At 62.9% G+C, this 559424-nt stretch overlaps 11 protein-coding genes and 1 non-coding gene across 39 annotated transcripts; 5 read left to right on the top strand and 7 right to left on the bottom strand.

Moving 5' to 3' along the window:
• Positions 1–80436: 80436 nt before the first annotated feature.
• Positions 80437–81828, bottom strand: ASCL2 (achaete-scute family bHLH transcription factor 2). The gene is made up of 2 exons (XM_070063645.2): positions 81058–81828; positions 80437–80680 (listed from the first exon to the last, which is right to left on the bottom strand). The coding sequence occupies exon 1, from the start codon at positions 81584–81586 to the stop codon at positions 81077–81079; it is 510 nt and encodes a 169-aa protein (XP_069919746.1). The 5' UTR covers positions 81587–81828; the 3' UTR covers positions 80437–80680; positions 81058–81076.
• A 15002-nt stretch (positions 81829–96830) lies between these two features.
• TSPAN32 (tetraspanin 32) lies at positions 96831–108071 on the top strand. 10 transcript variants are annotated; one of them, XM_070063591.2, is made up of 8 exons: positions 96831–97008; positions 98961–99075; positions 99543–99640; positions 102110–102184; positions 105052–105153; positions 105509–105687; positions 106492–106587; positions 107242–107490. In XM_070063591.2, exons 1-8 carry the CDS (start codon positions 96943–96945, stop codon positions 107345–107347), a joined length of 837 nt encoding a protein of 278 aa, XP_069919692.1. In that variant the 5' UTR covers positions 96831–96942; the 3' UTR covers positions 107348–107490. The 10 variants fall into 10 exon arrangements, with proteins under 10 accessions (XP_069919692.1, XP_069919703.1, XP_069919713.1 ...); XM_070063602.2 differs by having other exon boundaries at positions 96842–97008; positions 106504–106587; XM_070063612.2 differs by having other exon boundaries at positions 96854–97008; positions 106783–108071.
• A 37029-nt stretch (positions 108072–145100) lies between these two features.
• CD81 (CD81 molecule) lies at positions 145101–158062 on the top strand. 2 transcript variants are annotated; one of them, XM_070063573.2, is made up of 8 exons: positions 145101–145397; positions 152974–153088; positions 155012–155109; positions 155622–155696; positions 156442–156546; positions 156651–156752; positions 157564–157650; positions 157727–158062. In XM_070063573.2, exons 1-8 carry the CDS (start codon positions 145332–145334, stop codon positions 157787–157789), a joined length of 711 nt encoding a protein of 236 aa, XP_069919674.1. In that variant the 5' UTR covers positions 145101–145331; the 3' UTR covers positions 157790–158062. The 2 variants fall into 2 exon arrangements, with proteins under 2 accessions (XP_069919674.1, XP_069919667.1); XM_070063566.2 differs by lacking the exon at positions 145101–145397 and adding an exon at positions 146604–146863.
• Positions 158063–158207: 145 nt separating this feature from the next.
• TSSC4 (tumor suppressing subtransferable candidate 4) lies at positions 158208–160985 on the top strand. 3 transcript variants are annotated; one of them, XM_070063546.2, is made up of 3 exons: positions 158208–159414; positions 159911–159990; positions 160082–160985. In XM_070063546.2, the coding sequence occupies exon 3, from the start codon at positions 160100–160102 to the stop codon at positions 160916–160918; it is 819 nt and encodes a 272-aa protein (XP_069919647.2). In that variant the 5' UTR covers positions 158208–159414; positions 159911–159990; positions 160082–160099; the 3' UTR covers positions 160919–160985. The 3 variants fall into 3 exon arrangements, with proteins under 3 accessions (XP_069919647.2, XP_069919651.2, XP_089163081.1); XM_070063550.2 differs by lacking the exon at positions 159911–159990; XM_089306955.1 differs by lacking the exon at positions 158208–159414 and having other exon boundaries at positions 159421–159990.
• A 108-nt stretch (positions 160986–161093) lies between these two features.
• TRPM5 (transient receptor potential cation channel subfamily M member 5) lies at positions 161094–178669 on the bottom strand. The gene is made up of 26 exons (XM_089323655.1): positions 178654–178669; positions 175896–176000; positions 175223–175368; positions 174829–175009; positions 174562–174734; positions 173897–174080; positions 171146–171210; positions 170845–171036; positions 170576–170678; positions 170295–170413; positions 169719–170069; positions 169039–169179; positions 168793–168916; positions 167382–167527; positions 166936–167048; positions 166708–166791; positions 166360–166618; positions 165778–165896; positions 165573–165705; positions 165308–165482; positions 163224–163377; positions 162912–163093; positions 162674–162806; positions 162421–162493; positions 162253–162319; positions 161094–162099 (listed from the first exon to the last, which is right to left on the bottom strand). Exons 1-26 carry the CDS (start codon positions 178667–178669, stop codon positions 162005–162007), a joined length of 3633 nt encoding a protein of 1210 aa, XP_089179781.1. The 3' UTR covers positions 161094–162004.
• A 9001-nt stretch (positions 178670–187670) lies between these two features.
• Positions 187671–463635, top strand: KCNQ1 (potassium voltage-gated channel subfamily Q member 1). 3 transcript variants are annotated; one of them, XM_070058232.2, is made up of 16 exons: positions 187671–188160; positions 232647–232737; positions 262217–262343; positions 262743–262821; positions 263341–263437; positions 263899–264039; positions 270369–270479; positions 271862–271957; positions 273445–273567; positions 274599–274740; positions 327600–327720; positions 408472–408547; positions 412038–412132; positions 412989–413035; positions 413888–413949; positions 462767–463635. In XM_070058232.2, the coding sequence occupies exons 1-16, from the start codon at positions 187778–187780 to the stop codon at positions 462959–462961; spliced, it is 1986 nt and encodes a 661-aa protein (XP_069914333.2). In that variant the 5' UTR covers positions 187671–187777; the 3' UTR covers positions 462962–463635. The 3 variants fall into 3 exon arrangements, with proteins under 3 accessions (XP_069914333.2, XP_069914406.2, XP_089163062.1); XM_089306936.1 differs by lacking the exon at positions 187671–188160 and adding an exon at positions 188347–188840; XM_070058305.2 differs by lacking the exon at positions 232647–232737 and having other exon boundaries at positions 188036–188160.
• Positions 328055–390147, bottom strand: LOC149128232 (uncharacterized). Its single transcript, XM_089323304.1, has 6 exons — positions 390051–390147; positions 386288–386386; positions 377685–377792; positions 359343–359377; positions 357493–358467; positions 328055–334819 (listed from the first exon to the last, which is right to left on the bottom strand). Exons 1-6 carry the CDS (start codon positions 390145–390147, stop codon positions 334781–334783), a joined length of 1353 nt encoding a protein of 450 aa, XP_089179430.1. The 3' UTR covers positions 328055–334780.
• Positions 463636–486807: 23172 nt separating the features above from the next.
• On the bottom strand, positions 486808–489340 carry CDKN1C (cyclin dependent kinase inhibitor 1C). The gene is made up of 4 exons (XM_070058087.2): positions 489184–489340; positions 488133–489025; positions 487568–487706; positions 486808–487492 (listed from the first exon to the last, which is right to left on the bottom strand). Exons 2-3 carry the CDS (start codon positions 489013–489015, stop codon positions 487573–487575), a joined length of 1017 nt encoding a protein of 338 aa, XP_069914188.2. The 5' UTR covers positions 489016–489025; positions 489184–489340; the 3' UTR covers positions 486808–487492; positions 487568–487572.
• A 7079-nt stretch (positions 489341–496419) lies between these two features.
• SLC67A1 (solute carrier family 67 member 1) lies at positions 496420–512325 on the top strand. 6 transcript variants are annotated; one of them, XM_089306919.1, is made up of 12 exons: positions 496420–496674; positions 496792–496910; positions 498099–498314; positions 501830–501927; positions 502162–502322; positions 502617–502749; positions 507348–507466; positions 508190–508297; positions 508503–508603; positions 510499–510600; positions 510834–510954; positions 512095–512325. In XM_089306919.1, exons 3-12 carry the CDS (start codon positions 498207–498209, stop codon positions 512274–512276), a joined length of 1233 nt encoding a protein of 410 aa, XP_089163045.1. In that variant the 5' UTR covers positions 496420–496674; positions 496792–496910; positions 498099–498206; the 3' UTR covers positions 512277–512325. The 6 variants fall into 6 exon arrangements, with proteins under 6 accessions (XP_089163045.1, XP_069913977.2, XP_069914062.2 ...); XM_070057876.2 differs by lacking the exon at positions 496420–496674 and having other exon boundaries at positions 498112–498314; XM_070057961.2 differs by lacking the exon at positions 496420–496674 and having other exon boundaries at positions 496889–496910; positions 498148–498314.
• A 1162-nt stretch (positions 512326–513487) lies between these two features.
• PHLDA2 (pleckstrin homology like domain family A member 2) lies at positions 513488–514551 on the bottom strand. The gene is made up of 2 exons (XM_051841538.3): positions 513857–514551; positions 513488–513750 (listed from the first exon to the last, which is right to left on the bottom strand). The coding sequence occupies exon 1, from the start codon at positions 514257–514259 to the stop codon at positions 513864–513866; it is 396 nt and encodes a 131-aa protein (XP_051697498.1). The 5' UTR covers positions 514260–514551; the 3' UTR covers positions 513488–513750; positions 513857–513863.
• A 7079-nt stretch (positions 514552–521630) lies between these two features.
• On the bottom strand, positions 521631–558685 carry NAP1L4 (nucleosome assembly protein 1 like 4). 9 transcript variants are annotated; one of them, XM_051841533.3, is made up of 16 exons: positions 558546–558685; positions 549435–549465; positions 548898–548956; positions 547705–547804; positions 542502–542643; positions 542277–542363; positions 539885–540016; positions 537024–537095; positions 533439–533578; positions 532112–532257; positions 528031–528053; positions 527478–527597; positions 525768–525797; positions 525413–525469; positions 524285–524322; positions 521631–522418 (listed from the first exon to the last, which is right to left on the bottom strand). In XM_051841533.3, the coding sequence occupies exons 2-15, from the start codon at positions 549446–549448 to the stop codon at positions 524317–524319; spliced, it is 1128 nt and encodes a 375-aa protein (XP_051697493.1). In that variant the 5' UTR covers positions 549449–549465; positions 558546–558685; the 3' UTR covers positions 521631–522418; positions 524285–524316. The 9 variants fall into 9 exon arrangements, with proteins under 9 accessions (XP_051697493.1, XP_089163011.1, XP_069913807.1 ...); XM_089306885.1 differs by having other exon boundaries at positions 547705–547840; positions 558546–558642; XM_070057706.2 differs by having other exon boundaries at positions 558521–558635.
• LOC127489767 (small nucleolar RNA SNORA54) lies at positions 536473–536598 on the bottom strand. Its single transcript, XR_007917642.1, has one exon. It is a non-coding gene; the product is annotated as a small nucleolar RNA SNORA54 (small nucleolar RNA).
• Positions 558686–559424: the final 739 nt, after the last annotated feature.

Raw genomic sequence — 559424 nt, 5'->3', positions numbered from 1 at the left:
GGCCAATTCCCAAACTCCTACCACTTCACAAACACACACACACACACACACACACAGAGGTTGATTCCCGACCTCCTAATACATCACACACACACACACGCAGGCACATATATACAGCACATACAGTACGATTCCCAACCTCCTAACATATCACACACACCCACACACAAGGGGGGTTCCTGACCTCCTTAAATATCACATACACACACAGGGTGATTTATAACATCCTACACATCAGACACACACACACACACAGAAACACAAGCCAATTCCGGAACTCCTAACACTTCACACACACAACACGCAGGCCCATTTCCGACCTCCCAATTGGACACAGAAACACACATACACAGGACAATTCCCAACCTCCTAACATATCACACACACACACACACACACATACACACAGAGGTTGATTCCCGACCTCCTAATACATCACACACACACACACACACACAGGCCAAATCCGACCTCCTAACAAATCACACACACATACACAAAACAAGCCGAATCCAACCTCCTAACACATCACACACACATACAGACACACACAAGCCGATTCCTGACCTCCTAACATATCACACACACCCACAAACACAGGCCGATTCCCGGCCACCTTAAACTTCACACACACACACACATACAGTAGGGCTGATTCACAACATCCTACACATATCACACACACACACACAGGCCAATTGGAGACCTCCTAACCTATCACACACACATACACACACTGGCTGAATCCGACCTCCTAACACAGCACACACACAGACACACACACACACAGGCCAATTCCCGACCTCTACTACAGCACACACAGCACACACACACAGGCCAATTGGAGACCTCCTAACATATCACACACACACACACATACAGGCCAATTCTTGACCGCCTCACACATCACACACAGCAAACACGCATACAGGCCAATTCCCAACCTAGTAACACATCACACACAAGGGCCAATACCTGACCTCCAACATGACACAGCACACACACACACAGAGGGCTATTCCCGACCTCCGAACATATCACACACACACACACATATACAGTACATACAGGCCGATTCTTCACCTCCTAACACATCACACACTCACACACACACAGGCAGATTCCGACCTCCTATTACAGCACACACAGCACACGTTCACACCCAAACACAGGCAGTTTCCTGACCTCCTAACACATCACACACAGACATATACAGGCCAATTCCAATGTCCTAAAATAGTACACAGAGACACAGGAACATTCCCGACCTCCTAACACATCACACACACACAAACACAGAGGCCAATTCTCGACCTCCAGGCACATGACACACACACATACACACAGGCCGATTACCGGCCCCCCAACACAACACACACACACACACACTCATACATAGGCCGATTCCCGACCTCCTAACACATCAAACACACACACACACACAGGTCGATTCCTGACCTCCTAACAAATCACACACACAAACACACACACAGGCTGAATCCGACCTCCTAACACATCACACACACATATACAGCACATGCAGACCAATTACCAACCTCCTAACATCACACACACAAACACAAATACACACAGAGGCCAATTCCCGACCTACTAACATATCACTCACTCACACACACACACGGTCCGATTCCCAACCTCCTAACACATCAAACACACACACACACAGGAATATTTCTGACCTCCTATTACTTCACACACATCACACACACACAGACACACACACAACAGTCCGATTCCCGACCTCCTATTACAGCACACACACACACACGGGCCGATCCCAACCTCCTATTTCAGCACACACAGTACCTAGACACACACACACACACACAGGCCAATTCCAACCTCCTACTATATCACACACAGCAAACACATGCAGGCCGACTCCGACCTCCTAACACATCACACACACACACATACATGCCAATTCCCGACTGCCTAACACATCACAAACAGACAAAAACATACACACAGGACCATTCCCGACCTCCTAACACGGCACACACACAGCACACACCGGCAGATTCCCAACATACTCACACAACAACACACAAACACAGGCCAATTCCCGACCTCCTATTACAGCACACACAGCACGCACACACACAAACACAGGCCAATTCCCTACCTCATAAGACAATACACACTCACACACATATACAGCACATTCAGGCCGATTCCTAACCTCCTAACACATCACACACACACACAAACACAGGCTAATACCCGACCTCCTAACACATCACACACACACAAAAGCCAATTCATAACATCCTACATATCAGACACACACACACACAAACACAGGCCAATTCCCGAACTCCTGACACTTCACACACACAACACACAGGCCCATTTCTGACCTCCCAATAGAACACACAAACACACACACACAGGACGATTCCTGACCTCCTACACATCACACACACATACACAAAACAGCCCAAATCCAACCTCCTAACACATCACACACACATACAGTAACACACAAGCCGATTCCTGACCTCCTAATATATCACACTCACCCACATACACAGGCCGATTCCCGACCACCTTAAACATCACACACAAGGGCTGATTCCTGACCTCCTACTACAGCACACACACATATACAGCACAACAGACCGATTCCCGACGTCCTAACACATCACACACACACACACACACACACACAGAGGCCAATTACCGACCTCCTAACACATCACTCAGTCACACACACACACACAGTCCGATTCCCCAAGTTGTAACACATCACACACACACACACACAGGGAGATTTCTGACCTCCTATTACATCACACACAGCACACACATACACACACACAGAAACACAGGCCGATTCCCTAATCCTAACACTTCACACACACACAGGCCGATTCCCGACCTCCTATTACAGCACACACACACACACACACACACACACGGGCCGATCCCGACCTCCTATTTCAGCACACACAGTACATACACACACACACACACACACAGGCCTATTCCCACCTCCTACTACATCACACACAACAAACACACGCAGGCCGAATCCGACCTCCTAACACATCACACACACACATACAGGCCAATTCCCGACTGCCTAACACATCACAAACACACATAAACATACACACAGGACCATTCCCGACCTCCTAACATGGCACACACACAGCACACACAGGCTGATTCCCGATGTACTAACACATCAACACACAAACACAGGCCAATTCCCGACCTCCTATTACAGCACACACAGCACGCACACACACAAACACAGGCCAATTCCCGACCTCCTAATACATCACACACACACACATATACAGCACATACAGGCCGATTCCTGACCTCCTAACACATCACACACACACACACACAAACACAGGCTGATTCCTGACCTCCTAACACATCACACACACACACACACAGGCCAATTCATAACATCCTACACATCAGACACACACACACACAAAAACAGGCCAATTCCCGAACTCCTAACACTTCACACACACAACACACAGGCCCATTTCCAACCTCCCAATAGAACACACAAACACACACACACAGGACGATTCCTGACCTCCTAACACATGACACACACACACACACACAGAGGTTGATTCCCGACCTACTAACACATCACACAAAAGAGACGATCCCTGACCTCCTAACTTCACACAACACACACACACACACAGGGCTATTCCCGACCTCCTAACATATCACACACACAAACACATATACAGCACATACAGGACGATTCCTGACCTCCTAACACATCACACACTCACACACACACAGGCAGATTCCGACCTCCTATTACAGCACACAGAGCACACATTCACACCCAAACACAGGCTGATTCCTGACCTCCTAACACATCACACACACACACACACACATATACAGCACATATAGGCCGATTTCCGACCTCCTATTACAGCACACACAGCACAGACACACACAGAAACACACACATGGTGATTCCTGACCTCCATACACATCACACACACACACACACACACACACAGGCTGATTCCCGAACTCCCGACCTCCTAATACATCACACACAGACACAAACACATGCAGGCTGATTCCCGACCTCCCAACACAGCACACACCAACACAAACACAGATAGGCTGATTCCCGACCTCCTAACACATCACACACACACAGGCCAAATCTGACCTCCTAACACATGACAGACGCATACACACAGGCCGATTACCGACCTCCGTACACATCACACACACACACACACACACACACACAGAGGCAGATTCCCCACTTCCTAACACTTAATAGACACACAAAAGCAGGCCAATTCCTGACCTCCTAACATATCACACACACACACACACACACAAGCCGATTCCCCACTTCCTAACACATCATAGACACACACACACAGGCCGATTCCCCAACTCCTAACACAGCACACACTCACACGACAGGCCAATTCCCAACCTCCTACAAATCACAAACACACACACACACAGGCAGATTTCCGACCTCGTATTGCGCAACCAAAGCACACACACACACACACACACAGGCCGATTCCTTACATCCTATTACAGCACACACAGCACCCACACACACACACACACACACAGGCTGATTCCCAACCTCCTAACACATCAAACACACATGCTGCACACACACAGGGTGATTGTCGACCTCCTAACACATCACACACACACACACACAGGCCGATTCCTGACCTCCTAATACATCACATACAGACACAAATACATACAGACGATTCCCGACCTCCTAACATAACACACAAGGGCCGATCCCTGACCTCCTAACATCACACAGCCCACACACACACACAGGGCTATTCCCAACCCCCTAACATATCACACACACACACATATACAGCACATACAGGCCGATTCCTGACCTCCTAACACATCACACACTCAAACACACACAGGCAGATTCCGACCTCCTATTACAGCACACAAAGCACACATTCACACCCAAACACAGGCTGATTCCTGACCTCCTAACACAACACACACACACACACACACACATATACAGCACACATAGGCCGATTCCCGACCTAACACATCACACACACTAACACAGGCCAATTCCCGAACTCCAAACAATTCACACACACACACATAGGCCGATTCCCAACCTCCTATTACAGCACACACAGCACACAGATACACACACACACACAGAGACCGATTCCCGACCTCTTAACACTTCACACAAACAAATACACACAGGCCGATTCCCGACTACCTAACACTTCACACACAAACCCAGCCCAATTCACGACTTCTTAACTCAGCACACACACACACACACATACACACAAGCCGATTCCAGACTCCTTACACATCACACACACACACACTCACAGGCAGATTTCTGACCTCCTAATACATCACACACAGCACACACACACACTCACACAGGCTGATTCCCGACCTCCTAACATATCACAAACACCCACATACACAAGCCGATTCCCGACCTCCTTACACATCACACACACACACACACACACACACCAATTCCCAAATCCTAACACATCACACACACAAAAACACACACACAGGCCGATTACCGACCTCACAAACACTTCACACAGAAACACAGGCCAATTCCAGACCTCCTAACACAGCACACACACACACACACAAACAGGACAGGCAGATTCCCAATATCTAACAGCACACACACACACAAACACAGACAGGGAGATTCCCGACCTCCAAACACATCACACACACACACACACACACACACAGGTGGAATCCGAATCTGACCTCTTAACACATCACACACACACACACACACACACACACAGGCCGATTACCGACCTCCTAACATATCACACACACCCACATACATAGGCCGATTCCCGACCTCCATACACATCACAACACATGCAAAGGCCGATTCCCGACTTCCTAGCACATCACACAGAAACACAAACAGGTGAATTCCCAACCTTCTAACACATCACACATACACACACAGGCCAAATCCAACCTGCTGACACATCACACACATACACACACAGGCCGAATCCAACTTCCTAACACATCACACACACACACACACACACACTCACACAGGCCGATTCCCAACCTCCTAACAAATCACAAACACCCACATACACAGGACGATTCCCAACCTCCTTACACATCACAAACACACACACACACTCTGGTTCCCAACATACTAACACATCACACACACACACAGGCCGATTACCGACCTCACAAACACTTCACACAGAAACACAGGCCAATTCCAGACCTCCTAACACAGCACACACACACACACACACACACAAACAGGACAGGCCGATTCCCAACATCCTAACACATCACACACAGACACACACACATACAGGCTGATTCCTGACAACCTAACACATCACACACACCAACACAGGCCAATTACCAACCTCCTATTACAGCACACACAGCACGCACACAAACTCACAGTCCAATTCCCAACCTCCTAAGACAATACACACTCACACACATATACAGCACATACAAGCCGATTCCCGACCTCCTAACACATCACACACACACACAGGCAAATTCCTGACCTTGTAATACATCACACACTAACTCAGGCCAATTCCTGACCTCCAAACCTATCACACACACACACACACACACACAGGCCGATTCCCAACCTCCTAACATATCAAACACACACTCACACAGGAAGATTCCCACCTCCTAACACATCAAACACATACACACACACAGGTCGATTCCTGACCTACTAACACATCATACATACAGGCTGATTCCTGACCTTCTAACATCACACAGCACACACACACACACACAGGCCAATTCCCGAACTCCTACCACTTCACAAACACACACACACACAGGCAAATTCCTGACCTTGTAATACATCACACACTAACTCAGGCCAATTCCTGACCTCCAAACCTATCACACACACACACACACACACACACAGGCCGATTCCCAACCTCCTAACATATCACACACACACTCACACAGGAAGATTCCCACCTCCTAACACATCAAACACATACACACACACAGGTCGATTCCTGACCTACTAACACATCATACATACAGGCTGATTCCTGACCTTCTAACATCACACAGCACACACACACACACACAGGCCAATTCCCGAACTCCTACCACTTCACAAACACACACACACACAGGCTGACTCACGACCTCTTAACACATCACACACACACACATATACAGCACATACAGGGCGATTCCCAACCTCCTAACATATAACACACCCCCACACACAAGGGGGATTCCTGACCTCCTTAAATATCACACACACACACACAGGCTGATTTATAACATCCTACACATCAGACACACACACACACACAGAAACACAAGCCAATTCCAGAACTTCTAACACTTCACACACACAACACACAGGCCCATTTCCGACCTCCCAATAGAACACACAAACACACATACACAGGACAATTCCCGACCTCCTAACACATCACACACACACACACACACACACACACAGGTTGATTCCCGACCTCCTAACACATCACACACACACACACACACACAGGCCAAATACGACCTCCTAACAAATCACACACACATACAGACACACACAAGCCAATTCCTGACCTCCTAACATATAACACTAACCCACAAACACAGGCCAATTCCCGACCACCTTACACATCAAACACACACACACACAAGAGTTGATTCATAACATCCTACACATCACACACACACACACAAGGGCTGATTCCTGACCTCCTACTACAGCACACACACATACACACACACAGAGGCCAATTCCCGACCTCCTAACACATCACTCACTCACACACACACACAGTCCAATTCCCTAAGTCGTAACACATCACACACACACACACAGACACACAAGGGCTGATTCATAACATCCTACACATCACACACACACACACACAGAGGCTGATTTCAGACCTCCTAACACATCACACACATATACAGGCGAACCCCGACCTCCTAACACATCACTCACACACACACAGAGTCCATTTACCAACCTCCTAACACATCTCACACACACACACACACACACATACATAGGTTGATTCCCGACCTCCTAACTCTTCACACACACACACACACACACACACAGGCTGACTACAGACCTCCAAACACATCACACACACACACACAGGCAGATTTCCGACCTCCTATTACAGCACACACAGCAAACACACACACAGAAACTCAGGCGGATTCCTGCCATCCTATTACAGCACACACAGCACACACAAACACACACACACAGGCCGATTCCCAAGCTCATAACACATCAACACACACAGACAGAGGCTGATTCCCGACCTCCTAACACAGCACACAAACACAGAAAGGCTGATTCCCAACCTCCTAACACAGCACACACATACAGGCCAAATCCGACCTCCTAACACATCACACACACATACACAGTCCAATTCCCGACCTCCTTACACATCACAGACACACACACAGGCCGATTCCCAACATCCTAACACATCACACACACACACACACAGGCCGATTCCCAACACCCTAACATTTCATACACAAACACACACACACAGGCCAATTCCCGACCTCCTAATACATCAAACACACACACTTGTCGATTCACAACCTCCTAACACATCACACACAGATGCACACACAAAGGCCGATTCCCGACCTCCTAACATACCACACACACACAAACACACACACACACAGGCCAATTCCCAACGTCCTAAAATATCACACACTCACACACAGAAGCCGATTCCCGACTCCTAACACAGAAAACACACACATACACACACTGAGGCCGATTCCCGACCTCCTAACACAACACACAAACACACACAGGCCAATTCCCGACATATTAATACATCACACACACACACACAGAGCCGATTCCCGACCTCCTTGCACATGACACACACACATACACACAGGCCGATTACCGACCTCCCAACACAACACACACACACACTCATACACAGGCTGATTCCCGACATCCTAATACATCAAACACACACACAAACAGGTTGATTTCTGACCTCCTAACACATCACACACACACACACACACACACTGGATGAATCCGACCTCCTAACACATCACACACACATATACAGCACATACAGGCCGATTCCCGACCTCCTAACACATCACACACACATACACACACACACACAGGTCGTTTCCCGGCCTCCTAACACATCACACACACAGGCAGATTCCTGACCTCCTTACACATGACACACACACATACACACAGACCGATTCCCAACCTCGCAACACAACACACACACACATTCATACACAGGCCGATTCCCGAACTCCTAACCCTTCACACACACACAAAGTCCGATTCCCGACCTTCTTACACATCACACACACAGAGACACAAACACACACACAGCCTGAATCCAACTTCCTAACACCTCACACACATATATACAGCACATACAGGCTGATTACCGACCTCCTAAAACATCACACACACACACACACACACACACACACACACAGACAGGCTGATTCCAGACCTCCTAACACATCACAGACACACACACACACAGGCCAATTCCTGACCTCGTAACCCTTCACACACAAATCCAGGCCAATTCCAGACCTCCTAACACAGTACACACACATACAGGCCGATTCCCGACCTGCTAACACATCACAAACACACACACACACACACACACACAGGCTGATTACAGACCTCCTAACATATCACAAACACAAACACACACAGGCCAATTCCCGACCTCCTAACACATCACTCCCACACACACACAGTCTGATTCCAAACCTCTGACGAATCACACACACTAACACAGGTGAACCCTGACCTCTTAACGCATCACTCACACACACACAGAGTCCAATTACCAACCTCCTAACACTTCACACACACACACACACACACACACATAGGCCGATTCCCGACCTCCTAACACATCACACACACACACAGGCTGATTACAGACCTCCAAACATCACACACAAACACACACAGGCAGGTTTCTGACCTCCTCTTACAGCACACACAGCACAGACACACACAGAAACACAGGCAGATTCCTCACATCCTATTACAGCACAATAGCACACACACACACAGGCCGATTCACACCTCGTAACACATCAAACACACACACACACACAGGGCAATTCCTGACCTCCTAACACATCACACACACACATACAGGCCGATTCCCGACCTCCTATACATCACACACACACACAAACGCAGATAGGCTGATTCCCGACATCCTAACACATCACCCACACACACAGGCCAAATCTGACCTCCTAACACATGACACACACATACACATAGGCCGATTACCAATCTCTAAACACAACACACAAACACACTCATACACAGGCTGATTCCCACCTCCTAACACATCAAACACAAACACACACACACACAGGTTGATTCCTGACCTCCTAACACATATCACACACACACACACACACACAGGCCGATTCCCGACCTCCTAACACATCACACACACACACACACACACAGGCTGATTACAGACCTCCAAACATCACACACAAACACACACAGCAGGTTTCCGACCTCCTCTTACAGCACACACAGCACAGACACACACAGAAACACAGGCAGATTCCTCACATCCTATTACAGCAAAATAGCACACACACACACAGGCTGATTCATACCTTGTAACACATCAAACACACACACACACACGGGCCGATTCCTGACCTAATACATCACACACAGAAACAAGCACATACAGGCCGATTCCCAACCTCCCAACACAGCACACACACACACTAACGCAGACAGGCTGATGCCCGACATCCTAACACATCACACACACACACAGGCCAAACCTGACCTCCTAACACATGACACACACATACACACAGGCCGATTACCAATCTCTAAACACAACACACAAACACACTCATACACAGGCTGATTCCCACCTCCTAACACATCAAACACACACACACACACACAGGCCGATTACAGACCTCCTAACACATCACAAACACACACACACACACAGGCTGATTTCAGACCTCCTAACACATCACACACACACACACACACACACACACACACACAGACGAACCCCGACCTCCTAACATCACACACACACACAGAGAGGACAATTCCTGATCTCCTAACACATCACTCCCACACACACACCGTCTGATTCCAAACCTCTGACGAATCACACACACTAACACAGGTGAACCCTGACCTCCTAACGCATCACTCACACACACACAGAGTCCAATTACCAACCTCCTAACACTGATTACAGACCTCCAAACACATCACACACACACACACACACACACACAGGCAGATTTCCGACCTCCTATTACAGCACACACAGCAAACACACACACAGAAACTCAGGCGGATTCCTGCCATCCTATTACAGCACACACAGCACACACAAACACACACACACAGGCCGATTCCCAAGCTCATAACACATCAAACACACACAGACAGAGGCTGATTCCCGACCTCCTAACACACACACAACCCAGACAGGCTGATTCCCAACCTCCTAACACAGCACACACACACATACACACAGACCGATTACCAACCTCCCAACACAACACACACACACATTCATACACAGGCCAATTCCCAAACTCCTAACCCTTCACACACACACAAAGGCCGATTCCCGACCTTCTTACACATCATACACACACAGACACAAACACCCACACAGCCTGAATCCGACCTCCTAACACCTCACACACATATATACAGCACATACAGGCAGATTACCGACCTCCTAAAACATCACACACACACACACACACACACACAGGCTGATTCCAGACCTCCTAACACATCACAGACACACACACACACACACACACAGGCCAATTCCCGACCTCCTAACCCTTACAAACACACACACACACAAGGCTGATTCCAGACCTCCTAACACATCACACACACACACACACACACACAGGCCAATTCCCGACCTCCTAACCCTTCACACACAAATCCAGGCCAATTCCAGACCTCCTAACACAGTACACACACATACAGGCCGATTCCCGACCTCCTTACACATCACAAACACACACACACACAGGCAAGTTTCAGACCTCCTCTTAGAGCACACACAGCACAGACACACACAGAAACACAGGCAGATTCCTCACATCCTATTACAGCACGATAGCACACACACACACAGGCCGATTCACACCTTATAACACATCAAACACACACACACACAGGGCAATTCCTGACCTCCTAACACATCACACACACACACACACACACAGGCCGATTCCTGACCTCCTAACACATCACCCACACACACAGGCCAAATCTGACCTCCTAACACATGACACACACATACACACAGGCTGATTACCAATCTCCAAACACAAAACACAAACACACTCATACACAGGCCGATTCCCACCTCCTAACACATCAAACACACACACACACAGGTTGATTCCTGACCTCCTAACACATATCACACACACACACACACACACACAGGCTGAATCTGACCTCCTAACACATCACACACACACACAGGCCGATTTCAGACCTCCTAACACATCACACACACAGCACACACACAGGTCGATTCCCAACCTGCTAACTCATCACACACAACACACACACAGTGGGCGATTCCCAACTTCCTAACACATCACACATCACATACACAAACACACAGGCCAATTCCCGACCTCAAACACATAACACAAACATACACAGGCCCATTCCTGACCACCTAACACATCACACACACACACACACTACACACAGGCCCATTCTTGACCTCCTAACACAGCACACAAACAACACCCCCACAAACAGTCCCATTCCTGACCTCCTAACGCAGCACACACACAGACACATACAGGCTGATTCCTGACCACCTAACACATCACACACACACACACACACACACACACACGTCAATTCCCAACCTCCTAACTCTCAAACACAAACAACACACACACAGTGGGTGATTCCCAACTTCCTAACATCACACATCACACATCACACACACACACACAGGAAGATTAATGACCACCTAACACATCACACACACACACAGGCCGATTCCTGACATCCTAACACATCACACAAACACACACACAGGCCCATTCCCGACCTGCTAACACAGCACACACACAGACACATAGAGACCTATTCCCGACCTCCTAACACATCAGACACATCCCCCCCACACACAGGCCTATTCCTGACATCCTAACACATCACACACACACACACAGTCCTATTAACGACCTCCTAACACATCACACACACACACATACATACAGAGAATCCTATTCCCGACCTCCTAACACATCACACACAAACACACAGGCCGATTCCTGACCTCCTAACCCATCACACAAACACACACACACACAGAGGCCGATTCCCAACCTCCTAACACAGCACACACACACACACACACACACACACACTAAGACCCATTCCTGACCTTCTAACACATCAAACACACACACACACACACAAACCAATTCCGACCTTCTAACACAGCACACACACAGACACACACCGGCCGATTCCCGACATCCTAACTCTTCAAACACACACACACACAGTATGATACCCAACCTCCTACCAAGAACGCACACAAACACAGACACAGAGGCCTATTCCCGACTGCCTAACACAGCACACACACACACACACACACAGGCGGATTCCCAAACTCCTAACATGACACACGCATACACCACACACACACGTGGATTAACGACCTCTGAACACAGAACACACACACACACACACACACACAGAGGCCAATTCCCGACCTCCTAACACATCACACACAAACACACAGGCCAATTCCAGACCTCCTAACACATCACACACACACACACACTCACACACACACACACAGAGGCTGATTCCCGACCTCCTAATGCATCACACACACACACACACACACACACACAGGTAAATTCCGGAACTCCTAACATATCATATATCACACAGACACACAAACACAGGCCAATTCTCAGCCTCCTAACACATCACACACACACACACATAAGCAAGCCATTTTCCAACCTCTTAACACATCACACACACATGCATGCAGGCCGATTAGCACCTCCTAACACATCACACACACATACACATACACACATACAGGCCAATTCCTGACCTCCTAACACATCACACACACACACACACACACAGGCAGATTCCGACCTCCTATTATAGCACACACAGCACACATTCACACCCAAACACAGGCTAATTCTGAACCCTAACACATCACACAAACATACACACACACATATAGTGCACATATAGGCCAATTCCCGACCTCCAAACACATCACACACACACACACACAGACAGGCCGATTCCACACTTCCTAACAAATCACACACACACACAGGCAGATTCCCAACCTCCTAACACATCACACACACATGCACACAGGCATATTCCCAACTACTAACACATCACACACACACACAGAGGCTAATTACGACCTCCAGGCATATAACACACACATACACACAGGCCGATTACCGACCCCCCAACACAACATTAACACACACTCATACGTAGGCCGATTCCCGACCTCCTAACACATCAAACACACACACACACACACACACACAGATAAATTCCTGACCTCCTAACAAATCACGCACACACACAAACACACAGGCTGATTCGACCTCCTAACACATCACACACACATATTCAGCACATAGAGACTGATTCCCGACCACCTAAAACATCACACACACACACACACACACACACACACAGGTCAATTCCCGACCTCCTAACACATCACTCACACACACACACAGTCTGATTCCCAACCTCCTAACATATCACACACACAAACACACACAGGTAGATTTCTGACCTCCTATTACATCACACACAGCACACACACACACACAGAAACACAGGCAGGCCAATACCGGAAGTCCTAACACATCACACACACACAGACACACACACACACAGGCCGCTTCCCGACCTCCTAACATCACACAGCACACACACACACATAGGCCGATTCCCGACCTCCTACCACATCACACACACGCACATATACAGCACATACAGGCCAATTCCCGACCTACTAACACATCACACATTCACATACACACACAGGCAGATTCTGACCTCCTATTACAGCAGACACAGCACACACAAACACACACAAAAACAGGCTGATTCCTGACCTCCTAACAGATCACACATGGGCCAATTTCCCGACCTCCTAACACAAAACACACACAAACACACAGGCCAATTCCTGACCTCCTAATACATCACACATTAACACAGGCCAATTCCCGACCTCCAAACACATCACACACGCACACACACACACACAGGCCGATTCCACACTTCCTAACACATCACACACACATGCACACAGGCCAATTCCCACCTCCTACCACATCAAACACACACACACACACACACACTTGTAGATTCCCAAACTCCTAACACATCACACACAAATACACACACACACAGGTCGATTCCTGACCTCCTAACAGATCACACACAAACACACACACACACAGGCCGATTCCCAACATCCTAAAACATCACACAGACACAGGAAGATTCCCGAAATCCTAACACATCACTCACACACACACTGAGGCCAATTCCCACCTCCTAAAAATCACAAATACACACACAGGCAGATTTCCGTCCTCCTATTGCAGCACCCACAGCACACACACACACAGAAACACAGGCAGATTCCTGACATCCTAACACATCACACACACACACAGGCCGATTTCCAACTTCCTATTACAGCACACACAGCACAAACACACACAGTAACACAGGCCGATTCCTGACATCCTATTACAGCACGCACAGCACACACACACACACACACTGGCACAGCACACACACACACACACACACACACACACCGGCCGATTCCCTACAACCTAACTTATCAAACACACACACACATTCCGATTCCCAACCTCCAACCACAGAACACACACAAACACACACACACAGGCCGATTCCCGACCTCCTAACACAGCACACGTACACACACACAGAGGCCGATTCCCGACCTCCAAACACATCACACATATACACGAACACAGGCCAATTCCCGACCTCCTAACACATCACTCACTAACAAACACACACACAGGCCGATTTATGCCTTCATAAAACATCACACAAACACAACATACAGGCCAATTCCAACCTCCTAACACATCACAAACACCAAGAAACACACACAGGCCGTGTCCCCAGTTCCAAACACACACAGGCAAATTCCCGACCACCAAAACATCATACACACGCACACACAGGCTGATTCCCAACCTCCTAACACAATGCACACACACACAGGCCTATTAACGACCTCCTAACACATCACACACACACACATACATACAGAGAATCTGATTCCCGTCCTCCTAACACAGCACACACACACACACACACAGGCCGATTCCCGACCTCCTAACCCATCATACAAACACACACACACAGAGGCCGATTCCCAACCTGCCAACACAGCACATACACACACACACACACACACTCAGACCTGTCGCTCCCCCTCTTCGTGGAGGAACGACACAGGACCCTGCGCTGTTCTTTCGTCTGCTCGGCCTTCCCCAGGTTTGCTGCTGGTTCTTCCCGGGTTGGCTACTATCCCTTCCACCTCCGTGGAAGGGCAGTTCCCCTTGGCCACATTCCCCACTTCCGCAGGGGAGCGGCACACCGCCGGCCGGCTTTCTCGGGGGCTGCACGGGTTCCCTTAGATGTTCCCCATAGATGTTCCTTGTGCATGCCGTCTCTCTCCTCCTTTATAGTCCTCCTCCGCCAATCCTAACTCGGCTGCCCACACGCCGAGTACGCTGCTCTCCTCCAATCAGGAGCAAGTCCTACAGTTTATTGGTTGAACTGGAGGCAGCTGTGCGGAAGCTGTTTACTTCTCTCCCAGCGCCATATTGTGGGAGAGCAGATGCATAGAATAAGTCTTAATTCCAGTAACTCAGTCTAGTCCGGTTGCTCCCCACAGATCCCCCTTTCTTTTTATTTTTTGGCGTTGATACGCACCTGTCTTCGGTGTCCCGCGGCACACACTCTGCTCTACTTGCTAGAGTTGCCACAGGCTCTTACAAGTCCTATCAATCAGGCAAACCGAATCCGGGTCCTCTCTTCGCCATGTTGTGAGGAGGTTTTTAGGCGCTGATGCGTGCCTGTGTTCGGTGCCCTGCAGCGCATGCTCTGGTCGAGCCTGCAGGGGCTTACAAGCCCTATCAGGCAAACCGAATCCAAGCCTTCTCATTGCCTTTTTGTGGGGAGGCCTTACTGATGTTAATTCGTGTCTGTCTTCGGTGACCTGCGGCGCATAAGCTGCTAGCCGCCGCAGGTGCTCATCGTGCTCATCGCCTCACTTAATCAGGCAGACCGAATCCAAGCTCTCACATTGCAGTGTTGTAGGGAGGCCTTTCTATTTCTCTATTTCTCTATCTCCGGGCATTCCTATTTCTCCCATTTTACTTCTATCTTCCAGCATTCCTATTTCTCTCACTTTGCTTCTAAACTTCTATTTCTCTTATCCCTGCAGCTTCCCGGTGCCCGCCCTGAGGCTACTTCTCGGCGGCTTCCCGGCTGAGCCGCTTCAGCCCGCGCCTCTTTCATCTGCGCAGCTTCCCGGCTTTGCGCGGCTTGGCTTCGCGCGCTCCGCGGTCTCCACGCCCTTCGCGTCTGAACCACGGCCTCGCGCCAGCCCCGTTCCCTATCTATTCACGCCCCGTGCTCTCTCTGCACGCGGCGGCTTCCGCGAGTAACACAGCGTAGCTTACGTGTCCGCCACTAGCATTCAATCTAAGTTCCCCGGGCTAGCCTGGCGAATTCAACCCAGCATACGTCTCCGCCCCACGGTTTGGCTTCCCGTCCTTTGCTCCCCGGGCTAATCAGACGGATCCCAATCTGGCTTACTTTTCAGCTTCTGGTTTCAACTTTTCGCCCCCTATTCCCGGGCTAACTTGAGAATCCCAAAGTGGCTTTCGTGTCCGCCTTGGCCTGCCCCCCACGGCTTCAATTTCCCTAACATTTTTCTCTACCCGGTATGTTTCCCCAAACTTTCCTCCAACGATATTCCTCCCTCATTTCTCCTGGCCTCACCCCACAGTCCGCATCCGAGTCTGTTTGTTCTAGCTTTCACTTTTGCCTTCGACCTTAGAGATTTCTCCCAGCCTCCCCCCGTAGTCCGTAGTCCGTATCTGAGTCTATGCCTAGGCTTTCAATAGCTTCTTCCGGCACCCTTTTCGTCCGGCTTTTCCCTAGGCTGTTTGCTAGTCTCTCTCTCTGGTATTTTCCCAGTTCTTCCCATTTCTTCCCTCTTAAGTTTGCTATCCGACCTAGGTTTCCTAATCCGAGTCATTTCTTCCCTCCTAAGTTTCCTATCCGCCCTAGGTTTCCTATCCGAGTCACGGCACCATTATGTCGCTCCCCCTCTTCGTGGAGGAACGACACAGGACCCTGCGCTGTTCTTTCGTCTGCTCGGCCCTCCCCGGGTTTGCTGCTGGTTCTTCCCGGGTTGGCTACTATCCCTTCCACCTCCGTGGAAGGGCAGTTCCCCTTGGCCACATTCCCCACTTCCGCAGGGGAGCGGCACACCGCCGGCCGGCTTTCTCGGGGGCTGCACGGGTTCCCTTAGATGTTCCCCATAGATGTTCCTTGTGCATGCCGTCTCTCTCCTCCTTTATAGTCCTCCTCCGCCAATCCTAACTCGGCTGCCCACACGCCGAGTACGCTGCTCTCCTCCAATCAGGAGCAAGTCCTACAGTTTATTGGTTGAACTGGAGGCAGCTGTGCGGAAGCTGTTTACTTCTCTCCTAGCGCCATATTGTGGGAGAGCAGATGCATAGAATAAGTCTTAATTCCAGTAACTCAGTCTAGTCCGGTTGCTCCCCACAAGACCCATTCCCGACCTTCTAAAACATCAAACAAACACACACCACACAGGCCTATTCCCAACCTCCTAACATCACACAACACACACACACACACACACTGAGGCTGATTCCCGAACTCCGAACACATCACACACACACACACAGGCCATTTCCTGCCCTCCTAATACATCACACACACACAGGCCGATTCGCCACTTCCTAACACATCAGAAACACCCACACACAGGCCAATTCCAACCTCCTAACACATCACACACACACACGGACACAGGCCAATTCCTGACCTCCTAACACATCACAAACAGCAAAGACACACACACAGGCCGTGTCCCAGTTCCTAACACACACACACACACACACAGGCAAATTCCTGACCACCAAAACACACACACGCACACACAGGCTGATTCCCAACCCCCTAACACAACGCACACACACACACACACACACACAGGCCTATTAACGACCTCCTAACACATCACACACACACACACACATACATACAGAGAATCTGATTCCCAACCTTCTAACACAGCACACACAAACACACAGGCTGATTCCTGACCTCCTAACCCATCACACACACACACAAACACACACACAAGCCTATTCCCAACCTCCTAACACAGCACACACACACACACACACTAAGACCCATTCCTGACCTTCTAACACATCAAACACACACACACACACAGGCCAATTCGCGACCTTCTAACAGCACACACACAGACACACACCGGCCGATTCCCGACATCCTAACTCATCAAACACACACACACACAGTCCGATTCCCGACCTCCTACCAAGAACGCACACAAACACACACACAGAGGCCTATTCCCAACCGCCTAACACAGCACACACACACACACACACACACACAGGTGGATTCCCAAACTCCTAACATGACACACGCATACACACACACACACACGTGGATTTTTTTTTACTTTTATTTAATGAATATAAATTTCCAAAGTACAGCTTATGGATTACAATGGCTTCCCCCCCATAACGTCCCTCCCACCCGCAACCCTCCCCTTTCCCACTCCCTCTCCCCTTCCATTCACATCAAGATTCACTTTTGATTCTCTTTATATACAGAAGATCAGTTTAGCATACATTAAGTAAAGATTTCAACAGTTTGCTCCCACACAGAACCATAAAGTGAAAAATACTGTTTGAGTACTAGTTATAGCATTAAATCTCAATGTACAGCACACTAAGGACAAAGATCCTACATGAGGAGTAAGTGCACAATGACTCCTGTTGTTGACTTAACAAATTGACACTCTTGCTTATGGCATCAGTAATCACCCTAGGCTCTTGTCATGAGCTGCCAAGGCTATGGAAGCCCCCTGAGTTCACCAACTCTGATCATATTTAGATAAGGCCATGGTCAAAGTGGAAGTTCTCTCCTCCCTTCAGAGAAAGGTACCTCCTTCTTTGATGACCCGTTCTTTCCACTGGGATCTCACTCGCGGAGATCTTTCATTTAGGTTTTTTTTCCTCCAGAGTGTCTTGGATTTCCATGCCTGAAATACTCTCATGGGCTTTTCAGCGGATCCGCATGCCTTAAGGGCTGATTCTGAGGCCAGAGTGCTGTTTAGGACATCTGCCATTCTATGGGTCTGTTGTGTATCTCACTTCCCATGTTGGATCGTTCTTTCCCTTTTTTATTCTATCAGCTAGTATTTGCAGAGAAGAATTGTGTATTGATTACAGTATTCAACCAAAAGTATTAAGCAGAACAAAGAAACAAAAATACTAACAGGGATAACATAAACATGTGGATTACCAACATCCGAACACAGAACACACAAACACAGAGGCCGAATCCCGACCTCCTAACACATCACACACACAAACACACCGGCCAATTCCAGACCTCCTAACACTTCACACACACACACACACAGAGGCAGATTCCCAACCTCATAATGCATCACACACACACACACACACACACAGGTGAATTCTGGAACTCCTAAATGTCATACACACACACAGACACACAAACACAGGCCAATTCTCAACCTCCTAACACATCACACACACACAGACACACACACACACAGAGGTTGATTCCCAACCTCCTAACACATCACACATAAACACACATGTCACACAGGCCGATTCCTGACCTCCTAACACATCACACACACACACACACACACAGGCCGATTCCTGACCTCCTAACACATCACACAGCACACACACATGCCGATATCCACCCTCCTAAAACATCATACACACACGCATACACACATGCCGATACCCAACCTCCTAACATATCAAACACACACACAGGCTGATCCCAACTTCCTATTACATCACACACAGACACACATGCCACACAGTCCGATTCCCGACCTAATAACACATAACACACACACAGGATGGTTCTCAACCTTCTAACACATCACACACAGACACACAACACACAGGCCGATTTCCGCCTTCATAAAACATCGCACATACACAACATACAGGCTGATTCCAGACACATAAAGGAAGATTCCTGACCTCCTAACACTACACATACACACACACACACGCATGTCAATTCCCGAAATCCTAACTCATCAAACACACACAACACACACACACAGTGGACGATTCCCAACTTCCTAACACATCACACATACACACACACACAGGAAGATTAACAACCTCCTAACACATCAAAAACACACACACACACAGGACGATTCCCAACTTCCTAACACATCACACAAACACACACAAAGTCCCATTCCCAACCTCCTAACACAGCACACAAACAGATACATAGAGACCTATTCCTGACCTCCTAACCCATCACACACACACACACACACACACACACACATGCCCATTCCCAACCTCCTAACACAGCACACAGACAGACACATACAGGCCAATTCCTGACCTCCTAACCCATCACACACACACACACACACACACACACACGCCCATTCCCAACCTCCTAACACAGCACACAGACAGACACATACAGGCCAATTTCCGACCTACTAACACATCAAACACACACACCACACAGGCAGATCACGACCTCCTAACATCACACAACGCACACACACACACCGAGGCTGATTCCCGACCACTGAACACATCGCACACACACACAAGCCAATTCCCGCCCTGCTAACACATCACACACACACACACACACACAGGCCGATTCGCCACTTCTTAACACATCAGAAACACACACACACAGGCCAATTCCAACCTCCTAACACATCACACACACACACACACACAAACACAGGCCGATTCCTGACCTCCTAACACATCACAAACAGCACAGACATACACACAGGCCATGTCCCAGTTCCTAAAACACACACACACACAGGCAAATTCCCAACCACCAAAACATCACACACACGCACACAAAGGCCGATTCCCAACCTCCTAACACAATGCACACACACACACTGGCCTATTAATGACCTCCTAACACATCACACGCACACACATACATACATACAGAGAATCCGATTCCCAACCTCCTAACATGGCACACACACACACACTCAGACCCATTCCTGACCTTCTAACACATCAAACACACACACACACACACACACACAGGCCAATTCGTGACCTTCTAACACAGTACACACACAGACACACACCAGCCGATTCCCGACATCCTAACTCATCAAACACACACACACAGTCCGATACCCGACCTCCTACCACAGAAAGCACACAAACACACAAACAGAGGCCTATTCCCGACCGCCTAACACAGCACACACACACACAGGCAAATTCCCAAACTCCTAACATGACACACGCATACACACACACACACACGTGGATTACCGACCTCCTAACACGTCACACACACACAGAGGCCGATTCCCAACCTCCTAACACATCATACAAACACACAGACACACACACAGGCCGATTTCCAACCTCCTAACACATCACACATATACACAAACACAGGCTGATTCCTGACCTCCTAACTCATCACAGCACATACACACAGGCCAATTCCCAACATCTTAACACATCACACACACAAACACACACACACGTCGATTCCCAACTTCCTAACTCATCAAACACACACAACACACACGCAGAGGCCCATTCCCAACTTCCTAACACATCACACATCACACACACAGGCCGATTCCCGACCTCCTAACACATCACACAAACAAACACAAACACTGGCCGATTCCTGACCTCCTAAAACATCACACAAACAAACACACAGGACCATTCCCCACCTCCTAACACAGCACACACAGACACATAGAGACCTATTCCAGACCTCCTAACATATCACAAATAACCCCCACACACACACACAGGCCCATTCCCGACCTCCTAACACAACACACACACAAACATGTACAGGCAGATTCCTGACCCCCTAACACATCACACACACACACACACAGACCGATACCCGAACACCTAACATATCACATACACACACACAGTCTGATTCCCGACCTCCTAACACATCACACACACACACACAGTCGAATTCCACACCTCCTAACACATCACACACATACACACACACACAGAGGCCCATTCCCAACCTCCTAACACATCACACAAACACACACACAGGCTGATTCCTGACCTCCTAACACATCACACACACACACACACACACTCACAGTCGAATACAGCACCTCCTAATACCTCCTAACACATCACACACATACACACACACACACACACACAGGCTAATTTACGACCTACTAACACATCACAGAAACACACATACAGGCCGATTCCCAACCTCCTAACACATCACACAGCACACACACATGCCGATATCTGCCCTCCTAAAACATCATACACACACGCATACACACATGTTGATACCCAACCTCCAAACACATCACACACACACACAGGCCGATTCCCGACCTCCTAACACATAACACACACACAGGATGGTTCTCGACCTCCTAACACATCACACACACACACACACACACACAGGTGAAATCCGGAACTCCTTACATATCATACATCACACACAGACACACACACAGGCCGATTCCCGACCCCATAAGACATCACACACACACACACACAGGCCGATTCCCAAACTCCTAAATGACACCCGCATAATCACACACACATGTGGATTCCCGACCTCCTAACACATCACACACACACACACACACACACATACAGGCCAATTCCAGACCTCCTAACACTTAACACACACACACACACACAGGCCAATTCCCGACCTCCAAACAAATCACACACACACACACACACAGGCTGATTCCCGACCTCCTAATGCATCACACATACACACAGCGAATTCCAGAACTCCTAACATATCATACATCACACACAGACACACACACAGCCCGATTTTCAACCTCCTAACACATCACACACACACAGACACACACACGCATACAGGTCGATTCCCGACCTCCTAACACATCACACACACACACACAGGCCGATTCCTGACCTCCTAACACATCACACAGCACACACACACGCCGATATCCACCCTCCTAAAACATCATACACACACGCATACACACATGCCGATACCCAACCTCCTAACACATCAAACAAACACACACAAAGGCTGATCCTGACTTCCTATCACATCACACACAGACACACAGGCCACACAGGCCGATTCCTGACCTAATAACACATAACACACACACAGGATGGTTCTCGACCTCCTAACACATCACACACAGAACACACACAGCCTGATTCTCAACCTCCTAACACTTCACACACACGCGCGCACACACACAGTCCGATTTCTGACCTCCTAACACAGCACACACACACACACACACACAGGCCTATCCCCGACCTACTAACGCATCACACACAGACACACAGGCCGATTCGCGACCTCTTAACATCACACAGCGCACAAACAAACACAGAGTCTGATTCCCGACCTCCTCACACATCACACACACACACACACACACAGGCCGATTCCCGAACTCCTAACAGAGTACTCACAACACACAAACACACATAGCATATTCCGAACTCCTAAATTCACACAGTGCAAACACACACACACACAGGACAATTCCCGACCTCCTAACAGAGTACAGACACACACACACACACACATGCCGATTCGCCACTTCCTAACACATCACACACACACACACACACGACCAATCCCGACCTCCAAACACATCACACACACACACACACTGGCCAATTTCCAACTTCCTAACACATCACAAAAACAGGAACAGAGGCCAATTCCCGATGCCCTAACATCACACAGTGCACACACACACACAGTCTGATTCCCGTCCTCCTAACACATCACACACATATGCACAGAGTCCAATTCCCCACCTCCTAACATATCACACACATAGAAACACACACACAAACAGGCCGATTCCCGACCTACTAACACATCACACACACAGACACACACAGGCCAATTCGCGACCACTTAACATCACACAGCGCACAAACAGAGGCCGATTCCCGATCTCCTCACAGATTGCACACACACACAGGCCGATTCCTGACCTCCTAACAGAGTACACACAACACATACACACACATAGGCCGATTCCCGAACTCCTAAATTCACACAGCGCAAACACACACACACACAGGACAATTCCCGACCTCCTAACAGAGTACAGACACACACACAGGCTAATTCCCAACCTCCTAACATATGACACAGACACACACACAGGCCGATACCCGACCTCCTAATACATCACACACAAACACACACACAAATGCCAATTCGCCACTTCCTAACACATCACACACACCCACACACATGACCAATCCCGACCTCCGAACACATTGCACACATACACATTGGCCGATTCAAAACATCCTAACAAATCACACACACACACACACACAGGCTGATTTGTCACTTCCTAACACATCACACACACACACACACACAAACAGGCCAATTCCTACCTCCTAACACATCACACACACAGGCCAATTCCTGACCTCATAACAGAGTACACAAACACACAAACACATACAAAGGCCGATTCCTGACCTCGTAACACATCACAAGCAGCAAAGACATAACACAGGCCGTGTCCCCAGTTCCTAACACACACACACACACACACACACAGGCAAATTCCCAACCACCAAAACATCACACACACGCACACACAGGCCGATTCCCAACCTCCTAACATAATGCACACACACACAGGCCAATTCCCGACCTCCTAACACATCACAGGCACACACACACACACAGAATCCGATTCCCGACCTCCTAACACAACATACAGCACACACACATAGACCCATTCCCAACCTCCTAACACATCACACGCACCCAAATAAACAGGCCAATACAGGCCTCTAACACAGCACAGAACACACACACACTCAGACCCATTCCCGACCTTCTAACACATCAAACACACACACACACACACACAGGCCAATTCGCGACGTCCTAACGCAGCACACACACATACACACAGGCTGATTCCCGACCTCCTAACTCATCAAATACACACACACACACACACAGTCTGATTCCCAACCTCCTAACCCAGAACACACACAAACACACACAGAGGCCGATTCCAGACCTCCTAACACAGTACACACACACACACACACACAGAGGCTGAATCCTGACCTCCTAACACATCAAACACACACACACAGAATTCTTGACCTCCTAACATATAATACATCACACACAGACACACACACAGGCTGATTCCCAACCCCCCTAACACATCACACACAGAAACACACACACCCAGTGCGATTTCTGCCTTCATAAAACATCACACATACACAACACACAGGCCGATTCCAGACCTCCTAACACATCACAAACAGCACACACACACAAAAGCCGTGTCCCCAGTTCCTAACACAACACACACAGGCAAATTCCCGACCACCAAAACATCACACACACGCACACACAGACCGATTCCCAACCTCCTAACACAATGCGCACATACACACAGCCCTATTAATGACCTCCTCACACATCACAGGCACACACAAAAACACAGAATCTGATTCCCAACCTCCTTACACATCACACACAAGACACACACAGAGGCCAATTCCCAACCTCCTAACACATCACACACAAACAGGAACAGAGGCCAATACCTGACGTCCTAACATCACACAGCGCACACACACACACAGGCTGATTCCCGACCTCCTAACACATCACACACACAGAAACAAACACACAGAGGCTGATTCCCGACCTCCTAACACACCACACACACATACACATACACACACATATGTCGATCACTGACCTCCTAACACACCACACACACACACACACACACGTCGATCACTGACCTCCTAACACAGAACACACACATGCAAACACACAAATTCCCCACCTGCTAACACATCACACACACACTCACACAGTCAAATTCCCCACCTCCTAACACATCACACACATGCACACACACACACACGCACACACACAGGCTGATTCCCGGCCTACTAACACATCACACACACACAGACACACAGGCCGATTAGAGACCTCTTAATATCACACAGTGCACACACAAACACAGAGGCCAATTCCCGACTTCCTCACACATCACACAAACACACATGCCGATTCCCGACCACCTACCACATCACACACACACCCACACACACAGGCCGACTCCCGACCTCCAAACATAGTGCACACAATACACACACAGAGGCCAATTCCTGACCTCCTAAATCCACACAGCAAACACACACACACACACACACAGGCCAATACCCGACCTCCTAACAGACTACAGACACACACACACACACACACAGGCTAATTCCCAACCTCCTAACAAATCACACACACACACACACACACAGAGGCCGATTCCTGACCTCCAAACAGAGTACACACAACACACACACACACACACACAGGCCTATTCCCGACCTCCTAAATTCACACAGCACGCACACACACACAGGACAATTCCCGACCTCCTAACAGAGTACAGACACACACACACACAGTCTGATTCCTGATCTCCTAACACAGCACAAACACAAACACACACAGACTACTTCCAAACTCCAAACATATCACACACACACACACACGCACACACAGAGGCTGATTCCTGACGCCCAGAGTAAACACAACCACACAGGCCGATTCCCGACCTCCTAAATTCACCCACAGCACACAAACACACAGACACACAGCAAATTCCCGACCTCCTAACAGAGTACAGACACACACATACACACAGGCTGTTTCCTGATCTCCTAACACAGCACAAACACACACACACAGGCTAATTCCCAACCTCCTAACATATCAACACACACACACACAAACACATAGGCCGATTTCCCACTGTAACACATCACACACACACACACACACACAGGCCAATTCCCTACCTAAAACAGCACACACACAAACACATAGAGACTGATTCCCGACCTCCTAACACATCACACAAATGTACAGCCTGATTCTGACCTCCTAACACATCACACAAACACACACAAACACAGGCCAATTACCGACTTCCTAACCATCACACACACAGGCCGATTCAGGAACTCCTAACTGATCAAACACACACACACACACACAGACCGATCCCCCTTCCTAACACATCACACATCACACACACACACAGGCCAACTCCCCACTTCCTTAGACATTACAAACACACACACACACACACACACACAGGCCAATTCCTGACCTCCTAACACATCACATCACACACACAAACACACACACAGGATGATTCGACCTCCTAACACATCACACATACAACACACACACAGACTGATTCCTGACCTCTGAACATCACACAGCACAAACACAGGACAATTCCCGACCTCCTAACACATCACACACACACACACACACACACACGTATATTACCGACCTTCTAACAGAGCACAACACACACAGGCCAATTCCTGACCTCCTAATACAACACACACACACACACACACACACACACAAAGGTCGATTTCCGACCTATTAACACATCAAACACACACACACACAGGCCGTTACCCACTTAATAACACATCACAAACACACAAACCTACAGAGGCCGATTCCCAACCTCCTAACACATCACACACACACACACACACACAGGCCGATGGTCGATCTCCTAACACATCACACACACACTCACAGGCCAATTTCTGTCCTCCTAACACATCACACACACACACAAAAACACACAGGCAGATTCAAACAACTAACACATCACAAACACACACACACACAGGCCGATTCCAACCTTAAACCACATCACACACAAACACAAACACACACACACAGGCTGATTCTTGACCTACTAACATATCATACACACACACACACACACAAACACACAGGCCAAATGCCAACCTCCAAACACAACACACACACACAGGCCAATTCCCAAACCCCTAACACATCACACACACACACACACAAGTCCAATTCCCGACCTCCTAACACATTACACACACACTCACAAAGGCCGATTCCCGACCTCCTAACACAGCACACACAGACACATAGAGACCTATTCCCGACCTCCTAACACATCACACATACCCGCCCCCACAGGCCCATTCCCGACCTGCTAACACAGCACACAGACAGACACATACAGGCAGTAACATATCACACACACATACACACACAGAGACCTGTTCCCGATGTCCTAACACATCACATACACTCACACACACACACAGGCCAATACCCGACTTCCTAACACATCACAAACACATACACAAACACATACACATTTCGATCACCGACCTCCTAACACAGCATACACACACACGCACACACACAGTCCGATTCCCATCTCCTAACACATCACACACACACTCACACAGTCGAATTCCCCACCTCCTAACACATCACACACACACACACACACACACAGGCCAATTCCCGACCTACTAACACATCACACACAGAGAAACACAGGCCGATTTGCAACCTCTTAACATCACAAAGCGCACACACAAACATACAGGCCGATTCCTGACCTCCTCACACATCGCACATACACACACTGGCCGATTCCCGAACTTCTAACACTGCACACACACACACAAAGACACACACAGGCCGATTCCCGACCTACTAACACATCACAGAGCACACACACACACACAGGCCAATTCCCCCATGGTAACACATCAAACAAACACAAATATGCAGGCCAAATCCCAGCCTCCTAACACATCACATACACACACACACACACAGGCCGATACCCGACCTCCTAACACATCACACACATACACACACACACACACGTCGATCACCGACCTCCTAACACAGCACACACACACTCACACAGTCAAATTCCCCACCTCCTAGCACATCACATACATACATACACACACACACAGGCCGATTCCTGACTTACTAACACATCACACACACAGACACACAAGGCCGATTTGCGACCTCTTAACATCACATAGCGCACACACAAACACACAGGCCAATTCCTGACCTCCTCACACATCGCACACACACACACAGGCCGATTCCTGACCTCCTAACACATAACACACAGACACACACACAGGACGATTTCCGACCTCCTAACAGAGTAAAAACTCACACACACACACAGTCCGATTCCTCATAACCTAACACAGCACAAACACACACACACACAGGCTAATTCCCAACCTCCTAACACATCACACAGCACACACACAGGCCGATTCCCCCATCTTAACACATCACACAAACACACACACGTTCACACAGGCCGATTTCCGACCTCCTAACACATCACACACACATACACACACACAGGCCGATTCCTGACCTCATAACACATCACACACACACACACAGGCCGATTCCTGACCTCATAACACATCACACAGCACATACACACACACACATGTCGATTCCCCCATCATAACACATCACACACACACACACACACACACACACAGAGGCCGATTCCCGACTTCCTAACATTCACACACACAGGCCGATTCAGGAACTCCTAACTGATCAAACACACACACAAACATACAGGCCGATCCCCCCTTCCTAACACATCACACACACACACAGGCCAATTCCTGACCTCCTAACCCATCAAACACAGATACACACACACACACACAGGTCGATTTCTGACCTTTTAACACATCAAACATAAACACACGCATACACGCTGATTTTCGACCTCCTAACACAGCACATACACACGATCACCGGCACATTCCCGAACTCCTAACATCACACAGCGCACACGCACACACACAGTCCAATTCTTGACCTCCTAACAGCACACACACATACTCAGGCCAATTCCCAACTTCCTAACACATCACACACACATAAACACACACACACACGTCGATTACTGACCTTCAAACACAGCACAACACATGCACACACATACAGGCCCATTCCCAACCTCCTAACACATCACACACACACACACACACACACACACACAGAGGCCAATTCCTACCTCATAACACATCACATCAAAAACATGCAGATTCCCGACCTCCTAACACATCACACACACCAGACACCAGACACACACACAGGCCGATTCCCAACCTCCTAACACATTACACACACACAGGAACAGAGGCCAATTCCCGATGTCCTAAGATCACACAACACACACACACACAGGCCGATTCCCGACCTACTAACACATGACACACACAAACACACACACAGTCTGATTCCCGTCCTACTAACACATCACTCACACACACACAGGCCAATTCCAAACTCCTAACACATCACACACACATACACACACACAGGCCGATTCCCGACCTACTAACACATCAAACAAACACACACACACACACAGGCCGATTCCCGACCTACTAACACATGACACACACAAACACACACACAGTCTGATTTCCGTCCTACTAACACATCACTCACACACACACAGGCCAATTCCAAACTCCTAACACATCACACACACATACACACACACAGGCCGATTCAGACCTACTAACACATCAAACAAACACACACACACACAGGCCGATTCGCAACCTCCTAACATCACACAGCACACAAACACACACAACGCCGATTCCCAACTTCCTAACACATCACACAAACACATACACAGGCCCATTCCCGACCTCCTAACACAGCACACACACACAGGCCGATTCGCCACTTCCTAACACATCACACAAACACACACATGACGAATCCTGACCTCCTAACACATCGCACACACACACACTGGCCATTTCCCGACCTCCTAACATCTCACACACACAAACACACACACAGGCCGATTCGCCACTTCCTAACACATCACAAACAAACTCATGCCGATTCCCAACCTCCTAACACATCACACACACCAGACACACACACAGGCCGAATCCAGACCTCCTAACATATCAAACACACACAGGAACACAGGCGATTCCTGATGTCCTAACATCATGCAGCACACACAGACACACAGGCCGATTTCTGAACTCCTAACACATCACACACACAGACACAAAAACACACACAGGCTGATACCCGACCTCCTAACACATCACACACACATACACACACACACACACATGTCGATCACCAACCTCCTAACACAGCACACACACACGCACACACACAGTCTGATTCCCATCCTCCTAACACATCACACACACTCTCTCACAGTCAAATTCCCCACCTCCTAACACATCACACATATACACACACACAGGCTGATTCTTGACCTACTAACACATCACACACACACACACACACAGAGGCCGATTTGCGACCTGCTAACATCACACAGCGCACACACAAACACAGAGGGTGATTCCCGACCTCCTCACACATTGCACACACACACACACAGGCCGATTCCCGACCTCCCAACACATCAAAAACACACACACATACACAGGCCGATTCACCACTTCCTAACACATAACACACAAACAGGCCAATTCCAACTTCCTAACACATCACACACAAACTCATTCTGATTCCCGACAACCTAACACATCACACACACACACCCACAAATACAGGTCAATTCCCGGCCTCCTAACACAGTACAGACACACACACACACACAGTCCGATTCCTGATAACCTAACACTGCCGAAACACACACACACACAAGCCAATTCGAAACCTCCTAACACAGAACAAACACAAACACAGGCCAATTCCCAACCTCCTAACACATCACATACACACACAGGAGAATTCCCGACCTCTAAAAAATAAACATCACACATACACACACACAGGACGATTCCCCACTTCCTAACACATCACACACACACACTAGGCCAAGTCCCAACCTCCTAACACATCACAAACACACACACACAGGCCGATTTCCAACCTCTTAACACATCACACACACACACAGTCCGATTTCTGACCTCCTAACACATCACACACACACAGACACACACGGGCCAATTCCCGACCTCCTAACACATCACACACACACACAGCTGATTTCTCACCTCCTAACAGCACCCACAGCACACACACGCACACAGGCCAATTCCCGACCTCCTAACACATCACACACACACACACACACAGAGGCTGATTCCTGACCTCCTAACACATCACAAGCAGCACACACACACACACACAGTCCGTTTCCCCAGTTCCTAAAATATTACACACACACACACACACACACACACACACACAAAGGCGGATTCCTGACCGCCTACCACATCACAAACACACAAACACACACAGGCCGATTGCCGACCTCCAAACACATCACACACACACACAGGCCAATTCTAAACCTCCTAACACATCACACACACACACACACACACACACACAGGATTGTCACTCCCCGTCTTCGTGGAGGAACAACACAGGACCCTGCGCTGTTCTTTCGTCTGCTCGGCCCTCCCCGGGTTTGCTGCTGGTTCTTCCCGGGTTGGCTACTGACCCTTCCACCTCCGTGGAAGGGCGGTTCCCCCTGCCACATTCCCCACTTCCGCGGGGGAGCGGCACACCGCCGGCCGGCTCTCTTGGGGGCTGCACAGGTGTTCCCCTTAGATGTTCCTCTTAGATGTTCCTGGTGCATGTTGTCTCTCTCCTCCTTTATAGTCCTCTTCCGCCAATCCCAACTCGGCTGCCCACACGCCGAGTACGCTGCTCTCCTCCAATCAGGAGCAGGTCCTGCAGCTTGTTAAGTTGGTGAGAGGCAGCTGGGCAGAAGCTGTTGCCTCCTCTCCCAGCGCCATATTGTGGGAGAGCAGATGCATAGAATAAGTCTTAATTCCAGTAACTCAGTCCAGTCCGGGTTGCTCCCCACACAGGATGATTCCCGACCTGCTAACACATCAGAAACACACACACACACACACATACGCCAATTGCCAACCTCCTAACACATCTCACACACACACACATTCAAGCACACAGTCCGATTCCCGACCTCCTAACACATCACACACACACACAGGCCAATTCCCTACCTCCTAAAACATCTCACACACACACCCACACACAGGCCGATTCCAAACCTACTTGTGCATCACAAAGCACACACACACACACACACACACAGGCCGAATCCCCCTTCGTAACATATTACACAAACAAACACACACAGGCCGATTCCCGAACTCCTAACACAGCACATACACACACACACAGAGGCCAATTCCCAACCTCCTAACAAAACACACACACACACAGACAAACACAGAGGCCGATTCCCGACCTCTTAACACATCACACAAACACACAGGCTGATTCCCGACCTCCCAACATATCAAACACAAACACACACATGCCAATTACCGACTTCCTAACACATCACACAGACACAGGCTGATTCTGGACCTCCTAACACATGACACACACACACACACACACACACACAGCTGATTTCCAACCTCCTAATATAGCACACACAGCACACACATACACAGGCCATTTCCAGTTCTCCTAACACAGCACAAACACACACACTCAAACACACAGGCTGATTCCCAACCTCCTAACACATCACAAACAGCAAAGATACACACAAGGCCATTTCCCCAGTTCCTAACACCTCACACACACACACACACACACAGAGATCAATTCGCAACCTCCTAACACATCACAAAGCACACACACACAGGCCGATTCCCCACTTCATAACACATGACCCACAAACACACACACACACAGAGAAGACGATTCCCAACCTCCTAACAGAGCACACACACACACACACACATAAACACAGGCCGATTCCAGACTTCCTAACAACACACACACAAACACAAACACACATATAGGCCGATCCCCAGTTCCTAATACATCACAAACACACACACACAGCCACAGGTTGATTCGCGACCTCCTCAAACATCACACAGCACACACACACACAGCCCGATTCCTCAATCCTAACACATGACCAACACACAGACAGGCACACACATGCCGATTCCCGACCTCCTAACACATCACACACACACACGCACAGGCCGATCCCAACCTCCTAACACATCACACACAGACACACAAGCCACGCAGGCTGATTCCCGACCTCCTAACACAAAATACACACACACACACACACACACGAGGGTTCTCGACCTCCTAACACATCACACACAGACACACACACACAAAGGCCGATTTCCACCTTCATAAAACATCACACATACACAACACACAGGCCGATTCCCTACCTCCTAACACATCACACAAATATACGAACACAGACCAATTCCCGACCTCCTAACACATCAAACACACACACACACACACAGAGGCCGATTCCAACTTCCTAACACCTCACACATCACACACACAGGCCGATTCCCAACCTCCTAACACATCACACAAACACACACACAGGCCCATTCCGACCTCCTAACACAACACACACACACACACAAGCCATTTCCCCTGTTCTTAACATATCACACACAGACACACATATCACACAGGCTGATTCCCAACCTCTTAACTCATCATACACACACACACACACAGACCGATTCCCAACCTTTTAACACATCACACACACACACACACACACACACACTCAAACACACAGGCCAATTGCTGACCTCCTAACACATCACCAACAGCACAGAAACACACACAGTCCATTTCCCCAGTTCCAGCACATCACACACACACACACAACACACACACACATAGAGCCTATTTCCTGACCTGCTAACACATCAAAAACACAACACACACACACAGCTGTTTCCCGACATCCTAACAAAGCACACACGGCACACACACACACAGGCCAATTGCTGACCTCCTAACACATCACACACACACACACATTCACACACACAGGCTGATTCCCAAACTCCTAACACAGACAACACACACACACAGGACGAATCCTGACCTCCTAACACATCACACACTCACAAAATAAAGAGGCTGATTCCCGACCTCCTAACACAGTACAGACACACACACACACACAGGTGAATTCGTGAGCTCCTAACATATCACACATCACACACAGACACACACACAGGCCGATTCCCCACTTCCTAACACATCACACAGACACACACAGGCCAATTCCCGACCTCCTAACACATCACACACACAAACACATACAGGCCAATTCCTGATTTCCTAAAACAACACACACACACAGGCTGATTCCCAACCTCCTAACACATCACACACACACACACACACACACACAGAGGACAATTCCCGACCTCCGAACGCATCACTCACACACAGGCTGATTACAGACCACCTAACACATCACACTCACACTCAGATACAGGCCGATTCCTGACGTCCTAACACAACCCACACACACAGGCCGATTACCGACATCCTAACACATCACACAAACACACACAGGACATTTACCCACTTACTAACACATCACATACACACACAGACACAGTTGATTCTCGACCTCCTAACACATCACACACAGACACAAACACACACAGGCCAATTTCCACTCTCCTAACAAAGCACTCACAAACACAGGCCGATTCCCGAACTCCTACCACAGCACACAGCACACAAACACACACCACAATTCCCAACCTCCTAACATATCACACACACACACACACACACACAGGCCAATTTCTGACCTCCTAACACATCACACACACACAAAGACCAATTCCCGATCACCCAACACAACACACACACACAGGCTGATACCTGACCTCCTAACCCATCACATACACACACACAGAGTGATTCCTGACCTCCTAACACATCACACACACACACACACACACACAAGCCGATTCCCGACCTCCTAACACAACACACACACACAGGCCATTTCCCCTGTTCTTAACATATCACACACAGACACACATATCACACAGGCCGATTCCCGACCTCCTAACTCATCATGCACACACTCACACACACACACAGGCTGATTCTGGACCTCCTAACACATCACACACAGACACACATATTACACAGCCCGATTCCCGACCTCCTAACACATCACACACACACACACACACACACACTTTTGGACGATTCCCAACCTCTTAACAGATCACAAACACACACACACACACACAGGATTTTTCCTGAACTCCTAACAAAGCACACACACACACACACAGGCCATTTCCCCTGTTCTTAACACATCACACACAGACACACATATCACACAGGCCGATTCCCGGCCTCCTAACTCACCATACACACACACACACACACACAGGCCATTTCCCCTGTTCTTAACACATCACACACAGAAACACATATTACACAGCCCAATTCCCGACCTCCTAACACATCACACACACACACACACACACACACACACTTTTGGACGATTCCCAACATCTTAACAGATCACAAACACACACACACAAACACACACACACAGAGGATTATTCACGAACTCCTAACAAAGCATACACACACACACACACACAGGCCAATTCCCGACCTACAAACACATCACACACACACGCACACACAGGCCGATATTCGACCTCCTAACACATAACACACACACACACACAGGCTGATTCCTGACCTAATGACACATCACAAACACACACACACAGGCCGATTCCCAACATCCTAACACATCACACACACAGGCCAATTCCTGACCTCCTAACACATCACACACACACAAGCCGATTCCCAACCTCCTAACACATCACACACACACACACACACACAGGCCAATTCCTGACCTCCTAACGCATCACTCACACACAGGCCGATTCCAGACCACCTAACACATCACACTCACACTACAAACAAGCCGATTCCTGACCTCCTAACACATCAACCCACACACACAGACCGATTCCCGACATCCTAACACATCACACACACACACAGGACATTTACCCACTTACTAACACATCACACACACACAGAAAGACACAGCTGATTCACGAACTCTTAACACATCACACACACACAGGCCGATTCTCGACCTCCTATCACATCACACACAGACACAAACACACACAGGCCAATTTCCACCCTCCTAACAAAGCACTCACAAACACAGGTCGATTCCCGAACTCCTATCACAGCACACAGCACACACACACAAACGCCAATTCCCAATCTCCTAACATATCACACACACACACATAGGCCGATTACGACCTCCTAACACATCACACACACACTCACACACAGGCCGATTCCAGACCTCCTAACAAACCACACACACACACACACACAGGCCGTTTCCCCTGTTCTTAACATATCACACACAGAAACACATATCACACAGGACGATTCCCGAACTCCTAACTCATCATACACACACACACACACAGGCCGATTCTGGACCTCCTAAACACATCACACATAGACACAAATATCACACAGGCTGATAATCGACCTCCTAACACATCACACACACACTCACACACAGGCCAATTCCCGACCTCCTACCACATCACAAACAGCAGAAACACATACACAGGCCATTTCCCCTGTTCTTAAAATATCACACACAAACACATATCACACAGGCCGATTCCCAACCTCCTAACTCATCATACACACAGATACACAGGCCGATTCTCGACTTTCTGTGGGGAGCAACTGGGAGCAACTCGGACTAGACTAAGTTACTGGAATTAAGACTTATTCTATGCATCTGCTCTCCTACAATATGGCGCTGGGAGAGGAGGAAACAGCTTCTACACAGCTGCCTCTTGCCAACTTGAGTGATGACCTCCAGGAGCTGATCCTGCTCCTGATTGGAGGAGAGCAGCGTACTCGGCGTGTGGGCAGCCGAGTTGGGATTGGCGGAGGAGGACTATATAGGAGGAGAGAGACAACATGCACCAGGAACATCTAAGAGGAACATCTAAGAGGAACATCTGAGCAGCCCCCAAGAGAGCCGGCCGGCGGTGTGCCGCTCCCCCGCGGAAGTGGGGAAAGTGGCAGGGGGAACCGCCCTTCCACGGAGGTGGAAGGGACGGTAGCCAACCCGGGAAGAACCAGCAGCAAACCCGGGGAGGGCCGAGCAGACAAAAGAACAGCGCAGGGTCCTGTGTCACTCCTCCACGAAGAGGGGGAACGACATAATGGTGCCGTGACTCGGATATGAAGCCTAGGCAGGGTCCTGTGTCGTTCCTCCACGAAGACGGGGAGCGACATAATGGTGCCGTGACTCAGATAGGAAACCTAGGAGGGAAGAAACGGGAAGAAGTGGAGAAATACCGAGAGAGAGACTAGCAAAGAGCCTAGGGAAAAGCCAGACGGAAAAGGTGCCGGAAGAAGCTATTGAAAGCCTAGGCATAGACTCGGATATGGACTGTGGGAAAGAAGTTAGGATTGAAAGCGAAAGTGAAAGCTTTCATAGACTCGGATGCGGACTATGGCGGGGAAGCTAGGAGATTGAAAGCGAAAGTGAAACCTGGAGGAGGCTTGGACTCGGATGCGGACTGTGGGGAGAAACCGGGAGAAATGAGAGGGGAATATTGTTGTTGGAAGAAAAGTCAGGGAAACATACCGGGTAGAGAAAAATGTTAGGGAAATTGAAGCCACGGGGGCAGGCCGAGGCGAAGACGTAAGCCAGCTTGGAATTCTTCAAGTCAGCCCGGGGAGCAAAAGGCGAAAATCTGGAACCAGAGGCAGAGACGTGGGCCGCCAGGTTGGAATTCGCCAGGTTAGTCCGGGGAACTTAGATTGAATACCGGTGGTGGCGGAAACGTAAGCTACGCTGTGTGACTCGCAGAAGCCGCCGCATGCAGAGAGCGCGTGGGGCGTGAATAGATAGGGAACGCGGGGCTGGCGCGAAGGTCGTGGTGCGGACGCGAAGGGCGTGGAGACTGCGGAGTGCGCGAAGCCGAGCCGCGCAGAGCCGGGAGCCCGCCGCAGGGCGGGCGCCGGGAAGCCGCGCAGATGAGAGAAGCGCGGGCTGAAGTGGCGTAGAGCCGTGAAGCAGCCTCGGGGCGGGCGCCGGGAAGCCGCAGGGATAAGAGAAACAGAAGTTTAGAAGTAAAATGAGAGAAATAGGAATGCTGGCAGATAGAAGTAAAATAGGAGAGATAGGAATGCCCGGAGATAGAGAAATAGAGAAAAATAAGGCCTCCCCTCAACATGGCAATGAGAGAGCTTGGATTCGGTCTGCCTGATTAGGGAGGTGGTGAGCACCTGCGGGCGGCTAGCAGCTTATGCGCCGCAGGTCACCAAAGACACGCACGTTATCAACACCAATAAGTCTCCCCACAAGACGGCAATGAGAAGGCTTGGATTCGGTTTGCCTGATTGGTAGGACTTGTAAGCACCTGCAGGCAGTTCTAGCAGAGCAGAGCATGCGCTGCAGGGCACCAAACACAGGCACGCATCAGCGCCTAAAAACCTCCTCACAACATGGTGAAGAGAGGACCCGGATTCGGTTTGCCTGATTGGTAGGCTTGTAAGCACCTGTGGGCAACTCTAGCGAGCAGAGCAGAGTGTGTGCCGCGGGGCACCGAAGACAGGCGTGTATCAACGCCAAAAAATAAAAAGAAAGGGGGATCTGTGGGGAGCAACTGGGAGCAACTCGGACTAGACTAAGTTACTGGAATTAAGACTTATTCTATGCATCTGCTCTCCCACAATATGGCGCTGGGAGAGGAGGAAACAGCTTCTATGCAGCTGCCTCTTGCCAACTTGAGTGATGACCTCCAGGAGTTGATCCTGCTCCTGATTGGAGGAGAGCAGCGTACTTGGCGTGTGGGCAGCCGAGTTGGGATTGGTGGAGGAGGACTATATAGGAGGAGAGAGACAACATGCACCAGGAACATCCAAGAGGAACATCTGAGCAGCCCCCGAGAGAGCCGGCTGGCGGTGTGCTGCTCCCCCGCGGAAGTGGGGAATGTGGCAGGGGGAACCGCCCTTCCACGGAGGTGGAAGGGACGGTAGCCAACCCGGGAAGAACCAGCAGCAAACCCGGGGAGGGCCGAGCAGACGAAAGAACAACGCAGGGTCCTGTGTCGCTCCTCCACGAAGAGGGGGAACGACACCTTCTAACACATCACACACAGATACACACACAGGTCAATTTCTGACCTCCTAACACATCAAACATACATAGAAACACAGGCTGATTCCCGACCTCCTAACACAGCACACACACATACAGGCCGATTCTCGACCTCCTAACACATAACATACACACACACACACACACACACAGAGGCTGATTCCCTACCTCCTAACACATCACACACAAACACACACACACAGGCCGATACCCAACCTCCTAACATATCACACACAGAATCACACACACTCTCACACACAGGCATATTCCCGACCTCCTAACACAGCAAACACACACGCATACAGGCCGATTCCAGACCACCTAACACATCACACACACACACAGAGGATGGTTCTCGACTCCTAACACATCCCACACACACACACACACACACACAAAGGCCAATTCCTGACCTACTAACACATCACACACACATACACACACAGAGGCTGATTCCCGACCTGCTAACACAGCACAAACACACACACACATCACACACAGAGGCCGATAACCGACCTACTAATATAGAACACACACACACACACACAGGACGATTCCCGACATCCTAACACATCACACACACATAGGCCGATTACAAACCACCTAACACATCACACAAACACACACACAGGCCGATTTCTGACCTCTTAACACATCACATACACACACAGGCTGATTTCCGCCTTCCTAACACATCATACACACACACACACACACAATCCAATACCCAACCTCCTAACACAACACACACACACAGGTCCATTCCCGACCTCCTAACAGCATACACACACACACACAGACCGATTCCCAACCTCCTAACACATCAAACAAACAAACACACAGGCCATTTCTCCACTTCCTAACACATCACACACACACACACATGCACACACACAGGCTGATTCTGGACCTCCTAACACATGACACACACACACACACACAGCTGATTTCTGACCTCCTACACAGCACCCACAGCACAAACACAAACACAGGTTGATTCCCGACCTTTTAACATATCACACACACACACACACACATACACTCAAACACACAGGCCAATTGCTGACCTCCTAACACATCACAAACAGCACAGACACACACACAGTCCGTTTCCCCATTTCCTAACACATCACACACACACACACACACACACACATAGAGGCTGATACCCGACCTGCTAACATATCAGAAACACACACACACACACACACACACACAGCTGTTTCCCAACATCCTAACAAAACACACGGCACACAAACACACAGGCCAATTGCCGACCTCCTAACACATCACACACACACACACACAGGCGAATTCCTGAGCTCCTAACATATCACACATCACACACAAACACACACACAGGCAGATTCCCCACTTCCTAACACATCACACAGACACACACAGGCCAATTCCCGACCTCCTAACACATCCACACAAACACACACAGGCCAATACCTGACCTCCTAAAACAACACACACAGGCTGATTCCCAACCTCCTAACACATCACACACACACACACACACACACACAGAGGACAATTCCCGACCTCCTAACGCATCACTCACACACAGGCCGATTCCAAACCACCTAACACATCACACTCACATACAGGCCGATTCCTGACCTCCTAACACGTCACACAAACACACACAGGACATTTACCCACTTCCTAACAATCACACACACACACAAAGACACAGCTGATTCACCAACTCTTAACACATCACACACAAACACACAGGCCAATTCTCAACCTCCTAACTCATCACACACACATACACACACACACACAGAGGCCAACGACCGAGCTCCGAACACAGCACACACACAAAAACACACGGGTCAATTCCCGACCTCCTAACACATCACACACACACACACACACACACACAGGTTGATTCCCGACCTCCTAACACAACACACACACACAGGCCGTTTTCCCTGTTCTTAACATATCACACACACACACACACACACACACACATATCACACAGAACATACACACACAGGCCGATTCCCAACCTCCTAACACATCACACACACACACACACACACACAGGCCAATTCCTGACTTCCTAACACATCAAAAACACACACACTCAAACACACAGAGTCCTGACCTCTTAACACATGACACACACACTCACACACAGGCCTATTCCCGACCTCCTAACACATCACACACACACACACAGGCTGATTCCTGACCTCCTAACACATCACACTCACACACACACACAGGCCGTTTCCCCACTTCCTTACACATAGCACACACACACACATATCACACAGAACATACACACACAGGCCTATTCCCGACCTCCTAACACATCACACACAAACACACTGCTGATTCCTGACCTCCTGACACATCACACACACACACACACACACACAGCCAGGCCGATTCCGGACCTCCTAACAGATCACACACACACACACACACACACAGGCCAATTCCTGACCTCCTAGCACAACACATACACACACACACACACAGCACAAACTGGCCGATTGTCAAACACGTAACACATCACACACACACACACACTCACAGGCCGATTCCTGACCTCCTAACACATCACAAACACACACACACAGAGGACGATTCCCGACCTCCTAACACATAAAACACACACACACAAGCCCATTCCCGACCTCCTAACACAGAACACCATACACATACAGGCCAATTCCCGACTTCCTAACACATCAAACACACACACAGGCCCATTCCCAACCTCCTAACACATCACACACACACACACACACACACACACACAGAGGCCAATTCCTGACCTCCTAACACATCACACACACAGCACACCCAGGCCCATTCCTGAGATCCTAACACAGCACACACACACACACACACATAGAAGCCCAATCCCGACCTCCTAACACATCAAACACACACACACACACACACACACACACGCCATTTCCCCACTTACTAAGACATCAACAAAGCACACATACACACACAGGCTGATTCCCAACCTCCTAATACGTCACACACACACACACACACAGGCCGATTCCCGACCTACTAACACAACACACACACACATGCACAGGCCGATTCCCGACCTCCTAACACATCACACACACACAAATACACACACATTCCAACACACAGGCTGATTCCCAACCTCCTAATACATCATACACACACACACACACTCACACACAGGCCGTTCCCCACTTCCTAACATATCACAAAAACACACAAACAGAAACTGCTTCCCGACATCCTAACTCATCAAACACACACACAGGATAATTTCTGCCCTCCTAACACAACTCACACACACACACACACACCTGCACAGGCTGATTCCCGATCTCCTAACACATCACACAGACACGGGCTGATTCCCGACCTCCTAACAAAACACACACAAACACATACACACAGGCCAATTCCCAACCTCCTAACACATCACAAACACACACACACACACACACACGCACACAGAGGCAGATTCCCGAACTCCTAACACAACACACAAACACACACACACACATAGGTGAATTCCCGACCCCCTGACACACCACACAGACATAAACAGGCCGATTCCCGACCTCCTAACACATCACACACACACTCACACACAGGCCGTTTCCTCACTTACTAAATCTCACACACACACACACACACAGAGGCCGATTCCCGACCTCCTAACATATCACACACACACACACACACACAGGCCCATTCCCGGCCTCCTAACACATCACACACACACACACTCACAGGCCGATTCCTGACCTCCCAATTCAAAACGCACAAACACACACACAGGCCGATTCCAGACTCCTAACACATCATGCACACAAACACACACACGCCGATTGCTAACTCCTAACACATCACACAAATACACACTCCCACACACAGCCGATTCCCAAGATCCTAAAACATCACACACACACACACACACACACACGCCAATTTCCAACCTCCTAACCCATAACACGCAAACCCCAAACACACAGGCACATTCCCGACCTCCTAACACATCACACACACACACACACACACACACTGCAGATTCCCCACCTCATAACACATCACACACACACACACACAGCCGATTCCCACCCTCCTAACACATCACACAACACACACATACACACACAGGCTGATTTCCGAACTGCTAACACATCACAAACACACACACACACAGCTAATTCCCAATCTCCTATTGTAGCACATACAGCACACACACACACAGGACAATTGCCGACCTTCTAACACTTCACACACACACACACACACAGGCTGATACCCGACCTCCTAACACATCACACAAACACACACACACACACACAGGCCATTTCCCCACTTACTAACACGTCAAACACACACAAAGAGGCCGATTCCTGACCTTCTAACACAACACACACACACACACACACACATAGGTGAATTCCCGACCTCCTAACACATCACACACACACACACACACACACAAAGGACGATTACCGACCTCCTAACGGAACACACAAACACACAGGTGAATTCCCAACCACTTGACACATCACACAGTCACACACACACAGTCCGATTCCCAACCACCTAACACATCACACACACACACACACACACACAGGCCGTTTTTCCAGTTACTAACACATCACTCACACACACACACATACACACACACGCTGATTCCCGACCTCCCAATTCAACACAAACACACACACACAGAGGACGATTCCCGAATCCTAACACATCACAAACACACACACACAGGCAGATTCCCGACCTACTAACACATCATGCACACAAACACAGACACAGGCCGGTTGCTAACCTCCTAACATATCACACAAATAAAAACAAACACACACAGCCAATTCACGAACTCCTAACACAGCACACACACACAGGTCGATTCCCAACCTACAAACATCACACACACACACACATAGAGCTAGTTCCACACCTCCAACCACGTAACACACAGACACAGAGAGGCTGATCCCCGACCTCCTATCACATCACACACACACACACAGAGGCCGATTTCCGACCTCTTAACACATCACACACACACACACACACACACACACAAAGGCTGATTCCCGACTCCTAACACATCACACACACATACACACAGGCAGATTTCCGACCTCCTAACACAACAAACACACAACACTCACACAGGCCAATTCCCGACCTCATAACACATCTCACACACAAACACACACACACAGGCTGATTCTCGACCTCCTAATGCATCACACACACACACCGGCCAATTCCCGACTTCCTAACACACACACACACACACACACAGGCCGTTCCCCAAATCCTAACATATCACAAAAACACACAAACAGAAACTGCTTCCTGACATCCTAACACATAAAACACACACAGGCCAGTTTCTGCACTCCTAACACAACACACACACACACACATGCACAAGCTGATTCCTGATCTCCTAAAACATCACACAGACACACATGGGCCGATTCCGAACCTCCTAACACAACACACACAAACACATGCACACAGGCCAATTCCCAACCTCCTAACACAACACACACAAACACATGCACACAGGCCAATTCCCGACCTCCTAACACATCACACACACACACAAACACACCGAGGCAGATTCCCGAAATCCTAACACAACACACACGCACACACAGAGGCTGATTCCGGGTCTCCTAACACATCACACACACACACATGGGCCGATTCCCGACCTCCTAACACAACACACACAAACACATACACACAGGCCAATTCCCAACCTCCTAACACATCACACACACAAACACACACAGAGGCAGATTCCCAAACTCCTAAAACAACACACACACACATAGCTGAATTCCCGTCCCCCTGACACATCACACAGACACACACAGGCCCATTCCCGACCTCCTAACATGTCACACACACACACACACAAACACACACACAGGCCGTTTCCCCACTTACTAACACATCACACACACACACAGAGAGGCCGATTCCCGACTCCTAACACATCACACACACACACACACACAGGTCGATTCCCGTCCTCCTAACACATCACACACACACACACACACACACAGAGGTCGATTCCCGACCTCCTAACACATCACACACACACACACACACACACACACACACAGAGGTCGATTCCCGACCTCCTAACACATCACACACACACACACACACAGAGGTCGATTCCCGACCCCCCAATTCAAAACGCACAAACACACACACAGGCCGATTCCAGACTCCTAACACATCACAGACACACAGAAACAGGCCAATTCCCAACCTCCTAACACATCATGCACACAAACACACACACACGCCGATTACTAACTCCTAACACATCACACACACACACACACACACATACACACACAGGGGCCGATTTCCGACCTCCTAACACATAACACACAAACACCCAAACACACAAGCAGATTCCCGACCTCCTAACACATCACACACACAAACACACAGGCCGATTCCCCACCTCCTAACACAAAACAAACACACACACACACACAGCCGATTCCCAACCTCCTAACACATCACATCACACACACACACACACACACGCTGATTTCCGAACTGTTAACACATCACAAACACACACACAAACACACACACACAGCTAATTCCTGACCTACTATGCAGCACATACAGCACACACACAGGCCGATTCCCGACCTCCTAACACATCACCCACACACACACACACAGGCTGATTCCCAACCTCCTAATATCACGCATCAAACACACACACACACACACACACAGGCCAGTTCCCCACCTACTAACACATCACACACACACACACATACACACACACACACAGAGGCCGATTCCTGACCTCCCAACTCAACACAAACACACACACACACACACAGGCCGATTCCTGACCTCCTAAAACATCACGCACACACACAGGCCGTATCCCCACTTACTAACATATCACACACACACACACAGAGGCCCATTCCCGACCTCCTAACATTTCACACGCACACACATGGGCCGATTCCCGACCTCCTAACACAACACACACAAACACAAACACACAGGCCGATTCCCGACCTCCTAACATGTCACACACACACACACAGGCAGATTCCCGACCTCCTAACACATCAAACACACTAACACACAGAGGCCGATTCCCGACTCCTAACATGTCACACACACACACACACACACAGGCCAATTCCCGACCCCCCAATTCAAAATGCACAAACACACACACAGGCCGATTACAGACTCCTAACACATCACAGACACACAGACACAGGCCAATTCCCGACCTCCTAACACATCATGCACACAAACACACACACGCCGATTGCTAACCTCCTAACACATCACACAAATACACACTCCCACACACAGCTGATTCCCAAGCTCCTAACACATCACACACACACACACACACACACACACTGGACGATTTCCGACCTACTAACACATAACACGCAAACACCCAAACACACAGGCAGATTCCCGACCTCCTAACACATCACACAAACACACACACACACATAGCCGATTCCCAACCTCCTAAAACATCACACACACACACACACACACAACACACAGGCCAATTCTCGATATCCTAACACATCATACACACACACGGGCCAATTCCCGACTTCCTTACACACACACACACACACACACAGGCCGTTCCCCACTTCCTAACACATCATAAAAACACACAAACAGAAACTGATTCCCAACATCCTAACACATCACACACACACACACAGGCCGATTCCCTACCTCCTAACACATCACACACACACACACACACATAGGTTAATTCCCGACCCTTTGACACATCACACAGACACACACATACACACACACAGGCTGATTCCCGACTCCTAACACATGACACACACACACACACACAGGCCGATTTCCACCCTCCTAACACAACACACACAAACCATACACAGGACGATTCCCAACCTCCTAACACATCACACACACACACACACACACACACAGAGGCTGATTACCGACCTCCTAACAGAACACACACACACACAGAGGTGAATTCCTGACCACCGGACACATCACAGAGTCACAAACACACAGGCCGATTCCCGACTCCTAACACATCACATACACACACACACACACACACACACACAAACACACAGGCCGTTTCCACACTTACTAACACATCACACACACACACACAGGCCGATTCCCAACCTCCTAATACTCACACACACACACACACACAGGCCGATTCCCGACCTCCCAATTCAACACAAACACACACACACACACACAGGCCAATTCCCATCCTCCTAACACATCATGCACACAAACACACACACAGGCCAGTTGCTAACCTCCTAACATATCACACAAATACACACTCACACACACAGCCGATTCCCGAACTCCTAACACATCACACACACACACACACACACACACAGGGGCCGATTCCCGACCTCATAACACATCACACGCACACACCCAAACACAAAGGCAGATTACTGACCTCCTAATACAGCACATACATCACACACACACAGGCCGATTCCTGACCCCCTAACACAACACACACACACACACACACACACACGGGCCAATTCCCGACCTCCGAACTCAACACCAACACACACACACACAGGCCAATTTCTGACCTCCCAACTCAACACAAACACACACACACACACACACACACAGGCCTATTCCCGATTCCAACACATCACAGACACACACACACAGGCCGATTCCTGACCTCCTAACACATCACACACACACAGGCAGATTCCTGACCTCCCAACACATCACGCACACACACAGGCCGTTTCCCTACTTACTAACATATCACACACACACACACACAGAGGCCCATCCTGACCTCGTAACACATCACGCACACACAAATGGGCCAATTCCCGACCTCCTAACACATCACACACACACACACACACAGGCTGATTCCCCACTTCCTAGCTGACAAACCCAAAAGCCACCGCAGACCTATAATGGGACCTGGTGACGGACGTGTGGTAGAAGCTGCCCAGCCCTTGACACAGCGCCAAAGGCTGAGGCGGAGTGGGGGGTGGGGGGTCCAGCAGCCTGTTGTGGCGCGGGCATCCCACACAGGAGTCCCTGTTCGAGTCCCGGCTGCTCCACTTCCGATCCAGCATCCTGCACACACATCCTAGGAAAGCAGTGGAGACGGCCCGAGTGCCGGGCCCTGCGCCCTGTGGGAGACTCCTGGCTGTGGCCTGGCCCAGCCCCGGCTGTTGAGGGCATGTGGGGACTGAACCAGCGGATGGAACAGCTCTCGCTCTCTCTCTCTCTCTCTCTCTCTGCCTTTCAAATAAATAATAAATATTTTAAAAAAATATTTATGGCCAGGCTGAAGCCAGGAGCCAGGAGCTTCCTCCAGGTCTCCCACATGGGTGCAGGGGTCCAAGCACTGGGGCCATCCTCCACTGCTTTCCCAGGCCAGAGCAGAGAGCTGGATGGGAAGTGGAGCAGCCGGGACTCGAACCGGCGGCCCTGTGGGATGCCGGCGTCACAGGCAGCTGCTTTGCCAGCTGCCGGCTCCCACAGGAAGTGAGTCCCGACGCCGGCTGCAAGGTGGACGTGCCCTGGGACGTTGTGCTCACTGGGGTGAACCGGTCTCCAAAGGACAGACCCTGGCGATCCCGTCAGGTGGGGTCCCCAGAGGAGCCCCGAAGCAGAGCAAGGGCGCAGGGGCTGGGGTGGAGCTCGGAGCGGGGCCGTGGCGGGGCCGTGGCGCACCCTGTGACTCAGCTGTGCTCTGACAGACAGCCAACATGGCTGTCCTGGCTTGCGAGTTTTTGCCCACAAAAATACTGGAAAATGGAATACAATTTTTTTTGAAGAAGAGGATTTTTTAAAGACTCCAGAAGGAAAGTTTTTCAGAACGAGGGGCTGCCTCCCGTCCCGTCTTCCTCGGCGGGGCTGCATTTGGGGCGTGGCCAGGGCCCAGGACCCGCGGGCCCACTGCAGGGCTGGGTGGCCGGGGCAGCCCACCCTCCTCTGCGGCCACGGAGACCAGGGGCCCGGAGACAGCGAGACAGCCCCTCCTGCCTGAAGGCCTGCAGGGGCCCAGGCATGGCTCGGACCCCCCTTGTTCCGCCCCTGAGCGGATGGGGGCCCCTTCGTGTCCACGGCGGCCTGGGGACCCGGCACAGGCGGCCCATCACGGCGCCCTGGATGGTGCAAAGTGCGCCGAAGTGGAGGAAGCCGAGGCCAGGGCCGCGAGTGCCGTGGTGCTGCTCCTGCCGACCACCGCCTGCGGCCCCACACCCCGGCCAGTGGTCTGCCAGCACCCCACAGGTCCTTCCCTCGCCCCGTCTGCTCTCAGAACGCAGAGCACTGAGGTGCGCGGGCCACGTGCAGGCAGAGCCAGCTGCCTCCCCGCAGGCACCAGGCGGCTAATTGCAGGCAACAGGAGAGCCAGAGCCCGCGTGGCGGCCCCAGCGCAGAGCAGGTGCACGTGGGGGAGGGGAGCCAGGTGAGCCCTCGAGGAGGGGCAGGCAGGCCCACCGCCCCGCCCTGTGGGCGGGCCCAGCTGGGTCCCTGCCGGCCTCTGCAGGGTGGGGGTGTTTGGGGCGTCCTGTTTGCTTCTGCCGCAGCTTTCTAACTGCACCTGCAGGAGGGACGCCCAGACGCTCCTGAGACAGGGAATGCGACCTCTGCCTCAGGGCAGCCCGGCCCACTCCTGAAAAGGGCGGGAGGGGCCGGAGCTGCGGTGCGGGGGTGAACCTCCGCCTGTGCGCCCGCATCCCACGTGGGCGCCGGTTCCAGTCCCGGCTGCTCCTCTTCCCATCCAGCTCCCTGCTGTGGCCTGGGAAGCAGTAGAAGATGGCCCGAGTTGCCCGGCCCCTGCCAGTCACGTGGGAGACCTGGACAAAGCTCCTGGCTCCTGGCTTCAGCCTCGCTGAGCCCTGGCCGTTGCGCCCATCCGGTCAGTGAACCAGCAGATGGAAGACCCCCGCCTAACTCTGACTTTCCAATAAATAAGCATTTTTAAGAGAGGAGAGGCCGGCGCCGCGGCTCACTAGGCTAATCCTCCTAGCGGCCCCGGCACACCGGGTTCTAGTCCCGGTCGGGGCGCCGGATTCTGTCCCGGTTGCCCCTCTTCCAGGCCAGCTCTCTGCTGTGGCCAGGGAGTGCAGTGGAGGATGGCCCAAGTGCTTGGGCCCTGCACCCCATGGGAGACCATGAGAAGCACCTGGCTCCTGCAATTGGATCAGCACAGTGCGCTGGCCGCAGCGCGCCGGCCATGGCGGCCACTGGAGGGTGAACTAACGGCAAAAAGAAGACCTTTCTCTCTTTCTCTCTCTCTCTCTTACTGTCCACTCTGCCTGTCAAGAAAGAAAGAAAGAGAGAGAGAGAGAAAGAAAGGAAGGAAGGAAGGAAGGAAGGAAGGAAGGAAGGAAGGAAGGAAGGAAGGAAGGAAGGAAGGAAGGAAGGAAGGAAGAAGAGAGGAGAAAAGCGTGGAAGAGGCGGCCATTCAGACAGGAGACGGCACAGACGCAGCCTCGTGCCCTCCCGGGAGCCTGGCTGACCAGGGTCCCCGCCTGGACGGCCCCATCGCAGGGGCCCCAGACCCCAGGCGAGGCTGTGGCTGTGTCTGGGTTGGTGCTGGGGGCCCAGGTGAAGCCTCCACTCTGTGTGTGGGCTCCGCAGTGAGGGGCTGGGCGAAATGCGGGGACTGCCCCCGGCCCTGGTGTGGCTGCTCCAGGGTCGCCCAGGCCCCCAAGGCTGGGACCAATGCCTGCTGATTCCCACGTCCCAAAGCAGCAGCCCCAGGCCCACCCCGGAGTGGCCACGCCCCTGCCTCCTGCCGGTGTGTGTGTGTAGGGGGGACCGGGGACCCCTCGAGGGACACCATGAGGCCCCTTGTGGGGGTCGAGGAGTCCCTGGCTGGGGGCTGTGCTCCGGGGTCAGGCAGGGTCAGCCTCAGAGCCCTCAGCAGGTGGGGGAGGGGCAGGCACTGGGGCTCTGAGGCTGAGGACCCCAGAGGACACTGGCCGGTGGACAGAGGAGGCTCCTGCTTGGCCACTCCCCAGGGGGCTCCGTGTCCTCCCGCTCCTGTGAGAGTCCCACCAGGGCCCCTGCGGGCTGTGGCCGCCCTGGCAGCAGGGGGCGGGTCTCACGGGGCCTGTCTGTGTCACTCAGCAAAGATGGAGGCAGGGCCAGAGGGGGCCAGGCACCTAGGCCAGCTGGCGCTGGGCAGACAGGGACAGGGTCCTCTTTGCCACACGCCTGAGCCTCGCAGGAGGCAGTGGCCTGGGAGGGTCGGGGGCGTGCTGTGCTGCCCGCCGGCAGGCCGAGCCCTGACCTCCAGCCCTGCACCTGCCTGCTGCCCAAGCCTCAAGGCCCTGGTGCACTCGCGCCCCCGCGTGGCCACACGCGGTATAACCTCGCTCCCAGCCCAGAAAGAGACTGGGGGCTCCCCCAGGCCCCCGCGGGTCCCGGAGGGTTCCAGAGGGAGGGGCGGTGCAGGTGGCCTTGCAGGGCTGTCCCCATGGGAGCGGTTCCTGAGCTCCTGGGCTGTCTGGCCTCGGCTGATTTCCCGGAACCCCGAGCTGTGAGGAGGCTGCTGTCCCCGGGGGGTCCCCGGTGCCCCGAGGTTGTGGCTCAGTGCTGAGGCCGGGGCTCACGCCTGCCCCCACCCCGGGTCTGCCCCAGCCTCCCCCAGCAGAGCAGCTGGGCGGCGTCCAGGTTCCAGGCTCAGACTCAGCCCTGGGCAAGGCTGCTGCCTGGAGCGGTCAGGGGTCCAGCAGGCACGGGCACCAGCATTCTTCCACCAGCACCTGGCAGCCGTGGGCCTGGACAGGACTGGGCAGACCTGAGCTCCCTCTCCCTCCCCCCACTCCCCTTCCCCTTCCCCTCCCTCTCAGTCTCCATCTCTCGCCCATCATTCACAGGAAAGCCAACCCTGCAATGTGGGCATGTGACCACACGGTGGCGTCCTCTCCCCATTTTTTGGGAGCCAGAGCTTTGGGGCGCCGAGGCCTGGGTTCTCCAGGTTGGGGGTCAGGGGTCTGCATTTGGCTGTGCTCCAGGCTGGCCCACAGGATCCCGAGGGAGCAGAGCTGCACTGACTCACCGGCATGGGGTGGGGAGGAAGTGGGGCAGGGCTCTACGCTGGCCCCAGGGGGCTGACACTGGCAGGCAGGCTGGGGTCACTCTGGGATTCCCATAGGGGTACAGGGGTCCCCAGAGCACCTCAGACCCCCTTAGCCTGGCTCTGGCCCTGGGGCTAGGGTGATGCAGAGTCCCATGAGGGCAAGGCTGAGGACCTGGACTCCCAGACACGCACATGCATGCGCGCTCACATGCCCCACACGTGCACCCCATGCACACACACGTATCCTCCAGGATACACGTAGAGGAGCACACACAGGCCGGTGGGAGCCGGTGCCCCCACCACAGCCACAAGCAAACGCGTGCCCCTGGCCCCCACATGCCCACGAGTGAGTAGATGGAAGGCACATCCTCGCACTCAGGACACACACGCCAGGAGGGGGGACCCGGGGTCCTGTGCTCCCCGCTGTGCACAGCAGGAGTCAGGGAACATGGTGCAGGGCCGGCTGAGTGGGGCTTCGCAGCTCAGCACTCTGCCAGCCCGGCCCCGGCTGGACAGCAGGACGAGGCCACCCCAGCCGGCAGCAGGGCCAGCAGCATCCAGCGCCCAACTGGTGGGGGTGGAGGCGTGGAGAGGTGCAAGAACGGACGCATCCACCATCGGGTACGTGGAGAGATCAGGGGATGGGCAGGCACGGAGAGATGAAGAAAGGGACGGGTGGGCAGTGGGCGGTGGGCAGGTGAGGGGATGGATGGATGGATGAGCGGGGGGGCAGGTGAGCTGGTGGATGGATGAGTGGGGGGTGGGTGGAGAGCTGGGTGGAGAAGTGGATGAGTGGGGGGGCGGAAAGTGGTGAGTTGGGTCCTTGCCGCGTCCAGACGCCCCTTGAACACCGCTCTCAAGGCCGGCTCTGGCTCCTGTCTCCGCCGTGCCGGCCTCGTCCTCCGATCAAAGCCCTCACAGGCTCCGATTCTGGGGAGCCCCCACCCTTACCCCTCTCTGACCTGGCTGACGGTGAGCCAGGCCCCAGGGCCCAGGCTCCTCGCCCGGCGCTCACCGGGGCTTCCTACACTGGCTGGACAGCGGCGGGCGGGTGGACCTACGGCAGCTGTGGGTGGAGCTTGTCCGGGTCCCTTTTGAAGAGACACGGACTCCAGAACTGGAGGGGAGCCCCCTGCCTCCTGCCCACCCCCACTGCCAGACCTGTCCTGGGCACCCACCAGGCTCTGCCCTGAGCAACACCAGGGTGGGAGAAGTGATGCCTGGGCCGTGGGGGGGGGGGGGGGAGGGGAGGGGGCGGGGCCGGACCGCACCCCCACTCAGCCCCAGCATCCACGGGCAGCTCCCTGCTCTAGACCCAGCCCCTGGCCCAGGCTCAGGCAGAGCAGGGCAGAGTAGCCCTGGGCAGGGGGCCCCCCTCTCCTGGCCCCTGCCACACACACACACACACACACACACACACACGGGCAGAGGTGGGTGGGATGAGGGCTCCAGGGGGTCCAGCTCCTGGGAACCAGAGCACGGGGTGGGGGGCGGGGGGGGCTGGCGGGGCCCGGGAGCCCTTAGCTCAGAGCTCAGCCCTGCCCCCTCCCCTCCTGCCTCCTCAACTCAGAACCCGTCCATCCTGTTCCCAAGGGCAGGGCGGCCGGGCCCTGGGTGCGGAGGCTCAGGCGCTGGTTAGAGAGGAGGTGATGCGTGCACCAGGGGCGTGCAGGTGGGGCCCGGGAGCTGGCGCACATGCACGCACACGCGTGTGGAGGGCTGCGACGCCATGCACAGTCGCCGCGCACATGCGTGTGCCAGCGCCCTGCTCACGGGAGAGGACGACGGGGTCTGGTGTGAGGGCGGCCGCCCGAGGCCCCTGAGGCTCCAGGAACGGGGGAGGGGTCTTTGCAAGGACCAGAGGCCCAGCGCCAGCCAGGGGCCCCCACGGCGGGCGGGGTGCTCCGGGGGAGCCCTGGTGGCCGCTGTGTGGGCAGAGGGGGCCCCCAGGCGCCCCGCAGGGAACTCCTCAGGACAGCAAAGGGGCCGCCGGCTGCGCCGCGCCGGGTTTACAGCGTCCGTGAGCGATAAGGCGGCCAAGGCGCTGGGATCCGGACTCCGCTTTTATTAGCCTGCATTTTATTCCCTCCTCTCGTTCGGGGGAACAAACGGGTTTATGGCCGGGTTCCCCACCTCCGTCAGCCATAAGCCGGGGCGGGGTGTGCGGGTGTGTGTGGCGGCTGCTTTGATAAGGCCCGGACGTGGCTGCCCCTCCTGGGCCTGGGGTCACCAGGACACGTGGGGAGTCAGCACCCCCTGGTGGGCACGGGCGCAATGCCCCCTGGGGCTGCGGTGCCTCAGTTTCCTGACCTAAACTTAGGTGGGGCCACAGCCAGCTCCCCCAGGGGCGGCCGCCGCTCTGATGCCACAGGCAGCCCCCCTCACCCCTCACAGCAGTGAGCCCACCACCCACCCAGAAAGGAGAGGGCCTTTCCCACTGGCCCTGAGGCCCCGAGGAGGGCTGGCCCCTGGCCCCAGGCAGAGACGGTGGCCTGCGTGGCAGCCCCACCCGCCGTGCGTGGGCCGCAGGGCAGTGCCTGGCTTCAAAGGCCCCCGAGGGAGACGCCAGCCGCACCCGCCTGCCAGTCGGACATCAAAGGGCCCCACCCAGGGTGGCAGGCTTGGGGCCAGTAGGAGATGCCCCGGCCCCGGCCCCAGCCCCGAGGGAGCGGCCGCGGTGGCCTCACCCCGGAAGCCAGCAGAGGATCCACAGCCACCCGGCTCCTGCAGCCTCTCCCGTGGGGCCCCCTGGACACGTGGCTGGTGGGCGTGTGCCCCTCAGGTGAGGGCCTGGCTCCCAGGGGCGGCACCTGCAGCAGCGGCAGGACACTCAGCTGTGACGGCTCCAGGTGCTGCCGGGGGCCCCAAGACATCACCGCTGGCCAACCTGGGCCCCTCCTGGCCTCTTCCCAGGGTCCCTGGACAGCAGCCCCGCCCGCGAGGGCCCCGCCAGCCCCGGACCACCTGCCTCCCCCCACCCCGTGGACAGGAACGCCTCGGCTCTGGCCTGTCCCCAGGGTCTGACCCGTTAGCTTGGCCACGCCCCAGTGCCCTGGGCACAGGGCTGCTCCTTGGGGTTGGAAGGTGGCCTTGTGCACAGGTGACAGGGAGAGAGGCCCAGGGTGCACCCGCGTGGGGGCCGTGGGAAGCGGGCCCGGGAGACCTGCGAGTCCTGGGCCCCCGTTCCGGAGCGGCTGATGGAATTCTGGGCGGAGCCGGGCCCTGCAGCTCCAGGTTCTGGAGCATTCCATGGCCGGAGAGGTGTGAAAGCAGCGGCTTCCTGAGCCCCGGCAGGAGGGAGGGCGCCAAGGGGGGGCACGAAGGAGGGGGGCGGGGTTCCCTCTGGTGCTGGTTTTCTGGGGCCAGCGGGGAGGGGGAGGGACAGACTGCCCACTGGCGCCTGGCCAGGGCTGCACCTGACCTCAGCTGTCCAGGGTCCCGGGTTCCATGCGCAGCCCACACCCTCCCCACCCCTCCCCTCCTCCTCCCCCCCTCCCCTTTTCTCTGCCGCCCACCTCTCCCCACAGCTGGCACTTGGCCTCAGCACCCCTCCCCAGCCCACGGGACCCTCCCTTGCCCTGGGGCAGCCAGGACTGTGGATCCCCGGGCCACGTCACAGAAAGAGGGAGAGGAAGGGTCTCAGAGACCGTGGCCCCCGCCCCTTTCCCAGCTGAGCAGGCTGAGCTGGGAGCCGGCCAGCTCGGAGGAAGCCTGAGACTGAGGGCCCCTCCAAGGCCAGGTGGGGCTTCCATGCGTGCGGGGGGCAGGGCCCTGATGAACACTGGCTTTCAAATGAACGCTGGCCTCGGCCGGTTCATGACACAGTGGCCACAGCTCTCCACTCTGTGTGGGCTTAGGGTTAGGGTTGGAGTTAGGATTGGAGTTGGAGCTAAGGTTGGGTTTAGGGTTAGGGTTGGGGTTGGGTTAGGTTAGGGCTGGGGTTGGGTTGGGGTTAAGGGTTGGGGTAAGGGTTGGAGTTGGGATTGGGTTTGGAGTTAGAGTTGGGGTTAGGGTTAGGGCTGGGGTTGGGTTGTGGTTGTGGTTAAGGTCGTGGTTAAGGTCGTGGTTGTGGTTGGGGTTAGGGTTAGGGTTGGGGTTGGGTTGGAGTTGGGGTTGGGGTTGGGGTTTTGGTTAGGGTTGGTACAAGAGTTAGAGCTGGGATTGGGGATAAGGTTAGGGTTAAGGTTGTGGTTATGGGTTAGGGTTAGGGTTAGGGTTGTGGTTATGGGTTAGGGTTAGGGTTAGGGTTGTGGTTATGGGTTAGGGTTAGGGTTAAGGTTGTGGTTATGGGTTAGGGTTAGGGTTAGGGTTGTGGTTATGGGTTAGGGTTAGGGTTAAGGTTGTGGTTATGGGTTAGGGTTAGGGTTAGGGTTGTGGTTATGGGTTAGGGTTAAGGTTGTGGTTGGGGTTAGGGTTGGGGTTGGGTTAGGTTAGGGTTGGGGTTGGGTTGGGGTTAAGGGTTGGGGTAAGGGTTGGAGTTGGGATTGGGTTTGGAGTTAGGGTTGGGGTTAGGGTTAGGGCTGGGGTTGGGTTGTGGTTGTGGTTAAGGTCGTGGTTAAGGTCGTGGTTGTGGTTGGGGTTAGGGTTGGGGTTGGGGTTGGGGCTGGGTTGGTCTTGGAATCACACGGGACCCCTCCCAGGAGCAGGGGGAGGAGGCCCCCCGTTGTGCAGGCGGCCGAGCCACGCTGCTGTCGCCGAGGGAGCCATCTGCCCTGGGGCCGGAGCATCACGGAGCACAGGCCCTGCGACGCCCCCTGGGGTGCTCAGCCGGCCTCAGCAGGGGGCTGCCTCCACTACACCCAAGGAGCAGAGCCAGGGCCCGTCTGCGGGCACGGAGTCAAGGCCTGCTGCCCACATGTGGGCAGAGGCCCATCCCCCACATGTGGGCAGCAGGCCCGTCTGCACCAGTGCAGGGTCGGACCTCAGCAAGGGGCGTCCACTGCTGGCCCTGGGGCACCCTGCTGGACAGCAGGCGTGGAGGCAGGGAGGGCAAGCACCAGGTATCTCAGGGGCAATGGTGCAAAGGCCCTGAGGCAGGGAGTGGGGTGCAGTCAGAGGTCAGCAGCCACACTGGGGGGGGGGGCATGGGGACCACCCTTGCCTGGCTTAGCTCTTGGTTCATCCTTGCCAGGGCTCCAGGACCCTGACAATCGGCTCTGGGGGTGCACACCAAGCCCATCAATTGCAGACCAGGGCCACTGTGGTCTGGCCTGAGGCACAGTTCATTCCAAGAGCCCTGGGGGCTGGGTGGAGGCCTGCCTGGAGGAGGTGGGCTGGATGGCGAGCTGGGCACCCATCAGAAAATAGGGTCTCTCTGAGGCTGCAAGCAGTTCTGGGAAGAAGCTGCCACTGCCTGTACCCCACATTCCAGACAGAACACACACGCGGGCTGCCCCACTCCACACAGCCTGCAGGTGGGAGAGCTCAGGACAGGGAGACCACAGGGGACCGGGACACAGGGAGGGGCCGTGGGGACCAGGCGGGGCGGGACACAGGGAGGGGCTGCCTGGGCAGAGTAGGCCTGGGCGGGGCCTGGAGGTGGGGGTGGAGCTTCAGTGGCCGGTGGCCCCAAACTGAGCTTGGGAGAGAGTAAGGATTTGGTATCAGTGCCTGGGGCAAAGGGGCTGGTCCGTCCCAGTCCCTGGGGGCAGCAGGGCCCATCATCCTGGGACCCGGGGCTGGAGCTCAGGGCTGCGCAGTGGGGAGGCTGGGCCTGACAGAGCCCGGACTGCAGGGGCAGGGCTGCCCCACCCACGGAGAGTAGGGGAGGGGCTGTGGAGCCCCCACGTTCCCCAGGCACCGCCACCCCTCCCCTCCTGCCAGGCGGAGGCCCCCGGGTCGCCCAGTGCCCCAGTGCCTGGCACTGCCTGGGATCCCAGGAGGCCTCCACGCCCTTGCCCGCCACAGGCCCGGACCTGCCTCCCACCTGGGCCCTCCTCTTCTGCAGGGGTCAAATCCCAGTCACGCCTGCCCTCCCTCCTGGTGGGTGGGCGCCCGGCCCAGGTGCCTGAGGACAGGAGGCCCTGTGGACAGAGCCCTGGGCACGGCCCTCCGCCCCCGCCTTCCCCGCCAGCTCGGGAGGGCCGAGCATTGCACAGGCAGCTTCCAGCACCTGGTGGGGAGTTAGGGACCCGGGCAGGATACAGGGCCTTAGGGGCAGGTGAGCAGGCGCCTGGGCCTGGGCCCGAAGCCAGTGCCCTGCAGGCCAGAGGCCAGGTCCTCAGCTGCGGGCCAGCAGGAGCCACTGTCCAAGCCGAGGTGACTTCTGCGGGTGGCAGGAAGCTACGCCCTCAACTTGGCCACCGCGCCGCTTCCCGGCCGCCAGCCCTGGCCCTCCCTCGGCGCTTGGCGCAACCCTGGGAAGGGGGACGAAGTCTGAGCTGTGTCCATCTCGCCGGCCCAGCCCTCCGGGGTCAGCCGCTGGCCCACACGCGGTCCTGCAGGGGGGCTCGGCCTTCCCAGCCTACGGTGGTCAAGATCTGAGGACTCCCGGAGCCACCTCTTGGGCCACTCTCTGTGCAGGTGGGCAGGACACTAGCTCACTTCTGACCAATCAGAATGTGGCAGCTGCAGGTAGGCGGAACACTGGCTCACTTCTGACCAATCGGAATGTGGCAGCTGCAGGTGGGTGGGACGTTCGCCCTCGATGGCATTGCTTCCATGCTTGTCTTGCAGGCTGGCCCTGAGCCCACCCCTGCCCACAAGGACTCCACCTGCCTGTAGAGACCCCTTCCTGCTGGTCTTTGCCCTAGCCCCTGGGGACAGCACGGCTGGGGTCCAGCCAGCACAGGCCCACTTCCTGCAGGGGGGTTCTGTGATTCTGTCCAAACAGAGGGGCCATGTCCAGCCAGGGCTCCCAGTGGTAGGGCTGGGCCAGCCGTGATGCCCCCTGCCCTGCTGCCTGCTCACAGCACTGGGCCCTCACTGGGCTTGGATCCACACGTCTGCTCCTCCCCTGCCCTGTGCACAGCCCAGCAGCCCAGGTCCCAGGACCTGACAGAACCTGGGGTGCAGGGATGAGGCCACGTACAGCCGGTGCCAGGGGCCAGGACGGACGCCAGGTCGCCATGGGAGGAGCTCCCTCCAGCACGGGGGTGCAGGGTGCAGAGCTGGCCGGCGAGGGTCCCTCCCCCAGAGGGCTCCTGCTCCGTGAGGGGACCTGCCCAGGACCCTGGACACAAGCTGTCCTCACCAGCCAGCCTCGGGCCTGCCCGTGGCGGGGCAGGCAGGACCCACTTAGGGGTGCCCAGCACTGGAACCTGCCGGGCCCGGGTGGTGCCCAGGCGAGCGGGCTGCTGGCAGGCGAGGCTTGGCCTGCACAGGCTGCTTTATGGTCACCTTGCTGAGCCCCCTGCACCCCAGCAGCTGGCCTGGCCCCTGCACCTGTCTCTTTGTTTGCACAAATCCCATCCCTAATGGACTTAATCACGGAGCTTTGATGACTGTGCCAGGGCCCTGCACAGCCGTGGAACAAATGTGCCATTGTGTGCGGCTCCCTGCGGCCGGCCTGTTAATGGTTAAACCCAGGGCAGAAGGATGGCCCCTGCCTGAGGCCGGGGTGGGGGCACAGCCTGGGCACTGCGCCCCACACCCCCTCCCCAGCAGGGCGTGGCCCGCGCTGCCCCTGAGCCCCCACTGGGCAGAGAGCACGTGGCTTTCTTCCTATTCTGGGACCAGTCTCCCAGCAGCCCTGGAGCCTGGGGACAGAGCAGGGGGACAATGATGAACCAGCAGCACAGTGTCCCGCCCTGGACCAGGCCTGTGAGCTGGGCTGGGCCACTCGCTGTGCACCCACAGCCCAAGGAACCTGAGTGGACAGGAGTTCCCAGCCAGCGAGCACTCCTCGGACCAGGCTGGCGCACGAAGAACTGAGCACCTGCCAGGAAGAACACGCTGGAAGCCCCCGCCCCAACAAGGGGCACAGGGCCCGAGACAGAGGTGTGCACCCCCCCTCACCGTCTCCACAGCACCCAGGGATCTGCCAGTCCAGGGCCAAGGGCCAGCCCACCGTGGACCCTGCCTCTGCCATCACCGCGGGCGGACACGGCGACGCTCAGCGAGGGGAGCCACACGCAAAGAACAAACACGGAGTGTTGCATTTTTACAAACTAATGTATTGGTTGGGCGGAGAGGGGAGAGAGAGAGAGACGGGGGGGGGGGAGAGAGAGCGAGAGAGAGAGAGCGCTTCCATCTGCTGGTTCACTCCCAAGTGTCTACAGTGACTAGGGCTGGGCGGGCCAGGCCGACTCTCACTGTCGGGGGGAGCCGGAGCCGGAGCCGGAGCTGGGTGTGCAGCCCCAGCACCTTGAGGCCAGACAGACGCCCACCCCCGTGGGGTTCCATGGAAGCCAAATACCCACAGATCCCCAAGACAGAGAGCAGGGTGCTGGGGCCGGGGGAGAGGAGCTGGGGACAGACATCAGCTGAGGACAGACGCCGGCCGGGACAGACCGCCGGCCGGGACAGACCGCCGGCCAGGGACAGACGCCGGCTGGGACAGACACCGTCCGGTCTGACTCTGGCTCCACACTGTCCGGAAGCCTTCCCCGGCCACCTCACCTCCTCGCCCTGAGTTCTGGAACTGTCTGTCCCCCACGCTCTGCCAGGGGCTCCTCTGGGAATTGGGTCCAGGGTTGGTCTGAGTCCTGGTGCCCACAGCCAGTGCCCAGGGATGGTGCAGCTGGCAAGGGGCCTCCCTGCACAGTGCTCGGGGAGGGTACCGAGGGCTTGAGGCAGCGGCACCACCACCCCATGCCCACGACCAGGGCAAGTGGGGGCCAGGCTGGCAGGCAGAGGCCCCGCCCCTGTGGTGGTCACGCCCCTGGGAGGTTCCAGGGCTGAGGGGAGAGTGGGGGGAGGCAGTCTGCGCTGGCCAGGGGGCCCCTGGGCCTGGAAGGGGGTCTGGAGCAGCCCCTCGCTGTCTACCGCCACTGGCCCCCACCCCTACTAAGCAGGGACACAGGGACAGATGCGTGTTTAGCCCCATCCAGAGGGACCACAGGGAGACAGACCCCACCCTGCCCTCCTCCAGCCGGCCTCCCTGCAGCCACTCTCCTGGGGGTGCCAGGCACACAGGCAGACACGTGGGGCCACACACGGCCACACACACACACGCAGACACGTGGGGCCACACACGGCCACACATAGCACACAGTCACACAGCCACACGCGCCACGCACAGGCATCCTAGGTACAAGGGTCGGCTAGAAGCCCCTTGGGAAGTGGAATTGGAAGCTGATTGATTGCAATGCAAAACCTTTGAAATCCATGCAGTTTGCTGGCACTGCTCACTCCCACGGACCTTCTGAGGCCCCTCGTGTGCCGTCCCTCGGCCCACATCTACACCCAGGACACACACACACGTGTGCACACGCACAAACGTGCACACATGAAGGCACACGTGCCTGCCCGCCCACAGCAGCAGCGAGGCCCAGCCACTCCCGCTGGCAGCGCCGCCCCACAGCTGCCCGGGCACGAGTCCTCGGCCGCGTCCCCCGGGGCTGGCAGGCTGGCAGCCTCTCCCCACAAGGAGTGCACCCACCTGCCATGCACCTGCCCGGGCCGTGCCTGCCAGCCCAGCCCACACGGGAGCGGCTGCCGGGCTCCAGGCCCAGGCTCCACAAGGCAGGGGCCGGGGCAGCGCCCCCAGGGCCTGCAGCTCGCCCGCGGACCCCCGGGCCGCGTCACAGCCCCTCCCACAAGGGCACGTGGTGCTGGGAGGTGCCCACCCTGGGGGATGCTGTCAGCTCCACCCCTGCCCCCACCCCTGCACCCCCTGCACATCCATCCCCAGCCCCCGGTGTCGCTGCTGCCTGCTCACAGCTGCCTGTCCGTGACTTGTTCCCTGGGCAGCCTTGTGTCCACCTGCCCTGGTGCACTGTGCTGTCCTCTCAACCCCCCTCCTCCCGACGGGGCCCCCACCCCGGCCTGGCGCTGGGACCTGAGCCCTGGTGTGCGACCCCTCACCCACGGCCGCAGCCAAGAGGGTCTCCCCCCGGCCCCCCGCGGTGGGCTGGGCCAGGTGGGGGCAGGGGGCAGCCTGTCCTGCGCCGAGCTGGGACTGCCCCACGTGGCACTGAGCCCTGCACTCCAGCCCCAAGGCTCCTGCTGCGGGCGAGAGTTCCCGGGGAGTCACGCCTTCGAGTGGAGTGCCAGAGCCACAGCAGGCCACGGGCGGGCCCAGGGCCGAGAGAAGCCGAGCTCTGCCAGGGCCGGCGTGGGCCCCTTGCCCGCGGGAACGCGGAGCCCCCAGCTCTCTCTCCAGCCCCCTGGGCCTGCACCAAAGTCGCGGCACCACCGGAAGAGAGCAGCATCGTGCCCGGGCCGCCACAATCCCACCTCGAAGTGCCCGGCTTCGAGTCCCACTTCCTGCTGAGATGCACCCGGCTGGCAGCGGGTGACGGCGCAAGTGCGTGGGCTCCTGCCACCCACGTGGGAGAATGGACGGGGCTCAGGACTCCTGCCTTCTGCCCGGCCAGCCCTGCCTGTTGCCGGCATTTGAAGAGTAAACCCGCAGGCAGCTCCGTCTCTGATGAGTGAAGCATGAAAACACACGGGATAAACTGTCTCAGAGAGGCCGCGCGGCTGCCAGTGAGGCCACGCCGGCTCCTGCGAGGGGCCCCTCCCCAGCTGGAGGCACTGGCCGTGTCCTTGGTGCAGCTGCAGGGCTGCCGGGGCCCGGGACAGGGTCAGAGGCAGGGCTCAGGACAGCAGGGAGCGGGGCTGGGCAGGGAAGCTGCTGTGCCGGGCGCGGCTCTGGTGCCTGGGCCAGGACCGGGGCTGCTCCGTGTGTGCCGGGGCGATGACTCCGGCAGCAGAGAGGGGCAGCCGCGCGCACAAGGAAAGCCAGACTGGCCCAAGGTGAGCCCAGGAAGCCCTGCGGGGGCTGAGGCAGCGAGGCCAGGGGGATGGGCTGGGGGGTGGCTGCCGGTGGGGGTGGGGGCAGGGCGGTGCCCGGGCAGCTCTGGAGGAGGGTCCTGGGGATGCCGGGGTCCGGGCGGCTGCAACTGCCTGGGGCAGGCAGGGCTCCCTCGCTGTCGCGGCTGTGCTGTGACCACGTCCCTGGAGCCCACATCAGTGCCGTGGCACGGGCGCTCACATGTGGCTGGACGTGCACCTGGGGCCGTGCAAAGCAAGGCCCTAGGGACGAGCTGCTTCCTCACCAGGACAGGAGCCGAGGACGACACGCAGAGGGACGGCCACGCAGGGACACAAGATGCCCTTGGCCTGGCCGTGGGAGCAGCAACCTAGAAATGGCACAGGGATCCAGGGAGAGGTGCATGGTGGCGGGGGCTCCCCGGGGGAGAGGTGCACGGTGGTGGGCGCTCTCCGGGGGGAGAGGTGCATGGTGGCGGGGGCTCCCCGGGGGAGAGGTGCACGGTGGTGGGCGCTCTCCGGGGGGAGAGGTGCACGGTGGTGGGCGCTCCCCGGGGGAGAGGTGCACAGTGGCGGGGGCTCCCCGGGGGAGAGGTGCACGGTGGTGGGCGCTCTCCGGGGGGAGAGGTGCATGGTGGTGGGGGCTCCCCGGGGGGAGAGGTGCACGGTGGCGGGGGCTCCCCGGGGGGAGAGGTGCATGGTGGCGGGGGCTCCCCAGGGGAGAGTGCCGGGGCAGCCAGAGGGGACCCCTCAGGACACAGACACAAGAGGCCAAGACCGGGGGTCTCAGGCTGAGGTCGCCTCCTAAACATGGTCGTGACCCCCACTCATTTCCTGACGTGAGCGCTTTCTCAAACAGAACAAGGAGCAGCATCCCCAAGAGGGGCACCCAGGACGCAGCGTCAGGTGGGTGCAGGGGCCCAAGCACCTGGGCCGTCTTCTGCTGCCCTCCCAGGCCATAGCAGGGAGCTGCATGGGAAGTGGAGCAGCCGGGACTCAAGCTGGCGTCCATCTGGGATCCCAGCGCCACAGGTGGAGGCTTTACCGGCTGTGCCACAGCGCCGGCCCCCCAACACGGAGGATTTTGAATGTTCCCGACACAAAGAAATGATGACTATTTGAGGGGAGGATTCAGCCCATCACCCGCCTCTGATCGTTCCTGAACCATCACACCGCACCCCAGAAGTATGTGCAAGTATCGAGCGCCACTCAAAAAAATCCTCACGGCCACGCCCTGCGGGAGACGCCCTGGAGCTCTGGGGGCGCACAGAACCGAGGACAGGGCTCCTCCATGCTCTTGTCCGACACAGCTGCCCGGAAGTCAGGCTGCAACAGGGAGCGAGCAAGACCTTTGGTAACGACGGAAGGACCCATGTGCCCGGGGAGGGGGGGGCGTCACGAGCGTGTGCGCACCCCCGGCCAGCAGGGCGGACAGCACAGCTCCCAGGGGTCACAGGCACCTGCGGAGAGGTCAGCCTGATGGAAAACCAGAGTGGGAACACACACCTCGCCCAGCCACGCGGTGGAGCACACGGACCGCACACACACGGCCTCTCCGATAGCAGCCGTGTGCCAGGCTGCAGAGCGAAGAGTGTCAGGATTACCCCCGGCAGCCTTTCCAACCGCGATTCGAGAAACCGGAAATCCCAGCAGGGGACGCCGCCGCCTGCCACACCTGGCTTTGCGGCTTCCCGGCCCAGCTGCTCCGCTTCCGATCCAGCTTCCTGCTAATGGCCTGCAGACAATGGCCCACTCCCCAGCTGCCCACAGCAACCGCTGATGCCGGGGGAGGGGGCCAGAAACTCCCTCCAGGTGTCCCCATCCACCGCTTGAGCCAGGACCTGCGGCCTCCCAGGGGCGCGTCGGCAGGAAGCCGGAACGGGAGGCAAAGCTGAGACTGAAACCAGGCACTGCAACCTGGGGCGGGTGCCCCGGGCAGAGTCTTCACCGCTGTGCCAGCCCCGGCCCCAAGGATCACACTTCTGTCTGTCACATTACAAAGGAGAGACCCTCTCCAGTGGCGGCGGGTGGAGGTGGGGTGGCCGGTTCAGCAGCCACTTGGGCCACCGGCCTTCCGTATCCGGGTGCCCTTCAAGTCCCAGCTCCCTGCTGATGGGTATCCTGACGCTGCGGTGGCGGCTCAAGCGCTCGGGCCCCTGCCTCCCGCGTGGGAGACCCAGACGGAGCTCCCGGCTCCCGGCTTCAGCCTGGTCCAGCCCTGGCTGTTGTGGCCATTTGGGGAGTGAACCAGAGGACGGAAATAAACCCCCTTTTTAAGAGAGTTATTTATTTATTTATTTGAAAGGCAGAGACAGGGAGGGAGAGGTCTTCCATCCACCGGCAGGGAGTGGGAGACGCGGCGCCGGCAGGGGGCGCCCGGGAAAGGGGCTGATGCTGCTGCTCTCGGTCCAAAGTGAAGAGGACCTCAGGGTGGACCCCAGCCCAGCCGCTGGCCCCCCATACTGGAGACACTTCGAGGACGGGGCTGGTGGGCGCAGCAGGGGGCAAGGACTGGGGCATCCCCGTGAAGCCCTGCTATGAAGTCGCTGCCCACGGCACAGGGGCCAACCACGGAGCCCGGGAAGCCCCACGGAAGAGACGTGGCCCAGACTCACGGGGCCACACCCGGTGCGTCGTGAGGCAGGCGAGCCCAGCTGTCGTCCCTCAGGTTGGGACAGGCAGGGGGCACAGGAACACCAGGGAAGCAGGGCTCCAACGCCATCCCAGGGTGAGCTCCCAGGGCGGTGCCCTGGGCCCGCGAGAGAGGGCGAGGATGGGCCCCGGGCTGGATCCATTGGTCAGTCAGCTGGGCCCCCGGGAGCCGAGGTGGGGCCTCTCTCACCCCACGGCCCCTCAGACAGCGACAGGAAGCCCTAGTGGGCAGAGCTGTGAGCACCACACCTGGCCGTCCACTGCCGGTGCAGAGACGAGTGGACCCAGCCTGCGCCCTTCACAGCTGGTCTAGGCCCTGAGGGCAGCACCGTCCCAGTGTCCCCTGGCCACCGGGGGCTCCTCGCGCCAGCAACGAGACAGGGAGAGAAGCGGCCGCAACCCCGGGATGCAGTGTCCGCAGGAATTCCATCCCGCTGTCTCCAGGGCGCCCCCGGGACCTGCTGGGGGCATGGGGAGGTGACCAGGGCAGGGAGCGCTTGGCAGGGTGGGGTCCCCGTGGCTGTGAGCGCAGCGGGTGGGAGGTGGGGCTGGCACTTGCTCAGTCGCCCACATGGCCCGTGCCCTGAGCTGTGCCTTCTTGGGCTCCAGAGCCCTGAGCTGGGTCTTTTCTCGGGAAATGGCCGGGCTGTGGGATTCGGCCTGAGCGACAGACTGGGCGGAGCTGGGACCCGCGTGACCCTGGCCACGTGTCTCCCCCGGCCCCAGCCCCCCATCTGGAGAGGGAGCTGAGCGTTCCCCCACCCTGCAGAGCTCCTCAAGGCCAGGGCTGCGAGGGGCAGGACGTAGCTGAGGTTGGGCAGGTGCCCAGCGGAGGCGCCTGGGGAGGCGCGTGGGTGAGTCAAGGCTGTAGCTCCAGGAGGCTCCTCCGGGGCTGCCCCCCATGCCCCTGCCCACCACGTGCTCCTGAGGACCCCAGAAGAGGAGGCTAAGAGCCTGGGCTGCCCCTGCTCGGGCTCCAGGGTGTGCCCCATCACCTGCGTACACCTGAGCCCCAGGACAGCTGGACCCCGATGAGAGCCTGAGCAAGCCCTGCACAGACACAGGTGAGGATTCAGGCCTGGCACATGCTGGGTGCAGGCCGGGGAGCCTCGGGGACACGGGCGGCCTGTGTGCACCTCCTTGCACGCTCATGGGACAGCCGGGCAGCTCCACACACACGCCCCACCCCAGCCCGGGGAGCAGAAGCCTCAAATCACCATCAAACTGAGGCACCGGCGAAAGCCAGCAATGCTGGGGAATCACAAACCCCTGTGCCCGGCTGGGCAAGGGCATAGGGAGCTAAGCCGCCGACATCCCACATGGGCACGGGTTCGAGTCCCGGCTGCTCCACTTCCGATCCAGCTCTCTGCTATGGTCTGGGAAAGCAGTGGAAGATGGCCCAAGTCCTTGGGCCTCTGCACCCACGTGGGCTCCTGGCTTCAGCCTGGCTCAGCTCCAGCCATCACAGACATCTGAGGAGTGAACCAGTGGATGAGAGACCTCTCTTCACGTCCACTCCCCCGGCCCTGCTCAGCACACTCAGGCCTTGCGTCCACTCCCCCAGCCCTGCTCAGCCCGCCCTGGCCCCGCGTCCACTCCCCCGGCCCTGCTCAGCCCGCCCTGGCCCCGCGTCCACTCCCCTGGCCCTGCTCAGCCCGCCCTGGCCCCGTGTCTACTCCCCCAGCCCTGATCAGCCACCCTGGCCCCGTGTCCACTCCCCCAGCCCTGATCAGTGCGCCCTGGAGGCAGCAGGCGGTGTTCAGGCCCTCGGCCCTGTCACCCACGGGGGAGACCTGCACGGACAGAGGGCCAGGCTCCTTGTCCAGGCCTGGCCCAGCACGGCCTCTGTGGGCATCTGGGGGTGAACAGTGATGGAGGGGTCTCTCTCTAGCTCTCTCTCTTTTGAATAAAATGAGAAATGAAAAGTTTGGTGAATTCTTGGGGAATAAAGTAAGGGTACCTTTATCATGTGGAAACGATTCTGAAATCTGAGAGGCCTTCGCACACGGAACATGCGTGTTGCACAGAGCGACCCGCAGAATTCTAAATGTGGGCGCCAAAGTCAGCTTCTCCTTAAATTCCAGTTTCCACGATTGCTTACATCCCCTCCGAAGAGCTCACGTGTGTGCGCAGGTGGAAACGGCAAGGAAAAAGAAATTGGAACACGCAAAGCACAAACGCAGGACACATGGATGCTCAAACCAGACACAGGACACACGGGCACTCACACCTCAGACACGGGACACACAGGACACATGGGCACTCACACCACAGACACGGGACACATGGGCACTCACACCTCAGACACGGGACACACAGGACACATGGGCACTCACACCACAGACACGGGACACATGGGCACTCACACCTCAGACACGGGACACACAGGACACATGGGCACTCATACCTCAGACACAGGACACACGGGACACACGGGCGCTCACACCTCAGACACGGGACACACGGGCACTCACACCTCAGACACGGGACACACGGGACACACGGGCACTCACACCTCAGACATGGGACACACGGGCACTCACACCTCAGATACGGGACACATGGGGCACACGGGCGCTCACACCTCAGACACGGGACACACAGGACACATGGCACTCACGCCTCAGACATGGGACACACAGGACACATGGGACACACGGGTGCTCACACCTCAGACATGGGACACACAGGACACACGGGCACTCACACCTCAGACACGGGACACACGGGACACACGGGCACTCACACCTCAGACACGGGACACACGGGCACTCATACCTCAGACACGGGACACACAGGACACACGGGACACACGGGTGCTCACACCTCAGACATGGGACACACAGGACACATGGGCACTCACACCTCAGACACGGGACACACGGGGCACACGGGCGCTCATACCTCAGACACAGGACACACGGGACACACGGGCGCTCACACCTCAGACACGGGACACATGGGGCACACGGGCACTCACACCTCAGACACGGGACACATGGGGCACACGGGCACTCACACCTCAGACACGGGACACACAGGACACATGGGCACTCACACCTCAGACACGGGACACACAGGACACATGGGCACTCACACCTCAGACACAGGATACACGGAACACGGGCACTCACACCTCAGACACGGGACACACGGTGAAATTCCTGGAAGCTGGGATGCGAGGAGGGGCCCAGAGCAGCCCAGAGCGCGGAAGAGCTTGCGGCATCCTGGGAGTTTGGACGCAGAGCTGCAGAGGACGGTGCCGAGAACCTGAGGACGTGAGGAGGAGGTTCTACAGAACCACTGAGAAGGAAACGGAGCTCCGAGCGCGTGGGGCAGGAGGACCCTGAGGGCAAGGCCCGCCGGCGTCTGCAGCGTGTGGCAGAGTCCCAGCCCGACTGCCAGAAGATGCGAACGCGCTCCACCCAGCACAGAGGCTCTCAGACAAGGAGACCGAGACTCCGCCCCCGGAAGACCTCCAGGCTCGGACTGGAAGAGGCTGGCGCTGGGCGGGTGGGCTCAGCCTCCACCTGCAGCGCTGGCATCCCACGTGGGCGCTGGTTCCAATCCCGGCTGCTCTACTTCTGATCCAGCTCCCTGCTGTGGCCTGGGAAAGCAGTAGAAGATGGCCCAAGTGCTTGGGCCCCTGCACACGCGTGGGAGACCTGGAAGAAGCTCCCGGCTCCTGGCTTCGGATCGGCGCAGCTCTGGCTGTTGTGGCCATCAGGGGAGTGAACCAGCGGATGGAAGACCTCTCTCTCTCTCTGTAACTCTGCCTCTCAAATAAATAAAGAAATATTTGTTTAAAACAAAGGGCATGGCAGCACACACAGTGAGGCAGGGTGCAGTGGGGGACCCAGACGCTTGAGCCGCCACCTGCCGACCCCAGGCGGTTCTGGGAGCTGGACTGGAAGCAGCGCTCGCCTCGCTAACGCCGGCGCGGCTGAACTCCCGCTGCGCCCCGTGGCCAGCCCCATACACGGTAGGAAAGTAGGCAATAGAACGCTCTCTGTCCACGACGACGTGGACACCGTGTAGGAAATCCCAGAGCTGCCAAAAGCTCCTGAGACCAATGCGCGAGCTCGGGGAATCCCGGGGTAACTCCGCGCACGGAAAACCTGCTCTGGCTGCCGGCAGCCGGCGCCGCCACCCCGCACGACGGCAGCTCCACTTCGAGAACAGAGCACTGGCGTCCGTGTGGCAAAGCGTGTGGCTTCCGTGTGCTGAAGGCAACAGGAGAAGTCGAAGAATATCCAAACCGGTGGGAAGAGGCACCGTGCTGGTGGGTGAGCTGCTTCTGTGTGGCTCAGACGCCAGCTGTCCCCAGGTGGACCTCGGCACCCACACCACCCCTCCCCTCGTGGTTTACCAAATATTTACGACAAAGCTACAGGAACCAAGACAGCATGGGGGCCGGCGCCGTGGCGGGGGTTGGGGGAAGCCGCTGCCTGTGACACCAGCATCCCACGTGGACACCGGCTCGCGTCCTGGCTGCTGCACTTCCAATTCAGCTCCTGCTGATGGCCTGGGAAGGAAGCGGAGAACGGCCCAGCACCGCCGCCACTGCCGCCACCATCCACGCGGGAGCCCCAGGTGAAGCTCCTGGCTTCAGATCGGTGCAGCTCCAGCCATTGCAGCTAATTAGGGAATGAACCAGGGGATGGAAGACCTCTCTCTCTCTCTCTCTGTAACTCTGACTTTCAAATAAATAAGTCAATCTTAAAAAAAAAAAAAAAAAAGGCTTCCCAGCAAACTTCCAGAAGGAAGCACAGTCACCATCCGCCAGCCGAGGGCAGCGCGGCGGTGGCTTCGGAGCAGCGCCCACCTCCGTGCTCCGAGGACCCACCGCCCCCACCGGCGACAGCCCCGGGACAGGTGTGTGTGCCTCTGGGGCCCAGCAGCCCTGAGCCAGCACCCATGGGCTAGGCAAAGAGCTCCCACCACGGCGCGGCCCACCGGGGGGAAGAAGCCGACACGTGGCACTTCGTGAAATACGAGAGGCGTCTTCGGGGAAAGGCGGCAGGAGAAGAGCGGCCGTAGGGGCCGGGGGGTCGGTCACACGTCAGAGGCCGACCCGATCCCAGCGTAGACAGAGACCTCTCCAAACTGGACGGCAAGAAAGCAAAGAGCCCGGATTGCAAGACTCGGCAAAGGACTCAACTATGTAACCGAGAGACGCTCCCTTTGGACAGGGCCTGGGGGCAGGGAGCTGAGGCCGGCCTCCCGCTGCCGGACCTGCAGGGCCCCAGCCTGCGAGCCAGAGCTGCCTGGGGCGTGGCGGGGGAGGGGGCTGCCTCCGTGTTCACCCGGGACTGTGTCCACGTATGCCCCCCATGCCTCCAAAAAGCGTGCAGGACATGCATGTTTTGAAAAAAACCAATGCCTGGGTTCTCAAGTTTTTTTATTTTGCACCCCAATAAGCATCCTTAATTGTGTTTTCCACCAGCTTTCTGAAGTCTGAATCTGTCTCCGGGTGTCGGTGTGTGTGTCTCCACGTGTCCCCGTCCGCATGTCTGTCTCGGCGTGCCTGCGCGCACGTGTGCCTGCACGTGTATGGGAGTCGGGGCCACACCCGGGCTGGGGCGGGCAGCAGGCGGCTGAGCTGGGTGGGGGCCGGGGAGAAGTGGGGCAGGGGCAGAAGCTGGAATCCACCCCCAGCGGCAGCGGGTGCGGCCCAGAACAGGTTGGACCTGAACCAGCACTGCCCTGGGCCGGCGGGGAGGAGCCAGGGGCTTCGGGGGTGGGGCCAGGCGCTGCTGAGCTGCCTACCCTCACGCCCAGCTCCCCCCACCCCAGCTACTACAGCCCTGCCCTGGCCCTGCGCTCCCCACCCTCTCTGGGGCACAGCACAGCCAGTGTCACCCCAGGAAGCCCCCAGCCCCACATCAGGACCCCTCCTGGCTCCCACGGAGGCTTGGGGAGCCCCAGGGATCCCAGAGGACGGGGTCCAGGCCTGGGGGCCGAGGCGGGAGGAGGGAAGCATTTGTGACAGTCAGGGTTGGGTCCTCACCTCCCGCTGCGTCCCTGCCTAGGCCCAGGTGAGCACACACAGGGGCTCCAAGCACGGCCGGCCAAGCGTCCCACCTGTGTGAACTCAGGCTTCTTCCTCTTGTTTAAAAATGGACCATGGCTAACTGTAACCACCGTCTGCCCAGCCCAGGAGATGGAGAAGGGAGGTGAGCAGATGGGACTGTCCTGAGCCCCGGACTCCGCTCTGTGCCGGGGCCCTCAAGCTGCCCCCCAGCACCTGCACCTGCTGACCGCAGCCCCTGCACCTGCTGACTGCACCTGCTGACTTCACAGCTGTGGCTGAGGCCGATGTCTCTCACTCAGCGCAGGGCCTTGGCGCACACATGGGTGATGGTGGGGCAGTGGGCCCTGGCCTGTCTCCCCCTGCGCAGATACAAGGCAGAGCAGGGAGCTCGAGTCCACCCAGACTCAGCCACAAGCACAAGCGGCCCCCCGAGCACTGTTGGCAACCCCAGGCCCATCCCCGGAGCAGGAGAGGAAAAGGCTAGGGCCGCCTACTGACCGCCAAGAGCAGTGGGCGTGGCCTCCAGCGCCCCGGATGCGAAGGGCTTGCACTGTGTGTTGAGGACAAACCTGGCCAGGACAGAGTGGAGGGCCCGGGAAAGGGGGCCCGCGTGGGGTCGGGTCTCCGGGGGTGCCTTGGGCAGGCGGTGCCAGGGTGCACCTGCTCTCTTGCTCTTCCGGTATTTTGAGTCCAAGTAAAAGACTACGGAGCTGTCATTGGGTGCTCCCAAGACCCACAAACCCTCCCAGGGGACCTGGAAGCCGGGGACACCGGGCTGGGCACAGGTGGTCTCCAGGCCCAGGCAGCTACCCGACCGAGCACACCCCATGCACATGGCCTCTTGGTGCACAGGCCGGGAGCCCAGGGTTCCCACGGTTTGGTCCTTAAGTTCAACCCCCAGCGCCAGGCTGCACAACCCCCTCCCCGTCTTCAGGAAAGCAGCCCAGGGCCTGGCACCACCAGCAGGGACAGTCAGGGCGATGAGGGCGGCCACGAGGGTCAGATGGGGGGAGGGGGCTCTCCATCCCTCAGACGGGGGCCCAGATGCGCCCCATGGACGGGGTGCTCCGCCCAGCAGTGTGGGAGCCGTCTTTGCAGACGACGGGCCCCCATGCCCTCCAGGGTGGCAAGGCTGTCATCTGCAGGGACATCCGTGCCCTCTGGGAGCAGGAGCCGTGCAGGGGCCACAGAGGAGGCTCACGGGCACCAACCGCACCCCGCACGCCCACACCGCCCTGCCCCCGCCACGCCCCGGGGACCCACCCGACCCCAACACCTCCCGCTTCCACCCTCAGTCTCCTCATCCGAGAATTGGGTCCCAAGCTTCCAGCTCTGTGCACCCTGCAGGGGCAGGGACAGCTGGCAAGGCTGGGCTTGGGGTGGGGAAGGGCAGACGTGGCACAGCCCAGAGCCCCCAAAAGCTGGCCGGCTTGAGGGCCGTGGTGGGAGGGAGGGAGGGAGGGGACACCCCCTGTTCCAGGCCGCACCTGCCAGCTCAGAGAAGGCATTCAAATGAGAAGCAAATGTCGAGCCCCCCCCCCCAGCCCAGCCCCTCCCTGTCCTCCCGACCCCGCCCCGGCCCCCGGCCCTACCTGGATTTCCTTGGAGATTTGCATGCTGCTCAGGGCGGCCTGGGCAGAGCCCCAGGGCTCCCAGGTGAGGATGATGTCAGGGTGGCAGGGTCTGGACCATGTGGGCCCAGGAAACCAAGCCACTCCCTGGGCGCCACACAGACACAGGTGGGACAGGCGAGAAGTGGCTCCTCCCTCTGGCCTATGACCTCAGCCCCCAGGACCCCTGCCGCCCCTCCTCCACCTATCAGAGCTGTCCCGGGGGTCCTGGTCCACGATGTCACAGGTAGGTGGTGATCCCAGCGAGTCCAGCCATGCAGCCCCACTGTGTCCCCCGGCCTGTGCCCCCCTCTGCCACCGGGCAGCTGGGACATGGTGGGCAGACACCAGGAAGCCTCTGTGGCCCCTGGGAGTCCTGGTCTTGTCCGAGGCCACATGGGCACCCGCAGGTGACCTTCACAGGCTGCCCCCCTGCAGCAGGGCCCACGGGGGGACAGGGACGGGGCCCTGGGGCTGGAGCCTGTAGGAGGCCCCTCTGTCCCTGTCCGTCACCGGCTGAATCACGGCCCTGAACCCCAGCACTTCAGGATGTGACTGCCTGGGGCCTGGCCCTTTAAGGGGGTGACGCAGTTCAGTGAGGGTCTCGGGGGGCCTGATGCAGGCCGTGTCCTCACAAGGAGAGGAGCCGAGGACACAGGCCACACAGAGCCCCACCACGGGAGGACACGGGGCGAAGACGCCAGCAGAAAGTCCAGGAAAGCGGTGGGGCAGTGGGCGCGGGGCGGCCCCCAAGCACCCGCACCTGGGACTCAGCCTCCCGCGGGTGACCGTGCGCTGCTGAGGCCGCCCCAGCTCGGGGGCCGCGGCAGGGGAGCCCCCGCTGACTGCACAGGGGCCGCCCCTCCAGTCAGAACGCCTGGCTTTGTCACACGTCCTCTTTGGGCGCCAGTCAACTCCAGTGTTTGTCCTTTCTGGTCCATCACCTCCTACAGAGAGAGGGGTCCCGAGTTGCCTGCAGGCCGAGCCCCCCACGGTCCTCTGTGTCTGGTCCTCCGGAGGTCTGGGCCCCGGGGGTGCAGCTCAGCCCCTGCGCAGCCAGGCAGGCGCCTGCTCCTCCCACCACGGCCCAGCGTCCTCGGGGGCTGCTGTGGGGAGGGGGCAGGTGCTCTGGGCGGGGTCTGCCCCTCCGAGGGGGGCACCTGGGCAGCTGGTGGCTCAGGGCTCTGGTGACAATGGCCCATTGCAGTGTTCGAGGGGGCCAGGGTCCCAGCCTCAGCGGGGGGCACCGCGGGAGGCAAGGCTGGCGGGGGGAGGTGCGGGAGTCTGTGCCATTCAGGGCCCCTGGATGACTGATGGCCCCATTAATCATGGCCAGAGGCTGGGGGCAGCCCGGGAGGGCTCAAGACCGTGGTCTGGGTCAGGCCTGCACCTGCTCCCAGGGACCCTCTCCCTCCTGTCTGCCAGCCCCCACCAAGGGGAGGCCTGGGCATGGGCAGAGTGCGAGGGGCCCTGGTCTGGCCCCTGCCCCCCAGTCCAGCTCTCAGGAAGCCCCTCTGAGCCCTGCCCACTGCCTCAGAGGCCAGAGCCCCCTGGGCTGACTTGCTGACGAGGCCCTGCCCGTCTCAGCAGGGAGAGAGCAGTGTCCACGCACCTCCCTTGAGAGGGGCTTGGATTGAAGCTGGCTGGGGTCACTGGCCGTCTGGGCCAGCAGGTGGGGCCAGTGCCCGCAGGGAGGGCCACTCCCCAGTGGGCAGCCCCCACCCCCGCCCACGCCTGTGGCCCCTTCACAGCCTCTGTGGGCTCCTGGTGGACGTGGGCAGGCCAGCATCCCACAGGAGTCAAGAGCACAGTGAGCTCTGTCTTCCGGGGGTGGGCTGCCGGCCCCACCTGGCCCACGTGGCATTTTCAGAGGCAAAGGGCTAGGGGTGTGGCCCTGCCCGTCTGTCCAGGGTCCCCCAGGGTCCCCCAGAGGAGCCATCCTCCCCTTGGGCACAGAGTCCACGGAGCCAGGCTTGCCCTCCACCCCCGCCTGGAGCTGCCTCTCCCCTCCACAGCCTCTCAGGCCAATTCCTCCCAGATGCAGCTGTGCTGCTGAGACCCCAGTAAGGGACCCCCGCCCCCACCCAACAGGGGCCCCCAGAGGCTGCCCCAGGACAGGAAGAGCCACTGGCAGCGCACACGGCCTGGGCTGGCTCGGGGGAGGGCAGCGGCCACAGCCTGGGGAGGCTGCAAAGCCTGCACGGGGGCCCGGACCCCGAGACGCCCCCCACTGCCCAGACCAGGGTGCAGACACAGCCTGTGGGTTACGACCCCAGACTCCCCGAGCGCAGGGTCTCTGTGTGGCACAGACACCCCCCCCCCCAGGTTCCCAATGCAGCAAAGGAGGAGCAGGCAGGGGACCTGGGCAGGCCTGGATGCCCCACCCTCGGCACTGCCTCTGGGCCTCCATGGGGGAAGGGGGGCGTCGCACCAATGAAGCCCCCTCACCGCGAGGAGGACCCAGGCCCACACGACACCGAGCACAGGTCCTTGGGTGGCCACTGTGATGGGTGTGTGAGACCCTCTGGATCCCTGATGGCCACGTGCCGCTGGATGGAGCTCTGGTCTTTGCTGTGGGCCCCTGCACCCCCAGGGGAGCGTCACCGGCAAAGGCGCCCCTGGTCACCTGCCTTCCACCAAGGCTATAAGCACCGTCCCTTCCCCGCCCACCCCATTCTCCAGCCCTGGTCCCAGTCACCTTTCACCTGGAATCAGCTGCTACAATCCGGGCAGCCCCAGGCAGAGCCCAGATGGCTGGGCCCCTGGGCCGGGCGGGGCCGTGTCCACGTGGCCTCCCCGGGGAGCCGCTGGGCCACCCTTCCCGGAAGGCCCAGGAGTATCCCCAGGGCTTAGGAATGAAGCAGTTCCCATCATGCTCCCTATGACTTCAGCATTGGTGCCGGAGCCTGGGGCCACCCTACCTCAAGGGTAGGCAGGTGAGAGGCCAGGGGGGACCCCTGCTGTCCCCTTTGGATAAAAAGCCAGGTGGTCACCAGTCGGCAGCTGGAGCCCATCCTGGACCTGGGCCCCTCCCCGCCTCGGCCACACCATCCTAGCACCCAGACAGCCAAGGGCCCCGTCTCCCCCCCCCCCAGCCCTGAGTGCTTGCTGGACCCCTGCAGCCAACTCCCCAGGTGGCCTGGGGGACCCTCCTTGGAGACGCTAGGGACATTGGGGACGACGTTGCCACTGGCCAGGTGTCAGCCATAAGAACAGGTTCATCTGGGGGTGGTGCGGACTCTGAGGTCAGTGCAGAGGTGGGCCCGGAAGTCCGGGGTTCGCTGCAGGTGGGGGTGGGCACAGGCACCAGCTCTCCTGGGGTTCAGTGGGCCCGAGTCCCCAGAGGGGACTCCGAGTGCCCAGGGGACGTGCGTGTGGCACAGACCTCCGGGCGGATTCCGGAAGCTCCTCTAACTCCCCCAATAAACTTATCTTTCCCACAGCCTTGCCGCGGTGCTATGTGCGTGTGGAATTGCCCGTAACCAAACTTGCGAGAACCGGGCCAACCAGGACAGTGACGGGGCTGCGTCTGCCGGGCCACAGGTCCCGGGCACAGGAAGGCCACGCCTTCCTCCCCTCCTGCATCCTGGGGGCCTTGACCCCAGGCAGGGACTCCTGAGACAAGCTGAGGCGCCCTTCCTGTCCCCTGCGGTCTACAACCCCAGCTGTGACCTTGACCCCTGAGGACCCCAGGCCAGGCTGGGGAAAAGGGGCCCTGGGACCACCTCTGCTTCTCCAGGGTCGGGGGACCTCCCACCCCGCTCCCCAAGACCCTGCCCCCCATTACCATAGCAACGGGGGGCCACCTGCTGCCACTCCCACCCACCATGGCTTTGCCCCAACCACTCTGGAAGGAGGCAGTGCCGGCTGCACCCTAAAGCAACTCGGGGACCCCCTCGGCCCCTCACACACCCTGACAATAAAAGGGAGCTGTGGGGACTTGAAAGCCGCCGCCACCCGGGGTCAAAGGTGGAGCCTGCGACAGCCGGGCCCCCGCGCTCTGAGGAGGCTCTTCCTTGTTCCTCTCCAGGGCGGCTCCGGCCGGTCCCGCGGAGCCCTACACACAGACCACAGGACAGGGCCCACACAGGTCCTCCCACAGCCAGGAAGCTGGGCCCAGCCCAGGGTCCCCCAGCTGGCGGCACACAGGCGACCCACAGCGGAGCCCACTCCTGCAGCCCAGGTCCACGGGGAGGGCAGACCGCCGGCACCTGTCCAGCCCCGGGGCTGGTCAGCGGCCTCGACCTGCATTTTCCAAAAGTGCCCTGCCCGGACCACCCAGCAGCGTGCTGCCACCTGCGGAAGAACCCCTGACCTGACCCGGGGCCTGGCTGGACCCCGCCCACGGCCAGTCTCACACCTCTGGGCCCCCACGACAGAGGCGGCCGCGGTGTCCAGGGAAGAGACCCTCAGAGGGGTGGGTACAGGACCGCAGGAAGGGGCCACCGCTGGGGACATGGCACAGGCCAGGCCGGGTCGCGGAGGGGAGGCAGCTGGCCAGGGCCCCTGCCCCCGGGGCTGCTCCTATCCGCATCTGCGCGAGGCTGGAGAGCTCCAGGTGACTGACGGCCGGGAGGAGGGCACGCGGATCGCGTTTATTGTGCTAAGGACGTTTTGTACAAAAATAGGTCTCTTTGTAGCCAGCAGCGTCCGCCGGCTTCAAGTCACTGCGTTCAGAAAAGATTCTGTCTCTTTAAACCCGGCTCCCGACAGGAAGGGTCCGAGCGCGCCGGGGCCGGAGCAGTCGGGAGCGGGCTCAGGGCGGCTGGAGGCGCGCGTCGGCGACGTCCCCGCTGGCTGCGGTCGGCTCTCCGGCGACGGGCTGCGGGCAAGAAGGCGCGTTACCGCGGGCCGGCCCAGCTCCCACCTCCCTCGGCCAAGGCGGCGGCGTCGTTGCGGGCGCGCAGCGAGGCGCGGGGCCCCAGGCTCCGCGCCGGCCCCGAGCGCGATCTGCAAGGTGAAGCGCCTCCAGCCGCCTCCAGCACCCTCGCCGGCCCGGGGACCCGCGGCCGCTCCCCTCCCCGCACCCCCGCTCCCCGCCCCCGCCGGCGGCCCGGCCCGGGGAGGAAGTTTTGCAACCGCGGACAAACAAGCGCCGGTCTTGCACGGGCTTGAAGGGTGGCAGCGGGAACGGAGGGCGAGCGAGGGCGAAGCCGCCGCCCCGCCCCGCCCCGGCCCGCCCGCGCACCCCGCCGTTACCTCGGGGGTGCCAGGGCGCTCAGCAGCCCCCCAGCCAGCTGGAGAAGTCGAGCAGCTCGCGATCCGCGGGGCTCAGCGCGCGCTCGCAGCCGCTGTCGTCCGACGAGCACGCGGAGCGCGGGGACGACGAAGCGCAGGAGGGCGGCGCGGGCGGCCCCCGGGGCGCCGGGGCGCGCGCGGTCCGCAGGGCGTCGTGCTCGGCCAGCAGGCGCTGCAGCGCGCGGATGTACTCCACGGCCGAGCGCAGCGTCTCCACCTTGCTCAGCTTCTTGCTGGCGCCGCCGAGCGGCACGTGCTGCCGCAGCGCCTGGAAGCCCAGGTTCACCAGCTTCACGCGGTTGCGTTCGCGCTCGTTGCGCCGCGCCACGGCCGCCACGCCGCCGCCCGGGGCCTCCACAGCTCCAGGCCGCCGCCGCTGCCGGCTGCAGCGCAGCAGCTCCGGGGACGCGGGCCTCCGCCGCGCGGCGCCGGGGCCCAGGACGCCCGGCGACGGGGCCGCCGCGAGCCGGGGCAGGGCACTGCTGTCCATCCCGCCCGCACCCACGCGTCCGGCCCCTGCTGTCAGCCCCCGGCGCGTCGCGGGGAAAAGGCGGGCGGAGGAGCGGGGCGGGGGACGGGAGTTCCCCGAGGGGGTCTCCGGCCCCGCGCCGCCCAGCGACTCCTTGGGACGCGCGGCGCACGTCTTCTGGGGGCGGGGGTCGGTCGTGCGCGTCGGGGAGCGTGGGGCGCTCGTGTCCCGCACCGGATCGCCCCCTGCGCGGCGTAGACGGCTCGTTTTTAAATGTATAGACTACGCCGCCGCCTCCTTCCTCACGCCCTCCTCCCTCCTCCTCGCCCGCCCCCTCGGGCACACGCCCCGCCAACCGCGCGCGCGCCCCGCCTGATCCCCAGGCACAGCCCGGGAGTGTCGGCAGGTGCCCCGCGGAGCTCCCCCGCCACAACACACCAGGCGCAATGCGCGACTCGGCACTCCCACCCCGCCGCGCGCGCGCGCGCGCGCGGCCCGCAAGGCCTCCAAACCCGCGGCGCGCGCCACAGGGGGAGGGAGTGGCCGCGGCCGCCGTCCTGGAGGCGCGCGAGACCCCCGGGGGCAGCACGCGCCGCGCCGCCCGCACCTGTGCCCCGCCCTCCCGGGGCGGAGGAGGCGGGGGCCGGGGTCCCAGCCAATCCTAGGGCGCACGTTTGGCCAATCGCGCCGGGCGCGGCCCCAAGCCCCACCCCGCGGAGGAAGCGCGTACGCCCGGCGCGTGGCTCCCGGTAGCGGCGCTGACACAGCTGCGCGGCCGTCCGGCCCCGCCCTGCTCTTCCTCCCCGCCCCCAGCGACGGGGGGTGTCCGCGGTGCTCCACGCCCACCGCACACCTGTGCTGCGGCCGGGCTGCCACCTGTGCGCTCGCCCGCGGAACCTGGGGGCTACGCCGCCCAGCGCCCTGGGCGCGGAGTTGAGGGTGGGCTGAAGGTCGGGTTCCCTGGCTTCTGTGCGCCTCCGGCCCTGGGCTCTGGGTGGAGCCTTCAGCCGGGTCCCACCTCCTGCCGTGCAGCGGCCAAGCCCACCCCCACCCACTGCCGCGTCTCCCCTCTTCCTGCGCCCCACCTGCTCCCCACGGCTCAACGGCCCTCATGCGTCGTCCGGCGGCCCGGACTGTTTTCCCTAGGTGATGGCCCCGTGTTCCGGGCCTCCCGCTCGCGCCTTCCCTGGGGACATCGAAGTTGGGCCAGCGGGGAGAGGTCGCTGGGGCAGCAGCTTTGAGCCAGCGTGGCAGGTGATGTCCCTCTGCGGGGTCACCAGCCAGGGGCTGTGTCCAGAGGGGCCACAGTCGGGCTGGGTTTTTCCTGAAGGCGACCAGGTGCTTCTGGGAACGGGGTGGTCAGTCGGGTGGACCCAGCTGCCTGGAGCCACCTTCCCATTTCTGCCTGGGTGGGGTGGGGGAGGGGATCAGGGCCCAGGGCCCCTCCTCCGGGGAGCCTGCACAGCACCTGGGGAGTGTGCTGCCAGCCTCGGGGTGCTCCCTGCACTGGGGCCCTGCAGGGCCCTCCTGGGTTGGGCTGCTCACCCTGCTGCTTTGGGAAATGACCCAGAGGACAGCACCTGCCCAGGGGGGCTGGTGGGTGGGTCCCCATGGCTGCCAAAGGTCCTGGGGTGTGTGCACATCCCTTTTCCGCTCTGTGAGTGATCCAAGCAGTTGGACCCAGGCTCCCGCACCAGGCTCTCCCCATGCAGCTGCCCTGAAGGCCCCATGCCCACACCAGGCAGAAATGGAGAAGCCTGCCCCCTCCCACCCCCGCGTCCAGGCTCGGACAGGCCCCAGGGCCTGGGAAACCTCGCCCGGGCGGCTGTGTGCGCCCCCTCTGGCATTTAGGAGGCTGTTCCTTTCTCAGGACCCCTGGTGGTGGTGGGTGGCGCCTCTGCCGTCTGGGCTGGGTGCGGGCTCCACCCTGACACCTGGACCCCAAAGCCTCCTGCCTGGAGGGCCGTCACGGAGCTGGAGGGAGGACCTGCAGGAGAGGCTGATTCGGCGCCAACATTTTTGGGTGTCGTCCCACGGTTCTCCCAGACAGGCGTTCTCCACAGGGGTGTCCAGAGCCCTCACGGATGGACTGGGGGCTCCAAAATCTTTTGCCCCAAAATAAATGTCTCTTCGTTCCATTTCCCACTAACTTTTTCAAGTGTGCTTCAGAAAGAGAAGCATGGGGAAAACGAGGCCAGCGGATGAGCGGGAGGGGGCGGGGGCAGAACTGGCAGCTCCCGCCGCTGGGTTTCCTGGGACGGCAGATGAGCGGGAGTGGGAGGGCAGAACTGGCAGCTCCCACCGCTGGGTTTCCTCTGTCGGTGTATGAGCGGGAGTGGGGGGCCCAGCCGACAGCTCTGGGCGCAGGGTTTCCTGGGACGGTGGATGAGCGGGAGGCAGGGGCAGCAGATGAGCGGAGGCCGGGACCAGCCGACAGCTCCAGGCGCTGGGTTTCCTCGGAGACCAAGGGGACTTGCGCTGAGCTGAGGGCCTCGTGGTTTGGAAAAGCGTGCCAGTGTCTGATCACAAGCCTTCTGCCTCTTCCAGGCCCTGCCCAGGGCCCACGCCTCACCCCCAGCACTCCGGGGGGGGGGGGGGTCCTGCAAACCCAACGGTAAATACTGCAGCCGGAAGTCCTTGTGGAAACTGTGGCACGGCCTGCAACACCCACATCCCATGTGGGTGCCAGTTCGAGTCCCAGCTGCTCCACCTCCCATCCAGCTCCCTGCTGATGCACCTGGGAAAGCAGTGGACTATGGCCTGAGTGCTCGGGCCCCTGCACCCACGTGGGAGACCAGAAGAAGCTCCTGGCTGCTGGCTTCGGCCAACTGGGGAGTGAACCAGCAGATGGAAGAACCCTCCACCTCCCCCTGTCTCTGTAAGTTGATGCCTTTATTGAGTTGAAAGGCAGAGTTACAGAGAGAGAGAGACACAGAGAGGTCTTCCATCCGCTGGTTCACTCCCCAGATGGCTGCAACAGCCGGAGCTGTGCTGATCCAAAGTGAGGAGCCAGGAGCTTCTTCCGGATCTCCCACGCGGGTGCAGGGGTCCAAGGACTTGGGCCATCGTCCACTGCTTTCCCACACCATAGCAGAGAGCTGGATTGGAAGAGGAACAGCCGGGACTCGAACGGACGATGCCAGCGCTTCAGGCCAGGGCTTTAACCCACTGCGCCACAGATCTGGCCCCCTAAATAAGTCTTTTTAAAAATGGGTTTTTAAAGCTTTTGTGTCGAATCAAGTCAAGTTTACCTTCTAATGCTGTTTCCCCACGATCCTTCTGCCGCGCCCTCCTGTGAAAATCGTCACCTGTGAGATAGGGTCTACACCAAGCCTGCAGAACCAGTGTTTCCCACGCCCTGTCTCCGTTTGGGTGTCCCATTTTGCACGGTTCAGGGGCCACTGTGGCTACTGGCCACCAAGCTGGACCACACTGGCGGGGCTGATGGCACATCCAGCCCATGTGGGTACCCCGTCTCCTCCCCAAGCTGGACCACACTGGCGGGGCTGACGGCATGTCCAGCCCATGTGGGTACCCCGTCTCCTCCCCAAGCTGGACCACACTGGCGGGGCTGACGGCATGTCCAGCCCATGTGGGTACCCCGTCTCCTCCCCAAGCTGGACCACACTGGCGGGGCTGACGGCATGTCCAGCCCATGTGGGTACCCCGTCTCCTCCCCACGCTGGACCACACTGGCAGGGCTGACGGCACATCCAGTCCAGGCGGGGATCTGTCTCCTCCCCTCTGGATCTTTAGGCCTTGGGGACCCCAGAGAGCTCCCCGCACCACCACCCACCCCCGCCTCCTGCTCCGCCTGCCAATCAGGAGCTAATTCCTAGATGTGGGAGGGGGCTCGCCTTCTACCTGCAAATCAACCCCCATCCCCCCACCACCCTCACCCCGCAGGAATCAGACAACCAGGACAGCCCCGGCCCTAGAGCCTCTGAGACTGGATTGCTCAGCCCTCTACCCTGCCCCGCTCTGACTGCAGAATCCTCAGCAAAGATTCCGGCCCAGCCCCCCTCCCCAGGCTGCCCCAGGCCTTCAGGCGTGACCCTTCCATCCAGGGCACAGCCAGGCCCCCACCCTCTCTGGAAACTTCAGGAATAACAGTTGGGCCGGCACTGCAGGGGGTGAAGCTGCTGCCTGTGACACCAGCATCCTGCGTGAGCTCCGGTCGAGTCCCGGCCACTCCTCTTCCGATCCAGCTCCCTGCTGATGCGCCTGGGAAAGTAGCAGAAGACGGCCCAAGTGCCTGGGCCCTGCGCCCACGTGGGAGACCCAGATGGAGTTAAGGCTCCCGGCTCCAGCCCAGCCCAGCCCCAGCTGTTGTGGTCATTTGGGGAGTGAACCAGTGGATGAAAGATTCTCTCTCCCTCCCTCCCCCCCCATCTTCCTCCCTCCCTCGCTCTCTCCCTTTCTCTCTCTCTCTAACTCTGCCTTCCAAGTAAACAGATAAAGCTTTAAAAAAAAAAAAAAAATAAGGCCGGCGCCGCGGCTCACTAGGCTAATCCTCCGCCTTGCGGCACCGGCACACTGGGTTCTAGTCCCGGTCGGGGCGCCAGATTCTGTCCCGGTTGCCCCTCTTCCAGGCCAGCTCTCTGCTGTGGCCTGGGAGTGCAATGGAGGATGGCCCAGGTGCTTGGGCCCTGCACCCCATGGGAGACCAGGAAAAGCACCTGGCTCCTGGCTCCTGCCATCGGATCAGCGCGGTGCGCAGGCCGCAGCGCGCCGGCCGCAGCGGCCATTGGAGGGTGAACCAACGGCAAAAAGGAAGACCTTTCTCTCTGTCTGTCTCTCTCACTGTCCACTCTGCCTGTCAAAAAAATAAAATACAAGAAAAAATAAGAACTATCTTTCCAATGGAAACTGACTCTTGGTCCCTCGGCTGCCGCATCTGGATAGTAAGGAAGCTGAACTGTAAAGCAGCCATGGCCTCAGGTGATGGCCGGGACTGAGGCCCAAGGGCTCCTCACCCCTCTGGCCCCTGGGCACCTGTGCCCCCAGGCTGGGCAAGCCCACGGCAGCCTCCGCCCCTGCGCTGGAGCAGTGTCCGTTCTGGCACCGTCCATGCCAACCCTCTGTGCCGGATGGATGCTGGGGAGACCACGTCCTGAGCGCCGCCGGACCCGGCAAAGGCCGCAGGGAGAGCGCCCTCCCTCCCGCCCCCGACTCGCTCAGAATGTGGGAGAGCTTCCGGGGCCAGGGAAGGGCGGTGCAGCCTCCTGGGGAGTTCGCGGAGAGGGGCTGAGCTGCAGGGAGCCAGACTGGAGCCGGGGTTCGCGTGTGCGCCCCCCCTCCATGCGCAGCCGGCCTGGTCCCCAGTGCGGTGGTGCTGAGAGGAGGTGGGGCCTGGAGGAAGGAGGCGGGGCCAGGACCTGTCCGTCTGGGAGTGGGTGAGTTCTCACAGGAAGGGGTGACTTGGGTTGGGCTGTCGGGGAGGGGTGGGGGCGTCCTCCCTGCGTCCTGTCCAGCCACGCAAGCTCGCGGACACGGCGGGACGCGGGAGCGAAACGAGGAGGGCTCGTCCGCGGCGCTCAGGCGCGGAGCTGATCGGGGAGGGAGTCCGCGGTCAGAACAAGAGGCCAACAGCCGCAGAGGCGCGGGGGCTGGAGCACCGGAGGCGGGAAGGAGGCGGAGCAACAGAGCCCGGGCCACGCCCCCTGCCCCGCCCAGCACACGGGGCACCGAGGCCCAGGGGACCTCGGAGAGCCACGGATTTCAAACGCCAGCTCGGGACGGAACTGTGCCTGCCCCTCCCGCCCACGGTGGGGCTCAGGAGGAGCGGGGCAGGCGGAGCAGGGACGCAAGCAGCTGCAGCTCTCGGACGGGGGGTGGGGGGGCTGGAGAGGAGACAGCGCTGTGGAACCCCAGCCATCTGCGGAGACCCCCAGGGACTCAGAGGAAGCTGGGCTCTCTCGCGGGAGTGCAGCCGCGCACGCCCTCGCCGACAGAGGCAGGGTGCACCGTGGGCTCCGGCCTTGGGAGTGGGGGGCAGTTGGCCCTGAATGGACCCCTCTCCTGTCCTGCCTGGCTAGCAAGCACCAAGATGCCGCTGAGCCATTTGGCTGTTGCAAGACTCCAAAAGCAGCAACACTGGAATCTCCAGCAAAGAGACAGGTGCAGGGGCTGACATCTTGCCGGGAAAAACCGCACGTGCCGAGAGGTGGCACAGCACGCCTAATAAGGAGGAGATGGAGGGCTGAACACCCGGGCCGGCGGTGCTGTTCACCAGGGCTTTCATTCATTCCCCTCTGCGCCGTGGGCACAGAGACACAGAGGGAAGGAATGAAAGCCCCCCCACCCCCGGACTGAGATGGCAGAAAGCTGGATGAACTTGAAGACTCAGCAACGGATGCCACGGTCGAACCCTCGGCAGGGAAAGAGGAGAGGACTGCTGGAACGTGAAGCCACGGACAACCTCGTGTGGCGTGACGCACGCGTGGGGGGAGCCTCGGGACGTGCTGCACATGTGGGGGGAGCCTCGGGACGTGACGCACGCGTGGTGGAAGCCTCGGGATGTGATGCACGCGTGGCGGGGGCCTCAGGACATGGTGCACGTGTGGTGGGAGTCTGAATGCAGAGAGAGGACAGGGGATTCACCTGGAGAAGTGGCTGCGGCTTTTCCAAAGTTGATGAAATTATAAACCCGCAGATCCATGAAACCCAATGACCCCCAAGAAGGAGGAGCAGACAACACCAAGGTCACCTTCATGGAGCTGCCTGAAACAGGGCAATGGAAGAATCGTAAAGACGACACTGGCAGACTTGCAAAAGGACAGCTGCGGCACGGGTCGGCACCATGTGTGTCCACCCAGGGCTGGGAGCCGGACGGCTGGACGAGGTCCCCGTGGGCTGAAGAAGGGAGTGGACACAGGCTGCGGCGTGGATAAACCTGGAGGCCGTCGTCCCGCGTGAAGCCAGCAGTCAGCCAGGGCTCGGGAATCGGCCTGTGTGTGTGTGTGTGTGTGTGTGATGTGTTAGGAGGTCGGGAATCGGCCTGTGTGTGTGTGTGATGTGTTAGGAGGTCGGGAATCGGCCTGTGTGTGTGTGTGTGTGTGCGCGCGCGGGGCCGCGGGGCTGAGGAAGATGAAGGCCAGCAGCAGCTCACCGGGGAGCAGCCCAGGATTCACCCCACACGGTCCTGCCCAGACCCCGAGAACCGGCCGGGGCCCAGCCTCGTCCCCAAGGACAGCTCCCCGGGAGAGTCCTGTGCTCAGCCCCACGGGGCACCCAGCCCGACACCCCACAGCCCCCGCCCCGGGCAGGCCCCGGGGGGCCGCTCCTCTGCCCGCGCCAGGTGGGCTCCCAGCCTGGCGGCACTGAGCGGTGAGACCTGGGGAGGAATTCGCCCGATTCACGCCCGGGCACCCTGCGTCCTGGGGGGGGGGGGGGGGGACACACGGGAGAACTGACCCTGTGCCCCTACAAGCCCGGGTCTGAGCTCGGGCTGTGTGCCCAGCTCTCGGCGCTCTGCCGAGCCGCCCGCCGGCCTGCCACGTGTGTGCTGTCCATGGAATCACGTGGCCTCGCTGTCCTGGGCTGAGGGACCGGGGCCCTCACTCAGATTCTGTCTGGAGAGACGTCCAGCCGTTCTGATGGCCGCCCCGCCCCAGGAAGCCTGCCGCCTCGCTGCCCACTGCTGTCTCACGTCTGAGTTCTCTCCTGCGTCAGGTCCAGAACCCCCTCCCTGCACGTCCCCGCTAACAAAGCCAAACCCACAGAGCACAAGGAGCCTGGTCCACAGAGGCAGGGTGTGTGTGTGTGGGGGGGGGGGTAATGGGACAGAGTTTATCTGGGAGCTGAGAAGGTTCTGGAGGTGGTGAGGATCGCACACAGCAGGAGGAAGCTCAAGGCCTGAGCCCTGCCCTGGGAGTGACCAGCACCTGGGAGACCTCCAGCCCCCTTTCTCCTTGTCTCTGTGTCTCTCTCCCTCCTCTCTCTCTCTCTCTCTCTCTCTCTCTCTCTCTCTGTAACTCTGCCTTTCAAATAAATAAAATAAATCTTTAAAAAAATTATTCGGCGCCGGCACCCCGGGTTCTAGTCCCGGTTGGGGTGTTGGATTCTGCCCCGGCTGCTCCTCTTCCAGTCCAGCTCTCTGCTGTGGCCTGGGAGTGCAGTGGAGGATGGCCCAGGTGCTTGGGCCCTGCACCCGCATGGGAGACCTGGATGGAGCTCCTGGCTTCAGCCTGGCCCAGCCCTGGCTGTTGTGGCTATTTAGGGAGTGAACCAGTGATGGAAGATCTGTTTCTGTCTTTCTCTCTCTCTCTTTGCCTCTCCCTCTCCCTCTCTCTGTGATTTCAAATGAGTAAAAACAAATATTTATTTATTTATTTATTTGAGAGGTAGAGTTACAGAGAGAAAGGTCTTTTATCCGCTGGTTTCACTCCTCAAATGGTCTCAACAGCCGGAGCTGGGCCAGGCTGAAGCCGGGAGCCAGGAGCTTCTTCCAGGTCTCCCACACGGGTGCAGGGGCCCAGGCACTTGGGCCATCTTCTACTGCTTTCCCAGGCCACAGCAGAGAGCTGGATGGGAAAAGGAGCAGCCAGGACTCAGACAGTGCAGGTGGAGGATTAACCTACTGAGCCACACCGCCAGCCGCACAAATCCTTTCTTGTGGAGGCAGCTTCTAAGTAGGCCCTGGGAGGCCTGGTCTTCATGTCCAAGGCCAGGTGAGGCCCTTGACACGGGCATAAAGCTTAAGGAAACACCAGGAACTGCTTAATCAGCATTTAAAGAAATGCAAATTAACCCCAAGGTCCCAAGAAGGCCACAATACCCGAGTCTCCACTGCAGCCAGGGGGCCACCGCGACCCTGCCACACTCAGCCACGACCCTGCCACACTCAGCTGCGACCCTGCCACACTCAGCTGCGACCCTGCCACACTCAGCCGCCTACAGCCGGAGGCAGGAGGGAAGCTGGCCTGTGTGAGGAGGGTCCCGCCCACGGCTATGTGGTTTAAAGACTCGAGTTTGGGGCAGTTCGTTCCGCAGCAGTGGCAGCACAGAGCTTGGAAGATTCCGTGAGAGCTGCTCGTGCTAGCTCCCAAGTCTATTTCAGGATAAATCCCGTGGCCGGAGTCGAGGGCTACTTGTTGGGGCGGGCATTTGGGGCAGTGGTTCTGGCCTGCCTGGGGCAGTGGTTCCGGCCTTCCCGGGGCAGCCACAGCGCCTAACAGCGTGCCCGGCTATGAGTCCCGGCTGCGAGTCCCGGCTCTGCTGATCGCCCTGGGAGGCAGCCGTGACGGCTCCAGGGTTCGGGTCCCTCCGCCCACGAGGGAGACCCCAGCGGACTTCCCAGCTCCCAGCTTCAGCCTGGCCCAGTGCTGGCTGCTGTGGGCCTTGGGGGAGCGAACCAGCAGATGGAAGCTCTCTGTCTCTCTCTGTCTCTCTCTCTCTCTGTGTCTCTCTCTGTGTCTCTGTCTCCCTCTGTCTCTCTCTGCCTCTCTCTGTCTCTGTCTCTCTCTGTCTCTCTGTCTCTCTCTCTCTGCCTTTCAAATAACATGAAAAGAACAACAAGGTCACGCATGACAGTAAGGGGACTTAGGGGTCCTGAGTGTCACGGCACAGAGCTGACAGGCCTGCGGTAGAGACCGGCGGACGACAACCGTGGCAGGAGCTCCAGCAGCCTCTCTGGCGCTTGACTGCGTGAACAGACAGAAGTCGACAGGAAAACGTAAACGCTACTGGGAACCAACTTCATGCCATTGACACCGGTCAGAAATTCTACCCAACAACCGGGAAACACACATTTCTGAAAATTGTACATCAAATATTTACCAGGAAGGACCATACTATGGGCCATAAAACAAATCTTGAAAGATATAAAAGTATGCATACTGGGGCCGGCGCTGTGGCATAGTGGGTTAAGCCCTGGCCTGCAGTGCTGGCATCCCATGGGACGCCGGTTCGAGACCCAACTGCTCCACTTCCAATCCAGCTCTCTGCTATGGCCTGGGAAGGCAGTGGAAGGTGGCCCAAGTGCTTGGGTCCCTGCTCCCATGTGGGAGACCCGGAAGAAGCTCCTGGCTCCTGGCTTCGGATCAGCGCAGCTCCAGCTGTTGCGGCCAACTGGGGAGTGAACCAGCGGATGGAAGACCCCTCTCTCTCTCCCTCTGCCTCTCAAATAAATAAATAAATAAATAATTTTTTTAAAAAAGTATTCATGCCATACAAAGCGCATTCTCTGACCCATAATAAAACCAAGATTACTAATGTAGAAATACTTGGAAAACTCCCCGAGTATTTGGATCCCGAATCTAACAAACCCGTGGTTCAACAAAGAACCGGAGGGATTAGAAACCATTCTGAACCAAACAGAAATGAAAACATAAACTTTCAGACGAGTGAAATGCAGGACTCCGGGGCACCGTAGCAGTCCCACAGCGACCACAGAATCCAGTTCCCAAACCAGTGGCCGCCGCCGCCCATGGAAACGAGAAAAACAAGCAAACGCAACCCCGAGGAAGGAGAATGCAACAGCCTCGGAGGAGGACCACGAGACCAGGGAAACCAACAGCTGGAGCTTGGAACCAGCGCCGTGCAGGTGCAGGCTGCTCCGGACACCGGAAAGTCCCAGACTTCCAGCGCCAGGCCGGCGCGGTGGCGTGGCGGGTAAAACCGCCGCCTGCAGTGCCGGCGTCCCCTATGGATGTCAGTTGAGTCCCGGCTGCTCCACTTCCGATCCAGCTCTCTGCTGCAGCCCGGGAAAGCAGTGGAGGATGCCCAGGTCCTCGGGCCCCTGCACACGCGTGGGAGACCTGGAGGAAGCTCCTGGCTCCTGGCTTTGGATCGGCGCAGCTCCGGCCATTGCTGCCATTTGCGCTCCAGACAAGCCCGCCACAGCCTGCATGGGGGTCTGCGCCAGCTTCTAGAAGCTTCCGGCCCGGTGGCTCAGGCTGGTGGTTGCTGGGGTGGTGAGCGTCCCGTCCCCTCCCCCACTTCACGGCTCTCTGCACCTCTGTCAGTCAGCAGGGCGGCCCTCAAGGCGGCCAAGGTTCCGGGCACCCAGAGAACAGCCAAGCCCTACAGAATCCCATGTCCAAAGCCATGGTCTGGGGCTGTGGCTGTGGCACTGTGGGTTGAGCCAGGGCTTATGACACCGGCATCTCCCGTCAGAGCACCGGTTCGAGTCCCAGCTGCTCTGCTTCTGACCCAGCTCCCTGCTAACACCCATGGGAGGCAGCAGTTTATGGTGCAAGTGGTTGGGCCCCTGCACCCACGTGGGAGACCCAGACACTCAATGGGGGACACTCGCGGGGGCACTCGGAGTGGGGGACTGGTCACTGCCCGTCATCCAAAGCCTCGCCGGTGTGGGTCTGGGAGGGAGCCCAGTGGAGGCCCGACTCCGACCTCAGCGCCGTCTGGTCGTCAGCAGGGCGGGCTCGGAGGACTCTGCTGGCTGCCCTGCGTCCCCGTAAAGACAGAAACTTGCTGTAGGCCAGTGCCGGGGCGAGACCCAGCCGTCAGCAGCCACACACACACGGGGAGGAATCACCCTGCCCCCATGTCCCTGAGTCACGAGGGCACCCTGACCTCTGCAGCCCCCACCCCAGGAGGCAGGGGTGCTAGGAACCAGCATTCTCCCGGGTGGCGGCCGCTCTGGTCACAGCCCTCACCCCACTGGGCAGGGCCCCCTCAACGTGGAGACCCTGCCAGCCACTGTGCATGTCTGCCCAGCTCCTGCACCTGCAGGTGGGGGCTTGACCACAGCCCAGGCTCGGGCCCCACCGGCCCCACTGAGGCAGACCAGGGCTGAAGCGCCGGGGGCACCCAGCCACCCTCTGCTTGGCAGACCCAGGGGTGTCTGTGGTCCACGGACATTGGTGTCAGCTCAGAACCTGATGAGGTCCCCTGGGAGAGGCTGCGGTCCCCTTGGGGAGGTGAGCAGGACCCAGTTTTGGTGCCAGGGTCCTCCCTCAGGGACCCCCACCCTCTGTACCCACAGGGTCCTCCCTCAGGGACCCCCACCCTCTGTACCCACAGGGTCCTCCTCAGGGGTCCCCGTTCCCTGCACCCACAGGGTCCTCCCTCAGGGACCCCCACCCTCTGTACCCACACGGTCCTCCCTCAGGGACCCCCACCCTCTGTACCCACACGGTCCTCCCTCAGGATTTTCCACACTCTGTACCCACACGGTCCTCCCTCAGGATTTTTCACCCTCTGTACCCACACGGTCCTCCCTCAGGGACCCCCGTTCCCTGCACCCGCAGGCCTGGGTCTGTGCTGTGGCCCTGGCCTGGACGGAGGGGCCCGGCCTCTGTTTAGGGGCTCAGGCCAGGCTCACGTGCACCCTCCACAGACCGCCCATGGCTTCAGCTCCAGGGCCCCCACGCTGCTGAGCACACGTCTCCCAGGGCCAGGCCACCCTGCCCACGCCCATCACGAGCCCGTCTCAGCTGGCCGGCCCCAGCCCTCCCTGAATGAGCCCGACTCCCGATGGGTGCCCGCCCCAGCCTGCTGTCTGCGTGCTGGTGTTTGAATCAGCACAGAGCCTGAGGGTGCCCCACCCTGGGCTCTGGTCCCCGGGAGAGCCAAGGCCGTGTGGTCCCCGGGAGAGCCTGAGCTGTGGTCCCTGGGAGAGCCTGGGCTGTGGTCCCCGGGAGAGCCAAGGCCGTGTGGTCCCCAGGAGAGCCAAGGCCGTGTGATCCCCGGGAGAGCCGGGGCTGTGGTCCCTGGGAGAGCCTGGGCTGTGGTCCCCGGGAGAGCCTGGGCTGTGGTCCCCAGGAGAGCCAAGGCCGTGTGATCCCCGGGAGAGCCGGGGCTGTGGTCCCTGGGAGAGCCTGGGCTGTGGTCCCCGGGAGAGCCTGGGCTGTGGTCCCCGGGAGAACCAAGGCCGTGTGATCCCCGGGAGAGCCGGGGCTGTGGTCCCTGGGAGAGCCTGGGCTGTGGTCCCCGGGAGAGCCTGGGCTGTGGTCCCCAGGAGAGCCAAGGCCGTGTGATCCCCGGGAGAGCCTGGGCTGTGGTCCCCGGGAGAGCCGAGGCCGTGTGGTCCCCGGGAGAGCCAAGGCCATGTGATCCCCGGGAGAGCCGGGGCTGTGGTCCCTGGGAGAGCCTGGGCTGTGGTCCCCGGGAGAGCCAAGGCCGTGTGGTCCCCAGGAGAGCCAAGGCCGTGTGGTCCCCAGGAGAGCCAAGGCCGTGTGATCCCCGGGAGAGCCGGGGCTGTGGTCCCCAGGAGAACAGGGGCTGTGGTCCCCGGGAGAGCTGGGGCTGCGTGGTTCCCACTGGGACAGAGCCTGCCGAGCCCACCCTGGCCTCTCTCCCGGCCTCGGGTCTGGGGGCTTCCACACACAGTTGCCGTGGGGCATTCCCACACTGCCCCTGCTCTGCCCGCCCAGGAGCCTGGAAGGCCCAGCCGCACCTCGCTCGCTCTGAAGCTGCCGAGGGGCCCCAGGCCCAGTGCCCTCAGCACACAGAAGTCCCCGGGGACCACGGCAGACACCAAGGATCTCAGGAGCAGAATGCCACGCTTGGGCGCCCCCTGGTGGGGACGGTCACTCAGCCACGGCTGGTCCGGGTGGCCTGCACGGCTGGTGGGGAGGCAGCCCCTGCCGGGCTCTGCCCGGTGTCCTTCTCCCGGTGAGGCTGGGCCGTGGGTGTGTGGGGAGAGCCGCAGGGTGCAAGGGCACTTGCCACACCCACCGGGACCCGCATAGCCACGGCTCGTCCAGGGATGCCGACCCAGCGGCCTGCGGCGTGTCGGCCAGGGCCCCGCTGTGGAGCCTTCATCCCCTTTCCACACGGAGCTCCCGGCAGGGCGGGGGGCACCCCAGCTCCCCAGCGGGGAGCACCCACGGGCACCCTGGGAGCCTCCTGCCTGGGTACCCGCCCCTTCTCCCAGCGCTCCAGGGAGGATTTGTGGGTCGTGACTCAAATGACATTCTTTCCTTTCTTTCTTTTTTTTTTCTTTAAAGACTTATTTATTTATTTATTTTGAAAGTCAGATTTAAGAGACAAGAGGGAGAGACACACACACACACACACAGAGGGAGGGAGAGGGAGGGAGGGAGGGAAGGAGAGAGGTCTTCCATTCGCGGATTCACTCCCCAAATTCCGCAGCAGCCGGAATGGGCCAGGCCAAAGCCAGCAGCCAGGAGCTTCTTCCAGGTCTCCCACGCGGGTGCAGGGACCTGAGGACTTGTCCCACCTTCCACTGCCTTCCCAGGCCACAGCAGGGAGCTGGATCAGAAGTAGAACTGCCAGGACTCGAACCGGCGCCCTTCGGTGTTCCCTGCTCGCCACAATGCCAGGCCCCTAAATTCTTTATTTTCTTGCTCTTTTCTGTCTGTGACCACTGGGGCTGCTCAGTTGGCTCGGTGATGAAACTGTTTTACCCCATCCGTCAGTTATCAGATGAAGGAGGGAAGGGGCTCCCGGCAGACAGCACATCACACGCACACACACACACACACACGTGCCGGCTACACACACACACACACACACACACGTGCCGGCTACACACACACACACACACACGTGCCAGCTACACACACATGCACACACACGTGCCAGCTATACACGCACGCACACAAGCACACGTGCCAGCTACACACACACGTACCAGCTACACACGCGTGCACACACACGTGCCGGCTACACACACACCTGCCAGCTACACATGCGTGCACACACACGTGCCGGCTACACACACACGCACACACACATGCATACACACACAAGCCCAACATCTTCCCCCGCTGGCCTGCAGTGGGTCTGAGCTCAGGACCTGAGAGGGTGTTGGGGGAGGGGGTGAGAGGCGGTGTCCCCCAGCCCAGCCCCTGGCGGCGGATCCTGCAGGCTTGGGGCCCCCGTGGCTCCCGAGGGTAGGTGCTGCCCTCCAGGCTGTCCAGAGAGGGGACAGAGCTGGATGTGCGCGGGCAGGGGCCCAGCGAGGGGGTCTCGGGGAATGTGAGAAGCACGGGGCTCCCCGTCCCTGCTGGGGGCACAAGGACCCGGGGCTGTGGTCAGACCCTGGCTCTGGAGGGCCGGCCCGAGTTTCCTGCCTCTTTGGGAAGACCCCCAGGCCTGGCCCACCCAGAATTCATGCTGGACGGACAGCTGTCAGTCACAGAACGTTTCAAACCGAGCCTCCCAGACTGACAGTGACAACGTGGGGACAGAATCCTGACCCCCAGGTTCCTCTGGGACCCTCGGGGTGCATCCCCCCGCACCCCCTCCTTCTCGCCCCGCCCCTCCCAGCGTGTCCCACGTGGCCACACTGGGAGCAGAGCCCACCCTCCCGGGGAGGTCTCCTGCATCAGCTTGGTGGCCGGGCCAGGGTGGGGCAGTGGGGCCGGCTCCACCCCTTCCTGCCTGCCTCTCTGGGGCACCCAGGCCGGCTGACAGGAACTGCAGTGGGGCGGAGGAGGGAGGCCACCATGAGCCCTGGCCGCAGAGTCAGAGTCGCCAAGTGCCAGATGCTGGCCACCTGCTTCCTTGTCGTGGTAACAGGCGGACGGGGGGAGCCCGGGAGGCCCCGGAGCCTGCGCCCAGGGCTCCAGCCCCCAACCTGGTTTTACCTCGAGCCCACCCTGCCCACGTGGGCCGGGGGCCCAGCAGGCGGTGGTCCCAGGACAGGATCCCCCGTGGGAGCACCTGTCCTCCCGTGGGGCAGCCCAGGGCCTTGGGTGCCTGCAGTGTGGGTGCTGGGTGAGGGTGCTGCCTGCTGGGCTCCAGGGCCCAGAGGCCTCCGCCTGCTGGGGGGACTCTCAGGGGTATGGAGGGGACGGGGCTGGCTGGGGTGGGGGCCTCCCCGCCCTGCAGAGGGGGGACGGGGCTGGGCTGGGGTGGGGGCCTCCCCGCCCTGCAGAGGGGGGATGGGGCTGGGCTGGGGTGGGGGCCTCCCCGCCCTGCAGAGGGGGGATGGGGCTGGGCTGGGGTGGGGGCCTCCCCACCCTGCAGAGGGGGGACGGGGCTGGACCTGGGGTGGGGGCCTCCCCGCCCTGCAGAGGGGGGACGCGGCTGGGCCTGGGGTGGGGGCCTCCCCGCCCTGCAGAGGGGGGACGCGGCTGGGCCTGGGGTGGGGGCCTCCCCGCCCTGCAGGGGGGGACACGGCTGGGCCTGGGGTGGGGGCCTCCCTGCCCTGCAGAGGGAGGACGCAGCTGGGCCTGGGGTGGGGGCCTCCCCGCCCTGCAGAGGGGTGCTCCAAGGCCCCAGGTCCTCAGGGAAGCTGAGCAATGGGCGTGCACCCCTAGGGGCCTTGTGCGTGTGCATGTGTGTGTGCGCTAGTGTAGTACATGTGTGTGTATTAGTGTAGTGTGTGTGTGCATTAGTGTAGTGCATGTGTGTGTATTAGTGTAGTGTGTGTATTGGTGTAGTGTGTGTGTGCATTAGTGTAGTGTGTGTGGATTAGTGTAGTGTGTGTGCGCATTGGTGTAGTGTGTGCATTGGTGTAGTGTGTGTGCATTAGTGTAGTGTGTGTGCATTAGTGTAGTGTGTGTGTATTAGTGTAGTGCGTGTGTGTATTAGTGTAGTGTTGTGTATTGGTGTAGTGTGTGTGTATTAGTGTAGTGCGTGTGTTGTGTATTAGTGTAGTGTGTGTGTGTGCATTAGTGTAGTGTGTGTGCATTAGTGTAGTGCGTGTGTGTGCATTAGTGTAGTGTGTGTATTAGTGTAGCGTATGTGTGCATTAGTGTAGTACATGTGTGTGTATTAGTGTAGTGTGTGTGCATTAGTGTAGTGTGTGTGCATTAGTGTAGTGCGTGTGTGTGCATTAGTGTGTGTATTAGTGTAGCGTATGTGTGCATTAGTGTAGTGCCTGTGTGTGCATTAGTGTAGTGTGTGCATTGGTGTAGTGTGTGTGTGTGTGTGTGCGCATTGGGGTAGTGTGCGCATTGGTGTAGTGTGTGCATTGGTGTAGTGCGTGTGTGTGTATTAGTGTAGTGTGTGTGTGCATTAGTGTAGTGTGTATTAGTGTGTGTGTGCATTAGTGTAGTGTGTATTAGTGTAGTGTGTGTGCATTAATGTAGTGCGTGTGTGTGTGCATTAGTGTAGCGTATGTGTGCATTAGTGTAGTGCGTGTGTGTGCATTGGTGTAGTGTGTGTGCATTAATGTAGTGCGTGTGTGTGTGCATTAGTGTAGCGTATGTGTGCATTAGTGTAGTGCGTGTGTGTGCATTGGTGTAGTGTGTGCATTGGTGTAGTGTGTGTGTGTGTGTGCGCATTGGTGTAGTGTGTGCATTGGTGTAGTGCGTGTGTGTGTATGTGTGCATTGGTGTAGTGCATGCGTGTCCGGGTGTATGGTGCCTCCCTGAGACACCCCCACGGAAGCACAGGACCCCTGAGCAGCTGAGCCTGCCCCGCGTGAGGGAGGGGGTTTGGCTGCGACCCCCGGGAGTCTAGCCCCTGCCACCTGGGGCCTCGGCCCCCCTCCCACACTCTGCATCTGCCCCCCCAGCTGCTGGCCCTGTGTGTGGCCACCTTCGTGACTGTCACCTACTTTGGGGCCCACATGGCCGTCATCCACCAGGTGTCCCCGGGGAGGAACCCCTACGAGGAATCGCACCGCTGGGGTGAGTGAGGCAGGGGCCACGTCCGGAGCAGAGGGGCCCGCACCCGGCGGCGTGTGGCCCTGGGCTCCCAGCCCCGGTAGCCGCGGCAGAGCCGGCTCTGGACAGGATGCGGCGAGGGTGTGGGGGCCGGGTGGGAGCGTCGGTGCCGTCGGGACCCGAGGGGGCAGGGCCGTCCGTGTCCAGCCTGGACTCAGAGGCGGACGCGGCAGAGGCTCTGCGGTGAGGCACCGGGGCCTGGAGCGCAGAGATCGTGGTGGTGGGGTGCTGGCGGGGCCTGGAAGGAGTCGATAAGGCCTCAGCCACGTCGCCAGGGCTGGGGCGCCCCTCCCCTCCCCGCCCCCTCCCCCAGAGGCAGGAGTTTGCTGTGGGGAGGGTGGGGGTGGGAGGCAAGGTGGATTCCAGACCCAGGCTCTGTGTCTCAGGCCCCTGTCCTGGGTGACTCCAACCCTCTCCCTCCTCCCCCCCAGCCTTCTACCTGGGGACCGGCCTGGCGGGAATCCTGGCCACGGGGGCCGTGCTGAGCGCCGCAGCCACAGTGAGGGAGGCCCAGGGCCTCATGGCCACGGTGAGTGCCCCGTGCCCCAGACACTTCGGCCCCAAGAAAGGGAGCCAGAGAGACAGCCCTGAGAAGCGAAGGTTGACAGCCAGGACCGCCCACCAGGGACAGCCAGGACCGCCCACCAGGGATACCCAGGACCGTCCATCGGGGACGGCCAGGCCCCTGCCCAGGCCCCACTTGCCACCGTCACCCACACACTCAACAGAGTCAGTCTTGCAGGCAGTCTCTGCAGGCAGAGTCAGTCTTCCCAGCCCTGGGAGCCGTCGCGAGGCCCCTGGGAGCGTCCGAGTCTGGTAGCCATGAGGCCTTGGGCCTGGGCTGGGTGAACGCCACTGGGGGTTAGCTGGAGACCAAGGAGGGCCAGGGAGGTGCTGAGCCCCCAGCCTGGCCTCTGCCTCTGCCCTGAGCTGTGCACCCCCCCAGCTGCTGGAGGGGTCTTCCAGCTCCAAGGCCCCCCAGGGCACACCTGTGCTGGGGGCTTTGCTTCCTGGGTGGCCTGAAGGGCGGGGCCACACTGGGGTTCCCTGGGCAGGGGGAGGCTCAGGGGTTCCACAGGCTGCAGGACCCTCAGCCCAGCCTCTGCGTCCACAGCCCCAAGTTGGGGACAGAGCCACCTCCCAGGGCTGCTGCGGGGCCGGGGCGAGGTCTGACCTTTGGGCTGCGTGGGAGGCCCAGTGGGGAGACCACAGGGCAGGTGGGAGGCCCCCAGAGGGCCCGGGGGCCCAGAGCCAGCTGTACGGGTCCCGTGCGGGGGCTGCGGTGTCGGCCACCAGGGGTCGCTGTGGAGCTGAGCTGGAGTTGGGAGAGGGTGGGCAGGGCTGAGTGGGGGTGGGGGGCTCGGGTACCTGGGTCTCCCAGCAGGACCCTGAGCTGCCCAGCCCAAGCCAGGCCTTCCGAGCTCCCCCTGCCGCTCACGCCCAGCGAGGCTACCTGCTCTGTGGGCAAACGGGTCAGCCCAGCCCGAGTCAAGGCCAGAGTGACCATTATGTAGGTTGGGCTTGCAGGAACAGCCTGGACACCCCTCCCCCAAGCTGGAGGCCTGTGCAGGGCTGAGACCAAGAGGCCACTCCAGTCCCAGCTGGGAGCGCTCCAGCACACCCTCTGAGCCCCAGCCTGGATGGCACCCAGTGTGGGCGCACAGGGGACCCACCTGAGACACCTGCTCTGTTGAGCCGTGTGCCAATGTCTGCACATGCGTGTATGGATGTGTGTGTGCCCATGTGCACGTGTCTGCAATGCACGGGAGTGTGTGCATCTGTGCGTGAGCTCATGTGTGTGCTCACGTGTGCACCTCTGGGTGTGGCCGTCCACGTGTATCTGGCGTGTCTTTCTCGAGTGTCTGCATGTATGAGCACACGTGAAGGGCGTAGGGAGTTGGGAGCAGGAAGTGGAAAATTGTTCTCCGACGTGAGGGCACCGACTGCCCCCTTCCTGCCCCTGCCCGCCCGGCCTCTCGCACAGGAAATGAGGCAGGCGCTGGGCTGAGACCACAGCAGCTGCACAGCCCAAGGAAGCCATCTGACTTGTTTGTTTCCATCGGGAACGAGGAGCAAGACAATGGCCAGGGCTGGCCCGAGACTCTGCACCACGGAGGCTCTGGGGAGGCCTGGGTGGGCTCCTCTGCAGCCCAGGACCCTCCCTCTCTGCGGGGAGGGGGAGGGGGAGGGGCGGCTGTTGCTCTTTTCCTTGAGCAATGAGATGGTTTCTGGAAAATGCTGTCTCCTGGGCTGGCGCGGGGCCTGGAGCCTGGGAGGCAGCCTAGAGCGATGGATTCCAGATGAGGAAGGCAGCCCACAGCCAAGGGCGGGGAGGAGGAGGAGAGGGGGGAGGGGGGAGGGAGAGGGAGAGGAGGGGGGAGGAATGGGGGAGAGGAGGGGGGGGAGGGAGAGGAGGGGGGAGAGGGAGAAGAGAGGGGAGGAGGGAGGAATGGGGAGAGGGAGAGGAAAGGGGAGGAGGGAGAAGAGGAGGGAGAGGAGGGGGGAATGGGGAGGGGAGGAGGAGGGGGAGGGAGAGGAGGGGGGAGAGGGAGGGGAGAGGGAGAGGAGAGGGGAGGAGGGAGGAATGGGGAGAGGGAGAGGAAAGGGGAGGAGGGAGGAATGGGGAGAGGGAGAGGAAAGGGGAGGAGGGAGGAATGGGGGAGGGGAGGAGGGGGAGGACCCCATGGGTGGCAGCACGGGCGCTGCCAGAGGCCCCCGGCCCCACAAACCTGCCCTTGGCACACACCTGCCATGGCCCCTGCCTGGGTGAGTCCAGCCACAGCCTGCCCCCAGGCAGGCTGGAAGTGTCTGCTCCCAGGCCTCCAGGCCACGCGTGAGGGTGGGGGGCTCTGCCTGGGGCCAAGCCCCCTTCCCACCAGCCCCTCAGGAGCCTGAGCGGGAGACTTGGGGAGGCACCTGAGGAGGGGAGGCGGGAACGGGACCCCCACCAGGCAGACCCCACCCCGTGGCCCGCGGTCACCCTGCCTCTCCCCTCCAGGGATTCCTGTGCTTTGCCCTGGCCTTCTGCGCCCTGGTGCAGGTGGTCCTCTGGAGGCTCCACCACCCAACCCAGGTGAGTGACAGCGCGCCCACCCAGCAGGGGAGGGTCCGAGAGGCCACAGGGCCTGGTGGTAGGGAGGGGAGACCGGAACTGTGCCCAGCACTGCTCCCCAAGATGCGCGCGGGGACTTGGGGTGGGCAGCCAGGGGGAGGGGCTGACTCTCCACCCAGCTGACCCCCAGGCAGCGTCCAGGGCTCTCTCCTCTGGGCGGCCAGCAGCTTAGAGGGGCCGGAGGGCAGGTGAGCCCCAGGGCGGAACTCAGGCCCCGTCCCCCCACAGCCCTCCCCTAGGCAGCCTGAGAGGCCACAGGGAGGGCGGGGAGCCTGCACGTGCCAGGAGCTCCCTCAGACACCGCGTCTGGCTGCCAGGCCCCTCTGACAGGGGGACGGCCATGCCAGACGGAGGGCAGGGGTCGGCGGCCAGGCCTGGCTCCGACACCGGCTCGCTGTGGTGGCTTCCAAGCACCAGAGGCGCTATGGGGTCCCCCAGTGGTGCCAGGCCCGGAGGGGGCTCCAGGCCCTGCCCGGAGTCACTGTCTATGTCCCTTTCCTGTGCAAGGGTGCCCTACCTGAGTCAGGATGGGAAATCCCCAGGGGGCGGGGGAGGGGCCAGGCCGGCCTTGCAGCCTCCCGTTCCTGTCCTCCAGCGGGTGGTCTGGCCCCTGAAGGCCGGGTCACAGCGTGGGTGGTCACAGGCAGGACGGCTGCCAGCGCCCCAGGCTCGCCCGGCCCCCACCCCGCCTCTGGGAGCTGTGTTCCGCCATGGCGGGGGGGGGGGGCGGTGAGGGCCCTGCAAGACAGAACCCAGCTGGGGTGCAGCACAGGAAGGGGAGGGGAGAGTGCGGGCCCTGTCCCGCCCCTGCACTCCCTCCCCACCAGAGGGGCTGCAGCTCCGGAGCACAGAGCCAGGGCACGTGCAGGGGCGCTCTGACCTCGCCATGGCCCCCGGCTCTCCGTGCCCCTCACCCAGGCCGCTCCTTCGTCGTGGTGGGGCAGAGCTGGGCGCCAGGGTGCAGCCTTAAGCAGGAGGGGCGAGCCCCCTGCCCATGCCACATCTGCCCGTGCCCCCCCGCCCCAGGCCGGCCGATCCTGGCCAGTGTCCCGCCGCCCAGGCTGTTTGCCACACTCCCAGGCTGGGGCTGGGGTCCTTAGGAAGGAGAGAGACCCCGGCCGCTCCCCACCCCAGACACAGCCTGTGAGAGTGGGGTGCCCCCGCCCCCAGGGGGGCCCAGCCTCCACTTCCGGGGATGCGGGCCCCTCGCGGGAGGTGTCCAGGGCAGCATGGCGGTAGATTCCCCTGTCCTGCAGCCTGGAGGAGCCGCAGCCACACACGGCCGGCCCGGGAGGCTGGACTGCGGCTCCCTGAATAATTCATGCCCTGATTAAGTGCGGCCTTGCGGTGAGCCGCAGCTGAGGGAGCGAACCTCCCTGGAGGCCACTGTGCGGGCACAGACCACAGCCTGTGGCACCAGCCCGCCTGGGCCTCGGCCGCAGGCTTAGCGGGCCGGGGTGCGGCGGGCGGCAGAGTAGTGACCCAGCCCCAGTGCGCACCTGGCGGGGCCTGCTCTCTCGGGGGCATGGGAACCCCACAAGCGCCCGTTGCCGCAAACCCTGCCCCTGCCCCTGGCGGGGAGTCAGCTGTGGGTTTCTCAGGAGGCAGAACCGGGGCACCACGCAAGGAGGGTCCAGCCTGGCCGCTAGGGCGCCTGAGGCCAGGCGGTGGGCTCGGGCTGAGGCCTGTGCTGCTCCTACACAACCGCGGCCGGCCCCGGGCCCCGGCGTCTCTCCAGCTCTTCCTGAGCCGCGGCGTGGGCAGCGCCGGCAGGGGCAGCTGGCCACCGGCCCGCCCAGCCCAGGCCGGCTCCGTCCAGGAGGCGCCGCCCGTGCCAGGGCCTCCTCCTGCGGGGACGCAGTGACCTGGCCGGACTTCACCCACTGCACAGCCAAGGCAGCTGAGGCTGGGAGAGGAGCTGGGCCCAGGCCCCTCAGCGGCTGGCCCACCGCCCGGCAGGGCTAGCACCCGGGCTCCGCGGAGAGGGACTCTGGTTTCAGGCCTCGGGCAGAGCTGGCGGGGTCTGTCGTGGGCTGGGGGCCCCAGTGCAGCCAGGGCCGTGAGGCGGCCGCCCCTCCTTTCTGCAGAGCAGGGCTGAGTGGCCAGAGCAGGCATGGACCCCGTTGAACCTCAGCTGCCCTCTGGGGCAGCCTCTGTGTGGGGGTGGGAAGGCGGGCAGGAAGGTGTTCCAAGAGGGCTGGTGACTTGGAGCAGCCAGGGAGGCCTTCCTGGAGGAGGAGAGTCCAGCTGGCCTCTGAAGGAATGACTTGGCAAGGGGCCGGCCTGGGGGGAGGGTACTCAGGAGGGCAGTGGCAGGAGCGGTGGCGTTGGGCGTGCAGTGAGGAGGGCAGGGCCCAGCAAGGTCCCCGTCACCACCCTCTTCCGGCCTCTGCCCCAGGTGGTCTTGTGCAACAAGTGCCCGTGGCTCCCCGGTCAAAGGCCTGACGTGCAGCCCAGCTGCCCAGGCGTCAGGAACACGGCCAGGGGCTTCCAGGGAAGATCCCGGAGCCGCTGCGGGGCAGCTGAGGTCCCTGGCCTGAGGCTCTTCACTGGTTCCCAGATCAGTAGTGGCAGGGCTGACCCCTGCCCAGCCGGCCCCTGCACGCCCGAGGCCACAGCTGGTGGCCACAGCACCCTGGCCGGGCTCGATCCAGGGAGCAGCAGGGCCACAGTGACGGCCAGCCCTGGAGAGAGAGAGGCCCCCGTGGCCGGCTTCCCAGGAGACGTGGGCTCTGCCCGTGCGGGGTTCCGGGGACATCACTGCCTCCAGGGGGCGCTCTGTGGACGGAATGGGCTTGCATGGGGCTCGCATGGGGCTCTCGGCACAGGTGGAGGAGGCCGCGCTGGACACCTTCGACCTGGTGTACGACCGGGCGCTGAGGACCACGTCTGGCGCCTGGCAGCGGGAGCTGGCGGCCATCCAGGACGCGGTGAGTCCAGGCGCGGGGTGGGGTCGGCCTCACCGTGCGCACAGGCGCAGGGCGGACGCCTGGGCTGGGCCAGCTACCAAACGTCCCATCCAGTGCAGCGTCAAAGGCAGGGCTCCAGGTTCAAGACCTGGAAGACTTCCAAGATGGCGACCAAGGCCTGGGCGCGGGCCAGGAAGCAGCGAGGGCTGAGCGGCTGGGGCAGGGGGCAGGCGGGCAGCACCACGGCCTCACTTCCCAGGGAGGACCCCTGGGGTCAGAGAGGGAGCACGGACTGCCCGTGTGCTGGCCAGGGCCAGGCTGCCCCACGGCTGGTGCCCCCGCCCTCCCAGCTGCAACACCCTGAGCCCCACCCTAGGCCACCGGTGCCTGTGGTGCCTCAGTTTCCCTATCCGTCCTGCCCGCCTGGGGGCTTGGAGAGCAACCGCATCCCCCTGGGCCCGTTCCCAGTTCCTGTGCTGTGGGAAGAGGTCGCCTTTCAGCTTCCTGGAACGCACAGGTGCCAACCATTGTCACGGAGCCGGGGCACCGAGAGAGGTGAGCAGGCGCCGGCACCCTGGGGCCCCCACCCCACCCTGGAGCCCCACTCCCAGCTCAGGGGCTTCTGAGCCCCCCCGCCCTGGGGGTTCTGCCTCCCGGAGCCCATGCGGCAGGGCAGGGTGGGGTCAGCTCTGACCAGGGACCAGGCCGGTGTCCAGGGGCCGGGCGGGCGGTCCACGGAAGAGGAGTGGGGCTGCAGGCCCAGCCCAGGCCAGGGTGTGGCCGCCAGCCTCAGCGACGCCCGTCCTGGGGACCTAGTCAGGGACAGCCCCTGCAGCTCCAGGAAGCGGGCAGGAGAGGGCGAGGGTGGGGGGGCGCTTGGGGGGGGGGCGTTTCCGCCGAGGACCCGGAGGCAGGGGTGCTCTGGGGAAACAGCTGGTGCCAGGAGGGAGCCCTGCGAGCAGGAGGGCGGGGCTGAGCAGCAGGGGCCTCTGGGAAGGTGGCGGCCCTGGCCGGCTGCGTCTGCTCCACACACCCCCAAAGCCAAGGCCTGCATGGTTCAGAGAGGGCCACCCCTTTCCTGTGGGTGTCACGCGAAGCCCGGGATGGGAGCAGGAGCCCCAGAGCCTCCAGGAAACAGAGCAGGCCTCCTGGGCCCTCTCCCACTAGCCAGCACCCGGGAGGGCGGATGTGGCCAGCCCGGTGCTCAGGGCGCCGCACGGCCCCTTGGTGGTGGCCCCTCGGCTCTGGCCTCCTTGGCTGTGCCTGCCCCCAAGGCCTCTCCCCAGGGCCCTGGGGTGGTGCCCTCTGCCTCGCCCCTCCCGGCCCCCGGCCCGGCCTGGGTCAGCGCCACACCTGCAGCCCTCTGCCCAGGACTGCCTGGAGGGCATCCGGAGCTTCCTGTGGACACAGCAGAAGGTGGACCTCGCCCTGCTCAGCACCGCCCTGGCCCTCACGGTACCGAGCCCCTGCCCGCAGGCTTGGGCAGGCTTGGGCAGGCCTGGGCAGGCCTGGGCAGCCTGCAGCTGGCAGCCCCGGGGAGGTGGCGGGATGGGGCTGCGGAGCCGTCCCGACCCTGCAGGATCCAGAAGCTTGCTGGGGGGGGGGGGCTAGTGCATCTGCCAACGCCGCAGCCCCCGTCCCCCCTCCCAGGTGCACGCCCTGCTGCTCTCCTCCTTCCTCTGGTTCGCCATCCGCACGTGCCGCGGCCTGCACCGCAGAGGCAAATACGCCCTGACGCCACGGCAGCCCCCGCCAGAGTCGGTGCTACCCCTCCAGAGCCGCCGCTAGGCCAAGGGCCCTGCGGGAGCACTTAGGGTGACCGGCGGGTCAGTCCCGCCACGACCCCTCCCTGCCTGCCCCTAGCCCTGCCAAGGCCTGGTCTCAAAAACACCACCCCACCGACACCGGCATGGAGAGCCGGATGCCACCCCACCGACGCCGACGTGGAGAGCCGGATGCCCCCGGGGCCCCAGGCCCCATCTTGGAGGCCCAGGAGACGAGGGCAGGAGGGACCCAGGCCCAGCAGCCAGGAAGCCGCTTCTGCTTCCACGGCCATCGGGGCCACCTTCTGACCCCAGGCATCCCGCCTGGCCCCTCTGCATTCCACAGCTGTCTCCCAGTGCCTTCTAGAACATTCCAGAATGGAGTCAGTCCTCTCAGCAACATTCCACAGCAGCCTCATAATGTCCTCTACAACACACCACGTCCACAGTAGCCTCTCAGTCCCCTCTGGCCATTCTACAGTCGCCTCCGTGTCCTCCAGACATCCACCACAGCCCCGCAGTCCTCCAGAACACTCCGCAGCAGCCTCCCAGTCCCTTCTGGAACATTCTGCAGGAGCCTCACGGTGCCTCCTAGAACATTCAAGATAGCTCCCACCCCTCGAGAACATTCTGGAACAGCCTCACCGACCCCTCTGCCCCTGAGAGCCCGTGCCCAGCCGCTCCTGACGTGCCCAGGGTGGACGTCTGTGCTGTGCCGGCCACCGGCGCCCACAGGGACGCTCAGATGGCCCTCAGCGGCTCTGGGATGATGCTCCCTCTCCTGCAGCCGCCGCCCGGTCACCTGGGGGCTCACGGAGGCAAAGGCAGCCTGGCCGCCGGCCCTCGTGTCCCCTAAGCCGGGGAGAGGGACGGTAGCCAGGTGGACAGGCCCCCCACTCACGGAGAAGGCAGGCGCGGGTGCAGCAGCTACGGCGCCACGATGGAACGCCTCATCCTACTTCCTGCCAGTGCTCACCCGGGGGTAGCGGGTGACGGCTCACGTCCTTGGGTCCCTGCCACCCACGTGGGAGACCCAGTGGAGTTCCTGTCTCTCCAGCCTTGGCCTCTTCAGGCATCTGGGGAGTGAACTGGTGGATCAGAACGTGCTCTCGCTCTCTCTCTCTCTCTCTCTCTCTCTCCATACTCTGCCTTTCAAATAAAATGAAAATACATAAAGATTGTCAAGACCCACACGTGGAAGGAGGGGATACTCCGTCCACTGCTGGGAGCAGGCAGGAGAGGCAGCGCCAGGGACGGAGGCTGCAGGGAGCGGCTTGGGCAGACGGGTCCAGAGGGGGAGCCCAGCCATCTTGGGGATGCCGGGCGCCGGCTGTCCTCCACGCTGGTGACCCAGAGCACGGTCCTCGCGGGCCCAGGCCCACTTCTCACCTCAGAGGTCAGAGGCACGGGCTGCCTGCTCCTGGCTCTGGGGACAGTGGGCCGAGGGTCCTTCAGGCTGTGGGAAGCGTCCAGTTTCCAGGAGCAAGGGACCCAGGGCCCTGTCTCCTTGCTGGCTGTCGGTGGAGCCACTTTTTGCACCCAGAGGTCGCCCACTTCCCGCTCTGGGACCTGCGCCCTCGCCCCAGGGATGGCGGGCGTGTGGACCCTGCCGTGCTCCTAACGTCTCCGACGCCGTCTGCTACCTGCTGGGAAGGTTCCCTGCTAGGGAGGGCAGCAGAGACTTGGATCGCCCCCTGGGACCCCTCAACCTGCAGAAGACAACTTCCTGTTCCTTCAGAAACACGCATAAAACACGTTAGCGTCTGAACGTGTTCTGGGGCGCTGTTCAGCGGCTAAGAACTGTCACAGCCCGCGCACCAGCTCCCCGTGCACCCCAGGCCTTGGCAGCCCTGGTCTACTTCCTGCCTCGGGGAGCTGCCGGCAGCACGGTCACCCAGTGCTTGTCGCTTGGTGCCTGGGGTGTCTCACTGACTGCCACACAGGGCCCATCCACACTGCAGCAGGTGTCAGCGCTTCTGCACGAGAAATCCGGGTGTTTCCACAGCCAGCTCGTGCTCACCCAGCACCGAGATCCAGGTGGGATTTCGGCCTGCCACAGGCACCGTCTCTCCCTGGGCACCCGCACCACCATCACGGCCAACTGTCTCCACGTGGCCCGACGGTCGGTGCAATGTGCTCAGGATCCCTATCCCGGGGGCCACCTGGGCCCGGCCTAGGCAGAGGCCCCGCCGCAGTGCAGAAGCCACCCAGGCCCTGTCCCATTCCGGATAGGCCCTCACCGCCAAGCCCAACAACAGGACAACCCTAAATGTCCAGGGATGACCCTGTGACAGCAGCCAGGAGAGGCGGAGCCCACAACTGCCCACCTGGTCCTTCCAGTGATAGGAGCACACTTCCTGCCACACGCACACTTCCTCCTACACACACTTCCTCCTACACACTTCCTCCTCACACACCTCCTCTTACACACACTTCCTCCTACACACTTCCTCCTCACTCACCTCCACCTACACACACTTCCTCCTACACACTTCCTCCTCACACACATCTCCTAAACATACACCTCCTCCTACACACATCCTGCTACACACACTTCCTCCTACACACTTCCTCCTCCTCACACATCTCCACCTACACACACTTCCTCCTCACACACACTTCCTCCTACACACGTCCTCCTCACACAATTCCTCCTACATACTTCCTCCTCACACAATTCCTCTTCACACACCTCCACCTATACACACTTCCTCCTCACACACTTCTTCCTCACACACTTCCTCCTACACACTTCCTCCTCAAACACACCTCCTCTTACGTACTTCCTCCTCACATACCTCCACCTACACATACCTCCTCCTCACACACTTCTTCCTCAAACACACCTCCTCACACACTTCCTCCTACATACTTCCTCCTCCACACACACCTCCTCACACACTTCCTCCTCCACACACCTCCACCTATACACACTTCCTCCTCACACAATTCCTCCTCACACACATTTCCTCCTACATACTTCCTCCTCACACACCTCCTCCTGTACACACTTCCTCCTCACACAATTCCTCCTACACACTTCCTCCTCACACACCTCCTCCTCACACTTCCTCCTCACACACATCTCCTATAACACACACCTCCTCCTACACACATCCTCTTCACACACTTCCTCCTACATACTTCCTCCTCCACACACACCTCCTCACACACTTCCTCCTCACACACCTCCTCACACACTTCCTCCTACACACTTCCTCCTCACACAATTCCTCCTCACACACTTCCTCCTCCACACCTCCTCCTCACACACTTCTTCCTCACACACTTCCTCCTCCACACACACCTCCTCACACACTTCCTCCTCCACACACCTCCACCTATACACACTTCCTCCTCACACAATTCCTCCTCACACACATTTCCTCCTACATACTTCCTCCTCACACACCTCCTCCTGTACACACTTCCTCCTCACACAATTCCTCCTACACACTTCCTCCTCACACACCTCCTCCTCACACTTCCTCCTCACACACATCTCCTATAACACACACCTCCTCCTACACACATCCTCCTCACACACTTCCTCCTACATACTTCCTCCTCCACACACACCTCCTCACTTCCTCCTCACACACCTCCTACACACACACCTCCTCACACAATTCATCCTACACACTTCCTCCTCACACACCTCCTCCTCACACTTCCTCCTCACACACATCTCCTATAACACACACCTCCTCCTCACACACTTCCTCCTCACACACTTCCTCCTCACACACTTCCTCCTACACACTTCCTCCTCACACACACCTCCTCCTACACACCTACACCTACACACACTTCCTCCTCCTACACACACCTCCTCCTCACACATACTTCCTCCTCACATACCTCCACCTATACACACTTCCTCCTAACACACCTGCACCTACACACATTTAGTCCTACACACTTCCTCCTCACACACACCTCCTACACACACTTCCTCCTCACATACCTCCTCCTAAACACACCTCCTCACACACTTCCTCCTCACACACCTCCTTCTCCTTACACACTTCCTTCTCACACACCTCCACCTATACATACTTCCTGCTCACACACCTCCTCCTACAACTTCCTCCTCACACACTTCCTCTTCACACACACTTCCTCCTACACACATTTCCTCCTCCTGTACACACTTCCTCCTATACACACTTCCTCCTCACACACACTTCCTCCTACACACACACTTCCTCTCCACACACACATTTTCAACCACAAGAACACCCACCTCTCAGGAAGACCCTCACGTCTCACGGCTAGATGGCTCCAGATCCCTTGGCCTTCACATCAGGGTGCCGGGCGGGGTCCCTGGCGGTGGGCGCGCCTCCCTGGTTCTTTCTGCACACTGTTCACTAACCCGAGAACCCAGGACATCAAGGCCAGAGAAGGCACCTGCAGCTCAGCCGCGCTCAGCCGCCAGGGAAGAGGGAAGTGGGTTGAATTTGCACCCGTTCCCCCAGCGCTGCCCGGAGCAGTCTCAGCAGGTGCCACGGGCGGCCGGCCTCCGCCGCTGGCCGGGCAGCCTCGCGCTCGGGCCGCCTCCTCCCCGCGGGCCTGCCCTGTGCTTCCCGTCTCTTGGTGGCCCAGAAAGCCGAGTTCTTGCCGACTCTCACTGTCGCTCGGTCCACTGCTGCCACCAGGTGCACCAGGGCAATAAAGGACCTTGTGACGCTGGTCCCTCGTCAGGGTCACCCTGGCCATCCTCACAGGGGCCCCGTGCGCCCTCATGACCCCGAATGGCCAGGTGGCACCTGCAGCTTCCACCTCAACAATGCCGTTCTTTTGCTCTCTGCTCAAAGCACTTCTTTGTTGCGCACGAGAGCCTCCGAACCAGGAGAGCAAGCTGAACAGGGCCCAGCCTGTGAGTTCTGGAGGGGGCGGCACCGTGCCACAGCATGTCCTAGACAGTGCCCGGGACGCCAGTCCCTGCCCCACAGGGGTGGCCACTTGAGGGACAGGACGCCTGGCAGCGCCAGCGAGCCCCAGGGCGCCGCTCCCCACCTCATTTCTCCTGCAGACACAGCACAAGCCGGGAGACAAATCCACAGCAAGAAGGGGGAAGGGGTCTGGGTCAGCTGACCCGCAGCCGGGGATCAGGGCCCTCGCTGACCCCGGGAAGCCCGGGACCGCGGCACGCAGTCTGCTGGGGCCCTGGGGACCTCTGCCCGTGACAGCGCTAGACGGCTGCGGACAGACACGGCCCGTGTGCCATGGGCCTCCCAGACCCTGCAAGAGTCCAGCTGCCCAGCCCCGCCTGGCCGCACTGGCCCAGTGCCTGCTAGGGGACAGGAAGGCCTCCTTGAACCCAGAGTCACGCGGACTCGCAGCTCAGCTTTGCTCTGTCTTCACAGAGAATCTTCCCACCGGGAGCTTCCTGCCCAGCCCTGCCAGACCCGCCACTGCGGGCTCCGTAGGCCCCGCCCCCGGCCCCCAGCCCCTCCCTCTGCACTAAGACTGGGGAGCTCTTCTCTGGGCTCCCAGCCCCCAGGGCTGTGGTTTCTCTTCCTTCTGTGCTTTCCCTGCCCTGGTGCTACCACATTCCAGCCAATGGCCTGCAGGCGGGAGTGACCCACACCGCGTCCAGGCCGGGCCACCCCTAGCCCTCCTTCCCCTGGCACCGAAACCCCAGAGGCCACTGACCTGCTGGCTTGGGCCCAGGTGGAAGACCCTGGCCAGCACCCGGCCCAGCAGGTGTGACGTCACGTTGTCCAGCTGTCGAGCCGCAGGGCACCCTGGGTGCCTGTGGGGTGCTCCTGGGTGAGACTGGGGTGTGGCCCTGTGGGGTCTCGGCCGCCGCCCCTCCCCTGCCCCCATGTGGGCCGAGTCCTCGGAGGGGGCGGCAGCCCTGCTCCTGCCTCCCCGAGAGCCGGCACAGCCCCGTCTCCCGACTTCAGCCTGGGTACGCAGACCCCGCGGTCCTGGTCCCCGCCCTCGGCCGCAGCCGCTTTCCTAACGGCAGATTGCGTGCAAGGTCTCGCCCCTGCAGGTGCACGAGCCACTTCCTACTGCTGTGCACACGCGTGCAGGCACACACACGCAACGCACATGCGCACACATGCATGCACACATGCACACGAACACACACGAGTACATGCACATACACACGCACATGCCCGTACGTGCATTCACACACACGTCACATTCACACACGTTAACACGTATGCGCAAGCATATGTACACACATGAACATACACAATGCATGTACACACGTGCACACAATGCCCTGAAAGCACACACATGCACAGGCATAAGTACACACAGGCACATAAAACACACAGGCATACACTCACATGCACAAGGCACACACGTACACAGGCACACACGTGCACACACAACATGTGTGCACACACATGCATGCACACACACACTTGGGGGCCTCAAAAAGTTCACCGAAAATGAACATTGGAAGAAAACTATGCACGAGTTTCCAAAAAACTTTTGCACCAAAACAAACTCATCTTCAAATTTTTTCCACGATTTTTTTTTTTTTGACAGGCAGAGTGGACAGTAAGAGAGAGAGAGACAGAGAGAAAGGTCTTCCTTTGCCGTTGGTTCACCCTCCAATGGCTGCCGCAGCCAGCGCGCTGCGGCCGGCGCACCGCGCTGATCCAATGGCAGGAGCCAGGTGTTTCTCCTGGTCTCCCATGGGGTGCAGGGCCCAAGCACCTGGGCCATCCTCCACTGCACTCCCTGGCCACAGCAGAGAGCTGGCCTGGAAGAGGGGCAACCAGGACAGAATCCGGCGCCCCGACCGGGACTAGAACCCGGTGTGCTGGCGCCGCAAGGCGGAGGATTAGCCTAGTGAGCCGCGGCGCCGGCCTTTTCCACGATTTTTTAAAAATTGTATTTATTTAAAAGGCACAGAGTCCAAAACAAGAGAACACAGAGAGAGAGCTCTTAGCCACTGCTTCATTCTCCAAATACCTGCAACAGCCAGGGCCGGGCCAGGCCAAGCCAGGAGCCGGTGACTCCACCAGGACGGGGTCCCGGCTGTCTGTGTGAAATACAAGCACCACAAGTGGCCTCTTTTTTAATTTAATTTTTTTGTTTGTTTTTGACAGGCAGAGTTAGACAGTGAGAGACAGAGAGAAAGGTCTTCCTTCTGCTGGTTCACCCCCCAAATGGCCGCTACGGCCGGTGCTCTGTGCCAATCCGAAGCCAGGAGCCAGGTGCTTCTCCTGGTCTCCCATGGGGTGCAGGGCCCAAGCACCTGGGCCATCCTCCACTGCCCTCCTGGGCCACAGCAGAGAGCTGGCCTGGAAGAGGGGCAACCGGGACAGAATCTGGCGCCCCGACCGGGACTAGAACCCGGGATGCCCACGCCACAGGCGGAGGATTAGCCTAGTGAGCCGCGGTGCCGGCCCACAAGCAGCCTCTTACCCAAGCAGCTGCACACAAGTTTCCAAAGGGGCCCGCATGGACCCCCTCAGCCCTGCTTCTCCCCGGAGCCACAGCTGCCAGGGACTCCGGTGTCCAGGGTGACGCTCTGGATCTCAGGATGCGAACGGCCCCGGTGTGGACGGAGCTGGCAGCAGTGACAGCGGTGACAGAGCTGCCTGCGCCCCATCGGCACTCGAAAGCAAGCAGCTGAGGAACTCCACGTGGGACGCCTTGGGGGGGGGCAGCTTCCTAACGTGCAGGGGACCGCTCACGTGCTTGGGCCCCTGCACCCACATGGGAGGGATGGGGTCCCAGGTGCCAGCTTCAGCCCGCCTCGGCTCTGGCCATTGCAGGCATTTGGGGCGTAATCTGTGAGTGGATGAGACCTCTCTCTCTCTCTCTCTCTCTCCTCTTTTCAAATAAAGCTGACAGTCAGTATTTTTTTAAAAACTGTTTCTTAAAAACTTTGTCTTAGGGGCCGGCGCTGTGGCTCACTAGGCTAATCCTCCACCTGCGGTGCTGGCATCCCGGGTTCTAGTCCTGGTTGGGGCGCCGGGTTCTGTCCCGGTTGCTCCTCTTCCAGTCCAGCTCTCTGCTGTGGCCCGGGAGGGCAGTGGAGGATGGCCCAGGTGCTTGGGTCCCTGTACCCACATGGGAGACCAGGAGGAAGCACCTGGCTCCTGGCTTCGGATCAGCGCAGCGCCAACCGTGGTGGCCATTTGGGGAGTGAACCAACAGAAGGAAGACCTTTCTCTCTGTCTCTCTCTAACTCTGCCTGTCAAATAAAAATAAATAAATAAAAAACTTTGTCTTAATTCACAAAAGCAGAGGAGAACCACAGTGGCCCGCAGTGAGACTCCAGGCCACTCCCAGACCCACCAGGCCACGGACGCATGGACCCGAGAAGGGAGGGAGGCTGGGACTCCAGGAAGGACCCCAATAAAAAAAAAAAAAACTTTTGCACCGTAATCTTTCTCCCAGCCCCCCCCACCGGGACCCACGCCTGGAACCAGGGTCACGGTGCTGGAGGAAAGGGGATTTCAGACTGTGAGGTGCTGGACACCACGGAGCTGGCCCTGGGGACATCAGTGCTGGACACCGCAACTGACCCTGGCCCTAGGAGACCAGTGCTGGACACCACAGAGCTGGCCCTGGCCTGGGAGACCCGTGCTGGATACCATGGAGCTGGCCCCGGCCTGGGAGACCTGTGCTGGACACCATGGAGCTGACCTGGGCCCTGGGAGACCCATGCTGGACACCACGGAACTGACCTGGGCCCTGGAAGACCTGTGCTGGACACCACAGAGCTGACCTGGGCCCTGGGAGACCTGTGCTGGACACCACGGAGCTGACCTGGGCCCTGGGAGACCTGTGCTGGACACCACGGAGCTGACCTGGGCCCTGGGAGACCTGTGCTGGACACTGCGGAGCTGACCACGGAGCTGGGACACCAGTGCTGGACAGTGCCTTGTGGTCCTGGCCCAGAGGGCAGGTGCTCCCACCAGGAGACTCAACAGCCTCCCACGAAAGCGGACATGAAGACGCCACACGCACACACACACACACAGACACACACACACACAGAGACACAGACACATACACACAGACACAAACACAAACCCCACACACAGACACACACACACAGACACAGAGACACACACACAGACACCCCCCCACAGACATACACACACAGAGACACAGACACACACACACACACACACACATAGACACACAGACACACACACACACCCCACACACAGACACACACACAGAGACACCCACCCCACACACACACACCTGGCCCCAGCACACACACACAGACACACACACACAGAGACACACACACAGACACCCCCCCACAGACATACACACACAGACACACACACAGAGACACACACACAGAGACACAGACACACACACAGAGACACACACAGACACACACACACACACCCCACACACAGACACCCCCCTGTCGCTCCCCCTCTTCGTGGAGGAACGACACAGGACCCTGCGCTGTTCTTTCGTCTGCTCGGCCCTCCCCGGGTTTGCTGCTGGTTCTTCCCGGGTTGGCTACTGACCCTTCCACCTCCGTGGCGGTTCCCCCTGCCACATTCCCCACTTCCGCGGGGGAGCGGCACACCGCCGGCCGGCTCTCTCGGGGGCTGCACAGGTGTTCCTTCAGATAGATGTTCCTGGTGCATGTTGTCTCTCTCCTCCTTTATAGTCCTCTTCCGCCAATCCCAACTCGGCTGCCCACACGCCGAGTACGCTGCTCTCCTCCAATCAGGAGCAGGTCCTACTGTTTATTGGTTGAACTGGAGGCAGCTGTGTAGAAGCTGTTTCCTCCTCTCCCAGTGCCATATTGTGGGAGAGCAGATGCATAGAATAAGTCTTAATTCCAGTAACTTAGTCTAGTCCGAGTTGCTCCCAGTTGCTCCCCACACCCCCACACACACACACCTGGCCCCAGCACACACACACAGACACACACACACATGGCCCCAGCACACACACACAGACACACACACCCCACACACAGACACACACACACCCACATACACTCACACACACAGCACACACACCCACACACATACCTGGCCCCGGCTCCTGGTGCCTCTGAGTCAGCCGGCCACGAAGGGAGCTTCGCCTGGGGTGGGTGACCCACCCGGACCCCCTGGGGGGACCTGCTCCCTTACTCCGGGGAAAAGGTGGCTCTGTGGTCAGGCTCTGTGTTCGGGCTCCGTGGTCAGGCTCCGTGGTCGGGCTCCGGGGTCAGGCTCCGTGGTTGGGCTCCGTGGTCGGGCTCCGGGGTCAGGCTCCGTGGTCGGGCTCCATGGTCGGGCTCCAGGGTCAGGCTCCGTGGTCGGGCTCCGTGGTCGGGCTCTGGGGTCAGGCTCTGTGGTCGGGCTCCGTGGTCAGGCTTCATGGTTGGGCTCCAGGGTCAGGCTCCGTGGTCGGGCTCCGTGGTCAGGCTTCGTGGTCAGGCTCCATGGTCGGGCTCCGTGGTCAGGCTCCATGGTCGGGCTCCGGGGTCAGGCTCCGTGGTTGGGCTCCGTGGTCGGGCTCCGTGGTCGGGCTCCATGGTCGGGCTCTGGGGTCAGGCTCCGTGGTCGGGCTCCGTGGTCGGGCTCTGGGGTCAGGCTCTGTGGTCGGGCTCCGTGGTCGATGGTGAGGAAGAGTTCGCACAGCCCTGGGCACCGCCCAGCTGAAGCCTGAGGTGACCGGGAATGCACCAAGCACTGCCTCCTCTGGTCGCTGGGAACAGGTGGTGTGTGTGACAGGGAGGGGACGGGCGGTGTATGTGACAGGGACGGGAATGGGCGGTGGTGTGTGTGATGGGGACGGGGTCAGGAGGTGTGTGTGAGGGGAGGGGACGGGCAGTGTGTGTGAGGGGAGGGGACGGGGACGGGCAGTGTGTGTGATGAGGATGGGAACAGGTGGTGTGTGTGACGGGGAGGGGATGGGTGGTGTGTGTGACAGGGAAGGGGACGGGCGGTGTGTGTGACAGGGAGGGGACAGGCGGTGTGTGTGACAGGGAGGGGACAGGCGGTATGTGTGACAGGGAGGGGACAGGCGGTGTGTGTGTGTGACGGGGAGGGGACGGGTGGTGTGTGTGACAGGGAGGGGACAGGCGGTGTGTGTGTGTGACGGGGACGGGCAGTGTGTGTGACGGGGAGGGGACAGGCGGTGTGTGTGACGGGGGGGAGAGGTGGTGTGTGTGATGGGGACGGGATGGGCGGTGGTGTGTGTGATGGGGATGGGGATGGGTGGTGTGTGTGACAGGGAAGGGACAGGTGGTATGTGTGACAGGGAGGGGACGGGCGGTGTGTGTGTGTGACGGGGATGGGCGGTGTGTGTGACGGGCGGGACAGGTGGTGTATGTGATGGGGACGGGATGGGCAGTGGTGTGTGTGACAGGGAGGGGACAGGCGGTGTGTGTGACGGGGAGGGGACGGCGGTGTGTGTGTGTGACAGGGAGGGGACAGGCGGTGTGTGTGTGTGACGGGGATGGGCGGTGTGTGTGACGGGGGGGACAGGTGGTGTATGTGATGGGGATGGGACAGACGGTGGTGTGTGTGACAGGGAAGGGACAGGTGGTATGTGTGACAGGGAGGGGATGGGCGGTGTGTGTGTGTGACGGGGAGCGGACAGTGGTGTGTGTGACAGGGAGTCGGCAGATATGGGGACACGACACAGATCGGTCCTCTCCTCTCTTATTGGCTGATTTTGTGTCGTGCGCTGAAACACAAGTGATGACACCCACAGACGTTCAGCCGCGGGGCTTAGGACGAGAGCGAAGCCGGTTCAGAACGCTGCCTCGGGGCCAGCCGCCGTTGGCCGTGCCGGCATTCCACAGGACGCGGGTTCCAGTCCCGGCTGCCCCACTTCCAATCCAGCTCTCTGCTGTGGCCCAGGAAAGCAGTGGAAGATGGCCCGAGTCCTTTAAGAGATAAACAAGTAAAATAAGTGTGCTCCGGCAGCGCTGGAGGCAGAGGACCGGCGTGCTGGGGCTTGGCGTGTGCCCGGGGCCAGCCGCGTTCCCCAGCCCCGTCCTGACCTCCCAGGAGCTCCACGTCCCGAGGCTGCTGCCGGGGTTTGTCAGTATGAGTCTCCAGGCACCTGCCAGTCAAACCGACGCCTCGTGCCCACGCCCTGGAGTTCAAGTCCTTCTCGTACGCCAACCACATCCACCGCCCACAGCGCGGCCAAGGCTTCCCAGGGCCCGGCGCACTCTGAGATCTGAGCCCAAAGCCTCACCCCCATCAGGCCTGGTGGACACGGGGCACTGCGCGGCGGCGGTGCCAGCGCCAGCCCTGGGCCCTGGCACGGCCTCCGCTTTCTCTTCTGAATACACTTTTTATTTTTATTGTTTATAAGCCCAGGTTGAGAATTTTCCAAACTTAAGGTTCTGTTTCCCTATTATTTATTTATTTAGGATTTCTTTATTTGAAAGTCAAGAGTTACAGGAAGAGAGGGAGAGAGCCAGAGGTCTTCCATCCGCTGTTCACTCCCCAGATGGCCGCAATGGCCAGAGCTGGGCCAGGCTGAAGCCAGGAGCCTGGAGCTTCTTCCCGGTCTCCCACGCGGGTGCAGGGCCCAAGCAGCCGGGCCATCTTCTACTGCTTTCCCAGGCCACAGCAGAGAGCCAAGTCGGAAGTGGAACAGCCGGGTCCTGAACCGGCGCCCATATGGGATGCCGGCACTGCAGGTGGCAGCTTTACCCACTATGCCACAGCACCGGGCCCTCAGTTTCCCTTTTAACTACACATTCCATCTTTCTTTTGCCTTTTATGATAAGCAGTGGAGAGCAGCCGATTCGCTCAGCGACTCCTTCCACCAAACATCCGTCCCTGTCGCTGCTCGTAAACCCGGCCCTGGGACATGGACTCAGGCAGGCTCCGCCCACCCTGCCACCAAGGGCGCCCCCTGGCTGCCCCGACCCTTGACCGTCCTGGGCCTCACACGCTGTCCACACAGACCTGGGCCCTTTCCAGGATGCCCTGCAGGATGGTTCCAGCCCAGCCCAGCCAAGCTCCAAAGCCGTGGCACAGCCCCAGGCCTTTGCTAAGCCACGCCCCTCTGCGGGTACCCATGTCCCCCTCCCTTTGTCTGGGCTCCTGCATTTTCTAACAAATGCTGCCAGACTCCCGCCAGAGTCTCCACGGCACCCAGCCTGACCTCTGACCTCCCCGGCCACGCCTGCCGCTGAGCAGCGTGGCCGGCCTCATTCCAGAGCTGAAGACCCTGGCTAGCGTCGGAGACCCCCCCAACCCCACCGGCTCTGCTCCCCAGGTCTCTGTCCTCCAGCCAAGCACAAGTCACATGGCTCCACCCACGGTGGGCGGGACTTCCAAGCTGCACCAGGGAAACCCGACCGAGGAGAGGCAGGGGCAGCGGAGTCCAGGGTCCCCGGGGGCTCACGGAGACCCGCGGGGCTGTGGCGAGGCAGGGCTGAGCTCCCAGTGCGGGAACCCAGAGGGCTGGGGGCCAGCACCCCGCTCTCCCCCTCCTACGCAAACTGGAAGACGGGATTTCCCTGCTGCTCTGCGGTGCCCTGCTCACCCAGGGGTCAACCGACTGAGCCGCGCCCCGCAGGAGCGGGCGGAGCGATGGAAGCTGCTTTCTCCAGGCCTCCCCTTCCAAGGCGACCCTGCAGGCCACAGGTTCCCAAAGCCAGCAGCAGGTGAAGCCGCTGGGCGCTGGCGTCCCACGGCGGGCGCCGGTTAGACCCCGGCCGTTGCACTTCTGATCCGGCTCCTGGAGGACGGCCCAAGGGCTTGGGTCCCTGCCACCCACGTGGAGACCCCCACGGAGCTCCTGGCTCCTGGCTTCAGCCTGGCCCAGTCGGGCTGTTGAGACCATTTGGGGAGTGAGGCAGTGGATGGAAGATTCCCCACCCCACCCCCTCTCTGTCTGCCTTTTTTTTTTAATATTTTATTTATTTATTTGAGAGGTAGAGAGAGAGAGAGAGACAGAGAGAGGTCGTCCATCCGCTGGTTCACTCCCCAAATGGCCGCAATGACTGGAGCTGCGCCGATCCGAAGCCAGGAGCCAGGAGCTTCTCCCAGGTCTCCCACGTGGGTGCAGGGGCCCAAGCACTTGGGCCATCTTCCGCTGCTTTCCCAGGCCATAGCAAGGAGCTGGACTGGAAGAGGAGCAGCCGGGACTAGAACCAGCGCCCATGTGGGACGCCGGCACTGCAGGCGGAGGATTAACCTACAGCGCTGCGGTGCCGGCCCCCATCTGCCTTTCCAATAAATAAACCTTAACACACACACACACACATGCACACTCACGCGTGCACACACCTGCACACGCACACACACTCACACGCACACGCATGCACACACACACAGAAACTGGAGCATGGGAGCAGGCGCTCGGCACGGAAGTCGAGACAGCACTTGGGACGCCCCTCCCGTGTAGCAGTGCCTGGGCTCACGTCCTGGCTCTGCTCCAGTTCCAGCCTCCGCGGCTGCACAGGCGACAGCTGCGGTCCTGGGCCCTGCACCCACGTGGGGGAGCTGCAAGAAGCTCCTGGCTTGGGCGGGCCCTGACCACTGCGGCCTTTTGGGGAGAGAGCCAGCGGATGGAAGACCTCTCTCCCTTTCCCTCCCTCCCTCCCTCCCTCCCTCCCTCTCTCTCTCTCTCAAATAAATAAGCCTTTAAAAATAAAAATAAAAAGCCACAGCCACCAACTGCTTTGTCACCGCTGGAGCCTCACTCACCCCCTACACCTGTCAGTCACGTCGTCACGGGGAGAAGGGCGGGGACACCCTAGCAAGATTGGGGGAGGGATACGTTGGCACAGCTGTCCCATTTTATCCTGGTCACTGCTGCTCACGTCTTCCTGGCCTGGTTTATAAATCACACCTTGCACATGGGGGTGGGTCAGGATCGGACTTGCCTGCTACGTTCCGGGGGCGGGAAGCTTTGCTCCCAAGGGAACGGTGCTAACGGGGCGAGCGGGGTGCACCCAGGGGCGGAGGCCCCCACGCCGGGCTGAGGCTGTGCCCGTCCAGCAGGGGTGCACTGGGTGTCCCGGGATGGACGAGTGACCCCCGAGCAGCGGCTCACTCCCGTGCCCGTTCCTGCCACCAGGCGCCACCCGTCTGCCACATCAGGACGTGGCTCCAGGCCCTCCCAGCATTTTCTCGCAGCCACGGGACGTGGACCACGAGCCACACACGGGAATCGTTTCATCCATGAGGTGGGGCAGCTTCAGCGTCCAGGGGACACAGAGGCTGCCCCGCGGCCCCCAGGGCTGGGAGGCCAGCGCCCACCTGCACGGGGCCGGCTGCTCCCGAGGCCTCCCTGCCGCTGCGCCCGCATCCTCAGCACCTACGTTGTGACAACTCCATCGCCTGCTGGCAGAGCCCACCCTCGCGTGCACCTTGCTGACAACAGGCGCCACATCTCTGCACACCCGCGTCACCCACCAGGGCTTCCGAGAAACAGGTTCAGGGTATGCAGCGGAGCCCACAACAGGAAGGGGTGACATAGGAAGGGGTGACAGCAGGGAGAGGTGACAGCAGGGAGAGGTGACAGCAGGGAGAGGTGACAGAGGAAGGGGTGACACCGCCGGCGGGGTGTTGGCTCCCAGGTGGGTCAGGGTGGTCTGTGTCCCTGTGTTGAAACACCCAGGGTGGGACCTTCATACAGAGGCTCACCCGGGCATGCGGTGCTGGCACGGGGTCTCAGGGCTGCTTCTGGTGCTGGCTCCTTGCTGGCAGAGCCCTGAGACAGCACAGGGCACCACGTGGCGATAGCTGTCTCTCCACGAGGCCACCAGAGTCACTCACAGGGCCCCGAGACCCCCCCAGGTGGGACTGCGCTCCCATCCTCCTACAGCCTCATCTTGGGGGTCAGACCTCAGGAGGCGGGGCCTCGGGGACACCCAGGCCGCAGCTCCCGGGCTACAGTTACCACCGGCTCAGTGGCTTTCCACGTGGAAGCGTGTCCTGCAGACCTGGGCCGACCCTCCTCCCCTGCCCCCACCTCCCCAGCTTTGCCATGGGGCCCCGGGGCCCAGGCTCCCTCTTCCACCTCCAGGCCAGCAGCAGCCTCTCTGGGGTCGCCTCCTGCTGCAAACCCCCCCTCGGCCTCCGGAGCGGCCCTGCGGCTAATCCAGGCTAATCTCCCACTTCAAATCTGGACTTAATCATGGCGCACAGTCCCTTTGGCCACAGAGGGCCACGTCCACGGGCTCCAGGGATTCGGATCCAGGTATATTTGGGGCCCATTTCTCGGCCTCCCACAGCCCGAACTGCACCAGTTGGCTGAGTCCCGCAAGAGGCCGATGGGCGCTGATTTGCCAGAGCGAGCAGGCACCTGTGGGTGACAGGTGCCCCAGGAAGGTGAGAGGAGGCCACCACTCCGATGATGGCTTGAAGTTAAAATGGGGACCCCAGGGTGGGCCCTGGCCAACCTGACGAGGACACAGACACACAAGGACGGCCACATGAGGGCACGGGAGAAGGCAGCCTCTGCCGGCCTGGGAGAGCGGCCTCCACGCCTGGTCTCCGACTTCAGCTCCCAGGCGCACCTGCTAGTTAAGCCCCCACCTCTGCCAGGTGAGTCCTAGCAGACTTATGAAAAGGCCTGGCCTGTGCCCAGTCTCTGGGACCGGGTTTGTGGCCCAAGCACCACTCCTGAAGGCGGGCCGGGTCCCGGGGGAAGGGGCCAGGTGCCCTCCCACCTCCTGGGGACACATTCTACAGCCACATGCTGGGCTAGGGCTGCTGACGCCGCCAGCCAGAGGCGGAAGTGCCTCGCAGCCCCACGGCAGGATGGCACGTGGGGGCCGGGTGTAGGGTCCTGGTTGAGTCCCCTGGGGGCTCCAGACCCTGAGCAGAGTCTCAAACAACATGAGCCCTCCGTTCCGTAGGGGGAAGCCTGCGGAACTGCCCCCAGCCAAGGCAGCAAAGCGGAAGTGGGGTCACCTGTCGGGGCCGGCTGCAAACATGCCGGGAACTGGACCGGGCCCCGGGGCACCCTCGGGTGAGCACCACTCAGCCTGCATCAGCCATCAGCTTCCGGGTCAGCGGTCAGGGTGAACGTGCGTGGGCTGCGTCCAGTCCACTGCGGGCCTGAACAGGATCTGCTGTCGGTGCCCGGCGGTCTTCGGGCTGGGACCCTGGACCGCACCCGGCTTCAGCTCAGGTTGCACACGGCAGAGGGCGGGACCTTCCGGCCTGCTTAATGACCTGAGCCAATTCCTGGCGCCAACAAACCTCCTAGGCGATACAGACACGGACGCAGGTTCAGGCGTGGTAAAACACGGCCACGCGGGCGAGCAGAGGGGCGTGGCTCTGGGCGCGGGATTCCAGAGGAGCTTGGACATCGCTGGGGGCCGTCCTTACTTCACTCACTGCTGCCGGGAGGACCTGCGCGGGTGACCCCACGGGAGTGGCCACGGGAGGCAAAGACGGGCAACACGTGATTGTCCTCTGGAGAGCATGCACGGCTATGGCCGCTGTCCTGGGGCGCCCTAATGCCGCTGCCCACTGGGCACTGGACAGAAGCTGGTGAGGCTGGCTGTACGTGGGGCCAGTAGTACAGCCGCCCACCGTAGAGGCTCCCGTAGCCCCTGCCACTGCCAGACGTGCAGCCGGTCTGTGCCAGAGGCCGTGTGGGGCAGCCCAGGCCGAGACCCCTGCAGAAGGTGTGCGAGGTTCCTTGTCACTCACGGAGGCGCTGTGTCCCTGCTCGTGGGTGTCCTCCTCCGGCCACGCAGCGTCAGCCAACCCCACTCTCTGAGGGTTGACAAAGCGTCTGATCTGGGCAGTGATGGCCCTGCCCAGGGAGCCACGGTGCACCCCAGGCGGGAGGCCCAGCAGCGGGCCCGTGGCCAGAGGCCCGTGGCCATCAGAGGCCAGGCCGCTGAGCAGTAGGCAGCTCCGTGGAGCGCTGGAGTGGACTTCCAGAGGCGCAGCTGCCCCTGTGTGAGGACGGGGCCTGTCCGGGGCCGCAGCAGTCGCCCAGGACAAGCTGTCCTCGTAGGGTGCCCGGGGCAGGAGCAGGGTGGGCCTCGCTGGCCGTCACCCCAGGGACCCACTGGGGTGGGCTTGCTGTCCCCACGCCAGGCTGCCGGTGCTGCTGTGGTCTGAACGAGATTCGGCTCCCGAACGCAGACAGCACTTGAACCCCGAGAGGCAGCCAGGTGGGAACTTAAACCGATTACGGGGATTCGCAGGAGGCCTGGTGGGAGTTCCTCGGGTCACCGGGGCGCGCCCTGGACGGTGGTTCTCTCGGGAGGGTTTGGTTGCAAAAGCCCAGCCCCTGGCTGCTTCCTGCTCCCATGCGGTCCCCCAGCGCCGCTCTGACGCTGCCGCCTCCAGGCTCACAAGAACTGCCGTGCCGCCCGGACTTGAACCTGATTCTCCAGCCCTCCGGGCCTAGCGGACCCTCTCTCTTTATTGAGTTAGCAGCCCGGGCCTTTGGCTGTGGTGAGAAGCTGACTAACGTGTAGGGTCGGAGGCCCTGCACCTGGAAGAGGGTCTCTGTGCCAGCGCTCAGCGGAGACAACAGAGCCCCAGGCGACAGCTGTGGCCTTGTCACCTCGGGTGCTTTTGTCCCCAGAGACCAGCAGAGGATGGGGGAACGGACTCTGGGGGCTGCTGTCACTTTACAGGAAAGAAGGGCACATGTGGTGCGGGGGTGGCCCCTGGCCAGGGTCGGGGTGGCGCTGGGTGGCGCCCATTTCATTGGTGAGGGGACAAGGGCAGCAGCTGTGGCTGGGGAGGGAATGGAGACCGCGGTCTCAGACCCCCGCGGGTGAGGCTCTGGGTTGACCCCGCAGGAGGACAGGTGGACCAGCAGAGGCGGGGCCAGGCACGAGGCAGGGACAGGCTGTGGCCCTGACAGTCGTGGGGGTGACCAGGGACAGCAGGGGCTATGGTTTGCTGTCCCCAGGAAGGCGTAAAGCCCTGCATTAGTGAGGCTTTAGGGAAGACAGAGCCAACAAGATGTAAGGGTGGGAGGGTGGGAGGGAGGAGGAGAGCGAGCGCTGGCTGTGCGGGGGGCGGGGGGCGGGGGCGGGCCGCAGGGGCCTGAGGGAAACAGGGCGCCGTGGGAGAAGGGGAAGCGCCAGACGGCAGCGGCCTCAGGAGCTCACCTGGAAGCAGCCGGGTTTCACCCACACGGTCCTGCCCGTGGCTCTGCACATGCGCGCGCGTGGGTGTGCACAGTGTGTGTGTGTGTGTGTGTGTGCTGTGTTAGGAGGTCGGAGATCGGCCTGTGTGTGTATGTGTGATGTGTTAGCAGGTCGGGAATCGGCCTGTGTGTGTATGTGTGTGATGTGTTAGCAGGTCGGGAATCGGCCTCGGTGTGTGTGTGTGTTGTGTTAGGAGGTCGGGATCGGCCTGTGTGTGTGTATGTGTGTGTGTGATGTGTTAGGAGGTCGGGGAATCAGCCTGTGTGTGTGTGTGTGTGTGCGCGCGGGGCCGCGGGGCTGAGGAAGATGAAGGCCAGCAGCAGCTCACCTGGGAGCAGCCCAGGATCCACCCCACACGGTCCTGCCCAGACCCCGAGAACCTGCCGGGGCCCAGCCTCGTCCCCCAGGACAGCTCCCCGGGAGAGTCCTGTGCTCAGCCCCACGGGGCACCCAGCCCGACACCCCACAGCCCCCGCCCCCGGGCAGGCCCCAAGGGGCCGCTCCTCTGCCTGCGCCAGGTGGGCGCCCAGCCTGGCGGCACTGAGCCGTGAGACCTGGGGAGGAATTCGCCCGATTCACGCCCGGGCACCCTGCGTCCTGGGGGGAGGAGGGGGGAGACACACGGGAGAACTGACCCTGTGCCCCTACGAGCCTGGGTCTGAGCTCGGGCTGTGTGCCCAGCTCTGCCGAGCCGCCCGCTCGCCTGCCACGTGTGTGCTGTCCACGGAACCACGTGGCCTCGCTGTCCCGGGCTGAGGGACCGGGGCCCTCGCTCAGATTCTGTCTGGAGAGGCGTCCAGCCGTTCTGATGGCCGCCCCGCCCCAGGAAGCCTGCCGCCTCGCTGCCCACTGCTGTCTCACGTCTGAGTTGTCTCCTGCGTCAGGTCCAGAGCCCCCTCCCTGCACGTCCCCGCTAACACATGGATAGAAGACAGACAGGTGGGGGTGTGACCGGAAACACGGAGGGATGACAGATGGAGATGACAGAGACAGATGAAGGGGGAGATGACACAGATCGAGCTACAGCTGGCAGACAGATGACGGTGATGAGAGGGATAGACAGGTGATTGATAGGTGGCAGGTGGATGACAGATGTGCATAGATGATAGACAGATGATGGAGGGATAGAATTGATAGGTGATGGATAGACGAGAGACAGAGACAGACGAGACAGATGGTGACGGGAGACGGATGACAGACAGGCGAGAAGGGACGGGGCAGGGACCCCGGAGCTTCAGAAGCGTCGCGCTCTGCCGCCCGGAACCCGGAGCCCCCACAGAGCTGACACGCGCTTCCGTGGAGTCCAGCTCGTGAGGAGCGAGGGATGCTGACTCGGGCCTGAGGACCGCGTGGGGCTGAAGCTGGACACCCGGGGGCAGGGCAAGACAGGGCTCCCAGCTCCAGCAACAAGGAAGTCTGGGTCCTCAGTGGCCGGCTGTGGCCCGTCCATCCCGGGGGAGGCCGACCGCTCTCACTCGGCCCCACGGGGGGCCCCCCAGGCAGGGGGTTAGAGTTCCCGCCACCCTTGCATTGTCACCCCACCCCGCCACCTGTCAATCGCAAACACCCACTTTCCCATGATGCACCAGGGTCTCACCCCCCCCCCCCAGAGAGCCTCACCCCCGGGGAGGGGCCTCCTGTGGCTCCTGACCCCGCTCAGGTCCTCCCCGGGCCCCGCCCCCTCCCAGCCGGGGCGCTCGGTGCGGCCGCCGTGTTCACCCTTTCTCTCCCTGAAACGAACCCTGCTCCCGCTCACGCACTGCCCTGAGGCCTCGGCTCCGAACTCCCGGCTCCGGGCGCGAGAGCCCGGATGAGGGAAGAACATACAGGCCCGCACAGGCCCAGGAGACGACGCCCAGGCTCCCCCGGGGGCCCGGGCACAGACACCCCCGGAAACCAGGCTCCTGCCAGCCCCGATGGCTAATGTTAGCGTCCACGTGGCTGGGCGCACGGCTGCCTGGGCTGCCGGCCGAGGATCACTTCCGGGTGTGTCTGGGCCGACGGCCCCACAAGAGAGGACTTTGGGTGGAGGGCAGGGCTGGCGCCCTGGTGCCTCTGTGTCACACAAAGCCTGCATCTCAGGGTTCTGGAGGTGTCTTGGGGGGGCCTGGGGCCTGGCGAGGGCCTAGGTCTCTGCTCCCACCAGGTGCCTGTGGCTGCAGCCTGTCGGGGGGCGGGACGCCGTGTCCTCTCACTGTGGGCTGCACAGAGGCAAGCGAGCTCCGACGGCCCGCCCTTCGCGGAGATGGAGCTCCCAGGACACTGTCGCCCACTGTCTGCACCCCCACAGCGGGCCTCGGTTTCAACAGGGATTTTGGAGGGGCGCCAACATTCAAGTCGGCGCAAATTCACGTCCAAACACACCCAGTGCATCCCGGGGACCCCAGAGGTCTCCGCTCGCCCCAGCGTCCACTGCTCACGTGAGCGTGGCGGGCGCGGGTGACGCTCGGGGTTCGAGGCTTCCTGAGGCAAACCTGCCGCCAGCTACGAGCCCCGGAGGCCCTGCCAGTGCTGTGCATGCTAAAGACAGACGTCCCCCCAAAGACAGACGTCCCCTAAGACAGACATCCCCCTAAGACAGACGTTCCCCCAAAGACAGACGTCCCCCTAAGACAGACGTTCCCCTAAGACAGACGTCCCCCTAAGACAGACGTCCCCCAAAGACAGACGTCCCCCAAAGACAGACGTCCCCTAAGACAGACATCCCCCTAAGACAGACGTTCCCCTAAGACAGACGTCCCCCTAAGACAGACGTCCCCCTAAGACAGACGTTCCCCGCCCCTAAAGACAGGAGTGACAGGTCCCAGGGACGTCGGAAACCCACCTGGGCAGGTGGCAGGAGCTCTCCGCTGCGCGTCCAGTCCTGCAGGTGCACTGTGGGGGGGCTGGCCCTCGGCTGCTGCTTGCCCCCCACAAGGCTGTCCTGGGCGCAGAGCCCACACCACAGCTCCCGTGTCTACACACAGCTCCCGTGTCTACACCACAGCTCCTGTGTCTACACACAGCTCCCACGTCCACACCGCAGCTCCGTGTCCACACCACAGCTCCCATGTCCACACCACAGCTCCTGTGTCTACACACAGCTCCCACGTCCACACCGCAGCTCCGTGTCTACACCACAGCTCCCGTGTCCACACCACAGCTCCCGTGTCTACACCACAGGTCCCACATCCACACCACAGCTCCCACGCCCACACCACAGCTCTGTGTCTACACCACAGCTCCCATGTCCACACCCCAGCTCCATGTCCACACCACAGCTCCTGTGTCTACACCACAGCTCCCACGTACACACCACAGCTCCTGTGTCTACACCACAGCTCCCACGTACACACCACAGCTCCTGTGTCTACACCACAGCTCCCACGCCCACACCACAGCTCTGTGTCTACACCACAGCTCCCATGTCCACACCCCAGCTCCATGTCCACACCACAGCTCCCGTGTCCACACCACAGCTCCCGTGTCCACACCACAGCTCCCGTGTCTACACCACAGCTCCCGTGTCTACACCACAGGTCCCACATCCACACCACAGCTCCCACGCCCACACCACAGCTCCGTGTCTACACCACAGCTCCCATGTCCACACCCCAGCTCCATGTCCACACCACAGCTCCTGTGTCTACACCACAGCTCCCACGTACACACCACAGCTCCTGTGTCTACACCACAGCTCCCACGTACACACCACAGCTCCTGTGTCTACACCACAGCTCCCACGTACACACCACAGCTCCTGTGTCTACACCACAGCTCCCACGCCCACACCACAGCTCTGTGTCTACACCACAGCTCCCATGTCCACACCCCAGCTCCATGTCCACACCACAGCTCCTGTGTCTACACCACAGGTCCCACATCCACACCACAGCTCCCATGTCCACACCGCAGCTCTGTGTCCACACCACAGCTCCCGTGTCTACACCACAGCTCCCATGTCCACACCCCAGCTCCATGTCCACACCACAGCTCTGTGTCTACACCACAGCTCCCACGTACACACCACAGCTCCTGTGTCTACACCACAGCTCCCGTGTCTACACCACAGCTCCCATGTCCACACCGCAGCTCCATGTCCACACCACAGCTCTGTGTCTACACCACAGCTCCCACATCCACACCGCAGCTCCGTGTCCACACCCCAGCTCCATGTCTACACACAGCTCCCGTGTCTACACCACAGATCCCATGTCCACACCACAGCTCCTGTGTCTACACCACAGCTCCCATGTCCACACCACAGCTCCTGTGTCTACACCACAGGTCCCATGTCCACACCCCAGCTCCATGTCCACACCACAGCTCCGTGTCCACACCCCAGCTCCATGTCTACACACAGCTCCCGTGTCTACACCACAGCTCCCATGTCCACACCACAGCTCTGTGTCTACACCACAGCTCCCATGTCCACACCACAGCTCTGTGTCTACACCACAGCTCCCATGTCTATACCACAGCTCCCGTGTCTACACACAGCTCCCGTGTCTACACACAGCTCCCGTGTCTACACCACAGCTCCTGTGTCTACACCACAGCTCCCACGTCCACACCACAGCTCTGTGTCCACACCACAGCTCCCACATCCACACAACAGCTCCTGTGTCTACACCACAGCTCCTCTGCCCACAGCCCAGCTCCGTGTCCACACCGCAGCTCTGTGTCCACACCACAGCTCCATGTCCACACCACAGCTCCGTGTCTACACCACAGCTCCCGTGTCTACACCACAATTCCTGTGTCTACACCACAGCTCCCACATCCATACCACAGCTCTGTGTCCACACCACAGCTCCCATGTCCACACTGCAGCTCTGTGTCCATACCATAGCTCCCACATCCACACCACAGCTCCTGTGTCTACACCACAGCTCCCGTGTCTACACCATAGCTCCCACATCCACACCACAGCTCCTGTGTCTACACCACAGCTCCCATGTCCACACTGCAGCTCTGTGTCTACACCACAGCTCTGTGCCCACACCACAGCTCCTGTGTCTACACCACAGCTCTGTGCCCACACCACAGCTCCCACGTCCACACCACAGCTCTGTGTCCACACCACAGCTCTGTGTCCCTGCTGCAGCTCCCATGCCCATGCCACAGCTCCCAGGTACTGCCGTCTGGCGTGTGCAGCGTCCCCAGCTGGGGTAGCACGTCAGTGGCCCTGTTGGGCCGGGGTCTCAGGGCAGTGGAGCCCTGTCCCATGTCCAGCCAGGCTCGGTCCTGCTAGGCATTCTCTGCAGCAGCCGAGCTCCCAGCGCCCAGCAAGCACGGCTCCAGGGGGCTCCGGGGGGGTTCTGTGGGGCTCCGGGGGGCTCCGTGGGGCTCCGGGGGCTCTGAGGGGCTCCATGGGGGCTGCGGGGGCTCCATGGGGGTTCTGTGGGGCTCCGGGGGGCTCCATGGGAGTTCTGGGGGGCTCTGGGGGCTCCATGGGGGTTCTGTGGGGCTCCATGGGGCTCTGAGGGCTCCGGGGGGCTCCACAGGGGCTCTATGGGGGCTCCGTGGGGCTCCATAGGGCTCTGGGGGGCTCCATGGGCTCCGTGGGGCAACCCTGCCCTGAGGAGGACCTGCTGTCTGCCAGGGGCCCTGCAGCATCCGGGGAAACGTGGGTGGCTCGTGGCTCTGTGCACCTGCTGAGTAAGACCACACGCAGCTCTGAGCAGCTCCTGGCCCACTGGAGCCACGGTGGGGTGGCCACGGAGCACTGGACCAAAAGGCTGGCAGCCTCCAGGGCCCTGCCTCTCCCTCCCATCCTTCTGCCCTGCAGGCCCCGTGGGCGTGGCGGCCTGGGTGCCGTCCAAGGCATTGTGCTGTGAGCAGTGTGGCTTCCTCGGGCGGTCTCATCAGGGCATCACCGGGCACGCCCGGGCGCCCTCCTAACAGCCTTTCTGCTGCCCCCGCCGGCCGAGCCGCTCCATGTCCGGGGCCTCTGACTCTCCCTTGGTCGTGAGCTTCATCCTCAGCTCCGTTTCTTCTTTCTAGGTGCCAGCGGGAAGTCACGTGGCCCCCTCAGTACGTGGCCCCCTCAGCACGTGGCTCAGCGACGTCTTCCACCAAACGTCCCAGGTCGCTGCTCTTGAATCCGGCCTCCCCACGAAGCCCTGGGACACGGACTCAGCCAGGCTCTTCCCACCCTGCACCCAGGGTGCCCCCGGCCGCCCCGACCCTCATCAGATCGACCATCGCTGTCCGCTCGCCCTCGGCGCTGGGGCCACAGCCCTTGGAGAGCCTCGGGGAGAGGGGGTGCCCCCTGCAGCTCTCCCCAGTCCTCCCCCAGCCCTCCGGGGAGCGTCCTGGATGCCACGCCCTGTGCACACAGACCCGACCCTTTCCAGGGTGCCCTGCGGGACGGTTCAGCCCCAGCCCCCGCCCAGCTCCAAAGCCTGCACAGCCCCAGGCCTTTGCTAAGCGACGCCCCCTCCTCAGGTGCCCACGTCCACCCCGGCCTGTCTGGGCGGCTCTGACGCAATCCAGGACCGGGCAGCGCCGAAGCAGTGGAGCGCTCGTTCCCGGGGCCGCAGGCTGGCACGGGCAGGTGTCGGCGTTTGGGGGCTGAAGGCGGGCACCGCTGCTGCCGTGATCCCAGGGGACGAGCAGCCAGGTCCCCCACGGCGCAGCGAGGAAGAGACCCTGGGACAGACTCTGTCTGAAGCCCTGCTCACGAGGACCTGGCCTGCGTGGCACAGCCGCTTCCCGAGAGCACCGTGGGGACTGCGGAGACCACACGGGGAAGGCAGCACGGGCCCATCGGCCAAGGGCCCTGATGGAACAGGGCGGTGAACCCGCTCTGTCTCTCCTGCTGCTGGGACGCCCCACCCTGCCCCTGGACCTCAGGGCTCCGGGGCCCAGCAGGCCTGCCACGTGGACTGAACCACAGCGTGGAGCCCACGTCCCGGGCACATCCCTTCCACCCGTGTCAGCACCACGCAGCTTGCGGAGCCTGAGGGACAGCTCCCTGCATGGGGCCGGGGACCCCAGTGCCGCGCAGAGGGCTTGGAGACTCTGGATGCCAAAGGCCTGGGAGCTGCCGGGCTGACCCCGATGCCAGGGACACGGATGCCCCGGGGACTCGAGTGCCGGCCGCAGCGCCACACACAGGACCCGAGGGCTCCCGGGCAGGGGTGTCCTCAGGGACACACACCCCCAGCCTCGAGGGTGTCTGTCTGCGTGAGGGGGTGGGTGCTGGGCAGGGAAGAATGGGGTCCCAGCGGCTGGGACGGGGACCCAGATGCTGACACGGCTTCTTTTCCAGCCAAGGGGCCTCCCCACCCCAGGGGTACTGGCTCCCCGGCCCTCGCCCTGTCTAGGAGGCCCACAGGTGCTACAGGGGCGGGTGCTACAGGGCACTGTCGCCCTTCCCCGGCTGCCACTCACTTCGCCTCTAGACCCACAGCCAGGCCCCTAGGTGTGGCCGAGTGCACGGCCCACACAAGCTCCAGAGGCCTCCGTGGGAGCCACACGCGTCTTCTTGCTGGCGTGGGGCCACACGTGGCGGGAGAGGGGTCACGCTGGACGGAGTGTGGACCTGGGTCAGGCCGAGGGCCCACAAGGCACAGACCTTGCGCTCAGCGTTGCAGCGGGGGCTGGAACGATGTCCAGAGGCCGGCACTGGGGTACAGCAGGCTGAGCCGCCAGCAGCCCACGTCACAGTGCTGGGTCGGGTCCCGGCTGCTCCACTTCCCATCCAGCTCTGCTACGGCCTGGGAAAGCAGTAGAGGATGGACCAAGTGCTTGGGCCCCTGCACCCGCGTGGGAGACCTGGATGAAGCTTCAGGCTCCTGGCTTTGGCCTGGCCCAGCCCTGCCTGTTGTGGCCATTTGGGGAGTGGACCAGCGGATGGAAGATGGGAGATGTACGCCACCCCCCCATCTCTGTCTGTCACTCTGCTTTTCAAATAAACAAAATAAATCGTAGGGAAGAAAAACGGTATCTGAGTCAGGGATCGAAGGACGGGCACTGCAGGGGGCTGGAGCTCCCTCGGTGTCGCCAGAGGAGGGGCCCAACACTCAGGAGGCTGCCATGCTGGGGGTCCTGCCCCTCCCATGGGCCCCCGTGCCCACCGACGGATCCACAGAGGGGCCCGAAGCCAGCTCTTTCCGCTCAACCCAAGGCATCCCTGGGCACCTGAGCTCCGCCATCGCCCTGGCGTGGCACAGGGCTCAGTCCTACGCCTCCGCTGTCCTCTCTCTGGCGTGGTCCCCAAGGGTTCTGCCCCGGGGCAGTTACACCATGGATTCCACAGGCTGAGCCCAGGGCCCGCTCTGCTGAGCCTGTCACAGCCCTGCCCGACCTCGGCACAAGCGGCTTCCCACAAAGCTGTGGAAAATGGGTTCCAGTAGGAGTTTCTTCACTATTTATCTACTTGAAAGGTAGAGTTACAGAGAGAGAGGGAGACACAGAGAAGGAAGATCTTCCATCCTGGTTCACTCCCCAGATGGTTGCAATGGTCCGGGCTGGGCCAGGCAGAAGCCAGGAGCCAGGAGCTCCATCCAGGCTCCCATGTGGGCCCAAGCACTTGGGCCATCCTCTACTGCTTTCCCGGGCGCATTAGCAGGGAGCTGGATGGGAAGTGGAGCAGCTGAGACTCGACCAGTGCCCATATGGGATGCCGGCACCATAGGTGGCAGCTTAACTTTATGAGCCACAGTGCCAGCACCTGTTTATTTATATTGCAATTTGGCATTTTCCCCCCTAAGAACCTGTTTGAATTTTATTTAGTTACTTATTTTAGTTATTTTAAAGGTAGAGTGGGGGGGGGCTCTCATCCACTGGTTCACTCCCCAAATGCCCACGAACGGCTGAGGCTGGGCCAGGCCAAAGCCAGGAGCCAGGAGCTCCATGGGGTCACTTACGTGGGCGGCAGGGACCAAGCACTTGAGCCGTCACCCGCTGTGTTAGCAGAGAGCTGGAGCCGGGAACCAGGGCTGGGACAGACTCGAGCTCTCCCCTGGGGCTGCCAGCGTCCCAGGCACACGCCCGCCTGGCAAGTGCACCTGTCACAGCCGTGCGTCTCCCAAGGACGGCCTGAAGACCCCATATTTCTCTTCCCGAGGGGCTGACGGCCAGCGGGGTGCGGGGCTCGCCCACACTGGTCACTCAGATAGGAACCCGCTTCCACACGACCCCCGCCTTGCCCTCTTGTGGGGTCCCAGCGGAGCAGAGACCACGCTCAGGACTGTGGCCAGGCCATCATATGGATTCCTCGGAGCCACGAGGTGGCACGCTCCGCTTCACCGCCACCTGGCCTCGCCGCTGTGGCCGTCGGCGTCCCTTTGGTACGGACAGCGCCAGTGCGGCGGACTGGGGCCCACCCCAACCCCAACCGCCTGCCCTTTGTGCCTTACACCTGCCACAGCCCTGGGCCCAGACAAGGTCGCACTAGGAGGCACCGGTTAGGAGGGCAACAGGACTTTTGGGGGACACCATTAACAGCGCCCTCCTATTGCTGAGTCGGGTGTTTGCAGAGGGGGTGCGGGCAGAATCCTCCGGGGCTGCATCTGCACGGCCCAGGCGGAGGCCCTGAGAGCCCTGGTCAGAGTTCCGCCCACAGCCCCTGGGAGGGTGAGGGGCCCCCCGTCCTCCCGAGAGACACCCCAACCTTGGACTCCGGGCTACCGCAGACTCAGGGTCCTGGCCAGCAGCCGTGACGCAGCCAAGGGTGACAGTGACGAGGATCTGCCTGCCCCGGCTGCTCCGTGTTAGGAGTACGAGGCCACCGAGGCCCGACGGAACCCGCCGGAGCACCGCCCCCCCAGGCCGGAGGAAACCAGGCACGGGTGGAGGAAGGCGGGCGGGACGCTTGCTGCTGAGGACATTCCACGCTGCTAAGACGGGGACGCACAGGGACGCCACCAGGAGTCTTCCCGCACCCCTAGTGCCACTCAAGAAGGAACTCCGGGGGCCGGCGCTGTGGCGTAGCGGGTAAAGCTGCCACCTGCAGCGCCAGCATCCCGCGCGGGTGCCGGGTCCAGTCCCGGCTGCTCCGCTTCCAGTCCAGCTCCCTGCTGACGGCCCGGGAAAGCAGCGGAAGACGGCCCAAGGGCTCGAGCCCCTGCACCCACGTGGGAGACTCGAAGAAGGTCCTGGCTTCAGCCTGGGCCAGCGCCGGCCGGTACGGCCATCTGGGGAGTGGACCAGCGGATAGAGAATCTCCCTCTCTCCGTAAAAAATGAGGCCCTGCCCGCACCCCTGCCCTCTGTCCGGGCTCAGCCCCTACCCTCTCCACCCCGGGATTCTGTCCCCACTGACATAAATCCTTCCTACTGAAACCAGCTGCGTCCTCGCCGGCTCCAAACCCCCAAATCCTAAAACCTAACTCTGTCACCCAGATTTTGAGCTGAAGTGGGGACGAGCAGCGCAACAGCGGGGAATGCGGGGCAGGGCCTGGCTGGGGGGGGCCTCACCACATCCGGAGCTCCTGTGGGGGAAGGTTTCTCTCCGCACCCCCGCCAGGTGCAGGGGGGCCCTGCTAGGAAAGGGGGTGACAGGAAAGCTTGCCGTCCACGGGGCGGGGCGGGGCGGGGGCCCTCGGGAAGCAGAGGCCGAGGCTGACACAGAGCGGCCGTCGGGGCAGCCAGGCCTGCCGGGGAGAAAGCGGGAGAGCCCATCCCGCTCAGGGGCCCACCTGCCACATGGTTGGGGGGTGGCGGGTCCTGGCCCCAGCACTCTCTAAGCTGACGCCCCGCTGTGTGGGAGAAACCTCCCAGGAACGCCCTCCCCAAGGCAGGAAGCCGGGGCGGCTCCACCCTGAGCCAGAGCCCATGCAGGGGCGGGGCACAGGAGCTCGGGGCTGAGTCTCCGGTGCAGGGCAGCCAGCCCTGGAGGGGTCCGGAGGGTCCGGAGGGGCCGCGGGCCAGGCTGGCAGAGCCTGCGGCGGTACTTAGAGGTTGCTGTGCACGGGGCTCCCCTCAGGGGCCCCGGGCTTCATGGGCGGGACTCCGAGGCAGCCAGACCTACGGAGGGACACCCCGGGGACCTGCAGCTCGGTGCCCAACCCGCCCACACACCTGTGCATAGCACAGACATGGATCTGGAGCAAACACTGGAGTCCATGGTGGGGACAGAGAGGCAACCCTCGGGCCACAGGGTGGCCCGCCCCCAGCTCCCAGCACCCAGAGCTTGCCAGTGGTTCCCAGGATGCAGCAGGGCCTGGAAGGCTCAGGCCCGGGCCCCGCGGCCTGCAGTGCTGCTCACCCTCCAGGCTTGGGGGACAGATCCCTTCCCACTTACCCAGCCCAACCCTGGGTCAGCCAGGCTCCCAGCCCCGCCTCCCCAGGGCACAAGCTGCCTGATGCAACCCTGGCCCAAGTGGGGTCCCCATGCCAAGGGCCCTGAGTTCCCTGGGACCCCAATGTGCAGAGAGAGACTGAGGTCAGGCAGGGAGGGAGGGACAGTGAGAGAGCGAGACACAGAAGTGCAGAGGGGCCCAGAGGGCCAGACGGAGGAGGGGCTGGGGAGCCGAGGGCTGCACAGACAGACAGACAGACGGGCAGGAAGTACTGCCAGGCCGGTCACAGCCATGGGCCCCATGCCAGGGCTCGGCTCCCCAGGGTCATAGCCGCTCCCTGGTGCCCCTGCAGCCAGTGGCCGAGGGCTGCTGCCCTTCAGAAGAGTTAGGGCCAAGGGCAAACCCGGGGGGGCTGGCACTCACTGTGCCTCCCAGGCCACCCCCAGCCCGCAGGAGCCCAGAGTGGGGCAGACCTGACCAGGATCCATCCTGGGTTCCAGGTGGGGGTGCACAGCCGCCCCCTCAACCCGTCCTCTGGTCTCCTTTTGGGAATTTTCTCTCCCAAAGACGTAGTACTGATCTGAAACCACAGCTGAGTTCTTTTGCGATTACTGATTGCAGGCAGTACCCACTCCGTTTATTTCCCGCCCCTGCAGGGCTGCCCCCACTTCCACAGAGGAGCTGCCCCCGGCCCCAGGCAAGCCGCTTCGTCTGTCCTTCCTTCCTTCCTCCCTGGAGTCTCCCGGGAGCCACCAGCTCTCCTGCGGGAAGCAGCACCAGCGAGCCCCCCTCCAGCAGCACCAGTGCCGTGTCTCCTGGGGCTCCCCACCCCAACACCCGCTCCACGCCACCTCCCCCGCCTCCCCTCCCCAGGGCAGCCCCTTGGGTGGGACCTTGGGGTCCCCCTGCAGGCACCGAGGCCTCCTCTGGGCGGCCCCGCGGTGGATCCTGTGGAAATAAACAAGGCGTGTGGTCAGCAGCTGCTCCCAGCTTGTTCAACAAACGAATGACCGCCCCCACCAAAAGGAGCCTCTGGCAGGGGCCTGGCGTGTGAGGGTCCGAGCCAGGGGGACAGCCTGGACTGGAGTGAGGGCCCCAGGCGGTGGCGAACGCCCTCCCGGGAGCCCCAGCCCTGCGGAGCCAGGCCCGCCCCGTGCTGAGACGCTGTCCCCCCCAGCCCCTCCAAACCTCGTGGCAGCAGTGAGGGTGAGGGGCACCCCAAACCCCGCCCGGCCAGCTCTGGTCACCCGCAGATCTCCACCCCCCCACCAGCCCCACCCGCTCTCTCTCTCTAGGAATGGGGTCCCCAGAAGACGCCTCCCCCAGCCACCACCGGGAACTCAAGGGTTTCACAAGACCAGAGACCGCTCCAGGCGCAAGCCCCGCCCCCAGGCCACCGGACGGACAGACATCAGCACCACCTCCCCGGGGGACAGGCAGGGCCTTCTGCTGGCTCAGTCCAGATTTCCGGCTTCTGCTGCCCGCTAGGGGTCCTGGGACACGGAGGAGTGTCAGGGCTCCTGGGAATGACCCCGTGCGCTTGGACGGGATCGCCCAGGGACGCCGGGTTGGCACGCAGGGGCAGCTCTGCCCATGGCTCTGGGTCAGCCAGGCTCCCTTCCAGGCCTGCAGCGTCCCCCCTGCCCCACGGCGGGGGCTCCTGCAGGCTTCCTGTCCCTGCCTCCCGCCAGAGCAAGACTGAGGGAAGGCCCCACCCCCCCAGAGTACCCGAGCAGTGAACAGATCCGGACCCTGACCTGGTGGAACCCCGGCCCTGAGTGCAGGAACCCCAAACCTCCCGCGCCTGCCCTGAGGCCCCTCCCCTTCTCGTCCCCACGCCCTGCGATGCAGCAGGCCTCACACCCCAGGCGGAGGCCTCCCGGGCTGTGCCCTCTCTGTCTCTGTCCCAGGCTGGCCTGGACATTGCCCCTCTCCGACACCCTGAGGGGCCAGTGAGCTCGGCCTTGACCGCCGGGCCCCAAGGGACTGCCCCAACCCCGACTGTGCTGTGGGCAGCCCATCACTGTGGCTCTCAGCCCCCTTTATACACCCGCAGTGGAGCAACACCACACTGCTAGGGCGTGCTCGGACGTCCGGGGAGACCTGGAATCAGAGCTGAGCGGGCTTCTGCAGGCCGGGCGCGCCTGTCCCGTACCCTGCACCTTCATCGGCTTCTCCAAGACCCCTGCGGGCAAGGGTTTCAAAAACAAACCTTCTGCCCCAGAATAACTGATCTTTTCATTCATTTTTCACAATGATAGGCAAGGGGTCCTGACCCCCCCACTTCAGGAAGCCCAGGAAGCCAGTGGCACCCCCCCCCCAGCCACCGGCCGGGCCAGGCCAGGGAGGCCACTGCAGCTTCCCCGTCCTCACCCAGCTCGGGCCCCACCACGGACAGCCCAGGACGCTGCCCACAGCACGCTCGCTTCCCGGGCCCACGGCCTCTCGGCCTCCAGGAGGCCCGCCGCGCTGCCCTGCTGTCTCCGGAACTTTGTGCACCGTGTTGAGATGCAACCCGTGGACCATAAAGCAAACCCATCCGACTGTTTCCCAGAGCAGCCCCGGGGCTGGGCCAGCCACACCACAGGGCTGCGGGCGGCCACTCCCACCCTCCACCACGGCCCCTGCGGGTCCACTTCCTGTCTCCCCACGTGAGTGGGGTTCCCCAGTGACTGGCTTCCGTCAGCACCACGCTGCCTGTCGAGGTCCCCCCAGGTGTCACGTAACGGCCAGCCGGATCTCGCCCGCCCACTGGCCGATGACGGATGTGTGAGTGGCTTCCACTTCCTGGCTGCATCCTGTGCAGGACGCAGGCCCGTGGGGACTCTGGATTCTCTCTCCCTCCCTCCCTCTCTCTATGGGATCCGTGCGCGTCTGCACGCATGTGTGTACCTCCAGTTACGCACTTGGGGTCATCTGGAAGCCTGACCCTGGTCACGTTCACAGCCTCTCAGAGACCGAGCGGTTCCGACGCGAAGCTTCTCCACGCGGCGCTGACAGCTGCCCACGGAAAAGCGTTTGCCGAAGTGGCCAGTCATCACCCGTCTCCAAAATGCATCTTTTCTCCCAAAATCTGGCCCTTCCCTGAAAACACGGGTTCGTTCGACTTCTGTGCCACAGCCCGTGGAAGCCGCGGAGAGAACAGCTCTGGTGCCGCTGGGCCACCCCGGGTCAGCCCAGCAGCTCCGACGTGTGGCGGGCGGCCCCAGGTTTGAACTGCTCAGCTTGGCACACCGGGCGGCCCGGCACTGCCAGCACGCCCGCTCCTCCCCAGTGCTGGCCTCGCCCCCGCCGAACGCCCGTGTCGTGAAGGCTTTGTCCTGCATACAGCAGAGCAGCCGGATTCCAGCCTTGCGGACGTCCAAGCCTGCAGGTATCCAGGGGCGAAGTCCTTGTCCGAATGCCTCCAAGCAAGAAACCCTTCGGCTGGTCCTGTGGACCGCGAGAACCCTGAGGGCCGCCCCACTGGAGCGAGGGCTGCGTCTGCACCCCGCGAGTGCCCGCGAGAGCCTGCATCCAGGGGACAAGCGGTGGCCTGGCCCTGCTGCTGACCGGCGTTTCCCCAGGACAAGTGACGCTGGGCACCTGCTCCTGGGCTTAGCGGCCACCTGCACTCTGGAGCAGGGCCCGAGCCGGCCCTTCGCCCTCGCGTAGCCGGGCTGCCCTGTCCTGGACGGGATTCGACGTCGCTGGGTCACGAAGACTCTCAGAGTTCTGTCTGTGTTCTGCACATCAGTCCCTCCACAGCGCACGATTCACTCCCATTAGTAAATGGGGCGGGGGCGGGGGCGGGCGCTGTGGTGCCAGCATCCCCTCTGGGCGCCGGCTCCAGTCCTGGCTGCCCCATTTCCGGCCTGGGAAAGCAGGGGAAGATGGCCCAGGTCTGATACCCCCTCCCCCAGCACACACAAAGTTGGAAAACCCAAACGCCCTGACTCAAGCCCCTGTGAGGCTGCAGTGACCAGAAGGGGGCGTCCTGGGGTGAGGACAGACGGACAGACCAACGGAGTGCAGACTGCAAGAACAAACCCTCCTGTCTGCTCGTGGGTTTTCTTTTTTTAAAAAATTTATTTATTTATTTGAAAGACAGAGTTACAGAGAGAGAGCGAGAAAGAGAGAGCGAGAGAGAGAGAGAGAGAGAGAGAGAGAGAGAGAGAGGTCGTCCATCCGCTGGTTCACTCCCCAGATGGCTGCAATGGCCGGAGCTGCGCCAAATTGAGCCAGGAGCCAGGAGCTTCTTCCGGGTCTCCCACGTGGGTGCAGGGGCCCAAGGACTGGGGCCACCTTCTGCTGCTTTCCCAGGTGCATTAGGAGGGAGCTGGACTGGACGGGGGGCAGCCGAGGCTCAAACCGGCGCCCATGTGCGATGCCGGCACTGCAGGCGGCAGCTCTCGTGGCTCCACGGGTTATGCCACCACGGCAGCCCCCGGCTGGACTTCTGACCGTGTTTAAAGCTGTAGATCCACACGGGAACACTGTCATCTTAACCAGACTAAGTCTTCCGACCCCACACACGGAGCTCGCGGCCTCCAACGTCTTTCACCGACGCTTTGTCCTTTTTAGTGAACGCGCCTGGTGCGTCTCTGCTCACCGTGTCCTGGGGTGTTTCCGGTGTTTTTATTTATGTATTTATTTATTGCTGCTATTCTAAATGGGATTGCCATCTTTATTTTGTTTGCAATCCTTGCTGGGGTATAGGAGTAAAACTGAGTTTTGATCTTAATGGTCTTAACACAATAATAAGTAATAATACTTATTAGCATTAATGTTAATAGTTTTTGGTGGATTTCTCAGGATTCTCCACACACAGTACCAGGTGGTCAGCACAAGGGGGGTCATGTTTGGCTTGGCCCATGTGGGCCAACCTAACAGAACAGGAGCAGGACAGGTGTGCAAACATCAGGAACCCACTTCCCACAGTCCCAAGGCTGAGGCAGCGGCCGTGCTGAGCCCGCCAAGGGCTGTGAGAGCAGGCGGCCTCTTGGGGGAGAGCTGGACCCCCTTCCACGTCCACACTGCAGTTTTTATGGAAATGGGCTACGGCCCAACATTCCTCTCCCCCCAAGCCCCCTCCTGGGAATCACTGGGTGGGGGGCTGAATTCTCCCCGGAGCCCCCGTGGTGCAGGGCTGGGGTGGCTGGAACTCACCCACCAGGGCCAGGCTCCACGTGCACCTGCTGCCCCTCCTCCCTGGCTCGGCCGCACCAGAGCTCCCTCTCCTTATACACACATGGGCCGAGGTCCACCTGGCTACCTAATGTTCCCCTCTCAAGAGGCGACCGCACAGGGTGGCATGGGTGAGGCGGTCTCCCGCGTTTTCTTGGAGCTGGCGTCCAGGCGTGGGGCTGGCACGGGCACTGTGCCACTGCCGCTGTCCTCTGGTGTGTGGCCGTGGCCCTGGGGATGCCTGCCTGTGCGGCCAAGGCCGAGGCGCGCTGACCCACACGGTGGGCCGGAAGTCCGGGACTTCTTTTCCCCAGGCCCCGGCCCTCTGACGCCCCCCTAAAGGGCTCGCCTCTAACACCTCCTGGGGAGGGGCGCGCTCTCATTCCACTTCCTGCCCCCTACTGGGTGCCTTGTGCATCTCTGTGGTGCCTCCCAGCGCGAGCCGGGCAGGGGAGAAGCGTGGGCGCGCACCGGGCCTGCTCCGGAGGGCATCCTGAGGCTCCACGGAGCCCCGCATCCCAGCTGGACGAGCCCCCTCTTCTCGGCCGCCAGTGAGCGTTTTCTCCGCGGGAGAGGGCTGGGGGCTCTGGGGGCCGCCCCCACTGCGTGTGTCGAGATGAGCCACCCGGATGTGGTCCTTTGGGCTGTGAACACCGCGTATGGCCTGAGCCGTTAGCAGCTCTCCGTGGAGCCTCTGCCCTGCACACAGCCGGCCCCGTGTTCCAGGCCCCACTGGTCCTCCTCCGGCCGCCGTCATGTATGGCCCAGGAAGTCAGGGCAGGCAGGGGGGAGTGCGTGGTCCTGGGGGCACGGGGGTCTCCCAGCCACAGACAGCTCACAGGAGCCAGCGGCAGCCTGAGGAAACTGAGGCAGCCTCCCCAGAGCAGGGAGGTGGCCAAGCAAAGCAGCCAGGCTGCGGTGACCAGTCCTGCCCCCTACCTGGTGCCCCGCCCCCTGCCGATGCTCCGCCTCCGTGCCTGGTTCCCAGCCCCTGTCTGATGCCCTGCTCACTGCCTAGTGCCCCGCCCCTGCCTGGCGCCCCGCCCTCAGCACACGCAGCCCCACCTTCCCTGGACAGGGTACCCCCGGGGGCTGCGGGAACAGGGGTTCCCAGCCCAGCCACGGCCCCTGGGCGAGCCCCTCCCCTCTTCTCACACAGCCCACCTGGGGGTTTGTCCACGGGGTCCTGGAACCGGAAGGAAGTTCTCTCAGGCCTGGCCAACTTCCGGTGGCGCCCACCTGTCCCAGAATCACAGTGACACGTGCCCTGTCCTCACTGCCCTGGGCCCCCAGCACACATGAGGTCAAGGGCATGGGACACCCACCAGGCCCCTGAGGTGTCCCCCACCAGCCTACGGAGCCGGGGTTCCACTGTCGGCAGCCACCGGGCCCAGCTACACCCCCAGGCCACCCCACCCCACCGTGACCAAAACGGAGCACCAGCCCATCTGGGCGTCAGGCTCTCATCCCTGCTCGGCTCCGTCGGCCACTGCAGCCTCACCCATCTACCTGCAAGGCTCCTCTCCCCTGTCAGCCCCTCCCCCCATCAAGCATCCGGGCCTGGGCTCCTGGGTGGGGCAGCACCTGTCTCAGGCCCTCCAGGGGAGGGGGTCCTGGCTGCCCCCCCAGCCAGCACCTGGCCCAGCTCCTGCCACACAACAGGGGCCAGGAAATGTGAGACACGTGACCAAGCCAAGGACAGGACAGGACAGGCCGGCCGGGTGACCGGCCTCGGACCGAGGGCTCCGCTTGGCAGGAAGCGTTCCTGGCACCGGGGACAGCGGGGAGCTCACCAGACGCCGGCTCTTCTGGCCCCTCCCACCCACAAAGGCCTCTCGGAGACCAGACGTCCAGCGGGACCTTGTGCCTGCAGCTCACACGTTGCCACGGGACACAACCACGAGCACCCACCGGCCAGCAGGAAAACCATGGGAGGAGTCAGCCCGGGGAGGACACACCCACGCAGACAGCCCCCAGCCACCATCTGCACGGGGCAGGGGCAGGACTCAGACCGGCCCCACCTGGGTCCGGGCGAGCGCCTGCCCAGGACGCAGCCTCGGGTGCACGTGGGCCTGCATGGCCTGCTTGGGGCCGATGAGGGGGGCCTCAGAGGGGCCAGCGCTGGCTGGGGCCTGGGGCCTGGGAGAAAGCACCCCTCGCTGTCCCATCAGTCCCCACTGCCTCACCAGACCCCAGCTGCGAGGGCAGGGCCGGGGAGTGGCAGGGCGGGTGGGTGCGAGCTGCCACGGTGGCTCCCGCGCTGGTCACGCTGGTCTGGGGCCCAGCTGGTGACCTTTGCCGAGGCTGCTGGGGGCGGCAGCAACGGCTTTCCCTAGCACAGGAACTGGCTGCCGAGAATTCGGGTCCAGACCTTCAGGCCCACCCCTGGTCTGCCCTGGACAGCAAGAGGAGCAGAGCTCCGGTGCGTGCAGAACCATCCGCCACTGCATCACCTCCACCGGGAGCCCTCGGGGATTACGACAGGCGCCTGAGGAGGGGGAAGGGGAGGTCTTGCTCCCAGACACGTGCTGCATGCCCACGCTCGGGGGACACTCGCCCGGCCAGCGGCTGGGGACGCGACGGTCTCGGGTGTCCGGACCCAGGAAGCCGCAGCGCCCTCCTCCCACCCTCACCCCGCCCCCTCTCCCACCCGGCTCTGTCCCGCGGCCGGGGCTCCGGGCGCCGGGGGCGGGGCCGGGCCGGGGGCGGGGCCGCGCTGTCCTATAAGCGGCGCGGAGGGGGCGCGCGCCCGGCCAGAGAGCGAGCGCGCACAGCGGCGGCGGCGGCGGCGGCGGCGACCCCTCCGTGCTACCGGCCAGGCCTCCCGCGCCCCGCGCCCCGCGCGTCCCGCTCGCCGCGCTCCGAGCCCGGGGCTCGCCGGCCCCCGCCGCCCTCCAGGCCCCGCGCCCGGCCCGGCCCCGCGCCCCGGCCCGCCCGCCGCCCAGGCCCGGCCCGCGCCCGCAGGCCGCCCGCCGCCCGCGCCGCCATGGGGGTGGAAGGCTGCACCAAGTGCATCAAGTACCTGCTGTTCGTCTTCAATTTCGTCTTCTGGGTGAGCAGCGGGGCCGGGGGCGGGGCGCGGCCCGCCGAGGGCAGGCGCGCAGGCCGCGCGCTAGGCCCCGCGGAGGGGGCGCGGGCGGCCGCCGAGTTGCGGAGCCACCTGTGGGCTCCGGGCGCGGGTGGGGGGCGTCCAGGGCCGCCGAAGCCCCTGGCGGCGGGCCCGGCGGCGGGGACCTCTGCGTGTCGGGGCCCAGCCCCGCGGCCCGGCGGAGCGTCTGGGTAGGGGGCGCGGGGCTCTGTCCGCTCTGTGCCCGGGACAGGTCGGCGCGCGTGGCCCGGAGCCGCGTCCCCAGCCGCAGTGCCCGGGACCACCCGGCGTGGCGCGGGCGGAGGGGCTTGCCCCGCCCCCATGAGCTCATCGGGGCCACCGCCCCGGAATGGGCCGCGAGGGGAGGGGGCGCACGCTCTGGGCCGGCGCCTGGGGCCCTTCTTCCGCGCCGCGCCCTGAGGGCAAGTCGCCCTCTGGTCCCTGGGGGCAGCGCACCGGGGTTCCTGGGGGCCCAGCGCCCCTCTTCGCTGGCGCTGCGCGTCCGGTCCCGCCTGGCCCCGGGGGGCTGTGGACGCTCGGGGCGGGGAGGGCCCGCGTTGGGGCGGAGGGCGGCACGGGTGCGGGCTGGGGCTCCCCGCTCTGCAGGGAGGGGTCGGCGCGGGCTGGTCCTGGGGGAACTTTCTTGGCTGCCGGGGAGGCGGCCCGTGATGTTTTCGCCTTTTGTTTCCATTTCCTGTCGGCCCTGGAATTGGGGGTGGGGGGTGGAGAGGCCGAGCGCGGTGGGGGGGGGCCAGACGGCCGGCCCCTGCCCCCGCCCCCGGGTCTGGCCCTTCCTGCAGGGCACTGGGCGCCGTCCTGGCAGGCTCCGCACTCCCCAAGTTGAGGCAGGAGGGTCAACTTTTAGCGCGGGCCCCGGGACATCTGCTTCGCATCTGGACAGCTGCCGGGCCAGCGAGGACCTCGGGCAGGGAGAACAGAGACAGGGCTGCCGGCTCCGGGGACACTGCGCTCCCGCGTGGGGTGGCGGTGAGGCCATCTGGCCGGCCCAGCCTGGCCCTGGGGCCTTGGCCAAAGAGGAGGTGGCATCTGTGTGGGTCAGTGTTTGCCTGCCAGGGCCCAGACGCGTAGGAGGTGACGGGCACAGGGGGCGTCCCTCTGCTGGCCCGGGGAGGGGGGTGACGGGATGGGGGCGGGGCCTCCTCCTGGAGATGTTTGTGCCTTGGGCTGTGCAGCAGTGCCAGCAGCTGGGAGATCTCCGGGGGCGCGCCCCCCAGGGAGCTGGGCCGCTTCCCGGTTGGTGGAGGCTGGAGCACACCCCCCGGGGCGCTGGTTCCGAGGCCCCTCCCGCCCGGCCTGTCCCGGGGGCCCCCACCGGCCTGTCCCCGGGGCCCCCACCCGGCTCCCTGCACTGCAGAGCCCCCTCTGAGCGGGGTCTTCGTGGACTTCCTGGTGGCTGGCAGGCTGCTCGTGTGAGTGAGGGGCTTGGCGCAGGGACGGCTCCGGAAAAGGAGGCTGGGCATGGCAGCCGCCGTGAAGCTCGGCCAAGGAGAGCCGGGCCGGGCCTGGCCCAGGAGGAAATGCCTGGGCGCGGGGGTGCCCGCCCCACGGGGCCTGTTGTGGATGGAGGGCCCTGGGGGCTTGCGGGGGTGTGGCGGGACAGGTGGGCACTGCACGTCTGGATGGGCGCTTTGTAAGATGTTTATTGGGAAGTCAAAGAGGCAGAGAGAGACGCCCGTCCTCTGATTCGCTCCTCAGGTGCCTGCAGGGGCCGCGCCAGGCTGAAGCTGGGGAAGCCCAGTCCAGGGCCCAGCACCTGCTGCCCTCCCAGGGTGCAGCTCGGCAGGCAGCTGGAGCCGGCTCTCAACCCAGGGCTCCCACATGGGCTGCGGGCGCCCCGGGCGGCATTGTCAGCCTTGTGCCAGGTGCCGGCCCCTGCGTGGGGCACTTTTTAAAAGTCCCATTTCAGGAGCCGCCTCGAGGGGGGAGGCAGCCGTGGGAGCCTGGCAGCCCCGGGGAGGAAGGTGTCCCACAGGTGCTCGTCTTCCTCCCATCGCTGGCCATGTGCAGTGAGGCGTCCTGGCCAGCGAGGTCGTGGGCTCCCCGGCGGCCCGAGCAGAGAGCACCGTGCGGATGCCCTTGGGCTGGGTCCCGGAGCTCCTGGGATGGGGCAGGGGTGCGTAGAGCTGGCCTGCACGGCAGGTGTGACGGTGGCCAGGTGTCCTGAGAGGTACAGCCGGTGGCTGCCTTCCAGTGGCAGATGAAGCCCTGGGAACAGGCGCTCGATTTACTTCTGCCAGATGGCACGTGACCGTCCGTCACCCCGCCAGCGCATCTGCTCCCTGCCTCGGACGGCGACCCCAGCAGGCTGTGTCGGGGGGACTCGGCACGGGGGCGACTGGACTCCCCCAGTGCCCCCACACCGACCCCACGCCGGGGAGACAGCCATTCGGCCCGGCCTGCAGAGGAGAGAGTGCATGGTTGCGCCTGCGTTGGGTCCTCAGCCGGGGAGGGCGGCAGGGCCCTGGGTACCACGGCAGGTGGCCCAGAGCCCTGCCCTCATGCTTTGCTGAGCCTGCTGGGCCTTCTCCTGGCTTTGCCACCGTGTGCGGGTCGCTGGGCAGACCCCAGCCCCGTTTCTGCTCCGAAACGCCATCCCAGGGGAGAGCTTTGGTGGTGAAATCAATAAGGCATAGAGTCCAGGCACCGTGGGAGGGGCGCCCTCGCCCAAGCGGCTGATTCGGGGAGGACCCTGGGTGGGGGCAGGCAGGTGGCCCTTGCTCCGGCCCTGACCCCTGTGCCCCGGCCAGTGAGCGGTGAGGACCGGGTGATCTTCAGCCCCGGACACCCACCTCTTCTGCCCCCAGAACTGGGCTCGCCCGGAACGCACCCTCCGAGGCCCACACCTGTCCAGTGGGATGTGGTGTGACCCAGGGTGCCTTCCAAAAATCTGTGTGGTTTCCCGGGCACCCCCAGCACCGTGCACATCCTCGGTACTGCCCGGCCCAGTCAGAACTCTCCCCCTGGGGCATCCAGTGGGCAGTGGGACGTCCGGCCCGGGCCTCGGGCGGCCTCCACTGGCTGCCAGTGTTGTGGCCATGGGGGTGGCTGGGACGGCTGTGGGGCTGGGGGCACTCAGAGTTGGCGCCCGGGAGCCCCTGTGTCTGGGCGCTGTAGCTGAGCTGTGGGGTGCCCAGCACGTGGCGGGGTGGGGGTGCCTGGCTGCAGTGCTGGGTCCCGGGCCCTGGACTTGCGAGGGGCAGTGGTTCGAGCAGCACGGGCTGCACCCCCACCGCACGCCTGGCGTGACCTCAGCAGCACGCAACAGGCCTCCCTCTGTGCCCGGGAGATGTTGGCGGCTCACGGCTGCCCGCCTCGTGCCAGGCGGCCGGCCCCTCAGCCTCCAGCTGCCCACGAGGGGGCAGGGCTGGGACCAGAGCCCCTTCCTCACCCGCCCTACTGCCACGGCCTGCAGGCGCCCCGGGACTCTGGCAGCCCCCGTCCTCTGCCTGGGGTCTCCAGGGCCAGCTGGGGTGGGGAGGCTCTGCTGGGGCAGGTGGGAACAACTCTGGGGGCTCTCCTGGCTGGTGACACCCCACCTGCCCTGGGACCCCTCCCACCGCCCTCCGAGGGCCCAACCTCCCATTCTCACCCGTGGGACCCTGCCCATCCTGCCCGAAACACAACTGTCAGGGTCCTGGCTACCCGCGACCCCCCCTTCCCTGCAGGGGGAGCTGGACGCTGGCCTGGGCCAGCAGCAGCTGTCCTGCGGGGAACGGGCCGCCTGCCCTCGGGGTCTGGGGTCCACGGCCTCGCCCTGGACCTATTTTTAGATGCTGGGACAGGCGGCTTCCTGAGGCCCAGGGCCCCAAGCGGCGCCTCCGCTTCCTGGCCAAGGTGAGGACCGAGCGCCCCTTCCCTCCGTGCCCCCTCCCCGCCCCGCAGGACCCTGCCTGACCCTGTCCCCGCTTCCATGCCCAGGACCCAGGCTGCAAGCACAGGCTGGCCTCCCTCCGGGGAGCCTCACGGCCCCCACCCCGGGTCTCGCTGGCCCCCCGGCCCCGCCCCGTCACCCAGCCGGCCTGCATTTCTGTGTCCCAGCACATGTGGCCCCCCAGCCCGTGGCCTCTCCCCAAGACCAGTGCACGGGGCAGGGCTCCAGCTACCCAGGGGGGCTGGTGCTGCCCAGCAGGCTGTGTCGGCAGCACTTGGGGTGACCTGGGAGCCAGAGGGCACAGCCCCGCCGCCGGCCAGGGTCTGGCAGAGGGCGGGAAGCCCGCCTGGGCAGCGCCCGCGCCCCATACTGCCTTTCGGCTGCTTCTGGGAACTGGCGCACTTGGCAGCCCCGTGTCGTTGGCTCTGTTAGTTATTAGTTCTCGGGGCGGAGGGAGGCAGGAGGAGGAAGAAACAGAAACCAAAGTTGCTGCAGACCGCGGGCTGCTCCCCGCCCACCTCCGCCCGAGCCCTGCGCCGCCCCCTCCGGGCAGTACCCCGGGGTGCGGGAGCCTCTCGGTGGGTGCTGCCCCGTGGCAGAGGAGTGGACGGAGCCCGTGGTGCACAGACCCCCGGCACGGGGGCGTTGAAGGCCGTGGCGGAGGGGGCCCGGGCCTCCCTCCCCCGCGGTCTCTGTCCAGTGCCCTCTCATCGTGGTGTCCAGCATGGGGCGTTCTCGAGCCAGCATCCCACATGTTGACCCATGGCCTGGCCTTGAGCGTCCCTGGGTGTGGGCTGCTGGCCACCGGAGGCGGGGGGAGCCGGGAATTTGGGTGTGGGGGTTTTTAAAACCTCCTGTTGAGGATGCGGGCATCGAAAGTGCTCGGCTTGGTGAGTTGTGGCACAGTAGCCGCCACCAGGAGAGCACGGCGCCCTCCCAGCGCGTCCAGGCCCCTGGCCGCCCGCCCCGTCCGGGACGGTGAGTCTCTGCCCGTCACGGGGCTGGCAGGTCTGCATCGCACTGCCCTGTGAGTGTCCAGCCTGGCCCGCCCACCCTCCCCTCGGTGTCTCCGTCCCGAGGCTGGCCCGCACCGGTCCATGTGGGTGTCCGCTGTGGGACGGCCCCCAGGGTCCCCCAGGCTCCACCCCGAGTTGCCAGGTGCATTTCACATTTGCGTTCCTGGCCCCGGGCAGCTGGGCCCAGTGGCCAGCGCGGGTCTCCCCAGCCAGGGAACACCGGCTCTCGTCCAGAGCTGCCTCTGCTCCCTGCTGCTCCAGCTGAGTGCTCCGTCCTGTGCCTCGGAGCTGCCCCCCGGGTGGGGCGTCCGGGAGGTCAGCCGTCCGCCCCGTGGCATCTGCCTGGCCCCTGTGAGGCCTGTCCGTCCTGGTGCTGTGTCTGACTCTGAGTGCCAGAGCCCTCCTCGCTGGCCTGCCCTCTGCCCTCCCCACGGTGGGCACAGGGCCCGGGGCTCCTGCCCGGAGGCCACCTCCCCTCCCCGCCCTGCCTGCGACCTGGGGCAGGGAGACCAGCGACCCCTGCCTGGGCGCCCGTTGAGTGGCACTTGCTCCCCGTTTCTGTTGGGACAGGGGCTGGGGGCCTCTTTTCTGCTAAGGGCCCTTTGGATATTTAATTACCCATTTTTAAAAAAATATTTATTTGAAAGAGTTACAGAGAGCGAGCGAGAGACAGCGAGATCTCCCACCCGCTGGTTTCCTCCCCAGACGGCCACAATGGCCAGGGCTGGGCCAGGCTGAAGCCAGGAGCCAGGAGCTTCTTCCAGGTCTCCCACGTGGGTGCAGGGCCATCCCACGGTGCTTTCCCAGGCCTGTTAGCAGCGAGCTGGATCGGAAGTGGGGCAGCCAGGACCTGAACCGGCGCCCATCTGGGATGCTGGCGTCTCCGGTGGTGGTGCCACGCGCTGTGCAGCTGTCGAATTCCGAGTCCCACCTGCAGTTGGATTTCACGGCCCACCCCGGCCCACCCTAGCCGGCGCATCCACCTTGGGCAGGACCAGCTCCCCAGCCTGTGCCAGGTCGCAGACTAGTGAGGGTCCCTGGGCTGGGTGGCACAGAGCCAGGCTCTGCCCACGGCCTGGCTCTCCCGGTGAGGACCCTGGGACAACCTGCCAGGACCTCACAGCACAAGCCGCTGAGGCAGGCTCTGGCCACAGAGGGAGAGGACGGGGCGGGGGCTCGCCCCATGTCCTGGGACGGCTCTCAGAGTGACCTCGGGGTCAGGAGTTCAAAACGGAAACCGCGCAGCTGAGGAGACCTGAGTGACACTTCCCCGCCGAGCGCCAGGCCGGGGCCCCACGCTCCCCGCTGCCTCCCCCACACCCTCCACCTGTCTGCTTCAGGATTCTGGAAGCTCAGGGCCCTGGCTCCCTGGGCCTTGCCGTGGGCAGGTCGGCCAGCAGGAGCCCTGCGGGTCCTTGGGGGCCCTGACGGCGCCCCGGCTGCTGGCTGGGGACCCGGCTCCATCGAGGGCCCCGGGGGGAGGTAGGCTCCTGTCCCACCCCCGCTGCCGGGCTGAGGGGCTCCGGGGCACGCGCCGTTCGTGGTCCTTGTGGCAGTGAGACCCCCTCCCGCAGCCCCCGACGCCCACCCCCCATCGGGGGCACAGAGCCAGAGCTGGGCCGGCCAGGTGGTGGTCTCGGCTTCTAGTTTCCTTTCTGCCATCAGCAGCCGCCGAGGCGTGGGTGTGGGGCCTCCCTGGGGCACCTGTGACGGCCGGCCACAGAGAGCCCGTCCCTCCTGGGGGGGAGACTCCCCTCCCTGCACAGTCCCTGCCTTCTCTTGCGGGAAGCCCTCAGGGCTTTGGCAAGGCCTGTGGGCGCTGGCAGTGGGCTCCCTGTGCCAGAGCCTGACCTCCTGCTGTGGGCGGGGCCCTGGACTGACAGTCTCTTCCAGGCTTGCCGTGGCCTGTGCAGCGGTGGGGGGGGGGGGGGACGCAGAGGGGATCTGGAGGGGCCTGGCTGTGTGGGAAAGCAGTGGCGAGGGTGCAGGCCGTGGGACTCGGGGTCCCGGGTATTTCCGGGGAGCGTGTGGTGGAGGCAGGCCTGCCCAGGGAGGGCGACCTGCAGCTGGCCACCTGTCCTGGGAGGGGCCCTGGGCCACCGCGCGGCCGCCACCTGGCTCCGAGCGCCTTTCTGCCCACCAAGCGCCTCTCGCCGCGGCCCACAGCACCACTTCCTTCCTTCCTCCCTGGCAGCTGCCGGGATTTGCCCCACAAACCGCATGCCGGGCCCTCTCCTGCAACAGAGACTCGGGGTCCGCATCTCAGGGGTTCCCAGCTGCGCAGGGGCTCAAGACAGCAGTGGGTGAGGCCCCCCTCGGGAGGGGGCCTGGGGCAAACGAGCAGGCAGACGCCCAGCCAACCCCGAGTAGGAGGACGTCCCCGCTTAGGCTCAGAGTCCTTTGTCTCAAACGCACACACCTGTGCTGGCGACCTTGGAGTCGCAGGGGTGCTGGTGGGAGGTCCCAGGGGCACCAAGGCGGCTCTTCCAGGGAGGGGCGGCTCTGCCCTCCCCTCCCACCCCACCCCAGGACCGACCGCCAAGTGAGGGAGGGTCTGTCCCCAGAAGAGATGCCGGCCCGGGAAGCCCCATGGGGCCCTAGCTGCACCTGACACTGCCTCTTCTGTCCCCAGCTGGCTGGAGGTGTGATCCTGGGCGTGGCCCTGTGGCTCCGCCACGACCCCCAGACCACCAACCTCCTCTACCTGGAGCTAGGAGACAGGCCTGCACCCAACACCTTCTACGTGGGTGAGTGCTCTGGGCTGAGGTGGCCACGGGCAGGTGGTCAGGGAGGGCTTCCTGGGGCAGGCGGGGCCTGGCACTGGGCAGAGGCAGCCAGCCAGGACTAAGATGGGCCTGTGGCTTGCGGGGACCCACAGGCCACCCTGGGGGCCGAGCTGCCGCCGCCGGCCGAGCCTGGATCAGCTGTGCCAAGCCCTCGCTCATTTTATCATGGGAATTCTACGGGACGCTTCGTGGAGGGTGGGGCTGGATGCCTGGGCCGGAGCAGCTGAGGCCGGGATGGAGCCGGGGCAGGCCGCTGCACCTTGCTGCCCTAATAAGGCAGGCTGTGGGGGCCTGGCCGCCCCAGCAGGGGGGGTGAGGGAGGGGGCGGGGTCTGGCACAGCCCCGGGCGCTGGAGCCTGGTTGAGATGCTTCTCCTTTAAAGGATGGCCCTGGGCCTGCCCCTCTGCTGCCCCCAAATACGCGGGTGCTGAGGGGGGCTCCAGGGGTTCAGGGCTCCCGGTCTGGGCCTCCCTCCTGTGCCGTGCCAGGAAGGGGTGTGGGCCCAGGGAGGCTGAGAGCGCTGGTCACGGGGTGGGGTGCCCGTTTCTGGCCCCCTCCACACCCTGCCCACAGCCTCGGCCTGGGCCTCGGCCTTCCTGTGTGTGGGTTGGACAGCGAGCTGGGCCCAGCCATTCCTGGGGAGGGTCCCGTTCTAGCCCTCGCCCAGGGCGCTGAGTCAGGAGAAAGGGGTGGGGTGGGGCATGGCTGCTGGACTCAGGCTGGGTGCGAGGGCCGGGCCCCCTCGGAAGTAGACCAGTCAGCTCTGTCCGTGGGCCGGGCAGTGTCCGCTCTCCTGTGAGGCCCCTCCCCAGACATCAGGGGTCTCTGGGGCTCAGGGAGGCCCCAGGGCCACCCCTGTCCAAGCTGGTTACCCCCAGGTGTGCCCTGGGCCAGGCACAGCCCTGCCTCTTTCCATGGCCCTGGAGTGAGTGGGCGACAGGACCTGCTAGGCAGTGGTACTTCGGAGAGGGCTCGTGGGGCAGGGTCAGGCTGGCCTTGGAAGCTGGGGGCTGTCCCTGGGCTGCATCAGGCCCTAGCCCGGGCCACCCGCCTGCCTCCCCTGGGCTTTGGCTTCCTGGGTGCTGGGGTACCAGCCCTGGGTGCTGGACCGCCTGTCTGTGGGGACGCTCACAGGCAGGAGGCTCCAGCCATGGCCACCTCAGGCCTGGGGTTTGGGCCTTGGAGGGGCAGTGGGCGGCCCTGGGCCTGCAGCTCCCATTCCCCACACTGGGTCCTCTCGCCGAGAGACGCTTCCCACCCCAAGTCACCTCCCTGGACCTAACCCAGCGTGGGCCCTGCCCCATCTCAAGGGTGGGGGTGGCAAGGCCCAAGGACTCCGTGCACCCTGGTAAGAGGTCCCCATGGCCAGTGCCTGCCAGGGGTGTCCTGTGGCCGAGCGGGGGGGGACAGCCAGCAGCTCTGGGCTGTCTCAGCCTGGCGTGGGGCCTGGCTCTGCAAGGAGGCTGGGGCTGCCCAGCTGCGTTGCCGTGGTGACCGGGGATGGCTGGGTGCTGGGCCTTTCCCAAGGGCCCGGGGCCAGGATGGCGCCTGCTGGCCCCGCCCTTCAGCCCCAACTGCCTGGCGCTGTCTGCGGGCCTGCCCATCCCGTCCAGCGGGCTCCCACCCTCGGGCCCGGGGCCTCGGGGGCCAGTTCCACCCCTGCCCCGCCCAGTGCAGCCCCTGCTCCTGTGCCCACCCCAGAGCCAGGACGGCTGCCCTGCGGTGTTATGTGGGGGGGGCGGACATCGGCGGCGGCACCTCTGCCTCACCGCCCCCTCCCCACACAGGTGCTGGGGTCTGTGAGCACCCGCGGGTGGTGCTGGGCCCACGGAGGCCCCCTGCCCCCACCCCCGTGTGCTCACCCAGCGCCCTGTGCCCCCACAGGCATCTACATCCTCATCGCCGTGGGCGCCGTGATGATGTTCGTCGGCTTCCTGGGCTGCTACGGGGCCATCCAGGAGTCGCAGTGCCTGCTGGGGACGGTGAGGCTGGGAGCGGGGGCGCTGAGCCAGGCCCTCGGGTGGCGCCGGCCCTCGGCACCGCCCCCAGGCGTGTCTGGTTCCACGCTGGTCCCGCTGTGGCCGACCCCGTCAACGCCTGGATCCTGACTTCCAAAGGGCGTTTTTCGTCCTTCCCAGAGGTGTCACCAGCCTAACGGGGCCCCGCCTGGGGATCCCCAGCTGGTGGGAGGCTGGGGCCTGGCCAGCGCGCGGGCAGGGGTGGGAAACCCAGGCACACCATGAGGGACCCCCTCCTCCCGCCGCAGCCCCTGGGGAGCTGGGGGAGGGGGAGTTGAGTCAGCGTCGGGGGGTGGAGTGGGGGCAGGCACCCAGGCCTGGGGATCCTAGCACCTCCTTCAGGGGCCGCCATCGGTGGACCCCGCCAGCTCCCCCCACACACAGGCCTGCTGGTCACTGGGCAAGTGTCCTGTGGGGGTGCCCATGCTGGCCTGAGTCCTACCCAGCCTGACCCCCCACCCCTTCTCTGCTCCCAGTTCTTCACCTGCCTCGTCATCCTGTTTGCCTGTGAGGTGGCCGCCGGCATCTGGGGCTTTGTCAACAAGGACCAGGTGGGCCTGGTGCTGCTGGGGCCCACGGGGCTGGGGAGGGGGCTTCGGGAGCAGTGGGCACCTCAGCGTGCAGCACCGCTGCCCCCTGGGGTCCTCACAGCCCCCAGCGGCCCCTGCCTGAGTGCTACTGGGGCCCGCGGGGCTAGGGAGGGGGCTTCGGGAGCAGTGGGCACCTGGGGTCCTCAGGGCTGGGGAGGGGGCTTTGGGAGCAGTGGGCACCTGGGGTCCTCAGGGCTGGGGAGGGGGCTTTGGGAGCAGTGGGCACCTGGGGTCCTCAGGGCTGGGGAGGGGGCTTTGGGAGCAGTGGGCACCTGGGGTCCTCAGGGCTGGGGAGGGGGCTTTGGGAGCAGCGGGCGCCGGGGGTCCTCAGGCCTGGCGGCCCCTCCCTGAGTGCTGCTGGGGCCCGCGGGGCTGGGGAGGGGGCTTCGGGGGCAGTGGGCACCTGGGGTCCTCAGGGCTGGGGAGGGGGCTTTGGGAGCAGTGGGCACCTGGGGTCCTCAGGGCTGGGGAGGGGGCTTCGGGAGCAGCGGGCGCCGGGGGTCCTCAGGCCTGGTGGCCCCTCCATGGGTGCTGCTGGGGCCCGCGGGGCTGGTGAGGGGGCTTCGGGGGCAGTGGGCACCTGGGGTCCTCACAGCTGCCAGCAACCCCTGCCTGGGTGCTCCGGGGGCCCGCGGGGCTGGGGAGGGGGCTTCGGGAGCAGCGGACACCAGGGGTCCTCACGGCACGCGGCCCCACCCCTCCCCAGATCGCCAAGGACGTGAAGCAGTTCTACGACCAGGCGCTGCAGCAGGCCGTGATGGACGACGACGCCAACAATGCCAAGGCCGTGGTGAAGACCTTCCACGAGACGGTGCGGCCCAGCAGGGCGCGGGGACCCGGGGGCGGGGTGGGAGCCTGGGGAGCCCCCACCCGGCCGCCCAGGCCTGACCGCGGCCCCGCCCTCCTTCTCCACAGCTCAACTGCTGCGGCTCCAACTCGCTGACGGCGCTCACCACCTCGGTGCTCAAGAACAACCTGTGTCCCTCGGGCAGCAACTTCATCAGCAACTTCTTCAAGGTGCCCGCGGCGGGGGGGGGGGGGGGGGGGCCTCCTGGGCCTGGAGGGGCGGGGCAGGATGTCGGCCCCAGCTGAGGTCGCCTCCCCCGCGTGCGCAGCGGCCGCCTAGCTGGGCCCTGGGGTGGGAGCTGAGGTCGCCCTCCCCTGCGTGGGCAGAGGCCGCCTAACTGGGCCCTGGGGTGGGAGCTGAGGTCACCTCCCCCGCGTGGGCAGAGGCCGCCTAACTGGGCCCTGGGGTGGGAGCTGAGGTCGCCCTCCCCCACGTGGGCAGAGGCCCCCTAGCTGAGCCCTCGGGTCGGAGCTGAGGTCGCTCTCCCCCGCGTGGGCAGAGGCCCCCTAGCTAGGCCCTCAGGTGGGAGCTGAGGTCACCCCTCCCCCACGTGGGCAGAGGCCCCCTAGCTGGACCCTCCCCCGCGTGGGCAGAGGCCGCCTAGCTGGGCCCTCGGGGGCGCCGCCAGGGCAGGTGGGAGCTGAGGTCGCCCTCCCCCGCGTGGGCAGAGGCCCCCTAGCTGGGCCCTCGGGGGCGCCGCAAAGGGCAGGTGGGAGCTGAGGTCGCCCCCCCCCCTGCGTGGGCAGAGGCCGCCTAGCTGGGCCCTCGGGGGCGCCACCAGGGCAGGTGGGAGCTGAGGTCGCCCTCCCCCGCGTGGGCAGAGGCCACCTAGCTGGGCCCTCCCCTGCGTGGGCAGAGGCCGCCTAGCTGGGCCCTCGGGTGGGAGCTGAGGTCGCCTCCCCCGCGTGGGCAGAGGCCGCCTAGCTGGGCCCTCCGGGGTGCCGCCAGGGCAGGTGGGAGCTGAGGTTGCCCTCCCCGCAGGAGGACTGCCACCAGAAGATTGACGAGCTGTTCTCGGGGAAGCTGTACCTCATCGGCATCGCGGCCATCGTGGTGGCCGTGATCATGGTGAGCGGGCAGGCGGGCGGGGGGGGGGGGGCCGCCCCGCCCCGCCGGCCCCCGCTGACCGCCCCCCTCCCGCCAGATCTTCGAGATGATTCTGAGCATGGTGCTGTGCTGCGGCATCAGGAACAGCTCCGTGTACTGAGGCCGCGCTGCCCCCGCCGCCCCCGCCGCCTGTACAGAGCCACCCCGCTCGCTCCGCACGCAGCTGCCGGCTCTCCGGGCTCTGCGTCTCCCCCGGAGCCCCTGTGGCTGACGCCGCGTGCCAGGGGCACCTGCCGAGGGGGGCCGGGCCTTCTTAATCCTGTTGCTTTCCTGCCTGTTCCGGGAGCACCTGTCCTTTCTAACGTCACCTTCAACTGTAACGCCCGCAGCTGGACACAGTCTGTAATAAAAGAGGAGACATCGGGCATGCTAACGCGCTGGCCGCCGGTCCTGGCCGGTGGGGTCTCAGTGGGTGGGGCGCTGGGGACAGAGGGGTCTGGACTGTGCCGAGCCCGCGCGGAGCGGACGGGACCAGGACCCAGGGAGCGTTCCGCGGGTGACCGCCCCTGGGGCACACCGGGCTGCGGGAGAGGGCGGCCGGGCTCCGGGCTCCCTGCGGGCAGCAGGCCCCAGGTCTGCTGAGACGTGGGTGGCCCCCCGGGCCTCAGCAGCATCTCGGAGCAGCCAGAGCAAAGGCCCCGCCTCGGCCTGGACAGCAGCCAGGGAGGACTGAGGCTGGCCCTGCGGAGGGCGGGGGCTCCTGCTGCTCCCAGCCCCTGGGGGACAGGGTTGCCTGGGAGAACTAGGTGCAGGGAGGAGTCCCCTCCGCTCCCCCCTCGGCCGTGCTGGCCCAGGCTGGCCTCTGGACGTGCAGGGCCTGGGGCCCCGGGGCTGCCAGGACAGGGTGGGTGTCCCAGAGGTGCCTGGGCCGTGCATGACCCGCCTGCTGTCCGCGGCTGGCCCCCCCGGGGTCCTTAGACGCCGGTCTCCCCGTGAGTGCCAGGACAGCAGGCCCCCGCAGGAGAGGGACTCAGGAGCTGGGGTCTGGCGGGCACCGAGCAGCCCCAGCAGAAACGGGGGCAAAAGGCGCTGCCCACTTGGGGCCTGGTGGCCAGCGAGAGGCCTGTCTGGGAGAGCCCGGGGCCGGACCTGCCCAGGATGGCCACGCCCAGCCCCGGCTGCCTGGGCCGCTGGGCAGCGCTCCGCGCGCCTGTCCCTGAGGGCCGGGGAACCGGAGAAACATCGTCAGAGGCTCCCGACGTCCAGCGCAGCCCACAAGCTCAGTGGCTGCCAGGCCCGCCCCGGGCATTGACGGATGGACCCGGGAAGGGGCAGCGACTTCCGCTTTCGGAAGGCCGGAAGTGCGGGCAAGGGCTTCTGCTCCACCGTGCGCGATGACGCACTTCCTGTCTACGTCGGCTGCTGTCTCCGCACCTCCCGGTAGGTGGCACTAAAACTCCGAGAGGCCTGCGCCTCGCCGTTAGTCGAGCATTCTGGGAGTGGCGGTTGGCTCCGCCCCTTCCTCCGTGTCAACGCTAGGCCTTTTCCGTTTCCGGAACCCGCTCCTGGCGCAGGGCTTGGAGGTGTAAGGAGAAGGGCGTGGGCGCATGCGCACTGGGGCACACGTCCCGTCAGGGCTCGGGAGCTGAGGCCCGGTGGCTTATGGGAGATGTAGTTCTTCGGTCGCGGAGGCCACAGTGCGCGGCTAGCGGGGGACTCGGTTTCCCAAAAGGCTGAGCGCGGCCGGCGGGGAACCCGAATGAAGGCGGCCGGCACGAGGAGCCGGTAAGTCCGGGAGGGCCCTCTGCGCGGCCGCCCTGACACGGCGAAGGTGTGCTCTGCTCCGCGGCAGAGGCGGCCGGAGGCAGCTAGAGCCGCTGCCCCTCGGCCCGGTCGCGGGAGCCCGGCCTCCCCAGCCCAGGGCGCGCTCGCCGCGGTCCCTGCTGGGCCCAGCGCTCCTCCTGCGGCTGCTCCGCGGGAGGAGGTGCTGCGCCGCGCCTGGGTCGGCCCGAGGCGGGGAGCGCCGTGTGGAGGGTGCGCCCGGGCTGTCCTGCAGCCAGCCCCTCGGGAGCGCGGGTGGGGGTCGTGTCCGGGGCCGCGGGGGCGGCCTCTGCCCAGCAAGGCCGCTCGAGCTGACCCTTGAGCGCGCTCGCGAGCCCGACCCCGCCGGGGTGGCCGGGGCCCGGGCCCTGGGGCCCAGCCCTGGGCTCCGCCTCGTCCCAGGCAGCTTGCGGCCGGCCCCGCGCTCTGACGCGGGCTCTGTCCCCCGCCCCTCACCCAGCCCCGTCTGAGCAGCGGAGCCGAGGCCACCGAGGAGCCCACGCCGGGGCCACCGAGGACCTCCGTGGGCGGACGGGGGAGGTGAGAGCCGGGCCGGGGAGGGGCCCGCTGCTGCGGCCGCGTGGGCCGGCGACCCTGAGCTGCCCCCTCCCCGCGGGCTGCTTCCCCGCAGGTGCCGTGGGACGGGGCCATGGCCCAGGCGGGGGCCGAGGGGGACGCCGCGCCCCCCGACGACGCCGACTTCCCCAGCGACTCGGGCTCGGACTCGGACTCGGACTCGGACCTCAGCTCTGGCGGTGCCGAGGCGGCCGCGCCGTGTGTAGACCTGCCCGCGGACTCAGAGGACTCCGAGCCCCCCTCGCCGCCCCCGGCGCCCCCCGCCCCTGCGGCCCAGCCGTTCTGCCTCCGGGGCACGAGCTCCGCCTTCTCCCGGCGCAGCCACAGCGTCTTTGACGGCCTGGAGGGGGCGGCCGGCGCCCCCAGGGGCCCGCGTGTCCCCGACTACGTGGCGCACCCGGAGCGCTGGACCAGGTACAGCCTCGAGGACGTGGCCGAGGCCAGCGAGCAGAGCAACCGGGCGGCGGCGCTGGCCTTCCTGGGCGCGCGGGGCCCGGCCGCCCCCGCCGCCTGCGCGCCCGCCTTCAACCAGGACTCCTCCAGCTGCGGGGAGGGCAGGGTGGTCTTCACCAGACCGGCCCGAGCCCGCGAGCCCAGGCCCGAGAGGAAGAGGGGCCTGGGGCAGGGCGCGCAGCCGGGCAGGGGCCTCCCGGGGACCGAGGCGGTGGAGCTGCCCCACCTGGCCGGGCCCGGGAGCCCAGAGGCCGAGGAGAGGGGCGGCACCCCCGGCGGCCTGCAGGAGGAAGACGCGCCCCCCGCGGCTGCCCACAGAGGGGCCTCGCCAGGGCCCCCCGGCCTGGACGCCGTCGGCTTCCACGGCGCCAGGAAGCGGAGCCGGGAGCACTTCCGGAACAGGGGCAGCGGCTGCGAGGGCCCAGCGGCTGAGGGGTGAGCGGGCCGGGCCGCGGCCGGGGGCCCGGGGCTCCATGGGTGACAATAAAGGTGTTGGGTGTCCTCGGGTCCTGTCTGTCGTCTCACTCCCCCTGGGCCCCCAGCCCCGCTCGGACCCTGCAGAGTGACGGCCCCAGTGTTCCGCTTCTCTGGGTTTTTGTTTGCTTTTAATTTTGAAAGATAGAGAGGTCTTGCGTGCACTGGTCCACTCCCCAGAGAGCCGCAGTGGCACAGGGGCCGTCTGCTGCTCTCCCAGCTGCAGCGGCAGGGAGTTGGGTCAGAGTGGAGCAGCCGGGACTGGAACCACACATACAGGAGGCGGCTTTACCTGCTGCGCACAGTGCCGGCCTGGAGGGGCTGAGGGGTCCCCCTGGGCTGGGGTCAGGCCACAGGAGTCCAGCATGGTGCCGGACAGGCCTGAGTGGTCCTGTAGCCGTGCCCACGCTCGCCTCTGGCTGTGCCCCACCCAGACTGTCAGGACGGGGTGCAGAGCCGGCATCTGGGGTCTTGTGCCAGGACTCCAGCCCAGCATGGGCCATGGGGGACAAAGGGTGGGTTCCCCAGGTCTGCTGGGGGAGGCCCACGGAGCGAGCATGTCTGTCCCCCACTCCCTTGACCCTTGAGGGCTCGGCCTGGTTGTGACTCAGCTCAGTGGGTGGTGTGGGTAGCCCAGGAGCCAAGGCCTGCCCCCGTGTGGACACTGTGGTTTGACCTGGGTTGGAGGGGATGTGGGCTCCAGGGAGCACCGGAAATAGAGCCACTTTGGGTTCAGGGGTGGGGACACTGCCGGAGCCGGCACAGGGGCGGCCGCCCTGCCCCCGGGACTGGGCAGCTGACTGGCTGTCTCAGGACCGTCTGCGTCTCAAAGGACAGAACTGGCCACCACCAGACTTTAGTCAGGCAGCACGGCGGGGGGCGGGGTCCCTGGGCACCCTGCCCGATGCTGTCCAAGGTGGGACACAGGTGCACGCTGCCATGGGAGGAACGCCGGCAGGGTCTGGCTGGGGCTCCTGTTCATGAGGTCGGATGTCGGAGCAGGGGTGGCCTGTGTCCCCTGGCCAGCACAGGCCAGGAGATGCCAAGCTGCTCAGGTGTCTGAGGGGGGCTGGGTGGCCTGTGGGTGCTCCCTGCCGCCAGCGCGCCCTCCACGATCAGCAGGGTCCTGCCTGCAGTTCTGAAAGCCTGCCGGGGATGGGGGACATGTGAGCCCCACGTAGGCACCCCCAGGGCAGCCGGGCAGCTGGGGCTCCGTCAGAGGGCAGCACCCAAGCGACAGAACTCCCGGTGGGATGGGGGGAGGCGGAGCCAGCGCTGGCCCAGCTCCCACATACTCACTCCAGGGGGCGCCGCCCTGGGCCAGCGCGTCGGCCACGGAGGACAGGACCACGGTGCAGTAGTTCATCTGTGGGAGGGGACAGGAGGCTGGGCCCCTGGCCCGGACCCCGACTCGGGTGTGGGTGTGAGGGTGTGCAGGGCCGGCCCTGGGGAGGGCCTGGTACTTGCCTGCGACTCCAGACACTTGATACGCCTCTCCTGCTCCCTCAGCGCCCCCAGGGACTGGGCCATGAGCTCCACTCTGTGGAGGAGCGGGAGCAGCCCGTGGGCCTCGGGGCACGTCGTGTGTCCCCTGCCCTGGCCCCAGGCCTGTGTTCCCCGGCAGGGCCGACCCCTGCCCTGGTGGCCTGGCCATGGCCCGGCCCTCCCAGCTCAGCGGCGGGTCGGGACCCAGGAGGCCGGGCTGGCGCCGCCGCCACACCTGTGGGCGGTCTTGCGCAGCACTTCCCCCTCGCTGTCCCGCCGCTGCTTCTCCTCTCTGCCCAGGAAGTTCTCCTTCTGCACCGTCTCCCACGTGACGATCTTCTGGTCCAGGGGCTCCGGCAGGTCCCTCTCTGGGGGCAGGAGTGAGTTCTGCTGGAGCCACAGCGGGCAGACGGCGGCTCGGCCTGGGCTGGCCCAGTGGGCCCCGGGCCCCCTTCCCCTGCCCCCGGACGCACCCAGGCGCTCCCGCGCGTGCCCGGCTCGCTTGCAGAGGAGCCGCTGGAGCGCCAGGCTCAGGTGGCTGAGCAGGATGAAGGGCGGGGCCAGGGCCGGCCGCCCGTGGTACTCCACGATGAGGTTGTAGCGCTGGAACTTCCAGAACATGTCCGCGTTGCCCTGCACCACCTGGAACGTGTAGCTGCGGGCACACAGCCGGCCCCTCACCGTCTGCAGCCGTCCTGGGGGGTGGACACCACCCGGCGGTGGTCCTCCCGGCCTGGGGAGCCCTGGCCCCAGAGCGGCCGCTCCGGGTGGGGGGGGAGGGGCACCTGAACATGGCGATGAGCAGGTTCATGAGCAGCACGTTGGTGACCAGCAGGAAGGTGACCAGCAGCAGGATGACCAGCCAGTTGGCGTAGAGGTTGGGGCAGGAGGGCGAGTCCTCCAGCAGCAGCGGGTGCACGGAGCAGTTCACACGGGCCTCTGGGCGGCGGGCAGGCGCATGGGCACAGGGCACGGGGCCTGGCTCACGACTCCAGGCTGGGGAAAGCAGCCGAGGCCAGCCCAGCGGGGCCTGTCCCCTGCCCCTGCTCACCGCCACCCGGGGGGCCACCCCGGCCAGGCCCTAGAGGCACAGCCATTTGGGGGATGGGCAGGAGCGGGCAGACTCCTGGGGACGCGGTTTTGCTGGGTGTCGCGTGGGTAACACCTCCACCCCCCCACCCAGGCTCTGGCTGCAGAGCCGGCCTGGCAGAGCGCGTGGCGCCGATGCCCATCCGGGAGCAGGTCCACAGCTGTGCACAGCCTGCGGGGCCACGAGGCAGTCTCCCCTCAGCCCACAGGACAGGAGCGGGTGGGAGTGCGCTGGCTGTGGCGGCCCCACCCCCGGGCCTGGCTCCCCTGCCCCGCCTCCTTGAGCGCAGGAGGCAGGCGTGCGCGCCCCCACCCCCACTGTGCTTTTGTGTGTGCACCCCCAGGTCTCCGTGCTGTGCCCGCCCCGCGCCCCTCCAGGGTCATTCCCGCTTCCTTTCTGGGGAGTGAGTTATTGAGTGTTCGGGGGAGGGGAGTGCCAGGCCCCTCCGGCCCCCCTCGGCCGCCCGCGGTCTGCTGCAGGCTGATTCATGGCCCTGCCCCTCCTCCTGGCGCCCGCAGAGGCTGCCTCGAAGCCGTAAATCTGCCGGTGAAAGCCGCTCCGGGCCCGAGACCCTGCATCTCCCCGTGCCTGGAGAAGGCGCCACCAGGCCGGGCTGCAAATTAAGTTGTCTGGGGCCCTGGAGCCCGGAGAGGGAGCTCCCAGCTGGCGCCTGCACAGAGGTGGGGGCGGGGTGGGGCCGCGGGAGCTGCTGGAGCCTCAGGTTCTTCCTGGGCCCTGTGGCAGTGACCCAGGGACCAGACCACCTGGGGGCTACACCCAGAGACTGGGGGCCTACTACGCCAAGCCCCAGGGCGAGAGTAAGATGTGGACAGAGCCCCGGCCACAGACCGCCACGCAGGACTCGGCCAGCGGGGTCCACAGCTGCCCTGCACACCTCTCAGGCAGCCTGGGGCCTGGGGGCTCTCGGGGAGCTGCAGCCCCCACCTTCCCCGTGTGGTCCCGGGCCCAGGGAGAAGGGGGCTGTGGCCAGGCCTGACCCAGAGCAGCTGGGGCCATCGGGGCCGGAGGCTGTTGCGTGGGTAACACTGGCTCCCCACCCCTGCCCTGGCTGCAGGTGACTGCCTCTCTGGTCTCCCTGCCCTCCCGCGGGGCCTGGGGGCTACGTGGGTGGAGAGCGTGACCAGGGTGTGGGGCAGGCGGCTCTGGCTGAGCTAACGGCCTGGGGAATGGGGGCCTGTGGATGAGCACACAGCGCGGGTCACGGTGGGGCTGGGAGCCGTGCGCGACACCCCGGTTAGGCCCCTCCCACCACCACCACCCTGTGATCACACACTGGGGGCCTCGGAACCCAGCCGAGCAGCCTGCTGCCTGCCAGCCCCTCTCTGAGCCCCAGGCCTTCCCTGGCCCCCTCACCCTGGTGAGAAACTTCCCAGCCGGGTACAGGGGCTGGGCGGAGGGACACCCACAGTCACGGATGGGCCGTGCGCCCGGGCCGACAGCAGGCAGCACAGACACGGGATGGGGCCGTCAGGAACGTCCTCAGACGGGCGGTGGGTGACAGGGAGACCCTTCAGGGCAGAGGCCCGGGGTGTGTGGGGCCAGCTGCAGGGGACTGTGGCCTGGACATGCCTGCCCTAGGCCCACGGTGCCCACTCGTCCCTCTGCCCCCAAAGCTAGGCTTGCCCTCGGCCACCCCGCGCAGGCCAGCCCCTGACCACCTTGGGGCCTGCTTGTGACCCACGTCCCAGCCCAAGGCCCCTGAGTCTGCCAGCTCCTGGCCAGGGTCTCCCACGCCCCTCCTCCCTGCCGCGTGCTCACCGTCGATCTCGTCCAGCGGGATCTGCCCGAAGATCTGCAGGTAGGGCCGGTAGAGCACACGGCGGAAGATCCACTCGAGGCGGCCGTCGTGGGGGTGCAGCAGCGCCTGCGTGGTCACGCCGTAGGCCACGAGCCACACGCTCAGGAAGAAGAGGAAGAAGAAGACGTCCTTCATCTCACGGGGGCGGGGCAGGGAGATGGCGTCAGCGGCAGGAGAGCTCCGGGTCCCCGGGGACCAGGCGGGGGTCCCACGTAGGGGGCTCACCATCCGCTCCACAATGATGATCTTGGGGCCCAGCTGCTTGTGGATGGCGAAGATGTGGATGAGCCGGAGCGTGAACACCATGAAGTCCACGGCCAGCACGGTGCGGCCGGCCTCGAACAGCGCGGGCAGCACCCTGAGGAGGACGAGGGCTGGACACGCCTTTCCCGGGACACGCAGCGGGGCGCGGCCCGGGGCTGCCGCCCACCTGCAGGTGACGCCCGCGACGAACAGGAAGATGGCCACCATGTCGCACTTGTTCCAGTTGTCCTCCACGTACAGCGAGAACTTCTTCACCAGGTGCATGTCCCCGGCCGCGAAGAAGCCCTGCATGGGACACAGCCCACTGCGCCGATGCCCGGCGCCTGGGCTCCCCTCGCCTTCGGTGTCTGCACGGGGCTAAGGCGGCCGCATCCCGCTCGGGACTCAGTCCCTGCTCCCTCCCAGTGCCAGCTTCCCGTGACGCGGTCCCCGAATGCCAGGGTCCCTGACACGCGTGTGGGACACCCAGACGGGGTTGCACACGCTGGGTGTCAGCCTGGCCACGGAGGGCCTCTGGGGAGCTCTCTGTCTCTGCCTCTCCTTTTCAAATACAAACTAGACAAGTGGGTGTATTTAGTGTTCGGACTGATCCTGCATCGTCGCTCAGGGTTCAAACCCTGACTGGAGAGCCCAGAACCGGAGCAGGGCCCAGGCGGGGCCGGGACCGGGGCTGGGGAGCCGGGGGCTGAGGACAAGCTGCCCAGGCGGGGCTGGCCCTGGGGGCCCGGGCGCCTGTTCTGCCACCCACCTGCCGGATCTCCTCCAGCACCAGCGTGAACACCCAGAAGTACAGGGCGACCTCAGCCCCCGACGGCCCCCGCGGGGGCGGCCAGAAGTCCAGGAGCAGGACGTAGGTGAACAGGAAGAGGAACGCGAAGTACATGACCACGTTGCCCAGGAACACGGTCACGGGCGCACCCCAGAACTTCCGCCAGCGCGTGAGCAGGAAGGCGGCCCGCGGGCCCCGCTCACCCCCGGCACCGGGCACCTTCAGCGGCTCCTCCTCCCTGGGTGGACGGGGCGCCGCGGGTGAGCAGGCACAGCCGGGCCGGAGCCTCGCCTCCCAGCCGCCACGCCCAGCCCTCCGGCCCCTCACCGGCTGCCCAGTAGGCTCCTCTCCGAGTCCAGGCCGTCCAGTTCCTGCACGGCCTCAGGGCCCGGCCGCAGTGGGGCCTCCTTGCTGTCGCACAGGGGACACTCAGGGCCCTGGGAAGGGCACCCAGAGGCGCCCACTGCGGCCCCCAGCACCCCGCCGGCAGTGAGCCCGCCGAGATGGATGAAGGCCGGGGCACCCGGGGGCAGAGGTGTGCCAGCCGTCACCCACCTGAAGGTGATGAGGCTGGTGTAGACCAGGGCCGGACAGCTGAAGGTGGCCAGCAGCCGCAGCACGGGAGTGCCCGCCGCCATGTCCCCCCACCAGATCCGGGTCAGGAAGGCCTGCGAGAGAGGCCACCTGCTGCCTTGCCCCGCCTACCTGGGCCCCGCCCCTTCCCCTGGCACCAGGACCCGCCCACCTGTGCCCGCCCCTTCCTCTGGTGCTGGGTGGGGTCGGCAGAGGCCCCGCCCAGCCCTATCTCCTTGCCGAAAGGAGTGGCTCCCAGGCATGGGGCTCGCTGACTCCCGGGGGCCCAGCAGAGGAGGCCCCTCCCCCGAGACCTGAGGTGGGAGGAGTTGCCTGGTGGAGGGGGCGGTCCCGAGAAAGAACCACGCCCCCTCCCTCTGCACAGTTGGGACCAGTCATGGCTGTGAGGTGCACCGGGTGCCGCCCACCTGCACACCATCGTGGGCGAAGAAGGCCTTGGTGTCGGCCTCGGCGGCCAGGTGCAGGCAGGTGGTCCTGCTCCAGCTGCGGTTCCGGCGCACCAGCAGGGCAAAGGCCCGCTCCTCGCTGTTGCTGTAACACTCGGAGAAGAGGTCTGCCCGGCCGGGCCAGTCGGCCGCCACGCCACACCACGCCACGCCACGCCACGCCACACTCCACCCTGCCCCGGTCCACCCTGCCACACCACACCACGCCACGCCATGCCACACTCCACCCCGCCCCACTCCACCCTGCCACACCACACCACGCCATGCCACGCATGCCACACTCCACCCTGCCCCGCTCCACCCTGCCATGCTCCACCCCGCCCCACTCCACCCTGCCACACCACACCACGCCATGCCACGCATGCCACACTCCACCCCGCCCCACTCCACCCTGCCACGCTCCACCCTGCCCCACTCCACCCTGCCACACCACACCACGCCACGCCATGCCACACTCCACCCTGCCCCACTCCACCCCGCCCCACTCCACCCTGCCCCGCTCCACCCTGCCACGCCACGCCACACCACACATGCCCCACTCCACCCCGCCCCACTCCACCCTGCCCCCCTCCACCCTGCCACGCCACGACAAGCCACACTCCACCCCGCCCCACTCCACCCTGCCCCCTCCACCCTGCCACGCCACGACAAGCCACACTCCACCCCGCCCCACTCCACCCTGCCACGCCACACCACGCCACACCATGCCACACTCCACCCTGCCCCACTCCACCCCGCCCCACTCCACCACACCACGCCACACCCTGCCATGCCACGACAAGCCACACCATTCTCCACCCCATCCCACCACGCCATGCCACATCCTGCCATCACACAGCCCCCCACACCACACCACACCCCCATGCTCCACCATACCATGCCACGCTGCACCCCACCCCACTACGCTCCACCCTGCCACACCCCACCCACCCTGCCATGCCATGCCACGTCCTGCCATCACACAGCCCCCCATGCCCCACCCCACCCCACCACTCTCCACCCTGCCACGCCACAGCCACGCCCAGCCCGCCCTCCTGCCCAGAGCCGGGTCTGCAGGACAGGTGCTGTGCCCATCTCTGGAGAATGGCCAGGCTGGGCACAGGGGCGTCTGCCTGGGCTGCCCGGCCCATCTCCAGCCTTTCCCCATCCCTGGCGGTACCTTGGGGCCTCCAGCACTAGAACTCCCCCCGCCACGAGGCAGGGCCCAGTGTGGGTCCAGGGGCCAGTCCCAGGAGGGCTCCAGGGCCCACCTGCACCCTCGTCCAGTCCTGTGCTGCAGGGGGCTGTGCAGGCGCAGGAGCCGCCCCGCGGGGAATCCAGGCCCCTCCGTCTGGGCCTTCCACGTCTGCCCGCCTGCCTGGCAGTCACTCACCCAGGGCCAGCTGCTCGTACTTGGCCTCCCGAGTGCCACGGGCCACCTTGGCATCCGTCTCCAGATGGGACATCTCTTTGAGGATTTTGCAGGCCACCAGGGCAGCGGCCACTCCCTCCTGGCCCTGGCAAGAGAGGTCTCAGGGCTCCGGCCGCCTGCCTCGCCCCACCTCCCTGGGGGCCCTGCAGCCCTGCCCACCGCCCTTCCAGGGAGCCGAGGTTCCACTGGGCACCGGGTGTGGCTCACCATGGCCCAGAAGTAGGTGGCCATCTCGTGGCGGTTCTGCAGCACGGCCCACAGGAACAAGTCCCTCCAGGGATCCTGGCTCTTCTGGCTGAGGTCCAGCGGCCACCTGTGGCCCGTGGGCCGCCTGGCTGGTCCCCTCTCCTGGGGGACAGGGGTGTCGGCGCCTGGCCCCCCCCCCGCCGCGCCCCGCCCCACCGCGCTCACCGCCCTCCTGTGGCCCCACCCCGGCCCGCCCACCGCGCTCACCGCCCTCCTGTGGCCCCGCCCCGGCCCGCCCACCGCGCTCACCGCCCTCCTGTGGCCCCGCCCCGGCCCGCCCACCGCGCTCACCGCCCTCCTGTGGCCCTGCCCCCGCCCCCCACCGCCCTCCTGTGGCCCCGCCCCGGCCCGCCCACCGCGCTCACCGCCCTCCTGTGGCCCCGCCCCGCCCCGCCCACCGCGCTCACCGCCCTCCTGTGGCCCCGCCCCGCCCCGCCCCCCGCGCTCACCGCCCTCCTGTGGCCCCACCCCGGCCCCGCCCCCGCCCCCGCCCCCCACCGCCCTCCTTTGGCCCCGCCCCTGCCCCGCCAGGACCCGCCCCCCGCGCTCACCGCCCTCCTGTGGCCCCGCCCCTGCCCCGCCAGGGCCCGCCCCCCCACCGCCCTCCTGTGGCCCCGCCCCCGTCCGCCCCCCGCGCTCACCGCCCTCCTGTGGCTGGCCGCCCTGCCGTCCTGGTAGAGGCCGCGGCAGGCGTCGTGCAGGAAGTCCTTGAGCACCCGGGACACCTCGTGCAGCGAGAAGGCGGGCGGCCCGGCGGGGGGTCCCCGGGGCTGCTGCGCGCCCAGGCCGGCCAGCGTGAGCCGGCCCTCCGCGTGCTTGCGCTGGAGCAGCTCGAAGAGCAGGCTCTTGGGGGGCACGGAGCGGTACAGCTGCTGCAGCCGCCCGTAGGTCAGGAAGTCGGCCACGTCCGCCCCGCTGTCCACGAACAGGCGCACGAACTCGGGCTTGTCGCCCACCAGGGCGTCCATCAGCACCTCCTCCAGGTGGCAGGACTGGCAGCCGGGGGGCGGCACGTGAGCGCGACCTGCCCCGGGCCCGCCACGCCCCTCCCTGGGTGCCCCAGCCTGTGCCCCTGCCCCAGCTGGACGTGGGGGCGGAGCGCGCGGGCTGCAGGCACCCGGCCAGGCCCCCTGAGCGGCCCTGAGCCAGATCGGGCGGGCCCCCGCACACCGGCCGCCCCCAGACCCTCAGCACGGACCCTGCCCGGCGGGAGGCACCTTCCACTCCACGTCCCCGTTGAAGATCTCGCTCCTGGCGATGTCCACGCGGTTCCAGGCCACGGCCAGCTTGAGCTCGTCCAGGTAGTCCTGGGCGTCCTGGCTGTGGCTCTTGCAGGCTGGGGCAGGCGGGGGCCGGTGAGGGTGACAGAGCCGGGGCGCAGGGCTCCCCAGGGACAGCGGGGGTGGGGCGGGCCACGCGGGCCCGGGCTCCCGGCCCACACACGTGTCCGCGTGAGGCACGGACGCTGCCGGGACCCGCCAGCCGCGGGCAGCCTCACCTTTCAGCAGCGCCTTCAGGAGCACCGTGTCCACCTCCGCGGAGCCGTCCTGCTCGAAGTCGTGCACGGTGAGCAGGTGGGCGTGGCCCACGATGTTCTGCAGCTGCAAGCCAGAGCCAGGCCCTGAGGGGCGCCCGCGGCCCGCCCGGCCCAGCCCAGGCGCCTGCACCCCGCAGGGGCCTGACGGGAGGCTGCAGGTGGGGCGCGTGGCAGCTGGGGGGGGCGGGCACCCCAGGAGCAGGGGCCGGGAGGCCGGGAGGGCCTCCTACCAGCTTGGTCCAGTGCACAATGGCCTCCCAGGAGAAACACTGGCCGGGGAACTTCTCCTTGAACTGCTGCTCCACCACCTGTGGCACCAGGAGGTGCGGCTGGCTCACCAGGGCGGCCAGCACGTCGGCCACGCCCCCCGAGCCCGCCAGGATCAGCCACGGGGTCTCCTGCTCCACTGCCCTGGATATCCTCTGAGGCGGGTGGGACAGGAGAGAGCCGTCAGTCAGCCCAGGGCGCCCCGCCTCTGTGCACCTGCGGGCGCAGGGCCCGCCCCCAGCCCCGCCTCCCTCCCCACCCTACCTCCAGGATGCCAGGGCCACCGCTGACCAGCAGGCAGAGGACCGGGATCTGGATGCTGCCGGTGCCTGCGAACAGAGCGGCCGTGGGCACCTCCCGTGCTCAGAGCAGGCAGGGGTGGCAGGGGCGGGGGTGGGCAGAGACCCTGCTGGGGGCAGAGACCACCCCCACGCTGCCCCTCTGGCTGGCACCAGGGGTGCGTGTCCCCGGGGCTGGGGTCCCGAGGGCTCCGATCTTCATGTGTACCGGCGCCAGCTGGGGTGCACAGTGGCCGGCACAGAGTCCCAGGAGTGCCCCGGGCCCGCGTGGGTGTGGCTGGGCAGGGCCTGCACCTGCTGTGGAGCGGGAGCCCCACGGAGCCAACCAAAGGGCCATGCCCAGGCTGCTTCCCTGCAGCCACCAGCTCCCGTCTCCTGTGGGCCTGCCTGGGTCTCCCGTGGGCCTGCCCTGGTCCCCCATGGGCCTGCCCTGGTCCCCTGTGGGCCTGCCCTGGTCCCCCGTGGACCTGCCGTGATCTCCCATGGGCCTGCCCTTTACTCCCATGGGGCCTGCCCTGGTCTCCCATGGGCCTGCCCTGGTCTCCCGTGGGCCTTCCCTGGTCTCTCGTGGGCCTGCCCTGGTCCCCCATGGCCTTCCCTGGTCTCCTGTGGGCCTGCCCTGGTCCCCCCATGGGCCTGCCAGGGTCTCCTGTTGGGCCTGCCCTGCTCCCCCCATGGACCTGCCCAGGTCTCCTGTGGGCCTGCCCGGGTCTCCCGTGGGGCCTGCCCGGGTCTCCCGTGGGCCTGCCCTGGTCCCCCGTGGGCCTGCCTGGGTCTCCCGTGGGCCTGCCCTGGTCCCCCGTGGGCCTGCCCTGGTCCCCCGTGGGCCTTCCCGGGTCTCCCTTGGGCCTGCCCTGGTCCCCCATGGGCCTGCCCGGGTCTCCTGTGGGGCCTGCCCTCTGCTCCCGTGGGCCTGCCCTCTGCTCCCGTGGGCCTGCCCTGGTCCCCCGTGGGCCTGCCCTGGTCTCCCGTGGGCCTGCCCTGGTCCCCCATGGGTCTGCACAGGTCTCCCATGGGCCTGCCCTGGTCTAATGTGGGCCTGCCCGGGTTTCCCGTGGGCCTGCCCTGGTCCTCCGTGGGCCTGCCCGGGTCTCCCGCGGGGCCTGCCCTGGTCTAATGTGGGCCTGCCCGGGTTTCCCGTGGGCCTGCCCTGGTCCTCCGTGGGCCTGCCCAGGTCCCCCGTGGGCCTGCCCTGTTCTCCCACGGGCCTGCCCTGGTCCCCTGTGGGCCTGCCCGGGTCTCCCGCGGGGCCTGCACTGGTCCCCTGTGGGCCTGTCCGGGTCCCATGGGCCTGCCTTGGTCCCCTGTGGGCCTGCCCTGGTTCCCTGTGGGCCTGCCCTGGTCCCCTGTGGGCCTGCCCGGGTCTCCCGTGGGGCCTGCCCTGGTCTAATGTGGGCCTGCCCTGGTCCTCCGTGGGCCTGCCCGGGTCTCCCTTGGGCCTGCCCTGGTCCCCTGTGGGGCCTGCCTGGGTCCTGTGGGCCTGCCCTGGTCCCCCATGGGCCTGCCCTGGTCCCCCGTGGGCCTGCCTGGGTCTCCCGTGAGCCTGCCCTGGTCTCCCGTGGGGCCTGCCCTGGTCCCCCGTGGGCCTGCCCAGGTCCCCCGTGGGCCTGCCCTGTTCTCCCACGGGCCTGCCCTGGTCCCCTGTGGGCTTGCCCGGGTCTCCCGCGGGGCCTGCACTGGTCCCCTGTGGGCCTGTCTGGGTCCCATGGGCCTGCCTTGGTCCCCTGTGGGCCTGCCCTGGTTCCCTGTGGGCCTGCCCGGGTCTCCCGCGGGGCCTGCACTGGTCCCCTGTGGGCCTGTCCGGGTCCCATGGGCCTGCCTTGGTCCCCTGTGGGCCTGCCCTGGTTCCCTGTGGGCCTGCCCTGGTCCCCCGTGGGCCTGTCCTGGTCTCCCGTGGGGCCTGCCCTGTTCTCCCGCGGGCCTACCCTGGTCTCCCGTGGGCCTGCCCGGGTCCCCCATTGGCCTGCCCTGTTCTTCCGCGGGCCTGCCCTGGTCTCCCGTGGGGCCTGCCTTGGTCTCCCATGGGCCTGCCCTGGTCCCCCATGGGCCTGCCGTGTTCTTCCGCGGGCCTGCCCTGGTCTCCCGCGGGGCCTGCCCTGGTCCCCTGTGGGGCCTGCCTGGGTCCCGCGGGCCTGCCCTGGTCCCCCGTGGGCCTGCCCGGGTCTCCCGTGAGCCTGCCCTGGTCTCCCGTGGGCCTGCCCTGGTCTCCCGCGGGCCTGCCCTGGTCCCCTGTGGGCCTGTCCGGGTCTCCCGTGGGGCCTGCCCTGGTCCCCTGTGGGCCTGTCCGGGTCCCATGGGCCTGCCTTGGTCCCCTGTGGGCCTGCCCTGGTCCCCTGTGGGCCTGCCCGGGTCTTCCGCGGGGCCTGCTGGTCTTGCCCAGCGCTGTTTCACTCGTGTTCTCACCTCTGGCAGTTTCGTGCTTTGTTCACAGACATCACCTAAGGGAGCTTTCCTGGTGAATCTGGCTCCCACACCCGCCCTGGCCACCACGGCGCCCATTCCCCAGGCAACACCACCCCCTGGTGGCCGCGTTCTGCAGGCCCAGTGGCGGGAAAGCCCTCTGCTTCCTGGCGCAGCCAGGGCCTGTGGCCAGGGGAGCCGAGACAGCGCAGCTGTGACCCCGTGCTGCCCAGTGCTGCTGCTCCGCCCTGCCGGGTGCTTCGGCCCGCGAGACCCTTCCGCGGCCCCTGCGCGCACCCAGTCCCCAGAGCCTCACCCCCGTAGCCCGTCCTCTGCTCAGAGATGTGCTTTTCCAGCCCCAGCCACAGCGCCGTCAGCTCGTCCGCCTGCCCCGGGGGGCCCGGCTCCACCAGCAGGAAGTGGGACAGGTTGCTGTCCAGCGGGCAGAGGGGACCCTGGTCGCCGCCGTCGTCCTCGGGGAAGTGGACAGGGATGTCCTCCTGTGCCAGGCAGGGCTCTCAGGGGACAGCTGCACACCCCTGGGTGAGGCCCCGGGCTCGCCCTCTGCCCAGGCCTCAGTATCCCCGCCCCTCCGATGAGGAGGGCTGGGCTGCTGGGGCTGGGGTCCTCGGGATGGTCAGAGCCACCTGGGCACTCAGCGCCACCTCCTGGAGCCCCGGGCTGGAGCCTGGACCTCTATCCAGGCCACATCTCATACAGAGCCCTAGGGGGTGTGACGAGCCCAGCGGTGCACAGAGCCACACCTGGGCCCAGCTGGACACCGGCCGGGTTGTGAAGGCCCAAGGCCAGGGCCAGGGCTCTGGCCGAGGCTGCCACCTGCTGGGCTCGCCCCCACCCCCGCTCCGAGTCCATCATCCCTCAGCCCCCATCCTGAGTGCCCATCCCTGCCTCTGCGACAGCCGCCGGCGGCCCGTCCACTGCCCCTTCTGGCCTCGCTGGCCACCCAGCCCCGAGCCGCGCACTGACCGGGGCGTTGTCCAGGTGCTGCCGGTGCAGGATGCGGCCCAGCGAGGCGATGCCGATGGCGACCACGCGGACCTGGGTGGACGTGCTGGCCAGCGAGTGGTCACGCACAGCCTGCCCGACGTGCCAGGTCAGGCCCACACGGAGGGCGCTGGTCAGGATCCAGGCCCCTGTGGGAGTGGCGGGGGCAGCCAACGAGCTGGAGCCGGAGCCGCAGCCGGAGCCGGAGCGGGGCACGGCGCGCAGTGGGTGGGCGGGCCTCACCTGTGCTCTGCGCCGCCTTGACCAGGCCCCTGCGCAGCACGTCCCGCAGCCAGGGCTTCACGGCCAGGGGCCGCTCCTCGGCCACCAGCGACACCACCAGGGTGGGGGCCGGCAGCTGCCACTCGGTGAGCAGCAGATCGAAGAGCACGGAGGGGCCCACGCCGCGCGGCACCTTCACGAGCTGTGGGGCCGAGGGCCACGGGCTTGGCTGGGGGCGCGGCGGGCGGGGGGCGGGGGCGCTGGGCAGCAGGGCGTGGGGAGCGGGCCAGGCGGGGCCTGCTTGCACCTGCTGTGTGGCCCCTGGGCCTCCGGGGTCTCCCAGCACCCGCAGGTGAGCCTCGGGAGCAGCTCGGGGCACGGCGGACCCCCCACGCGGGCCAGGGGCTGCCCCTACCTTGCCTCGCTTCTTCCCAGAGCCCCCGAAGATGACCTGGCGCCGGCACAGGCCTGGCCCCTGCGCGTCGCCCATGGCCTGGGGGCTGCCAGCGCGGGAGCCTGGCTCGTCCACCATGGCTGCTTCTCTGCGGGGGCACGGCGACCCTGAGGACGGGAGAGGCCCGCGTGACCTGCCCTCCGGCCGCCCCCAATCCCCCCAACCCCTGCAAGGCGAGCAGCTCCACCCCACCCCCGCCCGGACACGTCCACGTCCACGCGCCTCCGTGGGCCTTGCCTTGTGGCGTCCTGAAACCACAGAGAGTCAGCAGGGGCTGTAGCCTGCAGGCGGCAGGTGGGAAGGGGAGGCCTGGGGGAGGGGGCGAGGAGCTGGACAAGGACAGGCTAGGGCCACCCTGCCCCTCCCGCCCCGGCTGGCGCCATCCTCCTGGTGAGGAGGGGCTCTCAGCAGCACGGACACAGGGTCGTCCAGGCCCCGCAGCCCTTCCCTGGCCCCAGCCACTGGCCCCCGCCTCTGCTCACCACAGCCTGCCCGGAGCCCACCTCCCTCCAGTCTTCTCTGAGGATGCGGGAAGGGACCCTGCCGGCTCCTGCCCGAGCCCTGCCTCTCCCTGGCTACACTGGGCAGGGTCTGGCCACGGCTGGGCGCTTCTTTGTGTCCGAGGGGGACCTACCTGTGTACACGGCAGGGGGCGTAGGAGGGCAGGGCTTGCCGGGGGCTGTGGAGCCGGCACAGGGGTCCTGTCCCCAGCCCCGGCCCGAGGTGAGCTTCAGAGCACCTGCAGGAGGGACAGGGCCGTCAGCCAGGCGCCCCCGGGGCGGGCAGAGGTGGGAGCCACGCGGCAGGGCCTCGCTGGAGCCTCAGGAGGCAGCGTGGCCCCCGCCGTCCCAGGAGGACACTGGCTGGCGGCGGCTCCTTCCCACAGCCCCCTGAGGTGTGAGCGTGTGGGGCCCCCGCCCCGGCCTCGGCGCCCTTGGGATCCGCAGGCCACAGCCCCACCCTGGGAGATGCAAATTCCCCACTGCCTGCCCGGCGGCCTCAGAGGGCCCAGGCTGGCAGAGGAGCTGGGGGGATTTCCTCGGAAGCCGGCGTCTGCGGCCCAGGGGGAGGGGGAGACGCGGCGGGGGGCCCTGTCCCATGGCCGAGACCAGTTGGGGTGACACTGGCCGCAGGGAAGGGGCAGGGCCGAGGAGGGTCCTTCCAGCCGCTTCCGGCTGCTAGGTGCCCTTGTAGGTGCCCTTGGCTGTGGTCCCTCTAGGCTCTGCCCCCGCTGTCCCGGCCTCCCCCGTGCCAGTCTCTGTGTTTCTCCTCTCCTTAGAAGGGCCACCCCCACCCACTGGCCTCACTCCCACCAAGGCCCCTCATGCCGCAGCTGGACAGGGGCCCCCAGCCGTGGCCGGGCTGGTCGGGGCTGACCACCACTGAGGGCCCCTCGCTCTGTCCCCGCAGTTCCTGGCGTGAAGGCTGTGGGACCTCCCGGGAGCCCTCCCTCTCTGCAAAACCCCCACCCCGGGAGGAGCCCCCACCCTCAATCTCCTGTCAGATGGTGAGGGGTGAGCCCCACCCCAGAAGCCGGGTCGGGGAGCGACGCCACGGCAGGGGCCTCTGGGCAGGCGCTAGGCGCCAGGCAAATGCGGCCAGCAGGAGGGCGGGTATGCAAAGGGCCGGGATTTGCATGGCAGGTGTCTGAGGCTTCATAGGGCCTGGGGGGCTGCAGGGGGCCAGGGCAGCTGGGGGGGGGGCCTGTGTGACCCTGGCCGGGCGCCGGTCCCAGAGCCCCAGGTGGTCGCCCTGGGTGGGGGAGGCCGCTGACCGCCGGCAGGGACAGCCACAGAAGTGGCCGGAAGCAGTGTGGCTCCTTGTCCTCGGAGGGACCAGTGAGGGCAGAGCCCAGCTCAGGGCCTCTCTCACCCGGGATAGCACCGGCCGAGGCACAAAGTTGCCAGCAGGGTCCCTGCAGAGGAGGCAGGTGCCCAGCAGCACGGACGCCCTCTCCCCGGGACAGGGGACCCCGGGCTGCCTCCCACCTTGTCCCTTCCAGGCTGCCAGGCCGAGCCATGGGGTCACCCCCGCCTCTGCCCCTACACAGGCCTTTCCCAGGCAGCAGGCGGCCCCAGGGCGCGAGAGGCAGGGAGGTGGCTGGAGCCACCTGGTCCTGGGCCCCGTGCCCTTCCCACCCCACAGGGGACATGGGCACTTCTGGCAGGGCTGGCGGAGGAGTGGGACCCCCGCCTGGCGCCTGGGTGTGCCCACAGGCCTGGCTCCCTGCTGCTGCTCCTCCCCGCCCACGCCGAGACCCCAGGGAGCAGACACAGGGACACCAACCCCCGAGGGCCCACAGCCCCAGGGGGTGTCCCATCTGGCTGGGGGCAGTGCCCGTCACGGAGCAGACCCTGCGTGGGCGGCTGTGGCTGAGGATGGCTGGGGCCAAGCCAGCCAGCGTCACCTGGACACGTAGCTGGACAGGGCTCTAAGCCTCTTGTTTCTCCCACACGTGGGAACAGGCACATCAGGGCTCAGGCCAGGGCGCATGGGCGGTGGTCCAGGGGAGGACAGGGAGGGACAGCCGCCCACTCCCCTGAGTATTGGCTGTGGGCTGCCTGTGGGTCAAGGCCACTCGCCAGACACAGAGCCAGCACCACAGGGGCTGCGTGAGGAGCACGAGGGGTCCCGGAGGGCTGCTGGAGGGGCAGGGGGCAGGTCCCGCCCCCACCCCACCCCTCACCAGTGCTTCTGCTCGGCTTTTCAACCTGGGGCTGGTTTTCCCCTCTGTGAAATGGGGATCCCAGCGGCCCAGTGTCAAGGAGGCCGTGGGTAGCACACCAGGAAGCAGAGCCCAGGCCCCCTCCCCAGGGCTCCCAGGCCAGGCCCCCTCCTGCCCTAAGCTCTGGGAAGGGCAGGGACATGTCCAGGACCAGAGCTCCCCGCAGCCTGGCCAGTGTGGCCTTCTGCCACCAGAGGGCGCCCCAGGACCACAGGCAGAGGCAGCCAGGGAGGCCCCAGTGTGGCCGGAGCCCTCGCAGAAGGCAGGGGCAGCCCGAGGCCCCCCAGCCTGAGGCCCCCCAGCAGATACGGGTGGGCTGGCGGTCAGAGACGCAGAACTCAGATGCAGCTGGGACCCCCAGGCCTGCACCCATGCGGGCTGAGTTCCAAGCACGAGCAGTCCATCCTCAGGCCCCAGGGTGGAAGGGCCAGACCTGAGTCTGGGGTCCGCTGGGCCTGGGAGGTCCAGCCTGAGCTCACACCACCCCGCCAGCCCAGGGCCTGGTCCCTGTGTGTCCAGCCGGTGCCCGGAGGTCATGGAAGGGGGGGGTCTCCTTGGAGCCTGGGGGTGGGGCCCAGCTTGCTCTCTGTCCCCATCCTGCCTCTGCACGGTCCTCCTGGATGCTGGGGACCACAGCGATGCCTCCTGGCCACCCCCAGCCCAGTACCTCCGCCCCGGGCCATGCCCCCTCAGACCTGACCACAACCCTCCCTGGCTCCCGCTGACCCCTGCCCCTGCCAGGAGCGCCCTTGCCCAGAGACCCCGGCTCCTCAGCCTGCCTCCCACCCGAGGCCCCTCTGCTCCCCCTGGCTCATCTCTGGCCCCAGGAGCAGCCACAGGCCCCGCCTCCAGGCCTCCTGCCCTGGGCAACGGGGCTTCCAGCCGGACCTGTGCCCCGCATGTGTCTGTCTCTGGGACACCCGGCTGCCGGCCTGCAGAGACGCACCTGTCCCCGCCACGGGAGGCTGGAGCCTTGGGCTCCAAGCTGACTCCAGCGTCCCGAGGGCCAGAGCCCTCCAGCAGCCTGAGCCATTTCTGACCGAGACCCTCAGGCCTGGCACAGGAGGAGGGGCTGAGAGCTGGCCCCTCCTTGCTACGGTCACTGGAGTTATCTCCGCAAAGATTTATGGGGCCTGTGCGGTGGCGTGGTGGGCTGAGCCTCCGCCTGCAGTGCCGGCATCCCATGTGAATGTCGGTTCGAGTCCCGGCAGCTCCTCTTCCGATCCAGCTCCCTGCTGTGGCCTGGGAAGGCAGCAGAAGATGGCCAAGTGCTTGGGCCCCTGCACCCACGTGGGAGACCTGGAAGAAGCTCCTGGCTCCTGGCTTTGGACCAGCTCAGCTCCAGCCACTGCAACCACTTGGGGAGTGAACCAGCAGATGGAAGATCTCTCTCTCTCTCTCTCTCTCTCTGCCTCTCAAATAAACAAAATCTTTTTAAAAAATTTATTTTGTTTATTTGAGTTAGAGAGAGAGAGGGAGAGAGATCTTCCATCTGCTCCTTCACTTCCCAGGTGGCCGCAGTGGCTGGGGCTGGACCAGGCTGAAGCCAGGAGCCAGGAGCTTCCTCCTGGTCTCCCACGCAGGTACAGGGGCCAAGGCACTTGGCCATCTTCTGCTGCCTTCCCAGGCCACAGCAGGGAGCTGGGTCAGACAAGGAGCAGCTGGGACATGAACTGGTACCCACATGGGATGCTGGCACTGTGGCCGGTGGTGTAACCGGCTACACCAGCGCACCAGCCCCACATGGCATTGGATTTGAAGAGTCACTGCCCTCAGACCCGAGAACATGGTGGCCCCCGAGTCCTGGCCAGCATGGGATGCAGATCCCGGCAGATCTGTGCCCCTCTGCTGGGAACCACTGGGACAGCCCCCGTGGTCGCCCTGGCCAGGGCTGGCACGTGTGCTGTGCAGGGCCATCCCAGGTAGGGGTCCCCACACAGAGGCAGCCCCCTGAAAGCCACCCCACCCTGCGGGAGCACAGGGCCACATCACCCCGGACTTCTGGTGGCCACACCCACGGGCCGGCATCACTTCCTGGGCACTCAGGGGACACGGCAGCCCCACCCTCCATGGCAGTGCCCTTGGCTGAGAGTCCCTCCTGGGGGCCGTGGCCAGCGTCTTCGCCCTGAGGTGGCCATCAGGGTCCTGCACTGTGGCCTGAGTCCAGGGGGTGGGGACGGGGAAGGGGAGGGACAGAGGGCAGAGGCAGAGTGCCAGTGGCCCCTCTATGCCTGCACCGCCCATCAGCCTCAGAGGCACAACCCCATAGCACCACCGGGCTGCTGGCCAGGACCAAGGCCCCCTCCCGAGACCCCGGCCATCCGTCCTGAGGGGCTGGCTCCGGGGCGGGGGAAGGCGGAGCTCCCGCCCCCTCTCCCTGGAGGGCCTGGTGACAAATGGCAGAGCTGCAGGCAAGGGAGCCCCAGGGACAGCTCCCAGGGTGGCTGTCAGCGGGGCCTGTGGCAGGGGCACCACACCCACGTCTCCACGAAGACATCCCCAAGGCCCCTGCAGGCCTCGCCTGGGAAAGCCGATGGCTGAGGCCAACTGAGGGCCCTGTGATGACAGAGTGGACGCCAGGTCCTGGCAGGACACCGGAGGGCGGAGGGCCCAGGGCCCAGGAGGATCATGGGTAAGTGTGAGAACAAGGGCCACTATGGACGGTGTGGACGGAGTGTGTGTCAGCGTATGTCACCATACGTGTGTGTCTGTGTGCCCTGTCATCACACATCATGCATGTCAGCATGTGTGTCCATGTGCCCTGTGTCATGTGTCAGTGTGTGTCCATGTGCCGTGTCATCACATGTGTCAGCATGTGTCCATGTGCCCTGTCATCACGCATGTCAGTGTTATGTCTGTGTGCCCTGTGTCATCATGTATCAGCATGTGTCCATGTGCCCTGTGTCATCACATGTGTCAGCATGTGTCCATGTGCTCTGTCATCACATGTGTGTCCATGTGCCCTGTGTCATGTGTCAGCGCGTGTCCGTGTGCCCTGTCATCACGTGTGTGTGCCCTGTCATCACATGTGTCTCCGTGTGCCGTGTCATCACGTGTCAGCATGTGCCCTGTCATCATGTGTCAGCATGTGTCTGTGTGCTCTGTCATCACGCGTGTCAGTGTATGTGTCCATGTGCCCTGTGTCATCACATGTGTCAGCGTGTGTCCGTGTGTCCTGTCATCACGTGTGTGTCCATGTGCCCTGTGTCATCACGTGTCAGCGTGTGTCTGCACACCTGTGTGTGTCTGAGGGACTCGGGGTCTCAGAGGCAGCCACGCAGCAGGTGTCTGTTCCCGAGCTGCAGAATGAGGCCCGCTGTAGGCAGAGCCCGGAGCCAAACTTCTTCCCCTGACCCCGCAGCCACCGGTGCCCCAGGCCAGGGCCCTGAGCTCACCCAGCCGGGCGTGCGGCTGTACTGAGTGGCTTGTGTGGGGGTGGGGTCAGGGAAAACAGGGAAATAAACCATGTACACGGCCCTGGAGGGATGCCGAGGCTGGGGGCTTCACTTCTAAGCCAGCCCGGGAGACTGCTGTGGGAGGCAATCTCTGTGCACACAGCTGAGGGCAGGGGTCTTCCTGCCAGCCCCCTGCCTGTCCATCCAGGGATGTACTGGGCCCTTGCTCTTGCCCGTCTCCGTGGGCACCCACCCCAGCTGGCCCTTCTGTCCGCCCATCGCCATCCACCTGCCCGGACACCCCACTCCCACCTGGGTTTGTGTCTGCTCCCCACCGGGCTCCCCCTCTCCCTGTAGGAGCTCCTCTGAGAAGGGGCGGGCCGATGGCCATGTTGTACGCAGGAAGGCAGGGAATTCAGTAGGCGCCCCATAAATGCAGGCAGGCTGCCTGGGTCACCTGCGTCCTTTTCCTCAGGCCACCGCTGGGCCCTGCCCTGCCGGCAGCCCTGGGTGGCTGGGCGCTCGCGTCAAGGCCACGGTGTGGATGGGAACTTCCCACCGTGGCCTTGAAGAACATAGGGACACTGGGTCTCCAGCTGTCCACTGTCTGAGACGCCAGGGCGCCCACACCTCCCAGCCTAGATGGCCGTCCGAAGGCACGCTGCCTAGGTGGACAGGGTCTGGAAGCCATGGGTGGGAGTGGGGGGCTGCCCTCTCGGGCTCGGGGAGGCTCAGTGGCCCACGGTGCCAGGGCAGTGGGCTTTTGGGAACCCTCCCCTGCTTGTGCCTGGCTGCCATGAAGCCCCAGGGCAGTGGCCTGCAGGGGCAGCTGTGAGCTCTCCAGGAACAGGGAGCCCAGGCAGCTTCCGGGCTGGCGGTGCCAGCAAAGGGCTGAGCCCCTCTCAAGTGGCGCCACCCGGCCCTGGGGGCCGGCTGGGAGGCGAGCGTGGGTGTGTGACTCTGCAGGGAGGCCCAGCCACAAGCGGCCTGGGCTGTAGCCAGACCCCGGGGACTGCTCCGCCTCCCCCCTCCACTGTGGGTCCCCTCCAGAGCGCACCATTCCCACCGGCCGCATCCACCGCTCTGAGCCGGCTTTTCCCTGCCTGGGATTGGGAAGGATCCCAGGCTTCCGTGGGCACAGCAGGGTTCCTGTGCACACACATACCGTGTGCACACCTGTGCACCTGCTCACCGTGTGCACACCTGTGCACCTGCTCACCGTGTACACACCTGTGCACACCTGTGCACCTGCTCACCACACACACCTGTGCACACCTGTGTATATGCACACCACACACACCTGTGCACCTGCTCACCATGTACACACCTGTGCACACCTGTGTACCTGCTCATCACACACACACCTGTGCACACCTGTGTGCCTGCTCATCACACACACCTGTGCACACCTGTGTACATGCACACACACACACACCTGTGCACACCTGTGTACATGCACACCATTCACACACCTGTGCACACCTGTGTACATGCACACCATTCACACACCTGTGCACACACCTGCATACATGTGCACACAGACACCACACATCACACCTGTGCTCATGCATATCATGTACATACCTGCACACACCTGTGCACACACACACCATGCACACACCTACACACCTGTGCACAGGTACATTGTGTACACTCCTGCACACACCTGTGTACATGCTCACCATCACAACTGCGCACACCTGCACACCTGTGCACACACACACACAGTCTTCCGTGGGCTGGTTCCCTGCTCGGCAACCTGGAAAGAGAGAGTAGGGGCCATTGCCGGGGGAGGCCGGGCTCCTGCTGCCCGCCCACTACACTCCCCGTGTGCCCACGGCCCAGGCCTCCTCCTCCTGACCTGGGAGATGGCGAATCTGTCCACTGCACTGCCCTGGGGCCCTGCCTGCCCCAGGTGAGCATGAGCACCTGCTCTCGGGGTCCCTGCCCTGGGTCTGCCTGTCCCGCTCTGCTCCCAGCGCACTTGGTGGCCTGACCGTGGCCACAGCTGTGACAGGGAAGACAGAGCCCGGCCGACGAATGGGGCCCCTCTCGGATGCACGCATCTGCGTCGTTCTGGGAACCTGCCCAGAGTCCCGGGACCTGAGCTGGCAGCACTGACGCGTGCAGGCTCAGAGGCAGTGGGGCTGCGCTGGGGACAAACTGCAGGCTGGGGTGTTATAGGGGCAGAAGGCCCTGGGCCTGCTGTTTGTCACACCCAGAGGGGACGCTCGCCAGCCAGAGGGCCCTCGTTGGACTCAGCGTGAGGAGCGCGAGGCGGTGACACCTGTCCTGCCACAGCCCACTCCAGCGTTCAAGCTGTGTTGAGCACCAGGGACCCCTGGTGCTACCCCTTCCTTCCTGTAGCTCCCCCACCCCACCTGCTTTGCCGCCAGCTCCGTGGTCAGTGCAGGGACGGGGCTTGGCGTCCTGCTGGTGCTCGGGGATCTGGGCAGTGATGGGACGAATACAACAGGAAGCTGAGCCGGTGGCTGGCGGACGCTGGCCTGGCAGTAGCTGCACCCCCCTGCCGCCAGCCTCAGTTTCTCCTTCCCTGTGTTCCTATGGCCCAGGAGGTCCTCCTCTGGGGGCGGTGGAGCAGGGAGCTGAGGGCTGCTGGCAGAGCGGTCTGCGGCCCTGAGACCAGGGAGAGGGCGCCGTGTCCATCTGTGCCCAGGACCAGGCGAGCATCTGGAGACTCTGGGGAGCTGTGGGGGGTGCGGCCTGGGGAGCGGCCAGCAACTGGCCCACACCCACACCCTGCACTCCAGACCTCCAAGCCCCTCTCTCCCTCTGGAGGGTTCTCCTGACCCCAGAGAGCGGCTGTGGGCTGGCTCAGCCCTGCCACCCACTGAGAGGCCGCACCCATATTTCCTGCTCTGCCCCCACGCCCTCACCCTCAGCCTGCCCTGTGTACCTGGCCTCCCAGCCCACCCTTTCCTCAGTGCCCCGGCACCCCGGGTCCCTCAGGCCAGCCCAGAGCCCCCCCACAGCCCTCATGGGCTGATACCTGCTGACCCCGGGGGCCCTGTGACCTCCTAAAGGCTTCCCAGGTGCTTGGGCTGCGAGGACTGGAATGTCTGGGATATAGACACACAGAGACGTCAGTCACACACAGTGGACGCATTCAGCAGCGGCCTCAACAATGCTGGGCTCAGAGGTGGCTCTGTTTGATCTCTGCTGGCCACTGCACAGCCACACCCCCATGTCACACAGAGGTGTCTGGAGGCGCCTCGGGCCCCCCAGCAGGTACGGCCTCCATCCTGAGCTCAGCTCCACCCCTCCCCTGCAGCTGCTGCGTGGTCAGCCATGCACCCCACGAAGGCCGGTGGGGACTGCCCGGTGCCATCACCCATGAATAGGGTTTTAACTTACTTCATATGTATTTTTTAAAAGATTTATTTGAAAGGCAGGGTAACAGAGAGGTCTTCCATTGACTGGTTCCCTCCCCAAATGGCCACAACAGCCAAAGCTTGGCCAGGCAGAGCCAGGAGCTTCATCCAGGTCTCCACATGGGTGCAGGGACCCAAGGACCTGGGCCATCCTCCACTGCTCTCCCAGGAGCATCAGCAGGGAGCTGGGTGGGAAACTGATCAGCCGGGACTGAACCGGTGCCCGTGTGGGATGCTGGCACCCGCGACACCACTGCACCAGGCCCACAATACCCATATTTTTACAAACAACAAGATTTTTTGAGTTCAGGAGCCAGGGTTGAGACTCCATGGGTTAAGCTGTTCCTTACCTGGGAGAGCAGTAGAAGATGGCCCAAGTGCTTGGGCCCCTGCCACCCACGTGGGAGACCCGGAGGAAGCTCCTGGCTCCCGGCTTTGGCCTGGCCCAGCCCCGGCCATTGCAGCCATCTGGGGAGTGAACCAGCGGATGGAAGATTCTTCTCTGCTTCTCCCTGTCTCTGTTCGTCACTCTGCCCTTCAGATAAATAATTAAGAAAAGGTTGTCTGAGTTTGGTTTGTCTTTGGCCGTTACACGTGATAACATCGATCTTGACATTCCATCCCGAGGCTGTGGTGCAGCTCAGCCCACCCCGCTGACGCCGTGGCGTGGGCACCATTTCCCCGTTCCCTTTTAACGTGCCCTTGGGTTCGCTCCTCCATGCGTCAGCTGCCGCGTGCTTGGCTGAAGTGACCAGAAGCAGCGGGGAGCGGCACCTGCCCGCGGCGTCTCCCCTGGAGAGCACCTCGGGTGGCTGGGAGCGTGCCCATCAGATAGGTGAGGACGGCACCAGGGTGTACTTTTAACATGGGGCCGAGCAGCTTTTTATAAGGACAAAGGTCACGGGCCCCCTCTGCTGGGAACCATGCGTCTCCCATCCACTTCCTTCTTCTTCTGTGCTTCAGGTGTTCTTTTAAGATTTATTTACAGGCCGGCGCCTCGGCTCACTAGGCTAATCCTCCGCCCAGCGATGCCAGCACACCAGGTTCTAGTCCCGGTTGGGGCGCCGGATTCTGTCCTGGTTGCCCCTCTTCCAGGCCAGCTCTCTGCTGTGGCCCGGGGGTGCAGTGGAGGATGGCCCAGGTGCTTGGGCCCTGCACCCCATGGGAGACCAGGAGAAGCACCTGGCTCCTGCCTTCGAATCAGCGCGGTGCACTGGCAGCAGTGCGCCGGCTGCGGTGGCTATTGGAGGGTGAACCAACGGCAAAGGAAGACCTTTCTGTCTGTCCCTCTCTCACTGTCCACTCTGCCTGTAAAAATAAAAAAAGATTTATTTACTTACTTGAAAGAGAGCGAGAGAGGTCTTCTATCCACTGGTTGACTCCCCAAATGGCTGCAACGACCGGAGCTGGGCCAATCCAAAGCCAGGAGCTTCTTCCGAGTCTCCCATGGGCACAGGCGCATCCTCTCTGCTTTCCCAAGCACACGAGCAGGGAGCGGGATCGGAAGAGGAGCAGCCGGGACTCGAACCTGCGCCCACATGGGACGCCAGGGTTGCAGACAGCAGCTTTCCCTGCCGCACCACAGCGGGCCAGCCACACTTGGGCATTCTTCAGGGCGCGGGGTCTGCTCGCGCCCTCCTTCCCGATCTGTGGGACCTACAGCGCCCAGACTTCACGGCAGGGCTGCAGGGGTCGGCCTCACGCCCACGCCCGGGAGACTTGCTTCTGCTCTTCCCCCTTCCGCACTTCGGCTTCCGCCCCACAGCCGTGGACCCAGGCCTGGCTTCCATGCGGGCGTCCGGCCCCCCGCCCTCATCCTCCTCCCTGCTGACCTCGGCAGTCCTGCTGCACCTGCTGAGCCCCTGGGCTGTGTCGGCCAGAGGCAGGCGCCCCTTCCTCTGGCCTCTGCTGTTAGCTGCATGGGGCAAACAGGGCGCTGGGGTCTGGATCCTCCCCGCACCCGCCCCACTGCTGACACACGCACCCCCCGGACAGTCGAGGGGACTTTCTGGTGCTCAGGAAAGAGGGGGCCATCTTCCATGGCGCAGGCCCTGGCCCGGGAATCACCTCCACACGGAGCCCCACGTCCGGTCCCTGCCACAGGAGGGGGCAGTGTCCTGGGAAAGGTGGGGGCGTTCTAGTTACTGCCCCCACCTGCCCCAAGACTGAGACCCACACCAGGCAGACCTTCCCAGAGGTCACCACCCCCACTCGGCGTCAGCCCATGGCAGGAAGACAAGGAGGACAAGGCCTCTTTCTCCCTCCCCAGGGCAGCCTCACCCCTCCCCAGCCTGCCCAGGCAACCCTGCCCCACTGGACGGGCAGACCCAGTCCCGGAGCCCGGCAGACTTCCACTGGGCGCTCCCTGGCTGCCGGGGTTCCTCTCACGCTCCCTAGTGCGCACGCAGTGCCCCCGCGCACTCCCCAGCAGCGCAGGAGCCCGGCCAGTGGCCAGTGCCAAGGCGCCTCTCCCTAACCCTAACCCTAACCCTAACCCTAACCCTAACCCTAACCCTAACCCTAACCCTAACCCTAACCCTAACTTCTGTCCCCGCTCCTGAGCAAGTCAGAGGATCGGACGATGGGCGCCCGCTGCCTGCCGCGTCCCCGCGTCGGAGCTGTGGGCACCGAGCCAGCTGGAGAGGTTCACCCATGCGGGGGCTGGCGGGGCAGAGCAGGTGGGAGCGGGAGTGGGCGGAGCCAAGCAGGTGGGCGCGCGCGGAAGGAGCAGGGCAGGGTGGGCGCACGCGGGGCCAGCGGGCGGCCGCGCGTGGGGCAAGCGAGACAGGTGCATGTGGACTGGGGCGCTCGCTGGGCGTCCGGGGGCGGGGCGTACGGTCCGGGGCGGGGCGCGTTGTCCCAGGGGACAGGCCCGCGGCCACCGCCCCCTCCCGGGCCCGCCCCCCTCACCCGGGCGGGGCGGGCAGCCGAGGCTGCAGGCACTGCGCCCTGGCACCCGCCTTCGCCGGAGCTCCGGTGCCCCGGCCCGACCCCCCAACTCGCTATGGCCGCGGCCTCCACCCCGCCCAGGGCAGAGAGGAAGCGCTGGGGCTGGGGCCGCCTGCCGGGCGCCCGGCGGGGGAGCGCGGGCCTGGCCAAGAAGTGCCCCTTCTCCCTGGAGCTGGCCGAGGGTGGCCCGCCGGGCAGCGCGCTCTACGCGCCGGTCTCGCCGCCCGGCGCCCCGGGGCCGGCGCCGCCCGCGTCCCCCGCGTCCCCCGCGCCGCCCGCCGCCGACCAGGGACCTCGGCCCCCAGTGAGCCTCGACCCGCGTGTCTCCATCTACAGCGTGCGCCGCCCGCTGCTCGCGCGCACCCACATCCAGGGCCGTGTCTACAACTTCCTGGAGCGCCCCACTGGATGGAAGTGCTTCGCCTACCACTTCACCGTGTGAGTGCGGCCGTGGCCGGGAAGGGAGACAGGGGCGACCGGGGATGCCTGGGCGCTGGGGGCGGGGTGGGGGACGGCACTGCCTGGGGGCTGTGAGGGGTGCGCAGGTGTTACTCCGGCTGCGGCTGCGGGCTCGGCTCGCCCTTGGGAGCTGTGGCGGGAGACTCAGGAGTCCCTTGGGGGTGGGGGCCAGTGCTCCTGATGGACCTGCGGGGGCTAGCCAGGTGTGTGGGATGGGCCAGGCAGGACAGCAGGTGCGGTGGGGTTTCCTGCGGGGTCGGGTCAGCATGGAGTCCGTGTTACCCGCGCCCCCATCCCCGCTTAACTGGGCCAGGTGCAGCAGGGCCTGGGTCACGCGGAGGAGCCCCGAGGAGCCGGTCTTCAGCCGTCCATCTGCGGCAGCTGTGGCCACCACAGGCAATCAGGGCAGGTGGCAGAGGCTCCTGGGCGCCCCCCCTCCCCCAGGTGCTTCCATTCCCGGTGCAGCCGGCGTGCCTGAGCCGGGCAGGGCACTGGGCTCTCAAGGACAAGGCACAGGAAGTTACCTCCGAGGAGAGCCTGTGTCTGCAGCCCTTCCCAGCCCCGGGCCACGGCCCCGCTTCCTGGCGGCCCGGCCAGCGGCTTCTTGGTATCCTGCCAACCTTTGGGCTGTGGGCCCCTGCGTTGTCGCCCCTTCACTGGTGTGTGTCCTGCCATGCCCCTTGCTGAGCTGGGCTGGGGAGCATTGGCTGGAGGGCGGCCCTGGGCCTGTGGCCCCCACCTGGACGCCCAGGGGTGCAGCAGGTGCCAGCCAAGGCCAGCTCGGGGTGCCGGTTCAGCTCAGTGGGTGAGGTTGTGGTGCCAGGGCTGCTGCCTGAGGCAGTGGCTTCCACAGCCACAGAATGCCCACCCCAGCCCCCTGCTCCCGTGGCCACTGTGGCCTGGGGGAGAGCAAGAGCCGCCTCTGGCTGCAGCGGCTGGGGCTTGTGTGTGGAGGGGGGATGTTCCGGCACAGTGACCCCCCCATCCCGGTGCAGCGCCGACGTGCGAGCCTCTGGCAAGCTCCAGGCTGCAGATGCCGCCGTGTGCGTGGGCAGCCTGCCTGCTGGAGCTGAGGTCCCCGAGATGCGCCGGGGTGGGCCGACCCCGCAGCCTCGCTGGCCCTCCGGATCCCGCCGGCCGCAGGCTGGGGTGGAGGAAGAGGGCTCGCCCGCCGCAGAGGAAGTCTCTGCTTCCACCGTGCTTTCTTCCTGGCCAATTGTTCAGCCCTGGGAAGTTGGCTCCGCGCGGGCTGCCGTGGCCCAGCCCCCCGAGCCCGTGGCCGGAGCAGCCTCTGGGGAGGGGCTGCCGGCTTCTCCTGCCGGGGCGGGAGTGGGAAGGGATGCTCGCGAGGTGGCTGGGACCTCGGGCTGCTGGCCCTCCCCCAGGTCCCCCACGTGCGGAGGGGCTGGACGTGGACCCCGGCTGGGCCTGGGAGGGGCTCCTCACCCTCCGAATTGGTCCCTCTCTTGAGGGCAGGCCCAGCCGAGGGCTGGGAGGCGGAGGGGCAGGGGTGCGCTGTGGGGCCGGTGGCTGTGGCTGGCGAGGTGCAGCCCGTGTTTTCCTAAGCGGTGGCGGCCGCAGAGCGTGCCCTGACCTTGGCAGGCGGATTTTGAACCGGGGGAGGGAGGGGATTGTGGTTTCCGGCCGACAGGGACAGGGATGAGCCTGGCCTTGAGGGGCTGGGGCCCGCATGTGTGGTGGGAGCTGGGGTCCCACTGGCCCTGCAGGCGAGGGCAGCCCCCCCCAAGTGCGGCTGGGGCGCAGTCCGGACATCCTGCCCCCGCCTCGGGGAACCCCTGCTCCAGCCAAGGAGAACGACTCTTCCTGTGCTGGCCAGCGTCAGGGAGCAGGACCCAGCACCTGGGCACCGCTCTTGCCCACTGGGGCTTCCTGTCCCTGCCCCCAGGCCCCTGCTCCGTGGGACGGCTCCCATGCCCACTGAGCCGCCTGGTGGACAGGGATCCCAGCCACCTTGCTTGGGGCGGCCAGCGTCCACTGTGTTTGTGGCTGAGGGACTTGAGGGATGGGCCCACGTCCTGCTGGGTGTCAGCACAGGGAGGCTGGCTGGAGAGAAGCTACAAAGAAGCGTCTGGAAGCTTGCGTGTGCTGCCGTGGGGGTGGGTGGAGGGATGGGGCGCTCAGGTGCTGGGTGGGCACCACACTGCAGGCTGCGCCACTGGTGCTGTCCTAGGTGCCATTGTGGGGCCTCGGCTGACCCGGACCAGAGGCCACCGCCTCCAGGGAGCCTTCCCATGTTGCTCCCTTCTGTGTCTGCTCCTCACCCCGTGCTCAGCCACTGTGGGTGTCCTGGGGGCCTTGGTGCGTGCTGGTCTCTGCACCCCTGGGTGTCCAGGGTCTGTGTGGGCAGGTGGGCTGTGTGCAGCTGTCTTGTTCCTGCATAGGGGGGCCCCTTGCGTCCAGCCCCCAGAGCCCCTGCACCGCTGGGCCTGGGCCGTGGTGGTCGAGAGGTGACACCTGCCCCTGGTGTCTCAGTGGCATTCCTACACCGAGAGGGCGGGGCCTTCCCAGAGTGCCCGTCCAGGAGGCGGGGCGGCCACGGGAGCCCAGCGCCTGCCTGCTTTGCTGTGGCCTCCTGGGGGAGTTCTGAGGCTGGGCTGAGTGTGTGGGGGCTGAGGGGACCCGGCTGGAGCAGTTCTTCTAGAAACACCGGGCAAAGGACAGGTACCCCGAGGAGGGGGCTGAGCCCCCCGCAGAGGCGCAGCTGCGGGTGGCGGTGAGGGCGGCCTGGGAGGGTCCCCGCACCCTCCCACAGGCCCTCCTTACCCCTTGGGTGAAGGTGTGGGGCTGGGGCAGCTGACCCCACTGCATGCCCCAGAATTAGCCGGGGACTCGGCCCACTCCTATGATCGGCTCATAGATGGAGAAACTGAGGCTGGCCGCCATGCTCTGTGCACCGGAAGGCCCTAGCGACACTGTGGTTGAGCCAGTGACATGGCCCCTCGCTACCTCCCGGCGTGGAACGGGCTGCCACGGACCAGCACCAGGGTGGTGTGTGTGTGTGTGTGTGTGTGTGTGTGCGTGTATGTGTGTTTTAAAGATTGATTTGAGGCCGGCACCGCGGCTCACTAGGCTAATCCTCTGCCTGTGGCGCTGGCACACTGGGTTCTATTCCCGGTTGGGGAGCTGGATTCTGTCCCGGTTGCCCCTCTTCCAGCCCACCTCTCTGCTGTGGCCCGGGAGTGCAGTGGGCCCTGCACCCGCATGGGAGACCAGGAGAAGCACCTGGCTCCTGCCTTCTGATCAGCACGGTGCACCGGCCGCGGCGGCCATTGGAGGGTGAACCAATGGCAAAGGAAGACCTTTCTCTCTCTCTCACTGTCCACTCTGCCTGTCAAAAAAAAAAAAAAAAAAAAAAAAAAAAAAAAAAAAGGATTGATTGATTTGAAAGGCAGAGTGGCAGAGAGAGAGGTCTTCCATCTGCTGGTCCACTCCCCAAATGGCCACAACAGCTGGGGCTGGGCCAGGCCAAAACCAGGAGCCAGGAGCTTCTTCTGGTCTCCCACGTGGGCGCAGGGGCCCAGGCACTTGGGCCATCCTCCACTGCTTTCCCAGGCCATAGCAGAGAGCTGGATGGGAAGTGGAGCAGCCGTGGGCGATGCCGGTGTCACAGGCCGTGGCTTAACCCACTGTGCCATGACGCCAGTCCCACCGGCTTATTTTTCAAACGCAAAAAGCACAGCAGGTGGAAGGGAGCGGCCGCCCCTCCCTGAGCCGGGCCGGTACAGACTTGTGTGCACGGATGTCAGCACGGCCAGACGGCGAACAGAAGCCGGAGCTTTGGAAGAGCGAGTCTGGAGGCAGCGTGTGGACGGCAGGGTAGGCCACTGCTTGGGACGCTGGTGTCCCCACATCGGCGCCGGTTCAAGTCCCGGCTGCCCCACTTCCAGTCCAGCTCCTTGCTGATGCACCTGGGAAAGCAGTGGAAGATGGGCCAGGTGCGTGGGCCCTGCATCCGCGTGGGAGACCTGGAGGAAGCTCCCGGCCTCAGGCTGGCCTGGCCCCGGCCGTTTCGGCCATCTGGGGAGTGAACCAGCAGATGGAAGACCTCTCTCTTCCCCCCCTCTTTGTTACTCTGCCTTTCCACACATAAATAAATCTCTAAAAACAGTTTCTCTGGGGATGAGGGACAGGACACAGGGCACCTGATGCCTCTGAATGGTCCTTGTGTAGGTTTGCTTTGGCCCCGGGGGAGTAGGTTGCATGCTTCTAAATAAAAGCAAGCGACAGCTCATCCCTACGTAATCATAGCTGGAAAAAGCAATCCTTGAAAAGCAACACGGAACGATCCTGTGCGTGAGTGGGTGATGGACAGGCCTGTGCCCACGGGTTTTCTGCGGAGGACAGATGGCGTGGCTGCAAGTGACCGTGGCCCCTCGGGGACACATGGCACTGTCATAGGTGACCATGGCATGGCCAGGGCCATGTGCCCTGTCCTGAGGCAGCGTCAAGGGCAGAGGTTCTGGGCCTGGGTGGAGAAGGCGACATGGGCAAGGGGACAGGAGCGGGAGCCGGGTCAGCCGGGGTCTGGGTGCAGGTGCAGCGCGTGTCCCTGAGCAGGCGGCTTCTCGGCCTGCAGACAAGGACCACGTGGTGTCTTGTGCCCCCCCCAGCCCCCACATGTGGCCTCTAAAGGCCCTTTCACCCCGCGAGAGACCAGGGCTCCGGGAGAAGCGGCAGGCGCTGACGGTCACTCCGGCTGCCGGGGCATGGGCCCGCTGGAGGGGAGCGGGGCACAGCACGGCTCATGGTCCTGGGCCCCCGGGAACAGAGGGCGAGCCCAGCCCGCATCAGCCTTGCACCCATAGACCATAGAACAGGGGCCGCGCCCATCCTCAGGACTCCCCGGTGCCCAGCTGGGGATTCGCGGGGTCAGTGCCGAGTGGGCGGCGGCTGCCCATTTCAGCCTGAGCTGGACGCAGCCGCCCGAGGGCAGGGCTGGCGCTTCCTAGCTGGCGTGGTGGAGGGGAGAAGCTGATGGAGCCTCTAGCGGCCATGCGAGCTTGTAGTGGGCTCCTCGCCAGGTGACGTGGGGGGCACGCCATCTGCAGCCTCCCTCTGGGCCTCGGTATATGACAGACGGCCGGAGCTCCTGTGGGCTGTGTGCCACAGACGGCCCAGGCTCCCGTGGGCTGTGTGCCACAGACGGCCCAGGCTCCCATGGGCTGTGTGCCACAGATGGCCTGTGCTCCCATGGGCTCTGTACCACAGACGGCCCGGGCTCCTGTGGGCTCTGTGCCACAGACAGCCCGGGCTCCCGTGGGCTCCGTACCACAGACAGCCTGGGCTCCCGTGGGCTCTGTGCCACAGACAGCCCGGGCTCCCGTGGGCTCTGTGCCACAGACAGCCCGGGCTCCCGTGGGCTCTGTGCCACAGACAGCCCGGGCTCCCGTGGGCTCTGTGCCACAGACGGCCTGAGCTCTTGCATAAACCACCAGGAAACAGGAGGAGGAGGGAAGAGGGGATGGAGACGGCGTCTGGGAGTGACGGCACTTGCGGCGGCACCCAGACCCTCGTTCAGGTGCAGAGGGGACGAGCCACAGGAACGCCATCCGAGCCCCTGGCCCTCAGCCTCCTTCCTGATCCAGCGTCGCTGACCCCTCCTGGCCTGCCTCCTGCTTCCTGCTTCCCGCCCTCGGCTGCCTTGGGGTGGGGTCTCAAGGATCCTGGAGCAGACAGATCGCGGCTCGCACCCAGTCCCCTCACCTCAGCACATGTGGGCGCCGGGCGTCCGTCATGGGGACTCTGAGCCCTCTCGGTTACTGGGTGGCAGTGGGGACAGAAGATGCACCTGGCCGTGCCCGGGGAAGCAGTGGGGGTCCGAGGAGGGGACACACACACCCCCCACTGCCCTGTGGGGTCAGACAAGGAACAGGCAGGGGACAGGGAGGACAGAGACATGGGTGAGGGTGGAGTGGCAGATGGGCCGAGGGCTCAGATGGCGCCGGCCCGGCCACATGTGAGACCCACGGGTGCTGTGGCCGTGCTGGTGTCCTGGAGACGGCCCTGCCTTGAGCTGGCCCAGACCTGTTGTGCATCTTGCCCGCTTCTCAGAAGGCCCCGGGTGGCACACGCAATCCCTCGGGCCCCGCTGACCCACGATCCCGTTACCCTGTGTGTGGCCTCCGTGGTCTGCACAGGGCACTTGGGGTGGGGGTCCTCGGCCACAGGGGTCACAGGTTGCTGAATGGACGCATGGTCCTCAGGCTGGGTGGACCTTGTTCCGCCTCCCGCCCCCTTCCTCCTGGGACTTGCGCCCCAAGGCTCGGAGGGAGCAGGTGTGGCCCTCGCCAGAGCTGCTGGAGCTTTGGGAGGGCTGTGGGGGCGCTCTCTCCCCGGGGCCGGCCACAGCGCCCACTGTGGCTGGCGGCCCTGACTTCTCCAAGCTGCCCGCTGGCCATGCACGGTGGCCCTGGGTCTGGGTGTGCGGTGCAGCCGTGTCCTTGACTCAGGCCGCCCTGGGGCCACCTCAACCCCAGCTGCCCCCCGGGAGCTCCTGCCACGTGGACGCAAGGCCCAGCTTCTCGCCCTCGGCCTCACCACAGACAGTTCGGGGTCAGCAAAGTCAGAGCGGGGGCTCCCCCCTCCCTCCCCCTCCTCTCCCTTCTCTCCCTCCCTCCCCTCCTCCAGGGTGGCCGGAGCCTGCCCTGGGTCAGAGGACTGGTTTAGCGAGAATCCGTGCATTTCCCCTCACACGTGGCTCATACGTGGAACCCGCAGGACAGGAAAGGCAAGTGGCTGGTTGAAAGCCCTGGCGTGATTGACAGCTGTCTCCCTTGAGCCCACAAGCCCCAGCCCAGAGTGCCTATGGAGACAGAGGCCCTCTGGACCCTGGGCTGGCCCCTGCCCCCCTGCCGCAGGACACGGCTGAGCCCCACCCTCCTGGGGCCCACACACGGCAGAGGCCATGGGAGCAGCCACAGGGCCCATGTGTCCCCAGCCGACGGCAGAGCTGGGAGCAGGCCTTGGGGGCAGGCTGAGGGCCCCGAGTGGCCTCAGTCCTGGGCAGGCAGGCTGGCAGCGTGGGCAAGCCTCTCGTTCAACCCGCCCACGTCCCAGGAGGGAATGGGTTCTGAGTGGACGCGTCCGCTCCTAGCCCATCTCCAGGCTGCTCTGATTGTTCTGAAAATAGCCCGGGACACGCTGCCCGGCCGTGCGTCCCCGGTGCCGGTGAGATAAGGCTGTGCTGAGCAGAGCGCGCGCCCCACCCCCTCCAGCCGTGTCCCCCGGCTGTGTGGCACAGCCCCGTGTGCCTGTGTGACTACAGCACAGATGGGCCCGGGCAGGGGCTGTGGTTGCAGCGTGACCCCTGCCCTGTGTGAGAGCTCCCGGGGCTCAGACCCTGAGGACCCCGGCTGCTGTGGCCCCGTGGCGGGCCCCGTGGAGCAGCTGCCTGGAGGGCATGGTGGGGTGGGGGAGGGAGAGATGGGGGGAGGCGTGTTGCGCCGGCCACCTGCTGTCTGGGGAGAGGCGTCCTCCGGGGTCTGTGGGTGGGCGGGCATGGCCTTTGCCGGCCTGCTGGCCTGGTCCACTGGGTGCACTGGCGCTCTGTGGGCCTCCTGACGTCTGTGCCTCCCGGGCCAACTTAGCAGGGCCTGAGACTCAAGATGGCAGAGGCCCCTCGGCCTGGGAAGGAACCCTAGCTTCGGTCTGCTCCTGGGATTCCCAGGAGTGTCTATGGGCGCGTCCTACCTGGCTGTGGGGCCTGCTGTGGCTTGGCTTCTGGGTCGCTAAGGGTTGGGGTCCTGGTCAGTGGGTGTTGGCTTCCAGGTCGGTGGGTGCTGGGTTCTGGGTTGGTGGGTGCTGGGTGTTGGCTTCCAGGTCTGTGGGTGCTGGGTTCTGGGTTGGTGGGTGCTGGGTTCTGGGTCTGTGGGTGTTGGGTTCCAGGTCTGTGGCTGTTGGGTTCTGGGTTGGTGGGTACTGGGTGTTGGCTTCCAGGTCTGTGGGTGCTGGGTTCCGGGTCTGTGGGATTTGGGTTCCGGGTCGGTGGGTGCTGGGTTCTGGGTCTGTGGTGCTGGGTTCTGGGTCTGGGTGCTGGGTTCCGGTTGGTGGGTGCTGGGTTCTGGGTCTGTGGGTGTTGCATTCTGGATGAGTATATGTTGGATTTCTGGTAAGTGGGTTTGAGTTCCAGGTTGATGGGTGTTGGGTTCTGGATGAATGGGTGTTGAGATCTGAATCAATGGATATTGAGTTCCAGACAATGGGTTTGGGTTGTCAGTCAGTAGGTGCTGAATTCTGGGTTGGTGGGTGTTGAACTCTGGGTCAGTGGGTATCAGGTTCTGGATGAATGAATGTTGGGTTCCAGGTCAGTGGGTATTGGGTTCTGGGTTGGTGGGTGCTGGGTTCCAGGTTGGTGGGTATTGGGTTCTATGTCAGTGGGTGCTGGGTTCTGGGTCAGTGGGTGTTGGGTTCCATGTCGGTGGGTGCTGGGTTCCAGGTTGGTGGGTTCTGGGTTCTGGACTGATGGGTATTGGGTTCCATGTCAGTGGGTGCTGGGTTCCATGTCGGTGGGTGCTGGGTTCCAGGTCGGTGGGTTCTGGGTTCTGGACTGATGGGTATTGGGTTCCATGTCAGTGGGTGCTGGGTTCCATGTCGGTGGGTGCTGGGTTCCAGGTCGGTGGGTGCTGGTTTCTGGGTCTGTGGATGTTGGGTTCCTGGTCAGTGGGTGCTGGGTTCTGGGTCAGTGCGTGTTGGGTTCTGGACTGATGGGTGTTGGGTTCCATGTCAGTGGGTGCTGGGTTCCATGTCAGTGGGTGCTGGGTTCTGGGTTGGTGGGTGCTGGGTTCTGGGTCAGTGGGTGTTAGGTTCCATGTCGGTGAGTGCTGGGTTCCATGTCAGTGGGTGCTGGGTTCTAGGTCGGTGGGTGTTGGGTTCCATGTTGGTGGGTGCTGGGTTCCATGTTGGTGGGTTCTGGGTTCTGGACTGATGGGTGTTGGGTTCCATGTCAGTGGGTGCTGGGTTCTGGGTCAGTGGGTATTAGGTTCCATGTCAGTGAGTGCTGGGTTCCATGTCGGTGAGTGCTGGGTTCCATGTCAGTGGGTGTTGGGTTCTGAGTCAGTGGGTGCTGGGTTCTGGGTCAGTGAGTGCTGGGTTCCATGTCAGTGGGTGCTGGGTTCCATGTCGGTGAGTGCTGGGTTCCATGTCAGTGGGTGTTAGGGTTCCATGTCAGTGGGTGCTGGGTTCTGGGTCAGTGGGTGCTGGGTTCTGGGTCAGTGAGTGCTGGGTTCCATGTCGGTGGGTGCTGGGTTCTGGGTCAGTGAGTGTTAGGTTCCATGTTGGTGGGTGCTGGTTTCTGGGTCTGTGGATGTTGGGTTCTGGGTCAGTGGGTGCTGGGTTCTGGTTCGGTGGTGTTGGGTTCCTGGTTAGTGGGTGCTGGGTTCTGGGTCGGTGGGTGCTGGGTTCTGGACTGATGGGTGTTGGTTGTATGGAGATCAGTGCAGGGTGGATGGGCTGGACTGGGCGTGGTATCTGGAGCTGATGTTTCTCTGCTAGATCCTCCCGCTGACTGGGTTCTGCCTGGCCAGGGGGCTCTGGGCGAGGGCCCTGGCTTCTGCAATGAGCGTCTTTTCTGGCGAGGTGGGGGTTGTGAGCTTCACGCTGGCCCAGGTGCCAGCTGTCCCTGCCCATGAGGCCCTGTGCCTGGCCTCGTGTGTGCCCTGGGCTCCCTGGTGGTGGGGTGGGGGCGGAGACGGCCCCCTCGGGGGGTGCTGGCTGTGGCGAGGAGCAGAGAGGACACCCATGCCGGCTGCAAATCAGAGGCCGTGGGGAGTGAGGGGACGGTGGTGTCCATGTGGCTGGGCCTGAGTTCAGGTTTCTTCCTAGTGGGTCAAGCTGCCTGCGGGGTCTTGGCAGGTGAGGGCCATGGCCAGCTTCCGTCCTGAGCTGTGGGCGGGGCCGGTGGCTGCAGGCAGTGTGGCTGGGGAAGGGGCCCCCCAGGGACCTCCTGGACATGTCCCCGCTCCTGAGAGAAGGCCGGTGGGCAGCTGTGGGGTCAGAGGCCCATCCCTGCAGGCACGTGATCCCCAGTAACTCACCGACCTCCCCGTGTCCCTGCCTCAGTCATGGGGAGGTGTCGGGGGCCAGGGAGGCCGAGGCCTGCCCAGTGGAATCTGTCTCTGCCCAGGGAGGGTCTGCCCCTCCCCCGGCCCCGGCCCCCAGATCGGGGCAACTCAAGGTCCCTAGCGTGTTCAACAGAGGCTTGGCACCTCCTGGCTAAGCATGGAACGTTCTGGCTGTCCTTGGCACAGGGGCATGGGCCTGGCTGGCCTGGTCCCAGGGCCAGCCCCGCCCCCGGCTCTTATCAAGGTCTCCTCTGGCGCTGCCGCCACCTCAAAGTCACGCCGCCCGGGCGTCCTCACCCCTCGTCCCCTTCCGGGGTGGGGGCGGCGGCTCCGAGTGTGGGGTGTGGCTCGGGGGGCTCGGGCCCAGGGCGAGGGGTGAACCCAGGCTTGGACTCGGCGACAGCCCCAGCTCCTTGCGTTCTGTGGGGGACACGGGCCCCTGAGGCTACCTGGGCCGTGGCTGCCCACGTGTACCCCCGCGTGGGGCCGTCTGCCCGGGCACTGCTTGGCAGAGGGGTTGGGGGCGTGGTCCGGGGGCCCCATCTCTGGGAGCAGTACGTGGAACTCAGACATGGGTGTGGTCAGCTCAAGGAGGGGCCACTTTGGGGCAACTGAGGTACAAACGGGGAGTGATGATACTGCATGGTGCCGGGAGCAGGTGGCGGTGAGCACCCTGGCCGGGCCAGACGGACGGACGCTGTGGGGAAGGTTCCAGAAAGCTCATGCCACGGGATCCTGGAAGTCGCTGTGGGGGTGGGGGTTGGGCTCGAGTGTTTATTTCTGCTCTTCTGTGTTTTCCAATTCAGAAATATGGATTTTTTTTTCCAAGCTGACAGATTGTTTTAATGAGAACAAACAGCAAAGGGCCATGAGGGGCTCTGGGGTCCTCCAAGTGTTTTCTCAGGGAGCTTTGGGCTGAGAACTCGGAGGCTACCAAGGGCGGTTTGGGGCCACGGGTGGCTGGGGGCTTGCCCTGCACTGCGCCCTGTGGGCTCTGAGTCTCTGGGTGCCTTCTCCGTACTGGACACAGGACCAGGCCCTGGCGTGGTGGCTCCAGCTGACTACGTGGGGCTGGGATTGCACCGTGTCCGGAGCTCCAAGGGCCCAAGGTGACTGCAGGCCTCACTCAGGTCCGGCCCCAAAGTTCAGAAGCCCTGGGGTGCTGGCGGGAAGCCCCGTCCAGGCAGGGTGGAGAGTGGGCTCAGCTGAGCCCTCACAGGTGGGCAGGTCCTGTTGGGGAGGGGGGTTCATAGGGGGTCCTGTGTGCTGCCTGTGCTGCCCGCTGCTTTCAAAGGCCTCGTGCCCTGGGAGGGGCTGCACACTGGGCAGGCTGCTCTCTGTAGCCAGAGGGCCTTTGGCCTCTAGGGTCTGAGCTGGGGGGAACCATGGCTTCCCCAAGGCCAGTTCGTTGCCTCTGTGGCCTGTCCAGGTAGGGTCGAGGCCCTGAGAGGGGGGCAGACGCTCCCCCAGGGCTCCACAGCCAGCGAGTGGCAGAGCCCCTGCCTTGTTCCGGGCAGCGCCCCTCACTGTGTCCCTGCACCTGCTGTGTGCTGAGGCTGCCGTCCTGTGTGAGCCCAGCCGTCTGGGCCTGCGCCTGGGCGGACGCTGGGGTGGAGTCGGGGCGGAGAGGTGGGTGGCATTGCCCCCAGGAGCCTCAGGAGAGTTCTCAGGCTCTGCGTGGCCTCCAGGGTGCCTCCCGGGCAGAGGCCGTGTGCCCTCGGCAGGGAGGGCCACCCCCCTAGGGCCTGCAGAGTCAGCCCTGGCCTGGCAGCCGGCGGGCAGGGGCCGAGCTCTCCCAGGTGGAGCACCTGCCGGCTTTGTAACCTGACCCACCCGTCCTCACCGCCTGAGCCACCCGCCCACCCGGATGTGTGCACGGGGCCGGCCCGAGGGCACGGCCCCTCCTGTCTGTCTGGGACCTGCCTGTCCACAGCTTGCCCTGGTCACTGGAGGGGAAGCTGTGGCGGGGAGTGAGGTTGTAGGATGGGACGCAGGCTGTGGCCCCATGGCCCTGTTTTCTTGCTAGGGAAACAGGCCCAGAGCAGAGAAGGAGCCTCCAGAGGCCAAGTGAGGTCCTGGCCATGCGCCCGCCTGCGGGGTACCTGTGGGGAGGCCTCCGAGGTGCGTCCCTCACCAGCTGGCTGGAGGGGCATGGGGGCTCCCAGAAGTGAGAGGGGATTCGGGGCCTGGGGCTGGATGGGGCAGCTTCCCACCCCCTTGGCTTGTCTTGGGGCAGGGGCAGGGGTTTTGTGGAACTCTACCTGGCCTCAGGGCCTGTGGCTTGGGGCCCAGGGCTGCGGGAATGGGGGCGGGGACTCCAGGCCTCCTGCCAGGCCAGCGAGGGGGTGGGGATGCCCGGCCTCCTGATCAGGGTGCACTCTGTGCCTCAGCTCCCCCAGGAAGCCCGGCCTGGGGGTCCCTCCCTCCCCCACCTCGCTGATCTCATCAGGACACAGGGCTCGCAGTAGGGTCCAGCGGGGTTCTCCACGCTGCACCGGTGACTCTGGGGCCGGGCTGTCCTCCGGGACTGCCTTACAGGGTGCTGTGTAGCTTCCCTGGCCTCCTGGAAGCTGAGCCCCTCGCCGATTCTGGCAACGAGCCGCTGGGTCGGGAGCCCCTGCTTGTACAGTAATCGCCAAGAATTTGAAGGGCGGCTGCCCGTGGGCACCAGGGCAGGGGCAGGATGCTGGGTCACAGAGGCTGTCCTTGTGCCCGGCTTGGCTGGGTGCAGAGGCTGGGCAGTGGGGCCAGGGTTGGTTGAAGGCTGCGGTCTGAGCCCAGGGTCAGTCCTGCCAGTCAGCTGCTCCCTGGAGCTGCACTGTTCCACGTGGGCCCCGCGCCAGCCTCCCTCTGGCCTCGGCCCTCCCTGCTGTGCCACCCCGGGCCCAGCCCCTCTGGTGGCTGGAGATCAGGGCCTCCTGCTGTGCGTGACGTGGGTGCTGTTCATCCGAGGCCCCGCCGTGCTGCCTGCGGCTCCCGCCGGCTGTGCCCCCGTCAGGGCTACACCCACGGAACATTCCGGACGCCACAGCCCACCTGCCGCATCGTGGACTGAGATGGGTCCGAGGGTCCCTGCCCGGCCTGCAAAGGTTGGAGGGGGCGGGGCCCCTGCCGATCGCCCGCCTCTCACTCCTGGCACGCGCTGGCCCAGGTCGCAGTAGTGAGCGTGGGCCTGGGAGCACCCAGGGGCCCTGGAGGCAGCTGGGAGAATCAGGGAGCTGGACGAGAAGGGGGCACACTGGGCAGGGGCTGGGGGACCCAGAGGTGAGGGGCCGCAGCGGGGCTGGAGACCGGATGGGGCTGCCCAGCAGGGCCTGGGTGAGGGCAAGGGGTCTTGGGGGCTATGGTGGGGACTGGACTTAGCCCTGGCTTCCCAGGGTGGGCCCTTCGGTGGAGGAGGTGGCCTGTTAGCCCTGGGGTGCCATGGGTCTTTGCAAGGGACACGATGTGGCTGGGAGCATCGGGCAGTGGGGGCAGTGTCAGGAAGTGACTCCACATCTCTGCCGAGAACCCTGCTGTGCAGGGCTGGGGTGCGGAGGGGCCATGGCAGGGGGAGCCCAGGGTGTTCCCTTCGGTCCGCCGGGCCTGGCCTGGGTGAGTGAGGTGGGGATGCCCACTCTGGTATCTGCTGGGCACATGGGCAGCAGCTGGCGTCTGGCCACGGGGCCACACGGATCCCCCCTTCCCCCGCCCTGTCCCTGGCAGACTCTGGTGGGTTTGAGGAGGGGCCCGAGCGTTGCTGGGGCTGGACCCCTGCCTGCATGGAGGCTACGGTGTGCCGCTGCTGGGGGAGGGAGGCGCCCTGGGTGCTTGCTTTCCCGCCTGCATGACAGATATGACGCCGGCAGCCCCAGGAGGCGGTCAGCGGCTGCTTAGATGTGTGCCTGGGGGGAGGGAGCCCCACGACCGGAACCTGAGGCCTCTGCTCAGAGGAACCCCCCCAGGCAGCGTCGCGGGGCATAAGTGACATGTGAGCAACCACACAGCTCGGCGTGGGCCCGGGGACGCCACTGCCGGGGAGGATGGGATTGAGCGTCTGGGGGTTCGTGGCGACGTCGGAGCCGACGGTGGATCTTCGGAAAGCTGCTCAAAGGTGGGGTGTGAAAATCTGCCCTGGGTTTCCAGTTTTTTAATTCCATTTTCCATGGACTTTTAAAGATTTATTTATTTTGAAAGAGAAGGAGGTAGGAGTGGGGGAGGGAGGGAGGGAGAGGGGGGTCTTCAGTTCACTGGTGCACGTTCCAGATTCCCACAGAGGTCAGAGCTGGACCAGGCCAAAGCCAGGAGCCAGCAGCTCCTTCTGGGTCTCCCACGTGGGTGCAGGGGCCCAAGCACTTGGGCCATCTTCCTTTGTTTTCCAGGTGCATTAGCAGGGAGCCGGATTGGAAGTGGAGCAGCTGGGTCTCAAACCAGCGCCCGTACGGGATGCCGGCACCGTGTACGGCAGCTTTGCTGTGCGACAGCACCTGCTCCTATGGACCTTTTGAAGTCTCCTTGTACATCCATGATCCCAAAAGTGCCCCCACCCCCACAGCCAGGCGACCGCTGATCAGCAGTCAGCTGCGTGGACTCGTGTTTTGGGGTTTCCTGTAGGGGGCGCCACACGGCAGGTGCTGCCCTGACCACCCCTCTCCGGCTGAGAGCGGTGGTTCTGTCCTGGTGTCAGCACTTCACTCCCTGCCGAGGCCAAGCGCTGCCCTCCTTGGCACAGCCCGTTGGGTGCTCCGTCCTCCCGTTGGTGGGCATTTGGGCTGTTTCTGAGCCAGCTGTCCCGGTGAAGCCGCTGGGAGCGTTCACGGGCGAGTGTTGGTGCAGACACAGGTGCTGCTTTTGCTCGTGGGGCCCTGGGCCCGGGGCGGTCTTGCTGCCCGGTCCTCACACTCGGTGTGGTCGGCGTGGGGCTCCTCTGAGCCCAGCTCGTGGCACCTGTCGTTGGGCGTATCCTGGGTTTGGTGGCTGTCCTGGGTGACACGTCTGTCCTTACCTTTTTCCCGTTAGGGAGACGTGGCCATGGGTTCTGTGTCTCCTGTGGTGTCCCAGTGAGGCACCTGCCACGTGTGGCCCCACCCTGGGCTCCTGCTCCCAGGCCCTGCAGTGCCGTCCATGGAGTGGACGCGTTGAGGCTGGTGGAGTCTGTCTCGCCCTGTGTTACTTCGTTGTGGGTTGCATCTGGGGCGTGCTACCTAAGAAATCTTAGCTGGAACCGATTTCCTGCTTTCTTCCAGGAGTTCTGTGGGCTGGGCTTTTATGTGGAGGCCCCAGAGGTGCTGTGAGTCTGTAGAGCCACGAGACGCTCTCCGTGGCCCCACTCACGTGGGCAGGTGCTGGGCAGCCCCAGCCCCCTCCCAGCCTCAGAGGCCCCCTCCCTCCATCACCCTTGATTGCATCCTGTTGTCTTGATCTCCCGTGGACGTGGGACAGCAGAGTGACCCAGCCTGTGGTCCTCACAGCCAGGCCCCTGTGCTGCTTGGCGGTGGGGGCTGGGGCAGGCTGGGCCCCCCATGTCACTGTTTCCCCTGCGAGAACAGAACCTGCTCTCTGCCTCCCACCCCCACCCAGCTGTCCTCGGCCCTGGCGGGGTCCTGGCGGGGTCCTGGCGGGGGTCCTGGCGGGGGTCCTGGCGGGGGGTCCTGGCGGGGTCCTGGCGGGGTCCTGGCGGGGGGTTCTGGCGGGGGGTTCTGGCAGGGGTCCTGGCGGGGGGTTCTGGCAGGGGGTCCTGGCGGAGTTCTGGTGGGGGTCCTGGTGGGGGTCCTGGTGGGGGCCCTGCTGGGGTCCTGGTGGGGGTCCTGGTGGGGGTCCTGGTGGGGGCCCTGGCGGGGTCCTGGTGGGGGTCCTAGCTGGGTCCTGGCATTGGTGTTGACAGACCTGTCCACCACTGGAGGCCAAAGGCAAGAGGCTGACGTGTCCACGAACCCCCCACCCCACCTGCCTCTGAGGGCCTGAGCCCAGGGCAGCATAGTGGCCCTGTGCGCATGTGCTCTACTACACACGTGTGTGAGAACACGTGTGTGTCTGGGTGCCTCGCTCACAGCCTGATGACCCTCTGTATGCAGAAGGAAGGTGTGGCCCGCCCACAGCTGGGCTGAGGAGGGAGCTGCGTGGGACTCTCTGGGTCACCTGCACAGGGCTGGCCAGTGACGGCGTCCTGCCTGCCTTGGGGTCTTGACCAAACCCTCTCCCTGGCCAGGGGACCCTGCCACTGCTGCTTGTTGAGGGGTGAATGTGACGGTGCCGTGGACGGGTGGACTGGCCAGGGTGATTCTGCTGTCAACCGGTGGGCACGAGCAGAGAGGCTCTGGTGGTGGCGCTGGCCCGGGGCTTCTGTGTGGTGAGAGGGTCCTGTGCCTCCCCGGGCCGCCATGTCCCTAAGCAGCTCCCGCCCAAGGGCTGGACTCGCCGTGTGTCCGGAACCCCAGAAGCGGCAGAGAGGCCGACATAGGGCGCGGCGCCCCCGGGGGTCGTGGCGGAGCTGGCCCTGGGAAACCTGCTCTGGGGGCCGCGTTGCTCTGCGTACACCGGGGTGGGAGGGGCCAGGCTCTGGGCGCTCAGGTGGGCACAGGCGGGAGAGGGGGGCCAGGGGACAGCCCAGGGCAGGTGCCGGGCCAGGCAAGAAAGCCTTGTGCGGGTCGCTTTGCTGGGTAGGCCCAGTCCTGTGTATCGCGCGGACAGGGTTTTGCTGGGACGCTCAGCTCTTGGGTCCGTGCACCCCACAGTGAGCTCACCAGGGTCTCTGGACGCCGGCTGGAGCTGGCCCGAGACCACCACCTTCGGCACCAAAGGAAGCAGCTGCTTGCCAGGTGGGCTCCCAGGGCTGCCAGCTGGTCACGGTCCCAGGGGCGGGCAGGGAGCAGCGGTGCCCTGCTGAACCACTTAGGATCTGCCGGCACCAGCAGGAGGCTCGGTCACCCCAGACGAAGGACCCTGGTGTCGGAATGCTCCACGGCAAGTGTGAGCTGCGGTCACCTCCACGTATCCCACACCTGTTGGGTGGCTTGCTGCAGCTGGCAGGGTGGGGTCAGGCGCGAGGGACAGGTGGATTATGGTCGGTCACGGCGGCGTGGTGTCCTGTCTGTGGAGCGGGCCCGGGTCCAAGCCTCTGTGAGGACTTGCTCACGGCAGCCTCACCACGGCCCTACGTGCGCCTCACGTGCAGATGGGGAAACCACGTCCCAGGCTGTGTGGCTACAGGGGGCAGAGCAGGTGGGAGGCCAGGTGTTTGCCTTGTGTGTGCAGGCGTGTGTGAGCACACACATGTGTGCATGCGTGTATGCAAGCATGTGAGTGTGTATGCATGTGTGCAGGCGAGTGTGCACGTGTGTGTGTACGGGCACTGGCATGGGTGTGTGCTCAAACAATGCATTTTTGTACTGTGAAGCACGGGACAGGAAGGTGACCCCTTTCCCTGGGTTGAAGGGCACTGCTGGGCGGTGCTGGCAGAGTCGCCTGTGCTGTGTGGCCGTCACCTCTGTCTGCGTTCTCAGTGCTCCCACCAGCCCCGAAGGACAGCCCGGCGCCTGCCCCTGGGGTCCACGGGTCTCCTGTCCGTTGCTGTGGCTGTGTTGGTTCCCTACATCTCACACTCGTGGGAGTGGCTGTCACGAGTGGCCGTTGGTGGCCGGCTTCCAGGACCAAGCACGCCGCCCTGAGGTCCGGCGTGTGCAGCTCGCATCCAAGTTTCACTTGGACGGAAGCTGGGTGATGGGTGGTCCGTGTGGACGCCCCGTCCTGTCTGCGTGGACGCCCCGTCCTGTCTGCGTGTCCAGCATCTGGGGCTGTTCCCCAGTGCGGCCGTGTGAGCCTTGTGTGACAAGGGTTTGTTTCTCAGCTCTTGCAGCTGGCAGTGCAATGACCGCTGGTCACAGCTGGCTGGTGCCTCCCCACCCTCACCTCCCGCTGACCCTCACCTCCCGCTGACCCTCACCCCCGGCCTGACCCTCACCTCCCACTGACCCTCACCCCTGGCCTGACCCTCACCCCCCGCCTGACCCTCACCTCCAGCTGACCCTCACCCCCGGCCTGACCCTCACCTCCCACTGACCCTCACCCCCAGCCTGACCCTCACCCCCGGCCTGACCCTCACCTCCCGCTGACCCTCACCCCTGGCCTGACCCTCACCCCCTGCCTGACCCTCACCTCCTGCTGACCCTCACTTCCCGCTGACCCTCACCTCCGGCCTGACCCTCACCCCCGGCCTGACCCTCACCTCCTGCTGACCCTCACCTCCGGCCTGACCCTCACCTCCCGCTGACCCTCACCTCCCACTGACCCTCACCTTTGGCCTGACCCTCACCCCCGGCCTGACCCTCACCTCCCGCTGACCCTCACCCCCGGCCTGACCCTCACCTCCCGCTGACCCTCACCTCCTGTTTCCTGCTGAATTTCTCTGGGTCGCTGTGCACACTCACTTCTGCCCTAAGTAGCAACAACATGGAAGCCAGTCCACCCCCAGCTGCCTTCCCCCTCCCCCCCTGGGTGCCCAGGCTTCTGGAAAGGTCTGTCGTCTGCCTTCTACCTCCTGAGGCTAACACCAATCTCCCGGCACTGACCGGTCTTCAGTAGGGAGCCCAGACGTGGGCTGCTCATGAGATCCCGGGAGGAACTGTGAGTGTCTTCCAGCTCACAAACCAAGACGCAGCCGAGGACGTCCAGGACTCGGCGGAGAGGGTGTCGCCGATGGTTGTGGGGTAGTCGGCTGCAGGCGGTGGCTTTGTCGACGACGAGATAAACTGTTTAAGACGCAAAGGGAAGCAGGCTTTAATCAGCTCCTTCAGTCTTTGAGTTTGAGTTGACAGGTTGATAGATGCATACACCCGGACCCGTGAGTAAAAGACGTGCCTTTTATGCATCCCTGCAATGCTCACAAAACCTGGACTGCAAAGGCTCGGTCTGTTCTAGAAGTAAACCTGTGCTGGATACCCCCGACTTCAACCCAGGTTTAAAGCTTGCATGGTCAGCGACGCATTCAGTCACTGGAACTCAAAGAAGGAACCTCTCCGCGGAGAAAGGACAGCGCTCTGTCCTTGCTGTGCGGTCGTTCTAGAGAGGAAGAGGCGGTACATCTCTGTGCTCTGGCAAATTGGTAGCTCTGTGTACCTTCGGGAAAGGAGAAGAGGCAGGCAAGCATGTAAGTTGAAAGATTCCCAGTGGGGCCGGTGCTGTGGTGTAGTAGGCTAAGCCGCCGCCTGCAGTGCCCGCATCTCATATGGGCGCCGGTTCTACTCCTGGCTGCTCCACTTCCGATCCAGCTCTCTGCTGTGGCCTGGGAAAGCAGTGGAGGATGGCTCAAGTCCCTGGGCCCCTGCACCCACGTGGGAGACCCGGAAGAAGCTCCTGGCTCCTGGCTTCAGATCGGCCCAGCTCTGGCTGTTGTGGCCATTTGGGGAGTGAACCAGCAGATGGAAGACCTCTCTCTCTCTCTCTCTCTCTCTCTCTCTCTCTCTGCCTCTCTGCCTCTCTGCCTCTCTGTAACTCTGCCACTCAAATAAATAAAATCTTTGGAAGGTTCCCAGTCAGGGAGGCAGAGGAAACAGAAAAGCAGAACTGGCCTTTGTTTCCCAGAGCTGGGTCTCGGGTGTCTGAAGACGTGAGGTTCACAGCTCCCACTAAGGAGAGAAAACCCGGCTGAAAACCGGCGTGGAGCGCCTGAGCACAGGCTGAGAGGCTGGGCACCTGGCAGGAACGGGCAACGTTGTAGCACAACCAGCGCTCTGGAGGGGTTGGTTGTTCCGGGAGAGATACTGAGTCAGGAGGAGGCGCGGGGAACCTGGGTGAGGTGTGCAGAGGGCAGGGCGCCCAGCTGCGCGCCAGCACAGAGGCTGGGTGCTGCCACGTCCTGCGTCAGCACAGAGAAAATGTTCTCCGCAGCCACCAAAAGTCTTCTGGGAGAAACCCCAGACACTCTCCACGGCCGGAGGGCCCGCCTGTGAGTGCAGAGCTGATCGGGGGGCTCCCCGGGAAAGAGGCGGAGCGGTCATGTGCACCGGTGGAGGCGGGAAATCCTCCGTGGAGTGACAGGTGAGCCCGGACATGGCAGGGACGTCCTGCACACGGTGGCTGATCCCGGCTCAGCATCCACGTTTGCCAGGCGTCCAGGAAAACCCACGGGACGGAGGGGATGCTACTCCCACCGCTGAGCGCCGCTTGAGGTGGCGGAAGTGCTGGCACTGGGAGATCTGGAGGGACGTGCGGCTCGGTGGGCTGACACCCAGGTCAGGTGTCCACACAGCCCAGGGTGCCCCCACAATTCCTCCCTGGTTGGGAGGGGAAGGAGTTGTTCCCAGGGTGGGAGGTGGCTCGGCCAGCTCCATGGAGGTATCTGAGTTAGCCTTGTGGGCAGTGGGACGCACACCCCAGCGTCATGCCCCCTAGAGGCTGTCCTCATCAGCTGTGCTCCTGCCAGTGTCCTGGACCAGGCTGACTCGTAGGGACCCATCGGGAGACCCCCAGCACACACCCGCACATGGGAGCTGGCCCAAGCGCTTACAAGTGTCAAAGCACGACTAAGCCTTGCTCAGGAGAGAGCAGAGGGCGGGGTCACTGAGTAGCACCTGTGACCTGGAGTCCAGGCCGGAAAAACACAGCTTTAGGGGCAGTCTGTGGAGCAGTTGTTTTTTTTTTTTAAGATTTATTTATTAATTTGAGGGGTGGAGTTATAGAGGCAGAGAGAGAGGTCTTCCATCTTCTGGTTCACTCCCTAGGTGGCTGCAACGTCTGGGGCTGTGCCGATCTGAAGCCAGGAGCAGGAGCTTCTTCCAGGTCCCCCACGGGTGCAGGGGCCCGAGGACCTGGGCATCTTCCGCTGCTGTCCCAGGCCACAGCAGAGAGCTGGATCGGAAGAGGAGCCGCTGGGACTGGAACCGGCACCCATGTGGGATGCCGGCGCTGCAGGTGTTGGGTTAACACAACGTTGGCCCCCTGTGGGCAGTCTGGGTGGTCAGAATTAGAACTGTGTCCATGCTGGGTTCCCTGTGATTGACAGCTGTCTCCTTGGAAGGGAGCATCCTTGTTTTTTTTTTTTTTTTTTTTTTTACAGGCAGAGTGGACAGAGAGAGAGACAGAGAGAAAGGTCTTCCTTTGCCGTTGGTTCACCCTCCAATGGCCGCCGCGCTGCAGCCAGCGCACCACGCTGATCCGATGGCAGGAGCCAGGTGCTTCTCCTGGTCTCTCATGGGGTGCAGGGCCCAAGCACTTGGGCCATCCTCCACTGCACTCCCGGGCCACAGCAGAGAGCTGGCCTGGAAGAGGGACAACTGGGACAGACTCCGGCGCCCCGACCGGGACTAGAACCCGGTGTGCCGGCGCCGCAAGGCGGAGGATTAGCCTAGTGAGCCGCGGCGCCTGCGGAAGGGAGCATCCTTGTTCCTGAGAAGTGCGCACGGGAGTCAGGGGCAGCAAATGGGCGGGCGCCTCCCCCTCCTCTCAGGTGGTTCTGGGGTGGGCGGGGCGGCGATGCCTGGGCCACAGCCAGAGACGCCCAAGGCTCTCCTTGCAGACTTCTTCCCTGGGAGAGTTGGTGTGCGTCTCCAGTGGTCACTGCACATGTGTGTGCATGTGAACACATGTGTGCGTGTGTAGGGTGAGCATGCATACACACAGTGCCGTCGCCGCTGACCTGGGATCTTCCAGTCATTTGCTGTGCCTCAGTTTCTTCACCCAAGCAATGGGAGCTGTGGGCGTGTTTGGGCTGCACGGGCACAGAGTGAGCGAACTGTGGGCGCCCTCGGTGGTGGTGAGGGTGCTGGCTCAGCAGGCGCTCGGCAGCCACCGCCGGTGTCACATGAGTGTCTGCAAATATTGTGCAAACATTGGCAAAATTTGGGTGCTGCCAGAGGGCTCCTCTGCCTTGTTTGAGCAGCTGTGGGCAGGCCCTGCGTCAGCCGTCCTCCCTCGCAGGGACGGCTGAGGGGCCGCCCGGGCCTCCTTTGTGTTACGGCACAGAGCTTCAGCGCGCTCTGTTTTGACAACCAGGCCGCTTCCTGGTTTGCCCTTATGCATAACAGGATGAGGCAAATCCTCGGAACCCCACATTGCTTCCTGGCGTGACCTCAGGCGTCGCTCGCTTCTGGGGCTCTCACAGCCAGGAAGGGTCCCCCGTGTGTCTGCCTTCCTTCCGCGAAGCTGGCGTCTCCGATGGCCCCCACCCCCGGAAGCGGCCGTCGCCTCGGGCTCGCCGTGGACTCGCCATGGACACACCCCACCGCCCGCCGGGGCAGACGCAGGCTCTCCTGGACCACGTCGGTTTCCACCGGTCTCCTGCCCCCGCTGCCCGTGCGCCTTGCCGTGGGGGACCTGAGCCGATGGGAGGGGAGAGCAGCCCTCCTGGGGAGACGTGGACAGACGTGCCCCAAGGCCTGACACGCGTGTGGCAGGGTAGGGTGGGAGGGAGAGCAGCACCCCACTGGCGGTGGCCGGGGCACAACTCTCGGCACCGGCGTGGAGGAGCCGAGGAGTGAGGAGCGCCTGCTCCCGCAGGAAGTGTGTCCACTCGAGGGCCCCGCGGTGGGGACACACTTGGCGCATCTGTGGGGAGGGGTGGAATTAGGGTGCGAAGGTGGCCAGGCCAGGTCACAAAGGCTGGGATTTGGGGCCCACAGGGGACACCAAGCAGCTTAGTAGCAAGTTCTGTCCTCTGGCACCTTCTGTACATGGAAAAACAAACAAACAAACCCTTTTTACTTTGAGATAACACGGCCGAAGGAAAGTTCTAGAACTCAATGGAGAGTTCCTGCGGTCTCCTCGCTCAGGGTTAACGTCTCACACGTGGCCAGGGCTGGCGATGGAGGCCAGGAGGTGGGTGTGGGTGTGACCGGGAGCCAGCTGGCTCGGCCCCCTTTGTGCTCCTGTCTGTGTCTCTCCTGGCCCCAGGTGGGAGCTGGGCCGAGCTCTGGAGGCTGGCCCCACGTGGGTTTGCTCACCCTCAGTGTACGCGGGTGGTCAGACGCGGGTGGCGCGTCTGGGGCCAGAGGTTGTCACGGGCTCAGGCCCGGCCGCGGTGAAGGCCCCCGGCCGCGGGTTGATGGACACGTAAGTCAGCAGGTCTTGGGGGCGACCCTCGCCGACGTGGTGGAGTCCGCTCAGCTGACTCCGCCCGCTGGGTGGCGGACAGGGCCTGCAGCAGCTGTCACTGGGGTCTTTGCCAAGTAGGGATTTTCTTTTCTTTTCCTTTTTTTAAAAAGATTTTTTTCTTATTTATCTGAAAGGCAACGTGACAGAGCAATCTCCATCCGTGGTTCACTCCCCAGCTGCCTGCAGCAGCCAGGGCTGGGCTGCTGAACCCAGGCGCCTGGGACCCCGTCCCGGCCTCCCACGGGGGCGGCAGGAACCCGGGCGCCTGAGCCGTCAGCGCTGCCTCCCGGGATGCACCGGCTGGAGCCGGGCGGGAGGCAGGGCGGGCATTCCCACCGGCGGCTTCACCAGCTGCGCCACGGTGCCCGCCCCACAAGTACTTTCCCTGTCTAATGGGGTGGAGCCCAGAGCCGTCAGTGCTTCCTCTCGTTGCTCGATGGCGCCGGCTGTGGCGCCCGAGGTCCTCCTGCTGCCTGCTGAGCCCCGGGTGCCCCCGTCCTCCAGGCAGCCCTGTGGCCTTCTGGGTGATCTGGCCTGGGGTGCTCCCTGTGGCTCCCGGGCCCCCGGCCGACAGAGTTGGTGGTGCACGGGTGTCCAGTGGCCCTCATACATGCTGTATTTCAGTGCTTGTCTGCACGTATGAGGGGTCTTTTTTTTTATTTTTTAAAGGTTTATTTTATTTATTTGAAAGGCAGACTGACAGAGAGGTAGATCAAGAGAGAGAAAAGTCTTCCATTCTGGTTCACTCCCCAGATGACTACAACAGCCAGAGCTGAGCTCCAAAGCCAGGAGCTTCTTCCGGGTCTCCCATGTCGGTACAGGGCCCCAAGCACTTGGGCATCCTCCACTGCTTTCCCAGGCCACAGCAGAGAGCTGGATCAGAAGAGGAGCAGCTGGGACTAGAACCGGTGCCCACATGGGATGCTGGCACTGCAGGCTGGGGCTTTAAGCCGCTGCGCCACAGCGGTGGCCCCATCTGAGGGGTCTTAAAAAGCTCATGGAGGGCCTGTGTTGTGGCAAGCAGGTTAAGCCACCACTGCTGACATCCGCATCTCGTATCAGCCCCACTTCCAATCCAGCTCCCTGCTAACGCGCCTGGGGAAGCAGTGGTTGGGCCCCTGCACCCGCGAGAGAGGCCCGGAAGAAGCTCCTGGCTTCGGATTGGCTCAGCTCCAGCCGTTGGGGAGTGAACCAGCGGATGGAGGATCTCTCTCTCTCTCTCTTTCTCTCTCTCTCTCTCTGCCTTTCAAATAAATAAATAAACCACATGTGACTGTGTAAACGTGTCTAAAAGCAGGTGTCCCGGCTTCTGCTGATTCCACTTGCAGCGGCACAGTGGCACAGCGGCAGGAGAGTTGTGTCGGCAGACACCATGAGTTTCCCCCTTTCCCCGCAGCCCCGTGACCGCGGCCGTAGCTCTGCAGTGCCCCGCGCTGGGCTGGGGCTGAGCAGATGCGGGGGTTCCAGGCGCTTTGCATGTGGGCTGTTCTCGGCGTGTGATGGGGTTGTGGGGACGGGACCCCACGCAGGTCATGGAGTGCCCGTATGGAGGTTCGGCTGAGGTTTCTGGTCCCCTCCCTCAGGCTGGTTCTCTGCGTTCTGACATCTTAAATGGCGAGAAACCTGACTCCCTGGGCCGTTGCACTCCTCCATGCGTGGGCACCCGTGGCTCTGTGGTTTAGCTGTCGTGGACGCTGCCCTCAGGACCACGAGTGTGCAAACATCGCTCACTTCTGTGCTGTTCGCTGTGGACCCAGGGTTGCACAATTCCGCTTCGTGTTCGGAGGGCCAGCCCTGCGGCTGGCACAGTGGCTGCACTGTTTGACGTCTCCACTGCCGTGCACACACGCTCCGGGGTCTGCACGCCCTGGTCGGCCGTGCTGAGCGGCGGGGGCGGGGGAGTCCCGTGGTGGTCTCCTGCTCACCTCTGGGCGATGCCCTTGCTGGCCATTGACTGTCTCTGGCGGGAGCATCTGCCCCAGGCTTTTGCCCATCTTTACACAAAGCGGGTGGGTTGGGGGCTGCTGAACTTTGGGCGTGCTGCGTGCGCTCCGGCTGCTCGCCCCTTGTCAGACGTGCGATGTGTGGACTCCTCCCTCCCTCTGTGGAAGCCGGGTCTTGACACACAGCATCTGAGCGCTGTCTGCCGCCCACCCGCCTTGTTCTTCTGTTGCCCGCCCAAGGAAATCCTTCCCAAACCAGATGTCGCGAGGTCTTTCTCGTGTTTTCTCAGAGCCATTTTACCGTTTTGGTCTCTGGCCCGGTTTGAGTTGGCTTCTGTGTGTGAAGGCAAGGTCCCCGCTTTGTTCTCTCGCCCCTGGGTGTCCGGTTCCCCCGGCCACGTTTGCAGACGTGCCGTCCCTTGCACACACAGGGCTCGCGCAGAGGCGTCTCGGCTCGCACGCCAGGGCTTCCGCTGGCTCCCTCCTGTCCCACTGGCCACCACGCCGTCTTCACTGCTGGAGCTTTGCTGTACGTTTTGAAATCAAAGGGTGAGGCCTTCGGCTTTGTTCTTCTCATTCTCGGTTCCGTATCCAGGGATTGCGTATCCTTGAGACTCCGTAAGGACTTTAAGACACGTTTTTCTATTTCTACAAAGAAATCACTGGGACTTTGACTAGGGATCACCTTGAGTCTGGCTCCTGATGGGTGGTTCTGATGTACAGTCTTTTTTTTTTTTTTTTTTTTTTTTTTTTTTTTTTTGACAGGCAGAGTTAGAGAGAGAGAGAGAGAGAAAGGTCTTCCTTCCGTTGGTTCACCCCCCAAATGGCCGCTACGGCCAGCACGCTGCACCGATCCGAAGCCAGGAGCCAGGTGCTTCCTCCTGGTCTCCCATGGGGTGCAGGGCCCAAGGACCTGGGCCATCCTCCACTGCACTGCTGGGCCACAGCAGAGAGCTGGACAGGAAGAGGAGCAACCGGGACAGAATCCGGCGCCCCAACCGGGACTAGAACCCGGGATACCCGCGCCACAGGTGGAGGGTTAGCCTAGTGAGCCACGGCGCCAGCCGATATACAGTCTTTTTAAAAATTTACTTGAGAGGCAGAGTTACAGATGGGGGAGGAGAGAGAGACAGAGAGAGAGAGAGTTTTCCACCTGCTGGTTCACTCCCCAAATGGCTACAACAGCTGGAGCTGGGCCAGGCTGGAGCCAGGAGCTCCATGGGGGTCGCCACGCGGGTGCAGGGCCCCAGGCACTCAGTCCATCCTCCACTGCTCTCCCAGGCCATCTGCAAGGAACTGGATCGGAAGTGGAGCAGCCGGCGCTGTGGGCAGAGGCACTGCTTCGCCACAGTGCCGCCCTATGAAGTCCTTCAGTCATGCGTGTGGGGCGCGTTTCCGCTTGTTTGCGTCTCTGCGTTTCTCTCCGTAAGGTTTGAGATTTGCCTCGTACAAATGCTTTCCTGCCCAGGTTCAGTGTCTGAGTCTCTCGTTCTTCCCGGTGCTGTCCCCCGTGGAAAGGCCTTCTTGCGATAGCCCCACTGTCGCCTCTGCTGCGAGTGTTGGCGTCGGCTCTGTCTCCTGACTTCCTTGTTTGCATTGTTCAGTTCTGTGTACAGAAGCGCAGATGATGTGGGCTTATTCACTTCTCTGCCCTGATGAGGTTTTGGTGGAATCCTTCGGGCTGTCACGTGATCGTATTTCACACGCATCATTTTAGTTCCTCCTTCCGTTCTGGGAGCCCCATCTAACTAACTGCTCTGGCTGGACCGTCCAGGGCTGCGGTGAGTAGCAGGGGTGTCCGTGGGCCTGCTGAGGCTTTAGAGAAACAATGTTGTCTCACGGTTACGAGTGCTGTTTGCCATGGGGTTTCATATGTGGCTTGTTTTTTATTTTATGTATTTATTCATTTACCTGAAAGAGTTGTAGAGAGGCAGAGAGAGAGAGAGAGAGAGAGAGAGAGAGAGAGAGAGAGAACCGCCACTCCCCAAATGGCTGGGTTGGCTGGAGCTGTGCCGATCTGAAGCCAGGAGGCAGGAGCTTCTTCCAGGTCTCCCATGCAGGTGCAGGGGCCCAAGCACTTGGGCCATCTTCCACTGCTTTCCCAGGCCACAGCAGGGAGCTGGATTGGAAGTAGAGCAGCTGGGACTCGAACCGGCACCCTTATGGGATGCCGGCACTGCAGGCGGTGGTTTTACCCACTCGGCCACAGCACCGGCCCTGTGGCGTCTGTAATGCTGAGATAATTTCCTTCTGTTCCTGGCCTGGTGGGAGCTTTATCCCGGGTGTTATAGGTCGCCAAACGCAGATGGGCTCCCAGCTTCGTCGCCAGTCATTCCAGACTCCACTTCTGTACGAGCTTTCCAGTAGCCCCCACGCCGCTGCCGCCGGTGAGGTTTCCACACGCTGCTGACGTGCGGCCGAGGACTCGTGGCTCAGTGCTCGTCAGGGACTCCGGCCTGCGGTGTCTCTGTTGAGCTCTGGCCGCACGGAGCAGGCACGCAAGGGCTGGCCCTGGCTGTGCTCTGCGCTGTGTCGGAAGCTTGGCCCTGGTGTGGAACTCTGAGATCCGGTCAGGAGGGCATCGTCTTGAGAAGGGACTCATGTGGTTCTCAGGGAACCTGGTTGGTGCCCACGGGGACAGCAGTCAGGAGCCTGGCCATCCTCTAATCAGCTGTCTCGGGGTGGCCTCTCCCTGCTCTGGGTGTGCCCGCCACAGTGCTGCTGGCCGCGTCCGTCCTGGTGCCGGCCATGGCTTGCCTCCGTGCAGTCTACTCTCCAGCACTGGGAGTGACATGAGCTTCTCGGCCCCAGCTGTTTTGTTAGCATGACAGAAGGCATCCTCGGGCCGTGCTGTGGTGGAGCTGGTAAAGCCGCTGCCTGCGATGTGGGCATCTATTTGGGCACCAGTTCATGTCCTGGCTGCTCCACTTCCCATCCAGCTCCCCGCTAATGGCCTGAGAAAGCAGCAGAAGATGGCCCAAGTGCTTGGGCCCCTGCACCTGTGTGGGAGACCTGGAGGAAGCTCCTGGCTTAGGCCAGGCCCGGCCTTGGCCATTGCCACCATCAGGGGATGGCCCAGCTGATGGAAGCTCGCTCTCTCCCTCTCCCTCTCTATAACTCTGCCTTTCAAATACCTGAATCTTTGGGAGAAAAACAGACGACACACTCATAGAGGAGGGAGCTTTCCCGTCTCTTCAGTTTTTGAGGAAAGTTTTTTTTAAAAAGATTTATTTTATTTATTTGAAAGACAGAGTTACAGAGAGAGGTAGAGTCAGAGAGAGAGAGAGAGGTCTTCCATCTTCTGGTTCACTCCCAAGATGGCCACAATGGCTGGAGCTGCGCCGATCCAGAGCCAGGAGCCAGGAGCTTCCCCCGGTCTCCCACGTGGGTACGGGGGACCAAGGACCTGGGCCGTCTCCCACTGCTTTCCCAGGCCATGCAGAGAGCTGCATTGGGAGAGGAGCAGCTAGGACTGGAACCGGTGCCCATATGGGATGCCGGCGCTTCAGGCCAGGGCGTTAACCCACTGCGCCGCAGCGCCGGCCCCTTGAGGAAAGTAAGGAGGACCAGATCTGATTTAAAGTCAGCAACAGGGTGATCATTAAGACTTTCTCCGTTTTTATTCACTTATCTACTGGAGAGGGAGGGAAGCCGGGAACTTCCAGGTCTCCCGGTGTGTTGCCGGGGCCCAGCTGCTCAAGCCTTGGCGGCTGCTGCCCAGGGTGGGTGTTAGCAGGAAGCGGGGCCAGAGCTGGCCACGGGAGGCGGCCGTCCTAACCGCTGGGCGCGACACCAAGCGCTGGCGCTCCGTGGGCTGTTTGCTGGGAGACCTGTGGGCTATGGAATCGCCAGTGAGGCTGTCAGGTGAGTGAGAGATGAGGCTCGCTTCTCGCGACAGGCGCGCCGGGGTTCCTTCTCCCCGACCTGCGGTGTGTGTCCGCGACTCTGTCCGTTCCGTGCAGGCCGACTGTGGCTGTTCCCGAGTCTCCTCTCACTTCCGCAGAATCCTCGCGTCCCCACCTGCCTTTCTGGCGCTGGTCACTCCAGTCTCTGCTTTTTCTCTGTCCAGCGAATCGGCGGTCTGTTTTGCTGGCGATCTGTTTTGCTGGCATTGTTGGCTCTGGCTGTCCGGCTCGGTGCTGCCTGGCGTTTCAGCCTGCTTGTGTTGCATCCCCTGGTGTCCTGACGTTGATTGCGCCACGTCCCCTGGCATCCTGGCATTGGACGTGCCGTGTCCCCTGGTGTCCTGGCACTGCTTGCACTCCGTCCCTTGGTGTCCTGGTGTGTCTGGCCACGTGGTTCCTGGTTTCCTGTCTGATGTCGTCCTTGGCCTGGCTGTGAAAAGCCTGATGTTGCCCAGCGCAGATCTGGCGCTGATGTGTGTCCCCGCCCCTTTGCGGCTGCAGCAGGGGGTCTCGTGACACTTCATTGGTGGCCTGACCCCTGGTGTGTCCTGAAGGCGTCCCTGTGCCCTGGGAGAGGGGGAACAAGTGTGCGCTGTGGAGCCCGATGGGGGGGATGGTGTCTGCTCCTCTCTCGTGGGCGGTTCTGTTCCTGGTTACTGCAGATACCTGTGTAGCTTCTGCCTGTGTGTCCCGACGGCCTGTCGTCAGGGGCACACGGGTCTGCTTTGTTCCCCCTTCTTGCTGTCTGGAAGCGCTGAGCTCCACGTCCGGCGTCCTTTGTCTCCTGTGAGCAGTTTTGAGTCGGGGTCTGTTGTGTGGTGTGGCCTCTGCTGTGCGCGGAGTGCACGCAGCATTGTCCCTCCTGCTCGTGCTGTGTGTCGGGCCGTGCGCCCAGCCTGCAGTGCCGTTTGGCTTTTGATGCACAGTGTTTTTTTTTTTTTTTTAAAGATTTATTTATTTTATTTGAAAGTCAGAGTTACACAGAGGGAGAGGGAGAGGGAGAGGGAGAGGTCTTCTATCCGCTGGTTCACTCCCTAGATGGCTGCAAAGGCCGGAGCTGCGCCAATCTGAAGCCTGGAGCCAGGAGCTTCTTCCAGGTCTCCCACGTGGGTGTGGGGGCCCAAGGACTTGGGCCATCTTCTACTGCTTTCCATAGCAGAGAGCTGGATCAGAAGAGGAGCAGCCAGGACTCAAAAGGGCGCCCATATGGGATGCCGGCACAGCAGGCGACGGCTTTACTCACTACGCCACAGCACCGGACCCAACACAACGTGTGTTAATTGTCACAAAGCCAATTGTGTTTGAGAAATGATGGCCAAATCTGATGTGAGGTTTTGACCTGTGTTTTCTTGTAAGTGTTCTGTGAGTTTTTAAAAAAGGATTTTTTTTATTTTGAAAGAGCTGGGGGTGGGGAGAGACTGAGAGAGAATCCTTCCTCTGCTGGTTTGCTCCCCAGATAGCCACAGTGGGCAGTGTTGGGCCAGGAGCTTCTTCCGGGTTGCCCATGTGGGTGCAGGGGCCCAAGCACTTGGGCCATCTTCTGCTGCTTTCCCAGGCCACAGCAGAGAGCTGGATTGGAAGTGGAGCAGCCAGGACTTGAACCGGCCTCCCTATGGGATGCAGGCGTCGCAGGCCCTGGGTTTTCTGATTTTTTTTTTTTTTATTTGACAAGTAGAATTACAGACAGTGAGAGGGAGAGAGAGAGAAAGGTCTTCCTTCCACTGGTTCACTCCCCAAATGGCCGCCATGGCCGGCAGGTCTGAAGCCAGGAGCCAGGTGCTTCTCCTGGTCTCCCATGGGTTGCAAATGGCTGCAAAGGCCGGAGCTGCGCCAATCTGAAGCCTGGAGCCAGGAGCTTCTTCCAGGTCTCCCACGTGGGTGTGGGGGCCCAAGCACCTGGGCCATCCTCCACTGCCCTCCCAGGCCACAGCAGAGAGCTGACCTGGAAGAGGAGCAGCGGGGACTAGAACCCGGCGCCCATGTGGGGTGCCGGCACCGCAGGCAGAGGATTAACCAGGTGAGCCACGGCGCCGGCCCGTTTTGTGATTTTTATGCCTCACCCTTGGCCTGTCCCTGGGGGGAGCTGATTTCCGTGCCGGTAGCTTGGGCCCAGCTCCACTGTGGCGCGTGTGCACGTGTTCTTTGTTTGCTTTCCTTACTGACGAGTACTTCCTGCAGCTCAGGGCCTGGGTCCCGAGGTCTCGCACGTGCCTTTGCCGGGTGCCGTGGTGCGCGGCTGCTACAGAGAGTGGCACGGGAGGAGTTCCCTCGGGTCCGGGCACCGCAGGCCGCCTGCAGGATCAGTAGAGGTGGTCGGCGTCCTGGGCCCAGAGAGTCACTTCCGGAGCCTGGGCATCTGGTGTGGGGTCCCCAGTGTTTATGGGCCCATCAGCAAACGTGGTGACACTGCGGGGCCCAGGACCACCCATGAGGAACCTGAGACCCCGCTTGCCGGGAACTCAAGGGGGGGATGGTGGCACAGAGCTGAGATGAGGACACCTGTGGGGAACAGAGATGCGGACGGGTGCCCGGACGTGCGGTGCTCATGGGGGCTGGGATGGGGAGCTGGGACACGCTGGTGCTTGGGGGGGGACTGGGATGGGGAGCTGGGACACGCCGGTGCTTGTGGGGGGCTGGGACGGGGAGCTGGGACAAGCCTGTGCTCATGGGGGCTGGGATGGGGAGCTGGGAGACGCCGGTGCTTGTGGGGGGCTGGGATGGGGAGCTGGGACATGCTGGTACCCATGGGGGGCTGGGACAGGGAGCTGGGACATGCTGGTACCCATGGGGGGCTGGGATGGGGGACACACTGGTGCTCATGGGGGGCTGGGACAGGGTGCCCGGACACGCTGGTGCTTGTGGGGGGCTGGGACGGGGTGCCCAGGCATGCAGTGCTCATGGGGGGCTGGGACAGGGAGCTGGGACACGCTGGTGCTCGTGGGGGGGCTGGGACTGGGTACCTGGACGCGCGGTGCTCGTGGGGGGGCTGGGATGGGGGACACGCTGGTGCTCGTGGGGGGCTGGGATGGGGAGCTGGGACACGCTGGTACCCATGGGGGGCTGGGACGGGGTGCCCGGACACGCCAGTGCTCATGGGGGGCTGGGACGGAGAGCTGGGACACGCTGGTACCCATGGGGGCTGGGATGGGGAGCTGGGACACGCCGGTGCTTGTGGGGGGCTGGAACGGGGAGCTGGGACAAGCCTGTGCTCGTGGGGGCCTGGGACGGGGGCCACAGTGAACGGGGGCAAGGACGTGAAGGTCTCCTTCACTTATCTGAGAGGCAGAGCTACACAGAGGGAGCTGCTCCGCTCCCCAAGTGGCCGCACTGGCCGGGCGCTCCACCCGGGTCTCCCCGAGGGCGGGGGTGGCGGGGCGTGGTCCCCGCTTTCCCAGGCCGGCGCAGGCAGCCGGAATGGGAGTGGGGCAGCCGGGACTCGAACCCGCGCCCCTCTGGGACGCGCGCCCGGGCTGTGGCCCCAGTGCCCGTCTCTTGTGCACGTTCCCCTGCAGGGACGTTGGCCCCTGGCCGCCATGTCCGCGACGTCCGGTTACGAGGGGACTGCGGGGGTCTGCGCCCGGCCGTCGGCGCCGCCCGCGTTCCCCTCAGAGCCCGCGGCTGCACCACCGGGGAGGCCGCGCTCGGCTGCCATCTTCCCGTCCTTGGCATTTCGCGGGGGCTGCGAAGCCGGGGTTGCGGGAGTCAGGGCTGGGTGGGGCCGCGTCCATCCCGCGCGGGGCGAGGCGCCGCGGGACCCTCGGGGGAGCTCGGAGGAGGGCCCGGGCGGGGTCCTCATGGACAGCTGAGGTTCCGGGCGCGGGCCGGGGTCTCCGGGGGAGCAGACGGGGGACAGAGGGCAGCTTGGTGCCTCGCACTGCAGGCCCGGGAGCGGGCGAGGGGCCGCCATGGCGGGGCCTCTGGGCCTCTGCCCGCGCGACCTGTCGGGGTCGCTGCCCTGGGGCCCGCAGTGGCCACCTCCGGCCTCCCAGCTGCATGGTGAGGCTTGTGCATGCACGCTGCACGTGCACCACAGCACGCATGCGCACACTGCACACACCCACAACACGCATGCGCACACTGCACACCCCCACAACACGCACGCGCACGCCGGTCTCCTGGGCACAAGGCCTGCTGTGGTCACTGAGCTCCCTCAGGACGGTGACTGGGCAGCCTCGCCCGGCGCCCAGGGCCTCGCAGCCGGCAGGGCTTCTCCGCGTGCCGAGGCGGTGAGTGGCCCGGGTGCAGGGCGAGGGCCGCGGGGCCGACGTCTTGCGAAAGGCACGGAGCCCTTGGGCCTCGCACGTGGCCTGACCGCGCGGGCGGAGTCGCCGCCTTCTCGCTGGTGCGGGGTTCCTCAGACCCGTCTTGGTGGGTGCGGGGCCAGGGCCCTCGGAGGCAATGTCTCGGGGACCCGGGAGGGCGCGGGCACGGGCGGGCTGCCGCCGAGGGGCGCCCTTCTGGCGTGGGGGCGTCCTAGGGGAGCAGGCCTGGGATGGGTGGCGGCACCCTAGGGTGGCGGGGCCCGTGCCTGTGCTGCCGAGGGGGTGCCGCTCTCTGAAGGTGAGGGCCGCCGGCCGGCCTTTCCCGGCGCCGCCGCCCCCGCCCGTCCGCTCTGGCCGGGCCTGGCTCCCGGGAGCCGCCGCGGGTCTGCGGCGATGGCTGTTCTGAGCCGCAGGCAGGAAGCCCGGGGCACGGGGGCCGCAGGGGTGCCGGCCTGTGCCGTCGTCTCCTCTGCCTTGGGGTCTCCTCGGCTGCGGCTCAGGTGCGGGCAGGAGCCCCGAGGGCCGCCCTCCTGGAGGGGCGGCCGGGAGTGCGGACGCCACCCGAGGCGGCGGTGACGACGGCCGGACTGTCCTCGAAGCGCCTCTCTCTGGCCGCTTCCGCCGTCTGACTGGTTTCCTGGGGTTTCTGCTGCCTCTGTGGTCCGATCTGCTGACGACCTCCCCGCCTCCCTGGCAGCTGCGGCCGGGAGGCCAGGGGCCAGGGGGCCTCAGGGCCAGGGCCGGGCTGGGGCGTTCAGACCAGAGCCTGGTGCTGGATGCTAGGTGCTGCCCCGAGAGACCGCTCCCTGGCTTGTGAGGAGCTCCTGGGGGTGGCTTTACCCTGACCGCTGTGCCCAGCCACGCCCCCAGAGCCCTGCACACACCCGGCTGTACCCCAGGGCCCTGCACACACCCGGCTGTACCCCAGGGCCCTGCACACACCCGGCCGTGCCTCGGGGCCCTGCACACACCCAGCCACGCCCCCGGGGCCCTGCACACACCCAGCCACGCCCCCGGGGCCCTGCACACACCCGGCCGTGCCCCAGGGCCCTGCACACACCCGGCCGTGCCCCAGGGCCCTGCACACACCCGGCCGTGCCCCGGGGCCCTGCACACACCCGGCCACGCCCCCGGGCCCTGCACACACCCGGCCACGCCCCAGGGCCCTGCACACACCCGGCCACGCCCCAGGGCCCTGCACACACCCGGCCATGCCCCAGGGCCCTGCACACACCCGGCCGTGCCCCCGGGGCCCTGCACACACCCGGCCATGCCCCAGGGCCCTGCACACACCCAGCCATGCCCCCGGGGCCCTGCACACACCCGGCCATGCCCCAGGGCCCTGCACACACCCGGCCGTGCCCCCGGGGCCCTGCACACACCTGGCCGTGCCCCAGGGCCCTGCACACACCCGGCCATGCCCCAGGGCCCTGCACACACCCAGCCATGCCCCCGGGGCCCTGCACACACCCGGCCATGCCCCAGGGCCCTGCACACACCCGGCCGTGCCCCCAGGGCCCTGCACACACCTGGCCGTGCCCCAGGGCCCTGCACACACCCGGCCATGCCCCAGGGCCCTGCACACACCCGGCCATGCCCCCAGGGCCCTGCACACACCCGGCCATGCCCCAGGGCCCTGCACACACCTGGCCGTGCCCCAGGGCCCTGCACACGCCCGGCCATGCCCCCAGGGCCCTGCACACACCCGGCTGTACCCCAGGGCCCTGCACACACCCGGCCATGCCCCAGGGCCCTGCACACACCTGGCCGTGCCCCCGGGGCCCTGCACACACCCAGCCACGCCCCCCAGGGCCCTGCACACACCCGGCCGTGCCCCCGGGGCCCTGCACACACCCGGCCATGCCCCAGGGCCCTGCACACACCCAGCCATGCCCCCGGGGCCCTGCACACACCCGGCCATGCCCCAGGGCCCTGCACACACCCGGCCGTGCCCCCGGGGCCCTGCACACACCCGGCCACGCCCCCCAGGGCCCTGCACACACCCGGCCGTGCCCCCGGGGCCCTGCACACACCCAGCCATGCCCCAGGGCCCTGCACACACCCGGCTGTACCCCAGGGCCCTGCACACACCCGGCCGTGCCCCAGGGCCCTGCACACACCCAGCCATGCCCCAGGGCCCTGCACACACCCGGCCATGCCCCAGGGCCCTGCACACACCCGGCCGTGCCCCAGGGCCCTGCACACACCTAGCTGTGCCCCAGGGCCCTGCACACACCCAGCCATGCCCCAGGGCCCTGCACACACCCGGCCATGCCCCAGGGCCCTGCACACACCCGGCCGTGCCCCCGGGGCCCTGCACACACCCGGCCACGCCCCCCAGGGCCCTGCACACACCCGGCCGTGCCCCCGGGGCCCTGCACACACCCAGCCACGCCCCCAGGGCCCTGCACACACCCGGCTGTACCCCAGGGCTCTGCACACGTGGATTTCTCCAGCTGCGTTGTGTCCCCAGCTCCTCTCCTGACGCGGCATCAGGGTCTCCAGCCTGCCGCTGGCGCCTCACTGTTCCCATGCGGTTGCTGGGTTGCACGTGTGTTCCCTGCGTTGCCGTCTCTCTGCCTGTGGCATCGACAGTGGCGTTTCTGGAGCCTCTCGTGGCACCAGGCACATGCGCGGTGCTTTGTGGGTCAGAGGCAGTAGGGACACAAGCAGGGTGGGACGTGGCTGGCGTCTGTCATGGCTGGGGCTGGCGCGGGGTCCTCGTTGTGTTTTTATTCTGAGCAGGAGGGTCCTGGGTGGCACGAGAGGCTCCTGTCCCAGCACTGTCGGGGCCAGAGCTGTGTGGGTGGCAGGCGTGTTGTCACCCGTGTGCAGCTGCGCTGGAGCTGGGCCGCCCCGGCAGGGCTGTGGGTGCTGAGGTCAGCGCTGTGGCCCAGGGAGGGGCTGCCACTGCCCCGTGCCAGGCCCCTGCAGGAGCCGCCACTTCCTCCCCTGCGAATGCCAGTGCCCCCCGGTTCTGGCCAGGGCAGCCGTGGCTCTGGGTGGCCCCCGTGGAAGTCTGGCCTGAACTCCCCGGGTCCAGGTGAGGAGGGGCTTGGCAGGCTGGGAGTAGCCCTGGTGTGCAGCCGCCTCCGAGCCACTCCCGTGGGGCCAGAGGAAGTGCAAGGAGGAAGCGGGGGTGTCTGTCCCTGGCCAGCCGCAGGGACAGGAAACGGCGTTTCCCGGAGGGGCTGTGCTCGGAGCGCAAGGTCTGTCTCATCCCAGGGTGACCCGAGGGGGCCTCAGGGCCCTCGCACCGCCATGCACCAAGTGGTGCTGCACCCTCGTGCTCTGCCTGGGTGCCTACAGGCTGGAGCTGCTGGGCTGGCGGACTGGCTCGGGGCAGAGGCCCAGTCAGGGGACCCAGGGACCACTGGCTCGCGCTGGGCAGGCCGGGGAGCAGGCGCAGCAGTCACAGGGCTGTGGCCCAGTGACCCCTAGGGATGTGGGGGGCACTCCAGGGAGGGGTCGGGGCTGGATCTGGGGGTCTCCAGAAAGGTGGTGTCTTCCTGATGGGCAGCCTGGGGCCCCCTTGGCCTGACATCCCGTTTCCCACCACCCTTCCCAGCCCCCGTCCCAGGCACCCGAATGAGGGCACGTGGCTACGACCATGTGGGGCTGGCGGTGCAGGGACGGCCAAGGCGTGGAAGCTTCCGGGCACGGGAAGCCGGAGCCATGCCTGTGCTCCTCTGCGCTCTCGCCTGGGGAGGGGGGCAGGGGTCCCTGGGGGCGCGGGGCCTCTGGGCCACGCTCTGACACTGGAAGAGGCACTGAGGAGGTGGTGGCCTGGGCAGTGCCCGGGGTCAGCTGCCACCCCTGTCCTGGGTGTGTTTGGTCAGAGGAGAGTTTTCCCCACCTGCGGTGGCCCGGGAGGCGGTGGCCGGGCTCTGGGGTCTGCGCTGTGGCCTGCTTGGTGGTGGCCGCAGGAAGCCCTGGGCGGCCCCTTGCTGCTCCCCTGGGTCCTGCCCTCACGCGGCTTGGGGCGAAGCCGGCACCAGAGCCTTCTTGGCTGCCTCAGACGGGCGGGCGGAGGGGTGGCCCCAGAGAAGCGATCGTGCCGTGGGGTCTGGCCGCCCGCTATTCCCCCGGTCTGTGGGTGTTGGAGATTGTTCATCTGAAAGGCAGGGTCAGAGCAGGGGAGCGAGGGGGCCTTCCATCCGCCGGGTCGCTCCCCCAGCCGCGTCTCCCGAGTCGGGCAGCGTCACAGGCACTCGGGCTCCCACTGCCCTACAGATCACGGTCAGCAGCGGGCCGGGGGTGGTGCTCGCCGGCTCCGGGGAGGGACGGTGCTTGTGGGCAGCGGCTTAGCTCCCTGTGCCGCGTCCTAGTGCCCAACCCGTGAGAGAACAGAGCCGGTGTGCGTGGGCCTGCAGTGCTCAGGAGCGCAGTGTGGCGTCTGCACAGAGCTGGGGGCACCCAGAGTGACCTGCCTTCCAGTCCACTTCCCCACACGCTTGCCCTGGGAACAGAGCGAGCCCAGTGCTCCGCGTGGGAGCCTGGGGGCAGGCCGGCGGCTTGGACCCCCCGGAACGCCCCTCGCCCTCCGGGGACTGAGCCGGCCGCGCCCCGGGGCCCGCGTGCCAGGCTTGGCAGCGAGGGCTGCTTCAGGAGCTCCCCAAGGGTGCGTGAGGTGGGGCTGAGGCCACGGCTGCAGTGGAGGGCCACAGAGGAGGCCTCTCGCAGCAGCAGTGAGGCCGGGCAGCTGGAGCCCGCGGCCTCTGCCCCCTTGCTCCACAGGTGCCGGCCCTGTGCCCCCGTGTCTGGCCGCCGCCCTTCTCCGTCGCCTGCCTCTGGAGTCGTTCCTCCTGAACGCGCGCTCTCCCACAGGCTTCGCACCTGCTGATCCCTCTGGCTGGGCCAGGCCCCCACTTCTGAGAAGCCCTCCCGGATTGCCCTTTCCACGGGCAGTGGGAAGGGTAGGCGGAGCAGGGGTAGGGAAGGGTCCAGTCCCTGTGAGTGAGGGGTGCGTGTCTGGCACCATCCCCCCACGCCCGCCCCAGCAGGCCGATAGCAAGGTGGTGCCCAGCAGCTGTCCCCTCCTCGGTGGTGTGGCACACTCGTGGCCAGCTGGTCACTCTGTAGCCACTCCCTCTCCTGGGAGGGCTCTGTGGGGGAGGGCAGCGGGGAGAGCAGGGCCAGCTTCCGGGGCAGGCACCTGCTGGTTCTCAGCTTGGCCACAGGGCTCACCAGCGTCTTGCCGGGTCCCTGGGGGCTGCCACCACCTCCAGAGTGCTCCAGTGTGTCTGGGCCCATGCCTTGCACAAAGCGGGCCATCTGGGGTGGGCCGGGCAGTGGCTGCCCCTGGCCAGTGCGTGCAGGCCGGTGGGTCCCTCGTGCCTGTGGGGATGGGGCAGGAGGTTTCCTGCTGCTGGAGCCCAGACTACAGCAGGAAAGACTCGGGCTGGACGCGAGGAAGGACTTCCTACTCCTTGCTCCTTTCCTGGGTGTGATTGTCGGCCGCTCCGTTCAGGTCCTTATGTCTGTGAAGCTGAAAGACGCCCCCCGGCCTGGGGCAGGGAAGCCCACAGATGGCCATGTGGCCTGGGCGCGATGCCCCTTGTCAGTGGGAGGGTGGGCCAGGCGCTTCCTCGGGGTGGGGGGAGCGTGTCTGCCCCTCCAGGAGGGGGCGGTGCAGGCCCTGCTGTGGGGTCACTGCGGCTTGCTGTTCCGGCACCTTCTAAATATACCCTCCGAGGGCCGTCTTATCTCGGCCTCGGCCGGGCCCACTGCGCGCAGCCGCGTGCCTACTCCACTGGCGGCCACCAGCACCTACCCAGCCGGCGTGCAGCCGGTGCCCCGCCCTCCTGGCCGAGCCTTGCCCCAGGCCCCTCCTGGAAGGTCACCCTTGGGGTAGGGTTTCCCGAGCGGCTTCCAGGTGGGTGGCTGACCGCCTGGTGCCCTGCACCCTGGGCAGGTCCTGCAGCCTCTCTTGGCTCCCCCTCCTGCAGGGAGGTTCAGAGTGGACAGGAGTGGGCGGGCCCCGTGGTGGAGTGTGTGGATCGCAGCCCCTGGGCGGACACTGCACGCTCCTGGCTCGAGCTTGGTGCCCAGACAGCTCCCTAGACGCCAGCTGTGGGGTTCCAGCTGTGGCCCGGACCGGAGGCTCGCAGGGCGACAGGTGCTCCCAGCACCTGCTGCCCGTTTCTGTCAATAAAGTTTTATTGGACACAGGCATCTCAGCTGAGTAGCTGGAAAACAGGCCAGCAGCCCGGCCCCGCCTCAGACGCTTCCTCTCTGGTCCAGGGGTTGCGAGACCCACTCTGGGCCCCTCCCCTCCCTCTCCTGCTGGGCCTCTGCGGTCAGCCAAGGGCCATCCTGAGAGTTCCTTCCCTTGAGCGCCCCCTAGAGGACTTGGAGTGACTGCAGGGTGCCCCTCCGGGGGCTCACAGAGGTGCCCTGCTGGGGAGTGGAGGACCTGGGGAGAGCGTGGGCCCCCGTGGAGTCCTGCCAGCGGCCGCCTCCCCTGTGCCGGCCTCCAGGCTACAGATGTCACCGCTCGTGTGAGAAAGCAGGCTCAGGAAAGCCCCGTGGAAGCGGGGGCATGCAGGCAGGAGAGGCCCCCCAGGCCCGGCTGCCACACGTGGGAGGGGCTGGAGGCCTCCCTGCTGGGGTGTGAGTGTGGGTGTGACGGGGGCCCTGGCCTATGTGTGTGTGTATGAGTGTGTGTGTGAGAGGGTGTGAGTGTATGTGTGTGTGTGAGTGTGGGTGTGACGGGGGCCCCGGCCCAGCGGGATGTCCCCCAGCCCAGCCAGCCTGGGCTCCCTGCCCACACACTGCTGGGCCCCGGGGACGTGGGAGCCTTAGTGTGTGTGTGAGTGTGTGTGAATGTGTGTGAGTGTGGGTGTGACGGGGGCCCCGGCCCAGCGGGATGTCCCCCAGCCCAGCCAGCCTGGGCTCCCTGCCCACACACTGCTGGGCCCCGGGGACGTGGGAGCCTTAGTGTGTGTGTGTGTGTGTGTATGTGAGTGTGTGAGTGTGAGTGTGTGTGAATGTGTGTGAGTGTGGGTGTGACGGGGGCCCCGGCCCAGCGGGATGTCCCCCAGCCCAGCCAGCCTGGACTCCCTGCCCACACACTGCTGGGCCCCGGGGACGTGGGAGCCTTAGTGTGTGTGTGAGTGTATGTGAGTGTGTGTGTGTGAGTGTGTGTGAATGTGTGTGAGTGTGGGTGTGACGGGGGCCCCGGCCCAGCGGGATGTCCCCCAGCCCAGCCAGCCTGGGCTCCCTGCCCACACACTGCTGGGCCCCGGGGACGTGGGAGCCTTAGTGTGTGTGTGTGTGTGTGTATGTGAGTGTGTGAGTGTGAGTGTGTGTGAATGTGTGTGAGTGTGGGTGTGACGGGGGCCCCGGCCCAGCGGGATGTCCCCCAGCCCAGCCAGCCTGGACTCCCTGCCCACACACTGCTGGGCCCCGGGGACGTGGGAGCCTTAGTGTGTGTGTGAGTGTATGTGAGTGTGTGTGTGTGAGTGTGTGTGAATGTGTGTGAGTGTGGGTGTGACGGGGGCCCCGGCCCAGCGGGATGTCCCCCAGCCCAGCCAGCCTGGGCTCCCTGCCCACACACTGCTGGGCCCCGGGGACGTGGGAGCCTTAGTGTGTGTGTGAGTGTATGTGAGTGTGTGTGTGAGTGTGTGTGAATGTGTGTGAGTGTGGGTGTGACGGGGGCCCCGGCCCAGCGGGATGTCCCCCAGCCCAGCCAGCCTGGGCTCCCTGCCCACACACTGCTGGCCCCGGGGACGTGGGAGCCTTAGTGTCCTGTGTGTGGCCGTCCCTGAGTCCCCAGCCCGGGGCTTCTCGGGGCACCTGTGCCAAGGGGCTGTGGCATGTGGACGGGGAGCCGTGGCCGAGGCGCGTCCCTCAGGACTCGGGGAGACTGGCCGGGGCTTGGCTGGCGGCCACAACGGCGGCTCAGGGCTTCTCTTGTCCTGCAGGTTCCTGCTAGGGGACAGCCGTGGGTGTTCAGGGTCTCAGGCTCGCACCGTCTGGCCTGGGGGAGGGGCGGCGAGCAGGGGCCCTGGCCCGCTCTCCCTCCTGGGCAGCACCGCCTGGGGCTGTTTACCACCCCCCAGGGACCTTGCACCGGTGGCGTGGCACGGAGGCCTGCTCTGTCCCGGGTGTGTGCATCGGCCGGTGGGGGCCTGGCCCCTGCCCCGCTCTGTGGCGGTCTCCCTGCCACGCGTGCCTAAGCCCAGGTCCCCGTCTCAGCCGCTCCTCGGCACACAGCCGGGGCTTCGAGGACAGCCTCAGTGGGGTGCGGCCACCGCTGCCGGCCGTGTGCAAAACTTTGCCGTCTTCCTTTCTGGGGCGCCGCCAGCGGGTGGCTGCACACGGCAGGAGTCTCTGAGACCCCCCCCCCCCAGTGCCCTGCCCTCCCCTGCACGGCAGAGCACAGAAGCCGTCCTGTGTGACCTTTGTGTCAGCGCACCTGTCCCCGCCCTGGCCTGCCGCTGGCCCCCGCGGAGGCACCCACGTGGCCGCTGCTCCCTGCACACAGGCAGTGGCGATATCGCAGTGATGTCCGATAAGGCGCTGGCCGTCCCCTGGGCTGGTTCTCAGGTCCCTCTGCTGCCACGGGGAACAAGGAGGGCATTGTCCCTGGATGGCCCCGGCCCCCTCGGGCACCTGGGCACCGGGGTGCACGCTGTGTGCGGACGCTGCTGCCCGGGCCTCAGCGTCTGTCTCGGAGCAGGGGCTCAGCCCAGGGCGTGGTGGGACCCAGAGACACAGCATTCAGGCCCAAGCCCCCCACCGGCAGGGACCCTGGTGCGGCCTCTCCAAGCTCCCAGCTCTGCCTGGGACAGGAACAGAGCGGCAAATACAATAAAACTCACTTCATGTGGAGCAGAGCGAGGCGGGTTCCACGTTTCTCTCCCAAGCTGGTTAAAGCGTCTACGTATTTGGAGAGCCGCCCGGCCTACCATGTGCCCGACCTCGGGGATGAGTGGCCTGGGCCGCCCGGGCATTCGCCTCAGTGTGGTCCCGAGGAGGGGTTCCCAGTACACAGCCCGCTCCCGCCTGGCCCTGTGAGGTGGCCCGTTCACTCCAGGTCTTCCTGGCCGAATCCTCCCCTCCTGGGCCGGGCTCGGGCATAGGCCCTGGTGGCAGTGCCTTGCCCACCTGGGTCCCTGTGTCGCCTGAGCCAGCCCAGCAGGCAGGGGGCCTCTCGGTCCACGCCACAAATCCTGGCTGCTCTTGCTGTTTGCTGGGGGCCTGCCCCGGCTTGTGTCCCCTGGCTCTGCTCCCGCTGAGGCCACCCCAGTGGCCAGCATGCCCTTGTGCCAGCGTCCCCGTGATGTGTGCAGAGGATCAGTGTCACCTGTTTCACTGCTGGCTGGGTGCGTGGTGGCGGCGCCTGGTCCCCAGGGCACTTCCTGGTGTTGGGCCGGCGTCGGTTCCCATGGGGCCCTGGCCGGTGGTTTTGGCCATATCTTTGTGGGGAGCGGGCTGAGAGCTTCGGGGCATAGTCGTGGGCCCAGCCCTTGCCAGGAGCCCTGTGAGGGAGTGGCTGTAGGTGCTGAATTCTGTCGTGGGAAAGCCGAGGCCAGGAGCTGCCTGAGCCCTGTGGCCATGCAGGGGCAGCCGGTCGGCTGCACGTCCCTTTGTGCAGTGCCCGCCCTGCCCCAGCTGTGCCCGGTGGGCCTGGGGAGCGCATGGTGGCACCTCCTGCCCCGGTGGCACCTGCTCTTCCTCTTGGCCCGGCCAGGCTGTAGCTGCTTCTGCTTCCCTGCCCCGTAGTGAAAGCACACACCGGGAGGATTAGCCCTGGCTGCCCCGCACGGGAGCCCCGGGGGGAGGGATGGCTGGGCAGCGCCAGTGTGCACCCAGGTCGGGGCTGGCCGAGCCGGTTGCCATGACCACACGGTGCTGCTGTGCCCCCAAGGTTGGGCTGGGTGCCTCGTCCAGCCCGCAGGCGCTCCTCGGTCCGCGGTGTGGCAGAGTCCCTGTCAGCCTGAGCAGACCGTGCTGGGCCAGGTGGGCAGTAGGCAGCAGGTCCCAGCCGTGGCTCCTGTGCGTCCAGCATGCGATGGGGGTGGGAGGGGCCGGCCTCTCAGCCTGAGGGGCAGCCGTCCTGTGGGGGTCTGTGAGGGGCCTCCGGCGGGACAGGTGTGGCTGGGCCTGTGCAGAGAGCGGGAGGAGCCGGCTGGTCTGGGGCCCAGGGTGGGGAGGGGGAGAGCAGAGTGGTGTGGAGTAGAGCGCTGGGACCCCGCCCTGCAGGTGGATCTGACGGGCAGGTGAGGGGGGGCCCCTGCAGCAGAGGGTGGGGGTGGGGAGGGAATCAGGACGTTGGTGCTGGGGGCCCTCAGGGGCCTGGGTGGGCCTCGGAGCCCCACCTGCCCCAGGGAACTTGACACGGGGCAGTGTGAGTGGGACGGGCAGGGGCTGCTTGCAGGGAGGGGCCCAGCCTGTGGGGAGAGTGGGGGCTCTGGCCCACGGGGTCCCTGCATGGGGCTTTCTCGGGTCCTCGGGACTGTGGGGCAGCCCCCTGCTGCTCTGGCCCTGGGACCACACTCAGCCAGGGAGTTGGAGCCTCGGGAAGGGGCGGGCTGGGGGGCCCCTTATCTCTGGCTGCGGCAGGATCAGAGCTCAGACAGCCGGGCCAGGCCCGGGGTGGGGCGTGCTGCGCCTTCCCTTTGATGGCCCCGGAGGGGGGGCAGCAGCCATGCCCTGCAGCCTCAGGATCCCCACCGGTGGTGCCTGGCGGGGGCGGGGAGCTGGCTGCTGTGCCGGCGTCGCCAGGCGGCCTTCCCCCGGCCCTTGGAAGCGTATGCGCGCTGCTTGGTGGGGAAGGGAGGCACGCAGACATTGGCAGCTCTAGCACCGTCCAGGTCCGGAGTACTCCGTCCCTCTGCCACTGGGTCACTCGGTGCCGTTCAAGTCTAGAACGTTCCGCCATTGTGACCGCTGTCTCGGTCATTCTGAAGGCCATTGGGGTCTAGAACAGCCCCCCACTGACTGCTGTCTGGGTCTAGAACATTCTGTCACTCTGAACGCTGTGCAGGTCTAGAATGTTCCGTCATTCTGACTGCTGCCGGGTCTGGAACATCCATCCCGGTGGAGGGAGCCACACCGGTGGCCGCCTGCTTTCTGTGTCTGGAGGGGCGGCGGGGGCGCATGCCAGGTCCCTCCATGGGGCTCAGTCCCCCCGACGGCTGGGGCAGCTGGGTGCTGGGTGCTGGGTGCTGCGCGAGCTGACCGCCACGCCCTGCTGCCTTGCAGGTTCCTCATCGTCCTGGTCTGCCTCATCTTCAGTGTGCTGTCCACCATCGAGCAGTATGCCACGCTGGCCACGGGCACCCTCTTCTGGATGGTACGTAGGCGCTGGGGGACCAGTGAGGCGGGGGCAGCTGGCCCTGGCCGCGCCTACGCTGTGGCGCCCCCGATGCTGGAGGCCTCCTGACCCCCACGTGTGCCTGTGACAGGCAGGGAGGGCGGAGGGAGGAGCGTGCCTGCGTGGTTCCAGAGGGCTTCCTGGAGGAGGCAGCTCCTGAGAAAGGGAAGGATCGGGGGTCCTGGCACACAGCTGCTCCCACCCCGGTCACCCCGTGTCCACCAGTGTCCCTTCACCGTCCCAAGCCGCCAGCCCAGCACGCCTCCCTGCCCTTGCGCCGGCCGCCGAGACGTCCCCTCCCTCGCAGCCCTGGGCCTGGTTGCCGTCCGGCTGGGCCCCGCGCGACCCCGGCTGTGGGGCCGTGAGTTCTGAGCTCATCTTTCTTTGCTTGCTGCTGGATTCGGGGCCGTGGGTGCGGGGTGGGAGAACCCGCCCTGCCCTTCCGGCTGATCTGTGGCTGCGTGGCCGGCGCCGGGCACCCTGTGCTGTCGCGGCCTCGGCACCGCTGGTTTGTGCCCTGCTGTGGCCCCCATCCCCATGCATTCTGGGTCCGCTCGCCCGGCCCCAGCAGGGAGCCCTGTCTGGGGAGGTGGCTGAGCCCCAGGGGCATCGCGGGAGGGGAGTGGCCACCGCGTGGCACAGGTGTCCGTGTTGCTGGGTCCTCCCCCCCCCCCCCCGCCGTAGCCGTGCGCGTGGCAGGGCGGTGGGCACTTCCAGGGCTGGGCTGCGTACTCTCCATCTGCTCGGCACAGGCGACACCGGGTGCTGGTGTCCCCAGGGACGCCGGCTTCTCTCCCTCCCTCCCTCCCTCTCTCTCTCTCTCTCTCTCTCTCGTCGGGCTCGTGCTCACCCAGGTTCCAGGGTCCTTGCAGTTCGGGGCTCATGGTGGGCAGTGGCCCCACAGCATGCGTCCCCCTCCCCCCATGGCCCCGCTCCCTGAGCAGCCTTCAGGCCCCCAGCTGGGTCAGCGCCCAGTGGGCGAGTGGCCCTGCGTGTGCGCCTGGACGGCGGCAGTCCTGACACGCGCTCCTCCGTGGGGCTGGGGCTCAGGGCCTGGGCCTGGAGCCGGGCTGCACGACCCCCCCCAGGCTCCGTGTGTGCGTGTGTGGTTGTGCGTTGGTGTATGCACACGTGGCTGTGCGTGCACCTCTGTGTACACAAGCACATGTGTTCTCACAGCAACAATGCATGGCTGTGCAACTCGGTGCGTGTGCACACGTGTGGTGGCGTGTGCATCTGGGTACATGCGTGTGTGTCACAGCATGGCAGTGTGCGCGGGTGGCTTTGCATCCACGTGGGCGCATGCACGTACAAGTAGCTCGTGCATCTGCATGTAGTCCGCGTACGTGTGTTTACAGGGATGTGCACGTGTGTGGCTAGCTGTGTCCGTGTGCACACGTGGCAGCATGCTCACATGCGGCTGTGAACGCACACGGGGGATGCACGTGTTTGTACAGCGTGTTTAAGCTTGCGTGTGTAGGAATGTGAGTGGGAAGTTTGTGTGCACATGTGTGTGTGTTTTGGCCACACGTGGTCTGTACTGATGTGTTGACACAGCACATGTGCATGGGTGTGTGGCGTGTGTAAGTATGTGGCCACACCTGTTTTGTTCAGCTCGGATCTGGGACAGCTGCTCCCTTAGCCCAGGGCCTTGGGTCGTCCCCCTGCTCTGATGCCTTGGGGCTCCCGGGGATGACAGGAGCCCCCAGCTGTGGGGGCTGGGGACAGCTGGGGGCTGTGGGCTCCGAGGGCCCCAGGTTCAGGGCTAGGCAGGGCCTGTCTCTTGGTCCTGGTGCAGTGGCCCGGGGAAGGCTCCCATACAGACCCAGCTCACAAGGACCCCCTAACCTGTGCCCTGAGCTCCGTGTGCCCCTGGCAACATGGACATACAGGGCTCCGAGGTCCCTGTGTGGAGTGTGTACCCCAGGCCCTATGACACATGGTACAGACGGCCAAGGGAACACTCCCCCTCCCGCTGTGGGAGTGGCAGGCCCCGGTGGCTGAGGCCTCCTGTCCCCAGGTGTCGTGGCTCGGTGCAGAGAGGTAGCCCAGGGGCCGGGCAGTGGCTGGGGGCTCCTCCTCAGGCCCTGGCAGCCCCTGCTGGCCATTGCCTCCTGCTGTGGAACCTGACATCTGTGGGGACTGCCTGCCCCCTGGTGGCCATTCTCTGAACTGCAGCCGCTATGTCCTGGGCTCCCTCACCCCTGGCCCCAGGGCCTGGGTGCTGCGGAGGCAGAGTCCCCGCCCCGCGTGGCCCTCAGAACCGTTCCTCCCTGGGGAGGTGGCCACAGCGGCCTCCCGCCTGCCCCCCCACCATGCTCCTCCAGCCCCCCCCCACTCCCACACAGCAGTTGGGGGGAAGAGGATCCTGAAACAAACGTGGATCCCCCAGAAGCTGCCCTCGTGCTCTGGGGTTCTGGGGTGAGCTCTGGCCTCGAGCCCTGGCCCCCTCCGTGGCCCCCAAGCTTCCTTTGCACACACTGCATGCAGCCGGCTGGCTCTGGTGCGTTGTGGCACTGGCTTCCTGTCAGGCTGTGGCGTGCGCCCTCCCTGACCCGTGTCTGTCACTCCTCTGCCCCGAGCCCTGTGCCTCCCTTGCTTAGTGGCATGGCACGCTCCCTGAGAGTGGCCACACTGCCCACACCCAGCGGGCTGCTTGCCTGGCCTCAGACATCCCTCCTGGCTGCCCTGCAGGGGCGCTCCTGTTGCTGTGCGGCCGTGGGCCTCGGTTTCCCCACCTGTGGCACAGGGGAGTCGAGGAACAGCCTCAGACTTTGCCCCTCCCTTCAGCTGTGCCAGGCGTTGGGGTCCGGCCTGGGACCCTGAGATTGGTTTGGCTCTGCAGGGACAAGGAGGGTTTCCCGGGGGGAGGGTTGGGGCAAGGACGGAGCTGGGTACCTGCTGGGGGGCCCGAGACAGGACGGGACCCCTCCCCCTCGCAGCTCACAGCCTCAAGGGGTGGGTGAGCGCAGGACCCTGGCTCGTGGTTTAGAAGCTCGGGGGTGGGGTCCTAGCAGGGAACAGGTTGGCTGGGGTGCGATCTAGGGCTCAGGTCCCTGGGGGGTGAGAGCGCCAGCCGGCCCCAGACAGGGAGAGTGGGACAGAGCCGGCCTCGGCTGCAGGGACACCAGGGGGCGCCCTTGTCACGTGCAGCCTGGAGCTGCTGGCCCAGTGCAGGGGTGCTGAGCGGGGATCCTACACCACAGGCTTGGGGAGCCCCCGTGGGCCAGAGTAGGGGTCCCACATTCATGGGGGAGGGGTCAGCCCCCGCTGCTGCTTCCCCAAGAGCTCCGTGGCCCCTCCTGCTCCGTGCACCTGGCTCTGCGGTGCCGAGCGCTCTGGGCGGCCACGCGGGGATCCAGGCATGTGTGTGGGTCTGAAGAAGCCATCTGGGAGGAATCTTGCCGGGCTGGGGGCACAGCCTGAGGTCCACTCGGCCTGCCGCTGGCCTGTGGCCGCCCGGGGAAGGTGGCTGCCGCCGGTGCCGAGTCCGGAGGAGACTGTTCACACGCGTGTGTGCATGGGCGTGCCTGTCCTGGGAGTGTGTTCCTGGTTTCGGGCGGCCTTCCTGTCTCCCAAGGCCTGCTGCTGGTGGGGGGCCCCCTCCTCTGCAGCATGAGACCCTGCCCCAGGCCCAGGTGAGGGGCTGGTTTTGTCTGGGTCCTACACAAAGACCCGCGACAGGGCGCCCCACGTCCCCGGCCTGGGGGCGGCCCGGAGGCCTGGGGGATGAGGTCATCGCTCCAGGCTTCCTCCCTGGGCCCCGCCGGCCGCCGCTGACCCAGCCCTCCCGCCAGCTGGATCCTCGGCGCCCCGCTGCCCCTCAGCCCAGGGCCCGGCCCTCATGCTCTGGGCCTCTCCTTCCCAGCAGCCACGTGAGACCCTGTGGGGCCTTGGGGGGCCCTCAGCCCTGCTGGGTCCCTCTTTCCTGTGGAACAAGGTCGGGCTCTGTCCTCGGGCCCCTGGGCCCCCGGGCCCCAGCCCCGGCCCCTGCAGCTCCCGCCAAGCACACCCTCCGCTGCCAGCTCTTCCTGGCGCCAGACCCAGTACCTGCCGTGGCGGCGTCTGGGGTCGCGTGGGCCCCAGGCTGACCTGGAGCCTGCGCGTGCGGTTGGCTGAGCCCCCGCGCCATCTCCCCTCCTGCAGGGCCCAAGCTTGGGACCGGCGGGTGGCCCAGGTTTTCCACGACAAACCCCAGGTCTCTTCCCTCCTGGCCCCTGCCCAGCTGGTGGACTTGGTCCCCCGTGGCCGTGGGGACACCTGCTCCCCTCTCTGGGCTCTAGGGCTCCTGGGAGGAAGTTCCCTCCCCACACAGAACCATGACCTCAGTCCCCTCGTCCCTGGCATGCAAGAGCCCCCACCAGGCTGTCCACGGCCTCCCATGGCAGGAGCTGGCCTCACCCAGTGCCCAGCTTCCTGCGTGTGTGCAGCAGCGCCCACTATGTGCCAGGCCTCAGGCTCAGTGAGTGTGGGGGCTGCTGCCCGGCCAAGCTGGGGTAATCTGCAGGCACGAGCGCCCCGAAGGAGTCCCGCCTGTCTGCCCACCCCTGGGAGGCAGGGGCGTCGGCCTGTGCACTGAGGTCTGGGCTGCTGTGGGGGCAGGGGCTGAACCACAGTGGACACCTACTACAGGGAACCTGGGGGGCAGGTGGTGGCACGGAGGGGTGGGCCCGAGCCAGGACAGCCGTGGCAGGCGAACATGGGGCTCCCTTGGGGGGTCGCAATCTAGAAGCCCAGTGCATGGTGGACCCCCAAGGCCACAGGGATGGCCAGCCCTTGCCCAGGGAGTGAATGGTGAGGACCCTTGGCCACGTTTGGGCTCTCGGCCGGGCTGGGAGTGTTGAAGGACTTTTAGAAGTTTCCTCCACACTGAACCGCAGTGGAGACAAAAGCCCCCCCGCCCCCACCGCTGAGCCCACGAATCAAGGAGTGCGGGAGGTGGGCACTGGGGTTCTGCCTGCAGACAGGCAGGTGCCAGGTGGTGCGCAGGCAGCCAACAGGGGCTGAGCAGCTTGGGAGCCCGGGACGGGCACAGCTGGGCCTCAGGCTAGGAGGTGTGTTTTTGCTTTTTAAGATTTTTGAAAACGTGTTTATCTGGAAGAGAATGGGTGCACGCCTGTCTGCTGGTTCCCTCTCCAAACGCCCTCGACAACCAGGCTGGGCCAGGCTGCATCCAGGAGCTGGCGCCTCAGCCCAGGTGCCCTGCGTGGTAGCAGGGGCCCGATGCCCTGAGCTATCAGCTGCCGCCGTTAGGGCACATGGGGACAGGAAGCGGGACTTGGAAGCAGAGGTGGACCTGAACCCGGGTTCCCTGGCATGAGATGGGGACATCTCGGCCGCTGGCCACTGGCTGCCCCAGCGACCTTTCAGTCCTGCCGGAGCCCTGTGGGCCGGGGACTTCCTGGCACAGGTCAGGCGTCAGGCCCGCCCTCTACAGGCCACGGGGAGCAAGGTTTGACCACCAGCAGCCACTTGGCTGTTGGAAAACCAGCTGCATGGGGCCTGCACTCTGCTGTAGCCGTGGGGTGCTGGCATCCCATATGGGTGCCGGTTCGAGTCCCGGCTGCTCCACTTGTGATCCAGCTCCCTGCTAATGCACCTGGGAAGGCAGTGGAAGATGGCCCACGTGCTTGGGCCCCTGTACCCCCATGGGAGACCTGGAGGAAGCTCCTGGCTTCAGATCGGTGCAGCTCCAGCTGATGCAGCCATATGGGGGGTGAACCAGCGGATGGAGGACCTCTCTCTCTCTGACTCTCTCTCTGTCTCTCTCTGTCTCTCTCTGTCTCTGTCTCTCTGTCTCTGTCTCTCTGTCTCTGTCTCTGCCTTTCTGTAACTCTGCCTTTCAGATAAATAAGTAAATCTTTTTTCCTTTTTAAAAGCTGTGCACATACGTGAGCCTCCGTGAGACAGTGGCGTGGAGGCTGCTTCCGTGACACAGCTGCCTGATGGAGGGACACAGACGGCAGCCCGTGCCGCAGGGCATGGCCTGAGGCCCGCACTCCCAGGGTGGCAGGGCTGCGGCGCGCTGGGGCTGCGGCTCGTAGCCTGCCAACCTCCCCTGCTCTGCCGCCTCCTTCCTCACGTACCGTGTGCCCGGTGTCGGTCTGTGCGAAGGATGCCGGCGGACTGGCTCCAGCATGACCTCCCCTGCACAGACCCTGTCTCTAAAGCCCCACATGTGGGTTTAGGAACAAAACGGTGCAGCCGTAACCCTGGCCGTCCGCGGACGCCGTAACCGCAGCCCTCAGCCTGGCTGCCTGTTGTGTGACTGGAGTTCCGTGGGCACCGGGCCACGTGCGCTCGTGGGCGTGGTGTCTCCGGCTGCCTTGCTGAGGCAGCTCCAGCAGCCAAGCCCGTGGCCCACGGGCGGTGCATGCTCCGGGTGCGGCCTCACCGTGCAGGGCGTCCCCATGGCTGTAGCTGTGGACAGCCCTGGGAAGGCCCCTGGGGCCATGCTGCCCCGCGGGGCTGTCACTCCCTCTTCCCAGAGGTTTTGGTTGCAGACTGTGGCCATGAGCTGGGCTCCCTGTTCTGGAATGGTCCGAGAGCACACTGGGGACCATGTGGCCCTTTACCCCTAGAACGAGGGCCTTGTCACCTGTCCCCGATTTCTCTCCCTGCTGGGCTGACCTTCCCTTCGTGGTCTCCCGCTGGGGTTGGGGGGCTGGGGTGGACGTGGCAAACTGGGGATGGTGCCTTGACCTGGGGCGTCCACGTGGGGCCGAGTTGGGAGCCGGGACATGGCTGACACCCTGGCCGGGTCCCCTGTCCCTGGACCGAGGCTCGTGGGGCCTGGGTTGGCCACCATCCTGCCTGGAGGCAGCTGTGTGCGAGGGGGACAGCTGGCGTTCCTGCACGCGGGGCCTGTGCTCTGCAGACAGCCGTGAAAATGAGACGGGTCGGCTGCTACCGGAACATTCCCTGAGCACAGGGGCCGCGTGGTGAAGCCCGTTCTGCAACAAAGACCCCCTCTGTGAGGCCGACGCCCAGGCCAGGATTGTTGTCTGTCCAGACCCTGGCAGGGGGAGGGGCTGGGCTGGATGCTAGAGAGTTCTGGAACCTTCTGGAAAATTGGGGAACCCAATGCCGTACAAGTGGTTTGCGAGAACTGGGTTGGGATTTGGGGGCCACCAGGCAGGGAGTGGATGGGAGACAGCTGGGGTAGGGGTGCCTGCTCCCCAACTTTCCCACCAGGAGCCCCTGCTGCAGATCTCTCCCAGGCGCTACTCCCTGAAGGAAGAGGGCTAGGGTCCTGCCATGTGCCTGCCGGGGAGTCCTGTGGGCCCCAGTGCGCTGGCCGCTGCAGATCCACTGGGCAGCTAGGGGCCCTGCTGGCTGCCCCCCTGCCTGTGCTCTGCTTCCAGCATGGACGCCTGGGGCACGTGCAGAGGAGGGGGCAGGCTCCTGGCAGGTCGATGCCCGCTGTCCACTGTCTCGGCTGTCACCTGCGGGCTGTGTTGCCTGTGGGCCACAGACCCAGCTTCCTGGAGCCCCGCCCGCCCCAGGGAGTGACCTGCGGGGGTGTGGGCCCAGGGCCTTGTTTCCCACTGGGTGTTGGCGCACGCTGGTGCCTGCTCACCTGGGTGGGTGTGCGTGTGCACGTGTGTGTCTGCCCACACTCCCTTCTCTTCCCTGCTGCTCTCAGAGTTCATGATTCAGCTGCAGGCACAGTCGCCACTCGTGGGCTAGGGGGGCGGTGCATGGGGTGGGACCGCGGCCCAGCAACAGGGCCTTTGTGGGAAGTGACGGTGGCCCGTCTTCAGGGGCCTCAGGCTGCGGGGAGAAGGGGTCCCCACGTGGGCCTTTGTTCTCCGTGGTGTGTGAGGGGCGGCCTCCCGGGGCCCCGAGGCCCAGGACAAAAGTCAGTGCTGGGGCTGGGGCCGCCTGCTGTGGGCGCGGGCCGCTGCCTCGGGCTTAGTGGGATTAGAGTGTGCCGGCCTGGGACAGGTGTCTCCTTTATGCTCGGGGCTGGAGCGAGCCTCGCCAGGGAGAGCCACGTTGGGCGGGGGCTCGGGTCAGGGTTTTGTCAGGTCCTTGTTTTCACATCTGACCCGGCCAGCTGGAGGGCCTTGCTTTAAGCACGGGGTAACAGCTGACATAACATCCCGGGGACGGCTGAACGGCCGGGCCTGGCACCCGCACTCCACTGGGGCGCCCTGGGGGCTGCCCGGGGGGGAGTCGTTGGGGATAATAGCCTGGGCTGCGGCGCGGGGCGCGGCTGGCCTGCGGGTCTGCCAGCTGTCCCACCCCATGGGCAGGGGCCTGCGGAGGGGGCTGGGCAGGTGCCAGAGTGCTCCCCCGCCCCCACCCAGGGCGCTTCTCAGCCTCCCCAGACGCCCTGGCGGGGGGGGGGGGGCAGGCACGCTGGGCAGCACCCAGGTCTCCCCAGACCCCTGCTGGGCTGGTGGCATCTTGTGCTGGATTCTTGGGGTCCCAACTGCAAAGCAGGGGTGGCCAGGGATCCTGTGTGGAGCCCGTGGGTCCCTGGGCCAGGGGCTACTCTGCATGCCTGTCTGGAGGAATGGGCTTTGGCCTCTGGGGGCTGTGGGGTTGTGGCCATTGGGGGCGGTGCCTCTCCCCACACAGGCAGGGCCCCTGGGCACCCGAGAAGGTGTGCCTTTGGCCTTTGCAGCCTGGCTTCCTTGGGCGGAGACCTTGGCCCAGAGCCTCGGCCCAGGGGTCCCGCTCTGAACCTTGGTTGTGACCAGGAGACTGAGGAGCAGGTGGAAGACACTGGGAGACGTGTGGACACACAGCGTGGACGTGTGCAGGGCACCAGGTGCATGCAGGGATAGATGTGTGTGAGCGGGCCCGTGGCACACATGCAGGGACGCCTACAGGCAGATACATGGTACACACGTGGGGACAGTGTGGCGCTCTCAGTCTGCCTGGAGCTGGGGCCCGGTGCAGTTGGCTATGATCTGGCCAGTTTCCGAGCTCCGTGTGCCAAGGGGAACTCGTGCATTAAGACCACGTGTGCTGGGCACTGGGGATGGCGCGCGTCCTGTCCTCCTGTGAGGTTCTTGAGCTGGGCCTAGGCCAGCTGGGGAGAGTTGAGGCCGATGGCCAAGTTTCCTTCAGGGTGGGGACCAGGCAGGGGTCCGTTTGTTGTTCGTTTCCCTAGGCCCCATGGTTGCTAGGGTCTAGGATGAGCACTGAGCTCCAGTGACCTGTTCTCCCAGGGTGCCGCTGGCGGGACTTCGAGCTGCGTGTCCACTCAGTACGTGGTGTGCCTCATGGCCAGCCCCAGCTGACTGGGGGGTTAAGTGAGGACGGCCAGGAGACCCCTGGGTCCTGGGGAGATGCCTTTTGTCCCGGGAGCTGGGAAAAAAGGAGGGTGTCTCTCTCCTTTGGCTCCACTGGGGCCAAGGCTGGGCCCTTCCTGTACGGCTCCTGAGCCCCTGGGCCTCCCTCGTGAAGAGGTGGCATTGAGGCTGCAGGTGTGGGGCCCCTGGTTGTCGTGGGCTGTGCCCGAGAGGAGTCAGGGAGACTCCCCAGGAGACCCCGGGAGACTCCAGGAGGTGATGGGCCTCCAGGCCCCACAGCTGAGCTGGCGGCTGCCTCCTGGCCGACGTGGAGTGGCAGGTGGGGTTGGGTGTGGAGGAGGGGCCGCAGTCCCCAGCACAGTGCACCGGCCCCACGCGGCCGCTGCCGGAACCTCAGCTGCACCGTTCTCACTTCAGAAGCAAAGCTCCGTGCTCTCACAGAGCCCCAGGCTCACCACACGTGGCTGTGTGTGGACACGCCCATGCCGAGAACCGTCCCGGTGGCCAGCATGGCGAGCCCGTGCTTCACCTCTGCCTCACCCCTGCGAGTGTCCCTATGCCCTCGCCCCCACTCAGGTGCCCGCTGACCTGCCTGCTGCCAGACACTCGTGGTCTTCCAGAAGGTCATGGAAAACATACATTATGAGAAATTTTCTTCACCAAAATGAACTTAGCCTTTAATTCCATTCTTGCACAGGCTTTTAAAAGATCTATATGTTTGAAATGCAGAGTTAGGTCTTCCATCTGCTGGTCCACTCCCCAAATGGCTACAGCGACTGGGGCTGAGCCAGGCGTTCCGCACAGGTCTCTCACTGAGTGCAGAGGCCCGAGCACTCCGGCCGTCCTCTGCTGCTTTCCCAGGGGCATTAGCAGGGAGCTGGTTGTCAGGTGTGCCCGTCGCCCGTTCCCCTTTGTGGCTGAGTGATGCTCTGGCACGGGCCGCAGTCTGGATGCAGCCATGTGCCGATGGCTCTGTGGCAGGGAGGTCTTTGTGAGCAGTCCATTTCCTTTTCCTCTCCCAGGGTGGTTCCTAGGGACGGAGCGGCTGGGCGACTAGGAACGCGGCCGTTCCACCGTGAGACGGGCAGGCTGCTCTCTGAGGAGGCGGTACCCTGCGAGGTGAAGTGAGCCGGGGCGCAGCCGTGTGCACAGCCCGTGCGTGGGGTGGCTGGTGTTCACGTGGCTTTGCCGAGCTGCAGTGGCAGTGCCCTGGGTCTTCCCACAGCGCTCCTGCCCTCCTGGGCTCTCCCGCAGCGCCCCTGCCCACATGGATCCTCCCGCAGCACCCCGCCCTCCTGGGCTCTCTCCCATAGCGCCCCTGCCCTCCTGGGTCCTCCCGCAGCACCCCGCCCTCCTGGGCTCTCCCACAGCACCTCTACCCTTCTGGGCCCTCCCACAGCACCCCTGCCCTCCTGGGCTCTCTCCCACAGCGCCCCTGCCCTCCTGGGCTCTCTCCCACAGCGCCCCTGCCCTCCTGGGTCCTCCCGCAGCACCCCGCCCTCCTGGGCTCTCCCGCAGCGCCCCTGCCCTCCTGGGCTCTCCCACAGCGCCCCTGCCCTCCTGGGCTCTCCCACAGCGCCCCTGCCCTCTTGGGCCCTCCCACAGCACCCCTGCCCTCCTGGGCTTAGCACCCCACCCTCCTGGGCTCTCCCACAGCACTCCTGCCCTCCTGGGCTCTCCCACAGCATCCCTGCCCTCCTGGGCTCTCCCGCAGCGCCCCTGCCCTCCAGGGTCCTCCCGCAGCGCCCCTGCCCTCCTGGGTCCTCCCGCAGCGCCCCTGCCCTCCTGGGTCCTCCCGCAGTGCCCCTGCCCTCCTGGGCTCTCCCGCAGCACCCCTGCCCTCCTGGATCCTCCCGCAGTGCCCCTGCCCTCCTGGGCTCTCCCACAGCACCCCTGCCCTCCTGGGTCCTCCCGCAGTGCCCCTGCCCTCCTGGGCTCTCCCACAGCACCCCTGCCCTCCTGGGTCCTCCCGCAGTGCCCCTGCCCTCCTGGGCTCTCCCACAGCACCCCTGCCCTCCTGGGTCCTCCCGCAGTGCCCCTGCCCTCCTGGGTCCTCCCGCAGCACCCCTGCCCTCCTGCCCGCCATCCTGGGCTCTCCCACAGCACCCCTGCCCTCCTGGGTCCTCCCGCAGTGCCCCGCCATCCTGGGCTCTCCCACAGCACCCCTGCCCTCCTGGGTCCTCCCGCAGTGCCCCTGCCCTCCTGGGCTCTCCCACAGCACCCCTGCCCTCCTGGGTCCTCCCGCAGTGCCCCTGCCCTCCTGGGTCCTCCCGCAGCACCCCTGCCCTCCTGCCCGCCATCCTGGGCTCTCCCACAGCACCCCTGCCCTCCTGGGTCCTCCCGCAGTGCCCCGCCATCCTGGGCTCTCCCGCAGCGCCCCTGCCCTCCTGGGTCCTCCCACAGTGCCCCTGCCCTCCTGGGTCCTCCCGCAGTGCCCACCATCCTGGGCTCTCCCACAGCACCCCTGCCCTCCTGGCTCTCCTGCTAGTGCGTTTCGCTGCATCTTTTTGAGACCACATGTTTTAAATTTTGCAAAATCGGACTTTCTGCTTTTTTTCTTTTTATGCCACATTTAGGAAACATATCCCAAACATGTGGTTCCTAGGGTTTCCCTCCCATGGTTCTGTAGCTCCAGTGCTTACGCGTGGGTCTGTGACGTGTCTGGAGTTGATGTCTGTGTATCAGGTGGGCCCTGGGTGAAGTTCGTATTTTTTCCTATGGATGTGAAATTGTCCCAGTGCCATTTGCCTGTTGGAAAAGAGTTTCCTTAACTCTGGAATGGCCTGGACGCCTCCTGAAGCTTGAGTTGTGTCCCGGAAGTCGTGGGGGTCTCCCTGGGACCTGTGGGTCTGTCTGCGTGCCGCGCCGTGGCCGTGGCCATGGCCGACAGGGCTTGGAGAGTTCTGGTAGCGCCTCTCACTCTGCTTCCCCTTTCCAGGTCCACTGATCCGTGTCAGCTTCCACCAGAGGCCCCGGGTGCTTCCTTGGGGCTACCCTGGCCCAAGAGAGCTACGTAGGGAGAAGTGGCGTGTCCCTGGCCACACGCTGCCTGTGGGGCCTCATGGCTCTCGGCACTGGCAGAGCCGGCCGTGGTTCTCCGTCCGCGTTTGCCGTGGCGAGTCTTTGTCTTGAGTTCTGGCTTCCCGCTGCAGATCCGTCTTGCGTCTCACAACCTGACCAAGCGCACTTTCCCTGTGGGTTTTGGGCTTTTCTGCACCAAGCAGCCATGTGCCTGCATTGGGGATTTCACTGTTCTCCCCATCTGGCCTCTCGCCCTGCCCAGCCCCCTCAGCTCCACGCCCAGCTCTGGCCCCAGTGTGGCTGCTGCTCATCGGCTGTCGAGGTTGGTGTGAGGCCTTCCGATGGGATCCTGTGGTTTTCCTCTCCCGTGATCTCTGAGAGCGGTTGGTTCTCTTGGTTCATTTCTGGGTTGTTGACCTTGTGTCCCTGGCTAAGGCCCACATGCCCATGGTGTCTTATTCCTTTTGAATGCTATTTGGCTGGGTTTGCTGAAATTTGGCTCAGAAACTTTGAGGGGTCTCAGCCCCCATCTTCTTAGGCCATCTTGTTTGGGTTTTATAGTAACACTGGTGTGCTAGAGCAAGCTGGGACACTGTCTGTGTCGCCTTCTGTGTCGCCGTCCATGTCGCCGCGTGTGGGATCCACGTTGCCGCGTGTGGGATCCGTCTCCCTCCATGTGGGATCCATGTCACCGTGTGTGGGATCCACGTCGCCATGTGTGGGATCCGTCTCCCTCCATGTGGGATCCACGTCGCCGTGTGTGGGATCCGTCTCCCTCCATGTGGGATCCACGTCGCCGTGTGTGGGATCCGTCTCCCTCCATGTGGGATCCACGTCGCCGTGTGTGGGATCCGTCTCCCTCCATGTGGGATCCATGTTGCCGTGTGTGGGATCCGTCTCCCTCCATGTGGGATCCACGTCACCGTGTGTGGGATCCGTCTCCCTCCATGTGGGATCCATGTCACCGTGTGTGGGATCCGTCTCCCTCCATGTGGGATCCACGTTGCCATGTGTGGGATCCGTCTCCCTCCATGTGGGATCCACGTTGCCATGTGTGGGATCCGTCTCCCTCCATGTGGGATCCATGTCGCTGTGTGTGGGATCCGTCTCCCTCCATGTGGGATCCATGTCGCCGTGTGTGGGATCCGTCTCCTTCCATGTGGGATCCATGTCGCCGTGTGTGGGATCCGTCTCCCTCCATGTGGGATCCATGTCGCTGTGTGTGGGATCTGTCTCCTTCCATGTGTGGGATCCGTCTCCCTCCATGTGGGATCCATGTCGCCGTGTGTGGGATCCGCCTCACCTCTTTCCTTTCTGCTTTGTGACTAGCAGCCTCAGGCCCTGACTACTCTCAGTGAGAATGTTGTTAATCAGATTCATAATTCACTTACTAGATTTCTTCTTCTTCTTTTTAAAGATTTATTTATTTATTTGAAAGAGTTACACAGAGGAGAGCTGAGAGGTCTTCTGTCCAACGATTCACTCCCCAATTGGCCGCAACGGCTGGAGCTGTGCAGATCTGAAGCCAGGAGCCAGGAGCTTCTTCTGGGTCTCCCGCATGGGTGCAGGGGCCCAAGGACTTGGGTCATCCTTCACTGCCTTCCCAGGGCATGGCAGAGAGCTGGGTCAGAAGTGGAGTGGTCGGGTCTCGAACTGGCACCCATGTGAGATGCCGGTGCTTCAGGCCAGGGCTTTAATCCACTGTGCCACAGCGCCAGCCCCTAGATTTCTTCTTGAGCGAGCTTTGGTATTGTGTGTGTTTGTAAGAAATTACTTTCCCCAGGTTTTAAATTTATGGCTATAAAATTATTCACAGCATTCTGCCGTGTTTTGCAGACATTCGCAGAGTCTGTAGCCACGCCCCGCTTCTCTCGAGGCTGTTGGTGGTGGCTTTGCTCATCTGTTTCTTTTCTGTTCAGGTTTATGTATTTATTTGAGTGGCAGAGTTACAGAGAGGCGGAGACTGAGAGGTCTTCCATCTGCTGGTTCACTCCCCAGATGGCTGCAATGGCCAGGGCTGGGCCAGGCTGAAGCCAGGAGCCAGGACTTCATCCAGGTCTCCCACATGGGTGCAGGGCCCAAGCACTTGGGCCATGTCTGCTGTCTTCCCAGGTGCATGGACAGGGAGCTGGATCAGAAGTGGAGCAGCCGGGACTCCAGCCGGCACTCACATGGGAGCCGGCACCGCAGATGGTGGCTTAACCCCCTTGTGCCACAGCGCCGGCTCCTGTACGTCCTCGTGACAAACTGGCCGTTGATCAGTTACAAGAGCGTTTTCTGCCTCCTTGGAAACGCCTCGGCCCTGCAGTCTGCTCTGTCGGGTACGTGTCGGCGCTCAGGCTTCTTTAGAGATTTGGTGTTACCGTGGCACGCCTTTTATCTTACTTTTCAGCTCTGTGTGTCTGCATGTTGGAGTGTTTCTTCCTTGAAGGGTAGAGTTGAGTTTTATTTTGTGAGTCACAATATCTTTCTCCTGGGTGACTTGATCTCACTTGCGTGTACGAATATGATTGACGTCCCTGATCTCTACTCCGGCCTCCGTCACAGTCTTCTACGACTGTGTATTCTGCTTCAGTCCCTGGTGGTTTTCTCTACAAGATAGGACCGGTGCTGTGGTGCAGCAGGTAAAGGCGCTGGGGCCGCCTGCAGGGCCGCATCCCATGTGGGCGCCAGTTTGAGTCCCGGCTGCTCCACTTCCCATCCAGCTCTCTGCTATGGCCTGGGAAAACAGTGCAAGATGGCTCAGGTCCTTGGGCCCCTGCACCCATGTGGGAGACCCAGAAGAAGCTCCTGGCTCCTGGCTTCAGATTGACGCAGCTCTGGCTGTTGCAGCCATCTGGGGAATGAACCAGTGGATGGAAGACCTATCCCTCCCTCTCTCCCTCCCTCCCTTTCTCTCTCTCTCTCTCTTTCTGCCTCTCTGTAACTCTGCCTTTCAAATAAATAAATTAAAAATATATATATTTTGCGGGATCTGCACTGTGGCATAGTAGCCGTGACTCCAGCATCCTACACGGGCGCTGGTTCGAGTCCTGGCTGCTCCACTTCTGACCCAGCTCTCTGCTATGGCCTGGGAAAGCAGGAGAAGATGGCCCAGGTCCTTGGGCCCCTGCATCCCTGTGGGAGACCAGGAAGAAGCTCCTGGCTCCTGGCTTCAGATCGCCGCAGCTCTGGCTGTTGCGGCCATCTGGGGAATGAACCAGTGGATGGAAGACCTATCCCCCCCCCCCACCTCTCTGTAACTCTGCCTTTCAAATAAAGAAATTAAAATAAAAATATATATTTTGCGGGACCTGCACTGTGGCGTAGTGGCTGTGACTCCAGCATCCTACACGGGCGCCGGTTCGTGTCCTGGCTGCTCCACTTCCCATCCAGTTGCCTGCTGGTGGCCCCAGTGCTTGGGCTTTTACCACCCACCTAGAGGACTTGGATGGAGCTCCTGGCTCCTGGCTCCTGGCTTCAGCCTGGCTCAGCCCTGGCCGTTGTGGCCATCTGGGGAGTGAACCAGCGATGGAAGCTCTCTGTCTCTCCCCCTCTCTCTGTGACTCTGATTTTCAAATAAATAAATCTTCACCAAAGAGTAAGTGTCTTGGCGTTTAGGAGGGCTTGTGGTTGTGCTGTTCGCGCTGTGCCTCTGTGTGTCTCTGCTGTTTCCTGCACTGGCTGGCCTGCTGGCTGTGCTGGGGCTGTTCACTGCCGCCTGCTGTCTGCACGGCAAGCAGAGAGCTTACTCCAGGTTCCCCACGGACGTTCAGGCCCCACGAGCCTTGGACGCACTGGTGAACACGCGGCGCAGGAAATGACAGGTGATGGGGGGCGGCCCCCGTGTGCAGGTGAAAGACAGATACTGGGGTTGCTGGGGCGGCGCTGCTGGCAGAGGGGATAAGATCCTGAGCAGAGCATGTGCCTGGCACTGGCGGCAGGAGCCACGAGGACCCCGGAGGTTCCGTGAGCAGCCCAGAGGTTCTGGAAAGTTCCACGAGCAGCCCAAAGGTCCCAGGAGGTTCCGCAAGGAGCCCAGAGGAGGAGAGGGGAATCGTGCCGCCAGGGAGGTGGGCGGGGGCCTGGTGTGCGGAGGAGGGGCTCCTTGGACTGATGGAGACTTGGCTGAGTAGGAACCAGCACCCGGCCAGTAGGCTGGCGCTGGAGGGACGATGGCTGGGACCCGAGTGCCATGGCCCAGCGTTTTGGTTGTGGAGCCAACCCAGGAGCACATGCTCACGGGGAGGTGGGCTGGGGGCATTGCCAGCTCTGGTGGGCAAATCTGAACCTCATGTGGGCATCTAAGGTGAGGCGGGCAGCTTGCAACTGTCCCTCGTATGTGTGAAGAACTGCCCGTGGAGCATAGGAGACCCCCAGGCAGCGGCCCTCGCCCCAGTGAGCCCCCAGCCCCATGTGGCGGCTCTGGAGCTCACTGGGGCCCCGAGCGTGGTGGAGGTGAACGAGGCCGTGCCTGTGTCGAGGCTGGCTCTTCTCAGCCGTCTGCACCTGCTCTGCGTGGGCACCTTGGGTGGGGGCGCCGTGAGGAGTTTTGGTGGTGAGTGGGGGGCAGTTCCCTGCCCACCCCCAGCCTTCATGATCCCCGTGGCTGAGACCCCCACTGGAGGCGGTTGGGTGGCAGGTGCTGGCTGCTTCCTTTAGGCCTTTTCTGGGTGGGTGCTGGGGGCGGGCTTCCAGCTGCACCCTGCTGGCCCAGGCAAGGGGCCAGTGGAGTGGACCGTGGTGACTGCTCACGTGTGGCCTCGGCTCTGCCACAGAGGGACATCCAGCGGGGCCACTGGGAGCCCTGGGGGCAGGCGGACCGGCGGGGCCCCAGGAGGGGAGCCTCTCCCGGCTGGGCCTCACCCTCAGGACTGCTGTGCCGCGGGCCCCTGCTTGCTTCTGGGGATGCTTCGGGGCCTCTGTCTCAGCCTGGTACCCAGGCCACGGGGGCCCTGGGCTCCCCTAGGGGCTGTGGGAACAGAGGGGGAGGCGGCCCTGCCCGTGCAGTCCTGAGGCTTCCAGGAACTGCTCCCCGTGGCTGGAGGCAGCTTCCTCCCGCTGCGCCTGGGAGGGGAACAAGTGGTCTGTGTGCTGTGGCCAGGGATGCCTGGGCTCGGCAGACATGAGCGGCTGCACGTGGCCAGCCCAGGTGGGGGCCTTGCCTGGCGTCCCCTCTGCACCGTGCACTCGAGGGCTGCTCCCCCTGCCCATGGAGCTCTTCTGAGTGGCAGGAAGGAGCCCAGGCAGTGGGGTGGGCGGGCCTGGGGAGGGACAGACCCCAGGGCGGGAGGCACCAGTGTGGGTGTGGTGTGGTGTTGATGTCTCTGCCGTCTGTGAAGGGCTGCAGCTTGGATGACACTTGGCCAGAGAGGCCTTCGCTGTGGTGTGGACAGCGCCAAGTGCGCCCGCACAGCGCCAAGTGCGCCTGCGGGATGAACCCTTGTGGTCTCGGGGCAGGGGTGGAGGGGCTGACACCGCAGGTAGGTTTCTTCCATGCTGGGGTGTCTGCACCCCCACTGTCACCACGCTGCCCCCTCCCTGCTCTGGGTGGGATGAGAGACACAGGTGGGAGTGCAGAAGACCCTTACACTGGGAGCATCACCGAGGGCAGACTCCCCATATCCAGAGCCAGCAACTGCCCCTGAGAGCCCGGGGGAGGGGTGTGCGTAGAGCTGGGAAGCAGCCGGCACCCAGCACGCACCTGCCCTGGGAGGTGGTGCCTGCACCCCAAGGGGCCCCGGGCACAGTTGCCAAGGTCAGCATGCTGGGGTGGGGACCAGCTTGCTCAGTACAGGCGCGGTGGGGGGGGCAGTGGGGTTGCAGAGATGGCCTCCGGCTGGGGACCAGTTGGGAGCTTCTGGAAGGAGCCCCGAAGGGCATGGCAGGCCTCAGAGGGCCCCTCTGGCTGGTGGGCCGGGAGCAAGTGGGGTTTGGTCTCTGGGGCCAGACCTGGGCATCTGGCCTCTTAGCACCCACTTCCTGTGGGCTCCCCATGGGCTTCAACCAGGCGGAGCCCCAGGTTCTGGGGGCCACGGCAAGTGTGGAGGCCACTCATGGAGTGGCAGGGCAGCCCGAGGCCTGGCCTGTGTGCACCCAGGGTTTGGCTTGCAGGTCGCTGAGCCCAGCTTGGGGGCAGGGCTTGTTGGGGGCCAAAAAAACTCTGGGTTTTTCTGTTTTTGTTTTGTTTTGTTTTCTTTTCTTTTCTTTTCTTTTTTAATCTCCATCATCCAGGTCTTTGACCTGGTTCACTTCTGCCTTGAATGTGTTAACTTAAGATAGGTGAGCTGCCTGCTGTGTTTCTCGGGTCAGCCCGGTGGTCTTCTGCTTTCCCTTGGTCAGGTCTGCTCTGTGGAGGCCCCGAGAGGGTTCTGGACAGGGAGCGCCTCTCCCCGAGTCTCCCGTGCGACACAGGTGCTGTGTCCACAGCCGTCTTGCCCCTGGGTGTCAGGGTCCAGATGGTGCCTTTGCTCCCAGGGGCTCCTGCGCCCTTCCCTGCGGCCGCCCCGCCCCCGCCCCAGCGCCTGGCCCCGCGGTGCTGCTGTTGCCGGGGACCCACGGGAAGGGGGTCCCCCAGCGTGACGCACGCTCTGGGCCGGGCCCTGCGCGCCGTGGTTTGTTTCCTTCTGTTTGGGAAGGGTGAGATGTCCAGTTGCACACCCCCGTGCACTGCTGGACAGCAGATGGCGTCTCCCTGAGAAACTGCCAAGCGGGGGCCCCTTCGGACACCCTTTGCGTCAGCGTTCTCCCCACCACTCGGGAGATTCCAGCCCCAGGGGACAGGTGTGTCCCCGGCCGCTCCTCGCGTGGCCCCTCGGTGCCGTGCCCACGCCTGCCACCACGTCCGGGGCTGTGGGACCGGCGTTGTGCTCCTGACGCCAGTCCGTCACCGGCCCTCCATCTTCTCCCACTCGGTGGCCTCGTCCCTGAGATGTCTGCAGAGATCTCTCCAAAGGCAGCGCTGTCTTTTCTGACGAGGTCCGATGCGCTGAGGTGTTTTCCCTGTAAGGTTCATGTTCCCTGTGTCCTAAGAAATGTCTGCCTAATCCAGGGCTACAGAGCCCTTTCTCCTGTTTTGTGTGGAAACTTTAGCTTCACGTTTCTGTTGTAGGTCCGAGACTCATTTCAGGCCTGACTCTGTGTAGGTGACAGCCAGGGATCGGGGTTGAATCTTCGTGCACGTGGTTCCCTGTCGTCCCGGCGACTCCGTTCCTGTGGAACTGCTCCGGCACCTCTGATGAAAATCAGTTGGCTGCGTGTGTGGGTCCAGTTCTGGACTGCATAGCTCTGCTTCCAGAAAGCTCTGTCTGCTGTGACTTCCGCGTAAGCCTGGGAACCAGGCCCGCTAGTCCCCCAGTCCTGCTCGTCTTCAGGGGCGCGTGCGGCGTCCTGCCCTCGTATACGTCTTAGAATCAGCTCGTCAGTGTCCGCCCCAGGAGACCGCAGTCGGGTTGCAGGCACAGCTTCGCCGCTCCCTCTCCTGGTGCTCGCGTGGTTGGAGCCCTGTTTCTGGTCCACGGTTACAAAGGGCTTCATGTCTTCGAAGGTGCTGAGCTGACGGTTTCCTCAGCTTCGTTGTTGCCTTGTTTCTTGTTAAAACCTAGAAGTACAACTGACTTCCTATTTGTGTGTGCGTTTTTAAATAAAGACGTACTTGTTCGAAAGCTAGGGAGAGACAGATACATACGTATATAATCATACACACACACACACACACACACACACAGTGTTGTAGGGGGAGGGAGAGAGAGATACAGACAGCGCTTCCATCTGGTAGTTCACTCCCCAAGTGGCCACAACAGCCTGGTCTGGGCCAGGCTGAAGCCAGGAGCCAGGAGCTTCTTCCGGGTCTCCCACACAGGTGCAGGGGCCCAAGGACCTGGGCCATCTTCTGCTGCTTTCCCAGGCCACAGCAGAGAGCTGGATTGGGAGTGGAGCAGCTGAGACTCGAACCGGTGCCCATATGAGATGCCAAGCACTGGAGGCGGCAGCTTTACCCACCACGCCACAGTGCTGGCCCCACTCTCCTTTTCAAGCAAATGAGAAAATAAAAACTTTAAAAGGCTCAAGCTGGGATTCGAACCGGCACCCATGTGGGATGCTGGCATGCAGGCTGGGGCTTTAACCACAGCGCCAGCCCTGGGGTTCTCTGTGGGGATGATCAGCCCACATGCGTTTGGATTTTTGTTCTCTGAACGCATCATGGCCACCCAGTAGGCTCGAGAGCTGCTGTCTCATCTCGGGGTCCGTGGGGTCGCCATGGTGCTGGGAAGGGCTTGCCTTCTCAGGGTGCTGTGGACAGAGCGTGTGGCACAGCCAGCCATTGCGTCTGCCCACTGGAGGCTGTGCCGCCACCTCCGTGGACCCAGTCCCGAGTTCACCGTGCGTCTCTGGTGACCTCGCCGGCTGACATTTTGTTGAGAGGCTTCACATCTGGGTGCACGAGGGCCACCGTCTCCAGCTCCTGTGCTGAGGGCTTTGGCTTGGGCACCACGAGTGGACACTTGCAGTAGCCACTGCTGCTCTCCCCTCCACCACCCCCACCAGCAGCCTAACTGCCCCCTCCCCCCCTCCCTCTCCCCCACCATGGCCTTCCTGTCCCCCCAACTTTTCTGCCTGCCGCAGCCCCCCGCCTGCAGCAGCTCCCCCTCTGCCTCCCGCTCCGTGGCAGCTGGCAGAGGCTCGCACGGCGCTTTCCTGCGATGGGAGGGGCGCCCGTCCCCGAGCCCCCCAGGTGTCACAGGATGCCCTCGGTCATCAGTCACTTCCTCAGTCAACTCCTGGCGGAGAAAATGGCGCCCCCCACCCCGTCCCTGCCCAAGACACTCAGCAGAGGGGCTCGGCTCAGACCCCTGGCCGACTGGCAGAGGCGGGGGCGGCCTGCCTGGGTGCAAAGCTGACTGCCTGCCTGGCTCACGCCGCCGCCGGGGGTGCGCTCTGCGGAGTGGCCCCCAGCCCGCGACCACTCTGAGTTGGGGTGAAGTCGCGGTGTGGGGGCTGAGGCTGCTGCTCGCGACGCCAGCGCCATCCCAGCCCCGGCTGCACCACTTCTGAGCCAGCTCCCTGCCGGGCACCTGAGAAACAGCGTTTGATGGCCGAGGTGCCTGGGCCCCTGCACCCGCCGCCCACGCGGGCATCCAGATGGAGCTCCTGGCTTCAGCCTGGTGCAGCCCAGGCCGTGTGGCCATCTGGGGAGTGAACCAGGGGATGAAGATTCTCTCTCTCTCTTTCTCTGTGTCTCCCTCTCTGTCTGGAGCTCTTCCCAGTAAACAAATGAAAAACAACAACAAAAATAAACCCTCAGGGATATCACTCACCCATCACCTGGGAAGTAAGTGGGAGTGCAGGCTCTGGGTATGAGGCCCAGCCCTCTCTGGGTGGGGGGAGCTGCCCTGCCCCCAGCTAAGCAGCAGTCCCCACGCTGCCCCCACCCGGGGCGTAACATCCCCCCCAGCGTGCCCAGTGCGCCCCAGGACTGTGTGGGGCAGGGGGCATGAGTTTCTGCTGCATTGTCAGAATCTGCTGCGCGGGGGCTGGGGGCACCCCGTCCCCTCCTGGTATGGTGTCAGGTGGCTGCCCAGCCCATGCTGCTGCCTCCTGAGCCCAGAACACCCAGGAGGGGTGGAGACGCCTCAGCGAACCACCTGCAACACACGTGACTAGCCGTCCCCGCAAGGCACTGGCGGCACACGTGGGGGTGCGACAGCCGGGGGTCCCTGCACGCCTCCCCACCGTGGGTGGGCAGCTTTCTTCTGAGGCTGAGGCCGGGAAGCTGGAGGACAATGGACCCCAGTTCGCGCTGGGCCTGTGGGTGTGGTCCCTCCCCCACCTCCGCCTGGGCCGCCTGCACACACGCACACACAGCACGTGCACACGGCCTCACCTCGCCCCGCCCACTTGCAGAGGCCCAGTGGCTGGCTTAGAACTGCAGGCCTGGGGTGCAGCTGCGGCAGGGCAGGGCCGCTCAGGGCATCCCTGGGGCAGAGGATCGTGCTCCTGCTGCCTTCGGGAGGCTGCGGGGACCCTGGGGAGCATCCTGGAAGCTGCAGGCGGGCCACTGTGTGGCGTCACCAGCCTGGGGAGTCAAACTGAGCCCCTGGAATGTGGCCCCTGCTGGGGGGTGGGGTGAGAGCTCTCAGCCCTCCCAGGTCCCCTAGGCGTGGCTGCTTGGGTGTGGCACAGGCCCTGACGTGCAACTACGCGAGAGCCCTGCTGGGCCTCGTGGGACTCGTCGTGGTGTCCAGGATGGAATGGCCAGACAGCTGCTGCCACCCACTCACAGGCCTGGGTGCCCAGAGGGCAGGAATGCCTGTCCCCTTGGTGACTGAGCAAGCCTTGGGTCTCTCCGTGCAGAGGGCAGCCACCCAGATGGCTGGCAGGTAGGGCTGGTGCTGGGGGAAGTGGCCCTGTGTAGAGTGGCCCCAAAGCCAGGTCTCTCTGATGGCTGGGGGTGCAGAGCAGTAGCTGACTGTGGCCAGCGGCCGGGGCCCGCGGATGAGCACGTGCCCTCCTTGTTGTCTTGCACTTGCTGGAGCTCTGGGGATTCAGGGTGCCCAGTCCTGCAGAACCAGGACTTCAGGGAGGGTCACGTTCCCCTCCTCCACCACCTGCCAAGGCAGTGAGTGCGCTCAGGGGCTCTGCTGGCCTTTCTGGACCCCTCAGGTGCCTGGGGCAGGAGGGGGAGCATGTGCCCCCCACCTGGGGTGTCTTGGCAGGGCCTCGGGCAGCAGCAGGCGGGTGCTGGGGGATGGGCGTGGAGGTGGAGGGGGTCCCCTGGAAGGTGGCTCTGGCTTGGTGAGTCCCACTGCCCAGTACAGGGTCAGGGCTCCACTGTCAAGGAGAGCTTGGCTTTGGACAGATGTGGGGAAGGGGCAGGCTCCAGGGAGGCACAGGGAGGGGTTCGGGGTGCCGCCTGCCCAGGCTCCTGTGGCTGTGGTGGCCTGGGGCCGTCTCCACCCCCTCGCCGCTCACTTGGGCACGCCCAGCACCCCTCTCCCTTCTGCACTGCTGCTGTGTCTGAGCAGGCCCGGGCTCTAGGAGGTGGGTGCTTCTCTGTACCCACTGCACAGGCGAGGAAGACGAGCCAGGGGTTGAGCGGCCCGCGTGGGTGACCTGGGGCGGCCATGCCAGTGGCGCTCACGCCCTAGGCTGTCCCTGCCTTCCCCTTGGGCCTATCTGCCTCCAGGTCAGTAGACGACGTCTGGCCTCGTGTGAGAGGGGAGAGCTCTTGGGGAGCAGCAGGGCCACATGGAGCCAAGTGTGGGCAGCTGAGAGCCTGGCCTCCTGAGACCCGCCTGTGTTGTGGGGGAGGGCAGGCTCCGGGTCTGGGCTGCGCGTTCAGTGGGGCAGAGGGTGGTGCTGGGCGGATGGGCTGACAGTGTCCCAGCGGTGGCCAGGGCCCAGAGGGCGCTGGTTGGGGAGAGGGCATAGCAGGGCTGGGGTCCCCTCCCCGGCAGGGTCTCTGCGCGTGGCTTGTGGCCACGATAGCAGGAGCCCGGCTGCCCTCCTCTGGGGTCTGTGTTTCACCTGGACCTGGCCGGCCACATCATGGCGCTTGCCCCAGGGCCAGGGCCGCTCCAGCAGTTGGAGAGGGGGCGGTGCTCCCCAGGGTGGGCAGTGGGTGGGGCCTGAGGGTTCCAGCTGTGCCCAGCACATGTCACCGGGGGCCCGCCAGCTCTCGGCACAGGCTGGCGTCTGGGAGCAGCTGGCCAAGGCAGCCCCGGAACAAAGGGTGCTTTGACAGCCTGCGTGCCTGTGTCGTGCCTCCGGCCAGCTGACCCTCCCGGGAATGCCGAGGCTGGCGCACTCTGTGGCTTATCGGGGCCACGTGGAGTTGGAACAGCTGGCCCTGCAGCCTGTCCTGGGCTGTGGGGACCGCTGCCCGCCATGGGGAATTCCCTGACTCAGGGTGCCCAGGTTTCCCAGCTGTGGGAGGAGGGCGAGACCCCAGCCCCTGGATCCCAGACCCCCAGGCCCGATCCCATCACCCCGGAAAGCGAATGTCCTGGGAGGGTCTGGAGGGTCTCCCAGGCCTGCGTCCCTGCCTCGGTGTGCTTTCCTGCCTGCCACCGGCCCCTCCACTATCCTCAGGGGTTCATATTGGAGCCCTGTCATGAACAGACCTCACGCCCGGGGCTGTCTGAGTGCCCACCCCTGTCCTTCCCTCGTGGACCCCCTTGGTGCTCCTAAGTCAGACCCCCGGCACGCTGAGTCTCAGTCTCCCCCATGGCACAGATTCGCCTGCTGGGAAACACGTGGCCGTGGCCGAGCTGGCCAGTGTGACCTTCATGCTTTCCGGTGAGCGATGGTCTTGCCAGGTTGCGACAGGCTTGGGCCAGCACCAACCTTTCACCTCGTGTCCACCCAGAGTAGAAGCCGCCCAGATAAGCGTGCGCCGTGCAAAGCCTTTGTCTCAGGCACGGGTTCGGGCGGGGGGCCTGTTGTGCTGCGGCCACTCCAAATGTGGGCCGTGGTCCTGGACCCTGGCTCCAGGACTGTGTCTGTGCCTGGGGCATTGCCTGCGGACTTCCTGAGGGTGCCTGCCCGGTGACGAGATTCCAGCGTCCACAGTGAGGCCCCCCGGGGACAGGGATCCCCTGTGTTTTATCAGCGTCTGGAGCCTGATTCCTCCCGCCTTAGCTGGACCCCTGTGTTACCCGGTGTCCCCCGTGTCTCCTGAGAGGACTGGGCGAGGTGCCCGGGCCTGTGCTGGGAGGACACGGCCCGAGGTCGGCACTCAGGCCTGCAGAGCCGCAGCTGACCCATGACCAAGCCCCGAGGCCCTGGTGGCCCGGGGGCCGGGGGAGCTGGCCCAGAGGGAACCTGGGACACTGGCTGTGTTGTGGCAAAGAACCAGGAGCACAGAAGTCACTGGTTTCGGCGATTTCCCAGTGAACCTCCAGTGGGTGCGATAAACTCACGGGGCCACCCCTCTGCCTGGGTCCAGGACTTGGGGTCACCCTAAGAGGAGGCCCAGGCCACAGCGCTCACCCCTCCCCGCTGCCCTACTTCTTACCTGGCGGTGGTAAGATACACGCGAGTACCGTCCAAGCCAAGTGTCCGTGCAGACCAGAGCCCCCAGGCCCTGCAGCCCCTCTCTGCTCCCTGTGCTGCGGCCTGGCTCCTGCAGGGCCCCCTGTGACTGGCGCGTTTCATCCTCTCCCCGTCACCTGCGTGGGGATTTGCTGCTTTGTGAGAGCAGCTCTGAGCGCGGCTGGGTGGGCTCTGTCCGCACCCTGCCCGTTATCTTGGGCACCGGGATTGTGGTGCCAGCCAGTGTCGGCGTGTTCCTCTGGGGTCTTTTTTCATGAGAGGGTTTATCTTCTGAGTGTTTTGGCTCCCAGGAGAAGTGAGTTTGGGGGGATTCCACGTTTGTGGTTTGAGGAGCTGGTGGTGTTGCCTTCATGTGGGCCTGGCGGCCCCAGGTCCTCCCCGCACCTGCTGCCCTTGTGGGCCTGAGAGGGAGGCGCCTTGCGGGTTTTGTCCATCTCCCTCTACGTGGGATTCACTGTGTGTGTGTCTTGGAGAAACGTCTCCCCACGGCCTCTGGGTGGAACCTCGAGTCCCATGTGTGACGCCACGGGGAGCCGACCCCGGGTCTCGACCCACCCCCAGGCAGAATGGAGCCTGTGGCCCTCACTCCTTGGCAGGAAAACTTGCCATGTGGCACGGTGGTGGCTACGGCCACGTGGTGCTGGGTCACTATGCGTCTTTCCTGCTCTTCCCCCCAGGCTCCTCAGGAGGGGCAGGCCAGGGCGCTGAGCTGCCTGCCCGGCCCTGGGCGGCCTCCTCCCGGGGTCTGGGCTGGGGGGCTCCTGTGCCTGTGCCTCCATGGCTATCTCGTGCCTCAGAACCTCCCCTGGTGGCCCCCGAGGTGACCTTGGGTGGCCGGTGCTGTTCAGGACTGCACACGGCCCGGGCTTGTCTTCCCATCTCTGTGTCCCCAACCGAGCTGTCAGCTCGTCATCTCTCAGGGTCTTCCCCTCTCCCAGGGTCAGGGCCTTCATCCAGAGCCCCCATTGTCGCCCCGGGTCATGGCCGTGTGTGACAGCTGTCAGCCTTCCCAGGCAGGCTGGCCTCTCGTACCAACACCCACTTTTGGGCCTGGAGGCGTCTGTGCTCTGCCTTGCCAGGAAGGCCCCTCCCCTCCCTAAGGTGGTCCGGCCTCTCCCGGAGCAGCAGCAGGGGTGACCACCCTGCTTGGAGGGGCTGGTGAGGGGCCACGTGGACCTGTGCCCAGTCTGGACATAGAGCAGCCATCAGCAGGAGGCGGCCTTGCTGGTCTGTAGGACAGCGGCAGGGTGGGCGGGGCCTCCCTGGCCCTTGGCTCTGATGGGGTCTCCATGGGGCCGGAGGACGGCTTCTCCCGGATCTGTGGGCGGAGCTCAGGACCGCCCTCCGTCAACGTCTCTGGCTGTTGTACCCTTGACCCAGGTCCCGCAGGCAGCATGGGGGCCCCACTGAGGCCGCTGGGGCCGTGCAGGGAGTGCAGCCAGGGAGCGTCCTGGCGTGCAGGGCTCCCAGAGGGGTGGGGGTGCCTGGAGGGCAAGGGGCAGGCGGGTGGGGGTGGGATTGTGGGGGAGCTAGGTGGTTGCTGGAGGAGGGGACGGATGTCACGAGCTGTGGGGAGGACCTTGAGCCATTTTCTTCACTCCAGGGGCTGTGCTTAGGGTCAGGTGTCCAGACCCATGAGCCTGAAGCCAGGGCAGACAGAGCTGGGCTCAGGGGCCCATCTCGGGTGGCTGCTCCAGCCAGGGCAGGGGAGATGGCCCTGCTGTCCCTGAGCCTGCTGTGCCTTGGAGGTGCCGTCTGTCCTCTGGGTCAGAGAGCGTGGGGGTGGGCCTCGGCGTGGCGTGGGGGTCCGTGGCCCCACCTCAGCACGATCCCCCTGGGGTTCCGACTATGGCCTTGGGCCTGGGAGTCTGTGGGCTGGATCATGCAGTAAAGAATTTCCTTTGAACAAACACTCAGTGCCCGTGTCACAGCCTGGGCACCCTGTTACCAAGTCCAACAGGCTCCGAGGTCATTCCACCACCTTACCCCTCCAGAGGATCCCACTGTCCAGGCCACCAGCCCTGTGGTGTTCGCAAGTGCTGCAGCCACTGCTGGGGAGCGGGGCGGACGCACGGCTGTCAAAATCCAGCCTAGCGCTGGTGGTCTTCAGTGTCTTAGGATGCGTCCAGCTCAGGATGTGGCCGTAGAAGACACAAGGCGCCATGGAAGTGTCCAGAGGAGAAGCCGCTGGGTGTGCAGCAGGGAGATGCGTGGAGGGCAGAGCTGGGACCCCGTGGGGCCCACAGGGTGCCGGGACCTCCTGTGGCCGGGCGGGCTGGCCTCTGTGAAGCCACGGGCTCCCCGCCTCAGTGCTTGGGGCTGGAGCTCACCGTGTCTGTGGCCCAGACAAGCCTCCCCATGCTGTGGCCAGTGGCCCTTGTGGCCAGATTCTCGAGGGCCAAGATGGACCAGACCATGTGTGCTTGCATCCGATCAGCTCTGCACTGAGCACGGGGAGCGGGTAAGACCAGTGGGGCTCCTGCCCTGGGAGGCGCCCCTGGCCAGAAGCTGTTGTCCTCAGGGGCTGCGTACAGGGTCGGGCATGAGGGAAGGGACCACCAACCACTAGTGCAGTGAAGCTGTAGACCCCAGCTCCCCCATGCTCCTGACTGTGCTGGGTGGGCTCCGTGTCTGAGCCTAAAACTTTCGGTGAGAGGAAGACACTTCCCCCTCCTCTGTTGGGCTTGCCCGCGACACCAGCAAGGTTGCGTGAATACAGCTTCATTCTGAGGAGTGACATGTGGGAACCCAGTGGTCATGGTGGACTCCTGGTTGGGGATGGGATGGGGTAGGGCCAGGCATCGTCACCACTCCTAGGGTGATGGGCAGAGCCAGCCGAAAACAGGCCCACGCGCACGTGGGTACCTGCCTTGGCCCCCAGACCCCACACACCTGCCCCGGGGGCCTCCTGCCGGCCTGGGCTGGCTGGGAGCTGGGTCCCCTGCTTTTGAGGGAGATGAGGGTGTCTTAAGTCATTTCCGTGGGCTGCTGAGACAGAACTACTGCCAGGCAGGCTTACCGCTGCTGAGCTGAGACCTCAGATCCGCAGTGCACGCCGGGGCTCCGCTTCCCGCCCGCCTTGGGCCATGTCCGCCAGGGTCGGGGAGCCCATGTGCAGGAGCCCCGGGACGCAGGGCTGCCCCCCCCCCCGCGACGTGCCAGGCCCGGCTGCCAGGAGCTAGTGTGCGCCCTTCCCAGGAAGTGCACATGGGTCCCTGAGTGTGGCCCGTGGTGGACTGCAGGGCCCCGCCAGCACACTGCCCTCAGGTGCTGCCCAGGCAGCAGTCCTGGGTCTTACTGCAAAGCAGGCACGCAGGCCCCCTCGGAGCCCAGGCATTCAGTCACCACAGCCTGCTGGCGGGGAGGGCATGGCGCTTCAGGGCTGTGGTGCGTGGAGGACTAGTGGTCCAGTCCCAAGGCCCAGTCTAGGGCACAGAGAGGCCGATGGTATCGTGAGCTCATGGCCCAGCCTCTCCTTCGAGCTTGTTCATGGCACCATCCACTGTCCACCCATGCCCCTGCTCGCACATGCGTCCACTCACCCACCTGTCTACCAGGTTGGCCACCCGCACATGCATCCACCCTGTCAGCCAGCTACCCAGGTGCCCACCTGGCCACTTGCTCGTCTGTCCACTTAGCCACCTGCATCCGTCCTCTGTCCAGCTGTCTCTCCATCAGTCCTTCTGGGGGCACAGTGGGCGCCCCAGTGGGGTGACTCCCTAGCTGCTGTTGGGCCTGCCCCGTGCTCCTGGGGTTGTAGTGGCTGTGTGAGCTGGGCAGGGCGTGGTGCCACCAGAGCCAGCCCTGCAACCCCAGCTTGGCGCCTGAGCCCTGGGGTGCAGCACTTATGTCGGCTCTGGCCGGGGAATGAGGACCGGAGCTGCCCCTGGCCCCCTGGCCCCCTGGCCCCCTGGCCCCTTGGCCCCTTGGCCCCTTGGCCCCTTGGCCCCTTGGCCTCCTGGCCCCCTGGCCCCCTGGCCCCCTGGCCCCTTGGCCCCCTGGCCCCTTGGCCCCTTGGCCCCTTGGCCCTCTGGCCCCCTGGCCCCCTGGCCGGAAGAGCTGCAGCCCCATCGGGTGTCTGGGCCGTGGCCCCATCCAAGCCCCGCCTCAGTCCCGCCCTCTCACCCTCTGTCCCGCAGGAGATCGTCCTGGTGGTGTTCTTCGGGACCGAGTACGTGGTCCGGCTCTGGTCTGCCGGCTGCCGCAGCAAGTATGTCGGCCTCTGGGGGCGGCTGCGCTTCGCCCGCAAGCCCATCTCCATCATCGGTGAGTCCCACCTGCCCACAGGGTTTCCAGGCCAGGGGGAGCGTCCGTATCCCAGCCCGGCCCCGCCAGAGAGCCCCGAGCACTGGGATACCCCATTCTCTACCTGTCAGGGGCGGGAAGGCCCTGGGCTGCTGGCCACAGGTCTGGGGGGGCTGGCTCCCCTTTCTGGCCTGGTTCAGCTGGATGGCACGCTGGTGGCCCTGGGTAGCCCAGTCATCAGGGTCAGAGCCTGAAGCTTTGTTCCCTGGCCCTTCGTGGGCCTCACAACTGGTCCTCATGGAAGCCAGGGATTTCACACACAGCTGCAGCAGGGGGCTAGGCCTGCCGCTCCTGACCGGCAAGCCCCTTCCCCTGGGCCCAGCTGGCCAGTGGTCCTGACTGCCGCCCTCTTCCCCCAAGACCTCATCGTGGTCGTGGCCTCCATGGTGGTGCTGTGCGTGGGCTCCAAAGGGCAGGTGTTTGCCACGTCGGCCATCAGGTAAGCCTGAGCCCTGGGTGCTGACGGCCTGCGGCTGTGGGGGGAGGGGCTGCCTACTCCCTTCCTCCCTCCAAGTTGGGGTGGCCTCGCCCTCCACGCACCTCTCCAATGTGCTCCTTTGGCTGGGTGCCCGCTGTCCCAGAGTGCTGAGCGGCAGGCTGGGGGCAGGGTTCACAGTGATGCAGGCAGGTGGGGTGGCCGGGGCTCGGGGCCCACGAGACCTAGGACTCGCTGACTGGCACACAGCCTGCTCATCTGTAAATTGGGGTGGCCCTGGGTCTCCCCCAGAGAGCAGTTTGGGGCCAGAGGAGTGTGCTTGAACAGCTGCCCTCCAGCCTGGACCTGAGGATCAGAGCCAGGCCGGAGAGGGCCTCGGGCAGCACGGGGGGCTGAGGCCGGGAGGGGCAGGCACAGGGGGCAGGGGTCTCCGTGGAGATGCCGTGCACAGAGTGGGGGGCTGGTGGGAAGGGGCCTCCCGACAGACGTGGCCTTCCCAGCCCTGCTGCGTGTCCTCCCCAGGGGCATCCGTTTCCTCCAGATCCTGCGGATGCTGCACGTGGACCGCCAGGGAGGCACCTGGAGGCTCCTGGGCTCCGTGGTCTTCATCCACCGCCAGGTGGGTGGCCGTGCGGCAGCACAGCCCACACCGCTGTGGCGGCCCTGCACCAGGGATCCGGCCCGGCCGAGGCCTGGCTCAGGCCCACCTTCCTTTGAACTGAGGATGAGAGATGATTGGGCCGGTGAAAAACCAGACCCATCAGAGCAAGCCGTGCAGGTGGGGTCTGCACCCCCGTCCCCTAGTCCAGCCGCCGCAGGCTCAGGCTGTACCTGTCCTGGACAGCAGGGGCGAGGTCCAGCCTTCCTCTCACGCAGGGGCTGCTGGGTACTGGTCAGCTTCCGGCTCTCTCACAGCAGAGGAGAGGGCCAGGCACACGGCTGGAGGGTGGTGGAGGGTGGCCAGGGGCCCAGCAGCTTATTCTGATGTCTGACCTGGGTGTGCACCACAGAGGGGCACTGGAGCCATTTCTGCGGGGGAGCCTGTGGGCCCGGGCTCAGGTGCTGTTTCTACCCGCCCAGGAGCTGATCACCACCCTGTACATCGGCTTCCTCGGCCTCATCTTCTCCTCCTACTTCGTGTACCTGGCTGAGAAGGACGCGGTGAACGAGTCGGGCCGCGTGGAGTTCGGCAGCTACGCGGACGCACTGTGGTGGGGGGTGGTGAGTCGGCGCGGCGCCGGGGCTTTGCTTTCCTGAGGCTTGGGGCCTCGCTGACCGGTCTCCTCTCCTGGACCTCAGGTTTCTCTGTCCTCACATCCATCCTGGGAGCCAAGGGTGCGAGGCCCCACGTGCCACCCAGGCTGCTCTGGGCTGGTTGCCGACAGCTTGTGTTTCATCCAGGAAGTCCAGCCGGGCCTTGGCGTGTGCATGGTGGAGCCTGGGCCTGCTGCGTGCCCTGTGCGTCTCAGGCTCTGGGTCCAGGGTGCCAGGCAGGAAACAGGGTGGGAGAAAGGGCGGGGAAGGGTCTCCAAGGCCCTGGCCGGGGAAGTCAGGGTCCTGCCCTATGAGCTCCGGAGCTGCAGCTGCCTGGGGCAGCTGGGAGCCCTGCAGGCAGCCTCCAAGCCAGGGTCACCCAGCCTCAGGTGTGGCGCAGACCCGCGTGAGCCCCGAGTGTCCTGTGTGGACGGAGGAGCTAGGCGGCCATCTTTAGGGGGAGGGGCTGTGCTGCACTGGTCCCCCTGCTGAGGGTTTTGTAGGCACTCGGGGAACCAGCCCCTGAGACCACCCCGCTGAGGGGCCACCACCTCTGGAGACCCAGGGTAGGACGTGGATACTTCTCTCCCCCTCCCCTAGGCTGGTCTCCAGGCCCACTTGGGCCCTGTGAGGGGGGAGTGGGAGGCCAGGCAGGGGACCCAGCCTTGAGGGAACTGTGGGGTGTGTGGTGGCATCAGGCCCTGCTCGCTCTCAGGGACCTAGGGCGGGGAGCTGGCCTGTGCTCTCATTACTCCTGTGCCCCCCCCCCCCCCACAAAGCCAGGCATGCGCTGGGGGCTTTTGATGTTGGCCAAGTCAACGTGTTTTCTGGAAGCTTCCAGCGTGCTCTGGGAGGACAAAGACATGCTGACACAGCTCCCGGGTTAGGGCAAGTCCTGCTTTCGGCCTCTGCCCGCCCCGTGGACGCCCAAGTCCCTGAAGGCCCCTGGGCAGTGGGCCTGAGCCAGTTTGGGCAGGGGATGGTCGCAGGGACATGGCAGGGCCTGCACAGGGTGGGGGCCAGGTTGCCCCAACCCAGAAGACCACCCTGGGGCAAGGTGGGCAGTGGGGGCCCTGGAAGCAGCAGGAAGCGTGGGGGCAGCTGCCCACAGTGCGGCTGATAAGCGGGGCCCAGCCCTGGCACGGCCCCGCCTGCCTCCCTGGCCGCCCGCTGGAGCTGTGGGCAGCAGAGGCTGCTCCCGGCCCCCGGCCCGCGGCGCTCCCACTCCCACACCTGTGCAAACATCCGCCCGCCGGCCGGGAACACGGCCCCTTTGTGCCCAGCTTGGCACCAGTGCCCTGGCCCGCGCCGTCAGCTGCAGCCCGCGCCGTCAGCTGCAGCCCGCGCCTTGGTCACTGAGCGCCCTGGCCGGCCATTGTTCCCGCCAGGCTCTGTGGCCCTGGCCGTCCTGGGGCCCCCTCTGCCGGGGGCTCGAGGGCAAACGGCTCCCATTCATGGGGAGGCGCCCCCACAGCTGTCTCAGGCGCGAGTTAGGGGCTGTGTTCCTGGTGCTTCTCGGATAAATGGAACCAGAGAAACGCAAGATGGGGCGGCGCAGACGGGGGCTTGGAGCCGGTTTGCCTGCTTCTGCCTGCGCCTCAGCAGCGCCTTCCGGCTCCTTTGTCCTGGCCTCCTCCATCCCCCTGCGTGGAGTGTGGGCCCCTGCCTGACCCCTGCGGGAGCACACAGACGGAGTAGGGGTCCAGCGGATGGCAGGGACTCCCCGGGAGCGCCCCCAGCGTCCCGTAGACCACACCGCTCTGCTGTCTACCCGGTGCCTGGAGGCCGGGCCCCTCCCCCACAGCCCTGAGAACCCAGGGGTGGGGGAGGGGGTGTGTGTGGTGCTGGGGCCGAACAGGCTTCTCCTGGGAGACCTGTGGGCGCCCACAGCCGGAGCCTGGGCCTGCAGAAGCATGGAGCGGGTGGGGACCCTCCCCAGCCTGCCTGGCTGCTGGGGTTCTGGAGGGCAGCCGCAGGCGTCCGGGCACAGCACGTGTCTGTGGCATGGATGAATGGACCAGGTGACCAGCCCCAGGGACAGTGGGCGGGATGGCGGCTGGGCGGGCTCATTTCCTGTGTCCGGACAAAGGGCTGCGCCCGCAGTGCCTTAAACAACTTTAATTCATCGGCACTCGGCCTGAATCCAGGGGTCAGCAGGGGAGGCGACGGGGAGGGTCTGTCCCCTCCTGGCCACTGGTGGCTCCTGTGCCCCTGGGCTTGGGGCCGTGTCGCCCCGTGTGGGTCTGTGTCCCTCGTCTGTCCTTCCCGGGGCGCTGGCCGTCGGCTCTGGGGCCGTGTCGCCCTGTGTGGGTCTGTGTCCCTTGTCTGTCCTTCCCGGGGCGCTGGCTGTCGGCTCTGGGCCGCCCAGAGCGAGTCAGTCAGGGCGGTCGTACCCCTCGGAGCTCTCTGAAGCAGGAGCCGCCCCCTCGCTGGCTGGGAGGCACGGGTGTCTGCTCAGAGGCGGGGCGGCCCCATCCCTGAGCAGACGTGACCTCTCTGGTCCCCGGCGGCGCCCGGCCTGGCTGCCGGGGGCGATGGGGGAGGACGCGATGCTTTCTCCCGGAGCTCCGGGAACAAAATGCGTTTGTTTGTGTTACAGTTGGAGTGGAGGCGAGCACGGCGCCTGTGTGCAGCGCCTGGGGGTCTCCAGCCAGGAGGCCGCTGGGCTGTTTACCCCTGGCCTCTAAATTTAGAACCCAGGGCAAAGGAGCTGGAGTCCCGGCCCCAGGTCCTGTGGAATCTGGCCGGCTCTCCATTCCTCACCTGCAGGGCCCGCAGAGCTGCAGAGGCAGAGCAGGGCCCCCAGGCCTCCATGCCAGCCCTGTCGCCATGCAGGACCCCCATGAGGCCGGGGAACAGGCCGGGCAGCCTGTGTGCAGCTGCAGGACCCCAGCCTGCTGCTGTCCCTGGGGCAGGGGCCCTTGCAGGCAGGTTCCTCTCGCTGCACTTGCTGCCTGCTGGCCAGCACCGGGATACCTTGCACAGACCCCCGGCTGCGCTTGTGGGTGTGTGGATGAGCACTCGAGACCCTCGGGCCTGGGAGAGATGGAGTGGGCATCTCTGGAACATGGAACAGGGTGGGTCAGGAGAGTGGAGACGCATCCCAAGTGCACTGCTTGCCTGCTGTGTGGCCCGGGGCAGATAACCAAGGGTCTCTGGGCTCAGTCTGCAGAGAGGGACAGCCTGGGTCACCAGGCACGGCTGGAGATGTGGTTCTGAGCTGGCCCCAAGCCCCTCTGGAGCTCAGCCTCAAGGAAGTGTGTCCAGTGGGGGAAGGCAGCCATGTCCAGTGGGGGAGGGCAGCCATGTCCAGTGGGGGAGGGCAGCGTGTCCAGTGGGGGAGGGCAGCCAGCCGTGTCCAGTGGGGGAGGGCAGCCAGCCGTGTCCAGTGGGGGAGGGCAGCCAGCCGTGTCCAGTGGGGGAGGGCAGCCAGCCGTGTCCAGTGGGGGAGGGCGGCACAGCAGTGCCGGGTGCTGAGGAAGGGTGATAGGCTGGTGACGAGCAAGTTCCTTGCCTCTGTCCCTGGAAAGGAGTGAGGGTGGGGGCAGCTGGAGCAGAGGCAGGGAGGCCCCTGCTGGCCCCCGTGGCTCCTGGCAGTGCCGCTGCCTGGCTGGGGCCCTGGTGGGCCTGTATCGCTGAGCGCTGTCCGGCGGCTGGGGCTGCATCCCGTTCCAGCCGGGGGAGCCGAGAGGCGGCGGGTTCCTGGGCTGCCTGTGTCTGCACGGGGGGAGCAGCATCTGAGGCTCAGCAGAAGACCCTCACTCACTGGACGGGGAGGGTCTGTGCCAGGCCCTGGCTTCTCTAACTGGACCCCCAAAATGAAGCCCCCAAGTCCTCCCAGCCACTCTTGTTTGGTGGGGGAGGCAGACTTGGGAGAGGTCTTCTCGGCCCCCCCCAACCTGCCTGTCCCACCCACCCACCTTCCAGGAGGGTCCAGGCCGGCCTCTTCCTACTCCCTCCCCGGGGGTGTTTTCTTAGGTGGAGGGAAGGGCATTGTTTTGGATTATTTAAAAACAAATCACAACTGAATACGTTTAAGTATCGTAAATCACCTGATGTTACTGTTAAGTGCTGGGGGACCCAGATGTTGTTTCCAGCTTCAGCCTGGTTCAGCCCTGGCTGCTGCAGGTGTGGGAGGGGGTGGACAGGGATGGAGTGACTGCCTGTGACAGAGACACCACTGCATGCTGTCTGACTGCGGAGTGGCTGGGGGTCCCCAAGTCCCCCTCCCCCCGCCCCTGCCGCCTCTCAGGCCCAGGCCCCACCCCCTGCTCCTTGTAAGGCGGCTGCTGTGAGCTTTCAAGTGCTGGGAGCCCGGTCACGCCCTTGACATGCTGTGTGTGCAGTAGACCTGTCCACCAGGTCCTCGGTGTTGAATTCAAAGGCTCCCGTCTCAGAGTGACAGGCCTGCTAGGTTACCTAAAGAAAGTGGTTTTGGTAGAAGTTGCCACGTTTTCCGAAAGGAAGATGTATCATTGATGGGAAAACGCACGTCTCCATGAACGCTGGCCAGATGAGGCTCCAGCACGTGGGGGTCCCCACCTGCCCGGCCTCTCCCTGCGCCCCCGCCCCGCAGAGCGTGTCCGCACCCTGAGGGCCCCCTGGGATTCTGCTCCCGTCACCAGGCCCCCCGGGAGCCTCTCCCTCTCTGATTTCCCTGCCCCGTGCCTGGTCCCACCCCAGGGTTGCCTCTTGGCCTCCGTGTGGCGGGGAGCAGCCTTGAGTGGGAGCCAACCCTGGGGAGGCAGAGGTGGCCGCCCGTGTGCCCAGCGGGGTTCTGAGGTGGACCGGTGAGCACACGGGGCCTTGCCTCATGCCTCTGCTCGGTGGTCATCCCTCCCCAGGACAGGTTGGGGCAGCCTCTCACGCCCAGTCTGGGCCATAGCCCCAGTCTGCCCTGTGCCACGGCCCCTCTCCGACAGGCCTGGCCCTCACGTGTGGGGCACCAGCCCATCAGCCTTGTCTGTGGCCCCTTGTGGGCTCGAGGTGTGCATGTGTGTGGTATGTGTGTCCTTGGTGGGATCTGGCTCAGATGTGGATGTTGGCCCCTTCCACGTGTGCACAGACTGCCTTGTCTTAGTGTGTGTGGCTGTGGTGTGGCTCTGCCCGTGCGTGTCAGTGTGGGATGTTCCTGTGTCTGTGTGAGGTGCACACACGTACACAGCTGGGAAGCCCCCTCAGAGGGCCTGGCAGTAGATGGCTTCTGCCGTGTGTGTGGAGGGGACAGCGACATAGCTGGGAAAGGTTCTGGGTGGCCAGGTTGCAGGATGGCACCATCCGCAGGGACACCTGGACCGCCGGGCAGGGTGGGGCCCAGGCGGCAGCCAGGACTCAGCATTGCCCAGACCCCCGATTACAGAGCCCTGGGGTCTTGAGAAAGTGTTAGCCGCGTCCTGGGAGTGATCTTTGCCCGGCCTGTGCCACGCCACTGTTCCGAGCTGTCTCATGTACCACGTGTCAGCGTGGGTGTTGCTGCCCAACATGGCCCAAGGGTTCGGGGCCTCCCCTGGGGCTGTGGCACGGAGCTGCCTGGGACCCCTCAGTCTGAGAAACAGACCTCCTGGGCCGCGCTCGCTGGTGCCGCGGGCAGGTACGAGAGGGAGCCTGTGTGCTGTTGTCCACCAGGCTGGCGTGAGGAGTGGGTGCCCAGGGCAGGCCTGTGAGGACCAGAGAGGCAGGCTGTGGCAGCACCCTGAGGGCCCCCGGGACTCTGCCCAGGGCTGGCTGCAGCAGCTCCCCGAGGTGGCCTCCTGGCTCACACGGGTGGGCAGGATGTCGTGCCTGGGCCCAGCGGGGGGCCCAGGAGCTACTTCAGACGCCAGCAGGAGGCGAGCTGGTGAGGGGGTGCCCGTGCTTCCGTTGTCCCAGTGCATGTCCGGACAGACGGCTCCCCCGCCGAGAAGAAGGCTGAGCAGAAACGAAACATCTGGAGCCCTGGGTGGCGGAGGAAGTGTCACGTCATCCCCAGCCTGCTCTCTGTGCATGGACGGCTTGTGGGGAGCTTCCTGCCTCCAGGGGGCTGGCGCACAGCGACGTCGGTGGCCCTGGGATCCGGGCTCCTCAGGAGTGGGAGGCCTGGCTGCCTGGCCGTGCACCCTGGGCCCTCTGGCAGTGAGCCAGTGTGTCGGCCACGGTGGCCACCGCCTGGGACCACGGCTGTCCTGCTGTGGCAGTGGCAATATGGGCTGGTGGCCCTCCTGGTGTTGGGGGTCTGCTTGTGAGGGAGGCGGGCTTGGGCTGAGCGGGGCCTCCTGGGAGGGATCTTGCCCTGACCACGCCCCTCCTCTTCCTGGCAGGTCACCGTCACCACCATCGGCTACGGGGACAAGGTGCCCCAGACGTGGGTTGGGAAGACCATTGCCTCCTGCTTCTCCGTCTTCGCCATCTCCTTCTTCGCACTCCCTGCGGTGGGTGCCCCTGGGGGCTGTGCCTGTCGCCAGCTCGCAGGCTCACAGAAACTGGGGGTGCAGGCCCACTTGTTTGGCCTCAGGGTAGGGACCCCAGAAGCAGCCACAGAGGTGGAATGCGTGTCCCCTGCAGTGGCCTGGGAGGGCTTTGTCCACTGCCCTTTCCAGAAGATAGCCCACGAGGGCAGCAGTTTCTAGTTTGCTCTGTGTGTGTGCTTGCATGCATGTATGTAGTGTAGCACGTGTGAATGCGTGTATGTGCATGATGTGTGCATGTGTATAAGGGGTCTTCAAAAAGTTCACGGAAGCTGCGCACTCCCATTCCAGCGCCTGTTGTGTCTATTGGTGTGCATTGCCTGGTGCACCCACATGTGCATTGTTCCATTACCATGTGTGACACACACCTGGGGTAGCATGACATGTGTTTCTGAACATATATGTGCATTTGTTTACGAAGTTTGCAGGTGGGGGCTGGTGTTGTGGCATAATCCCATATGGGCGCCAGTTCGAGTCCTGGCTGTTCCACTTCCGATCCAGCTCTCTGCTGTAGCCTGGGAAAGCAGTAGAAGATGCCCCCAAGTCCTTGGGCCCCTGCACTCACATGGGAGACCCAGAGGAAGCCCCTGGCTTCCGCCTGGACCAGCATTGGCCATTGTGGCCATCTGGAGAGTGAACTGTTGGATGGAGGATCTCTCTCTCTCTAACTCTGACTTTCAGAATAATTCTTTACAAAAAATTTTGCATATAATGGAGTGAAATTTATCTCAGGGTAAACAGATTTGAAATCCATGCATACAAAGAGTTCATGGGAAATGCATACACACTGCACAAAACCGCACACAGATTTCAGAATGTGTGACACCAAAATGGACTTCTCTTTTAATTCCACTTTCTACAAATGCTTTGAATTTTTCTTACATGTGCATCACATGTTCAAGTGTGTGATGCTGTGCATGTGTAGATAGGTATATGTCAGCATGTTACATGTGCACATACATGTGCCATGTGTGTCTATGTGGTACATGTGTGCCATGGATGTATAGATTATTAGCGTATTACATGTGAACACATGTGTGTCATATGTGCGTCTGTGTAGTGTGTGTGTGTGTGTGTGGCCTAGCCACTCCCTGGGTGCTGAGGCTGTGTCCTGTCAGCCGCCCTGGCTGGTGGGAGCAGTGGGCCCCCAGCCTGGTCTCGGGACAGCCCCTTCCTGGTCCAACCCCTGCAATCCCTCAAAGTGGCCTCAGGAGTGGGTCAGAGACCCAAGTCCCTCTTGGCACCAGCCTCCTTGCTTCTGAGTGGGGGAGGGGGGTCTGCCCCCCACCCTGCGATGGCTGCAGCCGGCAGCCCGTGTGGACGTGGCCTCGTTTCCTCTCTCCCAGGGGATCCTTGGCTCCGGGTTCGCCCTCAAGGTCCAGCAGAAGCAGAGGCAGAAGCACTTCAACAGGCAGATCCCGGCGGCCGCCTCTCTCATCCAGGTGACAGGCGCCCGGTCCTGGCGGTTGTGTCTGGCTCGTGGCCACCTATGCGCCAGGCTGCCCCCGCCCCTGTGAGGCGCGAGCCCCTTGCCGTGGCTCCTCCTGCAGCCCAGCTCTGCCTGGGGAAGGGTCTGCCTCCCAGACCACAGGGTGGGCAGGGGGGTGTGGGGCCAACGCCCTCCACAGCTGAGGGTCACACCTGGATTCCCCTTGTGTGGCACAGAGCTGGGTCTGGGAGGGAAGGAGGCTCCCCTCTTGGCAGCCCAGCGCCCCTCAGGGCTCGGTGCTCCCTGGGGACCCATGACCAGACACAGCCACCCTCTTGGCTCCTGGGCTGGCGGCAGCAAAGGCAGAGCCTGGAGCTGCGAGGCGTGCTCACAGCCAGGGGAGGTGGCAGCGCTGACCCTGGAGGGCCTGGCTGGGACCTCAGCTCTCAGAACACTGCACATGGGCACCAGCCTTTCACTGTGGTCTCTGCCACTGCTCCCTGTGTGGGCACAGTTTGGGAGTGGGCCAGAGCTCGCCTGATCCTGCTGCAACTGCTGCTGTGAGTGCTGTGGCCTCCCCAGGCACTGGGGGAAGGTGTGGGGCCTGGACAGGCCAGGGTTGGCTGTGGCCATCTCTGCAGGCTTCAGAGTCCCAAGCCCTCTGCTGCGGCAAGGCCCCTGGCTGGGGGTGAGTGGCCATCAGGGCCCATGGCTCATCTGCCTGAGTGAGGAGAGAGTAGGGCTGCCCCTGCAGCCGCTCCCCACCTGGCTCTGGGGCTCCTCTAGGGGGGCCCATAAATCAGGCGCCTTCCCCGACTCTGCCCCTCTCTGGCTCACATGGCCAGCAGCCACCAGGCCACCAAAATGTGTCCTCCTCATGGCCTGGGGCCACCCCTGCCCACTTAGATGCTGCAGGGCCTCCTTTGGGTGCTAATGGCACCTCCTCCAGCTTGCCCCAACCATAATGGCTGCCCTGGGGTCTCTCCAGGGCACGGGTTTGGGTCTGCAGTGGCCGTCCTGGGGTCTCTGCAGGGCATGAGCCCAAGAAGCTCCCACAGCTGCCCGAGGTGCTCCAGGGCCTCGGGGCAGCTCTTGTTCCCTGGACATTCAGTCCCGCCTCCCGCCAGCCCAGGGGCCCTGCTTCTCCAGACCCGATGACCACCCAAGCCCCTTGCCTTGTGGACCCAGTTGCTGAGCACACGGGTCCCACCTATGCATCCAGGGCTTGACTCGGGGCGTCTGTGGAGGGGCCTGGTGTGCAGAAGTGGAGCAGAGGGGCTGGGGCTGGTGAGGTTTCCGGGATGCATGGGCCAGTTGGTGGTGAGGCAGTGCCCACAGCCACGGCAGACAGCCTAGGAGCAGGGACTGGCTGGGGGCCCACATCCCAGGCTGGCCATGCTGAGCTCCCTGGGTTGACCGGCAGGTGGGAGCTAGGCCTGCAGCCGGGGGACCGAGTGGGGAGGGCGGCTCTGCCGACAGCCGCTTTCTGCCCACCCGCAGACGGCATGGAGGTGCTACGCCGCCGAGAACCCCGACTCAGCCACGTGGAAGATCTATATCCGGAAGCCCACCCGGGGCCACGCCCTGCTGTCCCCCAGCCCCAAGCCCAAGAAGTCCGCCATGGTAACTTCCCCTGGCAGGTGGGAGGGGCGCTGGCAGGGGTTTCGGGGCGGCCCAGCCCCTCACACGGGGTACCCGCAGCGTTCTGGGTTCCAGAGGTGCGTGCCTGGCACTTGGCCCCAGCCGTCCCACTGCCCCCAGTCTTGTGGCCACATCAGGTCTGGGAGGTCCTGAGGGCAGCTTGGCTGATTGGGTGCCAGCTGCTGGGGAGGAGGCCCTGGGCTTTCCAGGTTGGGCAGGGCAGGGCGTGGGGTGGGGCTGGCCGTGGGCTCCGGCACAGGCCTGGGGCGTCGAGCAGGTGCTGGGTGGCAGTGAGACTGGCAGGGGAGCGTGCGTGAGGCGCTGGGCTGACCCTGGCCTCGCTCTCCGTCCTGGCTGCGCCTGCACCTCCTTGGAGGCCTGGCCTTCCCTGTTTTCGCTGCCACTGCCCCTCTGCCTGCATGTTCTCACCCAGATGTCCACACAGCCTGCTGCTGCGCTTCCTCCTGCCCAGCCCTGGCCCAGGCTCTGACGCTGTGCTGGGCGCAGCCCTCCTTGCCACCTGCCCTGAGGCAGCGTTGGGCCGTTGTCCCCTTCTGGAGCCCCTGGGGTACCCCAGTGCAGAGGGACAGCACTGGCACACCGCAGCCGAGCCCGTGCCTGGGAAGGGCCGGAGCCCAGCCCTGGGCTGCAGGGGCGGTGCCCAAGGCTGCCACGGAGGGCCCGGCGGGCCAGGCCCTGGAGTAGCCATTCTGCTGGCGGCTGCTGCTGCTGCTGCTGCTGCTTCAAAGTTTTCTAAGTTCTTTGTTTCTGTCTTGTTAGTTATTAGAGTGAGAACCAGGACTCCTCTCTGCTGGTTCACTCCCCGAGCGCCCAGAATGCAATGCAGGTCTCCCATGAGTGTGGCAGGGACCCAGCCACTTGAGCCGCCACCCATTGCCTCCCAGGGTGTGCGTTAGCAGGGAGCTGGCCCCAGGAGCCGGTGCTCGGAACCCAGTCCCGGCTCCGGGACACAGGTGGGGTGAATGCCTGTTCCTGTGGTCTGGGATCTTTAGGTCAAGAAGAAAAAGTTCAAACTTGACAAGGACAACGGTGTGAGTCCTGGCGAGAAGACGCTCCCGGTCCCCCAGATCACATGCGAGCCCCCGGAGGAGCGGCGGCCAGACCACTTCCCTGTGGACAGCCACGACGGTTCTGGTGAGAAGCGTCATGCTGGCGGTGTGGGCTGGGCGGGGCCTGGAGCCTCCCGCTGGCCCCCGGGACTCACAAGCTCACTGCCGTTTAGGGAGCCTGAGCGAGCCCCTGAGGTCTCTCTGAGGCCCAGATCTGTGCGTGCAGGGCCCAGGCGGCTCGCTCAGCAGGCGGGGGTGAGGGACGGCGGCGGTCTCGGTCTGCCTCTGCCTCGCAGAGCCTGTGTCCTGCGCGGGGGTGACCTCCTGGGCCTTGCCCACTGCCAGGGAGGCCCAGGAGCTCTGAAGGCCCTGTCACCAAGCTCTGGCTGGCCTGGTGCAGGCACCATGCCCCTGCCAAGCAAGGCTCTGCCTGAGCAGACCCGGAGGGAGGCCCGGGGGTAGCAAGCATGTGCTGCAGCCATGCAGTGGGAACGTGGCCTGCCACGCGCCTCTCCCCCTGCCCCGCCACAGGGAGGAGGGCAGCCCAGGGGCCCCTCCCGGAGGGCTCAGCCTTGTGTTCCCTGCCTCTGCGCGCCTGTGACAGCCCCACCTTGTGGAACGTTCTGTGGGGTAGGGGACAGCTGGCAGCCTGTGAAGGTCTGGGGGCCCCGCGCTCCCTGACTGCAGCCACAGGCTGCAGAGTCAGCGAAGGCAGGCCATGGTGGAAGGGACCCCAGGGGGCCCCGGGAGAGGAGACTTCTCTCTGTCAAGTTCAGTGTCCACCTGTGGGTGTCAGTGGTCCAGCAGGCCGGATCGTCTAGAAGCTCTCTGAAAACCAAAGCTGAGTGGTCCTGCCTTGTCCTCCCCCAGGCCAGTGTAGGATGCTTGGGACGGCCACACCTCTCCCGCCCTTGCTCTGTGCTGCTAGGCAGCCATGGGGGGAATTCCGTGCTGTGGAGCCCACCGACCTCGGTCAGAAATGTGAGGGTGCCTGCTGGGCTGGCTGGTGGAAAAGTGGAACGAAAAGTGAGGAGTCCACGCCGCGTGGGGGGCTTCCGAAAGCTCACGGGACGACGTGTATGAGAGAGAACCGCGCGCGTTTCCAAGTCGTTCCCACCAAGGCCCCTCCGTATCCCCCGGCCCAGGGACCCTGTGGCATCCTGATGAGCCCCGGGCGTGCACTCCCGCCTGCCCACTGGTGCAGGCACAAAGGGCACACGGTGCACGCAGGCTGCTGCCATGGTCCCGCCATACAGATGGGCGCCACCCACAAATGCTCATGGGCAGCATGGGTGTGGCCAGAGCTGGCCCCTGGCTGAAGGCAGGACGCCGGGCGAGGCTGTCCATGCAGCCTGGCCTATGCTGTGAAGTCGTTGTGAGGTCCCAGATGGGACGCGCGGCCCACCTGCCCTCCTGCAGCTTTCCCCCCGGCTCACCTGACACTCCTGGGCCCTCTGACCAGGAGGCTCTCACAGAGCCCTGGCGCGCTGCCGTCACCAGGAAAGCTGCCCAGCCCCTGCTCCTGCCCAGGCTGCACCGCAAAGCCAGGCCAGGGTTTGGACCCTGGGCCCCGGGCACCAGGCTTCTGGAGCAGGGTGCCCGCTTGCACCTGCCACCTACCTGTGCTTCCCCTCACGTGGCCCAGTGGAGACTGCCCAGGGACAGCCGTGCGCTCCCAAGGACACACAGGTGTGGCGGCAGGCAGGGCAGGCTGGGGAGGGGTGGGGTCGTCAGGATCCAGACCCACAAGGGCGTGGTCCTTGCCGAGAAAGCCTACAGAGGGGCTGCACCTGTGACCTTCTGACCTGGGGCAGGAGGTGGGCCAGTGTTAGCCATCAACAGCAGGAGCGTGGTGGGGACCAGGCAGGCCCGCTTGGGAGGCTGCACTTCGAGGCTTCCCAGCACCAGGGAGGGACCGGGGTCCCAGCCCTGCCACGGAGGAAGCGGAGTGAGGACCGGGCGGCCACTGCCCACACCTAGGCCAGGGCTCGTGATGCTGGGGCCTGGCTGCTGCCCACAGGATCCCAAGGACCACTGTGCTGAGCACATCAGGTACCCGGTCAGCCTCCTGCCCAAAGGGCCAGGTGGGCGTCAGCCGTGCCGGCTGTAGGCGAGAGGAGGCCTGGGGCGGAGCCGCCCTGCCCAGCCTGCCTCGCGGGCTCTGCCTGTTTCCTCGGCCTGAGACAGCATCCCCAGCTCCCAGGTGCCCACACTGCCTGGCCCTGCCCGGCCCCTGTCCTGCCTCCCATGTGACCGGCTCGCCCAGCTCTTCTCCCCGCAGGCTGCTCCGAGCTTCCTGCTAGCCCTCCCGAGCCAAGGCCCCACGAGCCCCGTTCCGGGCACTGAGCCCCACGTGGCTGCTCGAGGTGGAGGTGGCACTAGTTCCCGGGAGGCTGGGGGAGGTTCCCCTGCGGCTGGTAGAGGCCTCCTCGCAAGGGGTGCCTCTGGAGACGCTGGGCAGGGGAGAGGCTGGCCTGGGTCTCAGGCTGGGAAAGTCACCACTCGTCACTTCCCTTCCACCTCCGCAGTGTCCTGGACTTCTGTCCCAAGACCTGCAGGCCCAGGTGACCCTGGCAGAGCTGGCCACCCTCACCTTGGGGTCCGTGCATCTCCTAAACTGCCGTGATGCCCAGCACCGCCTTGCTGGGAAGGGGTCACAGAGGCGTATTGGAAAGTCACTCGTGGGGAAGTGCCCCCGCCCAGCCTCCCGCTGTGCTGGTCAGTGGTGAAGACGTCTGCCCCGGGGCTGCTCTGTGTGGGGCAGGCACGGGGAGAGGGCCGCTTGCCGCCAAGGGAGCAGGACAGTGAGGCAGGACGGGAGGGGCTCAGGCCAGCCCGGGCAGAGCCACTGTGAGCGGGAGCAGCGGGGGCGGCTGGGAATGTGGCATCGGTGCCACCAGCTCGGTGAAGCCGCGTGGGCTCCCCACACGTGCTGGCGCTGCCTTGGTTCCCGAGAGCGTGACTGGGGGCTTGTGGCTGCTGCCGATCAGGAAGTGCACAGAGCTCGGACGTCAGCGGGGAGGCCCTGTCTAGCAGCAGCTGTGGGTCAGCTTTGGGCCCTGTGTGCCCTCCGCAGGGCTGGTACGGAAGGGGTCAGGGACCACAGGACCACTCATGGGCCGAAGCGGAAGAAGGAAGCCAGCGATGAGTGGGGATAGGATCTGTAGGCCTGGAAGGGCAAGGTGGAGTTCGAGGTGCTCGGGGCACTGGGCGAGTGAGGGGCCGTTTAATTCCAGTGTGCAGGTGCGAGCACCGGGGCCGTGACCTGCACTCCCGAGCCTGTGTCTGGGCGGCTCCCTCAGGCGTCTGTGCTGAACGCTCGGCAGGGTGCAGACGCCTCTCAGCCTCGCTGGCCCCGGCCCCTGGGTCCTTAGGCTGTTCCCAGTCCCCAGGCCACCGTGCCTGGTGTTCAGCTCCTGCGGCTCGAATGGCCCCCTGAATCCGCTGTTCCTGTTCTGGTCACCCACCTGGGCTCCCGGCTGCATTGTCTGCGCCGCACGTGGGCATCACTTCATTCCCCGGGGAGGTGCCGGGGTGCAGCCTCGTGTCTGTCCCTGCTGCTGTTACCGCTCTGCACTAGCTCTCGGGGGAGGACCTCTGGTGGGGGTGCTTAGAGGTTGACGTGCAGATGGAGCCCGCCGACTGCTGGCTCCTGAGGTCGGCGTGGGCGGAGGGGGCGGTCGCGATCATTCTGCTGCGGGTGGTGACCCTCCAGGGGGCGGTCCCCTGGCCAGTCTGCAGCTCCTCGGGGGTGCCTGATGCCCCAGGGGCGCTCTGCTCTCGGTAACATGTGTGTTCCGTTCTGTGCCTCGGCAGCATCCTGTGCCTTGGTCCCTCCGCGTTGTGACTTTGCCTTCGCAGCCGCTGACGTGCGTGGTCTGCGGCCTGTGTCCTGAGTTGCACGTCTGCAGCTCTCACAGAGGCTGATTCTCCCCCTGACTGGATCGTGGTGGCCATTTTCCTTGTGCATTTGTAAGTGGCGGTTGTGAGCTGGTCGGTGCGGTTGCCTGAGCTGTGTCCAGTCGGAGGCTGACTTCCTCCAGGGAAGCTGCGGTGACCCGGTGAACCCACACAGGACTTCTGGGGTCTTCACTTACAGGTGGGGCTGGGTTCTCGAGAGCCACAGCCGCGGTGGGAGCGTGCCTGAGTCGCACGCAGCCGGAGGAGACTCCGGGTTCCACATTCCAGGAAACCGGCCAAGACACACAGTTTCCTCTCGTTCCTGCCTGTGCCGGAGCACGGGTGTGCATTGTTTGAGTCCAGCCTTCCCCGGAGGCCGGCTCTGTGTGCACGTGGCTCACCCGGTTTTGCTAGCCTGGTTCCAGGCGCTGCCTCCTCTTCCCACGCGGGGCCGACTCCCCACACCCAGCCGGCTTTGCGGCAGCGACTCTGCTCTCGGCCCTGGGGAGTTCCCTCCTTGCCGGGCGTGCTGGTGGTGTGGACAGAGGACGCTGGCTGTTTCAGCGACCTGGTTGTGACCTGTAGAGGGATTTCAGTCACCACGAGCCAGGGCCCTGAGCGGGGCACCAGGCAGGGCTGTCCCCGACAGCGGAAGCCAGGCCGCTGCTCCAGATCTGGGCACAGAAGGGCTGGGGGAGGCCAGGGTCTGCGTTTCACAGGCTATCCCGAAGTCGGCCCAGGGGCTCAGAAGCCAGGGTGGGGCACCTGAGACTTCCTGGTCTTCCTGCCAGTGCTGCCGAGGGCCACGTTCAGACTAGAGCAGGGTCCCAGCACTGCTCCTGGCACCTGCGCTGTGCTCTGAGAGGTGTGATGTGGACGAGACTTGTGGTCGTCACTTCTGGCAGCCCTCCTGGTGGTCACACGCAGGGGCCCGGGGAATTGGGCACAGACCTCTGGACCCAGTGAGCGTGAGCAGGGTGGGCCAAGGGGAGGCCTAGGCTCCTTCCCATTCATCCTCCCCTCTGACCTCTGTCCCCCTGTGGCCCGCTGGCCGTTGCTGCCCCATGGGCGGCAGTGCTGCATCCTCCTGTCTGCCTGCCCAGTAGGGTCTGTGCGGCCAGAAAATGGCTCCAGGCAGGGCAGGCCTGGTTCAGAGTCCTCCAGGGATCCGTGTGCCCTCCAGAAGCCTCCGTGCAACTTACGGGTCCACCTGCCCTCTCCAGCTTTGCCCCCGTGTCCCACAGACACCCCCTGTCCTCGCCCACACCCAGGCGCCTGGACCTGCCCACACCCGATGGTGAGAAGAGGCCCCTGTCCGAGTGGCACACGTCCCTCGTGGAGCCTACGGAAGACAGGCATCGTGGGGCGGCCTGGCCTGTCCTCTTACTGCCTGGAGGCAGTGACTGCTCCTGTGGGACCTTGTCCCCTCCCCGGCTGGTGCCACTGGTGCCATGTGGTCTGCCCAGGTTCAGTCCTGCTTTTACTGGCTGTGACACGGTCAACGCCACATGCCACTTGCAATGATATTTTAAAGGCGGTTTTTTTTTTCCGGGCAGATATTTATACCAGTAGTTTCATGTTTCTGACCTGCATTAGAATCCATGGGCTGATTTAGAAAGAGTGCGGGGCAGGCTGTGCCGTCGGGTGGTTTGTGCCCTGGGATCAGATGCAGCATCTTCCCGCCCTGATGGAGGTAGCTGCTGGCTTTCCAGCTCCGCCGCCGCCGAGCAGGACGTAAGACCCGGAGCAGAGTGTCTGGAGGAACGAGCAGCGCAGTCCTGCACAGACGCACCGTGTTCCGATTGTTGGCTCAGGAACGGCAGTTTCTACGTGTGACTTCAAATTCAGTTACCAAAAGGAATAAAGAGGGGAAACAAATCCACAATTAGAGATGTCACGCACATCAGGACGGCTGCAGACGTGAGCGACACAGTGTGACCTAGCACGCTTCTGGGCGCCGCCCCGACCACAGCAGGACTCTCGGGGCTGCCCGGGGCACGCAGGAAATCCAGCAAGCTGAGCACAGCGCGAGCCCCGAGACAGAGCTCAGGAAACGTAGGATGATTCGGCTGCTCGAAATACGTCCTTGGACCACAGCAGAAATGATGGAAAATTAATTTCTCAAAGGGACCTCTGTCCTGAGGTACTTAGAAAGCCTGCTTCCGAGGAACGCAGGGTCAGAGAGGAAACCAAGCGAAAATGAGTGGGAAGTGGCCGTGCAGCGTGTTGCTGGCGCCAGGCGCCGCGGGGCAGTGCTCGGGAAACCCGCACATCTTCCGTCCGTGAGCTCAGCTTCGAACCCCAGAAGCGAGGAAAAGAATAGCAAATCAAACCCCCAAGAAGTAGCGGCAGGATCGGGGGAGGGGGAAGGACTTGTGATTCAAACTTCAAAATCCTTGGGGCCGGCACTGTGGCACAGCGGGTTAACGCCCTGGCCTGAAGCGCCGGCATCCCATATGGGTGCCAGTTCGAGACCCGGTTGCTCCTCTTCTGATCCAGCTCTCTGCTGTGGCCTGGGAAAGCAGTGGAGGATGGCTCAGGTCCTTGGGCCCCTGCACCCACGTGGGAGAACCGGAGGAAGCTCCTGGCTCCTGACTTTGGATCAGCGCAGCTCTGGCCGTTGTGGCCACTTGGGGAGTGAACCAGCGGATGGAAGACCTCTCTCTCTGCCTCTCCTCTCTCTCTGTTACTCTTTCAAAAATAAATAAATAAATCTTTAAAAAAAACTTAAAAATCAATCTAAAATTTTAAAAAGATTAAAACTGATGTTTTAGGTCAATAAAATGGATAAAGTCCTAACCAAAATAGATGAGAAAAAGAAGAAACAAATCATCAGTATGTGGAATGAGCCATGGCATCAGTACAGATTCTACTGCTACAACTCCATTATTTAACAACTTGGGTGACACTGACAAATTTCCTAAACCCTGAACAGCTGTGTACCTGGGATCAAAGGTGTAGGTCCAAGCATCCTCCCCAGAGAGTACGGCAGGGACCAGACACGACTCAGGCCCAGGCTCCAGGAGAGAACACCTCGCAGCTCTGAGGCCAGCGGCAGGCTGGTGATGCCAGCCAGCCAGAGGCGTCAAGACAGGAAGGCTGCAGGTGAGAGTCTCCCAAACAGGTGCAGAGTCCAAGCTGCATGGTCGGAAGTCAGCTCCAGGACCAAGCGGGAGTCAGGAATGCGAGCGTAGCTGGAGATGTGAGAAAATCAATGCAACGTCCATGTTGACAAATGGTGCAGGCCAGCAGTCATTCATCATAAGGCTCAGCAAACAGAAAGCAGGAAGGAGCTGCCTGGGGGCTGGTGCTGTGGGCCACAGCCTGTGATGCCGGCATCCAGTGTGGGCATCGGTTCCAGTCCTGACTGCTCCACTTCCAAGCCAGCTCCCTGCTACTGCATCTGGGAGTGCGGCAGAAGATGGCCCACGTGCTTGGGGCCCTGCTACCCGTGGGGCTGACCCAGGTGGAATTCACGCTCCTGGCTGCAGCCTGGCTCAGCCCTGGCTATTGTGGCAGTATAGGGAGTGAATCAAAGGATGAAAGATCTCTCTCCCCATATCCCTCCCTCCCTCTTTCCCTCCCCCCCCTTTCCCTCCCTCCCCCTCTCTCTCCCTCTCTGTAATTCTACCTTTCAAATACATAAATAAATCTTTTTAAAAAGGAGCTTCCTGGGGCACCATGGTGCAGTAGGTTAATCCTTTGCCTGAGGTGCCGGCGTCCCATGTGGGGCCGATTCTAGTCCTGGCTGCTCCTCTTCTCATCCAGCTCCCTGCTGTGGCCTGGGAAAGCAGTAGAAGATGGCCCAAGTGCTTGGGCCCCTGCACCTGCATGGGAGACCTGGAAGAAGCACCTGGCTCCTGGCTTTGGATTAGCACAGCTCCAGCCATTGTGGCCATTTGGGGAGTAAACCAAGGGAAGGAAGACCTTTCTCTCTGTTTCTCCCTCTCACTGTCTGTAACTCTACCTATCAAATAAATAAATAAGTAAATAATCTTTTTTTAAAAAAGGAGCTTCCTTAACCTAATACAGATGATATACAATTCCATACTTCAAGCCAGCTCTAACACTTAAACTGGATAATCTTTGCCAAAGAAATAAGGCAACTTTTAGACACCCCGATTGGGGAAGAAGAAAGCAGCGGTCTTTACTGGTGGCTGACATGGTTGTCTGTGGGACATCCAGTGGCCACTAGAACTGGAGCAGCAGACAGGATCAGCGTGTCTCCTGACGTAGGCATCTCACGGAGGCGCCTGCATCAGCCTTAAGCAGGAAGTAGCTGTTCCCATATGAAGGAGCTGTCTTCTGGACTAAAATGCTGAGAGCAATGGAAGACAACCCACAGGAGTGGAGGGGGACAGCCTGCTCATGGATCACAAGGCTGAACACTGAGCTCTGAATTCAGTATCATGTCTGTCCAAAGTTGTAGTGTGCCCAAAACCGTTCTGAAAATGAGCGGCCAAGCTGGAGGACAGACACTGGCAGTGTGATGTTAGCGTGGAGAGAGGCCAAGAGGCCGAGGGAGCAGGACGGCGGTCCAGGTCGCCCACACCTCGAGGCCGCCGGGTGCTGGTCCAGGCGCCAAGGCCATCTGGTGGAGAAAGGGTGATCTCAACACAGCCAGAGGATGACTGGATACTGAAATGCCAAAAAAAAAAAAAGAGCATCGATCTACATCACGTACAGAACTTGAAATTTGCCATAGAATTAAAAGCCTCAGATGATTTTACAGATCATGGGAGAAAAGCTTTGCGGTCCTGGGATAGGATTTTTTTAGGTATGACGCCAAAAGCATGAGTTGTCATAGAAAGAAATCGATGGGCTGGACTTGGCAGAATTAACCCTTCTCTTAGACAGACTCTGTTGAGGAAATGAAGACAAACCAGAGGAGGGGAGGAGATGCTTCCAAACCATCCACCCAATAAAGGACCTCTGTCTAGAATACATGAGTGGTGCCTAGAACTGAATAATAAGTAACAAGTGACAAAAATGCACAAAAGATTTACACACACACTGCACCAAAACACATAAAAAGATGTCAGCATCATTCATTGTTAGATGAATGCAAATGAAAGCCACTGTGTGACGCCGCAGCGGGGAGCTGTCACGTCCGAACGTGCCGCCCTGGCCTCCACCCGCCTCCTCTCCTGTCATCCTGGGAGGCAGCGGAACCTGGGCCGAGTTCCCCGGTTTGGGAGGGAGTTTGTGTGTCCGTGTGTGTGTGTGTGTGTGTGTGTGTGTGTGTGTGTGTCTATCTTTAAATCAGTACGGACATGTTTTAAAAAGCACACTAGATGCTTCCACTGCTACAAAGCCCTGGAGATGAAAAGTGGCGACCTTGCTCCGTGAGCCCGTGTCAGAGGGCGTCCTCTTGCGTCTGGTGGGGATTCGGGACGTTGGTTGATTGCACCTCCGCCTGCTCGCACTGCTCTGTCCTCAGGAGTGCCTGTTGTGTTCCACGCTTTCCAAGTTTGGGCCGCTGATCCTCCCCGTTGGGGAGACCTTGCTCTTCCTTGTCATTTCTTTGCTTGCCGGGGCTTTTATAACTGGGCCCATTTCCCCGGTCAGGCCCTGTTGCACTTACTGGGCGTGTGGTCAGGAAAGCGCCTTGTGGTATTTGTGCTCGTTTCGTCAGTTGGGGCTTTCGTCTCTGTTACTTCCCTCTCCCTGAGGGACTTCGTTTTGTTTTCTTTTTTTACATAATTAAGAATAATATTTAGCTCATTTATTTAAAGTCTTTCTACTAAAAAGGCATAAATTTTCCTCTGATTGCAGCTTTAGCTGTGACATGTAGATCTTAGGATGAAATAGGCTCCTTTTCATTGCTTTCCTGATTTTTTATTTTTCTCTTTAATCTAGAGTTCTTTTAAGAAATGTTTTCTTAATTTGTAAGCAGTAACTTTTTATCACTGTTATTTATTTCTAATTTAATAGGCTTACAGCGAAAGGATGTAGCTTACAAAATCTCCACTTTTTTAAATGAAGATTTTATCTGTGTCCATGTATAAAAAATAAGATCATTCTGAAAGTCCCAGGGACCTAAGTTCAGGCTGTGTCTCCTCTGAGCACGGAGCCAGGTGAGGGCGCGTGGAGGCGAGCGTGGCCTGCGGGTCCCGGGCCTTCCTTGCCTCCGGGACGCGTGCTCCCCCGCGGCTTCCCTCCTCTTCCAGCCTCCGCAGCTGCCAAGTTCTGGGGCAGGAAAGTGAACCCTTTCTTTGTAATTACGTGTCTGCAAGTCGGGCGGCGGCAGACCGTGGAGTGGTCTGGAGCACAGACCCTCAGCGTCAGCGGCCTCCCGGGGCGCCACCCGCTCGTTCACTCCCGCGGGACCTTGGGCGGGCAGCCGCCGTGGAATCCGAATGCTAAGTGCGCTCACCCCCAGGATTGCCGAGGTGACCGAGTTCCCGCCCAGGGCCTGCACGCCAGGGCCGTGGCACCTGCACGCCGCCAGCGTGGCCCCCGGCCCCGTCCACGCCAGGCCAGCGCTCCTTCCCGTCAGCGGGGCCGCACGGCACCGGGCTCAGCCCGCCGGGAATCGCCGGGCTTTCTAATTGTGGACGTGCAGAACGCGTGTGTCTCAGCACAGCCCTCTGCTTGGCCCCTCGCCCGTTCTCTGTGTTCATAATCTAGGATTTATTCGCTCCCATTTTTCCTTGTGCTCCTACGATATACAATGAAGTGAAATATACATGACATAATGGAGGGATTACCACTGTTTCCAAACACAGGGGATCAGGCTCACAGGCCTCTCGGCACCTCTCCTCTCTGCCGGCCTCCCAGCGCACTTCTCGGCATGTTCTGTGGCAGGATGGGCGCCGGGACGCCTGGGCTGTGCCTCCTGGCGTGCTCTGTGGCAGGATGGACGCTGGGACGCCTGGGCTGTGCCTCCGGCTGTATGGACGGCCTGAAGGCCACGTTTTTTCCAAGTTTGGATCAGCCTTCTAGAAGGCTCTCTTGAAGCTCCGTGCCTGTCTAGAGGTGTCTTATTATGTGATGATGACTTTCCCGAGTATAGCAGCTGGCTGGGGCTGCAGCCACAAATACCACAGCCTGGACGGAGGCCCCCCGGGCCCCTCCCCCAGCTCAGGGCCTCTGCGGGGACCGCCCCACGCCCTCCCTTCTCCCCTGAGCCCCCTGGGAGCCAGGGGCCTGGCAGCGACATTGCAGGGTGCGGCTTGGCCCTCACGCAGCTGGGCCACTCCTGGCTCCTGACCCCAGTGGGCGCTGCGGGGCCGCCACTCGCAGGCTCCCTTGTGCCTCCCAGTCAGCACCTGCAGCAGGGTTTCTGCGGGTGGTGCTGCGGGTTTTTGGCACCTCCCATGGGGAGGAAGCCGCTGCGGGGCGGTGATTCCTAAGGCTTCAGACACAGAATCCCATTGCAGCCTGCTTGGTCTATGCAACACTTGCAAGGAGGGGACGTGAACCCTCCTGTGGGGGACAGCCCGCCTCCCCCAGCCAGCGCCACGTGCGCCTTCCCGGAGCGCACCCTGTGTAATCTTGGGGTGGCCGAGCGCTGCCCCAGGCAGGCTCAAGGCAGCCCTCTGCCTGTGCGTGGGACATCAGCATTGTCCTCTGGCCAGCGGAGGCCTTGCTCCCTCGAGCCGCCCACCGGCCCCTTGGCTCTGGAGCATCGCCAGCCTGGCTTTTATGAAGCTTTCAAACTCCTGCTTCTTGGGTTTGGTCTGAGGTCTCCTCACGGCCAGACTCGGGTCACACACTCGGCGGCGCTCGGCCGCGCTGCCAGCTCCCTCGCCGCTGATGTCCTTTGCCTCTCTGGTGTGGACACGCTGTCCTGCTTGAGCTGCAGGAGACTGTCTCCAAGGCCGTGCCCGCTCCTCGGGAACCGAGCGCGGTCCCGGCTCTCGGGCTTCCTGGAGCTCTGCGTTGCAGAGGTGCAAGGTGATGGTTTTGCAGCTGAAGTGGCCGCTCCACAGATGGCACTGGGAGAAACGGCCATGTGAGGGGCGCTCCATGTCGCGTTCTGACCCGCGTTGTCCTGGCGTCTCCGCGGGATTGCCGGCCCTGCGTCTCCTCCAGTGCAGTGTGTGTATTTTGCCCATTTTTAGTTAAATCTCGTAGGCATTCACATGCAATTAATGCAGAGGAGCCCCACACCCGCAGGTGACGTCTTCTAAAGCTGCATGAGCCTGAGATGTCGCACGGGTCCTGGTGGGTGCCAAGCACCTCTGTCCCTGAGGGCCCCTGGTAGTATCCTTTTTTTTTTCTAGATTTACTTATTTATTTGAAAGAGAGAGAGAGAGACAGAGAGAGAGAGAGAGAGAGAGCGCTCTTCCATCCGCTGGTTCACTCCCCAATTGGCCGCAACAACCTGAACTGTGCCAATCCAAAGCCAGGAGCCAGGAGCTTCCTCTGGGTCTCCCAGAGGACACGGGCCATCTTCCGGTGCTTTCCCAGGCCATAGAAGAGAGCTGGATGGGAAGTGGAGCGGCCGGGTCTTGAACTGGCACCCGTGTGGGATGCTGGCGCTTCAGGCCAGGGCGTTAACCCACTGTGCCACAGCTCCACAGTGCCACAGCGCCACAGCGCCGGGCTCTCCCCTGCACTATCCTTCTACAGCCTTACCTGCTTCCCTCCCACTCCTCCTTCATTCTTGGTGTCCACTGTCTGTCCTCTGATCCTGCAGGTTTTTTTTTTTTTATTTTTTAAGATTTTATTTATTTATTTGAGAAGTAGAGTTACAGAGAGGGGGGAGAGACAGAGAGGTCTTCCATCCACTGGTTCACTCTCTGGATGGCCACAATGGCCAGAGCAGCACCAATCCAAAGCCAGGAGCCAGGAGCTTCCTTGGGTCTCCCACGTGGGTGCCGGAGCCCAAGGGCTTAGGCCATCTTCTACAGCTTTCCCAGGCCATAGCAGAGAGCTGGATTGGAAGAGGAACAGCTGGGACTTGAACCTGTGCCCACGTGGGATGCCGGCACTGCAGGCGGCAGCTTTACCACCTATGTCACAGCGCTGGCCCGGTCCTGCAGCTTAGACATTTGGAATCACTTAGTACGAGGTACGTTGTGAGTTGGCTTTTCTGACTTCATTCAGTCCTCTGGAAAGCCCTCCGGGCTGTTCGGTGTGGGAGTAGCCCATGGCGGGTGTGCCACATTCTGTTTGACCATCCACTCAGCCGAGGACCCCGACGGCCTTGGCTTGGTGCTCTTCTGGAATGTAGCGGCCGAACCCCCGTCCCCAGAGCGCCTAGGTCCTAGTGACCGTCACCTCACGTGGCAGAAGGGGCTCTGCCAGTGTGTGAGCATCTGGAGGAGAGAGTCGTGGATTCCGTGCGTGGGCCCAGTGTGACCTCAGCTCTCCTCCTAAGAGGGAGGGAAAGGGAGACTCGGTTACTGGCGGGAGCGCACAGAAGCAGGGTGAGCAGTGGGATGAGGCGTCCAGAAATAAGAACAGGCAGGCACCACGGGCTCCCACAGGCTCCACAGCCTCCAGGGAGGCCAGCCCTGCTGACGCATTCGCCTTTTCCCATGGAGTCCAGACTCTGGCCTCTAGTTTCATTGTTGGAAGCCGCTGAGTTCACGGTCACCTAGCACAGCAGCACAGGCGCCTGACGCACCGACGGGGTGGGTGAACGCGAGTCTCCCCATTCTCGGGACGAAAGCCCTGAGTCCAGCCGCTGACCTGTACCACCACATCCAGTCTTGTGTGAGACCACCAAGCTGGTTCCCAGCGGCTGCACTGTTGCCCGTTCCTCCAGCAATGTGCGAGCGAGCTCATGTCTGCATCCTTGCCGGCATTCGGGGGTGATTGCCCCGCTCTGGTGGGGTCATGGCAGCGCACTGTGGTGCACATTTGCAGTTTCCCAGTGGCTGATGCTGAACTGGGCAGTGAGTGAAAAGTCGGGACGTGTGCGTGCTGCGACTTCATTCTTTCCCAAGACTGTTGGTGGCCTGGGTTTGAGTTTCTATCAGGCTACCAAGAAGGGAGGTGAGATGTGGCGAGGACTGCATGGAGTCACGGCACAGATCAGATGAGCGTGTCACACCTTCCTGATGCCAGCGGGTTACCGCCTTAATGATACTGAGTTTGCAAACCCCGAGTCTGAGGGCTTCACGTTTAGTTAGATCTTCTTCAACAACATTTTAGAGCTGATAGGGTCTGCTATCGCACTTTGTCAAATTTATCTCCAAGTATTCTTTATCATAGAGACCATTTCAACCATTTTTTAAAAGATGTTATTTATTTGAGAGGTGGAGTTACAGACAGTGAGGAGGAGATAGAGAGAAAGGCCCTCCCTCCACTGGTTCACCCCAGATGGCCGCAATGGCCGGAACTGAGCTGATCTGACGCCAGGAGCCAGGGCTTCTTCCCAGTCTCCTGTGCGGGTGCCAGGGCCCAAGGACCTGGGCCATCCTCCACTGCCTTCCCAGGCCACAGCAGAGAGCTGGGTTGGAAGAGGAGCAGCCGGGACTAGAACCAGCATCCACATGGGATGCTGGCACCGCAGGCGGAGAATTAACCTACTGCGCTGTGGAGCCAGCCCCTAAACCATTTTTAGTGTTTAACTCTGTGACACTAAATATATACATATTGTTGTGCTCTATTTTTTGATATTATGAGATTTTTAAATTTATTTTCATTTTATTTGGAAGGCATAGAGAGAGGGAGTGATATCAATCAATCTTCCATCCACTGGTTCTCTCCCCAAATATCTGCAACAGCCAGGGCTGGGCCAGGCTGAAGCCAAGAGCCATGAAGTCTGTCGGGTTTTCCCACGTGGGTGGCAGGGACTCAGACATTTGAGCTGTCTTCTGCTGCCTCCCAGCTTGTGCCGTGGTGGGGAGCTGGACTGGGAGCAGAGAAACTGAGCCTCAGGCCAGGCACTTGAATGGAGCACAGGTGTTGTGAATGGTGACTTGAGCCACTGTGCCAGGTGCTGGCCCCTGTATTCTTAATTTTATGTTCAGACTGTTTATTGGTATCAGAAATCATGGTTGAACTGCAGGTCTGGTGTCTTGCAGCCTTGCCGATCTGTTAGTCACACAGTTTCTTGTGGGCTCCTGGGGATTTGATCTTGAAGAGAGCACCGCCGGCAGCCGCCGGAGTTTCCTTCTTTCTGTCCTCCTGGACCCCTGGGTTTCTTTCCGGACCAGACTGTCCTGCATGGGTCCTCCGTGCGCGCTGAACCCGGGCGGCAGAGCAGCCTTCCGGCCTCCCTCCAGCTCTTGAAGGGGGAGGTCAGCCTCGTCGTTAAGGGCGGAGCAGCTGTGGCTTCCAGTGGATGCGCTGGGCAAGCTGCGGGCCTTCCTTTCCGTCTCCGGACTGACGGGTGCTCTGGGTTGTCTCCCCGTCCTGGTGGGGCTGACTGTCCGAATGGACATCGCGGACATCGCCGCGGTGTGGATGCTTGGGGTGCTCCACCGCCGCATGTTGAAGTCCTGGCGTCCCACGCGATGGTGTTGGGCCTGGGGCACCTGCGGGTCAGCAGGCCATGGCGTGCAGCCCTCACGTGTGGGACTGGTACGTGTGTACCGGAGCCCTTGAAGGACTCCTTCCACCCTGTGAGGACATCAGAACACAGCCATGTGTGGGCCAAGAAGTGGGCCTTCCCAGAGACTGAGCCTGTGTCAAGACAGACGTTTCTCTGGCCCCAGGACTCCCAGCTGGCTTGTGGGAGTGTTGCTTCCATGACACGCTCTGAGTGTGTCCTTGGCTGCTTTCCACGCACCACGGTTTCTGGTGAGAAGTCAGTTCCACACTGGGCCCCGTGGCCTCAGCCCCACCATCTCCCATCCAAAGGCTCACCAGGCCCGGCCCTGTTCAGATCAGGCTCGTTGAGGGGGTTGTGGCCTACACCACCCCAGGCAGGCAGCCAGTCAGGAGCCAACCCCTCACGTTAGATGGAAGCAGAAGACAGGAAAGAACCAGCCATCAAAAAGTGTGACACAACTGCTGTGTGGAAATTGTCCATTACTGTTGAATCGTCTTTCTCTCTTCAGTTCTCCAAGTTCATATTTCATTTGTTTTAGGGCTCTTGTTAACTACATATAGAATTTTAACTTCACTATAATTTTTCTTTATAATTTTTATCTCTTTCCTGTTGAATTGGCCCCTTTTTATTATAAAATTCCCCTGAATTGAAAGTGTGTCCTCACAGAGGCCGTGTACCCGGGATCCCAGCGCAGGGTGTGTCCTCACGGAGGCCGTGTACCCGGATCCCAGCCCAGGGTGTGTCCTCACAGAGGCCGTGTACCCGGATCCCAGCCCAGGGTATGTCCTCACAGAGGCCGTGTACCCGGGATCCCAGCGCAGGGTGTGTCCTCACGGAGGCCGTGTACCCAGATCCCAGCCCAGGGTGTGTCCTCACAGAGGCCGTGTACCCGGATCCCAGCCCAGGGTGTGTCCTCACAGAGGCCGTGTACCCGGATCCCAGCCCAGGGTGTGTCCTCACGGAGGCCGTGTACCCGGATCCCAGCCCAGGGTGTGGTCTCACGGAGGCCGTGTACCCGGATCCCAGCCCAGGGTGTGGTCTCACGGAGGCCATGTACGCTGGATCGCAGCCCAGAGGCCGGGGGAGTGGTGAGATGATGTGCACTCCAATGCTGTGCTTTTAGGTAAATCGCCTCTTCATTTACATACAAGGTGGTCATTGATCTGCTAGGCTTCATGGCCACCCTGTTGCTACCCATTTCCTTTGTTTCATGTCTCTCCTGTTCCTCTCTTCCTCCTCCGCTGCCTTCCGTGTGTTGACCAGGTAGGGTCTAATATCCTATTCTAATCCTTTGTTGGTTTCATCTACTTGAAAGGTAGACAGTGAGACAGAGATCCTCCACCTGCTGGTTCACTCTCCAGATGCCCACAACAGCCAGGACTCCAGAACCCCAATCCAGGTCTCCCCTGTAGGGTGTCGGGGCCCAAGCACTTGAGCCATCATCTGCTGCGTGAACAGGAAGCTGAATCAGAAGCCCAGTAGGCAGGTCTGAACCAGGACCCCGTTCAGGGACACACATGTCTGAACAGGCAGTTGGACCCCCTGCACCACGTGCCCATCCCTCTTTCCCGTATTATTAAAGTGATTTTCTTAGTAGTATAACTGGGGCTAAGCAGGACCGTCAGGTTAGCATCTCTTCAAACACCTGTTCTGCCGGGGGTTTTCAAGGCAGATGCATCGCGACTGGCCACTCCCACTGTCCACGGCGGTCGGCCTGGCTGCCAGCTCTGCCCCTCGCTGCTTTCCGCGGGGCGCTTTGTGGGTTCCTCACGTCCGCTGGCTCTTTGTCCTGCCTGCTCGAGGTTTCTGTAAGGCTTTGCTCTCCACTCTTGTGCTTGGCAACCCCAGAATTTCTGTTTGGTTTCTGCAAACTCCTTTCTTCGTCCGCAGAGCCTGCGCTGGATGAGTCGTCGTCTCGCTCTTCTGTCCTTCGCACGCATTCTCACTTGTGTTGAAAGCTCGGTCTGCGCAGGCCGACGGGGCCCCTCGCGGCGGCTTCTACGGAACCGCTCAGTGTTTTTGTCGCAAGGTCACATTTCTCTGCTCCTTCACGAGCCCTGTGGCATGTCTGTGTGAAACTGGTGACTTGACATTGATGTTGTGGGAACGCAGACTGGGTGGTGACTGTCTCGGGCCCCGACTCCGGGTCTGGGCCCTGAGCGCGGCTGCTGATGTCTCTGCTGTCCTGCTGCGTTCTTGCCCTTGTTCCTATGGCTGTCGCCCTGGGCTCACTGCAGCCTAGTGGTCAGGCCGCGTGAGTGAGAGACTTTGTTTAAACAACCAGAGCCTGCAGATCCCACCCCCTGTTCTGCAGGGACCCCTGCGCGGGTTGGAGCTTGTTTGAGGCTCAGGCACTCCCCAGCTCCGTCCTGCTATGTCCTGTCTGCTCTCACAGGCTCTCACACTCGGCCAGATTAAGTGGAAGCCAGGGCGGGGCGGGGCGGGGCCAGGGAAGGGCTCTCCGACCTCTCTGGAGAGCAGGTACCGTCTTCCATATCTGGGAGTCCAGTCTAATATTTTCTTTGTTCCGTTGTTAGATCCAGCCAGCCCTGGTCAAGGGTGGCTGTGCTGACGGCTCCCCTCCACTATCTGCTGCTGAACTCAGTCTGGCTCGACGTGGCACCCAGGGTGTTCATGGAGCTCAGAGTGGACACGGGCGTCTCTGTGAGCTGAGAGGTCACCAGTCCTCGGGGCCATGAAGCTCGGGTCAGGGTGGCAGCCCCAGGTTAGGTCACCACAGGTCCCGCTGTTGCTGCAGAGCCTTCGCTGTTTTTCTTGAGTAAATGCTTTTTGACTTGCAGTGTGCGTTGGGTTAATCTCCAGTCCTTAACAGGTGGCTCTTGACAGTCTTACCCAGTTTTGTCATTGTTTTCTAGGGAGTGGCTATGACAGTTCCCTCATTCCACTGACCCAGAAGCGACCCCCATCTTTCAAATTGTGTGTTTTGAATACACAAAACAGTAACATACTTGCAAAAGTCAAAATTCATAAAGGGGCCTACCAAGAGACACGTCCTCCCTCCCCATCCACCCTGCCGCCTGCAGGAAGCCGATTTCTGGGTTCTGGTGGAGTGCGTGTGCGTGTGCGTGCGCATGCCTTACAGAGCCGACGGCGCTCCTTGCCCTTCTCTGTCAGAAGACGCGAGCAGTGTGCGCACACCCTGTTGAGCTGTGTCCTCTGCACGGTCTGGCCGCGTGGGGCGCCTTGGGGCGCCTTTCCAGCTCGTCTCTGGTGCTTCGTGTGAGGACAGTGTCTGCGCGCACCACCTTCCCGCTCAGACACACCCGCTTCTCAGTCAGCTCCGGCCTCCAGAAGTCCTCCCGAGCATGCCGGGCGCTGCCGGTTTCATACCCGTGTTCTCCATTTGGACGTCAAATGCTGGACTCTCTGTCTAGGGATATTCTTTCTGCATTCCTTCTGTGCCTCCCTTTTTGATAGGTGAGACCCACGTAGTAGAAATTAAGCATTTTGAAGGGAACCTGGCAGCACTCGGCACATTCGTGCGCGAGAGAGTTCCTGTGCCGCAGACTCAGAGTTCACTGCTGCTCGCGAGCAGAAAGGCTGCCCCGTGTGCTTTCTAGGAACGTCATGCTTCCAGCCCTCGCATGTGGGTCTCTGGCCCTTTTTTTTAATGACGTGAGGTAGGGATGCACCGTAGTTCTGTAGCATGCAGCTACCCAGCAACCCCCACACCATCTGGCGAAGAGAGGACTGGTTAGCTGTTAGGTCCTTGGGGCCCTTCTCTAAAATCAGGGGATGTGGATGTGTGGTTCTGATGCACCCTGGTCTGCGTGCCTGCCCTTGTGCCGTACCGCTTCGTTTTGAATGTTTTACAGTTGGCAGTGTGAGTCCTCCAGCACAGTCCATGGATTGTTTTTAGGGATGGCTGTGGTGGCGCCACAGGTTAATCCCACTCTGGACACCTGCGGCCCATATCAGAGTGCTGGGTCGGGTCCCGCTGCTCTGCCCCGATGCAGCTCTTGCTGATGCATCCTGGGAGCTGGCAGATGCTGGCGCAAGTGCTTGGGTGTCTGCTCCTGTGGGAGACCTGGATGGAGTTCTGGATCCTGGCTTTGGCCTGGCCTAGTCCTGGCTGTTGAAGGCGTTTGGTGAATGAACCAGTGGATGGAAACATTTGAACACCATTCTCTCTCTCTCTCTCTCCCTCTCTCCCTGTGTGTGTGTGTGTGTGTGTGTGTGTGTGTGTGTCTTTCAAGTAGATGAAATTAAACTTTTAGAAAATATCATTTTAGATACTTAGGGCCTCTTGCCATTCCTTTGAGGTCAGCTTTTATATTTCCACAGCAGGAGCCCTTGAGACTTGGGTAGACGGCACTGAGCCTGTGGCTCACTGGCCAGTCCTCCCATCTTAGCAGCATTGAGGGACCAGCGCTGTGGCAGAGCTGGTTACTCTGCTCTCTGGGACCCCAGCATCCCAGGTGGCCACCGGTTCATGTCCCGGATGCTGCACTGCCGATCCAGCACCCTGTCACTGACCTGAGAAAAGCAGTGGAAGAGGCCCAGGTGCTTGGGCCCCTGAACCCATGTGGGAGACCTGGAAGATGCTCCTGACTTCAGACTAGCCCAGTGTAGGCTGTTGTGGCCATCTGGGGAGAGAATCAGCAGGTGGAAGATTCTCTCTCTCTCTCTCGACTTTCAAATAAATAAAGAAATCTTTTTAAAAGCCAGTATTGAGTCTTTGACTCCATGCACATGGGATGCTGTTCCATTTATTTAATTGCTGTCAGTGCTGTGTAGTTTCAGTGTGTAACTCTTCCCTCTCCGTGGTTCAGGTCACTCCCGGGGCTTTCACGGGCAGAAAGTCCACTCTCAGCGCCCCTTCCCTGGTCGGCAGGAAGATGAACATGCACTCACCGTCAGCTCGGCTGTCTGCAGGTTCTCTGAGATCCCCTGCATGCAGGAGCAGCTCATGTGTAAAAAGCGCTTTGTGTTTTTCTTCCCCACGTGGATGCGGCCCGGTTGCTGTGGTTAAACTTTCAGTAGCAGTGGTGATCCGGTGCACCAGTGTCTCCCTCCCGATTCCGATGGAAAGCGTCAGTGTTCAGCCCTGAGCGCGACGTGAGCCGTGCCCTCTATCACAGTTGGGAGCTCCGTTCAGCGCCTGCTTTCTGAATGTTTCTATTCTGAAATGTTGGATTTTGTCAAATGCTTGTTCTGTGCCAAGTCAGATGATCGCATGGGTTTTCTTCCTTTGCCCTGTTAGTGTGGGGGTGCCTGTGTTTCACAACCTATGATGGTTCAGTTTTTCACCTTCATGGTGCTGTGGCAGTCATCTGCGTTTGGTAGAAACTGTATTTGCATTCCGACCTCTGCCGAGCCAACAGCACGCAGTGCGGTGCACTGGTGTGGTCCTGGGAGCGGCACGGAGCTGCGGTTCCCAGCCAGCGCCGCGGACACTGTCTGTTACGCTCGGGGTTCAGTGGGCTGGTTGTTAAACGCGATACTGACATGATATTTCCTGTTTATGATGGGTTTATCAGGCTGTAGCCCCATCTGAAGTTGAAGAACATCTGTATCGCGCTGACTTTCTTGGGCTGAACTTGCATTCCTGATATAAACCTTGCTTCGTCATGGACTCTAATCATTTTAATATGCTATTGGGTTTTATTTACTAGTATTTTATTAAGGATTTTGCATCTAAAAGGGGTATTGGTAGCTAGCTTTTCTCATGGTATAGTTGTGTGGCTTTGGAATCTGGGTAATACTGGCTTCACAGAATGTGTTGCAAAGTATTCCCTTTTGGGAAAGAGTATTTCAGAAGGATTAGTGCAACTCCTGCAGTGTTTGCTATGATCCAACACACAGGCCATCTTGTGTTATTGTTCTCTTCACTAGATTTTTTGATGATTGATTTAAACTTTTTACTTGTTATAGACCCAGTCATAATTTCTATTTCCTCTGAAGTCACTACTGGTAATTTTGGTGTTGTCTTAGTTTTATTTCTGGTCAATTATGTTCCCATTTCATTTATGATTCAGATAGCTCCAACTTCTCTCACTTTTTTCTTACTCACCCTAGCTAAAGGTTTTCCAGTTTCGAACATGCTTTCAGAAACAAGCAACTTTGGATTAGTTGATTATCTATTGTTTTTATAATCTGCTTCCTTTATCACCATCCTCATATGTATTATTTCATTCTTTCTGCCAACTTGGGGTTAGGTTGCTGTTTTCTCTGGTTCCACGAGGTGTGGAGTGGGCTCACTGACCTGCTGTCACAGCGTCGCTGTCACCACTGTTTCACTCCTCTGGGCACTGCTTTCACTGTACCCATGTTGTGAAAGGTGTGAAATTATCTTCAAATTTTCTCTGGATGTCATCTTTGACTCAGTAGTTTTTAGATTGTGTTATTTCGGTTCCCCAAATTTGTTCATTTTTTAGTTGCTTTATTATCGACCTCTTGCCTAATTCTGTTGCGATTGGAGAATAAATTTTGGCGATTTCAATCTGAAAATTTACTGAAATTATTTTGTGACCCAACACATGTTACCTCCTGTAAAGCACTGCACGTAGGCTTCAGGAGGACGTGCGTGCTGCTGGGGGTGGGCGGTCTACAGCACTCGTCTGCTTTATAGCATCACTCAAGTGCACTGTTTGTTCTTGAGCTTCTATCTGGTTGTTTTCTTGGTTTTTTATTGTCTGTAAAATTAACGTTACTGTGTGTGTTGAAGGCGTACAACATAATGATGAAGACAAATGGTGACTAGAGTGGTGCAGGTGTATATGCCACCATCTTACATACATGTTCTTCGTGTGTGCTGGCAACAGCCACCCTGTTCATCCGATGAAAATTCTGACTGAAGCGCACTGGTGTCAGCCCCAGGCCTCATTTTGCTGATTTTCTGGGCTGCTTCATCCTTTGTGTCTGCTGAGTTACAAACCTTAACCTGTGCTGTGTTTTGAATGGATACGCCTCTTGGACTCGTGGTGCATGTTAAACCTCCAAGTCATCAGTTGATGGAACTAAGAGGGAGAAATCCTACTCCACGAGGGGCCTAGTGGGAGACCCTTTGGTCACTTTTGGCGTGCCTGCAGAAGGTGGCTCCGGTGAGGGTTGACAGTAAAAGCCTGCTGTGGACCCAGCCAGGTTTGCCGCTCCGTGACTTGTCCCATGCTCCTCCTCCCGCACACGTGGTTCCCTGCACTGCAGAGAGAATGCCGTCAGGACACGCCAAACCGGCAGGGCTGGCTGAGCTGGGCTGTGAGTGTCCGGCGTCACGGCCAGGTGAAGCTCCTTTCCTTCACAGGCGGCTTGTCTCCGGGAGGCCCTCCTGTGACAGCCTAAGCCCCATGTCTGTCCTCCGCACTCCCCTGGTGACTTTGTGTGTGTTCTCTTTCTGCATGCTTAACTCTTCATTTTCAGACTCCACACGTGACATCACGCAGTATTTTTTGTTGTTCATGTCTGGCTTATTCCACTTAGCAGGGTGTGGTCGAGGCTCATCCATGTTGTGGCAGGTGGCTTAGTGATATCCACCGAAGGCCATCCTTAGAAACACGGCTCCCTGTCTGCTCCTTGTGAACATGGCTTCCCTGTCTGAGCTGTTCTGTTCTGAGATGAGCGTGAGCATGGAAAGGTTTTTATGAGGTGGTGACCTCATCATCTTTAGTTGTCTGTAACCAGAACAGACTGCTGGACCAGTTCACATTATTTCAGGAGCCTCCATGTTGTTTTCCAAAATTACCGCATTCCTAACAGCAGTGCACAGGGTTCACTTTCTCCACGCTTTGCCAACCTCTTCTCTCTTCCACAACAGCTGCCCCAGCACATCTGAGGCTCTGCAGTGGTTTGCATTTGTATGTCCTCGATTAGTGTCTTCTTGGCCCCTTCTCAGACACCAGCTGACTGTATAGATTGGATTTTTCTGAGATCTGTTCCATTGACCTATTTTTCTGCCGCACTGCGCCATTTTGCTTACTAGAGCTTTGTAATTTAGTTTTTAATCACAGGGGGGTGCCTCCAGTTTTTTTCTCAGAATTGTTATGGGTAATCAAGGTCTCCTATGGCTCCATAGAAATTTTAGGATTATTTTTTATTTCTGTAAAGAATGTGATTGAAACTACCTTGGTAGTGTGGAAATCTGTATACTGCCTTGGCAGTGTGGAAATTTTAGCAATATTCTTCCAATCCATGAGCATAGAATATCTTTCCAGTCATTTGTGGTCTTTTTTGATTCCTTTCATACTCATTTTATTGTTTTCAGGATCTATGTCCTTCACCTCCTTTGTGAAAGTTATTTCTACATAGTTGATGCTTCAATAATTGGCATTTATTGCTGGTTTCTTTTTAGCTAATTTATAATTCATCAATGAAATATAATTATGGGGCCAGTGCCGTGGCTCACTTGGCTAATCCTCCACCCATGGCGCCGGCATCCCATGTGGGCACCAGGTTCAAGTCCTGGCTGCTCCTCTTTCAGTCCAGCTCTCTGCTGTGGCCCAGGAAGGCAGTAGAGGATGGCCCAAGTGTTGGGCCCCTGCACCCGCCTGGGAGACCAGGAGGAAGCACCTGGCTCCTGGCTTCGGATCGGCTTAGCTCCAGCTGTAGCAGCCATTTGGGGGTGAACCAACAGAAGGAAGACCTTTCTCTCTCTCTCTCTCTCTCTCTCTCTCTCTCTCTCTCTCACTGTCTAACTCTATCTGTCAAATAAATTTAAAAAAAAAGAAATATAATTAACTTCTGTGTGGTAGTATATGCCTTGTAACTCCACTAAATTCATTTATTCTCAGTTTTCACTGGCGCCGTTGGAGTTTGTACGTGAGTATCACGTGACTGACCAAGGCGATTGTACCTCTTCCTTGCCGGTTGGGCTGATGTCGCTTATCTTGCTCGTCTGACTGCGCTGGCTGGGCTTCTCCGTGCCAGGGTGGGTGGAGGCGGTCAGGGTGGCAGCGTGCTGCTCCGAAGACTCTGGAAAGCTCCCCGTTTCTCCTCAGTAATGATCATGTCGCTGTCAGTGGTTCATAACTGGCCTTTCTTGTATGGAGGAACTTTGCTTCCATGCCTCGACCATGCAGAGTCCTTATCACGAATGGATGCTGGACTCTGTTGAATGCTTTTTCTGTCCATTGGGATGATTGTGTGGTTTTTGTATTTCATTCTGTTAAAAAATGTGATGGACCATGATTGATGCGTGGATGCTAAACCTCTCTTGCATCCAAGGATAAGTCCCGCTCAGTCATGCTGTAGCATCTCTGAGGTGCTGTTGAATTCCGTTTGCTGATGTTTCATGGAGGTTTCCGCATCCGTGTTCATCAGAAGCTGGCTGTAGTCTCCTCGTGGCCTGTGGCTCAGGTCAAGGTGGCTCTGTGACATTTGTGAGCAAGCATTCAGTTTGTGTCGTGTTGGGGAGGAGTATAAGAGGCGTTGATATTAATTCTTCTTATGTTTAGCCACGAAACTGGCAGGCCCCGAGGTTTTCTTGGGGGGAGGCTTTCAGTTACTGCTTCAGTCTCTGGTTTTGGTCTGTGCAGGTTTTCGGAATCATGTAGTTTGGTTTCCTGGTATTTTATTCTTTCCTTCTAGATTACTCAGTGTTGGCACACAGTCGTGCATCGTGGTTCCTGCCGGCCTTCCGGTTTCTGAGACATGTTTGTTTTAGTGTCTCCACTTTCATCTGCTCACATCTGAGTCTTCTTTTTGCTTAGTCTAGCAAAATGGTTGTCAATTTTGTTTATTTTCTTTAAAAAACGCCAATTTTGGAGCCGGCGCTGTGTGGCATGGCAGGTTATGCCTCCACTAGCATCCCATATGGGCGCCGTTTCAAATCCCAGCTGTTCCACTTCTGATCCAGCTCCCAGCTAGTGTGCCTGGGAAAGCGGCTGAGGACGGCCAGAGTACTCGGGCCCCTGCACCTGTGTGGGAGACCCAGCAGAAGCTCCTGGCTTCGGCCTGGTGCAGCCCTGGCCATAGCGACCATTTGGGGAGTGAACCAGTAGATGGAAGACCTCTGTCTCTGTCTCTCCTCTCTCTGTATTTAGGCCTTTCAAATAAATAAATAAATAAATCTTTTTTTTTTTAAAAAAAGCCGTCTGTTTTGCTGGTCATTCTCTGTGGTTTTCCTGTGCTCTGATTCACTCCTGTTCTGGTCTGTCTTTCCTTCTTTCTGTGAACTCTGGGTTCAGTTTCCTTTTTTGTTTCCTACTTCCTTGAGATACAGCATGAGGCTGTTGGAGACCTTTCTTCTCTGTGAATGCAGGCGAGATGTTTGATGCTGTGAGTCTCCCTGGAAGGCTTCTGCTGTGCCCACAGACTGGAGTATCCGCTTCCGTTCTCATGTGTTCTAGGATCCTTGTAAATTCCCCTTCCCATCTCTTCTTTCTTTCTGTCCATAATCGAGACCTCCACATGCTGGGGCAGAAGCCGCCCCTTCGCTCTGAGGACGTTTCCCTGTCTTCTGAGGAGCCGAACGTTCGCTGTGTGTAAACTTGGAATTAAGCCTCTTGATGAATTCACACTTTTCTTGCTGAGAAATGTCCTCTTTTGTTTCCTGTAAAATTCTTGACCTAAAGTCTACTTTTGTTTCTTCCCGGCTTTCTTTTAGAGCGTGTTTCCCTGGGTAGCATTTTCCATCTGTCCACTTGTACTCTATTCATGCTTTTGTTTTCATTTTCTTCTGTTTATTTTCTATTTGTGTTTTTGGATTGAAAGTGAGTCTCTTACAGGCCACGTGCATTTAATCACAACTTTCATCCATACTGTCATCATCAGCCTTTTACAGAATTTAACCAACTTGTTTAAAATAGAATTATTGATAAGAAAGAACTGACATTTTAGTTGTTTTAGAAAGTCTCCACTTTTGTGTCCCTCATTTCTTCCCTAGGTTTTGGTTTGTTTTGTTTTGTTAGTAGCCGTTATTTTCTGTTTGATTCCCTTGAGTGGATGTGAGTGTGTGTGTGTGAAAAACAATTTTAAGAGAAATTTTAAGTAGGCTCACAGAAAAATTGAAAGTACAGAGATTTCTCATGTCCCGCATCCCTGTATATTTCCCGTTGTCATCAGCCCTCACCAGAGTGGCCAGTTTGTTAGAACTGATGGATTCGCAACTTTGTAGCGTTGTCACCTGAAGGGCCCTGCTTGTTCTAGTGCTGCATAGTCCGCCCCGCGGATCCAGAGCCGTCCTGTCCCAGCGCTAGTCACTGAAGGACGCAGCTACCGGCAAGTTTCAGCAAACAAAGAAGGCTGCAAGAACACCACGGCCAGCTTTTCGTGTCCTTTGGGTAAAGACAAAGGCTATGCGTGTTGGCGCCTGTGGTGCAAGTACATTTTTATATACAAACTGCCGAACTGTCTCCCACAATGGCTGTCCCCCCTTGAATTCCCACCACCAAAGGCTGAGAGACCCTGTTGGCTCCACACAGTAGTCAGCATCTGGTGTTGCCAGTGCTCTGGAGTTGGGTCATTCAAACAGGTGTGTAGAGTTGCCTCATTTTTGTTTTACTTTGCATTTTCCTAATGATATCAGAGTTTTTTTATCCATGTACTTAATTGCCATTTATATACCTCCATTGGTAAGGTGTCTGTTAAGATCTTCGGGCCGTTGTTTAATCAACTTGTTTGTTTTCTTATCGTTAAATTTCAAACGTTCTTTGTATATTTTTAGATAGCATTCCTTTATCAGATAATGATATTTGCAAGCATTTTTTCCTTCTGTGGCTTGTACTGGTGTTTTCATTCTCTTGATTGTCTGTTTGAAGAACAGAAGTTTCAATTTTTAAATAAATGTAGTTTACGATTCTTTCTTTCATGGGTCAAGCTTTTGAAGTCGTATCTGCAACCTCATCACCAAATCAAAGGTCATCTGCATTGCTCCTCTGCTGTCTTATCAAAATCATGTTTGCTTTTTCTCATGCTTGTATTATGGTAAAAAAAAAAATACCGAACATACCATCCTAGCCACTTTGAAGTATACACCTAAGTGGCAAATAGATGTATTTATAATCCTGTGCAGCCATCACTAACTCCCTTCTCACAGCTCTTTTCATTGTAAGTATGAAGCTCTGTGCCTATTAAACAATAATCCCACACTCCCACCGCCCCTACCCCCTGGAAACCAACATTATACTTTCTGTTTGCATGATTTTTTAAGTAGATCATATAAAATGAAGTACGAAGAATTTTTTTGTGACTGGCACATCTAACGTGTCCACAATTTAGCACATTTCCTTCTCCATGTTGTAGCGTGTATCAGGATTTCTTTTCTTTTGAGACGGGGTAATATTTAGTATATACTGCATTCTGCTTATCCACTCCTCCATCCAGAGGCATTTGGGCCACTCTCATGTTTTCTGAACTGCAGTTCTAGTCCGGGGAACCTGTCTCCCTGAGCCCTGTCTTCAGCCTGAGGGTGTTTGCCAGAGTAGAATTGCTGGATCCTGTGTTAATTCTCGCCTTGGTTTTCCACACGGACTGCCCCATTTCACATTCCACCAGTAGTGGTGGGGTTCCTGCTCCCCACATCCTCACCAAGTCTTCGTCCCTCCCTCCTGTGGCACCTCAGCATGGCACCTCACTGTGCTGTGGACGTGGTGACCAGGTGTGGCCGCCCATTTGTTTGTCTCCTTTGGAGACATGTCTGCTGGAGTCCTTTGCTCACAGCTCAGTGGAGCTGCTTGTGGCTGACTTTGAGTTCTCCTATCAGATACGTGATGCGCACATATTTCTCCCTTTCTGTAGGTTGCCTTCCTCGTTGGTTGACTTGTTACACAAGATTTTTAAGTTCTCAGTGGGGGCAGTTTGTCTGTTTTTGCTTTTGTAGCCGGTGCTTTGGTGTAACATCCAAGAAGCCGAGCCGAGCCCAGTGGCGGAGTTCCACCTGTGTCCTTTGAAGTTTGTGGTTTCAGAACTTACACCTAAAGCTTTCATCTGCTTTAACTTTTACATCTTTTTGTGGTTTTCATTTGAGTTTCTCTGATGATTAGTGATATTGAGCAAGTTTTCACATATCTGTGGGCCATGCGTGTATCTTTCTTGGAAAAATGTCTATTCAGGCCATGGTCCACTTTTTAAAATCAAGATATTTGTTTTTTTGCTATTGATCAGTATCCGTTCCTTATATATTTTACGTATTCTACTGCGTATGTGGCTTACAAATATTTTCTCCTATTCGGTAGTTTGCTTTTCATTTTATTGATGAAGAAACTTTTTGTCTGATGTAGTCCGACTTGCTTATTTTTGTTTTTCCTGTGATTTTAACATCATAACAAAAATAATTGCCAAGACTGACAGTGAGCAGCTTTCCCCTTCCTGAAAGTTTTACAGTTTCAGCTCATATACTGAAGTTTTTAATCCACGTTGAGTTGATTTTTTACACTGATGATGTAAAATAAGAACCCAGTGTCAAGGGCTGGTGGTGTAGCGCCAGTGGGTTAAGCTGCTGCTGTGACACTGGCGTTCCACATCCGAGTGCTGCACGGAGGCCCAGCTGCTCTGCTTCCAGTCCAGCTTCCCGCTGATGCAGGTGGAACCCAGCCTCCGCCACCCATGGGAGCCCTGGATGGTATTCAAGCTCCTGGCTTAGACTCGCCCGCCCAGTAGCAGCCATTTTGGGAGTAAATGAGTAGACAAAAGATGGATCTCGCTGTCTCTCCCTTTCAAATAAATAATTAAAAAGAGAATTCAATTTTGCCCTTTTTCTATTGCGTGTATACATCTAAGTGTTGCAGCACAATTTTTCTTGAAGAGATGATCCTTTCTCCAGTGTTATTCTTGGTGCCTTGTCACAGATTCATTGACTGTATATATGTGGGTTTATTTTTGAACTTTCTATTCTGTTCCACTGGCCTATATCTGTATTGTTATGCAAGAACCAAAGCATTTGGATTGCAGTTTTGTAACACAGTTTTTAATCAGAAAGTATGAAGCCTCTAACTTTGTTCTTCATTCTTATCGTTACTTTAGATATTCAAGAGCTTCTGTGATTCCATAAAAATTTTAGGAATCTTTGCCTGTCTCTGAAAAGGAGCACTGTAATTTTGATGGAGATTGCAATGAATATGTGGATTTCTTCCAGTAGTATAGAGACTCTGACTGTATCCATGAGCATAAAATATATCTTTCCATTTGTTTATCTTCAATTTGTCTCTCATTAATTTTTTTAAAGTTTTTTTTTTATTTATTTGAAAGAGTTACAGAAAGAGGTAGAGACAAGAAAGAGGTCTTCCATCCACTGGTTCACTCCCCAGATGGCTGCAACAACTGAAGCTGCACTGATCTGAAACCAGCAGCCAGGAGCATCTTCCAGGTTTCCCACACAGGTGCAGGGCCCAAGCACTTGGGCCATCTTCTGCTGCTGTCCCAGGCCACAGCAGAGAGCTGGATCAGAAGAGGAGCAGCCGGGACCAGAACCGGTGCCCATATGGGATGCTGGCATTTCAGGCAGGGGATTTAACCCACTGTGCCACACAGTGCTGGCCCCTCTCATTATTTTATATTTTCAAGGTTGAAGTCTTGCCCTTTTGACCACATTTTCCTTAATTTCATGCAGTCTGATTTGTCTGGGTTTTCTTGTTTGTGTTGTAGCCTTGCCCTTGGTATCTCATCCAGTATGTCTCCAAGAAATCCAATATTTCCTAAGAATTTTATAGTAGCAAGTCGTACATCTAAGTCTTTCATCCATTTTGAGTTTTTATACAGTGCATTAGGTAAAGGCCCCAACTTCAGTCTCTTTCACATGGATGACCAGTTTCCCAAAACCATTTGTTGAAGACTGTCCTTTCTCCACAGAATGGTGTCAACACTTTTGTAAAAAAAAAAAAAAAAAAATTCATTTGATCCTATATGTGAGGGCTTATTTCTGAGTTCTCTTTATTCCCTTTGGTGCCATTTCCGATGGCGTTGTTCGCTTTCCTCCTCTTGTGCATAGTTCGTTGTTAGCATGCAGGTGCGTGACTGACTCAGATGCTGCTTCTGTGTCCAGCAACTCCGCTGGATCCCTATAATGCTGCTGCTGGTTTTCTTGTGTGTGTGTGCGTCGGGGGGTGGTCTACAACATTTTCATCAAATCACATGATCACAGTTCTAGTTCTTCCTCTCTGATGTGGAAGTCTTGTATTTCCTTACCCTCTGCACAGGCCTTCCACTATGCTGTTCGTTAGAAATGGTGAGAGTGGGTATCCTTCTCCTGTTCCTGGCCTTTCCACCACTGAGCGCGATGCTGCTGTGGCCTTGTATGTGTAGCCTGACTGTTCAGAGAGGCACATTCTTCGGTGCCTAATTCATTCTCATCATGGAAAAATGTTGACTTGACCAGTGCTTTCTCTGGACCTATTCAAATGCCCGTATGGCTGTAAGTTCCTATTGTTAACACGGTATTTACCACTTACTGACGCGTGTGTGAATCACCCTCGCAGCCTAGGTGAAATCCCACTTGATCACGATGCTCTGTCCTTCCAGTGTGTTGTTGAACTCGTTTTGTAGTGTTTTGTTGAGAAGTTTTACATCTACTTTTACTAAAGATATTAGCCTGTAATCTTCCCTACTTGCAGTGGCTTTGGCTTTGGCATGTGGGAATGCTACTCTCAAGTTCAGTTTTTTAGAAGAGTTTGGAAGAATTGATAAACTTTTGGCTTAATTATTTCATTTCTGCTCTGTTACTTCATTCTGCCAGCTCTGGCCTTCATTTTTTTTTTCTAGTTGCTGGGGTAAAGTTGGGTTGTTTGTTTGATAACTGTTGACCTTCATTTGGCCTCTATTACGGTCTACATCTTTCTTAAAACTGCTTTTGCTTCATCTTGTAAGTTTTGGTGTCTTGTATTTCAGTTTCCACTTGTCTCAAGATATTTCCTAAACTTTTAAAAATTTATTTGAGAAGCAGAGGGGCAAGACCCTTTCCATTGGTTTAATCCCCAAATACCAACAACAGCTAGGGGTTGGCTGGGGCCAGAGGTGGGAGCCAGGAACACAGTCCAGCTCTCTCATGCAGCTTGCAGGAGCCCAGTTACTTGAGCCACCACTGGTGCCTCCTAGGGTCTGCATTTGAGAGGCTGTAGTTTGGAGCCAGAATGGAAGATTTAACCTGAGCACGCGATGTTGGACCTGGGTATCTTAACTACGAGATTAACGCCTACTCTCAAGTTCTTTTAATCCCTTTACTGATTTCTTCTTTGACCCATAGGTTATTCAGGCCATGTTTTCTAATTTCCATGTATTTGTGAACTGTCCAGTTTTTCTCCTGTAACTTCTAGCTTCTTGCCATGTGATTGGAAGAAATACTAGGTATGAATTCAATCTTCTTAAATTTCTTACGACTTAATGTGTGGCCTAACATCTATCCTGGAGAATATTCTGTGTGCGTTTGAAAGGTGTATTTTGCTGCTGCTAGAATTTTCTGTATGTGTCCGTTTGGCCCATTTGAGCTATAGCATAATTCAAGAACAGTATTTTCATATTAATTTTCTCTCTGGATGATATACCAGTTGCTAACAGTTACCTATGTGCAGTTATTGTATTTCCGACCATTCCTCCCTCCAGATTTGTTGCTATTGGCTTTAAGTCATCAATGCTTGGTGCGTACACATTGCAATTGTTCAACCCTTGTCATTAATTGGCTCATTCGTCATCACGGAATTTCTTTGTGTGTCTCGGCTCTCCTGGCAGTGTGGTCTGAGGTAAGTGTGGGTCCCCTCTTTCTTTGGTTCTCTCTGCACGGATTCCTCTTTCACCCCCATTCCAGTGTAGGCACACCCTTAGAGCCGCTGTGCCGCGTGCTCCAGTGTACCGCCGGTCACGCGTTGTTGGTCATTCTTTGTCTTCTGATAGAAATCAGTGCATCTGCAGGACGCGGCCCCGCAGGCCAGCGGCACCGTCTGCAGCCCGGCGCCAGCTCCGGAGTCATCCTCCACATTCAGTCACCGATGGGTGCAGATTTGCCGCTGTTTTGTTGTTTTCTGGCTGCTTCCAGATCTCTTTCTTCTTTGTTGCTCTTTCAATGCTTCATTTTTGTGATATTTTTGAGAGGCAGAAACAGACGGACAGAGCTCAGCTCTGCTGATTCATTCCCCAGATGCCTGCAAGGCTGGACTGGCCAGAGCTGCGGCTGAGAAGCACACCCAGCTGCCCCTTACGGGACGTTCGCGTCTTACCCAGCATCTTCGTGCTAAACTGAGTGCCCACACTTCTTTGAGATTCAGTGGTTTCCTGTCAAGGTCTTCCACTCCTTCACTTGCCTGCGCCCCTGTGGAACTTTGCTTTGTGGTCAGAGGTGCTCCCACGTGATGTCCTCTAGTCCTTCAAGCTGATGGCTCCCTAGCACCCAGACACACGTTCACCCCCACACATTCTGTCTTAATGTCCCTTTTCCATAGTTCCGTGTTGTGTGCCCATTAAAATTATTACAGCTGTTTTTATTTTTCTCCTTTAAACTCACGCTGTGACTCCCACAGCACCAGTGCAGCATCCCGTGTTCCGAAGCTGCCTGTGTGCCTCCTTCACCCATGAACGTTGTGCTGTCAAGTATCTTTGTGTTACTGAATAGCAGCTCTTTGTGTTTGCTTGAAGAAACTCCTTCAGTGCTTTCTGTAAAGCAGGTCCAGTGGGATTCTGTCTGAGAGTCTTCATGTGGCCGTCATCTGTCATGGACAGCTTTTCCGGTAAAGTGTGCTTTATTGGCAGGGTGTTTCTTTCTGGTCTTTGGATATATTATCCCATTCTCCCTGCCCTACAAAATCTCTGCTGATAGTCTTACGGCAGTCTTTTTTTTTTTTTTTTCTGACGGGCAGAGTTAGACAGTGAGAGACAGAGAGACAGAGAGAAAGGTCTTCTTTCCATTGGTTCACCCCCAAAATGGCCACTGCGGCTGGCACACTGCACCGATCTGAAGCCAGGAGCCAGGTGCTTCTCCTGGTCTCCCATGGGGTGCAGGGCCCAAGCACTTGGGCCATCCTCCACTGCACTCCCTGGCCACAGCAGAGAGCTGGCCTGGAAGAGGAGCAACCGGGACAGAATCCGGTGCCCTGACCAGGACTAGAACCCAGGGTGCCAGCGCCACAGGCAGAGGATTAGCCTAGTGGGCCACGGTGCCGGCCCTTATGGCAGTCTTTTTATGACGAGTTTCTTTTATCATGCTGCTTTCAAATTCTCTTGTCTTTGATTTCTGACAATTTTGCTCTGAAAATGTCTAAGTGAAGTCTGCTTTGGGTTGAACCTAATTGGAGATCTTTGCACTTTTTTTGTACCTGAATATTAATATTGATTCTCAGACTTATGATATATTCAACCATTATTTCTTTAGGTAACCTTTCTTTGTCTCTTTCTCTCTTCTTTTATAATTCCTAGAGTATGAGGTTCCTTTGATGGTATACCATAAATTCTACAAAATTTCATTGCTTTAGTCTTCCTCTTTTCAAATGAACTTTTCAAGTTCACAGATTCCTGTTTCTACTTGATCAGGCTTGCTGTCGATAGTTTCTGTTGAATCTACAGTGTATTCTTCAGCTCTAGAACTAATCTTTTATGATTTCTATTTCTTCATTGAATTTATACTTGTATTGTTTTTCTGATTCCATTAACTCATCTCTCTGTGTTTTTATAGCACACTGAGCTTCTTTAATGCACTCATTTTTTAAAATTTAAATTACAAAGAGACGGAGCTTTTGTCCTCTGGTTCACTCTCCAAATGCCGTTGGCAGCCAGGACTGGGCCAGAAGAAAGTCAGGAGCTAGGAGCGCAATCCGGGTCCCCACCTTGGTGACAGGGACCCGACTGCTGGCGAGTGCAGAGGCAGGGAGCTGAACCGCATCAGTAGTGGGATGCAAGCATCTTAACCAGTACCTTAGTGGCCAGGTCGATGTCTACCTCAAAATAATCATTTAAGATGCATTGAAAGGCAGAGCAACGAAGAGAGCACAAGAGAGTGAGTGCCTGCAACCACTCATTTACTCCCCCAGATGCTCGCAATAGCCAGCCAGGAGATTGGAGCTCTAGCCGATTTCCCACATGAGTGACAGAGACCCCAGACTTGAGCCATCACTTGCTTGTCTCCAAGTATGTATTAGCAAAAACTTGAGTGAGAAGCGGAACAGGAACTTGAACTCAGGCACTGCATTATGGGATGTGGGCTCTCCTGCAGTGTCTTGAACACTGTGCAGCATTGTCCTCACCCATCCTTATTTCTCTGCCAGGCAATTCATGTAATCTCCAGGTCTTGGGGGTGTTGACTGAACAGTCCTGTTTCTGGTGACATCATATTCCATTATTTTCCATACTTCTTGTTACAATGGAATGAAATTCACTGAATTGATGGAGCAGTCATGTTCCACACTTTTCAGCCTGGTTCTGGTGGGAAAGACTTGCACTTACGTGTGAGTAGAGGGGTGTAGACTGAGTGGGGTGGAACAGTTCCCAGTGGTGAGGGCACAGTGGCATAGTCTCCCTGACGCTGTCAGCTGAGGTCCGTGTCGGCAAAGGTTGCAGGAGCCCTCAGTGGTCAGGACTGTGGGTGTCCTGATGCTGCTACAAAGCTATTTCAGAATATCCTTTTCCACATTATATAGACATGCAACATATTTTTGAATTCTGACATCGTATCCTGCTGCCTTGCCATACTCGTTACTCCTAATTTTGTTGGAGGGGGCAAATCTTGAGGGTTCGTTCTTTGCATGAATGACCACACCTGTCAGCAGATAGAGTTCTCTCCCGTCCACTCCCGTGTGGAAGCCTGTTACTGGTGTCTGCTGTTCTGGCCGGAACACACAGTGCCGAGTCGACCAGAAGGGCTTAAGTGAGCGCCTCGCTTAGTCGCTGACGTTGGGCAGTGTTAGTCTTTGTCCACTGCATGTGGTATTCGGTGTTTCTCATAGCTGGCTTCTATGTTGAAGGAGTTTCCTTCTGTCACTTCCAGTTTGGTTGCCGATTTACACTGAGGTTTGTGACCTGTTTTAGTTTTTGTGAAAGGTGCAAGGTCTGCGTGTGGAAGCATTTTTTTTCACGTGGATGTCCAGCTGTCCTGGAATCTCTGGACAAGACTATTTCCAACACTCTCTCGGCTTCCATGCTTTGTGGAGGAGAAGCTGGCTGTGGCCCTGTGGACCTGCGTCGAGGCAGCATCCCGCTGCGCTGAGCTGCTTTTCACCAGCACCACACCGTCTCGGCTACACAGTGCTGCAGGAAGCCTGGACAGCACGTCAGTACTGTGTTCCCACTCTGGGTCTCTGCTCTCCACACAGGTCGGCTGTGTCAACAGAGTACCTGGGGGAGTTTCACTTAGGATCACACGGAGGAATGGGGATGGACAGCCTGGGTTTTCCTGTCCGCGAACAAGAAGTGTCTCCATTTAGTTACTTCTTTGATTTATTTCATCCGTTTTTAGTTTTTGTAATACGTATGTTGTACATTTTTATTTTATTTTATACCTAAATAATGCACTTTGGGGAGCACTGATATAAATGGGATTGCGGTATTGGTTCTTAATTTCAAATTTCACTGCTCATCTTTGAAATACAGGAAAGCAATTGATGTCTGCAACATTAACGTTGTACCCAGTGGCCTCGCTTGGAACTGCTCCCTAGTTTCAGACATCTGAATCTTTGTCGCCTTCCCCATCTGTATGCACGTTGTTTCCTTCTCATGTCTTCTTGCATTAGGTAACATTTTCACTCTGATGACGAAGTGTGACCCAGGGTAGCCTTGCCTTATTTCTGGTCTTAGTGGGAGGCCCCTAGGTTCTCACCATTAATTATGATGTCAACTGTAGCTTTTTAAAATATTTATCAAGCTGAGATTTCCCTTTATTCCCAGTTTACGAGGTTATTTTTAAATCATAGGTTAGATTCTGTCAGGTGCTTTTTCTGCATATGATAATATGATCGTGTGATGTGTCATCTTCAGCCTGTCGTGTGAGGGATTGCACTGATCTTAATGTCCCTTCAGTCTAGCTCACTCTTGGTTTATACATTGTGTGTTTGCTTTAATCCACTCACCCACTGGAAATTTGTTTATACATTGTTATATTTTGTTTAATATATTGTTAAGGGTTTTTAACATATGTTCATGAACTGCCAGTCTTGCATTTTCTTTCCTTATAATAGATTTGATTTTGGAATTGGGGTGACAGCTGCATAAAATCAGTTAGAAAATACTCTCGTCGTGTGAAACACACCATAGGCATTGGAAACATTCGCGCACCGGTGCATGGTAGAATTTACCACTGAACTCATCTGGGGATCATGCTTTCTGCTTTGAATGTTTATTGATTTTGTTTTTCTCATCGATGTATTTATTCAGATTGTCAGTTTCTCCATGAAACGTTTGGCAGGGAAATTTCTGTTTAATCTGGGTTATCAGATGGTGGCACACAGCTGTTCATGTGTCCCTGCATCACTGTCATCCCACAGGACCGGCATGAGTGCTGTCTCCTGAGGTAGGGATTCATGTCGTCATTTTAGGTCAGACTTGTTCAAAGTGCATCAACTTCATTTGATAAAACATTTTTCTTTTTCTCTATTGATTTTGTTTTTAATTTCATCTGTTTCTGTTCTAACCTTTATTGTTTCTTTCCTTCAGATTACTTTGGATTTGCTTTTTTTCCAGCTTCTTAAAGCAGAAGTGTAGATACTCTTTCTCCCCAATAAGTGCATTCAGTGCTGTGAATTTCCCTCTAATCACTGCATTGGATTTTGTTGTGCTTTCATTGTAATTTAGCTCAAAATATTTCATCTTAATATTCCATCTTTGATCTACGTGTTGCTTCCAATGTGTTGTCACCATGTCTTTTGGAACTCTCCAGTGATCATTCTGCTATTGAGATGTAGTTGAATTACGTTGTTGTCAGAGGCAACACCGCATTTCTATCCTTTTAAACTAAGATGCTTTACTGCCTGGGGTGGGAGGTGTGTGGCTGAGTGTCCCATGTTGTTGGCACATGAGGTTGTGGACAGATACCAGTTATACTCGGCTGATTAGCGATGGCGTGGAGTTCCAGTGTGTCCTGATCTGCCTCCTCGGTCTGCATACTGTCATCAGAAAAGTGATGAAGTCTCAACTCAGAAAGTGGGTTTTCTGTTTCCCTGCGTGGTGCATCCACTTTTGCCTCATCCGTGTTGTTGGCACTCTGTTGTTTAGACCACATGCTGTGCTTGTCCTGTCTTCCTGGGGAATCCGCCTCTTTTCCGGGGAACTTGCTGCTCTGAGACAGGCCACGGCTGACATTAGCACGGCGACTCCTGCTTTCTTTTGATGGCTCTTAGTATTGAGGTCTTTTCCATCCATTTACTTTTCCTCTTTATGTGTCTATTTAAAGCAGGTTTCTTGCACACAGCGTATAGTTGGGACTTGACTTTCACCTACTCTGTCCATCTTCTGGCAGCTTTGGACCATTAGCATTGATGGTAATTATTGATATATTTGTTACTGGTTTATGTCTTTTATTGTTCTTTGTTCCTAATTTTATCTTCCACTTTGCCTTTTGAGGCTCTTTCTTTTCTCTCTTTTTTCATCTCTTCTGTTCTCTTCCTCAGGGAGAGAGAGAGAGAGATATTAAGAGAGAGAGAGAGAGAGAGAGAGAGAGAGAGAGAGAAAGAGAGAAAGAGAGAAATCCTTCATCCAATGACTCACTCTCCAAATGGCTGCAATGGTCAGGGCTGGGCCAGGCCAAAGTAAGGAACCAGGAGCTTCTTCTGGGTCTCTCCCATGAGTGCAGGGCCCATGGACTTGGGCCGTCTTCCACTGCTTTCCCAGGTGCGTTAGCCGGGACCCCATCCAGCACCCATATGGATGCTGGCACTGCAGCCAGAGGCTTAATCCACTGCACCACAGCACCGGCCCTTGGAGGCTCTCTCTAATGTAGTTCCACTTAGTTGCTGTTTTAAACACGTTAGGTCAAAACATTTTATATGCCGTGTTCTTAAATTGTTTATTGGTGTTTACCGGTTTTGTTCTTTCAAGTGGAGACAGATGTTCTGTCCCATCATTTCACTGAATGATGCCGAAGCATAGTTGAGATCTTCCTTGTAAGTGGAGCGAGGTCTCTGCCTGTCGGGTATTTCTGAAACTTCCCCAGCATCTGGGTCAAGTCTCTGCTCGATCGTTAGCTTCCGAAGCACCTCTGTTCCAGTGACTTGGCTGTGATGGGTTTCTTCTGGATCCAGCCAGGGTCTCGGAGCCCCCTTCACCCTCACCCTTCACGCTCTTCTCTAGCCAGCTGCACCTCAGCTCACTGTTTTAACTGGGAGGCAGCAGAGTCTGGAGAACAGCTTAGCACCCGTTCTGTTCTTTACCCAAGTTCATCTCCAAGATTGCACCCAACTCCAAGACCTTCGTGTCCAGCAACTCTGAGACACGACTCCAGCAGATGCCAGCTGTTTGCTACAGTGCACTGGGCCACAGTCTCCTTCCCCGCAGGCCAGGTCGTGCGGGCATACTTCCCCTGGAGTCCTCCAGAGTTGTACTCTGGGGAATCAACCGCCCCTCGTCCTTCCGCCCTTCCTCAGAGGCGCAGCTTCTCAGAGGTGTGTTCCTGGACGCGCTGAGCCTGCAGCCCCTCTCCTGAGCAGCACGGTCTGAAGCTCACTTGTCTCTCTCCAGGATGTTTTCAGTTTCTACGACAGTAACAGTAGGGCTACTGGGCATCCCCTGCTCATGGCGGCAGCTCTTGAAAGGATGCCTTGTTTTACATGTCAGCCTGCTCAGGACACATCCCAGTCTCTCGGCGATGCTGTGCTGTGCCCTAAGACACTGGGGACACGGGGCTTCTGTTAGATGCGGCGGACAACAAACTGTGGCACCAAAAAACACCGAGCACCAGTGAATATGGAAGACACCGCCGTCCATTTGTGAACCCTGCCCCAGTAACATGCAGATTACAGATGGGGTTCCAGTACCACAGGCCCAGGAAAGGCTGCTGAGCCGTGGCCTGCACACCAAGGCTGTGGCACAGCTGGCACAAAATGCAGTTTTCCAGTCGGTTCATTTTCTGAACTCTTCTTGTGTAACTCATGACGTGAAGCGTCTTGGGTTCTTTTGCAGTTTTAATTGAGCATTTTATGTGATTCCGTCTTCTTTTCTTTCTTAGCTTATCAGTTACACTTTTATTTTAAGTAGTTGCCCTAGATTTGCTATATCCATTTTCAGTTAACCCAAGTCTAGTTTCAAATCGCGCTAGACCACTGCGTGGGTAGTGTAATTTACAGTATAATTCTAGCTCCTCCATTCTGTCGCTTTATAATTGCTCCCTTTCATTTCATAAAGCACGCATACACATAAGTACACATAATCAAAAAAGCAAATAAGAAAACAGGGAAGTTATTTTACTTTATATCCATCCATTCCCTCTTTGATGTTCTCCCTTTCTGGAGACAGGTCTGAAATTCTGACATTTAATAATTCTTCAGTTTAAATAATTAACAGTTCTTGCAAGGAAGGTCTACTGGCAGTAAGTTTCATCAACTTCTGTTTGGAAAACTTCACAAGACGTAGAATTCTAGGAGAGCAGAGCTCTGTCTCTATATGAAATATTTCACTCTGGTCTTGGCACGAGGTTTCCAGGAAGTCAGCCATAGCTCATCTTTGCCCCTCCACAGGTAAGGAGTTCTTTCTCCATCTTTGTTCAGGATATTTTTTCTTCATCTTCGATTCCTGCCACTTGAAAACTGTATGCCTCAGTCTAGTTTCTCTGATTTTTATTTTCAGGGAAGTAGTGGAACATTTAGCCTGTTTGATGTTAAATCCGGGTTTCATGGATCCATGGCTCACAAGAGCCAGAGCTTGGCCAGGCCAAAGGCAGGACCTGGGAACTCCATCCTTGTTTCCCACATGGGTGGCAGGAGCCCAAGCACTTGGGCCATCTTCTTCTTCCGCTCCAGGCTTGCTAGCGGGAAGCTGGATCAGAAGCAGAGCAGCCAGGACTCACAGCAGCACCGTGATGTGGATGCCATCAAAGCTTACCCTGTGCACCATAACACCAGCCCCCATTCTCCAATTCTGTTCTGGTATTCGCGTTATACAGATGTTGTACAAACCTGCTGTAGTCATACCATAATTCTTACATTTTCTATTCTAGGTTTGTTTTTCCAACTTTATTCTGTGCTTGTCAGTTTTGGATGCTTCTTTTGAGATAGTCTCAAGTTCAGACATTTTCTCACTGTGTCCTGTCTACCAGTAAGTCCATTGAGGACATTTTTCTGGTTCCTTATAGTATTTTTGGTCTCCAGCATTTTTATTTTTTCCTGGGATTCAGCCACTCTGTTTACATTAGCCGTATATTCCTGCCTACTGTGATTCCTTAGCACATCCATCATAGTTGTCAGATTGTTTCAGGATTCCTGCTTTGTCTAGTTTTGATGCTTGCTGTCTCTTCAGCCTGTGGCTTTTGCCCTGTGGTTTTCTGTTGATAGCCGGACAGGATGTATAGGTAACAGGACTGCCGTAAACGCAATGGTGATGTGTGTGTAGCAAAAAGCAGTATATGGTTCAGTGTTCTGTTTCTTTTTTTTTTTTTTAAGATTTTATTTATTTCTTTATTTGACAGGTAGAGTTACAGACAGTGAGAGAGAGAGACAGAGAGAAAGGTCTTCCTTCTGTTGGTTCACCCCCCAAAATGGCCGCTGTGGCTGGTGCGCTGCGCAGATCTGAGGCCAAGAGCCAGGTGCTTCTCCTGGTCTCCCATGAGGTGCAGGGCCCAAGCACTTGGGCCATCCTCCACTGCACTCCCAGGCCACAGCAGAGAGCTGGATTGGAAGAGGGGCAACCGGGACAGAATCCGGTGCCCATATGGGAAGCCGGCACTGCGGGTGGATGATTAACCAAGTGAGCCATGGCACCAGCCCCCAGTGTTCTGTTTCAGTTGTTGAAGAAACCTACACCTCTGAACTGTGGGCTTCACAAGTGAGCCTCAGGTCCCCCACCCCAGCCCTCGGTGGCATATGATAGTGAGTTGAGATGGTGAGAAGACGGTCGGTACCATCTTCTGTGGAAGGCTAGAGCTGACCACAGGTGGGTACTCACCTTGTCCTACATTGGTTAGGTGCTGATTTAAAACAAACAAACAAGCAGAAGCCTCTAACAGGTTAGGTTCTGGTTAATTAATTTCTCTTGAAGGCAGATCTTTTTAAGAACAGAATACTTTGGCATATTTCAAAATGGTTCCATTTCCTCTTCTCGTACTGGAAGCACAGGTGGACCTTAGTTATTTCCTGTGGGAACCAGGTCAAGTTCCCGGATCATAAACACAGGCTTTCCCCCACTTACCTTCAGCCTCCAGTGGGCCGTCCATTGGGACTCAGGACTTCCTTCCAGACGTCATTGGCCACGCTGGTGGTGTTGCACATGACTCTCTGTGTCCACCTGTCTCTCCAGTTGTGGAGTTTGCCCTGTAACCTCATTCTCTTCCAGATAGAAGGAGAAGTACTGATTTCTCCACCTTTAAGTGCTGTGACAGCAGTAATGGCTTCCAAGCTCCTTGTCTCTGGGTATTTTTTTTTTATTTTTTATTTTTGACAGGCAGAGTGGACAGTGAGAGAGACAGAGAGAAAGGTCTTCCTTTGCCGTTGGTTCACCCTCCAATGGCCGCCGCGGCCGGCGCACTGCGCTGATCCGATGGCAGGAGCCAGGAGCCAGGTGCTTTTCCTGGTCTCCCATGGGGTGCAGGGCCCAAGCACCTGGGCCATCCTCCACTGCACTCCCGGGCCACAGCAGAGGGCTGGCCTGGAAGAGGGGCAACCGGGACAGAATCCGTGCCCCGACCGGGACTAGAACCCGGTGTGCCGGCGCCGCTAGGCGGAGGATTAGCCTAGTGAGCCGCGGCGCCGGCCTCTGGGTATTTTTAAAGGATTTTTTTTTGGTGGTTTTGATGGGGTTACACGTGACACTTAATTTATAACAATTTAGCCTGAGCTTATACCAATTGCAATAGCACGGGGAGTGGAGATTCTGTGTGGATCCATCTCGTCTGATGCTTTTGTGTCCATTTACACCTTCACATATTGCGAGCCAATGACACAAATGACGTCAATGACACAAATGACGTAAATGACACAAATGAAATAAATTTGTAACTACTGTTTCACACACTCATCTTTCAAGTCTCACAGGAAAGAGGTAAAAAAATACAAAAACCACAGTGATGTTGCAGTGTAGTTGTGTTCTCTGGAGCTGTGTGTGTGGCATGCTGACAGGTGTTGCGGTGTAGTTGTGTTCTCTGGAGCTGTGTGTGTGGCGTGCTGACAGGTGTTACGGTGTAGTTGTGTTCTCTGGAGCTGTGTGTGTGGCGTGCTGACGGGTGTTGCGGTGTAGTTGTGTTCTCTGGAGCTGTGTGTGTGGCGTGCTGACAGGTGTTGCGGTGTAGTTGTGTTCTCTGGAGCTGTGTGTGTGGCGTGCTGACGGGTGTTGTGGTGTAATTGTGTTCTCTGGAGCTGTGTGTGTGGCGTGCTGACGAGTGTTGCGGTGTAGTTGTGTTCTCTGGAGCTGTGTGTGTGGCATGCTGACAGATGACGTCTTAAAGCCCATTTCTTGGATCCTGAGTTTCCTTTTTTGATGTTTCCTGAATATTCACAAGTGGGAAACTGCTTCCTTGTTTTTTGTTTTTCTGGAAGTTCTTAATTTCTCCCTTATTTTTGAAGAAAATTTTTGCTACATATAAAATTTTTGATTGACAAATTTTTTTTACCACCGAACTTAAAAAAAATGCCATCCCCTTCTCTTCTGGCCTCCGTGCTTGCTGGTGAGAAGCATGCTGATGATCTGAGAGGCATTCACTCCAGAGAGGAGCTGTCTCCAGTTTCCAGATGTCTTCATTTGTCAGTCATGTGCATGTGTGTGTGCGTGTACACATGTGCGCATGTGCGTGTGCATGTATGAGAGAGAGAATCTCCATATTCAGAATGCTTGGTGTTTCTTTATGTCTTGGACATTTAGATCCGTGTCTTTCATCAGATTTGGGGCCATTAGATCAGATGTGCCTGCTGCTGCACGTCTGCCCCCTCCTGGGACCCCAAGTTGATGTTTGTGTGCGTCCTGGCAGACCAGAGCTCCCTCGGGCTCTGCTCACTTTTCCTCACTCCTCTTTCTCCTCAGACTTGGTCATTTAATTTGATCTTTTCAGCCTTAACCAAGTATTTTTCCCTGCTAAGAAACACTCTGGTGAAGTTTTCATTGACTATACTTCTCAGTTTGAGAATTTTTTCCTGACTTACATATCTTTATTGATATTCTGCTTTCCTGTTTCTTTTAGTTCTTTCTTCACAAATTCCTGTAGCTCTTGGACATAGCAAAGCAGTTTATCTGGAGCCATTGTCTAGTAGTCCAGGGTCTGTTCTTCCTCAGAGACCATTTCTCCTGCAAATGAGCCCTGCGTTTTTATTCTCTATACGTCCACATATGGAAACTGGGACTTCTCAGGTTCTGTGTGACAGCACTGCACATCAGCTACCTTCCCTGCTAGGACTTCTCTCTGTGCTGTGGATTGCAGCCGCCTCTGTGTCCTTGTCATGGTCCTTATTCTTCTGGTTTGTCTTCAGTTTATACTTTCACAGATTTCCGTGGGAACTCCAGAAGCCAAAGTAGCACAGAGAAAAGAAAGAATTTTCAAGTTGATTCTGTGCTGGGGTATTACTTCAGCATTTAGCCAGGCTCTTCAGAACCCTGGCAGGGCCTTCGCCCCGAGCTGAAATTAACCCTAGACATCAGCCAGAAGCAAGAGTTTAGGGCTGAGAATGCGTGCAGCACTGGGCACATGTGCGGCTGTGTAGGCCCCTGCATACACAGGCACCATGGGATGTCCTGGCTCCCAGTTCCCAGGACTCCAGTGTCCTCTCTTCTGTCTCCACTGGACTCCTTTTCCAAGGTCATTGCCGTTTCTTTTACTGCCTTAAATGTTTCCAATGAATGTCCGCCATCTTCTGCCTGCACTGACTTGCGCCAGGCAAAACAAGGCACTTGCCCAGCATCAATCATTCAGACAGCCCAGAGACAATCTAGAACTCATAGAATCTTTTGAAAATGAGATCTGCCCTGCTCCCTCCAAACTAGGGACCAGGGTCCCACACTGGAGCCAGCGGTCATCTTCTGGACTGTCACCAGGCTAGGGCGGTCACAAGAGCAGGCAGAGGTGCCACAGGCATTTTGTGCCGTTGTGCTAACTGGTGTGCTGGTGACTCAGTCGCTGTAACCACTGGTTGCTTTCCCTCGCTCTAACAAGGTTGACTCTGCAGGTTTTGCATTTGTGTTTATTTAAAAAAATATTTATTTATTTGAAATGCAGAGTTACACATAGAAGGGGAGAGAGAGAGAGGGAGAGAGAGAGGAAGGAGAGAGGAGAGAGAGAGGAGAGAGAGAGAGAGAAAGGAGAGAGGTCTTCCATCCACTGGTTCACTCCCCAATGGGCTACAATGGCTGGAGCTGCACTGATCTGAAGCCGGGAGCCAGGAGCTTCTCCCAGGTCTCCCACATGGGTGCAGGGGCCCAAGCACTTGGGCCATCGTCTACTGCTTTCCCAGGCCACAGCAGAGAGCTGGATCGGAAGTGGAGCAGCCGAGACTCGAAACGGCACCCATATGGGACGCCGGCACTACAGGAGGTGGCTTTACCCACTACGCCACAGTGCCAGCCCCACCATTTTGTTCATTTTTTAATGTTTCTGTGAAGTGAGTGGCCACTGGAGACACCAACTCCTCTCCTTTTGCTGATGTCACTTGCCAGCCTCGACTTGCGTGGTGCCACATCCTGAGGCTCTCTCCCTGACTCCACTCCACTGTCCGTGAGCGCTGTTGGAATTCGGTCCATCTCTCCAGCTCATGTAGGCAGCCCCAGCGTTGCCTGCCGGTGCCCGTGAAGGCAGGCGGCACAGTGGCTCTACTCCGCTGCTTCACAGCTTTTTCTGCCTTTGTGGATTGCAACTGGGGAGACTGAAGCCAGAGGGAAGGGGATCAGTATTCTGTTGTTCCCCAGATGTGACTAGAAGTTGCTTGTCAAGAAGATAAGATTTATTTGATTTATTTGAAAGGCAGAGTGACAGAGAGAAGGAACCTCTATCTGCTGGTTCACTCCCCAGATGGCAAAACAGCTGGGGCTGGCCAGGCTGGAGCCAGGAGCCAGGAAGTCTGTCCAGAGGCTCCCATGTCATGTGGGTGGCAGGGGTCTGCATACTTAGGCCATCTCCTACTGCTTTTGCTGGCACATCAGCAGGGAGCTGGATCAGAACTGGAGCAGCCAGGACTGGAATGGGTGCTCTGATAGAGGATGCCGGCCGCACGGGCTGTGACTTAACCCACTGCACCACAACAGAGGCCCTGGGAAGCTACAGTTGTGCCTTTTTCTTCTGCCCCTGTGCCACGCCTGCCAGCCTTCTTCCCTGGTGAGAGCTGCCCCTCCTCTACCAGCCTCCCCTCTACACAAGCCGGGGGGAGGGGTCCTTTAAACCCAAAACGCCAGCTGCTGCTTCCCTCGCTAGATGCCCCAGCAGCCTCCTGTCGCATGGAGTTGAGTCCATGCCCTGGACACAGCCTGGTTTGGGGAAGCTTGTGCCAGTCACTGAGCTCCACGTGGACAGCAGGCACCTGCAAGGGACACTCCTTAGAGATGTTCTGTCAGCAGCACAGAGCTGGGTGCTTCCTGTCCTTGGCCAGCAGGGAGGCTTTGCTGGCCACCCTGTCCGGACTGTCTTGTGTGTCAGTGAGCAGGGCTGGAGGTCAGAGGCAGTGCTCGTGAGAGGGCCGGGCAGGTTCGCGTTTTCAGTAAGGCCTCAGAGTGTAGCACAGGGGCGTGGTGTGGTGGGGGAGACGTGCTCCCTGGGGCCTCAAGTTTAGGTGTGCTGTGTTCTTCCTGTCCCCGGTGCCTGCCACCTGACAGGGCCTCTGTGACTTACTGAGCTGCCCAACAGCCGTTTAACCTTAGCTGTGTGCCACTCTGCTCCCGAGAAAAGCCGTTCCCACGGAAGCAGCCTCCTCACTGCTGCAGGTTTTCCCTGCTCCCAGGAAATTCACCCAGTGTTGGCCGTGCGATTCCTGAGAGCCTTAAGGGTCTTACAGCATTTGAATGGGCTCATAGCAGACAGAGGCCACCGTGGATTTTCGGGAAATTGCGTGTATGAAGGTGGGGTCAGAGCTGAGAGGCACCCCTGAGGCCCCAAGCCCCCTGCTATGCACAGCCCTCCTGCAGCCAGCAGGGGTGGGGAGCCAGGCTGAGCTGATTGCTTTTGACATCAGTTCACAGCAGGTTGACGTTAAGCCCCCTGCCCCCAGCTCTGGGGTGGCTTTCACTGTCCAGGGTCTACCCGAGGAGCTACGGAGAGCCCAGAGAGCTGGGGTCTGGCCTGGCTGGGAGGCAGCGTGCGCCCCCGGGGCCCGGGGGTGGGGCCCCAGCAGATGTCTGGATTTGGTGGCCAGGGCTGCAGCCGGATGCTGAGGAGGAGGCCTGCGGCTCATTCGCACTCAGCGTCCTGAGAACATCTGTGGCGGCGTCCGAGGCTTCGCCCTCGCTGATCGCTGTGATTCTCGTGTGAAGGCCAGAACTGGCTCATTTCCGCGGTGCTGTGGTGAAGGTGAAAAGATGCCTCTTAATTAGATTAAAACATTTTTTTCTTCCTGTGTAATTTGGCCTTGAGAATCAAGGCCACTTTTTTGTTTTCTTCATCCCAAGGCCTCCAGGAACTTCCCTCCCCACCTCTCCAGAGGTTTCTGGGGAATGCCGTGTGAGCTCAGCTCCTGGAGGAGAGCGTGCTTAACCCAGATTCCATTGTGTATTAGACTTTCCTGGGGCTGCTCGGCTGCCTGGAACCTTCCCTGAGACTGTGTCTTGGGAGACCTGGCCAGTGACTTCCTGCAGCATGGAGGCCCAGGCGGGTTGACGGGGCTGTGTGGGTGGCTCTGCCGCTCTCTTCCCGTCGCCTGTGCTCGAGTGCCCCTCTCTAGACCCTACCCTGGGCCAGCAGACTCCTTTCAGCTCCCCCTCCAGATGTGTGTGTCCTTGGGCTTGCCACCCTTGGCCAGGGGTGGGAGGAGTGGCGCTGTGGAAAGCCCGCATGCGCCTTGGGATTTCTGGAGATCGCAAAGGCCACCCTTGGCTCTGTGACATCATGCTTGCCTGAAAGCACCCTTGGGTCATGTCTGTGGTCACAACCTTGACCGTGTGTGGGATCCAGCAAAGTCCATGATTTGCTCCACACAGCTGCCTCCACGAGGGCGTGGGCGGGGCATGCTGAAGGTCTCGGGGGATGAGGGTCTGGGGGGCAGCAGAAACAGCCACCAGCCCTCGGGACCCTGGCCCGGAGGTCCCCGGGGCTGCAGGCTCGTGAGGGCCGGAGGTACAGCGCAGTTCCTTCGTGACCGACATCTCCTCAGGCTCACACGCCAGCCTCACGTTTGTCACACATTCCTGAAGAATCTCTTGGTAACAAATGGTGGAACCCCCACCCAAACTAGCTTTAGGACAAAGGGACCTTTTTCTGGCTCGTGCGTTCAGAGCCAGCTGTTTCAGACACAGCTGGACCCCAGGGCAGTGAGGATCTCACTCTCCCCTCTCGTGCTCCCCCCGCTTCCTCGCCCCTTCCATCCATCGGCCCCTGGGCCGGCCATGGCCTCTGGCAGCCGCTTGCCCGTGGGTGCTCACCAGCCTGCCTCTGCCATGGCTTTCCCCACAGCAGCTGCCGGAGTCGGGCCAGCTTCTGATAAGCCCCAGCCAGCACAAGAGCCACCCTTGGACCTGCAGCCAGGCCTGGGCCACGCCACAGTGCTGCTGCTGGGGATATCCAGGGGACACCTAACCCCACACACTGGGAGTGGGAAAAGAGGGGCCCTCAGGGAAGATCCAGACTCTGTTCCCAGAGCCAGGCCTGGCTGTGGGCAGGCGAAAACAACAGGTGCGCACTCAGGCAAGGTATTTCCCTGGTCGGAGCTGGAGGCCAGCTGTGCGTGTGCGCTTTCACCGCGCCTGGTTCCTGGCAGCTGTCGTGGGAATGGCTTTTGCACGTTCTCTCCACGTCCCTTGCTTCTCGCCTCTGAGAAGAGACACAGGTGGTGGCGGGGCCGCTCTGGCTCGAGGGCTGTGAACTGGGCACAGGCAGCTGGCACAGGCTGTGGGCTGCGGCTCAGCAGAGTCACGCAGAGCCTGGCTGCAGCTGTTCGGATGCCCTGGGGAGGCTGCTCCGTCACAGTGCAGGATCCGTAGAGCTTTAGGGAATCTCCATCCCGGGGGCAGTGCAGGGCGAGATTCCTTGAGGGGCCCCAGGAAGGGCAGGAACAGCTCCTGTTTATCCCCCTGGCGGGGGCTGGCTCAGATCCACCTGGGCCAAGGCCCTGGAAGGACTTGGGGGAGGGCCGGGCACATGTATCCCACGGCCACCCGGGGAGGGGCAGTCACTGGGGCCTCAGCAAGCTGGTAGAGCGAGAAGGCTTGGGCTCACCTGAGAGATCAGGCAAGATTTTAGTCAGTCAGGAGGGGGCACGGGATGAGCAGCCGGGGACATTACTGTGGAAGGGCTCCGCCCTAGGCAAGACTGTCCTGCAGGCAGAGGGCAGAGGCCGGCCTGGGTAGACACTTGCTGCCCGAATGCTGACCTGGTGCTTGTGGAGGTCGGGGAAGTGGGAGCTGACACCCTTCGGGGCAGCCCTTGAAGGTCCGTGTGGCAGGGAGGACTCGTCACAGCTGTGAGCCGTGTGGAGGACAAAGGGTGAGCTGATGAATTCTGCTATCAGGATAGCACACAAAGGGCCATGTGCTGACCAAGTGAGACACGAATCCGGGAGATTTCCACAAATTACGGTTTCCTGTCCTGTGACACTGCTCTTCCAAATAGAAGGCACAAGTGCGCCAAGGAAGGAAAAGAGGTGCCTGAACTCCGCCTGCCCAGACACGACGTAACGTTCGATCCGCTTCCTCCCAGTGTCTCTGCCTACACCCTTTCAATGAGATGAAGATCTCCCAGTTGAGCAGGTCCATGGGCAAGGAGGGAAGATGCTGGGCTGAGTGGTTCTGGTTCTCCTGAGAGAGGGTGAGACTTGGCAGCCGGCGGCCCCAGCTGGGGCAGTTACCACGCCTGCAGCAGCATTCGCCATCCCAGACCTCCCATTTTCCTAGAAAACAAAATTGTTTTGTTCTGCTCTGAAAATCTAGGCCCAGACTCTGGCCTTGACAGGCAAAGGCGGCCAGAGAATGAAAGCGTAGAACTCTGGGACCGTCTCAGGAAAGTGTGACTTTGCTGTCCCCAGGCCATGGTGCTTTTCCCAGAGCCGTGCACTTGGGACAGTTCAGGAGCAGGTATCCAGCACTGCCCTGTGCCCTCTGTGGGGCCTGGTGTCAACATGAGCTGCCTCCTCGAGTCCTTCCTGGGCTGGGCCTGTCTGCAGCTGCAGGTTCAGAGCTGTCTGGTGACTGCTCATCTTTCTGAAAGATTAAGTTTGAGCTCATTGTGCACGGGGCTGGGGTGGCGGGTGGTTGGGCTTCTTGGGGTGCACCAATTGCCCCAGGTCCTTGCCTGAAGAGGGCAGCACCACTACATCTGGGAGGGGCAGAATTCTACCCCCAAGTCCCCTCCACCACCTTCTAGATGCCTGGCCTGGCTTTGACTGCAGGTGGGAGCAAAGAGGTGCCCACCCTGTCACTGCCTCCCCATGGAAGGGGAGCCCCTCCAGTCTCCCCCCAACACCAGTGAACAGACCACAGCTTCTCCTTTTGATTTGGATAAACAGCCCTGTGGAACCCCCCCCCCCACGCTGTGCCCTTCACTGCAGGGGCCACATGTGCCCTTCCCAGGATTAAACCAAAGAGCACACATTCCTTTCTGGCAGGTGCAGGTCCCACCCGCTCCCGGCAGCCAACTGATGCGCACGCACCAGGGTTGCGCCTTTCTCAGGGGGTAGCTCAGCCTTGGCCCTCAGGCCTCACAGACAGCACCTGTCACTCTGGGGATCTGGAAAACAACTCTCGTTCCGTCCTGACTGTGCCATCCGCTCCTTCCTTCCATACACAAGTGACCTAGACACTGAAGTACGCGCTCATGTGTCGTCTTCTGCAAAGGAACACCTGAATCCTGGATCAAGTTTTAGATCTGTCATTTGACAGCTAAATAATGTAAACCAGGGTACTCGAATCAGCCCCAGATCCCTAGCATGGGAGTAGCGACAAGCAACGCACGGGCCACGGGCCTGTAGACCTGAGTTCGCCGGTCCTCGCTTGGTCCTCCGAGGATGTCGCGGGCAGGGACCCCTTTGCCCAGCTACGGCTCAGTGGCGTCTGTGCATTTCCGGTGGAAGTCTGCCCTGCCCTCGCCGGGAGCGCGGAGTTTGTTTACGTCCCCTGATTGCTAGTCAGGCGCAACACCTTTCCATGTGCTCACTGGCCTTTCTGGATTGCACTTTTGTGATGTGCTTGTGAGGTGGCCATTTTTTAATGAGGTCATTTATATTTTTCTTAGTGACTAGAGGGAGTTCTTTGTATTTTGTGGGAACTATTGTTTCATGGTTCTTTTCGCTAAGATGTATTTTGGCCATGAGGTCTTATACGTGCCTTATAGCTTTGCTTTTCATGATCCCCTAGAACGCCAGGAACGGACCCTCGTGCGTGAGGTCGCTCAGGGCCCAGCATGCTTCCCCGATGCAGGTAGCCGGTTCCCCTTGGATGTTTTCCTGCCAAGTCCATCCTCGTCCTGTGATATGCCGCTCCCTCGATACGTGAGCGTCCGTCATCAGGGCCGGGGCTACTTCCCGATGCTTGGTCCTGTCCTGTCGGCTCACGTGTGTCTGTTTGCATCGGCACCATGCTGGCCTAATGATGACAGCTTTGGAAGAAGCCCTGATGTCGGGTAGATCAAGTTCTCTCTCTGTTCTCCAAGAATACTGCCAGTTCTTGGCTGTTTGCGCTTCCAAGTAAGTTCTTGAATCATCTGGTCAGGAGCCTCACGTGTGCAGCCTGAGACTTTCACTGAGATTTGGAGAGACTTACTAACATTGAGAGAGAACCTCTCCAGTGCTGAGTCTTCTCCATGTGCTTATGTCCTCTTCAGTGTTGTCATCAAAGCTTTATATGTAAGGCTCCACTGCATTCGGGGTCTGGTCTTGTTACGGAAGAGAGGGACACAGGGTCCTTGCTTCCGTGTCGCCGGCTTGCACGGTGCGTTGTGCAGATCAGAGACAGGTCACTCACTGACCCCAGGTGCCCGACGCCGTGTGCTTCGTGACCCCCACGGTAGAGTCAGGCTTCTGTTTTTGCAGCAGTGTCCGTAATCTCCTCTTGCTCTCTGACAGCTTTTCAAGTCACCTTCTTCGTGCCCTTGAGACGACCTCATGACTTCTGAAGAACACTGGTTGAGTGTCGGTGTCACTCAGTCTGGGTCTGTGTGATTTCAAAGGATTAGACTACGGTTCATGCTTTGGAAGAAGAAAGTCACCAAGATGAGCTAATTTTTCTCATCGTGTCCTGTCACTACTCCATGACATCAACTTAATTTGTCATCAGTGATGTCAGCCTGGACCTGATTGGTTAGCATGATGCTGGACGGGTTCCTCCCCTGTAACCGATTTGCTGTTTTTCCCTTTCCATGGTCCAGTCTTTCGAAGCAAGTCACTAAGTCCAACCAAAACTCGAGGGGAGGGGAGCTCACTGCAGGAAAGCATCAGAGAATCTGTGCACGTTTGCTCAAACCACCACAGCAATGAAAACATGTTCTGGGTGGGGGGATACTTTGAAGTGTCTCCCTAAACTTTCGTCTTCTAATTTTAGCATTCATCCACGGCTATTTCCCGTAGCAAACACTACTGCTGGTACATTTCCATTTTCTTCATGCCTTCTACACTTACTTGGAATTCTTCTGTAAGAAAAATTTGTCCCTGTCCTCTCTTTAAACTTTATCAGAATAGACTTGGGAATATCTTTGCATTACAGTCCAACACTATGGTTATTTCGTTGCTCCAGTTGTTCCAGCTCTGGTCATTGGCTTGGTCATCCATCCTTTTCATTGATGTTTTAGCAGCCCCTTCCTTCCTGGCACGACGCCAGCCTTCACACTCATGCTGTGTGGCCCTGGCCCTGGAGTCCCCCGTTTAGCCAGAAGCGTTCCTTTCGTTGGAGAATGAACGGTGTTTAGAAACAGCGTCTGGACTAGGTGTGCTCCTTGCCACCGGTGTGTCATGGCTTCTGTCTCCTCTCAGTGGGCAAAGCGAGGACATAGGTGCATGCACGTAGCCCAGTGTTCATACGTGTGTGTCCCTGTGAACACTGTACTGAGCTGACCGCATCTCATCCCGATGTCCCTGACCACAGTGTTCACCCTCACCCCTCCCCGCCTCCTGGTAGGACCCTAACTTGCCAGCTAGAGTACAGGGATCCTGACAGTCCTTTTGCCGTTAGCCCGTGCATCCATTTCAAATACTGTTTTCCAGGACAATCTCAGCCACATTCTTCCTGCCTCCCTTCTGTGCTCCATCTTGCCTGGGCAACCTGAGCTCAGGCCAGGCCCAGTTACACTGGCCTGTGTTTTCCTTGACCACTGAGTCTCGGCTGAGCAGGGCTGTAGCTTCCAGGCACACTCTCCACAAATCACTTGGTGTGCGAGCTCATGGCTCCTTCTCGTGGCAGTGGCTGGTGGGGGAGGGCACTTGACGGGAACTCTAGCACACCCTGGGTCTAACCTGCTATGTCCCACACTTTGCCCACAGTGAGGAAGAGCCCCGCGCTGCTGGAAGTGAGCACGCCCCAGTTCCTGAGAACCAACAGCTTCGCCGAGGACCTGGATCTGGAAGGGGAGACGCTGCTGGCCCCCATCACCCACGTGTCACAGTGAGTGCCCGCGTGCCCAGGCAGCCACAGGGCAGCCTCGCACCAGGGGAGGGGTCCTTTCCAACCAGGGCGCCGTCTGCTTGCCCAGAGGTTGCCAGCCATCACCTGCCTCAGGAAGCCAGGGCCGCTGGCCACCGGGGCCCAGCCCCAGCACCCAGGCACCAGGCAAGGAGGAGAGCGGGGATTCCCCCGCGGCTGGGAACAGGGTCCTCTTGTTCTGATTTATGGGAAAGCAGACTGATTGCTTTCCACTTGCGTCCGTGCTCTGCGCGTCTGAGGTTATTTTTCTCTCGCACGCCCCTTTGCCCGCTCCCCAGAAAGAGGCGACGTTGTGTTTTCGCGTCTCCCAGTGGAACCCTGGCCAAAGCCACGGGGCAGATGCCGGCTTCTGTCTGCCAGTTGCCACTGCTGTCCTCAGGGGCTCCTTCAGGTGGAGCAAGTGGCTGATTTTCCACGCCTTCCAGTTGGCCTTGCCCCGAGGCACAGCTGGCCTGGGATGCATGCCCGTCCTCCCCCGCCGCCACGGCATCGCCAGGCCGGTCATCGGTGCCCAGCCAGGCTGTGATCCCCCCTGCGGCAGGGGCACCCAGCGGGGACGGCTGTGTGCTGGGGTCAGTGGGGCACGCGGGCTCGTTTGCTGCCGCCCTGCAGGGAGCTCCCCTCGACGAGCGTCTGTGCGCGCCACCTGCAGCCCTTCTCAGGTCCCTTGCTGGACTCCCCCCTTGTCTCCGCCGTCGGTTCTGTTCCTCAGATTCTGGGTTCAGGCCGTCCTGGACTGCGCGTGCCTTGGTCAGGGGAGGCTGCCAGCCAGCTGTGGAGCTGGCCTCTGGGTGCCGGAGGACCCTGGGATGCAGAGGGCTGAAGGCTGCTCGTGGAGCCAGAGGCTGGCGTGGTCAGGGGGCCCGAGAAGGCCATCCCGGGGAGGGCCAAGCAGCCTTGATGTGTGACTCCGGTCAGACAGGACCTGCCAGCGGTCTTCCCAGGCTCCCAGCAAGGATGGAGCAGGAGACGGGAAGCCAGTTGTAACTGGAAAGTAGAGGCGACACAGCTTGGTGGACACCCCCAGGAATGGGGCCGTGGAGCCAACTCCACACAGATGGGCTGGGCATCTACAGGTCCATTCAGGAGGGCAGAACCAGGCTGGCACTGTGGGCTTGAGCCGCTGTGCCCTGTCCACCACGGGATAAGCCTCGGAGCTACTTGGCAGGGGGATGGCAGGAAGCCTGGGAACCCCAACAGGCCCCACAGTTTGCACCCAGACACCACCCAGACCTCACGGGACTACTTGGCCTGGCCATTCTTGTTCTCCTGGCCAGTCACCTCCTCTTGGAGTTCATTCTCTTAGTCATGGAGCAGACGCCAAAGAATCAGCCCAGAACCCGCCGTCCACCTAGCCCTAGGAGGCCCCTGCAGGAAGCCCAGGTGAATGTGGAGAACTGGGGACTGATGTGGCTCCTAGCCAGGCCCGAAACTGCCTTGACACCTGGGGTGTGTGCGTTGGAGGCGGGTATGGGCTGCCCACGCTGGCATCAGCACCCTGCAAGCTCCCTGGAGCCAGCAGCTGCCCACTGCCCCAGGACCGTGTGGCTGTGTGGCCCAGGGCATCATGCCGTTCTGTGCCCCTTTCCAAGGTAATGGAACCTGAAACACCTGGACAGCCCAAGCTCTCTGCCTGTATGGGTCTTGTGTTCCACTGTCCAGCGAGGCTCTGTGGGCCTTCCCAGGTCAGCACTCCCGGGAATGCTGGGGGGCCTACTGGGGTAGACCACAGGCGACCCATCTTCACACAGCCAGGTCCCTGCCCTGGAACCCACCCAGGCTTTCCCAGAGCTGGCCCTTCCAAAGCAGTAACTGAACAGGAGCCAGCCTGAGGGTGGGGTGGCCCTCAGGTGAGAGCTGAGGTGGGGGCCGGGTGAGGGGGACGAGGGTTCTGTGAGCCGATGTGCAGGAGTCAGTGTGCTGCCCACTCTGGGGAGCCTGTAGGGAGACAGGACACGGCATAAAGTGCCCTGCCAGGCCTTGAGGAGAAAGCGGGCCCTGGCAGCTGCCCTGTTTACTCAGAGCCTCGGCCTCCTGTGGGCAAGGGAGCCCAGGCCTTCTGCTGCCCACCTGGTGACACTTGGAGCCAGCACACAGCTCCTGTGGCCCAAGGACCCGTGTGGGGAAAAGAGGCACACGCCTGGTGTGTTTGCAAGGGACGGGGCTGGACACGGGTGTCTCGCAGAGGGCAGAGTGGGCGGGAGCTAACTGCTAAAAAACAGACCCATTTTCTTCAGCATTTTACTGATGTTGAACGTATCACCATGCTGGGCCTGTTCCAGAATTCAAATTAAAAGCATAAATAAAGACACATTTTGTTTCCATCTCGAGCTCTCCCCACCGCAGGGCCCCAGGGAGGTGAGGTCACTGCAGCCTTGATTACGGGAAGGCCCCTGCGGCTGCTCGAAGCCCCTTTCCGGGGCCTGTTGGCCAGCGGCAGAGCAGCAGTGAGAAGCTGGGGAGCAGGCTTGGCACCGCTAAGGAGTGGCTGGCAAGTGGGCCAGATGCAGGCACTGGAGAGCGGTCTGTGCCCCTCCCCCAGCCCGCCACGCAAACCCTGCAGCTCCCTGCACGGCCCCAGGCCCTAGCACAGCTCTGGGCAGCTGGCCTTGGCCTCACACTGACCCTCCCTTCCTAGAGGGAAGGGTTCATATCTACCTCCTGCTCCCTGAGCCCAGAGCCCTGCTGTGGGACACTGGCAGGAGACCTCTGCAAGGCCGAGAGCACCCACACCATGGCAGGGGCTTGGCCCTGGTTAGGGTCAGGGGTCGCTGGTGCAGCAGTTGAAGGGCATCTCGTGCCTTGCATGTGGTGCCCCACCCTCTGGCATGCTCCCTGCACTCATCCACAGCCATCACATTGCTATGCATCTTTCCAGTGTCTGCTCAGTCATCCCCACCTCGGGGAGCCCTGTGGCCCACCCCAGCTCCCCGCAGCCTCCCAGGGCCTCGGTACCATCTCCCCAAATTGCCAGGAGGGCACGGACCACCCCTAACATCTTCCCTCGCTGGCCCCCTCCCCACAAAGCTCCAGGCGCAGAGCAGGCCCAGGACCACCTCTCCCACCCAGATGCACTGCCCGAGGAGATGCCGCAGAGGCAGGGCACCTCCCACGAGTGCCCTGCAGGCCAGGGACATGGGGCCTCGGGGACTGAGCTTGGAGACGTGTGCCAGTGTCACCTTGGGAAGACGCTCCAAGCAGCCCCGGAGGCTGTGAACGTTGCTGTGGGGTCCTCCCCTTCCCCTGCCCCGCCCAAGCCGGCAGAATGGCCTGGATCACACACGTCTGCACATGAGTGCCCAGGAGAGACGATGGCCTCCGGGGCCAGGCTCTCTGGGAGCCCACTGGGCCTGGCCTGGCCTGGCTGGGTGGCTGCTGGAATGCTCGCTCCCTGAGAGCTGGTCTTTTCTGTTGTGGCGTTAGATGGGGCCAGCCCAGCCAATGCCCCTGAGGCTACCCCATCCGTCTTTGCAGGGGAGCACTGTGGAGGCACCGTGCCGACCAGGGTGGGCGGGGGAGAGCCAGGGCCCCCAGGCTGCATCTAGGAAGTGTGGAAGAGGCCGAGGGAAAGTGGGGATGTGGGCCAGGGCGCTGCAGAGTGCCACTAGTGACTGGTGCACCTCCCCGGCGAGCACAGGCCTGCCTGGCCTCTTGTGACATGACAGTTTCACAAATCCTTGAGCAAAACCAGCCCCGCGCGCGTTAATTAGAATTTCCATGTCTTCAACTTTCTCCTGGACCCTGCAGAATCTCACGCCAAGACGTTCAAGTTTCTCTTTTCCAGTGAGGCCGCTGCGGCCTGGCTTTCGTCCACATCGCTGCTGCTGCCTCCTGAATTCTGCATTTGTCAGCGAGGCCGGGGCCAGCCCAGGCCTCCTCAAGATGGGGCAAATGTCACAAGGCTGGCCCTGCGTTTGGCTCTGGGGGCCAGGGGGCCGCGTGCTCTGAGTGGGACCAGCGTTGTCTGGGGCCCACCCCCCCAGACAACAGAGGCGCCAGGCACTGAGGCCCCGTGCGTGCCCGTGCTCCTCAGCCCAGGAAGTGTGGGGAGAAGGGACTAGAGAGGCCATCCAGGAGCACCAAGGGGGGCTGCCGAGCACAGACGAGGCCAGTGTGTCTTCCCAGACCAGAGCCTTGTCTTCTGCGAGATCTCAGCCCACCTCTGTGTGCGCGAGGTGCCAGGGGAGCCCCATGGGAGCCTGCCCGGGGCCAGGGGGAGGAGGGGAGTGCAGGGCTGCATGAGTCACAGGATCCCAGCAGAGCCCCGCACAGCCCCAGCCAGGCTCAAGCTCGTCTCCTGATTAACTTCAGGCGAGGCGGAGTGGCTCAGTGGGAAAGAGGCAGGGCTGGGAGTCAGGGCCCTCCGTCTGGCTCGGGGCCCACACCGGCCCAGCGGCAGTGGCTCCGGGGGTCCTAACCTTAGAGCTTCACTCCCTCCACCCAAGTCCTGAGGCCACAGCTCTGGGGGAGGGGCTGCACTGGCTAGGCAGAGGGTCCAGAAGAAAGCAGCGCGGGGGCTTCCGTCCTCAGTAAGGGCCTGTGGTCTGTGTCCCTGCTCAGCCCTCGAGCGGGCAGGCAGCAGGGGAGGATGTGGTGAGGCGTGCAGCCGCCTCGCGGGAGGGCCCCGTGACCTGGCACGCTGCACCGGCTTTGTCACAGAAACATTTTGGATGGTTAGAGGGTCGCAGATGGGTCCCCTGGGTGCTCTGCCTGAGCCCCGGAGCATGCCAAAGGTGGCCTGGTCAGGCGGCGCGAGGGACACCCCCCAGGTGAGGGAGGGCAGGAGGCCCTGTCCCTCTGCAGGCCTGGGCCGTCCAGCCCTCAGGTCAGACGCCAGGGACTGGTTCCAGTGAGGAGGAAAGCACACATACTAGGACACAAGTCTCAAGTGCATGGCTGGCTGCATTTTTGCCCCCTGGGGTCCAGGTAAACGGCACCCAGGGGAAGCTGCAGGACCCCAGGAAGACACTTGTGGACACCCCGGGAATAACCCAGAGCCTGGCTTCCGGCAGCCGTGGTTGGCGCTGCCCGTGTGAACTTCACGCAGAGGGAGTCGCGCAGGACACCCCCCGGAGCTGCCACCCCTGGCTCCCGTTAGCTCCTGGGCTCCCTGCTGGCCGTCCGTCCGTCCCTGGCTTGGCCTCACTGTGCGTTGTTGCCATTCGTGTTCAGAACGTGCTGCGTCCACTGCTGGGGACCGTGAAGCTGTGTTTCTGGGGAGAATACATCTGGGTGTGCAACTGCTGGCCCTGGTCGCCGGTGCTGCCCGTGGTGAGCTCTGCCGTCTCCAGGGCGTACGGCCCGCCTGCACGGCAGCCCCGAGCATTGCAGGGGCTCCGCGGCCTCGCGAGCACGCGTTCCTTTTCAGCCGTGCTGGTGGGCGTCTGGCAGCATCCGAAGGTGACTTCCATTCCCGGCAACCTCGAGGCTGATGAAGTGGAGCTTCAGAGCTCACCCTGCGTGGAAGGCCCTGGCTTCCGCTGTTTCACGCTGGGGGACCTTTTCTTCCTGATTTGTGGCTCTTGGCATCTTCACGCCTTCTGAATGCGCTGAGAGGGAGTCACGTGTCAGCCACACAAGGACAGAGAGACTGTACACGCCGCCTCTCTCGGCACAGCGCCTGTGTCCTCCCTGATGGCGTCGTCTCCTGAACAGAAGGCCGTCACTTAATGTGGTCAAACACTTCCTCTCTGGGCAGTGCTGCCTGTGTCCGACTTCGGAACCGTTCACGGCTCCAAGGTCACAGACACTGTGGGCTGCTCTGCAGCTCCGCCGGCTCCCCTGCACGTGGAGAGCTGCAGGGCCTCTGGAGCGGTTTTCACAGCCATGTGCGGCTGAGGTCCGGGTGCACTCCCCCACTTGGTTATCCAGTTCGTCTAGCACTTGAGTGGGCAGAGCGTGCTCTCCCGCCGCCCTGCGGCACCGGCACCGTTGCGCGTGGGCCTGCTGTCGAGGCACGGCTGTTTCTGATCGCTGCTTGGTTCTGCTGCTGGGATCTGAGCTGTCCGTTTTGGATGGTACCGTACCTTGTTACCACAGGAGTTCGCCGACAGGTCTGGACAGCCCCCGCCGGTTCTTCCTCGTGACGAGCTTGGCCGTCTCATGGCTTGCCAGCCTCCAGGAAGGCTGCTCTGGCTGGCCTGCCAGGCGTCTGGTTCCACAGCACGGCCTTGCCGCGGCTGTCTTCACTCAGGCTGCCCGGTTCCTCCTGTGTGCTCCCACCTGGGGGTGATGGTGGCGTGCAGCTCAGCTCCGTGGGTACTCCTCATCCACTGTTGACTCAGTGTGTCCTCTAAGCCGTGGCCATGTGCCAGGAAGCCCTGGCCAGCGGGCAGCACATCATCCTGCCTGTGGGCGGCTGGGGCACTCGCCCGGCCTCCGTGAGCCTGGGGACCTGACTCAGTGTTGGGCCGAGTTCTTGAGGAGATGGATCAGCTGTCCGGCCAGACACCTGACCTGGGAGTGCCGTGCAGAGTGCCATCTTGTGATGGGGGAGCCCGTGGCCTGAGAACATCTTCAGCCCTAGGGCATGCATTACCATAGGGTGCCAACAAGATCACAGGAGGGGGCCACGAGATGCAGTCCTCAACAAGATGTACCTGGAAGCTTGAGACGTCCAGGCCCCAGGGCGGACTGGAGTTAGGTGTCGGCAAAAGGAGTTACAGATCCCTGACCCACAGCCTCAAGGAAGTGGGGACGGGGCTCAGGAGGCACTTTGGCTCCCGCAGAGAGGCAGTGAAAACTCGGCGCCCACCCTCCTGTTCTCAGGAGAGGCCAGGGACTGTGCCACACAGAGACCACTGACCCCACAGTGTGCTGTCATCCTGCCAAGATCAGCACCCGGCCTTGAGGCCGCGCGAGCAGCAAGGAGGCCGTGCACAGGACCAGGGACCACAGTGGCAGCCCAACAGAGATAATCCCAAGTGCAGCCCCAGTGTCGACAGGCTTGGTGGCTTTTTTTCCTGAGGTGTACATGGCCTTGGCAGTGACTGGCTAGCAGGAGGTCCAGCTGTGAGTCTTGTCAGGACTGGCTGGTTCCATGGAAGGCTCGGGGTGCCACCTGGGAAGGGCATGCCTTATTGGAAGAGAAGAGAACTAACCGGTGGAGACAGAAGTGGATGAGGGTACAGATAGCACGCAGAGTCCGCTGTGCCCCATCCCACTGTCGGCTTTGCTCTCTCACATAAGTAACTTGTTCTCCCATGTGGCTACAGCCCTAGAAGCTCCTTCTGAAGGTGGTACCAGGAGTAATTGGAGGAGAGGGCCCTGGACCCCACACACAGCTGCTCCCACTTCCCTGGGCACAGGATCAGCTTAGTGGAGGTAGACACAAGGGCTGTTTTCAGAGATGACTCAAGGGATTTTCAAGGGTGATTTGGTCTCTACCTGATTTTTCTTCTGGGACTTGGGCCTCATACAAGGTCAGACTGCACAGCGCCCAAAGAATAACCCTGGCCACAGCTGTATCCTGTGGTTCCCTGCTGGGGTAACTGAGGCAGGGAGCAGGACTGCTTTGTGAGGTGGCAGAGGGTCCCTGAGAGGTGCGGTAGCAGGCAGGACAGTTTGGAGAGCGCAAAACTACCCCTATGTACTCACTTACACTCAGGGTCCATGCCCGAGCTGAGTCCCTAAGCCTTGCTGTGGTTATGGGCCAGAGCCCACTGCTCCCAGGAAGCTGGGTCCTGGCGGGAGGTGGGCAGCAGCAGGCAGCGCCTCTCTGGGCTCCACTGCGACTCCTCGGGCAGCTGGGCTGCTGTCCAGGGTAGGAGGAAAGGGAAGGTCTTCGACCTCCGGCTCAGGTCCTGAGCGCATTCCAGGCCTGTCCCCTGCCCCGGACTGGTGTGCACCCAGGCCAGTGTCCTCCCCAATGCCCTGGTCTGAAGTGGACAGCTGTCCTCCACCCACAGGGACCTTTCTTTTCCCAGCTAATCCTCCCTCTTGGGTATTTTGGAGGCAGGCTTGCTTTTCAGTATTTTCTTCAGGTTCACGTCTAGATTTGTTCAATTAAACTGAATCCCCTTCAGTCTGCAACACTCGATTGTGTGTGTGTGTGTGTGTGTGTGCGTGTGTCTAACTGCTCCGTGAACCCCACCAGCTGGGTGCGCAGGCTTCCTGTGAGCGCTCCTAGGTACCTGGTAGAGCAGCGACATGTCACAGGCTGCCATCGGTGGCAAGAGTAGGGGCAAGGCGGCCTCTGGCAAGAGATGCTTGGGCGAGCTGGCCGCCAGCTTGGGCGAGCCCCGCGGATTCTGTGGGCAGGGACGCGGGCTGGAAAGCCGCCTGCTCCAGGGCTCTGAGAGCTCTCTTCCCTGCAGTCAGTTCCCGCAGTGGTCCCAGGGCCTCCATCACTGGCCGGAGTCCTGCGTCAGGAAGCAGGTGTGGGTGGGGACCGCATCCCTGTCAGTGTGAGGAGATGGACAGGGTAGAGAAACGGGGCTCCGAGGCCACCAGTGAGAGGACCTGGCCCAGGCTGGGCGCCAGTGCCTGGCTCTGAGGGGCCTGCTCATCATGCACCCTGCGCTGGCTGTGGCCAGGTGTGGCCAGTCCCCTTCAGCAGGTGCCCCGAGCCTGGTAGCTGCCCAGGACACTTGCCTGAGCACCACACGGCACACACAGCCCTGGCCTTCCCGTACAGGGCTCCCGGGGGCGCAGGGAGGAGTGGCCCTCCGCTGAGGCCGCTGCAGGTCCAGTCAGGTGTTAGGTTAGGAGTCTGGGCTGCTCTCATGGACCGTGGACCTGGCCTCTCAGATCATGGCTCAGCCGGGAGACCTTGTGGGTAACATCAGGGTGGGGTACTGACCCTTCCTGACCCGAGCAAAAGAATCAGAATGTGCCTTGGAGCCAGGGCCAAAAGCCCAAGAGTGGACAGATGAGCTGAGGACCCTGAGGCCCCGGGGAGGCCGCAGGGCCCAGCTCGGAGGCCCAGCCCTCTGTCCCCATGCCTGTGCAAGGAATCTCAGGAGAAACCACCAGGCTGCTAGGAGGGTCAAGCTGTTTTAAAACAGTCTCACTAGAAACAAGGGAGCAGCCAGAGGGCAGCCTGGCTAGGCCTTGGCTGCGCCGGTCCTCTGCCCAGGCGTCAGGCCCTAGGGGTTTCAGCCTGGTGCCAGGCGCCCTGCAGGGCCACAGGTGCGCTCTCATCACTGTTGCTTATCCGCCCTGTCCACCGAAGCCCAGCTAGCAGGCCTAGAGAGAAGCTAAGCGTGACTGCTGACCGCGGCCCTGACTCACTTACCTGGTCCGTGTCAGCCTTTTCCTGTTAATGTTTAACTCTTGGGGATACAAGGTTTGAGGGCTGGGGAGGCCTAGGCCAGACCGTGGGGGGCACGGAGGTGGGGGTGGGGGAATGACACAGTCCTTTCTTCTGGGATGTCAGGACCCCCCTCGCGGGAGAAGGTCCTACATTCCTAGGCCTACTTGTGCCCCAGCCAGAGTGACAGGAGGTCAACATGAAGAGGGACTTCTAGAAGCAGACACAGGCTCAAGACGGGGCCGTGTCTTCTGTCAGGGGCAAGAGCAGCCCCAGGCTGCTCCGGGCCTGGCCTGCAGCCCCCGCGTGTGTCCCCACGGCTGCTCTGTGGGGGCCTGGCCTAGGTCCCCTGCTCAGTGGGGAGGGAGGTGTGCAGGCTTGGTTGCTGGGGCCACCCAGATGGCTCAGGAAGGGAAGGAATGAGCGTGAGGTGGGTGTGGCTGCGGAGAGCACAGCCAGTGGTGGGTTTTCTTGGGGCCCAGAGAGACGTGAGCAGAGATGGAGGCCCCTCTCGCCCAGCCCCCGCACACACACTAGGACCTTTCTTCATCGTGCGGCCATGGAGCTGGAGGCCAAGGACACCCTCTGGAAATCTGAATTCCATTCGCTCTTGGCAGAGAGCAGCTTCCTGCCCGGGGAAGGTGTGTGCGCGTGTGTGCACACACGGCCGTGGCGGCTGGGGGAGGAAGAGGCACGCAGGCGGAGGGAGAACACGGCCCCAGTGTTCCAGGCGCGGGCGGCACTTGCAGCGCCTGTCCTTGCTGAGCCAGATGCCTTGAGTGAGTGGTCTGAGGCATGCGCTTCCTTGCTTCTGCAACTCTGGCTTGAAGCAGTTACAGCGAAACACGCCTCTGAATTGGAAAAGCCAGAACTTTGTGCAAAATAATTCGAAAAGTTTGTTGAACCTTAAACCTTTCCTGATGACTCCTTCCTTCTGAACTTAACTCGTTCAAGTCGCCCCAAGCCCAGCCTAGAGCCAGACCAGCTTCCTGGAGACTCTCGCCAGCTGCTGGCCTCTGCGAAGGCTGTCGCCCTGATAGCAGGAAGAAAGGCGCTGGCGGGGCACCTCGCCTGCGGACGGGGCACCTCGCCTGCGGACGGGGCACCTCGCCTGCGGACGGGGCACCTCGCCTGCGGACGGAGCCGTCCTGCAGCCCAGCTGCGGCTTCTCCAGGCCTCGCTCTGGGCGGCCGGGCCGATGCTCTTCCTTTCCTCTTACGGTGGTGGGCACTCTGCCGGCTTCTTCCCGCCCCACTTCTCTGCCAGAGCCCAGGTGGGGACGCAGATGCCAGGGGCAGAGCCCCGGACCGGCTGCGTGCAGGCATGTTCCTAGTGGGCAGGCCTGTAGGTGGCTCCCCAGCTCTGCTGCCCTCTGCCGCCCCCACTCTGGGTGGTGCTCCGATGGGGACACACCGGGGTCTCTCCTGGCCCACGCTGGGGCACTTCCCCACAACAGCCAGAGCCAGGCCAGCTCCATTCAAAGGTGAAGGAAGACTAATTCACCACACTCCCTAGACCAGAGCTTTCAAAATACAAAACACGAGTGCAGGGCTGAAGATGCGATAGACACGCATCTAAAACGGCGTTAGACAAATCTGCTGGAAAAACCTTGCTGATCAGTTTGCATTCATCCAAGATGACCTGAAAATGCGGAAGTTCTGTGAACACGTGAACGCTGAGTGGGGCCGGCAGTCGGAGCAGCGCTGCCCTGTCCTCCTCTCAAGCGCGGTCAGAGCTCTGTGGCGCCTCGCTTCTCAGGAGCCGAGGCTCTGCAGATGCGGCCGGCCGCGCTGGAGCAGGCCTGCGCCTCCCCTCCTCCCGCTGTGCCTTTCCCTGTCAAAGCCTCTGTGCCCCTTCCCCCACACAGTGCCACGCCCCCAGAGCACCCTTCCCCCACACAGCGCCACACGTGAGGAGCCACTGCCCCCAGAGCACCCTTCCCCCACACAGTGCTACATGTGAGGAGCCACGCCCCCAGAGCACCCTTCCCCCACACAGTGCCATGTGTGAGGAGCCATACCCCCAGAGCACCCTTCCCCCACACAGCGCCACGTGTGAGGAGCCACGCCCCCAGAGCACCCTTCCCCCACACAGCGCCACGTGTGAGGAGCCACGCCCCCAGAGCACCCCTTCCCCCACACAGTGCCACATGTGAGGGGCCACGCCCCCAGAGCACCCCACACGACAGCCAGAAGGCTAGCGTGGCCTGTCCCCCACACAGTGCCACGCATGAGGAGTCACTGCCCCCACACAGGGTACACACGCACGCACAGTGAACCAAGTTCAGACTCCAGAAGGGAGACTGGAGGGAGCAGTTGGGCTCTCCCGCCGACCCCTGCCTCCCGAGTCGCCCTCCCTGTGCCTGGGCTCACATGCTTTGCCATCCTTCCTCCTGGGCTGCCCACACGGTCTGATTCACTGTGCCATATGCGTCTAAGCAGCCTTTTTAAAAGTTCAGAGCAGCGTGTGCAGGTGTAGATGGTGCCTGTGGTGGGCGGGGGCAGCTCTGAACCGCGTGGCACAGTGCTGCTTCCTGTGACTGCTCCCACAGGCCTCTGCTGCAGCCACGGCTCGGCTTCCCCGGACGAGACGCGCTCGCGGCGCACTCAGCTGGCTGGCCGGGGTCCTCTGGCGGCAGTTCCGCTGAGGGCGAGCGCATGGGCCTGCAGACCCGGCACAGGTGAGGGGGGAGGGCTCCGCCGAGGCTGACGCACGGCGCGTCAGCGAGTGCTTCCAAGGGCGCCATGACCATTCAGACCAGCAGGGAATGGCCAGCAATGACGTGCACGGTGGCTGGAGGGCACGAGGTGGCCTCAGAGCAGCTGTGGGGAGCGGGCTGGTGGCCAGCGTGTGGGGCCAGGCTGCGGGGAGGCCTTCAGCTGCTTCCTGGCTCTCGGGGAGCGCCTGGCCCAGGACAGTAGGATAGCCACTCAGTGCTCCGTGTGTTCTCTGCAGAGCTGACCCCTTCGAAACCAGCTTCCCCTGAAGCACCCCCACCCCGGCTCGCACCTCTGCTGACCCCTCTCTTTCCAGGGGCACAGACAATGTAGTGCTCACACAAAGCAAATCACTGTATAAAAAGGAATTTTAAATCCTACCAAGACAGGGGATTTCATGGAGGTAGGGAAAGCCAGGGCTCTCCATGGAGATCAGACAGAGTCAGGCCAGCTGTCAACGCAAAGGAAGTCCCAGTCAGCGCTCCGAGCAGCTCACCAGGGAGAATGGGCGCAGGCCCTCTGTCAGGGCGGAGCAGAGACCCAGAGCCCCCTCGGGTACGAGGACGGAGCTGCTGCTCTGACTGCCCTACAGGGCGACAGTAACACACTCACTCCGACTGGTACTTTCAAGATGAGTTCCCAGCCAGATCTGTTCATCGTAAAAGTCTGGTTTCCATTTTAAGTGGATTCGCTTTAAGATGTCCTGTTTTTCTCCCCGTTTCCAACAGGATTAAAATATTTCCGATTTTGATAGATACTGCCGAATGCAGCCCATACCCATCTACACCCTTGCGCACAGCACAGGCGTGCTTGTTGAGTAGGATCGGGGCTTCTTCTCATCAGATGGCAAACAGTTTAATGGAAATAGTTTAATTTATAAAAATCAAATTGCTGTTATGAAAGTCTTCTTACCAACTTATCAGCACTTTGTCATATGTGTCAAAGATATTTTCTGCTAATTTTTCTTTGAAATGGTAGCTTTTTCTATGATATTTCTCTGCTACAGAATTTTTAAAATTTTAAATCGTCAGCTTCGTTTTTTGCTGATGCGGGCATTTGTTTTCAGTGTTTGAAGTCCGTCCCAGTGCTGAGGTTGCTTGTGATCTCTTGTGTCTTCTGTCGTTTTGCGTCTCACTTTCAGAACTGTACTCATTGCTTCAGCTGCACATGGTGGAATGAGCCCCTCGCTCCAGTCGACCTGCGGTGTTTATCCCCTCGTCTAACGCGACGCTGCATCTCAGGGCGCAGCGTCTTATCCCCACCGCCTTCACACACAGCCCTTATCGCAGTTCAGACCCGGTAGCTTGTGTCCAGGCGAGCCCCCCGACGGGCGGGCGCAGGGCACTCAGCCGGTGACTTCGTGGTGCAGTGGTGTGGCGGGGCCACCCTCGCCGCTGGTTACTTCACAGTCCCTGGCAGGAAGCTCATTTCCACGATGCAGTCAACCAGGGGAACTCATGGTGTGGCCCCAGATCTAAACACTAAAGACTTAAACTGGCTTAGCTCTTGAGTTAGACAGGAAGCCGGGGCGTGCGAGCCGAGCCCTCAGCTCAGCCGCGCGTGATGTCCGGGAACACGAGCGCTCGCTGGCCCGGGGCTCGCGGACCAGGCAGACCCCGGGGTCCCTTCACCCCCGGCAGCCATGCTTTCAAGGTGTCTGAGGGAAACCGAATTTGGAACTCTAAATAGAGACTAAGAGAAAAAGAAGCCTAATTCAAGGAGATTTCAAAACCTGCAGTCAGAAACGGAGCGCACAGCAAACAGCCCAGCCCTCCCCACCCCAACCACTGAGAGGGAAGAGAGGGATGCAGGTCGGAACGGTCTCGCCACGTGACACACAGCAGCTCCCCTTCCCTGCTGAGGCGCGACCACCGGGTCCCTGTCCCAGCCTCACCCTGTGAAACCCCTCCTGAGCACTGCGGCTCCCACCCTCTGCTCAGTGACCGGTGAGGCGGTGGCCCTTGCTGAAGCCCCACCGCCACGACTTCCTGCCTGCCAGCCTTGGAGTCCCTTACGCTCAGTCCTAGGGCCCCCATCTGTAAACGGCGGGTGACAGTGCCCTCCTCCTAGAGTTCTCGGGGTGACAGGAATCGCACATCAGCAGGCAGAGAGACGCCCACCATCAGGCACCAGTTAACGCCTTAGTCAGCGTCCCCAGCACCAGTGGGACGCGTTCATCTTCACGGGTGACCCGACAAGGCCCATGGGAAGGCGGACATGAAAGCAGCGACAGACACAAATGCGCCGCACAAGGTCTAGTCGGTTGTCTTTCTCGCCATTCTTGTCCAGACGCTGTGGCTAGCGATGGAAACACAGCGGGGGCCACCAGGCCAGGGCTACAGGGTGTAGGGCCAGCCTGTTGCTCTCCCAGATGGTGACAGGCCACGGGGGCTGTTTCCACAGTCGCTTGACAACCAGCCTGCCTGTGAGAAGGAAAGTCGGTGTAGCGTCTGCATTCTGTGGGTATCTCCTATCGAAACCTCGCCAACTTAGATTAAATTAGGAAGAACTGCCTTTTTTACAGAAATAAGAATCGGCCTTTTCTAACCACAAAGAGAAGTGGTTTATATGCATTGTTCAGATCAAATAGAACACGTCCCCCACCTTAGTTTCAGTATGTGATAAAATCCGCTTTTATGCATTTAAAAAATTCTTTCATCAGCTTTTTCTGCTGCAATAACTGCAGAGTTGCAGCTGCGGTAAGAATAGAGGCCAGCACCGCGGCTCACTAGGCTAATCCTCTGCCTGTGATGCCGGCACACCGGGTTCTAGTCCGGGTCGGGGCACCAGATTCTGTCCCGGTTGCCCCTCTTCCAGGCCAGCTCTCTGCTGTGGCCCGGGAGTGCAGTGGAGGATGGCCCAAGTGCTTGGGCCCTGCACCCGCATGGGAGACCAGGAAAAGCACCTGGCTCCTGGCTTCGGATAAGCGTGGTGTGCTGGCCGCAGTGCACCGGCTGCAGTGGCCATTGGAGGGTGAACCAAGGGCAAAGGAAGACCTTTCTCTCTGTCTCTCTCTCTCACTATCCACTCTGCCTGTCAAAAAAAAAAAAAAAGAAAGAAAGAAAAGAAATAATAGAGACCTGGGCGCCTTTGCCCGGCTGCCCCATGGTCACATCCTGCAAGACTGTGGCGCCCCGGCAGGACCCACAGTACAGCTGGAGGACATCTGTGTCACCTGCAGGGCCCCCACGTCTCCCTGCTGCGCCACCCCACCCTGACTGTGGCTCCTGGCAACTGCTAATCTGTCTTCATTTCTTTAATTTTGCCACCACAACATGTGACGTAAAAGGAATCATACAGGGCGTCAGCTTTGGGCACAGTTCCCCAGGGACTCGGCCAGCCTGCTGTGTGTCTCCTCACCCTCCTGTGTAGGTGCAGGTGTTTAAAGCCGGTGGGCCCCATCTCCTAATGTTTTCTATGATTTTTTGTGCTGAGCATCACAGGTGAAACAGCTTTGTGTTTTCTTACGCCAGCCTTGTCAGATTAGAACATCAGTGGAGTTCTAGCTCCGAGAAGAAACTAATGATGTAATTATTTAAAAATAGAAGTTCAAACAAACAAACTAATGCGAAAAAAATTCTGATACACAACTCATGTCTGAACACTGAGAGGATTCGGAAAAGATCCTGTTCACACTGCTTCTGGTTGAGGCGGAGTGGGACAGAGGGACCTGCTGAGCCCCTCGGGGCGTGGATGCCAGGGCTGAGGCTGAGGAACTCCTGCCTGGGACAGGCTCCGAGAGCTCGGCTTCCTCCCAGTGTCCTCCGGTCCCTCCCCAGCCCACCCAGCTCTGTCTCTCTCTCCCACTCTGGGACCCGGCATCTGCGCCTTGCAGCTCCCTCCCCTCCTCCAGATAAAGGCGGCATTGAGGGCTAGGATGGCTGCAGACAAAGAAAGGGGAGCCCTGGGGAAGCCCAGGTGGCCTGGAAGGAGCCTGCCCTCACTGCCTCCCCGGGGGTCTCCCGTGAAGGGCCCTCCGGTGTGGAACTCCCCTGGGCTCCTTCACAAGCCAGTGCCGGGCTGAGCTGAGCTGGGTGTGAGGCAGCTGGGCTCCAGGAGCTACAGGAAACGAGAAGATTCAGTACTGCGCCCTGAAAGACCAGATTTCTGCCAGTGTGCCCAAACGTCTGCTCATGCGTCAGTACCAGTGCAGCTACCCGTGCACCAGGCACGCTGCAGGGCTCCCTGGAGTCCCAGGGGGCAGAGGAGGCCCTGGATACCCCTCCAGGCCACAGAGTAATCTTCAGGTGACGTAGACGGCTTTTCGCATGGAGTATTCTCAGTCTAGGTTGAGCCTGGGGCCCAGGGGCACCAAGCTGGAGGGAGGGGTCTGCCGAAGCTGCCCCGGCTCCGTGACGCTTCTCTCTCGCTGTCCGTTTTAACCGGCCAAGCTCTCCCCTTCCCTAGATGGTGCCATCTGCCCTGTAGGACTAAGCGGGAACACCCTCCCTCAGTGGCTGATGTCTTAATGTGTGACTGTGTTTACCATGGCGAAGGCGTGGCCGGCCGTCTCCTTCAGTGGCGCTGAAGGCCCATGAGGATGGAAATGGCCAGCGCTGCCCGCATGTTATCTTCAGCACTTAGTCCGTGTGGGCCCAGCATGGTCCCTCCGTGAACGTTTGATGGGAAGAGCAGGGACTGCCTGATGAGTCAGGGTTTGTGCTGGCTCCGCGGTGTGTTCGGCCCAGGCGGCCCGAGGCAGAGCTTGGGGGCCGGGGAGGGGGTGCTACAGGGCCTTACAGCTCTTCTTAGGCTCATTCAGCCCCACTGCCCCCACCCCACCCCAGCGTCCACGTCCCCACCCCCTGGGCACAGCAGCTGCGGTCCAGAGTCCACCAGAAAATCCCCAGGCACAGAGGATCACTCCCAGGGAGAACTCCCAGGCGGGCTCCACTTTCCCTCCATGCCATCCTAGGAATGCAGGCGCCGGAAGTGCAGGACTCTGGTGACCCTGCTGGGACCTCGCGGGGAAGGAACCGTCTCAGTTTTTGTAGGTCAAGAAACCAAGGCTTGGGGGCAGCATGTGTTCCCAGAGAATGGTGGCCCCTGGGGAGGCGCTGGGGTCTGTGCTACAGTGGAGCCAGGGATCTTTCTGCCACCCACTGCGTGTCCAGACACCTGCCCTGCCTCGGGCAGCCCTGGTTCTGCCTCATTAGCCCTCATTAGCCAAGGCCCAAGGGCTTCGACTTCAGTAACTGAGGGAGGGGAGCCTGGATACAGACCAGCTCCTGACTGCAGGTTCCTGGGGAGGGCTCAGGCACAGCAGGTATGGGCTGCAGCGAGGGAAGTGGCTGAGGTCCCCGGGAGCCTGACCGCTGAGTGTGGGCAGTGGCACGTCAGCTGACAAGAGCAGAACCAGATGCAAGGCACCGCGGCCCCCTGCCCCGCCCCGCCACTGATATGCACAGCTCTGGCTGACTGCCCGGTGGCTCCACTGTCCCTAGGAATGGGTGCCTGGAAAACAGCAGGCATGGCCCAGGATTCCCTTGACGACGGGTTTCCTATCAAAAGCTGACTTCTTAATGCAGAGGGCTTAGTTGGAGTAAACACTCGCGGCTACTGAGAAGAAGTGGAGATTTGTGCACAGAGCAGACGCCCCACGCTGCACCAGCCTGGCCCTTCACCCGCGGGTGCCACTGCAGCGGGGCTGCGCGGAAGCCTGGCTGCCCGCTAGCTACCTGGCTCTCGCTCTCGGCCGGCTCCGCGGGGCCTCTGGGGCGGGCTGCTCTTACTCTGCACCGCGATGCCCCAGCCTCCACTGCGTGGGCAGATCCCGAACACGCGGTGCTCAGAAGTGCACGCGCTCTGACGTTTCCTCCTTGCACAGAGGTGCCTGCCTTTGTTCCTTTCCATTTAGAAAACTTTCCTTGGCAACCCCGGCTCTCCGTAATCAACATCAGCAACTCCGTCCCCCCTTTATCAAGGCATTGTTTAGAGTAAATAATTCATTAACTGGCACAGCAGTTGGGAACCCTCTCCCACCAGCGCTCACGCTCACCGGGATAGCACCCCGCAGGGCCTGGGCCAAGAGGTGGCCCCTGGGGCTCGGTCGCCTCACTGGGAGACCCTACTTTTGTCCCTAGAGTCTCTCTTGTAGGGTGGCCCGTGTGTGTGTGTGTGAGGGACGAGGGCTCACTGCCAGCACGCCAGGCCGTGGAGGACCAGTGGGGCCGGGCACCGGTTCCCGGACTCCCCGGCAGCACGCTCTGCTGTTTGAAAACGCGCTCCTCGCTCCGGAACTTTCTGGCTGACCCGCGCCTCTCTCCTGCCCTTTCCACAGGAGGTGCCGCCTTCTCCGGGCCCTCGCCCGGCTTTCCGGCCATGTGCTTGCCGAGTCAAGGCCAAGCCTGGCCGAGAGGCTTGCTGCCTGTGCTGGCGCTCGCCGTGGCCGGGTCTGCCGGAGCGGGAGTGGGGAGGGAAGGCCCACCTCCCTGGCTGTCTCAGCTGCAGGCCATCCAGTGAGGGGCCTCCTCCAGGGAGCACCCTGAGACTCAGGCCTTGTGAAGAGGCTCCCTAGGTCATAAAGGACGTTGGCGTACGTGGCTCACACGCGTGGCTCACACACTGCTTTCTCTCTGGTCATAAAGGACGTTGGCGTGCGTGGCTCACAAGCGTGGCTCACGCGCTGCTTTCTCTCTGGTCATAAAGGACGTTGGCGTGCGTGGCTCACACGCGTGGCTCATGCACTGAGGACACTGGTGTGCGTGGCTCACACGTGGCTCACGCGCTGAGGACACTGGCGTGCGTGGCACACATGCGTGGCTCACATGCTTTCTCTTTTTACTGCTTGAGTGACTGAGAAACAGAACAGCTTCCATTTTCCTGGCTCAGCTGCTTTTCGTTCACAACTTCCTCCCATCCCTGCTCGTGGGCTTGCAGAATTTAGCACCTGTGCCTCTTGGAACAACTTCCGGGGATTACAGACTCTCAGGACGGACTGGGTGGCCTTGGGGGTCTGGGGCTACAGCTGAGGAGATGTGCCGTGCAGCGCCGTCTCTGCAGGAGCTCACACAGGGACAGTGTCCGCCCGTCCTTCCGTCCGCCATCACTTGGGCTCGGCGAGCGCACACACACCCAGCACAGCCCTTCCATACATCCGTCCATGTGCCTGGCATGTGGGTGGGACACCGGCGGTGTCTGGGTGTCCCTTCACCGGCGGTGTCTGTGGGTGTCCTTTCGCCAGAGTTCCTCCCTTAGCAGGAAGCCTTTGTCTACAAGCCTAGGACAGGCCACTTGCACCCAGGATCAGTGGCTGCTGGTCCCACAGGGCAATGAGAGGACACGAGGATGACCACAGCACAAGGTGGGAGGGCAGCTGGCTGGAGCCATCCCGCTCAGGCCTGAGGGAGGAGCCCACACAGGCGCCCACACGAGCCTGAGGCCCCATGGAGGGCGCTCTGACTCTGTGCCTACACAAGCGTCATGGAGGCTGGGGCAGGACGAACGGCCTCCCCTGATGAGCCGTTCCTGGCACGCCGGGAACACGGTTTCCCAGGCCCAACCCACCAATGTCCACACCAGCAGAATCCTGTGTTCTGTAGGGAGCCAGCTGGCCCAAGTCCGGGCCCCTCTCCCATCCATCTGCTAGGTGGCATGGGCAAGGCCTGTGTGCTCCAGACCCCACCCTCACACCCAGGAGAGTCAGGCTCATTCGAACCCCTTCCCACACTCTGAGGAGGCAGGGGAGCAGGTCTGGGTGGAGGGTAGGTGTGGGCCTTTGCCCCACATTACCCCTTCACTTCTGGGGTTTTCTGTGCCTTCCTAAGACACAGCGGTACCTGTTCATCCTACCTCCTGAGCCTGTTGCAGCCTGGCTGTGGGATGCACACAGCTAAGGGCCCCACACCAGCACCCTGGGAAGGCAGGCCCCAGACCACATCCTGCACAGCCTGGCCAGTCCCCCAGCTCCAACCTGAGGGAGGGGCATGCACCCTTAGCTGTCGGCAGAGCCAGGGCACCCGGAGCCGGACCAGGACACACAGACACACCTGCTCTTCCTCAGAGCCTGCGACGCTGCACCTGCGGGAGCAGCCGTGTGTCACACTGGGAGCATGGCAAATGCAGGTGTGCGCTAGCGGGGCAAACCCGTGTTTGAGGCAGAAAGGTAGCCAGGGCAGTGACTCTACCACAGACAGCACCCCTTGCCCACCTCCATCGAGCAGCGGACACGCAGTGCGCTAGCCTCCAGCCGGACACCACAGGGTGTGTCTATCAGTGACCGGCCGAGACCCCCAAAGCAGTGGGGCCAGGTCCATGAGGGTCTCTGGCCCAGAGGACCCCCGCTTCACCATCCTGGGGAACTTAAGATTAAGGCAGAGGCCATGCCCAGTGTTGCTGAGGCAGGAACGGGAGCTCAGAGGCAGGATGCCGCAGTCCCGCTCTGGAGGGTCGGGACCCTGGGGTGACCCTACCGAGGAGGGTCTCCAGTGGAGGGGCTAAAGCCTGCTTCCTTCTCGCAGCACAGAAAGCAGCCCGAAGCCCAGGCCAGACTCGAGTCCCCGGCTGCTGCCACGCGCGGGCCCTCCCACCTCTCAGCTCTTCAGTGCTGCTGAATTCCTGGGCTTCCTGAGGGGGGAAGACGGGCAGCTGGGCCTGCCCTGTGCTGCCGCTCAGCCCGGCGCTTTGCAGAGGCTCTGCTGGGGAAACGCAGGCACCACAGCTAATCCCGGCCGCTGTGCAGGCCCTGGCCTGGATGCACCACGCACGCCCACTCTGGTGACCCTGATGGTCAGGAGGTGTCCCTGTCCCACCTTTCTCAGGACCCTCACTATGCTGTCTCAGCGGCAGTGTTCCGCTGGGCTCAGGCCTGCAGTCTCGGCTTTGCACCCAGCAACTCCTGGGGAGACTGAGGACAGAGGTCTCCTCCAGTGCCTGGCCACGCCCCCAAACCACCCAGTCCAGCCCCCTCCCTGGCCCCGTGGGCTCCTGCCCGAAGCCTGGCTCCTGAGGAGCCTCGAAGGCCTGGTAGTGGTGTCCTGCGGAAATCCTGGTGGGATGGAAAATCCCCAGCAGTCAGGCCGGGCTGGCCCGGCGCGCTTCTCCCACCCGCTGGGGGTCAGCCAGCCTGCTGCTTCCTGCTTCCCTTTGATGTCCCCCCGTGAGGGAGGGGCAGCGCCCCTCTGGGCTCACACAGGCGCACCGCTCAGCTCCGCTCGACTGAGACCAGGACTAGTGCCGCTGGGGCCAGGCAGGGGACCCGGCAGGGTTGCAGAGGGAGGCCAAGGTGGAAAGACCCCATGCAGTTCCCCTGGCCTTGGCCAAGTGCTCCCCGAGGGAGGGCGGGAGAGGACCTGCCTGGATTCCCAGGTGTGCGCCGTTCTCTCCCAGCTGTCGCAGCTTGGAGGGGAGCAGGGGACCCGGCGGGCAGTCTGGACAAAGGAAATGAGGGGTCTGGAGAACCCAGGCCTAGGGGTCGTCCTCACATGCCTGGTGAACTTCCAACAGAGGGTTCAGTACCCGTCACCCTTGCTGGCCCTTCGAGCAGGCACGGGACCCTGGCCTCCCCCTGGCCACCGAAAGCCCACAGGAGAGCACAGGCCCGCGGCTCCCACTCCCATGCCGGCGCCACAGCTCTGCGGCATCACCGCGCAGGCCACGGCTCACTCGTGACCAGGGCTGGCGCTCTTCCGCGAGGGTGCCTGCTGCTGTGCGCCGGGCCACACCGCACACCTAGACTGAGCTGCAGCTGGGCAGCCTGACTCCAGACTGCCATTGGATGCTGCATGCTGTCCCTGCCGTCCCGTACTCCCTACCACCACCACGCACACACGCACACACGCACACACGCGCGCACCCGGCCCACGTCCCAGCAGAGCGAGCACACTAGGAGGGGCCCCAGGGCCTGGACTGGAGACCTCTACAGGGTTTTGAAGGCCAGTTGCCCTTCCCTCCAGCAGCTCCTGGGCCTGGAAGCGGGCTGGTCTGGCGCCTGGTCTGGCAAGAAGGCCTTTGAGACCCTGAGGAGAGCTGCAGGTGGCCGGGAGCTGGCCGCCTCTCCCCAACTCGGGTGACTTTGATGCAGCTCGGCGGCCCAGCAGGAGGCTTTGAAGTCAGCCCTGGGGGATGCTCCTATCTGCCTCTGCACAGATCTCTCCCACCAGCCCTGGGACTCGATGCCACCCTCAGGATACCCCCCGCCCCCAGCTGGAGGCTTATCAGGTGGCCTTGGGAAGATGCGCGTGAGGGGGCAGAAAGAGCCCACCCCTGGGAGGGAGGATGGCACGGCTTGGAGCAGTGGCCCGTCTTCTGACCCGCATCTCAGCCCTAGGGCCGTGCACGAGGACGGGACAGGTGATCAAGCGATAAGTGCAGGGGAGACCTGCTGGCCATATCTCCTGGATCCTCAAGAAGCCGGGCTCCAGGAGCTGAACAACCAGCAGCAGCAGGCTCCGCACAGCCTGCCGAGCAGGCCGGGGCAGGGAGTGGCTGTGGGGCCACTGCCCTCTGCACCTGGGCCAAGCCCCGTGCTGGGGACCCAGGCCCATTTGTTCGCAGGAAGCTGGCAGGGGGCGTTTGGCAGGAAGGGAAAGCAGTGCCGTATCAGGGTGGCCTCTGGGCCTCCTAGGAGCTGGGCCAGGGCATCCCTCTGAGCACCTACCCCTGTGAGTGCAGCCCCCTCCTCGGGGAAGGCTGCCAGCCTCTCGCCATCCCACGCAGTGACTGGCTCACAGCCTGGCTGCTTGGAAGACCTGGGCCCAAGCAGAGGCTGAGAGGCAGGTGAGCCCCCCAAGGGTGAGGCTTGTCCCTCCGGGCACTCCTGGCACGCTTCCACCAGAGCTAAAGATAGAATACGGAGCGTCCCTCTCTGCCAGGCTAAGAACAGGAAGCTGACCAGAGCCAACAGCTGGGGAGCCACAGGGAGACCAGCTAAATTCTGTCCAGTGCAGCACCCGGTGGCCTCAGGGGAGTCACTCCGTGTGGCCAGGCTGCTCTGGCTGCCTCTGCACGGCCAGGGAGCGCCTCCCTCCCTGGAGGGCTGGCAGGCTTACACCGCACTAAACTCATGCAAGTCCCCAGCGCCAGGCACAGCAGATGCCTGCGAAGTGCTGTGGCTGCTGTCCCACCCAGGTGGCGTGGGCCATGCACCCAACAAGCAGGGCTGTCTCCCTTCCTAACGAGGGCTGGGGTCCCAGTGTCCGCCACAGGGAAGGTGGTAGCACAGAGGCAGCAGACCCCTGGCCCTGGCAGGGAGCAGTTGCTCGTGGGAGGAGAAGAGGAGAAGGTGGAAGGGTGTGCGTGTGTGTGTGTGTGTGTGTGTGTGTGTGTCAAGACACCGCGAGGAGGCCATCTCAGAATTCCTGAGGGGTTTGCATCTGCTCCTAGGGACTGTGTGGCCCCACTGCCCTCAGGTGCAGGAGTGCTCTCAGCCCCTGGGAGTTGGTGTCCCAGAAGGGTCCACGTGCCCACTGCCCTCCAGATTTTGCCACACGAGGGACCCAGCTCCCTCACACCAGCCTGAGGGTGACACAGGCCCCCAAGCCCTGGGGGTGAAGGCCGGGCTCAGGCAGCAGGACCTGTCCGGGTGAGGGGCTGGATGAACCTTTGCTCCAGGCCAGGGTGGGGGCCGCGCGGCCTGGGGCAGAGTCTGGCTGGCCTCTGGCCTCTCTCAGCCTTGGGCAGGGGAGCCCAGGGCTCAGCTGCGTTTAAACATTACCAAGTGGAGGAGCTGGAGGCTCCGCAGCTCACCTTTCGGAGTGCTGTTGACCAGGGAGGGGAAGGCTGAGAAAGAGGCCATCTCCCCCCAGGACTGCCACCGCTTGCCTTGAACCCCCGCCCTGCCCGCCCGGGGCCTGCTGCCTGCGCAGTGAGGCCCCTGCCCCCTCCAAGTCTCTGATGTTGACAGCCTCTTTGTTTTTTCATCTCAACCTTTTCAAGGCCAGCTTTCAGCCTGCCTACATTTGCGTTAAAATTGGGGGGATTTTCCATCCTTCCGAAGTTATGAAATACCTCGACAAGGCCGAGGCCTCCCCGAGGGAGTCGCCCGCCGGCCGCTGTGCACGCGCTACAGGGTGGGCCGCGGCCGCTGCCATTCGAGAGCTGAAGGGAGAGGGAAAGGCTCTCCCCGGTCCGTGCTGGGAACGGCCGCTGGCAGTCCCGGGGCATGTCCCAACAGAGCCACTTCCAGGCTGCTGGCTGCCCCCCGCCAGGCCGCAGCCCCGGGGCCCTCTTCTCTGTCCCTCTCGTCCGGCTTTCGTGCCACCTCTCTGGCTGTGCTCTCCTGTCTCCTCTGCAGGGTCCCCTCCTTGCCCAGACTCTCCCTCAGCTCCTGGTGCTCCTGCTCCCACGGAGGTCCCTGTGTGTCACTGTCCTCAGCGGCAGGGCCAGAGCCTTGGCATTACTCCCTTCCCAGCGGCCCCTGCCAGCGCCTCCTGTGCTCAGCGGCAAGAGCCTCCCAAAGTGGGGAGCCATGTAGGTGACCCCGACATGCGACCTTTCATGGCTCTTGGTGCTCTCAGAGTAAGGCCGAAGTCCTCAGCCGTGGCAGGGCCTGCTCATTCCGGCTCTATCCGGTGCAGAGGCCTGGCTCTGTCCTTGAGCCCATGGGCCCCTCCCACCAGAGGGCCCCGTGCTGCCACCTCTGCTGCCCCAGGGGCGTTTGGGGTACCTGAAAGCCTGGGGTCCAGTTGGCTCCCCAGACGGCCCCCCAGTGCTCCCCACGGGCTGCCGTGAGCGCTGGGGGGCCCAGGTGGGTCCGTTCCTCGCCCCTCTTGCCCAGGCCCAGGCCGAGTTTCTGATGGCTCAGACCCTAAGACGAGGCAGAGATCACAGCCCCGTCTCAGACACGCGTCGCCGCCCGTGAAGGTGAGAAGTCACCAGCAGGCAGGGGGTCCACGCGCCAGTGGGGGCTGGGACCCCTCCCACGAGCCTACTGTGTGTGCTTTGTCGGCTCCCAGAGGGCACTGGGCCCAGAAGTTCTTCACAAGCACGCAGAGCGAGGAACCAGGGCTCTGCTAGCCTGGGGGTGGGGGGCTCCAGCGAGCCCCCCTGGGGAACAGCCCTTGCTGTGTGGGTCAGCTGCTCCCGCACCGCTTCGCACGCTCCCCCACTCGGGCAGGGCCTCCTGGGCGGGTGACCTGTGCAGCTGACGGCTCTGATGCACGCTGCCACAGCTGCCCTTAGCCCCCAGCAGGTGCCGGTTCTTTCTCCCATCCCTGAAGGCCGTCTGGAGACCTCTCAGGGCCCCAGCAGCCAGGGTACTGGCCTCAGGGGCGGGTGCCCGCTCCTCGCGGTAATGCCACAGTCGGCGGCAGAAAGGCCCATTAGATCAGTTTCTTCCCCGGCTGCGGCCAGGCTGCCAGGCAGGCTGAGCAAACTGCTTCCCGAGGATTTGGCCAGAAATGAGGCCACATTTAAATTGCAAACCGGGGCCTCCCCCAGCCCGAGGAAAGGCCCCTGGGAGGGGTGTGGTAGCCAGGAATAGGTGCACTCAGCCCCGTGAGCCTTCCGGGCGGCTCAGATGAGGGCCTGGCTTGTCCCAGGCCCACCAGAGACAGCCAGCACAGGAGCGTGGCCGAGCCCAACAGGGCCCAAGGGAAGGAAAGTCGGCACCAGCGGCTCTCTGTATCAGGTGTGCCCTGCCCTCTGTCCGGGCCACCTCCAAGTTACCTAAGCCACACAGGTGCTCATGCTGTAAATGACTTAGGACTATGGACGAAGGCCCTGGGCCGCAGCCCGTGGGTTGAGGCACTAGAAGTACCTGCCAAGCTCCCGTTACCCCGCTGACCAGGAAAGGGGTGCGCTGAGGGCTGGGCCAGGCCAGGTGGGACTTGGACACTGCACGTGGCAGGACATAGGCCCCACCCCCGCGCTTGGTCCTCGCCTGGGTGCTCCCCAGGGCACAGGTGGCAATGTCTGGGTCTCACAGCGTAGGAGGACTCCTGTTCTAGCGGAGGCCAGGCAGCCGCTCCACATCCTGTGGCACAAGGGACCGCCCTGAGACCACTGCTGCCCCACCTGTCACCCGCGAGGTGGTCAAGAATGCCTGGCCCGAGGGCCCGGGGTTTCCACAGTGCTCGCTGTGAGCTCTGACTTCCCTGGGCTGGCCTCTCCATTCACTGACAAAATCAATGCAGCCATTCAGCAGCAACGTGTGGCACAGCCGCCGTGAGCGCACGCGAGCCCTGGAGAGGAAGGGAGGCACACCCTCCCGGCGGAGGGACAGGCAGCCCACAGAGAGGCAGGCGCGCAGGGGACCGAGAAGCAGCTGCAGAGACTGGTCGGGCAGCTCCCGGAGGCCTCCCTGCCGGGCAGCGTTTCCAGTGAAACCTGAACGATGAGCTGGAGCTCCCACGGGAAGCTGGCCCAAGGCCGGCCCGGCAGGGGTCCCGAGGCAGGGGCAGGCAGCGGGCTGGCTGGACGAGCGCTTCGTGGCGGCGCTCTGGGCACAGAGCTTGTACTTCCTAGAGGGACGCTGGCATGCGTGGTGGACACGCGTTCGTTCATCCGCTCTTGGCTTTGGGGACGGCTGCACAGGACACAGAGTGTGTCCGGCCCTCAGTCCCTGCAGCACCGCCACCCCCGAAGGGTCTGCAGGAAGCTCGGGTCCTCTCCGTGCTTTCCACTGCATCCCAGCCACCACCGCGGGCCTCCCCCCGCAGACAGCTGCTCCAAAGTAATGCATTTCTATCAGCGCGCGTGTGTGTACACGCACACGTGGGCATGCCCCGGTACTGCACGTCTGGCGCGTGTCGTGTAATTGAAATACACAGCCGTGTGCCGAGGCCCCGTCCTGTTTGGCATCTGTGTTGCCCAGTACGGTGTTCCCACACCTCTCCATCTAGTCCCCTGCCCCTAACCACAGCAGCGGGCTCCAGCTGCCCGCCCCCAGCCAGGCCCCGCCGCAGCGAGCGTGCACACACAGCCCCTCGTTGTTCGGGGCCGAGCGCGCTGGCGTGTTTACTCAGGAGGGAAGCTGCTCTGCTGCGCTGCAGGTATAAAACATTTCATTGGAGGCAGAAGCGCGGGCCGGCTCGGCTGCGCCGGCGGCCGGGCCCACCTGCAGCACACAGGGCGGCCTGTTCCCTGCTCCCTGACTTGTCACTTTCATTTGCATTTCTCTGATGACCCAGGAGCTAGGACAGATTTTCCTGTTTGTCAACCCGCCTGCAAACTGCCAACCTTCCTGTCATTGCCTTTCTGGCCTGCAGGGCTTTCTCGTACGTCAGCTGTCATCCCTTTGTCGGCGTTAGTGGTTTCAAATCCCATGTGCTGTGGCATGGGTGAAGTGGTGATGCCAGTGAGAGCGAGAAGGGAGAGCCCGTGCCAGTGCTACTGTGAAATGGCATTGCCGTGCCGTCGTGACCTGTGCCAGGACGCGCTGACGGAAGAGAAGTCCTTGACGTGCACTGTTCAGAGGTCTGCCTGGGCTTTCTCAGAGGTCCCTGAGGCCACCCTGGGCCAGGAAACTCTCTGCACAGTTTGCTCGTCTTAAGCAAATGTCAATTTAGGTGTTCTAGTCCTCTGGGACCCACTTTTTCAAGGGGCTCAAGTTGGAACCTATAACCCCCACCTCTCCCCACTGCTACACAGCGCCATCTTGGTCCCAGGTCCCTTCCATCTAGGCCCCGGCGGCCTGCTCAGGCCTGCTCCTCTGCGCGCCTCCCTCCAGGTCACGGGGCCTTGGTCCGCCCTGTTCCGCACACATCTTGAGGGCTGTCTGTCCTGCTCCTCAGTGCTCTGGCAGGAAGTGGGAATGGACTCCCGCTGGGTGAAATCCTGACAGCTTTCTAACGCATCGTCTCACCCAGGAAAACAGTGTCTCTTCGTACCAAAAGGTCTTCCTTAATACTCTGCAGTAGGGCTGGTTTTTCACTGTTTTCCATACAAGTTGTCATCTTTGTTCATTTCCGGACCTGGTGTCAATGGTCCGCTGTTCTGATTACATCTTAATCTCCACTCTGCGTCGCTAGGCAGCCAGCAGGGCACGGAGAGCCAGAGCCTTCCCTCCTTCCTTCCCCTCGGGTGCGTGACTCTCACGTGCAGAACGTACCCCAGTCTCTCTTCAGCTGGGAAAGTTCCTGTAACTCAGCAGTTTTCAAAGTCCAGAGTCCAGGGGCTCCAGAGAGACCCCCAGACGTTTTTGGGAAAGGTCAAAGCCATTTTCATCTTAATGTGTGCATCTGATTTGCCTTGTCTCCTGTCACTCACAAGGCTGAAGAGCCTGCCAGAGGCAGCGGGGCCCAGGGGAGTGCGTGCCTGCAGAACCCTGAGTTTTCAACATGGCCTTTTCCTTTTCAAGAATGTGAGTGCCCACAGATATCGCCCGTGTCAGAACAGCGCTCACGGGGAGGGGGACACGCAAGCATCGGGAGCACCAGAATGTCTGAGAAGCCCCAGGGCAGAACCAAGCCCAGAGCCGCACGGTCTCGGCATCCTCGCTCCTGCCCGACCCTCCACCTCCGCTGCGTTTCCTTGTGTTAGGAGGGGACAGCAGGCAGCTCCCGGCCGCCTCGTCGTCTTCAAGCCAGCACACACTTCTGGTTTTTCTGCTAAGTTTACCGACAGTGACGTTTCGGTCTACAACTTGGATGCAGCCGGAGAAGCTGCACTTCAGCCCTCCCTGGTTAAGTGGGGCTCGCCGGCTGCCCGCCCCCAAGCCCTACCTGGGTGTCAGCCTTCAACAGAGAATGTCTCCGCCGCTGTCGGCAGAGCCGGTTTTGGTTTTCCCTCCTGTAGTCTCAGTATGCTGACTGCCTGGCACTGGACCACCTCTGCCTTCCAAGGAGAATCCCCACTCGTGCAACCACTGTCTAAGGCACTGTCGGGTGCAGTAGCGGGCGCCGCGTGGGCTCCCGCCTCTGAGTTCATCATGATCTTCTCCTCCGTGTTCTCTGTACTGAATGTGGACATGCTCTGATTCGCAGTTTAAAAAGCTCCCTTTAGCTGGAGCATAAATCCCAAAACAGAGCCACTTTCTCCTCAGCATGTTTGGAAACATTAAAATAGACCCACAATCAAGCAACCCGATCCTTACATTTTTCTCCTCGTGAGTCTCTGGGAAACAGGTGCAGACATGGCTCATTTGAGACACCATAGAAATCTGGTTAATCCTGCCTGCCCGCTCTCCCTCAGAGAGTGTTGCCTCACCAAGGCCGCGGGTCAGGCTCCTGACTGGGTGCGGGACAGGCAGCAGAGGACAAAACTGAACTTGTTTCTCCCAGGAGTCTCGGTAGGGGCAGCACAGTGAGGAGGGGCTGGGAGACAGACGGAGCGCCGCCATGATGATCGGGCAAGCGCCTGCACGAGGTGGTACCCAAGACAGGGCTGTGCGACCTGGGTCAGTCAGCCCCCTCGGGCCAGAGCACCCACGGCGGGGCAGCCCTGCTGCCTACTTGCCCAGGCTAAAGCTCCCATCAGTCATCTCTGAACCAGACCCTCCCTGGGCCCGGGAACGGATCCCCGTCTCAAAACCCCCATGCGCCAGATCCCCCACGCGGACCCCACCCCCACCCCATCTCTGATCTCCAGCTCTCCGGGAGACCCGACCCCAGCCGCCGAATCCGGTCCCCAGCTCGGACCTCCAGTTCCACCACGACGTGGCCTCCCACTCGGCCTCGTGACCGGACTCCGACCCCAAGTCGGGCCCCACAACCATGATTCAGACTTGCGCTGCGAACTCCCGACCCCAGCTCCGGCCCGCAGCTCGCCCCCTCCCCCCCACGCCGGCGTCTCCGAGCCCGCACTCGGATGCAGACTCCCGCCGCGCCCTGCCTGCGCCGTCGCCCGCGATCCGGACCACCGAGCGCCCCGGCCGCCCGCGGAGCTCACCTCTGCGCTGCCGGCGATCGTCCGAATCGCGCCGCTCGTTCCGGCTCCGGCGACGGCTGCGCTTGGGGAACCTCGCCCAGGAGATGCGGCCGCGGAAAACCAAGCGCGCCGGGATGCGGCCGCGGAGCGCCCCGCGGAGACCGCGCCACAGAGACCGCGCCGGGATGCGGCCGCGGAGATCCGCGCGCTGAGGTGCGCGCCACGGAGACCGCGCTGGGATGCAGCCGAGGAGATCCGCGCTGAGGAGCGGGCCACAGAGACCGCGCCACGGAGACCGCGCCGAGGAGACCGCGCCGAGGAGCGCCCCGTGGAGACCGCGCCGGGATGCGGCCGCGGAGACCGCGCCGGGACGCGGCCGAGGAGAACTGCGCGCTGAGGAGCGGGCCACGGAGACCGCGCCGAGGAGAACCGCGCCACGGAGACCGCGCCGAGGAGCGCCCCGCGGAGACCGCGCCGGGATGCGGCCGCGGAGACCGCGCCGGGACGCGGCCGAGGAGAACTGCGCGCTGAGGAGCGGGCCACGGAGACCGCGCCACGGAGACCGCGCCGGGCTGCAGCCAAGGAGAACCGCGCCACGGAGACCGCGCCGAGATGCGGCCGAGGAGATCCGCACGCTGAGGTGCGGGCCACGGAGACCGCGCCACGGAGACCGCACCGGGCTGCGGCCACGGAGACCCCGCCGAGGAGCGCCCCGCGGAGACCGCGCCACGGAGACCGCGCTGGGATGCAGCCGAGGAGATCCGCGCTGAGGAGCGGGCCACGGAGACCGCGCCACGGAGACCGCGCCGAGGAGCGCCCCGCGGAGACCGCGCCGGGCCGCGGCCGAGGAGAACCGCGCGGAGGAGCGCCACCGGCTGCAGACCGCCCGCAGGCGACGCGGCAACTGTTCTGCCCAGCGACTGCCGCGCACACCACCCCAGCCGCGGTGACGTGGCCGACACCCTGCGACTGATTGGCTAGGCCCGCGGGGAGGCGCTAGGCGCGGGCTGCGGCGCTGATTGGCTGATCGCGGAAAGCCGATGTGCCGTGCCCCGTCATTGGCCGAGGATGGCCGATGCTGTTGCCACCCGCAGTCCTATTGGCTGGGTGAGGCCAGCGCCACAGACCGCACTCCACCCCTGTCTGCCAGCCCCTCGGGGTCTGAGGTGGCGCGACCACCCCGCCCCCACCGCCCGAGTGTCACTTGGCCGTGGAGCCGGCGCCCAGCCTCACCAGGGCTGACCTGGTTGAGGAAAGGCAAGCGACTCAGTAAAGGGGGCTGTCCCGCGTCCCCCTGACCTTGGACGCAAGTGGTAGTGTTTCTGGAAGGATGCATGACCCAGGTTCGGGGGCCGCCTGCCCTGCTTGTGGTGGGGGCTTAGAAAGTGCCCTTCCCAGGTGTGACGGGACGAGCCCGGAGCCCCGAGCTGTGCTGCTCGCTGCCCTTCGCAAACACGGGAGCCCCCTTGCCTGAAGTGGCGCAGAGCCTGCGCAGCCAGCCAGCCCCGAAGGGCTCCGCCCCCGGCCCCCGCTGGGACCCTCGTGTCCCACCTCCGGATCCCTCCATGGCCTTTCGGTTCTGCCCAGGGACTCTGTGCTAACTCCCATTGAGTTGTTCCTTTGTTGACTGAGCACTGAGCACGTAGCCCTCACGTCTGAGGGGCCAGGCCCTCCCCTCCCTGACTCGCTGGGACAGGTTCTGCCCCCTCTCCCTGACCAAGCTCTGTCTGGACCTCAAAGGGACACCATCACCCTCAGGCAGTCACCATGGATGCCTTGTCCCTGACCAACACGGGCAGAGACCGGCCTGGGTCCTGGCTCTGACTCTGCCATGCGGGGACACCACCCCCCCACCCTGTCCCATTCCGCACCTGGACGGTGGAGGTGATACGGCCTCTCTGGAGGCCTGTGGAGACAGAAACAAGAGTGTGGGTAGCCCCAGCCCTGCTCTGCTCCTGCTGCTTGGGTGCCACCACCCACTCCTAGCACCCCTCTAGCCTTTCCCCAGCCTGGCAGTGGGCTCCAGACCTCTCTCTCATGACCTTCTCCGACCTGCCAGTCAAGGCCAGCCCTTTATCTGGGTGCTGTGTTCTGTTTCCACTTCCTCAGGGAGGCCGGAGGAACCCAGGTCTTGAGCAGGATTTCACCAATTTCAGGGTTTGCGTTCTGAGAGGAAACGCATGTTTTCAAAACAATGGGGACGCCTTCCTCCCTCAGAACGCACAGGGCCTTGCATTCCCTTTGTTAGCTGCCTCATGTGGAGGTGGCCTGGTGTCCTCGCTCAGGGACACGCAGCCACCAGCCTTCTGTTTTGCTCAAGGGTCTGGGGCACGCCTGAAAAGCCGCCCGTAGCAAGTCCATGTAGAGTGGGCACCAGCCTCCTGGTAGAGACAGACGAGGGGCATGACGGGGATTGGGTTCTTTAAGTCATAAAAGTTGAATTTATTTGATCTTACACATAACAAAGTGAGGGGTCCAATTGTGTGCCTGTCTGGGGGCTGATTCATTCATACCCACTTGTTGGTTATGGGACTCGCTTCTGTCTCTGTGTGACCTGTCGCCTCCAGCTGCTGGGCCCTTAGGTCTGACCTTGAAGTCTCCTTCACAGACACCGTACCTGTCCTTGCTCCTAGGACCTCTCCCTAGGCTGCTCGTAGAACAGGGCTTGGCAGGCCCACGAGCCTGCCACAGGCATTCCAGACCCAAGCTCCCCGGGCGAGTCCCATGTCCGCCACATGTCACCCCATTGCTGCACATGGGGCGCCGTCAGTCAGCTAGCCTTGCCTGCCAGCCCGCACACCTGTTGTGTGCCCCCACCCCCACCTCTTTAGTCTTTTGGGGGAGACGGAAGGGGAAGATAGTCCGAGGCTACGAGGGTTTTGTTGTGTGAGATGAGGGCCGTGTGGTGATTGGCTGCAGAGGCCTGTGAGACTGGTGGGCTCCAGGCCAGGGACACAGGCAGATGGGGGCGGGAGCTGGATTGGGGCACCCCGGCAGGATTTGGGGAGGGGGCTCCAGACTCAGCCAGCGCTCCTTCTGGGCTGTACTGTGGTCCTGCTCCACTTCCTGGAGCCTTTAGGATCTGGCGCCTGCCCCTGGCCAGCTCCTGGGGGTGGGTGCGAGGCAGTGAGCCTTGGGCGCCACAGTGACCAAGGGCAGAGCCTGCGTCCTTCTGTGTCTGGCTTATTTTATCTGGATGTGGTGGGGGCTGCACGGCATTCCTTGTGGTCCCTGCAACTCTGATATTTGGGGTTCAAAAGGTTTCCTTGCAAGCCTGTGTGCTGAGCACACACACACACGCACACGCACGCACACACAGCTGAAGAGAATTAGGCTCCAAACGCCCGCGCGGCTTTCCTCTTGATTCCAAGGTATTTAGAGTGGGGGCGGGGACTAGGGGAGGAAGTCGCTGAGCTGATTCTTCTGCATTTGCCAGCACAGAAGTGCAGATGGGGCCCAGAGCCACAGCGGGGTCCCTGGGGGACACTAGTTCTCTTCCACGCGGGCAAGGCAGGAGGAAGAACTGGGTGTGAGCCCCCCGCCCCACCGCGCTGAGCTACAGGGCGTGCCGGGGGTTCTGTGGGCCTCAGCGCTCGCCCCCACCCCACCCCCAGAGCCCAGGCTGGAAACAGTTTCGGGTTCCTGCACGGCTGCTCTTCTCTGAGGCAGAGAGGCCCAGGGCCCGTGGCTGCCTGGCCAAGATCGTCTTCCCAGGAAGGGCCCCAGCCCCATGCTGCTCTCTGGAGTGGGCCAGATCACAGCGGGGAGGGCCCGGGGTTCTCCCGGAGTGCAAGGCTGCAGCGGCCTCCACTCCCGTGCACCCTGGCACCGGCAGCTCCTCTTCACCCGTTAGCAGAGGTTTTCTCTTTTTGTTCCCCATAACCCCTCGACATGCATGCACACACACACACGAACACAGACACACGTGTGCACATGCACACACACGCACGCGCACACTCAGGCCACTGCAGCTGTCCTGGGAGAGAGCTTTGCAACCTCTGTGAGCCTCCCTGTTCTTGGCTGGCCACAGGTCCCTGCTGAACTCGCAGCCCACGTTCCTGTCCCAGAATCTCCCTCCTCCTGCACCTGCATTCCCTCTGGGCCTCCCCGTCATGACTTCACGCACATGGACGTGTTGGGGTGACATTCCGCCCTCACCCACCCCTTGAGACATGTACCCACCTTCCTCCCCACATCTCCGCTGTGCCCGCAAGTGGCACACAGAAAATGTCCCCACCCAAGGCTTTTGGCCCCCAGCTTGTGTGTTCTGTGCCCTGGTCGGTGCTGGGCACCCCTGCAGGGGGCACCCCAGGCCTCGTAGGCTGATTGAGGGAGTCCCACTGAGGCGTCTCTGGGGCAGAGAGCAGAGCCCCTTTTATAAGGATCACTCTGGGCCCCGAGTGGAGAGAACCCAGGGAGGCAGGAGGGCCCACGAGGGCTGTGCAGGTGAGGCATCTGTGGGGCTGTGAGAGGCAGCCGGGACAGGGAGGGGCTCTGGGGAGGCCTGGCGTCCACCTGGGTGGGTGCAGTGAGCATCAGGGACCGGCCCAGGGAGGGCAGGCTGGGATCAGAGGGAGCCCGGGAGTCAGATGGACAAGACCTGGATGGGGTTGGCCCCCTCTTCCCTGCCACAGCTCTGGAACGCTGTCACCCATGGGTGCGGCCTGCCTGTGATGCCCATCCCAGTTAGTTACCCAGGGTGACGGGGTGTGGCAGACGTGGGTGCAGCTTCCCCAAGAGTAACCCTGGCCAGGGCACTCCTGGGCCCCCACCACACCCCTTTCTCCAAAAGCAGCCAGAAGGAGACTGACAGGAGATGCCCTTAGATGCTCACGCTGTGTTCTGGCCAGGCCTGGCCAGACAGCTGTGTGTTCCCATGTTTGGGAGTGGTGACGCCAGGGCGGGCAGCCAGGTGAGTGTGTGGGGACGAAGGGCAGTGTGGGCTGCAGGCTGCTCCCCAGCACGAGGGCAGCTGTGCTGGGTGTGTGTTTGGGCACCATGCGGCCAAGCCAAGCCCGGCCCTCCCGGGAGCCCCCGCTTCGATGCAAGCTAGCTGCAGCTGTCTTGTGCACACCTGCTTGGGGCCTGGTTGGGTTCCAGGCCTGGGGGGTGGGAAAGCGGCGTGAGCTGGGCCCTGCCAGACCCACGGCCTGGAGAGCCTTATCTGTCACCACATTCTAGAAGCGCTTTCTTCCATGAGATTCCCGAGCTCGTCCTGCCCCGCCTGTCCAGGCCTGCTGTTCCCACGACCATTACTCAGCCTGGACAGTGCTTTGAGGTCTCTCTGAAGGCCTGGGGGTGGTGTCCACAGTGAGCCCCCCTCCTGTGGCTCTGGTGGCGGCAGTTGAGGTCCCTCCGTGGGTGTTCGTAGTGAGGTCAGATGTCCACAGGGCTCTCTGAGCTCGTGGAGGGCGAGGCCGCTGAGCGGAGGCCCACAAGGCCCCTGGTGGGCCGTGTGCACAGTGACCGGCCGTGGGGGCTGTGCAGAGCGAGGCGGGCAGGCCTGAGATGGACACAGGAATGAGAGGAAAGGGCGCCCAGCACCCCTGCGGCTGCGGTGCCTTTGAGGTTGTCTGCAAGGCCTTTATCTCTTTTTCAGTGTTTATTTGTAACTACTTGAAAGGCAGAGAGAGATCTTCATCAGCTCGTTCACTCCCGTAACAGCCAAGCCTGGGCCAGGCTGAAACCAGGAGCCTGGGACGCCACGGGGGTCTCCCACGTGGCTGGCAGGGGCCCAAGCACTTGAGCCATCATGTGTTGCCCCCCAGGGTGCACTGGCAGGAAGCTGGGTTGGAAATAGTTGTAAGGGCACAATCCTTGTCACCACTCGCTGTCGAAGTGGAGAAACTGAGGCACAGCACCGTCAAGGGCCTCCTCAGGTGTGCGGCAGGTGGAGGGTGCCGGGGCTGGAGCTCTCCTACCCTCTCTGCTCAGAGTTCAGCTCCCCCATAGGCCTCCCGGGGCTGAGCCCGCATGGACCTCCACATGCAAGTTCCAGGCTGGCCAAGCAAGTGTGCCCAGGTGGGGAGGGCAGCCAGCCTCCCAAGGTACCAGGTGCCCTGCTCCCAAGATGCCCCCCAGCACCCAGCCAGGCTTAGGGACCTGAGGACACCCCGCCAGCTCATCCTTCTTGGTCATGGATGGGCTGGGGCTGGGGAGGCCTTGGAGGGTCTGTCCACAGCAGGGAGGGAGCCGTGCCCTCTGCCGCCGGCAGCTCCTGCACACGCAGCCGGGCGTGGCGAGGCCGTGGGTCGGGAGGTCACGGAGGCTCTTGCCTGAGGCTGCTCGCTGGCGTTTGGCTTTCGCTCCTTTCTGTGCTGTGTCCCCTCGCACAGAGGGGAGAGGAGGGTCCCGTGGTAGGCGGAGGCTGGGCGTGGAGACCTCTGGGGCCCAAGGCTCACACCTTGGGGCGGCAGGTGAAAGCTCCAGGCAGGCGTCGCGCAGACCCAGTGTGCGCCGCTCTCTGTCCCGGTTCTCCCCCGCCCCCTGCCCAGGCCGGCAGCCAGGTCTAAGCTCTCCTTGGGACATGTGAATCGCAGCGAACATTTTAAAGCTGTGACACGTTCGGAGCCTGGCCACAGGGCCAGCTCCAGCTGTGCGGGAACACGGCAGAGCACCCGGTCACCTTTCTGTGCTCGGAGTACAATCTTTTTTTGGAAGCCCTGCTGGAAAATCTGAATCTTGTGAGCCATCAGCTGTTTATAATCAGAGAAGCATATGTTTAAAGAGCTGAGGGGCCTCATAAACTCCGTGTGCAAATTACCTTTGGGGCCGCCTGCCCCAGCGCCCCTCCCCGCGGCTGCCGCGGCTGGCCAGGGGCTCCGTGTGCTGCGCAGAATTAGCTGTAACCCCGTTGTGGCACGGGGTCTGTTTAGCTTTAGTCACGTCAGCTTGGCCCTGGAGCGTGGGAGCCTCCATCTCCCAGGCAGCTTCCAGGCCCCCAGCCCCAGCCCCCGCCCCAGCTGCAGAGCCCTCCTGGCTCCTGCTCCCAGGCCTTCCCCGCGGCAAGCAGCAAGCCTGGAGGCTGTGAGCAAGGTGAGGGGCAAGCTCAGCCTCCGGGGGCCTCCAGGGGCCCCAGACCCGGGGAGTCCCAGAACAGAGAGCCGCTCGTGGGGTCTGATCCTGTGGCTGGGGCTGGGTTTTGTGGGGTTTTTTTTCCCCGTTTATTTGTTTTGCATTTTTTGGTTTTCATTTTTGTTGTTATAACAGCTTTATTAAGATATAATTCACGTGCAGTACAACCCACCCCTCTGAAGTGTAGGACTCCGTGGGTTTTCGTGTGTTCAGAGTTGTGCAACCGTCCCTGCGAGCTCTGGCCGGCACTCCCGACGCCCCGCCTCGCGGCAGCCGCGCTGGGCTTTGCCGTGTGAGTGCTGCAGGGCCGGGAGGCGCCCGGTGCCTGGATCGGTGCTGACTTCCCTGTAGCTCGCGTCGGTGCCACGTTCCTCTTCACGGCTCGGTGCTGTTTCCTGGTGCGGGCAGAGCCGAGGCTAGGGGTGTGGACTCACATCTCCGGGTCTTGGGCTGTTCTCACCCGTCAGGGTACCTGCCAGATTGTCTTCCGGAGCAGCTATGCCATTTCACAGTCCCTGGGTGGCTCGTGAGGGTGCCTGTGTCTCCCAGCCCTGCCGCCAGTACTTGGTGCCGTCCCCTGTTCTCGTCTGTGGCTTCCCCGCTGACCACTGAGGGCGAGCGCCTTCCCCGTGCCGTGGGCCGCCCCATTGGTAGCTGGGCCGCTTGCCTTCTGTCGCCTGGCGGATGCAGGCTCCTGCGTTCGAGAGCTGAGTCCCTTGGCAGCCATTTCATCTCCCGTCTCGTAGGGCCTCTTCCCCTTCCTGGGCGTGTCCTTTGACCCTCAAGGGTTCTAGTTTTAGTGGAGTCCAGCCTGCCTGGTTTTGAATGGTGAGGTCATGCGTGGGCCATTGTGAAACCCCAAGGTCACGAGCTGCGTCCCCAGCGGTCTGTGCTCTTCTGGGTCATCAGCTCATTCTGCACTTGCTGAAGAGGCCAGGTGTCCTCTCCCCTGCTGAGCGGTCTCAGTGCCCTTGAAGAGCACAAGTCCCCTGGGCTGGGGCTCCTGTGGTCCGTGTGTCTCGGCCGACTCGGAGCCCCCTGCCTGCCTGCGACGGACGCGCAGTGAGCGCTGAGCGGGACAGGGTGGCTTTCCAACTCTCTCCTTCTCAAGATTGCTGTGCCTATTCTGGGTCCCTTGGGTTTCCCTACAGATTTTATGATCTGCTTATCAATTTCTGCAAAAGAACCACCTGGCCTCTGAAGGGGCGGCACCCGATCCCCGGGTCAGCAGGGGAATGCCGCCGGCCCGGCTGCGCCGTCTTCCCGCCCGCGAGCACGGAGCGTCTCCTGGCCACGTGCAGATTTTCAAGAGTTTCTGCCACGAGTACCCGCAGTCTTCAGAGAGGAAAGTTGTGCATGCCGTGCGGACACCGTGGGATTCCGTGCCCCCGTGGCCCGGGGCCGTCCTCCTTCCCCGTGTCCCAGGTCCTGCTCGGCTCCAGGACCACTCCCTCCAGGTGCTCCCCCCGTCCAGTGCTGGTCCCCTGCCCTGCCACGGCGTACAGGCTGCTGCCCAGGCCCTCACGCCCTGCACCCTGTGCTGTCCCGGCACCTCCTGGGGGCCTCTCCCGCGGCCAGGGTCTCAGAGGCCAGGCTGGCTCCGCCTTCCCGCCCACTTGTGCGCCCTGGGGCCAGGTGCGGGACAAGGGTGCCGCAGAGCAGCTCTGGGCAGTCCGTTCTGTCTCGGGTCCCCACCATGGGGAACACCCCCTAACCACGACCTGAACGCCTCCAGACCTCCACCAGGCAAATAGGAGTTTGGCAGCTGACAAAAGGAATTTGATTTTTCAGATTTCCTTTCAACCCCAGGGTCTCAAATGCAGTGTGCAGACCCCAGAGGGGAGGGTCCCGGCGCTGCTTCTGACGAGGGCGCCAGGGAAGGCAGCTCCCGTGGGCTCACGGCGAGGGCGCTCCTGGAGCCCTGGGCGGGCAGCAGGTGGCAGGGGCAGCTCGCCTGTCCACGCCTGTTGCAGCCTTTTGGGCCAGATGGGCCCTGCGTCAGCTGGGACGTCCCTGCCTCACTGGGTATCCTCCCTGTCAGCCCGCCCCTCCGAGCTCTGTGCCGCTCACTCGCTTCGTTCACCCCTGCTGGCTGGGGTACCGGGCGCCTCCTGTATGCACGCCTCCGCTGGGCATGGGCATGGTGGGGGGCACGCAGAGCTCCAGCAGGGTCTCGCCGAGTAGCCTGGCCGTGCCGGGGCCTGGTGGGTACAGCGCAGGAACGCCCCCTTGGGGGTTTGCTCCCCCTGGAAGTCTGGGGAGGCGCAGGGTGGGGCCCCGAGCGATCACGGGGGGGGGGGGAGTTGCAGGGTAGAGGATGAGCTCCCTCCTCACTGCTCCCCTGCCAGCGCTCGCGGGCCTGGGCGGCTGCAGGCCCCAGCGCTAGACTCTCCTCCTCTCCTCTCTTGGCTTTGTCTCCCAACTCATAAGATGGGGGTGGCTCGGGGAGCTCTGGGGGCTTCCGTTCCTGTTGGAATGTGCAGATGGGGCCAGCGGGGGCCCCTGCCCCCAGGCCTGTGGTGGGAGCCTCCCCCAGCCAGCTCAGCCCCAGCCCTCAGCCTAGTGCCGCCACACCCGATGGCCGCGGAGCCAAGAGAAAGCCCGCTCCCGGCCTCGGCTACACTTGACTTTCTGGCAGCCTCTTGGCGAGGAGCCGCACGCTGTCTCCCGGGGAGTCTTTGTGCTGGAAGGGAGGCAGCGGGGAGACGTGGAGGACCCAGCCCATCTCCCTCCCAGGCCATCGTCAGAGTACAGGCAGCTCCTGGGAGAAGCTCAGCTTGTGAACAGGGTGGGGTGGGGTTCCCGGAAGACGTAAGGAGGCAGGGGCCACCTGAGCAGTCTCCCCTCCGCGAGGGGCACCCCCAAGAAAGTACCAACCGCCAATCCGGTGTTACCTCATGGACTGCACGTCAGGAAGGGGTCAGCCAGCACCCTGCCCAGAAAGTGGCCCCCGAGCCCCCGAGCCCCTGCCCCTCTCAGGCCTGGGCCCCTCCCCCGCCCCGCCCCGCCCGCCTCTGGAAGTGTTCCCTGCATCACATCGCTCCCCGCGCGGCACCGGCCCTGCAGGGCCCATCCTCTGCCGCTCGCCGAGCCTCTGCACTCGCCTTCGCCGCCGCGGCTTTTATTGTTTTATTTTATTAGCCCAGCTATATTGAGTTGGGAAGCGCTAACAGCAATGGATTCTTCTCCCCCGGATTCCAGGACAAGTCGTAGATGTCGTGGGTTTTGATAAATCACCACCACTCGTACATTGCACCTCCTCCTGCCTCCCCCTTCTCCCTGCGGAGTAGGGGTCTCAGCAGTGGGGGCTCTCGGTGCCCCCAGGAGGTCTCGGTCACCTCCCCCCGCCTGGCTCCCACTCGACACAAGGAAAAACCAAGCTCAGAAGCCGGCCAGCCTTCCTGGAGGCCACGGGCACGGGCGCCGCGGCCCCTGGCTGAGCCGGGCTCCGGGAGAAGCCAAGTGCGGGGCGAAGGGCCGGGGAGGAATCCGGGCTGGTTTGGCTGCTGGTGAGATTATCCATTAAATCCACACTCCTCGCTGCAGAGTTCGTGGGTTGGGAGCATGGAGCGTACTCTGGCCATCTTACATTACTGCGATATTGCTTCCAGATGCGCACACAGCCGCTCCGAGGGCAGCCTGCAGACACGACGGCCCCGCACACGGCTCGCCACCCGGCCTTTGTTCTCCACTTCCCGCCCCGTTCCCACTCGCTCGGGTGTGGAGGAGGGGGCCCTGCGGTCCTCCCGCCCACGGCCGCCCTCCCCACAGGGAATCTCTGCTCCTTCCTGGGCCTGTCCTGCCGAGGCGGGGAGAGGCTGCTCCTGCGCTGTGGTGCCGTCCTGGGAGCACAGTGTGCCCATGCCCAGGCTTGGAGCACCAAATCCAACAGGAACATGCTACGTTCTACCCCGAAGGGCGGAGTGGGGCCTGTCTGCCCTGAGGCCCACTCTCCATGTGTATTCCAAGTCCTGAGGCCACCTTTAGACTTCCTTGAGGGGCCCCTCTGCTAGTTCCAAGTGCACTTGGGGTGGCGGCGGGGCTGTCAGCAGCCACTGTGTCACCAGTGAGGACTGAGGTTGGCTATCCCCCTCCCCTGCTCCTCTCTGAGTCCCCGGAGCTGGGCCACGGGGGCTCTGGGTAGGTGGATGGGCTCCCGGGAGTGGTGTCAGGTGGACCAGCCAAGGCTTCATAGAGGTGGATTCTCAAAGGAGGAGCCAGCGTGGCAAGCACAGGACACAGCACACTCAAAGGCACGAGGGGAGGGCCCAGCCCCAGATGCAGAGCTGAGAACCGTGGCTCTCGGGGCCAGAGCCGCTGGGTGTGCAGAGTGCCCGGTCAGCTGCCATGTGGCGGACTCCTCTCTGAAGCGAGAACGTGTGGACAGATGTGCCAGAGTCCCACTGGGCACCCTGGGGGGCTTGCAGGAGGGGGCCGCCTGGGAGTCCCACGTGCCATTTGCAGAGTGGCAGGGCAGGGGCCAGTGGGAACTCACTAGTGACGTTTGGTGCCAGCGTCACACACGTGCTTTCCCTGACCTTGGCAAGGCTGCGGTGTGGAGATCCAGAGACGCAGAGCATGGAGGCAGCCAGCCGGCACGTGGCCACGACGCTCTCACGGTCTCTGCTCTGGAGAACTCAGGCACCGTGTTCCACAGGAAGGCCGTGTCACGTGGACCCTTGTCCTGGAGGAGCCCAGGAGCAGGCAGGGCAGGCGGCTTGCCCCTCAGTGCCCACTGGGGCCTTGGGAAGACCAGAGAGGATGCTCTTGCGGGCAGGGAGAGGAGGGCAGCCACGGCCCAATTTGCAGCTGCGGTGAGGGATGGGACTGCCGCACGCCGCCAACACGGGGCCCGGCCCGCCTCCTTCCCTGGCGCCTGCCAGCTTTCAGGTGGACAAACCAGGAGGCCTCTCCCGGGGAGAGTGGGAGCCTTCCCAGGGCACCCACACTGCCCGCCCTGTCCCTCGGGCCACACTCCAGCTGGCCTCACTTGCCAAGTGCTGCCGCCAGGGCAACCCGTGCTTCCCAGGATCCCAGCCCCAGGGAGCAGCCACAGGGCCCCAGCTCCAGTGACTGAGTGGTCGGGGTGGCCAGGGCAGGAGCCGGAGGCATACCATGAAAGCCAGGCCCCTCGCCTCCCCACACGCCTCAGGCTGGCCTGCTCGGTGCAGTGTGGCCCAGGAGGGGCTGCCCTCTGCCCAGCGGCCTACAAATTCTGAATCTGACTACCTGGGATAAGGCAGGGCTTCCTGACAGCCATGGACAGGGTGATTAATCCCCGCCTGGGTCTGGGGGTCTCTGCACCCCAGGGCAGCGTCCTGTCTTTGACCTCTCGGCTCTGCCGTGGGAGCCCCGACGCCTCCCAGGAGGTCAGGGCCCTGTGCCTAGCACAGCTCGTTTGTCTTGGTGCCCGGATTCATGTTAACCACTGCTTGTATCCCTTAAACTTCTTCACATTTGAGGCTGTCATAAATAACCCCAGCGCAGGGTGCCCCCACCCTGCGTGCCCCAGCTTGCCCTCATGTCCCCTGGCTCATCTGAGGACCCCTGAAGGAGTGGTATTGGGTGCTGGGGAGCCATGAGGCTGGCTGTGCAGGCCTCTGTGGGCAAAGGTAGCTGGCCAGTGTGCAGCCTGCTGGCTCTCAAGGAATGGCTGGGCAACCCTGCTCCCTCCCAGCCCCGTCCTGGCCTCCAGCGTCCAGGGCACACGGCTCCCTGCCCAGGTTCCCAGGAGTTGGCCTGCCAAGTAGCTTCGGTACACACAGCTCCGCTCCCTGCCTCCCAGGGTGTCTTGTCTTGAGGGCTTCCCAGCAGCCAAGACCCGGGGCTCCCTCCAAGGAGGGGAGCACCTGGCTGTGGCCAGGAGTCCTGCATGGGGGCAACTGGCAGGCACAGGCCCCCAGCCTAAGTCGGAGCCCAGGCAGTCCCCACCGAGCCAGGGCTGGGATCCCGCTGTGCCCCGGGAAGCATTTCAGTGGCCCAGCCCCAGGGCGTCCTTGTGTCTCCAGCTGCTTGTCCTGCAAGGACTCCTGCTTGCTGTTGCAGACAGCACTGGTCAGCCCCATGCTGGTCCCTACACGTCGGGGCAGTCGGCCACCTCGTGCAGGATCCCGTGGACTTGGGTGGGCCACCTTGGAAGTCCTCAGTGCTGTCCAGGAGGAGGAAGGGGGAGTTGGATGACCCCAAAACGAGAGCACTGATGGGGAGCCCCACGGCATATGGAGCCCCACGGCAGGAGACCCTGTCTCTCCAAACACGCTGACCCCGGGCAGCTACAAGGCCAGCTGAGAGTTGTGGGTGGCCAGGGTGGGAGTCGTCCTGCTCCTTCTGTCTTCTCCCAGGACTGCATCGTGAACTGAGGGGCCGGGGGCGCAGGGAAGGGGGTTCTCAGGGGGTTCAGGGGAGCTCAGTCCCATCCTGGCAGGCTTTGTCCTGCTGTTTCAAGTCCAGGCTCAGAGTGGGGCAGGAGCACGGGCGGCACAGCCTGAGAGCCAAGAGTGGAAGAGGGAGGAAGCGGCCTGGCCAGTTCCCATGGGGCGTCCGGCTTGGCGTGCCTGCTGGAGTCCTAGCTCAGCATCAGGGTCTCTCTGGGCTCATGGAGGAGGCCAAACGTTGCCCCGGTTCTTGGTTCCTGGAGGCCATGGAGGGCATCTCTGTGGGGGAGGCAGCTCCGTGTCTGTGGAGGGCCCCCTCAGTTACTCCAGGCTGCCAGGCCAGACGTGCCCCATCCTGGCTTAAACCCTGCCTCAGGTGGAGCCCAGAGCTCCGGCTCACGCACTTTCCCGGCCCGTGGCGGCCTTGCGCACCTGCCTCCGGTCTGTGTGGTGGAGGCCCCAGCCGCTCTAGGCATCCTCGCCGAGCTGCCCGCCCTGCCAGTGCCTGGATGAACCTGGGCTGTTCCTTGAGTCTCCTCTCGCAGCTGGACCTGGGCCCCTCCAGCAGCCAAGGCCACGTTCCCTGCCCTGGCCCACAGGGTGCAGCCACTCCGTGCTGCCCCCAGCCACGTGCTCCAGGCACAGCTTGCTGGCTCCCTGCAGGAGAGTCCCCCAAACCTGTGCCTGGCAGGCTGCAGACGTGAGACATTAAACACACACGTGCAGTCCTCACGCGTGAGGAGCTGTGCTGTCATCACACCCATGTACAGACCGCCTGAGTTTGTATAGTGCAGCAGTCGGGAGCGCCTCTCGGGCTGAGCACACTGGGGCCATGACGCTGCCTGCTGGTAGATGACCCTTGCTGATGGCCACAGCAGCGTCCGTGATGGCAACGTGGCCTGGGGACAGAGCTTCAGTGCCAGGCACTGTGCTGGCTTTAGAGAAACAGAAAGCCCCATGATGGCCATGACCTCCAGGGACAGCCCGAGCTTCCCTCATCTTCAGCCGTGGAAGAGAGAAATGGACAGGACTCCAGCCTCATCACAGAGGCATAACTGGGTCCTCATGTTGCGTGCAGGTCCCCAGCTGCCCCCTTGCCTGCCCAGGCACAGGTGCAGCCGTGTCCTTGCCACTCTAGGGTACCAGACCATGTGATCTCCCACAGCTGGCGCCTGTGCCACCCGCGTCGCTTGGTGCTCAGAGGGTGAGAGCAGTGGGTTCGATGTCTGACGTTGCCAAAGGGTAGTGGGGAGACACACATGTGCGTTGTTGACACGGGGGTCTTCCACACAGCTTATACACGCCAGGCTGGCAGTGCCAGGACAAGCCACATGCCCCTGCTGCCTGCTACCTTCAGAAGGACTGGCGGTGCCCATGGACACATGTGTCAGCAGCCCCGCTCCCACCCATCTCTGCTCCCTGGCTCGGCTGCCTCCCAGGGCCAGGCTGAGCCTGCACTGGCCTTGTGTGGAGCAGCTGAGGGCCAGGAGCAGCCACCGGCCTGGGGCAAGCCTCCCAAAGGAGAAGTAGCACCTCCCAGGTCTCCTGGCTGCCTCTGTGAGGAGCGTGGGCCCCTGGGCTGGCCAGAGCGGCAGCATTATAACCCCTGCCTGCTCCGGCTGGGGCCTGCTCCTGCTGGGGCCTGCTCCGAGCATCATCTCTGAGACATCTGCCTGGGTGCCCAGGAGGGGCCGCTGCAAGCAGGAGCGCCCTGGCATGCGGGCCATGCTCAGGGTCTCAGTCTGTAGGGAGTTGGGCCCTGTTTTCCCTCATCCTGTGGTGTGGTCTTGGGAAAGGGACTTTGCTAGGAACTGGGGCCTGGCCTGGACCCCGAGGCCACCAGGCCCCCCTTCCGGAGGGAGAGACGGTAGCTCTGGGCTACCCCACTCCATGCCAGCGCCTCGGCCCCTCCCCAGCTTTTCAGGAACGTGGGCAGACACAGCTGTCTGCAGGAGACAGGCCCAGCGCAGGCAGGCGAGCACTTTGTCTTTGGGAGGCGGGGAAGAGGCTGGGATGGGGGCTAGTGAGCCTGTTTCAGGCCTTGCGTTGTGAGCGTCAAGGGTGTGAGCCCAGCTCCGAGGACAGCACAGAGTGACTCACGAAACACCCAGCAGTGTCTACAACCCACCTCCTCCCATGGGAGAGGTCGAGTTAAGAGGTAGTGCTCCGGGTCAGAAGGGCTCCCCACGGGGGCCGGTGCACCAGGGGACCTGAGGCTTGGCGGCCGTGGGTCGCAGGCAGCCATGCTGGGCACTCTGCGAGCCTGGGGCCTGTGCCTCCCCTCTTCCTGGCCGCCCCTCCTAGGAGCACGGGGTGGGTCCTGGGCCACGCTTGCTCCCATGGCCTGAGTGGAATCAGCACGCTGCTTCAGAACTGTTCTGGGGGTTCCATCCCCGTTTGCCAACCTGCAGGGGTGGGAGGTGGCCCCCTGAATTGGTGGCGAAGGGCTTTGGGGTCACCCCATCCTCACCCACCAGTGCAGCTGGAGACGAGGCAACAGTGTGAGGGGGTGTCTGGGTGCAGTCAGCCCCTGGGCCGTTCGTCTCTCACCTGGCTGGGTGTTGATGGGCCCCGTCCACCAGCCCCCAGCCCCCAGTGGCCCCGTCCCTTCCCCTGATGTGGGAAGCCTTCCAGCAGGCTGATCTTGGGGTGACCCATGAGACTGGCCTCCCGGGTGACCCTCGCTGTGAGCCTGAAGGATGTGGGGTTGGAGATAGCATGCGTGGCCATGTGGCAATGGACAGTGGGCTGGGAACACGCGTGGGAGGTGTGTAGCACATGTGGGAGGGCACGCACAGACAGACACACACGGCCCCTGAGCTTGGAGCCTGTAGCGCCCTGGTGCCTCGCCTCGGCTGTGGCCTGCAGACCCTCTGAGGGGCTATAGCGGCCCAGGAGAGTCCAGCAAAGCCCCCGGCACCCTCTGTAGCCCTCAGGCTGCACATTCCAGTGCTCGGGAAGAATCGTCACCGACCAGGACGTGCGCCCTCTCTGAGCCGGGGTCACAGTGGGAGTGGGAAGGGCAGGAGGGGTGCAGCTCCGCAGGTCCGGGTCACCCCTGGAGGCAGGGCGGGGTGTCGAGCCTCAGCTGCATGTGGGAACCACGAGGCCGAGTGGAGTCAGGGAGCAGAACTTTGCCCTCCAGACGCTGGATTGTATGAGGTGGGGGTGGTGCAGAGACCCCACCCTCGGGCACTTGTTTTCCAAATGGGGGAAAGGAATGACCCCCAGAGCCCAAGGGCGAGCAGGAAGATGCTGGGGCCTGGGCTTCTCCACATGCTGCTGGGGCCAAGGGAGGGCCCAAGGGACCAGAGGCTGGAGGGTGCTGGCTGCAGCGCCCACCAGAGAGGCTGTGGGAGGGGTCTCCTGAAGCCAGCAGCCCTGGAACATGTGTGAGGCGGCCAGGCAGGAACCCGCGGCCTCCCAGGAAGCCAAATGTGGTGATCCCGGCCAGGGTGGCAGGCGCCCAGGCCACAGACACAGCTGCAGAGCGAGAGGGGTTGGAGGGCAGGCTCGGGTGCAGGGCCACCTTGGAGATGGCCCTGGAGCCGCCAGAGCCTGAGTGCCGGGGCGGGGGCACCGGGGAGCGCGGCTGAAGCCACTGGACAGCCCGGTGGGCGTGCCGAGGGCCGGCCCTGGGGCTCGGGACGTTGCCTGCGCGCGAGGTAAAACGATGAAACAGATCAAAAGTCCAGTCGGTCTGGATCCCCACGGAGTGAGGGTAGGGGCTGGGGCCAAGCCTGGGGTCTCCATGTCCGGAGGCTGAGGAGCTGCAAAGGAGCCCAGAGACGGCTTTTCTAGGGGAGGGGCCCCACGGGAGCCGAGGACCGAGACCCTGTGCCAGGTGCTGTGTGTGAGACCAGAGGACCCTCCATAGGTCCTAGAAAGGGCCCTGGTGCCCACCTTGCTCCGTGGTGGCCCGAGGGCCGAGGGGCTGACAGCCTGGCGTCCATCTGTGGAGCTCTGCCTTCTCCATGGCTGCCACTGGACTCCCAGCTACCCAGGGCAGCGGGCTGAGCACCGGGACGAGTGAGGGACGCGGGCTCTCTGGCCTCCCGGGGGTGTGAGAGGTGGCTGAGCCCTGCCCAGGCTCGGTCCTGGCTGCAGCCCCCAGCCCCCAGCAGGTGCCTCCCTGCAGAGCCTCAGCGTCAGACAGACAGACACGAGCAAACCCATCTCGCTGGGGAGTCGGAGGCAACACGGGGTCACTTCTGTCCCTGGCACACACGAGGTGCCGGCCCTGGGTATCTAGAAGTGGCGATTCCCCAAATGCAGCAGCTGGGAGGACCCTGCAGGCCGGCTGGACTGGCCTGGGGGTCCCAGGAGACCTCGCTCACAGGGCCCGTGGGTCTCCATCTCCTCTAGTGAGCTGGCTGTGGCCTGTGGGCATGCCCTGCCAGACTCTCTCGTGTCACTCGTGATGGAGTGGCCAAAGCAAGTCACACAGAGAGCCTGGGTGAGTCAGGTAGAGGGAGGGCCGGGGGAGTGACAGCAGAGGCGGCCCACGGGGATGGCAGGGCCTGGCTACCCCAGCTGTGGGTCTGACACACAGTGCTGCCCTCCAGCCGCCCCCAGCCCCCACTACCACCTGGCACATGGCCACTGAGGTCCTGCTGGGAGAGCCCGCCCTCTGACAGAAAAATCCCACGTGGATCTGAATGCCCTGATAAGATGACTGGTGGGCATGGCTAGGGGCCCGAGGAGGGGAGACAGAAAGACAAACACACACGTCCAGGCCCGATGATGTACTGTCCCCCAGCCGGCGCAGGACGGCTTTCTGGTGTCACCTTTCGGTGTGTCACCACTTACTCTGTCAGGGCGCCGGGCCTGCCCGCCCGCCAGGTGACGGCCCTAAATCGTGGGGAGCGACAGCCGTCCTCCCATCGGATTGGGTTACTGGGCTGCAGGGTGGGGCTGGCAGCCAGGGTCCCTGTCCCTGGGGCCCTAAAGCTGGATCCCCACCTGGCAAGCCAGGTTAACCTCAGAGGAGGGGAGGCCGGGCGGTGGGGCAGGGCCTGGGCGCCGAGGAGGGGGGGCCTGCCCTGCAGCCCTGCTGTCTGGACAGCGGCGTCTCCTCACAGAGCAGCAGGGCCACAGCCGTGCCAGGCTGCCTGCCCCCCGGCACCCCCCCTGTGAGGGTGCGGGGCTTGCCCAAGGGGACCCAGGGCCAGACAGGGGGAGAGGGACAGCCGCACACGGAGAGAGCAGGCGCGATGGGGCAGGCCTTTGGCTGCACATCCTGCCACTCCCAGAACTGGGAGGTTTGGGGCCTCCATGTGCTCTGCTACAGGCCCTCCCAGGAATGCACAGCCCCCAGGAACCAGCAGACTGGGAGCCCCTCACCCCCAAGTCCTGTGGTCTGGTCATATCCCGAACACGGGTCTTGAAGCAGCTTGAGGTGGGGGGGAGGGAGACACAGCCACGTGGGCCAGGGGGAGCCTGAGGATCGCTCCGAGGGGGTCCCAGCGTGGAAGGGGCCACTGGGGGAGCAGCCAGCCCTCGTCAGAAACACTCCAGCTTCGGCAGAGTCGCAGGGGGCAGCGTGGAAGCCCCCTCCCTGACCACCACCACCAGTCTGTCCATCTGAGGCCCCGGGGTCCTCTCCCTGAGCCACGGGAGCACAGGCTGTGTCTTCTCTGTGGAGGAGGAAGTGCCACAGGCTGAACCCTCCCAGTTCAAGGGCCTCGCTCCCTGGAACCCTCAGCCACACTGGCCTCCCGAGGCCACGTGCTCCATCCTGCTGTCAGTACCCACAGCCCCACCCCCACCCTGGCAGGCCCCAGACTCCACGGTCAAGTTCACGCTTGTAGCTGAGAGTGACCTGGCAAGACCCAAGGGGCCCGCGAGCTTGTGAAACCCACCAACTTGTGCAAGCACGCCCCCCCACGCCCCGCCCCAGCCGGAGCCCGGGTCACCTGCCTGGGTCATCCTCTGGGCTCTGGGAGTCCCCGGGGCCCTGCAGGTCGGGGAGGCAGGAGGCCAACTCCCCGCTTCTCAGATTCTGCTGAACTAACTGAAACCCTACCCTTCGGGCTTCCCTACTAATTTGCGATAAGGCCTCGCCAAGAAAAACAGCAGGCAAAAGACCCCTGATTTCTCCACGAATTCCAGAGGGCTTGGCTCATTCTGGCAGGGAGGGGCCTGGGGCAGCGGGTGTGCACAGCCACCTCCGCGTGGTGCGGGGCTGGGGACAGCCCTGGGGGCCGCTGAGGAGGACCACCTGCCCCTCTGCACAATGGCTTCCAGCTGGCCGGGTCTTGGGTGGTGGCTCGGGGAACCGGGGGTCGCTCTGGGGTTGCTCTGACGTGGCCAGGAGAGTGTCCGCCCGGGCTGCTGACCTGAGGCCTGCGGCTCCCTGCGGGTGCGCCCAGTGTGGAGTGAGGGCTGTGCTGCTCCCGGGGGAGCTGCAGGCTGGCCACAGGCTTCAGAGAGGCTCAGGAGGTGGGTGCTACCGCCAGGGCTGGGGACAGGAGGCCAGCCCACTCCAGGGCCGACAGGCCAGTGCGGACACGCCCCCCAGTGCCGGCAGACCACGGCACGCTCAAGGGCACCCACAAGCAAGATGGGGTGTATCCACCACGCGCTCTCCTCCCCCACGCACAGGGCGCTGCTCGCCTGCCCACCGCAGGTGGACGGTCGGCGCTGGGCCTAGAGGGTTGTGTGGGGCCATGTGGGAGGCCTGTGCTCCAAGGCCCACAGTCGCCCCTGCCCAGGAGCAGCCACACGGCGGGGCGGGGGGAGCCACAGGGGGCCTCAGGGCCCTACAGATGTCGGTGCGAGGGACGGGCTTGGGGGAGTACGCCGATGCACCAGGGTCCGAAGCTGGCTCGCCGGGCCTGGGGTGGTGCTCGGCCTCAGGTTCCGCTTCCTCGCCTGTGGAACAGGGACAATGACGGGAGCTGTGGCTGGGGGATGGGAGCCCTTGGGAAGCAGGTGGCACTCAAGGCCATGAGGACGGGGCAGGGGCTCACAGAAGAGCTGGGCGTGGCTTAAGAGAAGGGGCGGGGATCCCTGCTGGCCTCATTCTGCTTCCGGCTCCGAGCCTGCTGCTGGGGCGAGGGCTGGGGGGGGCGGGGGGAGGAGTCTGTCAGCCAGGCCCACCCGGGAAGCCCTGGACAGGGAGCCTGTGGATGCAGGAGCAGAGGCTGGCCTCAGGGCAGCGGGGGCTGAGTGGAGAAGGCTGTGCATCTCGTGGCGTCTAGGATTGTGCTTTGTGGAGCTAGGGAGGGGGCGCCGGCGGACCCTCAAGGTGGAGGCAGAGGGGTGCCTAGGGGCCCTCAGGGCACCGAGCTAGTACAGAGCGCCATCCCCCTGTGCGTGCTCTGCGCGAGGCACGGACGGCCAGTCCCCGTCCACTTCCCTTCCCTGCGGCCCCTGCACCCTGGCCTGCTCCTTGTTCCTCATCTGCCCCAGGACCCTCGGGCGTGCCCCCACCCGCCGGGACTCGTGATGGCTCCGTCCACCCCGCATGCAGGGCCAAGCTCGCCTGTGGAGCTCTGGAGTGGCCCCTGCCCAGCCCGTGTGCTCGGGTCTCCGCTGTGACTCCTCACGGCTCCCCCTGGCACCCTCGGGCGGGTTCCGCCACCCCAATTGGAAGCACCGTGCCCCTACTCCAGCCCCAGGCACAGGCCACCCAGGAACCCGCAGCCGGCTGGATGTCGACGTTTTCCTACACGGCTTGCCGGCTGGCGGCTCTAAAACTGCAGGCCCTGCCAATTCTACAGCCTCCTGCCCAAGCTTCCATAGCCCGCCGAGGCAGCCCATCGGCAGGGTCGGCCTCAAGGAGGAGGAGGCCTGGGGGCTGGTCCCGGCAGAGCCCACCACGGGGTCCGAGGGGCTGGCCGGGGAGCTGGGCTGACAAGCGGCCCCTGAGGGCTGGAGCTGCTGAGAGCATCCTGGACAGATGCGCAGCCGGGGCGGGAAGGACAGGCCCCCTGGGCTGGGAGACCCTCACGCCACCCCAGAGGGCCAGGCTCCGTGGCCGCTGCTGCACCGCCAGAAACTTAATCTAGTATTACACAGAAACTTCTGTGAACTCGGGTTTGAAGTCCCCAGAAGTGTTGGCCTGATTGGGGGCAGATAGCGGGGTGATTAATGCTCGCGATAAGGTGTTGATTGGTTGTGGGAGCCGCTGGAGACACAGGGCTGTTGTGCATGCCGGGCTGGCAACTGTGCCGGCCAGAACAATGGCCCATTTATGCAGCACCCCTCCACCAGCCGCCCGCCTGGACGCGCACAAAGGCACTTGGGCCAGGAACCCCACGGCCTGGCTTTCCTCGGGCAGAGGGTCCAGGCCGGCTGCAGGGGCAAGAGCTCCCGGCTCTGCTGGCCGCTCCTGTCTGCGGCCTCGTCACAGGGCAGACCCACACCCCGGCGACAGGGTTGGGTGTCAGCGCTCTGTGCCTCGTTCTTCTCACCTGTGAGCTAGGATAGCGAAGTCCCCGTCGCGTGTGCCTGGCAGATTGCATTGGATAAAATGGGGAGCGTCCTTAAAGTGAGAGGTGTTTGTGTGCTGACTCCATGGAGGCGGGACACCTGCCCAGGTGCCAGGACACGGCAGTTACGACCCAGACACACAAGCAAGACCAGGTCAACCCAAATCAGCCAGAGACACACAGGAGCACGTGCTGGGGCTCCGTTATTTCCCATAAGTGCCAGGGAGGGAATCAGGCAGGCAGTGCAGGCCCAGGGAGGGGCCTGTGGCAGATGGGGCTGGGAGTAACTGAGAACTGGATTAAACCAAGGGCCAGGGAGCCAAGCTCTGGAGGCCTCCATCAGGGCGATGTGTTGTGTGCGGAGAATACGGCCTCGGCGAAGGCCCTGCCGGGGCGGCCAAGACTGAACCAGGCAGCAAGGAGATCGGTGTGCCGGGACCGCAGGACCCTCAGCGGGCAGCACCAGCCCAGAGGGTGCAGGCACTGCCGTGGTCCAGGCAGGAGGGGCGGTGCTGGGCCCAGCAGGCGAAGAGGAAGGAGGTGGACTGGGACTGTGGAGAGGACTTTCTAGCTTCCCATCGCTGCTGTAGCCACGGACACCGCGACGAGCCCCGCAGGTTAAGTCTTCCAGGCTGCAACCAAAGTGCCCACAGGGCCGCACTGGTCTTCTCCGGCTTCGGGAGGCCTCGTGCCTGCCCGCCTGCCTCACGGCCCCTCCCTCGGCGCGTGGAGCGCGGCGCCACCATCGTCAGTCCCCTCTGCCTCTCCTGGGAGCTGCGGGAGGCGCGCGGGGGAGAGGCAGCTGCAGGGGCTGCCCCCGAGATGCCGGGCGGAGTAGGAGAGAACGCAGGGCTGGGACTGGCCCCTTGGTGGCCGTGGCCAGGCGTGTGGCCGCATGGACCAGAGGCCCCAGCTGGACCCACAGGGACAAGAGCCCTGGTCCAGCCGCAGTGGCTCAGAGGTTTTGGTGCCATGGGCCTGGTGGCTAAACCTGACCCGGAGGGTCTTCAGTGACGGGGCCAGGAGACCACCAGGGCTGCCCAGCAGGGCCGGGCAAGAGAGGCGGCCTCCCCGAGGTGCCCCCACCCCACAGCTGTCCAGGAGCAGCCCCTGCCAGAGGGGCCTGAGTTGGTCACAGGGCTGCCTCCTAAGGCTGTGGGCACCGGGCAGCTTCCCATTGTTTTGTGGGCAGAGCAAAACCGGGACGCCCTCGTGCCACAGCCAGAGTGCCCGGCCCCTCAGGGCTCCAGCGCGTTCCAGCCGTGTGTCGGTGGCAGGGCCCTGCGGAGGTCAGGGAGGCCGTCCCCGGGGGCAGGAGGTGTCCCTCCACATTCTCGCCCAGGGTGGACTTCCCCCAACGCCAGCGTCCCTTCTCAGAACCAGCCCAACCCCAAAGCATGCACACAGAGTCTCGGCTGCTCCCCAACAACCCCTGTCCCATGGTTTCCTCACAGGAAAGAGGGCAGCTCTGGCCCTGACCCTGTGTCTCTCCCCCCACCCCCAAGAGCAAGGCCAGGCCCAGGAGTTGTGGAACGAGGGCAGCCCCAGGAGCGCCTGCAGGGGACTTCTGGCGGCCGCATCTGCTCGGCGGGGCCCTGCAGTGACCCTGGCGCCTTCTGGGGCCGGGTTGCAGCCCTGAGCTCTCGACGCCAGTGCCTCCCAGCCCTGTCACCTGCGGAGCAGGACTGGCAGCCCGGCCTGTCTCCCCTGATGTCCCCACACCAGTCAGCAAGACAAACGCCACTTTGGTCCTGGCAGCCGGCGAGCTGACCCTGCTGGGTCACAGAGTCCCCCACACCACGTTTCCCCCCCCAAAACACCATCCAGACACCTGCCCCCGGCCTGGCTGGGGGACCTCGCCTGGCACCACCCTGTCCGTGCCGAGGCCCGGAGGTGATGGGACGCGGCCAGGAGGAGGCTGCACGTGGAGCGCGCAGGGCCCGAGGCAGCGGGTGCTTCCGACGGGGCCCGAGGCCGTCTGACCTTTCCGGCCACGGGCAGCAGTTGTGTGAGCGCGAACAATCACCCCAGTGTGCGAGGCACAGGCAGCCTTTCTTCCTCGCCGGGCCGGCGCGCACGGCTCCCAGCCCAGCTTCCCTTGAACAAACATATTTATTGTGGCCGCCACCGAGGCCTGGCCGCGCAGCCGGGGCCTGGGGGCCTCCGTCCCACCCACTGGGGCCCAGGGAGGGGACCCCTGCCCTGTGGGCCCCAGCATCCCCGAGGCAGAGGTGGCTCCAGTCCCAGCCGCCACCGGCCCCGGCCCAGAGGTTCTGGGGGCTCCTGCTGTGAGCCGCTGACCACCCACGGGCAGCGAGCCCGCCAGGCTCCCGGGAGGGGTGGACACAGCGCCACCCGGGCCTTCCTCCCTGTGGAGCATGCCCTGCCCCCCCCCATGCCTCAGTTTCCTCCTCAGGGCCGGGGAAGCGGCACCAAGCCCAGCACCTCCCAATGCCGGGTCCCTACCGTCTCATCCTGCCCCGGGCCTGGGCGTCTCAACAGTCTGCCACAGGTCCAGAGGGTTGGGGCTGACCCCGGCCCTCACTCTCCCACCACTCCCCTCCCAACAGGCCAGGCCCTGGCTGTGACAGGGTGTGGGGAGCCCCAAGGGTAGTGGGCACCCCTACACTTGCCACCAGCAGCTCTTGGTGGTCTCTCTTGCTCTGAGCTGCTGTGACCCCAGCCCACAGGGAGCAGAGGGCAGCTAGAGGGACACGAGGCTGCCCACACCGGCTCCCTCTTGCCTCAGGCCCCTCCCAGCCTCACTTGCTCATGCTTTTTCCCATCTTCCAGCCTCAGTTGCCACTTCTGCTGGCAGGATCCTCTGGGGACCCGGCACGCACGGGCTCTGTGTCAGGGCCTCCCGGAGTTGCACCCAGCCGAGCCTGGCCCCCAGTGGCACACAGCGTCTCCCCCGGGGCTTGGCAGGGGTGCATGAGAGGGTGCGTAGTACACGTGCAAGTGTGAAGAATGAGTGGGAAATGGTGCAGGCCAGAGGTGAGAGGCGGCGGGGCAGTCCCGGGACCTGGGAGGACTCTGTCAGGGCAGGCAGGGTGGCGGAGCGGGGCACTGCCAGTTCGGGGTGGGGGTCTGCACTCTGCCCACAGCCCTGAGGGCAGCAGCAGGGGAGAGATGGGTCAGGCCCGTTCACTGGCTGCTGCCTGCGGGACACGCTCGTCAGGGGCCGGCCCAGTGCAGAGTGGAGGCAGGCTGCCGCGGTAGGGATGCCACGGGACGAGTGTGGGCTACTCCCCCGGGGGTGCTGGCCGTGTGGCGCTAAGGCAAGGACCCCAAGAGAAGGAGCAGACCGTGGAAGGGCGGTCTCCCACCTCGCTGTGCGGCGGTGCTGCTGGGAGCTATGGTGCACACTGTGGGGCCGAGCGCTGCTGCTCCCTGCCCATCCCAGCCTTACGTTCCCCCACAGTCCCTGCCTGAGCCTGGCCGAAAGAGTGACATCCCCCGGAGGCCTGCTGTGCCGCCCGAGAGCTGGTGTCGCCCGGCCTGGTCCCGGCCTCACGGCTCCGCTGCCTGCACGCGTCTGGCTTAGGCTGAGCTCCCAACAAAGCACGTTAAATCTGCCAGTGACACTGGGTGTGGCGTGGAGGGACTGGGTGTGAGCCACTCACCTGGGCAAGGAGCCACTTGCCCTGCGGTCCTCGGAGCAGGCCTGGCAGCTGGGTGGCCGGGGATGCCCGGAGCCAGGGGCGGGAGGTGGGGATGGACCCAGCCAGCGCGAGGCCCCGTCGTGTGGCCGCCCCACCTTCCTCCCAGGCCCTGGGGCTTCTGCTTCCCCCACACTCCCGCCGGGGCCCCCGATGCTGCCGCCGTACCCCGCGGCCATGAGCCCCTGGCCTGAAGTGCTGCCCTTCACCCAAACCCGCCCAAATCCTGCAGGTGTCCCAGGCCCAACCTGCGCTTCTGCCACCCTCTGATTCTCTACTAGGCACAGGGGTGGGGAGCTGGGGGTCCCAGGAGGTCGTGGGGCTACTGGGACAGCAGCACAGCCTGGGCTTCCACAGCAGAGGCTCTCCGGCTCACATCCTGGCGTGGGGGCCGTCTGCACCCGAGGTCTCCTTTCCCCTGGGTTTGCAGTTGGCGTCTCCTCTCTGTGTCCTTGCACGCTAGGCCCATGTGTGTCTGTGCCCCCCCCCATAAGGACCCAGGCAGCACCCAAGTGACTTTTTTCAGACTCCCAGGCAGGATGGGTGGGTGGGTTGAGCCGCCCACGCCTCTGCTGGATCCAGAGCCCCGCCCCCACCCCAAGGCAGGAGACTACCACTGTTCCTGGAGCAAGGGGTCCTCTTGCCCAGCTGGGTTGCAGGTGCAGGAGGCCTTAGGATCAGAAGGGACACTCGTGGGGTCCTGAGATGCCACAAAGGCTGTTTGCACCGAGTTCTGCCCTCTGCACACTCGCAGACTCCTGGGGGAAGCTGTCCCTGACCAGGTCTGGAAGACCCTAGCCCTGGGACAAGTCTGGACTCTGTCCCGAGGCCGGGCACCCACGTAGACCAAGGCTGACTGGAGCTGGACCTGTGAGGTGGCAGTCAGTGGGCTGGCTGAGTATCAGGCCTGTGAATGCTGGCCCGAGCGGTGTCTGGGTCCCAGGGGCTGGGGGAGCCTAGATGGACCATGCACTTGGGGTTTGGTTGGGGCTCCCTGTGACTTGTGACTGGTGGGCTTGGGAGGGGCAGCAGACATGTGGCTCTGGGTGGAGGTGCAGCACGCAGGCTGCCTGGGGTCCCTGCCGAGTGCCCCCTGCCCCACAGCTGTGCACCTGTGAGCCCCAACCCAGCCCCTCCGGGGTCCTGTGTGTGGTCCTGACTGATGTGTGTGTGGCCCAGAGCAGAGGACACCCCTGTGGCTCACCTACAGCAGTCACCTACCCTGGCCACCCTGGGCCTCCCAGTGTGGACCAGGTCAGCTCTCAAGGCTCGGGGGCCCCACAGCTGCAGGTAGAGGGGGCTGAGGTGAGTCTGCGGCCAGTCTTAGGCACTGTCCTGCCGCCTCTCCCTCCCTTCCCAGGGCTGTCCCTCGGCGCCCCGCTGGGTCTGCAGCCTGAGTCCCCAGCCTCCCTGGAAGAGGAACCAGGATGCCCTAGGCCATCCATGGGGCCCAGAAAGGATTCCAGACTTGGGGCTAGGGCTGTGGATTCTCTACAGGGCTCCCCAGGACGGGTGGGGCCAGGAAGGCGATTCCAGAAGGAGCGAACTCCACAGGGGGTTAAGGCCGGGTCTGGGGACCTCAGGGCAGGGGGCAAAGGGCCGGGCGTGTTGGAGAGCCGGGACGGTTGCTGTGAGCAGAGGGCAGCCCTGCCTGGTCCCCTCTCTGTCCCAGGAGCCTGCTCTCCTGCCCCTTGAGGGAGAGCAGCAGGTTGGGGCCCCCAGGTTGAGGATGCCTGCCGGGTGCCTGTGAGCTGGAAGGAGTTAATCCCCGGCCTCGTGGGCAGGCAGACCCTGACTCACAGAGCAACAAAGTTCTTGTGTTTTAGAAATCAGTATATCAGCTTAATTTTATAGATTTCAGAAGTGCTACTTGAAAACAAAAGTCTCCTAATTATATTTATGATCGCAACGTGACCCATGTGACTCTGTGCTCGGCGAAGAACCTTTGTGTAAGACACAGGGAAGACCTCTTGCGGACGTGGCCCCGACAGAGCCTGCAGTGCCGCTGGGGGCTCCGCAGCCGGCAGGGGCGAGAGACTGTCGCCACATCCCCATAGCCGCAACACCCACCTCGCCGCCAATGTCCTGGACAGCTGATCGGGGGCACGTGTAGGGTGCACAAGGGGGTCCCCGGGAAGGGACGTGGGCCCAGCCCTGCGCCCCTGCCGTGACCCCAGCTGGGGCTCAGGATTCCAGGAGCCCACGACTGCGAGACTGCGATCAAGGTGGGAGATGAAGCCACAGCCCACAGTGGAGAGGGACAGGAGAGGGCCCTGACCTGGTGGGCGGCTGGAACCCAGGGTGGGGACACGCACGGCCGGGGGACCAGGGCTGGCTGAGGAGGTGACGTTTGTCCTGAGCGTGGAAGGAGGCAGGAGGTCCCCTTCAGGTCTAGGGTCCCCAGCCCCCAGCAGGTCTTCCCTAAGGGGAGTGGCTCCCTTGAGCTGTACCTGTCCCAGCCCTCTGGGTCCTGCCAGAGCCCCTGGCAGGGTCCAGGGCTCAGCCTAGACAGCAGCCTGTGCAGCCTCCGGCATTCGGGGGTAAGGCGAGGGCATCTGATTTCCCCAAGGGGCCTGCAGCCTGGCCAAGCTGTGCTCCGGGCCAGCGGCACGCCGGAGCGCGGGTCCTCCTGCCCGTCCCTCCGCCACAGCCTTCTGCAGGAATGCAGAGCCACCCAGCAGGGGGCTGTCATCGGGCCGGGCTCTGGGCAGCGCAGTCAGTGCAGGTGCAGTGTGGGTGCCTGTGGCCAGGCTGGCGGGCAGGCACAAGCTGTCATTCACCAGCAGCCGTGGGTGGAGCCCCGAAGGGTCAGGAGGCCACGGAGCCCGCCACCTGTGCGACGTTGAGCAAAAGCCGACTTGCCGCTGCCCTCAGCTCCCTGTGCGGTGGGGGTGGCGTTGGCCTGGGCTGCCCGGGGGTCCTGAGAGCCTGGTTTGTGTCCAGCGTGCAGAGGCAGGCCACAGCCACAGCCCAGCCCCACAGCAGCCCAGCTCCGGCTTGCTCAGTGTGCCCGGGTGATGTCTGCCCAGCCCTATGCCAGCCACTGCAAGCCCATCCCACAGAAGGACCAAACAAGGCTCCAGGGGGTGGTGCTGGGCCCAGAGCCACCCAAGGTCTTGTGATGTGTGAGGATTTACAAAGCCCAGGGGTCTGGTTCCCGGCAGGCAGCTGTCTCCAGCCAGCAGCGGCTCGCAGCCCCCTCCTAAGTCCATCCCACCCGGCCTCAGGACACGGCACCACACAGCCGTGTTCTCACTCAATGCCCGCTCACCCTCAAAGGCCAGGGACCTCTCCTCAGACCCGGCAATGATGGTGTCGTCCTCTCGTCCCTGGGCTGTGTCGTCCCCGCGGCATCCTCGCTGAGTTGGTCCTGGCCACAGGGAGAGCAGCGGGGTTGGGGAAGCCCTCCTGGGGATGCGGCTTGGAGGAGGGTGCTGGGGAGGCTGGCCTCTGTTGGGGGGCGGGGCATCCAGTCACCAGAGCAGGGGGATCTGCTGCCTGGAGGCCTGGGCAGGTGAGCTGGGCAGCAGGAGCCCTGGGAGGCAGGGCAGGCCCAGCATGGAGCCACCCTGCACCTGCTCGCCGGGGCCTGCAGACTCCCCAGTGCCCACCACGGCCCGGGCCCAGCTGGATGGGATGAGGGAGCCTGGCCAAGCCCCGAGGAGGGCAGGAGGCGGGAAGGGGGCCAGGGATGAGCCACACATGTGGATTTGCCTTGTGTGTATGACGCCGGCCTTCTGCTTACCGGCACTGTTTCTGGTTCTCCCCGCGCATGCAGATAAGGAGACGGAGCCTGTGTAGGGATTGGCGTGATGCAAACCACAGTGCAGGTGCTCCGAGGTCAACAGCGAGCAGCAGGATGGGGCAGCCCCGAGCACCTTCAAGTCCCCTGCCCCGGGTGGACACGTGGGCCAGAGCCAGGGTCCAGGAGGCGGCCGCCCAGGGCTGCCGGCACACGGTTGGCTCCTGCGGCCGCTGTGACAGGTGCCAGGAGTGTGGGTGGCACAGACCATCCTCGCACCCTGCAGGCAGAGCCGTCTTGCCGGGCTCACGTCAGGTGTGGGGGAACAGTTTCCTGCTGGAGACTCCAGGAAGACGCCCACTTCCTGCCTCTCCCAGCATCCCCCAGCTCGCGGCCCCGCCTCCGCCTCACGGCGCCCTGCTCCAACTGCAGCCCTCCGGCTTCTTTCCCTTCTAGAGACCCTGGCGGCCCCCGGGGCTGACCTGCGCACCGCCGAGTCAGGCTGTGATCCTGTGGCGCTTCCCTCTGCCGAGGCCCCAGTCACACAAGGCTGGGGATGGGTGGTCACCAGCTGCAGGAACCCCCAGAAGCCCCTGGCAGTGCCCAGGCCTGGCCGTATCGTAGCCTCTCACAACCCTCGGCTCTCGTGTTTACACAGCGCTGCTGGTTCAGTCCCCGCAGGTGGTCCTACTGGACACTGCGGCCTGGTTAGGCTTGTCCTGAAAGATAAGAGGGGAACGAGTCCCAGAAGAAACAGGCTCTCCCGCGTGGCCCTGGTCTCACCCCATCCTCCCCTGCCCACGGCGGGCGGCTGGGAGGGCAGCATGGTGACGCCCACACAGTGCTGGCCGCCGTCAGCACCCCGAGAGGGGCCGGCCGGGCCCCAGGCTCAGGGGCAGCAGACATGATGGCAGGTAGCAGATGGCTTCCGGCTCCCGAGCTGGCCCCGTGTGCCCATTTGTCACCTGTCTGGGCCCTCACGACCATCTGCCCATCACATCCTGGAGCAGCAGTGGGGGCCCACGAGCCCTGCTCCGTAGCCGGGCAGCTGCCGAGGGACATGTTTGAATGCTGGCCCGGGCTGCCCGTGGCTCGCTCTCGGGGCAGTTTGCACTTTGCAGCCGAGTCCACGTGAGGCAGAGATGAGGAGCGTGCCAGGGCGTGTCTGGGGGCCTCGGTGTTTGTCCGGGCTCTGTCCCGCGGGGTCCTCCAGAGCTCAGCAGACAAGAGCCCCAGAGAGGAGCGAGCCTTCTCCTCGCTGTGTGCTGGACCCATTCAGGGCTCCCGGGGAAATGTCGACAGCCCACCGGCTCTGGCACCCGATGGCACAGGCTCACCAGGAAACCAGCCGGGAAGCACTTGCCCCGCCTCCAGGCCAGCTGCCAGTCTCTGGCTGGTTCTCTCCTCAGATCCAAGAGAGCTTTCTCAGCACGAACCCCAGTGCGTGTTGCAGATCTTCAGAGAATTCGCCGTGAAGGTGGCTGGCCCTTGGTTCTTCAGTACACACTGGACGGGGCCAGATGGACATGGGAGGGGAGGGGGCACTCCATAGTTCCAGGAGGGCTGGGGTGGCCTGGACGCCCTCTGCCCCTCAGCTGGACACTGGCTCCTGTACCCACGTGAGGTGGAGTGGACACTGCCTGGGTGACGTGCTGCTGCCCTCACCGATGCCTACAGCATGGGCACCTTCCCTGTAGCCGAGCCAGGCGCGCACGTGCGGAGCCCCGTGTGCGATGTCTCCTGTTGCTGTTACGATGACTATCTCAGTAAACCTCACAGGCGCCTCTCGAGCTGCGGCGAGGCTACATCCCGACGAGGCCGTCCCGAGCTGAGAACACCGCCAGTCCACCCAACCTCACACACCGCACGCCGCGCCTGGCATGGGGGCTGGGGCTGCCTGCAGCCATGCTGAGGGCATGGACGGCATAACGCCCGCCAGCCTGGGAATACAAAACTCAAAGTCGACACCGTCGTGAAACTGGAAAGTCCAACCGTGAGGCGCTGTGGGTCGGGCTGCTTGTGGAGGGGATGGTTAGCACCGGGACCCCGCCTCCTGGGCCAGGCGGCCTGACCACCCAGCTCACCTGCTCCCCAGGCAAACACCGCCGGCTTCAGCCTCTGACAGCGCAGCCCGCGACTCGGGGACACTCAGTCTAGGCAGGCTGGGCTCCAGCCGCTGAAGACCGGGACTTGTGGGAGAATCCAGAAGGGTTCTGCTCTCAGATTCTCTCTTTTCTTTCTGCCTGGAAATCCCTAGTGAGGCTCTGAGAGTGGCGGGGGCAGGCCGCTGGCCGGGGTGGGACCTGCCCAGAGACATGTGTTGGCCGGTCCAGGTTAAGGCCAGTGCTTAGGGTGTGCATGTTTCAGACCCACGACTTCAGCGTCCACAGCCCTGGCGTGTAACAGGAGCAGTGGTACAGGTGTGCGCTGGCCCTCAGAGGGCCTCTGGGCAGCCGTATGGTGGGCAGGTCCTTCCTGCAGGAGGCGTATTTTGGGTGAGAGGAAACAGGCTACCCTGAGGGGGTCTGCTCGGAGCCAGGCCCTCGACTGTGGCCTCAGGGCCTCCTTCTCCAGAGGGGACCATGGGGCTCGGTCACTGCTGCTCCGGGCCAGCGCGCTGTCTTTGGGCTGCGTTCTAAGGGCTTGGCTGCCAGTGAGATCAGCTCCGGTCTTGTGCTAGGATGAACGTGCCAGCTCCTCTGTCAGTTCTGGCCACTGATCTGCCTACCCGCGTGCGTGCCATCAGTTCTGAGTCTCATGGTCTGACCTGTTTGTCCCTGGTTCTTCACACCTGCTTCTTTTCTTTCTCCTTAAGTGGAATCGGCAGAAAGGGCCCTATAGAGTGTGGGGGCGTGGGCACCGTTCCTGGTCCAGCTTCCGGAGTAGACGCATCTAGAGCTTCTGCAGTAGCTTGGGTGTTCGTCCCAGGGCCTTGGTGTGTAGCCTCTCCCTTTCCTGCTTTCCAGATTCACTTTTCAATATAAGACTCAGCCTCGCTAAGCGCTCTCCATGCTACCTGGGTTGACCACAGCTCACGCTGATGGATTGCAGGTGTTGAACCATCCTTGCATTCCTGGGGTGAATCTCATTCGTTTGATTTCAGTTTACTTTTTAATCCTTTGACAGTTTGCTGGGATTGTTTAACATGCAGGACTCTTGTACCTGTTTTTCTGAGTGAAATGGGCCTGTGACCCCCCTGGTATTTTCCTTGAGTGGTTTCAGAATTGAACACATCAGCCTCTGGAAACAAGTTACCCTTTTCCCATTTGCTAGGGAGCGGCAGCCTACAAACCACGAGGGTCCCGGGCTTCGGGGTAGTCTCTGGACTCAACCACTCCATCCGGGGACGATTTCTGGGAGCTTCGCCTCGTCCTCAGGTTTTCAGCCATGTCGGCTTCAGTCTTACCACTTCCTACAAGTATCCTGCACAGTCCTTGTCATAGAGCAACCCCACGAGGTCCGTGTGCATGCCGCACCTGTGGGTTGCAGGCCCCACAGCTAACTGTGGTCTTCAGCTCTTCAAATGGCTGGGGGGCAGGGGGTGCATAGAAGAATCCTAGCTGTGCCTCGAGCATCTCAGATGCCAGTCAGAGGCACCAGTCCACGAGGGGTGATTGACAGGTGCCAGTCAGAGGCAGCAGTCCACGTGGGGCGATTGACAGAAACACAGCCACGGCCTTTTGTTCACCCCGGACTGCAGCTGCTTCTGGCCATCACCTGCCCACCAAGTGAGTCCCCCGTCCTGGCACCGCTGGCTCGGTTTGCTCCGTCCTTCCTGCTGGTGTTTTGTGTCTCGCCGAACACGCCCCTTTCTCTTTCCAGGCCTCCCCGTCCGGTGCTATGCTGCACCGTGTCGGCTGTCGATTGTGCGGACCCAGCCCAGATGACTGAATGGCCAAGGCCCCAGGGTTGCTGCTCCCCGAAGCCTTGCTGCCTGCTCGCTGGACGGTGCCCACCGGGCCCCCAGGCACCTGCTCGCGCTCAGGGATGTGACGTACTGTGGCTCCTGGGTGCCTGTTCCCACCCTGCCTTGCTGGGTCCTGGTCCCACCTGGATTCACAATGGTCCTGTGTCACTGCTGCTCTCCCCAGATGCCCACAGCAGCTGGGGCTGGGCCGGGGGTGGAAGCCAGGAGCCGGGAACTCGACGCAGATCCATGTGGGTAGCTGGAACCCAGTTACTTGAACCATCGCCTCCGGCCTCCCGGGGTCTGCATTGGCAGGAAGCCGGGGTCAGGAGCCAGACCCTGACATCAAACCCAGGCGCTCCAGTGTGGACACGAGCGTCCTGAGCACCAGGCCAAATGCCCACCCAGACTTTCTGCTGTAGAGTCTTAGCCCAGGCCTCATTGCCAGCGTCTCAGCCCAGCGTGCTCTGGTCACAGCCAAGGCCCCAGCCTTGGTCACAGCCCAGTCCTGCTGGGCTCCCAGCTCCTCAGTCCCTCCAGGTCTCCAGCGTTCCTGTCCCATGGGACATTTGGTGGCTCCTTGGGCTCCCCTGGGCTGAGGCAGTCTCTGGCACTCCTGGCTTTGAAGATCCGGGCAGTCTGGGAGGAAGCTTCGGGGTCTTCCTTGGGATCAGACTGGGGCTGGGGTCTGGGGGAGGGAGGCTGTAGGCCCGAGTGCCCTCCTCGCCCCGCCCGTAGAGCCGGGTGTGTGTGTCACGCTGAAGCTGCCCGCCCCGCCCTCACTCTCCCTCCATCCTCTTCACACCCACCAGGGTTTGGTTCTGGGGCCAACCTGCTGACCCCGGTGGGGGCAGATTTAGGAAGGGACCCTCAAGGTGGGGCTCTGGTCTCTGCCTGGATCCCAGCCACAGCCCCTGCTCCCCCGGGTAGGGAAGCTGAGCGGGCAGACAGGGGAGCAGGCCACCGCCCCAGGCAGGCGTGGGAATCCACACATGGCCCCTTCTCAAAGGCGGGTGCTGTCCTTGGGGCCCCGGCGGTCCTGGAGCCCGCTCATTGGGCGCGTCTGCGCGCAGCCCGGCCGCGGTGGAAATGCAAATCTAATTAGTCTGGCATGGAGCCCATCCTACAAGTATTAACAGAGCCTTAAACTGTGCGCGGGGACGGGATGAAGAAACGCCTTAGAGAGAAATTACCGGATGGTGACAAAGCCCCAATTTATTAGTCTTCTCCAATGGGGGCTGTGCAGAGGCCATCAATTACTTTAATGGGACTTATTTTGCTTCGTTGCCCAAAGTAATTGGTTTATTAACCTCTCCTTCCCTTGAGGGACGGAGGGAGAGAGGGAGAGGCAGGGGCCGGGTGGTGGCCCTGGGAGAGCCCAGCCTTGCGGTGCGTGGCTGCGCGCAGCAGGCTTGGGCCTGCACCCCAGAGTGGCCAGCGTCCCGCCCCACGGGCCCGGCACCCACCAACTGCTTCTGCTACGGGGCACCTGCTCGGAGCAGGTGCTGCAGAGACTGGCCCTCGGCCACACTGCCCTGGAAGGCCATCCCTCCAGCTGGCCTTAGGGGCCCCGGGGGAACAGAGCCCAGCTTTGGAGAGGGCGTTGGGGGCAGGGATGTGAGCTCAGACCTCCTGCAGAGGGGCAGCCTCAGAGTCTGGGCCGAGTAGAAGGTTCTGAAAGAAGGGAGGGGTGGGGGGCAGAGGGGAGGAGGCCGAGTGTCCAGGCCAGAGCTGGGGATCCTGGCATGCAGGGGACAGAGATGAGAAGGAAGGCCCAGGAGGTGGCCCCAGGGAGCAGCTGCCCCCAGAGAGCGGGGGACGACACCCGCCTTTCCAAACCGCGGCCGTCTCGGAAATGGCACAAGACATCTGTGTCCCGCTGCTGAGAGAAGACCATGCACAGGCAGACAGAAGCCACGTCTCACAGCCTGCACTGGGCAGGTGCGGGCCAGGCGTGGGCCAGCTCCTCTCATAGGCGCCCGACAGCATCCTGCACCCCCAGGGAGGCCAGGACCTCGGCCGGGAGGGAGCCCTGCACAGGCCCAGCTCCCAGGCAGGCACAGGGCGGCATCCCCCATGTCCCCCACAGGAGGGCCGCTCAAGCCAGAGAGTGCCCCACCCCAACAGTGCACCCGTGGTGACGCTGTGGGGCCTGGGGTCGGCCTGAGCTGGGGGCTGTCAGGGCTCTATGGCCTTGGGCTCTGCCAGAGGCCCTGGGTCCCTTCCAGGTTTGGACCCTCGGCATCCAGAGGGCAAGCCCACCTGCACCCTCCCCCAGTGGAGCCTGCGGCCTGGCTGGGAGTCCACACGGGGGTGAGGCTCTCCAGGGGCACAAGCCTGGCCCTGCAACGTCCTGGGTCCACCTCCAACCAAGTGGAAGCTCAGAGGCCACTCAGCCCACAGTGGGGAACACCACTCCCCTCGCCAGACCTGGCTCACCCTGCAGGCTCCAGGTGGGACCTGTCACTGCTGCTCAGCCGGCTCCGGGCCTCGGGCTGGCCAGACGGGAGACGGACAGGACAGGCCCTCCTTGACCGCCCTGAGCTTGGGAGTGGGCCTCTCACTGGCGGCAGCCCCCCACCTCATCCTTAAAGTGTAACGGGGACTGAGGGGCAGTTGCTGGGCTGCTGTGCGGAGCACAGACGAGCTGTCTGGGGTGGGGGCTGGAGCGAGGAGAGGCGGTGCATGGCTGCCGGGAATCCCCTGCCGCCCAGCGGGACGAGGAGTGACTCAAGACGGCGCAGCCCTCGGTTGCCGCCAGCGCGGCCTTGGGTGAGAGGAGACTCCGCGCACCGGGGGACGCCGTGGTCTCCGGGTGGTACTAGGACCTCCTGCCAGGCTGGAGGGCTGCAGGACTGGGGGACGTCGAGGGGTTAAAAAGGTGGGTTAGAAAGGCAGAGTGGGCGTGGCCAGGGAGGGTTGGGCCAGGACCTGCGGACCCTGCCCCCAGCTCTGGTGGGTCCAGGTCCAGGGCCTCTGGGGCAGCCAAGGGACACCAAGTGTTCAAGGCCAAGGCTGTGGGAATGGGTTGCGGCTGCAGTGCTATGGATGGCTTGGCAGGTGAAGCGGGCGGGAACTCCTAACTGAACACGCTGCCGTGGGAGTCCCGATGGAGGGCTGGGAAGGGGTCTGGGGGCTTTGCAAGACCCACGCACACGTGGGGGGCCCCTTGCCACGTGGCCCTCGGGGCAGGTGCAGGTGTGGGCTGGCCGCCGGGCGCCCTCAGCAGAACCTGGCAGCCCCAGCGTCCTGGCGCTGACCCTGCCCTAGCTCCGGCGACCCCGCTGCGCCTCGGTGCTTCCTCCGGCCAGTGCCGTGCGCAGCCTGGATGGGGGCACTTGCCCATGGGGCGCATCCCAGACGTCGGGGGTTTCTCTCCGTCGCTGTAATCAGTTCCCTGTAAGTCTCGTCAGCGAGGCCGTCACTGACGGCTCCTCACCCCCGGGCCGCTCGGGGAAGGGGACACGGCTCCTGCGCTGCAAACACGCCTCTTGTTTTCTCTCTCCGGCGTGCTGGAAGCCAGCCAGATCCCGGCTCCATTAACTTAATGAGGGCTGACAGGCTGCCACGAACGTCCTCATAATCCCCCCAGGATTTAAATGGGGTCCTCCCCAGCACCCGGGTACACCCCAGCCTCCCCGACTCTACCTCTGTCTGCACCCAGCCCCTCCTGGGGACAAAGATGCATCCGTCACCGGCGGCTGGCGCGGGCAGCTCAGCCCCTCCGCCTCTGCCTGGCCAGGGGCACTGCACTGGCCTCTGCCCTGGGGGGCCGGGCCTGGCCCCGTGATTTCTGGGGGACTTACAGCCCCCAAAGCTGCCCCGCGCTCTGCTCACCCTCTGAGGCCACGCCTAGTGCCCATGGAAGCTCCGCCTCTGCCGCGATTTCCTTCTGGGCTCTCACTCCCCAGGCTGCCGAACATCCAGGAATTTGCTGGCAGCAGTGGGCCTGGCCTGGGGAGGGGCTTGGGGACTCTCACACCCTCGCCCTCACCTCTGCCAGCTCTCCCAGGACGTGGATGCCGCACTGGGAAGAGGGGTGGTCTCAGGGCAGGGGCAAAGGGAGGGAAGACTGAGCAGATACCCAGCGTGGGCAGTGTTCTGTGTGCCCACGAGTGGACCCATCCCCCAATGTGAGGCAGCAGGAAGCCCAAGGGCATCAGGTCCATGGCCGAGTGGGCACCACAGGCGATGTCTCCGCCTGCCCCATCTTCTCCCCCTGCCCTGGTGACCCAGAGCAGTGCGTGACCCAAGTAAGCGTTTAGTGGGAGTGGCTGCAATGTCCACCCCAGCCTGGGAACCGTGAGGCAGCACAGCCGCACCTCCGGGAAAGGCCCTGTGGGCCCCTGCACGCCCAGAGCTGCTCCCACCAGGTGGGCCGCTCAGCACCTGTCCCGGGGCTCTGCTGGCGCCCTGCGTGGCGGCATCACCAGCACCTCGACACACGGGGCTGCTTCCTGGCTGTGACAGGCGAGCTCCCCAGGCCTGGGCAGCTCTCTGTGCTGGTCCCCGGCTCCAGCCTTGGCCCTCAGCCCACCTCTTTCTCTCGTCTCTACTTGGGGAGGCCTCGCAGACCCCGCAGAGGGCATCAGGCTCCTTGGACAGGCGTTCCCCCGCATCTGGTCCTTCCAAACTGTCAGTGAGCGATTCCAGTAGTCCCTCCTTGTCTACAGTCCAAAAACCCTAAGTGGAAAATTCCAGACATAAACAATTCCCAGGTTTTAAATTTCCATTCTGAGCAGCGTGATGGAATCCGACTCCGACCCTCTCCACCCCACCTGGGACGTGAGTCACCCTCTGACCGGCAGGCACATCCATGCGAAAGTCCTGCCGTCCACCTGTCCGTCCTTGTGGCCGGCTCGGTTACCAGGCCGGCTGTGGCGTGCGGCTGTCCCCTGCCAGCGTCCAGTAACTCTCACGTGTGCTTAAGGACGTGGGCGGGGGAGAGACGAGCTGCCTTGACTTAAGGACAGAGCAGGGTCGCCGGCGGGCGTCGCTGGGATCCGTAGCTGGCACGGGGCTTCCACCCGGGGAACCCGTGGGGAGGCATCTGTCCAGTTTTGCTACCACACCTCGGCCTGCACCCATGCTGCCAGGTGGTCGTCCCCCCCGGTGAGGGCTGATGACCACATTTCGGGCACGGGCCGACAGACGTACACCTCGCCAGCCAGACCACGAGGGTGTCCAGGCGGGGGCCTTGCCGTCGTAAGCCAGCTGACGCTCCCCTGTGTCACCTCTGTGCTGCTTGCTGGAACCTGGGCCACTCCTAACTGCCCTGCCTCCCCAGAGGTGGCACAGGTGGGGCCTGGGCTGGCCTGCTCTGGGCCTGGATGTCCCCTGCAGTGGCCAGGCTCCTCCCTGTCTGATTCCAGCTCCTCAGGAAGTGCCCCCCTGCAGGGCCAGCCTCTCGGCCCGCCTCCGCCTTCTCATGGTGCCCTGCGTGGTCATTGGTGTCTCCAAAGCCCCACTTTCCTGGACCACCGCGGCCCTGGGCTCCTCTTCGGGGACCTCAAACCCACCACCTTCCCTGAACCCGAGGGCCAGGCTGTTTGTCCTCGCCCCTTGTGTAGGACTCCCGGACTGCGGAGTGGGCTTGATGCGAAGGGGCGACCCGCTAAGGTGGAGCTTAACCCAGGGGCTCTGGACCAAGCCGAGGAGGCTGCGAGGCTGCAAGCTGATCCGCGTGGAGCTGCTTACATGGTGGTCTGAGCACACTGAGAGAGTGCAGCTGCAGACTGGGAGGGGCCGCACAGATAACCAGTAAATCAGCTCAGAAATCCATCACGGCGCAGACGACGGAAGGGAGCCAGAGTCCTGCTCAGCCTCCTGGAGTAACGAAGCACACGTGGCTGCCAGCGTGTCAGGGACCACGTACACAGCATGAGCAGCAGCCTGGTCACCGGGGGTGTAGACGGGCGTGTTCTCTGTCCCCTACACGGCTGGTGTGATGGGGTGTAGACGGGCGTGCTCTGTGTCTCCTACATGGCTGGTTGATGGGGTGTAGACACAGCTGGTTGATGGGGTGTAGACGGGCGTGCTCTGTGTCTCCTACATGGCTGGTTGATGGGGTGTAGACACAGCTGGTTGATGGGGTGTAGACGGGTGTGCTCTGTGTCTCCTACATGGCTGGTGTGATGGGGTATAGACGGGCATGCTCTCTGTCCCCTACACAGCTGGTTGATGGGGTGTAGACGGGTGTGCTCTGTGTCTCCTACATGGCTGGTTGATGGGGTGTAGACGGGCATGCTCTGTGTCTCCTACATGGCTGGTGTGATGGGGTGTAGACGGGCGTGCTCTGTATCTCCTCTACACCACTGGTTGATGGGGTGTAGACGGGGTGTGACCCTGTGTCTCCTACAGGGCTGGTGTGATGAGGTGTAGACGGGTGTGCTCTGTGTCTCCTACATGGCTGGTTGTTGGGGTGTAGACGGGCGTGCTCTCTGTCTCCCCTGCATGGCTGGTTGATGGGGTGTAGACGGGGTGTGACCCTGTGTCTCTCCTGCACAGCTGGTGTGATGGTTTGGGTGTAGACGGGGTGTGACCTGTGTCTCTCCTGCACAGCTGGTGTGATGGTTTGGATGTAGACGGGCGTGCTCTCTGTCTCCCCTACACAGCTGGTGTGATGGTTTGGGTGTAGACGGGGTGTGACCTGTGTCTCTCCTGCACAGCTGGTGTGATGGTTTGGGTGTAGACGGGCGTGCTCTCTGTCTCCCCTACACAGCTGGTGTGATGGTTTGGGTGTAGACGGGGTGTGACCTGTGTCTCTTCTGCACTCGGGCAGGTGCACAGCAGGGCTGCTCCTTGGAGAGTGTGGCATCGCCTGCAGGGCCGCCGGTTGGTGCCGGGGGTGGGGCAGGCTCCTGTGTGGTGCACACCCGGGGAAGCTCTGGACGATGAGAATTAAGAACGACCAGGAAGGCAGGTGTCAGCCCATTCCAAAGCCACAAGGCCCAGCAGCTGGCCTCTACCCGTCCACAACCTGTCCACGGGGCTGGGAGTGAAGGGGCGTGGCTGTCCACAGCTCAGCACACCAGAGGCAGCCACGTAGTTCAGTCTGGGTGGTGTAGTACTGAAGAAGGGTTTTGTGTGTTCTTACCAAGTTTAAATCATTTATACATGTATACACGTGTGTGTGTGTGTGTGTGCGTGCGTGTGTCTGTGCCTTTCGGAGACCCACATAGGTTGACAGCGTTATATGACAGAAGGAAGCGAGGGAATGAGGGATGCAGAACTCACGGTGTTGGCTCCTCAGAGTGGGGAAGACAAGAAGATAGCTGGGCTGGGGCCTTGGGGCCTGGCTCTTGTTTTGAACAACGAATTCCTAGGGTCTTTCTACATTATTTTAAAACACCTGATTGTTCGACCTTGCGTGAAAGCGTCCGTGGCACAAGCAAGGGAGATTCTTCCAGACATGCAAAGGCGAGTTCAACGTCAAAAATCAATCACCGTGATCAGGTGGGGAACTTCCTCAACTCAACAAAGAACACCTTTGGAAGGCCAACAGCTGACGCCGTGCCTGAGGGTGACACCGGGGCCCTCGGCCCAGCACCCCGTGCACCGCCACCCCCACCCAGCACCGTCCTGGGAGCTGCCGTTGATGCACCAGGGCAACAAGGAGAGCAGCTGGGGATTGGCAGGACACGTCCCTGCGCGCAGGCCATGCCGCTGTCTGCAGAGAGCCCCAGGAATCCACAGCAGAAGCTTGTGGAGCCGAGGAGTTCGGTGAGGTCTCGGTGAAGATGAGCTCATGGGCCCCTGGCGTGTTCTGTACAGTAGCAGCAAGTGTGTGGAAGGCAGAACCAGAGGCCGGACACCACTTACCACTGCTCCAGAGGAATTACAGAACTGGTGTAGGGGCCGGTGCTGTGGCACAGCGGGTTAACACCCCAGCCTGCAGTGCCGGCATCCCACATGGGCGCTGGTTCGAGTCCCGGCTGTTACTTTTCTGATCCAGCTCTCTGCTATGGCCTGGGAAAGCAATGGAAAATGGCCCAGGTCCTTGAGCCCCTGCACCCACGTGGGAGACCCAGAAGAAGCTCCTGGCTTCAGATCGGCACAGCTCTGGCCATTGCATTCATTTGGGGAGTGAACCAGTGGATGGAAGACCTCTCTCTCTGGCTCTACCAATCTCTGTAACTCTGTCTTTCAAATAAATAAAATAATTCTTAAAAAAAAAAAAAAAGAACTGGTATAAGCCTAAGTGCGAGACACGCTGAGGGACAGGTTGTCAGGTGCAGCAGGTGAAATGCTCACGTGGAGTGCCAGCATGCCCGGGTTCGAGTCCAAGCTTCTGACGGAGCTTTCTGCGGACGTGCATCCTGGGAGGCAGCAGAGGTGGCTCGAGGACCTGGGTCCCTGTCACCCAGTGGAATGCCCAGATGGATTTCCTGGCTCCTGGATTTGGCCCAGCTCAGCTCTTGCTGTTGCAGATATTTGGGGAGTGAACCAGCAGGTGAAAATTGGACACACATATTCTCTCTCGCGCATCTGCACCTCAAAATAAAGACTAAATCTGTTTTCAGAAATGTGAACAGAGCTGTCTGTTGACTGTTACAATATGCTGAAGTCAGAAACCTGAATAGGACAGGTAAGGCTACCACCTGCAGCACTGGTGGCCCACATGGGCACTGGTTTGAGTCCTGGCTGCTCCATTTCTGATCCAGCTCCCTACTAATGCACCTGGGAAAATCAGCAGAACATGACCCAAGTGCTTGAGCCCCTGCACCTACTTGGAAGACCCAGATGGAGCTCCTGGCTCAGTCTTGACTTGAGGTGGCCATCTGGGGAGTGAACCAGCAGCTGGAAGATAGATCTGTGTGTGTGAGAGAGAGTGTGTGTGTGAGTGAGTGTGTGTGTGTGTGTGTGTGTGTGTATCCCTCTCTCTCTCTGACTTTCAAATAATTTTTTAAAAAAATAATGGAGAAATATACCATGTTCATGGATTGGAAAACTCAAAATAGTAAAAACTTCAATTCTCCCCAGAGTTGCCTACAATTCAATTCCCAACAAAATCCTTTTAAGACATGAACTTATTCCAAAATTTATATGGAAGGCACCTGCTCTTTTTTTTGGGGGGGGGGGGGACAGGCAGAGTGAACAGTGAGAGAGACAAAGATAAAGGTCTTCCTTTTCCATTGGTTCACACACCCCCAATGGCCGCTGTGGCCAGTGCACCACGCTGATCCGAAGCCAGGAGCCAGGTGCTTCTCCTGGTCTCCCATAGGGTGCAGGGCCCAAGGACCTGGGCCATCCTCCACTGCACTGCTGGGCCACAGCAGAGAGATGGACTGGAAGAGAAGCAACCAGGAAAGAATCCGGCGCTCCAACCGGGACTAGAACCCGGAGTGCCGGCGCCACAGGCAGAGGATTAGTCTATTGAGCCCTGGCGCTGGCCATGGCACCTGCTCTTGAATAGCTAAAATAACTTGGAAAGAGTGGGAGAACTCCTGGTACCAATCCTAAGACCTCTGTGTGGTAAGGAGGGAAGACAGCGTGGTACTGATGATGGGACGAACACATTGACCCAAGGGACGGAGCAGACACCAGAAACCAGGAACCGAGCAGCCTGATTTTAGGACACAGCTGGAGAGCAGCAGGGGGTGCACGGGGAGCCCCTTTTCAACACACGGTCCTGGAGCAATTGTGCTTCCACAGGCAAGAAAATAGGTAAAAAGAACTTCCACCCAAGTCTCACACTTTATATGGTGCACAGCTTAGACTTAAACGTCAGACAGAAAGTTGCAACAGCTCTAGAAAAACATGCAGGAGAAAATGCTGCAGACTCAGGGCAGGCAGAAACGCTTACGCTTGATAGCAGAGCACGATCCACTGGACCGCAAGGAAGCTAAAAACTCCCACAAAGAGCATGAGAATGCGGGCTGCTGGGGCCGGCGTCGTGGCACAGCGGGTAAAGCCACCATCTGCGGTGCCAGCATCCCAGATGGGTACCAGTTCAAGTCCCAGCTGCTCCACTTCTGATCCAGCTCTCTGCTATGGCCTGGGGAAGCAGTGAAAGATGGCCCTAGTGCTTGGGTCCCCGCACCCACAGGAGACCCAGAGGAAGCTCCTGGCTCCTGGCTTCAGCCTGGCCCAGCCCTGACCATTGTGTATGTCTAGGGAGTGAACCAGTGGATAGAAGACCTCTCTCCCTGTGTCTCTCTCCCTCCCTCTGTGTAATTCTGATTTTAAAATAAATACAAGCTACAGACGAGGAGAAACATTGGGGCCTGATGTCAGGAATGCTAAGAGTAGTCAAACGCAGGAAATCATCGCCAGTCGTGGGAAACGGGCAGAAGGCAGGAAGGTGCGCCTCGCGAGGAAGGCGCCAGGCAGCAGACGCTCACTGCGAGGTGCTCGGCGCCGTCGGCCACCCAGGAAATGCAGACAGAAGCTGCGCGCCACGTCACGGCCACAGCAAACCTCCCAAGGGTGCAGAGCCGCGGGCTGCGCACACGGTGATGCCAGGCACGCACCAGGCGCAGCTGGAGAACAGAGCAATGGCAGTGCTCGGCGTAGACCGGGGGCCGCACGCGGGCACTTGTCCCCCAGAAAGGAAGGCTTCCACCACGTGCAAACCCGCGCATGGACGCTACGGGAGCCTTGCTCATCATAAGCTCCCAGCCAATAGCAATCCAGGCAGCCACAACCAGGCAAGTGGACAGACCAGCCCGCCCACGCTGCAGAGCGTGCCTCGGCAACAGGAAGGCACAAGTGACTAGTGCACACGTGCCGTGCAGTGGGAGTCCACGCGGGGGACGTGCGATGGACAGTGCAGAGGGGCAGCAGGGTGGGTCTCAGGGCTGGCACCACAGTTCTGCGCCTTCGTTTTGGTGGTGGTGACAGGAAGCTATGGCGTAGCACCGTCCTGGGATGGGTCGCGAACCCTGACCGAGAAACACGTGACTGTCGGCCCGAACCGGGTGAAGGGCTCAAGAGGCCTCCTGGGACATCTCTGGTTCCAGCAGCTTCTGGGAAATATCTAACCGTTCAGAATAGAACCTCTCTTTTAAAGGATTTCTATTTATTTATTTGACAGAGTTACAGACAGTAAGAGAGAGAGACGGAAAGGTCTTCCTTCCGTTGGTTCACCCCCTAAATAGCCGCCATGGCCGGAGCTACACCAATCCGAAGCCAGGAGCCAGGAGCCTCTTTCCTGGTCTCCCACGCGGGTGCAGGGGCCCAAGCACTTGGACCATCCTCCACTGCTTTCCCAAGCCACAGCAGAGGGCTAGACTGGAAGAGGAGCATCTGGGGCTAGAACCAGCGCCCATATGAGATGCCGGTGCCACAGGCAGAGGATTAACCTACTGCACCACCACGCCGGCCCCCAGAATAGAACCTTTTTTTAAAAAAAAGAAAATGAGCAAGCCACACGTGGGGAGGTGCAGGGAGCCATGTGGGTGGTGTGTCTGTGTCCACGAGCATACGTGCTCAAGAAGTCTGGAAAGCAGAGCCCCATGTGGGAGCCTGGGGTGGCCGCTGCATAGACAGGTGTTCCCTTCCTGCCACCTGGGAGTGGCCAGGCCCCCGGCACCCTGGGTTTCCTCTGCCCGGAACCCGCCCCACATACCTCCCTTCGTCTGCACCCACACGCAGCAGCCCCGGATCATGTCTGGGAGGCTCAGAGAACCTTCCCAGCCCACACGCCCAGCACTTGAGGGTGGCAGCAGGAGGCTCTGCACCCCCACGCACCTGCATGGGTTCATCTCCCACACCTGGAGGCTGGCAGACAGGAGCTGTGGACAGGCCCCTCAGGCTCGGCCTGGGGCGGTGGACACGAGGGGCATGGGGGGCTTGCGTCTGGTTTCACTCTGCAGCTGGGGGCCTACCTCAGTGAGGGCCAGCTCCTGGGAGGGACTGGGGGTCAAGGCCCCAGGCCAGGCGGTGCCGCTCCTTCATGTTGGGCAGGTCCCAGGCCCTGGGATGCCCTGGCCTGAGCCCCAGAACTCCCTGGAGCCACCTGCTGCCACCCACAAGCAACCCCCACCCCCCACACCCCCAGGCCCTGGGCTCTGTGTGGATAGCAGCGAGGCCCCAGTGCCTACAGGGAAGCAGCTCTGTGGGGAGCAGATCCCACTGGGGCCGGAGCCGCCGTGAGCAGCCCCGCAGCCTGGCTGCCACTCCCTGCCTGGGCTCGTGCCCAGAGCAGCCCCGCTGGCCCCCACAGGGCCGTGCGTGCTGAATGCCACGTGGGCCCCCAGTAGCCAGGCAGCCCCGGCTCCAGCCCTGCTCCCTTGGGCGGCCCTGAGGCCGCTGGCTCTGGATTGGACCAGTCTAGAAACAAGGAACCCCTCCGAGGGCTCAGGCCCCAGGACCACACACCCCACCTGTGCCCTGACAGGTGCCTGATGTCCACGCTTGGGGTGCAGAGAAGTCAAGGGCAGGCTGGTAATTGGCCCGGCAGGCCAGCAGTGCCCAAACAGAGGAGTGAGTGGGTGTGAATGGGCCTGTGTTCACAGGGAGGTCAGGTGGCCAGAGCCGTCCCAGAGTGAGGCCAGCCCACACCGTGGCCTGGGCAGAGCTTGGTGGGGTCCGGCTCCCCGAGCCCCAGCTTTCTGAGCCTCTCCTGGGCTTGTGGGCTGCAAAGGCACTGCGGGTCTGGGGAGCTGGCAGGAGGTGAGGGACTCGGCAGCTTCTAGAAGCCTCCGGAGCAGCCGCTGGGTGTTCTGCTTTGAGCGACATGAGCGCCAAGAAGCCCTGAGCTCTTCCCTGCACGTAGGGCCACATGCAGGGCTGCAGCTCCACCAGGGGCCCTGCTCGGGGCCTGCTCCCAGACCCCCAGGGTGATGGAAGAAGGCAGGCGCGTGGGACCCGGCCAGTGCCGCTGTCCAGGGCTCAGACCAGGCAGGAATCCTGAGTCTTGCGATTATCAGCCGTGTTTCTTGCACAGCGCGCGCGTCCCCTGCCGCTCTAGGTGCTGCCTGTGCCCGGCACTGGCTCGCTGGCTCTGGACGCACCGTCCCATCCTCTGTCCCCGTGGGTGGTCTCTCACCGAGCATGGCTTTGTTTTTTGACCGGTCTGCACCGTGTGCTGGGAAGAAGGTACCTCCTCCCCGCCCCCACTCTGGTGGAACCGCGCCCTTGCTGGGCACACGCGTGTTGCCGCGTGTCTGACGGCGCAGCGTGCACCAGCCACTTCAGGTTAGTGCTGGCTTGTACACTGAGCGCAGGCTGCTGTTCCTAACATCACTTTAGATTTATTGATTTACTTAAGAAAGAGAGAGATCTTCCATCCACTGGTTCACTCCCCAGGTGGTTGCAGTGGCCAGGGCTGGGCCAGGCTGAAGCCAGGAGCCAGGATCTTCCACTGGGTCTCCCAGGTGGGTGCAGGGCCCAAGCACTCGGGCCGTCTTCCACTGCTTCCCGGGCCGTGAACAGGGAATTCAGTCAGACCTGGAGCAGCCGGGGCTTGGACTGGTGCCCACATGGGACGCTGGCAACACCAGTGACAACCCACCCCCACGGCACCCCCACGCTGGCGACACCGGTGACAACCCACCCCCACGGCACCCCCACGCTGGCGACACCGGTGACAACCCACCCCCACGGCACCCCCCACGCTGGGCTCAGCCGTGCCCTGGAGCCCAGCTGCTGGTGCAGGTTTGGGGTGTGCGTCTGTTGGTGAGAGTGATGACCGCTGCTTTTCCTTTACTGAAACATCTTTCTCAGATTTGGTATCAAGGTTGTGCTGGCTCATAAAAAGTCTCTGAAAAGGCTTGCATGAGATTGGTGTTACTTCCCCTGAAGTGTTTGGGAGAATTTCCGGCGAAGCCATCTAGGCGGCACGTTTTCTCCACAGGAAGCCATTAAAACTCCAGGTTTAACTCATTTAATTTGGGAAAACGTATCCTTACTTCTTCTTGCATTCCCTTTTTATTTCGTGTCTTTGGGGAGCTGGTCTGTCTTATCTAAGCCACCTGAGATATTTTGTTTGTAAGATCCTCTGGGTGGTTTTTTATGTCGCTAGAGCTGCTGTGATTGCATTTCTAATGCTAGTAATTTATGCGACCGTGTCTATCAGTCTTTTGTTGTTGTTGTTTAAAGACTTTATTTATTTGAAAGTCAGAGTTACAGAGGGGGAGAGAGAGAGAGGGAGAGGTCTTCCATCCACTGGTTCACTCCCCAGTTGGTCGCAACGGCCGGAGCTGCGCCGAGCCAGAGCCAGGAGCTTCCTCAGGTCTCCCACGCGGGTGCAGGGGCCCAGGGACTTGGGCATCCTCCACTGCTTTCCCAGGCCACAGCAGGGAGCTGTTGAGAAGTGGAGCAGCCGGGACTCGAACCGGCACCCGTATGGTATGCCGGCACTGCGGGCGGTGGCCTTACCCGCTCTACCACAGCACTGGCCCCTCTATCAGTCTTGATAGAAGCTTCTCAACATTCCTGGACCTCCAGAGAGCCAAATTCTGGCTTGTGAGCTTCATGAGCGAGCTGTCCATCTTCCGTGTCACCGACTTGCTGCTCTTCAACGTCTCTCTCTCTCTCTCTCTCTCTCTCACACACACACACACACACACACACCCGGGTTTCACTGCCTGTGTCCTGAACTCCCTGGGATGGGTTCCAGCCTCCCCGGCCTGAGACACCCTGTGCGTCCTCACCAGCCTCGGAGCCTGCTTAGCTGAAGGTTTGAACGTGTCGCGTTTTCACTCAAAACTGTTTCCTGAATCATTTTAGATCCCTTTCTTTGACTCTTGGGTTGTTAAGATTAATTTCCGCCGGCGCCGCGGCTCACTGGGCTAATCCTCCGCCTGCGGTGCCAGCACACCGGGTTCTGTCCCGGCTGCTCCTCTTCCAGTCCAGCTCTCTGCTGTGGCCCGGCAGTGCAGTGGAGGATGGCCCGGGTGCTTGGGCCCTGCACCCCATGGGAGACCAGGAGAAGCACCTGGCTCCTGGCTTCGGATCAGCATGGTGCACCGGCCATTTGGGGGTGAACCAATGGAAAAAGAAGACCTTTCTCTCTCTCTCTCTCTCACTGTCCACTCTGCCTGTCAAAAAAAAAAGATTAATTTCCCAAAAATTTGGTGATTTCTAGTTCTACTGATTTGCTTGTGTATCATTCATTCAAGAGGCAGAGAGCGAGAGGGAGAGCTCCGTCCAGTGGTTTCCTCCGCAGGGGTCCTCAGCGGGCAGGTCTGGGCCGGAGCCAGCGGCTGGAGCTCAGTGTGGGTCTTCTCAGGGTGGCGCTGCAGCCGCTGCCTCCCAGGGAAGCTGCAGAGGGCGGCCGGACACGGACACGGACTCAGACCCGGGCACCGAGATGTGGGGCGCAGGCCCGCGGCCGGCCGGCCCCCAGCCCCGTCTCACCTGGGCCTCTCCCCCCGTTTCCACAGTCAGAGGGCACGGGAGGCGTAACTGAGTCCTGAGCCGTGTTGCACTCGCTCTTCAAGCCGAGTGTTCCGGGGCTCTCACGGAGCCTCGTGGCGTGGTCGCGGGGCGGCGGCCTGCGTGTGCCCCTGCGCTTTGGCTGCTGCTCACGTGGTCCAGCTGTGGCTGCTCTCCTCCCGCCGCTAATGAAGATGGTCACATCTCCCTCCAGTTCCGACCAGTGCCCTCCAGTTCCGACCAGAGCCCTCCAGTTCTGACCAGAGCCCTCCGGTTCCAACCAGACCCTCCGGTTCCGAGAGCTTGCACTGAGGCTGCGTGTGGGCGCTGAACGGCACCTCCCTGATTGGGACAGCGCCGCCTTTCTCCCGCGTGTGCCTCGGTCCGCCTGGAGCGCCGCTCACCTGCGCCTGACCCCTCCCCTCCCTATTCTGTCCCCCCTGTGTGAGGGCTGTGTGCATGCAGCTTGGCAGTCTGGTGCTTCAGGCAGGTACTAACCAGCCACGCCACGCGCCTCCCCCCTACCCTCCTTGTGCATTTGGTCCATCTTTTTCCTGTGCTTCTGTCGGAAGCCGGAGCTCTGAGCTGGCCGGCCTCTTCCAGCTCGTGTCACGTCTGGTCGCGGGTCCGTCTGCTGCCTCCCTGATTCCCAGGTGGCCCTGTCTGCCCCGGGATTTCCACTTGCTGTGAAGGTACTTCAGAAAGTTTGCAGAAACGTGGGCTCACAGCATAGGTTTATCTTGCCGCAATGTTTTTAAATCCTGCGTAGTTTTTTTCTGATGTGTATTTTCATGAGCTTTTGGAAGAAATATGCATAGAAGTCAAAAAAAAGTTTTTGCACCCAAATGAAAATCCTTCCTCCTCACGTTTCATGAACTTTTGGGAGAACTCTGAAACTTCCCATATTTCTGCCTGTTTCCTTGAGACTGTTTATCGTGGTTATTTCACTCCGTCCTCCTCTGCACGCAGAAGCAAACCACACCCTGTGTGCACTGTGCATGAGCCGGGGCCGCGTGCAGCAGCGGTGGCTGTGTGGGCTCAGTTTGCCTCACGTTTGGAGCAGCCCAGCCGTGCGTGAGGCAGGAGCCGCCGGGGGCTCAAACCCCAGGGATGAGGGACGCTGATGGGCTGAGCCCCCCTCAGGGCTGCATTTGCTCCTTGGAGCATTCGTCCATGTATCGTGTGGGGCACTGACACAGGGCAGGGGGCAGAGGCTCAGGACAGTGGGGTCCAGAGCTGAGTCCCAGGCGCCCATCAGCTCTCTCTCGCTGCTGGACCTAAGGGTTTACAGCAGTGATCTTGGCCCACAGTCCTGTGCATCCAGAACGTGGACTGGGCTCAGCTGGAAGGTTGTTCTGCCGGCGTTGCTGGGGCAGTGTGTGCGGCTGCAGTCTCAACATGGCGCCCCCAGGGTGGAAGCTCTAAGAGGCCTCACTCACGCCTCTGGGGTGGCGCCGGCCGTCGGCTGGAGCCCCCGGCTCTCCTCGGCGAGCCAGCTCAGGTTTGTTCCCCTGGTCCCATCTCAGTGGCTTGCGTCACACACAGTGTCAGTTCCCAGCATCCTCGCTGCTGTGCCAGTCATAAGGTCGAGGGGAAGCCAGCGGCAAGTGTGCAGTGCGTTAAGTGTTGCTGTGTTCCTTGCTTTTCAGTCTCTGTGAAGTCACGTGGAGCGCTCTGGCGGCCTGGGGACGTCACCTCCCTGTGGGGCCTGGCGGGACACCTCGCTCTGGTCACTTGAGAGCCCCTGCCCGGTGGCTTCAGAATCCCAGTGCTGCTGGGTGGTGCCATTGGCCGAGCTCTCCACAGAGCAGGGCCTTCGCTCACCCACGATGCAGCTCGGGAGCCCACAGAGGGCACGAAGGGCCGGGGCCTGGCCGGCAGCACCTTGTCCCCGCACGTCCCTGCATGTCCCGGACGTCTCGGATGCCCTGGACTCCACTGTCTTTCTCGCCAGCCCCGTGAGCCTCCCCCCTCCCCCACGCCTGTGCTCTGAGGGGCAGGCGCAGCCCTGAGGGGCTCACGTCCATCCAGCGTCCCTCAGCCCTGGGGCCTGAGCCCTCCGCGCCGCTCCTGTGGCGTGTTAGCGCCCAGTGTTTGCAGCAGGAGGCAGAGCCAGGGGCAAGCTGAGCCCCCGGCTCCCGGTGCTGGGCTCTCGCCCAGCCTCTGCCCCGCACACGCCTGTGTCCTCTCTTGCATCTCCTTCCTTCGTGATCTTTCTAGAAGGAGCTTTAGAGGCCGCGGCCGAGCGGGGGGGGGGGGGCGGAGGACGCAGAAGGTCGGGCGGGGGGGCGTCTCAGACCCTGCCCCAGGCCAGAGGCGCCACCACTGTGAGCCCAGGGCCTGGCCCCCACCCTCGTCCGAGCGGCAGGCCATCTTCCCCCCGGGACGAGGCTCCTCTCCCGGCCGCAGCCTCGCAGCTCTCCACCCTGTTTCTGGAAGGCTCCAGGGTGCAGCAGCACTCACGCGCTCCTCTCCGTCCCCGCAGGCTGCGGGAGCACCATCGGGCCACCGTGAAGGTCATCCGGCGCATGCAGTACTTTGTGGCCAAGAAGAAATTCCAGGTGAGTCCCTGTCAGCCGGACAAGCCCTTCCTGGGCGCACCCCTCCCCCAGCAAGCGCCCCGCCCCGCAGGCCTCTCCCCACCCCACCCAGGACAGCCGAGCCCTCCTAGGGGCTTCCCCCAGGCCCCCCAACCCAGGACAGCAAAGCCCTCCTAGGGGCTCCCCTCCCCCAGCAAACGCCCCACCCTGGAGGACCTCCCTCCCCCACCCCCAACAGCCAGGGGCTTCCCCCAGGCCCCCCCAGGACAGCTGAGCCTTCCTAGGGGCTCCCCCACCCAGGCCCAACCGGACCTGAGCCCTTCCTCTGGCACAGTAAGAAGGCAGCAGCCTGGCAGGCTCTGGCTTGCTCAGACCCCGCCCCCGCCCCCGCCCCCCACGGGTCCACAGCAACTTTAGACAGAGACCCCAGCGGCAGAGCCTGTCCCGAACCAGCCCCCAGACCCTGTCCTGAGCAGCCCAGTGCTCTTGTCCCCCACCCCCACCCCAGTGGCTCAGGGGACATTTGACCCTGTTCTGCGAGTGGGGGGCGGGGCCGGAGCTCTGTGAGTGGGGGGTGGGGCCGGAGCTCTGTGAGCAGCCCGCCAGAGAAGCAGCGCAGTGGCAGGCTCAGCTCCACCGCAGTGGGGGCTGCAGGGGCTGGTGGGGGCGGGGGTGCCTGGGGGCAGGGAGGAATACTCTCTTTCCAGAAAGCAGGGATGGGGAGGGGTGTCTCATTGGCACCCCAGCCTCCACCTCCAAGCCACGACCCTCAGCAGAGCCCCCGCCCACCCTGGCCTCTGGACTCCCCGCAGGGGTCAGGACAGACCCTCACCCTCCCTGCCAGGCAGCCCCAGGCAGGGTCTTCCGTGATGGCCATGGGGGGTAAGAGTTCAGGGGTCGGGCAGGGAACATGTGCCCCCCTCGCCAGCCTCGGCAGCAGCAGTCACAGGACGACCCTCAAGGGAGAGTCCATGTGCCAGCGGCCAGCGGCCAGCACCCCTGGGGGCTGTGATGGCTCAGATGGACCAAGCGGTGCCCGGTGTCCTGGCAGGGCCTGGGCCTTGTTAACTGCCACAGTCAGAGTCCTGGTGAATGCTGTTCTCGGCTAGCCGGACCGTTCTAGGGGGAGACCCCTGGCCCCTGCAGGAGCTGGGAGCCTCTTCCTCTGTGTCCTTCCTGCTGCCGCCGGAGGGAATGACAGGACTCTCCTGGGTGGACACTGGGCTTCCTGGGGGCTGCTCTCGGCGCCGGGGTCCTACAGAGCCCAAGCCCACACCAGGCACAGGCCGGCCTGGGGGTGGGGGCAGGGCGCCGGCTGAGCTGGCTGAGAGCCATTCCCCCTTCCAGGCTGAGGTCCAGCTCGCTGCTTCAAGACAAGGGCTGTGGCCCTCCCGGAATGTCCAGGCCACCCCCGCCTCCTGCTTTCTCCTTCCCTGGGTCCTGAGGAACCAGGCAGCAGGCGCCGGGGCAGGGGCTGGGCTCTCCTGGCTGAGTTGCCAGGAGGGGTTGCCCCCCCCCGGCCCCACCAGTCACCTGCAGCCCCAGCAGGCCCCACCCCAGGCTGGCCTCAGGGTCTGCAGACCACGCAGGAGGCCCCCCGCCTGCCTTGCCAGCCGATAAGTCCCTGGCCAGCCGCCCCTCTGTCTGGCCAGAGGAGCCAGAGCCTCTTAGCCCTTCAAGTTTGCCTTGAACTCTGGCATCCGCCGGCGGTCAGTCTGGACAGGCCGGCATTGTCTAAGCTCACCTCAGGCTCCTGCTGGGGGAGCTGACTCCAGGAGGAGATAGAGCTCCTCTCTCCAGCCCTGCCCCCGCTGACAAAAGCCCCCACTGGTCCAGCAAGACCCCATAGGCTCCAAGATGGGTCTCAGCAGGCCCTGGTGCCACGGAGTCGTCTGCCAGGTGTTGGCGGGGGCTTCCTGCCCTGGGCAAGGTGAGGCTAGGGTGAGGGTACTGGGAGGCGCCGCCCACTCCCACAGCCGCACCTGGGGTCACCTGCGCGTCTGCAGAGGCCCCAACACACCCAGGGCACCTGCACACGTGGCCCACAGGTGCCCAGGCTCTGCGGGGGTCCAGTGTGCAAGCTCCCACCCAGGCCAGGACCGCAGCACCTTGGGCTCTGGACCACCCCCACCCTCACCGCCTGCCCTGGCCTCTCGGGTCCACCGGGAATGGCTGTGGGCGTCCTAGGCTCTCTGGCCCCCACGAGTAGGCAGGTTGGACTCATGGCCATCTCACGTGTGTGTCAAAGAGAGGCTGAGGCCCCGGCTCAGCTGTGGGGCCTACTTGGGCTTCCCTGGCCTTCCTCACCTCCCTCCCTGGGCTCAGATCTGCATCGCACAGGAGGGAGGAGGGGCAGGGCTCAGCATCTGCGCAGTACACAAGGAGAAACTGAGACCTGGCCATGTCACCGCCAGCTTGTGCCCAAGCGCAGCTGTTCTGTCACCAGCCGAGGCCCAGCAGACCAAAGGGCCTCAGCATGTAATCTGCTGGGTGGGGTGATGCAGGCCATCCTGGCCGCCGGACGGAGCGGTGCAGGCCGTCCTGGCCGCCGGGCAGGGAGGTGCAGGCTGTCCTGGCCGCTGGACAGAGTGGTGCAGACCATCCTGGCCACCGGATGGGGTGGTGTAGGCCATACTGGCCACCAGGCAGGGAGGTGCAGGCCGTCCTGGCCGCTGGACGGGGAGGTGCAGGCCATCCTGGCCGCCGGACGGAGCGGTGTAGGCCATACTGGCCGCCGGGCAGGGAGGTGCAGGCCATCCTGGCCGCCGGGCAGAGGTGCAGGCTGTCCTGGCCGCTGCCCAGCTCCACGTCGGAGCTCCACCCTTTGCTTTTCTTCTGGCCCCATCGAGCCCTCTCTGTCCAGCTGGTTGAGGCTTTGGGCCCCTTGAGGCCATGGCAGCCCAGCTCCTGGCTGCTGGCGCGCTGTGGCCTGGCTTCCGGGCCGTCAGATCAGCCTGGGTGAGGCCGGGCTGTATTTTGCTGACATCACGAGAAGCTTCACCTTCTTTGTTGTGGTTTCTGCTGATGTCACCTGAACCCCATTTATGGGTTCAGAGCTGGCGCCAAGCCTGAGTGCCCCGGGGTGCCCTGCCCCACCCCAGGTGGCCCCAGGCCAAGCAGATGCCCATCACCCCAAGCGAGCGCCGCGGGCCGGGCCCGGGCCTGCCTGGGAAGGTGCTTGGTGCCGCCTCCCCAGCCCGGGCGCAGGGGGGCTGTGGGCCCAGGCCGTGGGGGCTGTGCAGAGCTGAGCTTCCCCGCAGTGTGGGTGTGGGGCCCTGCTGTCTGCCCTGGCCTTGGGGCAGCTCTCCCCAAAGCCATCGAGCCCCCGGACTGGGGGTCTGGAAGAGGGAGCAGGCAGCTCCCGCGGGTGAGCAGCAGGAAGCCAGCACCTGAGAGGCTGGACCTTGGGCCTGGGGCCGCTCAGCGCAGGCAGGTCCCTGTCCCTGCCCCCATCCCGAGCCCACCAGGTGTGGGGATGGGGGCACATGACACACACCTCTCTGGCTTGCAGCAAGCGCGGAAGCCTTACGACGTGCGTGACGTCATCGAGCAGTACTCCCAGGGCCACCTCAACCTCATGGTGCGCATCAAAGAACTGCAGAGAAGGTGGGCCGGGGGAGGGGCCCGTGGGCCGGGGGAGGGGCTTGTGGGCTGGGGGAGGGGCCCGTGGGCCGGGGGAGGGGCTTATGGGCTGGGGGAGGGGCCCGTGGGCTGGGGGAGGGGCCTGTGGGCTGGGGGAGGGGCCCGTGGGCCGGGGGAGGGGCTTGTGGGCTGGGGGAGGGGCCCGTGGGCCGGGGGAGGGGCCTGTGGGCTGGGGGAGAGGTCTGTGGGCGGGGCCTTCCTGCTGGGCACAGAGCTGAGTAGGACCCACAGCACCTGGCCTGCCCAGCTCCCACCTCAGCAGCCTGAGCCAGCGGGAGGGGAGTGCGGCAGCCTGGAGCTGTCCCCCTCAGCTGCCCAGTCTTTCCCCAAGCCTCTAACCCACAGCGGGAGAACTGGGGTCTCTCCTTTCTGCCTCTCCAGGTCTCAGAGGATGGAGAGGGGTGGGGGAGACCCCAGCAGGACAGCACCTGCTCCCCCTTCCTCAGCAGCATCCCAAGCCCCACCCACCCTGGGCCTGGAGCTGGGGGCCCTGACCGTCGGGCGCCTCCCGGCTTCTGGCCCCGGTCCTGGGCTGCTCCCCAGCGCCATCCTTGGGCTGCCCAGTCTGACCAGCTGAACCGCCATGGTAGGCTAGCCTGGGAACCAGCTCCGTGAACTGGGAGAGGGCCTGTGCTCGCCGGCCCCGCCCAGGGAGGAAGTCTAAGGGGTGATCTGAGCACTGCCCCTCGTCACTCGGGGCTCAGGGTGGCAGTGGAGGTGCCCCCGAGAGGAGGGGCCCATCAGCTGGCCCCCTCCGCGGGTCAGGTGTCTGTGCGGTGCCTGGGCCCGGCGTGAGCTGCTCTCCCTCCTTCTCTCCCAGGCTGGACCAGTCCATCGGGAAGCCGTCCCTGTTCGTCCCCATCTCAGGTGTGTCTCTGCAGCCGTGCCAGCCTCGCCCCACCGCCACAGCAGCCACCAGGGCCTGAAGCCAGGGAGCAGGGGTGGGGTGAAGTGGTTTCCGAGTCGCTAAGCACCCCCTGGGTCCCTCTAAATGGCCAACTTTCAGGGCATAAAGGTCAGGCGCTGGGTGTGGGTGTGCCGTCTAGAGGAGCTTCAGAAAGGGGGCGCGACCTGGGGCCGCAGCGTGCCCCGCAGCTCCACGGCTGACCCCTGGGTCCTGGGGACGCAGGGCCGACTCAGGCCAGGAAGCACAGGACCAGCCCCGTTCCTTGGGGGTCAAGGTCAAGTTCCAGCAAGAGCCGCAGCTCATGGCTCCGGCAGCGGTGGCCTGTGGCTGGGGGTGCACAGCACAGCTGCAGAGTGGGCAGCTTGGCGGCCTCCTGAGCAAGCCGCGCCTGGCCCCATCTGCCGGGCTCTGCAGAGGTCACGGACCTGGCCGTGGAGCAGGGCCGGAGCCCAGGTGCCCGGTCCCGCGCCTCCCCCTCCGCCACTCCCTGGCGCCTCACGGCAGGAGCGCTGAGAAGACTGCACGTGGGCTCGGTGTTTTTACTTTATTCGTTTGAGCGAGCGCGCGCACGCCCACCTGCTGGCCTCGCGCACTTGTGCAGAACAGCTAGAACTGAGCCGGGAGCCGGGAACTCACAGGTCTCCCACCTGGGATGCCTGTGGCATCGCTGCTCCCGGGTCTGCGTGCCTGGAGTCCAGTCAGGAGCAGAGCACGGGGCTCCGGCCTGTGCGCGGGCCCCTGACCGACGTCCTCCCCAGCCCCAGGCCCCCGCCCCTGGCAGCCCACAACCCTGACGCTGTTTCACCCCCCAGAAAAGAGCAAGGACCGCGGCAGCAACTCCATTGGCGCCCGCCTGAACCGGGTGGAAGACAAGGTAGGCTGCGCCGGGACGGGTCTCAGCACGGCAGCACCGCAGGCGGTCACCGCCCCCGGGGGCAGCATCTTGCTCCTTGCCCCGTCCCCTGTGTGTGCACAGGACTTGGGTCGGGCCGTGGGGTCCACAGCTCTCCTCCCCTCCCTCAGCTGGGCCAGTGGCACGTGACACCGCTGCTGGCAGTGGCACCGGGTACCCATGAGCCTCTCCCTGGAGTCCGCGGGAATGGGTGTCACATGGTGGTGGGCAGTGCCGTCCCCGGGGCGCCCCTGGCCCGCCTGTGCACAGAGAAACCAGAGGCCTTGCTGCTGGGGGCGTCTCTGAGCCCGGGGCCAGCTCTGCCCTGGTGAGGAGGGGCCAGGAACTTCACGATGGCCCCTCTCGTGGTCTGCACCCCAAGTGGAAGGGAGACCAGGCCCAGCGCTGGGAGCAGCAGAGCTCAGAGCCCCACCAAGCCGGCTCCTGGGAGGGGGCGGGTGTCTCCTGCTCACCTGCGCCCCAGTGTGTGGTCTGCGGATAGGCTCAGGTGGAACGGGTGTCCGTGGCCCCCCCGCCAGGGGCCTGACCACGCCCTGCCGGGGGGGGGGGGGAGTGGGGCTGCCGCTTCTCCCCCTTTCCCAGGCCAGCCACATGGCCTTGCTGGCAGCCGGGGCGCTGGCCGCTGGGATAACCTCACCCCTCTCCAGCGATTCCCCGAGAGCCTCTCCCAGGCCCTCGGAGCCTCCGTGGTCTGAAGCGGCCGTTATCTGTGGAACAGCTCGTCAGGCCGCATGGACTTTATCTGAAAGTAACCGAGAGGCTAAAAATAGAGGAATTTCGGTGGGGCAGGGCATGCGTCTGCCGCTCCGTCTCCCCGGCGACGCCTGGCTCTGGCCCAGTCCATCCCGGCTGCAGCGGGGCAGGAGGGATGGGGCCCTGGGTGGCCCCCCAGCCCCCCAGCCCAGGCCCCGCAATCTGCCCCAAGCCTGGGGTGGCCGTGGGGCCCCGAGACCGGGCAGCAGGAGCAGGCAGGGAGCGCAGGGGCCGAGGCTCAGACACGGGGCACCCTGGCCCGTGAGCCCCACGGGGGCCTACACCGGCACCAGCTTTTCCCAGGCACTTGGCCCGGGGTGGGGGTTGGGGTCTGTCGGGCAGGCTGGGTGCTGCGTCCGGGAAGGGTGGGCCCAGGAACCACCACGGCTTGGGCTTGTGACTCTTCCCGGTCTGGTGGCTCCAGGCTGGCGTCCCCAGCACAGCGGGATCTGCACGCGGGTAGGAGATAGCCGAGGAAGCCATGGGGGAGCCAGGCAATGGGCCCGTCCTCCCACCATCCCCGTCAGCTGCCCTCACGGGAAGGGCAGTGGCCGCCCCTGGACACCCTGGACACCTCTGGCTGGGCTCCTGGGCCCTGTGGGGTCGGCGTCTCCAGATGAGCAGTCCCGCAGCCCCCCCGCCAGGGCCCGGTTCGGCCTCTCCTGTGGCTCTGCCCACTGCTGCACGGAACAGGGCCTGGTGTCCTTTGAGGGTGCAGCAGTGACCAGCAGGCCCCTCCCTGGGTCTGAGCTGGGGTCTGGGCTGGCCAAGGCCAGCGTGGTGGGCTGAGGTGGGGCCGGCGCTGGCCTCGGGGTGCAGAACCGCATGCCCGCCTTCCGTCAGATCCGAACAACAAGGAGACATGCTTTCCGAGCCGCTGACCCCCAGGCACGAGGGCCAGGAACAAAGCTGGGCTGCGGCTCCCAGCCCCTCGTGGCCTCGGCCACGCCGGGCGCAGGGCCAGGTGGTAGGGACGCAGGAGGTCCTCGGGCGCAGCTCTGCGCACTGAGGAGGCCGGGGGTGGGGGTCCCTGCCGGGGTCCCTGAGGCCGTGGGCGGCACCCACATTTCTTGCTGAGTCTCGGTCGCTCGAGGGGTCTGACGTGGACCCGGGCTGCCTGTCACAGGCCGATGGAGGGTGCAGAGGCAGCGCCAGCAGGCCTGGGCTCAGTGGATGGCAGCCTGCCCGGCCCCGCCCCTGCCACTTAGCACCGCCCCTTGGCGACAGGCGGTGGGGAAGGGCCTGGCTGGGCCCAGAGGGCATGGAGGCCATGCGGCCGGGCCCAGAGTCGCCATCACAGCAGCCATTGGGGAGCCGGGGACAGGAAATCCAGCAGCCAGCAGCCCTGGGCGCCCACGCCAGCCGCCCCCGCCCCAGCTGCTCCCAGGCCCTCGCTGAGAAGGGCAGCGGGGCAGGGGCCGCTGTGGGCCCGAGAGCCTCTGCTGTGAGGCCGGCTCCACCCCTCCTCCCGGCCGCAGGGGCTCGGGCTCGCCTCTGCCCTGCAGACCCCCGACCGGGACCCCCACCCTGCCCCTGGGCCTCCCCGTGTGGGCGAGTGTGAGCCCCTCCCCAGTGCTTGTGTGGAAAACTCACAGAAGCCGCCCCACGGGCTCCGGGCTCGCGGCACCGAGTCTCGCTGCCTCGCTCTGTGAAGGCCTCGTTCTCTTGTTCTCTCGTTCTCTCTAAGGCGCCCCTCGCACGGGCAGGGACACGGAGGCCCAGAAAGGTCTCGGAGAGCTAGGGGACGAGCCTGACCCCGTGAGGCCACAGACAGGGAGGTGGGGTGCGAGGGGGCAGGGGCAGGGTGGGGAGGAGCAGGTGTCCTCGCTCCCCGGGGTTCCCTGTGGGCCACCCCAGAACCCACGCAGGGCTGGCAGCTGGAGTCGGGGGGCCGGGCCCTCCTTGCTGTCCTGGAAGGTTCTCCTAGCACCGGCCCTGTTTGTGGTGCAGGCCATACCCACCAGGAGCACATGGCTGGGGAATTTCTTGCCAGTGTGTTTCTGCCAGAGCAGGACATGGGAGAGGCCTGGCTTCCTCGCCCCAGCTCAGGGGGCGGGGGTGGGAAGGGGCCCCCACCACCCGACACTCCGCTGCTGCTTCCTGTCCCACAGCCCTTGTCTCTGGGTGAAAATGTTCCAGATCCAGGAGGCCCACAGCTGCCTCCCCTCCCGTGGGACACAGACGCTGCCACCCTGACCCTCACTCCCGAGGGACCCCTCCGGGGACCCCTGAGACTCTCAGCCCCCACCGGGCTCCCAGAGCCTCCTGGGTGTGTCTCCCTGCTCTCGTCCTAGCCCTCCGCCATCTCCTGCTCGGGTCCCTCTCCCCGCCGGCTCCGCCGCCCACCAGGCCCTCCTGCTGTATGCTGCTAGGCACTGCTGAAATCCCCCATGAGCACCCAGGTCGGTGCTGATGGGTGAGAGGCAGGTGCGACCTAACCTCTCACCCCCCGCCTGGCCTCACGGGGCATTGGACGAGGTGCAGAAGCAGCCTCACTGGGCGTCAGGGTGTTGTGTAGACGGTGACGCTGACTTGTTCCTGAATGTTCTGTGCACCTTAAGGCCGTTCCAGGCCTGTCGTTCTCTGGGGAATTTTTAGTTCGTGGTGACGAATGGCCGATCTGGGTCTCCATTTCTTTGTGTGTCAGTTTTGACATTGAACCCCCTGTGTTCCCTTGTTTTCAAATTCTCGGGCGTTTGCTCCCACCTGAGCGTGTGCAGGGTCAACCTTTCCCCCTCTCCATCCTGAAGGCCGTGTGTTTGTGCCTGGACTCCCATCCCCCGCCCCGGGCAGCCTGCCGGCCGCTCACCCGCTCACCGATTACAAGGACGTCTGCACCGAGCTGTTGACGCTGCAGGTTTTGTCTTTGCTTTGCCCATCTGGTTTCCTGGCCTGCAGGTGGTCTTGCTGTTCTTCGACCTCCCAAGTTGGATAATTAACGCTCAAAGCTTCTGGACCTCGAAGTCAGGCCCGGAAGCTGCCCCTCGGGCTGCTGCCCCGCGGTTTGACAGCTGCGCCACTTCAGCCTTCCCTGTGCACTTTTCCCACCCCGGTTGGGACCTCCCGTGATTTTTGCCGTTACTCTCGCTGGGAGATTTCACAGTGATCCCGCCGCACGGTCACAGGAAGGGGTCTGTGCGACGTCCGTCCTGAGGTCCGTGGAGAAATGCATGATCTGGGCTTGGGCCCTGGAGGCGTGGTGCAGTGCTGTGTTCCTGTCTAGGAGCAAGCTTGCCCGCTGCCTCCTTGAATCTTCAGTCCCCGCTAGAATGGTCTGGTCTGGTCGTGTCGCTGAGAAAGCACAGGGTGAGTTTCTGCTTAGCTTCCCAGGGTCCGTGCCGCGTCACCTCCCCCCACCTTCTCCTCCCCAGCTCCCGGGGGCCATGTGTGGTTGGCCTTTTCCCTTCCAGCCCTTTCAAGCCTGAGGTGGTGTCTCATTGTGGGTCGATTTGCATCCCCTAATGACGACGTTGTTGAGCGACTGTTCATGTGCTGATTAGCCGCTCAAAGCCTTGTCGGGCGGGCGTGTTTACCCAGCTCCCTTGCCCACTCTAATTAAGCAGTGTGTTCAGTCAGTGTTGAGGATGCAAGCCCTTGATCAAATGCACCCCTGAGACTGGCACCTGTGTCCTCCGTCTCCGGGCCCGGCCCCCCGGCACGCATGTTCCTCACCTGAGGAAGCCCAGTTCGTCTCTGCTCGCGTGGTTCATGACTTGCACGTTCTGACACTTCTTTGCCTAACCCAAGATCCTGAATATTTTCTGCTGTTTTTCTCCCAGCAGCTGTATAGACGAACACTTGCATTCAGCTTTATATTTGTTTCTGAGGTCGTTTTGGAGTGGGCACGAGACAGTCTTAAGTTTTTCTTGTTTGGTTCACGAACTTTGATAAATTTACAAATGGTTGCGCGGTACCAATTGCCAAAAAGAGCATGTTTCCCTCTCTCAGTCATCATGGTGCCTCTGTCAGGAACCAGTCAGCCACACACGTGGGGTTCACCCTGGGCCCCAGCTCTGCTCGGGGTCTGTGCCTGCCTCAAGCCTTCTCTGCCGTCTTGGTCGGTACAGCTTTGCAGTAAGCTCTGAAATCAAGCACAGTGCATCTGCCAAGTCCATTCTTCCTTTGCCAAATTGTGTTTGCCCATTCTAAGACCTATGAATTTGCATATCACTTTTAGGATCAGCTGTCCCTTTTTGCCCAAAAAAAAACAACAGTGCGTACTGGAGTTCCGCTGTGCGCTGTGCTGACTGTAGATCTAGCTGGAGAAAACGGCGCATTCAGAGTTGAGTCCTGTGGTCCATGAACATGGTACATCTCTCCACCAACTCATCTGTCTTAATTTCTTTCAGTGATAGTAGTTTTCAGTATACATTTTTCACAGTTCTTTTATATGTTTTTACTCAAATAATTTTTAAAGATTTATTTATTTGAGAGATAGAGTTAGAGAGAGAGAGAGAGAGGTCTTCCATCTGCTGGTTTACTCCTCAAAGGGCCACAATGGCCAGGGCTGGGCCAGGCAAAGTCAGGAGCCAGGAGCTTCCTCTGGGTCTCCCACACCAGTGCAGGGGCCCAAGGACTTGGACCATCTTCTACTGCTTTCCCAGGCCATAGCAAGGAGTTGGGTTGGAAGTGGAGCAGCCGGGACTTGAACCGCCGCCACAGTGCCAGCTCCCCTTAGAGTTTTCTACATACAGGGCCATGTCCTGTGTGAGTAAAGACAGTTTCGCTTCTTCTCTTTTTTTTTTTTTTTTTTTTTTTTTTTTTTTTTTTTTTTTTGACAGGCAGAGTGGACAGTGAGAGAGAGAGACAGAGAGAGAAAGGTCTTCCTTTTGCCGTTGGTTCACCCTCCAATGGCCGCCGCTGCAGCCGGCGCACCGCGCTGATCCTGGCAGGAGCCAGGAGCCAGGTGCTTTTCCTGGTCTCCCATGGGGTGCAGGGCCCAAGCACCTGGGCCATCCTCCACTGCACTCCCTGGCCATAGCAGAGAGCTGGCCTGGAAGAGGGGCAACCGGGACAGAATCCGGCGCCCCAACCGGGACTAGAACCCGGTGTGCCGGCGCCGCAAGGTGGAGGATTAGCCTATTGAGCCACGGCGCCGGCGCTTCTTCTCTTTAAATCTGGATGCCTTTAATTTCTTCTTGTTTTTATTTCTCCATAATCACACTGGCTGGAAGTCGCCATGCAGCATCAGAGAAGATCCTGGGGGACGCATTTGATCCTGCTGGGGGCTCTCACATCTGCCATGTGGTCTCCGCACCTGCCAGGGGCTTCCCATACCTGCCAGGGGCTCCCACACCTGCCAGGGGCTCCCACTCCTGCCGTGGGCTCCCATACCTGCAGTGGGCTCCCGCTCTTGCCGTGGGCTCCCACACCTGCCGTGGGCTCCCGCTCTTGCCGTAGGCTCCCACACCTGCCAGGGGCTCCCACACCCAACTCTGCGTCTGGCTGAAGACGACCCCTGTGCCCAGATGTGTTGAGTGCTCCTACTGAGGATGCATATTGGATTTTATCAGATGCCCTTTCTGTATCTGCTGGTTTTGATTCATTGTGCTGTTTGTGTGGAGTGATACATTAGTTGGTTTCTGGGAGAAATCCCACTCGGGCACGGTGTCTGCTCCTCTGGATTCAGCTTGCTGAGAACCTTTGCCTCTGTCTCCGTGAAGGACCTGCCTGTAGCCTTCTTTCCTTTTCTGACTTCGATGTCAGATTTTAAAATCCTTGCTGTTCAGTGCTAGCTGTGTCTTTTTGTGGACGCCGTGTGACTTGGTTTCTAAAAACCATGTCACACGTCTGTACTGAACGCCGTCGATGCGTGTGGACATGTTTCTGGCGTGTGTTTAGTGCCTGACATTTGCCAGTGTCGCGTGTCAACTTCTCTTCTGCGTCTTGCCTCTTGGGCAGCTCGAGGATTAGTTTTCATTCCACCTTTCCTACTCGTGGCTTCACAGCTGTGTGTTCCACTGCCACTCCCACAGAGGTCAGCCTAGGACACTTCCAGGGGGTCAACCTGTGTGTCCCAGGCTGACTGCCCCATTTATCCAAATTGTAATAGAATCAGAGCCTTGGAACACGCTGCCATCACTGTAGGACAAGGGCCTTGGAATACGCTGCATCCATCATAGAACAAGGGCCTTGGAACACGCTGTGTCCCTCACACATAGGGTAGGGGCCTTGGAACACGCTGTGTCCATCACACATAGGGTAGAGGCTTGGAACACGTGTGTCCATCACACATAGGGTAGGGGCCTTGGAACACGCTGTGTCCATCACACATAGGGTAGAGGCAATGGAACACTCTGTGTCCCTCACACATAGGGTAGAGGCCTTGGAACACGTGTGTCCATCACACATAGGGTAGAAGCAATGGAACACTCTGTGTCCCTCACACATAGGGTAGAGGCCTTGGAACACGTGTGTCCATCACACATAGGGTAGGGGCCTTGGAACACGTGTGTCCATCACACATAGGGTAGGGGCCTTGGAACACGCTGTGTCCATCACACATAGGGTAGGGGCCTTGGAACACGCTGTGTCCATCACACATAGGGTAGAGGCCTTGGAACACGTGTGTCCATCACACATAGGGTAGAGGCCTTGGAACACGCTGTGTCCATCACACATAGGGTAGGGGCCTTGGAACACGCTGTGTCCATCACACATAGGGTAGGGGCCTTGGAACACACTGTGTCCATCACACATAGGGTAGGGGCAATGGAACACGCTGTGTCCATCACACATAGGGTAGGGGCCTTGGAACACGCTGTGTCCATCACACATAGGGTAGAGGCCTTGGAACACGTGTGTCCATCACACATAGGGTAGGGGCCTTGGAACACACTGTGTCCATCACATATAGGGTAGGGGCCTTGGAACACGTGTGTCCATCACACATAGGGTAGAGGCAATGGAACACGTGTGTCCATCACACATAGGGTAGAGGCAATGGAACACGCTGTGTCCATCACACATAGGGTAGAGGCAATGGAACACGCTGTGTCCATCACACATAGGGTAGAGGCCTTGGAACACGTGTGTCCATCACACATAGGGTAGAGGCCTTGGAACACGTGTGTCCATCACACATAGGGTAGAGGCAATGGAACACGCTGTGTCCATCACACATAGGGTAGGGGCCTTGGAACATGCTGTGTCCATCACACATAGGGTAGAGGCCTTGGAACACGCTGTGTCCATCACACATAGGGTAGGGGCCTTGGAACACGCTGTGTCCATCACACATAGGGTAGGGGCCTTGGAACACGCTGTGTCCATCACACATAGGGTAGGGGCCTTGGAACACGCTGTGTCCATCACACATAGGGTAGGGGCCTTGGAACACGCTGTGTCCATCACACATAGGGTAGAGGCCTTGGAACACGTGTGTCCATCACACATAGGGTAGAGGCCTTGGAACACGCTGTGTCCATCACACATAGGGTAGGGGCCTTGGAACACGCTGTGTCCATCACACATAGGGTAGGGGCCTTGGAACACACTGTGTCCATCACACATAGGGTAGGGGCAATGGAACACGCTGTGTCCATCACACATAGGGTAGAGGCCTTGGAACACGTGTGTCCATCACACATAGGGTAGAGGCCTTGGAACACGTGTGTCCATCACACATAGGGTAGGGGCCTTGGAACACGTGTGTCCATCACACATAGGGTAGAGGCAATGGAACACGTGTGTCCATCACACATAGGGTAGAGGCAATGGAACACGCTGTGTCCATCACACATAGGGTAGAGGCAATGGAACACGCTGTGTCCATCACACATAGGGTAGGGGCCTTGGAACACGCTGTGTCCATCACACATAGGGTAGAGGCCTTGGAACACGCTGTGTCCATCACACATAGGGTAGAGGCCTTGGAACACGTGTGTCCATCACACATAGGGTAGAGGCAATGGAACACGTGTGTCCATCACACATAGGGTAGAGGCAATGGAACACGCTGTGTCCATCACACATAGGGTAGGGGCCTTGGAACACGCTGGCGTCCATCACTCACGCCCTGACTTAGCAATTTTGTCGTCCACTTTAGTTTGTGTTTGTTTTTCACCATGCGAATCAGTCATGTGCTCATCACTTGGCGCTGATAAAATTCAGCCTCCTGTCTGCCCCTCCATCGTCTCTACCCAGACTGTGTCCCCGTCTGCCCCTCCGTCATCTGTACTCAGGCTGTGTCCCCTCCGTCGTCTATACTCAGGCTGTGTCCCCATCTGCCTCTCCATCGTCTGTACCCAGGCTGTGTCCCCGTCTGCCCCTCCGTCGTCTGTACTCAGGCTGTGTCCCCTCCGTCGTCTGTACTCAGGCTGTGTCCCCATCTGCCTCTCCATCGTCTGTACCCAGACTGTGTCCCCGTCTGCCCCTCCGTCGTCTGTACTCAGGCTGTGTCCCCTCCGTCGTCTGTACTCAGGCTGTGTCCCCATCTGCCTCTCCATCGTCTGTACCCAGGCTGTGTCCCCGTCTGCCCCTCCGTCGTCTGTACTCAGGCTGTGTCCCCTCCGTCGTCTGTACTCAGGCTGTGTCCCCATCTGCCCCTCCGTCGTCTCTACCCAGACTGTGTCCCCGTCTGCCCCTCCATCGTCTGTACTCAGGCTGTGTCCCCCTGTCGTCTGTACTCAGGCTGTGTCCCCGTCTGCCCCTCCGTTGTCTGTACTCAGGCTGTGTCCCCGTCTGCCTCTCCGTCATCTGTACTCAGGCTGTGTCCCCTCCGTCGTCTGTACTCAGGCTGTGTCCCCTCCGTCGTCTGTACTCAGGCTGTGTCCCCTCCGTCGTCTGTACTCAGGCTGTGTCCCCGTCTGCCTCTCCGTCGTCTGTAGCTCCGACTGTGTATCTGGGATCACTTCTGTTCTGGCTGAAGTATTCATTACAGTCTCCCCCAGTGAGCACCAAAATCTCTGATTTTTGTTTGGAAAGGACCGTTTTCCTGTCCATCCTAGGCGTCTCCACCAGCTGTAAAACATTAGGCCTGGGGCTGGCGCTGTGGTGTAGGCTGAGCCACGCCTGCAGCATCAGCATCCCACATGGGCGCCTGTTCCATTCCCAGCATCTCCTCTTCCGATCCAGCTCCCTGCTAATGCGCCCGGGACAGCAGTGGAAGATGCCCCAGGTCCTTGGGCCCTGCACCCGCGTGGGAGACCCGGAAGAAGCTCCTGGCTCCTGGCTTCCGATTGGCTCAGCTCTGGCTGTTGCAGCCCTCTGGAGAGTGAAGCAGCAGATGGAAGACTCGCGCGAGCTCTCTCTCTACCTCTCTTTGTTACTCTGCCTCTCAAATAACTAAATAACTAAGTAAACCTGTAATTAGTACGTACTCAGAGGTGAGGCCCCGGTTGCTGAAATGCTTTTTCCGTAGACGTGGAAAACGCAAAATTGCCCGTTGGCCCCACTGCCGCGCAGGGGTGAGGACGCGGATGAAGCACGGCAGCTCCCGGGAGCCGGCGTCTGCCTGGGCCGTGCTGGTGGCTCCTTTAGTCGGCTCCGCCTGTGCCGCCTGAAGCTGTGGTTGGTGCTTGGTTATCAAGCCTCACACCGACTGGAAGTCCTTAAGATTGTGCCTGAGCAGAACTGTCCCTTTCCGGGTCTCCACGAGACACGCAGTGTAGACATCTCACTCCTCTACGTCTCAGCCCCCATGAGACACGCAGTGTAGACCGTCTCACTCCTCTACATCTCAGCCCCCATTAGACATGTGGTATAGACTGTCTCCTCTGTGTTCAGCCCCCATGAGACATGCAGTATAGACCATCTCACTCCTCTAAGCTCAGCCCCCATGAGACATGCGGTATAGACCATCTCCTCTGTGTTCAGCCCCCATGAGACAGTATAGACATCTCACTCCTTTAAGCTCAGCCCCCATGAGACATGCAGTGTAGACATCTCACTCCTCTACGTCTCAGCCCCCATGAGACACACGGTGTAGACTGTCTCCTCTATGTTCAGCCCCCATGAGACATGTGGTGTAGACCGTCTCTTCTACATCTCAGCCCCAATGAGACACGTGGTATAGACCGTCTCACTCCTCTAAGCTCAGCCCCCATGAGACACGCAGTGTAGACGTCTCTCATACGTCTCTAGGGTCTTTCTTTTTTATCACTCTGTCTCTGTACCGTATTCTGGACAATCTTCCGTGCCATCTTCCAGTTCCCTGATTACTTCTTTGACTCTGTCTAGTCTGCCGTGAGCCCCGCACAGGGACCCCTGGACTCCAGTTGCCTCTGTGCCACCTGCAGAACGCCTGCCCGCGCTCCGCGCTCCGCGCTCGCTTTATCCTCCTGTTCCTCACTCCTCAGGCCGCTCAGACATTTCCCGGCGTGTGGAGAGCGGCGTGCACGCATTTCCTCTTGACGCGGGCGTCAGGATCCCCGAGGCGCCTTGCATCCCTGCTGGGCCTTGGTGTTTCCGCGGGCTCTCATCCGTAGTGTTTCATTTCCTTTTGTGTTTTTAAATACAGACGTAAGCTCATATATCTTAAAATTTTACCTGTGGAAACGTGTGGGCCTGGCACGAGGTTGGGGTCCTCGGAGCAGATCCCTGTGCCCGCCTCCACCGCCCGGCGCCTGACGCCAGGGGCCCTGAGTCCAAGTGGCCACGCTGAGCGGGGACCAGCGTGTGGACAGTACCTCCGGCCACGGCCTGCTTCCCAGTGCCGTCAGGAGCGTGGGACTTCTCACCTGCTCTCCCAGGGCTCCCCACCCACACGGATTTTGTCCCCTGTGGGGCGGCGGCCGCCAGGCCCTCACGCGGCTCCCACCCCTCGGTGCCTGTCTCGGGCCTCCTTGGTCTGAGTGCAGACTTCACCAAAGTGAGCCCTTGCCCACGCCATCTAAACAGCCCTGGAAGTTGTCCCAGTAGCTGAACAGAGGATCAGCATTTGATTTATTAAGACTGAAGCCAGCTGACATTCGGGTCCCAGTGGGCACCATGGGCCGGCTTGGCCCCGCATTCGTGGGGCCAGTGAACCTGCTCGGAACGAGGGCGAGTGGGGGCAGGCATGACAGCAGCACGACATCCGCCGGCCCCAGCAGCCCCCCTGGCCTCTCCCCCACCTCCCGTCTCCCCAGGACCCTCCGTAAGCTCCCTTCCCTTGAGCCCCTCCCCCCCAGCCCATGGCCAGCGGCTCTAGGGGCTCCCTGAGGAACCCCCTGGCTGGCGTTCTGGTTCCCCGCTGGGGTCTGTGTCCCCCTCCTCGCTTTTCCCTCCTGCAGCGTGTCACTCAGGAGGCCCTGCCCCAGCCCCGGCCGCCATCCACGGCCGCCACAGAGCGCCGGGCACGGGCACGGGCAGCTGCGTCAGACAGTCAGCGCCGGGCAGCCCGGGCCGGGCACGGGCAGCCCTGCCCCCGACACTGCCGCGCGGGCTCTTGAGTGACAGGGCCGTAAATAGGCCAGGCGTGGGGCTCTGCCTGATCAAAGGGCTCCCTGTGGAAGCCGCCATCAGGCTGCTATTCTGGGCCCTGGTTATTTTAAGGTTAGTGTGTTTTTCCCTTCCTGAGCAGCCGTCCTGGTGGATGGCGGAGTCCCGAGGTGCCGGCCTTCCAGTCCGGCCACACAAGCCCTGTTTTGTCTAGGGTTTCAAAGATAAACCTATAATGAAAGCGTCGTTTGAGGCTGAGCCCCGCCGCCCCCGTTCCTGGGCGGGGGTGGGTGTGTCTGCCGGGGAGTCCCTGGAGACAGTCGGGGGCCCCTGAGCCTGCCACACATCTCACGTCGGCCCCCACCCACCACACCCCCAAAGCCCTAACCTCGAGCCAGGCTCGGGGGCGGCCCAGCTTCGGCCACCGTGGGAAGGTGCCGGCCCCAGCACAGCCACAGCCGCATGCACTGAAGTCCGCGTGCCAGGGAGCAGCAGCGGCCTGGGTTCCAGCAGCAGGACCCTGGGAGGGCATCGGGAGACTCAAACACTTGGAGCCTCGGATCCAGCCTTGGGTGGGGCGGGAGCTGGGAAGTCGCCCCTAATTTGTAGCTGCAAAAGCCGGGAGACTTGGGGAAGGAGGCAGGTGAGCTGAAGTCTCCATGGCTGCCCTCCCTGTGTGTGTACCCATGCACCCCAAGTGCAGCTCAAAGAGGGGCTGAGAGCAAGGTCGCACCTTTCTCCTGGGCCCAGACGTGCAGTCGGCTCTCTCTGCCAGGTCGCCGAGCCCCCGCCCCGACCGCCCCTGGCCCCGGCCCCTCCAGGCGCTCCTGTGGCCCACCCCTCCCCGGGGTGCATTTCAGGTGGAAGCCTTGGACTCGAGGAGGTGCCCTGGACAGGAGGTGTCTGGCGGTCCCCCTCCAGGCGCCTGCCCTGGTCCTCAGACCTTGCTCGGCCTCCCCACCCCAGGTGGACATCTCCCAACCCCAGCTGCCTCTGAGGCCGTCCCTGCTCCCTGGAGCTCCACATGGCCGGGTGGGAAGTGTTGGTATCCCCATCCCCACCCTGGCCTAAAGAAGGACATCAGCTCTCAACTGCCCGGCTGGGAGTGGCCCGTGGCGCCCCGTCTGTGTCCCGTCCGTGAGGGGTCAGGTGGGAGTGGCCTGTGGCCCCTGCCTGTGTCCCGTCCATGAGGGGTCTGGTGGGAGTGGCCCGTGGCCCCTGCCTGTGTCCTGTCCGTAAAGGTCGGGTGGGAGTGGCCCGTGGCCCCTGCCTGTGTCCCGTCCGTGAGGGTCGGGTAGGAGTGGCCCATGGCCCCTGCCTGTGTCCCATCCGTGAGGGTCGGGTAGGAGTGGCCCGTGGCCCCTGCCTGTGTCCCGTCCGTGAGGGTCGGGTAGGAGTGGCCCGTGGCCCCTGCCTGTGTCCCGTCCGTGAGGGTCGGGTGGCCCTGCCAGAGGCCTCGGCAGCTGTGGTCCCGCCCCGCCTCCCCATAGGAGTGCGACAGTGATGCCCACGGCCACCCTGTGGCCACCAGACTTCACGTTCCCTTCCCTGTGTGCAGCAAACACTGCACCCCCGCCCTGCCTGAGGCCACGTGGCCCGCCCCTGGCAACCTCGGCAGCCCCCACCCACGAGGCCCACGTGCTGGGCCTGCTTCTCCGAGAGCGGCAGTCGGCAGTGGCCGTGCTCGTGTGAAAGGAGCACACAGGGTTGTGGGAGGGGCCTCGGGCGGCTCAGGGTCCGCACTGCTGCCCAGCCCCCCGTCCCCCTCCTCACCCACGGCCTCCACGATAAGCCACAGCCAGGAAGTGGGAGGGCCGGGCTACAGCTGCCTGTCCCCCCGCCCCTCCGTGTCCCTCTCGGGGCTCCCAGGAAAGGCTGCCAAGCCGCCATCGGATCTGCTGGCCTATCCAAGCACTGGGGACAGGAGCCCCGGCCGCTGGGGAGGGGTCCTCAGTGACAGGCAGCCAGTGGCGCCAGCGCGGCCCCCGCCCGGGCGGTGTCCCCGGCCTCAGCCTCTTGCTCTGCCCCAGCCTGGGAGGAAGCCGCAGAGGCCTGTGTACCCTCTCAGGGACCCCCAGCCTGGCCTGGCCTCCCAGAGCCCACTCCCTGGCCCGCTCTGCCTGGGGCCAACAGCCTGGCTCCCCAGCCCACCTCCGGGGGCAGGGTGGGGACAGCGCTGGCCCTGACCCTCCCGTGGGGTCCACCTGAGGCAGAGCTAAAGGGAGCCGGGTGTCAGGTGAGGCTGGGAGAAGCCCTCCTGCCTCTCAGCTCAGAGCCAGGCCCGGAGCTGGGGGCGCACGTCTGGCATGGATCAGTGTGGGCAGCCCAGTGCTGACAGAGGGCGAGATGTGGGGGTCCCGCCTGGGGCCCCTCAGACCTGCCAGAGACGGCTGTGGCCACCGGCACTGGGGGACAGCATGGTGTCAGAGCATCGGCTCAGGGGACGCCCTGTCCCCTGCCTGTGACAGTCCGGGGCCCCACCACTGACTCATAGATGGGGCGGCCCACAGCCAGGGCCCACGTGCGGCCCTGCCCCTCCCATCCAGCCCTTGCTGTGCAGCTGTGGAGCGGGGGCGGGGCTCCAGCCCCACCTGTGTGAGTGGCCGTGAGACCCAGGAGGCCTCAACCCCTGCCCAGGGAGTAGAAGGGACGATGGCAGCACCGCCGTGCCCAGGACTGACCAGGCCAGGCCCTCGGAGGCACCTGTGCGAGGGCGGCCCTGGGCGAGCCCCAGTGGCCGGCTGCGCAGTGGCGTCCTCAGCCGTCCCCCAGGGTCGTCCTTCCCCCCTTTCTCAGGTGTCTCTCCCGGGCTGTCGGGGGCCCGACAGTCCCTCTCCTGAGTGCCTCTCACAGACCTCAGACATCCTGGACGGCAAAATTTCCTTCTGCAGAGGTTTTGCCATCTACGTCCCGAGGGGCAGAGCAGGATGGGCGCAGGCAGCGCCCTGTGTGTCCACGGTGCCCGTGGCCTGGCCAGGCCATGTGATCCGTGGGCCCTCGGTCCACAGGGCTGGGCGTGAGGGCAGCCTGCAGCCTTGTCCGTGCGGCCACCTCAGCCAACCTCAGAAAAACATGTATTTTGGTCAAAATGGGCCCCTTTTTCCAGCGTGTCGCCCTGTGGGTCGGGGTGCAGCCTGCCCCCCGCGGCTCCTGCATATTAAGCAGCGGCTTGGTCACCACCAAAAATAGATGTCCCGGCCTGGAGCTTGGGCGGCCCCTGCACCCCGGGAGGGCCTGGGCCGGGGGCTGGCCGGGCAGCTCCGGAAACCACGGCCCGTGAAGGTGGGGGCCCGCCAGGGACAGAGTGAGGGAGGCAGCGGGAGGCAAGGCCTGCACATCGCCCCAACACACACACCCAGGTCCCCCTGCCAAGGCCCAGCCAGGCCCAGCCAGGGTCGGGGGGCTGGGGCGGCCACGGAGCGCCTGGGCCACATGGGGCGCTGGGCCTTCGGGAGCTGGGTGGCAGGTGGCGGCCAGCAGGTCCTGCCAGGAAGCCACCCTCGGCGAGCCGCGGGGCCCCAGCTCTGCAGGTGCGGGCCTCCGGCCTCACTCTGGACGGCGGCCGCGTCCACAAGATGGCTGACGCTGCCCCTCAGAAGGCAGGGGAGCCGCGCGCGGGCCGGTGTTTACTCTGCCGCGCGAGCCGCCTCTCGCTGCCCGGTCCTGAGCGCTCCGGAGGCAGATGGAAATTTTTGTGGATTAAACACGGGGCTGAGACGCGCTGGGCTGTTTGGGTTGGCAGCAAGCTCCCTCCCCACCCGTTCCATCCGCCGCTTCCCGCCCTGCGCCCAGCATCCATTCATGCTCCCTCCCTCACTCCCGCCTGGAGCACGGCCCCTCCCCCAGCTGGAAGAGGCCGCGGGACGGGACGAGGGAGAGGTGCCTCTCGGAGGCCCTTCTGCAGCCGGGGGGCCGTGGCCGCCAGGTCCTTGCCTGGGAAAGGCGGGGAGGACTGGGGAGGGCGGTGTTCGGCAGGGCTGCTCGGGGCCTCTGTCCAGGCAGATCCAGGCGCCCCTCAAGGAACTTGGGGTTCATGTGTCTGCAAGGGAGGCGCTGGGGGTGAGGGGCAAGTCTCGGCACCCGGGCCCCCAGGTTGGACCATGCTGTGTGCGTTTGAGCCACCGCGGGAAGGCAGCTTCGTGGCCAGAGCCGTGGGTTAAGGAGGGTCTCAGAGGCCCTGGGGGCCTTGAGGCCGCACTTGGAGGGGGTTTGGGGGCTGGGAGGTTTCAGCAGCACATGTGGCACGTGGGCGTCAGCTCAGACTGCCCCGCTGCCCGCCCACCCCACGAGGGACACAGGCAGTCAGCCTGCACAGGCCCCCTCTGTCCCCCGCCGGCCGGGAGCTGCAGGTCAGGCCTGGCACATAAAGAGCCATCTGTGTGGGACACGAGGTGGCCGGGCACCCCACAGCCCCGTTCTGTCCAGCGGGCGGGGGTCCCACCTGGGGTGGGGCTTCGAAGGAAGCTGTGAGGTCGAGGCTCGGGCGACCCGCGTCCCCGGCCACTCTCTGCCTGGCGCACGCATTGACCAGGGATTCAGCCTTGCGGGCACCCCCACACCGTTGCACCTGGAGGAGCCCCATCCATGTGCAGAGGGTGGGGCTGTGCCCGTGGCCGGGGGCCCCTCGCCCCCACACTTGGTCCCCAGCCCGTGTGTGTCCTCGGCGACCAGGCCTTGCTGGCCTGCAGCGAGGGATGGCCGTCTTGGGGACAGAAAGTGAAAAGGCTGGGGAGGGGACCTGGAGTGGCACGGTGTACAGCTGCTCATGCTGTCACTCGGCCCCGCCCCCCCCACTCACCCCTGCACTCCCCTCTCAGGCTCCCTCGCCCCTGTAAGCAGTCACTCCCTCCCCCAGCCATTCACCCTCCTTGTGTTGATTAACAGGCTGCATGCCCCATGCACCCATGGTAGACACACTGGTCCCCGCCCCTCGGAGGAGGACATGCATGGTGACCTGTGGTCATCGGCTTCCCTTTGCCAGGCAGGGGTCCCCCAGTCAGCAGGGCCTGGGGCCTGGGGCCAACGGGGATTGAACAGGGTGGAGGGTGGTGCAGGGGAGAGGAGCAGCCGGCATGAGCAGCCTGTGCAGCGGCGCTGGGGACGGAGGGGCCACCCCTGAGCCCAGGAGGTTCTGCGGGACAGGCCTGGCGATCGAGGGGCAGGGTGGCCAGGGGCGGGGGTGGCTCCTGCTCTGGGGGAGGTGGACTGTGGCCGTGGAATTCGGAATGGTGCTGGCATGGTGGGTGGTGGACCAGGGAGGAGACAGTCCGCTGGACCAGACGATGGACAGAGTGGGTGCAGGTAGGGGGTCCCTGGGTCTCCAGCAGAACCCCTGCTGGGGGTGCGCTGCCCAGAGGGCTGCTGGCAGAGCGAGTCTGGGAGGGGTCTGCAGTGCGCTTGGTGGAAAAGCTGGGCGTGGTCTGGCAGAGGGGCAGAGGGGGGCTGTGAGTGGGGCGGCTGCAGATGAGGGATGGGGAAAGGCACAGGGAAGGAGCGCCGTCTGGTCCTCTCTGCCCAGGTGCTGGGGGCTCGGGACCAGGAGGCCGCCCGTGGGTCACTCCCCACAGTCGTCAGAGGAACCTGGCCAGTCCTGGGAGGACAAGTAACAAAGGCAGGTGGAAAACGCTGGCCGTGGGCACAGGAGGCAGCCTGAGACTTCCAACAGCACTGTCCGCAGTCCCACACCTGCCCTGCCCACAGTCCCTGTCTTCCAGGGGTGGGGACAGCTGGGGCCATCCATGAGCCCTGGCCCAGTGAAGGCCATGAGCAGAGGCCCCACTGCAGCCTGGGAGGTGACCAGTGGGAAGGCCCCTCCCTGCTGTGGTGGGTGGCACCAGAGGGTCACGCCCTGGCCTGTCACTCAAGGCTTACATAGGCTGTGAGCTGCCCTGGGGGCTGGGGGCAGACAGCAGGGCTCCAGGGTCTCGCCTGGACTGGCCCATCCAGACCCCACCATTTCCCTGTGGCCCTGGGACTGGAGCGCTGGAGCGAGACCACCTGTGGTCCCCAAGGCCGCATCCTAGGGACGCAGCAGGAGCCCAAGGACCTGCACCCCCAGTGCCACAGTTCTGTACCCGGGAGGCCGGGCCGCCTCGCCCTGCCCGTGACCCAGAACTCTGAGCCAGCAATGACACTGGAACGCAAGCTGGCTGCCCACCTGCGCAGGCCCAGCCCCCCAAGCCCCTGCCCAGAGGAGCTGCCCACAGCGACCAGGCCTGGCGGGAGCCCACGGTGGATCCGGCCTACCTAAGGCGAGGGGGCCGCGTCGGCCCTCGTCACCCCCCAGGGTCACCGCGATCGTGAGGCTGCAGGAAGTGCCCTGCCCCCCTCTCAGCACCTGTCTGCCTGCAGCCTTTGTACTCAGACCGGGCACAGCCAGGCCAGGCCTCCGCCCCTCCAGCTCACAACCCCCACCCCGGGCGGCCGCGTGCCCCCCGCCCCGGAGCCAGCCCCGGAGATGATGGGTGCACCGCAGGGCCAGGCGGCACGAAGCCGCGGTTTCCCAGGCAGGGAGGACTGTGGGCCGTTCTTCCCGCCGCAGGCCGCCTGGGGCCTGTCCTTGTCCCCACACAGGCCCCCATTGCTGTGCCGAGCCACCCGCACCACCTGACAGATGCGACCGACCGGCGACAAAACGATGGGGCCGGGCCGCATTGGCCCTGCGGTGCCGATGAAGGCGGCCTTTATCCCCGCCGTAAATGGGTTCTGTGTCCAGGGAGACTGTGCCGTCCCAGGCCTCACCCCCCGAGGGCCAGGGTGGCGAAACTGGATCATCAGGGAGACTTCACAGCGCAGGGGCTGGTGGCAAGTGGTGGCAGCCCACCGTCCCCGGGCCACAATGGGGCATTGTTCCCAGCCTCACCTGGGCGCTCTCCAGGAGGACTCAGCCGTGGCCTTGGGGCAGCCGCTCTGGGAGGCTCAGGGGAGTATGGGGGGCCAGAGGCCAGGGGCGGGGCCGGTCCCAGGGGGTCACACATGAATGGGCGCTGGCGTGCTCGCTCGCAGCCCCTGCTGTGCCTGGGAGGCTGGCAGGCAGGGGCTGCACCCCCAGGCCAGGGGCCCTCTACCTGGAGCTCCTCTCTTCAAGGTTCCTGCCTGGCTGGACCCCCAGTGCTCACAGCCACAGCTGCCACACGGCCAAGCCCCGCCCCCAGACGCCTGCCACCAGCCTCGGGGCTTGAGGGGCCTTCTCCCTGGGCCTCTGGCCGCTGCTCTTGTGTCTTGGCCGTTCCTGGTCTCTGGCGGGAGGGGACAGCACGGCCGCCTGCCCTTCCTATGTGGCCTGACTCTCCCTCACCTCTGCCCACACGGGGGGCCCTCAGCACCTGGCTGCCAAGTCCCAGCCCAGGCATGGGGGACACCCCTTCCCTCTGCCACTCCCATCCCCACCCGGGCACAGGTCCCCACTCTCTGCCGCCCCAGAGAGTCATCCTTGCCCTCGTGTCCCCGCCACAGCCGTCCTGCAGCCTCTGCACCTGTGCCCGGCGTCAGCCCGCGGGAGCCCGTGACAGCAGCCGGCAGAGCAGGGGGCTGCACCACCCGCACCCCTGTTCCTGGCTGCCCTGCCCCTCCTCCGGCACCTCCCTGTGGCTCATGGCTCGGCATCAGGAGGGAGCTTGCTCCCAGCTCTACCTGCAGCCCTAGCCGGCATCCAACAAGCTGGGACAGCACAGTCCCCGGGCGCACCTGCCGGACCGACCACCCGGGGCTGTCACCTGGGGGCGGGGCTCTTCAGACTGATTCCTTGGTGAGGGCCGAATGGTGCCAGGTTCCCTGGAGAAGAGAAAACCCCACTGTCTTTGCTCATTAACATAATTGCAAACAGAGTGAACCTTTGCTGATGTCGCGTAAACAACAGCTTGAAATAGTTTAGGATCTCACAGGTATCGAATTAAGTTCTTGCTTACGGCCTGGCAATTAATTCCCTCGTGGTGAGACAAATGTGAAAACTGTGTGCTTTTGACAAGAAAATGAAGTCGCGACGGGGGGAGATGGAACTTAATCGCGGCAGGGCAAATTGTTTATAAATCGGTCGCACTGTCTGCACCCCGCCTCTGCGGCCCGGGGCCGGGGGGCGCCTAGGTGTGGGGGCCGCTGGGCAGCCCCCCGACGGTGAGCCCAGACATGTGCGCGGAGCGGGGGCCCCGAGGCCCCGAGGCCGCTGAGTGAGCACCTGCGGAGAGAGGGGCTGGAGCCCCGGGCAGGCCCACGAGGGCGGTGCTGGCCGGCCCGGCGGCATTCCGCGGCGGGCCGGGGACTCACCGGAGTGGAATGTTCAGCCTCTGCGGCTATGTTTGCCCATGTGAATGTGGCGGAGTTTGTGTGCGTCACACGTGTGGCATGTTTGTGGCACGCATGTGGCCTGTTTGTGTCGGGACTTCAAGAAGCTCCTGGAAAGATGGAATTAAGACGGGTTTATTTTAGTGTGAAAACCTGCTGGAGTCCAGAGGGTTTTCTCGTGATCTGTGTTTCTCCTACTTTCTGGAGGCTCCTGGTGGTCTGTGTGTATGTGAGTGCTGTGTCTGAATATATGAACGTGGTGTGTGCATGCATGTGCCGTGTGTCATGTATGTGATGTGTCCTGTGTGCAAGGTGGATCTGTGGTATATGTGTGTGTCTTGTGTGCATATAAGGAGGATCTGTGGTGTTTGCATGTGTTCCCTGTGTAGAAGCATCTATGGTGTGTGTGTGTGTGAGGGGGATCTGTGGTGTGTGTGTGTGTTCCATGTGTGTGCGTGTGTTCCGTGTGTGTGGGAAGGATCCGTGGTGTGTGCACATGTCCTGCGTGTGTGCGTGTGTTCCGTGTATGTGAGGGCCCTGTGGTCTGTGTTGTGCCTGAAGAGCCGGATGGCAGCAGGGCGGCTGCGCCCAGTCCCCCGGCTGCCCCCCCACCCCGCCCCGTCCCCGTCTCCTTTCCCAGGAGTCAGCAGTGCTTCGCGAGTTCCCCAGGGGTCGGAGCGTACGGGGCGGGGGCGAGGTGGCCAGGCAGAGGGCGTGCCCGCCCTGAGCTCGGGGTGATGCTGCCGAGAAGGCGGGGGTGGCCCCGCGGGCCCCCTGTCTCCATCTCCCCAGCCCTGGGACAGGAGGAGCAGCACGTCACCCTGCCCTGGCTTCCGGAACAGCTCTGAGACAGGGAGCAGAGACGGGGTGGGGCTGGGGCCGGAATGTCCCCAGGAGCTCTGGGCAGGGCAGCGGTACCAGGAGTAGAGGGTGACAGGGTCACAGAGAATGTTCCAGAAGGGGCAGGGGAGGGGCGGAGCATCAGCACCCAGAGCAAAGGGCTGGGGATGGGGCGCCTCAGGCAGGGCCGCTGCTGCGCACCTGGGCCCGGCCTCCCTCCCGACCACGCCCCTCGCTGCCCTGAGCTCCCGCCCACGTGCCTGGCCACCGTCGGGGCTCAGGCTGACCCCACAGCAGCGGCGGCTCTGGAGGCCGCAGGGCCTGGAGGCAGGGGTCCACGTGAGGGCTGCCGTGGCCTCCCCGCATCTCGTCCTCTCCCTGGCCGCGCTCGCCTGAGGCAGGGTCTTGACTGCAGGGCCGCCACCGTGTGTGGACGTGTGTCCACAGCCTGGGCACCACCCACCATGCAGGGTGCAGGGACCCAGGAGTGTCGCTGCCTCTCAGCCCTCACTGCAGCCCTGGGCGCGGCCCCCGGCCCCACAGCACACACACCTTGGAGGGCTGCAGCCCCAGCCTGGGCCCTGGCACAGGGGCCCAGGCACGGGCAGGGGGCTGAAGGTGAACTTGCTGGCATCACCCAGTGCAGGCGCTGGGTACCTGCCACAGCCTCCCCCGTCGGCCCAGCAGGGCACCGTGCACAGCGAGATCCACGCCGCTCTCCCGTTTCAGGGGGCACCAGGGGCAGGACACTTGTCTGACAGCACTGGGTCCCCACCCAGGCGTAAAGCTGACCTTAGGGCCGGGCGTCCAGGGGCCTGGGACCCCACTGGTCCTCGCCGAGTGCACCTGTGCGGGAGGGACGAGGACAGTCTCCCAGCCCTGGCTCCTGTGCCCGGAGAGGGGACGCACGCGCCCACCCCCCGAGGTGAGCGCTGAGCTGGACACCGACAGGGACACCTGCTGGAGCTGGCCTGGACCCGGCCTGACCTCATAGCCGCTCGCTCAGCCTGTGCCGGGGAAAGCAGCAGCGTGTGGTGCCGCCGGAGCCGCCGTGCGCAGCCTGCACCTCCCTCCTCCTGTTTCGTTTCGAGGGTCAGGGAGGGAGGGGTCTCCTCTGTTGGGGTGAGAACGGGGTACACAGGTCTTCATGCTGCCTCATAGATGCTTTTGCTTTTTAGCATCGTTGATTTGAAAGGGAGAGCGAGAGTGAGAGCTTCCATCTGCTGGTTCGTTCCCCATGTGGCTACACAGCTGGCTCTGGTCCAGGCTGAAGGCAGGAGCCCAGAACCGGTGCCGGGCCTCCCGCGTGCCTCGGCCGTCTTCCTCACCTTCCCAGCCATTAGCAGGGAGCAGGGAGGGATGCAGGTGCCACGAGCGGCTGCTCCAGACGGCGCCGCCCCCAGCTTCAGCGTTCCCTCCCCTGAAGAGGAAGCTGAGGTGTCCATGGGCCCAATCGCTGCCCTCCACGTGGGCCCAAGCCCTGGGGAGCTGGGTCTGGGGGAAGGCCCCCTGTGCTGGGGACCTCGGGGTGGCCAGGCACCCACCGTCTCTGTCCACTGCTTCCTGGCCCCCACAGCTCCAGGAGTGGCTTCCCCTTTATTCCCCAAACTATGGTCCTGGGCAGCGCAGGCCTCCGAGTCTCTGCCTAATGGGGGTGCCAGGTGTGCCCGCCTGTGGTGGGGCTCCCCTGCTGTTGCTGGGGATGGGGCCGCCCACGACGTGACCAGGGGCGTGAGAGGGCAGCCACCCTGCCCCTCGGTCCCCAGCCAGTTCTCTGCATCCCCAAGGCATACCGGTGACAGGCTCTGGGGGGCGGTGGGTGCCCAGGGCCACATCAGGGCAGGGCAGGGTCTTCTGCCAGGACTGTAGGCCGGGGAAGGAGCCAGCACCAGCCCCTGCCCTGTGCCCTGCAGTCCCCAGATGGAGTGGGCTGAGTGACCATCCCCTTTGCAAAAGCCAGACTGCCCAGTCCCTAGCCCCGTCAGTCTAGGCAGGGGCCCGGGCCCTACCCCACCCCCACCAGGGTGAGCCCACCCCAGCCTCGCCCAAGGCATCCAGTGCCGAGGGCTCTGGGACCACGGGCTGCCCATCGCGTCTCAGAGGGTGATTGGTGAGTGCCAGGTCCCGCAGGCCGCAGGTGGCTCAGACACCCAGCAGGTCCCCATAGAGGGCGCTCCCCAGGAACCAAGCCTGGGGACCAAGTGCTGGGGAGGGGGCGGGCTCTGGAATGCCCCCACCCGGCCAAGGAATAGTGTCCTTGAAGACCTCAAGGACTTCCTGGTGGCAGGGCCAGTCTGGACAGGGACGACTGTGGCTGGGTGTGGGCTCCCCAGGCGAAACCAGGCCTGAGACCCTGGCCCATGAGCTAGGGTGGGGGTGGGGGTCTGGGAGAACTTGTGGGGAGTGCAAGGTGCCCCCTGGCCTCAGCAGCCCCGTGCTCTGCAGAACACACCATGAGCTTTGGGGAGCCCGCATGGTGTGGTTGGGGTGGGTGCTGGTGCCCACCCGCCCCGCAGGCAGTGGCAGGGCTGGGGGAGGGTCTGTGTGCCGAGGCTGGAGATGCACTTCAGAGCCCATGCCCTCTGCAGCCTCATCTCCCAGCCCCCTTCTTGCTGGCTTGCCCCGGCCTGCCCTTGGATGCCCGGGGCTGCCACCTGCCCAGGCCTGCCCAGGGAGGTCCCGCTGCTTTCCCAGCCTCCCTCCTCCCCTCCTGTCCCCGTCACGGCCCCCCGCTGCCACCTGCCGCAGACCCCAAGGCCAGCTGCATACACACAGGGGTACCCGGTACCCGGGCCTGCCACTGCCTGGGTCCACTTTGGGTCACCTGCTCAGACACCTGGCAGGTCCCAGGCCACTCATGCCAAGCCCTCAGCCAGCGCACGGCCACTGGCCCTGGCACAGGCCCAGGGAGAAGGCATCAGGCCCACAGCAGGTGGGTCAGAACCTGGAGCTGCTCCTAAGTCTTGGGTGGGAAGTGCTGGGGAGGGGTGGTCTGCAGTGGCCAGAGACCAGGCACGGAACACTGGGGCGCGAGGCTGGCTTCCGCAGCAGGTCCATCGGGGAGCCAGGAGCAGGACCCGGCCATCTGGGCAGGCCCGTTGCTGACCGTCCAGGCACCTGCCACCCTAAACAGGACCGAGGACAGTTGTACAGGGGGTTCTGAGGGAGATGGAGGGGAGGGAGCGGCTGCCCCGGCGCCTGCTGCGTGGGTGGCTGAGCCCGGCCCCCACCCGAAGCACCAAGCTCACAGAGCAGCATGGGAGAGGGAGGCGGCTGGGGGTCTCTGGAGGAAAAGGAGTGATGATGAGCAGCGGCAGCAGCCACTGTCCAAGACGCTTTCGCGGCTCCCCCCAGAGTGAGGCCACAGTGACGCTGTCCGCCCTGCCCCAGGAAACACGCGCGACACTGCCACAGTGAGGCCCACACCCCTGTCCGCCCATTTCTCACGTGTGGAGACTGAGGCAGGGACCCACAGCCGCACAGCTGGGGTCTCCCGGGCCACCTGGCTGCACCTGCAACATAGGACAGCGCATCTGACAAGGGACAGGCCACTGGGGATAGGGAGAAATACAGAACCTCAGAGGTGTGGGGGCCGTGGGTGTAAAAATGGAATCAGCCAGGACGCGCGCGTGGCCAAGCTCCTGCCCACGGCAGCAGACAGAGGCGCCCTCTGATCCCCGTGGGTCGGACGGAGCCGGTCGTGGGAATCAGGCCCAGAGCCGGAAGCAGGAGTCTCTGTCTCTGGAAGAGGCAGGGCTGGGTGCGCGGGCCGCAGGGGTCCAGGCCCCGGCGCCTCCCCCAGCTCCGCGTGCCCCAGGAGCAGGTCAGCTGGAGATGGAGAGACGGCCTCGCCCAGCGGCAGGGAAGCGCGGTCTCCCCAGTCCTTGGACATAACTTCAAGTCTGACCCTGCTTAAAGCCGCCTGTTTTCATAAATAAAATTGCAGGAACACGGGGCCACGCTCCCAGGGAGCTGCGCCTCTGGCTGCTAGCACCCTGTAGTTAGTGGCAAAGTTGAGAGCGAGAGAGAGAGGTCTTCCATCCCCTGGTTCACTCCTGAAATGGCTGCAACAGCCCAGGTTGGTCCACACCAAAGTCAGGAGCCAGGAGCTCCACTGGGTCTCCCACATGGGTGCAGGGACCCTCGGACCTGGGCCGTCCTCCAGTGCTTTCTCAAGCTCATGAGCCGAGAGCTGGACCGGAGGCGGAGCAGCCGGGACTCGAACCGGCGCCCATATGGGATGCCGGCACTGCAGGCTCAGGCTTAGCCCTCTGCCCCACAACGCCGCCCCGCACCTGTGGTTTCGACGAGGCCTGAGCGTCCCGCGAATCCTCAGCATGACTCCCCTTCCCTTTCCAGAAAAGTGGACTGACTCCTGTCCCAAGGGGCTCAGTGGAGAACACAGGAGTGGCAGGAATGGGCAGAGGCGGGGCATCTGTGAGACGGGGCGGCCGGCGCTCAGGGACCCACCGTGGGGCTCCAAAGCCCCCTCCCCAGACCCAGCAGTCCTCCTTCCCAGGCTCTGTCCCCAAGAGCAAATCAGAGTCACCACGAACAGCCGTGTGCCAGCAGGCTGGTTCCGGCTCCTTCTGTGCCGGGGAGAAACTGGACAGAGCTGGGAGCCTGGCACCTGCGGAGCAGTCGGCTGCTGGGCACATTTGGGGCAGTGACGCCGCTTCCAGACGGCTCCCGGTGCCCAGGGCGGGGCGGCATGGCCAGTGCCGCCCGGCGAGGGGTGTGCTCTCAGGAGAGTGGGTTTCCGGGGCATTTTTGAGTCAGATATTTCTGTGCTTTCCAAAACTCCCCTCTCCTTGGGGCTGACAGGCCGGCGTCTCTCCCCGGTGGGCGGGACAAACCTGGGCCCCCACAGGCCAGGCGCTGAGAATCCCTGCCGGGGCAGGGCCCCTCCCCCAGCCACCTCCCTCTTTCCCTCCTGGCCTCTGCCAAGCCCCCTTTGTCCCTGTGTCCAGGACCCTGCCCACGCTTACCTGCTGGCCCCTGGGACCCAAGCCCAAGGCCCCTCCCCCCAGCCTGTCTGGGCTGCTTCTCTGGGTGACCCGGGAGCCTGGGAGGCAGCAGCCCTGGGTCAGGCACAGAAGGCCACTCCATCAGGCCTGTCTGGGGCCACTGGGACTGGCATCACAGCTTCCGGGGTGTCTCAGGACAGTGGGGCCCAGGACAAACAATCAGACAGCCCATGGCCCAGGAGTCAACAGCCTGGTGGCCATCCCTGGGTCCCCCTCTTGGCCTGCCCCTCCATGGGCTCAGGCCCGGCGTCCCCACCCCGGCCGCTCTTCTCCCTTCCCCCCACCTGGCCCCCAGGGCACCCTACTCGGCCGTGCGCCTGGAGGAGGAGGCGGCAGGATTGCTCCTCCGGGCGCATGGCCAGCACTACCTGGAACCCTCCCTGCTGAGCACCTGGCCCGGCGCCCGGCACGTGGCGAGTGGAGGCGCCTGCTCCCCGCCCCCTCGAGTTGGCACCGCCGTGGGCACCGCCAGGGGCGTGTCTTCCCCATCCGCTCCGGGCATCTGGGTGGACCCGTCCAGGCTGACCCGCCCGCCGTCCAGCACGGAGCTCCTGGCGTTAGGGCGCTGTCCGGGTCAGAACACACCGCATGATTAGAGAGCGGGAGCAGTCGGGCGGGCAGGGCGGGCTCCGGGGCAGGGGCCTCTGCAAATAGCACGGGGCTGCTATTAATAGCTCTTGATTTGCTGGGCGAAGGAAGCAGAGCCGCCTGGGTCTCTCACAAAGTGAGTGGCGTGGGCGGGCGGCTGGACAGACGGACGAGCTGAGGGGCAGGTGGATGTGTGACGGCCGGCCGGCCGGACAACTGGAGGGGGACAGGAAGACAGGGAGAGCTCACCCCGCACCCGCCCTGCCACAGACGCCCTCGCTCTCCCAGGAAGAGTGGGGCTGGCAGCAGGGACGCAGTACCCTGCAGAGGGCATGGGTGGGTGGATGGACGAGTGGGGGTGGACGGCCAGAAGGGCGGGCACATACGGGCCAACAGACACCAGCAGAAATGGCTATAGATGTGCCCCCATATGATGCCTGGGACGTTCCTGCTGCTCATCTTTCCCACCAAAGTGAAACAGGAGAAGTGGCTGAATCCCTGTGTTCTTACCACGAGAGAATCACTTTTCTGAACGCTGTTTTCTGACCCAGCAGCAACCCTGCCCCCCAGCCAGGGCCTCCGGCCACCGTCATCCTGTCTTGATTCTTTTTTAAGATTCATTATTTGTTTATGTGAAGGGGGGGGGGGGGGGAGAGAGAGAGAGAGAGAGAGAGAGAGAGAGAGAGAGGTCTTCCATATGCTGGTTCACTCCCCAAATGGCTGCAACAGCCAGGGCTGGGCCAGGCTGGAGCCCGGAGCCCGGAGCTTCCTCCGGGTCGCACACGTGGGTGCAGGGGCCCGAGCCCTTGGGCCACCTGCTACTGCTTTCCCAGGAGCATTAGTGGAGAGCTGCGACTTGAACAGTGCACACATGGCTGCTGGCTTCGCAGGCGGCAGCTCTGCCCACTCCATGGCTGCGCCAGCCCATCACCTGTCCACCATCTGTCACAGCTCGATGGGTGTGGCAGCTCCTGGGGCCTTTGCAGAGGCTGAGATACACCGCCCGTGTTGAGCTCGTGCCTCCCGTGGTCAGCCTGGCCTCTCCCCGTGTTGTAGAGACAGCAGACGGGCGTCTGTGCTGGGAGGCACTTGCTGGCGTTCGGCACCCTGGGGTGGCTGAGGGGTGGGACGAGCCCGCTGCCCCCGGCACCGCAGCCGCTCAGGCACTCCTCATCGTGGCCCAGCGCCAAGGGCCTGCCTGGGTTACCCGGGGCACGTTCTCACACTTGCAGCCTCCCCTAGTTGGGGAGCCTGCTCTCTGCCCAGAGCCGCAGCCCCGGCCCCGGGGCATCCTGGTTTCACAGGTCCATCCGTCGGTGCCCCTGGCCTTGACTTGCTACAGGGACAGAGCCGTCCAGGTCCCTGCCTGAGCCCCAGACACGGCCCCTCAGAGTGTTCTCTCAAATGCTGTGGTGGCCACCAGACCCACGGGCAGCGCCTGTGCCTCTGAGCACCCTGGGAGCCTCAGGCACAGGCTGGGGTGAGCAGGGGGCAGGGCCAGGCTACCCTGCGTGGAGCTGGGGTGTCCGGGGTTCGGTGCCAGCAGGGATGGCGGGCACCGGCTGGGGGACACCGGTACAGGGGACAACAATGAACAGTGAGGTTGGGCAATAGCAGGCCACGGCCAGAGTGCCGGACATGCCGGGACAGGCGCTCCTGTGGGGGACGGCCCTGAGGCTACCCCGGTCGCCTGGCCACTTTGCACCCTCTTCTGTTCCCTAAACACTGCCCTGAGAGCCCGCTCAGGACCTGCTCTCAGACCTGAGAGGGAGAGCCGGGAGGCTCACCTGGGAGTCACGCGGCAGTGACCGCGCCGGGGGCAGGGGGGCTGACCACGAGAGCATGAGGCCTGGGGCTGTCCCCTGTTTGTGTCTTGCCATCGCCTGGGCACGTGCTCAGGGCAAACAGAGGCCGCTGGGGTCAGATCTCGGCCACCAGCTGCGCAACCTCCCAGACCCCCAGCCCGCTCGATGGCTACCTGTCCGTGGCAACCACGGCCTGCGGGGCTGCCCTGAGAGCCCAGGGCCCAGCTGCGTCGCCGGCCTCCCCCTGGCCTCCTCCCTGGGATGGCGGCTGACCCTGAGACACAGAACCATCTCTGGCGGTGGCAGCTGGTGCAGGGTTAGCTGGGACGTGTGGGGCCTCTGCACCCACGGATCAGGACCCTGCATGGCCAGGGGGCCGGGCAGCCGCCCCAAGAGCCCACCTCACGTCGCTCAGGGCATGGGCAAGTGGGCCGTGTGCGTCCCATGATGGCAGGGCCTGTGTGCTCACCTCCACCCCTGACACCCCACCCCACAGCCACCCAGACAGCTCCCGAGCAGGCGAGTACCCAGGGCTGAGGGGGCGGGGTGGTGTCCAGTGTTCCCTGGTGGCAGAAATAAACCAGGGACCTGGATGGCACCCCACAGGCACAGAGGGCGGGGGAGGGGGAGCACTGCCATCCTTGAGGGCCCCCGAGGCCCCCAGGGCAGCCCCAGGGCCTCCACTGGGCCACGTGGGCCACACAGGCCACACTCCAGTCCCAGCTCCCACACCCCTTGCATGTCACCCCAACGGCCCCAGCCGCTGGGAATCTGCCTCCAGCATTCAGGGAGACCCCAGCCCAGCCTGCAGGCACAGGTGTGGGGAGCGAGGCTCCGCCCCGCCAAGGCCGGAAGGGCGTCTCCGGCCGCTGGGAACAGCACGTCCGCGAGCCAGCCCGGCTCCCCCCGCCCCACATTCCTGTCTCCATGCAGCGGCCAGAGGGACGCTTCAAACAAAAACCAGACCAGGCGCCCTGCTCAGCCCCCGACGGCCTCCCCCTCCCGGGAGGGCAGTCCAGGCGCCCTGCCACCGCCCACGGGCCCAGGACCCCACGCCTTCCTCTGCACCCCCGCCTTCCTGGGGCTGCCTCTCCCAGGCCCTGTGCCCTCGGGACCACACCTGGGACACTGCCACTGCCCTTGCTGCCTCTGCCCCAGCACCCCTGCCCCCCATGCCTGCGCCTGGTGCCTGCGCTCGGGCTGTCCTCTGGAACTGAAGCCACCCTCGGTAGTCCTGAGCGTGGAACAGAGACCACTGCTTGCTCGTGCCACCAGCAGTCCTGTGGGCAGGAGGGGCAGGCAGTGGGCCAGAGCTCAGTGAGGGCCCGGATCTCACAGGCCCTTCAACTCCCAGGCCCTGCTGTCAGATGGTCCAGTCCCAGCCCGAGCAGTGTGTCCTCTGCGTCTCCATCTGGGGAGCTGGGGTCCCCTTGCTCCCGCCGCCTCCCCCAGGCCTGCCTTTGGCACAGACTCTTGGCTCAGCCTCTCCTGTCCCCTGTGCCTGAGCACCAAGCCCCGACAGCACCCCTAGTCTGCCCCTGTCGAGGAGGGCAGAGACGCAAGGACAAGAAAAGGGGCAGGGAGGACCAGCAAGCATCTCGCTTTGTCCTGGCCCATTTTTGTTGGTGACTGTGACCCAGGGACGGGCACTGTGTCACTTGGGTTGTCTTGTTGCTGAAAGGTACAGAGGGGGCAGCTGCCCATGGCAAGAGGAATGGAGAAGGCCGGCGCCGCAGCTCACTAGGCTAATCCTCTGCCTGTGGCGCCGACACACCGGGTTCTAGTCCCGGTCGGGGCGCCGGATTCTTTCCCGGTTGCCCCTCTTCCAGGCCAGCTCTCTGCTGTGGCCCGGGAGTGCAGTGGAGGATGGCCCACGTGCTTGGGCCCTGCACCCCATGGGAGACCAGGAGAAGCACCTGGCTCCTGCCTTCAGATAGGCTTGGTGCGCCGGCCGCAGCGGCGATTGGAGGGTGAACCAACGGCAAAGGAAGACCTTTCTCTCTGTCTCTCTCACTGTCCACTCTGCCTGTCAAAAATAAAAAATAATAATAATATAATAAAAAAAAAAAAAGGAATGGAGAGAGCCACTCAGCAGAGGGCAGGTGGCTGGCTGGGTGGATGGACGGAAGGACAGGAAGGCAGGACGGGGATGGCCATGTGGAGGGGAAGGCGGGAGAGCGGGAGCCAGGCAGCATGGATGAGGCGGGTGTCCTCTGGCTGCGCCCTGCTGGAGCTGCCCCAGCCCTTCCCTGCCCCTGAGGAGCTGCCGTTGGAGCCTGGCTCCCTCGAGTCTGGTGGGAAGGTACACAGCTGTGCCCACCCGACGGCGGCTCTCGGCACCCCTGCTTGCCCCGCCTCAGCCCCTCGGGCACGGCCCTGGGTGCTTCCCATGCTCTTGTCAGCCCCTGTGGCCAGTAATGAGCACCCCCCACCTTGGCCTGTGAACCCACGAGGCCATCCGGGAGCTCAGAGCTGTACAGGCAGTCACTGCAAAGCCAGGCCGCCTCTCCCGAGACCCCCAGGGGTCTCCCGGCTGTCCCGGCATGGTCTGGGGAGGGGCTATGTGCTCCTCAGGGCCTCCCTGGGATCTGTGGTTGGGGGAGGGCGCTGAGTTCTGCCCAACCCCCACCCCCCCGCCTTGTCCCCCCGGGAGCCCTGCCCCTTCTCTAGATGAGACCCCTGGTGTGGGCTCAGCGTCCACAGCCAGCACCCCTCCCAGAGGCCTTTGGGCAGGAACAGGGGACCCTGCTCCAGGGGCCACCCCAAGGGAAACAGGGCGTCCAGCATTCGGGATTGGCACCCCGTCCCCCAGTCCCAGGCCAGCACAAGCAAACAGAGGCCGCAGTCCCTCCCTGGAACCTGTCCACCCTGTGCATACAGAGGGGTGGGGCCACAGAAGAGAGGGGAGCGGGGTCCTGGGGGAGGAGCCGCCCCCACTCCTTCCTGCCTGCCCCTCCCCCGCTCAGGGTCCCCAGGCTTCGTCAGACAGCTGCCTGCGCCGAAAAATTGACTGCCGCTGAGTCACTGCACACCTGTCAGGGCGGAGGGGTAGGGGGCCTGGGGGCCTGGGCCAGCTGGACGGGTTCCCTGGCAGGCTGGCCCCCGGTGCTGGGGTGGCCTCCGCGAGACGAGCGGGGCCAGCTGGGCCGGGGGTGGGCAGCAGCGCCGATGGGGGGAGCACTCGGGACCCCTCCTGTCCTGGGGTCCTGGCAGTGGCAGCGGCACAAAGGGGTACCAGCCACAGTAACCAGGGGCCCAGGGGAGGGTGCCCAGTCAGGAGCAGGGGGGCAGCACAGCCCAGCGAGGGCTCGGCAGGTGGTCAGCGTGGCGCCGCCCTTCCCGGAACCTGTCCTGGAGCCCAGGGGCCCGGGGGTGTGGGACAAATGCTCCGTGCTCTCAGGGAGGGCCGCCTCAGACGCCACCCGCACACCCCCCTCTGCCCGCTCTGCGCTCCCCCCTCCCCGTGCGCAGGCCCTGCTGAGGCTGCAGCCAAGGAGCCCGCTCGGAAGTCAGACTCTGTTCTCGATTCTCCGGCAGAACAGATGGCGACGCCCAGCCCACCGTGCCAGCACCTCCCGCCACACCCGCCCGTCCACCTCCCTCCACGCCCGCCCGTCCACCTCCCGCCACACCCGCCCGTCCACCTCCCTCCACGCCCGCCCGTCCACCTCCCTCCACACCCGCCCGTCCACCTCCCTCCACACCCGCCCGTCCACCTCCCTCCACGCCCACCCGTCCACCTCCCTCCACGCCCGCCCGTCCACCTCCCTCCACGCCCGCCCGTCCACCTCCCTCCACGCCCGCCCGTCCACCTCCCTCCACGCCCGCCCGTCCACCTCCCTCCACGCCCGCCCGTCCACCTCCCTCCACACCCGTCCACCTCCCTCCACACCCGCCCGTCCATCTCCCTCCACACCCGCCCGTCCACCTCACTCCACACCCGCCCGTCCACCGCCCTCCACACCCACCCGTCCACCTCCCTCCACGCCCGCCCGTCCACCTCCCTCCACGCCCGCCCATCCACCTCCCTCCACACCCGCCCGTCCACCTCCCTCCACACCCGTCCACCTCCCTCCACACCCGCCCGTCCACCTCCCTCCACACCCGCCCGTCCACCTCCCTCCACGCCCACCCGTCCACCTCCCTCCACACCCGCCCGTCCACCTCCCTCCACACCCGTCCACCTCCCTCCACACCCACCCGTCCATCTCCCTCCACACCCACCCGTCCACCTCCCTCCACGCCCGCCCGTCCACCTCCCTCCACACCCGCCCGTCCACCTCCCTCCACACCCGCCCGTCCACCTCCCTCCGCACCCGTCCACCTCCCTCCACACCCACCCGTCCACCTCCCTCCACGCCCGCCCGTCCACCTCCCTCCACGCCCGCCCGTCCACCTCCCTCCACGCCCGCCCGTCCACCTCCCTCCACGCCCGCCCGTCCACCTCCCTCCACGCCCGCCCGTCCACCTCCCTCCACGCCCGCCCGTCCACCTCCCTCCACGCCCGCCCGTCCACCTCCCTCCACACCCGCCCGTCCACCTCCCACCACACCCGCCCGTCCACCTCCCTCCACACCCGCCCGTCCACCTCCCTCCACACCCGCCCGTCCACCTCCCTCCACACCCGCCCGTCCACCTCCCACCACACCCGCCCGTCCACCTCCCTCCACGCCCGCCCGTCCACCTCCCTCCACGCCCGCCCGTCCACCTCCCACCACGCCCGCCCGTCCACCTCCCTCCACGCCCGCCCGTCCACCTCCCTCCACGCCCGCCCGTCCACCTCCCTCCACGCCCACCCGTCCACCTCCCTCCACACCCGCCCGTCCACCTCCCTCCACACCCGTCCACCTCCCTCCACACCCGCCCGTCCACCTCCCTCCACGCCCGCCCGTCCACCTCCCTCCACACCCACCCGTCCACCTCCCTCCACACCCGTCCACCTCCCTCCACACCCGCCCGTCCACCTCCCTCCACGCCCGCCCGTCCACCTCCCTCCACGCCCGCCCGTCCACCTCCCTCCACGCCCGCCCGTCCACCTCCCTCCACGCCCGCCCGTCCACCTCCCTCCACGCCCGCCCGTCCACCTCCCTCCACGCCCGCCCGTCCACCTCCCTCCACGCCCGCCCGTCCACCTCCCTCCACGCCCGCCCGTCCACCCCCACCCCCACGCCTGCCTGTCCACTCCCGCCAATGCCCTCAGCCCCAGGGAGCCATCTGTGTGCTCTCCATCTCTGTGTCAGATGGTCTTAGAACTGGGGCCACTAGGGGCCCTGTGGGACAGTGCCCCAAGCTCGGGCACACAGAGGCGATCTGCCCCCCACACACCAGGGGCTCCCTTCCTGCTGTAGCCGCCCCACTGCCCACCCTGTGTGCACGTCCCAGGGTGGCCCAGAAGCACTCAGAAAAGCACCGAGGGACCCTCGGCGAGGGCCGAGCAGGTGCTGGAGCCATCCGACACCCCCACACCCCCGCCCTGTCCACCTGTCAGGTCTTCAAATCAGCTGCCCGGAGGCCCCACCAAGACCTCCTCCCAACAGGTGTCCCCAAGACACAGGAGTCAGCTTGGCTCTGCTGCTCCCCTCCAACCTGCCCCCAGGGTCACAGCTGGGGGAGGGACCCACCGGCCACTTGGAAAGCAGGTGGCATGAGAGGCAGACGCATCCCCCAGAGACCCCCCCATGCTCCCCATTCTGGCCTGGGCAGAGAGCAACCAGACGTTCCCCAGGAACACTCTGCCCTAACCTGCCCTCATCCTCCACTCATTCTCCACTCATTCACGCGACAGGCATTTGCCAAGCCCCTGTGCTCCAGCCCCAGGGGGCCCCAAGGGCTGCTGTGTCCGGGGCCTGGGCTGGCCGCGCGTGATCTGGACGGTTGCACCCGACTCCCTCTCGCACCGGCACCTGGGCTCATTCCCGCGCTGGGCCTGGAACTTTCCTGTGCGTCCTGGCCGGGGTCAGCCCGGGGCCTGGAGCGCACAGTGGGAGACGGATGCTCCCTGCCCTCCTGAAGTGCTGTAGAAACCGCCCGAAACGCGGGCTGGGGGCGCCCGTCGGCTCCCCGAGTCACGGTCACTTACTAACGGTCAAGCAGCACTTCTGGCCGTCAGCTCTGTGTTCGTGAACAGCATCCGCTTCCGGACGCCCTCCTCCGTGCCCCCCCCCCCCCCGGGTTTCAGTGTTATTCTAGTGTCTCGGTTTCGCTTCCGGTTTTCTGAAGCTGCTATCCATCAGCCTCGAGTGCCGCTCCGGCTGCACCCCACGCAGAGGGTTGGGGCCAGAGACGTGAGAAGGGACTTGGAGCCCAGGAAGGAGATGTGAGAAGGGACTTGGAGCCCAGGAAGGAGCGGGGGAAGTTTGCGGAGTGCCACAGAGAGCACAGGTCCCCACAGCTCACACCCTCAGCCAGGCTGGGCGAGGTGCCTTCGCTGCGAGTCCTCGGAGACGCATCGTGTCTGCTTGCTTTTCTCTTGGGTCAAAGAGTGATGTAGAAGTGTGTTTTTTGACGTGTGCCGATTCTGTTAACTCTGACGTGTGTCGGTTTTGTTAGCTCTGTTACTGATTCCCAGTGACACTTAACGTCCGAGTCCACCTCTGGGTGAGGCTGACCCCGCAGAGCCTCCCTCCCCGCCGGTTCCCTGTGCTTCCCCACTGTGCTGTGTCCGTCTCTGGCGGGATGCCGGGTGGAGCTCGCGCCTCGTCCCCCCGGCCCCGGCCCCAGCCCCGGCCTCTCCTCACACCACCCCTCTGGCCAGCGGACTCCGCTGTTCTCTTCCCCTTCCAGAATCTTCTCCTGGGTCTGGAAGCTGTGCCTCCTGCATCCCCGGGCTCCCTTTGCCCCGGCCCCGCCCCAGGCACCCCTCCAAGGGCCCTCCCTGCTACCAGGTCTTTGCTGTCTCCCCACAGGCAGGGGACGGAGCCGGAGAGGAGACACAGGGCAAGCCCCTCCCCCACCCCGTTCATCCCGGCAATGCTTGTGCTTGGCAGGGCTGGGCTGGGCCAGAACAGGAGCCAGGAACTCGGTCGAGGTCTCCCACATGCGCAGCAGGAACCCGATGACCAGAGCCACCTCTGCTGCCTCCCGGGGTGGACGTTAGCAGGCAGCAGGGTCGGGAGTCAAGCATGAAACCCAGGCACTCCGGTGGGGGGCAGAGGGATTTGAGCACCAGACCAGACGCCTGGCCCTGCTCTGAGGACGAGCCGGCCAGCCCGCCTGCCGTCTGCCTTGCTTCCGTGGCTGCAAGCACAGGCTTGGAGAGACTTAATCTCTCGGCGCCTCCTCGCATGTCTGGGGCAGTGGGCGCCTGTGGTCAGTGGGTGGCTGGGGAGCCTGCACCAGGGCCTGCAGCTGTGTGCAAATCCTACTTCCTCGCTCCCCGGCTGTGTGACTCTGGGTGCTGCACAGAGGCGGGAGAGGGAGAGGAGAGGCCACTGGGGGCCAGGCAAGGAGGGAGAGCGTGCCAAGATTTGGGACCAGGGTTCATGGTGCCGGCAGGGTGGCTCAGAGGTGTGTGAGGTCAAGAGGGGGTTGCCTGTGAACAAGCCTGGCGATGGCAGGGTGGGTGCCCCCAGCACTGCCCGGCCTGGGCATCTGGGCTGCCCACAGTGGCTGCCAAGGCCTCACAGCTGCTGAGAGACCCCGCCCCTGTTCACCTTGCTCCCTGTGCCCGACACATCTGCCCCCTCTCCTGGCTGCTTCCTGCTGGTCTGTGAGGAGTCCCCTTGAAGGGGGGATTCTTCCAGGAAGCCCCTTTCCCCTCCACCAGAACCATTTCCCTGGTGTGCACCTGCTCGTGGGCATGTGGGGGTCCCAGGGCCCAGCGTGGGCCCCAGAGATGCCCCGCCTTGACCTCTGGAACTCCGGCAAAGTGGGCCTTGCAGGGGCGATTGGTGGAGGGACCTTGAGGTGGGAGGGGACCCCCGGGGCCCTGACGGCATCAGAGGGTCCCCACAGTGGGAGGCAGAGGGTTGGGGCCAGAGACGTGAGATGGGACTTGGAGCCCAGGAAGGAGCAGGGGAGTTGTGCCAAGTGCCACAGAGAACACAGGTCCCCACAGCTCACACCCTCAGCCAGGAGCTCAGCGAGGCAGCCCGAGGTGGCGCTGTCAGTCTGCGGTGAGCTCCAAGGAGCAGAGATGAGGAGGGCCTCCCAGACAGGGCAGTGGCATGTGCAAAGGCCCCGGGGCAGGAAGCAGGGGACTGTGCCAGGAGCCAGAGGGGCCAGTGAGGAAGGCAGCGTGGAACAGCAGGCCAGGGCGGCCTCAGGACAGTGGGGAGCCACAGCACAGGCACAGGATGCAACGAGGACGCAGAGACCCAGAGAGAGTGCCTAGAAATGTGAAATGTATCACTGGATAATTTTAAAAATTCAGCCCAGATTGAAGCAAACATCCCAGAAAATGGCACGAAAGCTGGGATGAGAAGTTGGGGAGGATGGCCGAGAGCTCGCAGGCTGCATCGGGGGTGGGGTGGGGAACCAGGGCCATAGCCACAGCAGCTGCGACGAGGAGGGAAGCGGGGGCGGGGTGGGGAACCGGGGGCCCAGCCACAGCAGCTGCGACGAGGAGGGAGGAGGTGCCTGACAGCACGCGGTACGTGTGGCCACCCAGTCACGTGGCTCCGGAGCGATTTGGATGGAGAGCACTCCAGGATGTTCTAGGATGCCTGGTGGGTGACCTCCCAGGCCGTGGGCCCCTGAGTGGATTGGTCTCCGGTGGAGAATCCACGCAAAGATGAGTTCCAGATTCCAAAGCAAAATACAATTCTATACCCAGCTGAGGTGCCCACGGAGGGTGCAGCTCTGACAAGGGCATTGTCAGAAACGCAAGAATGTATCGGCTTTGCTCTCCACATTTCCCCTTAGAGGGCCTGAGGGGTTCACTGCAGCAAAGCCCAGGAGGAAACTAGGGAAGGCCGGAGACAGTGGAACCCAGACCTGGAGGCCTCCAGCCCCAGCAGGGCGCTCGCTGGGAGCTGAGCCCAGCACTCACACTGAGGAGGGCTCTACAGGGCGCTGGGCTGGGCAGACCCCATGGCACAAGAGCAGAGCCAGCCAAGGGGAGGGGAAGCAGAGGCAGGCCAAGGCAGAGGCCGGGTCCTCAGCCTCCGTGGAGGCAGGGTCAGTGCCTGAGGCTGGCAGGGGCAAGGGAGGGCATCAGACCACCAGGAGAAGGCAGAGGGGATGCAGAACCCGGCTGGGGCCCTGCTGGGGCTTAGTGGGGACGGGGCTGTGTGGCACGGCCAGCATGCCCGTCGGGCGTCCGCTTTCCCAGTGCTGTCACACACACACACACACACGCACCCTCACTGCACAGTCGCAAATGCATGTGCACAGCCAGGTCTCCCCAACCCTGTCTGGATCGGGAGGCTGATGGCAGGGCCTGGTGAGAGGCCGGGGGTGAGGAGAGCCCTGAAGTGGCAGGGAGGGGCCTTGGAGAGCTGGGCATCTGGGACCAGAGTGGCAGGTGCATGACAGGGCATCCACGGGGCAGCCATGGGCTGGGCTCAGAGGCGGCCTCAGAGCTGATGATGGACGCTGAGAGCTGTGGGGGTGGAGGAAGTCACCGGGCAGGAGTCACGGGAGACGGCAGTCAGAGTGCCTGGACAGCCCGCAGGGAGGTGCAGAGGGGATGAGGGCTTGGCTGGTGGGCTCAGGACCCCAGCCTCACTCCGTCCCAGAGCTGCGCACACCCGCTTCGCCCCATGCATCACGGATGGCGAACCTCAGCCGAACGTGTGGCGGCCGCCCAGTGCATTCCTGTGGCCTGAGGGACTGGGAGAGGAGGTGGACGACCGGACAGGGAGGCCGTGTGATGGAAGCTGGCTCTGCCCAGCAGGGGCCCAGGCTGGGGCTCAGTGGCCAGCTCCACAGCCAAAGGGTGGTCTGCAGGAGGGGACAGGGCAGGAGCGGTGGCCAGCCCTTGGACACAAGGGGCGTCCTTGTGTCCAGAGTGGGTGGGCGGTGGCCTCTGGGCATGGGCTGGACTCACCCTCCTGCTGTCCCCTGCATGTCTCTGAGGCCAGGCACTGGCTGCACAGGTGGGAAGAGCCTTCCCTGACCCAGGGCCCGAGTGCCCCACCCCCCCCTCAGTCCATCCTTCCAGGAGGTGGGTGTGTCCTGTGGAAGGGACCCACACCAGGGCAAGGAGAGGGGCGCTCAGGGGCGGCAGGACCGACCCCGGCCATTACCCTGGGGGACACGTCCTCCTCTGGGCTGCACAGCCTGGACCTCCGCGCACAGGGGAGCACAGGGTGGGGGAGCAAGTGCGGACCTCGGTTAGTCATTCACACTTCAGAATGAATGAATTCCCCGCACTCTGCTCCAGGCCCTGGGATGAGGGTGGGGGCGGCAGCAGGGCCAGGCCGGGCAGTGCGCTGCCCCCTCAGCCTCCCACGTTCCCGGGCTGCATCCCCAGCCCGTGCCTCAGGCCCGCCTCCCCGCCATGCTGGAACCGATCCTGCTGTCCGTGGAGATGACGTGGAACTGCCCGTAGTGCTGCGTCTGGAGCAGCCCGTTACCTAACCAGCGGCTCATGCCGATGTCCTGAGTAATTATGGGGGGCGGGGCCGCCCGCTGCAGAGTCTCTCGGAGGGAGCCATTGTTTCTCACGTCAGCTGCATTTGAAAGCCAGCCAGGGGTGGAGGGCAGGTTAACCCTTCGGGCCCCCAGTCCTCCCAGCGGGCTCCCCAGGGCTGCCTGGCAGAGCGCAGCCCGTCGGGGGTCAGAGCCCGCCACCAGGCCCGGCAGCCGCCCCTTGGCAGCGCCGATGGAAAGCGCCGTGCGGTTCCACGCAGTCACGGAAACTCGCCGGGCGCGCCAGGCCGGCCTTGCCGCCCGCCCCTCCCCCACCCCACCGGGCACCGCAGTGCAAACGCCCCCACGTGGCTCCCTCGGCCACCCCTCATCTCGAGGGCCCAGCCCCGCCCCCACCCAGGATCCTGCTGTGTCCCGGGAACTGCGCCAGGCCCTGGGGAGGCTGCACAAGCCCCTTCCTCACAGCCCCGGGAAGACAGGCCGGGCAAGCAGCCTGGGAGAGAGAAGGCGGAGCAGGCGGCGGGGGGCTGGGGCCGAGCACGGAGCAGCCCCTCAGAAGCCCCGGGAGAGTTCCAGGCCCCAAGCTCTGCTATTCCTGGACTTTGACCAAAACAGGGTGGGGGTGCCTGGGGGGAGGCAGCAGTCTGCAAGGCCCAGGAAGGTGGGGGCAGGGGTGAGGTGGCAGCCGCGGGTCAGCTGCGGCTGAGATGGCCCTGTGAGGACAGCTGTGCACCTGCAGGCCCCCTGCCCGGGCTCCTGTGGGCACCCTGCACCGGCCCTGATGGCACAGCCCATCTGCCTTACTCCCTGCCACTCAGGCTCTGTCCCATGGCCCCTGACGGCTGCCCCCGAGGTGGCCCTCACGTCTGCATTCCAGCAGCGGGAAGGCAGGCCTCCCTCTGTGAGACCCATCCTGGAAACCACGCAGATCAGCCGCCATCTATGAGCTGGCCAGAATGTTGCACACACCCCATGGCTGCGGAGGGACCCGCATGAGGGCGCACACCAAAGCAGCCGTTCTTGCCAGGGGCAGATTCCACAGGTGGTGTGGCGGCCAGGTGGGAAGATCTCAGATAGGGGGCCACAGGGCCAGGTGCGGGGCGGTGCCATTTCCTGGGCTGAGGAGATAGGGCTGGGAGGGTGGACCAAGAGTCGGGCTGGGGACCGGCTTTGCAGGGCCAGAGGCTCCAGTGGGAGCATGGGGGGGGGGGGCGGAATCTAGCTGCACAGCGGTGAGGGAAGGACCCAAGCCCGGCAACCCCCTTGCAGCAGCCACAGAGCAGGGCTGGAGAGAGACCCCTGGGGGAATAGGGGTGCTGGGGACATGGGGGTGTGGCAGGCAGGAGCTGAGCCCCAGGGAGGTCAGGGGAGGAGTGGCTGCTGGCAGCCGGGGCAGCGGGCACCATGGCTGAAGGCCTGGGTGAAGGTGGGAGAGGAGTCTCGGGGAAGCTGTGGCCCGGCCCCACCACAGATGCCTGTGTGTTAGCTCTGCGTCCTCCAACCCTGCGAAGATGACCGCAGAGGTGCGCGCAGTCCTAGGCTGTAGCCGAGCAAGGGCAGAGGGAAAGGAGGGAGGAGAGTCGGCCAAAGGTCAGACGCGAGCAGCGGGAGCCCAGCTCAGGACAGGCTGTAGTGAGGGTGACTATAGGCTGAAGCTCGGGCCCAGCAGCCCCCGTAGCCCGGGAAGGCTGTGCCGTCCACCCCCGGCCACCCAGAGACCGGAGCTTCAGACCCTGGAGCAGCTGGAGCCCAGGGACACAACTTACGGCTGAGGGTAGGGCAGGGACTGTGTCCAGTGAAAAATGGCCGTTCGCTGCCCTCCGCTCCCAGCGTGCCCCTCAAGGCACGTCCATGTAAGCAGGCATGCCGAGTGTCCAGAGGGAACACAGACCACACACGGAGAACAGGGCACCCCAGCAGCGTGTCAGAGGCCTTGCACTCTGGGGTGGAAGTGTTCCCAGTCTAGAACGTTCTATGTCAACTCAAGGATGAGAGGAGAATGAGGACATTATCAGAGAGAGTTTTACTCGAGGGTGCACTCCAGTGAAATGAGGGGAAAACTCACGGAACAGAATCAGGGGCCAGGGGAGCAAACACCACAAAGAAAAGGCCAAGGCAGCGGCCGAGGCGTGGGAGACGCGCGCGAGTGCGGAGCAGGCCTGGGGAGCGCTCCTTGGAAGCTTCCAGAAGGAAGCACAGGGCGAGTGCTGGTGTTGTCAACAGGAAGCACACGAGTTTTACATTCCTGCAGAAAGTTCCAGAATGAACTGGGGACAGATGCACCCAGGACCAAGCAAAACCTAAAGGCGATTCTCAACCCCAGGAGAAACAAAAGGTTGTAACCCTGGAGGGTGACGTGACTCAGCGCTTACACAGTGTACAGTGTAGACTGGGCAAAGCATGTGTGTAGCCTGGAACTGTGGGATAGCTGCACTGGGAGGAGAAGGTGGGGGCGCAGCACCCTGGGCTGTTTCTGTTGGGTGGTCACTGGGTCACACAAAGCCACAGAAGCAGTGGAGATGTAAGCTTGAGGCTGAGAGCAAAGGCAGACGGAGGGTGTGCGGGGGGGGGGGGGGGGGTGCCGGGGCCTGGGCAGGTGCGTGAGCCGTGGCAGGAAGGCACCCAAATGCCAAGGGGCCGGAGGGCTCTGTGGGGGCAGCACAGAAGGGTTTGCCCACATGTCTGGGGCACGGGACCACAGACCTTTGACATGCACACACACACACATATGCACGCACATACGGACGGGGCTGGGCAGGGCGGGGCCCCAGTGAGAGGGACACAGGTGGGCAATGGCGTCACAGAGGGGCCTGGACCGTCACTGGCTCACCTTGGATGCCCTTGATGGTGAAACTGAGGACTACAGACCCCAGCCCAGGCCCCATGTCCCAGAGACCTTTCCTCCCAGCGCCCCACGGGACGCAGCCTGCATCTCTCATCAACTTACAGGGCCAGCCCCGGGGTAGAGGCCTCCCCGCCCTTCCACTACCTTCCCACCGTGGTGGCCTTCCCACGAGCACCCACGGCTCCACAGCCCCCAGGGGCACCTGTCTCTGCCTGAGCCCCTCCCCCAGGCACAGGCCAGCCTGTCCCTCACTGGCCTCAGCAGGAACCAGGTGGCTGGGAGCTCACTACAGGTTCTTTGGGGGCCACCTGGGTGCCAGAAAGCAGGGCAGGGTGGTGGTTGGCATGGAAGTGGGCCACCCCCGGGGGCACCCGGAGGAGACCCGCCACCCCCGGTGCCTCTGACACACAGACAACAGCCACAGCTGTGAGGGCAGAAAGGACTGGGGGTGGACCTGGGGCGCCGCGCAGTCACCGCGGGTGCTCGTCAAGCACCAGCCGGGGCTGCAGCCTCATGTGGGGCTGCGACGTGGGCCAGGCCCAGCCATCTGGGCCCACCGCTCAGGGGCCCAGGGGTCGGAGCCACAGGGCAGGCACTTGGGCCTGGGAGGCACCGCCACTGGTACCGGTCAGGGGCACGGGAGACCCAGGTGCTGGCAGCAGCGACGGGCCGGGGTGGGTGGCTGGGCAGGTCACTCCGGCGTCTCTTGCAGCCCCTGCCTTCCTGGGAGGGGCCGCGGGGTCTGCGGGGTCCAGGAGAGGGCGGGCACCCGAGACAGGCCCTCTGGAGACAGGAAGGAAGGTGGGCCCAGCAGCGGGGCGGGGGGGGGGGGGGGTCCAGCCAGCCTGGGAGGGAGAAGGACCTGCCAGATATGTGCAGATGGGCCCGGAGCGCTGGGGCCTGGCTTAGAGCCCTGGCGACTTCCTGCCGCCCACCCTGGTCCCCACCTCCTCGCCCCTTCCCGCTCTGCATGGCCACAGGAGCCCAGCCTCTGTCCTCCCAGCTGGGCACCTAGGGGCACGAGCAAGGGCCCTGCCCCCACCACACACACACACACAGACCTGCCCAGAGACCAGCATGGGGCACCTGCAGTGCCATGGGGACATGGGGGCCAGAGGGGGGAGTGGGAGGTGGGGTGGGTGGGGCTGGCATGCACCTGCTGGGACAGGCAGTGGCAGGGGAGCCCCAGGCCTAGTGGCAGCATGGTATAAAGGCAACTCTGGGGTCACATGGTGCAAAGGGACAGACTGTACCCCCACCCCCACGGAGCCTCGGACTCCAGGCAGGGCCTTGGGCCCAGCCCGTGGCGGGAAGCCATGGCCAGGTCTCCAGGCCCCGTGTGGGTCAGGTCCAGCCCACGTCTCCCTCCCAGATTCCAGGAGAGGGGCCTGGATTCTGAGTCCAGGCCTGGCCGCCCAGCCCCTCGCTGGGATCCCAGCCCAGAGCCGGGGGCCCAGCCCCCACCACAGCTCCAGCCTCAGGGCTCTGAATGCAGGGAGCCCTGGCCTCAGAGCAGCAGCAGGAAGCTGGGGAGGGAGCGCCCTTGGGTGTGGGCCCGGGGCGGGGGGCTGCCCACCCGTTTGGGCTGAGTCATGGGGCTGCTGTGTGCCGGCCAGGACAAGGCGGGAACCGTGGCGAGGCTGCACGGCCCCACCCCTGGCACCTGCAGGGCCCAGGGTACCTGCCACCCGCCCCCTCTCCCCAGGACCTCTGCCCTGGGCTGGGGAGGGGACCGGCTGAGCCCCACAGATGTGCAGTGGCCACGGGCCCAGGAGCCTGGACGGGTGGGGGTTAGGGAGAGAAGCTGGCGACCCCCAGCAGCCCCAGGAAGCAGCACAGGGGTCTGTGAGCAGAGGAGCGAGGCCGTCAGGGTGGGGAGTGGCTGCCCTGCCGGACGCCACGGCCCGAGGCTGGGGCACACTCCCCAGGAGAGAGGCTTCTGGGGACCAGGGCTCGTGGGCAAGCCTCCGGTCAGTTCCTGAGCCATGGGGAGCCTCGGCTGACCACAGAGGGCAGCGCTGAGGCCCAGCGCGTGCATGGCCACACACACCCAAGCCCCAAGGGTCCAACACAGATCAGGAAAGTGCTAGACAAAAGCTGACGGCCTGCACGGTGCTGTGAGCCGGCGCAGGGAGAGGAGCCATGGAAAGTCCGGGCGGGCGGCCCCGACGCCAAGACGCATCTGCTCGGCCAAGCAGGAAGGTGGGGACCGCGCTGCCCAGGCATCCGCCTCCACACACGGAGAGTCCTCACCAGTCCACAAGCAAGGCGCACAGCTGGCCTCTGCATCTGCCCAGCCACCCTGTGCAGCCACTGGCTGGAGGAGCTTCTGTCCCCTCTCGCCGGGTGCCAGGGCCTCACTGCCTCAAGATGCCACATTTGCCCGTGCGTGCCAGGCATGGGGACAGCCTCTGGGGGTGTCCCAGGCATGGCAAGGCCCAGAGCCCAACCTCAGGAGACTCCAGGGAGTGAATCACAAACAGAAGCATTCCAGGGAAGGCTGAGGGCTGCAGGGCTGGAGAGATAAGATAAGGAAGGTTGGTTCACCAGCAGGAACAGCCATGCAAAGGGCCTGCGGCAGGGTGGAGGTGGACGTGCTCAGGATCAAAGAGGAGGGGGTCAGAGAGGGGTCAGCGGGCAGGTGACCACTCAGGGCTGTGCGGCCCCGCCCGGAGCTCATGTGAGGGCGCCAGCCCTGCTTGGGGCCAGTGGCCACAGGTCCAGGCAGGGCCGAGGGCGCCGGGCAGGAGGGGCTGACCCCCAAGAGCCACAGGCCCCCCACTGAGGACGAGGTGGCCGGGCAGGGGTCGGGAGTGTCGTTCCTGCTGTGTGCACGTCACTGCCGTGTTCTGAGACCGGACCTGCCGGGCCGTGTGTGCCGGGAAATGGGTTCCTGAGCCTGGAGCTGGGGTCCCCAGAGGGGGCCCAGGGCCAGACTGCACTGTGGTGATGACCCTGACGTCCCTATCAGGGGTCAGTCTGGAACGGGCCGGGCCCTGGAGGCCCACAGCGTCGGTCGGTGGGGACGCCGCAGCCCTGCATGCTCGGGCAGGGAGCAGCCTGCACACCTACCTCGGCTGGTCAGCCAGGGCCTGTGGGCGTGGGCAGGGTCTCGGGCAGCATCGACCAGACCCTCGGCCGCTTGGATGGCACTGACCGTGGCCGTGGTCTGTGCAAATGCCCACAGCCTGGAGGGGCAGGCAGGTGCACCCTTGGGTGGGACCCCGGTACCTGCACACGCGTGACCGTGCATACACCTGAGTGATTGCTGGCGCCGTAGCACCACGGCTGCCCTGGGGGCTGCAGGCTGGGAGCCGAGCGCAGCCTTGGGAATCCTGGGGTTCATCTCGCCTCGTACCCGGCTCTGCTTCCGAGAGCAAGGCTGAGCCGAAGCTTGTTGGCTGCCCTCCCTTCAGCCCCAGGAGCCCAGCCACGGGTGGGCGCCACAGGCCACGCTCCAGGCACCTCCGTAGTCCCAGTGCCCCTGAGCTGAGGGCCCCCCCAGGGCCTCTGGGGATGGAGCAGCCGACTGGGGGGCCCAGGGCCAGGGTTGACTGGGGGAGCAGCAGCTTCAGCCCTGCCAGGCACCTCCGAGAGATGAGAGACGAGGCCACCCAGGGCCGTGGCGAGGAGGGGTCGTGTGACCTGTGCCGGCAACAGGAGCACAGGGACAAAGGGAGTGAGAGGAGGGGCCCCCAGGGTGGCCTGGCCTGTGTTTGGGAAGGGCCACCGTGGGGAGCGCAGGCCAGACCCACCCCAGCCGTCCAGGCTCTGTCGGGGAGTCAGGGAGTCCAGGCCTGCGGTGAGCGGGGCAGGCGGAGGCCACCCCGCTGCAGCCCTCTCGTGCTGCCCTCCCTGCTGTTGGAGACGGAGCTGCAACACCTGAGCCTGGTGCATACAGTAGGTGCTTGATAAAGGCTCCCAACTTGTGCCCAAACTCCCTGGGGCCCGTGCCTGTTTGGGTCCCCAAGGAGAGCTGGGTGGGCAGCCTGGGCCTGGCGTGTGCCTGGCATGTGCCTTGGCGGCCCCTGGCCAGCTCTGCAGCCCAGCTCACCTCCTCACCCCTGAGGTAGGGGTGCAGGGTGAGGCCAGGAGCCAGCTCTCCTGATACCTGCCCTGCAGGTGGGCACCGCGGCTGGCACCCGGGGTCCTGCCCCTGGGAGCAGCCCGGCGACCGTCAGCTCCCCAAGGCCCCACAGAGGCCCCCGCCCTGGCGAGCCACGTGCTGCTGCCCCCCGCCCCTCCTGCCCGAGGCGGCCACGAGACGGGGCCTTCAGCCATGCGAGCAGAGACCGGGGCCGGGCAGGTTCTGCAAGTGTCCCGTGAAAGACTCTGTTTCAAGCTTTTCTTTTGAAAACAAATTCATAACCACATCAAACGGGCCTCCCGGGGCCCGGGGTCAGCTCGGCAGCCGCCGCGGGCGCGAGCTGGCCGTCGCCCTCGCGGCCTTGTTCTCGGCGCGGCCGCGTAAGCCGGCTTGTGGTTATTTACTCGGTGAGCTGAGGCTCGGCACAAAGGGGCTTTTGTCCGCTCTGCCCTCTTAATCACTAGCGAACTGCAAATAACGGCAAGATCCGAGATCCCCAAAACCGATCCGTCCCAGTGGTTCCGGGCAGGCACCCCAAGTGGCTGCGGCACCCCCCTGAGCGTGGCAGGGCCTGGCCTGGACACCTGCCCAGGCTGGGGTCCAGGACGCGTGCTCTTGGGCTCCTCCGTGGGACACAGGAAGCAGGGTGACCCCAGGGACAAGCTCTCTGGCACGTGTGGTCCCTGGGGGCCGAGGAAGAAGCACCAAAAGCCGACAGGGCTGCCTTGGGGCCTGGGCTGGGAGAGCCCCAGGCACCGGGACCACCGACCACATCCCCCTACGCGGCGCGCCCCCGCCCCGCCTCCTCACTGCTTCCAGCCCCTGGGCCCCGCACCCAGGGCCGCCCCGCGAGCAGGGCCAGCGGGGGGCACTCGGCACCGAGGGCAGTCCCCAGTCCCCAGCCCAGCTCCGGTCAGGGCATCCACATGGCCCGGCCCAGCTCTGCCCTGGTGAGTGAGGGCCAGCAGCTCTGCCCAGTGCACTTGGCACCTGGGGGGACCAGCAGGGCCTGCAGCCTACTGGGATGGACTGGGAGGGCCCTAGGGTGACCCAGGAGAACACAGGCAGCCCCCGCCTGTGCCAGGAGCTTCTGGAAGGATCTGTGGCTAGGGGGCCCGTGCAGGCTCTCGTCCACCTGTGTAACTGAGTGGGGGAAGCCCGGGCCCCGGGGCACCCTTTCCTGCCCAGCTATACCCCCCCTCCTGCTGCCCTGTCCCCCAGGAGCAGCGTGCAGGCCGCCACACCCCGCAGCACGCGAGGGCTCCCACGGGCAGAACACAGGTGCCCGTGGAGCTCTGGACGCCAGGCCGTTGGCGCCCGAGGGGCTGCGTGGCTGGGGGCTGGGGGTCTCGTGTGGCGCAGACTGAGGGCGGCCGGAGCACAGGGGAACAAGGTGGGGGTGGCCAGGTAGTCTCAGAGGAGACCCTGAACGAGGACCCCACCTCACAGAGACCTGGGGGCCGGGGGCGGCAGGGAGCCCACGCCCCTCGCCTGTGTAGCCGGCATCTCGCGTGGACGTGCCTGGGAGAGTTAGATTCCGTCCCTCGGCCACGGGCCAGCCCCTGCTGCGGGCTGCTGGGATGGGTGTTCTGTCCGCCCTCAGCAGAGAGCCCTCCCCCACTCAGCTCCTCAGCGGCCTGCCCGGGCCCGCTCCCCCTCGTGCTCCAGGCCCCAGCTCTGCCCAGGGGGCAGCGGGGCCCAGGTGAGTCCAAAGGTGCCGACCGCCTCCAGCCCAGGCTCCACAGGCACGTGTGACCGTCCGTGTCCTGCAGCCCCAGGAGCCGGCAGTCAGCTGAGTCCTCCCTGCCCCTCCCAAAGCCACGCGCCCCAGGGCTGCCCTGCTGGGCGCCCGCGCCTCCCGCCACCCTCTCCGGGTCTCCCCAGCACTCCCAGCGCCTGGGCCCCGTCCACCTCACCCTGCACCAAGCACTCTGACACAGCCCCCCAGCAGAGCCTGCGCCTCCCGGCCCGGCCCGCCCCGCCAGCGCCGGCTCCACCCGCCGTTTCCACAGGGGCGGCTTCCCCAGCTGTGCCCTCGGAGCAGTCCTGCTGCCACGGCCACCCCGGCCTCACCAGGGCCACCCCGGGGCTCATATGGAGGCCGTGTGCCCAGCGGACACAGCACCTCAGGGGCCCGCCCTTCCCTGACGGCAGCGGCTGGGGGATTGGTCCTAGGGTCCAGGACCTGAGGCGATGTCAGGACCCCCAGGGTGGAAAGAGCCCCCCAAGACACAGGCCTGAGGGACGGGGAAGAGAGGGGCCCCGCCCTGCCAGTCCCTTCTGGCAGCGGCCGGCAGGTGCAGAACCCTGGGCCTCTGCCTCCGGAACCCTCCCCGGCACCCGGCCCTGTGCCTGCATTGCCCGCCAAGGGGCGCCTGGCTGCTGCCGCTCTCCCACTCCCACCCCCTCCCCCAGGAAGCCAGAGCTGCGGCCAGGCCAGAGTGCAGGGCGCATGGGGCCGGCTGTGGGGCAGACCTTGCCCTGCCGGAGGCCTCGAGTCGAGAGGAGCCCCCACCCAGAGTCGCCACGTGTGTGACACGCACCAGCTCCCGCCTCCCAGCAGCACCCGCCTGGGCACGGCACGGGTTGCACCAAGCAGCCCGCCCCGCGCCGCCGTCTGCTCCCGGGCTCACCCTCGCCTCTGCTTGTGTCCCCACAGGTGACGCAGCTGGACCAGAGGCTGGTGCTCATCGCCGACATGCTCCAGCAGCTGCTGGCACTGCACCAGGGCCGCTGCCACGGCGGGGCCCACCCGGCGCAGGCCCGCGACGGGGACCCCGCGGACCCCGAACTCTTCCTGCCCACCTACGAGCAGCTGACTGTGCCCCGCAGGGACCCTGAGGAGGGGTCCTGAGTGGGGAGGCCCCCAGCAGCCCGCAGAGCCTGAGCCCCGGGCAGCGGGCAGGAGCCGGCGGGTGTGGGGACCCCCTCGGTCCGAGCTGTCAGCCCAGTGCCACGGCCCCAATCCTGCTGATGACCTCACTTGTGGTCGGGACACAGGGACAGGGTCGAGGCTGGCCTCCGGGACTGGGCCCTACATGGCCTAGAGCCAGGCCTGCCCTGGTTGGCCTGAAGGCGGAGACTGGACAGGGGCCCCCCCGACCCCCAGACTTGAACCTGGGACCTGGCAGGGAGGGAGCAGGCAGGGCAAGGCAGGCCCGGCCCATGCCAAGGACAGGCGCCGCCAGGTCCCGGGAGTCCCGAGTAGAGCAGGCCTGGGGCTGCCCTGAGGCCACAGCTTCTGGCCGGGGTGGGGGGGGGACACAAGCTCACCAGTGGCCCAGGGCCCAATGTTGAGTGGGGGCCCGTTCCCCTCCCCGGCTTGGACGGGCAGCTCCTCCTACCCCCTGGAGAGCAGGGTCTCCCAAACCCCACCGTGTGCAGCCCCTGCCTGCAGCTCGTGGCCGGGTCCGGGCAGCCGACGCGGGCAGGAGCTCACGGGGTGCGTTTGTCCCCCTTGCTGCTGAGCCTCGTGTGTGATGTGGGCGCTGATCGTGCGGGTTCCCTAGTAAACATGGAGTCACAGGCTACTCGGCCCTGCTCTCGCTCACCTGGGGCGCGCCCTCCCCTGCCCGCCGCGCGCTGCTCCCCTGCAGGTCCCCTGACCCCTGAACAGGAGCCCCCGTGCAGCTGTGCAGGTGTGGAGGAGGGGTCGGCTCGGAGGGGCTGTGAGATGCTCCAGCGGCTCTCCATCTGGGCTCTGGCCACCCTAGGACTTCTGGTGGAGGCCCCCTGGCTACGCAGTGTGGGTATGGCCCCGGGGCTTCTCCCCACGGCCCTGCGCCTGGGGCCTGGGGCCGGCGGCTGGTGCAGGCCTGACCGGGGCAAGCAGGGATTGCCGTGGTCAGCGGCCCCGGGGGCGTGCTCGGGCCGAGGGCCTGCGAGCCACCCCCCCCAGACCCAAGGACTCGGAGTTGGATTTGTGGGTGCAAGGAGCCTCAGCGTCGGCCCTGACAGTGCTGTGTGCCCTGGGCCACGGGCAGGTGCGTGGCTCCCGTGCCATGGCTCCCATGCCACGGCACTCTGCATGGCACTCGACCTGCCCTCCTGCCCAGCTCAGCGAGGCGGGATCGTGCCTGTGCCCTACACTGCCTGCACCTCCCATCCGCCGCCTGCCCGGTGCCCACCACAGCCGGCACTGGGCCCGGCCAGTCGCCCCCGCGGCTGGCAGGAACCCAGTCGTGGGCGCTGTGACCACTGCCTCCTGAGACCAGCACCAGCAGGAAGTCACAGCCACGCGTGGCCCCGGGCGCCCCCCCACGTGTCCCAGCTGGCCGCTCGCCCCAAATTCCAAGGTGCCAGGCTTTGGACAACGCCGGGACAGAGGGGGGCAAGGGGCAGGCCCAGGTGCCTGCGTGCCCTCCACCCAGGGGACTTGGCATCAGACCCCCAGTGCCGGGCCGGCGCAGGGGAGGGGAGAGAGGCCGGGGCCTGGGCTTGCGCGCGGCACCCCGGGGAGGGGCGGAGCCACAGCTGCTGGAAAGGCAAGAGCTGTTGCTTCCTTGTTGGGTAAACATTTGTGGAAACCCCGGGAAGCCTGGCTCGCAGGCCGCCCCGCCCCGGCCCGCGCTGCGCCGTCGCCGACTGGGCACAGAGCACCCCAGCGCTTCAGCCGCGGCCGGGCCATTGCCGCCCTCTCGGGTGTGAAATGCAATTTACCTGAAATAAAGCCCAATTATGGAATTAGCTGATTAAACCCGGCGGAGGCGGGGCCCGGCCGGCCGCTCCGTGCCCGCCCGGTGCCCACGGCCGAGGGAACAGATGGCCGCGCCGCGCATTCCTTCACTCCGTCCCCGATGGGTGACCTGGACGGCACGGGACCATCTGGTGTGTGACACGTCCCGTGGGCCCCGACAATGGCCGGGCAGACCCCTCCAGGAGAGGGCCGTCGCCCGGGCAACCACAGCATGTGCAGCCCCGGCCGCCGGCCCCTCCCTCGGCCCTTTCTCCCGGCCCTTTGTGGGCCTCGCCCGGGCTCCCGGCTGAGGATGTCCCCCAGCCTGGCCTTTGTCTCCAAATTGGGCCCCTTCCTTGAGGTCCTCAGTGTCCAGTGGGTGCTGGGAGCATCTGCTGGGGGGCGGCCGGAGCCGCTCCCGCCCCCTCCCCGGCCCAGGCTCACCTCCCACGCCCTCCCTCCCGTGGGCGAGGCCAGAAGCAGCAAGGGTGACGAGACTCGGTCGGCAAGCCCTGGGCCTCGGCCAGGCTCACAGCAGGTTAATAATAAAGACAGAAGAGGCACCTGGGTAGGAGGGCAGCCTGGCCTGGCCCCCCGCCCGGAGCACCCCTCCTGCCCCTCCCCCTTGGAGCCCAGCCGGCTGCTCCCATCCAGCCCTGGCTCCCCGCGGCGGGGGGCCCAGGTTACGGCCCAGCCTCTCCAGCTGAGCTGACCCCTGACCCCCGCATCTCTGCAGCAGACTCGGCCCCTCCCCACCCAGGTCCCCTGAGCTCCATCTTGGCCCACAGCCAGCCCCCCCCTCCCGCCCGCCGAGGGTTAGGAGCCAGGCCCAGCGGCCTGATACCGGCAGGGCGGGAGGGGCCGTGCAGGGGGAGGCTGCCGCCCAGGAGGGCCAGGTGCAGGCCTGGCCCCCGCTGGGTGCCCGGGAGGAGCCAGATAAGACACGGACTGAAGTGACAGCGGGCAAGGCCAGGCTGATGGATGCCCGGGGGCAGGACCCGCCGCCCGCGGCCTGGAGGAGGGGACAGGCCAGGTGTTTAGACAGGAGGCAGTTGCCCGGCCGGGCAGGGAGGACTGAGGGCTCCTGGGATGCCCTGGCACAGCTGGCCCCCCCCCCCCCGCCCACTGCCTGCCCCAGCATGGCCCTGGGGTCAACCCTCCACTCTCAGTCTCAGTTGTCCCTTGTGGCCCGCAGCTCCTGGGGTGGGCGGGGCTGAGCTGGCTGCTGCGGGCCCTCACCTGGGTCAGCCAGGGCCCGGGCGGGCGCTCAGGGTGACCGGAGCTGAGCAAGCACAGCGCGGGGGCGGGGCAGGGGCGGGGCCGGCTCCCACCCAGGCTCCTTCTGCCTGCACTGTGCCCAGGGCAGCCCACCCCCCTCTGCCCCAGACCCCACCCTGAGCCTTCACCCCTGTGACCTGCCACCTGCCCCGACTCCAGAAGCGTCCCACGCACACCCCAGGCGTGGGGGCTGGGCACTGGCTCCTCCGCACCTGGTTGGCTGCGGCCCGTGGCCCAGGAAGTAAGGCAGGGATGGGGGTGAGGGGTGACCTCCCAGCCAGGGGGAACAGCGCCCAGAGAGGAGGCCTCAGCACAGGGCCCTCGCCACCCCGCAATCGGGGACACACGGTGCCTGCCCCAGGAAGCGCTGCGGGGACACAGGGCCAGGTGGGTGGTCCTTCAGGTCGTGTCTCCTGGCTCCAAGAGGGCTGCCAAGCTGCCACACGGGCAAAGTCCCAACTTCCCAGCTGGATCACAAGAAACCTGCGGAGTTCCTGCTCATGGGTTCTTAGCTTCATCCTCACACACCTGTGGACACACACGAGATGCCAGAATCGCCCCCAGTGAGACCCCGGCCCCGCTCAGTTGCTCTCTCACTGCGCCCCCCCAGGCAGGGCCCTTAACCCCCTGACCGGAACTGGCCACGGCACAGAACAGACCTGAGGCGGAAGCCGCCGCGCCCAGGGCCGGGGCAGAGCCTGCTGCCATCAGTCACCGTCCTGGGGCCAGCCAGGCCCTGGACATGAGTCTCCTCCCACCTTTTTGATTTATTTTCCTTTTACTTAAAAGGCAGAGAGAGAGAGAGAGAGAGGACAGACAGGGAGGACTCTTCCATCCGCTGGGTCGCTCCGCACTGGCCTGGGCTCTGTGCCTCCCACCTCGGCGGCAGGGCCGGAGCACTGGGGCTGTCCCTGGCCTCCCGGAGTGGGCCCCGGCAGAAACTGGATCAGAAGCAGAGGGGCCGGGACTGCAGCCAGGCGCTGGGCCTTCAGCACGGGCGGAAGCGGCACGCCACGCGCTGCTGCGCATCTGCCGGGCCGTCTCATCCAGCAGTGACCCCGGGCAGCGAGGGCCTCCTGCAGAGCCCGGGCAGGTCGGCAGGGGCCAGGCTCAGCGAGCAGGAGCCCCGGCAGCAAGGCCAAGACCCCCCACCGCTGTGCACCCCGGGGGCCAGAGGCTCTGCTGAGGGGCCTCAGGACAGGCACACCGGGAGCTCCGCCCCCACTGCGCCCTAGGCCCACGGCGCCAGCCGAGGTCAACAGGGCCGAGGGCTCAAGATGGCTGGGCAGGCCCAGGAAGAGCAGGTCCGTGCTGGGAGCAGCCGTGACGCTGGGGAGCCCGACTGGACACCGCCGGGAGAAGGGCCGGTGGCACACGGGGTTGGAGCCTCCCCAGCCTTCCCCTTGGGGGTCTCCCGGAGACCCCTCTGTGGGCATCACCCCAACCCTGACATTGGTTTCAGGGCCCGGATGAAAGCAGACTTTGTGCCCCCAAGGCCCAGGGCCTGGAGGAGGAGCCAGGGCCCCAGCCCCACCCCCACAGCAGGAGCCGGGCCACAGGAACTGTGCCTGCCTGGGACGCTCGCTCCTTCCCAGGGCTGAGCTGGGGTCTCCCACACCTCCCCAAGGGCACTCTGCCAACAGGTGCACCTGCCAGCACCTCCCCACCAGGAAGCTCCCAGTGTGCGGCGGGGGAGGGAGGCCCCGGGGGGTTGTCACCTGCATGTCAAGGCCACCCCCCTCCGGGGGGGCCCCCTGGGGCCCCTGAGTGCGCCCACAGCGCTATCCTCCTGCCTGTCACAACTCAGTTCCCGGCCCAGCCACGGAACCTGGGAGGCCAAGGAAGGCCACCGGAGCACCTGCACCTGTCCTGAATGCGACCCCCTGCAGAGCCCCGCCCCAGGAGCCTGCACAAATTCCAGCAGCTTCTGTCCCTGCGCCTGGCTGCCCGGCCTCCAGAGAGCCTGCCGAGGCCTGGCACCGCCGCCCTGGCCGAGCGCGAGGGCCTCGGTGCCCCCGGGAAAGGCCTCGCCGTCCGTCCCTCCCCCACCAGCCCCCAGCCCAGGAGACCCTGGGCCTCGCCAGATCCACCTGCAGCCAGCGGCAGATGACAAGCAGGACGGAGTGCCCACTCGGCGCCCACAGAGCCGGCCCGGCCCAGCCTGGCAGCCGCCTCTCCCACCTGGCCCCTCGCCCGGGCCTCAGGGAGCCAGCGCTGCCAGGACTGCCGGCCCCAGCGATCGGCCAGGCGCAGAGGATGCAGCTGGGTCCACTCTGGGTGCCCAGGACAGGCCCCTGCCCCAGCTCAGAGCCTCAGGGGCGCCGGGCCCACGGCAGGCACACGTGGGGCGCCCGGACCCCACCCCAGCCCAGCGTGTGACCAGGGATCCCTGGGTCTCCGCAGGGGCCGATGGACAAGATGAGCTGGAAGGGTCACGAGGCCAGCGGCCAGCTATAGGAGGAAGAGACTCTTGGCCCCACTTCACAGATGTGACAGCCGAGGCGACACGGGGCACTGGCTCAGCCCTGCTGAAGACAGCGGCCCCTCTTTAACATCTTGGGGAGGAGCCGCTGTGACCTGGAGCGCCAGCCCCGGGGGTCTCCTGAGCTGTCTCTGCCCACCCCCAGCCCTGGCCTTGGGGTTGGGGTGCAGAGGAGGCGGCTGCTTGGCCCTGGTGGGGGACACTGACCCCGTGGCCCCTCCTGCGTGAGGCCTGAGCGCCCCACACCCCAGCTCGGGTCCTGTGGCCAGGCAGGAAGAGAGGGCCGGCGTGGGCGGGGAAGCCCTCCGTGCGGTGCTCAGCCGCCAGGCCCTGTGGCCCCAGGCTCGGTGGCCGCCCTGCCACGAGCTGCCTGTCACTCAGCCCTTCTGCCCGACCGAGCACACTGAAAAGCACATCCTGGGGGCTCCGACCCCAGCCCCGGCCCAGCTCGGCTCCGGGAGCAAGACGCAGACGTGGGAAACCCGGGCGGAGCAGGCCCGGCCCGCAGCTCCCCCAAGCGACACACCCAGCACTGCCCCGCTCCCCATCAGGCAAACTCCTGTTCGCCCTCAGAAGCCCAGAGCAGGGGACCCACCTCCTCGCAGCCTGCGAAAGTGGCCAAGCTCTCACGCGCTGCACACACTCCACTCTAGGCGGGATTAGGAAGGCGGGGTCCTGCCGAGGGCAAAGGGCAGGGGGGCTTCGGCAGGGACAGGGCTGGCCTGCGGGGTGGGGGGTGGGGGCCGGGGGCCCAGCCCGGCCACTGCTTCTGAAGGCCTGAGCCAAGCCCAGCGTTGAAAGGCGCCCTGTCCAGGGGGCTCCTGCGGGCGCGCTCCCCCCAGCCCCCAGCGCGATTCGCACCACCGTGTCAGTCACTTCTTGGCTTTGGTGACAGCGGTGTCTGAGCCTAAGGCTTGGGTTCTAGGCAGACAGGAGACCTGGGGGCCCTGCCCGGGAGGCCCGAGGGTCCCCACAGACCCTGACTCAACCCAGCCACACCTGCGCTTGCTACAGCCCGAGCTGGAGCCCCCAGGACAGACCACGGTCCCTCCCCCGGCCTCTCCCAGCCTCCTGCAGGAACCCCTCATCACCCCCAGGCTGGGGGGCCTCTGGGGAAGCAGGGCCAGGCTCAGCCACGCACGGGGTGCTGTGCTCCCGTGGCCCCTGCTCACCGTGGCTCGGGACTTCCTGCTTTCCTCACTCAGCCACAGCCCCAGTGCACCTGCTGGGGCCTCCCGGCCTGTGTGTTCAGACAGAGGAGGGGCCTGGTCCCAATTAGAGAACAGGGCCTGGGGGGTCTCTCCCCTCCCGGAGTCCCTGGTGCCCGAGCCTGGTGGGCGCCATGCAGTGGCTGTCCTGACCACCACGGTGACGGGAGCCAGTCCCTGCGCCCATCCCCGGCACCCACGCACCCCCCACCCCGCCAGCAGTGGCCGGCCCCTCCCCTGCCGCAGGAGGCCCGGGACAGGTGGGCGTGGTGCCGACACCCCAGGGCTCCACACCCGGACAGGAACAGACCTGGACGAGAGGCCAAGCCGGCCTCTACCCCGGCCCTGCGCGCCCCGAAGGTGCCTGGTCCGGGCCTGGGCCGCCAGGGGCCGCGGCCGGGCAGGCGAGGCGGGGCCGGGGTCGGGGGTCCGGCGAGCTTTAATGCGCGGACAAAGCCTCATTTGCAGGTCAATGCCGCGGCACACTCGCCTCTCCCCTCGCCCGGCGCCCTTTGTCCGGCCGCGCCTGCTCCTCGCGCCAGATGGCCGCGGAAATGCTAATTTCGAGCGTCCCCCGCCCCCCGCGTTTAATTGCGCCTTTGCAGATGGGCCGCGAGTGTGCACTTCATGCAGATGAGCCCGGCCCGGACCCCCGCAAGCCACGGCCTGGGCGGGGCACGGAGCGGGGCGGGAGAGGGTGCCGAGACCCCCGCACTGCGAAGTGCGAGGCCCAGGGGTTGGCGGGGGGCGGGGAGATGGCGCCGAGACACCCCCCACTGCGAGGCGCGCGGCCGGCACGGGCGGGGAGAGGGCGCCGAGACACCCCCCCACCGCGAGGCGCGCGGCCCTGGAAGGGGACTGGCCGGCACGGGCGGGGAGGGCGCCGGGACCCCCCCACCGCGAGGCGCGCTTTCCGCTTCTCATTTCTCCGAAATGGGATCTTAAGTGATTCTGAATGAAAGCAAATTGGCCCGCTTTCTTCTCCAAACACACGCGGCGCGCGCCCGGGGAGGCACCGGGACCCCGTGCCCGCCAGCCCTGCACCCTCCTCCCTTGCCCCCTCCGCCCCAGCGCCGGGCGGCTGCTGAGCCCAGGTGGAGGTGGGGGTCTCCTTGAGCGGACCCCAGGACCCCCGGGCGTCGCATCAGCCGGGCCCCGGGGTCCCCAGCTCCAGCCCCACCCCAGGCCAGGGCCCTCCCCTGGGACCTGCAGGGCCTGCTGGGGTGGGCAGGGTGGGCCCCCGGCTGGGCCTGCAGGGAGTGAATCTATAAATGCATGCACGAGAGACCACCCACAAGGGAGGGGGCGTTCTCTCCCAGAGCCTGGGTGCCACCTTTGTGGTCTGCACGGGACCGGGGCACCGTCGGGTGCCCTGAGGTCAGTGGGTGGGCCACAGCCCAGCATCGCCCATCTCACAGCCCCATCCCATGGCACCCAACGCCCACACTTCCTCCCCAAGGGCTGCTCTTCCCTGCACAGACCCCAGGACCCCGGCCGCTCACCCTGAACGCCATCCCATCCACATGCCCCTTGGGGCACCCAGCACGGAGCCTGCCTGGCACCCTAGCCAGTCCTCGGGGGCCTCAGGGGGGCTTGGCTGGCCGAGGGGTGCAGGACCCTGCCGGATCTGTGCCGACACAGTGCCGTGCGGTGGACAGGGCTGCCAGGAGCCACGGTCGCGGGATAGAAACCACGTCCTACCCGCGTGGCAACACACAGGTGCCCCTCAGAACTCCGTTGCTGTTCTTTCCAGAAAACAAGTCCATTCGATTTTCAAAAATATTTATTTATTCATTTGAGAGAGAGTTACAGAGAGAGCTCACTCTTCCATCCGCTGGTTCACTCTCCAACTGGCTGCAACGGCCGGAGCTGCGCCGATCCAGAGCCAGGAGCCAGGAGCTTCTTCCGGGTCTCCCACGCGGGTGCAGGGGCCCAAGGGCTTGGGCCATCTTCTACTGCTTCCCAGGTGCATTAGCAGGGAGCTGGGTCGGAAGTGGAGCAGCCGGGACTCGAACCGTCGCCCATACGGGATGCCGGGGCTGCAGGTGGAGGTTTAACCCACATCTGTGACATTTTCAACCTGTGGCGGGTTTGAGGAGACAGAACCCATCGTGGATGCGCACGTGTGCACACTAGAGTACTACGTCTGTGTACACGTGTGTACCGCGCGCGAGAACTGCGTGTCTGTGTCCTAGACTGTGTGTTAGAACACACACAGGGCCTCCAAAAAGAGCCAGGCGGGCGCGCTGTCCATTTCACCACGAGTCTCTTCTGTTTGAAAGGCAGAGCGACCGAGAGGGGGGACAGAGACGGGCAGGGAGGTCTCCCATCCGCTGCTTCACCAAATGCCACAGCAGCCAGAGCCGCGCCCGGCTGGAGCCAGGAGCCGGGAGCGCCATCCAGGTCTCCCACGAGGGTGCAGGGGCCCAGGCCCGCCTCCCAGGCTCAGCCCTAGAAGGGGGCGGAGGAGCCAGGGCTCTCGCCGCGCGTGGGCGTCTGCAGCAGCCTGAATGCCCACCCCTCAGCTCCCCACGCCCGCGTCCCACGGACGTCTTCTGCAGCCCCCTGTGGGAAGCCTGAGTGTGGTTCCGACGTCCACACGAGCGCCCATTCGAGTCCCCGCTGCTCCACTTCCAACCAGCTTCCTGCTCACGCACCCGGGAGGCAGCATGTGATGGCTCAGGCCTGGGGCAGGGGCCGGGGCCGGGGGGCCGGGGGGCCGGGGGCCAGGGCTGGGGGCCAGGGTGGGGCCAGGGGCCAGGGCCGGGGGGCCAGGGCCTGGCGTTGTGGTCAGCACCCTAAGCTGCCTCCTGCATCCCACATGGGAGTGCCAGTTCCAGCCCCGGCTGCTTCACTCCCGGTCCAGTCCCTGCTGTGGCCTGGGAAAGCACTGGAAGATGACCCAGGTACTTGGGCCCCTGCACCCACGTGGGAGACCCAGAAGAAGCTCCTGGCTCCCAATTCAGCCTGGCCCAGCCACAGCCATTGAGGTCATTTGGGGAGTGAACCAGCGGATGGAAGACCTCGGTATCGCTGTCTCACTCTCTCTGCCTTTTGAGTAAATAAATAAATATTTATTTTAAGGTGTGAGGGAGCCCCAGGGGACTTGGCCTTGCCAGCCGCTGACCAGCAGTGCCCACGCGGCCCTGGGGACGGTGCCTGGCCAGTGGCAGAACCGCCACCCCGCCAACCCTAACCCCAGAAGGGCGTCGAGGGGGCCCCGTCACTGAACTGCCCTGAGCGGCCAGGGCAGACCTACTCGGTGCCAAATTCCACTCGGGCCGCGCTGGGTCCCGGCAGAATCCAGAGCCTATAGTTGTCCTCGCTGCCACTCTGCAGTGACGTGACATTTTTAACGCCTGCAGTGTTTCAGCCACTTCATTAGCTCCTTTTCTGTCTGCCCGACCGGCCGGCTCCTTGCTTACCGTGGAGCAAACCCGCCAGGGCTCAGAGCCGTCGCCGGCCTCCCCGGGTCGCACAGCGACGGCGCGGGGCGCGGGCTCGGCTCACCGGGCAGGGGCGCAGGCAGCTTTGGGAAAGAGAACACAAGGAAAGGAAAGCTCGCGGCAGGCACCAGAGACCCCGACAGGGGGCACAGTCGGCAGCTGACGCCCCCGCCCGGGACTGGTGCCCTCACAGCCCTCGCCTCCTGCCCCCTGGGACTGGCTGGGTGCCGGGGAGGCCCTGTCCCCATGGTTGCCCTCCAGCCCCGGAACATCCAGCCAAGCAGCCGGGGTCCCCAGAGCCCCTCTCTGGGGGGGGGGGGGGGCCTGGAAGCTGCCCAGCCCCGACTCGGGGGGTGAGCCAGGCCCCTGACGGCTGCACAGTGACGCCCACCATGCACCTCAGACAAGGGAGCCCGTCCTCCCGCGCCCCCCACCTGCCCCAGCAGCCTCTGTGGGCTGCACCCAGTGCGCACTCCACCGGGGAGATGCCTGCCGGGGCCGCAGGAGCCCCCGCCCAGCCCTGGCAGCCAGGGGACCCGGGCGGAGGGCGTGTGCAGGACAGCCCACACCCCTCTGGTTCTCACCCACACAGGCGCCGTAAACTCCGCTCCTGTGCCCCAGGAGACTCCGAGTGAGGGCGGCGGGGCGCTCCCCGCACGTCTCCAGGTCCCCGCTCCTCGGAGAGCGCCCTCCTGGCCAGGAGCGGGCCAGAGGACAGCAGAGCAGGACTGGACGCAGGACAAAAGCGGGAGACACAAAGGCAGGCCCGCTGGCCCCAGCGCCCAGACTCCTCCCCGCTGAACCGGCCCCATTGTGCACCGGGCAGAAATGCAAATCCCCCTTTTCCCTTGGATTCGAATATTTAAATTTTCAAAGCTAGGGGCTGTGCCCACGGAAGGCCTCGCTGACCTCCTTACCTGGAGGAAGCCAGGGCAGCGTTAATCCGGGGTCCCGGTGGGGGCGGGGCGGGAGTAATCCTTTTATTCAGACATTTGGCTTAAAAGAAGAACAAGGGGGCCAAGCTGGACAGTAACTGCACTGCCCGGAGAACAGAAAGGTGTCCTCTCGCTCTGGGGCCCGGGGCCCTGGTCTCCCCAACGAAATCAGGAGTGGCTTCCCCGGCCCCACCCCACCCCACCCCCCAGCTGGGCCTCCTTCATTCATTGCCGCGTTCATTCGTTCATTCCCTAAACTCCAGGTCAGCCGGGCTCAGGCCCCCGCCCGGGGCAGCGTCCCGCCAAGCGCTTTCCGCGGGGGCCACGCTCCCAGGCAGGGACCCCCTCGGCTCCTCCCCGGGACGCCCCGCGCACCTGAGCCGCAGAGAGCCGGGCGGTCCCCGGGGATCCGGCCCAGTCCATCAGCGGGGCCGGCCGCGATGCGCCGTGACGCCGGGCCGGCAGGGACATCTGTTTGCTCCACCTAATAAAGTCCCCGGCTCAGAATGGACTCGCCGGCGTGGCTTTGAATCTGGGCTCACATATGGTTGGTAATTAGCTGGCTATCTCTCGGAGTTAAATGATTTTTTTTTTCTCGCCCCGCTCGCATCCATAATAGACACGAACAGAGTCGTGATTGTTCGTGTTGCGGGACATTCTGCGCCTGAATGGGCGGGGGCCGCGGTGTCGACGCGGATTTGCCATATGGTGGCGCGCGGCCGGGAAGAATGGGCCCCTGTGTGTGCGCCCGGGACGCGGCGGCGCGACTCTGCCAGCCGGGCGGAGCCCGGGCGCCCGACGGCGCGGGAGGCGCGGGAGGCGCGGGGAGGCGCGGGCGCGCCGTCGGGGCGCGAAGGCCTCGGTCTCGGCGGCGGCTCCCCGGCGCGGGGCCGCGCGCACGCACGCACCGGCCGCGCGCCGACGGCCGCCGCCGGCTCTCGCCTCGCCTCGCCGCGCCGCGCCGCGCCGCGCCGCGCGCCCCGGCACCGCTCGCGCCCGTGCAGGCCGCGGGGCGCGGCGGGGGCCGGCACTGCGGCTGCGGCGGCCGCATTGTGAGGCCGGCGGGACAATGGGCGGCCGAGGAGGCACCTGCTCTCCTGAAAGGCTCATAAATCGCGCCGCGTCCAGCTGCCTTCCCGCCCCTCCCCGCAGACCCGCGAGCCGAGCGCGGCCGGCACCGGGAGGGGCGGGCTCCGTCCGCGAGTCCGGGCAGGGCCACCGGGGCCACCGCCGCGTGCAGCTGCCCGCGGGCCCCGACGGGCCGAGCGAGAGTCGCGCTACGGCCTGGCTGCCATTGGTGGTCAAGGCCGGCCCCCGCCGCCGCGGCTTTGGGTCGCGCGCTCCGGCTGGGCCGCCGCGGAGGTGGAGGCTTAAACGTGCGAACCCCGGAGGTTGGGGTCGGGGCGCTGCCGCTGCCGCTCCCGCTCCCCCGAAGGGACGGGCTCTGGGCAGTGCGGGGACAGCCAGGGCTGCTGCGCTCTGCCCCCATGTTTCCTGTGGCCCCGTTTTTGCCAAACGAAGTCTCAGCCCAGTTTGGGACCTGCCCTAGGGCGACGTCTCCAGTCCCTCCAAACCCAGGCCAGACCCCCTGTTCCAGCCCCTGGGCTCCACCCACTCGCGCCTAGAAGCCTGGACGGCGGGAAGGGACACGTGCCTTGGCGGCTCAGGGGTGGGCCCAGCACCGACTTCCCCTTAGAATTAACCAGCCTGCAGCCAGGGGCCAGCTGCGGGACCTGGACAAGCACCCGGCTTCCTCCTCCCCAGCTGGGGTAGGGCCCTGCGGCAGGAGCTGCTCCAGGACGAACAGCAGGGGCGGCCCCAGGTGGGAAGTGGGTGAGCGCTCCCTGGGAGGGTGCCAGCCGCGATGCCGCCTGGGGGGCACCCAGACTCCCTGTGGGGTACAGCCCTCCCCAGGGCTTCCCGGGAGACGGGAGGGCCCTGCGGCACCGAGAGCCCCTTGCACAAGGAGGCACCGAGCTCCGGGCCCGGCAGCACCAGCCCTGGGCCCGATGGCCCGGCCCCTGGGGGGGCTCCCAGCACAGGGCGCCCACCCCTGCTGCCACCAATGCAGGCCCACTGTCCCCGCCCCCCCCCCCCCGCTCCCTCCGCCCCTGACGTATTAGAAGAATCTTTTTCCATTTCCTTTGATGTCTTTTACAAGCTGTATCTCATTTCCTGCTTGGGCATTTCTGACCTCAAGTGACTCGGCCGCCATGGCTGCGTGGCTGCGTGGCTGCGTGGCTGGTCTCCTCCTGCCCCACCCGGACGCCAGTGTGTGCGAGGAGGACCCGCTGGCCCGCCCCGTTCCTGCCCCCCGCCCACCTTCCTCCGTGGTTCTCCAGGGGACCCTCGGGGCCACCCCACGACCTGCACTCTTGTCACTCTCGTCCACCCACTCGTCCACCTCGCTTCCCGATGTCTGTGGGAGACACAGGGACTGCACCCCCAAGCCTGGCGCCCTGAGACCCCAGAGCCGCAGGTGGAAACTAGGATAGGAAACGCCTGGATGAGAGCGACAAAGGCAGAGACAGCAAAGCTCCCCCGCCCTCAGGCACGGGCGCCCTCAGGAACCAACCGGAGCAGCTCAGAGCAGGCTGGGAACCGGATGCTGGACCCAGGACGGAACGCAGGGCCAGGGGGCTCGCACAGTGCGGAAAGATGGCAGAGATGGACTTGGCTTTCTCATGAGCCCCGGGTGGCTGCACAGGCCCAGGCCCAGGCCCAGGCCGCTGTAACAGCGGTGGCTGCTCAGCCTCTGTGGAGTCCCTGCCCGCATCATGCTCCCTGGGGGAGTCAGGAAACAGCGAGGCTCCCTGGGAGAGGCACCTGCTTGGATGGTGGATACCACGTGTTGAGTGCATTTGTGCTGCTGTACGAAACGCTGCCTGCCAGTGGGAATTCATAAAGAACAGAAATTTATCTCTTACGGTTATGGAGTCTGGAAATCCAAGATCAAGGTGCTGGCAGGTTCCGTGTGTGGCGAGGGCTGCTGGCAGGTTTTGGTGTACAGTGACGGCTGCTGGCAGGTTTAGTGCACACTGATGGCTGCTGGCAGGTTTGGTGTACACTGATGGCTGCTGGCAGGTTCCATGTGTGGCGAGGGCTGCTTTCTGCTTCCAAGATGGCACCTTGTTGCAAGGAAGTGAGCCATGCACAGAGGCCCTGCCGAGAGCACCCTGGTCCCACTCACAAGAGGGGAGCCCTGAGGACCTGGTGACCCACCATCCCACCGACGTGAGGTTTGGAGGGGACACATCCAGACCTTGCATCCGGTCCCAGCCTCCTCACCCTGCCCTCTGCAGCCCGGGCCCACTGCACTCCTTGGGTTTCAGCCCCTGTCGTCCGGACCGAGGGCTTTGTTCCGGGCCTGGGCTTGGGTGATGCATCCCCAGGGAACCGTCAGTGCAGCAGCCCCCAGAGCTCGGAGAGGGGCTCCTCTTTGCCCAGATGGACGCACAGAGGCCCACGCCTGACTCCAGGCGCAGCTACAGGCGTGGGGTCAGCATAGAGGGAGCACAGGTTCTGGGCAGACAGTGGAGTCCCTGCCGGGGCAGAGGGCAAGCCTGGAGCCAACTCTGTACACCCCAAGAGCGCCGGAGCCACACGGGCCGCCCCCCACCCTGGGCTCCTCTCTCAGAGAGGGGAGGGTGAGCCGCCGCCCCGGAGCCAGGCCCCACCATGCAGAGCCCAGCGGAGGGGACTGGTCAGACCCCAACCAGCAGGCGCGAGTCCGGGACAGGAGAGAAACAGGAAGAATCCCAGTGTGGCCCTAAGAGCCTGCTCCAGGCAGGGCCTCCCTGTGTGTCTCCCGGGAACTCCTGCCCTGGGCCCGTGTGGCACCAGACCAGGGCCCCACGAGGCAGCTCGGGGGGAAGGGCACACACCTGCACCTGCCGCGCTCCCCAAGGGCCGCCGTGGCTGCTTCCTGTTGCCGGGCTCCTGCTGTCCGTGTGTCCTCGTTTCGTTTCCATCGAGAGAGATTCGGTCGAACAGAGCGATACACACCTGTCAGGATCCCAGGGCCAACACGGGACGTCCCCTACACACGGGGGCCATCATCACAAGAGAGGCTTGTCCAGGCGCCGGCGCTGTGGCGCAGTGGGTTAAGCCACTGCCTGCAGGGCCGGCATCCCATATGGGCGCTGGTTCTAGTCCCGGCTGCTCCACTTCCGATCCAGCTCTCTGCTGTGGCCTGGGAAAGCAGTAGAAGATGGCCCAAGTGCTTGGGCCCCTGCACTCACGTGGGAGACCTGGAAGAAGCTCCTGGCTCCTGGCTTCCGTTCGGCGCAGCTCCAGCCGTTGAAGCCAGCTGGAGAGTGAACCTGCGGATGGAAGACCTCTCCCTCTCTCTCTGTCTGTAACTCTCTCTCAAATAAAATAAATAAATCTTAAAAAAAAAAAAAAGACAAACTGGAATGAAAAGCATGAATTTATCTTGAGATCCACACATATGTTTTTTCATAATACACATTTTCCACATACCATGGAAAAAAAATTTGCATCAAAAAAATTTTGCACTAAAATAAACTCTTTTTTTAAAAGATTTTATTTATTCATTTGAGAGGTAGAGTTACAGACAGTAAGAGGCAGACAGAGAGGGAGAGGGAGAGGGAGAGGGAGAGGGAGAGGGAGAGGGAGAGGGAGAGGGAGAGGGAGAGGGAGAGGGAGAGGGAGAGGGAGAGGGAGAGGGAGAGGGAGAGGGAGAGGGAGAGGGAGAGGGAGAGAGAGGTCTTCCATCTGTTGGTTCACTCCCCAGATGGCCACAACGGCCGGAGCTGCGCCGAACGGAAGCAGGAGCCAGGAGCTTCTTCCGGGTCTCCCACACGGGTGCAGGGGCCCAAGGACTTGGGCCATCTTCTGCTGCTTTCCCAGGTCATAGCGGAGAGCTGGATGGGAAGAGGAGCAGCTGGGACTTGAACCTCGCCTGGATGGGATGCCGGCGCCGCAGGCGGAGGATTAACCCGCTGTGCCAGGTCACTGGCCCCATAAACTCACTTTTAATTCTGTGAATTCTCTGAGGTAACCCTCATGGGCATGTTGTAGGTAGAGCAAATATATACAGGTTACAAAGTGTGTGTAGGTGGGCACAGTGTATCTCAGGCACATAGACTTGTACACAGTGTATCACGCACATAGATGTGTGCACAGTGTATCACACGCACATAGACGTGTACACAACGTATCACACGCACATACAGCCAAAGAGCAAACCCGTCAACTAATGTCCTCAAGATAGATGGATTCATTTATTTGCAAAGCAGAATGAGAGAGAGAGAGAGAGAGAGAGAGAGAGAGAGAGAGAGGCCTTCCATCTGCTGGTTCTCTCCCCAGATGACTACAATGGCTGGAGCTGTGCCGACCTGAAGCCAGGAACCAGGAGCTTCTTCCGGGTCTCCCACATGGGCGCAGGGCACAAGGACCCGGGCCACAGCAGGGAGCTGGATGGAAGAGGAGCGGCCGGGACGCGGCCGCTGGTGTCCAGGAGGCAGCTGAGCCGCTGCTTATCCGGTGTTTCTGTGGCCCCTCCGTGACCCTGGGGGCCGGGGCGTCCCTGTTGACAGGTGCCCATAGGTTGTGGCCGTCGCCAGACCTGTGTGTGTGTGAACTTAGGTGACAGCTGCCGTGCGTGCCTGAGTAAGCTCCCCATGCTGTGCCGGACATCAGTACACACCCAGGCTCGTGGCCACCAGAAGGGACATCGTGGCCAGCGCGGCCCCACCTCCACCCTTCAGCTCGCCCGGCGGCCCTCGACCCCGGGGTGCTCTCCGTGGCCTGCCCACTTCACCAGAGGCGGTGGAAGAGGTGCGGCCACGTCCCAGGCCAGGCCTTCCAAAGCCTTGCAGCTTCCGCCCGGGCCCGGAGGGACAGGAGCCGGAGCTCAGCGGCCATGCCGTGAGGAAGCCCGGGCAGCCCCGCTGCGGGACTGAGCCCACGGAAGCAGCCCAAGCCACCCCAGAGCCGCCCCAGGCTCCCGGCTCCCACAGTCACCGCCGTAAGCGGGACCCTGGCTTCACAGAGCATGGCGGGCACATGGCCACTCCCCCAGGAGCCAGGCAGCCAGCGGGGCCTCCCCCACCGCAGCCCAAGGGCTGCGTCCTCTGAGCACCTCAGCCGCCTGGACACTCACTCCAGGACGCCACCAGCTTGAAAGGCAGAGTTACAGAGAGGCAGAGAGAGAGAGAGAGAGACAAGAGAGGAGAGGCAGAGAGAGAGAGAGAGAGAGAGAGAGATGTCTTCCATCTGCTGGTTCTCTTCCCAAGTGGCCGCAGTGGCCAGAGCTGTGCTGATCCGAAGCCAGGAGCCAGGAGCTTCCTCCAGGTCTCCCACGCGGGTGCAGGGGCCCAAGGATTTGGGCCATCATCTGCTGCTTTCCCAGGCCACAGCAGGGAGCTAGACTGGAAGAGGAGCAGCCGGGACTCGAACCGGCACCCATATGGGATGCTGGTGCTGTAGGCTGCGGCTTTACCTGCTACACCACAGCGCTGGCCCCTGTGTGTTTTATTTTTAACTGATAGGGAGGGATGGAGGGAGGGAGGGAGAGAAGAAGGGAGAGGGAGGGAGAGGAAGAGGGAGGGAGAGGGAGAGGGAGTCTTCCATCCACTAGTTCCACTGGTTCACCCCCTGAACCAGCTGTGAAGCCAGGAGCCAGGAGCTCCACCCAGATCTCCCTGGTGGACGTCAGCAGGAAGCTGCATCAGAAGAGGAGCCATGGGACTTGGGTGACGGGTGTGGCACCCCGTGGTTCCTCACTGCCAGCCCCACCCCCACCCCAGGACCTCTTAAACACACCTCACAGGGCCCAGGCGGCCCCCGTCTGAGACACTGTGCTTTCCCAAGTTCATATAATTTCCTTCCTGCAAAGAAAAACCTGATGATGAATTACTGGTCACTTTTAAAAGCTCGTTCAGGGGCAGCGCTGTGGCGTAGCAAGTGAGGCCGCCGCCTGCAGAGCCGGCATCCCATATGGACACCGGTTCGAGTCCCAGCTGCTCCACTTCCCATCCAGCTCCCTGCTATGGCCTAGGAAAGCAGTGGAAGATGGCCCAGGTGCTTGGGCCCCTGCACCCACGTGGGAGACCCGGAAGGAGCTCCTGGCCCCTGGCTTCAGCCTGGCCCAGCCTTGGCCATTGAAGCCATTTGGAGAGGGAACCAGCGGATGGAAGACCTCTCGCTCTCTCTTTGCCTCTCCTTCTCTCTTCATGTAACTCTGACTTTCAAATAAATAAATAAATCTTTAAAAAATAAATAAAAATTAAAAAGATGTAGCTGTGTATTTGAAAGAGTGACAGAGAGGGAGACAGAGAAAGAGAGAGAGAGGTCAGCCAGCGCAGCGGCTCACTAGGCTAATCCTCTACCTGCGGCGCCAGCACCCCGGGTTCTAGTCCCAGTCGGGGCGCCAGCTTCTGTCCTGGCTGCTCCTCTTCCAGGCCAGCTCTCTGCTGTGGCCTGGGAGTGCAGTGGAGGATGGCCCAAGTGCTTGGGCCCTGCACCTCATGGGAGACCAGGAGAAGCACCTGGCTCCTGCCTTCGGATCAGTGAAGCGCTGGCCATAGCGGCCATTAGGGGAGTGAACCAACGGAAGGAAGACCTTTCTCTCTCTCTCTCTCTCTCTCTCTCTCTCTCTCTAACTCTGCCTGGTAAAAAGAGAGAGAGAGAGAGAGAGAGAGGTCTTCTATCTGCTGGTTCACTCCCCAGATGGCTGCAACAGCTAAAGCCAGGAACCAGGAGCTTCTTCCGGATCTCCCACATGGGTGCAGGGGCCCAAGGACCTGAGCCATCTTCCACTGCTTTCCCAGGCCATAGCAGGGAGCTGGATGGGAAGTGGAGCAGCCGGGACTCGAACCGGCATCCATGTGGGAAGCCGGCAGCACAGACAGCTGCCCAGCCTTGAGAATTTTATTCCCCTGAGGTTGGTGGCCGGCGTGGCCCACAGACCAGACCCATTTGTGGAGAGGTGCAGCCCGCAGGACGCTCCCTCGTGGCTGCTGTGCGAGGCGTGCCGGCAGCGTCTCCCGGGCGCACACAGCCTGCAGGCGGGTGGCTGTGGCCGCTTCACTCGTCGCTGCCCACACCTGCAGGCGCCGGGGCAGAGCCGTACACCGTGGCTCGGCCAGGAGGCGCGCCCGGCGGCAGCGGAGCAGCGATGGGTCTCGGCCGCAGAAACCGAGGGAGAGGCTGCGGGCTGTGTGCTTCCGACTGCGGGACGTCCCGGAAGGGGCAGAACTGCGGCGCCGGGGCAGGACACAGGACACACGCATGTCAAAGCTCACGGGACCGGGACGCGCGCGAGCCAGAGGCGCGCAGGCCCGGCCCCGCAGGCGCGATGCGGCGGGGACGCTGCGAGCCCCAGGGTTGAGTCCCGCTCCTCTGCCCCCGCAGCTGCCTGCTGTCCCACAGCCCAGCAGCCCCAGACTGGCCCAGCCCTGGCTGCTGCCGGCATCTGGGGAGGGAAGCATTGGCTGGAAGCTCTCGCTCTTTCTGATTTTCAAATAAAAAGAAAATGAATAGAATTAGAAAATACTTTAACTTGGGACTCTAGTTAATAAGAATGAATCAAAAACGGGGCCCAGGCCGGCGCCGCGGCTCACTAGGCTAATCCTCCGCCTAGCGGCGCCGGCACACCGGGTTCTAGTCCCGGTCGGGGCGCCGGATTCTGTCCCGGTTGCCCCTCTTCCAGGCCAGCCCTCTGCTGTGGCCAGGGAGTGCAGTGGAGGATGGCCCAGGTGCTTGGGCCCTGCACCCCATGGGAGACCAGGAAAAGCACCTGGCTCCTGGCTCCTGCCATCGGATCAGCGCGGTGCGCCGGCCGCAGCGCGCCGGCCGCGGCGGCCATTGGAGGGTGAACCAACGGCAAAGGAAGACCTTTCTCTCTGTCTCTCTCTCTCACTGTCCACTCTGCCTGTCAAAAAAAAAAAAAAAACAAAAAACAAAAAAAAAACGGGGCCCAGCGTGCTGGCGGAGCAGGCGGAGCCGCAGCCCGGGCCGCGGGGCCCTATCACCGCCGGCTCCAGCTGCTCCGCCCCATCCCCCCCCCCCCCCCCCCCGCCCAAGTGCGCCTGGGAAAGCAGCAGGTGACGGCCTGCGCGCCTGAGTCCCTGCACCCCCCGGGGGCTCAAGATGGAGCTCCCCGCTCCTGGCTTAGGTGGCCCAGCCCCAGCTGCTGCAGGCATCTGGGAAGGGAACCAGCGGATGGAAGACCTCTCTCTCTCTCTCTCTCGCTCTCGCTCTCGCTCTCTCTCTCTCTCAAATGAATAAATAAATCAAAGGACGAATCAAGGCTAAAACTAGGGCCTGGCACCGTGGCAGCAGCCTCAGTTCCGCTTGCAACACCCGTGCCCCACACAGAGCGCCGGTTCCAGTCCCCGCTGCTCGGCTTCCAGTCCAGCTCTCTGCTAACGCACCTGGCAAAGCAGGGGAGGATGGCCACGTGCTCGGGAGGCCCAGACAGAGCCCCTGGCCCTGGCTCCAGCCTGGCCCAGTCTTCACCCCTGCAGCCGTTTGGGGAGTGAACCAGCAGATGGAAGACGGCTCGCTCACTCGCTCTCCCCCACCTGCTCTTTTCCTCTCTCAGTTACTCGACCTTTCCATAAGTAAAATAAATCTTTTTTAAAAAAGAGTACACTTACAGGCCGGCGCCGCGGCTCACTAGGCTAATCCTCCGCCTAGCGGCGCCAGCACACCGGGTTCTAGTCCCGGGCGGGGCGCCGGATTCTGTCCCGGTTGCCCCTCTTCCAGGCCAGCTCTCTGCTGTGGCCAGGGAGTGCAGTGGAGGATGGCCCAGGTGCTTGGGCCCTGCACCCCATGGGAGACCAGGAAAAGCACCTGGCTCCTGGCTCCTGCCATCGTTTCAGCGCGGTGCGCCGGCCGCAGCGCGCCGGCCGCGGCGGCTATTGGAGGGTGAACCAACGGCAAAAGGAAGACCTTTCTCTCTGTCTCTCTCTCTCACTGTCCACTCTGCCTGTCAAAAAATAAAAAATAAATAAAAAAAATAAAGAGTACACTTTTTAATTTTTTTAGATTTATTTATTTATTTGAAAGAGTTAGAGAGAGAGAGAGAGAGAGAGAGAGGTCTTCCATTCACTAGTTCACTCCCCAATTGGCTGCAATGGCCGGAGCTGCGCCAATCCGAAGCCAAGAGCCAGGAGCTTCTTCCAGGTCTCCCATGCAGGTGCAGGAGCCCAAGGACTTGGGCCATCTTCTACTGCTTTCCCAGGCCACAGCAGAGAGCTGGATGGAAGAGGAGCAGCCGGGTCTCGAACCAGCGCCCATATGGGATGCCGGTGCTTCAGGCCAGGGCATTAACCTGCTGTGCCACAGCGCCAGCCCCAAGAGTACTCTTTTTAAGATTGATTGATTTATTTGAAAATCAGACTTACAGAGAGACAGAGAAAAAGGTCTTCCATCCACTGTTTCACTCCCCAAATGAAAGCCACAGTTACAGCGAGAGAGGCAGAGAGAGAGAGAGAGAGAGAGAGAGGGCTTCCATCCACTGATTTCACTCCCCAAATGGCCACAATGGCCAGGGCTGGGCCAGGCTGAAGCCAGGAGCCAGGGGCTTCTTCTGGGTCCCCCACGTGGGTGCAGGGCCCCAAACACTTGGGCCGTCTCCCACTGCTTTCCCAGGCACATTAGCAGGGAGCTGGATGGGAAGTGGAGCAGCTGGGACTCCAACCAGTGTCCATATGGGATGCCGGCACCAAAGGCCACAGCTTTACCCACTACACCACAGCGCCGGCCCCAAAAGAGTACCCTTCAGAGACATCCGGGACACCAGGTGTGCCGGGCTGCCCCGAGCCGGGGCTTTACCGGGAGTGGCCGGGCTAAGTTGCTGTGCCCGCCTGGGCCTCCCGGGCACAGCTGTGGAGAGTACCACCTTGGGCCAGAACCCAGGCCTAAGCAGGACCGCCGCCCAGAGAAGGGCCCTGGCCCCTGGCCCTCCCTCTCCTCGGCTCCAGGGCCTGCCTGCACCTGCTGTCCTGGCCCCGCCCGAAGTGCACCTCCTCGCACCCCAGCCCCACCCACAGTGCCCTGCTCCCCTGGTTCCACGTAGGGCCTCCTGGGGCGCCCAGGGGTGCACCTGGGCGGCACACAGCTCAGCTCTCTCCGACCCTGCCTGCCCACCTGCCTCGGCTGAGCCTGCGTCCCCCCTTGCTGGCTTTGCAATGCCACCTCCCTGGTGCCTAGGACAGGGTCTGGCAGGCTCCAGGCTCCTGCAGCCTCCTCCTGGACGGCCCTGCCCCTCCCTCTTGCTCCTCTCTGCTCTCCACCGGGCAGCCCCTCCCCCCTACTTCTGCCCCTCCAGGGGCTCCCTGCTGCCTGCAGACAAAGCCCAGGTGTTCCCCTACCCCCTGCCCCGTCCCCCAGTCCCAGGACAGAGAACCGGGAGGCCCGGCACGCGCACCCCAGAAGAAACTCTCACGTAGAACGGTGCGGCCCCCCTCCCCCGCGGAGGCCTGAGGGGCTCCCCTGAGCCTCGGCTCTCTGGTCTTGTCCTGCCCTTTGTCCGGAATGTTCTGGAGCCTTCACTGAGCACGGGACCCGAGCCCCTGACCCAGGTCCCTCCCACCCCCTGACTGGTTTGTAGGTTGCCACATCCACCATGTCTGCCCAGGGCCCGGGCCGGGCTCACGCCATGGCTGGAGTCCACAGTCCCTGCCTCCCACCTCAAGCTGAGGTCTCCCGTCTCCTGTGGGAGTTCACGGTCGGGCTTGGGGCCGTGGCTGTCACTACTGTGCCCGTGACCCTGCGTCCCCAGAGCAGTGAGGCCCCCTCTCAGCCCCGACAGGGCCCTCACAATGCCTCTGACAAAGCCTCCCCAGGGGCACCAGCAAGCCGGCCAGCGGGGAGTCGTCCCCTCCCGCAGAGCTGGGGCTGTGACAGCAGAGGTCGGGGCGGGCGGCACCTCTGCGGCAGGCGTGTGTGTGCGGGAGGCGCCACCCCCTGCAGATTCTGCCAGGCGCTCGGACCAGTGTCCCCAGCTCCGGGCTCCATGCCCCCCGCGAGCCAGGCCTCTGCTGGCCACACAGGTGAACACGAGGGCCAGAGGACTGCTCTTTCCTCCACCCTCGGTGGGGGAGGGGCGCTGCTCGGTGCCTGAGCCCCCAGCCCCGCCAGCTAGGCACTGGGGGAGGTCGAGGGACCCGCTTGTCCACCTGCTGTGCCGGTGACCAGTGTGGGCATCGGTGTCTGTCCCGTGGGGCCCCCGGAGGCCCCCCACTGTTCCCTGCTCCTGACTAGGATACCGCATTCCCTGTTTTTGCTAATGTGTGTCACCCACCCTGTCCACTGTATCCCGTTTTCAAGGGTTTACAGGTCAGCTATAAAAAAAGATTTCTCCTCCTTTTTGAACATTAGCGAGCACTTTGAAACCAGCAGGCCGTCGGACGGGGTGCGGTGGGGGTGTGGTGGGCTGGGGCGCGGCGCTGTGCTGCACGGACAGGGCTGGAGGAGCCCGCGCCTGGAGGCTGCCCCCCCACCCTCGCCCCCCAGCCTGGAAGACGGGGCCCCTGGAGCAGTGCGGGCGTGGAGTTCCCAGTCGGGGTGCTGCTGGCTCAGTGCGGCCCCAGCAGGTGTCCCTGGAGTCCCGCCGCCGCCTCTACCCGTGCGGTCCGGACCCGCGATCCCCGCCCCGCGGGAGCGCGCGCGCGCACACACACAGAGACGCACAGACACGAGCTGCAGCATTTTTCGGCCTCTTTATTAGAACCCGGCGGACGAGGGGCCGGGCAGTGGTACAGGCGGCTCAGGAACCATATCATTATTACTTTTTTTTTTAAAAAAAAAAACAGATTTGTCTTCTTCAAGTTCAAGATACCAACAATAGTAATAAAAAAAAAGAGAGCGACAGCGCAAAGATTCTGCAAGCTAGCTAGATGGGCGTGTACGGCGGCTACGGCGTGAGCGATCCCTTCCCCAGAGCCCACTACAAAAATAAATTTATATTTGTCAATAACCGGATACGAGTGAGACGGAGCGCCTTTGGCATAACCAATGAACCAGCGGAGGCGTGCCAGAGCGGCCCACGCCGGGACATAAATAGAAAATATAAGTTAGTATAACTTTTTTAAACTTTTTGTACAAATATACATGGGTTTTTTCTATTTTTCCATTTTTTTTTCCATTTTCTATTTTTTTTGTAATGCACTGAGTCTCAGCAGAGGTTAAACATTTCTTATAAATGACTCTTAAAGCTCTCACACCTTGGGACCAGTGTACTCCTTGTGCGCGACGCGCCGGTCACCCGGGGAACTGCGGTTTCCAGGTGGGGATGCAAAGTGGCCGCCGCTCGCTGCTACATGTACGGTCCCAGCCCAGGCCCCGCGCTCCCCCGGCGAGTCCCTCGGGGCTCCGCGGGCTTCGAGCTGCGGGGCAGAGGGCCGGTGAGCGCGCGCCGCGCGGGCAGCCCCGCGCGACCCTCGGGCGCCCCGCGCACTCACCTCGCTCATCTCAGGCGCTTGCGCGGGGTCTGCTCGGCCGCGCCCACGCCGGGGGCGGCGCTGGCAGAGGGGCACCCCGCGGGGACGTCGCCGGACGCCTTGTTCTCGGGCGCAGACCGCTTGCGCTTGGCGAAGAAGTCTGCGGGCGACAGCGCGCGCGGCCGGTCAGGGCGGGGCCGGCTCGGGCGCCCGCGCCGAGGTCCGCGGCGGGTCAGCTTTGTTTACGTCGCCGCGCTATGTGCTGTGTAAGCATTTCCCCTGTCCCGCGGCCAAGCCCCCCGGGGCCGCCGCCGCCGCCGCCGCGTTTAACCCCCTGCGCGCCGCGCCCCGACCCGGCGGCCGGCGCTCCCGCCCCCACCCACCCAGCCGGCCCCGCGCCCCGCGAGAGGCGCCCCCCGTGCGCTGCCGGGCGCGCAGGGGGGCTGCGGGGGGGGGGGGGCGCGGCGGGCCCTTTAACGCCGCAGGAGGAGGCGGGGGCCGGGCGAGGCCCCCGAGGGCTGGGGAGCCGGGCCGGCCGGACAAAGCGGGGCCGGGCCGGGCCGGGGCGGGGCCGTGCGGGGCTCACCGGAGATGAGAGGCCCGGACAGCTTCTTGGTCGCCGCGCTGTTGGCGCCCGCAGTAGCGGGGCCGGCCGCGGGGCGTCCGGAAGTCCCCGAGTTCAGCTGCTCCGCGAGGGGCTCCTGGCCGCGCTGCGCCTGGCTTGCGCCCTGCTCGGCGCCGTCCTGGGGCGCCGCGTCCGCGTCCGCGTCCGAGGCCGGGTCCGAGACGGCGGCCGGCGCCGCGGCCGGAGCCGGGGCTGGGGCCGGAGCCGGAGCCGGAGCCGGGGTCGCGGCCGGAGCCGGGGCTGGGGCTGGGGCCGGAGCCGGAGCCGGAGCTGGGGCCGGAGCCGGAGCCGGGGTCGGGGCCGGAGCCGGGGCTGGGGCCGGAGCCGGAGCCGGAGCTGGGGCCGGAGCCGGCGCCGGGGTCGGGGCCGGGGCCGGGGCCGGGGCCGGGGCCGGCGCCGGGGTCGGGGCCGGCGCCGGGGCCGGGGGCGGGGTGGCCGCCCGGGCCGGGGCAGCGTTGCTGGGCGGCTGCTCCGGCGCCCCCTCCAGGCCGTCGAGGGGCTCGGCGGCCGGCGGCTCGGGGGGCGGGATGACAGCCACGGCGACCGGGGGGGCGGGCCGGGTCGCCAGCAGCAGGCGACAGCGCCCCACCTGCATGGTCTCGCGGTAGAAGGCGGGCACCGACTCGCTGTCCACCTCGGTCCACTGCAGGCGCCCGGGGCCCCGCAGCGGCACGTCCTGCTGAAAGTCGAAGTCCCAGCGGTTCTGGTCCTCGGCGCTCAGCTCGGCCAGGCGCATCCGCAGCTCGCGGCCCAGCTCCTCGTGGTCCACCGGTCCGAAGAGGCTGCGGCAGGCGCTGCTGCGTGCCAGCGCGGGGTAGGTTCCTCGGGCCACCAGGCGCTCCATCGCTGCTGTGCTGCGGGGGGCACACGTCGGCCGTGACCGGGGGGCGCGCGAGAAGGAGGAGGAGGAGAGGGCAGGGCGGAGGAGGAGGGCAGGCGCAGGGCGGAGGCCGGGCGCCGGGGGGGACCCCGCGCAGCCGAGCCCGCGCTGGCCGCGGGGCGCGGCGGCTACCTGGCTGTCGAGTGTGGACGGCTCCCGCGTCTCGCTCTGGCTCCTCGCTCGCCCCGTCCGAGTGGCAACCGCGCCCCCTCGATGCTCGCTCGCTCGCTCGCTCGCTCGCTCGCCAAGGCCCGGCCGGCTCCCTCCTAGCACCGCGCACTTGGCCTGCGGAACGCCCCGGCGCCCGCGCCCCCTTTATACGCGCCGGCCCCGCCCCCGCGCGCGCGGGCCCCGCCACGATTAGCATAATGTAGTATTTTCAGTTTCGACAACACCGCGGCCATTGGCTGGCGCGCGCGGGCCCCGCCCCGCCCTCGGCCCCGCCCCGCGCGCCGCCCATTGGCCGCGCGCACACACCCGCGGGGGGGCGGGAGTTAAAGGGCGCTGCGGGCGGTAACGCGACACCGCGACGCCCCGCCCCCTCGCCCCATCCCCCCGCGCCCGCCCCCCGCCGGCTCCTTTGTCTGCAGGCGGGGCTGCGCGGGCGGCGGCGCGGCGTCCGGCCGGGCCCCTCTCGGACCCGGGCCCCCGGCCCCCGGCCCCTGGCCCCGTCGCCTGCGCGGGCCGGGGTCGGGGTCGGGGTCGGGGGTGGGGGTGGGCCCGGCGCCCGTGCGGCCCGGGGGTCGCGGGCGGCGCCCCTGCCCCAGCGAAGGGTCGGTGCTGTCGAAGCCCGCACACACCTGCAAGCCCTCGAGGGCAAGGCGCCGGGGTCAGGGCCGCTGCTGTCCCGAGGGGCCATGTGGGCAACACTTCGGCCCTCAGCTCCCTGGAGCCCAGATCTGAGGCCGCGCGACCTGCGGGCGCCCACCCTGCCCTGTGCACGCGGAACGCCCAGAGTCCACCCCGGGCTGTGCCTGGTCACGTCCCTGACCAGGTGCTCAGGCCCCTCGGGCTGCACCGCCCCGTGCACGCGCTCTGCCTGTCCCGGCTGGCCGGAGGCCGCCGATCTGGGCAAAGGGGAAGGCCCTGCCCCTCCCCCGCCGCCAACCCCTGGTGGTCCAGCACCTGGCCCCTCGTGGCGTTGCGGGTCCTCGCTGCCCGGCCAAGCCTGAGGAGACCACTACTTTCTGATCCTTTCCCTTCGGCCCGGTTCCCAGCCCCCTCCCAGAGCCCGGCACCTGTTGCAAGGTCCTGCAGCCCAGCGAGGGTCACCCCCACCCCCACACCGCCCACCGCGCCCCTGGGGGTCAGGTGGTTCCGGACACCTGGGGCCAGGGCCCCTTGCGCACCTGGGCGAGGCTCCTGCCGGCCGCCTGGCTCCTGCCGGTGGAGCCAAGGCCGAGCCGCCACTGGTTTCTTCACCATTCCCCGTGCACAGAGCCCCCATGGCTCACGTGTCCCCGTTTATCTGCAGGACAAGGGAGCTGCCCAAGGCTTCCCGGAGGCCCCCCAAGCCCCTCGGAGCTGGGGTGAGGACCGCTGGCCAGGGGTCAGCACCTGCCTGCCAAGGCCACCGTGGCCTCTGCAGAGACCCTGAGCACCGGGCCATGCTGAGGGGTCACCCGCGGCTCCGAGGGGTCAGGGTGCCAGGTCCCAGCTTTCTCTGCCCACCCCAGCCCCCAGCCAGGGCCCAGGGGTGCCCAGGACCCTCCCGTCCCACCAGGAAAGCGAAGGAGACCCCTTGGCGGGTGCTTCCGTCGCCCAGACACTGTGGAGCTGCCGGCCCTCGGCTTGAATTCACAGCAGACTGGGGCCAGGTGTCTCGGGGTGGCCTCTCTCCCAGCCTCACTGCAGCGGCGGGGGAGGGGGCGAGGGAGGGGGCGGGGGGGCCCTTTCTCTCGGTCCGGCTTCCTGGTTCCGTCTAGGACAGCGCCACCGGCTTAGACCGGCTGGGCCCTACAGCGGGCTGAGGCCCCCCAGACCCCAGGGACAAACCTGGAGGCAGACGCCCCAGAGAGGAGGCCCGGCTCTGCACCCCAAGGGGACCGGGAGCGGGCAGGCAGCTGTGCGGTTGCAAAAATCAAGATCCATTTTTGCAACAAAAACATGTAGGGGAAGGGGACAAGGAAACAAGCAGCCCGGGGCCCGGGGGCAGCCGGGGGGCCCTCCTAGGCACTGGCATGTGGGTCTCCAGCGACCCCCGCCCGGACCCCACGCCGCAGCAGGGAAAGCACAAAACCCCCGTTCTCCCCGGGTCCCTGTCCCACCCAGGTGGGGCCACGCAGCCATCGGCAGCACAGGCGCCAGCGCCAGGCGGTCCTCCCGCGCCCCCTGCCGGCCACTCGGAGGCTGCAGGGAGGGCCGCGGCCCCTGAGTGACCAGGCCCAGGAGCCTGCTGTGCACACGTAGCCCGCCTGCAGAGAGGAGTGGGGGGGGGGGGCGGCAGCCTCGCTGCGTCGTGCAAGGCGAGCGTGCAAGGGCTGCGCTGGAGCCGGGAGGGAGGTTCCAGCCGGGGAGGCCCGGGAAGAGGACAGCTCGTGCCAGCTCTGCTCTAGTGCGGGAGAGAGCCACAGGCAAAGGCCAACCTGGCCCTGTCGTCCACGCGGCTTCGTCCCGCAGAGGAGGCTGGGAATCAAACCGGCTGGGTTCCCCGGGGGCCCCCAGCCCGCGCCAGCACTCAGCCCCCATGGCGGCCCCAGGGACACTTTGCGTCCATCTCACAGGCTCCCGGGCCCCTGGGAGCCCGCAGTCCCGGACGTGGTCATCGGCCCAGGGGCAGGGACAAGGCTGAGCCGACAGTCTTCCCCGGGGGTGACCAGAGTGGGGCTCCTCTTCCCTCTAACACGCTCACGCCTGCCTCTGTCCCATTCCCTGGGCTCCCGGGCCAGCGTCTGTCTTTTCCAAGAGAGTAAAGCCTTCCAGAACCTTCCATGCAGGCACGCCACGTGTCATCCCAGGCCCCAGGTCAAGGTGAACAGAGGGGTGAGGGGGCAGTGCCCTGTGGAGGCTTCTAAAAGCCAGCTGTGACCCCTCCCCACAGAGCACCCTGCTGACCCCTCACTTGCAGCCCAGGTGGCGCCCCCATTGGCCCCTCCCCAGCCCAGGGAAGGTTTCTTCACCCCCACTTTGCAAGAGGCCCCAGACCACCCAGCCCCTGCGGCTCGGAGGCCCCAGGCTGCCTCTACCTTTGGCCGGGCGCCCAGCCCCTCCACCCGCTTTGCAAGGGGCCAGTGGACGCACACACAGGGGCCTCGGGACGGGGAGGAAGGGCCCTAGGCAGACCTTCTGACCCCCCAGGGGACGGGAACGAGCCAGGCTCCACCAGTGGAGGGGGTCGGCGCACAACCCGGGCAGCGGGCCGGGCCCTGCATCTCCCCCACCCCCGCCCTAACGCGTCTTCAAGGCACGCGGTGGGGTGGGGGCGGGGCCCCCGGGGGCGCCGCGAGGCGGGGTCACGCGTTGACCCACAGGCCCCCTGCAGCAAGCAGCGCCCTCCCCCTGGCGGGGGCCCAGGCCCGGCGCCGCGCGAGCGTCCCCCCCGCACCAGCGCCCGCGCGGCGCGCCCCACCCCCAGGACCGGCTGTTCTGGGGCGGCTGCCAGGCACGTCCTCCGCAGGTGCCGGCCGCATGCCGCCCGGGCTCCGGTTACAGGGGCTGCCTTGTGCTTGGGTCGGGGCCGGGGTCCGCACTGCCCGCGAGCAGGCCCGGGGGGCGTCTCCCTGGGGGCCTGGGGGAGGGGCTGCCTGGTCCCAGCTTGTCCAGGGCGTTTTGCTGGTTTCACCCTTGACTGGCCCAGGAGCCCCTGGACATTGGTCACCCCAGGCTTCAGAGGGTCCCTCCGGGGGCTGGGGCGGGGTCTCGAGGGTGTGTGAGCGGCACGAACCCCCTGTCTGGCAGCTCCGGGCCGGCCCAGGGCTCCTGCCGCCAGGGACTGGCGCGATAAACCCTGGACAGGTGCCCCGCCCCGGCCAGCCCCCACGGGTGCATCTGCCCCCACGGCACCACTGGCTCAGAGAAGCCCAGTGCCCACCCGGAACGCCAGAGAGGGGACGTGGGGCCCCCCGCCCTGTGTTCCAGGGCCCCCTAGGCCGCGGGCTCCCGACTTTCTCTAGGGGTTGTTGAGTGCGCCCTATGAGGGCGCCTGTGCAGGAAGCCGAGGCCCAGCCAGGGCGCCCCCTCCCCCGCCAGCGGGGACCCGGGGCCGCTCGGAGCCGGCTTTCCTGCGTTTGTCACTCCCCCCTTCCTCCCAGCCAGCGGCCAGTTCCCAGGGCTGGGTTCGCCCCGGCTAGGCCTCCCGGACACCCTGCAGGCCGAGGGCTGCTCAGACTCGGGGTTCAGCAGATGGGGCGCCCGCTGCTCCGTGTGCAGGGGGCCCAGGGACCCGGGGGCTTCGCCGGCAGACGGCTTCCTGCCCGCTGGAGTCCGGAGGCGCCCGGCCCCAAAGCTGGACGCCTGCTGCCCCCTGGTGTCTGCAAACGGTACAGCTGCCAGGAGCGCCGCCCACCTAAAGCCAGACCCAGCTGCCACTCAGCAGCCCCCAGCTCCGCCACGCTGGCGCCCCACACCTGCCGGCGCGGGGCGAGGGCCTTCCAGCCGCAGGCCGCGGTTCTGCCAGAGAGGTCAGGCAGGGCCATGGAGGCTGAGACCCTCATCACCCCTGGGTGCTGCCGGCTGTCACTCAAACACCTTAGAAACAGCAGGGCCCCGCCCACCCCCAGGGGAGCACGGCGGGGGGAGGGAGGGGGGACCTCTGGTCTGAAGGCCCCTTCTGTACCCCCTCTCCTTTCCTCCCCTCCCCTCCTCTCCCTGGTCCCTTCCCCCCCTCCCTCTTCCCTCTCCCCCTCCCCTCCCCCTTCCTCATCCTCCCCCTCACCCCCTCTGACCCCAGTTCTTCCTCTTCCTCCAGGTCCGGCCTGCATTTTCTCCCTCCATCTGAGCCCCTGTCCACTGCCCCCAGGCCACGCCCGGCCCCCCATGGACCCTGACTCCCAGCGCGAACCAGGCCGCCGCTTCTGCTACCCATGGCCCTGAAGACAGCCGCAGGCTGTTCCAGGCAGCAGCGCCCGGCTGGGGGGGGCCTGCAGCCTGCTGAGGGGGGGAGCAGAGGCAGCGCCCGGCTGGGGGGGCCTGCAGCCTGCTGGGGGGGCAGAGGCAGCGCCCGGCTGGGGGGGCCTGCAGCCTGCTGGGGGGGGCAGAGGCAGCGCCCGGCTGGGGGGGCCTGCAGCCTGCTGGGGGGGGCAGAGGCAGCGCCCGGCTGGGGGGGCCTGCAGTCAGCTGGGGGGGCAGAGGCAGCGCCCGGCTGGGGGGGGCCTGCAGCCTGCTGGGGGGGGCAGAGGCAGCGCCCGGCTGGGGGGGCCTGCAGCCTGCTGGGGGGGGGGCAGAGGCTGCACACGGCAGGGGCCTGCACGCTGCAGCCGGGAACTGGCTTTACCCTGAGGGCTGTGGGGCTCTGTCCTCACTGCCCACCTGGCTGGGGACAGGGGAGGGCACTGCCCAGCTGTGGGGCAGGCTGGGGGCCCTGACCTTGGCAGTGGCTGCCTCTGCTTGCTGTGTGTCCTCGAGGAGGCTGCTGACCTCTCTGTGCCTCTGCTCAGCTGTCTCCCAGTGGGGCTCGGAGGCCAGCATGTGCCACCCTCAGCACTAACCAACAGCAGACCACGAGGACCGGGCATCTGCCGAGAGCATGGGCGTGAGCAGCCCGCGCAGGCTCAGAGCCCGCCCAGGGCGTCGGTGCCAGGCTGCCCTGTGCCTGAGGAGGCGGGGCTTAGGGCGGTCCTCACAGGTGGGACACTGAGACCGGGGCACTGGCCAGTGCGTGGACGTGGGCTGCCCGCAGAGGGGGCTCCAGGCTGCCGGGTGCAGCCCCGCCCGTGTGGGTGCTTGGGTGCTGCGATGGCCCCCGTGTTCCCGTGGCTCAGGACGTCACAGCCTTCCTCCTGCGAAGCTGGGCCCTTCCCGCAGCATGGCGTCTGCCCACGTCCCTGGAGGGGTCAGCAGCTGTGGCCCCGCGGCCCCGTGCTCCCCGGCTGCCTCCCCACCTCTGGCGCTGGGAGTCTGTCTGGTAGGGGCGGGGACCTGATGGGGAGTCCCCTGTCCCAGAAAGCCCTGGTCCCCGGCAGCCCCCGTGCAGAGCGAGAACAGGGTCCCTTCCTCTGGCTGTGGGTTCTGTGGTGGGATCCCGGAGGGGAACAGGGCTACCCCCGACGGCACCCCAGCTGTCCCCCAAAAGTCCCCGCAGTCTCGGGTGCTGCCCCTGGGGCTGTTGGCCCTGGGGTGGGTGTGCCACACCCCACCCGGCGGACCCCCAGAGCCAGGCCCACAGTGCAGCTGGGTGGATGAGGAGGGGAGGGACCCCAGGCCCCCTCCCCCTAACGCTGCATCCAGACTTGGTCCCCGGGGCACCAGGGGGACAAGCCCAGCTTCCACCTCCCTGCCAACCCCTGCCCGGACTTCCTCAGCGCGGGGCAGCCCAGCCACTCCCACAGCACCCACAGAGGGCCAGAGGAGGGGGGGACAGAGTGGCACAACCCCAGGGCTGCCAGACAAGCCCCCACCTTGCCCAATGACACGGACACCAGACACCAGGCCGGGGTGGCTCTCAACCTGACAACCCCAGGACAAAACCGAGATGCTGAGGCCGGCCCCGCCGGCCCACAACGCCAGGACAGCGGCCTGAGGCTGTGGTCAGGGCTCCCCCTGCTGGCCGTAGCCTGGCACTGCACCCTGTCCGGGCCTGAGTTGGCGCCTGGTGGCAGGAAGGGGGTCCCCGCTGGTGTCCCATAGGAAACAACCGGGGTAAGAGTAGGGGCCTGTACTTCAGTGGGACCCTCGCCAACCTAGAGGGGCTGCGCCCAGCCCAGGGCCCACCAAGGCCACTGTCAGCCCCCAGGCTGTCCCCTCCCTGCTTTGTCACCTTGTTTGCATCCTGAGATTCTCTGTGTCACACCTCCTGCTGCCGGCCATTCCCAGCCCCCTCCTGTGGCATGGCTACCCTGGGAGCTGTGCAGACCCCGCCATGGCCCACTCCCCCAGAGTCAGCCCCCGGACTCCCAGCTGCCCTGGCTTCCCTCCCCCTCCCCTGCCAAGGCCCCTGGGCTCCTCCTCCCAGCACTGGGTCCCTTTGCCCCCCACCCCCTGCCCTCTCCTCTCTGTCCCCGGACACTCCTGGGGTGACTCCCCCAGGATCAGCGCTCCCAATACTCTCAGTGCCGAGGGCACCCAGCTGGGACCCCAGCCCCTGGCTCTGCCTGCCCAGCTGCCCTGGCTTCTCAGCGGCGCCCAGTCCATCAGAAAAGCCCGCTCCTCCCACCCCGTCGCCTCTCCACGGTCCGCGGAGGTGGACAGCCACTGCCAGCTGCCCTCGCGGCCAGAGGATCTTTCTAGAATACAAGGCAGGGGACCCAGCAGCCTCCACTGCGCCCTGTCTCCCACAGCCGCACGTGAGCTACAGCCTGGGATACAAAAGGGGGCTCTTCTCGTTGACACCCTTGGGGGTCCCCGCTCCCGCCTGCGCCATCAGAGAACCCTAGCCCGGCACTGGCCTCGGTCCTGCCCACTTCCAGCCCTTCTGAGGCCCCTGGCCTGGTGGGGAAGCCCCGCCTCCATCCCTCCTGGGAAGAGCAGGTGACCCTGCCCCCTCCCCCAGCCCAGCCCCCAGCCCAGCCCCCGGCCAAGCCCCCGGCCAAGCCACTTCCTTGGGCAGGAAACCCAAGGGATCCGAGCCTCTCTCTCCTCACCCAGCCCCAAGGGCGATTTTCCCACACTCCCGGAACCAGGAAGCTCCTCCGCCCCTGCCCTGCCCTGCCATTCAGCCCAGCCAGTCTCACAGCCACAGGCCCGGCGCGGCCCCAGGAAGAGGGGTAAGTGTCCAGCCCCCCGACCCTCGCACCTCACAAGCTCCCCACCTGCCTAGAGGCTCTGCAGCCCCTCCCCGCCCTGGGCCTCTTCACCGTCCACACCCTTCAAGGCCCAGGGAGGAGTCCAGTGATGGCCCCGCCTGCCAGCCAGGGCCCGGGGCACCTGGAACCCCTTGGGGAGAGCTCCCTGCCATAGAACCGTCGGCACCCCAGTACCCCCAGATGTCCTGACTCGAACAACCTGAGCCTCCTGTGCCCCCGCCCCAACCCTCCCCCAGGCCAGCCCTCTGTCGAGGTTGTCCCCCAGCAGGACCTGCCCAGGCTCAGGGCTTGACCTGGAAAGCCCCTCCCCCTGGCGGGGTGACAGGGGACACGCCCTCCTAGGGCGAGCTCGGCCCTGCCCCTCGGCACCCCGTCCCCCATTCCCTCTCATTCTCCCGCTGCCCCTCCCCTGCCCCGGACGGACACCCCGTGCTGCTCAGGGGTCAGCGCTCGGCCCCCCCCCCCCCGCGCCGCTGGATGGCTCCCAGGGGGAGGGAGCGGTGGGCGGGGCAACCCGCGGGGCGGGGCGGGCCTGACCAATGAGCACGCAGAGGGCGTGGCGCGGGCGCTCCCAGGGCGCGGGGGCGGGGCTCCGCCGGGGGCGGGGCCCGAGCGTGTCCCGGAGGGCGGACGCCCCGTCCGTCACCCCGGGAGGTCCCAGCGCGGGGCGGGGGCCCGCGCCTGCCTGGCCCCCGCCCCGCCCCGGCCGGCCCCGGCTCCCCAGGCTGCCCTCGGGCCGCGGTGCACGCAGGTGCGGATTCGGAGTCCGGTTCCCTCCGGTCCAGGGGAGCGGAGCCGCCCCAGGTGAGGCAGTGCTGCCCTGACTAGGGGTCCCGGCAGGCTGAGTTCTGTCCACCCACTCACACCCACAGCGCTCCCTTGGGCCCCAGCGGGAGGAGGCCCCCCTGTGGCCCACCGGGCTAGGGTCGGTGCTGCCCTGGCTGCTCTTAGCAGGAACCAGGGCTTCCACCGCGGGCGGTGCCTTGCTGGGCAAGCCGCGGGGTGGGCGCTCAGCTGCCCTCCCCCAGAGGCAGGAGGCCACAGGTGCCCTGAGACCACGGGCCACCCGCTCCGTTCTCCCGGGAGAGCCCTGCTGGGGTCCTGCAGCTCCGTCCCCCAGGCCCACACCGCCGCCTGCGTGTGACTCAGCGCCTGCACCCAGATCAACAGGACTTTGGCCCCCCCGCCTGCTCCCAAGCCCCAGCAGCCTCCTGCGTGGATCCCTCCGGGTCTCCTGCACCCCCAGCCTCCGCCAGGATGCCCAGCAGCCGGGGCGCGCTGCGCCGGCCCTGGGTCGTGCTGCTCACCTACGTGCTGACCGCGCTGGAGTTCACCTGCCTCTTCATGCAGTTCTCCATCATGCCTGTGAGTAGCCCCCAGCCCCCGCCCTGCCTGCTGGGGGTCCCAGGCCCACCAGCAGATCCCGTGCCCTGGGGAGACGCTGTAGGGAGCCCTCCACCCCCACTGCCAGGCAGCCCTCCATGCTGCCCTTGGCTCCACGGCTCCTGCCCTGCTCGGAGGCCTTTGCCCTGTAGACTGCCCGCACCTGCTCAGCTCACAGCCCGGCCCTTGGGCGCCTGAACAGGGCACCCTGCACCTGCCCAGCAAGTGGGCGCCTCCTCCCCTGCACCTGCCCACACGCGACCCCCGGGGCCGGATTCGAATCGATGAGTTTCTCTCTCCCCGTGGAACACGAGGACCCGGACTCGGTCCGACCCGCACCTGGAGCCAGGCCCTGGCCACGGCAGGGTCCAGCGGCCACCGCAGGCTGTCCCGGATGCATCCGCTCGCCCTCTGCCCCCTGCCTCCTTCACTCCTGCTTGTCCACTCAACAAGCCTTCAGGGGCGGGCCCACAGGGCCTCACCCTCCCAGGGCCACGGCTGTGTGGTCGGGCCGAGCCCTGGCATCGCCAGCGGCTGCTAAAAGCCCCCTGGAGACTCTCACGAGTAGCCACGTCCAGCCTGGCCGAGTGGCTCGGCCACCGTGGGCCCCACACTGTGCTGCGCCTACTCAGAGTGGGGTCCTGGCCCCCAGCGTGCCCAGCAGGACCAGGGTGCCAGGGCCGGGTCCCCCAGAGTCTGAGGCTCATGGAGTCGGGGCCACCCCCGGGAGGCGCAGCCTGGCTCTCACACCTGCCTCACGGCCTGGGCTGGGAGTCCAGCTGCACGTGGGCATCGGGTTTTGCTGCCTTTCCAGGCCAGGCAGGCCTCCTCCCACTGCCCGCCAGGCCTCCCACACCCAGCTCACACCTTCCAACAGCCTGGCTCCCTGAGCCGGGGCCCCTCCCCAGCGCGGTGGCCTGGGCAGGCGCCTTGGTTCACCTGTCATAAAATGGGTAACACACATCTCTCCCTGGCAGGCGTGAGCAGCTACAGCCCAAGGGCGGCTGGGCACTGGCCAAGGGCGCAGTGGCTCCTGGTCACCCTCCAGGAGAGGCGTGGGTGTGTGCTGGGCTCCCGTCGGCTGAGCCTGCTCCCCGAACTCGGAGTGCAGCAGGCCACGAAACAAGCCACTACCTCGGCCCCGGCATTGGGGTGCTGGGGGGGAGTACCACGGCTGGGAGGGCAACCACGGGGCAGGTGTGGGGTGGGGACACCTCCCTGGAGCCAGGGCCGGGAGGAGGCAGGAGGGGCACAGCCAGCGTGGGGGCCCAGAGAGGGCCACGGCTCCTAGGGGCCCAGGGAGCTCCAGGGTCGGGCTGGACTCGGGACTGGCTGCTGAGGGGTGGGGGAGGAGGCGCTGGAAGGGGCCCCCCCAGCTCTGGGGAGGACAGGAGCCCAGTTCCACACAGGCCGAGTTGAGGACTCGGAACGGGACCTCTGTGCCCGCGTCACTCGGGGACTCCGAGTCTCAGAAGTGGAGTCGGCCAGTCCTGGAGATCGGGGCTGGCAGAGGGGGCTGGGAGGAGGCAGGGACCTGGGACAGCCCGAGCGCGGGGTCACACGGCAGGGAGGCCGCCGAGGCAGCTGTCCCAGGTGGGAGGCCTGCAGGACTGGCAGCGGCCGCTCGAGGGAGAGCAGTGGCCCGGGGAACGCAAGGCAAAGGGCATCTCGTCTGAGCAGCTGGGGGCCGCTGGGGTGGTGTCGGGAGCTGGGAAGACACGGGGGTGCCCCGGGGAGCCGGGAGCGCGTGGGGAGGGGGACCGAGGTGGGCAGGTGAGCAGGTGTGCACAGCAGGTGCGTCGGGAGAAGGTGGGGCGGAGACAGCGCATACTCCCTGGGTGGGGCAGGGTCACAGCGGGCAGCGGGGTCCGGCCTCTGAGGCTCCTAGGGTGCAGCTGAAGTGAGGAGGGGGCAGGAGGGTCCATGGGAGTGGGGGAGGGGGTTAAAAAGATTTATTTTGCCTGAAAGGCAGTGCGACCCGGGAGGGAGACAGGGAAGCAGCGGCCCTCGTCCACTGTGCACACCCCACGGGGTGCGGGAACCCCAGCGCGTGAGCCACCTCCACCGCCTTCCCAGGCGCATCAGCAGGGAGCTGGACGGACAGACAGCAGCCGGGACTGGAACTTGCCCTGATCCGGTCTCGGCGGGCAGTGCTGGCCCTGCGGGGGACGACTCCCTGCCCTTGCGGCTGAACCTGCACTGAGGCGGGGGCGGGGGAGGGGGAGTAGGATGCCGCAGCCTGTGCTCCAGAGGTCTGGGGGGCATCCGGGCGCCGCGGCTGAGGCCGCCAGCTGGGACGGCCAGTTCCACACTGGAGGGTCTGGCTTCACTTCCAATTTGGCTTCCCGCTTCCTGCTAGTGCGCTTGGGAAGGCAGCCTGGCCCAGCCCCGGCTGCTGCGCACACTTGGGGGTGAGCCAGTGGATGGAACGTTCTCCCCCAGCCTTGTCACTCTGCCTTTCAAATAAATAAATCTTAAAAAAAAAAACAAACAAAAAAGATGGGGCCACCACTGGAGCACAGCAGAGCAGGTTAAGCAGCCGCCCGTGACACTGGCATCCCGCACGGGCGCCGGTTCAAGTCCCGGCTGCTCCATTTCCCATCCAGCACCCTGCTGATAGCCTGGGAAAGCAGCAGAAGATGGCCCAGTGCTCGGGCCCCTGCGCCCTCAGGGGAGATGCGGCCGGCGCCCCTGCTCCTGGCTTCAGCCTGGCCCGGCCCTGGCTGTCACAGGCACTCCAGAGCTCTCTGTGTGTCTCTTCCTCTCTCTCGGTCTCTCCATCTTTGTCGGTCTCCGGCGCTGTGCCCTTCGCATAATCTCTAGAGAGAGGCGTCCAGACACGAGGCGGGCTGGGCAGTACACTGCTGTCTCAGCGGCCAGAAGTCCGAGACCCACCCGGCAGCAGGGCCTTGCTCCTCTGAGAGCAGCGGGGAGGGCCCACCTTGGCTGGGTCCGCACGTGTGTGCTGTCACCTTGCCGCCCCTTGGGGGCCTGGGGCCCAAATTCCCCTTCTAGTAAGGGCGCAGCCACGTGGCGAGGGCCCGCCCTGAGGCCCCGGCTCGCTCAGTTATCTCTGGGAAGATGTCAGGCTCCTGGGAGTCAGGGCACAGGGACCTGGGGCTGGGGTGGGGCACGGTCCACGGGCCGGGAGCTCCGATGGCGAGGGTGAGCCCCAGGGACCTGGGACAGGACAGGCTGTGGGACCCCGGCCCCCAGGGGACACTGTCCGGCCCCATTCCTCCCTGGCAGGACCTTCCCAGGAGGGGTGAGGGCCTCACAGACCAGGCTCCGCCCCGCTGGCCCACCGGCCACCTCCCCGAGGCCGCTAAGGGGTCCCCACAAACCTGCGAGCAGATGAACGCCTCTCCGAGCCCCGAGCGCAGTGGCCCTGCAGAGGGCCAGGCAGCGGCCAAGAGAGGAGGGCAGAGCCCCGGCACCCGCACCGCAGGTCCTGGGCGCCGCCCCCAGCCCTCAGCCCGGGCCCTCTTCCGTTGCAGTATCTGTCCCGGAAACTGGGCCTGGACCCTGTGGCCTTCGGCTACCTGCAAACGACCTTCGGGGTGCTTCAGCTGCTGGGCGGGCCTGTGTTCGGCAGGTACCGTGCCCCGGGAGGGGGAGGGGTCCCCAGGGTGACACCCACGGATGAACCCAGGCCAGCGGCGCCTCAGCCGCCCTGGGCTCCCCGGGGCCCAGCCAGGACGTCCAGGCGCTCTGAAGGAAGAGGATGTGACATCTCGGGTGACAGCCGGGGCCCCGGGCAGGAGGAGCTGCAGGGACGCCCCTGGAGGCGTCGGGTCTTCACGGTCACGCGGGGACCGCTCCTCCGCAGGTTCGCGGACCAGCGCGGGGCGCGCGCCGCCTTCTTGCTCTCCTTCCTGGCGGCCTCCCTGCTCTACGCGCTGCTGGCGGCCTCCTGCAGCCCGGCGCTGCCCGGCGTGGCCCTGCTCTTCGCCTCGCGCCTGCCCGCGGTGCTCATGCACACCATGCCAGGTGGGCGGCGGGGGCGATGGGCAACGCTCCGAGGCAGGGGTAGACGGGGGGAGGGGGCTGGGGGCATGGCCTGGGCGAGGGGAAAGGGCGTCTGGGGCGTGGCTTATCGAAGGGGGCGGGTCAAAGGTGCAGGGGAAGTGGGGCGCGATGTGGGTGGGGAGAGGTGGGTGGGTAAAAGGGGGCTGGGGCGTGGCTTGTGGGAGGGGGCGGGTCAAAGGTGCGGGGCAGGCGAGGCCTGGAGCGGCGAGGGTTGGGCCAGGGGGTCCGCGCACCTCACGGCCATCCCGCCCACAGCCGCCCAGATGGTCATCGCCGACCTGTCCACGCCTGAGGAGCGGCCCGAGGCCCTGGGCCGGCTCGGCCTCTGCTTCGGCATCGGCGTCATCCTTGGTTCGCTGCTCGGCGGGACGCTGAGCGAGTCGTACGGGTGAGTGGCGTGAGCCCGGCGTCGCCGTCTGCGCGCTGGGCGCGTCGGGGTCCGGCCCGCGGAGGGAGCGCGCCGCGGCGTGGCCGACAGAGGGCGCCGCTGGCCCGCGCGCTGGCCCGGGCTGGACCGTCCGAGCGCCCGTGGGAGTCAAACTCTACCTGCAGGACATCAAGGCAGGGCCCGGGGCGGGGATGGGGCAGGCGCCTGCACCCCGGGGGGCACAGGCTGTCGGGGGCGGGGTCGCTGGGCCTCAGTTCTCGGGTTCCTCTTGGGGCGCGTGCCTTTCCAACTGCCCGCGGAGGTTCTGGGGGCGACCTGGATTCGTGGGGGAGGGGTTCTGGTGGGAGGACGCCAGGGCAGGCGGCCGCGTGGGGCCTGGGGCGCCGGCACACTGGCAAGGCAGGCCCGTCCTGGCGCCGTGAAGTCAAGCTGGGCCTCGCGTGGACGGGGAACGAAGCAGCCCGGGCCAGGGACCTCTGCGTGGGAACCTGGAGTGGGTGGGTTGCCGGGGCACAGAGACAGCCTGGGGTCCAGGGGGGCCTGCGGAGCCCCGGGCAGCTGGACCAGGGCGGCCACGGGGGCAGGGGGCAGAGTCTGCCTTGGTTTCGCAGTGGAGGAGAGGAAGGGTGAGCTCATTCGGAGAGGGATCTCGCGTGCTCTGCTCACTGCGGGACGTGGCTGGCGGAGCTGGGCCTGGGCAGCGCCTTGCTGGGGGGGGCACGAGGAGGAGGGGCAGCCTGGGGGTGCAGGCGACTGGGGTTCGCCGCTGGTCAGGAGTGTGGGGAGCCGGCGCCCACAGGGGCTGGACACCTGCGGCCGGGGCAGGCAGGCTGGCCTCGACACCGGCTCCAGTGCGCAGGGCTGCATCCCCGCACCTTGCGAGGTTCCGTCGGCCCTGGTGGTGCCCGGTGTCTGGCACCCAGCACACGGCCTCGCCCGGACGCTGCCCCTGCCCTCCCGGTGGGCGCCGTTCCCCCGTCTTCTTCACCTGCCTTTTTTCACCATCCCAGCTGCTGATCATGGAGACACCCGTTTCCCCCTCCTGGCAGCCCCCACCCTCACCTTCCAGAATGTTCCGCCAGCTCGCCTGGCTCCTTTCATCCCAGGTCCCAGGAGCTTTAGAACCTTGACGTCTGAGCAGAACAGGACCGACTCCACGTTCCTTTGAGGAGTGGGAACTTGAAACCCCCTCCCCAGCTCCTCGTCCCACCCAGGCCCAGGGCTGGGCTGCAGGCGGAGGGGGTGGGGAACCCCATGCAGGTCTTTGTGCTGTGCCCGGGACACTGGAGTCCTGGAGGGGCGCTGTGGCTGCAGCAGCCCCTGCAGCCCTGTGGTGGGCTGCCCAGAGCAGGCAGAGGCACCAGGGCCCGTGCTGGTGACTGTGGCCACGCGCTGGGCTTGTGTCCCACGAGATGGGCCATCTGCGCAGGCCCCAGGGTGCACGGGCTGTGGGCTACCTCATCCACCAGGTGCTCCTGGGCCCCGGGTGTCAGCCCCTCGGGCAGGGACTGGCGGCCACTGCCCTCCTGGTTCAGGCAGCCTTGCCATGGCGCCACCTCGAGCCCCAGCCCTTACCAGGCAAGAGCTAAGCTGCCTTCTCCTTCCTCGATGCTTCTCCCAGCTGCCTTCTCCTTCCTCGATGGGAACCCAGGCACAACGTGGGCTCCCCTGGCTGCCCCTCTCTGTCCACCCCGCCACCAGGGGCTCCTGTCCCTGAGAAAGGGCCCAGCCACGGCCCAGCCAGCAGGTGGGAGGAGGCGGTGGGCATGGCTGCTGCGGCTTCCAGAGCCGCACTCGGGAACCTGGGCCTGGGGCCCCGCAGTGCCTGCCAGCAGCTGGATGCCAGCCCCGAGGGGCAGCCAGCCATCCACGTGGTGCCCAGGCCCTGGAGCCGAGGAAGCCGGGGGGGGTGGCCATGGGGAGGGGCCTGGAGGACTCTGTCCTGGGGGCCGCGGGAGCCAGAGCGAGGTCTGTAGTGGAGTCCCTCCCGTGGGGAGAACAGGGAGCCAGGCCCGGGAGTCGGAGCCCTGATCAGGTTTGAGGGCAGCGCCTGGGTTTGCTGGGCACGGACGTGGGGGCAAGGGAGAGCGGAGTCGGCTGCCCCAAGGGGTCACTGCGGGATGGAGTCGAGGTGGCCAGGGTCCAGCCGGCGCGTCGTGTTCGGGAGGCTTTGGGTCATCCAGGTTCAGCGCCGAGTGCAGCTTGTCCGTGGATCTGAGGGCAGCGGCGGGGGACGGCCCTCGGGTTAGCCAGCCATGACCCACAGGTCAAGGCCAGGCCGGCACCGCATGTGGGTTAAGCTTTGCTGGGACAGAGCCAGTCCCACTTGCTGGGGATTCAGCCTGCGTGGGGCCAGTGCCAAGGCAGCCTACCGACCCCCCTTCCCTCCTGCTGAGCCCACTGAGTCCCAGGAGGGGCGGGCTCCGCCCCAGAGTGGGCCCGGGCTGGGCTGGGGAAGCGTCCACCCACAGACCCTGGAGGTCGCCTGCCCGGCCCCCTGGGCATAAGCTGGCCAGGGAGTGGTGCCCGCTGTGACCGCTGCCCCCGGCCCCGGGTGACTCAGCACCTCCTCACGAGGTCCTCCTCTGGGCACTTCTGACCGGGCAGAGGAGCCCTGCTTCGCAGAGTCCCCTCCAGTTAATGAGTAGCCGGGCGCTCGCTCCCTTCCACGGTGCTGCGGGGGGGGGGGGCGCGTCCTGGGCAGCAGATGAGGAGGGGGCTGTGTCCCGGCCTCTGCGAAGGCGCTGGGGCGGTCTGCGTGGTTGTGGCCTGGGGGTCCCGGGGCTGGGAGGATGCAGAGGCCCAGGGGGGCCAATGTCCACTTCAAGAGGTGGCTCCAGTCACAGGACCTTGGGGTGCTGGGGGTGTGGGCGGGGCGACACGACGGCGCCCCATAAGCCAGTGTGCATGAAGTCAGGGCCAGGTGAGCCCCGCCTGACCTGCAGGTGGACAGAGCGGGGCTGCAGCCCAGGAGGTCCGTAGCCTGGCCTTGAGCTGCCCCCTGGCAGCAGGTGCCAGGCACGTGGTGACCCCTCTCAGCCAGCAGGAGTGACGAGTGAGCTGAGCCCAGGCAGGCCAGGAGGGCTCCAGGCCCAGTGCCCTCCCGGGAGGCCTCAGGACAGGGGCGACAGGTGCAGGGTGTGGGGTGGGCAGGGCTGTGGGTAGAAGGATGGAGGGTCCCGGTCCTCTTTCAGCAGTGTCCGTGTGTCCATCTGCAATCTCTTGTCCATCTGTTCCACCAGGAGAAGCAAGGGGTGGACAAAATAACGCAGCCCGGCCCTGCCCTTGGTCACAGCTCCACTGAGAAAACCATGAAAGCACCTGTGTGTCCTGTGTGCAGGCGTGGGTGCCCTGTGTGCAGGCGTGTATGATGTGCACAAGTGTGTGTGACGTGTGCAGGCATGGGTGCCCTGTGTGCAGGTGTGTGCCACATGTGTCCTGTGTGCCACGTGTGTCCTATGTGCAGACACGCACTCATGTGTGTTCAGATGTGTGTGTCGTGTGTACAGGTGTGTGATGCGTGTGCTGCTGTGTGTGCAGGTGTGTGTGGTGTGTGCACAGGTGTGGGTGCACACGTGTGTACATGTGTGTGGTGTGTGTGCAGGCATGGGTGCCCTGTGCGCAAGCGTGGATGCCCTATGTGCAGGTGTGTGTGCCACGTGTGTCATGTGTGTAGGGGTGTGTGATGGGTGTGTGCGTCCTGTGTGCAGGTGTGCACTCGTGTTCAGATGTGTGTTGTGTGTACAGGTTGTGCTGTGTGGCATGTGGTGCAGGCATGTGTTTTGTGCATCTGTGTGCACACACACACGTGGGTGAGGTGGGGAGGACTGGGAAGAGTCCTTTTGTGTAACTCTGGAGGGGCCCTCGCAGCTTGGGGCTGGCCTGTTTTTGGGTGCGGGGTGCCCCCGGGTGCTGACCTGGGTGCCTGACCCAGGCAGATCTGGGGGCTCTGGTGAGGTCTGGGCTGCCCAGGGGAGGGGCTCCCATGTTTGCCGACCAGGGTCTCAGGGCGGGGTCCAGCCCGTGAGCCCATGCCCAGGGCCCCGAGGGGAGGTGGCCTGGGGGGGCGGGGCAGCCCTTCTGTCCTGCCCGTGTCCCCCGGAGGGACTGGGCCAGCGCTGTCCTGTGTGCGCAGGGCCCAGGGCCCCGAGGGGAGGTGGCCTGGGGGGGCGGGGCTTCCTCCTCTGCTGTGAGGGGTGAGGGGGACGGTGGCTGTGGGATGTGCCAGAACTTTGGGGCTCTGAGACCCGCAGGCCCCACATGTCCCACCCCTCTAGGAAGCGGGAGGGGCCCACTGAGCTCCAGTCCTTGGGGGGCAGGGCAGTGTGCCCTGGACGCGGTGGGTGCAAGGCTGGCAGTAAATTCACCCTGTGCTGCCGCCCAGGAGTCCTGACCCCAGGGACCCCCCCCCCCGGCCGGAGCTGTCCTGCTCGGTCCCCAGAGGCCTTGAGGGCCAGGTGGAGGCAGCGTCCTGGGTCCCTCCATCTGCACCTGATAAGTGCAGCCCAAGCCCGGCTCCGAGCTGTTCCCAGCCACTGCGACCCTGCTGGGACCAGAGGGCAGTGGGGCACCCGTGCAGCCCGGCGTTGTCCCCCCAGGATTCAGTGCCCGGCCATCGTGTCCCTCGTGGTCAACCTGCTAGGAGCTGTCCTCAGCTTCACCTGCATCCCAGCCAGCACCAAAGGGGCCGGCGCCAGCGCCCAGGCCTCCCGCCCAGGTAAGCCCACCAGGTGCGCCCGCCCAGGTGCTGGGCCAGTGCGAGGCGCAGGCTCCCGCCATCCCATTGGGCCAGCCTCCGGGGGAGGGCAGTCTACTCCAGCCAAGGGGGCCTGGGAGGGGCGTCGGGGGCCACTCCCCCTTGCCTTCCTCAAGCTCCTGCCGGCTTCTGACACCAAGTCAGCCCGTTCTGCAGAGGCCCCGGGGGACCAGCGTGGACGTGGTGGGCAGCAAAGCCCTGAGTGTCCCGGGGGCCGTGAGGACGCCGGCGTGGGGACACTGCCCAGCTCTGGGGCTCGCAGTGGGGGGAAGGAACTCGGGCTAGGCTGGCCTGGCCTCCCCTCCCCCCGACCCCCACTTGCCTGCTCGGTGACCGGGAGCCGGGTCTGGGATGCAGAGACCCACCTGGGCCCCCCCCGCCGACCCCGGGACAGGAGGCCGGGGAGGAGCCGCCCAGAGAGGCCCCACCCCCGGGGGAGTCCAGCGGGCAGGGAACGCCTCCTGGTCACTGCCCTGGCTGTGGGGTGGAGGGCCTCCCTCCTGCCTCCCTGGGGGCCGGGAAGTAGGCGGGGCCCTGACAGCCTGGGGGAGCTGCTGGGGGGGAGTCCCCGTCCACAGGCCCTGCTGTGACAGGTGTGCAAGGGCGGGCTGGGCCAGGCCGAGGCTGCTCGGGCCGCTGGGGCCGGGGCCTCCCGGTGGCCTGAGCGTGTCTCTGGCACCCCAGATGGCCCCACGGCCAGCGTGTTTGACCTGAAGGCCATCTCCCGGCTGCTGCTGCTGCCCGGCGTCCTGCGGGTGTTCCTGGTCAAGGTGGTCTCCGGGCTGCCCTCAGGTGAGCCCAGGGCCAGGGCCCTGCCCCCACCCGACCGTGCCGCCCCCCCCCCCCCCGGACCAGCACCTTCCAGCCCAGCAGCCCCCAGGGAAGGCGCCCACTGAGCCCAGCCCCCGCCCAGCCTGGGCGAGCGTTTCCTCGGCACAGCCGGCCCGGCCCGGAGCAGGGCTGTGGAGCCCACGGTGCCGTCCCCTCCCCCGCCCAGGCATCTTCATGGTCATGTTCTCGGTCATCTCCATGGACTTCTTCCGGCTGGAGGCCGCCCAGGCCGGCTACCTCATGTCCTTCTTTGGGGTCCTGCAGATGGTGAGCGGGGTGCCCGGTGCAGCCTGGGGCTGGGGACGGGGTGGGCCTCGGATGGGACCAGCCCTCGGCCCGGCCGGAGGTGGGAGAGCCCTTGCTTCCTGCCCGTGCCCGGGGCTGTGCGTCCCACGAGGGAGACCCTCCTGCTGCCATCTGGCCCTGGGGTGAACACTGTCCCCCCAGCTTCCCTGCGGCTTCGGGACTGGGCTGGGGGCAGGGATGGGTGTGGCTGCCCTGCCCCCCTCTGCCTGGTGGCACAGCCTGGGCGCGGCTTGGGGAGCTGGCGAGGGGCGCTGGGCCGTGCTGTGAGTGCGTGGCACTCCTGGTACCGCTGAGCCTCCTGCTGCCCGGGCCGCAGCCCCAGGACCGTGAGGAACAGCGCCCCAACACTGCCGGGGCCGGGGAGAGGTCGTGGGGGCCGACCCGGGGAATGAGAGCCGCGCTGGTAGTCAGAGGGTGGTGGCCGTGGGGCTCTATGCACTGGTTGTTCCCAGCCTGTCTGGGGCCAGGGCCCGCCCAGCGCAGCCCAAACCCCAGCTGAAGGCAGGGCCCTCGAGCCCCTCCCACGGGCACCAGCCCTGGCCGCAGGGCGCCCTGCCCGGGAGCAGCTGGGCCGCAGGACGAGCACAGGACACCGCAGGGCAAGCTGCACAGGGTCCGGGTAGGGCCCGGGGCGCTGGGGACCCCAACACCGGTCGGGGCAGAGGAGGAAGCTGGGGGCTGGCTGGGTTCTGCGGGCGCCTCCGGCGGCTCCCGCTGTGACCCCTTTCCTGCCCCACGACGGCTCCCTGTGGGTGGGGGCCGGGGTCACCGTCACTCTGCCCCCGGAGGAGGCTGAGGCGCCCCCGCCCGCCCTCCCCAGGGCCGTCCGGGTCACAGGTGGTTCAGGGAGCACCGGGGGTGGGGTGCCGCAGAGCTGAGCTGAGGTTCCAGTGCTGACCCCCAGCCGGGAGCTCACCGGAAATGAAACTGAAAGGTTTATTTTGGTGGAAAAACGCGGGAATCGGGCCGGGAGGGATGACTGCATAGGTCGCCGACTCCTCTGCGCCAGAGTAAACACTTGGGCCCGTTGTCCGTGAACTTCTTGAAGTCCCCTTGTATGCCAGGGGTCAGGGGTCAGGGCTCCAGTGTCGGGGAGTGGAAAGGTCACTCGGAGGACAGGGGAGCCATCGGGGCAGGAGCTGCATGGAGCAGAGGCCAGGAGGGAGCCCAGGGCGCAAAGGGGCCGGGGCCAGTGGGACCCAGGGCTGGGTGGGGGCGGGGCTGGGGTGCCTCAGATGGCCTTGGGGACCCCGTGGGGAAGAGGGCGGGGCTGGGGGAGCAGACACGGGCAGGGGACCCACGGAAGGCAGGAGGGGGTGGTGCTTGGGCTGCGGTGCGGTGCCGGCTGGGAGGTGGGAGTCGTGGGAGGGGCGGGGTGGCCAGCAGCAGCCGGGGCTGGAAAGGCCGAGCCCGAGAGGCGTCTTGCGGTAGAAATCGGGGCGAAAGCAAGCATGGTGCTGGCGCATGGGGCACTCGCTGTCGGCAGAACCGGTTTCCCTAAGCCAGGCAGGAAGTGGGGAGAGTGGCCGGTCCGGTTCCATGGCGCAGGGGGCCCCAGCCCTGGACTCCACTGACCCCAGCTGGCCCCCAGCCAGGTCTGCGGCTGCCCCGGGCACTTCCTGGCTGGCGTGGGAGGAGCCGTGATGACCAGATAGGAGGCAGCCAGGCCTGGGAGCCGCCCGAGGGCTGGGCCGGCTGCTGAGTCACGGCCGGAAGGAGCCCCCTCTCCGCGGGCTGGGGCTGCCGCAGGTGTCCCAGGCCCAGTCTTCGGCCCTGGACGCGGCTGCTGCCCTGGGGGCTGGGGGCGGGCAGGGAGCCGCAGTGCAGGTGCCGCCCTTCCCTCTCGCCCCTCACAGCTGGTCCAGGGCCTGGTCATCGGGCGGCTGAGTCGCCGGTTCTCGGAGGAGGCACTGCTCCGGGCCAGCGTGCTGGTCTTCGTGTTGGTGGGCCTGGCCATGGTGAGAGCCCCTCCTTGGGCTGCCCCCACCAGTGAGGGGCTCCCAGGCCCACTCCCCAGCGCCTGCACACGGGCACAGCCTGAGTGCGCCGGAGCCCCGGGTCTGCCCACAGGGCCCCCGCCGCCCCCAGCCCCGCTCAGTGCCACTCCGTGGGGGCAGCAGTCAGGGTGCGGAGCAAGGGGGTGGGGCCCCGGGGAGGCCGCCCCCAGCACACCCGGCCTCTGCCCCTGCAGGCGCTGATGTCCAACGTCTTCCACTTCTGCCTGCTGACTCCCGGCCTGGTCTTCAGCCTGTGCACCCTCAACGTGGTCACGGACAGCATGCTGACCAAGGCCGTGCCCCCCTCCGACACAGGTGAGGACCCCCGTGCCAGGCCTGCTGGCCAGCCCGAGGCAGGCGGGGGCACGGGCAGGAGCTCACTGGACAGGAGGCTGGGCAGGGGGCTGCGCAGCTGCGTCAGTTTGAAGACCCCTGCAGAGCCAGTCTGGGAGACAGTGCAGCGCCTGGGGGATGGGTGGCCCCTCCCCAACCCCAGAACAGGCACGTCTCAGTGCCCAGGGTCCTCCCAAAGCACCGAGTGGCCGAGTGAGGAAGGGCAGATCTTGGAGCCGCCAGGGCCCCAGGCGGACGCTATGTCCACCGTGCCTGAGAGGGGCAGGCTGAGGTCTGGAGGCCCACGTGGCTCCTGGGGACCAGGCCCGTGGCTAGGATGGCAGGTGTCCTCGCAGGTGGGCCAGGAGCAGAGAGCAGGGAATAAGGCCCCGGGGGCGGGGGGAGGGCATGGCTGAGAAGGCGCTGGCTGCCGAGGGTGGGGCAGGTCTGGGCCAGGGCCACGGCCACGTCATATCCTGCCGGGCCCCACCCTGGCCGCCTGGGAACCTGAGCACGGGGGTGGGGATGGCTCCCGGTGTCTCAGGCGCGTGGGCAGTGGGAGAGGCCGCTGGTCCAGTCCCCACGCTGGGCCGCCCCTGGCTGGGGCTCCTACTGAGTCCTGATTGAGTTGATTGATGGCTGGGCAGAGGGTGTAGGGGGACAGGTAGGGGGGCGGGGCTGCGGGAGAGGCAGGGTGGGGGTATCCACCAGCTCCCTGAAGACCCCTGCCCTGGGAAGGGGGTCCATTGGAGGTGGGGGCCTTGGGGACAGAGTGGCTGTAGGAAGCGCTGGCACTGTGGGTAGACCCTCCCCAGCCGACCCCATCCCTAGGCCGGGGACCATGCCTCTCCCGGACATCCTGGGTGGCAGGTTCCCCAGGGGCAGACGCCGGCATCCTGGGCAGATCTGGCAGGGCAGGGCCTGCTGCCCTGACCTGTGGCCCCATTCCCAGGCTGCTCCGTGCCTGGGAACTTTCTGGAACAGGGAGGAGGCTCAGACCCACTTCCGGGGAGGGGGATACACCTGTGCGGCTGGGCGGTGGGTGGGGGTGGGGCCTGGAGGCCGGCAGCCTGCGGGTGGAGGGATGGACTGGACGGGTGCCTGACCCCTGCCCCCCCGCAGGGACCATGCTGGGCCTCTGTGCCTCGGTGCCGCCGCTGACCCGCACCCTGGGGCCCACGCTGGGCGGCCTCCTGTACCGCAGCTTTGGTGTCTCTGTCTTCGGCCACGTGCAGTTCGCCATCAACGTCCTGGTTCTCCTGGCGCTCTGGGGGGCGCCTGCGCACAAGGACAAGGTGCAGTGACCGCTGTCCCTGGGCACGGGCCGTCAATAAACTCGTGGACCCCACCCCACCCCAAGGCTGGCTGCTTCGGGCCCCAAAGGTGTTTGCGCCGCTCGGAAACCGGGGGGGGGGGGGGGGGGGGGCTGAGGGAGGCAGGGGGAGGGGCAGAGCCGCTGCGAAGCCCCCCTGCTGCTGCCCTCACCCACAGCCCAGCGCGCCCACCTGAGTGGCACAGGCAGAGCTCAACAGACCAGGGAAGCCGAGCGTGGGAGGGAGACCTGCCTCAGGAGTCCACGCCTGCCCCAGAGGCCCTGGTCTCTTGGTGGTCCCTCTCCCACTCCCCTCATGGTGGCCAGTGCCGGGGGGCCTGCTCCTTCCCCGAGCCCACAGCTCCGGGCGCTCAGAAGGGCCCCCAGCACAGGGGCCCGGCCCTCAGCGTGGCACGGTGCGGGGAGGGGGCTGTGGGCAGCCCTGTGTCCAGGGACGCAGGTGGGACGCGACTTCCGGTGCCTGCAGCAGGAGGGACTGCCAGCGGATGTTAACACTCCCAGCCCTGCCTGAGACGCCGGCCGCCCAGGCCTCAGGAGCCTGCCGTCCCCAGGCCGCAGACTGGGGGCTCAGAAAGCCCACGTGCTTGGGAGACCCCGGGTGGGCCGGGGTGGGGGTCCCGGCTCCCCGCTTCTATCGCGTTGGAAGAACTCCAGCCCTCAGCACGGGGGCTTCACAGGCAAACACCCGGACTCAGCACCCAGGCCTCGCGGCCACCCAGCCGAGGGACAGCCCCGTCCGCGTCCAGCGGAGACCCTCTCCCACCTCAACTCCCCCTCTCCGGCCAGAAAGGCCCCCTAGCTCTGCCCACGGGGAGCCCCCCCAGCCCCCTACCAGCAGGCAGGAGGGGCAGAGGCCACGGGCTCGGGGGGGGGGGGGGTGTCTCAGGAAGCGGCCCAGGGCCTCCCCCACCCAACCTCCCTGGCCTGGCGTAGACGCGCAGACCTCTCGCGTCTTCTCCCCAGACCTATACCGGCGCACGGCGCTCTGGGTGCCAGGACTCCCGGTGCTGCCAGGGTCCAGGCGCGCGGGAGGGGGGACCAACAGGGCGGGTGGGCGGGCGCTTCCTTCCGGTCAGCGGCGGGACAGGTGGTGCGGGGGTGGAGGGGGCAGACGCCCCTCCCGCCGCCTGCTCCCGCGTCCCAGCCCTCAGGACAGAGAACTCCGTGCCAGGCGCCGGTAGAAAAAAACAGTCCTTTATTCGGGTCGGACACAGCGGTGCAAAAACAAAATATTAAGAACGCTTTGACGACAAACAGCCGTTACAATAAATACCCGGAGCGTGCAATAAGTTAACGCGCCCGCGCCCGGCGCGCGCGCCAAGGTCCCGGTCCGCGGGGCGGGGGCGCAGCCGCCTCGGGCTCCAGCCGAGCGAGCGGGCGTCCCCGGGGCTCCTGCCCGTCGTGGCCACGCCGCCAGTCGGGCCTGCTTCGTCCTGCGTGCGGCTCTGTGGGGGAAGAGGACCGGGTCAGGGGGCTGCGCCAGGACGGGCGGGGGTCGGGGTCCCGGGCTCCCGCAGCGCGCCCTCCCCCCGGCGCCGCGCCCGGACTCACCGGCGGCTCAGGGCGCGCGGGCCGCCCGCGCGTCGGGCTGCGTGGCGGGCGCGGCGCGCTCCTGCCGGCCGCGGAAGCCCTCGAGCGCGCGGCGGTTCTGGAAGTCGATGAGCGCCAGCGTGATGGCCGCGTTCCAGCAGCTCTCGCCCGCGCAGCGGAAGTCGATCTCCTTGCGGTCGGTGGTGACGATGGTGAAGTAGACGTACTTGCCCGTGCGCTCCACGCAGTCCACCTTGAGGATGGAGTGGAAGCGCAGGTCCTTGGGGCGCGCGCCGGGGCCGGCGGGGAAGAGGCGCAGGCGGTCGGGGGTCAGCACGCCGCGCTTCTTCTTCCAGAGCTGGAACAGGCTGTCGCTGCGCTTCTCCAGCTCGCCCTCGCGCAGCACCTCGCCGGGGGTCTTCATGGCGGCGGCGGCGGCGGCGGCGGCTGTGCCCGCCGCGACCCTGGCGAGCGGCCTTTAGAGCGGCCCCACCCGCGGCCGGCCCCGCCCCCTCGGGCCACCGACCCCGCCCCTCGGGGCGCAGCCACTCCCCTAGGCCTCCGCCCCCTTGGCCCCAGCCGCGCCCCCTCGATCAGCTCGGTCTCTGGTCTCTCGGGCCCTGACCCCTGCGCGTCAGGTCCTGGCTGCCCCTCGACGCCCGCGCGTGGTCTCCGCCAGCCTTGACTCATCCCCGGGACACCCCCCAACCCTCCGCGCGCCCCGAAGTCGGTCTCTGCGGCCTCAGGGCTCCTGGGGGGAAGGGAGGGTCGCCGTCCGCCCGGGCGCTGGTCCTTGGGGATGCCCTCGCGCCCTCCCAACCTGGCCACCTCCCGCTCGCACCTGGAGGGACCCCCCTCCGAGGCCTCGGCTTCCCCGTCTGTGAAATGGGTTCAGTAGCCTGTGCTGGACCAAGTAGCCAGGGAAAGAGCTAGAACAGGACCCGGAGGGGATCTCGGGAGAGGCCGGCCCCCTCCCCGGAGCCGGCAAGGGGCGCGGCGCGGCTGAGTCATCGCGGCCTTCCTACCGGCTGGGGCGGGTTTATTTGCCTTCTTCCTTTAAAGGGTTTAATGGGGAGCAGGAAGCGAGCGCCAGCTCCTCCCAGGTTCCCAGGGGTGGGGGTGGGGCCGGCAGAGGGGGGACCCCTGGCTGCCCGCTCCCACACTCCCACCCGGCGCGGGGTGTCCAGAGCCGCACAAATGGAAACGCAGGCACTGGAGGTCCAGAGTTCCAGCAGCAAGTGCTGAGGCAGTGGCACCTCCAGCAGGGAGCCAGCCCTGGGACCCGCCCCGCTGGGCCCTGCGGACCCGTGGCCTATCCCAGCCCCCAGCCGCTGCCGGGAGGAGGGGTGAGGCCCCTCGGCCTGACTGTGGGAAGCCGCCAGCTCTCCCCACTCTCCGGCCAGTACTATCCTGGATGGGGCCTGGCTGCTAGCCAGCGAGGACGCCCCAGCCAGGGGCCCCTCTGGGGGTGGGAGGATGCAGGTGCCCAGGGGCCAGTATCACCTGGGCCTCCAGGAACCCCCACACTCTGCACTACTTGAGCACCTACTGTGTGCTGGGGCCTCAGGCGAGAAGGGGGACCCCATCTCTCCACAGGAGCTCAGTGGGGCTTGGAGCACTGTGAGGGTGGGGCATGGGGGCCAACTTGGTGGACTGTGGGGGAGGGGCGCCGGGGGAAGCCAGGGGTCCAGGAGCCCGGGGTGGGGGGCTGCCTGTAACACACGGGCTGAGGGCTCCAGGAGGGGCCGGGTTCCACCTGTGGACGCCGCCGCCCTGGGGTGCCCTCGTCCAGCCTCCTGCCCGGCACCCAGGCTCCTGCCCTTGTCTATGTGTTAGTGGGGACGTACAGGGAGGGGGCTCTGGACCTGACGCAGGAGAGAACTCAGATGTGAGACAGCAGTGGGCAGCAAGGCGGCAGGCTTCCTGGGGCGGGGCAGGCATCAGAACGGCTGGACGCCTCTCCAGACAGAATCTGAGCAAGGGCCCCGGTCCCTCAGCCCGGGACAGCGAGGCCACGTGGTTCCGTGGACAGCACACACGTGGCAGGCCAGCGGGCGGCTCGGCAGAGCGCCGAGAGCTGGGCACACAGCCCGAGCTCTGACCCGGGCTCATAGGGGCACAGGGTCAGTTCTCCCGTGTCTCCCCCCTCCTCCCCCCAGGACGCAGGGTGCCTGGGCGTGAATCGGGCGAATTCCTCCCCATGTCTCACCGCTCAGTGCCGCCAGGCTGGGAGCCCACCTGGCACGGGCAGAGGGGCGGCCCCCCGGGGCCTGCCCCGGGGCGGGGGCTGTGGGGTGTCGGGCTGGGTGCCCCGTGGGGCTGAGCAGCGGACTCTCCCGGGGAGCTGTCCTGGGGGACGAGGCTGGGCCCCGGCAGGTTCTCGGGGTCTGGGCAGGACCGTGTGGGGTGAATCCTGGGCTGCTCCCCGGTGAGCTGCTGCTGGCCTTCATCTTCCTCAGCCCTGCGGCCCCGTGCACACACACACACACATACAGACCGATTCCCGACCTCCTAACACATACACACACACACACACACAGGCTGATTCCCCACCTCCTAACACATCACACACACACACATACACACACACACAGGCTGATTTCCGACCTCCTAACACATCACACGCACACACATACACACACACACAGGCTGATTTCCGACCTCCTAACACATCACACACACACACACACAGGCCGATTCCCGACCTCCTAACATCACACACACACACACAGGCCGATTCCCCACTTCCTAACACACACACACACACACACACAGGCCGATTCCCCACTTCCTAACACACACACACACACACAGCCGATTCCCAACTTCCTAACACACACACACACACACACACACACACAGCCGATTCCCGACCTCCTAGCTGACACATTGAGGGCCTCTTAACCATACCCACCCCTGGACCCGCCAACTCCTGGCCCTGCACACGCAGGCCTCCCCCAGGGGCCGAGCGGGAGCCCCGGGGCACCCAGACACGGGCCCCAGCGTCCTCGCCTCGGTCAAGCCCAGCAGGGGACACTGGTGATGCCGGGGGAGGGCCAAGCGTGGGGCCAGCCCCTTCCCAGCTGAGCCCGGGCACTTGGCACAGGGGAGCGGCACCCACAGTGGGAGCTTGGCAGGGAGGTGGCGTGGGGGTCTTGAGGAGGGGCTGCCTCCACTTCCCACGCTTGCTGGGCTCTCGGGCGTAGTGGCGACAGCATGAGCCGAGGCCACTGACGCGCCCAGCTCCCGCCCGGAGCCCGGCTGTGCCAGGCCGGATGCGGCTCCTCACCAGCGAGGTCACCTCCCCCTGGCGGGCAGCGGGCCCTCCAGGCACTCGCCCAGCCGGTCTGGCGATGGGGCCGGCCTGAGGGAGCCGTGCGTCACCCTCTTCCCGGGGGTGGCCGTGCCCAGGGATGGCCCCTGGCGGGGTCCTGCTCCCCGGCCCCTGACAGCTGCCGCTCTCCCTTCCTGTACAAGCTGAGACCCCTCCTCACCTCATCACTGCCCGCCTGCCAGGCCCCGGCGTCCAGGCCTGCAGGTGAGCCCAGGGGGCCTGGCGCATAGGACCTGAGTCACCCTGACTCAGGCCGGCCCTGCCACCCCTCTCCTCCGGGCTGCAGCCCCAGAACCCGGGCAGCGAGGCCAGCCGGCCTCTCCCCACCTGGTTCAGGCGCTTGCTGCCTGTCTGGTTCCGGGAGGCCTGGCCAGATCTGACAGGCAGGTGCTGGGCACCACGGCCTACGAGGGAGCCCACCACCACCATGTCCTGTCACTCACAGCACAAGGAAGGAGCCACCCCACGTCCGTGTCACTCAGGGCCTGGCTCGTGGGGCCCTCTCCGGCAGCTTGAATGAATGGACAAAATGCAGAAGGCTGAGAGGCGCCCAGGGCCTCTGCCCTGGGGGTGGTGGTCAGCCTTTGGGCCCCTCGCCCACCTGACCCCACGCATCGCGAGCAGCAGGTCCCGGGACGGCCCCGTCTCAAGTGGCCGTTAAGTCTTTTCCCACTCACAACGGGGCAGGCACTGGTCGAGCTGTGCCCGCGCCCGGCTCCACCGCCAGCTCCAGCTCCCTGCCAGCGCCGGCCTGGGAGGCGGCAGGGAGACCTGGAGGGCGATCGGGCTCCCTGCCCCTGCCGGTGGCCCTGGCCCGGCCCGGGGGCTGTGGGCGTTTGGGGAGGGAACCAATGGATGGGACCATGCTATTTCTGCTTGTCCCTCTCTAAACTGAAAATGTTAACTACCAGCACCACCGACCAACCGCGTGGGCAAGTGGGGACGCAGCTGGAGTTTCAGAGCCCCCCACGGAGCACACTCCTGAGGTGCACAACCCGTGTTCCCTGACAACCCACGAGCGCGGGGCCGGCACCCCAGGTGGCGCCGGCTGCTCCACTTCCGACCCAGCTTCAGCTGGCCCAGGTGCTGCGGCCCTGCGCCCACGTGGGAGACCTGGGTGAGTTCCAGGTTCCTGGCCTTGGCCTGGCCCAGCTCCAGCCATTGTGGCCACTTGGGGAATGAACCAGCAGGCGGAGAATCTCTAACTCTGGCTTTCAAATAAATTAAAATCAATTGTAAACCAAAACCAAAACCAAAACGGAGAGGTTGGGGCAACGCGACTGCAGGCAAAGGCTGCCTGGTGCTCTCGGGAGCCCTCAGGGCGTGGACCTGACCTCCAGAGTGCTGGGAGCTCACAAGCCCTACAGGGCCCCGCCGTGGGGTCACCGTGTCCAGCTGACCCACAGAGATCCAGCCAGGGCCCCGGCATGCGGTCACCATGTCGGGCTGACCCAGGAGACCGGCACGCACAGAGATCCGGCCCAGGTCCCAGCGTGTGGTCACCGTGTCGGGCTGACCCAGGAGACCGGCACGCACAGCGATCCGGCCCGGGTCCCGGCGTGCGGTCACCGTGTCCGGCTAACCCCAGGAGACCGTCACGCACAGAGATCCGGCCCAGGCCCCGGCGTGCAGTCACCGTGTCCGGCTAACCCCAGGAGACCGACACGCACAGCGATCCGGCCCAGGTCCCGGCGTGTGGTCACCGTGTCCGGCTAACCCCAGGAGACCGGCACACACAGAGATCCGGCCTGGGCCCCGGCGTGCAGTCACCGTGTCCGGCTAACCCCAGGAGACCGGCACGCACAGCGATCTGGCCCGGGTCCCGGCGTGCGGTCACCGTGTCCGGCTAACCCCAGGAGACCGGCACACACAGAGATCCGGCCTGGGCCCCGGCGTGCAGTCACCGTGTCCGGCTAACCCCAGGAGACCGGCACACACAGAGATCTGGCCAGGGCCCCAGTGTGGAGTCACTGTGTCCGGCTGACCTAGGAGACTGGCACGCACAGAGATCCGGCCAGGGCCCCGGTGTGTGATCACTGTGTCTGGCTAACCCCAGGAGACCGGCACCCCAGGAGACCAGCACCCAGAGATCCCAGCACTGTGGGAGATGGAGTATCCTGGCCAGCCCTGGCATCCAGCTCATGGGCCGAGGCCACCCTCCCCATGCCCCAGGGCCCTCTCTCCACCCTCCCCATGCCCCAGGGCCCTCTCTCCACCCTCCCCATGCCCCAGGGCCCTCTCTCCACCCTCCCCATGCCCCAGGGCCCTCTCTCCACCATCCCACATCTCGCAGGACCCCCTCCTAACCTGCGAAGACCCTCTGCCGACCCCACAGTTCTGTGGACTAGGACTGGGCCCTCGAGGCTGCAGCGCTAGTCTCCGGCTGCGTCCTGGCCCTCCAGGGCCCCCTGGGCAACAGGCTGGGGCAGAGACAGGCACCCCCACCCCACCCCCAGCTGGCAGCAGGCAGGTGCTGGAAGCCCTCTCCCCCTCAGACAGAGCCTGGGTGCACCTGTGTGGTCTTTGGCAGGGCTGGGCCAGGCCTGTGGCGTTGTCATGGGAAGTAACATCCGGCCACCACCCTGTGAGTCAGCGAGGCCAGGCTGGCCGGCGACGGGCAGAGGTGACAGCCTAGCAGGGAACACCAAAGTGACTGGGCCTTGGCAGGGCCTGCCCTGGCCTCGCCCTCCCGTCACCTCCTGCCTGACACATGGCAGTGGCTTCCTGTTCTCAGGCTGGGGGACTCCGGTGTACAAGGTGCCAGGGAAGCAGGCCAAACTCAGTGGGCTCGCAAGCTGGGCCAGGGCCCACCTGTCTCTTGGCAGGGGTCCCTTGGGCCCCCAGCCTGTGTGGCTCCGCCCCCAGGTGTGCGGGGGGGTGGGGGTGGGAGGGTCTGCCTCCAGGAGGGCGGCCAGGAAGTCGCTTCCTCTGAGGCCACAGCCAGGCTCACAGGTGGCTGGCAGGGAGCCCGAGCTGAGCACAGCAGGGACTGTGCCCTCAGGCGTGGCTGGGCCCCACCGGTACTGAGGCCACAGGGGCAGATCACAGGTGGACAGGTGCCAGCCCTGCGGAGTGGCAGGGAGACCTGCTGTGTGTAGACCCCCCGCCCCCCTGAGAAGGCCAGGGGTCAGCAACACTGTGCCCGGACAAGCCAGGCTGAGGGCCAGGGCTCCACCCACTGATACTGGGTGTGAGCTCTGGGTCCTGGAGGCCTAGCCTGCTTAAGAGTTGTCCAGTTGGCCGGTGTCGCGGCTCACTAGGCTAATCCTCCACCTAGCGGCGCCAGCACACTGGGTTCTAGTCCCGGTCGGGGCACCGGATTCTGTCCCGGTTGCCCTCTTCCAGGCCAGCTCTCTGCTGTGGCCCAGGAGTGCAGTGGAGGATGGCCCAAGTGCTTGGGCCCTGTACCCCATGGGAGACCAGGATAAGTACCTGGTTCCTGGCTTCGGATCAGCGCGGTACGCCGGCTGCAGTGCGCCGGCCATTGGAGGGTGAACCAACGGCAAAGGAAGACCTTTCTGTCTCTCTCTCACTATCCACTCTCTGCCTATCCAGTGACGGGGCAGGAGCCAGGCCTGGGGGGTGTCGATGAGTGACAGGAGGGGTGGCTGGTGGCCCCCAGGAGCCAGGGGCGCCTCGGCTTGGCCCCCACCCTAGACAAATGGGCCATGGGCTAACTGGGGGTGGGGTGCTGGGGCTGCGTGGCTGTGTCTTGGATGCACTCCTGCTGAGGCAGACAGCAGCCAGGGCGCAGCGCCCACCTCAAGGCAGAGGCAGACTCGGTCTCATGGGTTCAGACGCACCACAGCAGCTCCGTGGAGACGCCCCCTGGTGGTGCGTCCTCGGTCAGGGCAGGCACAGCCACCGCCAGGTCAGAGCACCAGCAGGCACCGTGCGGGGGGGCTGGCGGGGGGGAGTGGCTGTTGACTCCCACTCCAGCCTGGGGCTGTGCAGGGTCACTGGGGACAAAGGCGTGGCTGGCCAGCCAGGAGGCCTCAGGACTGCTCCCAGCAGAGTTGGGCCAGGGCCCTGACCACCCCAGGAGGGCAGGGAGGCCAGCCCCGGGCCCCTGGGCCTTGCCTAGGAAGCAGCCTGGGCAGCCACAGCGAGGTCTGGGTGCCTCTCAGCCCTGCGGCCACGCTGAGACCAAGCTGGCCTGCGCCTGGGCCTCCCCCCACCCCCGCCCCCACAGCCCACCCCCACTCCCCAGGACTGCCAAGGCAGCGATTCCCACGGGCACTGGCAGAGCCTGTGCAGCCGGTGCCTCTGGGTGCCACCCTTCCCTTCCCCCAACGGGAGACGTGGGAGAAGCACCCAGGAGCGGGCTCCATGCGGAGTGGAGCAGACGGCAGCCCCTTCCTAAAACAGCTTTCAAAGCTCCAAGGAAAATGAAACAAACCCAGAAGCCGCAGGTCCCGGGTGGACACCGAGAACCCACAGGAGCCCAGCACAGAGCCGGCCTCGGTTTCACAACTTTAATAGAATATTCTAACTTCTGTACAAATCGAAAACACCGTATTCGGTTACAAATGTGTTACAGTAAGGCTGAGCACGCTCCACACACCCGCTCCAGCAGACAAGGCGGCCCCGGCCGTCACACACCGAGCCCCCGCCCGCCGCACCCAGGGCTGTTAGGATGACTGTGGGCGGGGCTGGGCCGGGGTCACTGAGGGGCAGCATGGCCACTCACAGAGCTGAGAGGAGTGCGGCCTGGCCCGGGCCGCAGCCCCACCCACCCCTCCAGAGCGCCGCGTGGCCTCTCGGGACAACAGGCTCCTGCCGGGAGACCGCACGTCTTCCCGGCCAAGTCACCGCCGTGGTTTGGGAAAGGGGAGGGCGCGAGCATGAATGCAAAAATAAATATGAGAAGCCAGAAGCCCTTGCCACCCCCCGGGGACAGGACGAGGGCTCGGCCAGGGCGGCCCGGGGCGCGGGGTGCTGGGACATCACCAGGCTCTGCCCCCGCCCCAGGGCAGGGCCGGGCCGGGCCGGGGCTGCGGGCGCCGAGGCTCTAGAGGGTGCTGGAACTAAACCTCCTACTCTGAACGCATTTCAGCTGCCACTGTACAAGTTAAGCCAAGGAAAGAAAACCAAAGTGAAAGTGAAACCATGCACTGGGGGCGCGCGATGTCCGGGGCGGGGCTGTGGCCAGGGCGAGGCCCCGCACGCAGGCCGGTCCTGACCGCGTCCGTGGGCCCTGGGCGGCCGCCTCACTGCTGTTTGCACTCCGCTGGCTGGCTGGGCTCTCTCTGTCGGGGTTGGGAGAGAGGAAGAGAGGGGTGCAGTGAGCAAGCCGAGGCCAGACGCCACACCGCGCCTCTCCAGCTGAGTTCCCAGGCCACTCCCAGCACTGCCCTGCCGTGTCAGACGGTGGCGCTATCCTACCTCGCGCTCACGCCACAGCAAGGGCTGGGGACAGGGAGGGCGCCCGGGGGGCTCCCGAGCCCTCCAGGAGACTCCACGCGGGGAGCCAGGAGGCTCGGCGCGTGGACGCCTGCCGGGTCTGCCACGGGCGCCGACGCATCCGGCCCCACCTGAGCCCTGCGCGCACCAGCCCGGCTCTGTCTGTCCCCGGGGCTGTCCCAGTGCTCACAAGGCAGGGAGGCAGCTCCGCTCCTTGCCATGGAAGAGCGCCTGGTGCCCAGAGGCAGACCCCAGCAGCACGTGACCATGAGGGGCCCCCACGTGGACGGAGGGGCCCTGTCCCGGGCAGGGCCCGGACGCCTCCACCAGAGGCGCAGAGCACTTCACTGGCACTGAGCGGCAGCCTGCCGCCTTCAGAGCCACAGGAGCCGAGGAACACGCGCGTCTCGTGGCGCGGTCCGCTCTGGCCCACGACAGGCCCCAGGGCGCTGTCTGCGGACACACTGAGGGCAGCAGAGATTAAGGGAGCCTAAAGTCACGTCAAACCGCGGAGCCCTGAGGACACGGGGAGACCAGGAGCCTGCAGCCGGCCCAGCGAGGCAGGGGGCTCGGGAGGGGAGGAGCCCGACCACAGACCCCAGACAGAGACGCGAGGGAGTCCTGTGCCGACTCTCAGACCGGAGGGCCCAGTGAGCAGCCGAGGGCAGGGGCAGGACGAGCCGTGGGCCCAGGAGAGGCAGTGAGAGCGGCCACGGGAGGGCGGAGGGGACCTCCACGGCCCCACGCAGGAAGCTCACGTGACACCAGCCTGTGGCACAGGGCACCGTGTGGCCGCCCAGCAAGCCTCACAGCACAATACCCTGGCAGCCGGAGGGCGGCCCTGGAGACCGCGGGCCCTCAGAGCTGCGGCTGCAGGAGCTGAGCGGGCACCTGCACCCCGCCAGGCAGCGAGGCCAGCAACATGCACGGAGCGTCTCTGCCGGGGGGCGGCTGGAGTGTGCAAGTGATCAGGAGCACGCCGCGCCCGGCAGCCACCAGCACACTGCACCGTGACGGCGGCCCCCCGGCTGCAGGTCTCCGGCCAGGGCGCTGCAGGCACCAGGACTCGAGGCGGGCGGACACCGTCCTGAATACCAGGCCAGTCACCCCCTGGAAATGTTCCCAAAGACCGAGGGCCCGAGAACGTGGAGCTCCCTCAGGCGGTTCTGTGGGCCCAGCTCTGCCCTATCTATGCCCACGAGGGAGACGGGAGGTGCCGTGGTGAGCCCCAGGGCCCCAGCGGCACGGTGCTGCCACTCTGGGACACAGGCGTCACACACTCCTCCCCCAGCACACCTGCAGAGGCAACCAGCGTCCCGAGCGAGGGCCCTGTGACGGGACGGCCTCCCTCGCAGCCAGCAGCCCACGCCCGACCGGGCTAAGCTCCCAGCATGGAGCGGGTGGGGTGGGGTGGCCCATGCACCCTGAAGGGCACTCACAGCTCGGCCTGGCTCCGACTCATCACTCTCACAGTGCCACGTTCACCGCTTACACCAAAGCCGACTCCACTAGCTTTCTGGGTGAAAAATGCCGGCACCCGGCCTCGAGCGTGCTCCCTGCGTACGGGACGCCGCTCGGCGCGCCCGCTCCTGCGTGCGGAGTGTGGGCACAGGCAGCCCACTCCCGGGCTGTCACCCCCCACCTGCGCGTGACTCGGACACGGCGCAGAGACCAGAGTTTGGAAGTTAGGTATGAACGGAATGCCACCTTACCTAGAAATGCATGAATGATTAACAGACAAAAATTACACCTAAATGGGGAAAAAAATTGAAAGGAACTGTCAGCATGAAAGAAAATGAAAGGCACGAAATCATACAGGCGGAGACGCCACCGCTGCTCCTGACACGGGGGCCTCGGCCCAGCAGCTGGACAGCCGCGCTCCGCCAGCAGGCCCTCTGGCCCCTGCCCCCTGCCCGCCTGCGCTCAGCCTACGCGGGGCCTGGCAGCGCCCCCACTCCATGAAGACGCCCTCCAGGAGACCCGGGGCACGAGGAGACAGGAGGAGGTCCCACAGGCAACAAGAACACACACGAGGGCTGGGGAGAGACAGGAACGCGCAGCAGACGCAGAGGCCAGGGTCCCCGTCCTTGCTCCCTGACCGCACCCACACCCCGGGCAGATGGAGTGCAGGGCAGCTCAGGGGTCACCAACCCTCCCCAGCCCCTCCTCCACTCTGGAATCCAGCATGGGTGGAGACCTCGGGCTCCGCCCCCGGCAGCTCCTCCCACCCACCCCCAGGGTGGCAGCCCAGACACGCTGGCCTCTAACAGCTGAGCACGGGCACGTGTTGGGTGTGTGACAGCCCTCTCCCCAAGGAACCACACTGTGCACACGCGTGTACCACACCGACAGCCCGCAGTGCACGCCCCACTCAGGTACACACACACAGAGCACAGAGACTGACAGTGCCAGGCAGGCTTAGTGTCCCGACAGTCCAGGACCCACGTGACCCGGAGGCTGGGCAGCTGTCAAACATGACACTTCAGAGAAGGAACACTTCACGTCAAACGCCAAAGGTCTCTGACTTAAGCTAATCTGAAACCACAGTAAGAACCCTACTCAGCGCCACCCACGCCTGAGGCTAAGGTTCTGCAGCGCCCAGACATCACGCCCCGACCCCGGGCGGCCGAGGGCCCACCTGCCACTCCCACTCCCGAGCCCCCCAGTCCCCGCGGTGCAGGCCGCACTGCCCCATGAACCGCTGCTGCTCTCCGGGGTCCTGAGGACAGGGAAGCCGCGACCCCACCCTCACACCACGCGTCAGGGTCTGAACGGTGACACTCACTCTCCAAGTGGGACACCTGGAGGAGCCCAGGGCACAGCACACACAAGGAACTAACCTTAGGGTTGGCGTCGGCATCGTCCTCCTCGTCTCCCTCCTCGTCTCCTTCCAGTTCCTGCGTCAAGAGGACTGAGGGTTAGCTGAAGACCGGAGAGGCCACTACCCACAAGCAAAGAGAGCAGCAGGCAGCTCAGAGCCGCGCGCCGCCAGCCACCCGCGCCCGAGTGACGTCAACACCCGCCGCTCGCAGCCGACCCTCAGAGGGACACTCTGTAGACCCCTGCTAGGGTCGGAAACATGGCCACAGCGCGGGACTCGCTGCGTGCTGCTCAGCGGCCCACGGCCCTGGGACTCCCTCCTTCAGGCCAAGACAAGGCCACGCGGGCAACGCCGTGCCCAGCAGCCGCTCTTACCTCCTCTTCACCTTCCTCGCCCTCTTCAAACTGGAAGAGAAAGACAGGCGTCAGGGTCTCAGCTGACAGAGCCCGAAGCCGGCGGGCGCTGTGGCACAGCTTTAACCTGGCCCGGCCACCGGGGAGTGATGGGGGAGGGAAGATCTGTCTCTCCCTCCGTCACTCTGCCTTTCAAATAAATACGCAAATCCTTAAAAAAAAAATTAGTGAAACGTGACAGCAGGCTGCCCGTCAGCCTCTGGAGGGCGGGCACAGGGCAGCCCAGGGCTTTCTGGGCAGAACCTGTGGGCCCAGTCTGCCTGAGGCGGTGCCAGGAAGCGGCAGTCACTCAAAGTGAACACGGGAGGGGCGCGGGAAGCTGTGCTGTGTTTCCACGCTGAACCGTGGGCTCCCGGGAAAAGAAACCCTTCCACGGTACTCAGGAAGGAGCAGCGGCCCTGAGGTGCTCAGAGAGCCGCCCACATCCCAGCCGGCTGGTCCCCGGCGCAGAACAGCGAGCCTCGCACCGGCAGAGGCAGGAGACCTCACGGCGGCTCCCGCACTCACGCCCCTGGCTTGGCGCAGGCAGCCCGGCGGCCTCTGGCAGCGAGACTGTCCCACGCCGGTGATCTGGACTAGCCCCAGTGGGCCCCGTCTCCTCCGCGGGCTCCAGGATGACCCCAATGCACCTGACGCGTGGGCAGGTGTGCAGGAGACCTGGTCAGAGCTCCCAGACCCACATGCCCTCCAACAACTCTGACACACACCTGTCACATGACGCCTACTGAGGGGAGGTGACCGACAGTCACCCAGAGCCACCTGCGACTCCGGCACCCACTGGAGCTCGGCCTGAGCCTCGGCAGTGCCGCTACTGATCCAGCTCCCCACTCACGCACCCAGGCAGGCAGCAGACGCCAGCCCAAGTGCTTGGGCCCCTGCACCCACGCAGGAGACCTGGATGGAGCCCCAGGTCCTGCCTGTGGGCTGGCCCTTGTCCCAGCTGTGGTGGCCATTTGGGGAGCGGACAGTGGATGGACCTCTGTCTCTGCCTTCTGATTGGAATCCCTGAAGCCCCACACACACCGTCAGGACGTGCAGCGAGAACCCAGCACAGATGTACACCAGACCAGGCCCTGTGCCGCCGCCGGCAGTGCTGGCACCGTGGGCGCCTCTGAACCTGACGGGAGCGTGGGCTCACGGGCAGACGCCAGCCCCCAGCCCCACCGCCTGCTGCCATCAGTCCCTCTCAAGCCCTCGACTGCACACATGCTGCCCTCACATCGGACACTGGAGCCCCGCACGACTCGACTGGCGGCTCCACGCTGGCAGGCTGCAGCACCGCTGGGCGGGGGGCCAGGACGAGCCAGCCTGCTGACCAGGGTACAGGCCACGGCACCCACTCACGCCTCTGCCACCCCACTTGGAAACAGTTCTCCCCTCAAAACGTGACTCTACAAGCAAGAGAACCCACACACAGCCAGCGGGGCTCAGGGCAGCCCAGCTACATGCAATGCAGCTCAGGGCATGGCCGGAGCACAGGGAGCCGGGGACACTGGCCGGGCCGGGCCCGCAGCAGCAGGGTGTGCTCACACCCACAGGCCCTGAAGCCGGCAGGCCGCTCCGCTCCTGGCTCCGGACACCGGACACCGCAGGCCCCTAGCAGGTGAGTCACAGACAGGGCCGCCCGGGGCCGTCCCTCCCAGCTCCCCCAGGGCGAGCCCAGCCACATACGTTGTCGTCGTCCTCGATGGCCTCCCCCGTGAAGTAGAGCACAGCCCGCGGCACTATCCGCTCGCGGAAGAAGTGTCCGATCTCGAAGTCAGACGCTAACGTGAACTCCGAGTCTTCGTCCTGAGGGAGGGAAGGCCACGGCGGCTCACCTGAGCGGACGCCTCCCTCGCCCTCCCTGCACCCGACAGCAGCCGGCACCCTGCTGAGGGGCGGCTCGTGGCTGCTCAGGCGCTTCACCCACGGGAGCCAGGGTCTCAGCCACGTGGGACACACGGGAGCTAAGACTTGCACGGCTGGAGCCACACGGACTCCAAGGGCCCTTCACACAGCTGTGCAAAGTCAGTGTCATGGAGAAACTATGCTAGGACTTCCATGCTGCTGACTACTTTACATACGGAACCTGCTTTTCAGTCCCGTTTCCCATCAACTCCAGCCCCAAGGGAGAGGATTTCTAATGAAGCCGAGGGTCTCCAGGAGGTGGCAGTGGATCACAACGCAGTGAATACTCACTCAGAAAACAAACTGTACCAGGAAAAGCAAGGTTCAAACTTACCAGTGATTCTCCATCCCCGGATGCTAGAAAAGACAGAACACATCCACATTACAGGACAACCAGAACCCTGCAGGGCTTTGCTGGGACACGCCCCGGGCCCCAACTCCCAGCCGCCACTTCACGCGGAAGCTGGCCCAGGGCCTCCACGCCGTTCCCTGCCCCCTGACCGCCTGCTGGCCGCCTGAGAAGTGACGTTTGGGGGGGCACTCAGGAAGGAGGCGGTCCCAAGCCCAGGCTGCAGCCACTCTGCTCTGTGCTCAGGAGGAACCCGGAGGCCACACGCTGCTCACCTGAACGCACCCACAGAGCCTGGGGCCAGGTGCCCTGCACGCTGCTGCCACTCTCCTGTCTCGTGTGTGAGGGAGACGGGCACAGGGGCCAAAGCTCCCCACGCCCACCACACGCCCCGGCTCCGGCACGTGTAGGAAGAGTTAGGATCCCAAGCCCTGCCTGTGGACACACCTCTCAGCTCTCACCGCTTTCCCCACACGGCCGGGAATGCTGGCTGTATGCACAGCACCCTCGAGGCGCAGGGCAGCACCTAAGACAGCGCTCGGGGGAGCCCTCTGCGTGGGGTGCTCTGGCCCAGGGTCCTGGTGGTTCTCGACCAGCCCAGGACTCAGCCTCCACTCTAGTCCACAGCAGTGACTGCCCAACATCACATCACTTACTAACTGGAAAAACTATCTTTTGGGGCCGGTGCTGCGGCGCAGCAGGTTAAGGCCCTGGCCTGAAGCACCGCCATCCCATATGGGCGCCGGTTCGAGTCCTGGCTGCTCCACTTCCGATCCAGCTCCCTGTTGTGGTCTGGGAAGGCAGTAGAAGATGGCCCAAGTCCTCGAGCCCCTGCACCCAAGAAGGAGCTCCTGGCTCCTGGCTTCTGGTTGACGCAGCTCCGGCCATTGCGGCCATCTGGGGAGTGAACCAGCGGATGGAAGACCTCTCTCTCTGTTTCTACCTCTCTCTGTAACTGTGTAACAAATAAAACAAATCTTTAAAAAAAAAAAAAAAGAAAAAGTATATTTCTACTGAAGCATAATCTACATATCACAGAAATGTGTAATTTAATGACTAAGAATAATACTTAAGAGCTATGTATGGCCGGCGCCGCGGCTCAATAGGTTAATCCTCCACCTAGCGGCGACGGCACACCGGGTTCTAGTCCCGGTTGCCCCTCTTCCAGGCCAGCTCTCTGCTGTGGCCAGGGAGTGCAGTGGAGGATGGCCCAAGTGCTTGGGTCCTGCACCCCATGGGAGACCAGGAGAAGCACCTGGCTCCTGCCTTCAGATCAGCGAGGTGCACCGGCCGCGGCAGCCATTGGAGGGTGAACCAACAGCAAAAGGAAGACCTTTCTCTCTGTCTCTCTCTCTCTCACTGTCCACTCTGTCAAAAAAAAAAAAAAAAAAAAAAAAAAAAAAAAAAAAAAAAAAAAAGAGAGAGAGCTATGTAACCAACACCAACAAAGTTTGTTTGTTTGTTTTAAGATTTACTTATTTATTTGAAAGGCAGAGTTACACAGGTAGAGGGAGAGAGGGAGAGGGAGAAGGGGAGGGGGGAGAGAGAGGGAGGGGGGAGGGGGGGAGAGGGAGGGAGAGAGAGAGAGAGGGAGAGAGAGGTCTTTCATCTGCTGGTTCAGATGGCGGCTTTACCTGCTACGCCACAGCGCCGGCCCCACCAACAGAGTTTTAGAACACCAGATATCATCCCTCCAATTCTCACATTCATTACTAATTATATATTTTTATCCTAAAAATTATATAAAAGTCAAAGCTACCAGGGCCACTGTTGTGCCAACAGCAGGCTGAGCTACCACCTGTGATGCCAGATCCCATACGAGAGCTGGTTCAACTCGTGGGTGCGCCACTTCCGAGCCAGCTCCCAGGGGCCCTGCCTCCTACTTTTATTTATTTGAAAGGCAGAATTATACAGGCAGAGGCAGAGAGAGAGACAGAGAAGGTCCTCCACCCGCTGGTTCACTCCCAGATGGCTACATCAGCTGGAGTTGTGCCTATCTGCTGCCAGGAGCCTGGAGCCTCTTCCAGGTCTCTCATGCGGGTGTAGGGGCCAACAACTTGGGCCATCTCTCATTGCTCTCTCAGGCCACAAGCACTGTGGCGTAGCTGGTAAGGCCGCCACACGCAGTGCTGGAATCCCATACATGTACCGGTTCAAGTCCTGCTGTGGCCTGGAAAAGCAGTGGAAGATGGTCCAAGCCCTTGGGCCCCTGAACCCACGTGGGAGACCCAGAAGAAACTCCTGGCTTCAAATCGACACAGCTCTGACTGTTGCGGCCATCTGGGGAGTGAACCAGTGGATGGACAACCTCTGTCTCCCTCTGCCTCTGTAGCTCTGCCTTAAAATGTTTAAAAAAAATGTAGACCCCCGTTTGTGTGGCACTGGCATCCCACAGAGTGCCAGCTTGAAGCCGGCTGCTCGCCTCTGACCCAGCTCCTGGATAATGTTCTGGGCCACCCGTGTGGGAGGCAGGGTGGAGTTTCTGGCTCCTGGCTTGGGCCTGGCCCTGCTCTGGCTTTGCAGCCACTTGAGGAGGAACCGGCAGATGGAGATCTCGTGTTCTCTGTCTTCTAACGCTTCTGACACTTTGTCTTTCAAACAAACAAAAACCACACCAAAGCCCATGTGTACCTGCTGGTGAAGCCAGTAAACCGCCAATATGCTCAATGCCAACTCCAAAAGATCTCCCCAAACTTATGGCTATTCTTGGCCCCAAACCAGTATTTGTGCATCTTCTAGGCTCAAAATCAAATCACAGAGAACCACCAGTACTAAAGTTTGAGCAGCAGCTAGACGAACAGGGCGAAGATGACCCAGCAGGCCTGGGAGGCGTGCCCCCTGCTGACCCCACACAACCTCTCTGGGTACGGATCGTGTGCACCAGGGCTGGTCTACATCAGACTGTTTTGTTCATGGAGAATAACGTTTTTCTTCATAGCAACACTGCTACGTGGCCTGCTATACGTATTTATCATGATCAGAGAGTTACATTAAGAATGTCAAGAAATTTACTCTTGGTCGGCGCCATGGCTCAATAGGCTAATCCTCCACCTGCAGCGCCGGCACACCAGATTCTAGTCCTAGTCAGGGCGCCGGATTCTGTCCTGGTTGCTCCTCTTCCAGGCCAGCTCTCTGCTGTGGCCCAGGAGTGCAGTAGAGGATGGCCCAAGTGCTTGGACCCTGCACCCCATGGGAGACCAGGATAAACACCTGGTTCCTGCCTTCGGATCAGCGCGGTGCGCCAGCCGCAGTGCACTGGCCGCAGCAGCCATTGGAGGGTGAACCAACGGCAGAGGAAGACCTTTTTCTCTGTCTCTCTCTCTCACTGTCCACTCTGTCAAAAAATAAAAAAATTAAAAAAAAAAAAAAAAAAAAGTTGGGACTGGCACTGTGGTACACGCTGCCCATGGTGCCAGCATCCCATATTGGTGCAGGTTTGCATCCTGGCTGCCCCTCTTCCGATCCAGCTCTCTGCTGTGGCCTGGGAAAGCAGTGGAGGATGGCCCAAGTGGTTGGGCTCCTGTACCCATGCGGGAGTCCGAGAAGAAGCTCCTGGCTTCGCCCTGGCCCAGCCCTCGATGTGTTAGCCACCTGGGAAGTGAACCAGTGGACTTTCTAATAAATAAATGAATTTTAAAAATAAGTAAATAACTCAGCTGCCCCACCTTTACTAGTTCAAAGGCCCCATCTTTAAATCCGACTTCCCACACACCTTCATCTGTAAACTGCAAAATCCTGCACTCCACCCCTGCACACAGAAGCAGAACAGAACTGACCTCAGGAGCAAAGAGGGTTTGGACAGACGGCTGACAGGCTGTGTAGCAGTGACCGCGAGGACGCTGGGGGGCCTGGCACAGGCACAAGGACAGGGGGAGAGTCCTGGGGCGCGGGTACTCTGTGTCCAGGTGAGTCAAGATCTCCCTTCCCAGTGGGGCTGACAACGCCACTCCTACTTTCTAGAAAACCCTGCCCCACACCACGCGGCGGCCAGCACCCTGAGGACAGGATACGGCTGAGGTGGGTCTGGAACATTCCAGGGTGCGCACAGCGCACGTCAGCAACGCACCTTTCAGGGGGCTGAAGAAGTTGAAGAACGACTCGCTGGGCACCTGCTTGGTGATCGTCCTGACCGTGCCCCGGCCTCTGTGCTTCTGCTTCTTCCTGACGGTCTTGACCGTCACGTTCTTTCCTTTCTTCCAGTCGATGGTGCACCTGCGACAGAGGGCAGCTGTCAGGGACACACTCCCTGAGAGACGTCCCAAAGGCAGACGGAGAAATCTCAGCTCTCCATGGAAACCGGCATCGGGTGAGACCCGTCCACGCGTCTTGAGGCTGGGTCTGCAGCAACAGCCTGGGCCCCTTCCCGGGGCGTGCGCGCTGCCTGGAGCGCACCCTGAAACGGTGGGCGCTGCCTCCCCAGGACGCCTCGCTAAGGGCCCCAAGGCTGCTCGCCACCTGCCGGGTGATCACAGCAGGCCCGCGGTCACCGCCACCGCATCCAAATCCTCCAGGCAACCGCACGAGCGGGACGAGCTGCAGCAGTCGAGGCGGCCCCGGCGAACACGGACGCCCGCGTGGACGCCGGGGGACAGAGGTAGCTCTGGCAGCACCCACACAACTGCTCACGGCGGTGGTCTTCCCAGACCACTCCGGCCACTCCAGTCCAGGTCTGCAATGACTTCCATTTAAAGACAGAACCATTTCCCAAACAACTGAGGGAAATTAACTCCAGACAAATGCTGCCCCTGGGGTCCACGCAGACCATCGCTGACCTACGGTGAGCGATGGCTGTGCTGCACCGTGCACTCCCGAAGCAGTCACTGGACCAACACGGCCTGCACTGACCCCTCGTGTGCTGGGAGCAACTTTGAAGTTCCACTGCACAGCTTCAGGCACCGGCGCCCAGACGGCCTCTCGCTCTGGTGAGGGGCCTGCACACGGGCAGCCAGCCTCGGCTGCTTAATTTAAGTCCTTGTCTACTAGGCTTTTAAGCAGAGTCAAGACTTTTAATAACTGCCAATTTCTACCTCACCTGTGAAGTTCTAAAATCATCCCTTGCTTTTGTTTCAGAAAAAGAAATGAAGAAGGGGCTGGAGTTGCAGCGTAATGGGTTGAGCCAGCATCCCATATGGGCACAGGTTCGAGTCCCGGCTGCTCCACTTCCGATCCAGCGCCCTGCTAACGCACCTGGGAAAGCAGTGGAAGATGGACCAAGTCCCTGGGCCCCTGCACCCACATGGGAGACCCAGAGGCGGCTCCTGGCTCTGTCCTGGCCATTGTGGCCACTTAGGGAGTGAACCAGCAATGGAAGCTCTTTCTCCCTCTCTTTGTAATGTTGCCTTTCGCATAAAGAAATCTTAGGACAAAAGAGAAATGAAGACGACATTTCTTACCCGTCACAGTCAACGATTTCAGGGCCTTCGAAGGAAAAGGGATCAGCCTTGTCTGGCTCCGACTTCATCTTGTACGTTTTGGTCAGGACTGAGTTGGTGAAGTAGTCGTTGGGTTCAAAGTGGAACTCTAACACAAAAGACTACAGAGCAGAAACGGGGGGGCACCGCTTAGAATCAGAGAAGCACCCCCAGTGGGCGGGGCCCGCACAGCGCTGCAGAGAGAGGCGCTCAGGCCGTGGGCCCCACCCTCAGTGGACGGGGGCCTGCACAGCCCTACAGAGAGAGCAGCACAGGCCGTGGGCCCCACCCTCAGTGGACGGGGGCCTGCACAGCCCTACAGAGAGAGCAGCACAGGCAGTGGGCCCCACCCTCAGTGGACGGGAGGCCTGCACAGCCCTACAGAGAGAGCAGCACAGGCCGTGGGCCCCACCCTCAGTGGACGGGAGGCCTGCACAGCCCTACAGAGAGAGCAGCACAGGCCGTGGGCCCCACCCTCAGTGGACGGGGGGGCCTGCACAGCGCTGCAGAGAGAGGCGCTCAGGCCGTGGGCCCCACCCTCAGTGGACGGGAGGCCTGCACAGCGCTGCAGAGAGAGCAGCACAGGCCGTGGGCCCCACCCTCAGTGGACGGGAGGCCTGCACAGCCCTACAGAGAGAGCAGCACAGGCCGTGGGCCCCACCCTCAGTGGACGGGAGGCCTGCACAGCCCTACAGAGAGAGCAGCACAGGCAGTGGGCCCCTCCGTGCTGGCAGAACCCGAGTCTACATTCTGGGCTGTGAGGGAGAAGAGGACAAACCTTGGGTCCAGGACAACAGCACCCTGCACTCGGGGCTGGCGCAGTGGCACAGCACGTAAAGCCACCACTGGGGACACCCACGTCCCGTACCAGTGCTGGTCTGAGCCCCACAACTTAGCTTCCCATCCAGCTTCATGTAAACGCATCTTGGGATGCAGCCTATGATGGCCTAGACGCCTGGGCCCTGTCACCCACGTGGGAGACCCAGAGTGAGTTCTGAGCTTCTGGCTTTGGCCCAGCCCAGCCCTATCGCAGGCGTCTGGGGAGGTAACTGGGGGTTGAAGAACTCTGCTCCTCCGACAGATGAAAAGTACGAGACTCATGCTCACAAGTAACAAAAAGGAAACTGAGAGGCACTTTTTTGGGGTAGCACAGAGCAGAGCTGAGCAGACACCCGGGGCATCCTGGGAGCACAGGACGAGGTGAGAGGCACTCTCTCTCTCACCAGCCGCATGGAGGGATTCTCCCTCTCCCTGGGAGAAACACCTGAGTAGTGCAGACACCTGCCTCAGCCCCAGGCGTGAGGACAACGCACAGGACAGGCCTGGCCAGACACTGCCTGGACTCTGCCCCGGCCCTCCGGGTCCCTGTTCCCCTGAGCACTGAGGACAGACAGGCTTACAGCCAAGGCCGCTGGACAGCGCTACTTCCATGTTTATTGTGGTACAACAGAAACGGCAATACATGAAAACGTGACTAGCAAGACTTCCCCCCCCCAAAAAAAAAAAAAAAAAAAAAAAGGGAAAACAAAACTAAACGTGTAAGACTTCCAAACAAACCCTTTCCACAAAGAGGTGAGAGAGAATCTGGCCAAGAAGCAGTAAGTGGCGGAACTGTGAGGGCTGAGCCGGGCGTCAGATGCCCCCCGAGAGGCAGCAGGCCAGCAGAGGAGAGAAGTCGGCACCCCGAGGCCACCCCCTGTCCAGGCGGGCGGGCGGCCTCCGCGGAATCCCACCGCTCTTCCCCTGTGCCCCTGAGGTCCAAAACAACAAGAGCACACAGAGACCGGGCAGGCAGTCTGCTGCTCCAGGGGCCTGCCTTCCCCGGCGTGCCGTTGTCACCTTCCTCCTCCTCTCTCCCTCCTGTATCATTTCTCCTCTTTTCCTCCTCTTTCCCTGTCTAGTCAAGAGTAACACCCCAAAGGCACCTGGAGAAGAATTAAATAAACTGCCTAACCCCCAAAAGAAAAGCCACCTGGGGAGCTGGCCTCGCGGTGCTGTAGCACAGTGGGTAAAGCCACCACCGCCTGCAATGCCCGCAAACCACACGGGCGCAGGTCCGAGTCCTGGCTGCTCCACTTCCGACCCACCTCCCTGCTAATGGCCTGGGAATATAGTGGAAGATGGTCCAAGTGCTTGGCCCCTGTACCCACACGGGAGACCTGGAAGAAGCCCCTGGCTCTGGCCTGGTCCAGCTTTGAGCAATGCAGCCATTTGAAGAGTGAACCCTCTCTCACTCTGACTCTGCCTTTCAAATCAAAAGGGCGGGGAGAGGAAGGCACCTGGCACAGTGGTTACAGGAGTTCCCGTCTCACATCTGCCTGCACGTGCCCAGCTTCCTGGTCTAAGCACACAGGACACTCGCAACGGGGGGAGTGAGGGCAACCAGTCATAGCCACTGCAGCACAAGCCATGGGGACGTGCAGGAAACAGGAGGACGGCCGAGCAAGAGGGAACCCAGAGCCAGGGTCAGCAAGCAGCTGTCCAACAGGAGCACAGGAAGAACCGGGAAGACCCAGCGCAGGGCCAGCAGCTGAACGTGGACGCCAGCAAGACGCATGGCATCACGCATGGCACACACGCACACCCGGGGGCTGGGCCGCAGGCTGTGTCGCGGCATCCCACTCGGGCACGAGTTTTTGTCCTGGCTGCTTCACTTCCCATCCAGCCCTCTGCTGGTGCGCCTGGGAAGGCGGCAGAGACAGCCCAAGTGCTGGTCTCCCTCTCGGTCTCTCCCTGTCTCTGTCTGTCTGTCTGTCTCTCTCTCTCCACGGTTCTGCCTTTCAGATAAACAGACTCACAAAACAACACACACACACACACACCACACCCCCAACGTACAAGCAGAAGAGACACACCGAGTCCCACCTATCAGGTACCACCTGAGGCCCTCATCTGTTCACCTGGCACCTGACGGCTCCAGGGAGGGGGGGACGTGCTCCATGTCCCTGTCACTCATGGGTGGGGGGGGGGGGGTATGTGCTCCATGTCCCTGTCCCCCTCACAGCCCTCACACCACATTTGTCTCCAGGACTGAAACCGGAAGCCACCAGGCAGTCAGTCGTGTGTCAATCCATGGCAATGCTGTGGCACTGGAATGGAACCCGTCAGCCACAGCCAGGCTACCGGGTCACGAACAGTGCCCCCAGGGGCAGCAGCCTGGGCCACGTGGGACCTGCCCGTCCAGAACAGGAAAACAGCATTCAGTCCCGGCCGCAGCGCCTTAGGGCAGTTAGCGTCTCTGCACGTGCCTCCCGTCACCGTGGCCTTCTGAAGCACACACCCGGTCCACACAAGCTGTGTGGCACGCAGGAGGTGTGATGTCCTCATCTCCAAGAGGCCAGGCACTGTGAGCATCACCACAGGCCGGAGGTAAAACCCAGGACCCCTTGGTTCCTCCCGTGACTGTGCAGCTAGACTCCGGCCACAGCCCCGCGAGGGAGAGGGCGGCGCGGGCTGTCCTGCTCGGGGCCGCCCAGCCAGGGAGCCACAGTGCTTGCCCCTGGCTCTCGGTTCCTTTGCCTCGGGGTTGAGCCGCTGACACCAACTAGGAGACTGGTCAGTACTCACCATCGGCTGCCCAGGGTCTGAGAACTTCACTTTGATGTCCTGCAGGTGTTTCAAGATGGGTTCATCGTACTCCTAATTAAAGACAGAACCGAAGTTGCAAACCACAGGCTTCCTCAAATCCTGACCAGCAGCAGCAGGAGTGGGCAAGTTCAGCGGTGTCCGGACCAGCTACTGACTTTGCCATCCGCAGTGAGGAGTCCCCCAAATCCCCACACCTCGGCCCCCTCTTCAGCACTGAGAAAGCCCCGGGAGAAAACCCCGCGAGGCCTCTCGCGAGTCCCCTGCGCCTCCCTGGGTTCCCACCAGTCCTGAGTGGTGACCGCCACCTTCCCAAGTCTGAATCCTTCTGGCATCACAGAGCACAGCAACAGAACACCAAAAAGGCGCCGAGCAAGTCTCTAGCCAAAGCAACCAACTGGCAACAGTGTTATGGCACTGGGCTGAGCCACTGGCACCCCAAATGGGTGCTTCTGATCCAGCTCCCTGCTGATGTGCCTGCGAAAGCAGCCGAGGACGGGCCGAGTGCCTGGGCCGCCGCACCCACTTGGGAGACCAGGATGGAGTTCTGTGGGCTGCTGGCTTCAATCCGGTCCAGCACTGGCCATTGAGTCATTTGGGGAGGGAACCAGTAGATGAAAGATCTCTCTCTGTTACTCTGCCTCTCAAGTAAATAAATACACAAATCTTAAAAAAAAAAAAAGTTTGTGGGGCCACTGTTGTGACACGTGGGCAAAGCCATGGCCTGCAATGCTGACATCCCACAGGGGCGAGTCCCAGCCATAGCAGTGGGTCCTGGCTGCTCCACTTCCCATCCAGCTCCCTGCTCACGTGCTGGGAAAGCAGCAAAGGATGGCCCAAGCGCTCGGGCCCCTGCGCCCATGGGGAGACCTGGACAAAGCTCCTGGCTTCAGCCTGGCCCCAGCCCTGGCTGTTGCAGCCATTTGGGGACTGAACCAGTGGATGGAAGATCTCTCTTCCTCTCCTCTCTCTGTAACACTTTTAAATAAATCTTTACAAAAACAAAAAGTCATTAAAAAAAGGAATTCAAAGCTAAGTTTGTTAAAAAATAAATAAAAACCCAGATAGTTTTGAAAGAAAGCCCCCCTAGCACGAGGTCAGGCCTTCAGCACCAGGCATGGACGCCAACCCTCCACGGCGCCCACACCGTCGGCTCCAGGGGCCACGGTGAGGCTCCCACGCCCTCACAGCAGACACGCCCACGGACAGGTTCCTCACTGCCCCGCCCCGCTGCGCCACACTGGCAGACAATCCAGGGACCATGGCACAGCGACGGGCACCTCAGGGCCTCACACTGCCACAGCCGATTTCAGAACTCAACTACTCTGACCAGAGACACAGAGCCGACGGACCCAGTCACTCCGTCGTCAGGACCTGACATCTAAGCAAGATGGGACCTGCAGCCGCCACCTGCTTCCAGGCTATGCCTACCGCTCTCCACACATCACATGCACACTCCACAAATGCCAACGTCTGTCTACAGCTTCTAAAACAAGTGTCAAGATACCTGCCACTAACACAGGGGTGCTGGGGAGAGTGAACCACAGCTACGTGCACCACTGCTCTCCCAAAGCCGAGACGACGCTGGAGCACCTCCCCCAGCCTCAGCTACAAAGCTGCTGGCCACGTGGCCACACATGCACACAGAAGGACTCCAGTCACCTAACAGGCACCAAAACCCACTACGCTGAGGGCGCCTCCACCCAGCAGTGTCAGATGCAAACCTGGCAGCCATGCCAGACACAACCAAATCTGCATTCTCAGCAGGTGCGCGCCAGATCGCACGCACACCGAGCAGCAGAGCACGCTCCGTACGAGCACATCTCAGCTTCCCTCCAAGCCCCCCTCCCACCCTCGTCCTCGTGTCTCCTTGGCCCCATTGCGGAGGAGCATGCTATGGGTATGGCTGTGTGCGTGTGGGTGTAGGTGTGCGTGGGTGCAGGTGTGTGTCCATATACGCACGTGAGGATGGGTGTGGCCGTGTGGGTGTGGGTGTGGGTGTGCGTGGGTGCAGGTGTGTGTCCGTATACGCACGTGAGGATGGGTGTGGCCGTGTGGGTGTGGGTGTGGGTGTGCGTGGGTGCAGGTGTGTGTCCGTATACGCACGTGAGGATGGGTGTGGCCGTGTGGGTGTGGGTGTAGGTGTGCGTGGGTGCAGGTGTGTGTCCATATACGCACGTGAGGATGGGTGTGGCCGTGTGGGTGTGGGTGTGGGTGTGCGTGGGTGCAGGTGTGTGTCCGTATACGCACGTGAGGATGGGTGTGGCCGTGTGGGTGTGGGTGTGGGTGTGCGTGGGTGCAGGTGTGTGTCCGTATACGCACGTGAGGATGGGTGTGGCCGTGTGCGTGTGGGTGTGGGTGTGCGTGGGTGCAGGTGTGTGTCCGTATACGCATGTGACTATGGGTATGGCCATGTGCGTGTGGGTGTGGGTGTGCGTGGGTGCAGGTGTGTGTCCGTATACGCACGTGAGGATGGGTGTGGCCGTGTGCGTGTGGGTGTGGGTGTGCGTGGGTGCAGGTGTGTGTCCGTATACGCATGTGACTATGGGTATGGCCATGTGCGTGTGGGTGTAGGTGTAGGTGTGCGTGGGTGCAGGTGGTGTCCGTATAGGCGCGTGAGGATGGGTGTGGCCGTGTGCGTGCGGGTGTAAGTGTGCGGCTGTGTGTGTGCACCCCACAACATCGGCTGGTCTGGCCTTGGGGGCACTGGAAATGCACTAGACGGCAGGTTCGTACTCCAGCTGGGAGTCGGCCGGGGAACCACGTCAGACAGCAGCCGTTGGCAGAGCAAGGCTCCCCGGCCCCGCCCCACAGTGCCCCGGGCGCCCCGGCCAGCTGCTGACCCGCACGAGCTCGCTCAGCATGTCCACGTTTCTGAAGATGGTGAACCAGAACTCCGGGATCCCTCTGGGGGTCGGCTCCTCTGCTGCGGCTTCTTCCTTCTCGTCTGTGACCAGCTTGCTTTTCATGTCTCCCTGGAACGAGACGCAGCGTGGACGCTCGGCCAAAGCAGCCCCGCCACGTGGGCACCTTCCGCTGCAGCACCCCACCCATCTGAGATGGTCCCACCACACCACTTCACGTCAAGGGGAAACGCTCGCACGGCAAAGGTCCCACGTTTGTGCAGCGCTCCACTGCTGCTCCGGGTGAGCAAGGGGTGCCGGCGGCGCAGTGAGCCAAGCGCCAGCTGGGCCCGGCGCTCTGCTGCTGCTGTGCCCAGCACTGAGTTCCTTACTCCCACGGGAGAGGCCCAGCTGGGCTCCGGACTGCCGGCTTCAGCCCGCCGCGGCCACCTGGGGAGTGAACCGGCACTTGGAAGAGCTCTCTGTCACGCTCCTTAGTAACACATACATAAATCTTAAAAAATTACGGAGGGAAAAGTACACTTGAACTAAGAATCTGGCCTCTGGTTAACATTTGTGAGGTCAGGGGCTGGGAGGAGAAAGCTGAAGTTGGAAACGTTTGCCACAGCAACAGAGCCCAGCCCCTGGGAGACAGCAGGATGCTGGGCAACGTGCAGGGGACCGCGGGGAGGAGGACACCAAGGCGGGCTCGCACGAGCACCAAGTGGGGCCCGGGGAGACTCCAGGCGCGGCCACGTGGGGCTGTTAGGATGACCCCATCATACAGGTTTTAATTAACAAAGAACTGACTCACACCTACACATATCCACAGCCTTGGCTTCAACTGAAACAGGTTATACTTTAAAAAAAAAAAAAAAAGACTTACTTATTTATTTGAAAGTCAAGAGTTATAGAGAGGCAGAGGCTTCAGCTGGCGCCACAGCTCACTTGCTAATCCTCAGCCTACAACGCTGGCACCCTGGGTTCTAGTCCCGGTTGCTCCTCTTCTAGTCCAGCTCTCTGCTGTGGCCCGGGAGGGCAGTGGAGGATGGCCCAAGTGCTTGGGCCCTGCACCCGCATGGGAGACCAGGAGAAGCACCTGGCTCCTGGCTTTAGATCGGCACAGCGTGCCAGCCGCAGCAGCCATTTGGGGGGTGAACCAACGGGAAAGGAAGACCTTTCTCTCAATCTCTCTCTCACTGTCTAACTCTTCCTGTCAAAAAATAAAATAAATAAAAATTTAAAAAAAAAGAGGCAGAGGCAGAGAGAGAGGGAGGTCTTCTATCTGCTTCTGCTGGTTCACTCCCCAGACGGCCACAATAGCTGGAGTGGTGCTGATCCGAAGGTCTCCCATATGGGTGCAGGGGCCCAAGGACCTGGGCCATCTTCTACTGCTTTCTACTGCTTTCCCAGGCCATAGCACAGAGCTGGATCAGAAGTGGAGCAGCCGGGACTTGAACCGGCGCCCATATGGGATGCCGGCACTACAAGCGGTGGCTTTACCTGCTACGCCACAGTGCCAGCCCCTATACGTATTTTTAAAGATCAAAAGCATACGGTTGGGGTGGGCATTGTGGGACACCGGGCTGAAGGGCAGCGCGTGACGCCTGTACCCGACACCAGGGTGCTGGAGTCCCAGCTCCTCTGCTTGGGATCCGGCCTTCTGCTAACGCATCCCAGGAGGCAGCAGACGAGGCCTCAAGTGCTTGGGCCCCTGACACCCACGTGGCGCCTGGTCTCAGCCGGACCCAGCCCTGGCTGTGGCAGGCACTTGAGGACTGAACAGGGGATGGAAGATACCAACCCAGCTGCTCTGGCTTTCAAATAGATGAAGCAAATATACATACATACATACGACACAGACACACACACATGAAATGGCTAACAAAATCAGCACATATCTTCAAAAAATCCCTATTAGTTAATGGTACAGGATACAAACCATTTGTATCTCAAACACACAATCGGGCTACCAGGGTGAACCTTGTGGGATGCTGCGACTGCCCACAGCCCTACCACCAAAGGCTTTGCGCACAGGGACCGGCAGAGCACGCCGCGAGTCAGGGGCCGCTGTGGCCACGGGTCTCTTGGCCCACACTGCCTCACTGTGGCCAGGCAGGAGGTCTGCAGGCCGCCTCCTCCAGGTGCCCTGACCCCTGCTGTCCAGGAGCAGCTCCCTCTGCTGGCCGCTGCCTTCTCGGGCCCGAGACTGGCTGCGCCTGCCCTGACACACACCGTGTCAGACAGGATTCCCAGACAGGATTAATTCCTGGAATCCAAACCCCCAAGCCAGCGAGGAAGGGGCAGGTCCTCAGACCTCTTCTCTGGAACTCAGAGGCGGAACCACCCCCAGCCCCGAGCGGAACACGAGCGCCACGGCTCCCAGACTCACGGCCAGCTTCTCCTCCTCCTCGTCGTCGCTGTGCCACTCCGACTCCGCGTCCGTGGGCTCCACGTCCCCAGTGATGAACTCTCTCCTCTGCAGCAAAGACAGCCCCGTCAGCACCTGGGCACCTGAGCCCGGGAGGGACACTCGCTAGCTGTCATTCTGACGCGCCAGTACTCACTCGGCAGAGCCGGCTGCTCTGCCACAAAGCCAGCCTCGGCAGAGCCCTACCTTGTCAAACAGAGGCTGGTACAGAGCCGCGTACTTTCTTTCCAGGTCATGAACTTCTTCGTAGAACTTGGCTTCTATGTGAGCGCACTTCACCTGCAGCTGTTTCAACGCATTGATTCTTCTTTTCACTGCTTTCGGTAAGCTAACGGAACAGAAATAAAATATTTTTACGCCTGTAAAATAAGGCAGCATGCTTTCCAGTTTTACAGAATAGGTCTAGGCTAACACAGAATTAACACCCTTAGTATGAGAGCTCCTGCGGGCTTGGCGTCGGGCGCAGCAGGTTAAGCCACCTTAGCGCCGGCATCCCAGATGGGCACCAGTTCGTGTCCAGGCTGCTCCACTTCCCATCCAGCCCCCTACTAACATGCACGGGAAAGCAGCAGAGGACGGCCCAACTGCCGGGCCCCGGGCCCATCCAGGGGGTGAACCAGGGGTGGCCGGTGTGTCTATCCCACTCTCTACTGCCTCTCTTCTTGAAAGTCAGAGCTACAGAGAGAGAAGAGGAGACACACACAGAGATCTTCCAGTCACTCGTTAACTCCTCAGATGGCTACAACAGCCAGGACTGGCCAGGCTGGAGCCAGGAGCCAGGAGCTCCCACGTGGGTACAGGGGCCCAAGCACTTGGGCCATCTGCTGCTGCTTTCCCAGGCCACAGCAGAGAGCTGGTTCAGAAGTGGAGCAAACGGGACACGAACCAGTGCCCATATGGGATGCCGGCATCACAGGTGGCGGCTTCAGCCACTATGCCACAATGCCAGCCCCAGTAACTCTGCTTTTCAAATAAATAAGCAAATCTTAATGAAAGATAAAGAGCTCCTAAAAACCATTATGACAAAGGCAAACCTCCCAACAAAAAAATGGGATAGATGAATCTGGTAATTCACAGAACCACGCGGTGTCCAGCTCAACTCCTGAATACCCAAGAGGGCCAGCACGTGAAGCCGCTGCCTGCGACACTGCAGCCCGCTGGGCGCCGGGTGAAGACCTGGCCGCTCCGCTGTCCACCCAGCTCCCTGAGGATTTAACTCTGCCCTTCAAATTCAGAAAAGAGCAAGAAAGCAAATTCATAAGAATCATCATCTTTTATTAAAAAAAGATTTATCTGAAAGAGAGTTATAGAGAGAGAGGTCTTCTATCCGCTGGTTCACTCCCCAAATGGCCACAACGGCCAGAGCTGCGCTGATCTGAAGCCAGGAGCTTCTTCCTGGTCTCCCACCTGGGTGCAGGGGCCCAAGCACTTGGGCCATCCCATGCTGTTTTCCCAGGCCACAGCAGGGAGCTGGATCAGAAGTGGAGCAGCCGGGACTGGAACCTGCACCCATAATGGGATGGGGCTTTAACCTGCTGTTCCACAGTGCCAGCCCCCATAATTTTTTCCTAAACAAATTGGCAAATAAAAAACTGAAACACCTAAGTCTGACGAGGCAGAGGGCAACGACGCTCTGTGACTCCTCTTTTAATTTTTAAATCTTCATTTGTAAGGCAGAGAGAGCGAGCAAGCAAGCACTCTCCCATCTGCTGGTCCACTCCCCAAAGGCCTGCAGTAGTGGCCAGGACAAAGCCAGGAGCCAAGAACTTAGTTCAGGTCTTGGTGCACATTAGCAGAGCTGGAACCAGAACCCAGGTACTGTGATGCGGGACGCAGGGGTCCAACTCTAACTCACTTTCCTAAGGACAGACAAGGACCTTGAAAATGTTCCTTCTGGGGCTGGCGCTGTGGCGTAGCGGGTAAAGCCACTGCCTGCAGTGTCAGCATCCCATAAGAGTGCCAGTTCAAGTCCCAGCTGCTCCACTTCCGATCCAGCTCTCTGCTATGGCCTGGGAAAGCAGTGGAGGACGGCTCAAGTCCTTGGGCCCCTGCACCCACGTGGGAGACCCGGAAGAAGCTCCTGGCTTTGGATCAGTGCAGCTCCAGCTGTTGCAGCCATTTGGGGAGTGAACCAGCAGATGGAAGGCCCCCCCGCCGCACCGCCTCTCTCTGTGTAACTCTGACTTTCAAATAAACAAATAAATCTTTTAAAAAGATTTCAATTTAGTGATTCTATTTTTAAGAACTCAATTTGCTTTGTTTAAGTTTCAGTTTCTATGCATTACTTTTATAAATCCGAAGAAAAAAACTTTCTTAAATCCATCAAAATTGGGGCTGGTGCTGTGGCACAGCGAGTAAAGCCACCGCCTGCAGTGTCAGCATCAGATAAAAGTGCCAGTTCAAGTCCCAGCAGCTCCACTTCCGATCCAGCTCTCTGCTATGGCCTGGGAAAGGAGTAGACGATGGCCCAAGTGCTTGGGCCCCTGCACCCGTGTGGGAGACCTGAGGAAGCTCCTGGCTCAGACTGGCTTACCTCCGGACATTGTGGCCATCTGGAGAGTGAACAAGCAGATGGAAGACTTTTCTCTGTCTCTCTGTAACACTGCCTTTCTTATCAATCAATCTTAAAAAATCCATCAAAATTGTTTAGGAGCCAGCTTTGTGGTGACAATTAACCAGGCGTTGCAGGCACTGGAGTGAGGCCTGGCTGCATCACCTCTGATCCAGCTCCCTGCTAATAAGCCTGGGAAGGCAGTGGAAGAGGACCCAAGTGCGTGGGTCCCTGCACCCCTGGGGAGACCTGGATGGTGGTCTGGTTTTGGCCTGGCCATGCCCTCACTGTTGCAGGCATCCAGGAGGTGAACCAGCGGGTGAAAGATCTCTGTTGCTGTGCTTTTCAAACAAAGTAAAACTTTAAAAACACCTTAGGGGGCCAGCGCTGTGGTGCAGTGGGTAGAGCCGCCACCTGCAGTGCCGGCATCCCATGTGGGCACCGGTTCAAGTCCCAGCTGCTCCACTTCCGATCCAGCTCTCTGCTATGGCCTGGGAAGGCTGTAGAAGATGGCCCAAGTCCTTGGGCCCTTGAACCAGCATGGGAGACCCGGAAGAAGCTCCTGGCCCTGGCTTCGGATCAGCACAGCTCCGGCCGTTGCAGCCAAGTAGCAAGTGAACCAGTGGATAGAAGATCTCTCTTTCTCTCTCTCTCACTCACTCACTCACTCACTCTCTGTCTCTGCCTCTCCTTCTCTCTGTGTAACTCTCTCAGATAAATAAATCTTAAAAAAAAAAAAAAAAAAAAAACTTAGGTGACAATCAGGTGGGACAGAGGAGCCCCTGGGTGCGGCTCTGCCTCTTGAGCACTTGAGCACGAGGCAGCCCAGCCCGAGGACCAAGCTCGTCCCCCAACACTCCTGTGCCAGGATGCAGTGTAGAACAACGGCGTGGACTGCACAGCCACAGCCACCTAGAGCCACAGGGCCTGCAGCCAACGCTGTCAGCCAGCACTCAGCGCTCCAGGCCACTGGCCGGGCAGAACCAGGGAGAGCAGGGCAAGGACACGTGGACCGTCCTCTCCTCTGAGCCGCAAGCTTGCATTTGTTTACATTGACAATTATTTATTTGAGAGGCTGCGAGAGGGAGAGAGAGACGGCTCCCATCTGCTGACTGATTCATCAAATGACTGTAATAGCCGGGGCTGAAGACCAGGGCTGGGAGCCCAATCCAGGTGGGTGGCAGGGACCCAGGTACCAGGTCGGCACTGGTGGGACACTGGAGCAGGGAGCCAGCGTGGAAACTGAACCCAGGGAACCCGACACAGTCCACAGACACCTGCCTGGTGTCTTCACTAGACACAAATGCTGCACCCTGATCATACAACTTTAAACTAGTTTTCGATTTTTAAAGTCATCCCACTAGAGTAAAAATCACAGGGAGGGGGTGGCGCTGTGGTGTAGTGGGTAAAGCCACCGCCTGCGGTGCCTGCATCCCACATGGGCGCCAGTTCAAGTCCTGGCTGCTCCACTTCCTATCCAGCTCTCTGTTGTGGCCTGGGAATACAGAAGATGACTCAAGTCCTTGGGCCTCTGCGCCCACATGGGAGACTTGGAAGAAGCTCCTGGCTCTGGCTTGGCCCAGCTCCAGCTGTAGTGGACACCTGGAGAGTGAAGACTCCTCTCTCTCTCTCTCTGCATCTCTAAACAAAAAACAAAAAAACAAAACAAAACAAAAAAAAAAACCAGGAGTCCAGGACCCTGGGCCCTGGTGTCCTCCAGGCCTTGGCAGGGAACACACCCCACCTCCTCAGCAGGTGCACCTACAACAAAGCCAGAGTGGGCCCAGTTCCACCCCACGTCACTTGCTCGTCTTGGTGAGTGCTACCCCATTCACTTAGAAAGTTTTACAAGTTTATCTGACTGGCACAGCAAGAGTGACAGCAAGATGCTCCATTTACTGGCTCACTCCTAGATGACGGCTCCTTCCAGGCCTCCTGTGAGGGTGGCGCCACTTCCTCCCAGGGTGTGCGTCAGCAGGAAGCCGGGTCAGAGGCAGAGTGGGGACTTGACCCAGGCCCTCCAGTGCTGTGCGCAGGCATCTAACCAGGCACCAGACGCCCACCCTCACACCCCAGAACCCACCACTCGCTCACTCAGCACTGCTCCATCGCACTGACAGTCTGCAAAAACCCCACAAAACCCGACGCCAGGTGTGGGCACTGTGGTTGCTGTGATGCCAGCCGCCCGTCCTGGATGAGAGAACCAACAGCTCCGTTTCCCACCCAGCTCCCTCCTACCACTCCTGGGAGAGCCCCCGAGGGAATTCCAGGCTCCTGGCCTCAGCCTGGCCCAGCTCTGGCCACTGCAGCCATTTCGGAGTGACCACTGATCACTCTCTCTCTCCTCTGTCATTTGTCATTTTGCCTTTCCAAAAACAAAACAAACAAACAATCTTACCCACCAAGTAATCCCCAGAGGAACCCCCGAAGCGTCCCTCCCCGTCGGCGAGCCCTGACCTGGGGACTCAACCTACGTGCAGGGGCGTTCTGAGTGCAGGGGAGCAGGGGAGCCCAGGCACGGCTCAGACGGGGGCTGTGCCAGACCCTCGGACGGCGAGGACAGAAAAAGCAAAGGTGTCGCAACGCAGCCTCACACAGGTGGGCCCAGGAGGACTTCCCGACGTGATTCTGCCTGACTCGGCGGACCGGGGCGTCCTCCGGTCGCCACAGGCAGACAACCACCCCCACCAGCCTCTACGCTCAAGCGCAGGGCACAGCTCCCAGCAGGCGAGGTCCGCACAGGGACACACACTCATTCCTGCTGGAGGGCACCGGACAGGGGCTTGACCTTGCTCTCATTCCGTTTCTGAGCTGCCCCCCGCCCCCCCGTGCACTTACGTTTCGATGTAGCTGGAGGGAGTGTGGGACACACTGTCCAGGCGCTCCTGCAAGGCTGCCAGGACCTGAGGATTCTGCATCACCTGGTCTGTGAGCTTTTCTAAGAGTCAGAAACAAGACCAAGCTTCAAAATTGCCTGCCAGGGAATAGCCAAGAGCCAATCACTACCAACACTCGGCTTTGCCTAGACACCGTAACTCCCAGACACAGCGACTTCTCGGAAGCACAGCTCTGGAAATAACCAGCACCCCGTGAAAAGCATGCGACACTGCCAGCCACCTGAACGGCTGCAGGATGCCTAGGGGCTCCTGGCTCTCACCTGGGGCTCGGGCAGCCCCGGCCTCCTGACTGAATGTCCCCAGCCCTCCAGGGCCCCTTGGGTAAACGGCAAGTCCAGGTCTCAGGAAGCAAAGTTCAAGGTGAATCGGAACGCCACGCTGAGCTCCAGTAAAACACGCAGGGAGCTCGTCCACAGGGCTTACAGGCCGTCCTCAGGGGCGACGTGCACATGACGGCACACAGAGCACAAGACCGCATCCGGGGCACCGGTGCGAAGGGGGTGATGTGACGTGCACCTGTGACGTGCAGGACTGGCCAAAGCCAAAGAGCACCCTCTGAAGCCACCCACGTCATTACGGACCCAGGGAGACCCACGGGCACAGAAACCCCCGTGTGACAGCCGTGCCTGACAGGGGGGTCACAGGGCCTTGAGAAAGCTGCAGACAGCTGACACCACGGGCCTCCCGCTGTGCCGCCCAGGACACCCTTCTTGTCAAAACATCTGCCCTGAAGTCATCGGGGGAAAGACCAGCCGTGGCATCCTCTGGGAACCTCCCCAGAGCACTCGGCGTGAGAAGTGTGGGAGGCAGACCGAACACAGCCGGCCCTGGAGCAGGCTCGCCGGCAGCCACACGCTCCAGCAAGAGCCCGGCCTTGCCTCTAGGAAACGAGAAGACGTCTACAGCCTGCTTCCTCACAGCCTAGGGAGGGGGCGCACGTTTTTAAAATGGGGGCACCGCGACCAGGATTTTCGAGGGACAGCAGGTGCAGGAGGCGCGCGGTCCGCGAGCTTTAGCCTGCAGGAACACTTCAAGCCGCCTGCACCCTGGCGGACACTCCGACCTCTGACGCAGTCCGCTCTCCCAGAACTACCAAGCGAGCGTCTGGACGACTGGCGCGTGCCAGGCACTGACCTGCGTTGCTCGTGTTCTTAGCAGCCTCCGTGGAATCTGAAGGAACCCCATCTGAAAAACTGAAGCCGCACGCTCAGTTACCGCAGACAGAGCACGCCCGACCGCCCGCGCTCCTGCACCCCACCCCAACGCAAACCTGCCCTCTGGGGCTGCCTACAGTGTTCATTTTACAACCGCTTTCTTCTAACTACCTGCTCCCAGCACGCAAACAGGCTCCTGTGTGGCCGGCCGCTCCCAGGATCAACGCAAAGCGGTCCTGGCGCAGGCATGAGCAGCCCCGCAGACAGAGAGAGGCCCAGCTGCTCTCCAGGGGGGCTGAACACAGCCCCTGCACCGAATCACACCCCACCCACAGTCTGACGCCGAGCTATGCCGTGCCTTCACCCAGCCTGCTGGCCACGCCACCCCCAGCTGAGGCACGTTCTTTACGGCTCAAGCGCCGGAATCTTCCGCTTTGATGCCAGTGACGACGACTACTGATACAGCTTGCTCTCCAATGGATTTTCAATTCCAATAAACAAAGTCCATTTGGCTTACCTGTTATCTGCCATCTGAATGTTTTTATCCCCTGCAAATGAAAAAAAAAAAAAAACGATTAATTTACATTCAGAAACAAAAATATCTGCTTAGGTGTACCCTTGGGCAGGAGGGAACATTCAGGGTGGTGGAGACCTGACTTTGCTTTTTAAGGAAGCACCGGCTGAAGACTTAGTTATTTATTTGCAAGGCAGAGAAAGAGAAGGAGAGCGACAGGTCCTCCATCCATCTGCTGGCTCACTCCCCAAACGCCACAATCCACAGCCAGGAGCTTCCTCCGGGTCTCCCACGCGGGTGCAGGGGCCCAGCCACTTGGCCCACCTTCCATGGCTTTCCCAGGCCACAGCAGGGAGCTGGAAAGGAGTGGGGCAGCCGGGACTGGTGCCCACGTGGGACGCCGGCCCTGACCTCACACCCTGGCTCGGTTACCCGGGCACACTCATCTGCCAGAGATTCTGCAACCACACACTTTTCTACTCACAAGAATTTCCCAGGATCACAACCTCCAGAGCAAGGCACGTCTCGTTTGCCTTCTCTCTCTAATCCATTCACAACAGCACACACAGTAATGTCAGCCCAAGCACTGCAGAACAGTAAGGGGACGGCTCCCTCCCAGGATAAGCGTCCGTCGACACTGAAGCGCCGCTGTGCGAGCAGACCGGCGCCCACTCAGTGCAGCCACCTGAGCCTCCTAGGCCCTTCCTCAACCAAGAACTGCTCGTGCAGGGTGACGTCGCCACCACACCGAGCGCCTCTCTCAGGCTGTCCAGCTGGACCTGCCTCACAGGTACCTGAGCAAAAACCAAACCACTCTAAACAACAAACACTATGTATTTGAGAAAATCACTCCAATTAGAATTTTTTAAAAAGATTTATTTATTTGAATGTCAAGAGGCAGAGGCGCAGAGAGAGAGAGAGAGAGGATAGGTCTTCCATCTCCTGATTCACTTCCCAAACAGCCACACTGACCAGGCCAAAGCCAAAAACGCGAGCTCCCACGGGGGTGCAGGGGCCCCACGTCCACTGCTTTCTCAGGTACATTAGAAAGGAGCGGAGGCCGGCACAACGGCTCACTAGGCTAATCCTCTGCCTGCGGCGCCAGCACACCAGGCTCTAGTCCCGGTTGCTCCTCTTCTAGTCCAGCTCTCTGCTGTGGCCTGGGAGGGCAGTGGAGGATGGCCCAGGTCCTTGGGCCCTGCACCTGCATGGGAGACCAGGAGGAAGCACCTGGCTCCTGATCGGCGCAGCGCACCAGCTGCAGCAGCCATTTGCGGGGGTGAACCAACAGAAAAAGGAAGACCTTTCTGTCTCTCTCACTGTCCACTCTGCCTGTCAAAAAATTAAAAAAAAAAAAAAAAAAAAAAAAAAAAAAAAAAACTAAAAAAAAGAACAAGGAAGCTGGATTGGAAGTAGGGCAGCCAGGGTTCGAACCAGTGCTGACATGGGACGCCGGCACTGCAGGCAGCAGCTCTATCCACTGCACCACAGCGCCAGCCCTTCCAACCAAATTTATGATCCACAACTGCTTCATATTTAACTCAATTGCAGTTTTCTTTATTGTGTTATTATTATTTCAAAACACAACATGCTAATTATTTTCATTACTTTTTCTTTTTCAAAAAAATCTAAATTGGGTCCAGAGCTGTGGCACAGTGGACGAACGCTCATCCCACAAGCGCTGGTTCAAGTCCCTAACACGCCTGGGAAAGCAGCCAGAGAGGGCCCAAGAGGGGGTGGATCAGAGACTGAAAGAGCGCTCCCTCCCTCTCTCTGTAACTCTGGCTTTACAAATAAAAATCAAACTTTTTAAAATATTATTTAAGGAAACAGACTACAATCAGAAGGGAAGAAATAATGTGACAAATCCTCGCAGGGCTGCCGTCACCCACCCGAGCGTCCACAGGCCCTGCCCCCACCGCCTCTGCACCCAGCTCCCTCCACTCAGGTCTGCTCTGCCCCTCACTCCCGGGCCCCGTGTGGGCAGTCACAATGTTCCCAGGCTGAGGCCAGCTTCTTCCCGCACTGTGAATGTGAGGTAGGTGAGCCTAGCAGCGAAGACACGGGTCTCCACCAAGAGTGCCTGGATCCTGATCCATGGGAGACCTGGCTCCACCCCAGCCACCGCAGGCACTCAGGGCGTGAGCCGGTGGACGGAGGCCCAGGCTCGGCTCCTGCTCAGTGCATGCAAGGGTGAGACAGGCAGAGCTTCATGACCACCTATGAACACAGCACTCCGACCACTAGCGTCTCCCACGAACCAGTTAACCATCGAGGGGCCTGTCCCCCACCAACCAGGTAACTAAGGAAGGGCTTGTTATCGCGTTTTCTTTTTTTTTTTTTTTGTTATTGTGTATTTTCAAAATCTTATTTATTTTCACTTTATTGGAAAGCCAGAGAGACAGATTATATTCCACCTGCTGGTTCACTGCACAGATGCTGGCCAGTCAGGGCTGCGCCAGGCCGAAGCCAGAAGCCTAGAACTCCATCCCCGAGGGGCAGGGACCGGGGACCGGAGCCGTCACTGCCACCTCAGACTGGAGAGACGGAGACTTGAAGCAGGTACTGCGGCGCAGCTTGCAAGACTCCACGCGCACGATGCTACCGTGCTGAATGGCCGCCCGTTAAATGCTGCTGCCACGGCCCCGTGAGTTTGTGTGGCTCCCAGCCACAGCTCCGCCGTTCCTCCCTCCCATCCATGCAATGGACCTTCACAGCGGATCTCTGGGCCAGAGACATGAACAGAGCTGGACACACGGACATCAACTGAGATCTGGCCGCACAACGCAAACGCTGCATCGCCTGCTGCTAACGGTGCCCTCCCCAGACCACACTGACCCTACTGAGAAGCCCACTGCCCCGGAAGCAGCGTCACTGCCAGTGTAACAGACTCGTCCTCACCGGACGACCAATCCCTCAGAGCCACACACGTGCAACTCCCAACACCGACCACACAGGCAGGGCCCAAGTCACGCAGGCACACTCCCAGCAACCCCGCCAGGGGAGCCTCCCTCGGCGCAGACAGCTGCGAGGGCCAACTCCTGCTCTCTCCACTCCTGTCCCTTACAATGTGCTTCTGGCGGCCAGCGCCGCGGCTCACTAGGCTAATCCTCTGCCTACGGCGCCGGCACACAGGGCTCTAGTCCTGGTCGGGGCGCTGGGTTCTGTCCCGGTTGCCCCTCTTCCAGGCCAGCTCTCTGCTGTGGCCCGGGAGTGCAGTGGAGGATGGCCCAAGTGCTTGGGCCCTGCACCCCATGGGAGACCAGGAGAAGCACCTGGCTCCTGGCTTCAGATCAGCACGGTGCACTGGCCGCGGCGGCCATTGGAGGGTGAACCAATGGTAAAAGGAAGACCTTTCTCTCTGTCTTTCTCTCTCACTGTCCACTCTGCCTGTCAAAAAAAAAAAAAAAAAGAGAGAGAGAGAGAGAGAGAGAATATGCTTCTGGCCCATTCTATGTGCTGCTTGATGCGAAGCCAACACAGTTACCTTAAACACTGCTCCCTTTACACGTGGAAAACTCTGGTGGGTGTGATGGACCGTAAACAGCTCGAGTTCAATCCCTCCAAGTGTATCACCACAGCCCCGGCTGCCCCACCTCCATCCAGCTCCCTCTACTGGCCCAGCAGAAGACGGCACAAGCACTTGGGTCCCTGGAGCCCACGCGGGAGACCCAGATGGAGCTCCTGGCCACTGCAGCCACCTGGGGAGCAAACCAGTGGATGAAGATCACTCTGGCTCTTCCTCTCTTTCAACAAATCTTAAAAAAAAGAAAGCACCCACTGGAACTGAATGTCGGTTTATGAGATCACAGTTCGTGCTTCGTCGGAAGGTTCTTCCACTTCTATTCCAGATTGACTGACTGACGGGAGAGCGACGTTGCGTCAGCGGGTGCACTCCCCAGTTGGCAGCAACGGCCAGGGACGGTCAGGAGCCAGGAGCTCCACCTGGGTCTCCCCCATGGGGCAGGAGCCCACGTCCTTAAGCCTCACCCGCTGCCTCCAAGGTGTCTCCCAGGAAGCTGGAGCGGAGGCAGAGCAGCTGGGGCCGTGCAGGACTGGCGGGGACGCAGGCGTCTTGAGTGCGGCTTCGTCTCCGGGCCACAGCCGGGGACGCCGGCCAGCATCCCAGGGAACCCTGCTGCGAGTCCCAGCAGCTACACTCTGGCCCAGCTCCCTAATACCCCTGGGAAACCATAGTAGCTTTCCAAAAGAAGCAAATCATAACAAAATAAGTAAATACATACATTTTCAAAAGAACGTAGTGGTTCAGAGTCAGAAACCTTCAGCTGGGTCTACAGCTCTACAAAGCACGGCTTCTACCCAGGCAAAGCTGGGGCCAGGAACAACAACTCGGCCATCGCCACTATCTCCTGAGGCCTTCTCTGGCAGGAAGCCAAGTCAGGAGTCTGTCCAACGGGGTGTGGGTGTCTGAATGTCTCAGCCAAATGCCCACCTATGGACCATTCTAAGACAGCGTCAGCTGGGGAGTACGGTCACACTTCACAAAACCACAACCTGTACACAGGCAGGATTTGCTGTAAGAAAGTCAAAGGCCCTCAACGTCTTTACTTGAGATACCTGAACAACTAAAAATCCTTTGAGGGCCGTGCTGTGGGTACCAGGTAAAGCTGCCACCTGCAGGGCCTGCATCCCATACAGGCGCCGGGTTCGCGGCCCGGCTGCTCATGTGCCTGGCAGAGCAACACCTCCCCTGTGGAGACCCAGGCCATCTGCAGGTAACTGGGGAGTGAACCAGTGCATGGACGATCTCTCTCTGCCTCTCTAGCTCTTCCAAAGAAATATTTTTCAAAAATTCATTTAAATGTAAGTGCTCCATTTTGGTGAGTCTCCTGTATTAACCAGGGGTGGTGGGTGGCCTCTAAGGGAAGCAGCCTGAGCCTTCGACCCGGCACAGTTGCGCAGCCCCGGGGGCAGGGGGCGGGGCTCACCCTCGGGCGTGCTGAGCTTGTTTTCCATGAGAGCCGTGTCACGCGGGACACGCGATGAGCTGAGGCGGAATCGAGACACTCTGTAGGGCAGTCCAGCGGTCTCCCCCACAGCGCCTGGCCGATGTCCCAAGCCCTCTGATAGCCGGCGTCTCTGCTGTCACCCGTCAGCAGAGTCCGCATCCACGCCACTCCCAGTATCAGCAGTCAGCCATGCTCATTAAAAAGCCAGAAGCTAGGCAGGTGCCGTGGGCTGGGCCCTTGCAATGCCAGCATTCCACATGGAGTCCCACTCCCTGCTAATGTGCCTGGGAAGGCAGAGGGAAAGTCCAAGTGCTTGAGCCCCTGCGCCCATGAGGGAGACCGGGAAGAGGCTCCTGGCTTCGCACTGGCACAGCTCCAGCCGTTGTGGCCACCTGGGGAGCCAGAGGATGAAGACCTCTCTCTGCAATTCTCCCTTTCAAATAAATAAATCAATCCCTCAAAAATAAAAGCCTACAGGGCCCGGCACGTGGACGAGCTGCTGGGGTGCTGTGGGATGCCCACCGCAGTGCCTGGTTCAGGTCCAGTTCCTCTGCGGAGGATCCAGCTTTGTGCTAACGCACAGGCGAGGGGCAGCTCCCGACAGCTCGGGCATGGGGGGTGGGGGGGTCCTGCCACCTGCTCTGAGCTCCTGACTCAGCCTGATCCAGGCCATAGGAGTCAACCAGGGATGGAAGATCTGTCTCCTTCAGATTAAGAAATATATATAGAAGAGGCTTTAAGACCACATGTAATATGTACATGCCATTTAAAAATAAAATATCTTAAAAATCACACAACATGCTCACAGACCGGGCCAGCGCTGTGGCCTGATGGGTAATGCCTGTGGCGCCGGCATCCCATACGGGCACCAGTTCTTGGCCCGGCTTCCACTTCCCATCCAGCTCCCTGCCGATGCACCTGGGAAACCAGCAGTGGAGGATGGCCCAAGTGCTTGGAGACCCGGATGAAGCTCCTGGCTTTGGATCGACCGAGGTCTGGCCTTGCAGCCATCTGAGTGAACCAGTGGAAGGAAAACCTCTCTGTCACTCTTTCAAATAAATCTTTAAAAAAAAAAAAAAAAAAAAAAAAAAAACTGGAAAAAAAGACTTACAGGTAAGACCGGCAAATAGTGACAGGAACGGGGCCCCTGCTCGGTCTTGAAAACCATGAAATCTCTTGTCAAAAAAAAGCACAAACCACGATGGACAGTGCTCGCCTGCTGTCCCACTGAGACACTCGCTCTGCAGGGCAGCACGGAGTGTCCACTTCCCACTGCTGCTGCGAGTCTGCCCGTCTCTGTCTCTGCGCACGGCGGGGGTGGAGACCCCGGGCGCCCGGCGGCCTGGGAAGGCTCAGGCCGGAGATGGCTCCTCAGCTCCACAGCGGCGACCTCTGCCACCCTGTCCACCTGCGCACGGGCAGGGCCCTCCAGAGTCCTGCTGCAGGCCAAGCCAAGGCCTAGAAGTTAACCCAAACCCTCTACCTCCACGTGGGGCACAGGGGCCTGTCCCCACCCCACCCCACACTGTCTTCTGGGGAACTCACTGGAATACGACGGATCGAAGCGAGCGTCAGAAAGCCCAAGTGCTCCTAACCCAGTACTTAGAGGCCACACTGCCCTGTTAGCAGCACCTCCTCCCACGCCACGCCACGCCACGCCACGCCACGCCACGCCACGCCGGAACCACGGGCCCCAGCTCCCACTGCTCACCCACAAGCGAAGCGACAGACGCTGCCTGCCAGAACCCGGTCGGTGCAGCCCCAACCGACCCTGCACAAAACCACCAGGCCAAGACGATGCTACGCACTTTTGGACAACACTGAAGCGCAGAGTTCACCTCTCAGGAGCACGGGCTGAGAAGCCACACACAGCGGGCTCTCCCACAGCACGGAGGCAGGACACGCCTCTCCAGCTCCCGGGCCAGCCACGCTCAAGACCAGCGGCCGGCCGGGGCGGACCACCAGTGAGTGCCACAGAACACCCCTCCCTCCCCACTGCGGCCCACGCCTCCCGACAGCCAATCCCAGAATGCTTCTCCCTCTACCCTTCGCTAAGGCCTTCCACACAGACAACGCAGCAAGCCAGGCGCCCAGCACGCCCAGACCGGACAAGGGCGGCTTCCTGCGACTCCTCGGACTCCTAGGCCGCTTCCCCCAGCGCAGGGGCAGGGGCAGAGTCGGGGCGGCTCCCCCCAGCACAGGGGCAGGGGCAGAGTCGGGGCGGCTCCCCCCAGCACAGGGGCAGGGGCAGGGGCAGAGTCGGGGCGGCTCCCCCCAGCACAGGGGCAGGGGCAGGGGCAGAGTCAGGCGGCTCCCCCCGGCACAGGGGCAGGGGCAGGGGCAGAGTGGGGCGGCTCCCCCCAGCGCAGGGGCAGGGGCAGAGTCGGGGCCGCTCCCCCCAGCACAGGGGCAGGGGCAGAGTCGGCAGCTCCCCCCAGCGCAGGGGCAGGGGCAGAGTCGGCAGCTCCCCCCCGGCACAGGGGCAGGGGCAGAGTCAGCGGCTCCCCCCCCCCCCCGGCACAGGAGCAGGGGCAGAGTCGGCGGCTCCCCCGGCACAGGGGCAGGGGCAGAGTCGGCGGCTCCCCCGGCACAGGGGCAGAGTCAGGGCGGCTCCCCCTGGCAGAGGAGCAGAGGGAGAGTGGGGCGGCTTCCCCCAGCACAGGGGCAGGGGCAGAGTCGGGGCCGCTCCCCCCCCGGCACAGGGGCAGGGGCAGAGTCAGCGGCTCCCCCCCCCCCCCCCGGCACAGGGGCAGGGGCAGAGTCGGGGCGGCTCCCCCCAGCACAGGGGCAGGGGCAGAGTCGGCGGCTCCCCCGGGCACAGGGGCAGGGTCAGGGCGGCTCCCCCCGGCACAGGGGCAGGGGCAGAGTCGGGGCGCCCTCCCCCCCACCGGGGCAGGAGCGGGGGCACACGGCGCCCACCCCCCTGCTGGGCTCAGTCTTCCTCTCCAACAGAGTAGGTGCACCAGAGCCTGCAGGATTCGCACCGACAGGAGGAGGGAGGCGAACCCAACTCCTTCCTGCCGCTTCTCCGGCCACACGGAGGTCCCCTCAACAGAGCCCGTGACCCCGCGCCCGGCCCCGACAGCCCACCGCAGATCTCTCCGGCTCACAGGCGCCGGTGAGGGGTCTGGGGGAGTCCCGCAGGCCTCGACGCTCACCAAGCACAATTCCCAAGTTCGCTGCGCGGGTCGGGAGCGGGCAGGGAGACCACCGCCCGGCGGCTCCCGGGGCACCTGTGCGGCCTCCTCACGGACCCGCTGCCTGGCGAACCGCACGGGAAACCGGGTCAGACCAGCAAGCCTCCCCTCGCCCCGAGCAAGTGAGAAGCCACCGACACGCGCAGGAAACGCACTTCCGGGAGCTCCCGCTCCCACCGCCAGGTGGGGCCGCCGCGCCCGCAGACCCCGCAGACCCCGCAGGGCCCCTCCAGGCCCCTCCAGGCCCCGCGGGCCACGGCGCGCCCTGGCGCCGAGAACCCCAACGAGCTGCCGCCCTCGGACCGCACGGGCCCCCCCCCGACCTCCGCCACCCCAGCAGCGCCCCGGGCCCGCGCTGCGAGTCCTCGGCACGTGACCGGGCGGCCCGCCCCTCTGGAGCGTCTGGCGGCCGCCCGGCCCGCGAGCGGCCCCGACCCGAGCCGCCGACTTCGCCGGCTGCGGACGTGCAGGGCGCTCAGCGGCGCGGCTCCCGCGCGGGCCCCGGCGGCCCACAGGCCGAGCCCGCGACCCTCGGCGGGGAGCTCGCGGGAGTCCGCGCTCTGCTGTGCGTTCTCTCAGCGCCCCGCAGCGGCCAGGGCGCCCCTCCGCGCTGCACTCCCGGGCGGGCCGCCTCGAAGGCGCGGGCCCAGGCTCCCGCTCGCGCGTCGGGCCGCGGGGCCCGCACCTTCCCCCCGGGCCACGGCGCGGGACAGAGCACCCCTGACCTTCAGCCCCGGCGCGCGCGGCCGAGGGGCGGGCGCCCAGCGCGGGCCCCGCGGCCCCGGCCGAGACCCGCGCCCGCCCCGCACCGCCGCCGCGGCCCTGCCCCGAGATGGCGCCCAGGCCCCCGCGGCCCGCCGCGGCCCCCGCCCGGCCCCGGCCCCGCTCCGGCCCGCCCACCGCAGGCCCAGCGCGCCGTTACCCGGCCGAGCCTCGCAGACCCGCACCTCACGCCTCCTGCGGCAGTAGCGGCTGCGGCGCTCCCTTCGCTCGCTCCGGGGGCTGCGCCGCCGTGGCCTCCAACAACGCTGCTTCCCATTGGCCGAGCCTCCAGGCCCTTCCCTCCGCCAGCAAAGCGGGCTGCGATTGGACGGACGCCACGCAAGTCAACTGCGCCTGAGCGCGGCGGGCGGCGACCAATCGGAGGGCGCGCCGCGCGCAGCCCCGCGAGGCGTATGCAAATGAGAGCGTGTGACGGCATCGCCGGCGCGCAGCGCGCGTTCCCGGGGGCTCCGCTGGTAGGGGGCGGGCGCGGCGGAGCGGGGCGGGGGTCCCCTGCAGCCCCCCTTGCTCCGGGCGCGCCCCTCTCCGTCCGGGGTGAGCGTGGGGGTCGCGCCCCCTGCCCCGGGCACCGCCTGCGTCTCGGGGTCTCAGCAGCCTGGCTCGGGCCTGGGGCACACCCGGCCGCGCCCGGGGGCACGCAGGGACGCGGGGCCCCGCATCGGACCCCGAGGCCGCCTGGAGCCGTGCAGGCGCGGGCGGTCGGTTCCGCTCCGTAACGGGGCTCGCGCGCCGAGGGCTGGGGGCGGCGGGGTGCGGACGCGCATTGCTGTCTGCAGGCGGGGACGTGAACCCCGGAGGAGCCGCGCAGGGTCAGCTGGGGCAGGGTCCTCGGCGGCCAAGACGGCTGCGCCCGGGCGCACTTCCTCCGCGGCTCTCGCCCTCTCGCTCTCCCGGGGTCCCCTGGGTCGCGGGCCGAGGGCACGGCCTGGGACGCCTCTCTGTCCGCCCCGGTCACCCGCAGGGAGACGTCCGCCCTCCCGCTGTGGGCACGGCCGGTGGGTCTCCTGTGGCCCTGCGGCGGGTTCAGTAGCAGAAACGCGTCC

Source organism: Oryctolagus cuniculus, chromosome 1, assembly GCF_051225735.1.
Source record: "Oryctolagus cuniculus isolate XC-2025 breed Fujian yellow rabbit chromosome 1, ASM5122573v1, whole genome shotgun sequence".
NCBI classification, from domain to species: Eukaryota; Metazoa; Chordata; class Mammalia; order Lagomorpha; family Leporidae; genus Oryctolagus; species Oryctolagus cuniculus.
The sequence above is the reverse complement of the archived record's forward strand: the minus strand, read 5'-3'. Positions and strand labels throughout refer to the sequence as shown.

What these genes read in the sequence shown, in the direction of transcription:
- TSSC4 (XM_070063550.2), top strand. Translation starts at nt 160,100, where the DNA reads ATGGCCCAGGCGGGGGCCGAGGGGGACGCCGCGCCCCCCGACGACGCC.
- LOC149128232 (XM_089323304.1), bottom strand. Translation starts at nt 390,147, where the DNA reads ATGGCTGAAAACCTGAGGACGAGGCGAAGCTCCCAGAAATCGTCCCCG. An exon ending in CGAAGCCCGGGACCCTCGTG is followed by an intron (nt 386,387 to 390,050) that starts GTTTGTAGGCTG and finishes CCCTGTGGCCAG; the next exon opens with GACCAACTCAGCGAGGATGC. An exon ending in CGTCCCTCGCACCGACATCT is followed by an intron (nt 359,378 to 377,684) that starts GTAGGGCCCTGA and finishes CTGTCTCCACAG; the next exon opens with GCCTCCAGAGAGGCCGTATC.
- CD81 (XM_070063573.2), top strand. Translation starts at nt 145,332, where the DNA reads ATGGGGGTGGAAGGCTGCACCAAGTGCATCAAGTACCTGCTGTTCGTC. An exon ending in CGCAGTGCCTGCTGGGGACG is followed by an intron (nt 155,110 to 155,621) that starts GTGAGGCTGGGA and finishes CTCTGCTCCCAG; the next exon opens with TTCTTCACCTGCCTCGTCAT. An exon ending in TCGTGGTGGCCGTGATCATG is followed by an intron (nt 157,651 to 157,726) that starts GTGAGCGGGCAG and finishes CCCTCCCGCCAG; the next exon opens with ATCTTCGAGATGATTCTGAG.
- TSPAN32 (XM_070063585.2), top strand. Translation starts at nt 101,192, where the DNA reads ATGGCCAGGGCTGGCCCGAGACTCTGCACCACGGAGGCTCTGGGGAGG. An exon ending in CGGGGAGGAGGAGGAGAGGG is followed by an intron (nt 101,459 to 102,111) that starts GGGAGGGGGGAG and finishes TCCCCTCCAGGG; the next exon opens with ATTCCTGTGCTTTGCCCTGG. An exon ending in TGGCGGCCATCCAGGACGCG is followed by an intron (nt 105,154 to 105,508) that starts GTGAGTCCAGGC and finishes GCCCCACCCTAG; the next exon opens with GCCACCGGTGCCTGTGGTGC.
- ASCL2 (XM_070063645.2), bottom strand. Translation starts at nt 81,586, where the DNA reads ATGGACAGCAGTGCCCTGCCCCGGCTCGCGGCGGCCCCGTCGCCGGGC.
- TRPM5 (XM_089323655.1), bottom strand. An exon ending in CTGGGAAGAAGCGAGGCAAG is followed by an intron (nt 175,010 to 175,222) that starts GTAGGGGCAGCC and finishes TCGGCCCCACAG; the next exon opens with CTCGTGAAGGTGCCGCGCGG. An exon ending in GTGGCCCTGGCATCCTGGAG is followed by an intron (nt 171,037 to 171,145) that starts GTAGGGTGGGGA and finishes CACCCGCCTCAG; the next exon opens with AGGATATCCAGGGCAGTGGA.
- NAP1L4 (XM_051841534.3), bottom strand. An exon ending in CAGACCCTGGGCAGCCGATG is followed by an intron (nt 533,579 to 537,023) that starts GTGAGTACTGAC and finishes TCTGCTCTGTAG; the next exon opens with TCTTTTGTGTTAGAGTTCCA. An exon ending in CTTCTTCAGCCCCCTGAAAG is followed by an intron (nt 528,054 to 532,111) that starts GTGCGTTGCTGA and finishes TGTCTTTTCTAG; the next exon opens with CATCCGGGGATGGAGAATCA.
- CDKN1C (XM_070058087.2), bottom strand. Translation starts at nt 489,015, where the DNA reads ATGGAGCGCCTGGTGGCCCGAGGAACCTACCCCGCGCTGGCACGCAGC. An exon ending in GTCCGGGCCTCTCATCTCCG is followed by an intron (nt 487,707 to 488,132) that starts GTGAGCCCCGCA and finishes TGTCGCCCGCAG; the next exon opens with ACTTCTTCGCCAAGCGCAAG.
- SLC67A1 (XM_070057772.2), top strand. Translation starts at nt 497,489, where the DNA reads ATGAGCACGCAGAGGGCGTGGCGCGGGCGCTCCCAGGGCGCGGGGGCG. An exon ending in GCTCATGCACACCATGCCAG is followed by an intron (nt 502,323 to 502,616) that starts GTGGGCGGCGGG and finishes TCCCGCCCACAG; the next exon opens with CCGCCCAGATGGTCATCGCC. An exon ending in TGTTGGTGGGCCTGGCCATG is followed by an intron (nt 510,601 to 510,833) that starts GTGAGAGCCCCT and finishes CTGCCCCTGCAG; the next exon opens with GCGCTGATGTCCAACGTCTT.
- KCNQ1 (XM_089306936.1), top strand. Translation starts at nt 188,362, where the DNA reads ATGGACCTGCGGGGGCTAGCCAGGTGTGTGGGATGGGCCAGGCAGGAC. An exon ending in TGGTCTTCATCCACCGCCAG is followed by an intron (nt 263,438 to 263,898) that starts GTGGGTGGCCGT and finishes CTACCCGCCCAG; the next exon opens with GAGCTGATCACCACCCTGTA. An exon ending in CCCATCACCCACGTGTCACA is followed by an intron (nt 327,721 to 408,471) that starts GTGAGTGCCCGC and finishes CCGTCCCCGCAG; the next exon opens with GCTGCGGGAGCACCATCGGG.
- PHLDA2 (XM_051841538.3), bottom strand. Translation starts at nt 514,259, where the DNA reads ATGAAGACCCCCGGCGAGGTGCTGCGCGAGGGCGAGCTGGAGAAGCGC.